Source organism: Simochromis diagramma, unplaced genomic scaffold (assembly GCF_900408965.1).
Source record: "Simochromis diagramma unplaced genomic scaffold, fSimDia1.1 OVJJ01000585.1, whole genome shotgun sequence".
Lineage (NCBI taxonomy): Eukaryota > Metazoa > Chordata > Actinopteri > Cichliformes > Cichlidae > Simochromis > Simochromis diagramma.
Window position 1 is genome coordinate 4292655 of NW_024387398.1, and position 475133 is coordinate 4767787.

At 38.7% G+C, this 475133-nt stretch overlaps 10 protein-coding genes and 2 long non-coding RNA genes across 23 annotated transcripts; 5 read left to right on the plus strand and 7 right to left on the minus strand.

Moving 5' to 3' along the window:
- Window positions 1-148380: 148380 nt before the first annotated feature.
- Window positions 148381-157943, plus strand: pitx2 (paired-like homeodomain 2). 2 transcript variants are annotated; one of them, XM_040010398.1, is made up of 4 exons: window positions 148381-148856; window positions 151244-151313; window positions 155727-155926; window positions 156772-157943. In XM_040010398.1, the coding sequence occupies exons 2-4, from the start codon at window positions 151268-151270 to the stop codon at window positions 157327-157329; spliced, it is 804 nt and encodes a 267-aa protein (XP_039866332.1). In that variant the 5' UTR covers window positions 148381-148856; window positions 151244-151267; the 3' UTR covers window positions 157330-157943. The 2 variants fall into 2 exon arrangements, with proteins under 2 accessions (XP_039866332.1, XP_039866331.1); XM_040010397.1 differs by lacking the exons at window positions 148381-148856; window positions 151244-151313 and adding an exon at window positions 154570-155269.
- Window positions 157944-180633: 22690 nt separating this feature from the next.
- Window positions 180634-202818, plus strand: elovl6 (ELOVL fatty acid elongase 6). Its single transcript, XM_040010328.1, has 4 exons — window positions 180634-180900; window positions 198596-198727; window positions 198960-199111; window positions 201121-202818. The coding sequence occupies exons 1-4, from the start codon at window positions 180818-180820 to the stop codon at window positions 201561-201563; spliced, it is 810 nt and encodes a 269-aa protein (XP_039866262.1). The 5' UTR covers window positions 180634-180817; the 3' UTR covers window positions 201564-202818.
- LOC120720598 lies at window positions 180915-185927 on the plus strand. The gene is made up of 2 exons (XR_005692993.1): window positions 180915-183539; window positions 184200-185927. It is a non-coding gene; the product is annotated as an uncharacterized LOC120720598 (long non-coding RNA).
- A 5540-nt stretch (window positions 202819-208358) lies between the features above and the next one.
- egf (epidermal growth factor) lies at window positions 208359-228826 on the minus strand. The gene is made up of 23 exons (XM_040010325.1): window positions 228270-228826; window positions 225728-225927; window positions 224742-224923; window positions 223987-224214; window positions 223660-223862; window positions 223450-223563; window positions 222546-222668; window positions 220643-220765; window positions 219824-219949; window positions 219519-219655; window positions 219106-219254; window positions 218772-218876; window positions 216803-217026; window positions 216270-216437; window positions 215956-216105; window positions 215750-215875; window positions 215546-215662; window positions 214866-214988; window positions 214520-214682; window positions 212706-212870; window positions 211237-211339; window positions 209947-210044; window positions 208359-209822 (listed from the first exon to the last, which is right to left on the minus strand). Exons 1-23 carry the CDS (start codon window positions 228394-228396, stop codon window positions 209810-209812), a joined length of 3267 nt encoding a protein of 1088 aa, XP_039866259.1. The 5' UTR covers window positions 228397-228826; the 3' UTR covers window positions 208359-209809.
- On the plus strand, window positions 216375-218778 carry LOC120720597. The gene is made up of 3 exons (XR_005692992.1): window positions 216375-216492; window positions 216822-216935; window positions 217983-218778. It is a non-coding gene; the product is annotated as an uncharacterized LOC120720597 (long non-coding RNA).
- A 4136-nt stretch (window positions 228827-232962) lies between the features above and the next one.
- Window positions 232963-239586, minus strand: lrit3a (info leucine-rich repeat, immunoglobulin-like and transmembrane domains 3a). The gene is made up of 4 exons (XM_040010326.1): window positions 239268-239586; window positions 237504-237970; window positions 235313-235618; window positions 232963-235176 (listed from the first exon to the last, which is right to left on the minus strand). Exons 1-4 carry the CDS (start codon window positions 239381-239383, stop codon window positions 234155-234157), a joined length of 1911 nt encoding a protein of 636 aa, XP_039866260.1. The 5' UTR covers window positions 239384-239586; the 3' UTR covers window positions 232963-234154.
- Window positions 239587-242732: 3146 nt separating this feature from the next.
- Window positions 242733-260409, minus strand: gpm6aa (glycoprotein M6Aa). Its single transcript, XM_040010327.1, has 7 exons — window positions 259941-260409; window positions 249758-249950; window positions 249282-249438; window positions 248132-248285; window positions 245336-245412; window positions 244606-244671; window positions 242733-243591 (listed from the first exon to the last, which is right to left on the minus strand). The coding sequence occupies exons 1-7, from the start codon at window positions 259975-259977 to the stop codon at window positions 243439-243441; spliced, it is 837 nt and encodes a 278-aa protein (XP_039866261.1). The 5' UTR covers window positions 259978-260409; the 3' UTR covers window positions 242733-243438.
- A 13163-nt stretch (window positions 260410-273572) lies between these two features.
- Window positions 273573-279084, minus strand: spata4 (spermatogenesis associated 4). 2 transcript variants are annotated; one of them, XM_040010369.1, is made up of 6 exons: window positions 278843-279084; window positions 277325-277454; window positions 276360-276478; window positions 275917-276137; window positions 275529-275639; window positions 273573-275142 (listed from the first exon to the last, which is right to left on the minus strand). In XM_040010369.1, the coding sequence occupies exons 1-6, from the start codon at window positions 278956-278958 to the stop codon at window positions 275048-275050; spliced, it is 792 nt and encodes a 263-aa protein (XP_039866303.1). In that variant the 5' UTR covers window positions 278959-279084; the 3' UTR covers window positions 273573-275047. The 2 variants fall into 2 exon arrangements, with proteins under 2 accessions (XP_039866303.1, XP_039866304.1); XM_040010370.1 differs by lacking the exon at window positions 275529-275639.
- Window positions 279085-279602: 518 nt separating this feature from the next.
- On the minus strand, window positions 279603-287233 carry asb5a (ankyrin repeat and SOCS box containing 5a). Of its 3 annotated transcripts, none has more exons than XM_040010368.1 (7): window positions 285437-286359; window positions 284966-285045; window positions 282119-282226; window positions 281726-281876; window positions 281087-281221; window positions 280300-280491; window positions 279603-280165 (listed from the first exon to the last, which is right to left on the minus strand). In XM_040010368.1, exons 1-7 carry the CDS (start codon window positions 285513-285515, stop codon window positions 280038-280040), a joined length of 873 nt encoding a protein of 290 aa, XP_039866302.1. In that variant the 5' UTR covers window positions 285516-286359; the 3' UTR covers window positions 279603-280037. The 3 variants fall into 3 exon arrangements, with proteins under 3 accessions (XP_039866302.1, XP_039866301.1, XP_039866300.1); XM_040010366.1 differs by lacking the exon at window positions 285437-286359 and adding an exon at window positions 286420-287233 and having other exon boundaries at window positions 279605-280165; XM_040010367.1 differs by lacking the exons at window positions 282119-282226; window positions 285437-286359 and adding an exon at window positions 286420-287233.
- Window positions 287225-297491, plus strand: ctso (cathepsin O). Its single transcript, XM_040010365.1, has 8 exons — window positions 287225-287534; window positions 288283-288388; window positions 288559-288683; window positions 291227-291394; window positions 292532-292653; window positions 295440-295603; window positions 296456-296548; window positions 296677-297491. The coding sequence occupies exons 1-8, from the start codon at window positions 287241-287243 to the stop codon at window positions 296709-296711; spliced, it is 1107 nt and encodes a 368-aa protein (XP_039866299.1). The 5' UTR covers window positions 287225-287240; the 3' UTR covers window positions 296712-297491.
- A 154-nt stretch (window positions 297492-297645) lies between these two features.
- Window positions 297646-302356, minus strand: tdo2a (tryptophan 2,3-dioxygenase a). Its single transcript, XM_040010364.1, has 12 exons — window positions 302224-302356; window positions 301974-302079; window positions 301796-301886; window positions 301304-301374; window positions 300705-300832; window positions 300423-300609; window positions 299968-300075; window positions 299738-299849; window positions 299489-299546; window positions 298883-298962; window positions 298500-298590; window positions 297646-298199 (listed from the first exon to the last, which is right to left on the minus strand). The coding sequence occupies exons 1-12, from the start codon at window positions 302256-302258 to the stop codon at window positions 298046-298048; spliced, it is 1221 nt and encodes a 406-aa protein (XP_039866298.1). The 5' UTR covers window positions 302259-302356; the 3' UTR covers window positions 297646-298045.
- A 5201-nt stretch (window positions 302357-307557) lies between these two features.
- On the minus strand, window positions 307558-439914 carry si:dkey-237h12.3 (teneurin-3). 8 transcript variants are annotated; one of them, XM_040010185.1, is made up of 32 exons: window positions 439894-439914; window positions 439040-439675; window positions 427144-427631; window positions 424951-425226; window positions 381403-381628; window positions 373142-373380; window positions 365774-365899; window positions 363463-363677; window positions 359104-359311; window positions 357920-358021; window positions 356702-356896; window positions 355397-355597; window positions 348723-348908; window positions 346057-346077; window positions 345539-345562; window positions 344239-344385; window positions 343485-343701; window positions 338806-338925; window positions 336692-336953; window positions 335488-335755; window positions 334411-334554; window positions 327236-327485; window positions 325534-325554; window positions 322910-323142; window positions 321068-321222; window positions 316695-317572; window positions 315572-315747; window positions 314927-315162; window positions 313951-314247; window positions 310688-312299; window positions 309825-309955; window positions 307558-309245 (listed from the first exon to the last, which is right to left on the minus strand). In XM_040010185.1, the coding sequence occupies exons 3-32, from the start codon at window positions 427412-427414 to the stop codon at window positions 308493-308495; spliced, it is 8190 nt and encodes a 2729-aa protein (XP_039866119.1). In that variant the 5' UTR covers window positions 427415-427631; window positions 439040-439675; window positions 439894-439914; the 3' UTR covers window positions 307558-308492. The 8 variants fall into 8 exon arrangements, with proteins under 8 accessions (XP_039866119.1, XP_039866120.1, XP_039866118.1 ...); XM_040010186.1 differs by lacking the exon at window positions 439894-439914 and adding an exon at window positions 439751-439887 and having other exon boundaries at window positions 439494-439675; XM_040010184.1 differs by lacking the exon at window positions 439894-439914 and adding an exon at window positions 439751-439887.
- Between the last annotated feature and the right edge of the window lie 35219 nt (window positions 439915-475133).

The window sequence follows — 475133 nt, forward strand, 5'->3', positions numbered from 1 at the left end:
AGTTCCATTAATTTTGGAGTTTATTAAAGATGCAGTTCATAGAATATTACTTAAAAATACAACACGTCCAACTCTGCAGCTTCCTTTAATAATTAACAGTGAATGATAATGCATTTTATCGCTGCAGTTTTTGCACGTTATTGCCAAAGGATAAGTGTGGTCAACTCTGAAACTTCTTGGAGCCAAACAAATATTTGGAAATTAGTTAGATCAAATTGTCAGCACTCACAGGCTGAGGCATACCAATGTTTTTCTGCTGCTGCAGAACAAAAATCAATGCTGGTAAATTGACTATTGCAGTTTATTGAGAATATTTTATTTGTACACTTCCCAAAGTACAGGTAAAATTCTGACATAGGACAATCTAGCAGCCAGCTCATTGTTAAGGTTATTTAGACAGTACATCCTAGATCATGCTCAGCTTCACTAATTTACAAGTTGTTTGGAGATTTGATATTACATTCCTGTAGTAGTTTGTAGTTTGTATGCCTGAAGGTCTTACCACTGACTAAACATGGTGCTTCCCTGACAAATTCAACACTCAGTCAATCACTCACCAACTCCCTCATTTACTTGCTGCTATTTCAACATGTAAGAATATACAAGTATCACAGCTACAGCCAGATGTCCAAGCACTCCACTGTTGATTGAGGAATCACTATTGAAATGCGATGTTACTAATTCCAAAAGGTGCAGAGATGGAGATAAATAGCTCTGGAGCTCCTTGGCATTACAGAGGTACGTCACCCAGCAAGGAGCCTTTAGATACAAGTGGACGGAAAACAAGCCTGCTCAGGGAAAGAGGAAGAGAGTTAGTGGCAGCTTATTGACGACAGGTAGAAGACACAGCTGACACAAACTGTCAATCCCCACGGCGCACATGGGCTACGTGCTGCCGTCTGTCATACTGGCACAGACTGTTATCCTGAGCAGCAGGAATAGGCACCATTGCAATCGTTAGAAGGGAAATATATATGCAGTTATAAATAAGACAAGTAGATGTTAATGGCTATCAACATGTTCTTTACACTCAGTTTTTGAAGCAGTATACTTGTGGTGTGTCACACCAAAAGACGGCTAACTACTTACAAAAAACCCCAAACAAAAAACAAAAAACTGCCAGTCAATTAATTACTTCTATCTTTATGTTTAAGAATCTTTTAATGAACTGAATCACATCATTGTGTTTCACTGTGTTATCATAAACAAGACTGAACTTTAATGCTACATAAATGAAATAAGTAAAATAATTTCACACTTGGTAAGAAGTTTGTATTTAGAGCAGGTTGTCTCCTAATTATAAGGAGTAGTTTGGCACTTTGATCCCTGGTCCCTTTGTGTTCTTGGGTAAGGCACCGAACCCTAAATGCTCAATGTCAGGCGAGCACTTTGGCAGCTCTGCCGCCATTGGTGTGTGAATCCACACAGTGGATAATTATCTCTGGCACTGGACCAACCATTGTTGCTGTGGACATTTTAGTATTTGTTTGGCAACAGCTCCACTCTCTCAACAGGGTACTTAATCAACTGTAGATCCCTCGAAGGAACAATAGCATTGTTGAGCTAGCTCATTTAGCCCACAGGGACCAAAGCAGACATTTGTTTTTTGACTCGAGTGACCAACGGTACATGTGCAGATGTATGACATCATATGATAGATAACGGAGGTAGACAGGTTTTTTTTAAGGTTCCAAACCTCCAGAGAGAACATTATAGTAATATAAAATACAATGATCAACTCTTCTTTGAGAGAGCATGCAGCAATGTAGTGCTTAAGTAAATATCCTGGGTGGGATCAAACCCCGGTGCAGCCATGTATTTAATAGAAATAACAGTGAATTACGTGATTCACGGTGAATTATTTTAATTAAGCAAAATGGAATAAATACAGTTTAAAAAGGAAAAAAAATGCACATATAAAGGAATTAATACTGCTGAAATATGTCATCATTTTGAGAAATGTATGATTTATACCTGTATTTGATAGGTAAATGTTAAATTTGTTCTAAATGTATTATGAAGTTTTGTCAAACACTAATCTGTAATTCTGATTTGCACTGCACACCTCTCATGTCTATTGTGCATTATACTATATAATATGACAACAATGTCATATTTAATCATATATTTAATACTGTTCAGTAATAATGTAGGAAAATATTCATGCCTAGTAGATAGTAGATATAATAGATATAGTAGATATGTATTGGGGCAGGACAGTATCATTAAAAACATCAGTGGTCATGTGGATCTAATTTAAGGAAATGAGAGTTTAAACTTCAACCTTCCAGTTTAGAGAAAGATTCAAAATGAATCTAAACTCAATCCTAAAATACAATGAACCTTAATTGAAAGCTGCTATTTGTGTATACGTCTCTCAGATTAAAATGTTGTCCTGGATATAAAGTTTATCTTTAACATGTTATGGAGAAATGTGCTTGGCATAGTATTCTCACAGTGAAAACACGAAGTGGTAAAGTTTTTCCAGTGTGGCTGGTTAAATTTGCAAAGGGATTCCATGAAAGTCTGCTGTCTACAAACTCAAAGAATGACTGAGATTAGATGTCCCACCTGTGTGTCTGGTTATGCACATGCGCATGTTTGTGCATATATATGTCTGTCGAGGCACACATATATCCAATAATAATTGCTGGTGGATTTTAAATAATATATGGTCCGCTAATAAGAAATGATTTGCGCAAGTACACTTTGATTTATATGAATTCAATTTCAGAGGGGATTCAGAAAGCATTGAGACCCCCTTATGTAGATTGTAGTGCAACATTTTATTTTATTTTTATTTATTAAAAGACCTAAACCTGAAATCTCTCTCTCTCTGTAGAAGTGTATTTGGCACTATTTTGCAATCGGGTTAGGAAACATTATTATTCGATCATATCATGAAATTGTTCAAATCTTCAAATTAGAATAATAATTTATGTGAAATAGAGTCATGCAATTCTCTGCAATACTTTCCTAAGTGCAGGCTAAGTGTCAATCCAGTGTAAATATCTTGGGCAGGTGTACCATGAGCCAAAAATCCATCGTCAGCCCAGTGCATATAGGCCGTGTTACTCTATGCTTTTGCTCCCAACTGTGTGTCTGAAGGAGATAATGATGCTGAATCAGTCTAATCACCCACAGCAATAAATGTCCTGGCAGAAAAAAAATATTACATAAGATTTTGTTTTTTTGCATATATACTGTAGAGTCTTTGTGTATGTTTGTCTTATAGCTTATATTTTGTATATTACATGTATACAAAGTGTGCTTTAAATGCGCTTTAAACCCTGAATGTATATTGATAATGTTATATCATTTACATTTAAATGACAGACATTATAGCTTGCAGGCAGGTCATAGAATTTAAATTGTGAAGTCTGAAAAAGGCACGGTAAATATGTTGCTTAATGGCAATGACAATGTCAATAGCATATTTCATTACCAGCTAAATAAATGTGCTTAATACAGAAGAACATAAAAACCTGTGCAGGCTTACCAAGCCAAAAGCTTAAGAGAGAATAATTAACAAATTAATATTTTATTTTTTAGAAAATAGGGTAAGAATGACCACTTTTGTAAGTTTGTATCAAAGATTTCAGGAGATTGGAAATTTTAGCACCTGAAAAAAAGAAAGTGAGGCTAAGAAAAAGAGAGAGAGAGAGAGAAAAGCAAAGAAACCTGAGCCTATACAGCGTGTTATTTTAGATAAACATTAAAGCCATCTCTACATAGGAGATTGCAGAACAGGGCAAGGGTCAAATGCCCACTCTCACCAAATAACAAGAAATAAACTCGAGCAGAATGTTCAAGTGATATACAAGCACTCTCAAAATACCACCAGGAAAAAATGAGTGTCCACAGTTTTTATAGTCAATGTTTAGGTTGATAATCAAGGAGGAGTTAAGTGTGCAACAGTAATGAATAGTGAAGCGTGTGTTTGAGAAGTATTTGCCAGTTTAAATGAATAAATCACAATGCCAGTGCCAGACATACAACTATGGAAATATTTGGCTCATGCTCTGTGAAACAAAATGGCTTCTCCTTTTCCTCACAGTAAATACAGAAAAGAAACCTCAAAACAAAACAGTCAAGAGGATAACCATTGATCCCCATCTAAGCCATGCTCAATCACACTTAAACGGGGCGGCTCTTCCTACCAGAGGAACCAGAACAAACCTTTAAGTCGACAGCTAATGCCCGGTTTAGTCCTCTCCCTCTTTCTGACTCTCTTTTTCTTTTCCTCCTCAAAACTGCCATGCTACAACTTAATACCAGACGAGCTCACGCTGGGTGGCTGGGTGGTGCTATCAAGGCCTGACTACACACACTCAGCCTTTGCCTTTGCTTTCCATTTTGTCGTTATTCTTCATCTCACCCCCTTCAATTTCTATTTTGTGGGTCACTGAACCCTGGGACAAAGTGTGTCTGCCCCACCTCCTGATCCTTGGTCGCCAACACTGAGACCACCACGCCACACATAACGCTGGAAGATGACATTTCCTCACCCCCGAGACACCCCCCCCTTCTTCGTCTCCCCTAATCCAATCAGCAAGGCCTGAGTTTTTCTAATATACTGGCAGTCTCATACTCTGACTTTATCCCTGCAGCTGTGCCGGACCGCTCATTGGCAAGATTAAGGCCTCTGCAGCTCCTCTGATCATGTATTTCAATATGAATGGGACCAATAAGGGGGTGGATTATGTCTTAGTTACTTTAGAAATCCAAGGCCCCTCTTTGATGCCCCCGGGTTTGAACGGCAATGGCAGAACCACGCCTGGTCTGCATGGCGTGGCTGCAACGCCACCTGGCAGTCAAATGTTTGCTCATATGCGCTCATTAAACAACACCACACTGGCTTGTGGGTACTGACTGTGGGCCCGATGGCGAGCTTTGGCCACAACCAGATGGCACCATCACCAGTATGCCAGGTGGGGTTCGTCGTTACCACTTGTGAGATGCCTTGTGGACGAAGGACGGGGGAGTTTTGGGAGGTGTGGGAGGAAGAGGAACGTGTTGCCAAGTAGGAACAGAGTAAACAAACACACATTTTCTGCTATCTATGTTATCACACACGCTCATTTTCCTTCTCTGTCTTGATCACTCTGTTACTTTTCTAAGTACACGGAATATGTAAAACATATACAGGTCATAGATGTAAACATGCACTTAATACTGAGTTATTACCTTTATGTTAATAACTCAGTAATAACAGTAATCACATGCATGTAGAAGGACAACTACATTTGCCTCCAAACATTGCAAACACACATACTCTACACTCCATGGTGTCTTGAGATCAAGACCCACCATGGCAAAGCCACTAAGGAGGGAGTTTCATTAGTTGTCGGGGCCTGTGTCTTCTTCTCAGCTAGCCCTCCTGCCCTTGTGCCTTGGGGCCCTTTGTGTGTGAAGTGCTAGAGGTGATTAATATTTGTTTTCCCTCCTCGGTGGGAGAGGAAAACCCAGCCAATCCACTGTGACCCCTTCCTAATCCCCGGCAGGTTGAACCAGTATCCCCGTTTTCTTCGTCTTTTGGGCTTTACCTTAGAGGGTGCCTACCTCACACTACCGCTTGGGTTAGATGTGGGGATAACTCAGGACCCATACTATTTAATGCTTATGGAGAGTTCAGAGCTGAGCCATGATGACAGGTGTCTTTATGAGGGTTAGTGAGTTTTTATTTTTCCATGTCCTTGTTCTTCCTACACTAAATAATGTTGCTAATACAGACATTTTTGGTGTGCAAAAGTGTGCAAAGTAAGCTCAGAAACAGGTTACTAACTTCTGACCTGGTCTCCGGAATGGTAATAAACAGCTCCCCAGGTAGTTTGGACAAGTTCGACAGGTGATGGAGGTATCTTCCTTGTAGAAAACTGGAGGATATCCTGAATGAATTTGGCCAACATGGCCAGGTTGAGGGGTTTTGAGGCTTTGTTGAGGCCTGTGGAGGGGGTGTCTTGAAGGATTGAGTGGCTTGCGGGGTCTATTGAGGACTTGATCCTGTTGACAGATATACTGCTCCCTTTGTGACCACATGGCTGTGATGGAAATGGCAGGTGCAGTATGGGTAGCTGAGGAAAAAAAAATCCTTTCCAGCGTTGTATTTCAGCGGTTGTAAAAACACAGCTGTTTTCAGCTTTCTGAACCGGCTGCGTACTCGGTTTCCAATTCTCTCCAGCTCCTTGTTGCCTTGTTGGCGTAGTCACTAAACTCGCAAACACCGTCTTATGGTCTTAGCTCTTTATAAGAGCTTTAGTTGGAAAAATGTACACATCAGTATTAACGATCAACACTGCTGGATGAAAGCTCTGGCAACTGGCAAGTGGCAACTAGCTCAAAACCTGCCTCAGAGTAATTGATATTAATGGGAAACTGCTCGGCTATTTAGCACATACACATTAACACAGACAACAATTCAATCATAAGAGAGAACTGCACAATTTATTAAATTAGAAGATTTACAAATTATACAGCAGATATAGTAAATACATGACAAAATAACAAAGCAACCTTAAAGTCTTGTTAGCAAACCAAAAGCAAAAAGACTGATTAGACTTAAACCTAATACTTACTTTTTATGTAGGTCAGTTGAAATAAAAACAGTCAGTCTCGTATTACATTGATTTAACTTTCTAGGTAAATTCGACAGCTGTTAAAAGAAAACAAAAATCAGACATTTTTAATTACCTAAATTACAAAGAGCAAACCTGGGGACATTATAGTGAATTAAAATTAACAAAATCATAACCAATTTTATATTTTTAGTCTATTTATATTTTACTTATTTTCAGCATTTAATTGTTTAACTGTGTTGTTATTGGTAACAGAAAAGCAGTTTAACTTAAAAAAAGTATTGTTTTTTTTAAATTTTGTGTCATTTCTGAATAAATATATGAAATTATAATCTTACCAAACCATCATGCCATATTCATCCATATTTATTTGCAATCAATTGTAATTTGTCAGTTTAGTTCCCTATGTTATTGTTTTCTTAAATTCTTAATGCTTCTTAAAATACTGCATATTTAAGTATACATAGATATAAATTTTTAAGTTCCTTTTTTTTGTTATTTGACAGCTCTGTTTCTGACATGGTCCATTAAGCTTTGTGTGGGAGTGTATTCAGTCCAAGAAGCAAAGCTTTTAACTCTTTATGAAGCTGTCTAATGAGTGGCGCCAAGTATCACCACTCCTCCACAAATTACTTTACTCTGCTTCCAGTCCTCCCTCCTCTGTTTTTGTGCCCCCTTTTTCTCCGTGTTAACACCTCCAGGACCTCCTTTTTCTTTTCACAAGCCCTTTCAGTGTATTTCTATCAGATGTCATAAACTTTGCAAAATTTGAACATTTAACTTTTTAAGGGCTGTAAACCATATATTTTTAAGACTCAACATATTTTTAAGTCTCAACATATTTTTAAGTCTCAACATAATTCTGGAACTCGTAAACAAAACTGCTCATATATATCAAGATAGAAGTTATATTCTGTGCAGTCTTACAGAAATCTGATCTTTCTTTCCTTTCTTTTCCTTTTTTGTTCATTTGTTTAATTTATTTTCAAAACCAGCAAAGAAAATAATTGCATGGGAGTGAGTGAGGCTAAGCTATATTGTGTGTTTCAGTAAGGCTCATGATGTTCTAGTATCTACAGGCCCTTTATTAAAAAATACTGCTTTTCTTGATATGTTCAACAAATCAATCCAGTCCAACAGTTGTTGTATTTTTCTTCATTTAACATTAAGAAAATCTGAACAAAGGGATGTACTGATTTAATTTATTATTCATTTTAAAATTTTTTTTTAACTAAACTGAATTAGACCTGCAAAACCTGAAATGAATTTCATTGCCCAAGATGTGATGTTTTGAAAAGAAAGAACACAACAGCACCACCACACCAGGTAGACTTTGGTTAGATGATCGTTAATAGTCTGCCAGTGAACTGTAACAGCACATCATTCGGTAAGGATTCAATATAGTGACAAATAAGCTGAGGCGATATTGACAAAACTAATGGTGAAGCCCTGATTTATGCTATCATATTCAGAACGGTCACTTTTCACTTTCCGAACATCAAGCAATCGTACCTGCTCATCGCTCTGGGGTTTAACTGATGAATGACACTGTAGTGTGCTGTGGCTCACTACGGGGCCATTTGTGGGGAGATAAGGAGACTTCCTGGATTAAGGAGGTAGTTGAGGTACATCTCCAGAGAGCCTGTTTGTTTGGGTAAGACAGCTCCTTCATTACTGCAAAACTGTGGGAGGCTGAGAAGCCAACCTGTCTCTGCGATAGCATGGAACTGCTGCAAAAATGTACTTAACCAGACTGAAAATGCAACCGAATTACCTTTAGTGCCTCTAATTTATTATCATGAACTCTGGACTGGTCAAATTGCAGTTTGCATTACTAAAATTAAGCAAATTCAAAATATTGTGATAAAAATATGTACCATATCTATGGTGTGAAACTTTACACTTTTGATTTTCACTTTTTTTGTAATGAGAATTGCTTTGTGGGTGGGCCTGCATGACCTAGCAAGTGAATGAGTCTTGACATTAAAATGAATGAGCTCCTGATGCCAGTGTCGCTTTGAAAAACCCAAGCTGACCATCGTGTTCCTATCCAAGCCTACAGGATTACCCTCAAAGCAGTCATGCAGGCTTACACACTTGTCTTAGAGAGACCCCCACCACCAAATATGAACGATATAAGAAAACATTACGATTAAAACATCGAGCTGTGCTGTGTTTGTACAACACATTATTGCCAATTTTGGTATTTTAGACAAGATGAGTCATATATGTAGTAACGTATTTTCTTTTTTTTTACTTTCCTTTGTTAAATGTTTTTATTGAATATTTCATCATATTTGTGCTCAACAAAAGCGCAGCTGCACAGATTTAAGGAAGGAACTACTACTTCATAGCTTAAAGGCTTCTAAAATTGCAGTTAATTATCCTCATTTCAAATTTTTAAAATGCTATGCAGATTAAAAATAAGCCAGAAATGTGAAATGCATTTTCCCAAAAATGAAACAAAAATAAATGACAAAAAAACTAATGTTGTTTATTAAGCAATAAAACATAACTTTCCATATTGTTTAGTTATTTTAACAGCTAATTAATGGATTATTAAACGCACTGACAATTCAACAGTTTTTTTCTTCTAAAATGATGTAGCTGAACATAATCAATAATGTTGAAATCAACAGGTGAATATCTCTTATATCTGAGCCTAGCAGAAAAATTCACATTCATGCATAATGATTTATTCTGTGCTAGTGTGCTGATGTACAGCAGTGTTCTGTGAGGCCTCATGCTGCCCCAGTGGCGGTGAAGGGGGAATTAGTTGTAGTGTTGTCTGAGTCCCTGTTAATCCTCAGCTGATTAGTGGAATTCTCATCAAGGCTCCTTGAGAGACAGAGTAAGCAAGAAAGAGTGCGGAAGAGAGACAGGGAGAGAAAAAAGGAGGAAAAAAAAGAAGAGTGAGAGAAAAGGGGAAAAAAAAGAGACTTTAGAGTCAGTGAGATCCCTTTCTCATTTTCTTAGTTTTCCTTTAGCCATTCACCCCCCGACCATGGACCACAGGCTTGCATCTCCTGTGACCAATAAGATCTCAGGGCCTCAGGTCACCTGGCTCACCAGACTAATCCGGAATCGGCCTTGTAGATTAGCACTTTCCCACTCACAGCCACTCTAACCCAAGCCCTGGCAAATCCCGAGGTAAATGTCGGAGCTTCCGGTAAGTGGGTGAGCACGACGTCGTGCAGTGGATTAAAGAGAATAGGATAATATTTACAAGCCTATCGCCAGCAGTGATAAGGCTGAGGATAAACATCAATGGTTCGTCTTCTGCCTCTTTTTTGTCTTTCTCTTGCCAAGGCAAATGGTTAAATCTCTGGATTCCTGCGGGTAGTCCCTTAAACTGATGAACTAAATTAGTCAGCTGTGAAATAATTAATTGTAACAAAGTAGGCAATGACTTAGAGTGGGTTTCTCTATCAAGATGAATTTGTCTTATGAGACACTTGGACCACAGTCTTTTTTAGATCTTTGCAACATTATCGTGACTGTAGGGAAATTTAAAGAGAGGCAATTTTATATTTGCTTGATGACACTAAAGTGCAGGCAGTTCAGATGATTAAAAACACAATTCTTTTGCAAACTACAAATTGAACAACTACAGTAAACATAAAAAAGCTAATAAAAACCAAAGCCATCACTGACCATAATCAAAAACAAGAATGCACAATGCCATGCTTTTCTTGTTGTTTTCAGCACTTGTTTCAGATGTTTTAATCTCTGTGTCAGTTGTAGCATTTTTGGCATTAAGCATTTTTTATTCAATATTGGACAAAAAATTAGGGTAAAGCTGTGAGAGACAGACAAAATGCAAATCTTATTCGTTGATTATGAATGATTTATTCTGTGAACTTACATACGTGTTACAATTACATATTGTATATATTACACAATAATTTCTGAATTCTAAATCAACATTAAAGCTCATCATACAGCTCTGTATGTTCAGTTTAGTTTTATTTATTTAGCCTCAAGTCACAACATCTTTTTGTGTATGTATTTAGTTCCCAGTTTTCAGGGTTCAACATCAAATATACTTTTTGTTAGAGGTTTTCTTTTATTAAACTACTGACAAGTAGTTACTTTTAGTATAAATTAGTATAATTGACTAAATTAGTATAATTGACTGAAATTTAGTATAATTAACTTTAACTACTACATATACAGCCACAGGCTGTCAACTTGTCCCTCTCAGCCTACAACTCATGTCTAAAGGAGAGGCCTGTCACAGTTTAAGGCTCTAAAACCTTTAAACATGTTTAAACAATTTATTTGCAACAAAGAGGCCCACTTTCCCTGAATCCAGCCTAAATTAAAATGGGTAAAATCCTTTCAGTACAGGATAGCTGATACTTCATATCTGTCCGCGGTTGTTCCTTTCATGTCATCAGAGCACATGATGGACTTTTCTCTCTACTGTAGGTGGCACTGTTAACCTTGACTTATACTTGGTTGGGCTAAGGAAGTCAAGTGGTGCTGAAGCAGTCAATGTCTGCTCTTCATTACCATTCTCAGCCCCAGGGTGAAATTAATTAAAGTGGGGAATAATAATAATAATAACAAAGATTATCTTTGTCATCACAGTTATGCTAACAACAGTATGGAATTCAGAGGGCAGCCAGCGGCCGAAATAAATACCATCAAGCTTTTATCTTGAAACTTTAGGTACGTGGCTGTTTCTTTTTTTTTCTTCCACTCGTGTTTTTCAGGGAAGTGGAGTATTAGTGGTGGTGGAAGGAGGGGGTAGGACCAGAGTGAAGGCAAGTGTGTTATTGTAACAGAGCTTATGAGGGAGTCAAGAGGAGGGCAGTGTGCCGATCGCACGCTAGGCTGCATGATTCACAGAAGATCCATGATCACAAACCCTTTGGACCCCAGTCCCACCCTCTGGCCTTGCCTCCTCTGCTTCTGAAATCCCCACCGTCAGCTTGCATTATGGGACTAATACCAAAGTTATGGTGATTCACCTCACACCACCTTATATGTGGGCGATTTCCATCCATCTGAGGTTAACTGGTGGCCTGGCATGGACAACGTCAGTACAGACTAGACAGTGTTATTTATACTGTTTTTTTCTTTATTTTGCACCTAGACAAAATATCATGGTGACAACAGATATATAATCATTAAATAATTTAAAAAGAGAGACGTGCTGGTATTTTTCTTATAGTGCTATTTGCAAAAATAAAAAAAGAATCAGAAAAAGGTAAAAAAATAATAAATAAATGAAACATCCAATCGCAGATTAGCAACTCTTTTCCTTTCAAAATGGAACAATTTTGTTTTTATGTTATAATTTAAAAAAAAGGAAAACAGTTCACATGGAATGAATGACGTAACTCTCTTTTGAACATTGTTTGTGTCTGCAAATTTTAGTGCATGCATGTGATATTATCTAATTACATTAGAAATGGCCTGCAGCAGCCACCTCACCCTGTTATATTATCTGAACTGATGAACTCTTGTTGAAACAAAAGGACCCAGCCCTGTCTCGTGACCGATGCTCGAACCTCTTTCCCTGCTGCTTGTAAAAGGGGGATCGCTGACCTCATGTGCTGCTGGGATATTACTTTACGTCTTCATCAGGCTGCTTCCTCAGTGTCGGCTCGTGAATTATGCTAGACTGTCCACCACGTCACTGTATTGCTTCCTCTGTACACCGAGTCAATAGGTGGTCACTGAGCTCTAATAGAAGACAGGCGCTAGGAGGCAAGAGGCCAAAAAGCTGGTGAATTACCGATAAAAGTAACAAGATGACCTGAATTCATTGGATTTTTGAAGTTTTCTGTAATATGAAAATTTTGAATAATCTCTTGAGTGTTAAGGGTTGGAAGACTGGAGTGACAATGGTTTCTGCTACTCATCAATACTTAATTTAATCGAATGTTAATGCAAGCCAGCAAATTTGCGCAAGATATGAATTCCTGATAATTGTGAAAGACAAATGTTCTTTGTCTGATTCACTTCTTCACAATCCAATTAGGTCTCAGTGCTGAAAAAATTAGATGACTGTATGCTTTGGAACAAGATAAAGTTAGCTTAGCTGCTCATTAGCTATTTTCTCGAGCACTCTTATAATATTGTCTTATGAAAGTTAGCTTTGGTCTGAATGACTAATCAAAAGCACACATCCGGTGTTTGATGAAATTTTACCTATTCCCAAAGCATTTCCTGTGTCTGCAAAAATTCATTAGTTCTAGTTGAAAAAGGAAAATGTGGGAATAGTTCACATATGAGTTGAGGTACTTTGTCTCATTGTTTGCTCTCTTGCTCATTCCTTCTTTCAAGTTTCCCATCCTCTTTGTCATGCCCTCAGTCTTGCACATGTTTCTGCTTCTTCCCAAGAAAACATCACTAAAATAGCAGCCAAAGTTATGTGTTGCCTGTTCTGTGGACACCCTGTCTGTTTTGACTGGAAAGGGACTTCAGGGAGTAAAGGTGGGAGGAACATTTTGTACAGGCAGACACTACAAAAAATAATTTCCTTGAAAAATATGATTCAACTATTTAACGTCAAAATCCGAATCGTCCCAGAGTGATAGGACATGATGCACAACAAACCTGGACATATGGAGTAGGTAAAAAGTAGGTCATATATTTGTTTATTCACACTAAATAGCATCTTTCATATAGTGCTTCACAATAAAAGACACAAATTACATGTGTGTATTAAAAAGTGACGCACATTAAATGCAGATAGCCAGATAATAATTACATAATTCAATAAATAAACAAAACAAATCCAAACTAATGGATTGGAAGATGCTTAAAAAGTTTTCCACAACAGCATCTGGTGCATATGTTTTGCTATTGTTGTGTGCCTACTGGAACACGTCCTATATATCACACAAACACTGCAAAACTACACAAGCTCTTTTTGTACCATTTGGATGGAAGTTCTTTCACAACACTGCGAAGCTCATATTCCATGGCTATCTATACATATCTATCTATCTATAATCTTGTTTGTTATTATTCCTACCACGTTAATTTTGATTTATTTTAACATCTGTTGAGTGCATTACACAGTGGAGGAATCCTAACACTGCTTTCTTGGATCCAGTTATGGTTATGATAAATGATGTGATTTTCAAAACTTCAGTTGTGAATAACTAAAATATGATGTATGGGAGAAAATGAAGAAACCGACCTGCAAGTGAGTAGGGGTTATTCATGTTATCTCCAATTTGAATCTTTCTGGACTTATTCCAGAAGTGGTTATGAAGCGTCTAAAGTGTTAATGGAATTTCCTGAAACAAGTGAAAATGCAATAGTAAAGGAGTTGGATATTTTTTGCAGTGTAGTAACCAGAGAAAAGCCTGGTATGTACACAGTAATTACATCTCAGCACCCTGTGCAGAGTACATAGCAGAAACACAGTCAGAAGGGTCACTGCCCAGGGGATCGAGGTTTGCCCATTAAAACATCATCAGACAATACGGTTTATTTAAAGAGACATATGACTCTCCACCGCTACTGTTTACCCTTCTTGCACTTGAGAGCAAAGATAATAATGTTTGAAAATCAAAGGGAAGAAAAAAAAGGAAAGAAAAGGAAAATGAAATCTGTAATGTTCAAGGAATAAAGTCAGCGCAGGTCAGAAACTGCATGTACAGATGTAGCTAATCTATGTATTTACAATGGGGATTGGGAAAAGATGAGCAGCATATACTGTGTGATTAACTTGCTACTTTTGTTTTAGTCTCCTTTTGGAAATGGTTTATGACGATCTTGGAAACTATTTCGATGTCTGGGTCTTAACTTCCTGGATTTTAAATCTGGACTGATTTTCAGGACTGTTGCTATTTTTGGAGCAAAATCTTGTCTAATTGCTTGAGTCATAATGAGCACAATAAGCAAAACAACAGCTCAGTTGTGACAGCAGGAAGTCTGATGCATCCGAATTTCACCTTTACCCTGATAAATCAGTCAACACAAACACTCCCGTGGCGCCCCGCTGGGTAACAGACCCCCACCTTCGGATCCCTGGAGAGTTCGTCACCCTGCTGCATGCCCATCCTATCTGGAATAGTTCGCTCAGATAGGAGATTAGTCCTTTCTAATTGTCCTGTCAGTAAATTAGTAACTTTGGCTCCTCCCTCACTTTACTGCTTCATGTCATCCATGCCTATGACATGCTGCCTGATGTGTACAGATGTCCACGCATCATATTTGGGTCAAAAATGATGAGAGCACAGTTGGAAAAGAAATTGGAACACAGAGTTGATATAAAAGCATTCCAAGTGGATCAATTAAATACAGCTTTGACTAAAGAAATCTGCCTCTTTCCATCTGCAAGTTATGATTTGCCATCGATTAGTCGAGTGAGCACATACCACTGCTGAATTTTTGTGTCCTGTTGTTGAAAAAAAAAAGGATAATGAAGCAATTAAATGCAAGAGCATACACAATAGTGTATATCTATATATATATCTATATATATATATCTCTCTCTCTCTCTCTATATATATCTCTCTCTCTCTCTCTCTCTCTCTCTCTCTCTCTCTCTCTATATATATATATATATATATATGTATGTATGTATATATATATAATAAAAGTTTGGCCTTTTTTCCAGTTTTACTTGTTTTTGTTTACTTTTGCCTCAAGTATTCTGTAAAGCACATTTTATGGCATTGCTTTAAACTTACCTTATCTTGACCTAACTTCTATACACACATCTCCCCCCCTCAACATCAATCAAGCGTGTGAGAGGCATAGTGGTAATTTGTTAACCTTTATCCAGTGATCTCTGCTGACCTGAGATTCACCCTCAGGCTGACTGTGTATGTAGAAAAGCTGCACTGGATGTTTTTAGTAAAACAGACAGGAATGAAACATCTCTAATACATATTGCTGTTTAACTTGTTACATTGTTACTTGCTATATTTCCCATTAACACAGTGAAAGATTGTAATTCACTCTACTTGTTTGCTAATGTATTGCATGATACAGCGTGATCACAAATATACAGTTTGGTTAAATGAATGAAGCTAAATCTTGAAATGAAACGTAAAATGTACTTTTATCATATGAGCAAACATTAGTACAAACACAGTTATCAGTTTGCTTAATCAAAATGTAATTTGACATTAAGAATAAAAAATAAAAAATTGTTGATATTATCTTTTTTTCAATTAGGAAGCAAAGGCAAAGAAATTTCATTTCCCAGCTAGATTATTATTCAAGGCACAACACTGGCTCACTGCTAACTCTGAGAGCAAATGCTCTATGCCGATGCATATTCATATGTTTAACATACAGACATGCATTCCTAATGATGTAGGGAAGAGTGGAATACAATAAAGCTCATTAATACATTTTACCATGCCAGTCAGTCCTCATCACAAAAAGGGTGCTGCACAGCGTCAAATTGAGCTAATTCAATTCCCCAGCAAAGAGCTTCTCCAGTGTGAGACGAAAACAAAAAGAAATTAAATAAAGCCATCGTTGTGTGATTACTCTTTTAGTGGAAATTTTGGACTTTTAAAAAATTCATATTTCGATAGTTTCTCATTTATCATCTCATTACCTCCTCAACTGCAAAGTTTGGTCTTGTCTTCTCATGAAACATTAACAATTAAAAAGTCACTTTTCCTTCTTTTTTTAAATTTTGTTATGTTTACCGGTATTGTGTGAAACAAGACACAATTTAATTTCCAGATGGCGCTGCTATTTAGTGTCATTGTAAGTCTTATATGACATGAAAATCTCACAAATGCTTAAAATTTCTTCTCTCCAAGGAACGCTGAATGCAATTAATAAATAAAATAATAAAGCAACAATTGGCAGAACATCAAATTGATCTAAATGCATTTATAATTAACTGATGAGAAAGTAAATAATGGGCTTGCTTCAAGTAGCTTTTTCCGGTTTCGTGAAAGCTACTTGGACAAAACTTTGTTCTAAGACGGCAGGTGGCAGAACCTGTCATTGTAAGCTAATGAATATTAAACTTGGAGACTGCATTGGGTAAATGTGCATCTCCCTGTCTGCTGCTCACATACTGCCTTATCAGAAACAATGATAGTATTCAAATCACAGTGGTAGCCAGTTCATCTTAGAAGCCTGTCTCGGTATGACCTTTTGTTATCTTCATACGTGCCCGTGTCACTTTTGGTTTTAAGATTTAACATGAACCAGCTCCTGATGTTAGAGGTTAGACAATCAGACGTCTTGTCCAGCCAGAGTTGGAAGATGTCAGTAATGGCAGTGGACTTTGTTTATAAATTATTAATGATTTTCTTCCCTCCCTGTCATTTTGGACAGGCTGTGAAACAAGCCCACGCCTCTCCTGTTTGCGTGGCAGCGCTCTCCTCAAACAGATTGCAATTTATTCCTCTGCAGTTTGTCCATCAAGGCTAACTCTGACAACATAATCCCGAGCTAATCCGCCATGTTCAGTTTTTCTTGTTGGCTCTCATGCAAAGTGCTCTGCCAAATCCCACTACCTGTCAGCCTGGCCTTGCGATGTGGAGCCCAGACGAGCTGCCAGCCCTGCTGCAGTGGCTCCCGTAGGGGTGTGGGGTGGAGGCAGGTGGGGGGGCATTGTGCCTGGGTAGACTTAACCCCTGCCTCCCTCCCTGTAATCCACTGTAAACAGCCAGAGCCTTAGAAGGGCTAACTGCACTAATCAAGCCCCAAGCTTGCCCAGTCACTATCATACAGAGCACTCTAAGAACTAGAGATTTGAGATACTACTGCAGTGTATGTGAAGCGTATGAGTGTGCATGTGGAGCAGTGGGGTCCATTGACAGATTTTAATCCCCAAGGGGGGAAATGTGCCAATTTAAGGCAGCGATGGGTGCCCAATCAATGGCCAACTAAAGGATTTCTCCAATTACTTTAAATATTGACAAATAGAGAAAGGACACTATTGCACTAAAATGACTCTAAATATTTTTATATCAATACCAAAGTATCCCTGTAGTACTATACAAAATTACAGTACAAAATTAAAATTTAGCAAGTGGGAAGAAAAACAACCAGTTACTTATGATTTATGGTCTTAACATGGATATAAAAGTATATACTCACATTGTTTCCTTAGGCACCAGAGGCTGGGTTGAACTCCAGTGCTCAAGACACAGCTGCGTTTCCCCAAATGGTAAACCGGCCAATCAGTATTCTCCTCCACCTTTTACAGAGCCACATTTGAATTTCCTTCACATTCTCTTCCAGTCTCCCTGACAGTGACCCAAAATCCACAGTAAGAACATAAAAGGCTTGACAGAAGTAAAAGCCAAATGAAGTCAAACTAAGCCAACTCCCCCATCAACAAAAATGAAAGTTTCAGAAAGTTGAAGTGCACACGAGCAAAAAAAACTTTGAACTGTTTTTTCATTCATGCTTTGTTTTGTTTTCTTGTACCTGTTCTTCTTTTTCATTGTTCCCTATAATGAACAAATTCAGTAGGCTGCGGTAGGTGGGGATCATGGTTTGTGGTTGTCAACAGGGGAGTTAGAATCCCACTTTGTCAATGTCCATCAAGTATAATCAGTAAAGTCCCTGGACATTAATCTGCGTTGCTGAATCATGAACTTGTTTCTGGTGTGGCACAAAAAAAAGACTTTTGTGAAACATTTTTTTACAGTACACATATCAAAATATTTTCACACCCAAAAAGATGTTATTTGTTGAAAAATATGATACATTTAAGATATAATTGCTACTAAAATATAACTGCATTTAAAACAAGCTAACAGCTTGTTCACTATAACAGATTAACCATCTTACGCAAGTGTAAAATGTTTGCATTTTACCATAATAAAATTAATGAAAGGAGTGACAATTTAGATGATGTAACTACAACCATAGTATAGTTATTTAATCTGAAATGGACTCTGTAAAAACAGGGGGCTCCATGTGGACATGCTGACTCTTGTTCTGCTTTACTGTGCTGCTGCTTTGTCCACTTTCAAAAAGCCTAGACTGTGGGAAAGCTCTGGACAAATATGTTTGCCACTTTAGAGCTCCAGATAAAAGTGGCCTTCAAGGGTGGAGCTTAGGGAAGTGTTGAGATGACAGTGAGAGGGTTGGTGGACCTGCAGGGAAAATGTGAACATGACATGTAGCTGATAAGAGTCCTCCAGCAGGTTAACACCAGAGCTTGTAACTGGGATTGCCCCAAGAAGCCCTCTTAGGAAGGCCTGGCATCTGCAAGATAGCAAAAGCCCTGACGCTCACACAACTGAGCACACAACAGGTCTGGAAGGTGGCTAGGACAGAAGTTCCCCCCAGCACACCTCTGAAGATGATTGTTGGTAAAAAGAACAGACAGTGTACTGGTTCTTGTAAGTGTTAGACAAAGCAGGAAAACTTATAAGCCTTTTAGCTAAGAAAGAAAAACCCTCACAAAAAACGTCACAAATAAGTAAACACTACAAAACAAAATGCTTGGTTCTCCATTTAGTCACAAGGAACTAGGGATGGGAATTAAAAGGAATCTAGTGATTCTGATTATCGATATTATGATTCAGTTCATTATCGATTTTCATTGGCTCCGCTTTGAGAGAGACCACGATCACTAAAAAGCATATCAAAGACATTATATTTGTGCAAGTTAATTGCATGCTGTAGATCAAATGTCGGAGGTATTTTCCCTGTTTGTTGTGATCAGTGTTGGCAAGTGCAAAAAAAAGTAATTATTACACATATTACATAGAACATTTTTCTTAAAAGTAATGCGGTACATTATTCAATTACTCCTAGGAAAAAGTCATTCTTTATACTGCTTGTTAAATTGCCTTAATGTTACTCTGTAAAATAGCTGGAGCCCACATACCAAAACAAATCCTTATCCTAATGAAAAAATTTTATCATTAGAGAAAAAATTACCAGTAATCATCCCACAGATGTAATATTATCTACAGCTACTCTTAGTACTATTGATGTTAAGTTAGACTCTTTTTCTCCAATTGATCTTTCTGAGTTAACTTCAATAATTACTTCCTCCAAACCATCAACCTGTCTTTTAGACCCCATTCCTACAAAACTGCTCAAAGAAGTCCTGCCATTAATTAATTCTTCGATCTTAAATATGATCAACCTATCTCTAATGATCGGCTATGTAGCACAGGCCTTCAAGCTGGCTGTAGTTAAACCTTTACTCAAAAAGCCATCTCTAGACCCAGCAGTCTTAGCTAATTATAGGCCAATCTCCAATCTTCCTTTCATATCAAAAATCCTTGAAAGAGTAGTTGTCAAACAGCTAACAGATCATCTGCAGAGGAATGGTTTATTTGAAGAGTTTCAGTCAGGTTTCAGAGCTCATCACAGCACAGAAACAGCTTTAGTGAAGGTTACAAATGATCTTCTTATGGCCTCTGACAGTGGACTCATCTCTGTGCTTGTCCTGCTAGACCTCAGTGCAGCGTTCGATACTGTCGACCATAATATCCTATTAGAGCGATTAGAACATGCTGTAGGTATTACAGGTACTGCACTGCAGTGGTTTGTATCATATCTATCTAATAGACTCCAGTTTGTGCATGTAAATGGAGAGTCCTCTTCACACACTGAGGTTAATTATGGAGTTCCACAGGGTTCAGTGCTAGGACCAATTCTGTTTACATTATACATGCTTCCCTTAGGCAGTATCATTAGAAGACATAGCATACATTTTCACTGCTATGCAGATGACACCCAGCTCTATCTGTCCATGAAGCCAGATGACACACACCAATTAGTTAAACTGCAGGAATGTCTTAAAGACATAAAGACCTGGATGGCCGCTAACTTTCTGCTTCTTAATTCAGATAAAACTGAGGTTATTGTACTCGGCCCTGAAAATCTTAGAATTATGGTATCTAACCAGATTCTTACTCTGGATGGCATTACCTTGGCCTCCAGTAACGCGGTGAGGAACCTTGGAGTCATTTTTGACCAGGACATGTCCTTCAACGCACATATTAAACAAATATGTAAGACTGCTTTCTTCCATTTGCGCAACATCTCTAAAATTAGAAATATCCTGTCTCAGAGTGACGCTGAAAAACTAGTTCATGCATTTATTACTTCCAGGCTGGACTACTGTAATTCATTATTATCAGGATGTCCAAAAAACTCGCTGAAAAGCCTTCAACTTATCCAAAATGCTGCAGCAAGAGTCCTGACAGGGACTAGAAAGAGAGAGCATATTTCTCCTGTTTTGGCTTCCCTTCATTGGCTTCCTGTTAAATCCAGAATTGAATTCAAAATCCTGCTCCTCACATACAAGGTCTTAAATAATCAGGCCCCATCTTATCTTAATGACCTTGTAGTACCATATCACCCTATTAGAGCACTTCGCTCTCGCTCTGCAGGCCTACTTGTTGTTCCTAGAGTATTTAAAAGTAGAATGGGAGGCAGAGCCTTCAGTTTTCAGGCCCCTCTTCTGTGGAACCAGCTTCCAGTTTGGATTCGGGAGACAGACACTATCTCTACTTTTAAGATTAGGCTTAAAACTTTCCTTTTTGCTAAAGCATATAGTTAGGGCTGGACCAGGTGACCCTGAATCCTCCCTTAGTTATGCTGCAATAGACGTAGGCTGCCGGGGGATTCCCATGATGCATTGAGTTTTTCCTTTCCAGTCACCTTTCTCACTCACTATGTATTAATAGACTTCTCTGCATTGAATCATATCTGTTATTAACCTCTGTCTCTCTTCCACAGCATGTCTTTATCCTGTCTTCCTTCTCTCACCCCAACCGGTCGCAGCAGATGGCCGCCCCTCCCTGAGCCTGGTTCTGCCGGAGGTTTCTTCCTGTTAAAAGGGAGTTTTTCCTTCCCACTGTCGCCAAAGTGCTTGCTCATAGGGGGTCATATGATTGTTGGGTTTTTCTCTGTATCTATGAAGCGCCTTGAGGCGACTTTTGTTGTGATTTGGCGCTATATAAATAAAATTGAATTGAATTGAATGAGGACACACATATGATCTTTCTCTTAGCATGAACACACTATGAACACAAAGACGAGAGCGCAAAGCAAAGATGAAAACCAGCACAAAGACTCTATGAAAGTGATTCTACTGTAGAAACATGAAGAAGTAAAAACGGAGGCAGCAGCCTGACTCCTCATCAGTCTATTACCTGTTAAAGTTCAGTGTCTGGCTGTTGGGCTGGGGTCAGCATTCAATCAGCTTTAACATCACTTTGGGTTCTTCGCTAGTTTAGCATTAGTATTAGCGTTAACTCTCTGGCTAACTTATCGTTAGCAGCTGTCTGGCAAGCTTACTGGTAACATGCTTCTAAATAGCCAAAGTTGTGTTAGCTGCAAAATGAAGTTGAAGTCCTGAATGCAGTGGTCTTGTCCTTTTGTGCAATAAAAATAAAAGTAGTGTTCAAATCCATGATGTAGACTGCTCTAATATTTTCCTCTTCTGATACACAAACTGAAATTAGCTGAAGTGCAACTGGAACTGATAAGTGAGACTGATAGACAAGCTGGCTAACAATTCCAAGGAATAGGAATACTGGGAACAAGACGGATTCTCGTTTCCTATCCCTACAAGGAACTCAGCAAAGGAACCTGTTTCCTAACCCGTTTGTGGTGTTTGCATTTTTGACAATCATCCAATATTAAACTCTGTGACGGTCTCACAACATTATCTGAGTTTTTAAAACATTGCAACCATAAAAATTAACAATGCCAAATAGATATTGAAATTATCTCAGTTGCAAGATATATAGATTTCTTGTATAGTTTAACTGACATGAAATACTGCTCAGCCACATCAGTCTAAGTCAGGGGTGGCCAACTCCAGGCCTCGAGAGCCGGTGTCCTGGAGGTTTTAGATGTGTCCTTGATCCATCACAGCTGATATAATGGCTAAATTACCTCCTCAACATTTCTTGAAGTTCTCCAGAAGCCTGGTAATGAACTAATCATTTGATTCAGGTGTGTTGACCCAGGGTGAGATCTAAAACCTGCAGGACACCAGCTCTCGAGGCCTGTAGTTGGCCACCCCTGGTCTAAGTGGTATTTGTTTTTTTTATTTTAAATGTGATTTTTTTGTTGAAAGAAAAATCAGAAATATGTGTGTGGGTTAAAATCAGTATCTTCCACGGTAAAGATAAAGAATATGGTTTTCATGAACACACTGGAAAAAAATACGCATAGTGTTTTATGGATAGAATAAATGACCCAGATGGATCACAGTGATTATAATACATGAAGGCCAACATTGTTTGTGTGTTGTTTTGACAAGAGGCATATACACTGTCTTTCTTTTTCTTGTTTGTCCACACATGTGGGTATATCTTCCACACACTGTGGAGCAACGAGGTCTTGGTGTCTTAGTACAGAAACTTTCTCTTTGCAGTGACATTACATAAGCAATGATGCCTATCGACATGTGGATGTTCTGACCCATGAGCAGGCTTATTACTCATTAATGTGTTCATAAATGACTACTCAGTACTCATGGGTTAAACCACATTCATCTTCTACGTTCACCTTAATTTTGATTAATGAGGGTTGCTATTAGATAGTGGAGGCTGGGTGTCAGGGATGGTGATGGCACATTTGGCAGCAATACCCATAAAATGGTAAACAACATATTTTAATGTTAAGGCATATTTGCCATGCATGGACCCATCATGTCCACAGCAGCCAATACAGATTTTTGCCTTGCAATATGTTCCACCAAGGTATCTTATTTTTTTTTCTGTGCCAGATAAAAATTGTTGTATTGTAAACACAATATTTTTGCTATTCTTTACCAAATCTTGTATTTGGTGTATACCAATAACCAATTATGAAAATACTTCTATTCATAGCTACAGGAAGATTTCAGGATTCAAAAGAAAAAGAAAGCAGTCACATATACCTGTAGATTTGTTTTTATACCATATCTTATAGGCTAGTCTCAATAGACCACAGAACAAATGTCACCAAACCAGAAAGGACAAGAAAAAGGCAATAAAAAGTGAGTGATGACCATTGATATTTCAGCTTGATGAAATCCTGTGTCAGGAGACTTTGCTTGGCTTTACATAAACAGGGTAATAAATAGATCGATCACACATAGCAAAGGAGATTCATGTCACATTAAGTGACAGGACAATGAACATAGGCCCAGCTATGTCTCATTACTCAGAGGACATTTCCCTCATGTGTGTGCGTGTGTGTGTGTGTTGTGTGTGTGTGCATGAGAACATGACTGAGAAGATAGGAGTTTGCATGTACCAAGCCAGGCACAGTATAGAGGATAGCTGCTGCAGATACATCACTCTGCAGGATGAAAACCACATTCTGAGGGCTTAAGTAGCGCTGCTGGCTGTCCATTTATAGTTAAATGTTGGAGAAATTGTGTTTGCATAATGACTGTGTCTAATAGGTTCAGTGGGTGGTGAGTTTAACTTTGAAAACAATAATGTAAACAATTTCTGTATGATACAACATAATATATTACTGTAAATTCTCTTGATTGTTATATATATATATATTGTGTCAATTTCATTTCACCCTGCAAATGCAGTGTTATGTTCTCATTTGCATTTGTTTCATGTTGAACGTATATAACTTGTTTATAACTTAGCAGTCACCAAAATTTATGACTGCACAAACTAAAATTTTCTTTGAAAAATCTTTCCTAAATATAGAATGAACAAAAGCTCAACTAAATTCAAGGCTTACGGTTCCAAGGCTCACTATGATCTCTTGTAAACTGCACTGTTTAGATGTCAAATGCAGTGATTATTATAGAATTTTAGAAATTACAGTGTTGCCTTTTCTATGCGACTGTCAGCATCTGTATCTATGGACGAATGGACTGCAGAGGTACAGGCCTGTCCAAAAAGGTAAGCTGAATTTTACAGCAATTAAAAAAAAAGGCAATTCAATTTGGAAATGGAAATTATAAATGCACATATTGCATTGTGGTAAAAAGCAAGTACAAGTACAGTAGCTCTGAACATCTGCACTAATTGTAGTAGCAAGAGGGCCTACAGTATGCAAGTCAAATTCGTGGAAATTGGCTACTCCTGATCAGTGTTGGTCAAGTTACTTGAAAAAGGTAATCAGTAACTAATTACTGATTACTTCCCCCAAAAAGTAATCCCATTACTTTACTGATTACTTATTTTCAAAAGTAATTAATTACTTAGTTACTTAGTTACTTTTTAAAAACACGATTTACAACCTGAATAGGTGATAAAGCGATAGATCTTTCAGCCCAATTCTACTTTTTCTGCATAATCCATCATACAAAATGTAATCAAATGGAAAAGTCTCTTTTTGAAACTTGTTTTATCAGTTTTAATCTTTTAACTTTATGCATTAAGCAAAAATTACATTATATGCACCATTCTCTGACTTGAAGAAATTAGTTTAACATTTAAACCTATTTTCTGCACATTCCAGCACATAAAATAAAATATTTTTTGTGTTTACACTCAGTCTTTCAAATAGATACAAGTAAAACACAGCGAAAAAGAAATAAAATCAAAGACTAGCGGTCCTTTTGCTCTATTTTCACGTGTAAAGCAGGAGTGGGGTAGGCGGAGGTGTGCTCTGGTGCAGGTGTGCCGCAGCGGTCAGTTGAATCTCTGTGAATTTCCCATTACGTCGTAGCGCACTCGGTGCTTGCTCGGAAGTTTAGGGGGGTTTTTTCGGTGTAAAAAGAAGTTTTCTTCCCACGCACAACGGACACTAATGTTTTTGTCACTTTTTATGGAATCAAACTCAAAGTAAGGTCAGTACTTCCACGCTTTAAACGCTGCATGCTCATACTCTCTCCCGCACTCGATATATGATTCATTGTTGATCTGCACACAGCTGTTGCCACGAACGTCGCACTCGCTTACGTCACTGTCATGAGACATTCTCGCAAAAAAATCACGGTTTTAGTAACGAAGTAACGCAGCGTTCCTACGGGAAAGTAACGGTAATCTAATTACCGTTTTTGCAATAGTAATCCCTTACTTTTCTCGTTACTTGAAAAAAGTAATCAGATTACAGTCTGCCCATCTCTGCTCCTGATATATTTCTTTTGAACTAACACAGTTCCTCATCAGGCCATGAGGCAGCCTTTAAAGCATCAACTCACTTAAAACTTAAAACAAATTGGCTATGAGTGTACTGAGCTTTTATAGTTTTCATGCATATTGGCTCAATATTTTGGTTTCATAATTTATAAATAATTAAATAAATGTGATTCCTTTATACTATAAATACTGAATATAAACAGATCAATGAGCCGTTTATTTATTCATCAGCTCAGTAAGGGTTCTAATACATTTACCTATCAAGAAATTTCAAGACCATATTGCATCTTCTGTAATTGAAATTGAAATATAATTTGATACGAATACTTTCAGTGCACTTACGACAGTTCTATACTGCTCTTATTTTGTGGTTTTAGCTTTATAAAAACATTACAAATACGTTTATATTTTATCAACTGTTGACTATTCAAAAAGTAACGTGGCCCAGTGTCAATTGTTGCACTATTGTAAAGACTGACTTTTTTGACCTCTTCTAAAATCAGAGGAGGCAGAGTTTACCATTAAAGCAAAAGAAAATATAAGATGTGCTTGCATGTTGTTTCAATCATCTAACAAATTCTTGTGACATCCTGAAACAATTCTTGGCGGTCTCTGTTATAAATAACTAGATACAAAAAAGCATAAATGCAGCAAAGAGAGAGAGAAAAAAAGAGACAACAGAATAAATTAGATACAAAAATATCAAAAAGGGCCAAACCGCACACATTGAGGTCTTGGAGTCAAGTAAGATAATACTTTATATTAAAACATCTTTTTGGAATGGTTTTCATACAAATGACTGAATATGAGCCATATATTCACAGTGGGATCCATCAATTTAACATTTCGTTTGACAGAGTTTGATGAGATGTTGATGGTGAGACTAGGCAAACTTTTTTACCACAGCTCCTGCCAGGAAAGAATGGCACTTCTGTCAGTATATATAGATGGTTATTACTTCCATCTGGTTTTTTTTTCGTCTTTCGTCAGGTATACGCACACCCAACCCAATGTCTCCCGTGTCTCTAGTCACTTGAATAAAAAAAAGTGATTTTCTTATGCATTAGTATTTTTATCCATGTTATCTGAAAAAGTCAAGGAAGTGATAAAATTGAAAAAAGTTGATTTCTGGGTGACTGCATTTGTATACACTGCAAATTACAAGCTGTCCAGGTCTCAACATGCAGACAACATTACACCAGACAACATACCTATCAGAATTACTAAACAAATTGCCATCTAGCTGACATCAGGAGACAGAACATCTAAACAGCCAGAGATATGTGTATATTACAGACAGAGACTTGCATTCTTTGTCAGTCTAATGACCATTAGAAAGATAAATCAGTGTGACTATATACAAGCTTTTATACGCATAGGTTAAAATGCAAAGAATTAGGCAGTTCAAACCTCTGGAAAGTAACTTCATGTAAGAAAAGTACTTTTGCTGCTTGAACCTGTGACATAAGAAATTACTCAGTTGTAATGAGTGGGAGAATGGTTCTAGCCATGGTACTTTCTTTTTCAACTGTATACATTGCACATTACTCTTAAATTAGTTTTTCATGGTTTCCTCTCCTCTCTATTTTGATGTGTATAACTTAGGTAAAAAAGCACTGGGAGCATCGCATTAGTTCACCTAAAGTTACTTAAAGCTAACACATATTTGAAATGGTTTGCCTTTATACAATGGCTTTTCCATATTTTACAACATAGATTATAATATAGAAAAAGATATAATAAATACTCTCTTTTAAAATGATTAATACCCCAAACCTTTAAGGTCCCTTTCTTGTTCTTTTTACAAACTGGATCTTATATTTTTGAATGATTGAATCTTGGACTGATAATTTTCCAGAGTTATTCCAGAGCCTTAATGAAAGTGTAATGCTGGGCAATGATGACAGACATAAACTTCTGATTTAAACATTTATTATTTAGTCCAAAAGTGTCTCATAATTCTGAGGTGTGTTGGCATTTTGCATCATGATGAGCCAGAAGTCTGAGCAATGAGCTGTAGAAGCGCCAAGACTCGTCTCCGCAGAGGCAAGTAGGGCCTCATCTGTGACTGAGTGGGTGCTAGAACACCAAGCAGAGAAGTGCCGGGTCGCAGTAAAGGTTAACAAAATCAAGAAAGGGAATTTACGAGCGTCCGTGCTTCACGAGCGATGTCGCCAGCAGCAAGGGAGGGAGTGTAAAAGACAAGGGTGAATGAGAGGATTAGAAAGTGTGTGAGGGCGTGTGTGCAGATGTATGTGTGTCTGTGTGCACTGGGTATTGGGTTTTTCCTACGTTGAAAGTCATATGTTTGGACAGAATTATGAGGGACCCTTTCTGCGAGTGTGTGCTCATTCACTGATGTCTTGGTGCCCTCCATACACTAAATAAAAGCTGAAGGGTTGACCCATGCAACTTACTTTGAAAATAATCTAAAGGCACAATAATGTGACATGCTATCATGCACATGCTCAAGTCTGAATAATCACAGTCACCTATCGTAGTATGAAAAAGGTCAAAACTCTATTGTGTTAGTAAACTTCTTCATACTCAGCAACACCAACAAAGAACAGAAACTGTGGGTTCTTTAAAAGTGCATTACAACCTGCAACACCTGCATGCTATTTGTATTAAATATGTTTGAAAAGTAATTTAAAATAGAATCAGATGTTCTTGATTTTTAGAAATGTGTTGGGATGTTGTTAAAATGAATGAATTCCAGAGTGGACACTGGCGCCACCGGGCCCTCTGACCACCACCAGTAGGCAACGGGTGCCCAAGGACACAACGACCAAGACTGTCGGACCTTCCGATTACAAGACAAACTGCCAACTCTTGAGCCACAATCGCCCCACACCTTAAAGGCCGGTCTGTGAAAGTAACTCCAAACTGTAAAACTGTATACACTAGTTTGATACATGCACTCGGTACGAATAAAAAAATTCCAATTCTACTGCTGAAGGTTTCCTACTGCACATCTAAAGATATACCAGTGATAGTAGTCACAACAGCAGGCACATCCACCATTGGAAGAAAATTTGCCTTTCAATACAAAGCAAGATGTATAATTAGGATTTTCAAACACAGACACTAAGTATCTTCTGTCTGGTTTGCTTTTCCCATCTGTGTAGGTTCACTGTAGCTCTTTGCTCTGTAACAGAGTCTGCTTGAAACAGCTTTAATAGATCTTTCAGCTTTGACAGATTGTGATAATTATCAAAACGTTTTTCTTTCCCCCCCTTTTTGGGATTGCTGAAAATAAATTGAATCTCTGTGCTCATATTGAAACTTTCACACATTAAAATCAGACTTTGATCATATCAAACCATTTAAGGGTTTCCCATTATTCAGCTAAAAACAACATCCAAGTGTATTCATACTGACATCTATTAATGAAAACAATACACACACAGATCACCAACACAGAGACACCTAAACTGTACAGATAAGATGCCTCGCCTGTGCTTTCTGACTGTCTATAAGTGGAGTAGAGACCATAGATTTTGGGAGACAACCTTGTGATAGGACACTTCATCACAGTGGTTTGTGGAAGGTTCTCAGCTCTCTCCCCCACTGATAGCTCCAGTTTGTCTGGAAGAAGTTATGCTTTGTGATAGTCTGGCAGAATCATGGAGTTGTCTCCTCGAACCAGTTGAAACCCATACATTGTATCAAGTTCTGAAACATGTGGTTTTAATTTGATCCCTCACAAAACTGCTTTCATTTTTCTTGATAAATGTCGTACAGTGCTAATGCTATTATTCTACACATTATCAAAGTAACAACAGATGATATAAGTGGTGGATTTCCAACCGAGCATACTGCTGTGAATTGAACATATATGTAATGCTGCATCACATTTTGGCTTCCTGACCGGCTCCTTGCTGGCCTCTTTTGGTCCTCACCACATGTGAGGATATTCATCATTTTCACATATAATAACACAGAGCATTGAATTTCCCTTTTCTTATTTTTACGCCGCTACCACTGAGCTTAGTGCACAGTGGGCATCAGTCAGCCTGACCATCCAACCAACTGTGGTGCTGATAGCTGATCTAAGTCAAGCAACATTTTGAGTTTTCAAAAAACTGTTGGGGAGAATCTGTGGCTGACAGCTCCACCCCGAGTTGAACACCATCCATCTCTCCAACAGCCGTTGCCTGCTGCCTCTCTGAGATTCAGTCGGAGAGCATATTTGCCGGATGACAGTGAGCTCTGTGTACCATCCATTATGGCTAAGGTAGATACAGTGTCATCAGGACCCTCTCATGCTGGCATAAATCCATGGACAACAATAAGTCTAGGTCAAGTGATTTATACACAAGGGCACGTATGGACATGCTCTGAGTCCTGTGTTCTGCAGACATATACATAGAGGCATGTTCAAGCACACATATGCCATGCAACTGCCCAGCGCAAACTGTGGAAACCTGTTACTGTACTCAAGAGGACTGTAATGGGAGTCTTGTTTAAAGTACAGAGGAATCTGGACAAAGTCTGGTGGAGGTCAATGCTTGAGGAAATGCAGAGCTTGAGGGAGTGAGTGCTAGCAGGTCTCCTCCTTCCTGCTCCTCCTCAAAGAGCAGGAGGAGGTGGTACATTGTGGATCACCCAGATACTCATGCATTTCACACATGTATGCATTTTGAAAGCAGAGGGTTGTGCACAGACAGCAGAAGATGAAGTGCTAAGTGGGTTCACGGCACTTGACCATAATCTTTGAAGGAATATCGAGTGTGTCTTGGAGGCTCACGTGTAACATCTCTGACCAGCCCCTGGTATTACTTCTGTTTTCCACAAAGGAATATCTTACTTGGGTAAACCAAAGTGTTCCCATGGCTACAGCAGAGATAAATTACCACATGACAAAGGTTAAATTGATACAATTTTTTGTCAATAAAAGGGTGTACCTGCTTTGCAATAACTCACTCAAATGGATTTTATCAACTAAATGTGTTGTTCTGGCCTAAATCTGGATTTCAGAAAGTTATAAGTGAAAGAAAGAAACAAAAAACACACAGATGCACACACAATAGGGTCATTTCTATCGTAACAAAAGCATAGTTCCCATCATAGGACTATTGGGGATCTGCCAAAGAGGGACTGATCCTTGTGATATTCCCCACTATCCACTGTTTGTTAAAAAAAAAAAAAAAATACAACTGACAGTTGCTTGTCTTAGCCATAGTCCTCATGACCCCTTGTTGTACATCATCAGACTTCAACAATATTGACTTCTGTAGAAGAGATTAGCTGTCAAGCTTTTATTTTGTTAAGGGATCAAGGTCCTTCATGTTCTTACCTAAATATAACTTTACTCCATTGCAGGTTTGAAATTGCTGGTGCAGGTGGTATTTCATTTATGGGAGCACTCAAGACCTAGAATGCTTTGGCTTGACCACTGGGCTTTGGAGGGATTATCTGATGAATTCATGTTTTACAGCAGCTGTTAGTGAGAAGTCACCAGGGGTCTAAAAGTGGATGTGAATGCCCTCACCAATTGTGCCATATGGTCACTTTCTTTTTTCCCGTGTCTGAAAACCTCATCTATTTTCAAACGCTGGTGTGCCTGTTCAGTACACACCGTTATTTAGAATATCTTACAGGTTTTAATTGTGAGGGAATGGAAAAAGCATGATATTAGAAGATCGCTGTTATGAGGGCTGTATCAAACTACACCCAAATTTAAACGTCCTTAACCCTGTCTCTAGCAGCATCAAGTTAATCTTGTGCATGTCTACATTGATAAGGATCTCCTGCAAGAAAACTATGCAGCACCTCTTAGGTCATTGGAAATTTTGATTTATGAGGCAGGAGGAGCCACGATTGACGAACTGCTAATGCTCACTTGGATTCTTGGATTGCCATTGCCATTCACAAGAGGCCAGTAGACCAGGACTAAATGAGACTGGGAGAAAATGTCACCTGCATGCACAACCTTTTACACCACGGAGCCCTTCTCAGAACTGTAAACTATCTCACACGCCGCTGGCCACTTCCATTGGTGGCTTATGTCAGAATCCAACTAGCGATACCAGCTTTCTCCCACTTCGCTGTAAATCAAATTGCTATCTAAAGAGCAGGACTCAGTCTTACACTGCACGACAGTGACATATGGGAAATCCCCACTCCTGCAATATACCACTGGAAGTCTAACAAGATCAAAAAGGTCACAGGCTAGACTTAGCACACTGGATTTGGATTTTTGTTACATGGTGTGCAAGCAAAGAAGAAGCCAATTACTAGACCTCCTGCAGCAAGAGACACCTTGTTGACAGACTTTAAATAATTGAAAAACTGTAGAGTGTCTAGTGGAATATTTAGTTAAACAAAGCTGATACATTTAGATTTTAAAAAATCTAAAGTTTGTCAGTGAGTATATCCTTGAAGACACCCAATTTAAAATGCCAAACTTCACAGGAGAAGTACAAATGTTTATAGTCATGTTATGACAAACACAATTTAGCTTCTTTAGCTAATATTGCCAGTGTATGTGAATTTAAATTTTCTACATAAGACTTTCTACACAATTAAAGTTCTACACAATTAAAGACATTTTAACAGCCTTTACCTCCTTGATGAGCTTCACCCCGTTAATTAGAGTGATTCATGAAATTCTTAGCAATCATTTCATTAACTTTGTCTGTACAATCCACCTGTAGCAATCTCAAACGTTACTACAGTATAGTTTAGCAATGGTTGCTATGTCCAACTTTTAAATACAGTCTATTATTCATGTGTCTGCATCACTTTAGATTATAACTGATAAAGTCAATCTTGTTTAAAGTGCGGCACACTCTTGAGTAGTTTAATCTATTATCATCGTCATCCTCTGTTTGCTATATTATATAATAAATATCTGATTACATGAATCTCTAGAAAGACAAACTTTGAAATAAGACTATATTCAGTGAATTAAATATTGTAATAGAAATGTAGTTGCTAAAAGCAGCAAACTGGAAGTGTTAAAAAATGTAATTAAATTAATCTCATTACCTTTTCTTATTAAGATCATGGGGAAGTGACTTTTTTTGGCTTCAAAGCCAAAAAAAGTTTTGGTAACGGACAGATATATTTTTTCTTCGCAAAACTTCATTGCTTGATCGCACATGCCTAGTTTCATTCAACTGATCAAAACTTTAAAGCAGGGACCAGACTGAATCTATATATAAGTCTGCTCTCCTTGAGCTTGAGGATTTACTTTTGGTTTGTCAACCTCTGGGCACCATGGAGACGGGGTCATGACCACCCAACTGCAATCCTTAATCAGTCCTTACAAAGCAAAGCTGCTGCTCATCTCACTAGGGGGCTTCCTTTACCTTCTGATAGCATGTTTTTATGAGGTTCACATAGAGGGGTCACTACCCTCTCTCATGGAGTCATAGACCCCTACCATGTTGGCCCTTGTGTCTTTTTGCTGCAGTGGTAATCCACTTGTGCTTGCTTTCCACTGAGCAACAAGTCTGCGACTTAGTGACTTGGCTGTTTGTAGGGGGAGCTTCAGTGATCACTGCAGTAATTGGTTCATCCGAGTCCCTATATCTCACCCTTTTAAGGTTTTTGATTGGCCAAGTTTGCCAAGAAGAAGAGGAGGAGACAAGTAAGGGATTATCGGATGAGAAATTACCCAGGAGAAAAAAGCAGCATGAGTTCAGCAGCTTCACAGCTGATAGAAAATCCTCCTGAATTTTTCAAGAAAATAGAAAACTTTTGCAGCACTGAGCTCACTGTCATTTGTTTTGACCTTTTGTTCTCGAAGTTTTGCTTCATGCTTTGTGGTTGTAACCATTTTGTCTCCTATTGTGTAAAGCACAAATGCACAAACGCAGATTTTAACATGTTACAATTTTACAGATTTTGAGTTTATCCTTCTATTAACCAAAAATATCTGCAATTTGAAAATCCATCCCTTGTATTATTGGGTGAGAGGCAGGGTACAACCTGGACAGTCCATCACAGGACTACCACAGAGATAGACAACCATGCACGCCCATATTCATGCCCATGGGCAATTTAGAATTAACCTCAAACTTCCAACTATATCAGTAATCCTTTGAATCCTTCATAAAAATGCTACTTTTTGCCTACAGTGCATTGGGAAGGTAATTGTGCTTCATATTTAAGCAAATTATTAATATTCAAGGTCATAACCAAAACTCAATTACAATCTAAATTTATGTCTAGCACTGGAATGTGTTAAACACATTTTTAAACCTCAGGTTTCTTTGCAGAATAACAGAAAGGGGCCTTAAGCTCCTTTAGCTACTGTACTGGTGGATAAACAGTCACTATTATCAGTGTGGGATATAAATCTATAGAAATATTAGAAGAAAGGGAGGTAAAGGGATAAAAAGGGTAAACATATCTTAAATCACTACCTCCACAACAGTCAGAATATTTAGTATCTAGTATCTGGACCTCGGCTTTAAATCTGCCAACCGGTGCGAAGTAGAACAAGAAAAATGTCTTTCAGACAAAGACGTTTGCTTTTCTTTTGGAGGTTGGTGAGCTCCTTTACAACTGATAAGATGACTGCATTCCTGGTGAGCTCGCAGGCTGGCCCCTTAGCTGACCCCACCTGACAATGTCCAGTCATGAGAGGCTCCCCTGCCCGTGCACAACACAGCCGAGACCCCTCTCATCTCCCTCCCCATCTCCTGCTGCCAAACACTCACCCACACTGAAGAGTGCAGAGATAACAAGCAGAAAGCAGGGTGTTCTTTGACTGTACTCTACACGCACATGGGGCCTGCGATAACAGCATTTTTGGAGATGCTTTGGGAAACGACGGACACTTTGTGTGGATTCATTTTTGCTTGAATACACATAAAGAGCTTTTACTATGGCAATTAATGAATCAATATTCTTATCATTTTTAATTTGATTGAAGCTTTAAATTCAGATTTTGGAAAAGGGACATATAGTAAGGTTAATTGTAATCATATGAATGAGCTGATACATGCAACTGGATAGCTGAACTGAAAGCTAAATGATTCTTGAACCACTTTTATTGGGACTCTAGTGTTGCAGCAGCTCAAAGATCGTTTGCTGGGTAAACAGAAGCAGCGGGTAATCCCCTGTTAATATTAAATTGTAACATTTCTTTCACTGAAAAATAGGCATCAATTGACATGGTCATTTTTAGTTTGTTTATCTCTTAGAGGCAAATCCTGCCATGTGCATGACATTGCGTAGACAGTCACTGATAAGTCGAGTCTCCCACAGCAACAAACACGATATGGATTGAATCTGAAGATTCCTGATGACAAGTTTTCATCGGCTTCAAACTCCTTGTCAGGCCTTCCAAATCGACAACACACACCAGTATTGTTTGCAAAAGGGTTAGATCACAAGCGTGACATGGATCTGAGTTTAAAATTTACTTTTTATTTTCTGTCATTTTTATTATACTTGGTTGGGAAACTGTGAAACATTTTATTGCTGCATAAATCTGAATGGCTTTGCAGTCAAGGGCAATAAACTACACATCAAACTAAGTGTAAGAAAAAAAACCCTCACAGCTTCGTTCTATTAGTGAAAAACATTTGCTAACGTATTTATTCACTGTTCTGTTGCCACATATCTATAGACAACAACTTTCTTTATTTTTCAGTTGCTAATTTCTCCTTTATTACTTATAAGTTTTTGTTTTGCAAACGCAAACAATGCTAAATCTATATACAGAGCAGGACTGATCCTGCACAAATGGATAAGTTGCTCGTTGTCCCCTTAGAAAACTGCTGAATTCAAATGCAACATGCTGAGAACATGCATTTTTACTTGTATGAATGCAGGAAATGAATCAAAGTTGGTGGACATGAAGGCCTTTTTCTGTGTATGTGTTCGTGTGTGTTTGTGTGACTTGCACTGGGTCTTCAGAACAGTAACAACAAAAGCCCTTCAGCTATGAGTCCAGTTGGCTATCGCAGCAATTGCAGGTTAACAGAGGATAGAAATCAAGTTACTTAGTCCCGTTGTAAACCCCAGATTAACATGATCTTATTCAGCATGAATTGGCTCGCACATGCTGGGGCGGTGGAGCTAAGAGTGACTTAGTGAGGCTTACACTAGCTCGTTCAGTGTCTGGGATGGGATGGAAAGTCTCCTGTGGGAAGAAAGAGAACAGCAGAACAATGTTTAAGCCGGCAATTTCAGGAAGCCATGGGATCAAAGAAATTAAGAGTCTCAATTCCTTCAGTTATACAATCTCAAGAACAATGATACCTCCCTTGTGAAAGTGTTTATATCAGACACGAACAGCAGTATAGGGGTGCGGGAAATAGACACATCTGGGCATTTTTTTTTAAAGCATTTGCTTAAAACAAAAGTGAGGAGATAACCATAATTACTATGGGACAATAAGTCAACATAGGTTCACTTTGGAAGTTTATAAGTGGCTCGAAGATTTTAAAGAAGCAATTTCTACCTTCTTATTGAAATGCTCCCATCCTAATCAGCAAGTACTCATAACCAAACTGAGAGAAATCCCACGCACTTACAAATAAAGTAATTCAACTTAAATTGGTAATTAACAGTCTTTCACATAACTCACTTAATTTTGTGTGCAAGGCCTTTGAACATATTATTTCTCTGGCTTCTCTCAGGATTGCACCACAATCAGTGAATCCACCACGCTCACTGAATCTGTTGCTGTATTCTCACTGTCAAATCAAAGCTGGCGAGTACTGCCTTTACTTAATTCCCCTGATTAGCAAGAAGCTGCATTTTTAGTGTAAATGACATCTGAATGTCAGAGTTGTTGGTGGTATCACACTTTTGTTTCACCCCTAGTTAATTTTTATCTCTCAAACTTTTTTTGGGCACATCTGGAGACTTGGGTGTGGAGTAGTGTGTCAGAATTCCAGTTACCAAATGTGACCTCTGGATGAAGGTTAAATCAGTTGAAAAGGATCCAGGTCCAAAGTTAATCTTTATCAACTATTAATAAAAAGTTTATAATTAGAAAAAAAGGATTGAATCTGCAGTAAATGCTTTTAAAATGTTAACAGAATGTGCTTTGCTAACACTTTAACTGGCAACTTGACTGATATTATAGCTTTCTACAACAAACAATAAAAGAAATGTGTAAAAATTTTCAGCACATTTAGTGTACGTTTTTAATAAAAACAGCTTGTAATTGCATTGACATTGCCCTTTGTTAAGTTGCAACAAGTGGATTTACAGAAGCCGACAAGCTTGTCCAGGTTTGTCAATAAATAAAGTGGAACTGTGATGAATTTGTTCGATAAAAACACACTGCACCCTGGTCACATATTCCCTGTTAGTTCAAAATACCAAACTAACTATGGCTAAACGTCAATGTATAACATATGCATAGTATTAGATTAATAAAAGATGGTACTATTATGCATGAATAAACAATGTGTTACAGTAAAGTACAGGTGAAAAAGCTCAGTGTGGTGTTACTTTTTCACTACATCCATTTGACTTCTTTATGAAGTCTTCATTTTAAGTTATACTTAAAGTTAACTTAGCTTCTTTAGTGGATGCAGTTCAGTCTCTAGTGGTCTACCAGACACATCACACTTGGCCCCTGGTTTTTCCAGAGTTCATAGACACCCACTGCTGTACTAAATAAAAATCTTGAATGTCATACCGTGTCATTTTTCTATGCTCTGAGAGCCTATTTATACAGATCCAATGACAAATGTTGATCCAATTATGCAGTATTACTTTGAATATAAATAAGCACTCTTTGATTCAGTTTTCCAGTAAAATACATCCTGTAACAAACAAGCAAAGAAAATCCTGTTTTTGTGTTGTTTTGTGTGCTTTTTAGTTTCACTTCCTGTAGTAACAGCAAAACATCAGTGTTTCAGCACTGAATAAGTGTGTTATGCAACACAAACATTTATCTCTTATGTATTTTTTTTTTTAAAAATCCCAAATTTCACTTTATTATCAGAATAATAACTTAGATAATAACTAATATTTTAAAACCACTGAAACTGCTCTAGTGGGATTTCTTTGTGTCATGGTCGCCATCTGCTGGCTACATATGGTAACTATAAAGAAAGGAACCCTGGATTTACAGTATAAACGCTGTCAAAGACAGAAACATGTTGAAGCCTCCTAATTTACCACTGGAGATAGATCATGACCTTTGGAGCAGTCTGGGACATAGACCTGGCTGAATAAGCCTGCAGGTGCTCCAACCAGTTTCCTAAACTCCAAATCTGGTCCCAGCTGTGGTTTCCATCCAAGCTCAACTTCTCACAGCCAAGAGCTGCTTTTTTCACCACTCCTACACGCTTTGTGGCAAGCAGCCATTTTGTACATGGAGATTTGCCTATTTGCAGCCTGCGTCTGCCTCAGCTAACTTCAAAGTTTTGCAGAAATGGGTGAGGCCACCAGTGAAGCCTGTGAAGGTTGCTTCACAACAGCTTGTTGAAGGATGGGATTTCTACCTCTGACTCAGCGAGACACAGTCCGGCGCCACTTTCAAAGCTTGTCAGAGCACAGGGCCCCGAGGCAAAGCTTATTGTCCACAAATAGATCCTGCCCCCTTGGTTTTGTTTATTTAAATGAGACTCTTAGACCCTCGGGTGTTTGTCGAGGAAAAGTCAGAAATACCAAATATCTTTTTTTTTCATCTTCTTCCTCTTTAGTCTTTCCTTTCTTCTTTTCTCTCGTAGCCCTTCAGCTTGGTGAGCCAAAAATCCTTGGTAAACATCCAGGCCCGGCAGCTTTGTAGCACTGAGCTGGTCTACCTCTCAGAGTACCCACTTTGCACTGGGAGCTTTGGTTTCCAGCACAGTTTTACTGTCATAATACTAATTCCTAGTCATGATCTTTCACTTTATTTCATGAACTTGCATTTCCTATCACATTTGATGTCTAGCTTCCTTTAATTATATACATTTTAATCCTCTTGAAAAGAATGACTACAGAACAATAACTCAGTTATTATTTTCCATAAGATTGTTGATGATTGTAAAACTAAGCATTAAGTTTTGGGTTGTCTAGACTAAAATACTAAATTTTGCTCTACAAGGGCCTGATATCCACTTACGAGGACATTATACTACCACTGTTCCATCAAATTTTAAAACGAATGTCCTCATACGTGGCTCTCATTTTTCTTAGGAACAAAAATCGGGTCAAAAAAAACAAATCTGGTGTTTCTTTGTTTTTACATTGATCGGGTCCCAATCAGCCCAAATATCAAAGAGAAATTAAAAATGCATGCCGTGGAAGAGTTCAGGTCTTAGGAGGTTAAAACAGGTGCTATGGGTGTACACTTTAAAAATTCACTGATTCACTGTAAGTGCACATGCCAGGTACAGAGCCACTAGAAATAAATAAATGTTGAACCTGTCATCATCATCAGGTCACAGTGCTGCTTGGAACGTCTCCATGATTTACGGTAATCTACATGGATAAGTCTTTTGGTTAATACAAACACTGCATGATAGTCTGGGCCTTTTAAAACACCTTAGGATTTGTAGCAAATGTAAAACAAAAAAAAGCTCATAAAGCAGTATTTGCTTTCAGCTTTTTTTCTTTGTCTATTGGAATATTAAAATACTGCAAGGCTTTAAAAACATATTGTTGACATGAAAAAAAGGAGACCAAAAGGCCCTAGAAGTCTGTAAAGAGTCCGCACATAGACTTTAGGCCTCATTTCATAGTCGCTAAATCACTGGGCCAGATAGGCTGAGGGTCTCTTAAGATGAGGTACTTCAAAACAGAGAACTAAAAGTTCAGCCACAAATTATTCTGTACAAGTTCCCAATGCTTTAATGTATCTTATGCTATGGGAACCGACCTTTCATTGTGCACTGCAAACTTACCAGTCACAACTTGTCAAGAATCCACAGGGATCTCCGCTGTCACACTCTGTCACAGGTGCTTTAGTGCTGTTACTACAGAGTGAATTTACGTGTGGAGGAAGAAACGGTTCATCCCTCATGCCAAAATCCAATCCAGTCAGAGGTCATGTCCTCTCTCTTGTTCTTTATACAGCGAAATACTCAGGGAGTAAGAATAATAACGAAACCTCATATCCTCCTGTTATATCAATTCACTTCCCCTCTCTCTATTTATACAAGCAGTGTCAACTAATATCATTAGCGTACAATGTCATTACTGTGAACCTGCAGCAGGAAATGTGTCACCAGCTCATTTTCCTTCTTCAATAACACACTCATCAACATGAGTCCTTACACTCCACCACCCTCCCCACTCCAGAAGAGACGCTCTGCCTATTAATTGGAAGGTATAAATTACAAGTAATCACTATCAGGTTTTTCACTGCCTAGACAATCGGCATTTACTCATCCGTCTTCCTGTTTAAACTATCTGCTGGAGAATTGCAAAGCCCTGCTGCTTATTTTCCAACGATTAGCTGTACATCAGCATTACCACCTCAAATCCAGCAGTTTCACATCCAGCATTAAATAGGATGAATATTGATCTGCTAAAGAGGATTTATTTATTTCATGCTCTATCCAAAGATCAACTGCTACCAGCTTTGGACGGATCTGCGAAGGTCTTACCGAATAAAGCTACTGCATACATGACTTTGGACTTGACATTTTAGGCCTGGAAGAAGACCAAACAGTAAATTCACTGCAATAATCCCAGATAAATGGGATGATCACTACGAAAGCTTAGATAGTTAAGTGGCCTACACTTAAGTCCAGAAACGATAAAAACACAACTCAAAGGAGATCCTCCATGTCGGGGGCGTGGTCTGTACAATCCGAACTAAGGAAGACACCCACCTGAGATGTGCCATCTGTGCTGCTCGCAAGAGGCAGAGTCATCTTACAGCACAGGGTCATCGAAAATGGCATCTGTAAAAATAACCTACAAATGGTTCTATGCACCTGCACACTGGGCATATTTTTCTTCTGGTGTATTTTTTCCGAACGATCATTTTTCTTTGTTTGGAACAGATCAGACACACTAGGGTTTTAGACAAACATCTTCCATTGAAGCATTCATTATTAGACTGTTGTTTGCTCGTTTCTTCCGATTGCTTCCTTGAAAGCTCTTGAAGAAATTTTTATGTTTTCAAGTTTCAATTATGTCCCACATTGGTTTGAGTACTTTTTAAAAGCGATTTTGCTCATAAAAGATTTCAATGGCATTTTTCTGGCATGAAAAATTTAACACATTTTAAACATTACTGTATTAAATGTCATGAGACATCCACATTTTTTATGAAGTCTGTATTGGAATTTGTCTCACTGATCTTTAACTCCTTGTGAAAACACATGCAAACCTACACCCGTGCAAATGCATACACATGCCTTAACCCTTTGCACACTGAACTGCATTCAGCCTGAGCTAGTCTTAAAATTTTGGCGCTGGTTGGTGAGACTTGGTGAGCTGTCAGAGGAATAGGTCCCATGCCACTCAGCAACCGGCTCAGCTGGGTGGAGCTGCGACAGGGAGACAAGAAGAGAGGCAAACAGAAAGACAGACAAAAAAAAGTGGCCATCTGGATAGACAGGCCGCAGGGTCACATGGTGGAGTCACAGACAGGATGGTGCTCAGCTGCTCCGTGTCTGTGCTGTCAGCCTCAAAAACTTATGAGTCTACACTGAAACGGCTGGGGATTGAGCCCCGAGAATTGTTCAGACCGCAAAGTATGTCTGATTTTGGCCTGTTTTGGAAAAAAACCCATTCAAATTATTTAGCATCTTAACTTATCAATAAATATACCTATATGTACAAGTATTTTTGCAAAGGTTTTTACATGTACCACATCATCTAAGTGTTCCATCCTTTGCAAGTGTCCCTTTTTACCTTATAGTCCTGCTTTTATTTTGATAAGTTTAAGCAGACATTTAGGTATTTAGTACATACCGTTTTAAGGCAATAATCTCTGCAAGGCTGTGGACAGTATGCTGTTGAAAGTAGCTTGAGCTGCCAGTAGATGGCATCTGATGCCTGCTTTAGATGTGTGCACTGTCCCACTGTCACCGTCAGCTTTCCTGCAAAACTAAAGATGCAGTTAGATTGCTGGAGAGAAATACTTCAATGAAATATAAACATGTGAAAGATAACTTTGTAGTAAAGTTCATTACAGTCAGAGCAAAATGAAATGTTGATATGCTGTTTTCCTGAAAACACTTATTTGCACTGTTTTAGAATTTCAAAGAATCTCCTCTACTGAAAATGAATTTTAAAAAACACAATTAACACGACTCCTAGCTCCAATACAAAACGTGCAAAAAGTCTTAAAATTCTCCAATATTGCAGTTTGGCATGTCCATTAGATCACAGCAAGTATTACTGGGAGAAACTTTTAATTGAGATGTATTTGATTTTTGCTTCAAGGATGGCCCCATCTCCCTTCCTTAACATATGGGCTTGTGAGTGTTGTTCAACCATAAATTTCCAGTGCTGCAGGACATTGTCTTTTTTTATGCCTTGTGATCCATCCCACATACATGCCAGAAAAGTGTCAAGGCCTTCTGGGAGTGAGAAGAAAACGTGCCGTGGCAGTGAGCATTCAGCTGGCAGACTGCGAGGATCCACAGCCGGCTCTGTGGGTAAGGAATGCCTTATGGTTGCGCTGGTCTGCAGATCACGCACACTTCAAAAGATATTGAAGGCTCATTCTACTATTTAAGGATTACACAAAAAGCTATTGCCACTGTCTCACAATGACACTTAATTAAACTGGAGCCTTCACTACAGTTTAATTTAGATAATATGTATTTTTAAATGTGTCTCTGATTAAAAGTGTCATATGTCAAAATGGCATATGAACAACTGAAATATTTCGCCTTCCAGCATTTGTTACACTTTAATGTGATATCCTGTGATTGTACAGATTTTTGTGAATTATCCTTAACAATAAAAATCAACTGATTACAGAACAGACAGGAGTTCAAACCCACAAGAAATGTAAATAGTGGGGTAAATTTATAAATCTAGCACATTATTTATGTCATATGTATTTTGTCTTTGGGTTATGTGGACAAACTTTTTAAAATGACACTTTATTTCTTTTTTTGAAAGATGTGCATAAGTGAAAATCTGAGAAACAAATAAACACTTTTAGAGAATCTGACCAAAAATGAAGACCACACAAGTAGACAGCTGTTCAAAGCAACGCAATCAGCTTAACAGCAGGACAACAAAAGAGCAGCCACGCCTTAGATAAAGATGCTTAACCTCCAAGCATGCTAAGTGCCCCTCGCTCCATTACCACTTAATAGGCCTAATCAGTTTGGCCAAGATTAGATTTTGAATCTATTGCCACCAAAGCACAGTGGAATATTAAATTACTGACTTCATTAGACAGTGCAGAGTCATGTTGTTTAGCTGGTGTCCGTTAGAATAGGTATTATCCGCGGTGGTCAAAGTCCCTGAGCTATATCACAACTATGCTACTTTACAGAAGGATAATGTGTGGAAGATTGTGTTAAACTGATGGGATTTGGATATTCAGCTTTTTCCTTTCCCCCCTATTATTATGATCCTACAAAAATGCCTCAGATTAATTTACTTTTGAATAAAACTGTTATGAAAAAAAAATGCTGATTCCAATTTGTGGAAAAAAAGCATAATGAAAATGTGGGTGAAATGTTTTTTAATCATCCGAAAATATTGCAACCTATGAATTACTGCAAAGAAGCTCAAACAGCAGAATGCCTGTTAAATGTTTTCTATTACCGAGCCTCGTATGTAATAATTGTTCTTGCAAACTGCTCATAATTTTTTTGATGTTTATTCAAGCTTGAGATCAAATGCAGCATAGTGGTTTTTCAGAATCGGAATCACGGCCAAGCCAACTTCACATCTGACAGATTAAGGTCTAAAACTTCCCACATAATCTTATTTCAAAATAAATTAAAGTCAAAAAGAGTTGATCTCCAAGTTGCAGCTGGAATGACTGACTTACTAACTGACCGACGTTACAGCGCTTGAGTTTTTAGATGGATAGATTTCTTCTACTGCCTCATATTTTCCACAGAAATTAAATATACTGAGAGGCATACCCTGCCACACTTGGATTTGGATTCGGCAGATTGCTTTTATCCAACGCATTTCACTCATCAGACAAAGCAGTTCTGAACACACACACACACACACACACACACACACACACACACACACACACACACACACACACACACACACACACATATATATATATATATATATATATATACATCTATAGATTGATAGATGTAACCCATCTGTGAACAATTCGTAATAAATGCAACCTAGCAATTCTTTGTTTTCACTATTATTGGTTGTTTTTCACAATTCCAGTAGCTACTGCTAACATTATCAAACTGTTTAAGGGCTCAACTACATTATTTAATTATTAGCATTCATTTTACCTTCCTGATTCACGTTGTTTTTGCTCTTTACAAATTAAAAAAGTAGCATTTTATATGAAGTTACAGATAAATTGTTGTTTTACAGAAACATATACACAACCACTCCAAAAGCTTCAGAGGGACGAACAAAGCAGCAGACAGATAATCAGACAGACAGGGAGTACTGACATGGCTGAGCAGTGCATGAATGTTTTCTTGACAAATAAAAACACCAGTGAAATGCACTGCAAGGACCAATTTCAGGCCTCCTGCACTAACTTGAGGAATCAATATGAGGCAATGGAGCAGGTTGGGGCTTGGATCGATATCTGATGATACAATCATATCTTACTTCTTGACACTGAGCAGCAGACCACACTAGGGAGGATGAGCTGTGGGTGGTTAAATGAAAACAAGCAGGAAAATAACGATTTGATGGTTGAAGTGTATTTTTTTTATTTTAAAAATACAATAAAATAATCTTTCTTGAGGATTTAGTCTGGGTTTAGTTGTGTAGTTGTGCTTTTGGTCACAGATATAAAGTTTTTGCACTTACTGTCGATGCTTTTTTTTCTTTGCTTGTTTTATTTATTTATTTATTTATTTGGAAGAGCCACTTCTGCTCAAATAAAGCATTGTTTCATTTGAACCAGATCCTTTAAATGTATGCAAAACATAAGACAATCACTTGGATGTATCAGCACAGTAAAAGTTAAATTTATCTGAAGGTGAAATCATTATTTTGAATTCCAATATAAAATTGCTGATATTTATATAATTTTTTGTAGAATTTACTTAGATAATATTTAAGTGTAGTTTTCAGTACATGCTGTTTCTTATTCATTTCTTCTCACCTTGTTCCCAGCACAAAGCAAAAATATTGCATTTCAGACAGTCTCAGTCACTGCTGATGACAGATTAATCAAAGGGATTTAATCCCGGCCTGCTGGATGGTTTAGCAGATGCAGCAAAAGCACGCAGCGATGTCAGGTTGGTGATGATACAAATGTGCACTCAAGCATACTTGGGCACACACAGATGAGTGGGGGAAGACCTCGGTGAGGTACTAGTCACTTATTTAAGGGAATGTAATATGATATTGGATGATACTTGGAAACATATAGAGCAACATGAACCGTATGCTAAAAATGGCACATTTCACACCTGTCTGTCCGATGATCGCTCATAGTCTGTAATGAGCATACATCGAGCTAGTTTCAATGGCATTTGGAGGGTTAATGGTGCTTATATGTGAAGCCTTGAAAACAATAAACCTCCCATGTGATTTAACAGTATATCCTAGGATTTAAAACTTGGGCTCTTTAAAGTTGTATGTGAAAGCCCTTAAACCTCACCACACCCTAGAGAGGGAAGCTGCTTTCTTTATAGTCTTGCATTGACTTCCATGGACTCCCAATCATGAGTCACCCTGTGTATGCTGCCATCCTCCCCCCCTACCCCCAACCCACCAAACCCTCCGCATCCCTTTTCAGTCTACCCCCTCACCCACCAAAACAGAGTGCCTTAGCTTTTAATGGGCCAACAGGGCTTGGCTTACTTCAGTGGCACAGCATAGCCAACGCAAACCAAATTATTGCTGAAAGAAAACAGCAGAAGGCAATTAAATCCCAGTTAGGCTGATCATTCCAGCCTTGATTAATAGGGTCAACGGGTGGAGTATTCTTCTTTTTGTGTCCGTTGTGTTATATTATCCCTCCGGAATAACAATAATGAAAAGTGTGCAACTCACAGTCTCTTATGATCTGTCAGTGGATGTTTACCGGTAGAAAGTCTATGAGCTAATTTGCGTGTGTGCGTGTGTGTGTGTTTGTGTGTGGTTTTGCAGGTACGTAGAACAGTGTGCACTTATGATGGTTTTACTGGCACATCTTTACGCTGGCATGATAGCATCAACAATTAAAATGGCTGCCTGAAAGTTTACATTGAAAGACAGTCAGCGAGTTTTGGCAGGAGTGATGTTGCATAGAGTGCCAACATGATGGCAATTTTGAATCAAAATAATCCCATTTGTTCTAGCAGTGTCAGATGTTCTGGTAGGCAGACTATGTACCTAATGAAGTAAGCATGCACAACTTGTACCATAGTTCCATTGCACTAATGCTGGCGTCCCTTCTGGCCAAAACTTTGCATGGTTTTGATTATCACGTATCATTTAAACTCAGCAACTCTTTCCCAGCATTTGCCAACATGCTTTCAATTCAGTCTGTCTGCCTGTCTGCAAAGGAATATCCTCTGCCACTGCAATTTTACGATCAGCGATAATTCTGAAAAATGATGTCTACATTGTCGTATCTGAAAGGCCCAGGGCAAAATCCCACAGCTGCACAATCAACAAAGCTCATTTTACATCATTATGATGTTATTCGGGATAAAACCATGAATTATCACGTGGTGAATGTGTAACTAGAAGATTAAGCACAGAATCTGCTTTTCCGCCTCAGCCCTCTTGAACTGCTAACATCCAAACTGGAGCACATAACAACACAAACACAGAGCAAAAGAGAGCTGAGCAGTGATCCGCTGTTTGCTGACCAAATGACTGTCACCCTTTGGGAAGGGGAGGAGGTAGGAAGGAGCATGGTGGCGTAGCGTTCTCCACTGCTATTTGTTACTAAACTGTTGTCACTCAAGTCATAAGTCAGTGTTTGAGGCTAATCACAGCAAACTCCTCAGAACCTTGCCAGCCCTCACCACAAGCCTCATACCCCCTCATCTCATTCCCACATTCCTCAAGGCCTCGTTTTTTTACCACTCCCACATCCACCCTCCACAGCCCCATCCAAGCCCACCCTCACCTTCTCAATCCACTCTTGGATCATTTCAATTTGCATCCCAACTGGCCCTGGGATTCCCTAGCCCTGTTAAAAGGCAGGCTATTTGTTGTGCTCTGCGGTTAATGCCGCGCAGAGCTTTAAATACCCATATCAAATCTTGGAGGCTCAACAGATTCAGTTTTGCAAACCTGTATCGAACAGAGGTTCAATCCGTCAGCTTAGAAGTGTACACTCCTTAAGTTGTGTGATAAGGTAAAACCAATCACTGGATTAGGCTCTCTCTGTCAGTGATGGTGTATTTTCAGTGCACAGTGTTGCTTTGCTGAAACAAGATAAGCTGATGGAGTAACATTATGGTGCTTGAGATTTCTTTTTCAATAGGAATATACTATTAATGGATTCTGAAGCCAGTGTATGATGCTGCTCTTGCAGTTGTGGATAATGCATTAGCATTAGCTGTGAAAAGCAGTTGGTGCCGGATACCATGAGCAATCATCTCTCGAAACCACAAATTTGATTGTTTTTATCATGCAAATCCAGCCTACTACCCGATAAAATTGATTGAGGTCTTAAAGTAGGATTGCAGTGTTTATTCTTATAGAGCTTCTCACAAACAAAACTCAGCCTTTAGATTCACAAGTATAATTTTGCACAGCATATGGTGAATTCATAACTCACGAAAGGAGGAATCTCTTGAGTCTGCTGCTTTTTGCGGTTACTCTGCCTTGTTCCATCTGGTTTTGGGGGAGATGTGGGAGGTTTTGGTACATGGCAAGCTTGAGAGAAAATTCATGGCAGGTACATAAATAATCACCCAGCTAAAATATAGGCTACAACTTCTGTTCCTGGTTGAAGTGTTGCGAGACTGTCTTGGATGACATTTGAGATGAACACAAAGCCATCCACAAGCTGCAAAGTACAAACCAAACCTCCTCTCCCTTTCCCCTCACATGAAGCTGGGTTTCCACTTTGTCCTGCCAACAAGCGTTCCCTGGAAGCTCGCTGTCAGACATTTTATGCTTGGTCGAACTCACACTTCAAACCTTGAGGCATCGTTTGTGGACAGCTATGATCCAACTGTCATTTTCTTTTTTTCTGTTGGTTTTTGTGTGAATGCAAAGAGATCAGTGTGGTGATTGGTGATGAAAACCTTTCAAGCACTTTTGACGACTCAAGTGAGAACGTTTAGGAGGCTGCTTATTTTAGTTTTATGCACTGTGGAGTGCCAGATCACAGCAGAGTTTGACCACAATTTCTTGAGTCCAGTTGTCCTAACACTTTGGTATGAAATGTGTAATTAGTGTAATCACAGATATACTGACTGTCTTTGTTTTTTATCGAAAAACCAAGACACATAATGATATATGTGAACATATGCAAAGAATGTCACTCGTTTTTTTCTTTATCTCTGGGATCCCGTGGTTAGGCTAATTGTGTTAAATTAGCCTGTTAAGTGGGCCTAAATATTTTTGAGCACATAAGATAAACTAACTGCAATCAACAGCGTTGCATGAGAAATGTAAACACATTTAAAAGAAACCACCTGGCAAATATATAAATCAGGCAATGCATACCCAGAAAAGCCAAATGAATGTGAATTAAAAGCATTGGTGTAAGCTAGCCATGACATAATAGAACATTCCATGTATTTTTAATGTCCGAACAACCACCTCTTACCAAATGAAGGCAAAGTGAGCATTTTTATACAAGAAAGTTTTATAATTTCCTCAATTTTCAGAAATTAAAAAAAAATCACATTTTATCCGAAAAAAGAAATCAATCAAGAAAAAAAATATTTCATGGTCATCCTATTTTAGTGATCCCATTGCCCTTTTTTGAAAGAAAAGATTATATAATTCAAGTAATAATTCATGTATATGTTGTCTGGTTGCTGTACTTATGACACAATGCATTAGCGTATTCTCATTTCCAGTACATTACCATGTACAGTAATACTGCCATTTTGTCAAAGCCTGTGGTATCACATGTTGGACTGGAGATATACACACTTCATTTAGCACTGGTCCCATGACACACCTGTTTAAGACAGGTCACACTCCTAACCTGTCACATAAAGTTCTGGGTGGGATGGTGATCCTGTGGTTGGCAGTGCTGCCTCACAGCAAGAAGGTTTTTCCAGGTTTTTCCAGGTTTCAAAGCCTTCTGGGTTGTGCATGTTCTGTCATACCAGTCAAATGCTAGCAGCTAGCTTGGTAAAGCAAAAGGTAGCTACAAAATAATTTATCGTTCAAATGTATTGCATATTATTTTGAGAAATAGAAACGTTTGAGTAATTTTCTTACACAAAGTCAAACTATTGCTTTACCTCTTTGTAGTGTTTATGCTAAGCTTTAGCTAAGTAGATGCTTGCCCCAATTTAAATTTACCATACCGACAGGCAGTGATACTAATCTTCTAACTTTTGCCAAGAAATCAAAAAGCAAATTTCTACATTTCTTTAAATGTTTGCCTAGTTTTGGATCCCACTGCAGTAAACAATACCACTGTGTATACGAGAAACAAGTCACAGCTTGAAGATGTTGCCTACCTCCTCCATTAAAGCCTCCAGCAGCTGGTGGTCTAAGTCCTTCCTTGGCCTAACCAGTCCACACATCATGTTGCCTCAGGTTAAGGGGGCACAAAAACTGAAAGGAGAATGTCCATTCCTGGCCATTAGCTGGCTTCATGCTAATCCAGGGATTACATTATCTACATTTACCCTACTTAAGGTTTCCCAGAATTCACAGAGTAGAAGGGCTAACAACAAAACAGCTCCCAGTCTTCTCTATCTCACGCATGAATCTTTAATGTGCCTGGGGTGAGAACACACATGATGTCCAGTCACGAGTGATCACTGTAGTAGCTGATTTCTGTTGTAAAAGTCAAAATAAACCAGATGCCTTTGAGACTGGTCTCTCTAATCTGAGTAGAGCACTTTATTGTCTGTATTTCTGAATACGAGTGAGACATGTGTGGACCTGCTCTAATCTGTTTTAATTAAACTTAAGATGAAGACTGATACTTACAGTGCATGCACCTTTTTCCTTGCTGATATATAGCTTGTTACATTAAACATTTCAAGATGAGTGTGTTTAATGTAACTAGTTACAAGTGGCTGTTGGAGGTTGCTTACCAGTCACACCTGTCTAGACACTGATCAGTGATCCCCGATTAACCCTCGTTTGCTATGAAAAAATGTGTTTTCCCCAAACAATTGGGGAGTAGTTGCAGGAGGTTGCTTACTTTAGGTAAAGAGGTATGTGGTGCTGAAGTGAAAACGTACTTGACTGTCTTGGCTGCCAGCAGATTGCAGTGGTCACCCATTTGTATTAAATACCCATTTGTCTGCTCTCACTCACTACTTCCTAAGTAGTTGTGAAACTGTGACGAGTGAGATGCAAACTGGAAACATTTTCTGTTCAAAGTGAAACTTAGAGCTTTTAAAATGATCTGCTTTCTACTACTTTTTCTCATTTACTAATTTTTTTCCAAAATTTTGTTGCTGTAAATCCTGATGATGGTAAAAAAAAAAAAACCAACAAAAAAAAAAACCCCATTGTCCTTGTTTTTTTCATGTAGCCAATATATTTTGATCCATGAGCACACATCGAATTTAATTTATTAGCAACAAGAGTCAATGGTGCTAGTATATAGGTTAGCATGTGTTTATATAGTTTAAGCCACATCACTTAGGACAAAAACTGGGGAAGTATTCATGGGGTGATTTCACACGGGGGAAATCACCAAAGTGTGATTGTTCCGGCCTCAGGCCTGTTATCAGGTACTTACAAAGCAATGTTTTCAACTAGAAAACGACAATGAAACAGACTGTACTGAAGAGACCTCCACACCCTTGAGCCACTCAAACACCTGGTGATGTCCATCAAACAGTAGAGGAAAACAGGTTAATACTTAAGCCAGGAACTGTGGCTCCAGGCTAAGGATGAGGCTCTGCAAAAAGAAAAAAAATATAGGTTCAGCTGGGTAGACAATTCTCTGGAGATCTTTATTTTATTATTTTTTTTATCTCTGTTTATGTTTCACATTTGTTTTTAGGCACAGTACAATTTCAGGAGAAATTAGGGACCAATTTCGTATCAATAATTATATGTGATTAATAGATTTCCCTTTTATATGTAATATTTTCAAATCAATGTTTTACGCTGAGAAAACTATAAAATAACATATACACAAATGGTGAGATGGTCTCATTGATCCACTGACCTCACCAGCTAAGAGCTAATGTTGACCCAGGGCAGGAGATCTATATGGACAGTGCTTATGTTAGTGTGGCAAAAAGGATGGGCAGTTAAATCTAAATATTTGCTTTTAGGTTTGACCAACAAAGAATAACCCAGAAACAGCCAATACAGAGGGCACAGCTGAATGCTACAATGCTGGATACTGGTGTTCCAAGCAAGGTGTGTCTGTGTTTTCAAGCTTTCCAAACAGAAACACAATGTCATACTAATAAACTGGCCACGGATAATAGTGTCACACATACCCAGAGCAGATTTCATACAGTGAAGGTTTTGAGGTTGCGCCAGTCTTGTGGTAATTACATTTTGTGTGATCATGGAGCTCTCTCGTACTTCTAAATATGAAAAAGGATGGGAAACGCCTGCATTTCACTAGAAAGATTGTTCTGAGAAAATGTAAAAAATGAGTAAAATTCTTGTCTTGAATTATTCTGGCAGCCAACAAACTAAACTTAAATTTAATATAAATCTAATTAAGATTAAATATGAGAAGTTGCTTTCAAAGAGAATAAATGTGATTGGAGTCTGGTAACTAAAGGAACAGCCTGATGATTACCAGAGACTATCTCAAGGTGTACAATACATTGGACGGACGGCATATTTGGCTCAGAATTGTAAATCCTTAGCCGACTGGATGTCCGTTCATGTTGACTTTATTTTTAAAAAATAGAGACATGCCTGTGCAAATGGATTCATGGATCAAATACTATAGTTAAAGCAGGACCAGGTAAGCCAGCTGCCAGCAAGCTAAGGTCATTGTCCTCCTTTGTTATGCTAATTGGTGACAAAGTATAGGCAAAAATAGCTGCACTTGGCTGTCATTGCCATATTCAATACCTGAAATTAAATTGTTATGTGTGTTTCATGTGCACGAATGTGTGTGTTTGTGTGTATGTATGCAGTTATGCATCATGATGCTCACAAATTTATGCATGCATGCACAGGGTTGCCACCGACTATGAACATACATGATCCCCTGGAGGAAGACAATAATATTGGCATTAAACACCTCAAGATTTGGCTGGTTTTTAATATATCTTAAATTATGTCAGGAAAAACATTGGAACATCACACAAAAGCCAAAGCCAGTGTATAATGCTATCTCATAAAGCTACAGATCTCTTCCACAATATTGACTTAGGGAGCAGACAAACATATGTCAGCCCCTATAACATATGAAATACTTAACGTAACCAATTTCCACCTGTCAATCAACCTGGGAATAATGACAGGCGACTGGGAATCAATACGCCACAATTGAATTTTTCAACTCCCAAACATGCCTCATTCTGCACCATAAAAGACTGTCAAATGTCACGGTACCCTGAGCTGCGGGTGGAGACTAAAGATTTATTTTATTTCCACTGCTGCAGTCTATTAGCAACAACGTTTCGCCCCAGGATGATGCCATGGGTATGTATGTGTGTGTGTGTGTGTGTACTAACCAATGAGTATGCACACAATTCAATTCACTTCAATTCACTTCAAAGTATCTTGTGATGCATATGTATAACTGACAATGAAGGCAGGTTCATTAATCAGTAATATTATCACATAAAAAAATGTAATTTTTGGATAAAGCTTCATATTTTCCAAGCACATCAGTGCATTTTCTGAACAACATGGTCTTTTATTACCTCCTTATAGAACTGAATATTCCCATGACCTCTTTCTTGAATAACACATTGAGATTTTCTTTACTGTTAACCGCTACTGTAGGGGAAAATTACAGAGGGTGAAGCTACTGAGCATTGCGGTCTTTGTCTACCACCTCATTTACAATACAGTGCCCTCTGCCTCACATAATCAATTAAAAGACAGCAGGGCTGAAGAGGCACCCTACCAGTTACAGAAGTTTACATCAAAAGGGAGAGATGCTTTTGAAGACTTGCTTCATCCTTGAGAGCCTTCCTGGAGAATGCAAGGACAGATTTAGTCACTGATAGATGTGGTTCTGGCCTTCTTCAAGGTCTCATCTAAAACATATCAGATTGCACCGTTTGGCTATTTCACTGCTGAATATAACACTTGCCAGAAAAGCGCACACTTTAAAGAACACACCATTTAACTGAATTTTGAGAAGAATTACTTTACTATATTATTATACATAGAATGTGGCATAATACGCCACTTACCTCAGCCATACAGACATACTTGCTGTGCATAGGTGGCTTAATGCAGTCATATTGCTCTATGATATATTGGAGAAATGACAATGAAAACCAGAGTCATCCTCAGCAAATGTTGGCCTTAGCATTGTCATCATTAGCTTATCTAAGTGAGCTAATGCTAATGTCTTACAACAGACCAAAGCTAACTGACGGAGAGGAAGGGGATGTCTTCAAATTAAGGGCCATTTTACAGTGTGACAGCTGTGCCTGTAGTATTGATTACGAGACACTGTGAATGGGCCTGAATATCTTTTATGAAGTGAGGAATTCTGGCTTTGTGTGGCTGGCGCCAAATAGGAGTGACTACAAGCCGGTCTATGTGCCTCACTTGCTGCTGGGGCGATATTGGAGTGTCATGCTCACATCGGTGTGCCAACAGACGCCATTATTTGATATGCAGTCAGCAATAAAATGGTCCATTTTGACTGCAACCAGATATATTGTTAATGGCCGGCTCTTTAAATGTCAACATGTGCTGAGAGTTTTCACAGGAGTTTGTTAGAGTTCTTTATGTCGGGAAATTAATAACTCAGTAAAATGAAAGGGACTTGACACATTAATGCTGTAAATCATACATCTGGGCAGCTGCAAGAGTGAAGCTGAAAAATGATGATTTAAGAGGAGGCGCACTGGAAAAAGTGTTCATATTCAGCAGTCAGTCTGTCTCTGTACTCAAATCTGTAAGAGATGCATATAAAAAGTCAATATCAAGGATTTTTTTAAATAAAATTTTGGTAAGTAGCTGTTATTTTTCCAGTTTGATTCTATTAGTGCATCAGAGTGGCTGATGATTTTGATGTTGAAAACTGGAAAAACAGCAAATGTCTATAATTGTCCCATACCGCTTTTCCTGCACCTCAAATCGTTTTTTCATTACGACATTAATTATTTCTGACTGTTAGATAATCTTTCTATTTGAATAACAGCGGCATCACGCTGACGCCACATTTCCATATCTCAGCAATTAACTTTGTGAATGCAGCCTCATTATCATTTATGTCTTAAATTTATATATCTTACAAAACATTGGAAATAAGAATAGAATGTAAGTTCTATTTAAGAATAGTTTTTGACTTATAATCTTGATGGTCAGAGGGTTACGGGTTATTTCTTGCAGTGGATAATCTCTGTTCCCAGAGACCCTTCCAGTCATTTTAACAGGTGGCCAGAAGCTGATTTTGGAGAGATGACAAAAATTGAGAGCTTGGGAGCACAGGTGTAGAAGTAATCTAATCCATACAGAATATGAGATATTTTTTATAAGACAGTATTAGGGTGAAAACATGTCCAGCACTCGTTTACAATGTATGAGAAAGTATGTTTTAGCAGTAATAAATCAACCGCATCTTTTTGAGTTACTCAGTATGTGTGTGTGTGAGCCGATGGGCGGATGTGTTTACTAGTGTCTCAGTGTGTGTGCGCCAGTGTTGATGACACAATAGCATGGCTGGCGTCTGGCTCAAGCGGAGTTATGCAGAAGTTGTTGGTTGTTTTGCTGATCCCTCTCTGTCAGTGTCACAAGAAGCGTCATCAATCATCAGACACTGGGGGACCAGACCACCCTTCAGTCTCTGTGTTGGCTCAAAAGACTTAACGAGCCCCGATCAGTATGGGAGGATTATTATACACAATTCAAATGATGTCAGTCCTAAAAAAAAAACAACCAAAGATGAGAACCACTACCTCATAACAGAAGAAATAGTACTGAGATAGCATTAATGCCATGTTTGTACGAGACATTCAGTTTATATGTGCTGGAATATTTGCATTTTTTTTCTTTTTGGGGTTTGTTTATTTTTTGTAAGTAATTCAACTCACAGTCAAACTAACAGCTTATAGTGACACATTTAGAGGATGTTTTAGTTGAGCATATTAGCTTGCTGAGCTTTGCTAATCACCATAACTCCATCCAAGACTGAAATTAATATTCTCAGTTATGCAAAATGGAGGAAAAATATTTTCATCATTTTGGTCTAATGGTGGCATTAAATGAAAAGTTGTGGTTCAACAACAAAAAAAAAAAAACATATAATTTGTCAGCTCTTGATGTTTGCTTATTTGAAAATCATTGCTATTGCAATGATTTAACCATTTACAGTAAACATCTGTTTTGTGTTATGACACAGTGATGAAACCACACTGAATGCTCGCTGTTTAATCAATAGTTGGGGTTGCAAAAAAAAAATAAAAAAATCTACTGGGAAAGTGTGGGGAGAGTCAAACTATTCACATGACCTGAGCCTGTCACCCTGTCTGTACTGTACCAGGTGTACTGACAGCTATTGGCTTTGACATTTGTTATCTGTTAAAAAAAAACATCTGCTTTCAATATTCACTCTTAGAAGTAGACTCATAGTTGGGGGTAGAGAGAGGTCGAGGGGTAGAATTTGGTTTACCCGACAGACTCTTTTACCAATTCAGATAAAGCAACTCTTTTTTGGAATGGCTTATGTCATAATTTTGTCTTCACCGCAAGTGTCTTCCTCCCAAAAAGCATTTTTCATAGCCATGTTTACAGAGAAACCACACCAGTGCATTGCTGTGAAATGAGTCGTCACATCAGCCATGCCTGACGGGGAAGCTCTCCTCCCCTCGGCACACGAGGAGCGGAGTTCTCTTTGGTCTCTGCCACTGTAGTGGAGACTGTTGACAGAAGTAGAGACAGGCAAACATATGTTCCCTCCAAAATACAGGAGGGGACGGCTATTATCTCTGCAGTGTATCGCCACCCCTTGCTGTTGTTTGAGGAGGAGTTTTTTCGTGGTCTCCTCCGGGTCCCAGCTGAAACTGTCACAGACAATTGAAACCACGTTCCTCTGGTGCATACACGCATTTGCACAGGACACACACACATTTTTACACATGCTATACACGTAGAAAGACAGCAACGAGTTACATGTCAGATAATTAGTCTAAGTGACTTAACCGGTGCACCGGAATGAAGGTTATTTGAAATTCATATTATTTCAAAATCAAGTGAAAGTGTCATATACACGTTGTATTATCTAAATGGTAAGCACTATTAATCCCCAAAAATGGTTTCCATAATGAAACAGGTAAATTCATCTGTAATCTGTAAAGGTAATCTGCAGATCTTCACCCACCCCCCTTGAAGCTATTCCACAAATTCTCACTGCAATGAATGATGCACACATGAACGCAGAGGGGCCTGTTACCACAAAATGACAAACTAAATATTTGGGGATGGTGATATCATTCTGCTAGGCCTCATTACCATAGACTGAAGCACAAATGTAGTTTCAAAGACTCCAAATCCCATCTCATTTGATCTGCCAATATGCAGAGTCTGTCCTCCAACTGCCACAGCCATGCCAAAGCAATTTGTTTCTTATATTGCTTTTGGAAGCCAATATGTTTTAATTAGGCGAATACATAAGCGAAAACAACACCATAAATAATCATCTTTCTTCACCCATGACAATGGAATCTCATCAGATCTTTGTTTTCAGTCAAGGCATACATACTTTATTAAAAAAAGCAAGGGGGTAAAATATAGTTTTTTTTCATATAGAGTGCAAAATGTCTCCTCAAGCTGTTATGGCATGAGAATTGTACAATATAAACTGGTCGGATGCAATAGAAAATGTAAGTGAATATACATAGAGACTAAAAGTACAAATACTTTGAACTTTTTATGTTAAAATTTCCTGTTTATTGCCGTTACCATGAAACTCTTTTCCCATACAAACAGTGTAGACACACTCCCACGCAGGTTAGATGTTGTTTTTATGGCGTGTTATTAATGCCAGCTATCCTTGTCTGCGATCCTACAGATTAAGTGAACTTGTAATGTATTTGTCCATGGATTATCTGGTGCCATTGTTTCAGGGAGAGTTTAACAGGATGTGGAGCAGTAGTACTGTAATTCTAGAAATGTACATTTTAAATAGGCAACAAGAAAGTATGGCCACATTTAACAGATATGTGATATCAGTGTAAAATTTATAACAGATATGATCATTTTTTAGAGAAGCCATGGTGCTAAAGTGAAGGCCCAAACTCATCCAGTCATTGCTTAGGAGGTTTAGCAGTGCCTCTGACTGAAGTGAAAAGACTAAACCTGCGTACCCAAGTGCAGAAAATGCATATGGGGATGAGCAAGGCATGACAAAATTCACTGATGAACCTTATGAAACTATCATAGGCCTAGTAATAAAATATGAGGGTGCTCACTGACATATACTGACTATATTAACATACACTTATTGGCAGCTGTATTTTGCTTGTACTGGGTTGGGCCAGTTGATGCCCTTAAAACTGCCTTTATTCCACATGGTCAGGGGTGTAATTTCCAGGGGGGGTTTAGGGGGTTATGCCCCCCCCCCCAATAATCAGTACCAGCCAATATAACCCCCCCTCCACCCCTCTCCCCAGCCTATTTATGAGTTATCTTGCATAAATAGGCTGTTGATTTTCTTTAGTCATTTCAGTTAGTTTAATCATCTGGGAATTTATCAGATGATTAAACATGACACACAACACAAAGTTACGCCCATGCACATGGTATAGATTCAATAAGGTATTTGAAACATTCCTCTTGAAGCTTTGGTGCACTGACATGATAGCAGCAGCTGCTAATTTTGTCAGCTGTACCTCCATGAATCTCCCATTTCACTACATCCCAAAGGTGCTCTGTTAGACTGTGATCTGGTGACTGCGGAGGCCATTTGAGTACTGTGAACAAGTCATGTTCAAGAAACCAGAAACCAGCATGTTATCCTGGTCGAAGAACTCATTGGAAGATGGGTACACAGTGGCCAAAAAGGAATGGACATGATCAGGAGCAATACTCGAGTAGGCTGTGATGATTAAAGGATAGTCTCTTGATACAAAGGGGCCTAAAATGTGGCAACATCCCCCAAACCATTTCATTCTTTCATGTTATTCAAAATTCTGACCCTAACATCCGATTGTCACGGCAGAAAAGTAATCCATGTCTCTCGATGAACATCAAGCCAGGTGTATCCAGGTAAGTAAAAATTACATTTCAAGCCTAATGACAGCTAGTCTTACTCAATATGCTAAACAAAAAGTCAAGCCGTCCACTTCCTATGACTCCACTATAAACTAAGAGCAGAACTTTGAAACATTTTATTTGCTGGCTTCTTGTAACTAGTTTCTTTGTTATCACCATCTAACTCAGACAAGTTGGGAGCCCTACAGATTTCTGACTGATTTTTTCCCCCCCTACTAGATGACTAGGCCTCCACATTTCCATACATAGAGTGCAGTTTCATCGTGAATTCACTTTGAAAGCTAAAACAAGTATTTCTTTTTTGGTTATGAGTCAGCTTGGGTAAATGGATTTTCCATCTTACTCTTCATAAAGAGGGAGTATCTTTCCTCCACTCCCTGTGATGTCAAAGTACAGTCAGTCATAGAGAGTGAGAGCTCTGTTGGCACCCACTGAACAGACAGTGTCGCCCCAAACCCAAAGGGATTACATGTGTGTGTCCTCTTTGTTCAGAGACATCCAGCGGCATCTGGCAATAGTCAGTCCCCCTTGTGCTCCTTTATGGAGACAAGTGTGTTGTACGATCAGGTTTCTCAAGCTTCATTTATTAAATTAAGTAATGCATCACTGTTATTTGACAAGAAGTTTTTTCTTTTCTTTCTTTTTTTGAGCTCAGGCTGGGAAGACATGAAACTTTTCATATTTTGAGAAAGCGAAAAGGGAGGGAGAAAGATGTAGGGGTGTGAGAGAGGCAGAGAAAGAAGGAACTGAGAGAGAGGGATGTGGAGAAAAAGGGAGATAATGATGGAGTGAGAGGAAAAAGAGGGAAAGAGACAGAGACAGGAAAAGGGAGGGGACTGAAGGGCCTCTTGCTCTTCTTCTCCTCCCTCAGTATCACCTCAGAGGGAGAAAACAACCTTTTGCCAGGTCGTTTCTCATCATTTGTTCGATTTGTGCTGATCCCACTTTATTTTCATTAAAAAATAACATGTAGGACGTTTTCCAGGTTTTACAATACCTGCCCTCGCCTTTTCTGTTGTGGAGCATGAATTTTCATTAAAGCTGCAGTATCAAAGTTTCTTCTTGAAAAAAAGAAAGATAGATACATTACATTAAAAGGTGGTTACAGACACAGAATCTGTGTTTCTAAGAAGAAGAGATCTTGCTCTCCTCATCCATAAGTTGTTTTTAAATTTAAGCTTTTATAAAACAGTTTTAAATAATTAGATGACAATTTTATGCCGGTTGTTACTGGTTGAAGTCTCTTGCTTTGTTTATATCATGGCTTTGGCTGCTAATGTGTGATTATGAGTCTCATCAAAACCACACAGAATATTTGTTGTTCTTTCTAAGAATTTATTTATAAATGATATATTTATCATTTACTAGTTTTATTTATTTTTATTACTTTTAGCATGAAGAGGAAGCATAAAAGAAAACCACACTGTCTGGGAATAAACAGCCACAGTGATCTTTTGTTCCTGATGTAAGAAACTTTGTTATAAACCACAACCCTCTTTTTTTCCCACTATACTGCCTAACACTGTCAAACCTATTTTCGACCCCAGGAATCATACGTGTGATGTCTCTGTCCAATACACGTTGTATAATGTGAATGTTTCAATGAACTAAGGTTATGGGGAAACATAATAAGACAACATTCGAGTAGTCTGATGGTACTTCTGGCAAAATGGTACAAGCACCTTAAACAAACAGAAATTAAAGGAGAAATGCAGAATAACAGAAAACAGCAAAGGCGAGCTAATGAAAACAAGAGCTGATCACATTATGGGCATGAAGGCTGCTAAGTCTCTCTAGTCTCAGTTCCCACAGTCTGTCCTCAAGACAAATCTGTGTAGTTGTGGTTGCAGTCTGCACATGCAGTGCTGTGCAAAACTTTTGAACTACCCCCAATTTATTAATATTTTGCTTGCAAGAAGCTAAATTGTTTTTCTTTTTCATTCTTTTTTTTGTTAAGTGGTCTAGGACAACAGTTATGCCAGCTTTCTAAAGTTTTTCTTTGGACATTGGCTGGTTTATCAGTAATTTTCAGTCCACTCTTTGTACCTGACCGTTTTCAGACTTAATTGTGTGTTTGTTAAGCCAGTTAATACTGACCTGTTGGATGAATCATACAAGTTCAAAGAATTCACCCGAAGACATGTATATGACCCCCTCATCAGAAATGGTCTCTTAATGAAAGGTGGCTCTCACAGAGAATTTATTAACTGAGGAAACAGAGAGAAAAGACTGATGTAAACTGAATTGCACAAAAACTGGACTGAAAATCAGTGGAAAGTTCTTATTGACTAAAAAACAAATTGCACTGTTTTTCAAGTCTTTGTCAGACTCAGGAGAGAAGTAAAACAGTGAGTGTCTACAACCATCTATAAAACATGGAGGGGCCTCTGTCGTTGTTTAAGGCTGCATTTCAAGCAAAGGATGTGCTATAAGTCACAGAACAAAAAATTATTATTATTAATTATTAATTAATATTCTTGACAGGAGACAAAGCAAAAGGCAGCCAAGAGCCAAAGAAGATCTTTGAAGTTTCTTCAGAAAGCCTGGAAAACTATTCATGAAGACTACTCAAATGTTAATCACTACTTGAAGGTTAAATGTAAGATCAAAACCCATTAACACAGTTGTGTGTGGTGTCCCACTGGTCTGTGTCAGCTCTGTACAGCCCTTGGACATGTCCAGTAATATATAGTAGTGTTGGCATTCACTCAAGGGAAGTGAAAAAATTCTGCTGTCCTATCTTTTCAGAATTAAATATGACTTGTATGTCAAATATATCCCGCACATTCTGCAGGTGCAAACTCATCATACAGATTTGCTTCACAAGTTTGTCAAGCAAAAAAGAATTTAAATTTAGAAACTTTTAGTGATGTTTGCCGACACGTAAATGTAAACTAGCTCAGTCTCTGGAGTTAGTGCTAATCACACGATGTAAAAGAAGCACATGTGTTCTTACATCATTGTTATTTACCTACATAGGTCCTCTCTTTGCTTATATAAAGGAACATAGAGCAGTCTCATATTTTCCAGCAGGCTGCTTCTGCGGCGGCTGCCGCAGCAACATCCCATTAGTTTGCCTTTATTCTTATTCCCATCAGGTCTTTTGACTGCGGATGAGTATAAGAGGGAGGCCAAAAGGTCACTGGTGACTAATTTTCTGAGCACTCACAGATTGTGTAAGTAATGGAGCACTTATTGCATTCGCTCCCCCATCACTGCAAACAAGCCCCAAAAAATCCATACAAATTCCCACACGCAAGCTAGTGCCTGGGGAAAGGAGAAGTGGCCCATCTTTAAAATATAGTGAGAGGCATGGAATAGGCCTAATGTGCAATTTAAAATCAATATCTTTAAAAAAAAATGCCCATCCTACCTACGACAGCATCATCTAAATATCAATAGGGCCTCTTGTTGCTTCACACAGAGCTGGGTGTGAGAAGAGACAGATCCGAGGTGCTCTGACCAAGGATTTTACACTGTCTATTCAGAGGAATCGGGTTCTCAGTGCCTCTCTTTCAATTTTAATACGGTTCCATACTTTGTGCACGAGGTTTAATAAAGTAGCAGAGTGTCTCTCAAGCCAGGTGTATCTTCAATCCTTTCATATTCCAAGTAAATCCCAAAGAAAGGTGTTGAGGATACCAGCAGAAGAAGGCAGACACTAAGAGAGGGAACTAGGGGGGTTGATCATATTTTTTCCCCTCTCATAAGGCCACAATGGTATATTCTTTTTCCCCCCTTGCGTTACTGTGAATTTCAAACAACAATAGTGTAGTTTCTGTGCTTTTTAAGCTGTGTTTTCTGATGACCTATGACTTTGTTTTCTCTTTCAAGTCCATGTTTTGCCAAATATATCAACTATATTATTACTCAGAAATGAAATTGACAGTGTCTTTGACTGGAGTCAGATTACATAAACATATTTATCATCATATTTATTTAATATCATTTACAACAACTAAAAGACATTTATGATGTCACCATATATCCTTTAATATGTGCTTATTACACCTAGACCTGCCTCATTCAGAGACAGAGGAATAATAAAGCATCACTTTAAAAATAGCAACATTTTTTTACCCAAGAGTGTATGGGTGAGATGAGTGAATATTTCCATTTCCACTTCATTTAGTTAAGTATTGGAAAATGTGCTATTTCTAAAAGGTAATGAATGTCTCTATCTCTGCCATATCTTGTGTTTGCTCATCTCTTCCCATCTGGATTCTATTATGGATGGGATTCCTATGATAAGGCCAGCAGGAATGGAGAGCGAGAGAGAAGAAGAAAAGGAGAGTCAGGAATGAGTTGGCGCACACTGATGCATGATGGGATGGGGGTCAGGATACAACATTTCATTTCATGGAAGTAAATTATACACAAAAGACAAAGAGGCATTGTTTTTCATACATAAACAAGTGCATCTGCAACTTCAGGCTGAATCACACTGCTGATATGGAGTCTCCTGCTGGATACTAGAGACGTCAGTGCTCATTAGAGGTAGATGGTTTTTGCCAACCAGAGGACAACCAGTGAGAAGTGAGAGGTCTGGTTGTTACTTATTTTGCTTTGTTTGTTTGTTTTTGTTTACTTGTTGTCAGCAAACTTTCATTGTTTTTAAAAAAAAGGTTGATTTTTTTTTAGCCGTTTTGGATTTTCATGATGTCAGATGTTTCACATTCTCTCTGTGCAACATCAGATGAAGGCAAAAATATCTACTTAATATTATATCAATCTTTTTTATGTGAATATGTGAAACATTTACTCAGATTTGCACATTTTCTTTCTTGACTAAAAGCAAATAATTAATGAAAACTCACCTTTGACTTGATTTCATGATGTGAAGAAGGCTGAAGAGTGCCTGATAATCATCTCTTCACAGGTCAGTAGAACTTTTTTACCTTGATCCATCCTGTGGGATCATCAAACATGCATCAGACGTAAAGCTGTCTCATTTATAAAGCATTAAGTTCAGAGGAAGCTGTAATAGTGACCCCTGGATGACCCAGGCCACACCGGTCAAGTGCAAACATGGATTAGCGTTCTGGTTTTAACAGGGAAGTGAAATGTAGAACGAGAGCAGATCTCACTTCTGAAAGCGGAAAGTGGTATTAATGATAATGATTTTCATGTCTGTTCTTGATTTTTATATCAACAGTGCAAGAAATAAAATAAAATAAAATGGAATACAACAGGATGTTTTATTTACATTTACATCTCCATGCACTCAATTACTTTTAATATTTTACACATTCTCAGTCATTTAGATCTGAGCACAATATCGCTGTGTGTTCTTCCCCTCTTAGCGTGACAATGTTTGGCCCCTGGCCACCAAAATGTTTTATTTAATAATGTGGGAATTTTCTACTGTTTTGCTTTCATTACAGTGTAGGAGGCTAAAGCCGAAAACAGAAACAGAAAGCCAGTTGCTTTAAAGCCTGAACTTTACCGCTCAACAACTGTCAAATGCAATATGAGCATCTGCATTCAAAGGGGAGGTTTTTTATTTTATTTTAACAGGATGTCTCCTTAATGCAGCAGTATTCTTTTTTTGCTCTATTAAAAAGTGTATTCTTTGAAAGTCTCCAACTCTACTGGTGAACATCCACTGAAACCAGGGCCAGTGCTAGCTCAGGGTCTGGGGATTTAGGCCATAAGGAGTTGCAGCCAAAGGCTGCAGGGGAGTATTTTCAAGGTTGGGATGAAAAGTACATCTTCAGCTTGGGAGTCACGGGGACACATGGAAAGGAAGAGGGAGGGAGGGGTTGTGAGGGGAAATTTATTCCTGTTCTCTTGCTTCTGGGCCAGTCCACAGGCCCATGTATCAAAAAGACCACCGCGTTTGAGGTGAGGCATGTGGGCCAATCCATGGTAGAATACGCAACGCGGGTTTGCCAATATGACAAATACGAAGGCAAGTTTAAAAAGGTAACAAAACAGAATTTCATAAAATGCTAAATGTCTCTAAATGCTGTAACTGATTTAGTGCCTTAACATTGGGACACTAAAACAGTAATGGACATTTTGGAGGCAGTGTGTATTTCACAGTGTTTTTCCACTAATTTCACTTTTGACATGCAGTCAACATATAAAATTGGTGAAGTGGAAATCCACATCATTTGTTTTTTCCAAAATATTATTCACCGATACTTAAAATAGGGTTCATTTTAAAATCGCTCAAAACGAATTTTGTAAGACTTCCACAATCAAAATCATTTCTGTCTTATTAACCAATATACCAATCGGTTATTAATGCCTGGCAAGTTTTCTATGAAAGCATTAAACAGCAACCAGTAAATCAAGAAAGCACAAAGGACACTAACTGGCACATGATGCGTTCTGGGTGGGGCCACTGCCAGCCACGCTGCTGTTTTTGCTTCAGTGACGAAAGATCAACATTTGTCTCACGGTAGCGGATCACTGAGAAATTGAGTCTGTTTCATCTGGGAGTCAAATTTCGCTGTCTTTCTGTTCCTTGCTCAGAGCCTGGATCCTGGAGCAGATGTGCCTCTGAGGCATGGGCCATCAGGTTGAAGGGTGCAAGCCAAGCTGACTTGGTGTTAGGGTTAAATTTAGAGGTTGAAGGTCAGATGAAGGTCAGGGTTATGGCCAGGTTGGGGTCACGGTGAGGTCAAAGTATGCTACTCCCTTAGGGTAGCATTTAAGTGGTCAGGGTTTACCTCTGTGTCCAGTTAGAGATATAATCTAACACACAGCTACTAGAAATAAGGTTTTGCGCTCCTGAAACACAAGAATACATTTATATACTTTTTTAAAACTGCTATTTTTAAAATAATAATAATGATAATATCTTATACCAGTTGTTTCTGATGTTTCCTACTCTGGTTACTCCATACATGTTTGCAGGAGCTACAGATTGCTGGGTAACCTTACACCGCTGAAAGATGGAAAAATGAGGGACATGGGATGTGTCTGTGCACATGTGTCATGCTGGGGGGCATAGACAGTGCGTCATATCAGAAAGCTTCCCTGCCATGTACCCCTACCACAGGATAGTAGCGGCTCCCAAAACCAAAATTGTACTTCCCAGAGATGAGGCAAAGACAGCTAAGACTTGTGCAGTCCGAATGAGGAACAGTCCAAAACACTGTTGGGCATGTGAGAATGGCTGTGACACTAAGTAGTGTTTATCATGTTTCACGTGTGCCTGTGCCAGACAAATCCATTTAGTTCTTTCCCGAGCAGAAAGACTGCCAACAATATGTGACAGATCATAGCAAAAGTAAAATTTTTGATGAATTTTAAGTAGAATCTAAGATATATAATAAAGTGAGAAAATCTGAGTTTGTTGCTATGATTACTGCAGGTAACACTAAAAGGAAGCTGCTGTTTATTGAAATGCAAAATGGCTTGTAAAAGGTTAAGGAAAGGCCTCAACTGCAGTTTCAAAGGATGCAAAGAAACAAAGGACAAAAATATTCCACCAATTCATTATCTGCGTTTCATACCATCTCTCTGTTGTATTAGGAAATCCAACCAGGGGCGTTCTCAGGCTTTGGAAGGCTTAAGATCTCATAAAATGAACTGTCACCTGCTTAGTTATTGGGTGCTTACAAATAACCAAGATGCATAACTTGAGGAAGTACTAGTCCCCTAAACCCTTTCCAGCAGGAAGAATATAAGCTCCTTTCAATGCATTATTAATATTTTGCCTAAACTCAGTCTGGACTGAACAGCAAGCTGGATTAGCCAAAGGAATTTAATATAAAATTCATGCTTTCTCTCTTTTTCTCCCTCACAGATATATGCAGTCTGTTGTTAGTTAGAAAGCCGCGGCATTCCTCCGCGCACTGACAGACTCAACATATGAAAGTGAGGGTGGGAGCAGAAAGTGTGTGGCCCTGCTGACTGCCATGTGTTGTCATTTAAAACGATATTTTCTGAAGTTAATGACTTACACAGGCTTATAGGCATAAATGGACAGTCTCTGGTGTTAATTTAATTGGATGAGTGGGTCCCATATAAAGGTCATTATGTCTGGTTTGTGTTTAACTTGTGTTTAATTCAAGGCAGCGAGTGAAGAGAAGCGGTATTGATTAAATGACAGCTTAACAACTAGTTGTTTAATAAATAGGCCTCATCTATTGGACTAGAGGAGCCAAAAAAAAAAAGGAAAAAAAAGATGGTTTGAACTAAGTGTCTGGGCTGACAATCTGTGGAGATAAAGGAGTCGAGTGGGACAAAATGGATGCTGCAACACTCCCACCCCACCTTGTGCCTCACTGTCTGACAAATTTATGTTAACAAGCGAATTAGCCACAGCGGGGCAGCGAGGACCAATCAATAGCCACAATAAAAAAGTTGGTGCTGACCATGTACAGTCTGCAGAGTAAACTGCCCGGCCCCTTGGTCCCTAAGGCCAGGCCAACAATAACCTACAACTGAGCGAGACACAAAAGGTATCGACACACAGAGCGCTTCAATTTCCCCAGACAGTGGGGCCCTGTCACATCAAACTGGCTATTAGTCACAAATTCTGCCTGCCACCGATCCATCCCCCATTCTCCAGGGGGACCTTGTCAACTTGAAAGTTGTGCCGCTGGCAAAAGGACATCTGGTTCCACTGTAGTGTGTGTTGAATACAAGAGGCCAGGAGCTGCCTGCCTGATAAAGGAGAACAAACAGGGCCACTTTAGACTTGTCAAGCCTTGTTAGAGGCAGCAAATGACAAAAGAAGGAAATACATAAAGAGCAACACACTGTTTTTATGCTTTGTTATTATAGCAAATTGAGGTCTTGTGGTTTATATATATATATATCTTGTACAATCAAAACTACATTTCACTGTATTCTATTCACTCACCTGGATTTTTACATTTTTGTGTCACTTTTGTCTGGCCACTCTCTGCATTGCTAGTAAATTATTTCTGTGCTTCTCGAGTACTCAACAGCCCTTCCCATGCCTGTAGGTCTTAGCACAAAGCATTCTTTACTTGTGACACTTCTGGCCCACCTCAAAGTGTCCAATCTGACATGGCTGTCAGTGGCGTGCGTGTAGCCTTGTAAATTTCAATCAGCGTCCCACAGCGGGGTGCCAAGGTTTGACTTCATTTCCCTCCACACTAAACAGGTGGTAACAGACCGGTCATCGCTCAGCTTTGTCTGAGCGATGTGTCCACCCCACCATTACTGCTCTATTAATTGCCCCCAGTGTTCATGACAAGCTGAGGCTGGGCCTCCCCTGTTAATGTTTAATGTGGCGACTCCTCAAATCAATGCGTGTTTAAACACGACACACCATGCCAGCAAAAGACTGCTGGATTGTGCTACTGAATAGTTAAATTAAGAAGTGCCACATCACTCTTGCTGTGAAGTGGCAATTGGAGAAGGTGGGAAATATCATTTGGTTAATTGACTCAGACAGGGGAGTAAATTTGAAGCCTTTCAGCTGAGCTATTTAAACTATCATTAATGTTAATTGTAGGAGAAAGAGAGCACATGCTTAGTCTTTACTTGACCCTTAAAATCCCTTGATTACTGTAAAGAGACAAGCTAAACAAAAACAAATCTTCTTTTTTGCTAAACGTACATTGAAATTTTGCCTCTTTTTAACACTTGAAACCTACATTTAACACAGCATTTATAAGCAGCAAAAATAAGCCTTTAAGGAAACTATTAAAGGAGGCTTATTTAATTAAATTCTGACAACCCATAGAACATGCACATGTTCTAAAGCAGGATATTTTAAAGGAGATTTATGATTCTATTGCATTTGCCTCTTGATCGAGGTGGTATCATCTGGGAATGGATCTGGAATACAGATGAGATCGGGCAATGGCTCAAAAAAAGAGGAGAGATCAATTTTAGAGGCAAGGGTTTGGCACATTTAATGAATTCATGCTCCCTCAACCCTCCCTCTGCTTCTCCCTCACCCTTTTCTCTGTAAGGATGAAAAAGATGAAAAGAAAAACCCTCACATAGTGACCGTTAGGGAGGTGCTCTGCAGGCAATCAATCACCAATCAGTCGCTGAAAGTGCTTGTCCTGCCATTGGAGGATGTTCTTCATTACTTACAGACTTTCAGTGTGGCAATGGATGTGAGGATGAAGGCAAGTGTGTGTGTGTGTGTGTGTGTGGTAATTATTCATGGCCTTCAGCTCTCACTTTTGCAGCTTTTTAGAAACAAGTTAAAACCGGAGATATTGTTGTTAGTGTCCACAGATGATCAGAATATCATCAGATTTCTATTTCTGTTCTTTTCAAATGCATCTACGCGCACACATGCACACACACACACTTATCATCTTCATGAATTTGGAGTCTTCTGTGGACCCAGTGGGCTTTGGATGATCCCAGAGGTTGATATTAGCTCCCATGATAGGCATCAGAGAATAACCCAGCTTAGAATGTGTTCAGATTCACCAACCTTAACTCTTTTAAAAGCCACAGAAAGCACACTGGACTGGACTGGAGTTTTTTTAAAACTAAAAATATGCTCACAGCGTGATATTGCTTCAGAAACACAGCTGGAGTCGAGTATGAGCTAATTTTTGGAGGCCATGAATTAAAACTGCAAAGAAGTAACCTTTTTTATGAAAATAAGTGAAATTACAGTGAATATATTAAAAATATGCAGTCCATACAAAGTAACAGCCACCAGATGACAAATTCCCACTGCAACAACTGCAGATAGAGAGAATAGAAATATTCAGCCCTATCCCACAGCAGATATCCCACAACTTATTAGATGCGTTGCTGGAATACCCTATTAGGAATGAAGAAGGGAGGTAGAAAGGAAAGGGGGCTTTACTTTAAATTGAGGAAGTGCCAACGCACATTTATTGGCTCTAATGTGGTACAGGCGACCCCCGTCACAATACCAGAGCTCCGTGGGCTGGTGCTGCCACGGTGAGGGAACATAATAACCTTTTTAAGGGTGCAGCATGCTGCCGACTCACAGAATAAAGACTTCACAGTCAGCGCCTGGCGAGAAAACGGAGGGCCTCGCCCCAGATGAACATAATCTTTTGTTATTATGCTGTTAATACGTTTTCGTTCCACACACTGATCTCAAACAAACCCACCCCCAGTGCCCCACAACCACCGCCTGAAAAAAGGGATTTATTTCTATGTTCCTCTAACCTTGTGAACAGAGCTGCAAAGACCCTAATATATAAGGGAGAAAAAATTGTTAATTATTTTCACATACAGTAATTAAAAATGTACATGGCAGATCCATTTTTTCATCTCCGCTATTTACAGATGTTAAAGCTGCAGAATTTAATAATTGTGTGTCTTACTGTGGAAAACACAGTCACTGGCCATTATAATCAATGAGCCACATCCTCAAATCAGCCTCCCACAATCCCTTTCACCCAGGGTGCTGACACCAAATGTTTTTGTAGTTTTGTGTTGCTGCTCTGCGTGGCAGCCAATCGACCAGGCCATTGATTAACAGATTGGAATTATTAACTGGGGGATCATCCATCCCACATCGCCCATGTCATTTCCATTACTGCATTTCCATTACGCCTCATTTCAGAGACAAGGCACGGAAGAGCGAAGAAAACCTCCTCCTCATTAGCATTCTAATTAAGAGGCCATCAGATAATGATCAATCAAAGCAATCAGCAGGCAGACAAGCAGCAGCATACAGATGGAAAAGAGGTGCATCTCAGTAAGAACAAGCACTGAAATACAAAACTTATACATTATGTTGTGTTTCTGATAAGTATTGACTTGCAAAAAAATCCTCTAAGTGGAAGTTTTTTGTGTTTTGTTGGCACTGCTCACACAAACCCGATGCACAGCTTCAAGCAGCAAAACAACATGCACTCTATGTAGATAATTATCTTTGGTCCAACAGGAGCAGTGTGATGTACCCCAACCTCCATGCAAGCAGCAGCAGTTATAAATAAATCTGCACTCTACTTGGCAACATGTCAGTGCTGTAATGTTTTATGAAGCAGTGTTTTATACCGTCATTCACATTAACTCCATAAAGCCATGGAGCCACCACTCGCGACCCAACACACGGCCACTGCTGCTGCACAATTATGCAGAATCCCATTGGCTTTGATTTAGGAACTATCAGCGGGCCGAGCTGCTGAGCTGAGAGTCGAGGTGGGGAAAAGAGGCGTCATTGATTGAATTTTATGTCGCTGTTGTCGAAGATCTTAACATGCCAGAATTTATTACCCACAGAATAATAATGTCATATAAAAACTGACAGAGCCAAATAGGGCCCCCCAATTCATCTAAGCCTCAGCCCACCACCACTGGGATGGCCCTGTCACAGCCATTCTCCATTTGAAATGTATTCGCTCTATCTCTCCTTTTTATCTTAGAAAATGAAATATTTGTGTTTGACATTGAAGAAAAAAATCAATATGAATTTATAAACCATACACATTGTACACTTCATTATTTTGTGAGAAATTTCTTTGTCCATATATATATATATATATATAGACATATATATATATATATATATATAGACATATATATATATATATATGTGTGTGTATGTCTATATGAAACAACAACATAAACTGAACCATTATAAACAACATTTATTCTGCATTAAACTATCTTTTAAACAATCTCATAACTATTGGCAAATTGTTAATTTGCCAACATTTTACACTAGGCTAATTACAAACTACTTACAATTAAAACATGCATATTACAAAATAAAATTCAAGGTTCTTTCAAATCAGTTACACATCTTTTGTTTTCTTCATAAGTTCTGAGACAGAAGAATCATAGGCTTTTTTTTTATTATTTAGAGAATATTTCTCCTTTATCCTTTAAAATTATCCTTCTTTATACTGCAAGTTACCTAAGCAGTTAATGTGTTTTTTTATATCATTCCAAAACAATTTTATTTTTCATCACATCAAACTGACCAACACCTTGCAGAAGTGTTGTTTTTGTTGATAAAGTGAAAATAAACCAGGTTTCTAATACTGGACAACTGCTCTTGTTTTTTTTGTTTGTTTTTTTTCTATTACATCATTGTTATGATTTTATCAGGTTCATAAGGCCCTGGTATCAGACAGACAGGTGCCTCAAGGTGACATCCAAACTATAGGGTCACTTGGGAACTTTCAAGCCACCATCGCACTCAAACTCACACACACAGCCCCATCTAGACATCATGTTAGTGCAGTGTAATTACACTCGGCATCTCCCAAAAAATGACAAGATCTTGACTGAGCCGCATTATTGAATTTTCATCGGTCGCCTTAGGACATGTCAGGACTGTTCAATTTTAGCCTGAGGAGGACACGCCATTAAAGGAGATGAGTCAAGAAAGTGTCCTGCTTCTGATTGCCCCAAGAAACCATTACCGCTCAACAGCAGCAGGATGGTGCCGGTGAAGACTGGACACATGCTCCAACTCATACACACACGGAAGCAGGCATGTATTCACAAATGCATACGCACATACAACACTGGAAATCCACATATTCCCATCCTTACACCACCCACCCCCCTCCTGCAAAAAGCAGACACAATTTACATGAGCTGAAGGGCGGTGACAGGTAGCAATCAGCCTGGGGAATAGGGTTAGAGGCTGACGCCTGGTTGCGTATTACCGCTTGCCAACCAAAGCCTAAAGATTGCTTATACCAGGCCACGACCTCCGACCCTGCCACATATCAACCAATTGCCCTTTAGTATAATTATTTGGAATAATCTTTCGGCGTTTCATTTTAAGGCGATAGGGAAGGAGGGCCACCTCTAATTTATTTTTTTGAGGGACTGGGGAGGGGGTGGCTTGTTAATAAACACTTTTTGGCACGGGGACCGTCTGGCAGCTATAAGTGAAATACCCTTAGTACTAGAGGTCAGATTTATTTATTTTCCTTGTGCGTCTGTCAGTCAGTCCAGCTCGACGGTAACGCGGGACTGGCTGCAGGTAAAGATCGTGGGCAATGTCATTATCCCCGTGATGATGTTTTATTGATATCATTGTAACACTGGAAGTGGCCCTCGCAGATCTGTCAAAAATCATTGCATTGTTTAGATTGTATTAAAATTTTATGAAGTGCAGCAGCACCCCATGCTGCTAACAACCCGATGTTGTTAGCCCAGCCTAGAAGTGACATTTTTCATCTTTCTCTGTGGTACATTTCCAAGAGACACCCACTGTTACTCTGTCATCACTGGATTCTTGTAAATCACAATGTGAAATAAAATAAATTTTTATTTTTAGTATGTACTACAGATACTGAAGGCTTATTTGGAAATATAAAATTGAATATAGGTACTCAGATATCTGGCTTATACTGCTTAGCGCTTAAATAAAAATACCTCTTAAATAACGAGTTTTTTAAATACCTTTGGTATTACCTTTTTTCTGGCATCAACTTATAAACTTAGGTCAAGGCTTTATTTACAAAGGCCCAAATCAAACTTTAATCTTTAGTATATATGGAACCCTTTATGATTTTCAAAACATGAACCATTCAGTAAACAGTAGAAACAGGGCTGTTATTCCAGTTTTGCAGTTTGGACACACCATGTTAAATGTAAAGACCAATCAGAAATACCAGTAACATTGCTGCACTGTGTGAAAGGAAAACAGCAACATGAGGTAAGATAAAGTGCTATCGACTGTGAAGAACAGAACCGGACAGATCTTGAAACTTCCAAACACTTGCAAAGAAACTGGATTTTTTTTTTTTACACTATTTGACACTATTTCTTTTCTAATCTACCAAAACAAACAACTGACAATTACATTAGTGTGTTTTCTTTTATGGAGTATGATCTTAACCTTGGCCCATTAGAAAAAAAATAATGAACCCAGCCCTTAAGAGTTTGGTATCCATCTCAGCGCCACACACAGTCACATTAGTAGCTAGGTCTGACCTTAATCATACAGTCCCATCAGAAACTGGCTGACCTTAACCTCCCAGGAGAACTCTCCTCATTCACACTCTCACTGGGACCTTCGGCTGCCCATTTAGTTCTTTAATTGTGGGAGGGGCCCGCTCAGCCACCCATTTCATTGTGTCCTCCCCTAAAAACACACGCACACAGTGAACAAATACATAGACAGGAGATGCACAGGAACACGAACCTATGTGCACGATGCATACACACACATATACAAAGGTTTACATCCACAAAAACAGATATTGCACCAGTCTTTGCACCACAGGGTGCTAACATCAACATATGTCCAAGTAACACAGCCAAAGGTGAATGATGTAAGGTTGCATATGCACAAACGTGAGTATATGTATGCAAAATATCAAATATCCAGATTTTTCTTTAATTTTCTGTTTGTTTATTTTTCAAAAGTTGTCAGGGTTTTATGCCTAAGACTTTTGACAGACATTCTCAGCTTTATCTGAGGTGTGTGACACTGCTCCCATCCACTCTGCAATTTGAGCAGTCTGTAAAGGGCAAAAAAGAAATCAATTCTACCCTGACAAATGTAAATAAGGTCTTATCGGGGCAGCAGCGATGCATCGACAGCATCAAGCAAGCAAATGTTCCACTCGCTTGCCTGTCATTTAACTACATCACTGGATCACTCTCCCATATTTTGCCCCGAGGACAAGCAATTCTCCATCACATATGAGCTCTGGTTCACATGTGTGGGTATGCGTGTGCATGTATAATAACGTGTGTGTGGCTCTATGTTTGCTTGTGGACAGTATCACTTTACATTTATTGAAATGAGCAGCTCTCCCTGGGGCACTTGTGCGAAAGCTGAGGCCTGCAGCCATGCTAGCATCTATCGACTCCCCAGGATTAGGGCTTCGCTGAGGCAGTCTCTCCCTCGTGGCCCCGCCGAGGTGACCCACACTGGGACAAAGTTCAGGAGGGGAGAAGCAGGGTGAGCTCTCCTGGGCACAGATTAGGGGGCCTTGACTTTCCCAGTGGACACATGAAAGTGCAAAATGATATGATGTGTCTTTGTACACACACAAACAGTCACATCAAACGGTTCAGATTTGTTAAAACAAAACTCCAATTAGGGGAATGTGTCACATGTGACAGGTAGATAGTAGTGTACGGATATTATGAAGAAAAACAGAAAAAACACAAAAAGGTAAGTGACATTTTCATATTAACACAATAATATGGGAATAAATGAATCAGGGGATAAATGAAATAATTGCAGTTCTTTGGTTTATTTAGTAGATTAAATTATTTTCTGCATGAACACTGATCTTAATTTTGTCACGTTTTTCTTTTCTGATCTACTACTTAGTTAATGTTCATATATACATTATCACTGCTTTGTATCAGCCATGCGCACTTTTCACTCAGTCCCGTTGCCCGGATTTATGCTAACTTTATGCTAACAAATCTTAAAGATACATATTAAGCTAGCTTAATTAATTAGCCTAATTTCTCCACCGCAAAGCAGAGTTCACATCAGAAAAACTACTCAATCAGCTAAGAGCATGAAAAATATAGCAAAGGCAGGTTAACCAGAGTGAGTAGTTTTTACTTTTTCTGTAGCTAAACTGAGAAGAAATGGCACTGTTTAAGTCCTGGAGAAGGTTAATAAAAAAAATGCACAAATGATGAACTACAGCAAAATAAATTCTTGTAAAAAGCTGTTTTTGTTTTTGTTTTTTATTCCAGGATTGTTGCAAGAAAAATCAGTAGATCAATGACTGTTTAGCAAATAAATCTATTCAATAATAAATGGCACAAAAATGTCTTATTATACAACTTTAATGCATGTGTGAAAAAATTGTCAGGCAGTCAGAATGAAAGACAGATGTGGATCTGATCTCAACGAGAGCATATGTGTAATTAGTGCTTTGAAGCAGAGTTTGAGGCTACTCCTTAAGTAAGACATTTCTTTAAAAAATTAAAAAACACCTACATTTGTTTAAGATGGTTCTTTGAGAGCAGGGTTCACTGATCTCTTCCTAGGGCTACTAATTGCATGCAAAAACTCAGTGTTCAAACAAGGCCATCTATTACACTGAGACTGAGACCAGGATATAGCAGTCTGTTTTTAGATGTTAAAGAAGTAATTAAGGTTTCAGAAATTTTAATTGGTTCTTTTGTTTCAAATAAGCCCCTTTGCCTTTGAAGCAACAATTAACAGAGCTACCACTTTTACTCATCTCAAGAATTTCCCACCAGCAACATTAGAGCCACAAAAAATATATACAATTTGGGGTTTTCTTTTCTTGTGTGCTTGCATATGTGCCAGTGTGTTTTCTGAAGCAGTGACAATCACATTTGCACTTCATCAAAAGAAATATCACAGTTTCTGTTAAAAGGCAAGGGGTTACATATGGGAATTGGCTAATCTGGGGAAGGAAAAGGGGAAAGCAAGGTACAAGAATGAACTCTTAAGTTGTGAAGTGGCTGTCTTGCCTCTGAGTGGTATCATCATCATCATCATCACCACACAAACCCCTCTCTTCTTCGGGAGTGGAGAGGCAAAATAATTGGATTCTTTCCCACAAATAACGCCTTCACCCCTGAGCTTAATTAACTAGACAGACTGCAGGGCCAGGGTCCATTCTCCTCCACTCTTGCCGGGCTCTTGGAGAAAAAGAGGAAAACCCAGCTGTTATTGCCCACTGGCCTTTATTACCATGGCTGAGTGATAATATAGGTTATTAGGGCAAGATGTTGTAAGGAATTGTATTTTTTTCATGAGCCCATATAATACCAATGTGCAGTAAAACTAGCCTATCTATCTATCTATCTATCTATCTATCTATCTATCTATCTATCTATCTATCTATCTATCTATCTATCTATCTATCTATCTAATTGTGAAAATCAGTTTGTATAATGTGTTTTATACGATACAAAATGACTCACAAACAAGTAGTCTCACGGTACAATAGCAATTATCCTGAGAGTAGTTTAGTCCCTCCACACAATCCTTTGGGGTGTCATTTGTCTTTCTGGGAAACATGAATGACACACCACTCAATATTCTTACAAATACAAGCTTTGACAAGTACTACAACAAACACAATGCCTCAACAATCCATCACAGGTCAGCCAAAGCTACAACACCATTGGTCAATAACAGTAAAAAACAAAAAAACAACCCCCCCCCCCCCCACACACACACACACACACACACACACCAAGTATGAACAATTTAAGGGAATAGTTTGGTGCTGTGTGTGGCTTTAAGGGGTTTACTTTATTACCGTGGGTGTTGTTTTATGGCAAAGTGCAGTGTGTGCACTACGCCCACAAGGCCCTTCTAGATGCCACCGTTCATATTATTACTCTTCCTAAGGTCCTTAGGGCCACTTTGTATGGAGGAGTTGCCATTTTGCTGTCACCGGTCCCTCCACAGTTCCCTTCATCTCCAAAGCTCCATGTTTGTTGTTCCATTCCCCTCTATATCTCCCAGAGGAGCACCCTCATTTTAATATAAATAGAACGGTTCATCATGCAGTGGCACAAACTTCCCCATGTTGCATTGCTCCAGTGGCATTAGTAGCAGCAGCAGATAGGAGGACATGCTGAGAGGAAGGAGCACCAGTAAAATACAGATAAAAAGCAAATATGTTTTGCTATAGTTTCAAACGGCCAGTCTAGTTTGTTTTGTCTGTGAGGCAAGAACAATTGCAATAAAAACACGATGCTGAATAGCAACAAGAAGTAGTACTTTGACGGCCAAAGAAGCTTTATTTCCAAGTGACTTGATACAAAGTACAAATTCAGCTTCTCTTAAACATAAGCTAGAGCAGCAATCAGTTCTCTCTTGTCAGTATGCCAGTGGGCTTGCACAGACATGAGGGATTTAATAGCTGACTGATAGGCAAACTGCAACTCTATTGAGAATTTTTCCTTTTTTATGTGTCAGATGAGAAAGCCGCCAAGATCTAAGAGAAAGCACTTCTTAGCCAAACTGGACCATGCGCGACTAGCACTAATCAGATGTGCACAGCTGTATCTGAAATGCCAGAGGGATCATTTCACAATACCAGCAGCCCCTCTCAGCTTGGGATTTATGTTCTCTCCTCTGTAGTGTTAAAGAGGCCTGAAAAGGCCAGCAGGGCTAGGACACAGCCCGGGGCACTAACTGCCAATGAGAAGCACTGACTTTTGCCTTGTGATTGGTGGACACTTAAAGCCACCACCACTGACTAATTGTGCTTCATCTGGGTGCAGGATCCATCGTGGCTAACAAGAAAGCACTAGAGGTCTTCATTTAGCTATCAAACCTGCTCTCTCCAGGGATGGTTGTGAGTGCAGCTGCTGTCCTCAGTTCTCTTCCAATCAGCACATCAAACGCCAACCCCAATTCATTTTTCTCCCTCCCTCGCTGTCCTTTCCCCTCTGCCTCGCACCCCCTCCCTTGCTCCATCTCCTGCGAGAGAGACAAAAAGGAGTAAAGTTCCAGGATGGTGGAACCAAAGAGCAAATAGAGACACAGTGGTGAATACTGAGCGGCAGCTTTAGCCCGGCCCTGCAAGCACTCTGGATTTAGCAGGATATTTATTCTTTTATATCCAGACAAAAGAGATTGCACATGCCCTCTTGTGCTTACTGGAGTCACCTGGTAAATCAGCAAAAGTAGCCCAAATATAATCAGATCCATTATGAAGACTGTTTAAAAAAAGCTTGAGATTAATCTTTTGCAATAAACAATGTGCAAGTGCCTGCCTAACCTTTGCATATTTTCAGCATCTGACATTTTATTTAACTGTCAGAGTTTCCATCTAAAGGATTTGATAACTGCTTATCCTAATAAAAAAAACCCCTTTTTTTTGTTTTCAGTCACAATTATTATTGAAAGTTATTTCCAGGTAGCTTAATTTTTACATCTTGGTTGGACTTTTATTTACAAGCTATTTTCACAGATTTTAAACATACCTCCTCTAGCACAAACTGCTTGACTGATTACAGTAGAACTGCAAGGTTCATCTTACACCTTCATCTTCATCTTGATCTTCTTGCCCTTTTTTAATACATGCAGGAATCCAATAACATTTAGCTCCCTGTCCTCTGTCAGCAACAGCTCATGTGTTTATTAAAAGCGTGGTTTAGCATATGCTTTGATTAGATTCTTAATTACAGGAAATTACCATGGTGGCACAAAAACTATATCTACGTCCTCCAGGAAATAAGAAGATATTGAGGGACTTAATTCCTTGATTATGATCACTTGGGCATAGGCTGTAAACACAAGTTGTGTGCAGTCTTGTACTTCCAAATGTTTGCAACAGTGCATGTGGTTTTGTGAAATGGTGGCATTTATCCATTTTATCATCAGATGTCATCTAATGAACAGAAAGGCATTGATGCTTGCATCACATGGGTACTTTGTCAGCTACAAAACTCCTCATTCAGTGATTAACCTTTTGCTACAAACTTAGATTTATATATGTATTTATGCTTTGTCATATAGTAGATTTTTATTGTTATTCTTTAATTATTTACGATCATTGCTTGAATTACATATCAATGCTTGCTGTTGTAGTTTTGACAAAAAAAAAAGAATTAAAGATGAGCAGTTTTTAAATGCTCTAAACAAACAGCAATATTAATATATGTCGAATTGAATTTCTACCTTGTCAATTAACTAAATTAATATAGATCTTTATATAAAGAATAATGATATTTGAGATACCATTGATTGGGAGTGAAACTATTTTCCTCTTTTTAAAAAGAAAGATTTAAGTTCTTGTAGTCAAAACTTTTCTTTATTTGTTGCTTTCATATTCCAATTACATGACATACATGGTAATTATGAGGTTTTCACATTGCTTTAGCTCTAAGTATTTTACAGTCCACATAGCAATAAAAGGTAAATTATTTTGGAAGTAACTGATGAGATTCAGATCCCTGGTATAAGAAAATGACTTATATGTGTAGCCTGCATATGTCTTATTGCAGGCTACACATTCAGTATGGCGTGACAGCAATAACAAGCAGGAGAAAATGAGAAGTCATATTAATAAATATAAATATGGTGCTTAAGTTAGCAAATTCATCTGCTTGTGAATATCAATCTCACAATGACGCATCTCCATCACCAATAATCAATAGCTACTAACTACTAGTTCAGTTTGGAGGCATAAAATAAATATTTGTGTGTTGTTGATGTGTGACAGTTATGAGTAGTAAAACAAAATGGCATTTCAACTGTCACGTTGTTAAAACACATCAAAGGAGATAATGAAGCTCTTGTAGGCAACTGGATGTCAAGTTATTACAGTTTCAATCAATGGACACGGTTTTAAAAAAGTCAATAAACATATGCGTAAATTGATTCTATCTGCTTATTATCATATAAAACAACCTGGTAAATATGCAACTAATTACCGGTGACACTTCAGTTTCAAATAACCTGTAAAATTGATGTTTAGTATGCCAAATTCACTGAATTCATAGATTTTTTTAAAATTGTAAATATGGGAAAACTGTTTGTCTTTATTAGTTTTTTCTGTTCTCTTTAGTTTTTCTTTTAATGTTTAAACCAAACTCATTTCTATAATTAAAAAGACTCCAAAATATTGACGGGTTTATGTAGAATATGTGTGGCAATATTGAATATTGTTGCTTTGGTTTCTTATTCCAAAATAAAAGAAATTATTTTACAAAATATGTGTTCCCCTAAAGGATTTATTAATATATCATGTAACTTAAAAATCTAAAAAGAAATCTAAAAATCTCAAGACTGTAGGTGTCACTATATGCAGATCACTGCCCTATTTGGCATGTGCATCAGCAGGAATCCACACTAACTCATTCAGCAATTTGAAGATGCCAACCGCACAACATGCCATCCTGCCATCTTTTCCAACCCTAATTCATGAAGCCACACAGATTTTCTCATCTAATCCCCCCTTTGCTCACGTCCCCATCCCGCTGGAGTTTGGTAATACGATCTGGAGAGATGACTGAATTCTCAATCAGTCCAATATCACCAGGTCGCTAGTCTCTTGCGTCTCTGGCTCTAACAAGATGAGCTGTCTTCCATTTGGGCTGTTAATGCCACTCTGGGCTTCATTTTGCAGATCTCTGATGTGCCACGGTGATATCATAGCCCTGGACTCAAACCTGCTTGTTGATCTTGAGATTACTGGTCGACAACAGGTTTCCCCTCTAAGCCCTGTCCATCCTAGATGGGGAAACCCAAGCGTGGGATGATATTGAGATGTCTTCCTCTGTCTCTTTCTCCCTCTATATTTCTTTCTCTTCTCCAAGGCTGTCCACAAGTGCTCACAGCTGCTGGCGCCACCGTGCCACTAAGCAGGTTTTAAGATGGGTCCCAGTCGAGCCTTCTCTCCCCCAACCAGGAGGCAGAGCCCTGGATCCAGACCTTTTTAAGTGATCATCCTTGTATCATAACAGATTAAGGGCTGCTGCTGCTCTGGATTAGACCTAATCTAACCTTTATCCGCTCCCATCTTCACCTGAAACTTACAGCGACCAGGAAGTCAATCGCCAGGCCCCCGTGATATACAGTGACACTGATCTTTCTTTTCGTGCTCTAATTATCAGGATTAGGAAAAACACTTTTGAGTAATTATTTTCACATCGGATAAACATTAGGCTTCCACGGATTTAGCTGAGCTTTCGCCCAACAAGATGCAGAGATCTGAGCAGGCTTACAAGCTCCAGACAGGCAGATGGAGATCCTTTCTAATCAGGAATAACCAACAAACAGGCAATGGAAGAAAAGGCAAAGAGATGAATGTCCTTTTTTTTATTTAAAAGAAGTGGATTTACACATCCAAGGAAAAACTGTACAAATAAAGGCTTGTCATAAGTATATTTACATTTCAGATAAAAGAGATGAAATTTACAGTAATTGTATGTTGTGTCTTTTGTAGTACAGGAAGACATCATACTCCTTTGTATGTCTTGGATTCCTGGAGTTGCTTCCTTAAAAAAATAAATAAATCTGGTTGCAAATGGATTTGCCAGACAAGTCACACATTTGGAGAATTTGTCTCAAGAGCTGAGAAAATGTGGGACCATGGGAAAAATATGACCTTCAGAGCTTGTTTGATATTATATATTATTTCAATCATACACAATTACAAACTGAAATCACATCATAGCACCAAACCGAGCCCCAGATAACCTTTTAAAGGGACAATTCCCTCAGAGAGGCGACCCCTGACCCCAGGCCTGCCAGCAATCTTCCACAGGATGACTTGGCCATGGTTGCAGGGGTTATATGCACCAGCCTATAACCTCACACGCACACATACATACAAAAAACACACACACACACTTTCTTGCTTTCTCTCTTTTTAACCTAAGTGTTTCCTGTCTCTCCCTCTCCCTTTTTCCATTCTCAACGTCAATACAGATGAATACAAAAACACACTTTATTAGTGTATTTATGTTACGTTTTGAAGCCATAGATGCCTATATTTAAATGAGCGTTAACATTTTAGCTGACAACATGATCAGGTGGCAAACATGTTCATTTTATATTTAAGATGAGCATTTTAACATGAAGTCTTTAGGGATCGATTCTCTTTTTTAGTGAGCCTCAAGTGGCCAATGAGGGAACTGCAGTTTTTGGCATTACCTCATTGCCTTTAATTTTCAGTCCGGAGGTTTATCACTCTTGAAAAGTACTATTCTTTGACTTTATTTAAGCATCAAATATCTCACATGATATTTGGGTTATTATATACATTCACTGGTCTCTTTGTTAGGTACACCTGCTCAGCTGCCTGTTAATGCAAATGATTAATCAGCCAATCACAACGAGTTCATGCATTCCCACGCAGATATATCTAGGGTTCGAAGAGAATGGCTTGAAAAAGAGACTAGTGTGTGTCAGTTCTCTGGGTGAAAATGCCTTGTTGAGGTCACAGGAGACTGACCAGATTGCATCAAGTTCATAATAACCCAAATAACCACTCGTTACAACCAAGGTAAGCAGAGAAGCGTCTGTGACTGCACAGCACATCAAACCTTGTAGCAGATGGGTCACAGCAGAAGATAAGACAAAGTACCACTCTTGTCAGCTAAGAACAGGAAACTGAGGCTAGAATTTACACTGGCTCTCCAAAATAGGATTATAGAAGATTTAAAAAAAACATTTCCTGGTGTCATGACTCTACCATTCACATGGTATGGTCAGTTTTTTAATAAACAACAAAAAAGCATGGATCCATCCTGCCAGGTGATGATGGTGCGGGGGATATTTTCCTGGTACACTTTGGGCTGAGTAGTACCAACTGACTGTCTATTAAACATTATTATTGGTGACCTTGTCTATCCCTTTTTGACCACAACATGTCCATGTTTTGATGGCTACTGCCACCAGGATAACATACCATGTCACAAAGCTTAAATCATCTCCAAATGGTTTCTTGAATGTCAGGATGAATTTACTGTACTGTAGCAATCACACGGTAGACTTGTCCACAGTTTCATGCTTTTCATCATAATCTTTATTCACACTTTTGTTTCTTACTCGGTTGCTGTACACACGGTCGGCTGCAGCTGTGGAGCCGTCAGCCGCACACACCAACAACAACAACCACTCTCAGGACTCTCGGTACAGATTTCAAAGCCGGCGAGGCATGATTGCAGATGCCGTGCAAGGATGTGGGATGTGGTGGAACAAATCAACAGCAACTGCTTGATGTTATCATGTCAATACGGACATGAGAAATATTTTTAGCATGTTGTTAATTCAATGCCATGATGGTATATATAAATACCTTTTAAAGTTCCTAAAACCACAAAAGCATTTTTGCGTTTTACTGGTTTTTAACTGACATCAGCATGATGGATGTTGATCATGGTGGGTTTGTATCACCTGTAATGGTGATACAAACCCACCATGATCTTTATTTAAACTGGAGTGGGCCCTGGTGCTGTATAATGCAGCTGTCACATGGTTGTAGTTACCTTAAACAGTATGTACCACAAAAAAAAAAAACAGAACAAGATACCTAAAACTACGACGATTTATTGTCCAGCTAATTCTCTAACACTCAACAGGAAATGACAATCCTGTTCTCCTCAACTCTGATTAATTCCACTGAAGTGTGGTGAAAATTTCTGTGTCGCTATTAAACCCTCGCTATCCTCTGACATCCCCCTGCTGCTAAAATGAAGACCTCTCGTGTCCACCTGCCCTCTGCCTTTACTTAGAACCAGATGTGCCGAGGCTTTGATGTGGACAAAACGTTTCGGGTCAGGGAGAGATGAAAACCCAAAGCTAGCGCACATGAAGCCACAACACACACAATACTCTTAGCCCATAGCACAAGTATCATGTAAAATTATGAAAAATGTGGCTTCTTTAACTTTTCGGGAACTCTGTGATCACTCATCTTCTGAGCAGTCAGATGTCCTTTTTTGTTAGATTCTGCTCTGGGTTTCATTTAAGCAGTGAAACCCTTAGAGGCAATCTATAACAGTGTAAAAGTATGAGTTATAGCCATTATTGTGTAATTTAGATATATTTCTCATTCAAAAAAGCACTGGAGCGGATTTATTCAGAATGAAGCATAACCTGAACTTACATGAGAGCATCCAAGAAGCTATCAGTAACACGCTGTATGTGCATGTAGATAGAGCTTTAAGTGGTGAATACATTTTTTTTTCAGTGTGCATGTGTGTGTGTTTGAGTTTTACACTAAGAAAACATCAAAATTAGTTCCCATTATCCCAAATTTATCCAAGTGCGAAATTTTTTATTTTTTATTTTATCAAGAATTACCTTTAGATACTGAATTTGATATATCATTCACTACACAGATGACGTATATGGTTGCACTGCCTGCAACCTTTCGCCACCTTCTCCTTTCCTGGTTTGCTTGTACACACTTTTTTTTCAAATAGTAATAAAATCTACCTAAAATGAGAACCCTCAGACTGTAGCTCAAGGCGAAGGCAGCATGAGAAGGTGAGTTTAGTGTTTTCCCAAAGCTCTGTTGGAGGTAAAAGCAGCTAGACATGCCACTGGGCAATGCAAGAAGGGAATTAAAAAATAATGCATTACTCAGTCAGGAAAGAAAAATCTTTTTGCTCCTTTGTTGGGCTTGGTGAGTACGTCTGTGAATACAAAGCTTGAAAGAATTCCTCTAACCTACATGTATATTTTGTGCCTTCACCTAGGTTACTGTCCCATAATTACCTGTTGTATATATGAAGGGCGGGTACGTTTGGTATGCTTATGCTGCACAACAAGTGACAAAGGAGTGAAAAAGGTTTAGGTTTAGCACAGAACCAGTTTATTTCAACATGTACCAAATACGCAGAGAAGTACTGCTGTACTGATAGTAGGAACTGACCCCCAGAACATCCAACATGAAGCTTTAATAGCAGATAAAAAATCAGTGCAGTGAGATTAAAAAAAAATCTAAAATGTCCACAGCGGCTTGTGGCTTTGTGTGATTTTACCTTACAGAAGAACTCACTATTACTGTATAAGAGGCAGACACTGTTGGGGAATCTGTTGTGAGTCTTTTCCAAAGTTCAACAGTGAGAGGACAAATTGCAAACAGACTGTCTTATTTAGCTGCTGGTTTGGTTGCTGGAATGTGTCCTTTTTGGTGAACTACAGAGGTAACCTCTCACAAGTCACAAGTCATAAGCTGAAATTAAAGGCAGTTTGTTTTCTATGACTGGGCTTGATTAGCAAAGGCAACATTCGGTGCACATGCAACATTTATAAACTTTCTTAAGAGCATAAGTGCAGTTTACTTAGTCTCTTGTCGCAGAGGCAAAAGGTCAGCAAGAGGCTGATGTTTGGAGAAGCACATTAAAAGTTGGTTTACCCCTCAAAGTTATTTTTGAGACTTTATTGACCACAGCTGGTTTCTTCATGATCAACACTATATAAGACAAGGAGATTAAACCAGCTTTGGCAAATTATCACAGTCAACAGACCTGTGGCACCTACATGAACATACAGTACACTGTGACAAATGTGGCGATGGATATTTTTTTGCTCTGCAGCAACACAACAGTGAGCATTCATAACAAAAGAAGCGACATTAATCTATGAAACAACGAACAAGTATACTTCATCGACTTAGTATTGTACTACCATTGAGTGAGGAGAGAATCACAGTTGGCAGGTATTCTCAATTTTTTTTCTGTACTGGATTTCTGATATTAAAGCAGCATTGCAATTTGTGTTAACCCTTAATCATATGGATGCAGTACCTTTTATGGTTAAAATAAAACTTTGTGATGCTTCCTCATACAACCCATTGTAAAACTCCTTTTGCATATTATGTAAGTGTTTATTCTCTGGTTCTTAGAAATTTAAGGTTAACTGATTCGAGAAAAAAACAATGTAAATTTAGCTGTCTGTATGTTTGTTCACTGCATCTTACCCACAGTCTATTGGCATAGAAATCAGACAAAAATGAATGAAAATTAAGGATCACAGTTGGTATTCTGAATTTTTTTTCCCGGTCCTGGTATTCAGAATTTATATTCATAATTAATATAGTCACAATTCAGTCAAACAACTAGATAAAAATCGATTAAAAAAAAAAGATCCAAAAGATGCTTCTCAAGAAAAATTTGCAAAAATTAGGGAATTTCATCATCTACAGTATACAATATCATCTGGACGAATAGTTGCATGCAAGGACAAGATCAAATTGGATGGAACTGTGAATAAGTTTATTGGATAATCCATTGCTTTCTGGTATCACTGCATGAAAAACAGTGAGGATATTGCAGGGAATATTACTGCACAGACTCTTAAAACTCTTTATAACTATTGTCATTGGACACAGTTTATTGCTTGATGCAATTAAAAGCTGTAGCATGCAAAGAATGAGAAGGACCATTTACCACACACTTAAAAATCCATCATCTCTGGTAGTACAACTGCGCATAAGTGGACATTGCAAGAATATCTTCATCGCTTCCTCTACTGTGCTTCTTAGGAACAACACAACTCCCCAAGCAACCAAAGGAAAATAATATATTAATAATATATTTTATCTCTGTTAATTACCTAATTCGTGTGTGTATATCAGCTCAGTCTGTGTTTGCCTCTTGCTGTTATTCACAACTGCACTTGTCTTGTTCAGCTTCCAGTCTGGTCGTAGTGCAAATTGTCTCCTGCTAACGGCAGGGAATCTACTGCTGGACAGAGCAGTGCTGATAAAGCTGCAGTTGGACCTGCCAAACAAGCAAATGAAAAATATAGGGTAGAAAAGGATATGTAAAGCTGGACACATGTCATCAGTGATGTGGGGTGGTGCTTCAGGCTGATATCAATATTCTTTCCTTCTGATTTTGTTGGGTTTACTTAACACATTCTAGCACAACAGAACAAAAGCCATTTTAACATAAAAGCAAAAAAAATAATTAATAAATAATTAATGAATAATTCCTCAAACCAGGAAGTGTTTCAATTCTGAGTAACAGAAAATTCTTTCCACCTTTCACACTGAATATAAAGGTAGAACAAAGAACAAACATTTAATCACAAAGTTAAAGATGTTAAAGAATTACAATCCACATTTTCTCACATCCAAATCCATCTGTCACATCTACCACAGCTTGATCCACTCATCATCAACAGTAATTTGATTTTTCAATTGACGATGACAATGATGGAGATGACGATAATCCTCACTATGCATTCACAATGGAATATTTCCCAGTAGCCTATATTGATCGGTACTGTTATTTGCCAAGAGGATCAGTCTAATAATTAAAATCTAAACACATTTAGCATCTGACTTTGAAGCTTTTATTACCTCTGATGGTTCAGCAGGAAAAAGAAAAGGTCAGGTTGAGGAAGAGAGGAACGGATGGCCATTGAGTTTGACAGCTCAGTTTGTTTTGGATATGATAGACTGATTAATTATATAAAAACAGATTAGCTGGTGATGATCTTTTTATTGCTGGTGTATTCCTGAAATTACAAAAGGTTATAAATGGGTAGTTGGCTATGCAAGGCCAAGAAGTTGTGTTTTATATACTGACACAATTGCAATTAAAAACTAAAATAACGAAATGTAACTGTTGTTGGAGTAGAAGCAATGTAATAATTTTGCTATGTTCAGTCAATTTGCAATGAATGCAAAACAGCAAACAAAGATACAAACACAGCAAATGCAACTAATAAATAACATTTGTCCCTCAAACACGTCTAATAAGATCATAACATTAACACATCAGAAGTTTAATACATCCCATATGACAGCTTGTTGCCAAACTGAAAGCATATGCTGCAAAAACTGCCCATGCCTTTATAAATTTTCAAGTTAGACATAAATAAAAGGTTAAATTTGTCATATTCTGTCCCTGCGAAAGCAATCAAATTTTTACAGGACTGACTTATTTCCAATCAACGCTTTTCTTTCCTTTTCCAAGCTGTACAGAGGCTGTTTGGGTCTGCTCTGCTAAAGATGAGCAGGCCAAGATAAATGGCTTCTCCTGCTGCTATTTGGCAACTGAGAGCCCCAATGGCTCCCTGAAGATGTAACACTTATGAACTACAATGAGGTGGCAGGGCTTTTCAGAAGCCTAACATGAATGTAATAGAAAAGTCCATCCTGAAAAAGCAGCTGTCTAACTCTTGTTGAAGGGAATGCAACAAACTTCCAGTAGCTGCCAGAGGTCAAGGCATGATGCGGGGGGACATCAGTGAGTATCACGACAATACTTTTGCTCACAAAAACAAATAAAGCTAGCGGTTTATCACCTATCAACATAACACAAGTTGCTGAAAACGCTTTAAACAAAGCAATTAATTTTTGCTGTCATATGATAGACATTTATTATATCTTAAAAGAAAAATGCTTAAAAATGTGTTATTTAGGATGTTTTATATATCAACACTAGTAGTGAATGTGATATATTTAACAGAATCCTACATCAGGTTAGAGAAAGGCTTTGTGTTGTTTATTTTGAAAGATAAAATATATTAAATCGACTGCAGTACTTGGGATAACAAGTGCTGTGTTTTAAAAAAGATGTCAAATTTTATAAAAGATAATTGTGTTTAAAAATTTTGCAGGGATACACTTTACAGGGATGATCTTTTTAAGGAGTAATTCAGTACTTTGAAAGATGTTCACATTGTGACAGATTGATACAGCTGTTCTTTGTACTCACTATGCAAGAGTAACAGATTAACACAGCACAAGGCTAATTACTTTTGGATGTAGCTTAACACTTTCAGTACACAAAATGAAAAGAGTGGCACAAATGTTCTTATTTAATTCTCAACTACAAAATAAAGGAAATTATTTCTGAAAATATTTCATTTAAAACTGGACTTTCCATTTCATCACAGAGCGCCGTAAGAGCATACAGTGTGCTGCAGACAACCACAAATCAAGAAAACATTTCAGCGCTCTTATAAATTAACAGCATGGCCATGCGCTTACTAGCAAACACAAGCACTCCCCTGGGGTAGGCAATTTGAAGGGGGAGAGAGGGCGACAGTGCATCAGGCCACTGCTTGGACAGATCAAATCGACCTTAAGGACAGTCTAGTGTGAGATGCAGTAGAAATTGATGGCCACGTGTCAATGAGATAGAGACAATGAGGGCGAAAGGTAAATGTCCCAGGGTAGATGTTTGTGCACTTACATCGCTGTAGTTTACACTGGACCTCTTACTGTCTATGTGTAAATCATGAATATTTCACACACTGCCACTGTTTAAGACCTCTCTGGAGTGATTCTACCTATTTTATTAAGCAATTACAATTTGTACATTTCATTGGATATGAATATATGACGTGACACTGGAATGGATCCTTTCACATGTGATCGAACCCAATGATGGATGTAGCATTACTAATCAGATTCATTGTGACAGTCACTGGGGAATTTAACCTGGGTGAAGATAGATAGATAGATAGATAGATAGATAGATAGATAGATAGATAGATAGATAGATAGATAGATAGATAGATAGATAGATAGATAGATAGATAGATAGATAGATAGATAGATAGTTTTTTAACTGCACATTGGTATTATATGGGAAATGAAAAAAATACAATTCCTTACAACATCTTGCCCTAAAAACCTATATTATCACTCAGCCATGGTAATAAAGGCCAGCCGCCCTTTTGTGTTTTGACCAAAATATAAGCGCACCCTGTCATAATAAACTTCATTTGACCAGCTAGATGAAGGAAGAAATCAACCTGATTCCCAGATGTGTCAGACCCCCACCACAACTCTCCTCCCAGTTATTCCTGTAACCTCAAGACTATAAGGAAATGAAAAAGGATTAGTGGAACTCTGAATCAACGAAATGACTTTAAATGACTTCTTTGGGTAGCCACAGGTCAGGCACGCTGCATGTTTAAGTTGACATTTCAATTGTACAAGTAATTTGCATTCTATTTGACTCTAAATGACATCTCCATATTGAGGATTCCAGCTGATTTCTTCAGTTCAAAGATGAGCCAGAAACATGGTTTAATCAAGGTGTACAGGACTTCTGTGAATTTCTATCTCTCTCACACACACACACACACGTGCACACAAAAGCGTCTAACAAGGCGAGGTCTTAACTTCAATCAAATTCTTAATGGACACATTAAGAATTTGATTGAATCACTACACCTCACATGTACATTCAGCCAGTGCACCATACTTGTACTAGTAATATAGCTATCTGGTGGAAATTAGGAAAAAGAATAGGTAGGGAATGGCTGCTTTGAAGTTATCGTATTAAGCCAGTGAGATTTAAATCCTGTTGCTAAGATACCTGGTAATGTCACTGAAACAAAATTATGATTGATTGGAGTTCATGCATGGATTCACATGTTTTGTCACAGGAATACTAAAGGTGTTCATTGGTGTACAATATTATTGCTGATCTACAATAGTATTATTGTTCAATATGGTAAAAAATGACAAGGGATATTCATTTTTTATTGGTTCATCAGGTAAACATCAACAAAAGATATGTGACTATATAAACCCAGTTGTATAATCAAAACCTCATCATTAAACTCCCTTTATTTTCTGAGTAGATAGCAGAACGTGAAAGGTTTTAGCTATTTCTATTGCAAATCAAGCCATTTCAATGATTTTCATAAAACAGTCAATATAAGGGGCCTGATCTGTCTGAACACAAGGGAAATTACTTCAGGTGCAGATTTGCCTTTTTATGCAAGAAAAATAAAGACACAGTAATATAAAGCAGTGGAAGTGTGTCGTAAGTCGTGACAGAAATCCTTCTTACCGACAGATCTGATTGCCTAGACTCTCTAACTTTTAAAAGTTAAAGGAATATATTGTGGCCGGGTGTGATTTTGTAGGTAAGTACTACTGTGGTAATCTTTCAAAAGAAAAGAAATGAACGAAATTGAACATATGACACGAGAAATAACTTCACCTACAAACATTTGTGTAAGAGTCACTTATACAGCATGGAAACAAAATTAGATCATTTATGTTTTTCCCAGACAAATCTAATGTTGTACCTGTATTCATATTCCTGCAGTTTTACTATATTTTTGATATATGACAAGACACAACAGACAGTTTGTGCCATGATATGATTAATATCCTCCATAAAATAATACATCTCACAGTATAACAACATATACCAAAGAGATAATTTACTACAGACCTTCTCATTCAAAATTTAGAAATCACAGTTAAGCACCTCATATAGAAGCAGTTCTGCAGTTGCATTCTTACCTTCTTCTTCTTTATAGAACTGGGTACTTAGTTGTCACCTTTCTATCATTTTCTCAAGGTCAGAACATGATGGGTAGATGGCCAGACGCGAGACAGAGGTAATGAGTTTGGAATGGCATTTAGAGCAGTGAGAGACTCGAGACACACACCTGACTCATCACTCCATGGATTCAGAAAGAATAGTTTTAATGAAAACATACGGCTTAGTTCTTTATTCTGTGTGAGCATTTACCGCTGGAGGAAAGGGCAAGAATTTGTGTTTCAAAGAATGCACATACTAATTTTTGTTTTTTTAAAGTGTTTGTTTTTTGACTAATTTGATGCGATCAGTTTGGTTTTAACATGAGCCGAAATGTAGTATTTCTCAACAAAGCATCTCTATTTTAGGGATCTTTTGTATTTATTTGTCCTGCATACTAAAGGAAGCTCTTGTTGACTTGCCTACATCAGAGCTATTGCAATAGTGTTTGAGTGACAGCATCATGTGCAAAAAACAATAAAAACACTTTTCAGATTCTGAATTTCCACTAAATCCTGTTCCCTTGTGGAATAATGTTAACTTGAGGCTGTAAAGAAATTACCAAATGCTGCTGCTTTTAATCTTTATATTTCTCTTTTTTTCTCTGCTAGTCTCAGTGCAACAAGACAGAAAATGTATTTAAGGCAATTATGCCTACTTCATTTGGGGAGAATAAATGTGTTTAAGATGCAAAAACAATTAAAGACATCAACAAAAATGCCCCCTTTCCATGCATTCTACAACAATGTTTGTTCTTGTAAATGTCCTGTTATTCCCCCGTGCATGGATTTGTTCTCATGGGCCACAGTGAGAAGAGAAGCAATCATGATTGGGATGCCTATGAATGAAAGATAGTTTTTAAGTGTCCTGTCGCAGCACTGGGGACACCAGGAGAAATGTTATTCCAAGCCTTTTACTGCACTCAATCTCTGCTCCGCTCTGCCATGAGGGGAGAAAATGCTTGTTTACCAGGAAGCCAACTGGCCTCCCTGATTGCTATCCCAATGGTAATGGCCAAGGATGAGGGAGATCAATAGCTATCTGCACCCATTCCTAAAGCAATAACATTCAATAGGAAAACCCATTTACTTTTACTTACCTTTGCTTTATTTTGTTTTAACATAAGGACGGCCAGTTGTGATGAAGATGGGGTTTGACTGGACGGCAGGTTTTGGATCTATTACTGCTATGTTGCTTTTTTAATTAAAATTTAGATTTAAAATGAGTAAAATAGTGAAGCAGAGAGAGAAAAGGATGCAATGGGGAACTCGTCAGTGCATTTACAATAGAATCCCAGTGTGACCCAAAACACAGCATCTCGACTTCTGTGTGGTTGATATTCCTGGTTGCCTCGTTTGACCTTGAAGTATTGACAGAGATGTAGAGCAACAGCTTTTGTGTTATAGCCACCCAATGATCGGTGTCTTATAAGAATAATTCCAATTTATGGCTTCAACAATACATAAGAACATTAAGTCAAATATTAGTTATTCTTTCTATTTTCTTTCATAAAACACAATTTGTTTCCCAGACTGTTAACATATACGACATCATAAAGACTGGTTAAATGCCAAGTGTATGTGTGTGTGTGTGCATGTGTGTGTGATATTGGTCTCACTTGGTGAAAACAGGAAGTTTAATAAAAGCTTGTGTGTTCTGTTGAACTTGCCTTGGAGCCAGTTCACAAATCCTCCAGTAGTCAGACCAGCCAGCTCTCCCAGGTGAACCACCTTCAAATCAAATTATTCCCAGTGCTCTCAGATTGAAGAAAATTTTTTTTTATAAAATTTAGATTTTTTTTGTTAAAAGCGGATTCCGTATTTTATTTCACTATCACTTTTCACTTGTTTATTGAACCATTGCGTTCCAGCCTTTTTTCCCAGTCTGTGTTTTTCCGGATGCAAGGTGAATTTAGTTTCTCTGTCTTCTCGATTCTGCTGCTGTTGTTTGACTCGATCTCCCAAACTAAACACCCGTTCTGGCTGCCCTCTGTATAACCTTGCATCTAACTCCAAAGACTTCCACGAATCCGTCACAAAGCTTCTGGGAATGATATTTCTTTATTTTGGCACACCACTGACCTGCTGTAGATATTTATTTTCTTTTTTTAATGGCATTATCACATTCACTACGAGTGTGGATAGTTTCTGGATACTGTTGTTACTGGTATGTCAGAATGAAATGATGTTGCATCTTTGCTATACAAAGCAGCCTGCTCACACTGTGTTATCTTACATTTGAAATGCTATCACCATTTGAACTAGGGTAATTTCCTATAACCTTTACTGTTGCTGAGTACATTGGAGAAAAAAGGATTTAATTTCAAACTTTTAAACCTTTAGCTTGATGTCACATGGCAGTAGAGTCAAAGGGGCTTATATATACTTAACCTGCTGCTTAAATGAGAAAATATGTACATTTCTACTACTGCATTCAGATCATTTTAAAAAGTGGGGAGCATTAAGGTTAAATTCCAGCACTGGTTTCTTTATCTAGAATGAGTATTAAAATGTAAATGTTCTGTTTTTGTTTTTGTTCTTTTGTTTTTTTTTTTTGTGGGGGGGGGTATAATTTTATCATTGATCACCCATGCTGATATTTTTCACAATATAAATAAGCTGCATAATGTGAGGAGAGGTGCCAAAGCACTTTAATGTGTAAGAATCATGGTTCTGCCTTCGCACAACAATTTTAATCGTGCGATGTGTTGAGATTCCCCAAACTTTTCTTTGTAAATGTAATAACTATTTTAATGAGTAAAAGTTATGCAGTAATAACCTTTATGAAATAAACTGTAAGAAAATTAAATATTGGGAATATGACAAATGTAATCTCTCTTACTGCTACTAACATAAATTATCATTTTGACAAGCAGCCTCAGCTGTAAGTAAATTCAGTGCCTCACTGAGCTTCACCATAAAAGGTTAGGAACACTTGCAATTAATCATCCTGTATCTGAACTGCAACAAGTATTGTTTCCAAATTTATCATGATGCCAGGCCTTTGCAGGCATCTGTGTCTCACATCATGCCATCCAAGTGTCCACAGTAGGAGACATGGGATGTCAGCTGTAAATTAGGTGGCACACAGTGACCCCCCGCTGTTCCAGCTTTGGTTAATCCGAGGCAAGGCATGCAGAGGACACAGCAGGACACATTAATCCCTGTGACTTAGGTGCTCAAACACCATTTATGTAATTCATACTGTACCCCAATTTGCAGATGCCACAAGTATGTACATTTGTACGACTGACCCCGCAGCAAATCGATTTAGAAATGTTGGACACATTAATACCAGCGTCCAAAAAGGAAATGAGAGTCCTCTCAGTGCTAGTGTCTTGCTTTACTTATTAAGCTGATGAATGGAATGCTGAAGTAGTTAGCATTAGTAGTAGTAGTAGTAGAAGTAGACTTAGTACTGTTGCTGTTGTTTATTTGACTGAAGTGTTTATTTGATGTCAAATTTGCTGCCTTAGGGGCTAACCCTATTGGCAGTAGCTTAAAATGAAATCTTACCATCAGTGGATTTTGCACATGCGCTTCAACTTTGCAGCATTTTGAGTTTCTTTGAGGTGATATCAGTTTTTGTATTTTACAGTCTTAGGAACAAGCCTGTATGCATTTTAGAGTGTACAAGCTACTGTAACATGAAAGTTGTTTAGCAGAATCATGCATAATCTCATTTTAAGAGTATCAATCAGGTATTGAACTGAAATCTTTTTCCCTCATCTATTTATGACTCAGGGTTCCTAATTATTTCTATTCTATAGGTACTCAGTGAAAAAAATAAATAGTACCCCAAGTAGAAATGTATTTCTGTGTCCACATTTCTGTCTCTCTGTATTACAGCCTTCATAGCGTCAACTAAAGAGTCATCCAGCCGTTATCAGCATAAAGCTTCCTAAACAGCTGCAGCCTTCCACCGAGAACCCTGGGACAGCTGGCTGTCCACACAAACACATACACTGTGTCACTGCAACACGCACACAGCCATGCACACATTTCCTCACAGCCGCTCTGCAATCCTCTTGTATCTATCCCAGGTGGAATTGGGTTGAACAATGGTATGATGGGAAGGGTGTTGTTTGGTGGGCTCGCTGGATAGTGGAATCCTCCCCAAGGTGACCTCTGAAGTGTGGTGGGGGAAGAGTTGAGGGCTTTGATGGTGTAATGGACTGGTGTCACTCTGGCCAGAGATGCTCAGGAAAGTAATGATAACATATTAAAGCTGGGAGGTAAAAACTACCCCCACTTCCAACACACACACACACACGCACACACACACACACACACACACACACACACACACACACGCACACACACACACACAAGCACAATTTATTTTTGTTATTTTTTTTATCTTCTCATTGCTGGAATTGAAAGTTAACATGGGCATTTTGCTGTATGTATTTATGTGAAATTCATGACCTTTAGCCCTTAAAAGTCAATTGAGTTAGATCAAACATTCATGGGAATCAATGATTAAAGAGAGGGAAAAATATTTCTATTCCACAAACACACCCCAAACATTTTTCTTCATGTTTAAACTCAATTTATGTATTTTTATCAAGCTGCACTGTCACAAAGACAAGCTGCAGTACAATTGTATTCATGTGTACAATATTAGAAGAACAATTACAAAAACTATAGGAATGCACATTTTAAAACTGTATAAAGAAATCATTTTCTCCACTTTTAAATTGTGGATTAAAAAACAATGCATTGTAAACTTTATGCGGACACACATTTACATGAGAAATTTATGCAAACACGAAATTATGCAAGCAATTATGCAACTGAGGTTCTGTAAAAGTAAACAAATTAGAGTTAAAGACATAAAATCTGTGTATACTCCTTTTAACAGTTGGACCAAACACAATTTGAAACAAGGCACAAGGGTAGAGTATGAGTAATTAGCACATGCTGAAAATATATGGCTCATAAATCTGGCAATACAGTATGTCAGCGAGGCTGCACAAACTTATGAGATCCATATAACACTAATTACCTTGAAATGAACCAAAAGTATCTTGAACTTTCATATATATTGATCTTAATTATTTCGGCCCCAGAGGGTTCAACACTCACAAAGTGAAAACAGAAGAGCGTTTCTGCATCCCTCTCCCCTCCTCCTTCTGACAGAGATTTTGCTCTCTTGGTGTGGAGGTGTTCAGAAAAAAAAAGAGGAAAGGAAAAATAGCCTGGGGCACCTGGCAGAGGATTTGACCTGTTCCCTTGCAGTCAGAGGCAGAGAGGAAAAAAACGCACTTTTTCCCACACAAGCCATATTCAGGTCTACAGATTAGAAAGTGAAGCAGTGCCCCTATAGGTAGAAGCCGCCGTCTCTCTGAGTATGTAGGTGCGTGCAGTGTGGAACAATCCGGACATTGTGCCGACCCGCCCTGTCTGCTCTCAGCTTACACACCCAAAATTAGATAAATAATAATAACGATTTCCACGTTTATCAAGAGTCCCAGAGTCTACCACGTAACGTTAATTTACTTTCAGTCTTATGGTATCAAAGCTAGTCACGCGATGGTGTGTTAACCCCCTTGATGATGTATTAAGTTGGATATATAATGTGCTATAACAGGAAAGTTCACCCATATGAAAGTTCTCACTATCCAGTTGTGTTTGAGTCATTCAGCTGTATTTGTTGAAGAGCTTCCAGTTCTCAGGCATAGATATCTGCACTAAAAATGATAGTTTTCAAAACAAAGATATGAATTTGTCTTCATAAAAATACTTTATTGCATCAATGTTAACCTCATCAAAACAGTTCTAGTTTAGAGTGAGGGGTATAATTAATCAGCAATTCACATGCTGTTTATGTACAATCTGATTACAAGCAATCTTACTTTGTATTATATGATTTATGATTTAATATGACAGAAAAAACAAACTTATTCCAACAAAGGAGAGTTCTTTTATGTGAATGCTGTTTGACAATAACTCATGTTTTCCACAATGGCCTTGGTACCATGGGATAACACTCCAATTTTACCGCATAGCAATGCACAATAACCATATTTCATATTTCTGAGAAATAGGCACATGGAATCGCTGACAGTGTTTTTCCTGCTCTGTATTTTCATGGTGGAGTTGTGCCCGATGATGGTTATGATAATTTGATCTGAGAAGACAGAGATTTGAACTAGCAGAAAGAAGGATGCAAATCCCTCAGTAAATCCCTACACTATATAGCTCCCAGCCTGCTGGGAGAGTTTAATATCCACTGGAATGATTAAACTGAAAAGGTGAAACCACCATTGTAGTAATAAGAAGTAGGACTGTGCAACAGGGGTTGGGCAGTGGGCTAATAGCTTGCACTGCAACTCTGGCCTCCAGTGTACATAGACAATCGAGAATGCTAATTTTGCCATCCTTTTTTATTCCCATCTTTTCCCCTTTAATAATTCAAGTCTACAGCTGTACATCAATCAAAGATGGGAAACAAAGATGGGAACAATCCTTACGATTATTCTATTCATTTAATGTTTATGTGTTAGCTGAGAATTTAATAATAATTTCTATGTTTAAAGATTGTTTTGCTATTTAAAATACAACCACTTACAAAATAACAGAAAAACTACTTTACTACGATACTATTTTGAAGTTTATGGGCAATATTATAAATTCAGCACAATCTGTACAACTCATCTGTCATCTTTTTTTCTTAATCTATAAAATTTTTCATACTCTTGAAAACTCTATTACTTACATCCCAATGTACCTCCTCATTACAGTCACTCAATAATAATTAGAGACAGACAAAAAGGGGTGTGTGGATACTGGTTGCAATGCCAAAAAAGAAACGACTGTTTAATTAAAAACACTGTCATAAATTGAGTGGCGCAATTAAATGATACCATAAGTTGACACAAAACTTTAAGCTACATTTTAACAAAGCAAAATTAGGAGTTGGCATTGCTAAAGCAAGGTAAATAAAAAAAAATGAACATAAAATAATAATAAAAAAAAAATCCTAATATTAAATTGAATAAAGCCTTTTCTACCTACTGAAAGCCAAGATTCTTTTTTTTAAAAAAAACTCTAGAAGGCATACATTTATATATATTTATTGTACTATTACTGCATGATATACTACATTGTACACTGCCTTCATATGAATTGAATCCATAGCAAAACTGCTGATATATTGTAATGAGAGGAATGTGTCTTTTAAAGGGAATGAGGGGATCTTATTTAATTTACTTTTTTTACTAACTGCTATAAAAAGAAAAAAAGTCATTGATATTGTATCATAAGAAATACTTTGGAATCTGTTTGCATGTTTAATCTTCAGTCGTAAGAGTTCCATCATTCGAATGTGAAACTGTTTTAAAGCATGTCCAATGTCTTGATTTACAAAATCAGCATCAACTGTCGTCCTCTGGGCATGGAGCTTTTTTTAGTAATGGATAACATGCAATCTGCATGGACAATAGATATACTATAGAATTCAGCATTGTAGTGATGATGACATGATCCCAGAGTGACTTGCTGTGAGATATTTTTACTTAAAAAAAAAAGGAGGAAAATAAACATGGACACCACTATCGCTGTCAAGATGTGCTGTACACCATCCATCGACCCCATGGATCGTAGTTTCATTCCTCTGCATCATGATATTTTTACAGCTTCACCACAGTCTTGTTCACGTCACTTTTCCGTTGCTTTCTGTTAAAATAGTAGGAAACAATGAGCTGGTTTGAGTTCACTGTTCTATAAATAGCGGGCCTGACTTTGTGGGGGTGACTGTTGAAGACAAAGGGTTTTTTGGGAGTGTCAAACTGCAGAGACTAGCGGACTAGAATGTTGCTTCTTAGTAGTTTCAGTGGTGCAAGTTACCTTTTTACTTTATAAGGGGTTTTCATAATATTAAGATGCTATGCTCAATGTATAAAGAACGCAATTCATTTTGACAGCTCGATAGTATTTCACATCATTTACTCAAAGTGCAACTGGCCTTTATGCATCTATTGACATGTTTTTGTTAACTTGGGACTTGTGACATTTCAAAACCTTCTGCAGGAGAGTGATCTTTGTTTTGATTGGCCTTTACTTAAGTTAGTCAACAAATTAAAATACTCAGCTGACAGTACCCAACTCCACTCACCCCTTATTCAAATGTCTAATAATAGCATTAATAAGTATGGACCTTATAAAAACCCATGAGGTTTTCACTAGAACCAAATGATCATAACGATCATAATGTTCACAGAAAAAGGTCATGGCAGGATTAAAAAAAAAAAAAAAGAAACAGATTTCCTGTGTACATAAAATCTACCCATATGAATTATACTGCATATATGTATATATATATATTCATATAAACATTTATAGAAACAGCCAAAAATATATTGTATTCGGTAGTCTGATATTGTTGGATGTTTTATGCAGATATTTTGTTTTTTCTGAGTAATCACCAAATAACCTGGTTTGAAGTTACTTCCTGGTTGTCACTCCTCACTTCCCAATATTATTATTTCTTTAATTTTCACCCTAAAGTGTTGTTGTCAAAATTACACCTCCTTTAAAACACACTCCTGTGTTAACCTTTAACCCTAGGTAAAAATGCATTTTTATCTTTTATATTATCCTGCTAAACAGTATCCAAGTACAAAAGCGGTCAACTTGCAGGGTAAATGCAACGACTCATTCAGGTTCCATACACAGTAATTCTGCTCTAGCCCCTTTAGTCTCTGCTGGCTAAATCCTCTGTTAGAGAAAGAGGCTGAGTTTGATCCCCTGTAGGATCTCAGTTTATCTCTCTTGCAAATCTGCTGCCAGATGACAGGGTTAGCTTTGTGGACTGTAGCTGCCCACGCTCTCTTAAAGATCGTCATGATGCCTGGTGCCACAGTGTTTCTGCTGTTTGACTATTCTGCAGCATTTGAGGTGGAGAAGCCATTCGTGTCTGAAAAGTGTAATCTATTTACACTTCTTTTTTCCTTTTTTTATTTACTTTTTATATTTCAAAATTATGGAATTTGCTTTCTGTGAAGAATATTTCATTGGGACAGTGTTTCAGTGTTTTGTTTGTTGTACATAAAAATATATGTGCCAAAGATTACTATTAAAAATGGCCTAGCAGTTTTTTCAAAGTTCTTAAGAGGTTTCACTTTAAATGGAATTTTAAAACACATAAATAAATAAATAAAAATACACCCTGCTCTTTGTACTAAACATTCCCAGTTGCTGCAGTGCAAGGGAACACACGTGTGTCTTGTGTCATCACGTCATCAGCACCGGGCAACCAGCTGCTGTTGCTGCTCGCTCATTAAACATTTGTAGAGTCAATAAGAAATTCCACCAAGGCTTCTTTCCTCAGGGCAAACACTGGAAAATACAGTGTGTAAATGTGCCACACTCATCATTCACCTCTGCCGAAAATAGAGCTATCTTCCCACCCAACTGTATCAATAACTGGGAGATGGAGGGGTCCAGAAGCAAACGTCAGCAATTCATTACAAGTCTGGGTCGCCTCCGGCAGATGAGAAGGTTTGCTGTTGTTGACAGCTCGTCTCTCACCAGAGAAACACAGATTATTGTTAAATGTCAGCGTGAAATATCAAATCAGCATGCGCGAGTGCTTCTGCTGGGGTTAGAGGCTTCTGATGCACAAGTTTGCACATGAACTTTCTGAAGACTTTTAATTATCTGGTGAGACTGACGTTAGCGCTCATTCAGATATATATCAGTAAACTTACTTGTACAGTTTTAGACGTACTTTTCTGGAGTTGCAGCACTAAAGGTTTTGCGAGTAAAAAGCAAGAAAATGCTTCTGTTTAACACAAGAATTTCACCTATGATGAGGTGTTATCTGAGAAAGTGTGTTGTTTAAAGAATTTTACCATGTTTGACATGACAATATCCGCTTGAAACAGAAAAGAGTGTCAGGAGTGTCAAAGAAAGGAAAGACAAGGGTTTGCTGTATACCGAATCAGTAGTTAAGTGAGGTAAGCTGAGTACATTTTACAACCACATGGCAGAAAAACACCCCAAAAAACTTAATACCACTCTGCACAGTAGTGAACAAGCAGTTGACGACTGACTCTCTTTAAACTTCTGGCTATTTTGTGAACATCTAGGTATTTATAAGACAGAGGCAACACACCAAGAAAGGCATCAACAAAGCAAGATATCACAGTTATGTGATTTACTTTTTGCCCATTCAGGTACCAGAACACACACCCGATATTAGTGTTTTGATTGTCCCAGAAAGTTCTGTAACATTTAGAGCTACCTGCATTGAAGAATTTGAATTTTACTGTTGCTTGAAGCAGCCAGTGATCAGCACTGACACATTCAACTCATCTTTACAGATCTGCATTGTAATGTCACATCACTGATGTGCCAGTAAACTGTTTAAATTCTCAAAAATGTTTAGATTGTTTTCACTTGCTGCTAAATAAATTTTCTTCTCAACACATTTTGTGTAACCCTCCCAATTAAGGTTCATATTTGGACTGGTTTTGCTTAATGTTCATTCAACAAAGAGCATGTTGCAGACTTTAACTGAAGTACATCACATGACTCAGGGTATTTGTAATCAGACTGCTGGCTCTTGGCCCATAAGGTATGAGCTTGTGCTAACGCTGCATAGACTGCGAGAAGGCTGCAGAAACTGCATTGACTGCTTTGGTGTGTAATCTGGCTACTGGCATGCCGCCCCCACACTGCGAATGTGAGAATAGCGTGCTGGGAGCAAAAGCACTCTGGGGCCTGCTTATCAAACGTCTTCCTGTGATCCCAGCTAGCTAGGCCCTTGTGGTTCATCCTGTCAGCGAGGCATTGCAGGAGACACAGTAACTCTTGGCCAGTGCAACAAGAAACTTTAGAGAATGTTTTAAAGCTTTGTCTAACAGTGAAACTAGTATATTATAAGAAATGTTACTCTTGCAAGTCCATAGGAAATCTGAATGGGAAAATTAATACTCTAATTTGTTACATTTTGCGTTAACTCTCTTAATGCAAGATAAGGCAAGTATAAATTTAAAAGACATAAAAGTAATCAAATAAAACTACATGGTTCACGTGTGCGTTTACTGGAAGTTAATTATCCCACCCCCGCTCTCTGTGTGTGACCTCAAATTTCCTGTGTTGTTTGTTCCTGGCCTCATCCCAAGACAACACTCAGACAGTGTGAATTTGTCCAGTCCTGAATTAGAACAAAAGTTGTTAACAGTCTAAGTATATATGTAAAAAAAAATGTCATTTTTTAGTATGTATGTACCACAAGGCAGCTCTAAAAGAAACTTTTTACTGTCCAGGACTTAACCTTTTTACATCAGCTGAAACAAGATTTAAGAGATAAGCTAAAAATTTCACCCCAACATGAACTTTGCATGAACACATGACCCTGAGCGGTATGATCTTCCTCTCATGTAAGACTAAATAAGTCCAATGTGTGCCAAATAATTCAAAAAGAATAAACATTTATTGAACTTATCTGTCCAAAATCTTAGTTTGCGTTTGATCTTATCACAAGTTTCATTACTGAAACTTAATCAAATTTACAACAGAGGAAACGTGCACTGTCTGCATGTCTTACATACTAAAAAATTCACAACACAACATTTCTTTTGAACTTGTTTATTTGGCTGAAGTGGAAGTTTAGGAAAAACTGCGGCGCAGCGCACCACGCAGTCAACAATTGCCTTTACAAAACAAAAGTAAACATTAAGTGTAAAGATAGCTGATGGCTGTCAGTCAAACCCATCCAGAGCTGCCTTCGCATGTCAGCTATGACTATTTTCCCATGGTTCCTCTGGACTAGAGTATGTCTGTTCGTGTTTTTAGACAAACAGATCAGATTCCTCCTCAAACAGGCTGTTGCCGACCCTTTTGTTAACAACGTAATAATTCAAAACAAATGATTCAGCTCTTTGATGAGAGCACTTTTATAAGTCACTAAGACTCACCCTCACACTGACATCTGTTTGATTTTATCGTCTTGAACTTTATCCTCTGCTCGAAAATTTATTGGCTTTGACCAGAGTAGTGCGTTAAAGTCAGACTAATAGAGGGGGAAAGACAACTGAGAGAGTGGGCAGGACAGTACATCTTAGCCCTCAAAGTCTGTAAAATACAGTACAAGCACTTCTCTCAAACATCTATTTTTAACAATGTGCATGTGCGAACAGGATATGGGGGCATCACAACTAATTTGGAATGCAAACATGAACTGTGTGTATAATAAAATGTTTTAAATTTGAAAGTCTGCATTAACAACAATTAGTAAATGATATCCTGTTGTGTTGCATTTGTTTAACCTTCTGACAGCAGTGTGAATTGTTTCCACTGGAGCCAATATTATGGCAGAATGCAATGTTTCATTCCAACATGTGTGAATCAAAAACAGCATTAAACCGAAACCTGGCTCCTAATTCTTTATATCATTGCTACCTTCTTATGCTTCTCTGTATTTATTCCTTTGACGAGGGCCAGTGGGGTTGCTTCTGCTCTAGACCCTGGCCGTGGTTGAAGCTGTATGCTAAAGCCATGGTCAGGCCCCAGAGATTTCCAGCCTCTTAGATGCCTATAACTCATCCCTAGTCCTGCTTCTGACGGGAGATTTTCCTCCCTCAATCCCAGGCCTGAAATATCCTTTCAAAGGCCGCAGACTGGAGACAGATATGTAGGTGTTTTAGATAAGGTAGGAATTGCATTAAAGGATTTTTCTGCTTTAAAGCTGTTCCATCTTTTTGCCCTTTCCCATAGATTTAAGAAGTGTAGCTGAGAGAAGATGGGAAGAAGAGTAAGGGATGTACTTTGGGACGGACTAGTCCGTACATTTGTGGTCAGTTCACAGCTCATAAAAGACTAGTGCTAACCTCTGTAAAAACTGAATAATGTAGAGTGGCTAGAAGCAGCACAGAGCTTTCTTAAAGAATACTAAAGTTATTGACCCAAGTTTGGAGGGAAAGCCTCCCAGCTCATTGATCTCCTTACCAGCATAATTACAGGGCAGCAAGATAAATCTTCATGTGGAAGAAAATAGAAAATTTAGAGTGATGAATTTTCAGAGTGATGAGGATTCTTGCCAAATGCAACCATTAAATTAAAAGCTCTTTCCCAAAACCTCAGAATGGGATAATTTTGTTTTGCAAAGTAGAGTGTGGCCAAAAAGAGACTGCAAAAGTCAACAGAGTCTCACCCAGGCTGTGGTGTGTAAGAGCTAAAATCAGTTTAAAACAGCAACTCGGCTAAGGCCTTCGTATCTATGTAGGTGAGTACACGGCATTCCCCGCTTCTTCTTTCCATGCTTCTCTGTTTTATGAGAGCTTACACTTCGCTTTGGCATTTACTTTAAATCTTTATAATTATGTGGCCTCCCTTTTTTCCCCAGCCGACTGTGTTTACATTTGCCAGCTTAGCATGCACACAGTCCAGTCCACACACGCAGCTCTTCCACGGTCCACATGTCGTTCTGCAGCAGTGTTTGTTGGACTGGGCTACAGAGAGATTAGTCGCCTCGTTCCCTCTGGTGCCTCAGTATAATCTTCCTCACCCAAAGGGCTTGACTGCTCATTTTCCAATAGGACCAAAATAATCACTATTATTTTGTAATGAGCTGCTACTTTTCCTTTGCAAAGTCTGGTGAAATGTAATTAAACATGTCTGAATATATCAATTTCTAGCATACAATAGTTTATATTACATTGTCAATGAACTGAAACATTACAACTTCAGTAAATAATTCAAGATTTTTAAATGAATGAATGACTAATCACATGGCAAACAAAGAACTCTTTAATATTATAAAATTAATATTGTGGGTTAATATTTATATTTTTGAACTCATGATGCGTGAACAATATAGAGCATCATATATAAAGCATGAGCTGATTTGGCACTCTCTAAATAAAACCACATTGGATTAAACTGAAATATAGTAGACAGTGTGGAGGGATTTCCCATCTGGCACACTACATATCTGTTTGTCCCAAAGTCTGAAGTAACGTAAAAGAATATTTTAAAACAGAAACTTTGTTGCCACTCTTTTCTTTGTTTCTTTTCTTCAAGAAAAAGAAAATCTACATGTAGAAAATGTGCACCCAGAAAAGACAAATCCTCTCCATCTATTTTAAGAAGAAAGGAAATATTTTACCTACCATACTGTAAATTTGCCAGTGCTTCCGATACAAAAACATCCACACATAAATCAAAGTATCCCAAATGCTGCTGAACCAAGCCCAGATATTTGCTGAAATAATATATCACATATCTCATATTGAGAAAATTACAGAGAAGCACTCTCACTCTAGGGACGGGCGCTAGACTAGACAGGGACTCGGACCCACATGGTCAAAACCCACACATCAGTGGATCCATAACGGCACGAGAGACCAAAATACGAAAGAGAGTAGGGGAGTAGTGAAACGTGCTTGTGGCTCAGACTGAAATCAAGGAAGAGAAGGCTAAAATTTGTACACAGCATAGCTATGAATTAACTCATGAATGTTTTAAATTACGAGGAAAAAAAACGCAGCTACTGCTATTATCCCTTTTCTTCATTTGAATCTGCAGGCTAGAGCAACAGGTTTGAGGGATCTCTAAGGTAAGACTGATTTCATTTCAATTCATCGTGTTGTTTAAGTGCAAGTCCAGCACAGTTCATTGGCTCATTTGTTGTTTGATGGTGTACATTTTACTTATTGAGCAGTGGAGTTTTGTACAGCCTAGGCAGAGATTAAGACAAATTCTGATAAGGACTGGAAGTTGACTCTCAGCATTAAGGAGGATTAATGTTTAGCTCTGTGTGGCAGGGGCCTTCTCAGTGGCTGTGTTTACGCAGTGTTGCAGACCCCGCATTAATCCGAAATTAGTATAAAAGATCAGCTGTGGCCACTGAGGCGAACCTTCACAGGGCTTAGGCCAGTAATCAAGTCTCACTTTGGGACAATGAGCGCCTGGAAGGTCAATGAGAGGCCTGGATTGAAGGGACGAGGGGATTGAGGTGGGGGGTGTGCAAGGGCTGGGGGCTTTTGGTGACCACATGGTTTAATTTAGGTGAGATCTACACTCACACACACACACACACACACAGTATTCCTTCACAGTATATTGCCTTCGTCCCTTTACGTTGCCTGTTTTGGAGCATAATTTGTTTTTGTTACATCCGCAGAAGCCATTAATGTTTATAATTTAACACTTAAAAGATATTTCCTCCTGTTTCTAGTAGCAATCCTGAAATCTTATACGTGTATTTGATGTCATTAGTTTACATTTCAGCGCAGTACGTATTAGCTCTGTCACATAATTATAATGTGTGCTAAGGGATTATCACAATAAATAGTATGAGACTGTCTAGCTGCTTGTAGCATATAACAACATCTTTGGTTCCAACACAAACCAGCGCTGAGCAGGGCTGGGAGGAGAATTGCAGGAGATGTCTCAACTTCGACAGTCTTTTACAGGAAAGTAAAACTGAGTCAAATTGAAAACAAGCAGCATAAAAATCAGCAGTAAATTTTCCACTGCAAAGCTAGTGCTGGCCAACACAGGAGGCAGTGCTGAATTCAGCTAGGAAAATAAAATAAAGGAAATGTAGCTCAGTATAAACCACAACTCTGAGATGATGAATACTCACAAAACTGTTGATATCTGCATTATTTTGTATTTTTAACCACTCACACTGAGAGCTGCCACTTTCAAATATGTTTCCAAAAGGAGACAATTTTATTGACATTTTAAATAAGGCTCACCATACATGTAACGTTAAAATGTGGGCAAGTGAGCGTCTCTCTTGCAGCAAAAGGGGTCAGAGGAACTTACCCTTGTAAATACTTTCCAAACTACCTCAATAAAGTTCTTAAATTATTTATTTATAGGGATTTCATAGTGCCTGGGTAAATTACAGTGCCCTTGAAAAAAGCAACAGAAAATCATCTCCTCAATCAGCTTCTTGGCGTGTGCCACTCTTGAACTTTTCCACAGTAGTCCCGCCATGTCTGTCCGTTGTACACACATGTTAACAACAAACTACAAATGAAAGGGTAAAAGCACAAAAAACAACAGCAACACAGCCAAATGATAATTTAGGGCATTTGCACCACATTGTGGTGGAAGAAGTTCTCTTCAAGTGCCAGCAGGGTACCAGTGCAACCCCCCACCCCCGCCACCCACTGCTCCAGCTAAGATTAGACAAATTAAACACTATTATTCACGTCACTCCTGCAGCTGGCCTTTTAAGTGGTTCTACGTTAACTATCATAATGGTTTGCTTAGAAAGCCACAGTCTTCTCAGTCTTCTCCTTAATTTACAATATAAAAAAGCTGTGTTGGCCAAGTCGTAGTGGGATTTTTCTTCTCTTCTGCCTCATCTCACAGAGAAAAGAAAATTGCTTTTCTCCGCACTGTAGTTTCTACTACTGCATCTAAATGTCTATAGTAAAACACATTATATCCATATATGCACAAATAAAGCTTTGTATAAAAAGTAAATTATTACAATTTATTTTTTATTTTGTTTTTTACATTTTAGATTTTTTATACTAATTTTAAACAGCACATAATGTGTTTCTAAATTGGATCATTAAAAGTCATACATCTTCAGACTATTTTATCATTTATGAGCAGACATTCCTGAACTTCAGTCTTTCCAGACTGAAGAGTGTAGTAGATCTGCCGGCTCTCAGATCTGTCCATACGATTTTAATGTAGTCTCCTGTTGGGAAAATGCCCTTTTATTTTCCCTGTTGCGTCCCCACAACTTGATAATAGATGTGGTATTGGACAGGGGCCCATGGACTGAGGAAGGTCGGTGATGGATAACCTAGTTTCAGACCCGTCATCACCATACAGCATGTGCCTTGTATCTGTAGTAAAGTACCCCCCACCCACCCGCACACACTGAGCATGCTCAAGATACAGAATCAGGGAAGAGAAAGTAAGTGACATCACATTAACTGCATCTCATTTATCATCAAATTATTAAAAACATAGAATTAGTCTTTATGGAAAGGGTATCAAAATCCATGACCAAAAAGGAATGAGTCATGAAAAGTCAACACTCATAAAGAGGGCTGGTAAATACTGTGGAAACATAACCTCACCCCCTGTAACACAACTTAAAAACAGCACATTTGTGTAACATGTGCAAGTTGTTTTTAATGGGCACGGCAAACAATCTTTATTCACATTTAATGCTCCAGATTTGTATCAAAATGGCAGTATGAAGTAATTTGTGTTTTATTCAGCAGATCATAGCAATTGACTAATATGTAGTGTTATGATCAGTTACCAGTACGTCTTTCCAGCTAATGAATGCATCATCTGACATGTGTGACCTCTTTATAGCTTCCAGCAGGTCAAGAAAAATTAATATTAAGAGACAGGGTGTAACTACAAACTAGATATTTATTAAAATGATCAAAGCAAAAGTCACTGCTAACCATAAGTGACTGTCATATGCTGGCAAACAATATTTTAGACACATTTTTATGATGAATAATAATAATTATATGCAAAGCCAATAAGGAAATTATTTATTATTAATTAAAGGAAAAATGCAACAAAGCAAAAAGGAGTAATGAAATTCAAATAAGATATGACTGACAAGAGTGTGTGACTAACATCCAGTAAACCTTGCATCAATGAAGAGATGAAAAACAGTGACAGGCAGAAAAAACAATCAGATCCTTATGGAGCTTTACAGAACGGCTGGTTATATTTTCAGCATGTTTTACGTGGTTTGAGATGCTCTTTTAAATCTGTCATCCTATTGCCTCTAACCAAATCAGAGCAAAAAGAAATTCAATGGAATGCACATTTGCGCTCCTTTGATGCCCTCATTACATGAGCAATACAATAATACAAAGAAACGTGTAATGTGATCATGTTGTTATGACTCGAGCATTTGTGTTCTCACCAAAAACAGTTTTTGGGAAACATATCCAGTGTTTAAGCCTGTTTCAGTGACACAACCGGAACCTTAACTGCAGAATGCAAGGGAGCAAAGAAACCATCCGACTCCCTCACTTCTGCTCCCATCATATCATATCTTATATAAGTCTTGAATATCAACGTCAAAACCAGCAACAAGGAGCTGCACATAACTTTTTCTCCTCGGATAAAAAAAAAAGAATCCTTCTGAACGTTGAGATTTTATGTCCATAAAAATACTGATGGAATAGCTCGTGCCTAAAGTGAAACCTGATCACTTTTTCTACAAGCTGCTTACTTGAGCTTCAGCTCACTAAAGCACCCTTTAGTTTGACTTTCAGATTTAATGGTGGATTATTACTCCAAAGCAAGCATCATTTGCAAAGAAGTAATGATTATTTGACTTGATGGAATAAATAGCACTTTGCATTTCAGTGCAGATTCCCAGACCACTTACAAATATATTAAAGAACAGAAATGCTCCTGTTTTAAAACTTCAGCATTTTTCTTTTCAAAAAACACAGAGGAGTTGTGGTTTGCATTAATCATTTCTAAATGATAAATCAATCTCGAACTGTCTTTTTTGTTGGTGGGAGATGCAGCGCCGCAGGAGGTAATTAGTCCAAGGTTTGAAGTTGTGACGCACAATTTGAAAACAGCTGTACCGCTCACCCTATAGCAAGAGTGTTATAGCGTTTCGAGGAGCTGCAGGCAGTGGTTTCTCATCCTCGGTGTGATGACTTGCGCCTGACACATCTTACTGTGCAGCACAAAGAGTCAGTATACATTAGAGGAAAAGAAAAAAGTAAAAGATTCTCTCCACGTGTTCACATGTTTTGCATTTCTTGCTGGGAGAGGATGACATTTCATTTTCCTACACAAGTCATCTCCAAAGGGCTAATTCAAATTGCACTCCAAGCTGTTCCTAATCCTCTTTCAATTTTTCTCTCCATGATCTGAATACCAAAACATTTGCTGTTTGTCTTTTAATAGCAAAAGATGGTGAAGTTTGGTACACCTGTTGCAAATGTTAGAAAAGAAAACTGTTAAATGTATCTCAGCATCTCATTAACTGCAGATTTACTCCATCATTGATAGGTTAGGAACTTTAACAGTTCATATGTGTCAGAACTGTCTTTGTATGTGACCCAGTGACTGGTATCGCAAGCATAGTAATAAGTGTTAGGCCTACAATGCCCAAATTTAATATTCTCAGTGGGTGGTGCATAACACAAACCTGACCTAGATAAGGCAGCATAACATAGCACTGATCTATTATCCCATAGGAATTGATATAGTAAAGATGTTAGCAATTATGAGCCTATTCACACATCTAGCAAATACTGAGTAACATTGCTACTTCTAATGCTATTTACTACTGCTATTGAATGCTATTGATAGCTTTGCCTATACAGTAAGTAGCATTCTTGCTAAGCTTACAGTGATTTAAATAAGTACCGACTGTAAAAATAAATAAATAACTAAATTAACTTTGTGTTCACATTCAGAGTGAAGGGACTGTGAGAATAAGGCATTCATCATTGTAAAGTACTGATTTGTTTAGTCTAATGTCAGAGTTTCCTTTATGACTTTTAAGTGAAAAAAAAAACAGCTGAAAGAACAGCTTTTATGTTTTAGCATAAGATCTAAAAAAACAACATAATAAATAAAGATCCTACTGCATTATGTACTTTAATGTAAAGGCAAATGTAGAAGCAACAAGCTGACAAATGTCTAAAAGCTTCAAAGGATACTACTTGCCCTAATGCAAGTTTGAAACATACAAGTTCAAAAAGACACAACTGAGCAGAGTTCATTATCTTACCATTTACTTGTCTGCTGGACACATGCTGTCAGTCTCTATTCCCCAAGCTTGGTATGCATCTTTTCTATAAAAAAAAGAACAGAAAAAGAAAAACCTTCAAACGCAATAACGCTAACACACATTTTCTCATACGTAAGAGTGTCACTTTGTGTCACTGTAATACATTCAAAGAAAATATATTTGTTTTCAGATTGATTATAAATAGCTCATATCACAATATTTATGCCACAAGGCAGCTGCTAGAATATCTGCAGTTTTGCTTTCTCCACTTCTATTTTTAAGTGCTGTGGTCATGCATGATCCATTGTGGGCTCAGCAAGGCACCCATCATGCCAAAGCTCAGGCTGAGCTACAGTATCAAACAACTGGTGCTGACTGTTGCCATGAGATTTTCTCCACACTGAACACACTTCACTTGCACAGCGCGCTGCTAACAGCCCTCGCCAAGTAATCCTCACACACTTATGTGCAATGTGTGAAACAAGTTTTTTCATCCACTCGTCAGATCAGCTAGTGGACATCCACTCTTGACGTTGTCCTCTATTGTATTATTAAAATATAAAATTAGTTTTTTTACCTGTTGAAGTATTCCTTTGTAATTGCCAGTACCAAAAAAAATTCACCTCTATCTTTTAAGTCTTCATTTTAGTGTTTAATGTTTTAGCGAGCATGCAACTTATGAGGATGGTGGTGATATTCTTTTCAGCAAATGCCTTTTTTGCAACTCGGTAAAGGTTGTGCTGATACACAACAGCAGCTGGGAAGTGACTTTGGTGTCTACATAAGTCAACATTAGCATTTGGCATGTAATTCTAGGTCATATTGGCAGGCCGCAAAAGTGAAAATAAGAAGGAAAATATTGTACATTTCTGAAGTTTTTAAGTTGTCTCTAAGGAAAATGCTCACATGTGCAGTGCGTAAATAAATAACACAGAAATATCAGACTTTCCAACCTCTACCATGTAACATAACACTAGAAATAATAGCAGAGATAAACTGAGAGTTCTGGCTACCCTTGCAGTGCATCAAGCTATGAGAGAAGTTTCTCTTTACCAGCCCTGTACGCCATGTCCTTATACCACATTTCTGTCCATTAACACATCCACTGTGTGTGCATTCAATTTAGGAACTTAATAGGAGGCAGATGAGTCTTGTAGCCGCTCCCTTCGCAGCCGGCGACCCTGTAGGAGGGGAAATTTGTCCGACTAAAATCACCCCAACGGGGGAGAGATCTTAGGTCAGAAGCCTTAAGTTGAGGAAAGCTCACACTCCTATGAGTTTGTGATGAAAACCGTGTGATCCGTCATTGCCGGCACGTTTGTCTGTTAGGGACTGTAAGCATGCTGGGAGCTCCCACATGCCTCAACTTGATCACAGTTAAGCTGAGCAACATGGGGTACCAAAGCTATCACTCATTATGAAAATGGACGGAACCTGAGATAAGCGTCCACATTAAATGATTAGCAGAAATCCTTATAGTAGGGACCAGTTTAAGAAGTAAATATTATCCCCATAAAATATCCCTTTAATCTCAATTGATATAATATTTTATCCAAATACACTAAAAAAAGACCAGGTGTGTTATATATTCTTCATGTCACTTTACTTTTGCAATATGGCTGAAAGTAATGCCTTACAGTGCCTTTTGTATGTAGATTTATATATATTTCAGTGGTTCTATGCCACAGTATGAAATGTGAGGTATTAGATAATTTCATTCGAGTGTATAACATAGAGCTTCAAGATATTATTTCAAAAGGTTAAATATGATCATGATAAAATGTTTTAATTTCAGTACAGCCTGGCCAATACTACATGCCGATTGCAATATAGATACTGATATTTTCCATATTTCAATTTAAAAGCATGAAAAATATTTTTGGTATGTAAAAGTGATTCTTAAAAAAAAAATCAGAATGCTGAACAATATTTGTACAAAGCAAAATATCTTAGAATTAAAAAAAAAAAATTCCTTATCGCAGCTTTCCAGTACAGTAATTTCTTTAAAGTGAGATCTAGGGAAATGCTAACAACAGGCTAACAAAAAGTATTTCCTTTAAATTATAAAATCGCATTCTATCAACAAAATGTATATTTTATAGTCTAACATATCATGTCTAATGGGCCATTCGGGTCCATATATACCTTGTTACTAATGTATCTACCAATAACTAAATACACTACGCATCACAGCGGTCAATTCCATGATACTGCAACAGTAAAATTACTGCCCTGACCATATGTGAGGACATTTAATAAATGTATGCAGCATATTACTTCAAAAGGTAAGTCTTGATGCATTTGCCTGCACCACTACAGGCCAGGAGTTAATAAGCTAATAAGTCGAGGTTCTTTACAAAGTGGAAAATCCCAGTAAAAGCCTTCCTAATAAAACCTTTAAGGGCTGCATTTAAGTAATGATCCATGATTGCTTTCCTCTGAATCCTCTTCCAAACAAAAGCAATTCCTAAACAGCGGTACCATCTTGTCTCACACCAGTGCTAACATGACCTCCCACTTGCCATGCTAGTACAAAGGTAGCAACATCCCTCCGTTCTGGAGCCAGCACAAGTCTGGCTCTGATTAGCATCGGAGCTACTGCCTCTCCCTGAGAAAAATGCCGCTGGTTTAGAATAAATGTTATTGTTTGTCACAGGAAACCAATCTGATTACTGTTTCTTCTCTCATGTGCGCACTTAACGCCACACACCGGGCTGTATTTACGCATGTGGTTTTCATTCTGCTGCCCGAGCACAGGGGAAACGGACACCTCACATTTTCATCTTTATTAAGTCACACTTCGGGGAAGGTTAAAATGGGGGTTGTTTACACAAAGTATTTGACAGTCTTTGGAAGACAATCTGTCTGTTCACATCAAACAATAGATTGAGTTTCTCAGCAGCAGCAGCTTTTCAGAAGTGGGTAGGGGAGAGGGAGAAGGAAGACTCCTCTGATAGTTGTGACGTCTGTGTTTGCTCAACTTGACAGCGAAAGTGAGGAGCTGTTAAAGTGCGGTGTGAAGCTATTTTTGGTTCAGCAAGATTTGGCCTTTTTGACGGTATTGTTTCACATAGGCTATATGTATTGTTGCAGGATTATTTGCAAGCGTGTGGGTGTGAATGTGTCTATAAATCAAATGCTATAGAAGGCTAATTGAAACTAACGTACACCTCTTTCACAGTGGACCTTGTACCCCTTTTGAGTCTTTCTCCCATTCTCGCTTTTCCAGTGCATTCGCCTTGAGATTAAAGACACACACCCCCAAAGCAGCAAAAAGAAAAAAAAAAAGAGTCCCTGTAAAAAAAACAGAATAAAAGGCTTAAAAGGCATCTGGGAGGAAAGCTGAGAAACCGAGAGACCCGTCAGCAGGGTCTGCCAAGGCTTAGAAGTAAGACTGTTTGTTTTGCTTCGCATGTCGACACGGCCACTCTTTTTCTCCCGGTGTGGTTCTGTCCCGCAGTGATTCTCCATCAGACCGTTTCTCATAAACTTTACCTCCACGGGACACTTCTACATCACACCCAGCAAACCAATGGCACCCACCTCCTTGGAAAAAAAGGGCAATATGTAAATGTTGTGAAAGGAGCCAATTAGGAAATTTATCTTGTTTGGAGGCCTCATAATAGTTTAATTCCAAAAACATGTTTTCTGCTTTGCTGGTAATGTGTCACATGTGAGGCTGTGGCTTTTTCGAGAGCGGGGGTGGGCGAGCAATGAACGGAGGAGGGGTGATTTGAACGTGCTTGGTGGCAAACATTTGTTTATGTTTTCCCCCTGGTGCATCATTTCAAAGGGCAGCGTGCATGTCCCATCGTGGGTTTCACATCTCTCACCGATTGGAAACACATTGCAGCGCACTCTGCATGGTGAAAATGTCAAACCAACAGTCATGTCATGTATAAGACAGGGAGAGAATTATATGATGCTCTTTAAAAAAAAAAAAAAGAAAGAATATCTTATGCATTTAATAAAGGAGACATCAACTCATTTGGTTTCACTTAAATCCAGAAGCCCCACTGATGTGCAGAAGTAGACTATTTGATGGACCCCCCACTCCTGCTGAGAAAGAATAAACTGCTGTGTGTGTGGCTGTTTCAAAGATAGTTTAAAAAATAATTAGCTTTCAAAAAGTGTCAGAGGATTGTTTTTATTTTTCTGCTTCTATCTTTTGCTCTTAGAGGCGTGGAGGAAAAAAATAACCAAAAATAAATGGCAGATGTTTATATAAGTGGATAAAAGATACTGTAAAACGTGTGTTTTCTGTGCCTATTTATTTCCACTTCCCCTGTGCTCAGCCTGAGAACTTGGTTAACGAGGTTGTGCCATTAATTGTTCCCATCACATAGTTGAGGTGTACTGCCAGAGTAAAGGCAAGAAACGTCCTTGAATGAGCCATGAAACCTAAAACCTGAAAAAAAAACTTTATTTCTTTTTTAATTTTCTCATATGTATCCCCTCCAACCAATTTTCTATTCCATGTATGGAAATCTCCCCACTTGATTGAATTGTAAAACTGTGACTCAAGCTTTTGACATTTCATTTGTTAATGTGTTTCTCCCTCCTCTAAATGTAATACTGTCACTTTGAACATATTTCAAATTAAATTAGGATTTCTGCAGATGTCATATTCACAGGGAATGACATTTATCCAAGTCCTAAAAATGGTCATGGACAAGAATTTCATTAAACACTAGAAAAGTAATTTGCAACTGGGAAGATAGAAACATACAAGTCTACTTAGTAGACTTTTTTTTTACTCCCATCATGGAGGTATTAAGGCTCTGAAATTTTGAAAGAATGACAATAATGTGAAACTTTCTCTTTTTTCCCAGTTAACGCTCATTTGAAATCACAAATACCAGTTTCAAAGCATTTGCCAAATGTAATCACTGTATTTGTGTCCAATGTGTTTATGACATTGTAGCTGAGGAAATGAAAAAGCATGCATAGAATGTCTATATTTCTTGAAGACACTGACTTATGTGCCTGTAAGAAGATAAGACAGATAAGACTAATAAAAGGCCTACATAGACCTTTGCATTTACCTAAATTCAGTTTTTTTACTGAAAGTTCTTCCTGAAAGCGTCCTGATTTAAGTAAGCGCACACACACGAACATGGAACTGACCAGGTGTGACTCACCAGTAGCTAACATCAGCCAGGCAGCGGGCAGCACAGGGTGAACACAGTGCTGGGCTGAGTAAGGCCTTATCGCTGCTTTAATTTTTCTCCCCAAGGTGAGCTGGGAAGAGATCAGTGGCACTAAACCCCAGGAATTACCCTAGATATTGGCCCCCTGTGCTCTGCAAATGAAATCCTGCCGTCGGTTTGAAGAACATGGTGGTTAACACTCTGAAAATCATTTTTTGTGCAGACCACAGCTGGCGCGAAGAGGCAAGAGAAAGCAGGGGAGAAAGGAGCAGGAAGGAGGGAGAAGAGAGGAGGGGGAAGGGCAGTTTGAAAAACGACAGAACTCATAAAAGAGAAGTCTGAGGGAGAAGGTTTTCCTCTTGGCGTCTCAATTCTTTAGAATATCTGCTTACAGAAAATCTGTTTTTATGTGCAACAAGTGTTCATATCATAGACAGAATTATAGTATGGTGAGACTGTGTGGAAATAGAGACATATGAATATGTGACAGTGGTAACAGAGAGTGGTAGTCTGTAGCTGTAGTCTCCAAACTAGTGGTGAAACCAGAACCAAGGTCCAGCTGTCTGAAGTTCTAAGCAGGGGTCTTGGAGCCATGTCGAGTGGGTGGATGGTGTGCTCAAAACCAGTCACTGTGAACGTACGCCTCAAAGTCATGAAACTGACCAGCTGGCCGGCCTGTGTTTGCCTTCTATACTATAAACACTTCGGGTAACATTTTTAATATAACATTTTAGAGAAACATTTTTCTGGGGGATTTTTTTACTTTATAGATTTGAAACAAAATTCTGACATTCTTCCACAAATAGTGTCATAGTTTTGGCAGGATGAGAGTTTAACTGCAAAATGACTGCAATTTATATAGGAATAACAGGAATAGAAACCAAGTGGCAACCAGTTGAAGTAAGTCCACTATTCCAAAAAGAAGTACTGAGACACGTTATGCACACTGACTTCAGTTGATTGCAGCAAGCTGGCAATCTAGGTTTGGTAATAAATTATAGTATTATACTGTGATTATTTGCTTAACTAAATGTGTCTGAGAGGGATTTCAGTTAGTACAAATCAGACTGCAACAGTTTGGAGACAGGTTGCCTCAAACCAGGGCACCTGTGCAAGCGCCTTGTGATTGAAAATGGTTCCACACATTTGCAATTGGTAAAGCAAAAGCAAAAAACGCCACTGACGTTACTAGTCACGAGGATCCCATGTTTAGTGTCATGTGACTGAGCTATTAGTGTAGCAAACTGCACTGACATCTTTCATGATATTTGTCACTCTGAGGGAACCCAAGAAAAAACAAAGCTAAATTTATTCTGAGTCTGGAGCACTTTTTTTTTTTACAATTGTAATACAGGATATTTTGCTCAGCGTGCTCTTCATGTACCTTTCTTGTTTTTGCCAGATAAATATGAAAACTAAATGCATATTTTAACCATATTTAAAGAACAGGAAGCCACAGCTTATGCAACAGTTTTATGGGTTCAAACTATCAAGCATCTTGGACTTGTGGCCACACCCAACTACAGATGTCACAACCAGTCTTTTGATTTCAGCAGCTGATGGAAAACACTTGCTGTGACATCACTGCTTCTCCAGTACAGCAGCAGTTTTTGTTTTTGTTTATTTTACAGAAGAAAAAAAATCACAGCAATTCATGAAGAAACTTGTTTGTTGAGGAAAAATGGCTTTTGAAATATGAAAGGTACAAATAATGCTTACTTGACAATAAATTGGGTTTATCGTTACATTTTTTATTTGTTGGTTTGTTTGCTTGTTTGCTTGCTTGTGTGAGCCACATGGAATGGCAGCTAAAGACCTGGAAAATCAATCAACAACTCCTCCCTCACCAAACTGACACTACACCGAGAAGAAACTGTATATGCTGTTATATTTCAACACTCACTTGAGTTGGTCTCAGTTTCTGTCCCTCACAGATATACACAAATACACACCCATTCACACAGCATGTACATACACACATATCATCACCCATATACTTTGCTCAGACCCCCTCACTACCCCCCACACATAGATATTATTTATAGTCCCTGATAAGGGTGTAAAACCAGCCCTTCTCTCTTTAGAATAACCCGCCCCATATTCTCCCAAAAATAGCAGGTGTCCAACCAGTTAGCCATGGTGGGGGGATTCAGAGGTTCGAAATAAAGTAAGGGATGTTTACTCATCGCCAGAATGAAAATGGCGCTAATCTCCAATCAAGTCCAAAAGGCAGATAGTTAGCAAGGAGAACCTAAAATAGCGCAGAGGGTAACACATTCCTACTATGACTGAGCTTAACTTTGATCTTACAATACACTGGCCCTTGTGCACTGAAAATGATTAGCACTTCTGTATAGTGATTTAGGACATACTGTATATAGCTGAACTTAAAAGACATAAAGAGGCCAGAGCATTAGTGGATGCTCCGTGTTTCCGTGGGATGGAAAATGTGGAGCAGTGGGGGTGATGGAAAACTGACGGAAAGCTTCATTTGGAAATAAAGTTACAACAGACACAACTGACTGATGACTTTGGAGATGGTCAGGATTTACTGAGAAGGTTGGGTTCATATATCAGGACCAAAATATTGAACTTGAAAAAAAAATGTAATTGTCACCATTGTTTCCAGAATTTAAAATTTCACGGTTGTTTAAAGGACCTCTCATTTCACCATGCGGTAAACAGAATACATTGTGGTGTTAAAAGCAAAGTAGTTAATCAAAACTGAATGAAAAATAGCACAAAAGAAGAAAACAAACAAAAAGGGATGTTAGAGTTCTAGAGAGCAAATCACCCGAATATATTTAAACTGTAGCAAGAAAATGTGTGTGCAATGCTGCAGGTGTCAAGTATTAAACTATAAGAACTATTAGGTTTCCAGAAATTTGGGTTTTTAAAGACATGTAACTACAGTGTGCGCTGTACCATGTTACAAGGGTGAGTTTAATTTTCCTTTAGGTTCCAGTGTTAAAGTTTGCATTGGCCCTCTTTCTGGGTTACGGACAACGTCACTCTCTGCAGATGTAATATTACCTCTTACAATTTAACATTCCTGTTCAGCTATTCTGAATGAGCAGTTTTCTGTTCCTGTTCACCATACTCGCCAGTGTTTAAGGAATATGATATTTATACACATGGAACAATAGTAGTAACTAGAGAGCGATTCAAATCCATCTATCCACCCATCCATGTGTTTTCTTAATCTAGTATATAGATAAATTTAGAATTAAATACATCCTCAAACGTGGGTAGAGAAATATCCTTCATTTGATTCTGTGACCTGTGCTGAGTGTCATACCTTCCAATATCGTCTTGTATTTCATGTCTGACTCTTCGATGTTTGGCTTCAGATATGGAGCAAAGATCTATTTTAAAAGCATCATGTCTTGTTTGAGTAGTCACCACTCAAGAGTCGGATATTCTTAACATTATCCTAATTTGTGCAACATAATCTGCATCGCATGTATTTATGAGACTTGTTTTGATGACACAGAAGAAGGAGAAAATTCAACATGTAAGCTTCAAGGATTAAGTAACATGGATCTGTATCCTGAGATTAAGAACTGTCACAGTAGATGAAGAACTGACATTACAAGTAGTGCAAATAACTCTTTGATATTCTACAGATTAACAGTCACTTTAGACATATTAGCTGGGGAACTTTGCCTATGTAGCAAGGTGTACAGCGGTCTGTTATTTTAAAGGGCTTTTTTAAGTGGTTTCAGAGGGCTGTTGTGTAGCTGCACAGTGAAGTACTTGGTATCATAACCATTTGGCTATGACATATTTTTATAGACTTGAGATAAACTTTGAGGCAACGTGTTTAAGACTACCAATGGATGCAATGGTTGTTGTTGGCTGATTGTTGATATGATGTAAATCAGAATATTTGAGAATACCTATGAGGCCAGGTCTTAGACTGTCCACTAGTGACCAATTTCCAGCTACAAAGTAAACGATTTAGTGTCTCTCCACTCATCCATAACTCTGGTCAGTAATTAGGGATCACTGTGTTTTACTCCTCTATTCCAGCCCTGCAACAATGACATAAATTTACTACTATTACCCCTGCCAATGCTCTAAATGTAGTTCAATTCCTAACTCTTGCATTTCTTCTTCAACCGCAACTAGAATTTGCCTCCTCAGCTAGCTCTTTCACAACCTTTCGATACTGTGCTCAATCACGAATTCCCAGGATTCCACTTCTGCAGGATACATAACAGTCCTCCAACCATCTTCTATTTGCTTCTGCTCATGGGCAGCTGTGCCAGCCCTTTTCCCCCTGGGGCAATGAGCTCAACAAGTAGAATGGAGAAGAAACAAATTACAAGGTCAGACCAGAGCGATGTTGCAGTCTGCAGTAGGAACTGAAGCTGCTTCCCAAGGTCAATTCTTATGCTCTACTCTTGTCTGGTGAGAGAAGTTTTGTTCTTTCTTTTAATCGGGAGGCTTTAATGTGCTCTCCAGACCTAGTGACCTGGACAAAATGTTTGGCTGGAAAGGAAGGATTGTTTGCATCTGCCCTGTGTCCCTTAATCAACTCCAAAAACTTCCTCAGTCATGCCCCACATGCTAAGATTTCCCTGAGTAATGCATCAAAGACCATAACATAAAATGTTGTCTATCAAACCTGCTGGTCTTGGTAGGCAACTTTGGCCTGCTAGCATTCCTGCTTAGCACTTGTCACTTCTACTACCACCACGACCTTTCTACCATGGTTGGCCTTTGACCAGATTAGAAAGATTTGCTCCATTTGAGGTCTGCTCCACCTCCTTGGACTCTGCCAACAAATCTGTCTTTGCTTCTGGTCCTGTCCCAAACTAACGCACTATAAGTTTCAGGGTTTGATCTCAATCCATGCCCATGCATAAACTTGGCATTCCTCTTCAGCAGTCTTGTTGTTCTAGCTGGAGTATGACAGTGACGCTGTCCATGCAGTGGTCTTTGCTTTGATGGCAGTTTTACTCCAAATATCTGTCCTACCCTGATGCCTACTTCTAACTTTTGCCAACTTGTAAAGAAGACCAGATGGACATAGCTTACTTGGTGGTCCTCACTGTAATGGGCTACCGAGTTTCTAATGTTGTAATAGTTGGAAAAAGAAATCCAGGATGGTTTGTTTCTTTGATGCACCTTGCAAACTTCCACGGGATTTTTAGGATACCTGCTTAATAATGCTTGTATGCATTTCTACCTTTCTAGTTTGGGAAGAAAGGTGTTGTTTAGAAAGGCTGGAGGAGGAGCGTGAGCTGTAAATTGGAGAACCTTTACTGTGCAATGATGTGTTGCTGAACTTTAGCTCTTTTTCTATCTAGCTGGTATCTAACCTCTCTATGTCTCTAGTAGTTCATTTGCATGGTTACAAGTTTATTCCTTTTTTTTCATCTGTCTTCCTTCTGATGTGATTTGCCTTCAGTGGACTCTTCTAGGTTCTTCTTTGTGCCTTTTCACAGCAACTTTGGCCTTCCTTTCTTCTTTGTATTAGCTTTCTCCACTCTTTTTGAAACTACCACAATCTCATATCCAGTTCCTCAATTTCATTCACAGTCAGTCTTTTCCTCCCTGGTCAACACTTGAACCATTGTACTTTTCCCAAAGTATTCTTCATACAAATTGCCTCGGATATGTGAGTGTGAGTGCTACAGTATGGCATTGGTGACCTTATTCACGTAGCGCCCTCTTTCCTTGAAGGTGTTTTATAGTCTCTCTCCACCCTGGTTCTTTTCTCTCTGCTTCTTGGACTCAATCCTTGCCTCTGGACTTGGTAAATGTTGTGGAAGTGTTTGCTGTGGTGCCCTCATTAAAAGAGATATTATAAAATATAGCATATACAAAAGCAATAAATTTCTTTCCAATTCAGTCCTGACCTTAACCCAGTGGAAATGATATAGCATGACTTGAATGGGACTGTTCAATCAAGATTTCTTCAGACACCTGATAAACTCAAACAGCCTTTTTTTAAGGAAGAATTGCCTGAAGATTCTCCTCATTATTGTGGAAGTATCATGACTAGCTTTTGGTGGCTATTGATGGTGACTGGTGTTGTTGATGTGTTTTTGGTTTTGTCAAATCATATCTGTATCAGGATTTTTCAAATGTCAAATGAGACATTCAGCATTTCTTGATCAAGTAGAACTTAGTCAGTATTTCACGCACTAGAAAGTATATAGTTGCAGGCTCTCTGTCATTATTTCTAGCAGGAAATTCTGATGTCTCATGTTGCTCGCCTTGAAACGTACACATGGAGACCGCAGACATCATAAAAAAAATGCCTATCCACCTGTTGTTCTGGCATTGGTTGGGGGGGGTGGGGGCCATTTTGAACCCCACCTGCAATTCACTGGTCTGGTAGACTGTGATGTGTGTATGTATGTGTACGTGTGTCAACCGAGTGCACCACTCCCCATAAACAGGTGGGGTTCTCTGCCACAGATATCAAGTTACGCTCTTTGATAACCCATTACAGACTTCATTAATTTCACTCACTCCAGCCACGCACTCACCGCCTGACAAACCCACTGAGGAATTTTTGCATGAGCACACCTCTTTGGGCTTGTGTAAGTTTTACAAGCTGGGATTAACATGTGTGAAAACAAATGTAATTTAACTCTTTATAGTTTTAGGAGAATGAAGCGGACATGCCTAGTCTTTTAAGGGGTTTCCGTGAGCAACACTGCAGTGCTGTGATGGAAATCTCAATAAAGTTTTTCCATCAATGTAGGCAAAGAAAATTACAAATTAATTTTGAAGTGGTGAAAAAAATCCACATTAGGTCTCAAGCATCCACACATCTTTTTTCTGAAACACTTTTAACTCAGGAAATGCAACTCTATATAGACAGATATCCAATGTACAGTTGTGCCGGGCCATTTGTGCTTTCCTTTGTTTCTTGACATTGACTGGTTATTCTTGAGCATATGGGACACCCGACACCACGGGCTCCTCAATTCCAGTTGTGCAGTGAGTCATCTCTGTGTCAGGCAGATGACACATTGTACTAGGTAAACTTGGCCTGGACTTGATTCCACATTGAAACTGTGGGTGCTGTGTGTCCAAACGCATATCTAGCATTGCTCCCAACAGAACAATGTCAGGGATTATGATACTGGGCTAAATATAAAGTCTTAAAATAATGCATTTAAAAGCACAAGCACCCACTTGTATTATAATTGTTACAAATATTTTATTCCTGTGAGTTTGGGTAGCAGTTGAGGTTGAGGGAGGTCATTTAAGGGAAATGCTGAAAGAATAAAACTACCCATCAAGTTATTGTTTTATGATGACAAAAACACAAACTGTGAGGTTTACTTATCTTCATTTTCTTTCATTATATAACAACACATAGTTTTTATATAATCTGATACTGTTTCAGTAAAGCTAACCCAGTATGACAAGTGAATTTTTGTTGGTTTTGTGTGTTTGGGCCCTTTAACATCTGCTGCTAGCATTACTGGCATCAGTTTCCTAAAAATAATGTCTTCTAAAATTCTTGGTGTGACCTACACACAGATTTGACCTTGGCATTTCAAAACAGAGAGCTTGGTGCAACGAACAAGCTGTGGTGCACGAACTTGACCTAGTCAGGAAAAGTACAAGGGATGTACCATGATGTACCATTTGCAGTGCCTTGACACTGAAAATGTCAAGACTCATAGTGGAAAAGTCATGAATGTCATTATCTTTAGATACTGTAATAGATTAGATTCAGTTTAAGCTCTTTTGTTGTGGCTGCTGTTTTACTATTATATTATGTTTTATAGGATGTTCTAATAAAATCTAATTCCACTGCTGTCTTCTGCTGTAGGAAACTTGACTTGGCAGGTATTGATGGATGAATGAAACACCCTGCATGTAAACAGCTACGTCAAACTTTAAAAAATGTCCTAATTTTGTAGATACACAGGTCACTGCTGTCTTTTTTTTTTGTGTTGTTGCTCAGAAGAGGTGTAGCATCTGACTGGACCTTATACTCTTGTGTTGTTGTGGCAAGCTTTGAACTTTTGTCTGACCAGACAATCGTCTTGATTTAACACAAAGGAGCAACGTTTCCTGGAAAAAGCTGAAGTATTTTTGGCCATAGAGGTAGATACTGAGCATGTGGGTGCTTGATTTCTAGATGATTTACAATGCTGAGGTATCTATAAATCAATACTTTTGAAAAGATATAAACATACCAGAGGAGCCACTGAGCAGTGGGAGTGGGAAGTCATGAATAGAAAACCAAGCAAAAGCATTTCATCAAGCAATTTTTGATCTTCCTCCCGGCTGAGTATTGATTTTTGTGGTTTACTCTGTAACTTTGTGTGAAATCTTTAATAGTTCAATGCCATGCATAGTAGCCGTTCTCATTAAATTAACAAGGTCAATCGTTACTACAAACTGAATAAGCCCATCTTTGTAATCATATTGTCTGCTGTGGTGTGCATGCACACACACAAACACACACACAAGTCATTCAGTTTTGAGTTTGGTGCAGACAGACAGCGGGAACTACTGTTGTGTTGTTTGATTCAAAATCATATTGATCTCTGCCTCTTTTGATTCGTATCCCCCCACTCATAGCCAATTCCTCCCACACAGGCTTTGCTCTTGAAAGATCACTTTCAGGGAGTTCGAAGATACCAGCTATGCGCCAAAAATTGTTCTCAGAGAATAATAGTTTAAAATAGGTATTGATTCCACTTGCTGAAATGAAGCATTATGTGGGTGTTGAGTGGAGCTGGGAGATACAGCAGTGAAAAATGACACTGCATCATGAGCTATCAGTTTCAGTGGCTGGAAGAGAAACATCTGGTTGGACTCAGCTCCAAAGAACAAAAACGTAGCTAAGGAGACTGCATAAGTTGGGAGCAGACAGCCTTCAAAGCAAACGCCACCAACTTAGTTGGCTTCTCTCATAATTTGCTCGAGGTCTTATTCAGTTCCAGAGCTGTGTGTAGTACAGTGGTAAAGTGCAAAAGAAACGTATTACATGCACCGGGTCAACATAAAATGAAAAGGTGAAAAAAGGTTCAGTTACCGTGTGTGATAACAAATACCCATCCTATGAATATGTTACATTGTTACCTCTTTGGACACTGTACATAGTTTGGCTTTAGAGTAATCCATCAACTCAGGGTGACAAATAGCCTTCTATATTTGGCCTCTACATCTTTAGCTTGTTCTCTCAGTGGGTACATGGGCAGCTGAGGAGACAACCCTCTCCATCAGTCATAACTGCTGGCCGAAGGCCCAGAGTTTCTGTCACTAAGAGGCTTAAACCAAAGAATCTCCCTCCATTCGTATAAAAGCCAAGCAGGTCAAAAGGTTTTAAAATGATTTGTATAACCAGTGAGGTACTGACTTTATGACTGTAAGCCACTATTTAGACTGAGTTGTAATACTCTCCAAGGTCTAATTTCCTTAGATGACAACTTTTACCATTGTTATAATCAGTGCAGTGCAACAACCATAAAATTCAAAGCTGCTAATAGCTTCTTTGTGGATTTACTGAAATCATTTTCTTGAAACGCTAACACGTGGAACTCTAAATTCTAACCAACTTAGACTCAGTTAATTTCAGTTCAAGTTCCTCTACATCAGCCTTATTTAACGTTTTAAACACCACGCTCAGCTATAGAATCCGAGACCCATAAAATGCAAGTGTAAGAGCGGCAATAGGAAAACATTTGGGGAAAGGAGTCGAAACTGGGAATTGCTTTTGTAACACTGCCGGGTGACCACAAAAATCTGTCTGAGAACCACGTCAAGACTGTGATCATTATTTCACTCCTTTCGCCAGCTTTTCGTCTGCATTCATTTACCACTACATCAGCATTTTTCACTTCTAATGAAATCTGAAGGCATTCCTTTTCCTTTCCACACCTTTTTCAGAGCTAAAGTCATATAGAATACATCTCTCTTTACCTCACCAACCGATATTTGCAATTGTTGTCACTTTATTTGGAGCTTTTTCTCTTCAGAGTACAGTTAGCAGTCTCTATCATGAGTCAGTGATTCAACGTAACTACCTCAGGATCCACATTGGGTCTTGCCTTGATTAAATTAAATGTGTGATTTGATAAAATATTTTGAAAAAGACTGGTCATTTTAATGATTTATTGGTTACCCATATATCCTGCACTGATATAGAATTTATTTTAATTTAGTTTTACTCCAAGCATGAGTACAATGTCTACAGTAATGTTCTTGGGGTTGTACACACTGAGAGAATTTCTAAGCTGGAACACAGTGTAAATATGCAATGGCAGGAGTTGATATCTTGTGGTTACAGAACTTTTCCCACAGAACTACTCCGGGCTGAAATGATTGACATATTAAGTTTAAATAATGGTGTAGCCATCTCAAGCTGTCTTCAAAGTGCAACTTGTGCAATTTCTGAAATGTTCAGAAAGATTAAAGTCACAGTCTATACTATAACTTGAGACAATATGCCCTCCTATGAAAACTGAATGACAATGTCGCCCATGTTTTTAGCCAGTTTAGAGTCTCACACTCTGTCCAGGTTCTTCATGGTATGTAAGTTATGTACATTCTACTTATATATATATATTCACATGAAAGTAGAATGTACATAATTTCAAGCAAGGACAGTCTATTGTACTATAGCTCAGTAACATTTTCCATTGAGGATGGTTTCCAGACAGAGCTGGCTAACAGACCATCTGTAACCACAAAATGCAAAGCACCGTTTGTTCACATAAATAGGATATGTTACAAGCTTGCTGATATATGGGCTACTTGGAGGCTTAGTTCCTGAAATACTGTTTCAGTCAAACTAATATGTAACATAGCTGGTCAGTTACATCAGCACTTCAACCTGGCTTTAACACCCTGAGAACCATTACTCTATAATGAGGTAGTTCATACTTCATTAGATAAGCATTATAAGAGTCTAGCTAAAAAGCAATGATACCATTTTGGGTTCTTCTAGTCAGGAAGCCCATTTTGTCATCGGCTTAACATGAGCTTATATTTATACTGATTAAAAATGTGCTACCCCGCTTGATGTGTCAAGATTATCATTTAACTGTTCTGATTAATGCCCTTTTTTCAACAACTTCAAGTCATAGACTGTAAATAAAAGATGGACATGGGCTATTGCTTTCTGGACTTTATGGAAGGGCTTTTCAAACCTCAGTGTTAGGAAATTTCCCACCACGATGTTGGGTTTTTTGGAACCAAAAGTGACCATATTTAGACTGTCTCCATAAATTATGCAGATACAAAGAACAGACACATATTTGTATGTAACAGACTAATAAGGTACTGGAATTTTACTGACAGTACATTTATTATTGGACTGTCTGTGCCTCACAGCAAGCCACATTATTTGTCAGAAAAATTACCAGCATCACCAACACAGTTGGGAAGATCAGTTCAGTGAGTTGAGGTGATGGCTACAGCTTCCAGCTACAGCTGCATAATTTTAAGACTTCAAACTCCGAATCTTAAAATTGTGTCAAAACAACCCAGTTATATGGGGTGAAATAATTCATGGAGGTTTGGCTACTTCGCACAGGGGTCTAATGGGACTGACTTGTTTTTTTGAGCCAGCCCCAAGTGGCCACTCCAGAAAATGCAGATTTGGGCACATCTGTGACAGCTTTATTTTTCAGCTTTGGATGTTGCCATGTGTTGCAAGCAACAGAATGAAAGTTCTGTACAATAAACAGATCGTTTGTGTACATTCTAGGGTCAGTGCAGCCATGTAGTCATTTCCAAGTAAATCGAAAATACAGGGTCTTTACATTTAAATGTACTAGAAATGCCTGATAATGTTATCCCACAGATGCATCTTCTGGACTACTTGTAGCAGACAGCACTCGCGACTCTCAAGAGTCCTCATTCTCCGCTTGAGTTGACCGCCACCGAAGCCAAGAGAGGCAGTATGAAGTCATCACAAGAGTCAAGAGCTACTGTGCCACAGAGACTGATGTGTTCAAGGAGGGAAGAAAAGTTGGCAGAAAATCAGAGTTGTGTCACTGGAAAGGATTTGCAAGTGGGAGGAGGAAGAAGGAGGGGAAGTGAGGAGGGGTTGAGAGAGCAACTTGGGCTGCAGAGGAAGAGGGATGCTTTGGAGAGACTAAAAAAAGAGTGAGGAAAAAATGCTGGATGAATAAAGTGAAATACAGAGATAAAAGAAAAGTTTAAGGGAGTGAAAAAAGGTGAACGAGTAAGACTTGGGGCTGTGAAGGAGAGTGAATAGTGGTGTTGAAAGAGGAGGTGAAAGACATTTTCTCTGGCTCCAGGCCCAGCTGGTGTCTGTGCTGGACCACTGCGGGTGTCAGATCTTTATTCCAGTCCTGGAGACAGCTGGAGGTGTCAACACTGTGCTGGCCTCAGTTATACCTCCCGACTCAGCCATGTGTTTGTGCACAAAGCAACCCCACTGTCACAACAAGCAGATATGTTGACATAGGGACCCACTCCTTTTACCACCATTTGTATCAGTGGTTTAATATGTTATTTTACCTCTTCAGGAAAGTATATTTGATGAATCAAAAGTATTGTTTAACTTTCAAACTGTAAAATGGCCACTTGAAGACCAAGAGTCACTTACAGGATGTATAATCAAGCATGACATGACCCAAACGAAAAGTTATAGAGGGGCTTTCATGCCCCATTTACATTGAAACAATCACTCAGTACTGGGGTTTCAAATTCTCAAGAACCACAGACAGACATTTAAGGGGTTAACCCACTAGCTACAAATCAAACTGGTAGGAAGGCATTTTATACTTTTATTAATGGGTTCCAGAAACGATGACTCTTGACTATCACATGTGTGCCTCAGAAAGACAGTCCCATGTTGCTTTCCACCCAAGATTCACATTTTTTTCTTAATCTTAAGGTAGCACATCCTGCCACGGAGATATACTGCAGCGAGCAGGCAGCTTCACTGTAAGTAAGACATTCCTCAGTAATGAGGTTAGTTATGGTCTGATAGGTGAATGACCGTCTCTGCAAGAAACTGGTAACAGTCCCAGAGTGATATCTTTCATTTTGTTTTGTTTATTTCAAAACAACATTTTCAAACATCTGACAATGTGAGTTATGTCATAAAAATTCTTATTTATGAAATTGCAGCTAGTTTTATAAGGGAAGGAGGCAACATCTGCACTTTGCTGAACTGGAACTCTTCCACTACAGATTTGACAGATCACTTCTCCATTCAACTGTAGCCTTCTTCGAAATAATGTGGCCGTTTCGGAAGGGAAAATCATTTACTATATATAAATCAAAGGAGATCAAGGGGCTGAAAATCTTAAAATGATGCTTCACTTCCATATGTTGAAAAAATCGGTACCTATAAAGCTGCATATGTTGAGTATAAAGGTTTTAAGTATTTAACTGCATATCTACAGTATTGTTAACATGATATATGTTATAAGTGGTCAAAAGGAAGCAAAGAAAAACTGTGTAGTGAAAGGTTTTTGGGTTTTTTTCTTTAAGGGTGTATTCAGAACAATAAGCTTCACTCTGTTCTGTTAGCTCTGTTAGCTCTGAAATGCATTACATATTGCAGCACAGCCTGCAAGAAAACTCAAGCACACAGATGTGTTCATGGGAAATGGGATGCCTAATAAATCTTTGGCATAATGTTATTGAATTAGTAAGGACTTAGGATGAGATACCATATTAAATCCTGTCTTTTCCAGTTCACTGGTTTTGATAGCAATATATTGGAGTTCCACATGATATACTTACGTATCCGCCATCGTTTTTTTTATCACCTCTGGTGTGGAATTGGCAAAGGGGCGATGATGAATAATAAATGAGTCTGAATTTTCTGATGGAATTTCCATTTGCTCTGTGAACAATTTTCAGGAAAGAAGATTTATACTTAATACCTCACGATGCCCCCTCCAACAGCTGCTGTTTGTAGCGCAGGTTAATGGGGAGATCTCCATTTCTTCCATGTCACGATGTGATATTTGTTGCCATTTAGAAGTTACTCATTAGTCTGAGGACACAAACCTTCCATGTCCAGACAGAATTGAAGAAGTTATCCCCAGAAAGCAAAACTTTAATCACAGCAAGTAAATATCTTAGGTCCAAATATGTCTTTATAAGTCTGTCTGCTTGCTTGCAGAAGATTAAATGAGGAGGTAGCAGTGCAAGGACCAAATATTTTAGTGGCATTATCAATATTTGACTATTATTATTATTATAGTATATATTATAATTATATTCCATATAATACAGCAAAAGGGTTGCTGTTAATTGAACATTACACAGCAAAGCTTGTAGACTATTCAGCTTTCATGCAGCTTTTGTTAATGGGAGTGGCACATTGCTGATGACTGCCATAGATTTTACTTCCTTTAAAATTGTAACCAAATATCAACAAATACTGGTACTGAAAGCAGTTGTTATTTGTCAGGTCAAAGTTTTAATTGTCTTTGTTTTCCACACCTGCCTGTGTTAAAATTACAGTAAATTACAGTAATGAGTTTCAGATCACTAGGTTAAACTGCCCAAGTGTGGGTCAACTCATTCACTCTGACCTGAATCTGACCAGTGCAAAACTGGTTTTGAAACCTTTGGTCCAGTGATTGGATACAGGATGCAAACAGCGCAGCCTTTATTTATGGACTGATAAGCAATCAGTGCCAGACCTGGTGTAACAACTGTAAACACCCCCAAAAGGTTGCTGTAGAGATCTGTGGATGCAGGTTTGTTGGCTTTGACAGTAACATTAATTGAGAGAGAAGATACATTTTCCTCCAGCTGTGTAAAAATATGCTTATAAAGTGAAAGTTGGGGTATCAGCAGGTTAGAGAGAAAACTATTGTTCAACTCTATGTTAGTACAAAGTTGTATCCAAAAGTATACAAGAAAAGCAAAGAGCTAGTGAGAGGAAACGGTCTCCAAGTTAATAGTTGAGTGTGTTTGGAAACCTCGTCTTCTTTAAAAAAAAAAAAAAGTGGAAATTTTGTTTAGCAATGTGTGATTGGAGGACTTATTAGCGTTAGCGTTAATAGACAAATACATCCCTTGCGCATTTAAAAAGTCACACTACTGATAGAAAATCAAAATAAAAGGCCAATACACTAAGGGATTAACAGGTGATCACATGTTTAAAAAGTGAGCGATGACTGCTTATCACCTTACATGTTAACAATAATCCCTGTTTCATCACAAACTTCTTAACTTGCATCACCTTCTTGCTGTGACATTTCATCTACTTTCAAAGTTGCTTGCAATGTTTGCAATGCATGAAGCTCATTCCACTGGTCCTCTGGATGAAAGCAGAAGCTAAATACCTCAGATGTAAATGTAAACAGGCTTCCACACCCTCACATCTTTTCTTTCTTCCCAACATGGGTTGTAATCGGATGCCTAGATGCCCCTTTGCCATCCCTCATTACCCAGCATTCCTGAGGCCTGCATGCTGAGGGTGTGGCGGAGAAACTGGTGTGAGGTTGGCGTGGGACCAGGCGACAGTGATTGATCGAAGTATGATTGATGGCTACAGCTGATTCGCCAGCTCTGCTTTCGATTGTTGTTGGGTCTGGCACTTCTCACCTTGTAAAAGAGCTTTGAGATGAAAGAAGGCATAGATCTGAAAGAAGAGGATGTTAAGTGTGAAAAGTAACTGAGTGGTGAAACTTCAACGGATAAACAGGACAGTTCTTGATGATGACATATTCTGACCAAACAGCTGCTGTAGGTAAACAACTTTTGCAATGTTTTGATGATATCACTACATTAACCCTCTCAAAGCAGGCGTTGCAGATTTGCAACAAGTAAAAACTAACAACCTGATTACCCCACATACATATTTTATGAGTTTTTTTTACTCAGAAGTACCACTGCATGTATTCTTTTGTGCATTAGCAACAAAAACTTAATTTGAGCCTGAGAGGGTTAACGGAGTCAGAATGTTGGTAACTTTTTCGACTGCAATGCTAAGGCAAATGTAGCACCAGCAACTCATGCATCAAAACTAAATGGCAACATAACAGCGCTGCTCAGTATTTTATGTTTTGTCCCTAAAATCATTATTAGGAAAGTATAATTATTGTAACCTTTAAAGACATTCAGCAGGTACTGTTTTGCAATTTTGTTTCAAAAAGTAAATATGCCATTCACAAATACACATCCTTCTTCCCCCATGAGAATATTTTCCTTTGGCGTCATGGTGAGATTGACATTTATAGTTTTAGATGAAATTGCTGCAAATGTTGTTGGTGACACAAAGTCACCTGTGTTAACTTTTCAGAACGTCTGAGTTTTAATGGTAGGTTAAAATTAAAATTGGTTAACTACCGTGGCAATCAAAAGTAATGTGTGTATAGCACCATTTTATAAATGTTAACCTCCCAAAACACTAAACTGAGCTCCAAATAAAAATCAGCCACAAAGGTGACAATAACACTTGTGTTTATAATACCACAAAAATGGCTTTCTGCTTTCAGTGAAATGGCCACATCATGTTCTTAAGTTGACATTCCTATGAAATATTGTTTGTTAATTTTTGTTTTCTAAAATGCTTTTGTTGTTTTCCAAACCAGGACCATATCATCTACTCAATGTGATATCTTACTATAATAACTGCAGAAAGTATGTATATACACCACCCATAACATTGTGACCACTGATAGGTGAAGCGAATAACACTGATTATCTCTTGACCATGGCATCTGTTAGTTGGTACGATATATATTATCAAAGCTGATGTGTTAGAAGCAGGAAAAATGGGCAAGCATAAAGATTTGAGCAAGTTTGACAAGGATCAAAGTGTCATTACTAAAGAACTAGCTCAGAGCATCGCCAAACTGTAGCTCTTGTGGGTGATCCCAATCTGCAATGGTCAGTATCTAGTCCAAGGAAGGAACAGTGGTGACCGAGCGATGGTGCCATGAGTAGCCAAGGCTCACTGATGCACGTGGGGAGCGAAGGCTGGCCCATATGGCCTGAACCAACACATGACCTGCTGTGGCTAAAATTGCTGAAAAAGTGGTGGTTTGGATAGAAAGTTGTCAGAATACGCTGTGCATCGCAGTTTGTTGCCTATGGAGCTGCATTGTCACAGACCAGTCAGAATGCCCATGCTGATCGCTGTCCCCCTTCAAAAGTTTCAACAATGAGCACATGAGCATCAGAACTGGACCATGGAGTAATGGAAGAAGGTGGACTGGTGTGATTAATCACATTCTGTTTTACATCACATGGATGCCTGGGTGTGTGTACGTCGCTTACCTAGGGAATACTTGGCACCTGGATGCACTGTGGGATGAAGGCGTACTAGTGGAGGCAGTGTGAGGCTTTGGGCAATGTTCTGCTGGGAGACCTTGGGTCCTTGCTGCCTTCGCAACTTACAGGACTTAAAGTATCTGTTGCTAACATCTTGGTATAAGATACCACAAGACACCTTCAGAGATCAAGTGGAGGCCATGTCTCAGTGGTTCAGGGCTGTTTTGATAGCTAAAAGGGGACCAACACAATATGGCAGCTGATCATAATACTATGCCTGTATGCATCCTATATCCTCCTTAATTGGTGAGCCTATCTTAGCTAAACCTTTCACAAACATCATCACACACAGCAATGATTAGCATTTTTTAATCATTTTCTTATATATCCCAATTCTTTTGATGTTGATATATGTATATTATGTTCAGCTCATGTTGCATTTGTTTCATGTGTGATGTTCAGTGTGTCTTACCTGTATTTAGCTGTTACCAAAATTTGTATTCGCTAGAGAATTTAGTTTGAGTCAGAACTACTTACAGAATCAAGACTTTAAAAAAGCACAGCAGGGTAGGTTTTAATGTTTTGTTTTCTTTTATTTAATTCTAATTTTAGTAATGAATAAATTAATGGATCATTGCTATGGTGAGTAATAAATTAGATAACACATACACTACCAGTCAAAGGTTTGGACACCATCTTATTTAATGTTTTTTCTTTATTTTCATGACTATTCACATTGTAGATTCTCGCTGAAGGCATCAAAACTATGAGCGGCATCTGCAATCAGGCCTCGACAGCTTAAAACAGATTGAACTGGGTCCTGACTGTTGTTGGTGGTGTATGACCTGCTGTGAGCTGGAAAGCTGCCGACATGTGTATTGTTGTGAATAGCAACCCCAATAAAGAAAAGTGTATGCTAAAAAGCGTTGATATGTGGTCGGTTCTGTCATGCGTCTGTTACAGAGCTTCACGAGGTAGTCACCTGAAATGGTTTTCAAACAGTCTTGAAGGAGTTCCCAGAGATGCTGAGCACTTGTTGGCCCTTTTGCCTTCACTCTTTGGTCCATCACATCCCAAATCATCTCGACTGGGTTTAGGTCAGGTGACTGTGGAGGCCAGACCATCTGCCGCAGCACTCCATAACTCTCCTTCTTGGTCAAATAGACCTTACACAGCCCGGAGGTGTGTTTGGGGTCATTGTCCTGTTAAAAAATAAATGATGGTCCAACTAAACTCAAACCGGATGGGATGACATGTCACTGCAGGATGCTGTGGTAGCCATGCTGGTTCAGTGTGCCTTCAATTTTGAATAAGTCCTTAACACCGTCACCAGCAAAGCACCTCCACACCATCACACCTGCTCTTCCATGCTTCCTGGTGGGACCCATGCATGTAGAGACCATCCGTTCACCTTTTCTGCGTTGCACAAAGACACGAGAGTTGGAACCAAAGATCTCAAATTTGGACTAAAGCATAGATTTTCACTGGTCTAATGTCCATTCCTTGGGTTTTTTGGCCCAAACAAATCTTTTCTTCTTGTTGCTCCTCCTTAATAGTAGTTTCTTAGCAGCTGTTTGATCATAAAGGCCTGATTTGCGCAGTCTCCACTGAACAGTTGATGTAGAGATGTGTCTGGTAATGGGACACTATGTGGCATTTATCTGGGCTCTAATCTGAGGTGCTGTTAACTTGCAATTTCAGACGTTGGTGACTGGGATGAATTTATCCTCAGCAGCACAGGTGACTCCTCGGCTTTCTTTCCTGCAGCGGTCCTCATGTGAGCCAGTTGTAGCGCTTGAAGGTTTTTGTGACTGCACTTGAGGACACATTCAAAGTTTTACCAATTTTCCAGACTGACTGACCTTCAGTTCTTAAAGTAATGATGGACTGTCGTTTCTCTTTACTTGGCTGATTGGTTCTTGCTATAATATAATGGTAACAGTTTTCAAATAGGGCTGTCAACTGTGTACCACTCGACTTCTGCACAACGCCACTGATGGTCCCAACCCCACTAAGAAGGCAAGAAATTCCACAAATGAACCCTGACAAGGCACACCTGTGAAGTGAAAACCATTTCAGATGACTACATTATGAGGCTCATTGAGAGAAAGCCATGGGTTTGCAGCGCTGTCAACAAAGCAAAGTGTGACTACTTTAAGGAAACTAAAATATACGACAAATTGAAAGTAATTTATCATTTTTTTCTTTGCCACATAATTCCATATATCTTGCTTCATATGTTTGATGTCTTCAGTTTGTATCTACAGTGTAGAAAGTAGTAAAAATAAAGGAAAAACCATTAAATGAGAAGGTGTGTCCAAGCTTTTGAATGGTATTGTACACATTGTTCCTATCTTAAACAGAAATACCCGCTCTCTCCTTTGCCCAGGGTTGAATGTTTAGCTGAAGTGAACAGGTGGCACCCTTGTTCCTCGACCCTGCTACCCCACTGCTAGCTCCACTGGTCCTGCTGGGAGCTGCATATCTAACACCCTCGCTTTCTGAGTTCCTGCTTTGTGGCCAGGACAAAGTTACTTCATGTCCCAGCAGGGAGGAAACAGGACAGCATGCCGCCAGAGTATGGGAGGACATAAAAGCCTTATCTGTGACCTTCTGAGACACCAATAGCTATCTGCCCTTTACAGCATGTCTGTGTTCCTATATATATTGCATCAGCACAGAAGGAAAAAAGAATGGATCTTATACCTACAATATCATATGGCTGTTAAAGTTGAACAATAATCTAGCATGAGCCCGAATGTACTGCCTCACTCTTTCAGTAGTTCAGTAACTCCTCCCATTGTTTCATTTAATTCATGACTCGATAAAAAAATAGCAACATAAAGAGTGAAATACTTTTTCAGACATTTAATGAGCGGAAAAAGACAAAGCAGAGAGATTTAAATGAAGACAAGTGGACTCCATATTAAAACCAAAGGGTCAGCGCAACACAAAAGAGATATACCTGACTCCCTTCACTGCAGCCTTTATTTACTGGGCCTGACATTTCTGCCTGTGTCAGTGATTCTACAACTTCTGCAAATGACTTTTATGTGGTGTAGCCAGTAGATGTTATTGAAGTGGAGATGGAGAATCTGATTTTATTCTTTTTATTATACTAATTATTTGATTTGGCTCAGTTGCTTCAAAAGGTAAAGTGATCTGTGGTTTGTATGTTGAGGTAATCGGATGGATACCTAATTGAGCGTCAGGAGAGAACGGAGCAGATGTTCAACCTACAAATCTTCTTTTGTTTATTAGTGAAACAGAGACATCTTCTTTCCTGCTCTTTTTTATGTCAGCTGGCAAAAAGTGTAAATTATGACATAGTTTTCATGCTTTCTACTAATTTGTTTCCAGTTTATTTCAAAGTAGTTATTTTTATGGCACTGTGATCCTTCATTTAACAGATTTTATATTTTCTTTTTTCTTTTGAGGTGCAGGTAAAGTTGAGTTCTTGAGCCCAAATGTTCTTCAAAAGTGTTTTTCTTCTCTGTGCCCATAGAACCGTTATGGAGTCAGGAATTGATCGATTTGCTTCCCTTAAAGATCCTTGAAGTTGAGTGGGATTGGTGACAAAGCCTTGCTTCTGTTAATATGTGCCCCCGGTGACCTGACGGTATTTGAACTGCCCTTCAGGTCCGGTGATCAGAATGCACTGTGTTATAACCATGAGCACCATAGAAGGGGTTAAGACTCAGTTGGTGGTCTACAAGGGCCAAGCCTTCAACATACTCGGGCATCCGCAGTTCTCTTTGCAAGGATCATGGACCTGCAACCTGTCAACCTCTGCTGAATTCATGTCTCACTGCCCAGTGGAAAATATCAATCAATCACTACCTGAAGCCCACCATTCAATTGCAGCAAATCCTGTAAACATTTTATCTGTCAGCAAACATTGGCTATCCTTTAAAAAAATCTTCTTTCAGTGTGTTTTCACAGCCAACACACTTCTAAATTTTAAAGATTCCGTTCTTTATAGTGATTAAAACATATATGTTCCTATTCGCTCTGTTCAGCAATAAAACTGAAAGTGGAGTACTGTTGAAAGTATTTATGTGCATTTACAGCAACTGGTCAGTAATTTACCTGCACTGAAAAAAAGATCTATGTCCTTTGCAAGCCATGTGACGGACTGGCAACCTGCCCAGGGTGTATCCCACCTCTCCCTCAAAGTCTGCTGGGATGGGAAGTAGATGGATGGGTGAGTGGATGTTAGAAGTCTCACATAAAAAAGTCTACTTGTATAACTTGAAGCAGAACTTAGATCTGTGCCTTAACAGCAACATTAATTTCTTTGAACATTATAACGCTGCTTTGATGAAGTGTTGAAGTAATGTAACAGGAAAAGGAAACAAAGCAAATTTTGCTTCATTAGTGTTGGCTTTCTTTCTGGTCTGAAAATCAATACGGTTCCTAATCACATTCCTCTGATTAATCTGTTTCATCATCTTCACTAAGAGGCAAGATATTTGTTTAACTACACCTAACATATCTGATTCATAGCCACCACCGCTGCACGCTGTTTGTTTTATGCACATTTCAGGTTTCGCACAGTGATTTTTCTAAGAAGCCTCTCAGGTCCTATTCATCAGCTGCATAACCTCTTGGTGTTTGGCCTAAATATTCACACTTTATTCTTGACTGTCAATTTCAGATAATTCTGTCAGGATACAAGGCGAGTTCAAAGGGTCATTCGTGGCTGAATATCAGAGAAATGAAATTGGATCCAGTAACATACTGATTAATTCTGATAATCAGATTTTCCTTGTGCTGTATTTATTAAAGTAACATATGAAGCAAAAGCGAGGAGAAAGCGATGAAATTGCCTCGAGTGAATGTTTGTCTCGCCACACATGCAAAATGAAGTAATGTGCACCACCAGGGATGCACAGTGTTTGCGTGATCCGTCACATCAGGCATTATCAGTCATATAATGAAGGCTTTGGTTCCACTCCCATGCTTTATTTTCTCTCACACTCCTCAGATTTTTCCTCCAAATAATAAACTATCTCATCCCTTTTTCATTACAAAAGTATTCCAATGCTGGACTAGCCTGAAGGTGAAAGATTTTTTTCTTGTGATCAGTAGGTTACAGTTTTTGAAATCTGCCAGATTTGCTAGGAAAACTTGGAAGGGAAAACTGTATGAGTATGTCACAACTTCCACTGCATGCCATGTCACTACTTGGCTTTGGTGCAGCTGCTCAGGACATTTTTAACACTCTTTAATTAGGTCTTACTTTTAAATATCTCCAGAATTAATATATATATAAATAAACAATTAACTCCACATTTGAGGGCCTGTTTTTGGCACAAAAGTGTCATTAAATTGATGTGTAATCAATATTCTTAGTAGCGCTATAACTTAAAAACATGAAGATTGTCGGGCTTAGGCATAGTGAAGGGGCCCGATTGTGTGAAACAATGTGGAGCGAGATTTAGCTGTTCTAATTACATCTATCAACAATCGGTGAGCTCACGTCAATGCCAATGTGTTTCCTGTTAGCTAAACACAGTTCGTGACAGCCCTGAAATTAATTGAAACATTAGAGAGAGCAAGGAATGCTCTCGGGCTCATGTGGCCTTGGCTGACGAGTCACATGCACTGCAGCCCCCAAAAGACACGGAAAGCCTGAGCTGTCCAGCGGCAGCTTAGCCTAGCCTCAGTGTCAGCAGGCTAGCTTTTCTCCCAGTCAGGGGGAACCAGATGTAACTTTGTACTCAGCATTAGCACATGTATCAAGTAAATGTCCCTTTCGTGATGAGGCTATTGCCCTGCTGTGTATTATTTTGAAAGTGTTAAACATAAAAGAACCAAAATGGTGACATCTAGTTTCTGGCGCTCATATGATTTATTCGTGTGTTACATGAGGATAAGGGGCTTTTGGAAAGTAAGAACTGAGTAGGGAGTGGCAGCATGTGCTATCTCAACCACTGCTCATGTGTCCTCTAGCAAGAAAATCAACCTGTGGAATGCATTCACTTTGTTCAATACGCACTTAAAATGATGACTTATTATACTGTCAAACGCACCAGCAAAACACTCAAACTTCAGCTTTTGCTGACTTCAGCTTCTTAAAGTCAAGGATTTGCTGCTGTTTTCAATCTTTTATGACAATAAACTGAACATTTTTTGAAGCATTTGTCAAATACAATTGGAAGCTCATCCTTTAACTGTGATAGGCAAATTTCACTATTTTATGTCACTTTTTTTTATAGTTATTGATCAATTCCTGATAACAAAAAACAGATTCAGCATATCAACCTTTCTGGAAAATTATTAATCACTCTCACACATCGTATCCTTACAGGGGACATCTTCAGGGCGAATTGTCCCAGCTTTATTTATGTCATGATGTGGTTTCAGTTTATTTTAATTGTAGTGTTTTAAAAGTAATCAGTTAAAAGCTTTTACCTAAAGGGGGAATACGTTTTCTTCTTGACTTGAAAACTTTATTTCTTTCCGTGTACCCATGTGTGAGGGTTTAGGCCAGGCTGGATTTTTTTACATACTCTCACAACAGTTATCATGTGTAATATGTATCTGTGTTTGTCACAACTGTTGAGTGTCTACATCAGAAGGAATTTGATGTCTTTTATAATCATGCATCTCAAAACTATAAATGTGACATTATTCTTGCAAGGACAAATGGCCGCTGTTATAAATTTGTAACATCTGTCAGAGTGTCTTATGTTGGAAAATTCATTTAGCAATGAAAGTCATCTCTTACGTTGTGTGTGTCTGTTCCGTTCATTACAATGGAAACTGTTGTGTGACATTCACAACATGCCAGGGGTCAGCAGCGCCAGCCTGAAGCAAACCAGCATGTCAGTCAAAAGATGTACTTGGAAACAATCTTAAGTATTATTTATGAGATGGCAACTGCCATTACAATGAACTATGACATCACCTAAGCTTAGCCCATTAAGCATTGATTTGCAGCAATGTGGCACCTCACAGATCAAAGCTGTCCGCCCGGTATTCCCTGCGCCTCCAACTGCCTGTAGCTAATTACATGATCTGATGGTTACCCAAGGAGGGTTGTGACTGGATGCACGCTGCTGGGTGCTCGATGTTGTTGAGGTGGCTCACCGCTACCTCAACAACAGCAACAGCTGTTGTGCCCTTGAGCAAAGTGTTAAACCCACACAACCCAGTAGCTGCTCATTGGCCAACAATTAGTATTTAGTAGATGTCAACCACATCTAGGGCAAGTCTGACACTATTATGATTTTATGTTTTTTCAAAAGATTAAATAGAATTGACAGGAAATAAAAATAATCTTATTGAATGTCCAACAAAGACATTTTAAAAGGAGAACTTTGGTCCTCCAATTCCTATTCAGTCAATGTAACAAGGAGTGGCGATACAATCGCTGTAATTTCCTTTTAGGACAAAACATGCTTACATCACATTTTCGCATTTCAATACTGAAATTTGCCCTGTGGGATTAATACAGTTCAATTATCTAATTATACTGCTACTTTGATCTTCAAATATAAATAGGCAAAAGCTTTGATTTTGACTACTTGTCACTTTCAAGCAGGAAGGAAAGTTAGCCTGGAGCAACACTGTTCCACAACAAGAACAAACAAGATTTCTGCTCAGCTAAAACAGGAAGTTCTCAAACAGGTGGCTTTCAGAAGCACTTCACGTTTTTACTACTCACGCCAAAATGAATCAGAATCACAATACTTTATTAATACCAGAGAAAATTATGTGCTAAAACAGCAAGAGCAGTAATGAACAAATTAAAGTACAAGTTAAAGTACCATCAAGTTAAAGCATGTCCACTTGTCTCATTAAAGAGGTTCAAGCTGCAAATATACGACATTGTGCAGGTTTTGTGGCTGTGGTGAGCAGTTTCATTTGTTTTACTTCAGGAAAAGCAATCAGACTTTCAAATATTGATAGGGATGTCCACAAGCTACAAAAGACAGTAAAGACACCTTGCCTTTCAACACGTTCTCACTCCCAAAGCATAATATTTTACTCTAGGTGACAAATCGTCAACATATTACGCTTCCGGGTACCCAACACATCCCTAAATGACAAGATCAGAAAAATGTCTTTAGCATCACATCGCTTTTCAGCAAAACATATCAGTTACACAGAGCCCACATTTAAGAGCTGTCCGGTGAAACTGTAAAATATGGGTGTTGTTACACCTGAAATAGTTGTAAGGGAAGGGTGCTTTTCTCACTGTTCTCACCGTTGTTTTAGTGATACATCATGTTGCATCACGTTATAGTCATTTTGTATCTGTATACTGAACTACTGCTGCTTGGTGGAGGGTGACAAAATGCAAATTTAAAGTCAATTTTGTCATTCCTAGAATCGTCATCAAATGTAGCCAAAATAACATGGATCCAGTTCATTTTAAATTAATATACAACAGAGCAAAGTAAAACACGGCACCTTCTCCTATATAACTGGCCATCTGCCTGGGATACATAGCAGTAGGATCAAAGGCTTTCTCTTTTCTATGTTGATCTTCTGTCCTTTTATCTTTCTTTGACCTGAATAATTCCACTATAGCAAAATGTCACATAATTAACAAACTGGCAGTGGTGGACTCTCACAAGGATTACAAGCTTCTGTCTAATAAGCAGAGGTCAAATGGTTCATGGTCTCTGATCTGTCATTAGGCACAATGAATTGATGGATACCTATGACTGTAAAAAGCTCTCTACTTTCTGTCAGTACCTGTGCTAAATATTAACCAGAATTTAGAGAAATGTTGAAAGAAAATGCAAAATTATAATACTGCAAAGTATTCGAGCATATATGGAAATAAAAAAGTCCATCCACCCATCCCGTTTCTTTCACTTATCTGATTCAGGGTCACGAGGACAAATTAAGTGGCAATAGATGATTAAAATAGAAATAATTAAATTAATATAGCACGATAGATAATTAACTATCGTTGTCAACAGTTGTTTTTCTACTGTATCGGCAAAACTTCCAATCGCTGGCCCTTGTTGTTCAGGCCATATCTCCATTGTTGTGGCAGAAATCAAAAGTGGCAGTGGAGACAGAAATTGTGAATATGTATACCTTTAATCCCCCTTATCCTGCTGTTAGGCCAGGGTGTGTCCCCTGGTCTACTATAATAGTCTGCAATGAGAAGCTTGAGTAAACACAATCAATGGAAGACACTAGCATATGCACCACAGAGACTTCTGAAGTCTCCCCCCTTCCTTTTATTCATCCCTCCACGTATTCGATTACACACCTCTACCACTGAGGGGCTTCGAGCAAATTACAACCTGAGACAAAAGTATTGATGCAATACTACCTGTAGGTTGCAGTAATCAGTAATGTTATTACCAGCACAGGACTGTCTCAGGAAAAGAAAAAAAATCGGATTTTACAAGAGGGGTGCCCTCTCTCCCTGTCTGTCTCTCCCTGCACATGGTATGCTTGCATGCTCTCTTACTCCTGGATTACAATCTCTTCATCCATTATTAATGAAGTTAAACTACTAGTGGCATGCTGAATGTGCTGCATGGGAGATTTGTAGCTAATCCAGCGCAAAACAGCCCCAGTCACATAATGAAGGGAAAAAAAGAACAAATGTCAACAGTTTCACACTGGGACTGGATTAGACACCCCCACCTCACCCTCCTCATTCACGCACAGCCTCGTCCCCCCTCTCCTTTCCTTTTCTCTCCTCCACGCCACTTGCACAGAAACCCCTGCACACACAGACACACTTACAGAGTCGCACAGCAAATCTTGCATCCAGCATGTAGGGTTATGAGTATACACACGTCTACCTCCCTCCGTCGCTTTCTCTATGATGTTTCCCCACAACGGATTAGTGAATCTCAAGTACAGATCTGAAGGAAAAGGCCAAGGAGCTGCTGAGGTCTATATGTGAAACCATCCACAGTTCTCTAAAGATTAATAGTTGCAATGCTCTTTCTTATAAATCAGTTTACACAGTTACGGTTTGTGATGCTTGGGGTATGACACTGAGATGCATCATCTTTAAACTTCTCCCCCATGCGATCACTACATAGTGGGTTTGGTCCTTGTGTTGCGGTGCACTCGTGTACTGTGCAGCCAAGCGATGCGGCTCCATGAAAAGGAGAGACGAGCATGAAACACTGGAACTAATCAGAACACATGACACGGGACTAGCATCCTGATTTTAGATTAGCCGTATTCTATCCACCCTCCCTCCTGCTCTCTATTTTTCACTCTGTCTTTATATCTTTTATCTTTGTCAGCCTTTGTCTGCTACGTAGAGATGTTCTTTTGATCTGTATCATTAAAATCTCCCTAAAGAAAATGTGCTAATTTTCAACTGAAATATTTTCATAACTATCTCTTGTTTCTGCCATTGCTACTATTCACATCAATTCAAGCCCAGCACATCCAATTTACATGATAATATTTTTTTAGGTTCCCAATCCCTAACCCAAGTCAACCTGCAGCTACCCGTAAAGCTACATAGGTTATATTTTTTAAGGCAAACATTTTTGTGGCTTTCAGATTTGTCTACAAATTCAGTTCTCTCAGTTCTCAACAGCGATGAACAGCAGAACTTTCCAAAGAGGAGATTTGGGGATCTTAAACAAACCTTTAGTTAAAATTTGGGACACTGAGCAACATAGCAAGTTAGCCATGCGATTACAGGATAATCAGGCTGCTGAGATGACATGGTTATGTATTAGCATCATCAAAAGCTTTCTCACAACAACAGCATCAGCTGGTCTTGAGCTAAGATGGACATCGCTGCATTGAGCTCTAGTTTGGCTCAGTTTGGCTGTTGTTTGTTTTTGTGCCAGAAATGACCATATTTGAACACCAAGGTGGAGTAAGGTACTAAGGTGTCAGGTGAAAAGGACAGACAGACAGCTGAGATGCCTATTAATCAGTGCTAAAGAAAAAACTGATACAGACTAAGATTTCACTCACAAAAAGTGGTACAAGCAAATTAAGATGTTTAAAAAAATAGCAGCACCTCATGAACGGTCAAGCGCTCCAGTTCAGTATCTCCGATCAGCTAAACTGAAGCCTGACAGAGAGCTAGTGGCATCGTCAGTACCTGCACAGCAAAATCTCCAGTGTTAAATTAACACTAGAGAGTGTCTATATGGGTCCACACCTCTGAGTGTTAAATACAACACTGTTGAGTGTTAAATTAACACTTTTGACAGTGTTATATGTTTAAAAGTAACCTAGTCAGTTTTGAAGATTAACAATGGCTAACACTGAGCAGTGCTGATTTTCTAACACTGGAAAATAACTCAAAATGTTAGAAATATTCCAGTGTTAGAAAATCAGCACTGCTCAGTGTTAGCCATTGTTAATCTTCAAAACTGACTAGGTTACTTTTAAACATATAACACTGTCAAAAGTGTTAATTTAACACTCAACAGTGTTGTATTTAACACTCAGAGGTGTGGACCCATATAGACACTCTCTAGTGTTAATTTAACACTGGAGATTTTGCTGTGTGGGAATTTGGAGTGAATTTAGCTTTGGTGGATTGGAGTAAAATGTCTTAACTGTTGAAAATAGTGTCGTGAAATACGATGCAGATATCTATATTTTCCTGAGGATGAATTGAAACCGTTTTAATGATCCTCTGACCTTTTGTTAAGCACCATGATTGTGCCGTTATTTTGACTTGCACAGTTCTGTTTTATGAACCTGTATAGCTTGTCTTTCATATAGATCTTAAGGGCATGTTCTACACATTTTCTCTATCCTCTGCTCAGTGCAGTCTGAAATCAGCATCACCATCCTTTTTTTTTTTTTTTGCATCCATTCCTCGTATCACAGTAGACCAATTAAGACTAATCTGATTCCAGTTGTGACCTTTAGTTCCACCTCAAGTCTTTTGACAGGCGAGTTAGCATGTAGCTGAACTGTTTTACATGTTATCGACGGGGTGCGAGGCATCATAGTCATTTTATCACACCAATTTCATTCTTGGCCGATTTCCCCTTAGGCAGGTTAGTGGCAGCTTCCCATTGATTTTTCATGTAATTGATCAGAGACCTGCTTGAGCAATTTATTGGCCCACTCGCACCTGTGATTAAGGCTGAGGCCACATGTGTTTATGCATACACCGGCTATTACTATCCCCGAGATCAGCCGTGTGCCATAAAGTGCTGCTCTGCTGTCTGTCTGTGACTGTCAGCGTAATGAATGCCGTCCCGGTCTCAGGGACATTTTTAATCATGCTTGACCACAGCCATGTCATGTCCAAAGTCAAGAGGAATAGAGACAGCCTTGTCTGACTGACCCACAATGACAGGAGTTAATATGTTCACATAAAAACATCGACCGAGAGTTTAATTCAAAGTAGTCCTTACTCATTTTAAGCTGCTTCATGCATGGGATTAATATTAGAGCAGTCGGGGGGCCAAAACCACAATGACATCAGCTAAGCATTTTCTTTGGAAGCCGAGGATAGGATAATTACAGAAGAAGACAAAGACGAAGAGCTGAGTACTTTTTAAATATACACCCTGTTAGTTGGGCATGTCGGGAGAAGTGAGGGTAGCCTAACATGTAAGTCATTTACTGGCCTTGCATATTACGTCCTAAACCACAAGCCATGTTGCTGAGTTGGAGTGCTTAGCGTTGGTGTAGCTCATCTCCCTTTGGTACTGTGACAGCGCTGGAATAGTAAGGATCAGGCATAAAGCCGCTCAACAAGCTCAAGAGCTATCAAAAAGCCACCCTTTTAATTTGGTTAATTTACAGGCAGCTTTTTCACTAATAACGTTCTTGGAGTGATACTTGACAAATGGAAATACATACAGGATATTTCTGTCTCAGTGGAGAATGCCTCATCTAATGTTTTGCCTTTCATTTTGTTTCTTTCTCTCTTTCTTCTATTTTCATCTTTGACTCATGCGTTTTTCTTCATATTTATCTCCCTTGCAATTGTATAGAAGTCACAACCTTCAATAAAACAAAGTTCCTGGCCAGTACTTTATTTCTAGCATATTAGCAGCACATAAACTGATTTGTTTAAAGATTTGTGGCTTTGGAAACACCAATTTGACTTAAAATTTTATTATGTGGCCACAGAGTGTTGGCCAGACAGAACTCAAGGCGACAATCACATGTGGTTTGAGGCAAAATTTGAAAAAATAGAGCAAAAATGAGCCTGGTTTCTCAGGCAAAGAAACCCTTGCATAATGAAACCACCTCACATTTGCATTACTCAAGCTTCCCAATGCCATGATGACAGTCATATACATCACTGAATGTTATGGGAAAGAGGATTATTTTAGCTTTTTAACAACGGTATAAAAGCAGCAGAAGTCAGAGACATGTTTTTTTATCATTTGACACTAATTTTGTTTATTCCTCATGCAATGGACAGGATACAAAAGGCTCGTTTGTGGAAAAAGGTATCTTTGGTACCAAGATAATTAGTGTTTGCATCCTGTGGAAATTAAGGTGTACCTAATTTCACAGCACAACTATTGTGTCACAGTGCAGTTTGGTAAAGCAGAGGGTTCACGTGAATGTGAAAAAGATTTTATTTGTGCAGAAATGTGGGGCTGTGGCATATTTGGTTATAAGGCTTGCGCATATTTACAAAATCTGCATATAGCGACTTTAAATGGTGTTGTTGCTGTCAGGCCTTAGACATCTAAATATTGGTTCAAATGTGAAATATATTGCGTTTCCTGTCTGGTGTCACACACACAGTGAAGTCAGCAATAGCAAACACTCTGGGGCTGCACTAAGTCCTTGTGAAAGTTTGAGTAAAAGAAGAAAAACACAACTCCTTCAAAATAAAACTTAAACTGAGTCAAACTAGTACGGCTCTGGTTTCAGACTGTGTGTGGTTGTTGTGGCTGACAGGCCGGGAAGTCTATCAACTCTCGTCTTTAAAGTGGAGGCTGGGATGCGTGCTGATATACATAAAAGCCGGAAAGAGTGTTTTAAAATCCTCTCCAGTATGCAGGAGGAGGAAAAGTTGAAATGTCCAACTACACTGACACTGGCGCGCTGATGTGCTCGTTAAGAATCAGGAGAGAGCATCAGCGGAGCAGGTCACCCTGTTTCTCACATCACAGCCCCATCAGAAATTCTTTCAAGTGTCCTTCTGCGTCGCCAAAGATGACAACGGCGAATCGATAAGCGCTTGAAATGAAAAGAAGCCGTCGGTTTGCCCCCGAGGCGAAAGATTTCATACCCGCCAGCCTTCTCTGAACTTCAGGCATTCCTCTGCACCTTTCTGCGTGAGAAAGAGGAGGCTCTTGACTGATTTTTTTTCTCTTTGTATAAGAAGGTAAGAGGAGAATATAACCGAACCATCATGCCTCTCCAGACGCTACTCACCCTCTTTATCTCTCCGTGCAGGCGGGGCGTGATTTGAAGATGTGCACATGCAGGGCTGATGTTTTCTCTTCTGGCTTCTGGGTCCTTTTACTCACATTTTATGCGATGGTGCATGTGTGTTGGAGTGTTTGTGCATGACTGTCCCATAATACAACAACTAATATTAAAGCACAGAGGTCAAAATTTGAAAGAGCGAGCTGTTTTGGCAAATATGCTTATTTTATTTATTTTTCCCCCATATTGGTTCGCATTTGACCCATTGTACTCAGTGTGCATGTGTGTTTGGCGAGAGGAAAATTAATAAAATATGGTTTTCTCGGGCCTTTGTGGAAGACTAAGAGGGATTTCTCTTGACTAAAGCCCAGCTTAATTTGATGTCTTTACTCTTGCATAAGAAGACCAAATAAGCTATAAAAATTACATTATGGTGGCTCTCATTATTTTTCCATTACATCTATCTATATAAGGTATTTATCAGAAATGTGTTTGGATCCCAGAAATCAAGCCATCCTTTACTCAACAAATTTTGATCGAGGGTGGCGTGTAGATGATGCGCACTTGCTTCAGTGTCCCCATTTGCCTAGAAATTCCCATGTGGATGGGTGCATTAATTACTTGTTTAATGGGAGTATGACTAAAAATGTAAAACAAGGATTAGGCGCGGGGAATGCAGGCCTACGTCCGGTCGGCTTGCCTCACTTAAGATGCGAATGGAAAATCAGCCTGTATCTAACGAAACGGATCTATAAAGAACATTTGCATCCGAGCCAGCTGTTCACTTCATCTGCACATAAATCCGCAACACGATAGCGCTATCTGGCCCCGAAGGAGCCTAATGCATCAATTTAAATACTTTGCAGTTCCAAATATTCAAAATATTGCGTTGTGTAAATTAGTTAAATTATAAATCCACCGCTGTGTGCGATGACACAACAACCAGCTTGTGTAAAATGGACTCATTTTGCTGATTGGATTATAAAAAGAAATTTTAAAAATCACTAAATGCCTTAAAAAGCATTTTATTTAAAATAAAGGCCAGTGAGCTGGTTAAATAAGGAATCTGCAGCCATGCTCGTTGTTTATTTTTGCACGGGCAGAGTTTATATAATAAGCGGTTAAGTGGCTGGTTGTAAATAGGTTGGGTTTAAGCAAATTGAACTGCTCTGTGTTTTGCATGCCTGTCGGGATGGCCTATCAGGAATCTCCGTGTTTTATTTTTTTAACACGCTCTTTTTAAAGATGACACTGAATTTTTGTGTGTGTGTTTGATTATTGTTGAAAGCTGAGACGCTCCGAGTTGCCCTCTGCTAGACTACACAGGCACATGAGCGTACACAAACACACCCCTTTAAAAGCGCGCGCGTAAACACACACACACACGCATACGCACACGGGGTCCCTCTCTAAGCTCAAAAGCAGGAAAAATTGCGCCACTCTTGGAGCGTCTTTCAAGGGGGAAAAAGTTGAGGAAGACAGAAGAGGACGAACCAAGAGGAGACTCGAATGAAAGCGCCTCCTTCGCAGTTTCTCCTCACTGTAAATAGATGGTTATTTATGCGCATAAATGAAACAATCCTAAAGGTAGTGGTGCGTCTCTTTTTGGATACATAGTGGGAGAGCACATGCTACGCTCTGGTTTTCCCCGGACAGAAACGTAAACTTCAGTGCTACTGGATCTTGAAGTTGCTCGGTTTGTCGCTGTAGACAGAACTACTGGTGTCTCAGTGCGTTTGGACGGTGGAATTTATCTCATCTCTGTAGAATAAAACGCCGACGGCCGGGAAAAGCAACCTCCCCACCGGTGTCTACAACTGGTAAGTACAGTAGAAGAGTGGAGACGCTTAAAAAAGTGAGATGTGAGTTAATGCGAGTGAAGGAATTTGTTCCACCTCGCGCTTTGTGCGCTCTGTGCCTTTCCGATGTAAATTTAAAAGCCATGGTTGCAATATAAAGGAGCATGAAGTGATGTGAGGGCAGAGTTTGCCTTACAGGTCAGTGGATGATAATGATGTATCGTTAGAAGTGATGGAGTGTGGGGAAATAAAAGAAGAAGAAGAGCGAGATAAATCAATGTTCAGCCGGTGAGGGTTGTAATAAAATATATCACATAAGCCATTAAAGCTGATTTCAGAATTATACGTTTTATTTTGATTTTTAGCTTCAGACCAGAGCTGAAAATGCATTTTCAAAGATAATGGATAAACTGTGAGTAAAAAAGCTGACAAACAGTGTGGAAACTAAGAAATAATCAAGCTGCAAATAACAATTTTAACAGAAAGTGTCCAAAAAGAGTTTAGATGTCATTCACCCTCCTCCGAGTCTGTTTTCGAAACTGAGAGAAAGAAGCAACGGGGGTAAAAGAGGCGACGTTCACGGTCTCACGCCTTTAATTAATACAGGACCATATGGTGGAGGTTAGTCGATTCATCTCCCGGTAAAGGCTGCAGTCTCATGCTCTAGCCTACTGTGTTAATTTCAGAAGTAAAGCCAGTGAGAGGCAATGCCAGTTTGCTGTCTGCACTGGGCCTGATGCCATGTGAGTCACTGATTCATATCAACTGTTGATGATGAAAGAAGAGAGAGTCCATGAAGTGAGAATGAATGGATGAACGAGATTAATATAAGTAATCATAATACTCATACTATTTTAAAACCGCTCCTATGGGGTAACTGCTGCAAAATCTAAATAAATACGTGTTGTCAGGTTCAATTGCCGTTAGAAATATTTTTGCATTATTATTATTATTATTATTATTATTATTATTATTATTATTATTATTATTACAATTACAGTTGCCCACATATATCTTTTCAAATTTGACTTAATGAATGAGGCAGTTTAAAGATCATACTAAGGTGATGTTCGTCTTAAATGAGCAACTTCCGATTTAAAACAAAAATGCTTTTCCTCTCTAACTTTAAAGGAAAAGGCACTCTTCGAAATCTGAAGCGTCCTGAACAAAATACAGACAACAAAAGAAAAAAATGCTCAAGTCGTTAATTCAAAGCTGAAATTGCAGTTAAATTTTCACACAATAAAACAAAATTAATAACAATAAATTTAAAAAAAAATGTGTGTAACTTCAGAGACTGTGGAGCAGCACGACAGACCGAAATATTGGACGAACCTCTCATTAAATTTCACTGATTAGGTAACACCGAGCCGCACGCAATAACCTTACACCTTACAGCGTGACCCCCACTATTTCATTTTGCAGCGGGGATATAGAGGAGAGATGCGAAGAACGGTTGTGCAGGTACACAGCATGTAAAACTTAACCTCCAATATCTGCATCTTTTGAATTAAAGGGTGAAAAAAAGAGAAAGAAAAAAACTCGCAGATGATGTAGAGCAGGTGAAGAGAAGAACTGAGGAAAATGGTTAACAGCATGACTGGATGCAAATTTCCCCCGACTTGAATTATCATAAGCAAACATTGTGAGCCTGGACTAATAAAATCCCATCTGTGTAACTTCATATCGAGGTAGTATGAGGGCTGCGATAATGAATTTTGTAATATCCCACCGACAGACATCTCAATCAGACTCTAATCCCATGATTTTACTACGGAATCACTCCACTCCCAACTGCACCAGGCAGCACCAAAACACAGAATCCGGCTCGAGCAAAACACATGAAGGGTTTTCCACACCGTGCAAAAATAAGAAAAAAACACATAGCGTAAAATCACGATGAGTTTTGAACTGTAATTTATCAGAATTAAGTAAAAAGATACCTTCAAAACTAAGAGATTATTCACTTGATTATTGCGATATATTCCTTGTTTCGTGCACACCGGAAGTTAAACTCAAAATTCTTTCAAAAATGGCACATTCAAGCTAAAAAAAAAACCTTATAAAATAAAAATTAAAAAATCTCATCAAGATCCACATTTTGCAATAGTGTCATCATCATGCACCGCCGCTGAAATCCCACCATGCTCTTATATATTTTTGCTTTTATGTTTGTGCCATTATCATCATTTGCCATTCACTCAAAAATAAGAGTTTTCAAAAGGAATTGTTTTTCTTTTTCTTTCTTGTTACAATCAAAGGATTGCCCCTTGACCACATCAAAGTCCCCACGTAGGCTCCCGAATTATTGACTGCACAGTTAGAGTTTGATGATAATAAACGACTCAGAGGACTTTTTCGCAGTCTCAAATTGTGGCCAATTGTGGCTTTTTTGTTTCTTTTTACAGAAGCTGTTTCTTTGAATTATCAGAATGGACTCCCATTGCCGTAAACTGGTCACCACCTGCGCACAAATAGGTGAGTAACAATTTCAAATTTTCTCTTTCTAATAGAAATAAAAAGCTTTTGCAAAAATGTGTATTAGTTTACACAGGTTGATACAATTTTTCACTTCACCTAAATTAAAAGAAAATCATTTAGTGACATAACGAAAAAGAGTTTGTTACTTTCCAAATCTTAAGAAAATGCTTTACAAACCTAGTAACAATATGAAAAAGGTGAATATTTTTTATATTTGTCAACGTTTAGATATCTTAAATGTCCCCAAAATCTCAAAACGTAAAACACAATAATATACAATTATTAATGCACTTTTTTGGAAGTACCACAGATTATATTGATACTTACATGTCAATATTAACAAACAGATATTTACATGTTAGGCAACAGGTTTACCAGCGAGCCCAACTTCTTCGTTTGTGCCGTTTCTGATCAGAAGACCAGATTAATTTTTCAGAGAAATATCATTGATTTCCTACATTTTATCTTCACGGCTTCGCCCATATCTGTTTATTCGTGTTTTAAAAGTTGCTTTGTGCGCATATGTGGTATTTTGATGTTTTCTTTTATTTCATTATATTGGTGTAGCCTTTTTTATATGCCTGTATTTCGGCCCTTTTACTCCTCAATATGGAGAAGTTGTGAGACAGCCGAGTTGGTTCGCTATGTTAGAGGGACACCTGGTGGTCGAATGCGGATCAGCACGGCACCAGAGCAGAAAAAGGAGAGCACAGACAACTCTGATCATCCGGGATTTGAAAAGGATGGCCGCTTCGCATAGCAAAGTTAATTAGTTAATTTAAAAATATGCTAATGTATGACAAATTACACCGTATTGTTAATTTTACTTTTAATGACATTTAACACAGGAAGGCAGTTTTCACAGATTTTTTTAATCGTCAGTTCTCCTGTAATATGCTGAGAGCCTTTCATATAAATGGTCGTCTCCAAAATCCCTTAAAACCGATATCAGACTAAATTAAAGCTGCAATCCTGAACGACAAAAGGATGGGATTATTAATTATTCTCTCATGTGACACGGAAATTACATCAGGTCTTGTTAGTGTCTTTGACGAATAACCAATAAGTCGTATTGTGTTTCATTTAGTCGACATTGCTGGGTATGTGTGACGGTCGCGTATTGTAGCTTCTTAGCTGCTCGTCGTGAACCACCACTGATTAAGAGTAATAAGATAAGTAAAATCAAAATGGGTGATCGAGAGAGATGCCGGCAAATATAGACACACCAGCGTCAACTGTTTTGCTATAATATATGCAGTGCTTGTTGGATTGACTCCGGGGAAAACTACATGTATAATGAAAGCCAATTCGTGAGGAGGAATATCCTAATGGAGGAATCTGATGTCTGCTTAATCCTATGTAAAAAGCCTTGTCGTCTCCCCTTATATTGACTGAATTGCTAATTAATGGCCCTCTATGGTGGAGGCCTATTGCACGCAGTAATCCGCAGAAGAGAGATAAAGCATTCAGAAGGTAGAAATGAAGAGGAAACCGATAATCCACTTCAAGTTTAGTATTACAATGCGCCTGGAAGAAAAAAGGAGCAACAGACCGTCCGTTATTTAACGGAAAATAAGGCACTAAATAATATTTTATTTGCTATTTTTTAACAATAAAAGGTATCATCATTATAAAGGTAATACCTATTATTATAATTATTAATATTAATATTATTATTTTTGTTGTTGTTGTTGTTGTTGATCTACATGAAATTTGGCTTACTGGTTTTTACCCTTTATAAAGTTTTGTTATTGCAATGATAAATAAAACCATCATTACAATTTAATGTTAATGGATTGTAATTGAATTATGATCAAGGTTTTATTGCTCTACATTAGAGGCTTTGTGAGTGTGTGTCTGAGTGTATGCGAGTGTGTGTTGCATGCAGTCTACGGTCTGCTGGTATTTATATATGAGGGGCTTTCACGGGATTAGCCCAATAACTTCTTAACAGCGCCAAGTCCCAAATGTGCTGGCTGAATGGGCTTTAGTCTGGCCACGTGGAGGGTGGAAGTGTGATTTTGATGATGATGATCTTGATGATGATTATGATGAAATGTGACTAGAGTGTCTCTATATTTAGATGTATGTTTTCACTTGCACTCCTGATCGCACTAACTGGTGCGGATGTTGCCTATCTCTTTATGGTCGCTCCATCACTTCAGCCACCTGTTTGTTACCCAGCTGACGTTTCTCCACCCGCCTATGAAAATCAAAGTCGCATTTGTTTGATTAGACATGTTTGCTTTGCCTTAATGCGGCACAATCTTTTAGGAATTAGATCTTTAAAAAAATGTCTCGCATATCAGCTCAAACTCTTTAAAAGTGCTCCATTAGAAATAATTAGTCAAATTAAGAGTCTTATTAGGTTTTCTGCCAAAAAGAACACTTCAGGGGGGGGTTCGCTGACAACGGCTATGGACTCCAAACACAAAGTGAGGAGAGATCCAGTTAAGCACCCAGATAAAGTAATCTGTCGTCAACAAACTGAGACTGCGTGGTATAAAGCTCCAGTCAGTTGATTTAATGAATATGTGAACCTCAAGTCTGGGAAGGTCAAGAGAGTCGCCTCATTTGAAAACTAGTATGACTGAAAATGCTTTTCCAGGATGGATGTGGGATGGATACGGGATTCGGGGAATAGCAAACCAGTTAAAGTCAGCTTGGTCACGTTTTTGGACCGTGATGTAAATGCACAATAAAACTGAAGGCGCAAAATGCAGACATTCAGTATGTTGCCGGTTACCTTTATGTAATTTGAGCACTAGCACTGAGTTAAAACATGCTACTTAAAATTAAGCATTTTCGCGTCCATATGAAAGCACAATGTGCACATGTGCTCTTTTTTAAGGTAATGCGCGCGCCTGGCAATTAGCATCAGTTGACAAGTGCTCACAGACAATTTGGGGTCAAGCTGGCACAGTCCTTAGTTACATTTGTTGTTTGTTCTTTCATGGGTTCTTTGTGGTCCAGGAGGTGCTTGTGTTTGATATTCACTGCGCTTTTTTTTCTTTTTTCTTTTTGTGGTTTCAAAACAACCCGCGCAGTGGCTGGCTTTATTCATACGGAGTCCCAGAGTAAACTGCACTGACAGAGCCTACCAGCCTGAAGCTCAACTTGGGTATCAATAGAACTACATCGTTTTACTGGGCCACTGGACCCATCTCATAAAATGAGACCAAACTGTGTTATTTTCATTTTTATTTGGTCTCGGGCTGCTGCGCAACGGCGTTTTGGAGCGCCGCGGGTACACCGTGCGTCCCATCTCTCTTTACATGCTTTTATTTGGAAGAGAGAAATAAGCGCCAGCGCCGGCATAAACACACTGGCAGACATATCTTGTTTCTGCAAGCTCTGGTTGGTTGGGCACGCCGTCATATTCACATGGATGTGCCTGTCAGAGAAAATATGGGCGGGCGCAACATGGTGACGTGGAGGTCTGGAGAGAGGCGCAGTTGGATAGACAGTGCTCAGGCAACAGCTGAAATGAACAGTGAGTGGTGTAGTGTGTGTATGCCTCTGGATCTAATATCACCTACCTGTCCTTGTCACTCTGATAGTCAGGCGAGGTAGCCGCTGTTTTTCACCGATGCTATGGCAAAACTCAATGGCCTATTTTAAAGCGTTTTCCAATTTAAACACAAAGAAGGCTTTATCTCAACCGCAAGAGGATCCGCGAGGTTGTGCGTTTTTTGGAGAGCTGAGCACATTCCGCAGTCGGACTTTCCGCCTACCCTTCCAGTACTAAAGGTTGTGCGATCTTTTACCGATGAACTCTATGAGGGATCCATTAAACATAGACCATCATCACCTAACAGGGAATAAACTTGCCTCCACACACCACACGGCTCTGGCGATGGCCTCTAGTTTGCAGCCACTGCAGCGGTCTGTGGACTCTAAACACCGGTTAGAAGTGCACACTGTGTCGGACACATCAAGTCCGGAGTCTGTCGGTAAGAACCGCCCGGAGTGCAGATGTTCTCTGCAAGACGCCGCAGATGTCATCTTGATTTCAAACAATAGATGGCTCTCATCAGTCAAAGTAAAGGGAGCTTTACATGCATGCAAATAGGCGATTACAGCTGTCATTTACTAAAAGATCATCTGTCTGTGTGCGGCGCTGAGTGAAAAAGTTTCAGTTATGTAAATGAAAACAGCTTGTGTTGTCAATTAAAATTAGCCCGACTTTTTCTGATATTCTCAGTAATTGCGTTAAATAAAAAGGTTAACTAAAACCCTAGAAGTCAACGGAAATTCAGAACCCAAAACATGAAGTAAACAAAAGATTTATTTTTATAAATCCTTTAAGTGATACTGTTCCCACGGGAGCCTCGGATCGTTTTTTTTCTCCTCGCATTGTGCAGGCCATAATCTGGGTGATGATTTAAGTACTTCATTCCCTCTTCACAGAAAAGGAGAAGATACAAAATAAAAATGAAGACTCTTCAGATGACCCTTCCAAAAAGAAGCGACAGCGGCGGCAGAGGACTCACTTCACCAGCCAGCAGCTGCAGGAGCTGGAGGCCACTTTCCAGCGGAATCGCTATCCGGACATGAGCACAAGGGAGGAGATAGCCGTGTGGACCAACCTTACGGAGGCCCGAGTCAGGGTGAGTATTCCCTTGGGTGTAAACAAAAGCAACTAGTGTGTATAAATTCAAGTAATTTGCGCCAATTTTCCGGTTGTCCCATAAATATCCGATACTTTAACATAATTACGCACGGACTGAAAATTTTACGCACGATTGGAATTTGATTTAAATAATGTACAACATAATTTTAAAATGAAAAACAAATAACCGGAGTCTTGTTTAAATATACTTCTGGTGAAAACTCAATTTAATTAGAGCGTTAGGCTATATGTTTATATTAAGCCAAATGGAATTTGAACCCCTTGTACACAATGAAAAAATAATCAGTTTTAGCACAAGTCACAGTTCTCGGCATATTTTAATCTGGCGCATAATTTTATTTAAAAGAGCCCAAAAATGACTCATCCCCGTTTCCAAATGAAGTGTAATTAAACACTTACAATGTTGTTAGCAGTTGAGGGGCTCGACATTAGTCGGTGACAGATACCAGTCGTGTTCTGCTGTTCGTGTGAAAGAGGTGCAAAGCTTGTATTTTGCGATTGTCGCCCTGTGCTTGTGTGATTAAGGTCAGCGTGTTTATGGAAGCATGCAGAGGAATACACATCCTCTGCGCATTAAGATAATGCAGAGAGACCGCAGTGTGTATTCTGCTCAGATAAACACGGAGTTTTTACAGTTTTAATGAAGTGTTAAAACAGTAGGAGACGGGAGTCATTTTATTTGAACAATTACAAATTAAATTAATTTTATTAACTTGTAAAGCTCACATATTATCACGGAGCCATATAAATATATCATACTGATAACGATACTGTTGCCTAACAATATACTATGTCTAAACCTCTGCATTTCATTTGCTGTAGGTGTGGTTCAAGAATCGGCGAGCCAAGTGGAGGAAGAGGGAAAGAAACCAGCAAGCAGAGCTTTGCAAAAACGGCTTCGGGCCGCAGTTCAATGGACTCATGCAGCCCTACGATGACATGTACCCTAGCTACACATACAACAACTGGGCTGCCAAGGGCCTCACATCTGCCTCTTTATCCACAAAAAGTTTCCCCTTCTTCAACTCCATGAATGTCAACCCCTTATCCTCGCAAACCATGTTCTCACCGCCCAACTCCATATCCTCTATGACTTCCAGCATGGTGCCATCGGCGGTCACCGGCGTACCGGGCTCCAGTCTCAACAGCCTCAATAACTTGAATAACCTCAGTAACCCGTCTCTCAACTCGGGGGTGCCCACGCCGGCGTGTCCCTACGCCCCCCCGACCCCTCCTTATGTGTACAGGGACACTTGTAACTCCAGCCTGGCCAGCCTGAGACTGAAAGCCAAGCAGCACTCGAGTTTTGGATACGCCAGTGTGCAGAATCCGGCCACTAATCTGAGTGCTTGCCAATATGCCGTGGACAGGCCAGTCTAATACCTACCTGCACTGCAAAAAATAATCATCTTAGCAAGATATAAGAGGCTAGTAGGGACGCTTACAGTTACATTTTTCTCTAAAGACAGTGGGCATCTCTGGTGGTGCGATTGTTATAGACTTTTTTGCGTGTATCAAGATTTTGTTTTTTAATTTTTTGGCGATCTTTGCCAGTTGGAATGTTACTTGCAGTATTCCGACCCTTTTCCTTAATACACTGCCACTTGCTCCGGTAAAAATCTAAAATCTTATAGGAAACATGTGGGATTATCCCATCGCATCACATTCATTTTCTTTCTTTTGAAGGGGCAAATGTGATTTGAGGGTGATTACAATCCCAGATAGCTTGCTATGGTGGTCATTTTTTGCAGTGTGAGGGTAATCACAAACAGCCGGCCACAGGAACAAGAGACTACTACAAGTACTTTTTCATTTTTCAAAAAGGGCACTAGAAGACTGAACCACTGAAACAAGCTCAACTACAGGTCGGAGTCAAACTGAAATGGGACTTCTTAGGTTTGTTCCCCTTTTGATGAGTTCAGGCCTGCTTCACACTGCGCCTCAGCGGAAAAGAAAAAAAGAAATAAACGGAGAAAAAAAAAGAAAAGAAAAAAAGGCCTGTTTTATTTTTCATAACTCCTCATAAGGGTTTTCTGGTGGATTTTTGGACGGTACCTATTGACTGAAAAGGTTGTATATATATTTGAATTATCATCTCCTGTTTGTCGAGGCGAATGCGCTATAACCCCACGTCCTCTCCAGGTTCAATTTATCAACGCATGTGGAAAAAAATCTCTAAAAAGGAATCATGTTTTGCTTGCAAACAAAAGGGAATGTACATACTAAAACGCACCAGTTGTGTGTTTCTAACATATTATAAATTTATTATTAATGTCTGTGTGAATATCGATTTAGAATAGCAATTCTGGATTAAAAAAAAAAAGTTCAAATCAAAATGTTCCTGCGACAAATTATTTGGTTTTTTGCTCTGTGTATACTATTTGGTACGGAACTATGTTTTTTTTCCAGCATTCAAAAACTATTGTGTTTTATTTAATGGAAGTAAATATATTGTTCAAAAACATCATGCTGGGGGACTTTTATTGAATCTTTGTGCTAGTTGTCTGATAGTGGAGTGTAAAGCAATGACAGTCTGTCTATAGCCTTTCGATTATGTGAGGTACTTGTGCGGCTAATCTATAGAGGAAAACAATGGGCCGCTCCAATACACATAACTCCGAGATGCTCCGTCAGATTAACTGCTGAATACATGTCTGCCTGCCCAGCCAAGAGCTTCGGCTGGTCACTGGTGCTTGAAATAACACGGGAATCCACAAAAAGGCATTGGACCACACAACAATGATAACAGTCCATTAGAGGTTGTTTTTTGCTCCCCGTCTTTGATCTCAGAAGAGACGGTAGTTTTCTGAAGTGGCTTATTAGAAAACTTGAAGTACAGCCCGCGATCTGATTCACATCATTCTTTAATATGGATTTTACGATATGTTTGAATTTATCACCTAGTAATTTATCAATCAGCAATGTTTAACAAAATCATGTTTAGAGTTACATATTCTAAATCCAGCCTCACATCTTTTTTTCTGCCCCCATAACTAATCCTTTCTAATTGTGCATCCCACCTGATTTATACGTGTATATATTTGCCTTTCTAGTATTTGCTTTTGTAACATTGCGCTTTTTTGAGGTATGCTTTTCGTTGTGCAAACGCGACGAAGCAAAACAAACCGTGATTCGCAAGCTTAAGCAAACAAGAGCACACAGAGATACAGAGGTATGTGGGCCGGTGCTGCCTGGAGGAGGCGGGGGATGTGTGCAACTTCATGGCTGCAACCAGAGCGGAGACACCGGGGAGGAAACACCGCGACACTTCCACACACAACAAGCCAAATAAATTATCCGAGCCCGGGCGGCCTGTATTTATTCCTAGTGTCGCCCATAAAAATTGATAGCAGTATTTAAAAAACCATTATATAAATGGGCCGATATGACACTGTTTCACAATAAAAATTAAACAGTGTGTTAAAAGAACAAAAGAAATGTAGGTTGAAAAACCGTAATGTCAAGTTGGATGATGACTCAAGTCATCTTTTATGAGAGGGTGTTAACTATTATGAGGAAAAATCAATCACGGTCCAAATTTGGAGTGTTTTTGCAAAAGCGCCAAATAACAAACACGAGATAAGTGTTCTTCTGTTTTTACATTTTGAGTTGAAGTGGCCGTCCAGCGGCTTGAACTCCACACCCTCCGCAATTAAATTTTCCTCTCAAAAGCTGCAAGTGTCACCTTTTGATGGAGTTGGTAACGCGGAGCAATAATCAGCTGACAGGGGATAAGCCTAGGCGAATACACAAGTCTGCAGCCTCAATACACAACCACACAATCAACATGTGAACAGAGGGTGACCTGAAGAGAAGAGGCTTGAGTGGGAAATTGTTCATTTGGCTGACACGGCGCTCAGGAGTGCTTCCCTCTTCTCTTCTGTGAGCCTCTGCAAGGTAAGAGCTTATTAAAGTTTAATGAATGCAACATATGTGACTTTAAGCTGCTGTGTCTGCGCTTTTTCTGACCTGTTATTTTATACATTTTCTGCAAAATTACATTTAAAAGCCCTTTGTTTGCATCGTGACTGAATCTGCTCATATTTAAGTGAAATAAAGATTCTAAATTCAGGGAGTGCATCATTTATGCATCAAAATAAGGCTGTGTAAAGCGGAAAACAATGTTCTGGACATAACTACGCTTAATGACACCAGGGAAACACAGAAACATACATATATGACCTTTATTAACGTGTAGTTCATATTTAATCTAGTAAGCAATTCCTTTTCTCTGTAAAAATAAATAAATAAATAAATAGCAAGTTCTTGCTTCTCTTGCCTCGTTTTTAGGACTCCCAAAACACACCGGTACATCTTGATGCGAGATTTGTTCCGCCATCTGATTAAAAAAAATCCAACGTGATGAGACACTGCTAGTCGACAGCTTTCACCTCGTCTCCACTGGGAATTCAAATAAAAAGCGAAGAAGTGCAAATATCCAAACATGTATCGTTACAGCGCCAATCTAAATAATTAACAGGCTCTCAATATTCATGCAGCGACGGGTTTGCAGGAGACATGACACGGTTTGGTAACAGCCTAATGCTGCATGCTATGTCGAAATGTGCAGCATGTTTTTTTTTAATTACACCCTAACGGGGCTTGCTTTTCAACTTTTATAATATTTTTGGAACTACGGGGCGTTTGGCATAATATTTCAACTGAAAATGTGTCTGGATTAATGTTCATATCAAGACACTAATTCCTGCTATTTGCAGTAAAAAAAAAAAAATCTGAGATTCCATCCATATTTTTTTTAATGTATATAATTATTAAAACGGAACATTTAGCTCGTTCTGCTCTCCTTACCAATGAATCTATTTTTTTAGTTGCACATTTTAATATATGTTAAGATGAAGCAGGAAATATGTCAGATGGGGGATATGGGTTAAGATAAACATAGAAAATGCTGTCCAATATTTCATTTTTAGGGTTGCAATGGTGCAAGACTTCCAAAGTAAATCACGGCAGTGGTTTAAATGGACAGCAATATTCTTGTTGCTAAAGCCAAATTTGCCCATAAGTTAGGCAGTACAGAGAGTTTTCCTCAGGGAGAAAACTGGCCTTTCGCAATCTGCACATGTTTATGTCTCAGGAAAAAAAATGCAAAATTACACATGCACACCTTTTTTTGTATCCATGCATAGATTCAAACTTGTCCTCACACGTGCACATGTGATGTTGCTGCAACACATCGACATATACAAAAGTCATTCTGTATTCTTCTGGAGCAGGAGGCTACAAGAAAACTGCTCCAGAAGACTTGTAGCATAAAGGCCACGCAGATAATAGATGGTGCCAACACACAACTAGCTTCAGCACTTTGCAGGAGAGAGGGGCTGCTGTGTATCTGGGGGGAGGAGGGTTTTGGCTCTCGACCAATGACGGCCAAGCGGCTTCAGCTAAAGGTCACATGGAGTGACCTCACACATTCTCACCCTCACCTAAGGCTTGAGAAGAAGTTCCCCATAACAAGAAGCATTGCTGCTCAGCTCGACTGCAAAAAAAAAAAAAAAAAAAAACTCATGACAACTTCAAAGTGGAGTTGTGGTTTTTTTGTTTGTCTGTTTGGGTTTTTTTAGCAAGCTTATCCAAAATCAATTGTAGATTTTTGCTTTACATTCACTGCAACATCCATGCATGTTTACATATTGCAAATTGAAGAAAAAAAACACATACATGCTGCCAAAGGCTTTATGTAACAGTGGATATATTTTATTTAAGCCAGTATTCTTAGGAGTAGGTGCACACAGAGCTGAATACTCACAGCGTATTCTGCATGTCTGTTTGGAATATATAAGCATCTTCTGTGTGAATCTACACGTATGTGTACGAGTGCGTAGATAAGTTGTGCATCAGCCTCTCACGGTGGGAGCTTGGTGCAGTTTGAGGGCAGGCGGCTGGCCAGAGCGTGTGAAAGCAGATAACCAGGGCAAATTTCCTGACGCACACACTTCCTGCTCTCTGAAGTTGTGTTAAAGAAGGATGAAAACAAAACACACATCTGAGATGTTTTCTCTCCAAATCAATTTCTACACATTAAACATGCTGGAAAAAGATCAGCAGCAATGGCTCCCATAAAACTCAGAGTAGTGGAGGAAAATGTGATCCATCATCAGAGACTTGTGAATTTATCTGACAGAGTGAGTGCCCGATTTTGGTTTTAAAAAAATCTTTAAGAATGAAGACATGGGTAGTTTGTCTGCAGGTTTTATCATATGAAGAGCTGAGTTTTATGAATAACGTGAAAGTCAGAAGAGCGACTGGCAAGAGTATCTGAAACTTTTAACTTTTTATCCATTTAGTAATGTTGCTGCTGGAGTTCTGTGATGTGTTTGTGCATGTCCGCAGCAGACAAGAAGCATGCCTGCTTAAACGCTTCTGCATACAAATGTAATCGTAATAAGGTTAACTACAGATACACTGTGAAGCTGCGTGAAACAACAGCAGGGCTGTAAATACTGGGCTCATGAAATACTTCTAGAATTATATCATATTATTTGCACAATTCTCCTTTTCAATAAAAATAATAATAGTGACAAAAGAGAAACATCTATCAGGTGTGCGAGAAAAAGAGACTAATTTATAAATACACATCCTCCAGGCACACCAGCTACCTGAAGTCTTCCTCATGCCTTTTCATGTTAACCTGACAAGTCTAAAGCTGCTAACATTTTAGCCTGATCTGAAGCGTCATGTTCAGACACCTTCAGTTTACACAGTCTGCCCCAGATGGCATATCTCAGCACTGTTTTCTTTAGGCCTGTCATCTACTGTAACGTCTTAATTGACGTTTACCTCAGTTTGCTGCTGTCAGCCACCCAGAGTCTCTGTCTGAAGAGCAACCTGGCAGAACAGTTTCCCAGGCTCCAACTTCAGATAGAAAATTACACCTGAGAACATTTGTTTGTTTTAGTCTTTCTTTCATTTTGTACAGTACAATCCTCACATGCAGCGTGACTTAAGAAATAGTGTGGAAATTGTGAGGAGAGGTTTTCTACTGTTATTCTCTCTTATCCAGTACTTTGTGTTTTATGTCCCAAATCTTTATTGTATAGAAATCAAAAGACTGGTTAATAACAGTTCATTCTGGTATTCAAATGCGTCTGATGAAAACTTTTCCACAAGATATCAAATGCATGCATTAAGACTTGTGGGTGGAAAAATCCCAACCACTCCACCTGGGTAAGGTTAAATATTCCAGTTAGGACATAAAGAACAATATACAGAATTATATGGAAATTTATATGCACAACAATACAAGAGCGCTCTGGTGGAAATAAAAGCCAGAATTCCTGCAGTTTTAATGTCACACTCCACAGGCTGATTTGACTTTCCAGCTGTACAAACATGGCATCTTTGGGCATAAAACGCACAATATTATTGAGAGACTCACTCAGGGAGATGCTTTATATCATCTTTTATTCATCTAATGCCTTGTTAAGTCCAAAGCTGGTGGTTAGCGTGTTTCCTAAATAAAACCTCTGGGCTTTCATATGGTGCTGTTTGGAAGAATAAGGAAGAAATATGGATACCCACATGACTTCAATTAACTATTGTGAGCTCCATCTCTTAACATAAACACAAAAAATATTCACCCTCTTAGAGGTATGTCCCAGTGCTTTTCATAAATACTTGCTTGAGTGATGATGTTTAACCAAAGATTAATTTTTAGAAAAATGTTAAACATTAATGCCGTGGATAACTTTCTGCCACAGCCGTAGCTCAGTCTTATTTGCATTTACCTGATGCTCATTTTAACCCACAGCACTTTCTTCAGCTATGAGACTTTTGTTTGTTACTGGTGGCGATAAATAAACAAATTGAAGAAAACCAAGCACACCTACAGATTTTGTGTTTAAAACAGAATAAAACTTTATAAATTCAAATTCAGATTTAGTTTCCATAATATCCTATGGCATTATAGCAGCACACATCCAAATAAAAAGAACTGAATGCACATATATTTTTAGATACTAACATGAGTCACCAAAATGAAAACGGGGACCGTCTTCTTTTTGGTGTTATAACATTTTCAAAGTACTGAAGAACAAAAACAAACAGTGACCAAATTGACATCTTAACCATTAACCATCTTATTTTTACACCTGTTATTTGGGGCTTGCTTTCTTTTAAACAAACTGAAACGTCAGAAGCAATAATTAAACTACAAATTTAGCTTCTTCTTTTCTTTTTGGGCAACCAAATATTTATGACTTCTATCATCCTTCTGCTTTGTTGCATGCTGGAGACACAGGTACTAATAACTACAAACCTTTAGCCAAACAATAAGATAGATTATAACATCGCACATTTGATCTTAACTCTAGAAACCTTCATTACAGTGACTCATGCATTACTTCTCTTTGAACGCAGTATAAATCTTCTGTATTCTACACTTGGTGGCTTTTTTTTCTCTGCACACAATGACAGTGTGATACAATATATAAACATGCTTGTTTCCAGGCTGATGGCTTTAGTAGTGAGCTGTCTTTACAGGGTTGCATGTAAGGACAAAATTTGAACCACACCCACAGACAAATAAATGACTGAATTTGTTTTCATCACCCAGAAACAGTCGATTAATAACTTTTATTAATTGTGTATTTCACTGCCCAGATAAATAAGATTTTCTCCACTCCTTCCAGCGCCTGTTGCTGTGTGTTACCGTCGTACACCGGGCCTTCCCTCATAATGGCGAGCACATCAACTGCAAAACATGAAGCTCACTCACACATGCAAGTCTCTGTAAGTCTCTGTAGTGTTGGCTGTGTAAAATGTTTACTCCTTGTAAAAACATTTATTTGGCTTCCTCTTTTATTAAAACCAGATGTTTCAAGCTCCAATTTTCCCTGGTGTGAACATGCTTTTTTCAATATGTATTTATGTCTGACATTGATTTTTCCCATCTCTACACAGCAGTGGTCAACAGTCCAGCATATGCGGGTTTCTAAATGCAATAACTTTGCGGAAAGATGTAAATCATAAAAAAACAAAAATATTTTTAAGATAATGACATAAATGTTGATTGATTTCTTGATTTCTCTATGTGATACTGCTGATTTTTTGTTTTCATTGCACATTTAGGATGCATCTTTTATTTGGGGGGGTTTTCTATTTATTGTTTTATTGCAATATATGTATATGTATCTATGTAGTGTGTCATTTTTAAAGATTTTTGATATAGTGCAGAAATGGGGTAAACATTACTTTGCTATATATATTAAAAATGTTAATCAATATTATTGTGTATATCAGAAATGACATTTTATTTTTAAACTAATATTCTAGAAGAAATAACTCAAGTTAAAGGGACAGTTCACCCTGTTTCTCCTCTGTCTTGTAGTGCAGTGCACAGAGATTGTTTTGGTTATGAGTTGTCCAGTTCTGGAGATACCAGCTGTACAGATGTTTTCCTTCTCCTAAGTGTAATGGTACCAGATGGCACTCACCTTTGGTGGCTAAAGGACCTGAATAAATACATTTGGGGAAAAAAAACAATTGGCTTTCCATAACCTTTTCATGACCCATTTACTTTTTTTTCAATAACATAAGTAAAATAATAAATAAGTAAAATTTAAAAAACCCTATAAACTAAAGTAAGTAGTTAACTAATACTGCACCTCAGCCAGGGGGACACAATTAATCTTGTCATGCACTACTAAAATTAATCTTGTCGTTCGCTTCTGTCTGTGCAGTAAAACACGTTAAATGCATGTGAAATGGTTAAATAAAAGACTGTAGTATCTTCCTGGAGCCAGGAGCCATTGCCTTCCTGGAAATGTCACAGCAATGACAATGATATCAGTCAAAAATAATAATTGTAAGTTAGTGAGCAGTCGATGGACAGATTCAACCTAGCTGTTTGTTGTTTTTAAATATTACTTTTAGCTAAATTTCCATTTTACAAGCACAAAATAGCCAGCCTTTACTTTCGCTACCAGATAGATAGATAGATAGATAGATAGATAGATAGATAGATAGATAGATAGATAGATAGATAGATAGATAGATAGATAGATAGATAGATAGATAGATAGATAGATAGATAGATAGATAGATGTTCGGGTCATGTTAAATGTGTGTGCTTCATTATCAGTATATTTGCCAAGTAAGGATACCAGTAACCACCATCTAAAGAAACTGAAAAGTAAAACAAACACTGAACTGATGAAAAAGAGTAACCACTCCACCTGGTGAAGTTACCTCCACTCTTCCACCTCTGCCAGCTTCCAGCATTTCCAGCCCTACAAGAACAGACGGTGTGAAGAATGACTTATGGGATTGGATTCCACCCAGCAGTGACTTATACTCTCAACCTATATGTCACAGATGGTAGGATTTCAGTGTGGTTGATATAGGAAATCCACTAAGGAATATTGATCTTTCTAAGATCTGCTCTCTCTGCCTGATCTCCACAGGATCTCACTCTCTGCAGAGACCTGAGAGGGGAGCAGAGTTGCTGAAATCTCACTTTACCTTTAACAGTTAAAGGTGAGGTAATGCTGTGCAACATAAATAATGTTCCAGATACAAATCTCACCATCCTATGAGGACAATGCATGTTGCATTTCACAGTGATTTGAAATAACTTGAGGCAGAACCGAGAGCAGCACAAGAAAAAATGTCTGCAGAGAGCGAAAGAAAAGAATGATGTCTAGAACAACTCAAACTGTAGCAACAGAAAATCCAAACTCACTGTTGACTCACTGTTTGCTTGCCAACTCATCTCTGGGTAGATTAACTTCAAAACCACAGCAGTAATAATCGGTTTGCGTCAAAGATGTCTCCAACAAGAAAAACAATAACCTTGCAGATTATTCCTTGATGATAAAGTTACACATGACCTAACTGGGATTTCTTTGTAAAATGCAAGGCATTCTGCAACCAGACAAAACATTACCTGTTACATGTCAAAGCAACAATGCCTACAGCGCTCCACCTACATCCCACACACCTTTATTCATCTCTGTGATCAGTGCTTATACTGCATGGTAATGAGTGTCAGTACTTGTCATATGTTGTGAAGTAAGCTTAGGGACCAAATTAAAGTTTCAGTTTGGATCCCACAAAAACTGAAAAGCTGTGTTTCTTGACAAGTATCCTCTAACATTTTGTGCTCCCATTTAAATGATGAAGACTTGAATTTTAAGGTATGTATCTGCTTGTCAAACCAATTTCATTGTTTAGCTTTTGGTCCAAGCTTGAATTCATCAAGAGCTGTGGCACTTAAAAAACAGACATTTTTGACATAGTTTTCCTTTGATTTCCTGGACTGTTAGCCAGTGATCTGCTGTTAAATTGCACAAACAGGTTGAAGGGGGAAAAAGTGCATAAAGCCACACATCTCCCTCCCCTCGTTTCTCTCTCCATATATATATATATATATATATATATATATATATATGTCTCTCTCAGACATTTTTAATCTCTGGTAATACAGTCACGTCCAGAATTATCGTCTGCCGTGTAAAGCGACCTGCCGCCTGTGCCTCCAGTCTCCGCAGCGCTCCTTCATTACCGTGCACAGTGGGTGAGCCAGAGCACACAGTGTGGTAATCCCTGCTGGAAGGCGTCACCATACCGCCATTACTGAAACTAAACCCATCCATGCACATAGACCTGTATACATCTCCAGCCATGACTAGTGTGTTGTAACAGCATATTGTAGACTATGGATATAGGTTTATAGTTCTCTGCAGGGGATGTTAGATTTATCCTCTGAAACACGTTATAGGGATGGGTTGTTCTTATTTGTTTTTGATTTCACACACTGTACAACATAAAACACGTTACACTGCCATGAGGCCTAGTTTTGTTTTCTTATAAGGCAACGATCTCCTCCGGATCTTTTTAAATTATTTGTTGTGGTATTTCAGGAGACATTTTCACAGCCAAAACTAAAACTAAATCAGCGTGTAAGGTGTTGTTCACCTGAATAGTGCTTCTGTGTAATTTTTTTTGTTTGAATTATTCTGAGTGACTTTTAAAACCACTAAAAATATTTTTATTGGAAACTTATTAAGGACATAGGATAGGTTAAAAACTGGTTTGGTAGTGACATATGCTGTTGCTGCCTACCTAAATCTACCTGATCAATTCTAAATCCCATATCAGGTTCAGCTTCATGCATCTTACGTTAATCACAGGATTCTTTGTGTCACTCATACTAGTATTTCGGCATTTTTATGTGTTGTGTATGCAAGAACACAACTTGTACTCTCTTGTAAACTCCACAGACAAAGGCCAGGCTTGAACCAAGAACCGTCTTGATGTCAGGGAACAGTGACAACAAATGCATCACCGCACACTCTCACTCGTTCCCTTCAGTATAACGACAATGAACCTTTGATTTTCCAAGGTGGTAATTTTGTAACTGCATCACCAACAAACTTTAGTCTTGTACTTTAATCAATATTGGCCAGCAGAGGTCGCCAAATATAATTTAATGTATTAAAAGTGCGGTGGTCTTATTTTTAAATCTAACTCAGAATCATTGTGATTTTGAAAATATTCCACTTGTATTTAATTACAGTGGACAGTTTCAGTTGAGTGTTCCCCAAATTGCACTGCATCTTTGCAACACTTAGTAAAAGGGTTCGTGTTTGTGGATTATACCAATCAACAAGTCTATTGCGGTTATAATTTCATCAATTATGTTTTTACTCTTCTGTAGTAAAGTGATCGTACATTTTACACCAGCAGTGGTTATATCACTGAACATCATTAAACTGTTTATTTTTATTCCTCTTTATTTGATCACGACTTGTCTTTTCAGACATTTTGGTAATTTAACATGTATCACTGACCTTCAGGTTCAGAAATGACAAAAATAACTGACTGTCCGACTTTCAGATCATAGAAGGAAAAAATACTACCTGCTTTCTTCTGGTGTGACAGCAGCGCTGTATTCTTCTCAATTTATTAGGTATCATGGCAAGTAATGAAGCGGAAAGGTCAGGGGGAATGTGTTGTTATCTGCTCTAAACCAATAGGTCAGATTTCCACTTTCCACGCCACAACTCTGTGAATGCAGCTGGTGCCCTTTTGGTTAAAACAATACATTCACCTTGGCCACTCATACATCACATCACAAATTCTCCATCTTATTGGCAATGTCACACAGAGGACTGGGAGATATTACTGAATAGATTTACTGCCAGGGCTCGTCTACAGCCTCAGATATGATATAAACAGCGTGTAATGTAAGCCATACATTATGAATCCAATTTGTTTGGGTGAGATCGGGTATTTGGAGTGGAAGATAGCTTTGCTGGGCTGAAATTCACAAAGAGACCACTAGATGGCAACATGTCGGTGACTATGAAGTCAAGGTAACACTTAGGCAAGCAAATCAGGACATAAGTGAAACACCAGAATCTGTTTATACCTTATTATATTAAATGTTCTTGCTATTTTGACTCTACCCTGTATGTCAATTACATGGAAGAGAAAAAATAAACTGAAAGATAAAAAATATATAAGAATAATATTTTTTAAAAACTCACTAAAATACAAAATACAGCCTCAAAATGATCTTATTGACCTCAGTAGTACTGCCACAAAAGGAAACATACATTTTTATTTGATTTTACTGTATTTGGAATTTTATTTTATTTGGATTACAATAAGTGGTCTAATCGTGTGGATTTATAGGTGGCTTTGGCGGTTATTACCAAAATTATGGAGTCGTACATAACATTTACAGTTTATCAAAAAAAAAAAAGTTATGGCCGAAATGTTGTTTATCCAGTCATTTCTTTAAGAAATACAGACTATAAAAGAAGTGAGTTAGCTCAAAATATTCCATTTACAATTCAAAAGCATAACAGACAAATGTAGCAATGTATCACATTTAAGAAGCTGGAGTTTCTGTGAGGTCGTAAATCACAGTGTGATTGCTGCAGGGGATCCAGATGGCCTGTGAAATGTATTAATAAACTTTTGTTTCAGGACAGATTTTTTATTCCTCAAGGACATTTTGTATTCAAAGCACAAAGCAAAAGAGCAGGACAAGGCGTTATGTATAGGTAGGAAATGCTGAATCTACAAAGCCACAGGGTGAGGGTATTAGAAGAGACTGTGTGTCATAATGATGTATGGTGCAATGTGTGTGGGGGTCATGGGAAAATAGATGTCTGTTTTAGAGGAAAAACATTACATAACACATTAAGGAAGGGGAAAAAGCATGCTCCTAACCACAATTGTGCACAGATAAACATCACAAAATTACAACACAATGCACAAAACAATGAAAGGTCATTTCATGGTCATACGCTATCTAGTGAGATTACTGTAACTGGTATTTCATCTTATCTGTGACGTTGTGCTCCTGATCATAACAGTTAACGACAGAAGCTCATGTTTGGTGATTCTGTACTAAAATGAAACATGGATGGTTAACAGTCAAGCATAATATGGTCACTGTTTGAACAAACCTGGATACAGATCATATTCTAATCATTGGCAACAAACTACACTAAATTATTATTGTTACTTATTGAAGTCTCTGGGGATGCCATGTTTATATTATTACCAAAAAAGTGAGGATTAGTTTGTTAAATTATGGCTTTTATGGTCTTTTTGAAGATTAACATTTAAAAAAATGTGAATGTTAAATAAATTAATAAAATGCAAAGAAAATGCCACATTAGCCCCCTAAATCAAAATGTTATCATTTAATTATGTAAATAGATGAACTGAAAAAACTGGAGTAGAGTTAGATGATTTCATCTCTACATCAAAACATTATTATTATTATTATTATTATTATTATTATTATTATTATCGTTGCAATGAAAAAACTCATTAACTTTTTGTTGAACTTCAGGTCAATTAAGCTTTTTTCCAGGAACATGGAATCCCTGTAAAACGTTCCCCCCTAAGGGGACACCAACTACACAGGTGTACTCAGGAACTTACAAAACGTAACCAGCACACGAGTAAGCAAGTACTCTAATGCACCTGCCAACATCTCTGTTACTATGAATATCAAAGTGGTTAGATGAGCCGATCTCCCAAACTCATAAAGTTAAAATGAAACACAGATCAGGGGAATATTTTTTCCCACAGTTTAGGAGTAGAAAAAATAGAAAACAGCACCATGTGGGTGCCAGTATGGCTCAGCAGGCTGAGCTGACAAGTCTGAAGTCCTATTCCTGTAGCCCATGTTCCATTCTGCCCTGGGCCAGTTCCTTTCTTGTTTTGTACCCTGCTCCCTCTCTGTTCTTCCATGTCCAAAATAAATGCTCAATGTTCAAAAAAAAAAAGGACATTTGGCAAACATTGCACCATGTGGCACCAATACAGCTCGCTTGTTTGAGCAGGCTGTCATGATCCCTTGGGTCGTTGACCCAGGGTTTTGAGTTTGGGGAATATTTAGGGGTTTTGTAGTTTTGTTTATTGTCATATTATAGTTCTGTATATTGTATTGCTGTAATTCAGGCTTTATGTTATGGTGTTGATTATTCCCTTTTGTATTCCCATCCTGTTCCCTCAGTCTTGTCTCCATGTTTTTGGCTTCTGTCTGTGTCAAGTTTGCGTCTCTTAGTCTGAGTCTGTGTGTTCATTACTTCCTTTTTTATTTTCATAGCCTCTCATCTGGTGTGTATTGTGTTCTGTTAAACTTCCTTTGTCTCATTACCCCTGATTTGTTCCAGCTGTGTTCCAAGCTTTTACCTGCAGATAAAAGCTGTGTTTTTTAGTTAAACTCCTTTTAGTTAAAGTCCTGCATCTGGGTCCACCTTTTGCCTGCCACATGCCTCTTCCATGAAAACTGCAGGGTCCAGGGTATTGAAACAACCTACCAAACCCTAGCTGAAGGCCTATGGCCATCACAGTGGCCTGTCAGCTTTGAAAATCCATGAATGGACATCAGAAGTGCAGAGTATGCACAATGATACAAAACTTGCAGAATCTATTCCAGGAATTATTTGCATGAATAATGGGTGAAAATCTCCCAAGCAAGAATGATCAGACTCTTACCTGGTTGCAAGAATTCTTCACAAGTTTTAACACTCGCTAAAGAGGGTGTGACTACTCATGACCATCTCTGGATTCCAAATTTTCCCTTAGATCCTTTTTTTTCTTTTGTTATTGTGAAACTGTAAAATATTGAAACGTTGTCATCCATGAGCTGAAATCTTTACACCCCGCACGTTTCTGCAGCAACACTTTACAGCTGTTTGATAAGGAGAGAATGAACTGTGAACAGAAATGAACTGATGTTGTATCACACCTGTCCTCAGATGCTCTGCTGGGAGACTTGATGATGACACACTTAGACAGGTGAGAAGTCACACTTTCCATGTTTATAGCTTGACTAAAAACAAAAGAGATCAGTGAGAAACTAATGACGAAAACCAAAAGCTGGATATTTTAGGAAGTGTAAATAAGTAACAAGGGAGAAGAACAGTGCCGGTGAAAAGGTGAGGAAACATAAGTGCAGTTCAGTCAGCTGGCTCAGGGGGATAGATTTATTTATACGAATACAGAGATATTTGGCTTCTAGCCTTCTATCCACTCCACACAAGCTTAGATATTCCCAATTTAGACAGAAAAAAACTAGGTTATAGAGTATGGTGCCAACCAAGAGGAAACATATCATTTGTGAGTTGATGCTACCTATTTCTATTGGCCCTTTCCCAGCAAACCTGAAGAGAAGCAGAAAGCATAACAGGAATTATTACATTTAAGCCTAACAGTCTATATAATATGTGCCCAAATATGGCAGCAATGCAGCTAATAACTGTTCACTTCACATTCAGATGAGAAGAGCAGAAAATCTACAAATGCTGTGTGCTCCAACTATCATCAGACAGCTAGAATAGATATAAGATAAGGCTGGCTGAGTTTAATAGGAACATAAACTACAACACTGAGATTAAAATAATAATGACAAACAAAGTGGAACAAAATCAATACAATATACTTCAGTTAAGAATAGTATACAGGGCTTTGTATCACACCCTGCACATTAATGATGATACTTCATCAAAACTGCTGCGGCATGGTTGTGACATTAAGGACACCTCACCTGCATTTGCTGTTGTAAAGCCCTCTTGTTAAGCAGTTTTGGTCAGTATTCTTATTATAGATATCAAATTTTGTCCAGGTTTGAAAATGCCCATGCTGCAAAAAAGAACTGCATTTGATGGTAGTGGAGTTTCAGTCAGTTAAGAGAATGATTCTAATCAACTGGAAATCAAGTAAAACAAATTGTTTCATTACAAATTACTTAATTTGCATTAAGGACTTCATGGAATGAACGCAGTGCTGCAATCCTGTAAGACAAGGAGATGCTAGATGAACATGTTGGACTGTCTGTCTGATTTGTGCAGCTGTGGCCCATCTGCTTTAAGGTTAAATGTGTTCTGTTCCTGCACCTCCTGAAGCTCCATTGTTCCACTGAAGGAAAAAGCACCCAAGACCATTATGGCGCCCTCTTCCGCTGTGGCACATGGAAAACATCTCAGGTGGGATCTGCTTGTCATGCCAGTAACGTTGGAAACCATCAGAACCATCAAGGTTAAATTCTTTTCTCATCAGAGAATAAACTTTTCTTCCACCTTTCAATGTCTTATGTTTGGTGCTCTATTGCAAAGTCCAAACGGTCAGTTCTGTGGCATTACAGGAGACGAGGCCTTTAAAGACATTTCTTGTTTTTGAAGCCCTTCAGTCCCAGATGCCGTCTGATGGTTATGGGGCTGCAGTCGGCACCAGTAACGGCCTTAATTTGGGTCATTCGGTGTCTCGATGGACAGCCAAGTGGATTCCCCAGCTCAGTGCTGATGAAATCTTTTTGGGTCTTCCAATTGAGTTTTTCGTTCCATAACCCTCAGGATCATTTAAGAAATTCCAAGTGACTGTCTTACTATGTCCCACCTCAACAGTGATGGCGTGAGAGACCCTGCTTATGCTGTTCAACAACCTGACCATGTTAAAAAACTGAAAGTTTTTTTGCCTTTGCCATCAGAATGTCATGGCAGTGTGACTACCTGACAGAAAATGACAATGTGGTCCTAAACTTTTGAGCAGCTGTAAAACAGCCTGTTTCAGTTGAAGCGTTTTTCTCAATAAATTGCATGCTCAAAAAATATTTTGTCTCACTCCCATTTCTTCTTGTTGGATGTTGAAGCTCTACTTGGAACCTTGTTAAGATCCAACCACACAAAATATGATTGTTTGCCATTTTTTCAAGTGGTCTTAAACTTTTGATTGGGACTGTATTTGCATTGACAAGCAACTGAACAGCTGTACCTAAAAAAGTCTCTGATGAGTGTAAGTCCATGTGGACCAGGGAAGTCAAATTCATTTTACATGGTGGGCCACATATTCTTTTTCAGCAGCTGCAAAAACGTATTAAAATACAATGAATAATCCAAAAATGTATGCCCTCGTTCACATTTTCCAAACTAATTACTTTACGGGAAGCTCGGCAGTGTTGCTATGACAGGGGTGGGCAACTCCAGGCCTCGAGGGCCAGTGTCCTGCAGGTTTTAGATCTCACCCTGGGTCAGCACACCTGAATCAAATGATTAGGTCATTACCAGGCCTCTGGAGAACTTCAAGACATGTTGAGGAGGTAATTTAGCCATTTGAATCAGCTGTGTTGGATCAAGGACACATCTAAAACCTGCAGGATACCAACTCTCGAGTCCTGGAGTTACCCACTCTTGTGCTATGACAATAACCATGCACATTACTGGATTATAATGGAAAGTCAGTCAATCCGAGTCACGTTGTAGCGAATGTACCTCTGCAACTTAAAAAAGAAAAAGAAAAAACATTGAAAGGATTTTTTTTCTATGCGTTTCATCTTTTGGTGTTTCTATAAAGACCTTCAGAAAAACCGTTATCTTTAACATCGGCGTAACTTTGTGCTGAACATTGGGGGGGTCAAGATCTCTGTCTAAATAAATAAATAAATCTGGGTAAATTCCCAGATGATTAAACATGCAACTATTTTGCTGGTAATACCTGAAACGAGGAAAGAAAATCAGCAACCTATTTATGCAAGATAATTCATAATTTTTTGGAGGGGTTATGTGTGTGGTTGTTGTCAAGTTTAAAGATTCAAGAAGTTTATTGTCATGTACGCGGCAAAACACAAATGGTTAGGCAGAGCAATGAAGTTTTTACTTTGCGGGTTGCCAAAGGTGTCAGAGCGTCCGTGACATAATTAATATGCGACACGAGCGCTACAACAAAGGTGTATGTCAAGGCAAGAATATACCTGCTGCTTGATCTGTAGCTTTTTCGTCAGACTCCGGGACCACAGTGTTGTTTTTCGTAGTCATTTCCCCCATTGCTGGGTTTCGTGAATGGTGGCCTTGATTTTCGAGATGTTCTCATGAATCATCGAGTGACGCTACTGACCAGCCAATCAGTGGCATGCAGTCTGACGGTGTCACATTTTAGTACCTGCTCGGATTGCTTGGAACCCTGGCTGAGCAGGAACAAAAAATGTACTTGGTACCGGGTACTATGACCTAATGGAAAACCCTGAAAATCACGGAGAATTGTGCCGAGTGCCCACACTCAAGCATAGTCATTGTTTTGCATTTTAGTTTTCTTTTTCTATTCCTTTACTGATTGTACTTGGTTTATTGTTTATTGTGCATCATTTTGGTCAACAGCTGTTGTGTTTAAATATGCTATATAAATAAGCTTAACAGTACTCAGACCAATGCTTTTCACAGCTAAGGATTCACACATTCTCTCCAACTCTCTATACACTTTTGTAGTATATTTAATTTGACAGAAAAAGACAAAAAATACACAATAAAAAAGAAAAAGATTAACTTAAGTCCTTTTTTATATTTCTACCAATATTGCTATAATATTAGTGTGAATTCATATGGTATAATAATCTGGTAAAAATTTAACATCATTTCCAAATTCACTTACACAATTAGCTGTTTCTGAAATGGGTTAACCTTTGTCAACATGCTTGTGTAAAGGTTTGAAAAAGATCCAGCTGCCTCCTATTTCAGTGAGGTTTTTTGGGTTTACTAGGACAGCTTGTCTGCAAAAGTAGGACACTTACCTGAACTCTAAATGAGTGCAACTGTATACACATTTCTGGAAAATTTCATTTTAAGATATATTTGAAAAGTACAAGTCAGACTTTAATATTAAGATTTTAATCAATCACATTAAAATAACATTTTCATGATTATCTCTTTCAAACATTAATAAAAATAATGAAATAGTCATGTTCCTGTTTACTTCATGTGAAACTGTTAAATGACAGATTACATGTTTTATTAACATTCTCAGCTGTTATTCACCATACTAACATCAACATTGCTATGTAAATTTCCAACTCACCCCTTATCCTTCAAGCTCAAGCCCACTACCAGAGGCCTGTTAACTTGAAGGTCCTGGGCAATATCTTTGCTTTTCCTGGGACTACACTCTGCTGGATGGACATCTCGAAATGTTGTTGGGATCTGCTGGAGCCACTAACCCAGTTTGGGGGTTACTGCCCTGAGTGCTCCAATTACCACGGGGACTGCTGATATCCTCACCTTCCACAGCTTCTTAAGCTCCTCTGTCAGCCTTTGCTATTTCTCTGGCTTCTCGTGTTTCTTTTTCTTGATGTTGCTATCACTCAGGATAGCTACATCTGCCACTACGACTGCCTACCTCTGCTTATCCACCACTACTATGTTCATCACCTGTTTGTCTTTCTGTATCTGGAAGTCCCACAGAATCTTAGCTCGCTATGTGCTGGATTGGGCCTCTTTGCACAGCCTGCACCTGTGCAAAGATGCACAAGAGCATCAGGTCTACCATCTGGTGTGGATCTTGTACTTCGGGTGTATTCATGTGCTGCCATGCTTAGTGCCTCTGTGCTGTCTTTTAGTCAAGCTTGGTCAAGCCACTGGTAGGATTTTTCAATATAAGCCACTTCATCTATCTGCCAGCGGTACATCCCATGCAGCAGCCTTTCCTTCCATGATGGTTCCTCTTCTTATTCCTCTTCCAGCTATGTTTCTGTTGCTTGAGGTATTCACGAAACACACTATCAGTTGAGGCTATCTTCCTGATGTACCCATGGATCTTTGTTTCATCCTGGACAGTGGTTCTGGCACTCACTAATCCTTGGCTACCTTCCTTCCACTTAGCATACAGTCTCACAGTACTGGACTTGGGTTGAAACCTTCCACGCATGACAAGGAGTTTCCTTGTCTTGATGTCAGTGGCTTCTCTTTCTTTGGCCAACTGATTATCCTAGCAGGCTATCTGACAATGAGAAGGGCCCAGGTGTTTTTGCCTGGATCTTGTTCTTCAAATTCAGCAGATTCTTCAGGACTTGCCTTACTATCTGCATGTATTTGGTGGTTGCGGTTTTCCTAGGCTCCTCTTAACAGTTCCTGTTTCCCTGTGGGATCCCCAGGTACTTGTAGCTATTCTCGATGTCTGCATTGCTGCCTTCTGGTAGTGCAGTTTCCTCAGTTCTAACTACTTTCCCTTTCTTTCCATCTGACTACACTTGGATCCTAGAGGTGTGGACTACTGAGTTGATGTCTTGCTAACTCTTGGCATACAGCTTGATGTCATCCATGTAGAGGAGGTGGCTGACCATTTCTCCATTCCATAGTCAGTATCCGTACCAAGACTTGTCAATGATATGGCTTGATATGGTGAGGGGATTGAGGTCTACGTACAACAGCAGTGGGGACAGAGCATCTCCTTGGTGAATCCTGCACTTGATGTTGACTTTTGCAACTGGCTTGAAGTGACTGCCCTACCTACCAGGAGCTGGAGTTTTTTCCATGTTGTGTTCATGACAATTTATTTCTGAGCCCCACTCATGTATTGAGCCATGTGCCAGTATTCTTAAAACATTTTGATAAAGCATATAGTTAGGGCTGGATCAGGTTGACCCTGAATCCTCCCTTAGTTATGCTGCAATAGGTCTAGGCTGCTGTGGGATTTCCATGATGAACTGTTTTTCACCCTTTTCTCTCATTAAGTGTTTATAAACATCTCTGCATTTAATTATTAGTTATTATTAATCTCTGGCTCTCTTCCACAGCGTGTCTTTGTCCTGTCTTCCTTCCCTAACCCCAACCAGTTGTGGCAGATTGCTGCCCCTCCCTGAGCCTGGTTCTGCTAGGGGTTTCTTCCTGTTAAAAAGAAGTTTTTCCTTCCCACGGTCACCAAAGCACTTACTCATATGGGGTCAATTATGTTTTTCTCTGTTTTGTTTTTATTATCATACAATCTTTAAATCTTGTCTGCTATGACTGACAGAAGCTTCCGTGTGGTACTGAGGCACTTTATTGGCCAGTAGTTAGATGGGACTCGCTCCTTCTGGGGATTCTTGGGGACAGGATTGTCCGGCCTTCAGTTAGCCGTTCTGGTTGTATTTCATCCATGAGCAGCTGGTTCATTTGTGGTGCCAGAGTGCAGTTACTTTCTCTAACCAGTAGGCGGAATCATGTCAGGGCCTGATGCCGTCCAACTCTTCATACTTAAGACTGTGTCTTAAATGTCTACCACTATGATAGTTACAGGATCCTGTTTAGGTACTTGTTCTCATGTTGTTCACCTGCCGCTGAGAGTACACCTTAGATGATTTATTGGAGAACATCTGGTTTATTTTCCTAGCTTCAATTTCTCAGGTTCAATTGGCAGGTTTAGGCTGAAAGTCTTTGCTTGGCAGTTTCCAAGCCCTTAGGTATGTGAGTTACTATCATAAGGGGTAGTGGATAGTTTTTAATCCACATAATTTCCTTAGGGATTAATAAAGTATTCTGATTCTGATTTTCATGCATTCAGCAGCTTTATGGTCATCAATTCTGCCACATTACTTGTAACAAGTTGTTTTCCGTTTTTCAGGAAAACAACTTGTTACAAGTACAAGTAACTCTTACACCTGCATTGTGAGTGTTGTGATGTCTAAGTCTGGTGAAACAACGTTTGATGTAAATGTAAAATTATATGTTTGATGTGATGCACTGCTTTTAGAAACCAATGAATCACATTCAACTTGCTGAATTTGTCTGTACAAAACCTTTAGTACAATTTTTCTTCCACACAATTCAAAAATTCTTACAGAATTGTTTGTATTCATGAAAGAACAAATGGTAAACTTTTTTTTTAAATAAACTTTCAACCAAATCATTTTCTTGAACAGGATGATGATAAATTGGCCAATCTCACCAGAAAGAAGCAGTTCAATTGCAAATTCCCCAGTAACTTAAAAATGTTTCATAAGTAGTGGGGAATTTGCCATCTTCTCTATGGGACCATGGATGAATGTGCTAAATGTCCAAGTAAAACTGCAATATCATCAGCACACTATCTAACGCCTGTGAAAGAGCACAGTTTGCATATCAGTGATGAAATTGTATAACTTCCATGCGAAAGTATCAGCTTTGTTGTTTCTAGGTGAGAGTTCTACTACTAAGATAGCTCACCCCATCACCCCACCTATTTACTTTACCAGATATAGAAATTGCTTGTACCTGGATAAGCAGATAAGGCAGCTATTACAAAAGCCTTTCTAAATGTTGGGAAACAGCTACTGGCCTAGTGATTGCAGAATAAAGTGACACGTCATTCATGCTAAAGTAATAAAAATTTCATTGAATATAAAATAATGTTTAATTTTAAACAAAATGAAAATGTTTGCTATGACAAAAATTTGACGAAAAGAAGCACGAGACTGTAGGTAAAGTAAAGTAAAGTTTATATAGCACCTTTCACAGACATATGTCACAAAGTGCTTTACAAGGTAAAAACATAATACAGTCATAAAATAAAAGAGTCCAAACCCTGTAGAAATAGGGGAAGTGCATTCCACAATCTGGGTGCAACAGCTTGGAAAGACCGGTCCCCTCGGGTTTTAAAACAAGTGTGGGGGACCACTAAAAGGTTTTGGTTTGCTGACCTCAGGTCATCAGTGGAGGTATGTGTATGAATCAGATCAGCAATGTAGGGGTGGGTGGGGGGGGCGTCTCTGTAATGCTCTAAAAGTTAAAACTAGAATTTTAAAATGGAACCTGAATCTGATTGATAGCCAGCGCAGCGACTTTAAAACAGGGGTCATATGAGCACCCTTGTTTGAGCGGGTCAGTAGCCTCGCTGCAGAGTTTTGAACAACCTGTAGGCGGGCTAGCCCTTTCATGTTTAGACAAGTAAACAGGCTGTTACAGTAGTCAAGTCTTGTAGAGATAAAAGCATGTATTATCATCTCGAGTTCACTTGTTGACACGATGGATCTAAGTTTAGAAATGTTCCTCAAGTGAAAAAAACAGGTTCTTACTGTCTGATTTAAATGTCCCTCCAAAGAAAAAGCTTCATCAAAAATGACACCCAAGTTTCTAAGGTTATGTTTCTGTGAGGAACCTAAGTCACCCAGTCGCCGTTTAATATCAGGTATTGCACTGCTTGGTGCAATAATCAAAGTTTCTGTTTTGGCCGGGTTTAGCTGTAAGCAGTTATTGTTCAACCATTGTTTAATGTTGGTTAAACAGACTGCTTACACAAGACACAATATAATCCTATAAACTGGGCTTCAATATTACCCATATGTTCTGTGTTCTTATTTATTCACAATGACCATAGAATAAAATATGAATGCATCAAATTGAACTTTCAAGGGAGCAATCTGACGGCTTTAGGACCCTGACGTCACCCTCCTTCAGGAAGAGGGCGTCGGCTCGGTAGCCGGTGGAGGAGGAAGGTGCTGTGACTGGCGAGCTGCTCGCGCAGTGACGCGTACAACCGCGAGGTCAGGACATTGGCGCGAGCGATGCGAGTCAGGGGCTGCGAGGAAACAGACTAGAGAGAAACACCTCAGCCGGCTATCGTCTTGTTTCAGCGGTGTGAAAAGAAACACAGTGCAGTGAGCATGTCGGTGCTAGCTTTGCAAGAATATGAATTCGAGAGACAGTTCAACGAGGACGAAGCTATCCGATGGATGCAGGAGAACTGGTAAGGCTACACTGTAACGTTAGCGCCCCGTTTATAATCCCATATATAGCAATGAACGGTTTTTCTACAGCACATTCAACGCGCCGTGCTCGTGCTAAATGTGTGTTGGAGCCTGTAGCGTGGAACATACATCCACCTCGTTTACCGGGATTAAACCTAGCCGTATCCTCTTACATCAGCCTCTTTGTCATCATCCGCGAATTTCTGACTGTGCTTCATAAAATGAACAAATTCATGCAGGCCTTCAGCCGCGTGCGAAAACGCCGCTCTGCCACATTTCAGTCTGTCTGCTCTCATTGGATGCTACATGCTCTTCCACTGTTGCATTGTGCATCTTTCATGAGAAGGATTTGTCCTTGAATTCCTGTGATTTATTCTCCCGGCATCACTGCCGCGATAGTGTTATAAAGGTCATCCATTCCTCCAGCTGTCGCACCACCATCCACTCACTGGGCCAGTATGTTTTTATCCACTGATTGACTGATTTTCTATGGTCAAGAGTGGGCACCAGTCATGGTTTATTTTTGTCCTTTAAAATAAAGATATTTGTTATTAATTTAGTAATTATTTGTTCTGTGTTTTAAAACAGTTTATTTTTCATTATGAGTCATATATTGATTGTTTTCAATCAATGGAGTATAAAATGATTAAAAACTGTCATCACAAGCCCCCAGACTCTAAGGGGTCTAATAGCATGCTTGGTCCAATACATTTCCTATGTAAATGAAAAGAGAAAGTGTTTGGAGCTCTACTTTAAACAAAATGGCAAGAAATATTATTAACCGATCAATATTGTTGATATTTTATTGATTGAGTAATAACCCAGTTCTGTTAGCTCTAAATAAGACGCCTTTCCAAATGAAAGAATATGAAATCCCAATTAACCTAAAAATTAATTGCTACACAAAATATAAGAGACTAACTTGCAGCAAAAGCCTTTTTTAACAGTACTAATTGGAGTCACTGATGAATCACAGCTTCCCACAAATCAAATGTGTTTTCTTCCTCTAGCCGTAAGCATGCATTTTTTTTAAACAGCTTTTTTTTACAATAGAGTGTATAAGTTGACCTTTTACAGACATTTCATTTTTAAGTACCTTGTTAGGGGGGAAAAAAACAAAGCAAAACAAAAATCTGAGTGATGTTAAGCAACTGGATTAGCAGTTCTCCAAATGCTGCAGATTCTGTTAGAGTGGCCTTTCAAGTTGCAGCTGATCTACAGAACAGAAGGACTATTCTCCCAACAGCTGTCCAAGGTGGTGTGGATGGAGTATATATGAGAAAGCAGGATGAGATCCTTTCGTGGAAGACAGCTGAATATTCTTGAGGGTCACTATAACAGCAGCCTGACCAACAGTCCAGAGAATGGTGAAAATATGAAACAGGAAGTCGCAATTTGTTTTCTTCTTCAAAATAAGAGTGAGGTGGCTTGTCCTCAAAATACCCTGTACTAGTACAAGATGCTGCAAATTAAAGCTGAAGTCACCTTCTGGCATCGTTGTTCATTGATAAGAAGCGTCAGTATTCAAAATGTCTCATTGTTTACTTAGGGTGGTGTCTGCTACGCTTTGCACAATCTGTAACATTACTCCAGGCTGAAATTTCCCTGTTGCTACTAACGGATGAGTAAATATTCTTCATGATTGTGTGCAGTCATGCATTACAATCGTGGGTCATGTACTGGTCTGTCCACCCATCTTTTGCATGAATTAATAGAGGGTTATTTTTGTCCAGGTCCACGCCAGGTTGAGCAAGAAATGGTTCCAAGCAAAACAAAATGATTCATGGGTAAAGTTAGTATGAGCTTCATTCACTGGTAGTGGGTTTTTAGAAGGCAGCACACAGAAAGTAAGAGGTATTTGTCTAGCTTCATCTGTTTCAACTGCCTGATAAAAGGCAGATTATTTTTAAAGCATATTTTCCTTGAGTGCTTGGAATGAGTTATAGAACAGTTTCAGTCTTATTCAGTAAAATTAAACCTGTGAGTGTGAGAGACAGAGAGAGAGAAAGAGACCGAGCGAGAGAGTGAGTGAGAGACCACATGGGAGTAATGTGTAGGAGCTGTCCATACCCTAGTACTGACAACCAACCAATAACGTTCATCTTCTGATGTCTGCTGACAGAGAATTAGCCAATCAGGTTGCAGCTGATCTGTGATGACCTCTCTCTGCTATTCCTGTAGTGGAAGATGTCAGACAGGGCCAGTGCACATGGCTAATAGAGACAACAACTATGGGAAAAGGGACTGTATAAGTTTATGAGTTGACATTAGGAATGTAATAAAGGGTGACGTGTTTTTATGGCTTAAGGGTGAGACATAAGGAGCTCTTATGAAAGCATGTGCCTTAGAAAAAAATGCCTCTGTTTAATGGTTAGCTCAGTGCAGTACTTAAACCACCACACAATAACTTTAATCTAATTTGCACAGTTTGCGTTTATGTATTTATTTTGTGTATTTATCCTGCAAACCATTAACAAGGCCAAGTGCAAATATGAACTGATTTCAGTTCATATTTGCAAAAGCAAATGTCAAGAATTGCATACAGATCTCTGGCTTGGCTGTTTTCAGTCTTGTTTGACTAGAAGAACAGGAGGATCCCTTTTGATGGATGTGCCAGGGAATAATTCAGACTCTGAAGGTAAGGCAGATCATATATTTATCATATAACATATGTATCTGATATTTATCTTTGGAAATCACAATAAATGTTTATTTTGCATTGCATTTAACTGGCTATAGAGTAGACGCGTGAGTTATATAAAAGCTTGTGTGCATGACAGAGGAGTCATTGATAAAGCATGCAATTGGCCCTGAAGTTAACACCATTAGACTGTGACTGTTGAACATAGTTATGTAATAGTGTTGATGATGATAAGCTGGAAAAACAAACAGCTCTAAAACTATTCTATTAGTCAAAACCAAAGATATCTTTAATCAGAATTCATTATATATGTTACGCTGTGGTTACATTTTTCTCCTAATATTTCCATGTACTGTATTCTCATTGTTGAATATAGGAAAGCATCAGCTTTAGTCATGACGGTCATTTACATTTCAAGCAAAATGTATGTTAACTGAACCATGAATCCTGTTCTTTGGCTGTCAGATATTATGTATTATTTCTAGTGTGGTCAGTATTGCCTGTTTCAGTTTGTATTATTTGATGTTAACTATGCACAAGTTTATTTTTCTTGTTTCATGTTCAGCCAAGTCCCAGCTAAAGTAACCCCTCTGTTTAAAACAGGACAAGACATAAGTGTACATTGTTATATACTGTGTGTATGTCATTGTTCTGCAGGGATGAATGGAGACTGGTGCCCTGATCTAATGTCTTTGTTGGACACTGACAGGAGACAGCTCAGTATTGTATAAGAAAGGTCAAAGAGTCGGTTGAAGAACTAAGAAGAGGAGGAAGAACTAAATACTGTGTGATAACATCAGCATCTTGCCTTTTTGACAACAAAATGTATTCAGTACAATATAAACCTAAATATTATAAGGGCAGGGTGTTTTCATTTTTTCTCCACTTCAGTCTTGTGGCAAAAGATTGTCTGATTTGACTTTGGTAAGGAAATTGTGGTGCACAACCCAAATTTAATTGTGATTAAGTCACACTAGGAAATTGGAAAACCAGTTTAAAATTGAAAAAACCCCAAGATAATGACTTCCATTTACCTCGGAAGTCTCAGCAGCATGTTTCTCCTGGGACCTGAGTCAGTTGAAGTCAGATGCACTCGTCAGCTAGATCATATTAATATAAGATCATTTTTTTCTTCATCTCAGTTCCTTGGCCCTTCACAACCCATTTCAACACATAATCACTTAACACACAGTAAACCTTATGCAATGCCTGACTGTAATTGCACATATAGTGCATTTATTAACATAACTTTGCAAACTTGTCTTTGATATAAAATTGTTTAGCATAACATGTGCATCATGTTACTGTTTTGAATAAAGTCTGTTTAAAAACACATGCATGGGTTTCTGTATTTGTTGTTGCAGCTCAAATTTTGGGAAGAAATGAATAAACAAGCACTTCTCTCATTTTGATAGGTGATAGCATGTCCAGTCTAATGTGGTAATATCTGGACTGCAGTCTTTGGTTATTACATCTGGTGTGACTGTGTGACTGAACTGGTTTGTCGTCACTTCAAATGAAAACACTTATCTTCCTAAATATATTAAAACCTCAGATGTGATCCAGTGCAATGGATAAAACCTGCTCCATTTCAATATTGCCTGATGTATGTTAAGATTGCAGTGTTCCTTACTATCCATAAAAGACACGTTGTTATTATTCAGTGTTAATACACTCACCTTCAACCTGCTGACTCAGTCTGCACTTCCACAAACGTCATCATTTCTCATTAGCATGCAGATTGTTTAGAACCTTATGTTCTGTTTTTTGAAAATCCCCTTGTGTGGATAGCATCCCCATGGGTCTCTGCTCTTTTGATGGATCTCTGGTGATTTTGCTTTGGACTGATAACACGGGCTGCACAGTCGTAGAATACTGCAGGGAATGAATAATGAAAATTTTGTGTGTGGTCTGACTGTTAATGTTTCTCCTAAAATTTGCTTCATTTGCTGTTGCTTTATAAACTTATTTTTAGAGTAAAATAATAATGTTTAGACTCTGCCTTCATGAAATGTTTATGAATATTACTTTTAACAGTAGCATTGCTTCTTTTTAGCTAACCATTTGCCTTTCAATTCAGAAGTATCCTGGCTCACTGACTAATCTTGAAGATCATGTTTCTGGAACTCGATAAGTTGGGGAGATAGCTGTCTTCCATCACAGTTTCATATTACTTATTCAGTCCAAGTGCAGCCTTCTCCATTGTTTCGGAGTTCTCATGCCCTATTATTGTACAGATGAGACCAGTAGATGGACTGGATTAAAAAATTATGTTGCATCAGTGGTTAGTGCATAGTGGCATTTCCCATAGATTTAAACTTTTACTTGTATTGAGTAGAGTATGCACATATGCTTGAGCAACTACAGTCCAAGAAGGTGCAGTTGGACAATGTTTGATAGGATGAGATGCTCTTTTGAAAAGATATTACTATGACTTGCAAGTTGTTTGGTCCGACCAAAATGAGGAGAAAGATCTGGGATTAGTAGTGAGTCAACCTTTAAAATATGAGCAAGGGACTACACTAAAAAGTTCATTTATTGTCCTGGAAATCTGTGAAAATAATAATAATAATAAAAATTCAAAAATGATTTAGCAATTGTACTTGGGCAACCACCTCAACAACTAAAGTTAAAGTGCTTGAAATGTTAACTAGCTTGTTTTCATTTTTCTCTTGAAAAATAATATATGCATTTGTGTGCATTCTCTTATGCAACTTTTAAAAAAAATTCATGATTCAAAGCAGCGCAGACGACGTTAGAGAGATCCTTTTTGAATATTGAGTATTTTTATTCAAGAAATTATTTTTAGGTATTAGAGACACTTTTTTGTGTTTTTTAGATGATTTCCTGTTTCCTGAATTGGATCCGTAGCTATAAGTAAATGGATGCTGCTGCCTTTGTAACAAGAGCAGCACATGGTGATGCTAATCTTTCTTGACCATGTTAACCAAGAATATGCTTCAGGCTTGATGTTTGTTCGGCCTGTTTTCTTCTCACCACTGGTGAGGCGAGGTAGAGACATGCGCTGACTCCTCGGGAACTGATGTCTGCCTGCGGTGTTGCTGCAGTTTTGTTACACTTTCAGTTTTTATTAGGCTGCCAGTAAAAATCTTTAATGCAAGCAAAAGCAGTTCATATTACAGCTATTTTGTGTTAGTGTGTATGTGTGACTTTGCAAGCCTGTGTAAATAAATTACCCTAATTTATTACCTTATTTTGTTCAAGCTAGAAATGCAAAGACTGAACATTGGTATGGGTGAGATCAACCCAACTGACTGCCTTGTCATTTCTTCAACAGACCCTCTGTTAGTGTGGCCATGTAAATCACCAGCTTCTGTAGGTGTAATATATAGGTGGCCCAGTGCTTTTTGTCCTTATAATGGATACCTTTGGTTAAAATGTACATTTAGGAAATAACACATTAAGCCCAAATTATAAACCACTAACACAAAAATATATTTCTACAGAATTTTCAGTTTTTTACTTTTTACAATCGTTTGGAAAATCTTTTCAAAACGGCACTTACATTTGTTTTTAGTTGGTGGACTTTTTGTTTCCCCATTTCCTCTGGTGAATTGCAGCTTTTCTTGAGTAGTTACATACATGAGTCAATATGGAATGAATGCAGTTGGACTACATTTCTTCTCACTGTAGTTACAAGAGTGTGTGTCTTTTTCACGTTGTACTTGATGATGTGCGTTCCAATGAAAACAAAGTTTGGGCACATAGATAACATACTGGTGATGCAATTCTCAGACTAAAGGTTTTAAAGCCATCCTTTCTTTAAAAAAAACAAATCACTGCTGCTTAGTAATTAATTAATTAATTTATAAATCCTACAACTTTTGTCAATTATGTAATGACAATCACAGCTTCAGCGTGATTGTTGTGTGATAATGTCAATTATTGCACAACAAATGTTAATACTTCCAGCACAAACTCCTTAAAGTAACTTTGACTTTTGTACATGCTGCTAAGTGACCTGTAAGTGCACCTCAGTGATTCTTGGATGATGACTGGTTATTATGTAACATAGCTAGATTATATTCACTGCAACTTGTGGTATTTTTTCTTTTTTTCTCTTTTTCTGCTTGTCTGCTCTTTGACAAAGTTACTCCTTTTACTCTCTATAGGATACAGAAAGTACTGCCAAGGAGTTAACGGTCCTGAACTAAACTACAATATTGCAAGTGTGCGCACAGATACACAGTTCTGCTGTGTATATAGTTGTATATGTCTTTGTGACATAGCATACACACACACAGTTAGACACCAGCTCAGTGTCACAGGCATGCAGACTCATCCTCAGACTGCAAGCACAGGATTACATAAGACATGAAATCTCCTGGACAAGCTAATACAGATCCAAGTTTCACAGCAGGTTATCCAGCAGCTTTATACGACACTGTCAGTGGGGGAGGGGATGGCCAATGGGATCAACATTCTTATTATAATGTGCAATGTACTAAAGAAGTTAGTACATAAGTCAACAAAACCAAAACCATAAGGTGGTAGGATATGCTGGCATACTTCAACTTGATGTCTAGAACGAATTGTTTGCTATAAAACTGTAATTTGGGCTGGATGGCTTGGCTCTCCGTTTGTCATGTTTGAAGTTAGACTACTCAACTTTTACAGGCTAAAAGACCATTTTCATTTGAACCTTTATGGTGGTGATAATATTGTGAGACTGTAGTGTCAGAGGACATCTCTGGAGCTGTGCTTTGTTGGCTCCATCATCAGTATTCTCTCAAAATTAAATTCCCTTTTTAAACTTTTGTTCATCATTTGGCAGTAGTGAAAAATGAGCCAACGCCCAGCGTCTGAAGCTGTAATAATGGTTACGCACCAGAGGGAGAGGGAGTGTGATGCTTTCCTGATTTGACTGAGCAGCTCTTGTAGACTACACTCAGTGTGCACAGTTTTACATAGAGAGCCGGCTCTGCAGTCATAGATTTCACCTTATTTTAATGTTTTTTACCACTAAGCTAGTGCTTCTTGTGCTCATTTAGATGAATGCAGCTGCTAGCCTTGCTGCAAGAAAGAAATCTCTGCTGATTCTGTTACTGCTTCATGCTGATCCTTCCCAAAAGAGCTCTGACTTTGTAGTTTTTTATTTGTGCTACCTCGGCCCACTTTGGCAAACAGCGGAGTCAGGCCATTTGCCACAACCCTTTAATATATTGCACAAGTAGTTTTTACCTTGTGAAGTTTACTATCTTAATTTATTTATTAAATTATATTTTGGGAGGCATTATGACATACTTCGAGGACTGAGGAAACTTAAGAGAGAACTGAACAGAAAACTGTAATAAGGAGTCTTAAAATATATAATCTTTACAAGCACATGCACAAAGTGAGTCAGGTCTTAAAAACATGAGCGAAAGCAGCAACAAATCACTCATGACAGGTTCTAATGTGAGGGTGAGTAGCTGTGCTACATGGCTAACATTAGGCTATTTATTTTGTTTTTTTCCCCCTGCAGCCAACCAAGTAATTACATTTTGGCAAAATAAGAATTTTCTTATTCAGCTAACATTTGGCCATCTTTTTTTATTTATTTTATTTAGGACAGTGCATGTTAATGAACATAAATGTAAAAAAAAAAAAAAATTACATGAATGTAAACATACCAGATTATAGCCAGGGGCTAATTTCCATCTGTTGTCCTTAACCGTAAAAAATAGACATAATAATTCATAAAAATTCATCATTCATTCATAATAAAAACTCCATCACCAAACTTACACATACACACCATTCTGTTCCCAAATAAAACATTAAAACTATACAACTCATACATGATCACACACTTGATTTGTCCATAACCAGTTTTTAACCTTTGCCTTAAACAAATTGAGTGTAGAGCATTCTCTAATGTGTTGAGGAAACAGTCTTCCTCAAGGGTAGTGCTGGGCTTGTTTTATGGTACTGCCGTTGTGATCATTTGTATAGGAATTTGCTTATGGAGAGCCTATGAACAGGGGTTTTCAGCCTATGCAAATGTGGATGACACTGTGTAGGTCGAATGCTGATTGTTGGACAAGAGAGAAGGGACAGCAAAGATAATAACTCCAAAGATTAAGAAATGAAAATCACAAATGGTGACTGCAGTGGACACTTGATTGTTGGTAATACTGGGTCTTTGTATGTAGGACTTTGCAGCTGGCTGAAGGACTAAAAACGATGAAAGAGTTGCCCACAAACAGGTTGAACCACATGCTTTGAATACTGCCTCCAACAGATGCGATCTACTTGTAAATGGATTCTCAGTGGGTGCCTACGGTTTGCCAGTGTACTGGACGTGGACAATCATCATGAGGCTACTGTAGTTTCTATGAAAGTTTCATCATCACATGATCAGTGCGAGGCTCTGAGTGAACATCACCTGACTGTCTCTGATCGCTATTTGTGACAGTGTGGACGTGTTAGTGGAGACTCCAGAGCACCAACTGTGCATGCACCCTTAAGGTGGACTTCAGTCAGATTTCGAAGATCTAACACTATGACTACTACTTTCTTGTGTTGTCTCCAGCAGCCCATGTCTGTCCCACAGAGTATAATTGTTCTTTAGTGTTTACAAACTAAATTATTATGCAGTAGACTTCTTGGTCATCATACTGGTGTTTGAGCCAAAACAAATATAAGCTAAATATTAATTTAATTAATTATTAAAAATAAATAGATAAAATGTAAAATTCTTTGCTGATGATGAAGTAATCTGTTGCAATAGTTGGTCCTTAGGCTCTAAATTTATTTTCAAAATGTAACTTGTTTGTTGGCTTGAAGTTATTAAAACAAAGTAGACCTTGGTTTAAGTAAGTGATTATCCTGTTTTAAATTTGTGTTGTGTGAATTTCAATACTTTATATTTAGGTGGTATATAGATGGCATTGTGAGCATTGCCAAGCATCCCTTATGTCTTCATTCAAGCATGCACTAGCAAGCAACTTACTGAAAAAGTTGCATGCTAGTGCTATATTTGTCACCTGCTGGTTGAAAGAGAGCGCGAAGAACAGAGAAAGAGTGCAGTGAGTTTTGGTTAGGTGGAATGGTAAATGACCTGCATTTGTATAGCGCTTTTCTAGTCCCTAAGGACCCCAAAGCGCTTCACACTACATTCAGTCATTCACCCATTCACACACACATTCACACACTGGCGATGGTGGAAGAATCATTACTAAATCTTTGTTCTCACTCTTTTCAAAACTTTAATTTTGCAGTTCACATTTAACATTAATGAACCAAGAAAATCTGCATTTTGCTTTTGAAACATGTTTGCAAACATCAATGGAGTGACAGGATGCGTGACTGCAGCTTTTCCCAACCTTATAAATAATATTTTTTAATATTGACCAAAACTACCATCAATGACTACCAATGGGCCTTGCAATCCGTCATGATCATTATTGTGCTAATTCTCATTACCATTGATCAATGGAAATGTCTGTGCATTACCATTACAGTTGGGGGAATGGCTGTAATCACAGTACTGCAAGATGGTGAAACGTATATCCTTAGAGATGGTTGTAAATGGCCTCCTTGACTCCCCACTCAAACCAGTGTTGCTTTTTGTCAGGATGTGCATACCATCGTCATTGAAAGAGTGATGATGAGGTAGCTCTTCGGTGTTGTGCTATCTGCTTATCCAGAGGTGGTTTGGTTTCCCCGATGTGTAATTCACAGCAATCTTCCTGGCACTTCACCACGTACACTATATTATTCTGTTTGTGCAAGAGGATCCGATCCGTCAGGTGGACCAATTGTTGGCATAGTGTGTCGTGGGGTTTGAAAGCTACAGACACCGTGTTTTGACAGAATGCGTCTCAGCTGTTCTGTTAAAGGTTTTCATTTAGGCAGCAGTTGTCTTTCTTCTCTCCTGGATCGCCTGGAGCATTCTGTAGGTGCTTTCCCAGCTTTGACAAATGTCCAGCTGGGATAACCACACTTACTCATGGCCTTTTTGTAATGATGTCATTCTGATTCCCTGGCCGCTGTGTCTGTGGGGATGATAAGAGTCAAACATTTCTCCCCCTGAAAACGATATGTCCAGTAGGGCTGGGCGATGTGGCCTAAAATCCATATCGCGATATAATTTGAAGCATGTGCGGTAACGATATATATCGCGATATATTCTTTTCTTCTGTATAACGTATTTTCCACACTACAAGGCACACTTAAAATCCTTTAATTTTCTCAAAAATCGAGTGTGCCTTATGTATGAATTCTGGTTGTGCTTACTGACCTCGAACCGATTTTGGTGTGCAGAAATCTGTTAAAAAATGTTTTGATGGATTGTCAGAGCATTACGGCTGCCGTAGTAAGGAGCTTCGCGGAGTAATCTGGGTCCAAAACTCCGTCCGCTTCAGGTCCCAAAGTCAAATGAACGCTGAGAGTTAAAAACGGTCTAAATTCTTTCATCTTTAATAAAATCATCAGCGTTGCTGCTTTAGCAGGTGTAACAATTAAGTTTAACATCCAGGCATCCATGAAAACAGAATTTATTAAATTTAACGGAGTTAGAAGTTAACAGGAAGTTAGCCTGCTAGTTTCCACCTAAACATTTCATACCATGTTCTGACTGAGAGATTTTTGAAACTAATTAAAACGTACAGCTCTGCTACCACTTCCAACATAAATGAAGACAGAAAACTAAACAGCAGTGGCGTTTGCAGGGTTACTGAAGTTGGACTACCTGGTATATAATGTTGTGCTACGTGATTGCTAGCGACACAGCTATGTTAGCATAACATTAGCACAGTGAAGCTGGAGGATGAACGGCAACTTTTTTTCCACTCGATAAAAGTTAACGTGAGGGATTCTGGTGGTCAGGGACAAATGCAATCGCATAGCAGGATGCTATACACGAGCCAAAACTCAGTCAGGAGAACAACTGAGATTATTCATCCACAATACAAGGTTAGTTATTAATATACTGCAATAGGGCTGCCACGATTAGTCGACTAGTGACGATTACGTCGACTATCAAAATCGTCGACGACTGATTTAATAGTCGACGCGTCGTTTGAAGCTTTGTAAGATCCCAAAAGACGCAGGAATAAGTAGTAGGATTTAAGAGTGTAATAACGGACTGAAACAGAAGATGGCAGCACTGCATGTACAAGGATGCCAGCTGCCGTTAAACCCCGAAGAAGAAGAAGCTGTGTCCCAGAATTCATAGCGCAGACCATCGTGGCCCTGCTCAGTTTCCAGCAATGGCGGCAGCTAGTTAGTTTTAAGATTACTGTTATTAGTCTTTCTGGGTCACAAAATACACGTTTAACATATTTTCAGGTGAGAATGTAGCTGTGTAAACCTCAAATATCTGCTCAGTTTATCAAGACACCACATATTTTCAAAAGCGCTCCGACGTTTTTGGAGGCGTCTGTTACCCACTAGCTCGATAGCTAGCCGGGGGCAAGGCTCACTAGAGCCGTGAGAACACCGGACTCCCGGCAAATCGTTTTCAAACCCACCGCCGTCTTTCGCTACTCAGGTTAAATATATATAAGTCACTTAGATAACTTCAAAATGTTATTGTTTGGCTTTTTTTAGTATTTTATTTGTTCCTGAGTAAATCGGTTTGGCTGAGATTAAAGTTATAGTTTTTACACAGCTGAATAAACGTCAAGCAGACAGCTGATTATCAGAAGTGTGAGATGCTCGAGAATTTACTCCGGTGTCCTGTTATATTTTAGATAGCAGGGAGTTTATTAAACTTCACCGAAACAATCTGCAGATTTCTTTAAAATTTAATAAACTATCATCTTGTCTTTATTTTTAGTTAGCACATACCTGAAACACTTAAAGCTGTAAGCTAATGATAGTTATATAAGAGCAGATGCTGCTGGTGCAATAAGCTTTACCTTGTATGATTAGTCAACTAATCGCAAAAATAATCGGTGACTAGTCGACTATCAAAATAATCGTTTGTGGCAGCCCTATACTGCAACAACATGGGAATAGAACAGCTGCGAGAGAATTCAACATTAATGAATCAACGTTATGGAAGTGGAGGAAGCGCAGTTTTTGGCTTTCCCCATATTTTAAAAGTGCTTCATCTCTTTGCTATGACTGTCGCCGAGCATAATTTGCAGATGACAATGGTTGTAGACACTGCGATGCTTTCGACCAAAACAGGCGCAGTTTGATGACATCATCAACATGCGCTATCACGATACAGCGGTATAGTCAAAATCTCTATCGTTGGCCAAATTTAGATTGTTTCTATCGTATATCGTTTATATCGCCCACCCCTAATCTCCAGCAAGCAAACAGAATCGAGTCTCTGGAGTAATCAAAATTTATGAGAGAATAAACTGAAAATGAACCTGACTAAAAGCCGCAGGGTTCAAAGCTTGTGCAAAAAGTAGCGGCTTATAGCCCGACAATTACGGTAATTAAAATGTCACATGATGTCAAGTGCTTTGTGTTTTAATGCTTTTAAATGACTATTTTTAATGGACTTTTTACTTAATAGATGACAAAAGACTATTTAAAATAAAATCTGTGTAACCTTTGCCAAACTGTGACCACTGATGATAGACATGGTAATTACAAATAAATGTAAAAAATAATTTGTATCAGTAGCACAAGCAAACTGCAGTACTATGCCAGCCGTGAGCCACTCCTTATTTCTTTGTATAATGCTAGGAAAATAGGCAGTGTGTTTGTTATCAGTGTGACACTGAAAAGTGATGAGATGCTTTCCAGATGATGATGCATGCCAGATTCTTACACCACTAGCTGAAATGCAGCCCCCAAATTATGACAGAATCTCCACCATCTTCTTCCATGTGGTTGTAGAAACTCACTTTTGTACCTCTCTCCTAAGCTTCTCTGTACATCATAACAATATTTTTTGTTTGTTTTTTGAAAATTCAATAGTCTTTGAAACCAAAAATTTCAAATGTGCAGTAATCACTCCATAAGCTGCTGATTTTTCACCTTTCCTCCCCATCTCCCTTCTGTAAGGCTCCTTGACAGCCACCCTTTCACCAAGACTATTTCCAATAAGCCTTCAACAAATAGTAGATGGAACAACTGAAAAGCCAGATGCATCTGATGTATCTTTATTTATTTGTTTACTTACTCATTTTTGTATTTCTAAAGGACATGACTTTTACATAGTGTTCATCCGTTATCAATGTTTTTTAAGAAAATGCTCAGGGATAAGGACTGAGAAGTTGTGAATAATAAGCCAGTGTTTACAGAAAAAGGGGTCCAGAGAACCTAGCGAATTAGTGCTCGAGTGCTTAAAAAAAATACCAGAAAGCCTGGCTTCTAGGAAGTACAATATTAAAAAAAAATGAGGGGTAGCTCAAGGCACATTACTTTAACTCAATAAATTCCTCTATAACATCTAATTTGATAACCTTCAAAAACTAATGGCCCTAAGAGAACAAGCGAGGCTTGGACACTAAAGGGTAAATTTATTTTGCCCCATCTTTAGATGATTTCATTGTACTCATAAGGAGTTCTATATATGGCAAATGGACTGATTCTTATATAGCGCTTTTCTACTCTCCCGGAGTACTCAAAGCGCTCTATACAACATGCCTCATTCATCCATTCACACCCACTCGTACAAGCACTTCTATACACAAGTGCAAACTAACCTGCATTCACACGCATTAATTTGGGGTTAGTATCTTGCCCAAGGATACTTGACATGCAGACTGCGGAAGCCAAGGATCGAACCACCGACCTTCTGATCAGTAGCTGATCTGCTCTACCACCTGAGCCACGGCCACCCCTTAGACACAGCTTAGACTATGTTCATCGTGCTACCCTTTGACCTTTAACCTTGAATGACAGTAAACCAAAGGGTAATGCTGAGATTGTTTCTCCTTTGCAATCCCCTCCAGCCACTCCACATTATATAGGGCACTGTATTGTGGGTTGCTCCGTTCCCCCCTCCTTCCTGTGTAGTTGAAAAACAGTGATGTCATTCTGCAGTCCGACCCTGTTGTCATTCTGTAAATGCAGCTGAATTTGACTTTGACAGGTTTGTCCTTTGTTCTTCAGAGGTGGTCTCAAGCATTTTATGGTCTCCTGCAAGAACAGTTAGGTGACATCCTATATCCTTTGTTGAAAGATGGAAAATAAAGAGTTGATACACTATGTGATGGTAAAAGTATTCATTTATTCAGTTTGAAAAGAGAAAGGGCATCAGCAGCACTACTTTTTTATCTTCTAGCATTGGTTGACCCATAACCATCCACTGACATACACCTTAACCTGACTGACCGTCTTACACAACCCTCCTGTATTGAAATTACAAAGTGGGATCCTAAAGTTAGCATCAAGTTCATTCTTGAAGTTCATTTTTGAGAAACTGATGTCATGGAATTAAAGATTTAACTGATTATTGTCACATAGCCTTTTACATTTTTTTTTAAAAAGAAAAGAAATTACGCCTTTTTTGTGTGGCTACATCCTTGATCAGCAAATTTTAGCGCTGTTGTCGAGAGTGTCATCTGCTAAGGCAGCAGAACAGGTTTGTTCACTGTGTACAAGGTTGCACATGTGTGGGCTCTGTGAAATGTTCAGCAGTGTTAGCAATGTAAGTCTCAACCCTTTAAAGCCAACTATATCATGTTTAAAACACGCGTTTTTGGGACGTCTACATCAGTGTGAACCCCCATCCCATGGAAAACTGAAATAAATTGCATGATATGCTTTTAAAGAATAAACTGCAAAAAATGCCTGATGTAGTACTCCTGTGCTTGTATACCATATATCACAATTCAATTGGCAATTCTGTTTAGAGGCCTTATTTTAATTTTGTATAATAAAGCACTAAATACCTAGGGCTTTAAAAAAGTCAGCATCATGTTGTTGTCTTTGTATAATCTCTAAATAACAACACAAACCTCACTGAAGTAGAACATCACTCCTTGGGCTACTATTACTCAGCTAATTAATCCCAGAGCTGTTGGTCAAGCTCCAAGAATGCCTCATTCCTAGTTGCTGTGCACTGTCCTCTTGACAGCAAACACAATGTTTTTTTTTTTTTTTTTTAATGTTTCCAAGGTTGCTGCTGCTGATATTTCTTTTTTCCAGTATCACCCTGCCGTTACATACACATATCTACTTCTGGCTACCCTGCTGTAGGTCTGATGCCTGACTAACTGGAACCTACTAACTTACTCTCATAAGGTTTATTTTCCTGAAGGTTTCCTGGGGGTTTATTTTCTTGGCTATGCTGCTCGAAACAGTTACTCTGCTCTGTCCAATAGAGCAGATCGTTTTTCGACAATGCTGGTTTAGTGTTTTTCAGCCCTATTCAGCATCCAGTCTGTCAAGTCAGACTACCTGCACCTTGTAATTGTGCTGAGCACTGACAAATGCTTTTCTTTAGATTCAGTTGAGCCAGGTGGTGTTTCACTGACAAGTCAATTAACACAAATTTAGATCACAGGATGGGAGGAGCTGAAACTGAATCCCGGCAATAGCAATTAACTTGCAGCAAAGTATTAAATGGCAGTTGGAACTGGACTCTGATCATTAAATCATTGCTTCAGGCATTGCATGTGAAGTCACTTTATTATGTAAAACGTGTCTTGTGTACATTATGAAGCAGTGCTGGAAGAAGAACTTCTGTGCATACAAAAATTACATTGTTAGAAATGATTACTTTATGGTGGGAATAAATTGCAAATAAATGCTGCTTTCATTTAAAATGTCAGGTTTTTTTCCCCTCATAGTATCTAAGGATGAAGCTTGCCAGCTTGCTCTTTGATAATGTTTGTTTCTTCTTTGATGGATTACAGTAGAGTGCAAGTCTTAAGCAGTGAAGCAATTTATTGAAATCCAATCGTACATGAAAATATAGTGTATATATTAAAAAAGAAGCTTGAAAGTCAATATGTTGTGTAAACCTTTATTGAGGAATAAAAGGTGGAATAAAGCCAGAGCTCTCTTAGGCAAGTTTTTTGGAGTTTCTTCAAATAGTGTCCAAGCTTCTTGATGGACATTCCAAAGCTCTTCTTTGGATGTTGGCTGCCTTTTCTTCTGCTCTCTGTCAAGATGGTTCTAAATCTGAAGAATGTTGAGGCCCAGACTCTGGGAAAGCCAATCCATGATTGATAGAAAAACATACAGTGGAATACAGTCAAGATATGCTTTCACTGGATTGCTGTTGCCAATCATATATATGGTGCATCAGAATCTAGTGTTGACCTCAGCCTCTTCTTCCTGTTTCCTTTTCTTAAGAGTTGCTTTTTGACAGCCATCCTTCCATTTCTGATGGTTTTTCACCAAAGAGTAGATGGATCAACTGAAGGCTGTCACATCTTTGCTGTATTTCTTTCCTATTTCTCAAGGATATGACTTTGAGATACTGTCCATCTGCTGTATATAGCCTTTTAGGCCTGCCACTTCTTTCTCCACCTATCTAGCTTTTTAAAATCTTTAAGGGAGATACAGCTCTCTATGCCAAATGTGTGGCTAATAACTCTGGTTATGGTCAACAAGGAATTGCCTTGTGGGTGCAAAAACACTACTGTCAAACGGTGTTATCTTTGGCTTTTTTCCATGAGTTCAGCTAAAGAAATGGGAACAGATTAAGTTTTTTACAGCAGGCTGCTAGTAACAAAGTGCCTAAAGATACAATTTAAAAAAGGTTCTATGCTAAATTGTCTGTTTTGTGTAGACAAAACAGCGGCCAATCCTTAGTTAGGTGCCGTTTTATGCTTGAATGATTCATAAGTTAGTCTAAAGTGACTTTAAAAGCATTCATCTAAAAAAAGTGAGGTACAAGTAGTGGACTGAAAATGAGTGAAAAGGAACCAGTGTCCTAAGAAAAACTTTGAAAGAGTGTCAGAAAGTTCTGAAACCTTTTGCTCAAGATCGCTTTACAAGAACGTCTGACGTCTTTGGGAGCAAAATATAAAGAACTGAGGGGTGTTTCAAGACTTAACGTTCGGCTATTTTAGTCACTTTAGTGATACTTTATAACCTTCATTCCTAATTTGTTGCATTGAACATCAGTCTATCAGTATATTTTCCTGTGTATAGTAAGTCATGCTTTCTCTTTTTGTTGCTTGCAGGAAGAAGTCCTTTCTCTTCTCTGCACTCTATGCTGCCTGTATCCTCGGGGGCCGCCATGTCATGAAACAAAGGGAGAAGTTTGAGTTGAGGAAACCATTGGTGCTGTGGTCACTCACCCTCGCTGTATTCAGGTAAGAGGGTTAACATTTGTTTAATGATTATTTAATATAAACTGACTTCAGTTGTCAAACGTAGCTGCGTTTCACAACAACTAGAAACAGTAGCAATGTGCACACTAAGAAAACCTCAGCCTTGTAGAAAGTGCTAGAAATACAAACATTTTAGCTATAATGTGGGAAGCACTTTCACACTTTTAACACAAATTATTGTCTGTATATGTATGTCCTCCTCACCCCCATGTAGTATTTTTGGTGCCATCCGTACTGGGAGTTACATGATGTACATCCTGATGACGAAAGGGCTAAAACAGTCAGTTTGTGACCAGAGCTTCTACAACGGGCCTGTCAGCAAATTCTGGGCATATGCTTTTGTACTCAGTAAAGCACCAGAGCTGGGTAAGTCCATTTCATTTATTTATTTATTTTAAGTATCTTTTGCATATTCTTTTCTACAATACTGCAAATACTGTAAAAGGCTGATGATGTCATCACCCCGTCAAGCAGGTGGTCAACATGGTCACCCAAGTTTGTGAATTTGATAACTCAAGAACCAAGCGGCATATGGCCTTCAAACTAATACTAAAAGTGTATTTACTAATAATCTTAGACGAGTTTAAATCCCAGAAACCTCAGTCTTAAGGTCAGGGGTCAGAGTTTCTGAAAATCGTCTGAATGTGATGACTGAAGAAGAAAGTCACCTACAATTTTGAAATTGATACAATAGGTGTATCTGCTAGGAGGCTGATGGATACAATTGGCCACCACCAGTACTCTTCTTTTTAAAGATTTTGTGTGAATACAATTTTGTTTTTGCTCATCTTTATCTTCCTAGTGTCAGATCTTCAAGCCTAAACCTAGAGCAGTTGTTCCTCTCAGCAGGAATAAAGAGTGGCAGATGCCATGTTCTCTCTGTCTGGCTAATGTCCAAACTATCATGTTGTGAAGTCTGGAAACTGGAGACTTGGTTGTTTCTGTATCTACTAGGTACAGAAAGGTGCAGGCGGCTTAGGGAAACATAAGAAGGTGGACAGAGACCTTTTTTTCATGGGTGGATGTCTCTCTAGATATGTCACTAAAAATTCGAGACACTGCAACCCCATTGCACATTCTAAAAACGAACACAAGACACATATAAGTAGTTATGTTCAATGAAGTTCTGCTCTGTTTCATCAAAATACCACTATTATCAGGACCAAAAATATGTATGGCTTGGCTTTAAGGATTAGAGTTGAGTACTCATTTAAGAGCTACAGGTCAGAAGCCAAATTTTTGGCACCGTGCTCACATCTTTTAGCCATCCACTTTTGCCAATACATACTCATATGGACAACATCTTCATCTGTGATTCCAGGTGAATTAACACTACAACTATTGCAGCAAAATCAGGTGGAAAATACCATAAAATTTATAACAGTAAACTCAGGTTTATTTGTAGTAAACTGGCTGCTGCAAGCCTTAATAAATCAATATAAATAATAATCATGTTTGAATGATTAAGTAATTCATAATTTTGCATTGTAAAAGAGAAATTCCCACAAATGCCCTATTATGTGCATAATAGGGCAAATTCTAGCAGTATAAATATAATACCAAAACAGTACTTTGTGCTGTCACTGACTGGTTTCCTGGCTTAGAATGGAACTTTGGGTCTGAAGGTTACATGACAGTAAGCATGGCGGTGTCAGTGTGACCTTGGTAAATATGTGACTAGTGGAACCTTACTTGGTTATTAAAAGTCTCTATTTAGCCTGAGTTAATCATGCTTTGTGTTAAAATCCCAACTGTTTAACATACTGCAATTACTGCAGGATTAGTTTTCCATGCATTTAAAGTCATTCAGCCACTACATTCACTAATATATATATTGCAATATTTTTGACTGATGTAAAAAAATAAAAATGTAGGTAAGTGTACATTTACATTTATACATAAATTTGAAAACAAAAGCCCCAAATTTTCATAAGGAAAAATACATTTTGTAACCTGGAAACCACTGATATGAAGCATTGATATTATGGTGTTTTGTATTTGTAGCAGTACTTTACTTTGTACTTTGTTGTAATAGGGCATGTTTTCTGTTTTTTCAGCTTTTGCAGTTACCGCAACTGTTTATTGTAGAGTACTTATCGGCCTTGGCCTTGTTATGGGTGATAAATGGTATAATAAAAACTGCTTTTGCTGCCACTTGTATTTGTGTTTATCAGTTTATTGGGTCCTAAGTTGTCAAACATTTCAGTGCTTCTCTGTGTGTGCCTAAAGCTTTGTGTTTTTACACAGCTTTGCATATTTGAGAGTGATTTGTATCACAGCCAGTTACTTTTTGTTGGACAAATAATAACCATGTTCCTTTTTCTGCTGCTCCGTCCTGTCTTATCCACTCCTAACTTCCACTCTCCTATTCGCAGGTGACACTCTGTTCATTGTCTTGAGGAAACAGAAGCTCATCTTTCTCCACTGGTACCACCACATTACTGTGCTGCTCTACTCCTGGTACTCCTACAAGGACATGGTGGCTGGTGGCGGGTGGTTCATGACCATGAACTACTTGGTCCATGCTGTCATGTACTCTTACTACGCACTGCGTGCAGCTGGTTTCAAGCTGTCACGCAAGTTTGCCATGTTCATCACACTGACCCAAATCACACAGATGTTGATGGGCTGCGTAGTCAACTACTTGGTGTACTCGTGGATGCAGCAGGGCCAGGAGTGTCCATCCCACATGCAGAACATTGTTTGGTCCTCCCTCATGTACCTCAGCTACTTTGTGCTCTTTGTCCAGTTCTTCTTTGAAGCCTACATCGGCAAGTCCAAATCATCGGCTATGGCTGCCACAAAGAAAAGCGAGTAAAAAATAAATGCCATAAGTATGAAAAGAAGGAAGATAATGTAAAAAGGGAGTTTGAAATTGAGAGCAGGGACCAGTGTCTTGAGAAATGAATGGGTTTAGGTGTGAGAGAGGTGGCATATAGCCCACGAAGTCTAGTGGGAGTGGGAGGGTCATGAAATGGTTGGTGTTTGTGCTTGAGCATTATTACTAATGTGCAGGTCTTTAAAAAAAACAAAATAAAAAAACAAAAAAAAAAACATTGAAGGTTCTGTCTCCCTTGAGGGATGCTATAGAAACAGCACCACCATGATCAGAAGCCATCACAATCTGTCCACCTGAAGTTTAAAAGCCCCCATTTTAAATTCACATTTAAAAGTTTTTCCAAATGTAAAGGATAACAAAAGGATCAAAATCACCAGATTAAAAACAAATTACATCTACCACAAGTATAAGTTTACTTATATAGTATATAGTATATATATATATATATATTTAAATATATATGTATATTGAAAAAAAGAAGGTACATATGAAGATGGAGTTAACATTAACACAGGCCATCTGAGTATGTTTTTGTTTGTGTGTCTGTCTGTCGTCAGTGTTTTTTTTTGGTTAGATCTGTCAAAGCAAAAGTTTGGATCGCTGGTGAGTACATGGAGCTGAAGTGTTGGTGGTTGAGGTGAGCTGATGGGGTGAACGGCACTGTGTCGTCTGTCTTACATTGCAAAATGCGATATTTTTCTCAGGTCTTAGGTTATCTCTTTCTTAATATATGCATATCAAGACAAAGTAGACATGTTTAACATCTGCACCACTTTACAGTATGGCTGAATTTCATCTAGAATGTCTGCATAATTGAGAAAAAAAGTATGAATGGAGCTGATTGGACTGACTGTTGACCACACCGCTCCTGGCCGTGATGGGAAACAGATGCTGACAGTGCCCTGCTTCACCACTTGTCATGACCTTGCGGAAGTTGCCGACCACACTTGGAAAATTACTTGCCATTGACTTCCAAGCACTTCGCTGTGTTAAAGTGTCCCTACCAGTGACGAAACCAGTCTGTTGGACAATGAATGCTTAAATGGAGGAAGAGCATATTTCTGTCTAGCAAAAGAAAAAAAATTCAAACATGCAAATTGTCAAAATCTGCTGTATTGAAAAAATAGTATGTATCCTTAATGGTGTCTGTTGTGCTATTGTGCATTTGCACTGTATCAATGTAAAAAATATGTTGCTGACAAACTTAACATATGAACAAAGTGCAAAAATGTGACATGCCTGTGTTTGTTTGTTTTTTTTCCTCTTGGTATTGCACACCATTGAAACTATTTTAGTGCTAAACCTGAAAAGCCATCTAAAGTACTACTAAGCATTTGAAATTAAGAATTACCAGAGTTTAATTATCACTCCCAGACATCCAGTCTTTCTTTACAAGAACTGAAAGACAAAGTGTAGCAGCAATCAAACATGTTTTATGCCTGACCTCCCAACATCAGGTGTTACACTTCTGGTTTTAGCTGAGTCACTAAAGTTGATCTGTATCATTGCTGGATGCACTTCGGTAGTTGTGGGCATAAATGGCACGAGTAGTTAAGCTAAGCAGCTTTTCATCTAAATAATGATAGTAATCCACTATTACTGTTGGTTCAGTATTGAAAAAGCGTGCTGACCGCCCCCTAGAGGTCACATTACAGGTTGTTTGAGGCTCCATTTAGTTGAGGTTGGAGTGAGACAAACATGGCATGAATCAAAATGTTTTCATCTGAGAAAAGTTAATCACATAATAAACATGGATTCTTAATCATTTAGTTGGAAAGACCTAGTAAAGCAAATCCTGTGAAGTGATGGTTGCGTTTTATTCTTGTTGTACAGACACAATTCCATAAGCCATAAAAAGAATAACAAATGGTAAATTTATGCAATATACATGTTCTATAGGGAAAAGAACACGTTGCCCCATCATATTATAATTTTTAAATAAGTTAAACAAAACAACAGGATGTGGCCGCCTATCGTTCCTGTCACTTCCGGCTACCATCTTTGGTAACTGAAGAGTTAGCCAACGAAATAAAATGCTACGCTATCAAGACAAAAGAGGGGAGTAAAATTTGTTCAACAAGTTTGATATTTTGTTCAGGCTGAAGAAACTGAAGAGGGCTTTGAAACTGTGGTAAGTGTTAACAAACTCAAAAACAAATTCCCACAAGCACAAATCTTGAATACTTTTATGGTTTAATTATTCAGTTTTGAATGTGTAATATATCACAATTATATTATATATTATGTATTATATATACAATTTATATTATAAAAGCGTCAAAGCAGCCTAATGGACCATTTCCAGAACACACATCATGGAAACGTGCAAAGGTCTTTTTCCAGTTAAATGTCTCCTACAGGCTTAGCGGGTGATGGAGCATGTTACTATAGAAGTCATTGGAGTGGCAAAACTTACCGGTGACAAAACTACTGATGATATCCTGAATTAACAGCAGAAGCTATACTTTGTATAAATGTTCAGTAATATGCACTAGTAGTGAGAGACAAATAGACCTTACCAATTTAGTCCCTATTGTTACCAGTACTACAGTACTGGTAATAATATTCTGAGTTTTCTGAAGGTATTTAAAAAAAAAAATGGCTACTTTATACTTATATTATCTTACATGAAAATAATGATTATGAAATAATGATTTCCTGAATTATTGCAGAATTGATTACAGTCTAGAAGTTGTATCTAATTTCAGTTTATTCATAACCATAAAATGATTTGCTCTGTGCTACAAAAGGCTTGAATCTCAGGTGCCCCTCTCAAACAGGAATGCTCTTTATCTGAACTGAATGCAGATTATGATAATGAGTGCAGGTTCGAACTGCTATTGCGATCTTGATGTAAAGAGAAGTCACTGAAGCATGTTTTTTGTTTTTGTGTTTATATTTAGCATTTGCTACATGTGAAAAATGAATAAGAACAGAGTTACTTAATAACCAATTATTCTGTATTGGTTGCAGTTGTATCTTTATATATCCCTGTTACTATTAGTTTCTCATCGGTGAGCTATTTTGTTTCTTTGTAACATTGCTGCCATCTAGTGAAAAAAAGCCAACCTGGCTATTTTTTTTTCTTGACGATTGATTTCTAGGTCATTAATGATAGTACTGTGGAGCATTTCTCTTTAATTGTTAAATAGTTGTGATGAAGAACTATCCTATTCAGTTTATGTAATGGGAAAAATGGCTAATTGAAATTAAGTTGGGATTGTGTGCCACTTAAGTGAAAGTGTATCTGTGATTAGTTGTGCTCATTGTTGTTATGTTATTCATTTCTCCCCTGAGACAAAACTACCAAGACAGCTTGCCAGATTTAGGACTTTCCCTCCTGTCTATGGTGCAATCATACATTCTGGCTCACGTGTCTATGTCCAATACATGCATTAGACCTTCCCTCCCCTTCTGATTTTAACTCTGGACAAATCCTCGAAAACCAGTGTTGCTCTATCCTGCTCAAGAGCTAAAGGGACCAAATACTGACCTGAAGGATCAGGGCAAAGCCTTTGAGTGGGTGGCTAATTCCCGCTTTAGCCCTCATCAGCTGTCCTCTGGGCAGGAATGGGACCGTGAGCGATAAGACAAAGCTAGACCCATCTGGCAGAAACTATAACCCCAGTTACAAAAAGTTATGATGGTCTGCAAAACCTAAACTCTGAGACAAAAAATACAATAATATCATTTAAACCCCATATTTTATTTAAGAAAATATTTTCACATTTTTATATTTTAATGCTTTGGTTTGCTTTTTGTATTTTGAATGTGCACATTTCATACGTCTGCACAAGTCTTTCTAAATGTTACAGGTTTTGGAGAAACACATGCTGCCATTGAGACAGTATCTTTTTCAGCAAAACAAAGAGATAGCATACTCTGCAGCACAGCACCACTGCAGTGTATTAGAGAATGTAAGTAACCATTCCCAAAGTCCTGACCGGTTGCCAGTTAAAAACATTTGACATTTTATCAAATAAAAAATATGGCCAGGAGGCTATAAACCAAAGAGCTGGAATCCTATATTGAGCAAGGACAGGATAACATTTTGGCTTTTAAAACTTGATCTCCTGAGTTACAAAATGCTTTTAGGGAGTTGCTTAAAGAAGACATGAGGTAACACAGTGCTTCTGGACTCTCTTCTGTACAAAGATAACAAATGCTATGTTCTCTTTGTACAGTTTTAATTAGATATGGGGTTTTGGATAACAGGTTTTAAATTCAAAAAAGTAAAGTAAACATCAGATGTTTTGGGGGTTTTTTTTGGCTTCTTGTCATTGGCTATCAGTGGATACAATCGATGACATTTCATTACTCAACAAGTGTGGGCAAAACATAAACTTGAAACTTAAAAGTGTTCACAGCTAATGACTTGAGAATAACACAGGGCAGTGTATATAGTTAAGTAAGTAAAATTAGTGTAACTTTTTCTCTTCTTTAAGACCTTTCTTTTGAGAAATGTAGCAACATAATTGTGTCTTCAGGTTTCCAGTTTGAAATCTCTGTGTTGTGTGAGTGTTGAGTTCTGAATTTTGCCATTGATGAGTTAAGCTAGAAGTGTGCAGGTAGCTTTGAAGGCTAGGCTGCTGAATAAGACCGCTACAGCGTGTGCATCAGCTTGGTGGGCTTTGTCACTTTTAGCAATCTAAGGAGTTAATCCTACTTCCACGAGGAACAGGTATTGATTTTGAAATTTGGGGAGTTTCACCTGTTTGCTCATTTTTGGGTCTTGGACCCTTTTTTGCATAGGTGTCTCCAACATCATTGTCTTTTTAGGGTTATTATTGTGTGGTGGATACCTCTCTGTGACCCAGTATTAATGTTCTAACCTGCAGTGACCTTCCTAGAAATGTAACTACAGCTTGGTGTCAATAAAGCCAGCTTGATTATAAATGCTGGCAACAGTGTTGGACACTTGCATAGGCAATGTAGTAGGTGAAATACAAATTTGCCACAGAATTAATAAATTATCCATTACTACAACATCCCTGTTGATGACATGACAGTCCCAAGATGCTATTTTATTTATAAGGTGGTGTAAATCAGCTGTGGTGTAGCCTGACACCTTGGAGCCTATGCAAGTAGTTAGCATTGGTATAGCATTTCCCTTATTATGCTCACATTGGTGCCTGCTTTTTCTCTGTTACAGTAAACTAAACTGTGTTGCTGTTGCCTTTGCTATACACCACTGCATTAACTTGATGTACAAACCTGTGGAACATACTCCAATTAATTCACAATCATTTTATTTTGGATAGGAAAAAATACAAATCTATGAAGAAATATCATTAAAATGTATTTATATGTATTGTGAAGCAGTGTTTATTCCTAAAGCGATACAAAAATGAGTCCCTTGCATCTTTTGTTACTTACAGTGTCAGTGACTCGATTGCCCCCTGTTGCCCCAATTCAGAAGTAATACAAGATAAATTGACACTCGGCCCAATTTCATCTTTACTTGAACACTGATCTGCTGCTGTTTAGAGTGGTGGCCTAACCTATCTGTCAGCCCTAATGGAGCCCAATATATAGATAAGTGTGTCTTGCCACGAAAATCAATATCGATGTGGCCCCTGATGGTTTTTGAGTTGAAGTGCTTTGTTTTCTGCCATTGCCTTGAAACAAAGAGGCTGTGGGTCCTTCTATTAACAATTCCCAGTCAACCTTGAGACAGACTTGCAGACTGAGATAGAGGTAGAAATAGAAATAGACAGATGGAGTGATGGTGAAGGGCGGCGGCATTCGCGCCGACATCACTAGAGCATTAGATTTGGTGGAGGATAGAAAAGCACCATCAATGGACCACAGAAGGCCTTCAAAGAAGAATGATGACAGTGATGGGGTGTGACAGAAAGACAGAATGGCCAAAATAGTCTTTCAGTGGAGAGGAAATTATGTCATGTGTGTTTTGCTATAAAAACAAATACAAATAAATGTCAGTGCTAAAGGAAGTTATTGACACAGTGTACATTTATTTAAATATGCCTTTATTGATAAAAAAAAAAGAAGCAAGTTTCATCTTGCAAATTTCTAATTCCAGTTATAGCCCATAGCTGCTGAAAATAATATGTAATCCGAGTTAGGTACAGTTTTAATGAAAATGTTGAATGTTGGTCTGTTAACATAATGACTGCATTTTTTTCTTTTTCTTTTTTATACTAATTAGAATCTAAAAAAATGAACATAAATCCTAAAATACCTTCCCTTTCCAAACCACAGTCTATATCAGTCAGTCGTTCAGCAGTGTTTTTCTCTGTTTTTAATTATAAACTCTGCAAAGAAGAGAGTTGCCTCTAACTGGAAAGAAGATAAGATATCATCCCTTTCCAAACCACATTCAACTTTAATTTTTTGACCATTCAGCCCATTTGAGTTTATTGCCCTCTTATTTCTTAGAATATAAATCATGGAATCATAAAATTTAGACAAAAATAACCACAGTTTAATGTAAAAATAATCAAAATAAAATATTTAAAATGATCACAATTAAGGGTTGTTTAGTGATGCAGTGTCATGGCAGTTACATGGCAGTTCTTTGTACTGTGACACATTAGTTATTTATATCAAAAGGAGCTCAATGTCCGTTTTTTTGCTTAAATCTTGAAATTATGTGATCATGAAGCCTGCTGCACTGAAACTGAGACAGCTGGATGTCAAAATACAACACACTGATGGGAAAACCTCAAATACACTAATACTCTATAAGAAAAAATGGAAGATGATTTTTAAACAGCACTGTCCTTTTACTGTAAAAAATAGCTAACAGTTACTGTTCATTTCTCCTATAACTACCTCAAGTCAATGAAATTTACAATGTTCACATATATAACTGCAATAGTAACCTTAACCCTCTCCTATATGAAACATTTAATAATTTGATGAAAAGGCTACAAAAAGGCATCTACACCAGTTGATACACGAGGAACAAAAGAAAAAACAACTTTTCTACATAGCAGCGAGCCTGAGCAAAGCAAATTATAGTGACTTAAACATTTCAAACACAAAAATATGTAAAGAGCTAAAATATATAAAACTCGCTGAACTTACTAAAATTAACATGATAATACAGAAATAGTCTCAAAAGTTTTGCAAGTGCAAGGAGAATATGAGTGATCTTTTGGTTAGCTGACACTGATGAGTTTATTCTGACCTATCACATAGCCTGTATACTATGTGATGAACAACAATTAGATGTATTTATTTTTTGAAGTTTCAACATTTAACTTAATGCACAAAACAATATATGGGGTAATTTAGAAATGCTGTAATCATAGTATCTGCAGCAAAGGGTCATAAAGACTCCAAAACTTACTACTGTGTGAACCGACCAAAGTAATTACTGCATTTAGATCAGTGGGAAAGCCATCTGTAAATAGGGTGTGGCTCACAGTTCAGATTTGATGACCTTTATGCTTGTGTACGGGTGTAATATCTAAAGAAAAACAAAAGAGTAGCTCTTTATCTAAGATTTATGTCCGTGCATGATGCCTGAACTCTTTACACTTGCAGTGAGAGGATCCAGTGGCTCTTGTTTTGTTGTCCACGCTTCCCCTTAGAGGAAAGTGTCACAGATCGATATGGGTTGTTCTTTTTTCAGAATTATAACGCCCAGATCACTGAATGGCTTGATGAATCAGTCAAGTGTAAAAATTATATGCCTTGGCCTGTATAGACACTAGGTCTTAACCTAATTTGATGCCAAGGGGACTATTTAGACCGACATGTCACTGATAACAATATTACAGTTGGAACAACATGCCATCCCTCCAGCAGAGTCTCAGAGGCTCAGTGCCGAAACACCTGAAGCTGCTTCTGGACCACCTTGCTAAGAAACATGGTCAGTATTTTTTTTATTGTTAAACTGCCTCGGCCATACTCATCTGAGGAGGCATACTCTTCTCATAAACTATAATGATGATATTTTTATGTTTTTAAACTTTGCGCTTGATATTTTTTGACTTCTCAAACAAACGTATACATTTCTAAAAGCTTTTATTTTTTTAATGTTTCATTGCTGAACAGCTGATTGTACGCTGTTTCCATTGAGCCATGACTCTGGGCCCGAAGTCTGGGGTAACGTTGTTGGTTTAAAAGATGTACAGCTTGACAGTGATGGACTTGAGAGGTGCACAGTGGGTTGCATTGTTCCAGTGGCAGCAGCAGACACCATGGAACACTCGTAACCTTTGTTGTGCTGGGACAGTTTTCCTGACTCATCACTTTCAGAATTGGCACCTGGAAAAAATGCGTAATTAAGCAGTTGGTAAAAAAAAACTTGTATAAGAATGAATTTAGACTATAGTTAGAAAAATCACTGGAGTTGTTTACATATAATATGAATAATGTAAGTTTCAGGTACCCTGTTTCTGAAGAGCAGGATGTACACACAGCTCTCCTTGGACAGCCCATGGCAGGAATTACCTTCCCTTCAACACCATTTTCTGCCACAATGTAGAACTGCAGATTTATACATTAAGATGTTTGAGTTTTTATAAATGTTAAAAGTTTTATGCATTTTTTTGGGGGGGGGGGCAGCCTACCTACTCCCAGAGTGAGTGATGGACATGAATTGCTCTTGCAAAGACAAACATTTCATATAATTCTGATAAGACATTGGGATTCAAACTGCAATCTTTAATGTTACTTTCAAAGCGAACAAAAATGTTATGACTGCTGGGAACTGCCATTACATATTTACTCTGCGTAAAAAGTAATTTGTTACACCACTCATTCCATTACTTTTACATTGATCTGAGATGCTTTGTAAAATAATTACAATTAAACCCTAGGCTACAGTCCCATACGCTGACATAAGTATGTATTAGGCTGTGTGATATGACCAAAATCTCATATCTCGATATAGGACATTTCTCACCCCGATAACAGTATATATCACAAAATAGTGCTCGACTTGTGTTAAGTGTTTTCAGCTGGGCATCATGTACCTGGAGTCAAGTGTTTCGACCGATGCATGAAACTATATATTTTTAGATATAAGTTGCAACGGCCGGCATTTTCTTTGTGAGTATTTATTGCGTGGTGTGCTGCTGGGAAAAGCCTGTTCTAATGTTTGAGTATAAGCTTGCTTCTGATCTGTAAACTCTCCCCATACTCTTTCATGTGATTCTTGCATAGGTGGTAGAAGAGGTTTGTCGTGCTTGAGTCTGTGGTGGGGACCGGTTTGCGGCATAATTTGCAGAGTGCAGTTTTCTGGTACGTGTCAGACTTTTCATAATCAAACCATGTCCATGCTGCAGAGGTAGCCCCTCGTTTAGGAATAAGGTCCTCGATTTGTTTTGACTCGTCCTTCTGTTTGACCAATCCACACAAATGATAGCGTATAATATGAAACGATAGATGTTTTAATTTCGTCATCCGCTATATTTTATCATATCACACAGCCCTAGTATGTATCCTAATGAGGACACACTCGCAAGCTCTTCTTTTCAGTCCAACATCAAGGAGAATGCAAGGCATGTTTGACTGTTTTTTCTTTCTTTCTCCCCATCTGGCAAATAATTGAAAAGCCCACATAATGGAATTAACAACATAATTTTAACTGTCCTTTTTGTTACATTGATGTATTATATTACTGCATGACATAAAAACTGTATGTATTAATGACCGAGCTTTGTAATAATGGCCTTACCCGAGGAACAGTGGTAGTGGTTGTCTCTGACATGCTCTCATCCGTCATGCTGGTCTCACTCACATTATCCACTGATGGCTGTTTGTGGAAGCGTTTTCTCGTTCTGAAAAGTAAATATAAAATCTGCACAAGTTATGTATAGAATAATATACACATGGAGAGTTTATCTCACAGAAATATAAAAGGTCAGGTACCTAAAGAAGATTTATATAGGTTATAACAGAAGTTGTGTGCTCAAATTCATCATGATGAGAAATGAGTGTCTGTGCTGTGTACTGCCCTTCACAGCATCATTTATCACTGCATTATAAAATAATAATTTCACCACATTTGATTTATTTAATGTTTGTTTCTTAGCTTTCTGCATATCTCACCCCCTGAATGTTGACCAAAGATAATACATCTGAATGTTGTGATAGACCAAGCCGGAGGCCGTGTGTGCATTTACTCTACGTGCTCATAAGTTTCAGTTCTTTCTTTAGACTCTATCTTTGTGTACAGTGTGATTCTGTACTCTCTGTGTGTTTATTACAGGGGAAACCAAACTACCAAACTCAAAAACCGCACAAGTGCACCTGCAGTCAAGTGCAGAAGGCAATTTAAGGCAGAGCTATTGGCGGCCATGTAGCGTTTCCTCTGGGGTCATACCTCACCGGCTCCATTTTGTAGCTGAGAAATGACCTATTTTTATGTGTAATTGCTGTAGAACAAGCTAAACGAACCATGTAATTGAAAGTGTGCCACTTCCACAGGGGAACCAAGAGTGTAAACGTTAGGATGTAGTAGGTAGTGTGCTTTGTAAGTCAAAAGAGTGTAGAATGCCAAACAGCCTTGTCCATAAGCCAGCGAAACAACCATAAAACAAATCAGCTACTTAGAAACATCTCAGGTGGAAATAAAAAGGAGGAGGGGCCACAGTGTGTAGTTTATGCGTGCTCTTCACTCAGCTAACCACTGTTGCATGCTGTCATTTGTTCCACGTGTGATGTGCTCCCTGACCCCCTGCTGTCGTACTGAGAAACCGGCATTACACGCCTCATGCATCTTGGGTTTGATAGACATCTCTAAATGCTGTCAGCTCATTCATTACAGCAGCAGGTCCTCCCTGGTTTATTTTTAACCATCAGTTAGAAAAAGCATGATAGTCCCTTAAGATGAAGACATGATTCTCATTTTTACCAGTCTAATAAAACCCATACAAATTGAATAGTATATTTAGTATGTTTAGTGAGGAAATAGTTAAATATTCATGGATGTTTTTTCTTTTTCTTTTTAGGAAGTCACTTTTGATCCTTTCACAGCGAATAGCATATCTTGATCATTTTGATTTCCCGACTTTCTTCCTTTTTTATTTTTTTCCATTGTCCTTATTCTTTTTTTTACCCATTGTCTATTCTTTTCCTCCTTCCTTTTTCTCCCCTTTTACTTTTTGCTGCCTCCTTTTTCCCCGTTTCCCTTTTTTCTCTTACCCATAGCAGTAGGTGACACAGGCTGTGATAGAGAGCAAGGAAACGAGGACCACCATGCAGGCTGTAATGACCACGTTCCTCTTCTTCTCCTTTTCAGCCCGCTGAAGCTCCAACCATTCCAGGTCACTGAACTGACATCGTTCCCCCATGTAGCCTGATACACAACTGCATGACAAAAAATCATATCCAGGAATCATTTTTGGTTAACTGCAAACAATTTATATTTTAAGACAAACTTGTTTAAAACACATCCAGTTACTTTATAATTCAAAAACTGTTACTGCTTAAGCAACTGCTTAGTTTTGTGTTTAAATGTTTGGGCTCCCTTGGCAAATTAAATGTAGTTTTTGAAAGACTGGATTGGATTTCATAGAACAGATACACAGGCAAGATTACAGTCACAGGTTTTGGAGTTATATGACATAAGGTTAGTAGAAAAAATTGAATTGACTGGCTTCAGTAATAATTCAGTTATTTTGTTTTTCTAATGATCCTCATAATCCTGAGAATCATTGGAAAACACTGGAGGGGGAAAAAACACCCCCCCCCCCCCCAACTCTTCGACCTGTTTGGGCACTCATAGGCAGTTGTTCTTTTTTGTTGCTAAATATACGTTTTCATTATAATTTGTATTAAAAATCAAGTAAATATGTTGTCACTGCAAGTGAATGTGTATACATTATCTGCAGCTTTCCACTGAAATTATGAATTATTTTTTAATCTGTGCATTAGAACTCATAATTTACATTTTTGTTGATCTGATTTGAAGTCCATACTTCATGGACAGAGGTAGACTGTCTCTGCTGTAAACACTTTCGTGAGGCGTGGGCTTTAATCATGGAACAACAGTGACACCTGCTGCTTGTCAGCTGTCATAAAATACTTTTCACCTAAGTGTTCTTGTCTTAATTAACAGTGGGACTGCATGAATATATCTAAATATTTGAGAAAATATTTGATTATATAATTATTATATTTATATTACAATATTTAATTAAATTTGCCATAATCATATTTCTGTTTAAAAAAAGAGAGACCCTATTGAAGCAAGGTACCAACAGCAGTATAATAGTAAAATAGCAGCGACAGTACAGAAGTAGCCAAGTATGGAGGTGCTTGGAAATTTTAAGTTAAACTATAAAATCACTGCTTAACACTTTAGTTTAACAATAATTAAAGTCATTTAACCTTGTAACTATTCAGCACCCTGCACAATGTCGCATAAAACCAAAAAATATTTGTTGTATTTTGTGTCTTGGGTCGATCTTTTTAACCAGTTGCTTAAAGCTGTGCATGTCCACCATGTAACTGCATTATTTCCATCCATCATCAGCTCTTCCTGTCATGTGGAGTGCACTTAGTTAGTGCACCAGCAAAGATTGGTTGAGTCATTTGTTTACATTTAGGTTGCTAATATTAACTCCTTTGTAGTAAGGTTATACTTGATGGTATGTTTTTGCCTCTTTTAAGATACCTTTTTTGGTTTTCACCTTAAACTGTAACAGTTTTATTTCATATTTTTCAAATTGCTAGGTATTGTTGGATGTTGTTTAAGTCTTGCTCTCCGTGGGAAACAAGACATGGCTCGTTTCCCTGTTGTGCACACTAGGGGATTTTAATGAGTTTTGCTCCAATACAATGGTATTATGATTTGACACTTATATCATGTAATAATTTATAATTGCAATATTGTACATGATGTGGTATCGCACAGCCCTAATATGAATATCGTGAGCCCTTCTTTGAAAAACAAACAGTTATGAGGGGTGGGATGGGGTCATGGGTCAAGTAGAAGGACAAGAGGGTTTATTTACTTGCAGGCATAAGAGTCCAATTCAGGAAAGTAGAAGCAAACACCATGGTACAGACAGTAGGTCTCATAGGTTGCAGGACAACTCTCTGCATTTCCGTTGTGGCGTTTGGTGGTAACATCAGCAGAGGTACCAGGTGTCACCCATGGTGATGTGGACTCCAACTCTAGAGAGAATTGAGGTTATAAGTTCATTAAATTAGATTCATTTTCTACTGCTTAAAAGAGATGGCTCATATAAACACTGTATTCAATCTAAATTAACTATCTGATTTCACAGATAAGACAATGATAGACGATGAGAATGTGCCAATACGGCCCAGGATATGTTAACAAAAGGAAACGATCACCTTGACATGTCTGCCCATCGCTGTAGTATCCAGCCAGGCACTTGCAGTAGTATTTCCCTGCAGTGTTTTGACATTCTTCATTTTTGTCACAGTTGTAGATTCCCAGGTTACACTCATCAATATCTAGGACAAAAATAGGAGCAGTAAGTTGTAACCTACAATTTTACCAAATAAGAAGAATCATAAGTTTCGAAAAAATGTTGTGACATTATTTACTAGCTAAATAAAATGTAATTACTGTTTGTTTTTTTAAATCCTCCATAACCTGGCCTGGTACAGTGAAAAAAGTTAAGTTTTTATTAATTTAATCAAGTTGCCACACTATGTCTTTTCGATGCTTCCTACTTTGCAAACAAACTCAGCTGATAATCTCAAAACACTTCAACTGGTCTGCAAGGAAACGATAGGAGGAATTACTGGATGGTTTTAGGACTTTTTGAACATTTTGACTTTTTCCATTAAGGCTTATCTTGAATAATACCATTACCTTTACTTTCAGGGCAACCCTACCTCTGAATTTTATTTCAAAATCCAAAACTCAGTTCTGCTAGATCCCTGCTACTGTAGGTGAGATTAAAAAAAAGCTCACTTGTATCAAATGTAATCCCGTAAGCTTATTTCAGGGTCTGTTACCTCATCTCTCTAATGCATATTCCCAGTATAATTGAAGGTATACTCACCCACACATAACTGTCCATCACCTGTGAAACCTTCTTGACATAAACAGTTTGGGTGACCAGAATTCAGCAGGCATTGTGCATTCACATCGCAGCGGAGTGAGTAGCACTCATTCTGGTCTGACAGAGAGGGGGCATATGCAAACGTAACATTTAGGCTGGGCAAGATATCGAGTGGATAGAACGCCTTTCAAGGTGCACTGTTACCTGAAATCATTTTGTCGGTGAAGAAAGTTGGCTGGCTGCTTACATCAGTTGTCAGTGGCAAGCTCGCAGTATTAAATGTTTTGTTTTTCAGAGGTGTTAAATCAACTGATCCACTGTTTCCATATTCTATAAAATTAATACATAAAGAAAACATTCAAATTTATCATCACATTACACTGTGTAGAAAAGAACACAGGATACATCACCTGCTGTTCCATTTGAAGCGTCAACAGACAAGCAAGTTTTTCCATCAGCTGATAGGATATAGTGTGAGAAACAAGAGCAGTGGGCAAAACCCACCTTGCTTTCACACACCTGGGAACAACCTCCCTTCAGGTGAAGGCACATATCTGCCCCTAAAAAACAGGACAGAAGTATAAGCCCAGGAATTCTTTAGAACTGATGGATGCTGTGTGCCACTTGTTTTTGTTATTGGCACATGTGTCCAATCTGCATGTATCTAAATATGCATGGCACTTGTTTTTTTTAGATCATTGTAATCATGGTTGTTCCTCTGTACCTGGCTTAGCAAGGGGATGAACTACAACAATAGATGCTGGTTGCACCATGCTCCCTTGGATCCATTGCAATGTTTTCCCAGTCCGCTTATGCACACTGGTCAGCTGGTGGCGTTCCTGATCAGAGATCCAGAGCCTGTCTTCAAATAGTGCAAGATCAAAAGGTTGGCCTGGAACAAATTAGGGCAGACGGCAAGAAAATCTGAGTCGACTCAGTGATTCCAGGTGAGAGGCGCTTGTGTTCAGCTGTGAATGCAGTGATACTGGTTAAACTGGATTTTCTCACATTTGAATTGTGGATGATGCTATGAATGAGAAAGTTAACTTAAGAAGAGGTATACTTTTGGCATTTGAGTCAAGATTAGTAGGACAGCTGTACTATATCAGTTATACTTAGTATTAATTATCTGTCATATATCCTAGAGTAACTTATCATATGTTAACTTACATATTCATTTTACAACAATGAAATTCTTATTCCCCATGCATTTATATCTGCTTTTTTTTAGATATATACATTTCACATAAACCTCACCTACTTGGTTCTTTGACAGGACTCGTCGATCTGAACCATCCAGGGCGGCAGTCTCTATTGTGCCTTTCCTCTGATCACACCAGAATACTCGGTCCTCTGTGAAGTCAATTGTCAGGCCAGTGGGCGACACAAGGTTGGTCCTAGCAATGACAGCACGGTCTCTCCCTTCCAGGGAGGAACATTCCACCACAGGATGGGTCCCTATGTCAGTCCAGAATAACTTCCTCAAAAAGTTAAAAGAAAGTTAAAAGAAAGAGCGAGTGGTACACAAAGTTATTAAACCACCTGTTTACAGTGCTAAACAAATTCTATTAGACCATCTGTGATAAAAAGAAAACAAAACAAAAATACAAATATTTTAGAAATCTAAAAAAACTGAACCGAATTCATGTCTTTAAACCCAAACTGGACTACTCTGAGAAGTCTTCAGTTGTTCAAGCATAACAGTCAACCTCTAAAACTAATTTTCAGGCATGCAAATAAATAACTGTAATTTGGCATCTTATTCAAAAAATAATGATGTGCTTTACTGCATTGTATGCTTTTTTTGTAAAACAGTAAATTTGAAGATATAATTTAATAATTTTAGTTTGGTGGTGGTCTAATAAATTTGTTAAGCACTGTATATACAAATCATCTATATCTTTTTGTGATATTCATTGTTACAAAATATTTTGTTTAAAATGTCATTAAAACATGACCTTTATTGGCCAGATCACTGTGAGATTATAAACTCACTATCCATTTTGTTAGGTATATCTCTTTAACCAATTTTTAATGTAAATATTTAATATTTATTGTTTCAGAAACTCTTCATTTTCTGGGATTTCCCCACACAAACATCTCTAGGGGTGAAACATGAAATTAAAGATGCAATTTACTCCACAAAATGGGCAACTGAAGACTGGAAAACATTACCTGGTGTCTTGGTTTATGCAGCTACAGCCAGATGAATGGTCAGAATTTAGTGTAAGCAGCATGAAAGCATGAATCCATCCTGCCTTGTAGCAACAATTCAAGCTGCTTGTCGTGTAATGGTGTGGGGTAGTATTTTCTTGGTGCACTTTGGGACCCTTAGAACCAACTCAGCATTGTTTTCAACATCTTTTAGCTGTTAGCCAGGTGGCTCCTTATATGACCACAGCATACTCATCTTCTAATGCTAGTTTTCATGTGTCAGGGGCTTCGTGTGTGGATGGGAGGAAGAGAGGAAGGGAACCAAACGCAGGACTCACGGTGAGGGTTGATGGAGTTTATTATAACGAACGGATGAGCAGAGCATAAGATGACTGGCAGACTGAAATGACTGAACTGGCTGGCTGGACTGGACACATGTGCGAAGTAGACAACATCGATGACAAGACGGTGAACAGAAGGAAACTGAGGACTTAAATACTCTGACTGATGATGATGACGATTGGAGACCGGTGAGTACACAGCTGAACATAATCCGACTAATGACACAGGAAGCGGAACTAGAACATAATGCGCAGAGACTGACAAAGGGCTGACATAATAAAACGTGTACATATGGAAACTAAACAGAGAATATGACTAAACTGAAAACACTGGGTCAACGACCCAGGAACCCTGACACAATGAGTTCATTGTACTCAATGACTTCTATGGTCCATCCAGTACAGCATCTTAGGGATGTGGTGAAATTGGAGATTCAAATCTGTAGCAAGTGTATGATGCTAACATAACAATATGAACCAAAATCTGTGGTTAGTGCTTCCAGCATGGTAAAACTGTGCCATGAGGAGTCAAGGCAGTTCTAAAGACAAATGGGGGTAAAAAATCGGGTTCAAACTGGCAATAGCAAAGTGTACCTAATGAACTGACTCTGGTGAGTGTTAGTCAAAGTTAATCAAACTGCTTGGTAATTATTAATGTGGTATTTGTTGTTTATTGATTAGTCTTTAGTCAATTGTATTGGTGAAAGAGTGATGCATATGGCTATACTCACTTTGCAAGAGGATGAACTGCGATTCCTCTTGGCTTTTCCAGACCTTTTCTCACAATAGTTTCCCTGTGAAGTCCATCCAAGGTACTGCAATCAACAGTTGACTGACTGAGGGGCAAAATATGTGCATGTAGAAGTTTAATTTCCCCAGTGTCAGTTATTTCCTGATGAAGTTCATTCAAATTAAAAGAGATTAAGAAAGCTGGGTGTGACCTAAACGATTAACTTTAGATAGACAATTGAATAGAACTAGAAAGCAAACATCTACTAACAGCAAATGACCAGCACTTTATGAAGAAACTGTTTTCATTGTGTAATTCTTACACACACTGCACACCTTTTATCCGTCCAGTACATCTTGCGATGAACCCAGTCAACTGCAAGCCCCTCTGGTGAATCCAAACCATCAGAGATGAGAATGTTTCTTGGGCCACCTTTTATGTCAACTCGCTCAATTGTTTTCTGGCTTGTACTTGCAAAGTACACCTTTAAATGCAAAATATATCATTTATGAATACTTGCATTTATAATATAAATATGAATAATTATATAATATAAACTGGAAGGAAAACATGTGGATCATTGTCCAAACAAGCATAATGAGGTAATAGTAAGGGGCATGCATTACAGTGCTTGTCCACTGGGTGACACTGCAGATCCATAGCAAAATCATTTCCTGATTTAACTCAATTCTATTACAATGAGTCATTCGACCTTATACTCATACTCTTGGAACGCTTTCCATCTTACATTGTTCTGGACAGGGTCATAGTCTAAAGCTACGATTATTCCTCTGGGCTCCTCTGCCAAGATTTGATCCACAGTGCCATCAGGGTTAATTCTCCGGACATCTACTAGATTAGCAACTAGTAGATAAGATGGAGGTCCTGAAGAAAAATATAAGAAAATACAGTGTTTCGTGGTCAGATGCACTGCAGCTTTCACCTTGTGTTTTTTGACTTTTGCATTGGAAACAGATGCAAAAAGGTAGACGGTGTGTGTGTCTTTGTGGGCACATGTAGCTCAGCTATCTGCTATGCCATTGTTTGACTCACCAGTTGCAATGCAGTGCTTGCCATCTTGGTGGAGCTGGTAGCCAGGCAGACAGCCACACTCCCAGCTTACAGGGGCGACAGGGTTGCAGAGCTGACTGCATCCTCCTCTATCTGCAGATGAACAGCCTGGAACCATGAAAAACAATGTGGGCACAGCTAAGCTTATGAATTTGTTAAAATTCAACGGACCTTTGCTTAGTTGCAGTATTTACTCTTAACACAAAATTATGTTGTGTCAACACTGGTTCTGGCATCAGATTTCACTGTAATCCAGTTTATCAATTGCAAAATAAATCGTATGCATAAAAAAGTTAATCATTTTAATTATTATATTCTAAACTGATGCAAGATAAACTGCCCACAATAAACTGAAAGTATTACAACAGTTACTACACTGTTGCACATTCATCTCTTTGATCCATCTATCCTCAGTTTGACCACATCAACTCAACTCTTATTCATGAAATATTTATACAGCCTTGGCTCCAAATCACAAAGTAGGCACTGTATCTGCTGCTTAGTTTTTTGGAAATGAGCAACCAATATGTTCCATTAAACTGTCATTCAGTCAGTTGATAGATTCATGCTATTGTTCCTTTTCTTTTACTACGATGCTATAGTTAAAATGTAAACGTAATGGGAAACTGAATCCAGTATGTGTATACTCTATATGTTAGCCATATACTATAAGGTTAGTGTTGTAAATGAGAATAATATGAACGCTACATTTTTTTAACTAAGTGTATTTATATAATTTTTTAATAAAAGGTAGATTTTAGTATTGGCACATGGGGCAAAGCGGTGTAATACTGGCCATACCAGTACATGTTTGTCCATCCTCCTGTAGTATAGATCCCTCAGGGCAAACACAGACAGCACCATTTCCTGTTGACAGGCACCCATTGCCGCACTTTGTCATATTCCTTTCACATGGTATGATTTCTGTAATAGAAAAAAGACAGTTCTATCAAAAATAAAACCAAAAAATCTTTGATTTTTAACAATAAAATAACAATTAAAAAATAAAAGAAAAAAAATCATATGGATTTGATTCATGTAGATTAACATATTTAGAAAGCATTAAAGATTACATGAACTTCAACCCAAACTGATGTGAGTTAATTAAATTTTTTACAGCCATTCATAGTGCCAATAAAGGCAACGTGATGCTCCATGTAAATAAAATAGACTTGAGTCTATTTTTGGGCCAGCAGACTGTGGATCAGCCAGATGGACAGCAAGCTTCTTAGCCCCTGTTCTGGTAAAATCCTTTGATGAAGTCAGCTCTAATCCTATCAAAATAGTGGAAAGTGTGATAAGAAAGTCAAACCCAAACACTGAGGGTGATGTAATGCTAGTTAAAAGGCACATGGGGTCTCCTGTACCAGAGATCCTGAGGTGAGTATGTACCAGTACTAAAAAGCAGTAGATAAATGTGACGTTTAAGTTTTCTATGTATTATATTATAAGACTCATGATTTACTCATTTACTCAAGTGTCTATCGTTTTATTTATGCTGCAGAATTATAAGAATAAAGTATGAATCGTGTAAAGATGTATGAGAGGACACAAGTGGCCATCATCATAAGTGAATCATAACACAAGTCATTTAAGTTTTATCTTACTGAGAACATTATCATTTACTGTATAATGTGATATTTTATTGCTGTTTTTTCTGCATTTATTTCATATATAGGTTTTGTACAGTAAACAATAGGATAGTTTATTCTTCTTATCATGGCTAAATTTATTTCAGATCTTTTTATAGTCTTCCATTAAACCTTTCAGTTAGGCCAGAAACGCTCCATGTCAACAGTGCATGTGGTAAAACTACTGCTTTTTCATTTTTTTGTATAAAACAATTAAAAATGGCACTTCAAGTAGGTAAATAACTACAGTTCTTCTGTCGTCTGTGCAACCAAGTAAACTCTGTTGTAATCTCCATTGTCTAACCTGCTGCTTGGCTCTATGTTTGTTTCATACTGGACCTTGGCAAAGGTTGTCAGCTAAGTAGCTTAGAAAGACAAAGCTGCTGACCAGATATGTTCCCTACTGCAAATGTCACCTCATCATCTAATCTCATTGTCTGTGAACTTTTCCTGTTGTCTTGAGCATATTGCTGTGAGAGTAGAAAAGAGATTATGATCTGACTATAAAAATATACTTTTTTTAAAAAGTTTTACTATATCTTGAAATTAAAAAAACAGAAACTATAAATGTTTGAAAAAATGTCAAAAATCATCAAATTTAAGTCAAAATTACATACAAGTAAAAATAAAATGTAATAAAATAAAATCCAAGTTTATTTAACTAAATAATTATTTCTTATACATGACCTTGACAAATGAACTTTTAGCTGAAAGCCAAAAATAATCGCGTTATCGTGATATCCTTTGTTCTACCTGATCGTCTCAGTACTCTTAAATGTTTAGAAGTTGGACAAAGTTTCAGTGTTTTGTTTTGACCCAAGTGACCTAACACACAATTGTCAGTTTCACATATATCTAGTCTGTCTTGAGGCCTGCGACCCTCAAGCCTTCTAGGGTCAAAGTAGTATCTGGTAGATAAATGCCACCTTTGACAGCAGCACAAAGAAGATCTGCAACCCAAGCTTTAGTCATGTTCAGATCTTGAATATACATTTTACTTGTTTTTTTTTCTATTTTCACTGTAAAACACATGACAAAGCTATATTGATATTATAAACATAGTTATACTTTACCTTGGCATGTTTTCCTGTCTGGTAAGAGGGCATATCCTTTAGGACAGGTACAGAAATAAGATCCAGGAATGTTCTCACAACCAAGCGAGCAGCCATGATTCCAGTGGGCACATTCATTTACATCTATGGTACACACAGACAAAGATGGTAATATTTTTTGCAAGTAGATGCTAATATTTATGTTTTCTGTGCTTTATATATAAGTCCTTTTAATTGTGGCTGTCCCCTGTAACAGTGATCCCTGCTAGTACTAGGTTTGACCCCTTTGGGCTTCAGACGTGCCTTAAGTATTCGTGGCACAGATTCAACAACATGCTTAAAACATTTCTCAGAGAATTTGGGCCATGCTATCATGATACCATCATTCAGTTGTTGCAGATCTGTTGGCTGCACATCCACGATGCCAGTCTCCCAATCCACCACATCCTAAAGGTGCTCTTCTAAATTGAGACTGGTTACTGTAGTGGGCTTTCAGCTGAACTGAATGGTAATGTTTATGAAACTGATTTGAGATGATTTGAGCTTTGTGACATGTTACATTATCTTGCTAGAAGCAGCCATCAGAAGTTGGGTACATTGTGGTCATACAGGAATAGAGATGGTCAATGGTGTTTGAACAATGAAGTTGGTACTAAGGACCAAAGAACACCAAGAAAATATCCCCAATGCTGTTACACCATCCACAGCCTTGAACACTGATAGAAGACAGGATGACTCTATGTTGGCTTTCATGTTATTTACCCCAAATTCTGACCCTACTAATGTCATCAGATCAGGAAGTCTTCTACTGTTCAGTGTCTAGTATCCTTCTTTTCCTATTCTTAGCTGATTAAAGTAGCTTCCAGTGTTATTCTGACTGAAGTAAAAATGTGTTTTGTAACTGCCTTCTTATTTTAATACCAACCTTTACAGTAAGTGCCTTCCATACTGAGAACAAAACCTTCACTGCACTGACAAACGCCTTGGTCTGCCAAACTGGAACAGACGTTAACACAGTTGCCACCTTGGTCATCACAACCTGTTGGAAGTGATTGCTTGATACATTATCTAGAATATAAACACAATTCATTTAACTAAGAAGAACTTTAAATGTATGATAATGTTGAGCTGTAACCTGGAAATGGTGATAGCGGGTCTGCTGTTGGCTGATTAAGTGGATGCACGATCTTGATATCAACTGGAGGTTTACCCATTTGTTTTATGTTAACAACACGTGGCTCTCCACCAGTGTACTTGTTTACTTGTTTTATAACCCGAGACTCAGAATTGGTGTAGTATATGTGCTCCAGAAAAACAGATATTCCAACTGAATGAGACCTGATAAAAAAGAAGATATAATGAGTGGCTTTCGATTGGCTTATTTGATCATTTACATCAACACTCTGATCTACATTTTCTTTATTAACAAAGTTAACAAATTGTATTTTTACTAAATACTCACTGAAGTGGAAGATTCATGGTGTGTAGGGCGTTCCCATTGTAATCACAAGAGGCAATGGCACTTTCTCCTTGTGGCCCAAACTGAACCCAGAACAGTCTTTTGTCTACTCGGTCAATCGACAGTGCTCTCAGTTGTTCAGTTATCTTAATTAGTGTAATTTTCATCTGTCCTGTGACATCAGACCTTTGGATACTTGGAGACATCCCCCCAGATAACCAAAACAGAAACCTGCAATATGCATGTTTTGGGGGAAAAAAAAGGTTTTGCAATGAGCCTTTCCAAAATATTTTTTTCTGAAGTTAGCTTTGCATCTGTTATGAAATATGGAAACTTAGTTGCTTCCAGTAAGGGCACTGCTTAGACATTTCCTCATATGTTAAGCCTGCCAAATCAGGAGACTCATAATTCTTTTGCCTCAAACTCATTTTTGGTAATGCTTAATAAACTGTAGCCCAATTGAATTAAAGCCTGAGAGAAGTGTACGATAATAAGTTATGTAAAAAGCAATTTAAATATGCTCTTGGCACTTTTTAATCATGAAAAATGTTTTTAAATGAAATTATTCAGTGTTGCTTATCCATCAGGCCAAACTGAAGGGAAGTAAATTCCTACTGCTGTCCTTGATCAGAGGTATATGAGAGTCAGTCAGTCAATTTTTATATCATTTGATCCTTCCATATAGTATCGGAAGGATCAAATGAAAAACAGCAAACAAAACAAAAAACTGCTGTCATTATGACATCTGCATAGATTACCTATTAGAGGGGTCAACGCTTATAGAATTGGGCTGGGTCAAGTGTCTTAAAAGAGTCCTCTGTTTCTTCCCATTTATATCGATTCTCTTTACTTCCCCCTTTTCTCTACTTGTCCAGTATACGCTGTTCCAAATCCAGTCCACTGCGAGGCCAGAGATGTGTTTGTCATATGAATACAGTTTCTGCAAAAGAAGCATTCATAATTAATCATTTTAAATCTGCGGCTCTGAAAGTTTCCAGAACAATGCAGGATAACATTAACATTACACAATTTAATTATGATAATTACAGTTTTTGAAAGATCTTTTAAAAGCCTGCAAATTAACTGCTGTACTAATTAGGTTATTAAAAATTCCTAAATCATTAGGATCCTAAGCTGCTGGTTAGCTTTGGGGGTATTAAGTCTTATTAGCGCTGTATTCCATACTTTGACATTTCACACTATTGGGGACCTTGGAAGTTTCTTTGTTAGAAGATAAAAAATGATTCAGAAAAGCACATATAAAGCAGATCAAGTTACTTCCATTATACTTAGAAAAATTAAGGAAAATAGGTCTGCTGTTGTTTATTTTACTGGTTTAAAGAATGTGTTTGTTGGGATTTTTAGAGTGACTTTTCTAAAGTGTGTGAAACGTTGGTCAGACTGTGAGCACATTATAAGTAGTTTTATGCAAATATTTGGTAGTTTTGTATCTTAACATTGTTATGGAATCTACTTGTAAATTAAGACAAAACACAAAAATAATTTAAATATCAAATTTTCTTGTGTTGTGATCCAAAGGATATATTAAGTAGTAGTACGTAAAATGTTTTAACACTTGCAAAATAACCTGTCATTTTATAATTCAGCAATTTGTAATAAAATGGTGCACACCCTTTTAGTCTAGCATGGAAATAAAAAGGCTTTCACTAATAAGTTACACACACAGGAAAACAATCAAACAGAGAAAAAGTCCACTTACACTGGGGCGCAGTTACATAATCACCTGTTTGTGTGCTCCTTTCACAGATGCTTTGTAGATGACCCCAGTGTGCCTGTCAACCCAGTAAACTCTCTGTTCTTTGAAATGAAAGTCAAGCAGGATAGAGCTTCCGACGCCAGGCACAAGCCTTCTGTGATTCTTGCCATTAAGGCCCATCCGATGAATAGCTTTACCATGGCCAAATATCAGGAAAGGCTGTGAAGCTTAGCAAATCATTACACACGTTATTAAAGTTTAAAATTTACAGTGAAGATCATTTGAACGCCTTACTTCTGTAAAAATAATATCTTAAGTAAACACAGTTGTATAATGACTCAACAATATTTAGATTTAGTGACTAATGATTCTGTGAGGTTTACAATAACAGACTAAAATGCCATTATATGAAATATAAAAATTATATAATTGCAAACATTTAGCATTTTTAATTAATAGGAAATTCACAAAAAAGTCACAAATCACGCCACATTTTAAATTTTTTATAATTTTCACAGTGAATGAGCATATTTACTTTCTTATCTTAACCAAATAAATCCACAGTATATATAGGTAACTATGGCAGCATTTGACGTTTCAATAGCTCCTGCCCCCCTCTTTGTGTCGCTGCTGTTGTCGTTCAATTTGGCACATTATTTGATTTAAAAAACCTATTCATCCCTGTAATGGGAAGTTCAAGGCAACCACAGCTGCCTCTGTGTAAAACCTCATCCCTTAGCAACAAATAGCTTTTGCTTTTTCCTTTGACTCTGACAATACTCTGCAATGAATGAAGGGGAAGGCAGTTAGTGTCCTCTAAAAGGTTTTTGATTCAGGTCACAACATCACTCTGGGATTCTGCTGGGAAGTTATGATCAACAATGATATTTCTACATATTCTGATTTTGTATATTGGATGATTGCTGTGCATTTGTTGTCAGATAAATGTAGTTGTTCTAGAACTAAACTTTCTTTTTTTACTCTTGGAGTGAGCAATGACATTGGCAAGGTAATGACACTGTCATATGCAACCATAGACGCCGCTCTTAACTCTGTGGAATGAAGAAAACAATGAGCAAAACCAGACAAACAACATAATGAAATGTCTGCCATTGCTAATGAGTTGCTAGGATGCATCCTGCTGAATCACTGATTGACAAGTTCACTGGAAGGTCAGTATGATTCTTGACTCAGCTTTGTCACTTGGACTTATTTGTGAACTCTAACACAAAATATACTACAATTCATCAATTCTTCATTGATTTACTATTTTGCATTGATGTAACATGTATTTAATGGCATTTCAGATGATAATTCAGTACACGTAGTTACAGACTAGTTACCTATAAAAACAAAGAAATGCAAGAATATGAAAAAAAGAATTGTTAACTCTGCAATAAACATCACTATACAGTAACTAAAATGATTGGGCTAAATAACAATATACACTATAACATGAAATTGTTGAAAGATCTTGTCACATATTTGATTTTAGCTGAGGTGCTAGTATTATATGGTAGCACTGGATTTGCAGTCCTGTTGAATCAATGATGACTAGTTATTTAATTATTAATTAATTAATTATATTAACTAAAAAAATGTTATAATAAAAATACTATTATATTATTGCTTGAAGGTCATGCCATACATTTTGTTTTACCACACAAAATAAATTAAAGTTACCATTTAAACGATTGCAGCCATATCACATACCTCTATTAGCATCCCCAAATACACGCTGAAAACAGTGATGATATTTAAGGAATATGTAGTGTAGTAGAACATAGTTTCTAGTTTCATGCACAGTGTTTGGGCAACAGATTTATGTAGCTCAGGTGAAAAGGTCCTGTTATGACTCTGCTTTGCACCTGTATTCCTAAAAATCTGTGCTGCCGGATCAGCGCATGATGTTCTGTAGCTGACTTCTGTTTGGTAGACAGGATAGTGATGAGATTTTTTGGATGAAAATCACGGTACTGCGCTTAATATTTTATGTCCTGCTGAGATGTGGTTTTTTGGTCATCACCATTTGTATTTTTGAAGTAACGTCTCTGTGGTACTCCACAAAAACTTGGGCTCAACCTGAGATACACCCACACAAACACAGTCTGGCTTAGTACAGTGCATTGTGTTGTCTGCCAAGTTCACTTTGCTGTACCGCCTACTGTAGCATGTTTAATGCAAGCAACATGTTTGGTTCTACTTGATTACATTTTTTTTAAACTAAGCATCATTCCAGTACTGAATAGCAGCTGTTGCATGAATGCTTTATATCCATGTGGAGTACAGAAGAACTTGTGTAACTGAAATTACAACCCAAGACACTAATTTCACTAATTTTTAGGACACAAAGTGTTATACAGTGAACAATCACACTTTTTAATATTAAATAAATATGTATTTGTAATATCTGTCTTTAAATCTAAGCTAGTTCATTTTCTATCATGATATGTATTTTAGAAATCTTTGTTTTGAAGTGAAAAGACCACACAGACAGCAGTACACTTCAACATTACTTCTTCCAGTACGGTCAGTTGGGACTGTTGGTTAGGAGAGGTTTCATACTCACCCGTACAGCTGCTGTTGCTCCCTGCTTGCAATAGGTGCTCATCCCAACATGTCGTACCGAGCAGCAAGGCTCCAGCGGTTTGCATCATAAAATAGATCAATATTACTGTTATCATTGCCTCGGGCATAATCCTGCACTTTGTCCCTGCTGGTCTTCTTCACTCTTTCTCAAGCATTCCCACTATCAGCACTGGCCCACAAGAATTCTCCAGGATTACGTACTGTAGGTTTGTGGACTCTTGGCATCCTTTGTCTAATGCTTTAAAGCTAGTAAGAGACTGGAGCTTTACATACCCGTGGATGTCACACTAAAGGGAATGCAAAACCCTACTGAGATAGAGAATAAGGGGGTAATGCTGTCAGTGCAGTGTTGAACCCAGAAAAAAAAATGTTTGGATCCTGCTCAGTCCCTACTTTGGGCCCCTGGGCTGCCAGTCTGTTTTGGAAGCAAAGATTGAAATTCCTGACACCCCCATGGTAAATTTTGCACATGCAAGTCCAGCAATGGTGCAAGATCTTCTAGAAGTTGCAGTTCAGTGCTCCAACAGAATGTGGGATATTCAAGAAATGAGGCAGGGACGAAAAAAGGTCCCACATGATAACAACTTATTAGCCTTCTCCCCACCCCTTTACATGTGTGCTTTGTGAATGTAGATAGATATCTGTTTAAGATGGAGGTAGGCAGAGACAAGGAGACAGATGTTGCATGGAAAGTTGTCAGACAGAATCTTACAATACTGAATTTGTCATTTATTAAGGAACTAAATGAACCTTGGGTATTTTTGAGTCATTCTTAAATGGCATACATACAGTACGAGTGTAATTTACACATGCCGCATACACAGTAGGTCCTCTGTTTTGTGTCCTGTGTGTGTGAATGAAGAGTCAGTGTGTTATACTGTCATCTCTCGAAGTTCTTCTGGCTCCCAGAAGGAATGAGCAGAATGAGTAATTTATAGAGAACGGTGGAAGAGAGCAGATTATCCTTAAATTGTTTGTCCTCCTCTTGCCCAGCATGACAATTAACAGAGGCCAGGAACTACAACCTCTATTCATACCCAGCATGACTAGGACATTGTCAGGAACAACGTCCTCACTAAAGAGCAGCAGTATGATTTATAATGCTGAGAAAGTTGCCTTGTCCCCAGACAAACACACTGAAGGGCACTGACCTTTTCCCACAATTTCACCCTGGGAGGTAAGAATAAAAGTCTAATGTTCATAATTACTCTTCAGGTGACAGTGTGTTGGATGACAGTGACACATAGCTATGAATCATCAAGTAGAAACAGTATCTGGGACACGGTGAGAGTGTGGCTATTATAGCTGTATTAAAAACTAACTCCTGCTTCTGTAAGATAAATGTTGCCAGTTCTGAAGACGAGAATAAACTGATTTTTTTATTCCCACAGGGAGATTCTTTTGTAAATTGTAAAACTAAAAACATTAAAAAACATACCATTTTAGTTTCAGTCATAATGCAATGAAAAAAGAATTGATTAAGTGTGATTAAGTAACTGCATGGACACAGTGAGGAAGCATCTCTTGTGACATTCAATAAAAGATTTATTCATTCTTAGTCTATGGCTAATCGGGTGGCCAGAACACTGCGTAGATGTTGGGAGATATTGTTTGTGATGGAAAGAAGATTTGCAACAGCCTCTTCTGAGTCACAGCATGTAGATGGCCTAACACCACCCTCAGTGAGCTGCCCTGAATAAGTTTATTACTGTCACATACTTTAAAGGAGTGGTGCTTCCACAGGAAATACAGTTGCCTCCTGAAGAGGGCTGCAGGTAGTTTGGCCTAGTCCTTTCCTATTTGTACTCCTGCACCATATTTAGCATTTTCCTCCTGATGGAAAGGGGAGTAGCAGATGTCCTGGATCTTATAAATATTCCTTCACCATAACACGGCCCTTTTTGGCACCCTTATTATTGGCTTATTTGTTTCCACGGTCTGATTTATTCCTGTTCACCTGAGCCATCAGGAAACCTTGTCAACAATTTTCAGTATTTTTGTGCATGTCACATTCAGTTGGTCTGTCTCAATGTTGTTGTTTTTTCAAGCACCTCAGGTAAATAGCACCTATAACGAAACTAAAGACGTCCCCGATGTCACGTCTTTATTGATCTCTTGATTCATCTTTTTGTTTTGTCTGTTTTTTCAGCTGTGTGCTCTCAGCCTTTTTGCCTTACTCTGACAGCTGTCATTAAAACCTTTGCCTGTTCTAGTCAACCATGTATTCATTTTGCTTGTGAAAAAAAAAACAAGCTATGTCAATGACAGAAGCACAGCTGACATCACAGATTATGCTGGTTACATCCACACCATAGTAGTGTTCCAGAAAATTCCAATTCCCTTGCTGCAATACATATTTATGTTGCCAGAAAAGAGAACTATAGTGTGTTACTACATGTTAACATCGCTGCTGCATCTGCTCGTGTTTTGTTTCTTGGTAATTCTGTGTCAGTTACACAGGATCAATCTGGTGGTGAAGTAGTTTGTGTATTGCATGCAAAAGCATGGCCTTCATAAGGGCAGCTCTATTACATACATAAAGAAAGAAATAAAAAGTAAAAATAAATATAAAATATAAAATATTAAAAAAAAACAAAAAAAAAAAACAAAACAAATGGGAGTGACTGGAAGTTTTACATCTGACAAAAAGTTATAAAAATACTGCAGTGAAACCTCTAGAAGTACATGATGTAGGGAGCTAAACAAAAGCTCAGATGCTTGTGTTTGCTTTCATACTAGCATAATCATGTTAGTAATAACATAACTGCAAAATAGGAACCAAAAACAACAATATGGCAATCCTCTTTCTTCTGGCCTTACTGTACAGTTAGATGTAATGTGTCCATTGTTCTTGGCGAGAAAATTCTTCCTTGCATTAGCCTAATGTAGCCTAATGAACACTTATTGCAACTGCTAATTTGGATTTCAACCTCCAAAGTTACTAAAAACTTTACAAAAGCAAGCATCTTCACTAAGAGCTGAAAACAAAACCCTCAAGGAGTAATTATCATAATGACAGTCTTTTGTAACACACTAAGTTTAGAAGATATATTGGGACTCAAGAACTGTGAGATATTACTTCTTTTTTTTTTTTTTGGTTTAAATCTGACAGAAAATGTAAATCTAGAGTTGGTTATTGGCTACAGTTACAATATTAGCCACATTTTATCAGCATATATTGCCCCTTTATCAAACCCTAGTCTAATACATTGTGAGACACTGTACTAGGAGAAGACACACTATCAAACATTGTGTCTATAAAGCAAATTACTGGCAGAACACTGGAGCCATGCTCCAAGACTCTTTAAATGATTCTAGAATTGAATCCTCTTTAAACAAATGGGAGCTTTGTGGTGTTTTCCCACTTGGGGCAGTAACTTCAACCCAAATGGGTATTTCAGCCTTTTCCTCGAGGTACTAATTCTCTTCCCTGCTCCTTCATGCTAGACTGCAAGCAACCCCAGTATGAGCTACAGTTCACTGTTTGATAAATCCATCAGGATCACATCCTCTCCAAAAAGCAAAGAGTTGATCCTGAGGCCACACACTAGATATCTTCCACTACTTGGCTGTGCCTAAAAATTCTGTCCATAAAAGTTATGAACCAAAGAACCAAATCTTCCGCAAAAAGCAAATAGGATATCGCGAGGCCGCCAAAGAGAAATGCATCCATAATTTGGCTACTCCTAGATATTCTGTAAAAGTTCATAAATGTTATGAAAAGAATCTGTGACAAAGTGTAGCCCTGGCAGATTCCAACTCCCACCAGGAACAGATTTGACTTGTACTGGAAAAGAAAAACCATACTCTCACTAAAATGGTACAGAAACTGTTGTAGTAGTCCACAACAATGCAACAAATAGCTCATACACCAAAAATACCCACCCCAGGACACCCCACCCACTCTGCACATAGTCATATCCCTTCTTTAAGTTCATAAAGCACATGTAGAGTGGTTGGGCAAACACCCATGCACTTTCACACATCTCTGAGAGGGTAAAGAGCTGATTCAGTTATCTATGGGCCAAAATAATTTTATTTCTCCCTTATCAGAAGTTACTAACAGGTGGACTCTCTTCTTCAGTGTGGCTGAGGAGTGTGGATGCCCTGAAGTTAGTGCTTATGCTATACATCAGTTTTAACAGTCCAGTGGTAAAACCTGCTTTTCCAGTGGTGAAGGCAAATCAATTGCCAGCTTACCTGATGTTGCCTTATCACCTGTGCCAGGTAAGGATGGAGTTGCAAAGGATTTAATCTCTGAATCATTGATTCAAGAAGACATCCTGAGTTTCTGAAGACATTCATGCAGCCGGTGCAGGATATTGTGTGTTCAGGTGCCACTCATTGTATGCCTCTACGTTTACCAGACCCCACAACACATATAATAATTTTTACACACCTACACAAAAAGCCTATTCATGAGTATAATATGCCTGGACATAGTGCTGACATTTGCAGTACATCTGCAGTAAACAGGCTATAATTCTGCAACCTCCTATTTCTGGTAACGTAGAAGTATCGTAGAAAAACAGGATTTAATCCAGTGACTGTTCAGATCAGAGTAAATGGCAGCTGTGACCTGTTGATTTTGTCAAAGAAATCTACCTCGGCCTGTTGATAATTGAATTATCACATTTAAAATGTCTTTCTAAACTTTTTAAAAATGTGCACTAAGCATACCATACAGACATATATTGTTACATATAGTAATTTAAAGCAAATGTATTAAAATCCATCAACAACTTTTCTTTTCTTTAACCAGTTTGTTAGGTTTTGGAAAATTGCTTTGAGATGCGTTCTTCATGTGAAAATTTTACACCTATCTACGCAGATCATATAGTGTAGTAATATGTCCAACTTATAATTCCACAGTTGTTCTGTTTATTAAAAACAAATGCACAGTGCATTTATAGACAATTAGATACATACATCATGTCATATAAAGTGGCAATATTAATGAGTCCGTTATGTACAAACACACTGACAGTACTTTTCTATAAAGGCAACGTTTGGCTTAATGTTTAAAGCCAACATGATCATGGAAATGTTATGGAAAAATCTGGGCTTTTCTCTGACACTATCACAATATTCATACCTGACACTTTGCAACTTTGGCATCAAAAAAGACATCAAAGATCATATACAGCTAATTACTTGTATGATACCATTTATAGCCATGTGTTGTGCTGTAGTGACATTTAATTTATTTTGTTATATAAGGCTTTAAAAATAAGGAAATCATAAATATATTGTCTGGGGAAGGTTCTTTAACTATGCTAAAGCCTTTCAAAATAAATTCATAACCAGAGCTGTTACAAAGGAGTGACAGACCACTTAAAAAAATCCTGAATTTAAATAGTAATGGCAAAAAAAATGTTTGTTTGGCACATATCCTGCCCCCAAATAATCTACTTTACAAGAGCCGAACCACTTAAAATCAAGTCAGTCCATGCAACTGTACAATTGAGATTCAGGAAAGTTCACTTGAAGGTTTATCTTTGAGAAAAACAATGTAGTTTTAGGGCAGTTACCAAACTTTTAAATTGTTAAAATTATACATGCAATGATTCATGCAATTTTTTTTCTTTCCCATTAGTTTAACTAGTTTAACTAGTTTAACTTGGGAGCTGGTCTTGTTAGCACAAAATAACTGCAATGGAAAGTTACCTGACTACCAAGTAGTAAGACTTTTCTTATGGTGGTGGTTTAATTCTCTGATCCAGAGCAGATGTAATTACATGAATATATATTTATGAACAATTATATAGCTGATAATTTTTATCAATGTCACAAAAGGCGTGTAAAGAGTATCTCATATAATGTGGTACTACCATGGTGCGTGAACATTTACCATGGCTTCCTGCTTTAGCAGAGATATTCAGACCGAGAACTGTCACTTTTATAGGTCATTTGGGAGTCTATGCTTGATCTGGAACACAGGAGCATTCGCTCTGATTCATTAGTTGGTCTCCTTGCCCAAAGCTCAGTTGGGTGAGAGTTCAGATTTCTTTGTTTCATTGATATTGTCTCAAACTTGACATAGCTTTCTTTTTCAAGGTCCTCTTCATTCAATCCGGTGTTGCGTCCCTTGCAATAAAGAGCGAGAATCTTGTAGAGCAGCAGGATAATAAGAGGTAAAACCAAAGCACAGGCAATGCCACTTATGATGATGAAAAGTTGGTTTTGCCCACCATCCTCGACATTGTCCAGTGTGTAAAAATCAATACAGGGATCTTTTCCAGCAGCAGCACCTTTTGCTACAAGGCAAACTGAATACCTCATCCCAGACGACAGTCCATCTAGGAGTACTTTTCCACTGCCAGCATTAGTCTCCACTGTCCTTTTAGTGTCATCCTCACCATAGGGTGAATATACCACTGTAAGTGGAGCATCATTTGGTAACCCATCTGCAGTCCAGAGCAACACTGCACTGTCAGCTGTTTCCTCAACAATCTTTAGGTCCCTAATAGACTTTGATGTGTCGCTTTTCTTGCTTTTTTCATCGGCTGCAAGCTTTGTCACGTTGCTTCCTTGCTCATTTTTTGCTTGTTTAACTTTAGATTTTTGTAAACCATTGCTAGGGGTAGGCTTTAACTTTCTATAAAAAGCAATTGTTGATGCTCTTGGGAGAACCGTCGACATAAATGAGTCAGGAATGAATGTTGGTGGAACTATTGTTGTGCCCACACTGCTTGGCCCAGTGTCAATGCCAGGTCTTTGTGGGGGGACAGTAGTGCCAATGGTACCAGCAACAGTGAGAGAAATGGTGGCTTCCACAATGCCGGCGACATTCTTAGCTTTGCAGCTGTAGTTACCAGCATCCTTGTACAGTATTCCATGCAAGCTCATGATGGACCATCTGATGCCATCTCCAGGTGACTCCTGGACTGTAGAGTGGAACAAAAGCAGAAATAGCTAGATGTCATATATCACTATGAAGCTTTGAATGAGGCTCAAGGCAGCTAAAATGCCCAAACCGTAAAAACAGGATAAATTATGATTTCCTAGAGCTTTAATATTTACCTGTGTTACTGACTGGTGAGCCATCAGATTTAGCCCAGTAAAGTGTTGGTGTTGGAAAGCCTGAAGCATCACATCGTAGGAGAACATTGCTGCCCAAAGGAGATGTGATCTTGGTTGCAGATGTCATCACTGATGGTTTTACGCAGTTTTCAAGTTCAGCATGCTGAAAAAGAACACCTGAAAGATTTTCTGGTCCAGCACAGGTCAAAAATAGATCCATCAAAATTACTGGTGTCTCAGCCATTTTGGAAATCTCAATCATCTTGGAGATTTTACAGTCACAGAACCATGGATTATCCTGGAGGCCTTAAGAAGAAAAGAAAAAAGGATACATATGATTTTGTCAGTTTCAACATTAAGAAAAGTGGAGATGGTATTCTAGCAGTGAAAGGGCAAAAGATAATAAAGTCACATTTATGAGAAGTCTTTAGAAGTCCACATTGAGCTCTAGCAATACTTTTCAAAGAGCTGCAGCGGGTATGGTGTTATAAAGAAAACTACAAATTACACTGATGCTATTCATCAGCGTACAATGCGTTTGTATTTTTAGTTCTCTTTTTGGCTTTAAAGTCTTAATTTAGGCATAATAATTGAACTGTGGAAGGAAGCCTTTCATAAGCGAGTAATGAAGTTTACTTTACAGCTCACTGTAAACACCTGGTGCACACAATAGGTGAGCACATGTACCAATGGATACTAAAGCCCATTAAGCAGATTAGTTTGTCTTAACAGTGGCAAAGTACCTAAGCTGTGCTTGCCCTTCCTCCAGTTTGTGGTAGCGTACTTTTTCCATTAGCTTGGTGTGTTAGCACAAATATCGAGCAATCACTAAAAACATAGTTGTAATCCATCTTAAGAGAACTACAGACTTTTGTGTAAATTGCACATTTATTGCATGTTGAAAATAAAGTTGTTGATAACAATTCATCATTAATGACATTCTGAAAGTCTGTGTGTAGTTGGCATTTAATTCAAAATAATAAAGTTTAGCATAGCTCCTATTTAATATCAACAGAAAGTACTTTTATGATACACTAAAGAAGTTCTCCTCCTGTGCATGGCCCATTTTTTTCCTGTCACTTAATCCTGTATTTCCTTCAGGTACACAGGGGCTCTTCTGGCATGGATAAACTTTCTGGCCCTAACCTCAGACTGTCAGTGCTCCGAAGGTACAAGAGACATTCATTCACTTGCATACAAAAGAAGAAAAGACTAAATAAAAAATAAACAGCGTGTGATTTTGCACAATTATTAGCACTGCCACATATCTGATGGCTCAGTTGAATTTGTGTTTACGTACTTTCATAGTGTTACGTTGTTAGTTTCATGTCTTTTGATATTTGGCATTTGTGTGCAGTCATACCAGGTTGGACTGTCTGTTTTCCAATTTCATGTGGGGCTCTTTTTTTCTGTCAGTAGCCAGTTTTTCTAGTGTAAGTAAATTGATCCAACATTTATTTCAAATAACATACATTAAAACGGTCTGAAATTATTTATGTTATTCCAATATTTCTAAACTTTTTGTTGAATATAAACCTGAAACCTGAAGTTTAAAACTTCAGTTAAGCCTTGTGTGCACTGTCTGAACTTGTGAATGTGAATCTTCAGGTTAAAGCTCTGACACGGGTGGTTTCTAGAAGACAAACGGTTCAGACTTAACCGCAGTTAAAACAAGGCCACCGGAGTGGGGCTTATTAATCTGAACTCTGGGCTTTGACCCAGACAACACAGGTCTAAACTTGTTCCTGACAAGTAAACTACAGCACCGCTAAAGGCAGGGAAACAGCCCATAAACACATTAAGGGGTTTGGCTTTAGTCTATCTTTAACAACTTGATAGCCATCACAGATTATACTACAAGTAGCTTTTTTTCCATAGAGTGATCAAATGAATTCAACTTTCTTACTTAGTTTTTCTTTCTTTCTTTTCTTTTCTCTCTTTGATTCTTTCTACACACATGCACTTGTATTGTGTTAATTATTTTGCAGTTAATCAGGCAATAATGTACATTTAATGTAAGCTCTGCCACTGCTTAGATTAAGCTCATTTGACTTTTTCCTGGCAGACACTACTGCTCAGTGAGAACAAATCTGGCTAGATTAACAGGTGATAGAAAGAAGTTCCTGGAGTAATTACAAATAACCCGAAAAGTGTCCTACAAACCAAGTCAGACAGAGCATTTTATTCTTACCTAATACTACTTTCTGGGAGGCATTAGAAGATACAGGTAGACCATTAAATGGTGGCCATATGTCCATGAGATCAGAGGGCAGGGTGGTTAATTTGTTGCTGGATAGATCCAAGTAGGTAATGTTGCGGAGGTAAGGAATTGCCTCGGTGGGAACATTATTAATTCTGTTGTTGTGAAGATCCAGTGTCTTCAGCATTGGCATCTCTTTGAGAGATTCCCATGGAAACATTGAGATCATATTTCCATCCAGTCTCAGCTCGTGGAGCACTTTTAGGTTGTAGAAACTTCCAGTATCCACTGAGGTTATGGAATTATAGGTAATCCAGAGGTATCGTAGATCCACCAAGTAGTAAAAAGCTTCTGTTGGGACTCGCCGTACTGCAGTTTTTTCAATACGAAGTTTGACTGTGTCCACGGGGACATTGACGGGGATGTCAGACATGTCTGGGTCATTGCACAGTACAGATCTGAAAATCAAAGACAGAAATTTATCTCATGTGAGATTTATCTAATCTCTATGATCTCCTCCTATTAACAGCTAATGCCTGTTTTAAGAAGAGTAATACAGATACAGATGTTTTAAGGAAACACTGATCTTTCAAATAGGTGTAACATTGGTATACATCCCTTGATTCGTTCATACATACACCAGTTCTAACAATCTACACTATATCACAATGTATGATGCTTTAATTGACATAATTGTAGTTACCAAGGAGACTTGGTAAACTTGGTGGAAATCTTGCAATCAATTGTAGTCATGGATATAAGGACAGGTGACATATTCAAGGAAAAACCATAACTCTTGGTCTGTACAGTGAGAGGATCTTTTGGCTGTGTTATCCTGTACTAGCCTCCCTTAGAAGGAGTTGTTATGACAAATGAATACATAGCTGTTTCTTATTATAGCCTTCTTTTAGCAGTCATTCTATGATTTGTCCTGTGAGCTTGACTTCCTCACATGCATCAGTCAATGAATTGATGGGAATTGTGCAGTGCATGGCCTTTCTAGTCATCAATTCTTGACCTAATTAAACAAAGCACCAAACTATATCTGAGGCAATATATTTTAGAGGAATGGTGTTCCATAACTTCAGTGGAGTTTGAGAGACTTGTAAAATCAGTAGTAAGGTGCATTTCAATAGTTTGGGAAGCATGAGGTTGGCTAATATCTGATTTTTGTCATCTATCCGTATATACAAAGTGATTCTTCCACAATTAACTTTTTTTTATCTACTATTGGTATAGTACTAATAGGACTAATTATGCTGGGGGTCATTAGGTCTTTCTCAGGTAGCCCTATAAATAGTTCGGTGCTATGCCAGGTAACATACATTATGTTATTACGGATCAATACGGCCTGCACATTTTGCACTGTGAAGAGTTAATTAAATTAAATGCTTGAGAAACAGTTGCTTTTCTTAGCGCATAGTAAATATAAGACTTTATCTTTTTTGGTTGCTGGTTATCCAGTTAGGATTTTTTGGGGGTGGTTTTTACATATACCATAAGTACGCATGTAAATGATCCCCATGAACATATAACTTTCTGCTATACATTTACTTATTTAGAATAAGAGCACTGAAGGTGGCATATAGTTAAGTTAAGTTCTTACAAGTAAAAAGTACTATCCTTTCACAAGATGACCTAATTAGGGACACTCGCAGGCTACGTAAACTCTCCATAAATTGAAAAATTGTCCTTCATTTTTAGATTTTCAAAATGTGCCACGTACAGTTTATGTATCCACAAAGTATTATTTACCTGGTTCCTGTTCCATCGGTGCGTCCATGAAAAACACAGGTACACTGGGATGGACAGAACGGATGAGCCATAGTGAGGCAGCATAGGAATGCATGCAGGCACAGAAGTCGTCGCATGATGTCACTGAATGCACCCAAAATGCTCACATCGAGGGGATCTCAGGAAAAAAGACATTCGGATGCCTTGAGAGACTAAAGGATTATTCTTCCCACTCCAAAAAAACAAATAGAAACAAATTAAAAGAGCTTTAAAAGTACATAAGAGGCAGCGGTAGGCTGAGGATCTAATACAGGTGACCTGTCAGATTGACCGGGGGGATGGGAAGGAGGGGTGGGATTAGTGAAGGATTTCTTAGGCTTGACAGGGTCACGGAAGCTAACCAATGTGGCACGCTAGCCAGTTCTGGAAAGATGTTCACCTTATAAGGCAGTTTGATTTGTCCCTTTGTTGTCAGTCTGTGTGTAAGATAACACTGTGGATATGTTCATGAAATCTGATGCAAACTCCTTTAACTGAAGAGATTCCTCAAATACTAATATATCATTTAGCTGGAGGCCATATTTTAGACTGAGGGAATTCTGTCTGGCACCAGGGTGTAAAATGTAGTCTTGGATATGATTTATTGCCTCACTGGGAGGATCAGTAGCTTTAGGTAGTGGCCAAATTCAACCTGTCTGCTGGAGATATGTTTGAAGTAATGCAAGCTTTCATATTTTCAGACAGTATTTGCTAGTGGTCTGTTAATCAAGGGTTGCTTTTAATGTTTTTGTATGTCTTGCTAAGACATACATTTTCTGGTAGTCATTATGCTGATATAATCCTATGCAAAGGGCTTGAGCGGTGGCTTGAGACACCTCTCATCTCTTTACATTTTGCCAGGTAAACCTGAAATAGGTACAGTGATTTATTAAACATACATGGAAATATAGTTGAAAAAACTGTGTGTACAATTCTAACTAGCTTCAAAGTCAATACTTGGTATGACCACCTTTATTCTTAACACAGCCAGAACTCTTTTAGGCAAGCTTTCTTGTCATTTCTTTAAGTAGTGTCCAGGTGTCTTGAAGGACACCCAAAGCTCAACTTTGGATGTTGGCTGCCTTTTGTTCTATTCTTTGTCAAGATGATCCCACGCCGCTTCAGTAATGCTGAGGTGCACACTCATCTAGTGACTGATGGTGTGCCTTTGTGTGTGCTTTTTCTGTCCAAGTACACTTTTACTCCATTGGCAGTGGGTTTGGAATCACTATCATGGTGAAAAATGAAACCTTTGTCAGTCAGGTGTTTTCCAGGTGGTATTGCATGACGGATCAAAATCTCACAGTACTTTCTGTTTATTCTGCTGTACCTCTCTCCTGACCTCCTCCATACATTTCGAGCATGATTCCAACCAATTTCAGATTTGGGTTCATCACTCAAGGAGACCTTTTACCCACTGATATTCTGTACAATTCTTGTGTAATTTGGCATACATCCGCCTTTTCTCCCTGTTTTTTTCCCCTTAAGAATGGCTTCTAGGTAGCCACCCTTCCACTGAAACCATTTCTCATTAGGCTTCAGTGAACAGTAGATGGATCAACTGAAGATGTGCCAGATGAATCTCTCAGGTCGTGTGTCAAGTCTTTGCTGGATTGTTTCCAATTTCTGAAGGACATGATTTTCGTATTCTGTTCATTATGCTGTAGGTGTGCCACTTTTTCTTTTGTCCTACATTTTTCTGGTTTTATCACATTCCTTTAAGGACTCTCTGCCCCACATGCCAAGGTATGATACGTTTTTGATTAACAGATTTGGGATAATAGCTCTTTAGGAATCACCTTGTCAGTGCAAAAATACAATTTTATTTTTGTAGATTAACCTAAAGAAATAGAACAAATTATGTTTCTGCTAGTAACCAAGTGTTTAAAGATTCAATTTAAAATTAGTTCTTTCCTACATTGTCTATTATGTGTAAACAAAACACCAGTACGTCCTCTGAGTTAGGTGTCTTTTTTATGCTAGTATGATTCCATGGTCAGTGTTGAGTAGCTTAACAATCTGTTTAGGTTGTTATTCATTTTTTATTTGAAGTGATTAAGAATAAAGCATGACATCTAGTGGTATAATGTTATTGCTGAGTTGATTTTCTTCTTACCTTTATTAGTGTTCTTTACTCTTTGATCATTTTAGTTAATCTGTCTATAAATGAATCCTCTTGGCTGTACTTACAGATTCACTGTAAAGCTAAGAGTTTATATTTTTGTCTCATATTGTAACTCTTTAAAATCCTGTGCTACTACCTGTATAGTTGGTTCATATCAAAACAAACTGGACACAAGAAACCAATGGTATTTATTAACAAGTACACAAGTGAATTTTATTTATGCAAGCAAATTTGATCATACAGGTCAAATAAGCCACTTCAAGCTGTTGGCACATGAATATACAAAACAGATTAGATTTAAAGCCTGCTACTAAGCATCTGTAGTGAAAGTACAAAAGACTAATACGAGGAGAAAGCTGAAAGCGTTTTTTCAGATCATTACAGAGTATGCAATGTTGGTACAAGTATTAGCTTTAAGACATGGTTTAAACCTCATCACAAACTAAATAGACACAACTCAAAGACTACAGTCGCTAATATTAGGAGCATAACGCAGTAAGCGTGGGAGGTTTAGTACTGCACATATAAACAAAAGGTTTATCCAGCAAGACAGTCAATAGTGTAAAAATAAAGAGGTGAAATAAAGTAACTTATGAGTCAAAAAGACTATATTGATGCATGTCCATGCCACGAGAAACATCTAAATTCACAGTCTTTACTAACAGTACAGTTATCCAACTTTGAGTTGAACATCAATGCGCTTACATCTAGAGAGAGCACAGAAATGGTCAAAGAAGTGCATGAAACTAGCTTTGAGAAATACTGACAGAAAGAAAAAAATCGCCAGGCAATGAACTGACAGGCCACCTCTGTATGTGGATTTATAGGCAAGTTACAGTTACTGTAATGAACAAAATTACGGTGACGCACACTTTTCTCACATCTGAAAATTCCACCAAGGAGTGCCATTACACAGACAACTTCTTTTCAGGTTGGGGCTGATAGATGCAGGTAGGACTGATTTCTTCTTACTGTCACAAGAGATGTCTTTAAATGTCAGTGCTTAACATATAGGTATACTTATCAGTATATGTATCAGTATATACAGTGCAGAGTACTGCAAAGCAGGAGATTAGTATTTATAAAGTTCAACTTTAGAAATTAAAAAAGAGAATATGAAAGCATGTTTTTGCATGTGCATTTGTGCGAGTCCGAAAATATATCTAAATGGCAAATATATCATAAAATAACCCACAATTTATCTTCAATTCACTAATCCTATCTATCAAAGTCAGTATTTCCTGTTTAACAGGCTTGGCACATCTAGCAAATATTATTTTACTCTGATTTGGTATTTATGCGTTGTCTTGCTATTTTTTTTAAAATTATGTTTCACATAGAAAAACAGATTAAATTGCTTTCATGTGAAAGTGGTTTTAATCCCTGGGAATACTGGTATGGCAAAGGCTTACAATGCTTCATAGTTGTATTGTGAAATTTAAAATATTTTTAAAACTAACCATCCACTCACATACAGTACACAGTTCTTGAACATGAAATCTTCAGACACACGACATGAGAAATGTGCTTGAAAACCCTTTGAAGCCCCTGTTGACCCCCTCAGGAAATCATTATAAAATAAATTATCCATGAAAGCAAAATGACACTTGGTATAAAATAAAGTTTAAGAAAAGTAAAACAATTGTACACTATTAAAAAAAAACATAAATACTACTGCTACTTCTGACTCTAAAAACTACACAAAAACTACTGTCAGCACTAAATAACTCTTATTCAACTTGTTCAATAACACAACTGCCAAAATGATAACACCATCCATGAGAGAGGTAAAGGGGCTTTTTTTTTTTTTCATCTGAAATGCTGTTTGTGACTGGGGAGGTTTATGTGACGTTCCCCCCCCGAGACCACATTTGTCATATGACGCACCAGTGACATCAGCAGTGGCGAGGGCCCTAGGCGCCATCCGCCCCCCCTCGGGAGGGGATGGTAGAGAGAGACAGATAGAAAGCAAGAAGAGAGAGAGAGTGAGAGAGGCCGGAGTGGCAGGGCCAGGCCTCACGCTGGTTTTTATGTGTAGGCGTTGAGACGCTCCTTGGAGCGAGTGGAATGGATGTCGTGAAGCTCCTGCTCCTCCTTTGACTTGATGTCTTCATACTTCTGCATCCGGCAGGCGTCCTTCACGTAGGCCCAGTTGGCAGATAGCACCATCAAGTAGTGGATCTGTAAGAAAATTATCATTCCCATTTAGCAAATCACACACCAATGGGCTGTATTTCATAATCTAGGCATTATCATTATTGATTTCTTAAATGTATTCATTTTTAATACTGAATAGACTTTAAAAGCTGATCTGAACCCTTGGATTAAGGACAACAATCGTCCAGCAGGTGGCAGCATAATTCTAACTGTAGTGTTGGACTTGTGTTACCATGGCAGCAGTGGTTATAATGAATGTATTGTGGTTTAATGACTGAGACTGTTACACAGCTTTTCTTTTCACAGGGACTGACAGTTTTATATTTGCTCTGCAAATATGCAGTAGGACCATTTGACTGAGATTAAAATACAGAAGCTATACTACTACTACTACTACTAATAATTGTTATTATTATTGTTCATGTTGTTATTGCACGTGTTGTTTTTCTATTTCTTATGAACATTATTCATTAATTTATGTGATTTTTTTACTTCATTATTGAGGTGCACCAGTGCTTCTGTTGTTTTCCAGCTAAGTTTGGAGGGATTAATCACAGCAAAACAACTGCGATGTGAGTAAACTAGTTCAGCCCACAATTTGCATCATCATCTCGAGTAGCAAACACTTTCTGTTTCTCAGAAAATGGCTCCTTGCAAATTGCTGATTACTGAGTGATGTTTGCAACAATCTCAGAGCCTTTCTTCTCCCTGTTTCCATGACAACGGCATGACATGCCTGGCTCCTCCGAAAGAGGGAGGGAGACAAACTGTCTTTTTCACTGCGCCAAAATGCCTTCTCTCCTATCTACAGCTATTCTCTCACAGGTAAATATAACAGAAGCTACTGATCCTGCTACAGCATTTCTTCTCACCTGCCTTCATTTTCAAAAATTGTCTTACCACTGCACAGTGTTTGCTGCAACAGCAGCAAAGCTTAATCTGATCTTCATGAAAAAAATACTGCATTACTTAAAATAAATGAATAAATAAAACTTAAACCGGTTTCAGTTTGTTTTCATTTTCTTATCGGTGGCTTACCATGGCAATAACAGCAGCTCCTGCTCCAGCAAGGGCGCAGATGAACAGGTGGAATGTCATGTCCAGCTGGATCAAAAACAAACCGCAGGACATATTAATCCTCAGGGGTTAGCAGATATATTTGGCAATCAAAATCCATTGACTCTATTCTTTTAATAAAATCCATAAATTCACATTTGATATCTGTGACACATTTACCATCAGTATGTAAATGCTCAAGTTTCTCATCAGAAAAATTGCAATTTCAGTGTTAAAAAATACTTTTGTCAACTGTCTAACATGTGAGTTTGGGGTCATAGTCTGAGTTTTCTGTCAAACTTTGACTATTAAGTCAAATAATTTGAATGGCGTTCATACCTTGCAATGCTGTCAGTTCAGGCACGCTGTCATACTGTCAGTTTTTGATTTTCCTGCTCCGTAGTATAGGTGCACTTTATTCTTTTGCCTTTGTGGTGTAGAATGTGTGAATCTGACAAATCTGACAATATTATTGCTGTAATGAGGACTAACTGGGGTTTTTTTTGCAGTTGATGCAGGTTCTGTTAATTATTTTTCATTTAAAAGTAACATTTAGAAGAATACCTGCAAGGAATGCCACTGTTGGAAAGCTATTCACAGTGATGTCTTCACTATATTACGTAATGATTTGTCTTATGTTTGAAACCCATGTGTAATTCATTTTACAGCATGACAACATTAGACATTATTCAGTACTCAAAAGTTACCTTACCTCATTGGATTCACACATCCTGTAGAACTTCTCAGATCCAGTGCACATAGTTCTGGCCTCCGCAATTGGCACAATACCTGAAATTACATACATGTATCAGAGTATTATATTACATTTTTTTCTGTTCACATAGTCCCACAGGTGACATATACACTCACCTGTCACTTCATTAGTCGCACCTTGCTACTGTTGAATGGAGCCCATTTTAAGGCTGTTCATATAACGATATAAAAACGTCTATCGTTTCATTTTACACTATCGTTTGTTTTGTGGTGTCGCAAAATAAACTGTTTACGGCAATATTTTTTCATCGTTTTGATGGTCACTGTAGTGGCTATATTCATTTCTTAAAGTTCTCTCTTTCTCTTATATTGTATATAACCACACTACAGACGGACAAGCTACTGTTTTTATGCATTGTCGTTAGGCAACAATGACAGTAGCGTGTCCGCTTGTTTATTTTCCACATAAACCTTTCACAATAAAGCTCAAGATCCTGTTGAGACTTTTCAAAATAAACTGAATTACGTGAAAGAGTATGCATATTGTTTATGGATGAGAAGCAAAAAAAAGCTGCCAGGTGCTAAAAAATAAACCTTAGACTCAAACATTAGAACAGGCTTTTCCCCGCAGCACGCTGTGTAATAAATACTCACAAAGAAAACAGCGGCCGTTACAACTTATGTCTAAAAATGTATCGTTTCATGCATCGGTTAAAACACTTGACTCCAGGTACACGACGCCCAGCTGGAAACACTTCACACAAGTCGAGCTGCCCGAGATTCACAGAATTTACAGAAAATGTTACATTTTTGTGATTTATATCGTTATCGGACGATAGATGTCTTATATTGGGATATGAGATTTTGGTCATATCGCACAGCCCTAGCCCATTTTGCCTTCAGAACTGCTGTAATTTTTTCTAGTGCAGATTCAGCAAGGTACTGTAAATGTCCCTCAGTAATTTTGATCCATAGTTACATTAAAATAAATTATATTCCTAAAATGAAATTCCATTCTTAATTCATATGGGTTATTGTAATGCTGGCCTACCCTCCGCATCTATAACAGCTTAAAATCTTCTGGGGAGGCTTTCTACAAGGCTTAGGAGTGTGTTTATAGGAATTTTTGACCATCCTTCCAGAAGCGCATTTGTAAGGTCAACCACTGATGCTGGATGAGAAAGCCTGGCTCATAATCTCCGCTCTTATTCATCCCAAAGGTGTTCTGTCTGTAAGGTCAGGACTAGGGGACAGTCAACTTCTTCCACACCAAACTTGCCTATCCATGTCTTTATTGGCGTTCCTCAAAATGACACACAGTCATAAAGTAATGTTGGAACAGGCAGGTGCCATCCCAAAACTGTTCCCACAAAGTTGGGAGCACGAAATTGTCAAAAATTATATGGTATGCTGAAGCCCTAAGAGTTCTTTTCACTGGAACTAAGGAGCTGAGTCCAACTCCTGAAAAACAACCCTACACCATAACCCCCCCTCCAACAACTTTATACAGCACAATGCCATCATATAAGTACTGTTCTCTTGGCTACCACCCAGACTCGTCCAGCAGATTGCAAGATGGAAATTTGATTTGTCACTCCAGAGAACATGGCTCCACTCAGTGGAGTACAGTGGCAGTGTGCTTTACACCACTGCATACTGTGCTTTACATTGGGTTTGGCGATTTAAGGCTTGGATCCAGCTGCTCGCCCATAGAAATATATTCCAGGAGGCTCTCTACCCACTGTTTTTGCGTTAATCTGAAGTCCACATGAAGTTTGGAGGTCTGTAACGATTGGTTCTGCAGAAAATTGGTGAGCACTGTGCACTATGTGCGTCACAAGCCACTGCTCTGTGATTTTTCATGTGGCTGTGGCTAATTTGCTCTTGTTCCCAAACTCTTCCACTTTGTTGCACTACCACTAACAGTTGACTGTGGAATATTTAGTAGTGAGGAAATTTCCCGACTGGACTTGTTGCACAGGTGGCATCCTATCATGATACCAAACTGGAATTGACTGAGCTCCTGAGAGCACCCCATTCTTTCACAAATGTGAGGATGCAGAAATGCAAACATCAAGACTCATCAGACCACGCAATATTTTCCAAGCTTCTGTTGGCTATTTTTCTGAACTTATTGCACCCTCAGCTTCCTGTTTTTCACTGACAGGAGGAGCAGTCAGTGTGGTCTTCTGCTTCTGCAGCCTATCTGGTTCAAGGTTTGATGTGATGTGTGTTCAGAGTTGCTCTTCTGCATACCTTGGTTGTTACAAATGGTTATTTGAGTTACTGTTGCCTTCGTAGTAGCTTTAATCAGTCTGGCTATTTTCATCTCACCTCTGGCATCACCAAGGCATTTTCACTCAGAGAACTGCCTCTCACTGTATATTTCCACTTTTTTAAACCATTCTCTGTAAACCCTAGAAACAGCTGTGTGGAGAAATCCAAGTAGATAATCAGCCACAGGCGGTGGTTTAATGTGACCCAAGGCAAGATGTATCCGTGTTTTTATATTCTTTATGCCAAATTTTCACATCTAGTGTGAATTTTTATATGGTGTTTATCATTTCCATACAGTCTCATTGTGCTATACTTAAAAAAAGAATATAATTTTTATTATTTAGCCATATCCTAAAGTGATGATTAATCCATTTAAAAGAAAACTATATGGAGGCTACAGTACAGGTAGTTGTTCTAAAAAGTAAAAAAAAGTAGCAATTTAAATACAGCATAAATTTCTGTCACCGAGTTATTTCAAAAGGGGTGGAGGGGGGGACTGGAGAATATTCATGCTTACCATACTGGCGTGGGTCAAGGCATAGGGTGGCTCCCTCCAGGACAGTAGTATTTTGGCAAATATTCCAGATGTTGAAATATATGAAAACTGGAATGGAGGTAAATGCAGTCACTCCAAGCCAAGCCAGCATGAAGATGTATGTCAGCATGATGAACTGAAAGGGGAAACAGTACAGATGGATTACTGAAGTGGAACCGTATTTATTTGTAATATTAACACCTTCCAAAGCACTGTGGCTGGTGTAAAACTGATCATTTAGACGTTGACTCGTCTATGTTTAGATGTTGACGGCAAGGTCTTCTGAGATTAGTTTTTGTTGTAGTTAATATTTTTATATCCTCCAAGTTATTTTATAGGATTGCTGCATGCTCTTTTGTATGTTCTGGATGTGTGCTGATAATTTATTTTGTTCTCGTTTCAGCAGTATTACCATATTGAACACTGATCAGAAATAAACCTTATAATGTCCTTTGCTGGTTGAGTACTGTAAGTACTACATATGATATTAGCTTGTCAAGAAAAGTTAGTTAAAAGAACAAATCATTATCATTTTCCATTCTTCCTGTTAAATAAAAACAGCTTCAAGAGAAGCTAAAGAAAAGGTGATAAGATCAACTTTCCTCTGTGTAGACAGATTTCTTTAGCAGAGGAACTTGGGAAATCTAAGATTTTGATATATTGATTATGAGAAAGTACTATATATCAAACAGAAGAGATGAGCCGACATGTGAATGACCCCAGATTACATTAGGTTTGTATATCTCCCTTCAATCTCTTCTTTCCTTGGGGAAAAATGCAGTGCTATTTATACTTTCTTTTATAGGGGAAAATAAAGATAGTTGAGTTATAGTACTCGTAAAGGCTCTATTGTGGCTGACCCTTTTCAGCCTTTTCAAAATAGTGAAACCTCACCAAATACAGGGGTCAACTCTAAAAAAGAATCTATTACATATAGAGCTTGGGAGAGCACGAGTAGTGTCACATTGGCCACAAAAAAAAATGTCAGCTATTGAAATCTACTCAGCCTTCAAGGGAAAGTTCCTGGGAAATGACCTGACATTTACTAGGTGATTCCCGACAAGAGCAAAAGCTTATATAGAGTAATAGACATACATTTTATAGTTAGTATGAAGTAAAATAGTAGCCCTACCCAGGCACTGACACAACGTCCACATGTTGTGATCTTGAAGTCCCCGTACAGATCTTTAATGGCACCACTTGTGAAGAATCCCTCCACCATTAGCAGGATGCCATAGACGAAGAAAGCCGATGCAATGCCGTAAATCACATACTTAATAATGTCAATCCTGGAGAAAGAATACAGAACAACAGAAACGCAGTTTATAAAAATAAGAAGTTACCCTTTCTTTTTAAGATGTTAGCAAGAATATTCATACAAAAATACTCACACAGGAAAATTATATAGATAATTGCAGGTCATTACATTTGCCTGTTAAACAGAAGTAATCAACATATCTGTCTTAAATTGGCTACGCTTGTTGTGATTGTGCGGTGGATCTCTGGGATGTGTCAAAGCACATATAATTGTGTATTTTATACTGTGGAAGTATGCAAACTATGTTTTCTTGCTGATCAGCAGGGCTGTTTAGAATCTTTGTTACTTACATTGTAAAGACATCCAGTGAATCCACAGGGCTCCTCACAACCTCAAAGTAGTCCTGGAGGATGGTGACAGTGCCAGTCAGGGCTTCATGTCCACAGCCACAGAAGAGGGCCACACCAGCATACAGCAAGATGGTGGCTATAAGGGATGGGTATGGAATCCCACCCAGGCATTTGATGCAGCATTCAAGGCATCCTAAAGCGGAGAACGAGATTAGCCAACAAAGACTGTTAAAATTCTGAGAGAAAAAACACCAGACGTGGTAACAGAGTAAGTAACAGAGACATTTTTGCTGCATTTGCTGCATTTTAAATTATTTATCAATACATTAGCATTGAGCAAATGCATCTGCATGCAGTACAGTGTATTTCCATTTCCATTTAATATTTTCCAGCAATTAAACCAGCTGGGAGGCAGCTATGCATGTAACACTGCAAGCTAGTTTGACTGCAGTACTCCTTTCCCTTATGTTAAAAAAACAACAACAAAACCCTTTCAAACAACTGTGTTATTCGTTCTGTCAGCTCTATAGCCCTACGGATGATGCTGACATTTTATTCAGCAATACAAACTCAGCCTTAGTTTCACATAGTAACCATGACCTTTAACCCCATTCTACTTTCCTGTGCCAGGGGGTTCTTAAGGTGACAAATCACTGCTCAGGTTCATCTTCAATCTCCTGTGACACAGACTGCTCACAAAGGAGCCACGTCTGTAAATATTGTACCCAGGTTTGCCTTTATGAATTGCTTTGATTTATGAGTCTCCATCTCGTGTGTGTGTGTTTTGTGCTACTGAGTCAGTCATTTCCCAGTAACTACAACAGAGGTACAGAGGTATTTCCTGTGTAAGTGCGAAACAATTCCAGTATTGCAGTGTTTTGCTGTATATTATCCAGACAGATACATTTTTCACAAAGCCAGACTAGTCTGAAACAGCTAGACCTGTATTAAAATCGGAGAGCTGCTTCATAAGTATCCTAAATGATTAAAGTTGAAGTCAGTATACAAATGTGGTATATGTGCTTTTATGACCAGCACGGCGTTACTCTTGATCAGATGTAAGATGATCATGGCCCATGATTAAATTCATCTGCATTGGTTTTGCTGTGCTCATTCAGAAGAGATGCAGTGACTCTGTTGTCAGTTGCAAAGATGATAAGATTTCAGGATGTTTTCAGCTCCATTCTTTTAAAGGTTGTCTAGTCATCTTCACTTTTGTTTCAAAGCAGCAGTCAGCCCAATATTCCTCCTCCTCAACTCTCTTCGTGTGACTCTGATCCAGACATGAGTGGAATACCAAGTAGCTGGTCCGCCCGCTGGGCTGTGCTGAGCACTCAAACGCTTGGTGCAGTTACAACCTTCACCCAGGGTTTCCTAGATTATCTACCTCCTTACTGATGTTATCCACTGCTAGACTGTGGAATGTCTATTCAGCTTATGTGCTATATTTTAAACATGTTTCTGTCCATATCCGTGTTTGCTGAATGCTGCATCCTAAAACAATCCATGCAGCTTTTCACACTTCACACTACACAGTCCAAACAACTCTGCTGTGCCTGTTAATAAGCTTCTGATTTTAGTCTCTGTTTAAGTATTCTCAGCTCATACAGTGTATGCTTAGATCTAAGCTTTAAAGATGAGGTACACATATATATTGTCTTCCAAGCCTTTTGTTGTTTAGAGGAAAGATTATAGTATGCATTATATCTCAAACTGGTGATTCCCCCATTGAATAGAGGGACTGCAGTGCCATTTGTCTGCCTTTATCATCACTGCCTTAGTAATTCTCCAACATTCCCACTGATTCACCTAGGAAGAGACATCAAATTCAGGGAATACTTCACCTTTAGTGCCTCTTGGTAACTATCAGGTACTTACAGTGCCACGTGACATGCACTCCTAGGTGTTTTCACGCTAATTCACACCTTCTGTCATGTGACTCTGAGAACCTGCAGTAGATTTAAATGGCCTGGACTCCCTCTGGATCCAGATGCTGCTTAAATTCTGCCGTTTTAGTGCATTTCAGGAATACTTTGAGGGAAGCTCCCATAGTGGAGGTGTTGGTTTAGTCATTGTAATCAAAAATGAATTTATATAAATCACTTTGTATAGTCTCACTTTGAGTAGAGCTGTTTTTATTTGGAAACCTGCATCCTAATACAATAATGGAAAAACGGACAGTTTTAAAGAACTCAATTCAGTCCTGTGGAAAACTAAGTACACCCTATGAGTCACCAGTTTGTAGAATCAGTTTGTAATTCTTTTCTGCAGGGCTTTATCAGTTTGTGACATTGTTGTGGAGGAACATTGGAACAAAGTCCAAAGTTCATGTTGCAAAATTGCCTTAGTTCATTGAGGTTTGTGGGCATTTGTATATTCTCAGCACTCTTCCCACCACATAATTTCAATCAGTTGACTTTGACTCAGCTGATGCGACACTTTGATTCTTTTCACAAGTCCACGAGTTCAAGGTCACGATCAACTCAGTAACTGCAAGATCCACAGGAACTGTGTTTGACAGTTGTTTGTGCTGATGGTGCGATTGATTTTTGCCAAATGTGACGATAGTCAAACATCTCCACTTTGGTTTTGACTGTGCAAAGTACTTTCCAGAAGTCCTGAGGTTTGTTTAAATGCAACCCTTCCAATCACGCCACATTTAATTCCTATGGAAGCAGTAAGAGTGTGGTTAGTTTTGCATAAAACTATGCAAAGTTATGTGTAAGCATGTGTTTTTAACACGATTCCATTCTGCAGCTACAATATTTTGGATAGCAAATTTTTCTGTTATCATTATTTAAAGGTGTCAGCTTGTCTTTTTCTGGCAACTTATGCATGAAAAGGTCTCCAGATGCACCAGTACCAAGGTTCTGAGACCAACCAAATACATGTTAACACACAATCCTGATAACTTTGCAGTATAATGTCTGGAATGCCTTAGAAATCAAGGATCTGTTACATAAACTGGACTTTATCAGATTCACTCATTCATTTCCCAAGGTCTCGTGAATGTAGCTATTTTTGTTCTTTGCTTGAGTACCCTCTGTCTGTCTGTCACTACATCTTGCCCCAGATTCATTATGTTGAGTTGCCTTATCACTTCAGGAAACAGGCACTGACAGAATTTATTGATGTAGCTGTGATTACTGACAAGATGAGAGTGAGGCAGAGAGTTCAGAAACACTTACCCTCTTGGCCACAGTGCCCATTTATGAGCCAGAGTAAGAGTCAACTGTTGAGTCAAGTACTACAAACACATGGATTTGTATGTAGTACTGATGGGATACAAATTACTGCAATGTTCCCAGTTAATTTTTCATTTATTTCCAAACTATGTCGCTTGTATGGAAAAATAAGGTTTTTCAGCCATCAGAAATAGATAGAATAGATATAAAACATTTTCTCTTGCATTTTGAATCTTAAACACAGGAACGCAGCGGCCTTTGAGATATGCTGGTGCTGATTTTGTGCAGCCTGTATTTAACATGAAGAGAGACAAGCAGTAATATCAATGATTTAAGTGATGGCTTCAATCAAGGCTTATTTCCTTGCTTTTCTGCACACAGCATAAAGCAGCTGCAAATTTACACGGACTACTTTTCCACCAAGCAGTAAACAGAATTGGCTACTAGTATGTTTGTACATTGTAATGTAAATGTAACTACAGAGTACAACACAGATAATATTTGTCTATATGTGACTTGACTTAAAGAGTTTCCATGGAAACAGTTGAAGATGAAGTTAGAAGGCAGGATAAAAGCATTACTGAGTGGACGTAACAGACTAATGTTTTATTGATCGTCTGCTCTTAATTCTGTGGAAGGGAAGCTCATCACACCCAGTAAAGAGAGGTGTGTTAGAAAAGGACCAGATTCAGTGATAAAGTTGTAAATGTAGGTTAAAACGTAAAAACTAAGAAGGCTTCCATCTTTGTCTGAGAGAAAAAATGTATTCACGTGAGTAGAAACAGCTGAATTTACAACGTAATGTCTTCTTAGCCTAGCTGCCCTTTTTCACATTTACTATGTTCCTTCCTGTTTTTAAAACTGCAGTGATAAAAGATCACCAGCAATGGGTTTATGATCTCATATGTTATCTGTCTTCCTCACCCCATTAAAAAATACCAGTGCATGCTATCATTTGCTCTCTGTAAACCTTCATTGATCCTAAATGAATTTGAGACTCTGAGTGGGTGAAAAATGGCAAACGGACAATTCTAAGAGTTAGAGGATGCTTGATCAATAATTTAGAAGTGGCACAGTGTGGAGGCACACAAGTCTCCCACATTCATTTTTCATGCTTTCTGCTTAGCCCCACATCACCTGTGATAAAAATAAAAGATGGCCTGCTTTAGGGGTCATGGGTATTTGAATGGCTGTGTCGTATAGGAAACAATGACTGTTTGGTGCAACCAAGCAGATTTAAGATGGACTAGAATTGCAGTGACAAGGACCATCTGTGTACTTGAATGAATATATGTGATGTTTTTGTTTTGCCTTATTCTGAACTGGAGTACACCCCCAAATGTTTGAGGTAAGCTTAGTCTACAAAACATCTTTTACTCAGAATAACCTATTTTCCAATCAGTAAAAAGCATTTAAGGATTTTCTTGCCTCAGCATGTTGATTAAATACAAATTTCATCGGTGCAAATCTTAACTCTAGCAAAACCAGGATTAATGCTATTCAGTTTTGAACAAAGAGACAGATTTAGAAGATGGCACTGTTTTAAATATTTTATTTTCCTAGAACAAAGCCACATTTTTTTTCAAGGGAGGAAAGGGAGGGGGTGAAATTGAGGCCTGTGAGAGCCCAAACACCGTGGCCCAATCAACAGAAGGCGTCTCCCTAATACAAAGAGAAAGGATGACCCCCTCCCAGGGCCTCTCCCACCTCCCACTTCTCCTCCATCTGTCAGTGCCATAGCTGACAGGCAAAAGGGATACACTCATACACACATTCTCTCTGACCTAGTCAACTTTTGCATGAGGGATGAGATAATGTTGTCCATATCAGATCAGTGCAGGGTTAATTTATGGAGTAACGGGGTGGATGATGAATTGGATGAATTCTGCGAATTACAGTGTTATGATGTTTCTCAGACATTTCCACATTATGAAATTTGCTTAGTTCATCCATAGGTCAGTATTTGACGTGTAGTGGTCCTGTTAAACTGGAAAAATAATTTCTATTTAAGGCTAGATTACCTTTAAGACATTTTTTCGCTATTGACACAAATATTTCTTAACCAAAATAGTTCCATAGCTAGTGAAATATCAGACATAAAAGTAATATTGGGCAGATTCCAAATACTTGCTTTCAAAGATGATTTTTACTCAAATGTTTGTTTATGCGACCCTGAATTGGATGAGTGGAAGAAAATTAATGGATAGATGGATGGTTGCTTATGTTGGTTCATTCCTAATTAAAAAGGATTTCTTCCTTTTGAAGTCATATAGAGATATGAGGCTTTGCTTTTGATGCAGTTTTAGCATCTGAGAAAATAAATGGCATGCTGCATTAGAGTATTAAATTAACAAAATTCATTAAAGACGATGACAGAAAAAGGAAAGAAAATCTAATTCTGTGTCTGTGCATTCATTTCTAACACGAGAGATCCAATAAGAGAGATCAATTTTCCCACATACAGCTAGCATTTATTAGGGGTTTTGTGTGGGGACGGGGTGGTGGTGAGCCTGGTCAGACAGAGAGAGAAGAGAGAGCGAGATCTCAGTGGGGGGATGGTGTGCCTGTGTCAGCCTGAGTGTAATGGGCGTGCATGCGTCTCGTTGCTTTCCTTGTTCCTTTAATGCACCCCACCCCCCTTCCCCTGCAGTGAGCAGGTTTTTTTTCAGCTCCTGTGTGCCCCCATCTCCTCTGCGCATGTTTAATCAACCAGCATGGTTGCCATAACAACCACAGCGCAAAATCTGAGAATAGACCGGGTACTTGAGAGCCGTGACCCACTTACTGTATGTCAACAAATTCAGTGGGACAATAGTGAACGAGACACATTACACATAAAACCCCTTCAGGGCTAAAAGGTTGTTCCACACCAGGCCTGAAAGCTCAGCTACTGATTTCCTCTCTTCCTTTTTCACAGAGAGATGGAAGAGTCTAAACAGGACTGCGTGACTGTAGACGTGTCTTTTGTCTAAGCCAAGTTCACTCCAGGAACTAGGGGGCAAAAGTCAAAAACACAGCAAAAGAAACAAGGTTTTGGACTTTAGGTTTATGCATTTTAACCATGCAGGTATTTCCATTTCACAGGGTGGAATGAGTTTAATTTTCCTGATTGCCAACCTTATAAGCAGCCAAAACCAAAGAATGCAGGGATTTGAAGCACAGCTCCAAAACAATAGACCATAATGAGAGCATGTCTACAGAGTCCAACAACAGTGGAGTACTTCATACTGCATATTAGTACTTCAATTTTTACTCAATAACAGTTTCCCGACACACTTTACCCTGAATGACCGAAATTTTAAGTAACATTTAAATTACATAAGCTAACACAACTCACAAGACACAATCATGTTGAGTGACAACAATATCATATTATCATTTTAAGATATTATCATTACAGTGAGCTAGTGTTTATCATCAATCTCAATGCAAGTAATTTTCAACACCTCTTTCCCTATGCCTATATCTATACCATTGTGTCATTGCTCAAAACAATAAGAGACCCCACATAAGGTTTTTAGCTGCTCCAGAAATAATTACTAGAACAATTGGTGGAACTCTCTTGACCTGGGCTGGGGCAGGCTTCAAAACAATAAGGGGCAGTAGAGGAGGACATAGGAGCTCTTAGATAAGCTGCTACTTATACATGAAGTAATATATTCATGAATGTGCTGCAAGTGAATAATATCTTCTAAATAATTTATTTCTTATCATATTTGGTAAAAATAAACAAGAAAACCCAAACAAATGTGGTTTTATGTAGTGGAAAACCATTTGTCTGACCACAGCAACTATGTTCAAAGCAGCATCTCCTTGCCTTTAGCCTAATGCAGATTTGGCATTTATCAAGTCAACTGCAAATTCAAAGTGCATGAAACTCGGTGAACCTTTAAAACTACAACACAGTTTTTCCATTGTGTATTACAGTCACACGATGTTACTGACATGATTGTAGACGGACAAAAATGAGATGCTCAACATGCAACCACATGCTAATCAAACAGAAGGACAAACGCTACCTTGCAGAGTAGATTCTTGGCTCAGGAAATGCTAACAGGTGTGCCTTTCTCAGTTTTTCCATTCAGCAACAGTTAGTACATCAAGTGTAAATGACCTGCAGAATCATGTTTGGTTTATTTATCCACAGTATTACCCACCATATGGTCATTTCCAGAACTTTTAGCATATTTAGCCGTGTGTTCCTACTGGTCTAAACCTGCTTTTTCAACAGAAGGGCGCTGGACTGCTCCCTGCTGCTAATGGCCACTTTGGTACATAGAGTGCGCTCATACATTTGGCTAGCAGCTGAAGTGAACAGTGCCCACCTGGTGCATCTGACTCATAATCTGAGATTTGCAACCTCAGAAGAGGAAGACAGAAGGGCATTAGGATGCTGTGAGTGCACTCAGTGACACCTGCACCCCTTTGAGCTGGAAGTACCAATTTATCTACAGTCCGTTTGGTAGCTTGGATGATGTCTTCATCAGCAAAATGATAAAGAATTGTTCTTTAATATACATATGTAAACGATGATAAAATGCACATCACCAACTGTGGGGGCTCTGCTTCTACATCAGCGTTACGCAAAATGAGAAGCTTTTAAAATGTTGGTGTTTCTAGATGTCCAGTCTTACCAATTTCTGCACATTTATTGGGTAGAAGCTTGCTGTAGACAGAGGCCTGTCAAGTTATTATGTTTTCCTTAACATTGTAGACTGTATGTATTTAATCTTTTCTATGATTTATCCCACTTTTTTGCAATTAAGGTTAGATTGTGAGTTTTTGGTCAAAACTGATCAATGATTATTACAAACTATTACATATTTCTCCAGAAAAATGTGCATGAAATCAAAGTGACATGGGCGAAAACATGACCATCATCAGAGGAGTCATTGCAATTATCTTTTGTCTTCACAAACTATACAGGGGCTGTCAAATCAATAATTTAATAAACGAGACAATAATTTAGGTAACCAACATATGTAAATTGCGTTGCATAATACTTGGTCTCCAGAACCTCCATCTTGGCGCATGGTGATAAACGTGACTTGAAATACTTAAAATAGTGACACTATTGATTTTCCATTCAAAAGGAAAGTCTAAGCTATAACCTTTCAAACACAATACTAACTAACAGGACCAGGGTGTATTTTCTTGTGTTATTTTTTTTTTAATGGTTAAATAATAATAGCCTATGATTTACGAAAAAGGCTGTATGTTTCGACATCGAGCCACTCAGGATCCCAGGCAGTGATTGATGTCTTTTTATGCACAAATTTCTATAATTTCTGCTACACATGGTCTACAGAATAATTGTTCAGTTTTGTCATTGGAAGGTACAACATGGAAATTATTCCAACAACCAAACTGCCTGATGATATGCTGGAGAAGCTGCGCAATCTTAACTACTGTGGAAACCAGTCCAGTAGTTCTCAGTGTTGTCTAGAGCGGACTTATGATAGAAGGTGTCGGGCTAAAAACAAACATTAGCTGGTTAGCTGGTTGGTGTGTATTGGTCACTTTCCAAGAGCTTCAGCCTTTAGTTTACTGTATAAAACAACACACGGCTTATTTCCTCATATTCACGTGATGATTTTAGTTTTTTTTTCAAGTTCAAGGGGAGAAATCAAATGCTTGCTTGTGTTGACACATGGGCAGTGATTCATAAAAGCACCCTAGTGTGAGAAGCAGGTTGCATATGTCAAAGCAGAGCCTCTGCTGTAACAGGTTATTAACAGTCAATTTGGTTTTAATAAGCTTTTGTTCAAGAAAAATGAGCTTGCAGAGCTTGCTTTTTATGAGTACATGCTAAATAATTACATTAATATTCTGCCCAAATTAATGGATCTGACAGATGGCTTTATTATCGAACTGTCATCCAAAAATTGCCCATAGGGACGCCACTAAAGGTTGTTTGATCAAAATCTATAGGTTTTCTAGAACTTCTCCTACTATGCTGCTTAGTCAAGCAGTTTGATTAAGCTCACTATATTCTCCCAAGCTTCTCATTTTCTTTTTCACTCTGTGCTGTAATCATTTCTGACTCTACATATGTGCCTCTTCTTGTCTCTCTTCCTCCCACATTCTTAGACACAGCAAACTATTCCTGTGCTTCTGAAATGTCATCAACAGGAGTGGGTGAAGAGGGAGTAGATAATGACTTTGCCAGCGCCATGGCAACTGTTTCAGTTCGTGTGTGTGCCTGTAAGTAGTGCTAAGTTGCAGGGAAGAGCGACAGGAGGCAACACAAACATATGCCTGACACAATAAATCTGAGAGAGAAGGAGGCAAGGGAGGTGAAATAAAAAAGTGTTTTCTACATGAGAACAGCATCCTCTTTACCTTTGGTATTGTGTCATTCTTTAACAAAAAACATCTTTTTCCAATCCACTGATGAGAAAATACACTTGCTTTATACTGTTGCAACCATATACTGAATCATTCATGCAGAGAAACAAGATGCGGAGGTGTGAAGTATAAATAGCAATTCAGCTCTGCACAAAGCATACACTGCCCCTCCTAAGTGAATGAAAAAAAGAACCCCTAAAAACTCCTCCTGCAACAAATGCACAGTGAATATTGCAAAGCACTGCTGCATCATACAGCACCTCGGTTTTTCCGACACAAAGGACAGAACCTGAAAGCTGCTGGTTTAAAGACTAGTAATAATGGTAGTTCAGTTTGGTTCCATGCTCTTCGTGTTTCTCTCTGTCATCACGACAAGCATGAAAGCCACATCAAGCAAACAAAGGCAGTCCAGCCCTTGCTGTAGCAGTTCACACCCCTGTGACTACCCAGACAGCACATACAGACGTGCACTTTTCAGTGGAGTGCTGATACTCAGTGGACAAAAGAATCCCCCCAAACAGATGCTCTTTTATTCAAAGAGGGTATGGCTTACATTTGTGCAGTTGTCTCTGCAAAGACACTACTGACACTGACAAAAGCAAACATACATAAATGAATTCATCAGAACATGCAAAGATTTACTTTCTTACCTTTCTGGGTCTGCCCCTCATCCATGTCTTCTTCCATTTTGCTTTTTCTTCTTTTTTAAGTAGCTGTCGATTAGTAAATAAATGTCCTGTGTAGGTTTAAAATCGTATTTATTTAAGGAGTAATCCACACATCAGTTCCCCTTTCTTTCTCTATACTCACTTTCTCTCTCTCTTTCTCTCTCTCTCTCTCTGAACACTTAGATTGGCTGTCAGGTGTGGTTTCTGTCAAGTGACTGGGCGATGCAAAGGATCACTTAGCCTTTGTGGTACTGTCCATTGCAAACCGCTGTGGCAAGTGCAGAACGCCTCCTTGGTCCCTGGTGGAGGAGGAGGAGGAGGAGAGGAGTAGCAGGGCTGGCTTGAGCTGAGGGTGGTCTCTGTGGTTTGAAGGAAAGCGCATGTGTGACAAAGAGCCATGCATTTGAAAAAGGGAGGTGTGTGGAAAATGTTGGATTAAAACACTAAAAGCAGCAACGGTGGTAGAACCTAAGCCAGAATCAAGATCTTTTCACTGTGTTGTCTAGACAGTTGTGTTCATGAGTGTTGGTGACTATTGCTTGTCTCACCCTCCCTAAACAACACCCCCTCTCAGACAGAATGGTTAAGCCCATCAACCCCCCTTCCCTTGCGAGGCTGCGGCTGCTCTATATTAGCACAACCTCTCATTAAATAAGTGAGGGGGTACATCTGATTTCGAAATGGGATTCTCCTAATCTTATTAGTCTTACAGATTAAATTGTACAATCACCAAGGCGTTGTCATTGGATTCTTGAATTCTAAATGACACTATATGTCTAGAGCTGCAGACAAACAGCTCACACACTGATGAAAACTGCTAAATAATTATGCAAATACATACCTAGATCATGAACAGGACACAAGGTAATTGGAATTGGAAATTGGTATTTTAAACTGCTGTTGAGTGAAATATGCTGTATAAATAAAACCTGACTTGACAGAGTATGGACAGATGGGTGAATGGATGGATGATCAGACAGGTGGATTAGATGAAACTTTAATGATCCCTATGGGGAAAGGAAGCTTCTGCTGCAGCCAAGACCTGAGAGGGAATAGCGAAGGAGGCAAGTGAGGGTTGTAAGAGTGATTCAAATAAGCACGCTAACTTAAATAGACTGCAAAATATTAATCGGATGGAAGTTCAGCAAATTAACTTGCTAGAAATCACTTTTAGTCATCCGTTATCTTATTTGTGCCTGCTGTAATACCAGGAATGCCAAAAGCTTCACTCATAGGCCTTTCAGAAGAAAAGCAAGATAAAGTTTTTATGGTAATTATGGTAATGTGATGTGTATGTGATCATTTATTAATGATTCTATATAATGCTTTATTAATGTTTCATTGCTTAATGTAACATTCATTGAATTATTCAATTAGCCTACTTTAGTTTGTTGTCTAACCAACTGGTGTGTCAAAAATTACCATACCACTGAGTACCGCTTTGTAATTCAAATTAGCATTAAATGTTTATTAGCTTTTCTGGCAGCATGGATCAACGGATGGTGATGTCTGTAGTAAGAATCCAACCTTTCAGTCCAGACTTTTAATACCTCAATAAGTGTCAGATGCATTATTTTGAAATATTGTGCAGAAATTCCAGAATGTCCAGATAGCAGATACGGATATATGGCCCAAGTGGCCCATATGGCCTGTTATGTCTACACAGGGCTCGCAAAATTGCTAGCCCGACGTCCCGGAGCTAGCGATATCTCCGGTCGGGCGACCAAAATCTATCTCAGCCCCGCCCGTCGGGCTATATGATAACCCGGCTACAGTACCTGTCACTGTTTACAAATCCACATATATTATTTTTATAGAGGATATTTTTTAGAATGCTTTCTTCTAACATTTTTGATCAATTAAGATAAGATAAGATAAGATAACCTTTATTAGTCCCACACGTGGGAAATTTGTTTTGTCACAGCAGGAAGTGGACAGTGCAAAAGTTATGAAGCAAAAATTAGAATACTTTTACAGCATCCAACCAGTGTCACGTCAAAATGTGTAGTAGACACACCGGTCCATGCAGTCCATTTCACACTTTGCATCTTCAAAGCATAAAATGTACACGTATGCAGATGTTGCATTACTAGGAGGAAGCAATAAGAAATTGGTAGTGACCAAAAAAAAACCATATAAGGTACATTCCAGGGTCCTAAATCATCTAAAATGATCGAGCTAGGCGGCTAATATGTATTTACGTGTGTGTTGACTGCAACGCCTCTCCAAAGCATGAAATGTACCAGCCTGTTCTCAGTCCCGATACGTAATATACAGACGATTTGTCATGTCCCAAGGCGTTCCATGGAAACGCGAAAGGTAACCTTCTGCGTTCCTATGCTACGCGCCGGATTGTGCGTGAAATCGAATAGAATGACGCTCACGCAGTAACACACGTTATCATGTTTCCTCATTTTTCCGAACTCATAATAACGTGTTGGGTGGCCGAAAGCGTAATATACCGACGATTTGTCAACTAGCATAAAATGTTACGCTTTAGGAGTAAGAACACGTTGAACGTACATGGCTGACCGGTATGTCTCTTACATGTTTTACCGTGATATGAGGTTACATTATCAGGTGAATGCTCAGTAGCATATTGTTTAAAGCTCTGCTGTGCATATGTAGATTCCAAACATCTTGCTTTATCATGAGATCAAGAGACAATTTCAACCACTTTCTCCCTTTTCCATCTCCTTAGGGGCTGTTCCCTTTTTTTATTTTGTGCACACAATATAGTCTTAAATAGTCATTTGTATCTGGTAAATATCCATTCATCCATTTTCTTCTGCTTATCCAATTCAGGGCCATAGGGAGGGGTTGGAGCCCATCCCAGATGTCACAGGGAAAGAGGCAGGGTGCACCGTGGATAGGTTGCCAGACTATTAGGGCTAACACAAAGGGAAAGAGAACCATTAACACCTACAGCTTATTTAGAATCACCAGTTAACCTTCATGCATTTCTTTGGGAGGAAGCTGGATTACTTGGAGAAAACCCACAGAGGCACAGGGAGAACATGGAAGTCCACATAGAGAGGCCCCGGTGGATTTGAACATTGGACATTGTCCTTATTAAGGAGTTTAGAATCTCTAATTAAGTAAATAGCTTTTACAGAGGTTTAAGCACTAGATATAATACGTACATTCTCAGTATGTGTCCAACACAGTCAAAGACAAACATGTCATTGTGCATTCTCACTAGTTTCTTCCCACACTTACTAATCCTAAATTTAAGCACCACTATTATCTGCTTAGCTCAACAAGGGGAAGTTGCTGAAATGTGTTTGCTTTTCTGAATCAGGTCATTGCGTATATACTCTGAGCACGGTTTTTCAACCACTCAACATTTTTTTAATCCAGCTCTTAACTTTGTATAATGCCTGCTTATAAATATTGGTTGTTCATGTTATTTGAAGAGCTTTAAAGTGATTTGCATTCCAGTTTAATGAAAAATATTTGAACATTTAAGAGATATTGTTTGCACTTTGCATAGAAAGTATGTATATGTTGAACTTGAGTTTTGTCTCCTGGGTTTGTGAAGTCAGGAACTTCAGTGACTAATACATGGTTAAACTGAAAGTCCATAAAAACATTTGAATAGCATTTGAGCCATACAAATACAATTAATACTGTAAGAACAAAAATATACTAAATTTTTTTAAATAAATTTTTTAACAGATTGGTGTCCATTCCAGCATACAGACACACAAAATGCCCCACCCTTGGCCTGGATAACATAGCCACACACTAACCTACTGTGGCTAAGGGTGGGAGATTTGCTGTGGGGGAGGGCTTTTTTATGGGGAAATCCGTAGCTTATAAATCTCCACTGGTTAGTGGAGCCCCCCTGAGGCGCTGACCTCCCTCCTCCCACTGCATCCCGTCGGCACAAGAGATTCCTTCACACTGGGTGCCATAACGCTGATAGGAAAAATCAGCAGATGGTGAAACACTTTCTTAGGGCATTTTAAGGAGAAATGCTTTGTAAGATTATTTATCTGACATCTTTGATTCCAGTCACAGATGCAATGCATTTTGTATTTGAATTCAAAAGTATGTTATCCTAATTTTGTTTTCTTACATATTTTACACATGCAGAAAAGTCTTTAAATCCCCTGCATGCACTTATGACCAACAGAAGGAGGAAAAGAATCTCACTCTAAGCTTATTAATGCATGCTGGTTGTTCTCCAGAATGGGCTTGCTAGTTGCCATAGCAACCAGGCCTTAGATATTGTTGAGTAGGAGAAGCTGGATGTAGAAGTCGATGTAGAATTCACACATTACCCTGTAACCCTGGCTGGTGTTTTTTCTTTTAAATGTAAAGTAGCCTATCTAACTTTAAAAAGGAAAATACCTGTAGTTAAAGTACGATTATTATTTGGCATTTATATTATATCACCAGTTGTATCTAGTATTTTAGATCTTTTAATATAAACAAATGCCTCTGAATGTGAGGCTCTGACTGAAAATCTAAATTTCAGTGGTTGTCTGCCAGTGTCTGCAGAAATCAACAGGCGACAGTGCTCTCCATCTTAAGTGCTGATGTGTGTTCACGCCTAGTCAAGCTGAGGAAAATCAAAAGACACTGAAAAATTAAGGAGGTCATTCTTTCAGCTCTACTGAGTGAGGAAGGGATGGAGGCTTTACCAACCATTAACAGTTACAGAAAGAGGTTGAACAATTGCAGACTATGATACGCACTATGATAGATGTGGAGTTCGCTTAAATGTCATATTTTCACTCATCCATCCAAACATTTATTTTCTTCCAAGCAGTGGGAACAGGAGTAGAGTTGTGCAGACCTTCCACTCCCTGGCTCTGCAAGCTCTTCCAAAGCGTCCCTGAGGTATTCCAAGCAAACAAAGACAACATAATGTTGATCCCTAGACTACCTTAATTGGCTCCTGACAATTTCTGCCATTTGCATCTGCAGTCTCATTCGTATGTTCACTACCCACAGGTTAAATCCTCACCTTTGCCTTTTGGCTCAGCTCTCTGTTTTTGCCACAACACACTGGTATATTTATTTTATCACCGTAGACTGCGTTCTTCCCACACTTTTGAATACAACTCCAAGATGCTTGATCTCCTCCTAATGAGACAACAACTCATCTCCCAAACCCTGGCTGAACCCACAGATTGTGTCCATAAACGTTATGGACAGAATCAGTGGTACAGTCAATCAATCAATCAATCAAAATTTATTTATATAGCACATTTTTAAGACCGAAGTACACCAAAGTGCTTTCCAGTAAAATCGCAGTACAAATAAAATCACAATAAAATATAAATTACAAATATATAAAATATAAGATAATTACATAATCTAAATACAGAGCCAGATGTAAATTACCCTAATTCGCCTTAAATGCCAGATCAAACAAATACGTTTTTAAACGTGATTTAAAAGACTGAATGGAATCTGACGCGCGAATATGAAGAGGGAGAGTATTCCATAGCCTGGGTGCAGCAACGGCAAAGGCACGGTCTCCTCTGGTCTTCAGCCGAGACCTAGGTTGCACCAAGAGCAGTTGGCCCGATGATCTTAGTGCTCTCTGAGGGCTGTACAGACAGAGGAGATCAGCTAAGTAGTCAGGTGCCATATTGTTTAAAATTTTATAAGTAAACAATAGAATTTTAAAATCAATTCGATATTTGATAGGAAGCCAGTGTAAATTTTTCAGAACAGGGGTGATAGAGTCAAACTTTCTAGTGCCGGTCAAGAGACGTGCTGCGGCATTCTGGACCAGCTGCAGACGCTGCAGAAGAGAAGATTGTAGACCCAAGTAGAGTGAGTTACAATAGTCCAGTCTTGACGTAATGAAAGCATGAATGAGTTTCTCCATATCTTTGTGTGGTATGTAGGGTTTAGCCTTAGAGATTAGGCGTAGTTGATGAAAGCTAGTTTTTACCACAGTAGAGACCTGTTTGTCAAGTTTGAAGGAACTATCCATGATAACTCCAAGATTCCTGGCAGTATCAGTAAGGTAGTTAGCAACAGGCCCAGATGTGCCAGTCAATTGTCCCAGAGGCATATTTCGGTCAAAAACAATCATTTCTGTCTTCTTTCCATTTAAAGTAAGAAAGTTACGTGATAACCAGTCCTTGACATCACTCAGACAGTCAAACAGAGGATGTGGTGAGGATAAAGCATCCCCAGTCAGGTGAAGGTAGATTTGAATATCATCAGCATAACAGTGAAAAGAGACATTGTGTTTTTCAAAAATGGAGCTCAAGGGCAACATATACAGAGAAAACAACACAGGACCCAGTACCGAGCCCTGGGGCACACCACAGCGGAAACGGGCAGAAGAAGAGGAATATTTTCCCATCGTGACGGAGAACGACCTCTCAGAAAAATATGATTTAAACCAAGATAAAACATTTCCTTTGAGGCCTACTACATGTTCCAATCTTGCCAAAAGGATATCATGATCAACCGTATCAAAGGCTGAGGTCAAATCCAATAGTACTAAGACCGCAGAGCGCCCAGAGTCAGCAATTAAGAGAAGGTCATTAAAGACTCTTAGTAGGGCAGTTTCGGTGCTGTGACGCGGTCTAAATCCAGACTGAAATTTATCACTTATACCGTTTCTCTCTAAATAGGTCTGTAGTTGCCGAAGCACTATTTTCTCTAAGACTTTTGACATAAAAGGAAGTTTAGAAATCGGCCTGTAATTAGCTAGAATGTTACGATCAAGGGTACTTTTCTTAATAACAGGTTGCACGACTGCATGTTTAAAGACAGTCGGAACATAGCCAGATGACAGTGAGAAGTTCATTAGAAATAAAATACAAGACCCGATTGTATTCAATGCATCCTTAATGATACGAGAGGGAATAATGTCGTGCAAAGAATTTGAGCTTCTCAGATTATTAATTATTTCCTTTAAAGTCAAAAATGACACAGGTTCGAACTGTTGGAAAACCGTTGAACATTCAGAAGCTGGGGCTTGATTTACTACCAAAGAATGTGTGGCCCTTAACAATGAGATTTTATCTATAAAATAATTTAGAAATTTTTCGCAGAGGGCCGGGGAGGCACCCATTGAAACATCCGAACAGGGATTAACCACTGAATTAAAGATTTTAAACAGGACTCGAGGATTATGGCTGTTATTCGCAATAATGTTTGATAAAAAAGAAGTTTTTGCCATTTTGGCAGCCTTCTGGAATTTAGACCGGCTCATATGCAGGATGTCAAGGGACACCTGAAGTTGATCTTTTTTCCATCTTCTCTCAGCTCGACGACATTCACGTCTAAGAGCGAGGATGGATTCATTTAGCCAAGGTTGGCGTGAGGTTTTACGGCGTCGAATCTTTACTGGAGCCACAGTATCCAAAATAGAAGTACATATAGAGATGAAAGAGTTGACTACGCCATCAACCGAGAGAGGTGCATTACTGATGTCTTCATAACAAAAAGAATTGGCAAAGGCCGCAGAAAAAAGAGCAACAGCCTCAGAATTAATCGGACGTGATAGGCTCGGTGGACCCTCAGAGTTCAGTTCCATATTGCATGACTGAACATCAAACATAACTGGGAAATGATCCGAAATCCCAGCATCATTGATGTCTGTGATGCAAATGTCCAGTCCATACGACAATACCAAGTCCAGCATATGCCCTTTAATGTGGGTTGATTTCCTCACCCACTGAGTAATATTAAAAGAGTCAATAAGGGCAAGAAAGTCCTTAGCCAATAGGTCCTCCTCGCAGCATATATGAATATTAAAATCACCACAAATAAGTACACGATCATAGCTTAAGAAAATAATTCCTAGAAGATCAGCAAATTCACGGATAAAGTCCTTGTTGCACTTCGGAGGTCGATACACCACCGCACAGAGGGTCCGGGGGGAACCGGACAACTCCAGTAGTTGTACTTCGAAGCTGGAGTGCAAGGCGGGAGGCAGTTGCCGCACTCGGAATTTACTTCTAAAAACCGAGGCTAGCCCTCCACCCCTGCCCGCAGTCCTAGGAGAATTAAAGAAAGCACAGTCCAGTGGAAGAAGTTCCGAAAAGGAAGAGGACTCACCAGGGCGAATCCAGGTCTCTGTTAGAAACAGGACATCCAGCCTTGATGCAAGAAAAAAGTCGTTTACAACGAAGGACTTGTTCACCAGTGACCTAGTGTTTAGCAGAGCCATATGGAGCGTAGCCTCGTTGACGCTACTGGGAGCACGTCCCAGCCGACGAAGATTACTGTAATCCACACCTCCTCCAGAGGCCCGCTTCCAGCTCCATACAGGTGGACACTCAGCTGGTAGAACCGAATGGGCTTGCTGGCCAGCATAGCGAATCCATCGATGACGACACAGTCTGAAGGTATGCTGGGAGGGCCGCAGGTTGTCAATAATGGAGCGGTAACCAATCACTCCATGTGCTTTTAGGTAAGCTTTAATACGAACGCGAAAACCACTCCGCTTACCCCGTTTCCTATATCGTTTCTTGTGCGGTGTAAAAAGAGGCAGGTAATCCGTGCAGGCAGAAGTATGTGGTCGAGACTGGGAAAAATTCCCTAAGTTCCAATATAGATCCGGCTTTTGGTGATTCAAGGGTCGAAGATTTAAAAGAGTTTGTCGATCATAGGCAATCAGGGCAGTAACATCTGGAAAGCATATAGAAAGTAATAAAACAAAGAGAAAACAACACTCAGGAAGACGGACCCAAAGACGGCTTGCCGTACACACTGGCGCCATCTTGGAGTGTCTGTTGGCACTGTAAACGCAGCTCGTGCGCGTTGGGGCAACAAGGCGAGCGCTGTCGTGTAAGGTCCACATTCCACATTAACTGGCAGAGTCAAACACTTACAGGGATCTGGTGGCCCATAGCAGCAATGCACCTCTCAAAGGGCATCCCAAGGGATACAGTATATGCCTTTTCTGTGTTTACAAAGTACGTTTGCTTAAGAACCAGTGAAAGGGCTGAATGGATGGTCTGGTGTTTTGCAACCATTAGATAAAAGCCTCCTTTATCTTTCTCAAATCTGAGCTTTGACTGATGCTTGTTTTATGGTTTGAGTGGGTGTAGCTCAAAGGTAGTCCGTAGACACTCATGGACTATGTCTATAGTTTTCATGCTGTAATTTTTTACCTTTAAAGTTTGTTTCAGGCTTCTCCCATTTCCAGTGAACATCACTCTTGCTAGATTTCATGTTCCAGTAGTATCTGCTTTGCAGTGATAACAAGCTCATCGAATTCTGTAAATACTAAGAAATGGCGCTCCAGTGCTTCCTTTACTACCTCCTTTAGCGTAGGACACTGGATCATCCTTTATGAAAGTAGAAAATGACATGATCCATAATCATACACCATCATCAAGCTGAAGTGGCATAGATGATTTAAATGTTAGCTTCAGTGCCCCCCGCCCATGCACATTTAGTAGTTCATTTTTGGGACATTGTAGTCTAAACACAGCAAACATTCATCATCACATCTTTTGTGGAGGCGCAGTCAGATTTTCTGAGCTCAAAGGTTCTCTGTTCCTTATGAAGTCCCCATTTAGATCAGCTCAGCAGCAGAAAGTTACAGAACTCATCCACCAGAACGCTCCTAAACAGTTTAATAGATTATTTTGTTTCTTTGTTTTGAACTGTTACTGCACTTGACCCATGCTGCTCAGCAGTCTGATTAAAATCACATGTATTGTTACAGCAAAAAGAAATCTAATGGTCATCTGCAGCTAATGGTCTGTTGAGGCTATGGAGATCCTATCAGTACACCATTGTCCTATCTCTATTAAAAGCCTAGGCTCTTGGACAACATGAGAAGCTAGGCAGTCAGCCAGAAACACTTATCATCCTGTCATCTATTTTTCACTAGCTTTACAGCTCAGCTGTACTTCACAGTGAGCATCTCTGAGAGCTTGGCGATTTGGGACCATCAAAGCGATCTTAATCTGTGTGAATCTGAATAGATTTGGCACCAGAAAAAATAAAATGCTGTGTCCCAATTTGTGATAAAAAAAATAAACACAAAAAACAGTGTTTTGCTAAGGTTCATATATTTTCTGAGCAGTGAAAAGGTATAAAATAGCTTTATTGAGGAACTCCTTTAGATCAGACATCAAAAGTCACCTATGAGGGACATAATCAGACAATAAGTCCTTCTGTCTAAAAGGATTCAGTAAGTTAATCCATGTCAAAATCATAAAGAATTCTTATTTCTTTTTTTGAAATGACGACATATTGCTGGCACTGGAGATTTAAGTATGTGGAGCGGGAGGCTCCACTCTCAGCAAAAGCAATGAACATGAGGGGACTGACTGGACTGACAATGGGGACAAAAGTTTGACTGACTTGACACTGACACCCAAGATTGCACCTACTCGCGATCGTGGCTCAAGAGTTGGCAGTTTGTTTTGTAATCGGAAGGTTGCCGGTTCGAGCCCCGGCTCAGACAGTCTCAGTCGTTGTGTCCTTGGGCAAGACACTTCACCCGTTGCCTACTGGTGGTGGTCAGAGGGCCTGGTGGTGTCAGTGTCTGGCAGCCTCGCCTCTGTCAGTGCGCCCCAGGGCAGCTGTGGCTACAATGTAGCTGCCATCACCAGTGTGTGAATGGGTGGATGACTGGATGTAGTGTAAAGCGTTTTGGGGTCCTTAGGGACTAAGTAAAGTGCGATACAAATACAGGCTATTTACTCCACCCAGCCAGGGTGGAAAGGGGGGATCTATGTTTTTACAGGAGGAGGAGAGGATGAAGGCGACATCCTAGTTTCACATGAGCTTCTGACCCATGCAGATCTTTTAGTTGCCACTTTTCTGTGTGTATGTACTAGCAGTGTGTTATTATGACATCGTGTTGTTGACAATGCAAAGATCACAGTGAGAAACTGGTGTAATGTGTTATTACACCAGTTTCTCACCTTAACTAGGATAGACTGGTTAAGGTGGGGACCACTAATGCTGGTACGCTGACGCAGAGGCGTAGACACCATGTGCTAGCATGTAGGTCAGTGGGGAATTTAGACCCAACTTTAGGGTCAGCCACTTATATAGACGCTTTAGGAGGGCCCAGAGGGGTCCCTAATAAATACCAGGTAGCATCAGGTTTTGAAAACATACCAGTCCTTTCAGCTTTCTTTACAGCCACACCAAATAAAAATGTGGATAAGATTAACTATGTCCATTACGATGTTAATGTTAAGGCTTGCCAATTTGACTAGGGATGCAATTGAGGGATTAGCTGAGCAGGTGGCTCCTACCTCTCTGATGGCTGTACAAAATAGGATGGCCCTTGATATGCTGTTGGCTGAAAAAGGGGGTGTCTGTGCGATGTTTGGAGACATGTGCTGCACATTCATTCCAGACAACACGGCCCCTGTGACCAGAGCCCTAGAGGGACTGAGAACATTATCCAAGGAAATGCATGAACATTCAGGGGTGAACAATCCTCTGGAGGAGTGGATGACTCCGGTGTTTGGGCAGTGGAAAGGGTTTATTTTGTCAATCATGGTGCAAGATAGATGTTGTTGCTCAAAAGTTAAAAACTGCTAGACATTGGGGATGTGAAACTATGTGTAGGCCAGTGGAAACAGAAGAGCATGAAACAAGTGTTAAAATTAAAGATAAAAACCATAAAGCAAATGAGACGTGTTGAAAAATAAAGGTTAAGAACTAGGGTGCAGGGCACAACTGAATTTCCACTGCCATGTGGGTGGGATGACAGTGATAAACATGTTGTGATTGGCTGACTGGGGGACTGCTCCCTGTCGGCAAGGAGGGGTGTAATGAAAAGGTATAAAATAGCTTTATTGAAGAAATGCCTTAGATCATACATCAAATCATTCTCTTAATCATACTTTAGAACATACTCTGTGCAGCTTAGAGTTTGATGTGTGTGATCTCCATATGCATATGCTTTGCTGAATAAAGAGTTGAAGTTGGACTTCACGTCTCCGATTGACTTCTTGCCATCAAAAGAATCGGGTGAAGCCGGCGTGCTTCGACAGCAGCAACCATGTCATGGATGTATTACTTATAACTAAAAACTTAGACTGGTTATAATATATTAAGAGGAAAACCAGAGTATTTAGGACTAGTATGGCTAGATGTTGAAGTTAATGCCAGTGATCTCTCTTGTAAGTACTGTACATTGGGTATTTTACATATCAAATACTCAGATTTATAAAACCACCACCCAATCTAACGTTTATGCCACAAGTGCCCTAAAACAGCATTATTGGTAATTACCCAAATCTTTGTTTATTTTTATGTAATAGTTAATCCACCAACATGTGCAAAATCTTTAATCAAAATTAGATTTTGCTACAATATAATTATTGCTGTTATCTGTGAATTTTCAAATTAACTCTTTTATTTTAAAAAAAGGAAGCAGATTAATACTTTTTCATTAAAATGCCAAATTACAGTTATTTAATTGTATTCATGAACCGAAAAATTTGTTTTAGTGACTGAATATTATGCTTCATTAATTTCTGACTTCTCAGTGCAGTCCGGGTCAAATTTGGGTAAAAACAAAAATCACGAATTCAGTTTGTTATTTGCCTAACAACATTATTTTTTCTCTTTCTATGACAAAGTCTAATATATTTGTTAAGCACTGTACAACATGTAGGAAATGACAGTGTTTAATTTTACATTGTCTGGCAGGAAAGCCACTTTAATAAAAAATGAAAAAGCAGTCATTCGGTAGTCAGCACAAATGACGCGTTACTGTAATCGGATTACTTTTTTCAAGTAACGAGTAAAGTAAGGGATTACTATTGCAAAAACGGTAATTAGATTACCGTTACTTTCCCGTAGGAACGCTGCGTTACTGCGTTACTAAAACCGTGATTTTTTTGCGAGAATGTCTCATGACAGTGACGTAAGCGAGTGCGCCATTCGTGACAACAGCCGCGTGCAGATTAACAATGGATCATATATCGATTGTGGGAGAGAGTATGAGCGTGCAGCGTTTAAAGCGTGGAAGTACTGACCTTATTTTGAGTTTGATTCCATAAAAAGTGACAAAAACATTAGTGTCCATCGTGCGTGGGAAGAAAACTTCTTTTTACAGCGAAAAAAAAACCCCTAAACAAGCACCGAGTGCGCAACGACGTGATGGGAAATTCACTCGCGGATTCTTCCACTGACCGCTGCAGCACACCTGCACCAGGGTAAACCTCCGCCTACCCCACTCCTGCTTTACAGGTGAAAATAGAGCAACAGGACCGCTGAGTCTTTGACTTTATTTATTTTCTGCTGTGTTTTACTTGCATCTATTTGAAAGACTGAGTGTAAACACACAAAATATTTTATTTTATGTGCTGGAATGTGCAGAAAATAGGTTTAAATGTTAAACTAATTTATTCAAGTCAGAGAATGGTGCATATAATTTAATTTTTGCTTGATGCATAAAGTTAAAAGATTAAAACTGATAAAACAAGTTAAAAAAGATACTTTTCCATTTGATTACATGATGGATTATGTAGAAAAAGTAGAATTGGGCTGAAAGATCTATCGCTTTATCACCTATTCAGGTTGTAAATCGTGTTTTTAAAAGGTAACTAAGTAACTTAGTAATTAATTACCTTTTAAAATAAGTAATCAGTAACGTAACTGGATTACTTTTTTGGGGAAGTAATCAGTAATTAGTTACTGATTACTTTTTTCAAGTAACTTGACAAACACTGCAAATGAGTGAGCACAAGTTTAGCTTTATTCATCCCAAGGGTTGGAAAATCCTTGAATTATAGCAGATAAAAACACTCAAGGAAGCCAATAACAAAACAGCTTAAATAAAACAGAATAGTTCAATAAAAATGTAATATGACAAACCGAAACAGCTCAATAACGTGCACAAAATGAAGGAACTTATTTAAAAGGGAAAAAGTATAGAATGAAACACCAGCTATTGATATAATAGGACATTTAATATTGGGTGGGTGGAGAAAACATTTCACATTATATTATTCTATCTCCAGTTTAAGCTTGACTATTAAAATCATTATCCATGGCATTAAGTTAATGAATTTTGCATAGACTGTATGATGCTGTTGGCAGATCCCTGAGCAAAATGATACTTTATGACTGAAAATATAGGAATGTGCATGTAATGGTAGAAATATTAAGTCATTAACATAGCAGTATAGTAGAGTGTTCTTTTAGACAAGTTTTTGCATACAGGGAATACTGGTACATAGAGTCATTACACTGAACATATGGTGTTTATTTTCTAGGCACAATCATGACTGTTCAGCTTGTTTTGTTGCAGCTCTAAATGAAGATGTGTCAGCACATTCAACTTATGTTGCTATGGGCAGAGTTTTTTTGACATTGAGGGGAAAAAAAGACCAAAGCATCTTTGGTCTTTAGTTAACAGCAGTTTTAAAAAAAGAAAGAAAGAAAGAAAAAACAGTGATTCAGCTCGTTGTATTTCTAAAATTGAAATCTCCAGTCAATAAAAATGCTGAAACACGCTTTGTAACCAAGAGCATTTATTTTTATTTAAAAAAAATGAAAGGGAAAAGCTTTCATGTCTTCCTGCCACAGTGACTGGGTGTTTAGCAAACCAATTAAGGAATCTGCTAATTTCTTCATAGAGTAGATTTTATCAGCATTTTTCAGGTTTCTCCCAAAATGAGAGACTGATTGAGAGACAGTGAGGCTCTGTGATGTCTGAAAATTTAGTAATATGCGAATATTCAGTAATATCTAACATTCATTATCAACTGTTATTTTTAAAATAACACTTCGTTATGCTGGTGAAACACAATGGTGAACAGTAAGGCAGCTCACTATAAGCTCAGTATAACCACTGCATAAATTTATAAAATGCAAATGCTACACCTTCAGCTCCTCTGCACAGGCCATTAAGAAATAATGGTATGATGTAATGCTGCCGCCTACTGGCAGAAACAGACACAGCATATATATCATGGTAGAGACCTTTTACCATTATATAAGCGATAACAAGAAATTACGTCATGCATCATCCAAATCAAATCACATCAAATTACAGTCAGGTAAATACTGGTGAGGTATAATAGTTTGAGAAGGACTTTGTTTTGAATAACTGAAAATAAATGAGTTCATCATTTCACACATAAAACAGTGACAGCGCAGTTATTCAATCGGTATCTTTAATAATTAACCAATGAATGTTTGGCTGGCTGACGGACCTTTATTTCCTTAAAGGAAACAGAAGCTCTGCTCCATGCTGGTGAAGACCACAGCTCTAGAACAGCAGAAACACATCCGTCAAAAGTGCAGCTACAATTACACTGGTGTATTTGTGCATTAGGTTATTCAGCATCACAGAAAGAAATACTTAAATTTAAAAAAAACCATTAACTTTAATAGCTACTTGTATATAAGCAGTGTTTTTTAAAGCAGCTGCTGTGCAGGCAACAGCTGGATGTAACAGTTTCCTGGTATACATTTCCACTGCAAGCAACCAAGACCCAGCTATTCCACCACTGAAGGACATGTGTCAATATTTACCTCCCAAATTTACTGCAGCCAACTGGTGCATTCAACATTCTTACAAAATCAATTTTCTCTTCAGCTCACTTTTGCAAAAGTAAACAAACAAATAAACAAAAGTAGAGAGTTTGTGCATACTTAAGGTATTGCCTTCAGGTGAACAGGTGTCAGAGCACTTATCCATCTGGCTTTGTGGAACAAGATTGTGGGGAGCTGGGTGGCTTCGCTTAGGCTTCACTTTAAAACGTCCTGCAGTCAAAACAGGGCATTGTCAACAAAAAGCAAATTTCTACACAAATAAATTTGATTTATTCCCCTTTGCATGTGTTTTGACCCTGCTCTCATATTTTGTCTCCAACACAAAAAAAGTAATGATTGTAAACTCTTAACTGGCCGTACTGAAAATCATGCAGTTATTAGCATTTCCCTAATGCAATATGCCAGAAATATGTCACCTCCTGATAATCTATTTAGCTCTTTGTATTTATGAATCTTAATGTGAGATACTTAATCATGGATGACCTACCAGGGTTGAGAATTCTCTCTGCAGCTTTGTGCTCGAGGTGCCTGCGGAGGATGTTTTCTGCCTTCCTCTGGTTTGTGCTTATATCAGGCGCAGCCTTGATTTCTGTTGCTGTCAGGTTGTTCTTGATGGCTTTTGAAGCTGTGGAGCGAGCCAGGCTGGGAAGTAGGTTCTGGTATTCTTCATCGGTGAAGTCTGGCTCTGGGCCCTCTACATCACTGACTCTTAAAAGGGAAACACAATATATGTTATGATTCTTTGTCACATCGCTTCGACTGCTAAACAAATATTTGTGAGAGTTGCAATAGTATTGTTCTGGATCTTTTCAACATCATTAGCATTAATAGTTACATGTGTCGTCACATATTTGTAGTTCCATATACAAAAAAGGCAAACATTTATTTTTAAAGATGAATATTACATCAGATATAAAGCTGCCAACATACCTCCCTTTAGTTAAAATAGTGTAAACTTCCAGCACCAACAGCTCAGCTGCTCCTGGTTTACAATGGATTGTTCCATCAATGGCCTCCTTCTTCAAGTACAGATTCCGCTTCTCTAAAGACTGAATCAATAAACTTTGTAGATTATATTTAAACACTTGAATGGAGAAGGAAACCACTTTACGATTCAGTTAACACAGGCACTGTGGGTAGTGAAAATGTCACATCCCAGCGGGACCTCAACACAGGGTTGGACTGGTAAATCTGGCATACTGGGCATTTTGTGCACCAGCTGTACAAGCACTGACAACAGCCCATTCATTTATTTTCAATACTGACACTGGATTGCCCAATCAATCTCTTAATGTGACCAGCCCATCCCCTTTGCTGTGTGGAAGAAGTGGTGAAAAGGTGAAGCTGAAAAGCTGAAAGAAAACAATAAAAAGAAATTAAAAACAACCAACATGTTAGCTGTCGGGGCTGCTGCTCCACCATGAACCGGGAACAACTAGTAACCAATCTTCAGTTACAGCACGCTGTTGCTGCAAGTGCCTGCTGTGGAGAAGTGAGGGGGAGATGGAGGTAGATGGAATTGACGTGGTGAGAAAATAGATGGAGGGACATAATAAAGAAGGAACTTTGACTACGAGCCATTGCTAATAGCTGAAGTTTAGCTTTTAACTGTACCAACTATTTAAGTCCACGTCCAGCCCTGCTTCAACATATGCATTTAAAGCTCCATGCTGTCTGTGTGTCTGTGCCCCTGGTGTATTGCAGATTAACCAAAACATTTATTTATGACACTTGCAGTAGCAGTAGCCTGCAACAAGTAAGAGAAACTTGAACTTGTATTATTTAAACACCAAACTGTACCTGGAAGATGCATTTCAGTGACATGCCAACTGCAGTGAATAAAAAAAGCATTTCTTCGTGGCTCATTATATTTTTGAATATTTTGCTCTGCTCACCCGCTCTATCTGGCTCCAGTTCCACTGTTTGGCAGAAAGCGATGTTCCTCTGTCGTATGAGTGCAATGAAAAGTCTCGGGGGTAATAATGAGAAAATATCTGTGCCACAAGGTAGCCGCTGGAAAAATCTCTGGAAATGAAATACAGAAATAACAATATGCACTTACTGGCTCTACCAGTGGAATTTGCCTTAGCACTTGGTTATTCCTTGTCATAGCAGATTTATTGTTATCCTTGCGTTTTCCTTCTTTTTTAATCAACCTCACATAATCCTGCTCCTTTTAAGTTGGTTATTCGCTTCATATTTTATGCATTGTAAGTTTGTGTTTAAATGAGGAAACGGAAGAAAATGGGCCACATGGTAGTTCAGAATTTGGATATGCTGTATATAAATTAGGAAATTGATACAAACACAGTTTACAGTGTGCTGGAAATTGGGTGGGTGGGTGTGAGGGGGAGGTAGATTGAGGTAGATTTTGTGTGGTGATATTGTATTGATACAGGGACACCAAATATCACTTTAATTTAATTTTAAACAAATTAAAATATTCTGGAATTACTATGAAGACTCACCTCACGCACCACAATCCTGAGATAATGATAGCCAGACAAACTTCAATTAAATTGGCTCAACTCTAAGCCCATCCAACACTGGACACACTTAGCTTGACAAAGCCAGCTCTTTTACACAATTTTCAAACAGCCTCATGCTTTGAAACTTACAAGCTGATGAATGACCTCTTTTTAATTTCAAAGAGACATTTTTCTTCATAAGGTCTGGCCTGCACAGTCCCATCCACTCAGTTTCCTTCTCATTCATGCTGGTTACCATGATTGCTGCAGAAGCACTAAACCACTGTTAGCCAACTAATGAAATTAAGATTGCACTGCAACAACCTATCTTTACCAAACTGTATGAATTTAACTTCCAGTTGATGTGTATCAGTAGAATTCAGCTAAGGGGGTACATCAATGCCGTAATGGGTACTGTATGTGTGTGTGTGGATTTATATATATCATGAATGTATGTATTGTGCATTCATTTATTCCTCTATTCCTCTTTTCTGCTGAACTAACAGTTCAGCTGCTGTTCTGATCTTCGGGATTCAGAGGTTATCCACAGATCTCCTTTTTTCAGTCACAAGAGTCCAGGAGCTAATAAAAAGTGCGACATTGTGTGCATATATAAAATGTGCAGGCTTAGATACAGCGTGACACTTGGTCACCCTAGTTTTATGTGATTTTTTTTCTTTTTTTTTTATTCTGCAGTTACATGTTTTTTTAAGTTAGAAAAAAGATTAAATGGTATCTAAAAATGGTATCTACATTCAATTTAGCTAGCTAACAGTAGGTTAGTAAGAACACAACATAATACTTTTCTAACAATATGCAGGAAAATAGACGTGTAAAATATATATATATATATATTTTTTTTTTTTAAATCGCACATATCCTCTTTTAAATATTCTTCTTCTTTTCTTTTATTCGTATTTGTGATTCACAAAATAGGTTCTGTACCTGCGCACATTTTTGGGATAAAATGCCAAGTCCAGAGTTTGCAGCCACTTGACTACTTCTCTTGGTAGTCCTGTTTTCTTGGGACATTCTGCGAAACATATGCTGCTCCGAGCCATGAAATCTACACACCAGTGACTTTTCTATCGCTGTTACCAGTCACCTCCATAAATCATGCCGAGATCTGCTTTTTTTTTTTTTAAGGAGGGCTAATTGACGAGCTCCTGGCCTGTTTTGTTGAGATTTCTATGACAACGGCACTCTGTGGTGCTAAACCGTGTCGGTAGCGGCGTGCTGCCCTCTAGAGGATGAGCGGTCTGTTTCTTCAGTTATTTATTTATTTGGCTAACATTTGTATAAAGCTTTTAAATAATAGTGCTACCCAATAAATAATACTAGAGCATACACAATATAACAATGAAACTGAAATAATTCATTAGAACTACTGAAGCTAAACTCAGATATATGAAATAAAAAATCAAAATACGGCCAAAATATTATCAAACGGCACATGAATATCTTGTTAATAATATGTTAGAGCATGAAAGTTCCATTCAGCTACACACATTTCCATCTGAGCAGTTGTCAGCGGTCAGTAATCCAAGCTTAAACTTGTCAACTCTTTGAATAACTGATTCCACCACTGAGACAAACATCAGTAACAAATCCACCATGTGGCTGCTGGGAAAGACATATTTGAATGCAACAGGTTTCAAAACAGATTTTTAATAATCTAATGTTTAATGCGAAACAATGAACATTCATTAACATACAGCATATAGTGTGCATTTACACGATATTCTAATCTTTTATGGGGGGGTTTAAATATAAAGTGCAACACTCACTGGCAACTAGTAAGGCATTTTCTAAACACTGCAGAACAGAAAACAAAATATTTATTATTAATGTTATTCAAACAAAATTAACCTAGGGAAAACTAATCCTGGAAGTTTGTTTTAGTGGCATCCTGCTTTACATTTATCCAGGTCCACACATCCTCACATGGGAATCAGGCCAGCTCAACACAGCTGCTACAGTCAGCTACTCGGCCGTGTAGCTAATTCAAATTAATTGCTTTTACTGGATTGACTGGAAGCTAAAATTAAAGTTAAGAGGAGTGTGGAGTTGATATAATTTTTTGGTGTCCAAGGCTTCTTCCTGCAAGTCCCATTTAGGCAGACAGTTTGATAGTCTGTTGTCATTGGTACTGCAGGTAGCTCTTGATCCTGTTAGGCAGAGGAAGATGGGAAAGAAGGTGGAGTCTGTCGCGTCCAACGCAGTTTCTGATGCACTGACGACACAACTGGCTAAGCAACCGTGGTGTAGCTATGAAAAGGAGACAGGAAAACATTATTTATCACTGTTAATTGGTGGTTAAAAAAAAGACAGAAACAGATCAAAGCAAGGTCAGGAAGGGATCAATGATTGCGAACGAAACCAAGCAAAAAGTAAACTCATACCTTCATAAAGCAGTAGAAAGCCTTCTGTAAGACTGCTGGGTGGAGCCACATCCACTGGCCTCTGAAACTCTGTGTTTCTGGCATTAATGTCTGCGCCAAAGTCCAGCAGCAACTTCACTACAGCTGTGCAGTCTTTTTCTGCAGCTGCATGTAAAGGTGAATCCAGGGATTTACCTTTCTGTACATTTGCACCTACATGGAGGAGACTATAATTATCCATAGTCCAATCAGAAAACTCCAATATTGGATACCTGTATTGTTAAGTACAAGTAGCTTTGGTTAATTTGTGATTATATTTTTAATTTACCTTTTCTTTACTTGCCTAAATTAGTACCTTATTTCAAAGACTGCAGTGAGACACAAATGGGCACACTAATCACTTGTATATGTAATCAGTCACTTGTTGGGTATAAATGTGGTCCCACTTCTTATTGAAATTGCAATGTGTGCTTTGCTTGTATTAAGTTCTTGTTTACTAAGGCTGCTGCTAATAAAACAATTAGTTTGTCTGTTTCTTATGTGATAGAGCTCTCATTAGCTCTTTGTTACACCTTTTGCACTTGACAATTTGCAGTCTCATTGTTTGTCATATTGCTAGCACAGAATTTATCATATTGTTGTTTAAATGTTTTTATCCCCCCCCCCCCCCCAGAGGCCTCTAAAATCCTCTGAGCATGCATATATTTATTATATATCAGTTTGTTTTTGTGTTTCTAATCTTTGCGCTTAAGTCCATATGTTCACATAGGACTTTTCTGTAAACATCGACACAGTTCTGTGAACTGACCTTCCCTCAGGAGTTTCCTGGCACATTCGAGCTCTTGGCAGACGCAGGCTGTATATAGTGCTGTGCCCAGGTGAGGAATGTCCATGTCCACATCTGCCCCCCAAGTCACCAGAGCCTCTACACAACCGTAATGACCTGGAAGTAATGAAGCGTGAAGTCAGTAATCAGTAAGTGACAATGCAAAATAATTCTCCAAGCTGTCTGCTCAGGCCCTGTTGGATTTATAGCTAAAGCTGTTTATCATAGTGCAAGTAAGAACGTGCTTATAGCACAGTAAAGGACACAAAATCAGGTCGAAAGTCAAGCGTAATCTGCAGTGAGGGGAACTGCGATAATGTTGGGTTATTTTCTGATTATAGTGCTCTGATTATACCGTTAGTCAAAAATAATGACTCTCATCAGCAAAAGCCGGCTCTCACAAGCTTAAGTCTCTTAGGACTGGTCCTCTAACACCGGCTCACTTTGAAGTAAATGGTCCATGTAGAATAGTCTCTTTTTGCAAGGGGATATCTTTCCATTGTGTTTCACATACACCCACACAGTATGACATGCATAATCATGTAACACTAACTTGAATCACAAAAAATACTGAAAATAATCAGTTTATGAATTTTTGTAAAATCGTTGGCCATGACATACCTTTGCTGGTTGCTTCGTGTATCGGAGAAGGTTGATATACAAGACTCTGGGGTTTTGCTCCATTTTCCAGAAGGATTTCCGTGCATGCCACACTGCCCACTGTACAGGCATTGAACAGAGCGGTGACTCCATCAATTGTAGAAGCATTGACCTGTGAACACATTTTGCTTTTATTCTTATTTTTAGGCCTTATTTAATCATGCAAGTTGACTAATAGTAACAGCCTGGGGGTACAGTTGAAAGGGAACAACAACAACTTAATTGCTCTGCAGTGACTGAAACAGGACATTGCTCATTTGTTACCCTTACCCAGATTTTCCCAGCCATGGAAATTTAATTTGACCTGTGCAACATGGCAACATTAAAGAGTCACCAGGCCACTATAGGACTTACATTTGCTCCTGCATCAATGAGTGCTCTGGCACAGGCAACATGGTCTCCAAGACAGGCCTCATGCAGGGGTGTTACATGGTCTATAGTCAGAACATTTACATTGTGACCCTGGAAACAGAATCAAATAGCCACAAATATTTAGTGGGCATGGATATTTATGGGACATTAACTCATAAATGAACAAGAACATTAATAAAGTTTATCTCCTCTTACAAAACACAGACATTCTCTTCAGTCAGGGTTCTTAGCGATTTTCAAACTGTGATGATTTCAACAGCAGAGATTAACAAGCCTGCTAATTAAACCAATTAAATCCAACTGAAAGCCAGTAAAGAGCTAATAAATTACCATCTGAAGTCCTGTAATAATTGTCCTACTTTGTTATGAATTTGTCTGACTAGAGCAAAGCATTGTTTCCTCTGTAGCTGAAGTCACAGGCTTTTTTGTAGCACACTCTGTGAGCAGCTGGAAATGCAAGTGGAGATTTCACTTTTAATGCATTTGTATTAGTATTGTACTTGTTTTTGTTTGTGATTATTCTTTCCTTAGCATATGCTCAAATAATAGTTCCATGGTCAAACTCCCCTCACACACTATACATAAGGGGCATGTATATGCCATAAAAACTACAAAAATCACATTCATTTTAAAACCATGTGGTTATTGTAACCCATAGTACAAGTTTGAGTATTTACATTTTGTGTTGTTGACATTTAGCTAGGCTGTATATTGAAACTTATGAACTGTTGTTAAGTATGTACATGTTTAAAGTGTCAGATAGGGCAGTAAATAGAAAGTACAATCTCTTACAATTCCAGGGGTTTGGGCCATGAATTAAAAAGAAAATCTTTGGGTAAATAAGGCCTTTGAACTACTGTACAATACATGATATATCATACCATGCCATTGTTTATTTTCCAAAAACTAGGCCAAAATCCTAGAAGCACTATGTGAAAAATTAAGTACACTCCATGATTCAATAGCTTGTAGAACAAACTTTACTCTGACATTGTTCTTTAAAACAGGGTTTGTGGGGATTTATCCACAGCTTCCTCAAGGTCTCACCACAGCATTTTAGCTAAGAGGTTGATCTGGACTTTGACTGTCCCACTGCAACACCTTGGGTCTTTTCTTTTTCAGCCATTCTGTTGTAGGTTTGCTCTTGTGGTGATGTTCTAGTCTGTGACCAAATTTCAGCTAAGCTCTAACAGATAGCCTCATCTTTAACTGTAGAGGGGTGTTGAACGGTGTTCATGGTTAGCTCAGTGACTGCTAGGGGCCCAGGATGTGTGATTGCAGAAGAAGCTCAAATCATCACCCCTCCACCACTGAGCTTGACAGTTACTATGAACAATTACTGTCACTATGAAGTGATTGTGCTGATATGTTGTGTTTCTGTTTTGCCAGATGTGGCACTGTGAATAATGGCCAAACATCTCCACTTAGGACATTGGTTCCAGGTGCTGCCATGTTCGTTTTAGTGAGAACAGGCTTTCTACTGGCAACCCTTCCAAACAAACCATATTAGTTCAGTCTTTTCCTAATTGTACTATAATGAGATGTAGCTTTTGGGTTTTTGGCAGTGTCTCTGGGCATTGCAGAGATGAATTTGGCAACTGTCTTGAATGTTCTCCACTTGTGAATAATCTTTCTCACTGTAGAATGATTTGGTCTTCCCAAACAGATCAGCAGCAACAATTGCTTCTTTAAGATAATCGCCTAGTTTTTCCTTATTTGTTGGCAATGTGCTAAACATTGACACACACCTGCACGCTCCAGACCAGCAAAGTGCCAAAATCTCTGCTCTTATATCAGTGGTTACACTTGCTGATGATCAGTTACTCAGATGCTTTTACCCTAATGCATTTAGGGTGTACATAATTGTTTCTGCACTTTGGCTCAATTTTTTTATCATGAAAATAATGACAGAGTGTGTGTTATGTCGTGTTTTTTTAATTCATTTTAGGTGGTATTTACAAGATTTGTGGAGCTGTTCAGAACCATGCATCCATTTTTATCGGCTTATTTAGTTCAGGGTCGTGATGGGGCTGGAGATAATCCCACTGGTCTTAAGCTTGAAGGGTAAAACTGGACAGGTGACCCGTCTGTATCAGGGCTCACCTAGTGAGCCAGACAAACACTCATGCTCACATCCACACCTATAGCCAATTTAGAATTACCACTTAACCTATCACGCATGTCTTTGGACTATGGGAGGAAGCCAGAGTGCCCATAGAGAACCACAGGCAAAAGAGATAACATACAAATTCCACTCAGAAAAGTCCCAGCTGGTCAGGGGATTTGGACCTTCTTGCTTTGAGGAAACAATGCCTACTATTGCACCACTGTGCTGCCTTGTAAGGAACAGCTTTATACTTATATATATATATATATATTTTAATATGCACTGATACATCAACTCTTATAATTGACAGATAGTGTGAAACAGTATCTTCCCTGTTGGATCACTAACATTATTAGCATTTTTATGCCGCATGGAAAGCTAGAACTACGTAGTGAAATATGGAAATAGTTATCAATAATTTATCTGGTAGGTGTATACTGTGTTATTCTCATTAAAAAATATTGCTGCTACAAGCATACCAAGCATATGCTATATTGTAATCTTGACCCAGGTAATAATTTTATACAAGTCTTACAGATAACTTTATAGCAGTCTCCAGAGTTTTATCCACACCTTGATCTCTTTATCAAGGTGTGGATAAATCTACAAAGTTACTGAACCACACTGGCTTGTGGAAGAGATGGTTACAACAGGATTCATGTTTGCAGATGAGAGGTTACACATTACCCGCCTGCCTCCAAGGGAATTGTGTTTTTCTTCACCTGTAAAATGAGGGTCCTCAAGGCCAGGAGGCGGCCCTGACTGGCAGCATCGTGGAGGGGTGAGCGGTCTGCCCAAGATCCTGTGACAGGAATATGAATTCAGTATTCAATTCAGTATTGAACACTTAAATGTATTATTATTTACTTAATTCTCTCATCCAGAGAAATAAAAATAAAATCAACAGTACAGAGTAAGCTTCAAATATGCATTCTCCTGCCACACATCTAAACATAGCAAGTAGGTGTTTTAATCTCTCAAGTCACGTTTTACCTTTCATCTTCCAAGAGTTAATGCACCCAGCAGCATATGGTTATGTGACTTAACAGCGCTTGAAAATTCCTGATGCATTAAACTCTGCACTATCACACTCCATTCACATGACAAATGAAAGTAAACCTGCCAAACTGGCTGTGCCCTTTTAATAAAAAAGAAGGAACTCCAGAAAAAAGAAGAAATGTCTTCAGGCACACCTGAGTCAATGTCCAGAATAACAGCTGATGCATTCCACACGTTCTCATCGTCATCATCTTCATCCATCCTTTCATCCATATTCTTTATAAATTATACAATAATCCACAATAATACACAATAATATACAATATTAAATCATGCTTTTTTATTCATGCACCTTATTTTCCCTGACTGACATTAAAATCTGAAATACAGACAGGACCAGCTAGAGACATCAAACAGATTTCTCAGAACAAGAAAGACCATCTCTACGGGACCGTGACAAATACCCTGAGCTTGGTCAATTAGTATTCCATGGAGTGGGTACACTTTAGATTAAACAGCCCTTTGGATGATAGCTACAGATTATGTTGTTGTCGTGTCTGTCTTCCCTCAGAATGTGCCTTCGAACCGCCTGTTCCTGAGAATGTGGAGTGTTGTTTTGGTGGCTGTGTGAAAGTGTGCACTGCATAGCTGGGAATGGAAACTAGGGCAGGATGCGGCTGGGGGAGGGGATATCATGACTGCGTTCTATTAATACATTAGAGAGAAAGAGCTGCCGGGCCAACAGTGTCTTCATTTAATATTGAATGTACAGTTCAGGATTTCTAAGTAGCTTTTAAGCTAATGAAAGAAAAGTGGGCTATCAATGATATTTCTAGTATGTATTAATGTGAACACAATTAATGGCTTTTATACTCATTGGATTAGCAATGCAGTATTTATAGCTCATTTGTAAACACTGAAATTGTGTGTGTGTGTCTGTGTGCATGGAAGGCTTCTGTAGGACTCTAAAGAAAACATTTACATTTGACCTCTGACCTTTTACAGTTGGGGTTAAATGCATTGCAGGGTGTTTGTAACCATAATTTATTTATATTGTGGTTACATTTAAGCTGTGTTTGCCATCATCGTACAGATATATTTTATTAAACAAAGTAACCAAATTAATAAAAAATCAAGTGTTAGTGCTTTTTAAAACGACCTGTCTCAGAGTACTCACTGTGTTGTTGACCATAATCATAGAACTCTGCTGATATCCTGGCAGCCTCTTTGCGATTCCCACGGACAATGTAGAAGTATGTCAGCAAGTTAAGAGAGATCTTAACAAAAAGCTTAAAGCAGAACAGTGCCAAGATGCTGAGGTAAACATTTGACAACTGGGCTGCGAAGGGCTTGTTGGTGAATTCCTCTGTATGGTCTGACATTTCCTCTGGCACGATACAGAAGAGCTTTGGTTATGATGAACGCAGGATCAGATGCCACTACAAAAAGCATAAGAGTAGCCTGCTTTTTCCTCCCAGTGCACTGACTAGTTGGCTGGTCCTGACAAAGCACGGGCTGGAAAAAATTCTCTGCAGCTGCTACTGTGCCTGATTGCAACAACTGAAATGTAAGTGTACACTATGTTTGGATGTGGGTGGGCTCAAGTTATATAAATTTCAAACTTACAAACTTGTTTTAATTGCAGAGGTGATGTAATTTTCCCCAAAAATGTAAGTCGTGGCAGTATTTAATTCATATTTTTCATTAAAATGTCTTTTTGCACGAGTTGAACTAAATATAGGGGCTTAAATTCTGGTTTAGTTTGGCTGAACATGTGTTTAATTGTCTTGCAGTCAGTTGAATAAACGATCATTTGAATCTAGATAAAACTGATGTGAATAATTAAACTTCATTTCAGCACACACACACACACACCTAAAATACTTTATGTGCGTTTTAAATAGTTTACATTTTTTGCATGCAAATTTTTTTATCAACCAGCGCTCGTCGTAGTAAACTTTCTTTCGTTTCCAAGGGAACGCCTCTTGATTACAACGCATGCGCGACAAATCTTCACCCTTTTCCGCGAACATCAAAACGCTTGTGCTTCCCCGTGTGGATGTTTCTCAGCTGACATTTGTTCGTCAAATGAGGGCTTGTCAGGTGTTCATACCCGCTGTGGTCGCTCTCGGATTAATTGTCCCTCCTGTGTTTTGCCAAAATGTGAACTCAAGTGAAATTGGGACTCAGTTAAACGGCTCTGCCGCTGATTTCGGGGCATACAGAAAGCAGTTTCACCGCACGTATAATGTAAGCAGCGAGGAATTTAGTCGCCGTCATGTCAATTTTCAGGTATGTAAAGTGAGGGAGGCGTAGAAGAATTCTTAAGTGTCACACTTAGCAAGTGTGAAGTGCTCAGACGGAAAACTGAAAACAAACTGGGGGAGTACTTCTTGTTAGACCACGCCCACTCACGTAGAAGAAGGAAATACGGAAAATAATTTTGGAAAATTTTGTTGAATGTTACATTAAATATAGATATAAATATAAAAAGCATACAAATACTGGCATAAACTGAGATAAAGTGAAAATTGTACTACAACACTGGAACAATAGTTAACACTGGTGTTCCGAGTAACATGAGGGAGGTGAACATAAAGTTGCAGCTTAATAGCTGAAGTCGTATGAAATAAAAGCAGTTGTGCGATCAAGAACATTTAATTTAGTCTTTCACTCTTACCTGCTTCCTTATTTCCCAACTGGTCGCCACAGTTTTATACTGTGTATATTGATATGATTAGCAACATATCTTTTATAAGCTGCTTAATATGTTTTAACATCTGTCAGCATAACATGCTTAGAGGTTTTTTTTGGCTTTTATATTAACAATTATGTGTTTTCTTAGTCAGAGTTGGATAAGAAAAGTTTTGAGAGGTTTCAAATACATAGATGTAGATTATTTTCATCACCCTTTCTATCAAAAGTATTGAACATCTACATGAACAACTTATTTTAAAGACCAGAGTTTACTGTTATGTTTTTCTGTCCTTTCCCCCCTCCCATTTAATATCATTGTACCGTTTCATTTGTGTAATTGCAGAGAGCTACAAAACGGCACACCTATCTGAACTCATTTTCCACAGAAACACAGTCTGCCAAGTATGGCATCAACCAATTCTCTGACCTTTCACAGGAGGAATTCAGAGGTAGGTTGATATTTTGACATAGAGGTATGTTTAGTGAATCCTTTGGACATTTTATTAATTTATATTTCTGTCCTGCCTTTTGTTAAACTAGGCTGAGTCTGCAGAATCATAGTTTACACTTGTGTTTGTATAAAAAAAGAATGACTTTGAACTGTATCTTTTATCCACAGATCTGTACCTGGGAGCAGTCTATGAGAGAGCTCCTCTCTTCTCTGGACTGAGTGTAAAGGAGCTCCCAGACAAATTTGACTGGAGGGACAAGGCAGCCGTGGCACCAGTCCAGGACCAACAAGCAGTAAGTTTTACACATGATACTGTAGTTATACTGTACATGTGGGAGGTTAGCTGGAGATGCTTTAGATGCAGAGACACAATTGGACATATAAAGTCATGCCTTTTCATTATTTATGAATAAAGCAATCAATCAACAAACAGGTACAGAATACCAAATACTACACAGGCTTTGATAATGAATGCAAGTCTTCACCAGTAACACAGTCAAAATTATGATGTAGACACTTGTCAGGTGATTCTTTGCTTTTCACTTTTAAGTAGGTGAAAATTTATGATGCCCTGTGCAAGAGATTTCAGTGCTTCAGTTTTAAGGGTGAATATACATTTAACACTTTTTAAACATATTTTTTTTATTTAAATTCATGTAATTTATTATTTTTTTCCCCACCAAAGTGAAAAAAGCTGTGAAAATTGTAAAATAAAAGCAATTTTAAGTGGTTTTAGTTGATCATAAGCGCATTGAGGCAACTGTTGTTGTGATTTGATGCTATATAAATAAAATCGAATTGAATTTAATCTAAAAGCATCTAATTGAAAATAACACAGAGAAGACAAAACGCATCAAATGTTGACATGAGAATGTGTGGCTGGTATTGTAAGTGTAAGAATAACATTTCTTAACAGAAAAAGAATGTAGGGATTTCATCATATACATCTATGTGAGGGACAACTGAGATTTTGTACTGAAGATCATTGCATGGGCTCAGAGAGGACTGAAAATCGTCGTCACTGAACCCAGTGTATCCCTTCATCAACAGATTCAAGTTAAAAATTATTTTTCATCTATAGAGAAAGCGTATATAAACAAGACCCAGAAACTCTTTTGCCTTCTCTCAGCACCAAACTCTTTCCCGTGTCCTGGACAATCAAAACTTGAAACTCTTTTTAGTAATCTCGAATGCCTAATCATCCAAGCTGAAATGTGGTAGCTTTGAAATATAGAATATTTAAGAATTTATGCAGACATTTTTTTTTTCATTTAAAAAAAGTCTAACATTCTTGTTGTCACATGTCTCAAAGTGAGAATTAAGGTGAGTGGAAAGAGACTTTTTTTTCCAGATGAGTACATTGGGAACGCTCTTCAAATATGAAGCATTTAATATGAAGTACCAGAGAGGAAAAGGCATATTTGACTCAAAGGCGACCTCGGTAATGGTAGTGGAAGAGCAAAGGAGCAATGACAAACTAAACCTCTGGAGCTGTTGCTCAGGGAGCAGAATGGACCTGGGGGTACAGAAGGGAGAGGGTTAGTGAGACTGAGTTGTTGCTTGTCCCTGCTGAAGATACACTTTTTGCTCTTTTTGTCCTTTATCTCTTTAGTCAGTCAATTTGCCATAGGGGATGATGATATTGCTGTAAAACTGTTGTCCTAAGGGAGAGACATAACCGGTTCAGCTGAACGCCATCATGATCATATATTTTACTTTGCTCCATTCAGGTAAAGTTTCGCACTCCAGGGAGATGCACTAAATGACCACTCTCACCTACCACTCTCCTCTGCTGCGGTTTTACCGGACAGATGTTTTTTTCTCTAGCTCTGCCTGTGGACCTGCAGAGTTTTTATAATACATAGATGGTGAGACAGAATATAAACTGCTGTAGGATGCACACAGACCCGATATATCAAACCACTCACATCTTGTTAATGCTTCTTGATCCATTTTTTTTTTACCTTTCTTGATTCCATGTTTGTGTCTTGAGAACATTTGATCAGTTTAAAAGCAGATAGCCCTAATATTGTGTATACTCAGCACATGCTTATGTTGAGACCAGGCAATATTGACTGATTTTGCTTTCAGCATTGATTTTAAGCCGTGAAACCATATTGAGCAGCAAAAATTGGATTTTAACAGAGAGCTCAGTTTTTCATTACATCTATGGGAATACATTTATGCCAAGTAAGTGAACTGAGCATGCAATATTAGGATGCCGTTTGGAGAATAATATTTGCTCGTGCAAATATTAAGCAAAAAAACAAAACAAAACACACAGACGCACACAAGAATCCCTCACATGATGAACTAGTGTATGTACCAGCAAAAAAGCAATACTTGTTTCAGGAAAGCGTTTTTTAATCTATATCAGATATAAAATATGAGAAATTATTTTGCAGTCTGAATACAATAAATAAACCATAGACATAAAACCTTAAATTAAGACCTTTAACTGAAGCAGATATTAACATTTTTCTGAAGCGTGTGCATACCTGTGGTTTTTCTGTCAGTAGATGGCAGCAGAAAACAATCGGTCACAGTCACATTATCACGTACCGCGTAGAGCATTTAGAAACTGAAGATACTTGATTAAACCGTCTAAAATCTCGTGTCAGTCTTATAACACTGGCAGAGGGCTTTTTAGATGATTATTATAGTAGGATTATATAGACAGATATGCATAGGTAGTTCATTTCCAGAAATAAATAAGAAATAGCTCCTTAGGATGGTACAGTGTGAATAGATTCTAGGTCAGGAGCTGGATCTAAATAATGCTTGCGAGATTTTTTCTTTTCTCTTTTGTCTCATTTCTGTAATTTTACCTTCACAGTGTGGGAGCTGTTGGGCTTTTAGTGTGGTTGGTGCCATACAGTCTGTCCATGCCATAGGAGGCTCACAGCTGGAGCAGCTCAGTGTGCAGCAGGTTGTTGACTGCTCCTATCAAAATGCAGGCTGTAATGGAGGCTCCACAACTCGGGCTCTGAACTGGTTAAAACAGGTATGCTGATAGTCACACAACGTTAACAGATTTTTAGGTCTTATAAAAGATGCTTCCAGAATCTTAGCTTATAATACCTGAAATGACCAAGGTTGCAATTAACATTTCTGTATCACTAAGGCAACAGGAGAAATTGAAAATATGGTACTGTCTAAAAGTCCGAGGCCACCTCTCATTTTTCTGTTCTTTGCTTCCAAGGTGCCAAACTTTCTAATATTTTGTGTCTTGAACAGTAATTCAACAATACTTTGTTCCTGTTTCCTGTTTAGTTGAATATATGAAAAATGCCAATGATACGTTTTACAGGCATACAATATATTTTTGCACCAAGGTGATTTATAAAGAAAATTTAGCCAAAAACCAAAAAAGTGAGGAAACTGGACATGTGGAGTACAAAAGAAGAAATGACAGTCCTTAAAAAATCTATCTACAGCAAATGAACATTATCTGAAAGTCATGTCCTTAAAAAATGGGTAAAAATCGAGCAAAAAGCTGACAGAGGACCTGAGAGATGCACCTGCCCTTCAGATGATCCTTCTGCTGTTCACTGAAGCCTCATGAGAAATGTTCTCAGTGGATAGGTGGCTGTCAAGAAGCCATTTTTAAGAAAGGAAGAGAGTGAGATGGTGAGAAAAGATTGAAGTATGTCAGTTTAAACAAGAACTGAACTGAAAATCTGTGGCAACAGGTGGAGTGATGAATTCAGATGTGACATATTTGGTTTGGAGGAAGTGAGGAGAGGTACCACAGTGATTAGTAAAACATGGTGGAGGCTCTGTCGTGGTTTGGGGCTGCATCTCAGCCACTGGTGTTGGGGATTTTGTCAAAACACTATCAGTCAATGGACTGGCCTCCAGAGAGCCTCTGTCAAGAGGTCACCTTGACAGAGCATATATATACTATATTCCCATATATCTTTGCATGTTTCAGTAAATTGCTGCACCTGCTTCCCAATTTTCCTAGCAAAATTTAAGGAAATGAGTGGGTGGCTTAAAACCTTTGCACATCACTGTAGAATCACACGATTTAAAACTTTAGCATCTATAAAATCTGTGTAACATTGTTTAGACATACACATTAAGAAAAATGAAATAAAACAGACATGCTGTGTACTAATGTTCATTATTTGCTTTGCAGACCAGAATGAAGTTGGTGAGTCAGTCTGAGTATCCCTATAAGGCCAAAACAGATATCTGCCATTTTTTCTCCCAGTCACATGGCGGTGTTGCCGTAAAGAACTTTACAACACATGACTTCAGGTGAGACTTTATTTTTTTATCAAGTTTTCTACAAGGAACAAAAGTTAAATATTAACTTCATAAATTTAAGGAGAATAACATGCAACTTTAATGTGGGTTTCATAAAGTACCAAGGACGGAGAAATGGGTGTGGGATTGGTTCTGTGCAATCACAGTGTTTACTCTGTCAACACAGACATCAATAGCTCACTAGCACAGAGGTTCTTAACTCCGGGTCAGTTCTTTTGGCCCAAAGGTGAATCTGATTGTTTTTACTTAAAATTGAACAGAACAGGGACTTTGCTTCGTGCATATGTAATGCCTTCTGTTATTGTTATTTTTGCCTTCTCAGTATAATACTTTCATAGCTAGGCTCTGAACCCACTGTTAGAGCAGATTTAACTGAGCATCCAAGTAACCTAAGATGATGTTTATTGTTTATTATTATTTATTTATGTGCAATCTTTTAAACAATAGTATACATTTTAATTTATTAACTGTTGTTTTCTTGACGTTTTTCTGCCAAACATGAATGAATTTGTTAAAAACATGGAGGGCAGCCATGTTTCTTCTAATATTTTTATTACAGTATCAGTATGCAACCATGACCTTGAATGGTACAAACCTCATTTATCATAGACTCCATATATTGGAAAAGAGTCTTGGTAGTGATAATTTACTGTGCTAACACACAGCAAATTATCACAACCACGACTAGTAAGAAACAGGAGTACTGTCTGCCTGGCAATAATTCTGCAAGTAGTAGCAACTCTCTTGGTGCAAAGTAAAAGAACTACAAATCACTTGTCAGGGAAATGGGGGGACAAGTGAGCTGAGATTTGCAGTACCATCAACTGGCCTTCAATACCATGGAGGCAGAGTGCCTCATCAACCTGTGCTTTGTAGGATACAGCCATGGGAAGCTGGAGAAAGGAGAGTTAAACTTGAGAATAGATTTGTACTGCTGCTGCAGGACCCTGGATCTCTGTGAGATGGCCTAGATAACCTCTTATCTTCACACAGCAGTTTAAGGACTTAAAGTAGTAATGGAAGTAAAAGACTACAGGGAGAAATAGCAACTAGACCTCAGACTCTGAATGTGGTTGATTTTGCTTCTTTAACTCAAGAGCGATTCAAAAATATACTGCTTTTCTAAACTCAGTAATCGGGTTGGACACCCAGCTATGAAAAATGTACACATGGACCAAATCCATTTTGGAAACAAATAAAACAATCAGCATTTTTGTAATGGGATTTTACCAACATGTTGTTCATTCTACTTTAATATGGAGGCATTTATCAGAGAAGTTCATAAACTCAACTGATTATTTCAACTACATGCACACTCCATGAAGTGCTTTAAAAAACAAACAACAACAAACATCTTTTTCACATTCATCTTTTTTAGTGGAGTTGAAATTTGTGTTAACAAGTCAAAAGTAAAATAGTCAGCCACCCCAGCTGCTACCTGACAAAAGTTAAATACATGATGAATGCCATAGCCAGGAGATTCTCACTCTGTATACTGACTACCAAGGTTTGGAATTCACAAAGGTTTGCAGAAACTCAGTGATACTTCATTTCTATATCATAAATATTTCTTGTTTTCACTAAAGCCTGTCAGACAGCCTCGGGCCTCTCAGAGTCGCTGCTGCCAGAATTGTAACAAGAGGTTAGAATTTAAGGTGATATTCTTAAATCGGACACTTTCAAGTTCTGTTGCTGGTTTATAAATCACTTAGAATCAAACTAGGTTAGGCTGCCTTCTGCTAGTGTGCTGCATGCAGATGGAAACAACTTCCTTCCTGATGATATATCATGCACGCCAATCTAGCCACTTTCAGATTTAACCCAAAAACTCACTTGTTCTCCACTTGTCTGTGATGGATTGGTTTCTGTGTTTTATAGTTGTTGTTTTCAGGTCAGCTTCTAATGGCATAACTGCAATGTAGATTTATTCATAGCGGACTTTTATGTTCATATTTTATTTTCTTTGGATGCATTTTATTTCCTTTTGCATACTTACCTGTCATTCCGTGCTCTTATATTTATAGTTTATTGTGGCTCACTATTTTTGAATGACAGTTTTGATGCTTCCCTTTGTCCCTGTAAAGCAGTTTAACTTCCCTCTGTTTGAAGTGTGCCATGTAAATAAAGCCACTTTGCCTTCCTAAACAGAACTTGAAAGTGAAGTGCTGATATTGAGATTTATTGCATATCAACACAATGTTACTTAAATTCCTCATGTTCTCTCATCCACAATTCACTGATCCAGTCTAAACATTTTCCTTAGACCTGTATGTGTCTTCTGAGGGGTCTCAACGTTAGGTCACGGAGTTTATCAAGCTGCTGGAATTGGATGTTTCTGCAGGGTGGAGACTTGGGGAGGTCACAGAGATGGCTAATCTCATGGTTAAACCAGATTTTTACTGCTGCAAAACACCATAAAGTTTTAACACAACCTCACCATAAACCCAAATGACTTTATTCTGACTTTCTTCGGTATAGATTTGGCACAAACAGGGGCTTCAAGCACCATATGTAGTAAGGCTGGCAGAGTACAGCGTGACATAACCCCAGCGGGAATCATCTTGTGGAAGGACAGAGAGTGTAACTGAAGAGGCCAGTTTTTGAGCAACAAACTGACGGGAGAAAATGCACCACATTTAGTAAAAATCAAACAAAACTGATGTGCTGATAATTGAAGTTGATTAGTTAAATATTCTTCTACAACATTTAACTGCCTGACTTTACATTAGAGTAGTAACGTAATTATAAGAACACGTTGTGCTGTGTTTTTTTTCCAGTGGTCAAGAGAAGGCAATGATGGGTCAGCTAGTACAATATGGCCCTTTGGTTGCTATTGTGGATGCTGTAAGCTGGCAAGATTACCTGGGAGGCATCATCCAATACCACTGCTCCAGCCAATGGTCCACCCATGCTATTCTGATTGTCGGCTATGACACTACCGGTAAATACTACCACATGTCACATTTAAGTGAGACAAAGTATTTTGAATAGTTTAAAAAATATGACTTTATAATTTATTTGAGCTAACACAATTTTCGATTTTTAGAGATTTGTAATCCACTGTGAAAGTAGTTTAAACCTGCATTTGATCAGAGTTTTTAGCTTATTTCGAATCCTCAAAAATAAAATTTTTATTTCAAGTGAAATATGAGCCAGCAGGAGGAAAAAGTTTTACATGTCAGATCTGAAGACTAAATAAAATTAAAATGTTTTCATTTCTCAAGGTCCTAAGAACCAAAGTTCCTTATTTCATCTCAACTCTTTTACAACTCCTGCTTGTCTAGTTGCAAGTAATTTACGAGATTAAAGCAGAGTTTGAGTTTTCTTTTTAAAATTGCCTTATTTACAGTGTATCATTAAGTATTTTGCTATTTCACCTTGTACCCTAATGCCCTGTTCTCTTAGCATACAGTGATCAAAGGTTAGCTGAAATTGTAATCATTAACAATTTGTGTACTCATGTTGACGTGATGTACCAGATGTTCTGTTTATTTCGATGTTTATCTACTTCTTTTGGGATCCAGAAAGTGGACACTTATGAATATTAGAGGCGAAACACTAGTTTGGTTACAGCTGTGTGGTAGCAGCTATCTCATACTTTATTTATGGGCATAGTTTAGACAAAAATACTTTACATTTATTAACATCAATTATTTCAAACACTTCTGTTTTCTAGGTATTACGCAAGCATTGGAGTGATTATGTAACAGTCTAATGTGGGTGCAGCACACATACTAAGTAGGTCTTCTTTACCTAGTAAATAATTCAGTCTTAAATGCATGTTGTCTTTCAGGGGACATTCCATACTGGATTGTGCAGAACTCCTGGGGAACAAGATGGGGAAATGAGGGCTATGTTTATATAAAAATAGGTGGTAACGTTTGTGGTGAGTTTGACCTTTGATCTTGACATTTTATGTTTATATGATCGCTCAGCTTAAGATAGGTGCACTGAAGTGTCCAGAATCCCCTTGGGGAATAACAGTATTTCTCTATTTTCTTTTTCTTTTTGCAGGCATTGCAGATTCAGTGGCAGCTGTTTTTCTTTGACAACTGTGTGTGTGTGTGTGTGTGTGTGTGTGTGTGTGTGTGTGTGTGTGTGTGTGTGTGTGTGTGTGTGTGTGTGAGATTACCAGTGCCAAAATTCAAATCATTCATCTGTTTGCTTTCGAGTACCACTTTAAAATAAAATAAAATACTTTTATAAAATACTTTATTAATAAAGTACCAAATAAAATACTTCATACTGTTGGCAAGTGTTGAATTTTAATAGAACAATAAAACACATCACTGCAAAAATACAATAACATGAATTGTTCCATCATATAAAACACATCTTATTAAATACATACAGATATATGTCATAGGTTATGAGTCATACATTTGGCTATAAAGATATTTCATTAATCAGTGCATAAATACATGACAAAATTAATTTAAAACTTTACAAAAACAACAACAACATTATGTACAATTTTATGGTTCATATTTATTCTGTGCAAATGGTTTTGTTTTAGACGTTGATGTGTTTGGTTCATTGGTTCATCATTTGCTGTACACCTTTATGCACTCAAGACACATCTGAGTAGTCTGAAATGGCTCCCTCCATGACACCATCACTGTGCTGAGATGAAAGATGATCCATTTTTGTAAAAACTCATCATCGCCACCAGCGTTGTCCTTGCACTCACAGTTTGATCACTGCTCTCACTGATCTGTTTGCTTTCAGGTCAATCTCAGCCAATTTACATAAATTTATTGAGGAAACATCTGAGCACCTCTTATCAAGGAGCCATCTGCAGTACTTTGTGGCTCACTGTCAAGATTAAAGTAAAATAGTCTTAATTTGGCTGTTTAAATATTTGATTTATTATCTGTCAGACATTGCATCGTAAGCCTGCAGCATAATTTATCTTGATTTTCTCTTGTTTGCTAAGCATTAATATGTACAAACGTAGTTACTTTGTTACGTTTACTGTTTTTGTGCATTTATGTGTGATGTGTGATGTAAAGACATCACGCCTTCAAATCAACCCGTCTGCGTTATTCTTCACTCCAACATCCAGTTCACATAATGTCAAATTAAAATACCACATGACCTCGAATTTCATCTCACCTAGATTTGAAATCCTTTTTAATAATATATAGTGTTTGATAAAACTGGCCATATGTTGAATTGCCTCCATTCATGAAAACACATACACTTCATATTTCAGTGTATGAGTTCTTTAAAGGTACACTGACAAGATGCCATGCATTGTTTCTCATGAACATCAACAAAATGTATTTCTTTGACCTGATTTTCACCTCTCATTGAACTAAATAATCCGCTGCTGGGAGATCTGTTTAAGTGAAAAAGCCTGGACAGACGAGTGAGATGCACTCTAATCCGAGTCGTCACTGCTGCAGTAGGAGCTGTCGCAGCACTCAGCCGTGTACAAAAAAGTGTGAATGTTGGGATTCAGCTTGGGTACCCAGTGGCGAGGCACCAGGAATGTTGCCAGGTTGAAAAGGTCCACAAAAACTTTGTATCGGTCACTAATTAAAAAGATCAAATATAGAATGATTTATTTAGTATGCGCAACTGTTCTGAATTTCGTCTTCTGAGAAGCAAAAAATAAACTGCGGTTCACATTTTATTTTACTCTTGTGTTGTTTCTTTGAACTTTAAATATATTGTCACTGTGCATTACAGAAGGAGCTGCTACATGACAAGTTAATTAAGATAAGCAGAGTAGCACTGTGCTGTCTTTATCTAAATTAACTCTGAAGTGTTTCGGATACTTGCTGTGTGAAAATAAATGTCTAATCATAACATTATTTTACATCATACAATACCTGACAGTTGATCTAAGATAGTGGTAGCCAGACGACCCCCCTGTGCCAGCTTTGCTGCCAATCATCCGGTGAACCATGCACACATGATTGTCTACAAAAAAGTAGGGGAGAAAACATCCAGGAATAGCCATTGTTATTTTGTCCATTGGCGATAGGTTGTATTGATCAGCGGGCATGGAGGATGTTATAAGGTTCTTCTGCCTCTTGGGTTCAAATCTAACTTTAAAGTTTAGTAACTTTGTAGGCTTCTTTGTTAGTCCAGTTCTGCCCTTGGGCAAAAAATAAAAACAACACACTGTAGAAAACAAATATACTTTCCTTTCCCCTCAAACTTTCTTACTCTGTTTACACGTAGCAAGCAATGGGGATGCCTCGGTACTTACATCTCCATTTCGTCATGAGGGTGTCGATATCCATGAGGGATGTGAGCAGCTGGAAGGGAACCTGGAACCTTGGCTCCTCCCTTAAAGGTAAAAAAAGAAGAAGATTTTATGTTTCACAGATTATAATGTAAAAAAGAAAACTATTTTCTCTACACATCAGCTATAACATGAGCACAACTATCACCTGTTCACTACCACCAGTAAGTTACCGTATTAAATTTTGCATCTGTTATCACCTTCCACTAACTTCAGTTACCTCTGTTGACTTTTGCATAGACTCAGTAAATCTCAAGTGACAATGTGTCCTTACCGCAACCATTTGAAAGAAAAAAAAGCCGGTTACCACACCTTTTAATAAAGCTTACATTTTCAGGCAGGTTTCACAAAGGGGCTTGTGATATGGAAAATTTATGTGGGAAGAACAAATGAGTACCCTTGCCTCAGGGACTAGCACTGAGGCGTTCTTGTGCAAGACTTTCCACTGAAGCTGTTTGCAGCCTCCAGGTGTTAACAACTTAAAACTATGAATAGGAAGCAAATATAACATACAGTGTCACCACTAGACCATTAAAGGTGAGGAAACCTTCTAAAACAAACTAAACATACCTGTAGAAGTATATCATCAGAGCGCCTTGCAGAGCCTTGTAAGAGAGTCTCCTCTCACCTTGTTAACGAAAGGGAACATTTTTATTTTCAAGGTAACAAAAAATGTTGGTGTTTACATCCTTTTGTAAACTAGAGTTTCAATTTTAAAGTCCACACCTTGCACAAGATAAGCTTCACTTTGTGTCAAATAGAGGCTGTAAATAAACATGATAAAGCCTCGGTGATTATGGCATCTGATTAAACACTTACCCTTGCTGACAAGGTGATCGTGGCGCTTTTCGTCAAACAGAGATGTGAAAATCTCCCTCTGTTTGACCATCTCTGCCATCAGTTCCTCTTTCTCTTCAGAATCAGGCATTTTCTTTAAAAGAAAATATGGGAGGAAAAAACAGCCGTCTCTGTCAGTCATCGGTGTACTCCAGGGACAGCAAAAAAAGAAAAGAAAAAAGTTTGTTCTGAAAGCTGGAGCCATCTCTTACCTCAATTTTCTCCTTCTCCTGATTTAACCCATCAAGTATATTGATTTCCAGCCTTTGCCAGAAATTGAAGCCATCCACCTCCAATCCAGGAGTTCTCTCCAGCCACTCCTGAAAGAACAGCCCAGGGTTTTTTCTCACATGTATGCTCTAGCACAGGGGTGAGCAATTAATTTCGCCAAAGGGTCACATGAGAAATTGGGACTGTCGTAGAGGGCTACACCATGGAGCTTATAGAGAGACAAAATTAATATTGAACAGAAATGGGTTCAGTTTATTGGTGTGGCCCTTTACAAAAGTCCCAGTTTGTCATGTGGCACCTTGGCAAAATTAATTGCCCACCAGTCCTCCAACAGGGCAAAGAACAACAAATTCACGTTCATTCTTTGTGTTTTAATTACTTACTAACTAAATCAAAAATGGTAGCCCTTCCACATGTATGTGGCTGTAAAACATACCTCAACTAACTTTAAAAGTGTTGGTTCCTGCTCAGTGGAGAGCAGCATCTCACTGTCATGGCCTTTAAAGTTGTCCCTGTAATGGCGTCTGTTGTATGGAACCCTCAGGTTGTCTGGAACTCCAATTTTGTTCTCCAAGAGCCGAAACTGGAGGCTTTGGAAGCCAGAGGCCGGAGACAGGTATTCCCTGTATACACAAATAAGCATGCATGTACACAGTTAAGCCAGAGTGCAACGTTGTGGAGGAGTGCATGTTATATTGCTTTTTGGAGAGGAGTTTACCTAAAGTCAAAAAAGTCCAAGGCTGTCATTGTTTCCAAAACCGCAAACTGGTCAACCAACAGTCTGAAGATCATCACAACCCTGTGGATGCGAGTGTTGACTTTGAGCATGTTACGTTCGTCTCGGACCTTCAGAGGAAGAGCAAATGTTAGGGGAATTATTGCTGATCATGTTTAAGCTTGTAGGTCAGGAAACAGTCTAATTAAATAACTAGTTCTTTTTGTATTTCCAACAATATTTTTTACAAGTATAACATATAATGTATATTTCTACCTAAGCAAGATGTTAAATTACAACTGCTGTTCTGCTATTAGTCTGTAAATACCTGATCACAAACTTTAGTATGACTAGTGAATGTAATTTTTTAAACAGAGGCACTGAGTGATTGTGACGGTGTTCTCCACTGATGGTTTTCTTTAAAATGCATTTTAAATCCTTCATCTTATTGACTTCATTTTTCTTATCAGCACTCAATCTTTAACATTTGCAGTGTGCATCTAAAAATAGTAGCAGCAGTGCAAGATACATTTCATTTTTCTCTGTTTTAATTATGAATTTATAATTGCTTAACCTTCTGTTACCACAGAAATATAACTCACATGACCGCTGATGAAGATCTCTCGCACAGAGTCCAGTTCAAACAAAATCTGTTTGAACCAAAGTTCATAGGCTAAAATGATAATAAAAAAAAGATCTTTAAGCGTCATAAATATATATAAGTATTTTATTTTGAGGTAAGGACAAAGGTCAGTAAGCAGTCAAGGCTTTTACATTTTTCTATTCACTGGTGGAGAAAGAGAGAAATGAAGGAAAAAAAGGTTGAACTATTCCTATTAGTGTGCAGCGGCTTCTCACACTAAGTGGATGCAACCAAAAACCTCCATATCCTTCACTATAGGGGTGAAAGAGTCTCCCTTTAATTTAAAATTGATTTTCCTTTTTCATTTTTCACCTGTCTCTAACTGTCTGTACACAAGGTGAAGGATTTACAATCAAATCAACATTTAAGTAAAGTTTATGACTGGATTCAATTTTGCTTTCTTGAGAAAATGAGAAAAAAATAATTTCAAACAAAATGAAGCTCAACTTACCTTGATGGGTGACAATGAAGAGGTGCTCATCATGGATCTTATTGGCTTTTAGTTCACTTTGCAGAACCTGAGCTGTGAGTATTTTGTCGAGCTGAGGGTTGGAAAGAGAGAAATCAATTGATATAAAAACTTTGATTGAACAACAAATGCAAATTTCAGTACAAATATAGATTTGTACCTGCAGGTAGTCTCCATAGATAATTCCTCCTCTACTGGCCTTGTTGACCCCTGCCTGGGAGTCATCCTCATCTTCTTCAGTTTTGGGAGGTTTATTTTTGAATAACCTGCAGTACAAAGAGAACACCTCTGGTTACCTGTTTTCCCATCAACAGGATTAGAAATGTAGGTAACATGTTTCTATTTAATGTATGTGGAAAAAAGGGGATAAAAATCCAAGAGTGTAAGTGTGATTAAAAATATGAACGCACAAATGCTTCTTCTCAAAGTACGGACATCCACTCATGACTTATTCAAATTGGTGGCAGCAAAGATGTATCCTTGTTCATCGACTAATATTTACTAAAAGAGTTTTCAACACAATCCGAGTTTTTAAAGACTTATCTTGTCCAATCAGTCACAAGTATACAATTACCATCCGGCCCGCCTCTATTTTTCCCTTGGAGCTGCTGTTTATCTTTACTCAGGACTGACGTCTGGACTTTGTTTGACCTGCTAAAAGAAGGGTCACGCAGACCAAAAATAATAAAATAAGGGCATATTATTTTTCTGCATTTACGAAGCTATCAGGAATATCAAATGACCTCCACATTATAAGGTTTTGAATTTGCAATGCATTGCTTGAGGGTTTTGATTTAGACGTGGCTGTCTTAGTCACTGGGCTTCAGTGTTTACACTCAGGGATACTCTGTTTATACTCTATGAAAAAACTGAACTTATAAAGATAAGATAGACAACACCTGTCCTTGCTGCGAAGACAAATATGGGCTTCATCTGTTTTTGCTTCTGAAATGTTACGAGGACTCTGTAGATGCAGCCCAAAGAAGGAAGAGAAATACTGCTTTTAGTATTTGGTGGTTTTAGCTGTAACAGGTTTAACCACTGATTAAAAATATAGGAGTGATTTTGCTTTAATTTAAAAATGGAAATCTCATTTCAACCAGGTCCTTAAAACAATTTCTCTATCTTAGAAATATTAAAGTTACAGTTACACCCCCCCCCAGCTTTTAGCGCTGGTTCATACAGTTCATTTTTATTGGATTATTTGAACCCAGCAAAACAGAAGTTCAGAAGTTGCTTTACCCAACTGCTTAAAACACTCTCACAATCTCATTGCTGCATCACAGACAGAGAATGTAAAGTGTATATATATATAGTCTCCATTGTATTTTTTTTTCTGCATCATAAGATTGTTTTTTCTTGTTGTGAAATAATTTGTTTACAATGGTGTTATAGCAAGTGTTTTTATATTAGATTTTTCAGGACCTTCTGTATTAGTGCGGAAGTCACGAGAAATCCCTGATGACCGTCTGTATGTCATTGAACTCAGCTGTAAATATTTGCAATTTGGTTAATATTCTATTTATGTTGGTGGAGATTGGAAATGCGTGGTTTTAAAGTTACTGAGTGCACATGATGTTTCCTTATAGTACTCCTTTAAGTACTTTTCTAAGTATTTCTTCTTATAAATGAGGTTCAGCGATATACATACCTTGAAGAGACGGAGTGTTTTTGTCCACTGCTTGTTGGAAGCTGAAAATGTCATTCATGTCACACTGTAATAGCTGCCATGCACATGGGAAATATTTGTTGTTCTCACAATCCACATGATCTGTGTAAAAATAGTTCTGTTGCTCCCCACTACCCGAGCCACATCACAACACACACACAGTGCTTTTGAACAACAGTGAACTCCGTTTCATCCGCGTGAAACTAAGAATCCACAGTCCACTCTCTCTAAATCGTCCCTGAGATCATTAGCTCTCTCTGTTTGTTTTTTTTTCCAACACTCTTTGCAGACTTACCAAGTAGTACCATCAGCGTGCGCAACAGTTCTCAGAAGATCAGAGGAATGATAACAAGCAGCTATTTCTGAATTGGGACATGGCACAAGCCTAGCATTATAAGGCTTCACGCTGAGCAAGAAGAGCAGCAAGAACCCCAAAAATCCTTTGTTCTTGTTCTCATTTAGTTGGGATGAATGGGATGCTGGTGGAGAAACGGCTACAGTGGATGAGATGTTTGTGAAGACACGAGACCTATTACGGTACATTTGCAAGTCTCACAAATACGACATTTATTATGACATGCCTTACTGAGTCAGACTGAGACTGAGTTACTAATTAAAAAAGGCAGGGATAAATCATTTTCTTTTTCTCACTGCCATGTGAAATGAAAGTTAACCATCTCTATCCACCCCCTCTCTTCTCCCTGTCCTTTAACAGGTATAAAGTCCTGGAATAAATCAATGTCATCTTTGTCTTCAGCTCGGCCTTCATATATAAATCACTGGACTCTTTATCCTCACAGTTAAACACAATCAGTGCATTTATAATTTAAATGTAGCAACAAATGTATTACAAAATGTAGCAAACAGATTAAGTAATAACTGTTCTTTTTGCTGTAGGCATCCTCTAAGTGGGAACTCCAGCAACACTTGAGGGAAGATGAACAACTTTAATAATAGACCAACGCGTTTCGGCTTGTGGCCTTCATCAGGGTCCCTGATGAAGGCCACAAGCCGAAACGCGAATTCTTTTATCCTCTCCATGCACCTTGGAAGCAGGTGAAGTTGTGCCAGAAAATTCGTTTTGCTGCGGCATCCTCTAAGTGGCAAACATCACAAAGAAAATATTTATACACTCTAATATTTTACCTTCTGTTTCTGTTGTTAGTTCAAACATTTTCTTTTAGAAAAATTGCACCTGTTTGATCCTTTTTTAAGTCGCTACTATTTAAGTTTAGTCAAATTTCCTGCATTTGGAAATCCTGCCAAAAATACTGTTACACATCAATCTTATTTTATCTCTACAGGTCCTGTTGATTTTTCATCAAACGGAAGCTCGACGAGTTGTCAGCTCAAAGTGAGTAAAAACAATAATGAAACTGCATTTGCTTGTGTGCTTGTTTGTTGGCAGAAGGGACAAACCATATCTTTTATGAGTCACGGACTACATGTTTAAATTTAACTTCCCCCTGGACATTTAAGATTTAAAATGTGCGTTGTCTCCGTCTGTTGATTATTAATGTGCTCATAATTATCTAATAAGCTCGGTTGATGAACATGATTGCACATATTTAACATCGCATCGACGTTCGCCGCTTTGTTACTGTAAATTCACCTTCGCTTTAAATTACTGCAGCTGTCTTTAGTCTCAGCTTTTTGTCAGATGATTTTATATGAATCTGAGGAGAGGAGATTTTTGTCAAAGCTCGCTTCAATTCCCTACATCTCTAGACTTGAATCAGAATTTATACTTGTAGATATTTCTTCAGTACTGTAACAGCTATTTTGATATAAAGTCCCCGAGCCACTTGAAAGTCAAAATCAACCACCTAAATAAATCAAGCCCGTTGACGTCAAACTGAAGTGTCATATGATCTTTGGTTTCATCTTCAGGTATCCAAGAGGGGGACATGTAGAGTGTGAAATCATTTCATGTTTGATGGTGTGATCTCATGCCGCTACCTCCATCTGAAAAAAAGAATTATGAAACATGCTTGATTTTTTTTCTCTGTTGCTCTGATGTGGTTATTGCACAATGCTTTTGGTTCTTTGATGTTCTTGCAAAGTTCTGCCATCTCTTTTATGTAAGCCTTTGAAGTAGAGCTAGTTGCACTGCATAGTGATATGCCGCACTGTTGCTCTGGCAGTGTGGTCACAGTGTGATACTGCAGCAGTACTGGCGTTCATTTTAATATTACTAGTTTAACTATTCCATTTGATGTCTCTTTAAATTAACCTGGAGTCTTTTCCCTCCCAACATCTGGCTTACTAATCGCTAGAATTTCACCAAATTATTTGAAGTTGGATCTCAAAGAAACAATATTTCTGATCCTTATGAAGGAACAGTAATAATTGCTGTTATAACAAGTGTGCTGCGATAAAGCAGGTCAGCCGGATGACTTTCTGAACTATGTGCTTTGTACCACTAGGGAGCATCAGAGGGCTTTTAAGAGAATGAAAGATTTGAATACTTCATATTTGGCATAGTCAAGTTTGTATTAGAATTCCGCTATTTTTTTTTCCAGCAGGGGTTTGAAATGCTTTGTATGGATATATCAAAACAAATGGGGATTCGTATAAGTTCACTATAATTTCAACGTGAAGAACAACAGACGATGGCTCACAGGGGAACTTTAATAAAACATTTCATTAAAAGTTGGCAGTGAATGGGTGTGATATACCCAAAGGGATTCTGATGAAAACTTTGAAGGCATGTATTTCAGATTTTGTGCTGAGAAACATTAAAAGAGATGCACCTTTGTTGGGCTGTGTGTCATAAAATATTTTAAATGGAGAAACAAAACCCCCAACAACATATAAAGAAACTGGGGGAAGCAGAGAAGCTGAGCGGAGGACAAAAACAACAGTGTAAAACAACTTTTGAGCAAAGAATATTCGGCTCCCATTTGGTTTGAAATGCTGTTTGAAGTTTACCACGAAAAAGAAATCACTTTCATATGAAAGGGTTATTTTCAGACTTATACATTCCAACATCCAAACTCTTCTGCGCTTTGATGAAAAACACCGGAAAAGGTGATCACAGCCTAAATGTAATTTTGAGAAAATAAGCTTTTTATGTTCACACGCAAATTTATCCTTTGTGATAATGACGCTGACTGACTAGACTTTTAGTCAACTGTCTATACTTCAGCTTAATTAAACTTAAAATTTCTTCATCAATTTACATACTTCAGAATGCCTTCGAGCAGCTGACTTCAAAGTAATGCTTCATTTGTCTTCTAGGGCTTTGTAGCTCAGAAGATTTATTTTAAATCATTAATCTAATTTGAGAATTTGATGGGGTTTTGGCACTGCTTTTATTTTATTTTGGAATACTAGTGCTTTATGTATGTTGCTATTTGGGAATGCTTCTGAAGATCAATCAAAATCAGCATCCGATTAGTAGTAGTCTGATTATGTGTTGCAGTTTCATTTTCACCTATATCTGCACAGTGATTCTTGTAGATTCAAATGTTTTTTGACATTTTTAACAATTAGAACTAAAACACTGTCGGACCAAAAAAGTCAATAACAAACTCGCCTTGATAAAGCTTGGCCCTAACACTGCTAATGAACACCCTTAATATCAAAAAAGTCTCACTTCAGAAATCTAAAAAACAACACACCCGAAAGAACCCCAATATCATTTTAATTAGTGCATTTAACATTCAAAAAAATGATACCTACCGAGAACATGGATGTGATCTATATTTGTATCCACTGTTGTTGTTTATGTGAGATGGGTTCATGAAATATTTGTGTTGATGAATTATTCATTGGACAGGAAAGCCAAGTCAAAAGGCATTATGCCCAATAAACATTAAATTTAGTGGAAGTAATAGTTGACTGCAAGTTATAGATACATCACCACTTCTAAATACTTGTCACCACATGCACAGGTTTCTGTTACTTACTTAAACAGAGCATTGTGAAGAAGCCCCAAATTAGCTGTATTTGAAAGAATGACAAAAATAAATAAATAATTAAATAAATATATATCTATATATATAGATATATAGATAGATATATAATTTTTTTTTTTGAATCAATGTCTCACATAAAACTAAAAGAACGAAAATAAAAATCAGCTGGACTTTATTTATGTATAAACACAACATAAATTACTGTTAAGATGACTAGTACAGACATTTATTCAGTTTCTTAAAAAAATGCCATAAAACTCTTGCATAATTTACAAAATGTGGTGTCCCTGTGCTATCCAAGACAAAGCTGTGCTTTGTCCCACCGGGCAAAGTTCTTCATACCTTTGCTGTCCTTTTGTTGTTGTTGTTTTTTTTTCTTTTTGTTGTTTTTTTTCTCACAATGAATATCAGGTACCGCATTTAAACACGTTTCTTTTTTTTTTCTGTTTAAAATTATCTCAACAAGAATAAGACATTTTGATGTTTACAGTGCTAAATCTGGTATACATAGTGGTTGTTTGGTGAGAATATTTCTATAATCAGAAGTCTCTGATTTCAAAACAGAACAAAACAAATACTCAAGGACACTGCTTGCTCTGGGACTGCACCCACGAGCCTGGTACTTCTAGAGAAGTGCAGATATGCATAATGTAAACATTTCCTCTGCTCTTACAATAATTTGTTGACCCAACTTTCCTTGATGAAAACAACAAAAAAACCAAAAAACCCAAACACCTAAATTAGCTCACTGATTCCTTAAAGACACCACTATTCCTCTGTTTCAGAGTCCAGAAGGCTTGTGCTACAGAGGAACTGACCTGTAACTGCCATGTTAAGGCGTAGCGTAGTTGAACATTTACTCTGTAGTGTCCAGGTCACAATGCACAGCATTGTTTTTAACTACTTCTGTTTTTCTCCTCTTTTGTTTTTCTTTTTTCTTTGTTCCTTTTTTTTTCTATTTTTATACAAAAACACAATAACACTCAGGGCACCCACCAGCAACTATTAATTAAAGTTGCTTTTCATTTCTGTCGACTGGAGAGTCTTCACCAAAACAAAGTCTCTTTGGCAGAAAGTACACCTGGTATTGTTACCTCTTCCCAATTTCACTTTGCCGAAGAAAGTGGATGTTATTAGTGCTGTCTGCTAGTTCTGGGTACTGCTCGATGGAAAGCACATAGTACCCATCATATCCCAAAACTTTGCCACTACTCAGAAGCTGCCTCTTCTCCCCTTCTGTCCAGGGGCGAACCCCTTCCTCACCGTCCCTCACTCGCTGCTGCTCTTTGGCCCATGCGCCTGCCAGGGCACGCTGACGTGCAAGCTCGATAACTCGCGCTTTCTCCTCATCCACTGTGGATCCGTAGCGGATATGGAAAGCCAGAGCGCCAGCACGAATCTCCACATCTGCAAATCGCCGAGTTCGACTGTCCATGACTGTGGTGGACTGGGAAACAGTCACATTGACACCATTCTCAAGAGTCTTGTGTCCACTAGTGAGGTGTAACGCAGCAAGGTCAGCATCTGGAAGGCCTGGCTTGACAAAGTAGTGGGTGTCTCGCCCTTCTATAGTAAAGTGGAGGTCTTCTAGATAGAAAGCATTGTTGAGGATTGATGCAACCTTGATACAGTCCTCACTGGCCACGTTGAGTGTGTGAGTGTGGACACTGCCCTTGTAGATGGCAAACATAACAGCCCTTCCGATGGGAGACATTGCAGCTGAGAACCACAGCCAAGACTTTTCACCTCTCCGACCTCTATTGAGATGGACCTCTGGCAGCCGCTCGAATGACAAGAGAGAGTGTGCTTGTCTGGTTACTTCCTGCTGGACCCCAGAGATAGACTGTAGGAAAAGTGCAGTGAAACGTTAATGCCTGAACATGGCAGAACCTGACTCTCCAGGCCATTTAGAACCAGCTACTGCTCTGCTTCAGAGAGTTTTTCATCCCCATCCAAGATAATGGTGTTTTCAAGCTGTGTTCTCAAGCCAAAAGTAGATAAATCCCCCATGACAATTTTACTGCAACACTTTTTTTGTGTTAAGGCCTTAGACCAAAGGAGCCAAGCATCAAAAAGTAGTTTTAACAGTAGCGACACCAGAATATTATTTAGAAAATTAGACAGCTTTAAAATATGTTCAGCTCGTAACTAAACTCAGACAGCGCAAAGAAAACTTTTCCTTATTTTCTGTTTATTATTATGCAAATATGGCCCAATTAAAACAGATCTTCTATGAAATGCAATGCAGTCCAATTAGGAAATGGCAGCTTCAAAATACAGAGGTAAAAGGAAAACAATGGGAGGAAAAAAAACTAACACCTTTTTTGTAATCTGGTCATCTGTAGAAGCAAAGGTTTTGTCTCAGTCGCTCTTCAGTTTATTTTGGGTTCAGTTTTGTCTGAGAGACATTAATTTTACCCACCGGCAGATCATCCCACAGCTGACTCTTCCTCAGTTCATACGATGGCATGCTCAAGTCAAACTTTGGGACTGGAAAACCAGGAATGGTGTTGTGAAGATGGAAACCAAAAGTTACTAGCCAGGTGTTAACATCTGAAAAAAGGAAATGAATTGAGGTCAAAATCTAAAGTTCTAACTATAGTTAAAGATTTGAAAATGAACTAGCTGCAAGAGTATGGCTGGTATAGTTTAAATGTGCTGACACAGTGACAGTGTGCGTGTGTGTGTCATGATGCCAAAATGTGGTCCTGGGGAAAAATATTCTAGAGGATATTTGTAACTCCCTGTGAGACTTATCATCAGCTGCGCCTTGAGGCAACTGTTGTGATTTGGCACTGTATAAATAAAATTGAATTGAAAATCAAATTGAATTGAATCTGGTTAAGAAATGTGATATTTTCCACAATTAATATGGTGAGATAGCATATTGGTGTCATGGCTGCTGTGATTCCATCTCAGACTGATCTTTAGCGAGAGTGAATTTCTTGAGTACTCACTTTAGTGCATGTTTAACGCTAATTTGATGCTTTTGAAAACTGCATATTGAATAAATTAATAGCTTATATGAATATACATGCAATATTCAGATGTTAATAAAGCTAAATTGGATCATCAGATCAATGACAATCATCACAGCTGTTTAGCAGATTATGGATTAGACTGAAAATTAACTGGCAATTCAATGTTTTCAGGAAAAGCTGCCAAGTATTTGCTTTTTCTTGCTGCTTCTTGATAAACAGAAAAAAAATGCTTGGCAGAAAAATCAATCATGAAAATAATAGCAATTGTTGCAATAGCACGAGCAGCTTCAGGTGCACATCTTACCTGCAACGTATTCTTTAACTTCATGGACTTTGCTGATGGGGTTGTTATTTCTGAACATGTACAGATTAAAAGGGACTGGCTCTTTGCCAATTTTTTTCCAAGCAGAAACATCTGGAATGGTCCACCTTCCAGACATTATATCATAATCCTTCTCCCCAAAGTGCAACAGTTTAGTCAGAGGATCATAAAGGCCCCCGTGAAAGCCGAGCACAAGCTGGAAATCTGGGTTAGAGTCCAAGTAGACCTCACCATATGCTGTGTATAGAAGCTGTTTGACCAGGAGGCCGTTGCTTGTGAAGACAGCCAGAGGTGTGCCGGTGTTATCACAAGCAATATAGAACTCCTCTCCACTGCTGATCTCCATAGCAAACACGTGGCCTTGTAGGTCATAGTAGAGTGAGGTGATCTCTGAACTTGAGTGGTTGTATACGTGTGTTATTCGAGCCGGATAGCTCAGATCTGCATAAAAGTACTGCAGGTGCTGGCCCAGGCTGCTCTTTGTGGATACTCTTCGGCCAAGTCCATCATAACGATACTGAATTGTCCAGCCGCTGCTCTTGCTATAAACCCGTACCAAAAGGCCTTTAGAGTTGTACTCAAAGATTTCTGCTCCCCTCTGACGAAGAAAACCATCTTCATCCATTCTATACTGGATGTCCCCGAGCCGGGTGATGCGGTCTCGCAGGTCGTAACGCAGAGGTAAAAGTCTGGCACTGTTTCCTGCATTCAGCAGGTGCAGATTTCCATTAAGGTCATAAGTATAGCGCCACATCACTTTGTCGTTTAAGAATACAGTCTGGAGCTGGCCATCCACATCATACTCATAGCTGTACTTGGTGGTATTAGCAAAAGGACCAATCTTGATCTCTCGCTTGGTGACTCTGCCCACATCGTCATATTGGAAAGTAATCCAGTACATGAGTGACCGAAATATCTCATACTGGATTTCCTTGATGCGTCCATGTGCATCAAAGTGTTTGGTATATGTCATGACTGCAGTGGATATGATCTGATTTATATCATAGTAGATCACCCCAAACTTTCCAAACTGCTCAACCTTTCCTGAGATGTCATCAAACTGGTATAAGTCGATGGGAAGTGGCGTTTCGTTTATGACGCCTTGTACACTGGTGACACGCAGGCTGCTGTCATAAGTATAATCAAAGCGTGCATTGACCATGCCATCCTCACTGAAGCGGAAAATCTGCCGGTCGACCAGGGGACCCACTTGCCGGTAGCGAATAGAGCAGATGAAACCTTCATTTTGCAGGTTGACAGTCTTCAGCACACCTGCTGTTTCATCATAGGTGAAGCTGACCCTTGTGCTGTCATACAGGATCTCTGACAGTTTATTCTGCCTGCGGTACCTGTACAGGACTCTCCGGCCTGTGCCAAAGTGACCTATTCTCAGCAGGAGGCCATCTTCACTGTAGTCCACCGCTACTGAGGCATTGCTCTCTGGCGGGTGATAAAGGTTCCTGTAGTAACCCACTGAACGAATGGTCTGCATGGTGTAGCGGGCCACACTTGGCATGGTGACAGCAGATAGACGGTCGAGAGAGTCAAAATCGAATATATACTGTCGCTGGCTGTGAAGCAGGAGAACCATGGACTAAAAGGAAAAGAGAAAATAGGGAATATTTCCTTAAGTTGGATAATATTTCTGAAATGCAAGACATCCTGAGTGCAAGCAGGGTGTAGTTAGATATATGAAATATAGACTGAGTAGTATTACTGTTTTTAGTTGTACTGCCTATTGTCTAATTATTGAAAAAGGTAATAAAAATACTACATAGACCTCTGTGACAATCTTTATGTTTACAGTGTAAAATACATAAATGAATAAAAATCTACTCCTTAACTAGTTCCATGCTAATGACTCACTGTGCAAATAGAAGTAATATTTATTTTTAACTCCTCTTAGCCAGAAAGTCTTATTTTAGCTAATTTACAGTAGATGCAGTTAGGAGTTTGGCCTGCCTTCCAAGCATTTACCACTTTTTTTCTGTTAAATTGTCAAGCCCAGTCATCCGTTGCTACACTGAGGTTTCCTGTGCTCCCTGAGCCTCCTGTGTTACTTGTGTCAGAGTGTTGACATGGCCGCTCCAGGTCACGCAACACAAGGATGCAGCCAGTGACTGCTAAGAAAAATCTCTGCATATGTTTGTAGCAGAGCGTCCCTCTGCAATTTTAAAAACACTGCAAAACAACTAAAGAATATTTATGTGGAAAAAAGGGAGAGAACGATATAGCACCGAGTTGCTCTTTCCTGTTTGACATGCACCACTTGAAAGGTTAGATTTTTAATTCTTGCAGTAAATTTTTCATAATATACATATGCAAAATTACACTCTTTAAGATGGAGTTTGGTCATAATGTATTGGTATTGATCAATGAAGCACATTCTTAGAATTTAAACACCACAGCAACCTGAGTGTTCAAGTTTGCTTTAACCGAACATATTAATAAACCATTAGAACGCAGTGTATGCATTATTTAGATGTTGCCAATTAATATGTGATAAATACACTCTTACAAGAATTCAACTTGTTTTTGGTAACCCAGCTGTAATTTTAGCAAGTGGAGACGGAGTCAGATGGTGAGGTGTAGAGTTTTAGAAGGTTTCAGGTATTAGAGGTATGTAATTGCTGTCTGTTATTTAGCAAGATCACACAAATTCTATTAAGCTGAATTCCTTAAAGGTATTTGCCCAATTGATGAATCCAGTGATTTCAAGATAACTTCTTTAACATTGCAAAATTGAGCACTGGCCTTGGAATAGTGTACATATTTTGTTACTGCTACTGTAGAGACTGTGGACAATATTAAACATAAATATTGCTTCCCAGCATTTTTTTCCACTGGTGGAACCTTGGTAAGACAGACAGCAATTTAAAGAGTATACTGTTTTATTGCATATTGACTGTATCCAGAATGCAGTATCACTAAGTCATTTCATGTCTTTTTGCTCCCAGAATTTTGATGACTGGGTTGAGTTATAGGATGGTAGTTACAGATGAAAGTGCCAGATTGTCCTGTGCAGGGAAACCAACTGGACATTTTTAATTCTAAAGCTTATAAACGACAAAGTCATTGCCTAGTCCCTCTATAATAAGCTCTGGTACTTGGCAAATTGTAGCTGATTTTTCTTGTAAAATAATGTTATGTTAGGGGCTTGACTCGCCCTGTAGTGATATATGCAGATGAGCCTGCTGTACAATGCATCTTACATATTGCTTCCTCTAGTCATGTTATTTTCTTACCTGCTCTAGGTAGGTGTAGCTCCATATCTTCCCATCAGCAAACACCCTGGAAATCAGGCGGCCTTGGCTATCATACTCAAGCCTCTCAGTGGTAGGACCTCTCTGCAGGGCACTGATCTGCCCACTGCTTGTGCGACTGACATTAACTGGCAGCAGCTTACTGCTGGGTACCCAGAGAACTGGATGTCCTGCGGTGTCATAAATAATCTTTAAGAGGAACTTCCTGTGGTCATCATAAATTTTCTCTGTCCTTAGGGTGCGATCATAATCAACGGAAAGAATGTTCCGTCCGTTCACCTGTGGGGGTGAAAAAAAAAATCAAGTTAAAATTGGGTTAGACCAAAAAATTCAAAATAAATAAAACTTCTCCTAAAACTAGTGATAATATAGTTTTGATGCTTGAAAATAACAAATGAGGACTGATTATACAACAGTACAAATTTAAGAACAAATACTTTGACTTGATATCACTGGTCTTTGTCAGGATGGCTCTTTAAACTGTATTCATAGATTTTTTTTTTTTACTACAGTTGTCACAGAGATTAACACCTCCTTCACGAGGCTCATTAAACTGAGAGACACTTTGGCGATCGTTCAGGTACACTTAAATCACAACCTCCTAAATTCAGTGGAGACAAAAATTACCGTGAGCCAAAGTAACCACCCAAGTTAAGTTCATGAAGTGCCTTAAATCATAAGACCCGTGTCAGATTCTAGGAAGCAGGAGTAAGAAAAGGAGGAGTCATGTACAGTACTAGAATATTGATAACCCTCTACATCAGGGTAAATGTTGTGACTGACAAATCTCTATTGAAGGAAAAGAGTGCAGAAATATTTTCCAAGGTTATAATAAGGACAGAGACACAGCCACCAATATGAATTTGGACAGTTTGATCTGGATTTTGCATAAGTAAGTTGGTTGGATTATCTAAACGTGCTACAAGGAAAAAAAAGTTAAAGAAAAGCCTTAACATACCCTCAGCTTGCGTCCAAACACGATAACTTTCCCTCTGGCTTGTTCTTTGCGGAAGCGCCACTCTACCAAGTTTTGCCCACTCTCCCCTGGCAAGCTCATGTTGCGTCTGGCTACAGTCGGGTTGGCAGCGCCTGCCAGGATGTGGGGCTCTGTCTGGTAGTGGGTGTCCATCCCGTTGGCATAGGTAATCCTGAGCGAATTGTCATACCCCACTTGGTAGCTACTTCTACACTGGTCTGTTGATAGTAGACAAGAAGTGAAACTTTTGAGGCAGTTACACACTGGAACTGATGCTAACAGTCTTCTGGGTTGATCAATGGTTGTCAGTGAAGATGCTACAAGTTCTTAGCATTTCAAATTAGTACATTTTAAAATGAAGAACGATCATGGATGACGTGCTAAAATAACTGGGCCATCTGGCTCAGGCGGAGCGCAGAAACCACTTAGTTACAAGGTTGATACATCTCCCTGACACCCAAACCCACACACTGAGAGAGTAATCATTTACACTGTCGTCTGTCAGGCTTTCGTAATGATACACGACTTCAGCTTACTCAACATGGCCCCGCCGACCCCTGGAACAATGACAAATAACAACTTACAAAATAGCCAACTGAGCTGGGGTGATGCGATTCGAGGCCTTACCCTGAGCCAAAGTGTAGAAGGCACGGACAATTGAGGTATTTGTTGTGATGCTGATTTCCTCCTCTGTCATGGAGCTTTCAATATCCACCGTCAAAGCGCTGTATAGGTCCGTGTACAAGTTATTCACCATTCCAGTGGGAAACGTCACATTCATTAGGCGTCCTTCACTGTCATAGCTGGTTGACAAAAAGAACATCGAATGACAAAGCATTGATATGTATGAGGGCTCTCATAGTGCCACAGTGCATTCAATTATCAGCTCTTTTATACTCGTTGAGTAAAACCATCGACTTTCTTGTAATTAAAATGTCACATGTTCAATTTCCTGAGCATAAGTGAAGGCATGTCTGTATAAACCCTAGGCAAAATCCAAATATTTAATATGGGAGAGTGACACATCTCATCAGCTATCACGTTCATATAAAAAAAATTACAGAGACTTGTAATGAATTCAATTATTTGGATGATTGATGTGCCATTATAATCTTAACTGAATTCTGCTTTTTTAGTTGTAGTGAGGATATCATTCATGGCATAATGTGACATGACAGCAAATTAGACAAGGGAGAAAGAAAATCAATCTCTGGTAGCCCATGCTACCAAAACAAAGCCCGGTCATTATGGAATAATAAATAATGAAATACAGTGCAGGTCATTTTGCTTTTAAAGTGTGCCTGTTAACCCAACACACTAATGTCACCATCACTACTGTCACCTACAACATCATTAAACACGGTTCAGTAAAAGAATAAAACACTTAATTTGCAATGAGATACTGAAGTCAAACTAGGCTATTTTGCTATCTGAGGCAAATTTTATAATTAGATTTCAATTAAATGTGCACCCTAAAGCAGTTCGCAGGTAACTGTGGTTCCCAATTATAGAGTAAAGTTGTACTAAGCTGTGAGACGAGAGAGACCATGCACAGCATTACACACACATTCAAGAACATATGTGGCAAACATACTTGTCTTTTACCTCATGATGTACTGCACAACTGTGTGTAATCATAATTATGGGCTGTTTCCATATTCTGAAAGCTTAATTAAAAGCAACCCAACTCAATATAGCAATCACAGAAAGGTTTCCACAAAATGTTCTTGCCAATTGCTATCATACGTACTCGTAGAATGTTGTCCAGCCGATCTCTGATGTCTTTGTAGCCAGCAGCCCATTATTGCCATGGTACGTAAGAAGTACCAGCTCCTGACCCTGTGCTGTGAGTGTCTTCAATCCACCGTTGGTGCTCATGGTCATCCAGATCACCTGGTTATCAGGTGCGACGATACGCACCGGCATGCGATTGGGATCCCTACGAATTCTCAGAGTGTTGCCACTGCTGTCAGTAACAGCTGTGATGTCATTCTCTGTGCTGTAGCTGAAAGTATATTTCAAGTCACCAGTCAGCAAGCTTGCAGTGTGTTGGTGGGTACCATTGCTGTCAAACACATACAGCTCCTGGGCATCAGGGGAAGCCACTTCGTATGTATTGGCACTGGAAGTTGGCCCGTTTCTAGAGATGGCCCGGATGCGGATGTTGCCCAGGTCTGCCACGTAGAGTGTTCCATCTGGAGCTGCCACTAAAGAAGATGGAGCATTGAGCCTTGCATCTTTGGCATAACCATCCCCTGTCTGGTAACAGTCGCAGTTGGCATCATTTTTGCAATCGCAGTCGGAGGGAGCCCCGGCCAAATGCGTTATCTCACCATCCACAGAAACCTTCCGGATCCTGCTCATCTTTCGCTCATCTGTCTCTGCTACGTAGATGGTACCATGGTAAGATATGGCAATGGAAACAGCGGATTCTAGAGGGGTTAATTGTGCCCTCTGACCACCAGCCACTCCCCGCTCCAGTCCAGCCAATGGGCAGTGGTTAGGTCGGCCAGCTGCAATGCTGACTTGGCCATTTTCTGAAATGCGCAGCACTATATTGTTGTCCAGAACATACAGCGAGTTGTCCATTGGGCTAACTGCTAGGTCTGTGGGCCACTCCAAAATCACCTGAAATACAGGTATCAGTAGATTAGCCCATTTAATGACAATGTTACCCATCAGTACATCAGTATACATTTTCAGACAATTTCTCTCCATTGACATTTATAGTGTTACTTCCTTGCTCTTACCATAGTAATTATATTTCTTTTGCATATAAGAATGCACTTTATGATGTGTGTTTTTCACAGTATGTGTCAGGAGCAGATTGAAGCCACAAAGAATTCTTGGTATGCCAACACACACACACTAAATAAAAAAGTTCTCGAGTCTGTTCTAATTAGGAGCAGAAGTTGTACCAAGAATGAAGACTTAGATAAAAAGGAGTTGAAGCCCCGACCTCTTTCTGACCTTCAAACAGTTAGCTTTGAACAGCGGATTGTCAGTCTCAGAAAGTTGCACAGACACAGCAGTGCATAAATCGATGGTGAAAAGATGTAGGGGAAGGGCATTTCTGAAAATATTTGACCATCTGTCAAGCAAATCTGATGAGCCTCTTAAACTGAGTTACATGTGGACATTAAGTACTGTTCTGTAAAACGAATTTTAAGTTTACATGGTTGGTATTGTCCAAAAAGAATGATGTCCTAGCAGAAAATACATTTGTGCAATTCTGTAGTTATGTGACACCCCTTTGCATTCAGCACACAGTGACATCACCTCGTTTTCCCATAAAGGGTTTTAGATCTACACAGCTGAAATACACTTTTTTAATCAGCTTTTTGGTGATGATTTTAAGATATATCGCTGATGCAGGAAGGATTAGCTCTCATTCTATTATTTTTTTCCCCCCAAACTTGGAACAAACCATATGATATTAATGGGCCAGGAGAATGAATACCTAAGGGATATAACATTAGCTCTGAGCTCTTCAACCTGGGACTGGGTAATGAATTTAATATAGCAGATTAAATATAAATAAAATTAAAAAATAATTCATACATTTAAAGTGACATCATTATTAACCATGTCTTGCAATAATAATAGGTATATATAATGATCCAAAAACTACTGTAAAACCACAGCCAGCCATTACAGTCTCCTTGTCAGAAATGTGTCATTGAATAAAAAGCTTATTTATAACAGCACAAATGACTGGTCTGGCCTTCAAATACATAACTGTGTCATTAAAACTGTCAAAACACTCCTGAATTGTGCTTTTCCACAGGGTGATTAATAATAAAACATGATGCCTTTGAGGCTGCCTGAAGTAAAACTGCACTGAGCCACTTCTCTAGCTTGGATGCCTGAAGATCACACAGTCTCGCCAAAACCATGTTTTTACTGGCTTACACCAAATGACTTGGTTAATTAGCAAAAAGTGACAAGCTTAATCCTTTGTCCCCATGTTCTTTTATGTTCACCCGCTTCATGTTCACCACCCACGCGTGTACACAAACACTGATTGCTTTCTCTTCTGTTTATGTTAAAAATGTTCTTAAGTTGCCTTAAACGCCATTTTATTTTCTCCCAAACTCAAATGTGTTTCTCTTATTATCTAACCTCTTAATAGGACACCACTTGCGATATCTGTTCTTGGAGTTATTTTGGTTGTGAATGTAGATAATTTCCATTGCCATGTTTGGTTTGTAGCCTTGTACTCTGCCTTTTTGTAAGCCGGTCTAGATTAAAACATTAGGAATCTAATCAAAATGTAAATCTGGTTAGTTAAAAGGAACAAGAAGAAAACACTTGGGGCTGGTTTGCAAGAAACCACTAACAGTAGACAGGTCAAATTCAAAGGACTCTATTATGGACAGTGTCATGGACCCACAAAGTTGTTTCCTGAACCATTAGCTTTGCCAATCTGCTGCTTACTGGTTCTCTAAAAACTCTTCTATTCACATCTCGGGCTTCTTATGTAGTTCGCTTCAGAATTAACTTTCTGCAGAAGCAGGGTATAGAAGAGGATGTGAATGCCTGTATTTTCATATGATAAAAGGCTTTTTTGGGTTTTTTATTTTTCTTCATAAATAAAGGAGCCAGATGAGAAAAGATATTAATGTTTAAGCAAGGGAATCTGCACAAGAGGTGTCATGGTATTGTAATTCTTTAACCTATTGCGTAGGGACAGGGTGCTGGTTTTATGTCACCCCAGGTAGGCAGTAAATTTTGTCGGACAAAGCCGGCCCTCCTCAGGTACTGTCACAGAAAAGGTTTTATGTGCAGCAAGCCTGCTACCGAGTGCTGCTTCATTATCATGTGCGGTGTAAGTGTCCTCAATGCTGAGAATTTCTAGTGGAACACTAAACACTAATTCAGCTCCAGCCACATCAAAACAAGCCCCCCAAACTGAGTAATTATTCTTCCCTCCATATCTTCTGCCGTGACCTGAAAACTCATCTCTTCAATAAACACTTCATGTTTCCACTTCCTGCAAAATCCCATCCTCCTCCTAGCACACATTTTCCTCCTGTACTTTCAGAGAAAATGCTCTGCTCGTGTTGGATTGAGTGCAAAGAGAGCGAGAGAGAGCCAGAAAACAGGAGCATTTTCTTCTTCTCTTTCTTTCTTCAGCAAGCACCTCATAATGTTGGTGTTCTAGGAATGTAAATTTATTCCACTGATCTTACTGTTTTGATTTGACTGCTTTTTTTTATTTTTTATTTTTTATTACGGCTGTATAAACGGGAACTGTACATATATTTAAAGTCTCCTCTTTATCCAAGTCTCCTGACCAAGATGCTGTAATTAAAATGTTACAGAACCACATCACAGAGCAGGTGACACAAAATAACTCAAAACTGCAGAATAAAACAAAAACAGAATTATTAAACCATGAAGAAAGTTCCCAGTAAGAATTATTTTAAAGATTACATCTGTGAAAAACAGACACAGCCTAAGTGGCAATCTAAAACCACCAGCACAAATAAGACTGATTTAATGCCATCAAATAATAAATGAATTATGCTAAAACATCCAGATTCTAATATACTACCAAATATTAGCAGCCAGAAGAGTGCATACACTTTCCACAGCAATGATTTCCATTCCCTGAAAGAGAGCAGTTTTTGCAATTTCAAATTTAATTGCAAAAGGTTCCAGGAAGAGCGAGCTGCATGTAAAAAAGCTATTTTACCTAAGAGTTTGGAGGATTCTTGATAATAATATAGATGCTGAGGTTTAAAAAAAGTAAAAAAAAAGAAGAAGGACACTGCCAAGGCTAATGCCCTATTTCACATTTTTCTCCACAAAAACTGAATGTGTCCTTTTCTTATTCTCCACCTCTACAACACGTTTTCATGAAATACGGCTTCATAATTTTTGCTTAGTCCTGCTTACTGACACACACAAAGAATTGCCCTTGGCAAAGGAAACATGCCTTTGTACGGAGCGCTCTCTTGAAAACCAGTAGTCATAGTGCATGTACAGTATGCAGTTATACAGCATATCATATAGAGCAGTCAAACAACACATGTCAGTAACCATACTGAAGGGGTACAATGATGGGTGCACCATACTGGTCATACTAAGAACCGGCTGGCACTTCTGTGTTTAAGTCACCTGATTGATGTCCATGCTATTGTCACAGGTCAGCGGGCGAGCCGATGTCAGGTCATTCGAACCGAGGAAAGTGGAGATGATGCCGTTTTGGTCCACTTTTCTGATTGTGGTGCCATCAACAAAATAAATCAGCCCATTCTTGTCCACTGCAATGCCTGTTGAAAACAGGTGAGAGGGAGAGAATGGAGAAGAGAAGTGCAAAGGAAAAAGCTTGTGATAACAGGAAAAAAAAAAAAAACATGGTAGATACGCTGCATCTATGCCTGCATGACTCAGTGGACAGAACACGATGGATACATGTGTCAAGCTTGCCTTCCCATTATTCAGGTCACTGCAAAAAGCAAAGCCATCAATAATTCACAGTCTGCTTTTCTGCTATTAAATAATTTCACAGGCAGAAGTGGGAAAGGCTGTATTCATACGGTATATATGCACTTTGCCTTGTCTCGTAACCCTCCTGTCCAAAAGAGACCTCGGGAGGTAGGGATGTCAATGAATGGTGCTTTGTGGAGATTTTTTTTTTTACGTCGGCAATCATCAACAATCTGCACACCATTTGAGAAATAAATAAGCAGGGGAACGAAAATGACAGCTTTAGACAGTTTTGGATGAAAGAGGTGAAAGACAGGCAGTTGCCTCGGTGACAACTGTGGACTAAATTGTCTCGGTGATTGAGAGTCAGCTCAGAGTCGTAAGCTGGAGCCAAGCCAGTGTGGAGTTGCAATAACCATTTGTCCCAAACTGGGAAAATACATTAACAGACTATGCAAGCCTCCACATCACTTTCCATGCCACTGTGCTGTTTAATATGAGACCTCGGCCATACCTCACATTCAGAGATTTAAATGTTCTGCGCTTTTCTATTTACAATTTAAATTTAATTTCTGAGATTTCAGGATGTTGTAATTAGCATGATCTATAGTTTTCTGAAGGACTTCTATCGGTCTGAACATACTATAACTTCACTTCTACCTCCAGAGTATTATTTCTTTTTCAATGAAGTCTTTAAAAGCTTCTATGGAAGGTGAGTGATTTGGTTTGACCTGTGGCTAGGTCTGCACAAGATTGCTTTCTGCTAAAACATTGATGAGCCGAGGGAGCCCACGGTGAATCCTTGGGAGCTGGCTATTTGACAGTCTGAGATTCTCAGACAGATGAAAAGTGTCACATTTGAGCAGAGTTCAGCACATGTCTGAGAGGAGAAAAAAAGGAGCCATCTGCTGTTTCTTCTATGGTCCCGGCTTCCACCCACTCCATCATTAGAGTCGCTCCCTCAGATTGCCTCCGCTCAAGCCTTTATCACCCAGCTGAAGCTGAGCTATTGCAGTTGGCATTCAGAGCGGGCAACAACTAGTGCACAACAATTCATCCTTGCCTTTTCTTCCAGAAGAATTTATGGAAAAGTGAGCAATCACGCCACTAATGACCATGTGATATTTGAATGTGGACAACAGGTTGTGTAGAGTGGGTTTCTGACAGCAGGAGCTTTTTGTGGGAGAAAAAAAAGCCTCTTTAAGAAACAAAGTAATAATTCTAAGGAATTTAAAAGCAATATACAAATATTCAAAACCAGTTCTGCAACAACTTTTTTGATTGGGAGCAGCAGTGCAGAGCCTTAATTAACAAAGCATCTCTGTTTTTCTTAGTTGTATGGAAGTAATCTGAATTGATAACACATGAATCGCAACCAAATTTCATTCATTAAAATCAGTGAGCCGGTTCTTGGCACAGAGCCCAAAGCACAAGTTTAAATCTAGCAGATGCCACTCCTGAATGAGAAACTCATCAATGTGTTCAGCCCCTTCATTTGAATACAGTATCTTCATTAGTTTTAAATTATACCTTTGGGTCCAATGAGAGAGGCCTCTGGAGCTTTGCCGCCATCGCCACAGTGGTCCTCATCAAATGCCAGACAGTGTTCGCCGGTTCCCGCTACCACCTCTGCGTTTGACGGCAGATCCTTGCTTCCAGCCAAAGTTCTCGGTCGGTAGATCCTCCGGGAGTTTGTGTCCGACACATACAGCTGGCCGCTCACTGGATCAGTCACCAGGTAGTACCGGTGTGCTGGGTTGTTACTGCATTCAAGATGATAACTCAGTTATATACTGTAATTGGAGAAAGGTTTTTCTTTAAAAGCCTTTTTCTAACAGTCCAGCCAGATTGTACTTTAATGGCAACAATTTGCTCCTAAAATGTGATCGATGCCTTAATATCTGAAATACCTCAATCTACCTCTAAACTTCAGCTAACCCTGATGAAATTTAGCCTGATTTTTCTCTCTGAAACCCCCCCCCCCCCCCATTAAGAGTTAAGAATAATATGAAGAGCACAGTGAATTTCTCAAGTCGTTTCATCTGTATGCATAGGTGTATATGCAGTATAGGTAGAAAGTACTTTCAGAACATACAAGAGGCAGTACATTAAAGTATATATTTTAAGTGTAGTGGCATTAATTAGTACCAGTGATACAGAGTGTTCATTTCCTAATTAAGTGTAACTTTGTTCGGTCCAGTTGTTGCATAAATTACAAACCTTAAGACCCAGATAGCAAAAATTGTCATGTGCATGTAAAGTAAATGGTAGCAAGAAACAATGTTTATTCTGAATTTTGCAAGAAACTGTGAGAAATTTCCATAACGGTGAAAGAAGAGCAGAGCCTTTGAGGATGAAAGAGTGGAAACAGAGAGAAGGTTGAATAGATGGGAGTCAAACAAAATTCAACAGGATACCACTGCAGTGGGGTTTCGGTGTACAAAGCACAAATTGACAACTTGTGTAGCAGATCATTTCATTTCCTATCGCTCCCCTGTGGGAAGAAGCCTTTGGAAATACAGAAATGACTGGCTTATGTTAACAACATGCAACTACTAATGAATTCTTGTTTCTATTTGCATTCAATTGTCACATAATGGGACAAAGAATCAAACGAATTTACAACACACTATCGACTGGTATTTATACTTTAAAAAAGAAGCTATCAAAACTGTGATTTACTGTCACATTTTTAAAAAACTCGACATATTTAAGAACTACAGTTAAGGCAGGATGGATACATACAACAAAGGCAGTTAACATGAAAAAGCGAGTGCTTTACAGCGCAGTCGTAAACATGGCTTCTCTGCTTGTACTCCAGCTTAATGGTACCTTTCTCAGTGCTGGCCGGCAATGGAAGTGGATAATGTGACGGCAAAATAAATGTGGCAATGAAACATCTTTGTAAAATGATGAAGATGGAGTCGTAAAATTTGACAGCTATTATGAGTCAAAGTAAATGCCCTAAATAGGTGGCTGCTATCAAAGTTCCATAAAGAATTCAACAAGTTAAACATTAGTAACCCTTTCTTTTACAGTCAATCTTCAGGGGGTGGGCGTAATAACGGAGACACCAGTATGGTGTTATACAGTCCAATCAAACGGTCATATAATAAATATTACCTGTGTGAAGCTTATTTGGTCATTTCCTTTAAAAATGTAAGTTGTGAAGGATTTGCCATGTGTTTGTGATAAAATTGTATCATTTGTGCCAAGGCCATCAACAATAAAAAAGCTGCTGCTTGACTATAGGATTAACCAGTGACTGTGTCTGTTCTCAAATTATTCATCTTCCCCTGTAGCTCAAAAGTTTTACCGTACCTGTCCCAGGTGCAAGCGCAGGTGGTAGTCATCCTCTGATGAAACTATCACAAACTCTTGGTAGCTGGCATTGTTCTGCAGGCAATCTGATTTGTCTGACTGATCCAGTATTCAGCAGCTCTTGTGGTGTCAAGACTTTCACGTCACTCTGCCTCTATCCTCCCTTCACTGCCTTTTTGTTTTACCTTATTTATAACCGACTCTTGTCTCTCTCTTCTTTTTTTTAGGTTTATCTGTAAATGCCATTCCACATATCCCTCCTTCTCTCTGCCAAGTGTTTGAAATGAGAAATACAGCGAATCTGAATTCAAGAAGTAAAACAGAATTAAAGCCCACCAGGTGAGTTAAGCAAATTAATCTTAAATTCATATAAAAAGTCACACACGCATTTTCCATAATCCTGCTCTTACACCGGTGGAATGTATGAAATGTGTTCCGTAGCTTCGCTTGATAGAGTGCTGTTGTCTTAATCAGGAATACAAAGCAGTTGTGTAAGTCCCTCTACAAGAGAACATCTGTCAGATGGAAATGTAATCATAAGCTTCACAATGATACTGTTTATTGCAGCGCTCCGAGTTGGACTGCGTCACACGTAGTGATTACTTGCATGAAAGTTGAATGTTTTACACTATGTCAATAATCACTAATTCTGACAGTCGGTGCACTCTTTATCTTGCTGAGATGTAATCAAGCTATAATTGTTCTGTTACAATTATACATGATAATCACTGCTGCTAAAGACGACTGTAAAGGGGAAGGTTATTCATATATTTACAAGGATGATGACATGCAGAAAGAAAACAACAAAACATGCACTAAGACAATACACCTACCTGTGTCTAAAGTCTTTATTTCTATGATAGGATGCAAAGGAAGCAGAGAAAGAGGAAAAAGACAATGAAACTGGTACATCTTGAAGGGATAGTTTGATTTTCAAGTTTTTACTCAATTATTCTTTCTTTTTTTGCTACTTAATCATAGGAATGAATCAGGCTTGACTATTTTATTGCTAATTAAAAGCAAGATTTGCACTAAAACAAGCTTAAAAATAGCATTTTTCTTCACACAGTCTATTAAAGGAAGAAAGACAAACAAACAGGAGTGCAAAGTAGTCTCATTGAAGTCAACAAAGCCACTAGAGAAAGTCAGTGACAGTTTGGCAGAAAGTAGACGCAGAGAGGAAAGCGTGCACTCTTGCGATCATCCTCCATTACCACTGGATTTTTCAATTTTAACCTCACATATTGAAATATTGATTCTGTCCCTTTGCTACACTGAACGCTGAAGGCAGAATCTCAACACAGATGTTGCACTTTACTTAAAAAGGTTGAGGGAATAACTTTTGTACTGTTACCAAGGAAACTTGCATGACACGTAGCGGAAACTCAAACCACTTTGGTTTTTGAATGTTTGAGAGAGAACAGCAAATTCTAAATAAGCAAACTCAGCCGCTTCTGTTTCTCCAAGCTATGAATGATACCACACATTAGGCAAGGAAACATGGACTTTCACCTGCTGCACTGGTTTATGCGGTTTATGTATTGCAACTGCCATCTATTGTGAACAGAGATATTGCTTTTCCTTATGTCAGACTAAATTTAATAAGGCTAACACAAGTCTTCAGTGTAGTGTTTTATGCTCCTCTTCCCGTAAACAGAGTAAAATAGTTGCTTAGAGTCATAAACCATTTCTTAAAGTATTATTTATCTAGTGACGGGCTGCTGAGCATGCATGCTTGTTTACTGCATTACACGTTTTTCCCATCTATATTATTTTATACTTTCCAACACAACAGCTATGCTGTCTTAAACTATACCTGTGCAGGTATATTGACTCATTTCTGGTGGCTTTTTTTCTTTTTTCGCCCAAACCACTTGCTCATCTAAGATTTTAAAGAATCATTCACCCTTGTAACCCTAATATTAACTCCCAAATCAGTGCATGAACACCACCTGCCAACAGTGTGGTGACCTTGGTCCTCTTAAGGCAGTTTTCATATGTTTGTCATGTATGTGTCTCATGGAGGGTGACGGTCCAATGTACATTTAATCAACATCTGCTACTCTGAAATAAGCCAACTGGCCGAATCAGAGTCATTGCTGTGAAAAGCCAACTTGGCATGAGAGCGTAAATCATCCCAATTACACGCTGAAGACAGGATGTCTTTCCTAATTATGGAGATGGATTGGTAAAAGATTTCAAATTTCTACGGCCAGGGGAAAGATTTGCGTGACTGAAAATCTGTCCACCATGCCCTTTCAGTCTCCCTCTCCACGCCGAACAAATGTGGGATCCATATTCTCGTTCACACTTTTGGGGTCGGGTACAGTATGTGGCTTCTTCTTATAAAAATGTGGACGATGCATATGCAGTTTTTTATTTATCCGTTTGCGTAAATGAAGATTCAAGTTTAGTTATGTTTAATAAATTCAAGGGTTAACAGTTAAATCTTGAAATTAATATGTTGTTGCATAATACATGACAGACTTTGTAAACTGTCTAGCGCATTTCAAAACCCATACAAATGAGCCTCACCTCAGCTCCATGATACTTGTGACATTGCCAGATGGGTAGATACGGCGGATGTAGTTGAAATCTCCCACATACAGGCTTCCATCAATACCCCATGCCAGAGCCACCGGTGCCAAGAGCTTGTTGCCTTGGGCCTGCCCATTACAGCTGGGGCACGAGATGCTTCGACGCCGTCCATTCCCCATAACAGTGGAAATCACAGGGGGCTGGAGAGAGATAAACTGGTTCTCCCCACTCCCTTTGTAAAGTATGCCTGAAGGGGAAAAAAAGAACAAAAAAACCCAACAACACTAATTTACAGGATTGAAAATTTAGCCAGACAAATCCAGATAAAACAGAAATATAAAGTAGTTCAAATCTGCTAAAACAATGTATTTAAAGGAACTGTTCACCATTCTAGGTAACATGCTTGGTGTTAACTACAGAGCTGGAACTAAGAGGTAATTAACTTGACATAAAGACTCACACTTACTTTAAATGAACTTTTACTATTATGTCTAATTAATAAAGAGAAAGAACTATGTGGTGGCACTGTGTGTTTTTGTTACTTCAGCTTGCAGCATCTTTGCTAAGCTCACTAGACCTAACAAACATCGCACATTTCATAACGGTATAAACATAAAGAGAATGTGCAAAGATAATTTTCAAATTCATGATCTAAAGTACTCTGCATAAGCCATCAGAAAATTATGTTTCAGAATAAACTGCTGTTTATTTTTAAATGAGAGGTAACAAATTATAGTCCAAATGACTGTGGTTTATTTTATACTGCATAAAACTCAGGCAATCTGATTTAAATAGTTCAGGGAGTCAAGGCAGCACACGGGGAACTAGCCTTAATCATTGTTTTAACTGATATAACCTAATACTTCAATGCTGGGAAATGCTCTACAGCTGTTTTAGTGGGTTCCTTGAAACCCTCCGCAAAGCTGAAGTATACATTATGTAAAATAATTTTCTTTTAACTTAACAGGGATCCTGCTCTCCTCTAGTCACAAAGAGGCGGTAGACATAAATACAGTGCAGTGCACCACCCCCTAATAATAGTGCATTTCACTAAGGACTCACCATATTTGGTGAGTCACTAAAGATTAATATTTTAACAAGAGGCAGCTATAACTGGCTTTTTAAAGGGTGCTGATATAGTGGGACTCTCTTCAAAGGGGAAAAAAACATCAAAGGGAAGAAGTGCATGCTGGAAGCACTTAATTATTCACATCCAGCAACTTGTGTGAATTCACACTGCCTCTGTCCTAATTAGTGGATCTATGACACCTCTGAATGGTCGCATGATGTCGTTCTCCCACAGCGCTGTACCATAAGCCATCGTAACCCTGGATGTATGGGAAATCAAGTATGCAGCCACGCTGCTTGTCCCTTCTCTGATTAGTTCCTTTCATTGATTTAATTGATTGAAGGACAAATTCAAATGAAGGCACGGTCTGGCGAGACTCTGACAGGACGATCTGACCAATCTGTCTTTTGTATCCGAAAGCATTATACATGAGCCTCTAACAAAGACAAATAGGTCCGTGGGAAGGCTTTACGTGTGACGCCATCAAACGCACGACCTTGGGACTTTAATTGAACTGTGATCCATGCGTCTGCTCACTGAATAAAACACACAGTGTGATGAAAACACTCAGTGAACTGAAAGGTTTTGGCTGCACCCCGAATCAGAGCCACAAATAACAAATAAACTATGTAATCTGACTAGAATTTTAATGTCTGTTTGTGTAATAACTTCCTAACATTCCCAGAAAAGACAAAGACATTTTTAATATCTAAGATGTACCGCAGTGTGTAGGACGTAGATCAGCTGCAGCGGTACAGCTATTGAGCCAAAAATAAATAAATAAGTAAAGAAAAAGAAGAATGCTAAGGTCGTTTTGGCACGCCACTGTGGTCCTCTCTTATTTACACTTCCATCACACATTACTGTATACATAAGTCTTACCATAAGCTATAAGTCAGTGTAATGGAATGGATTAAATATACTTATCAATCATCCGCTACCCCCCAAACTATCACTTCACATACCATCGTATATCCTTTTGCTATGATTTTCTCACATACACAATGTCTGCCTCTAACTTAAGAGCAGATTAAGGTGCAGCTTTCTTCCCTCAAGGGCACTTGGTCATGACACATTACTGCTGATGATTGTTGCAAGGATCAAGCTTGTGAAGTCTCAGCTGGAGAGCTGCACTGATGGGAATTTGGCTTCTGACTGTCTACTGCCCCAGGCCGAATAAGGGGACTCCTACAGTGTCCAGACTAAAATGGCTTTAGAGTTCATAAGCATATGTCCATAAATATTTCATGCTTTTACTCTACTGTGCTCTGAGTTTGGAAGAAATACTGTAAATAAAAACTTTCTTAGAAATAAGTTCCCGCTACTGAGACAAGGAGAGTATACAGTTTCTGCAGCAAGAAAACTTTGCTGAAGTGTAAAGACGAAAAGTGCTCCCTCGACAGATTTTGCAGAGGAGACTCAAAATATAAGTATGGCAGCAGAACGGCTCAGCCGTTAGGATTGTGTCTGCTCACTGATTAGTAAACGAATATGTGGAGGCGTGTTTCAAATTCTGGATAGAAGCTGGTGAAAGAGAAATCACTGTTTCACTTGGCAAAATGGGACAAAAAAAAAAAGCTTTTTTAATTTTTTTTTTTATAAAGTCTGAGAGTCTGTTATCTCTCTTGCTCCAAGATCACTCCAACACTCTTCCATCCAACAAGCAAATAACCATAATGTAATGTAACCGCATGTCACGCAGCATTTACCACATTACTAAACAGTCAGACACAGTTAGACTCCAGGATTAACACAGAATTTCCCAAATAATAGCAGAAACAGAGAAAACAATCAAAACTATGAATGTGTATAATGATAAATTATAGTGAATGAAAAGTGGAGAAACCATGAAGGCTATGTTCTGTCACAGAAAATAAAGTGGAAAAATAAGCAGAAGAAGAGGAGTTATTACAGGAATATTTGAGCAAGGACCAGAATGTCATCTTTACAAACTTTGCCTTCTGCCCGTATATAGAAATTATAATTCTTCTCTACACACAATACTGTTCCACCTACAAACTGAATTGATTCTTTCTTTGGACTCATTATAGAAGGTGATAATTTGTTTGATAAAAGGCTCATTTGAGGCATGTAGTGGTAAAAAAAATTCTTTAATGTCAACATCACAGCTTTCGAGATGATTAATGGTACAAATGTGAGGCCAAGCCTCTGTACCTGAAAGAAAAAAGAAAAGGAAAAAAAAGAAAAAAATTGGAGCGCCCTTAGCAATGTCACCTTGGTGACACATAGAGAGTACAGAGATTCGTAGGGGAAGCGAGGGAGTGCGTCTTAATTGCACCCTGTCCTTTTCTACTCTCCTTTGCACAGTGTCATTCTCAGAGATAGCACCGAGGCTCCCACTGATCCTGATTGAGGCTAAAAGTGGGCAGGAAACATCTCGGTGCTTCAAATGCAGCATGTGCGTGAGCTGTACAGTAAGTATACTCAGAGATACTGAATTGCTGAACCCTGGCTGTGTCCAATAAGAATCAGCTATGTTACCCTAGATAGAGACAAACTGCAGATTGAGAGGAAGGGCTATCCACTTGTAACGAAGAAAGGAGGGGCAGGAGGACATGACTAAAGCACAGACACCAGCAATTTGCCTTATCTAGTTTGACAGGCACTGGAGTGGAGGCAGAGACGGAGAAGGCTTTTTGCTTGGGTCTTTTGACACAAACGATGAGATAAAAAGTGCTCAGATGTTAGAAGTAGTGCAAAAATGAAGCAAGAGTCACAACAAAGACCGATAGCAAATGTCTGGAGCTAAACCGCTGTGCGGCTGCAGAGGACCACCGCTTGCTAGCATGTTGGGTGAGGACATTAGTCAAGGTTTACAGCATTAAAGAATCAATACTGGAGCAGCAATGAAGGCAAACAGTGATATTTGGATTCATCTTCATGCTGACCGAGGATATCGAACTGCATTCCTTGCCCAAAAACCCACATGAGCTATAAATCTCAAATGTCAAAAAGTAGCTGAATGCGAGACTGAATAATTCAGTTTGTACTGAGAAAATTTAAGGGAATTCAAGGCAGAACTAGGTGCCGACTCACTACCTCTGTAAAAACAATTAATGTGAGCGCAAACATAGATATGTTTACAGATTGGCTTTTGACACTTTGATGTGAACCCTGCATAAACTAGCATGCCAAAGTCGCTAACAAAAACAATTCACAGCCTTACCAAGCACACCGTCTTTGGGGTGAGCTAATAGGATTGGAGCATGAAACCCTTTCGGCAAATTGATTGCTCCTGTCAGACAGGAATCAATGAGACAAAACAACACGAGTTTGCTATTTTTGAATCTTTTAAATTTAGTCAGTTTTTGCGAATATTTTCAGGGCGCCGTTGTAAAAGGACAAGTGAAAAGTGTGAAAAAGCCTCGGGGAGGCTGCAGCATTTACTGCATAAGAAAACACTCAACACCATCTGGTTCTTGTTTTATTTCTGTCATCACTGTTTCCATGTACAAAAACAAGCCCGCACATGATGATTTTTCATGCACAGTAACGTTTGATTTTCTGATAAATCCAGACACACGGTACAGCTCAATCTAATAAAGGATGCCGCATACATTAGCATATCACACATGCTGCACTTATCTGTTATCACAAATGCATCTCACAACAACTCCAACTGTGATGCTGCCACTCTGAAGGCTTTGGAGATGGGTGTGCTATAGTTTGAGACAGGTGGGATGAAACGCATTGCACCAGCAGCAGTCGAGCTAGAAGCATATTTCAGTGTTCTTTTGCACACTTCACAAACTTCAGGTTCCGGGTGGCTTGACAGATTGGGTTTCTATGTCTGTTCTTTTAATGTTCAACAAAGAAGCAGGACAAAGTACCATCAAGGATTGAACAAAGAAACTGCTTCTCTGACATGTTTTCCACAAACATTTCTGACAAAACACACATTCGCAATCTCTGACTTCTGAGTCGCCTGTTATATATATGAAGAACACATGGATGATATTACTGTGCAAACCCACTGAGTAGCTGTGGGATGAATAGTTCTGTACCTGCCAGTTGTGGAGGCAGAAACGAGTTCACAAACATTTCACCTTACAGAAAGCCCTCCTCTGGTAGCCAAAATATCTGGTCACAAAAATAATCTGAGTGGTTCACTTAAAAGTTTGATGGATCTGGATAAAACGGCACAAGAAAGAACCAGATTTATACTTTAGTGCTGGGTGGTTGCAGAGGCTTTGTAAGGGGGCTCCAAAACTCATGTGAACCTCCTTACACAACACATCAAAGCTGTGGCGATACAGAGACCTTAAGAAATGTAACTGTTCAGCACATGCTGCATTTTTACATTTTCAAATTTAGCATTAAAATCACAGACACTCATAAAAACAACCGTTTCTTTTAATTCCCAAACAGCCACACAGATCTTTTAACTGTGTGCTGTTAAATCTATGATCATAATTTATAGGTTCAGCCTCACTATAGAGCTACTCAGAGTGTCTTATACACATTTTTTATCATATTGACAAATTCATATTATTTTAAAATAGAGGTTGTGGCTCTTAGGATCCAAGCCTTTGAAGAAAATTGAATGTAAAGCTTTGCATGTGATGGACGATAATACATTTTCATTGTAAAAACACTCAGTCTAATGCACATGATCTAAAGCGTCAGTGACAGCCATTACTGACATTCTTTCAACATGATGGAACTCTATGATATATCTGAAAACCAACAAGTGGCCTGATAAAAGCTAAAAAAAAAGGGCTAAAAGTTTTTCTACGCTGTTATTAATTTTCGTTCTGCTCAAACAAAGCTCTGTAAAGAACAATTCATCATAAAAGTTCAATGCTTACACCTGTTAGTGCAGAGTCTGACCTCTGAGTGGGTGATGTTTGTAGAGTGGTACCCATCACTAGCACAGTACGTGCTTACTGATGTTTTGAAGGGATTAATACTGATTAGTTTCACCCACCTAGCTGATGAGCATATATAATAAAAAAAAAAAAACCCTGTTCTGCACCAAAAGAATGTACATTTTATTGCAAAAGTGCAATTCATTTCCTCAAAGCAATTCTGTTTAGTTTAGGTAAAAGAAGGTGATAAAACCTTTACCAAATCTGCAACTTCCTTTCTGAGATACACTTGTTGCTCGTGGCAAAACAAAGGAATCTTATATGAGTTTGTGCTCTGTTAACTATACAGATCCATTTTTCAAGGGATTTTAAAAATGCTTCATTTTACTTCCAAATGAGCCAAGATCAGCTTTCTATGCCAAAAAAACCAAACAAAAATATAAAACCTATTCAAATGAAAACAAAATATGTATTCACCAACTCCACTCTGACAGTGTGAGACTACGGACTGACCTCGACTATTTTCGAGATGAAAAGGACACAAATTGTGTTGGACAACTGGAACAACGGTTGTGAGCCGAAGTGGGTTTAATGTCAAAACAGCAGTCTGGCAAACTGACAATGCACTCACTAGCCCGAGGCCCTGAGGCACACTTCCTATAATTGCAGTCATATTACTGCCTCCACAGTAGTAACATACTGAAACCCCTTAATAGTGTGCTGGCTGAAATCTCCAGATTATAGAGTGTGACCTCCTGGTACTGTAACCCAGCAGTGACTTTGCTGTTGGTATATTTGATAGTTTCATTATGTATGTTTCCCCTTTCTCATAACTGTGCAGCAGCTCGACAAAGACAAACTCATGTCCATTTATTGTACTTGCCGATTAAAGAGAATCTGATTGATGACAGAGCAAGAAATTAATTAAGTTTATTGAATTAATGCGAGAATTAAACATGACGCCTGTTCATCAAAAGTGTAAGCCTTCGTGAGCGCCAAAAGGCCGTCTTCTTCCTAAAATAGCTGAGTGGTGTAGAATCGTTGCAAGCCTTGCACCCTGGTGGCTTACTTGCTGATTTATTCAGTCATTACTGTGAATGATCGGCCCTTCAAAACTCTCCTCTATTATCTGCAGATGGGATGACGAACCATCTTTCATTTTGATTCAAGTATTTATTGCGGTGATTCGGGGTAAAGACCACCTGCCTGTAACCCAAAGAGGCTACCTATCTCTGCAGACATACATGCATACTGTATACATGTTTATTTCTTACCATTCTGAATGTCCAATATGTGGTGTTTGTCTAACATCCACCCGCCCATGTTGGAGGCATCCAGTTCATAGCCTTGTAACACCGCTGTCCTCTTTTCCCAGAGCACCACATCAAGACAGGACTCGTATTCATATCCCACTGACACTGAAAGTAATGACAGCAGACGCCTGTGGTGAGCAAGGTTACAACCTCCTTATAAGACACTTATAGCAGCAATGAGGCTTGTAGCTTATAAGACATTCAGTACATGTCGTCGCCATTTCTTGTATTTCCTGGTTCTGCCTTCTCTTTGGCTGTTTAATTTTCTCCAGCTGGGATGAGTTTAGAAGGCCCATGGGGTTTCTGTGTCTTGCCTGCACTGTTTGGAGTTTATGTATTCTCCTCTCATTTGTCTGTTTTATCTTGTGTAAATGCAAATAAACCACAATTCCAAATAATCAAAATATAAGGTGGCAAGAAATATTGAAATGATCAAAGTTCAGATGGAGCACATTTTAGGAAAAATCACAAATGCTGCAAAATTCTCTGAACTCTCAGTTCATGTTGAGCTTTGAAAATTTTATCAGTAAACTGCGATGATGCAAGTGCTACTAGATGTAAGTCTGTACCCCACCAGTATATAACTAAGTATGTTCAGTTAACCAGTTATAATATAAAATAATCAAAATATTCTGCATGAAAAGATTCTGTCACTTTATTTTTTCATCAGTATTTCTGACTATTGACCCTTGGCTGTTTCCCCCCCTTTTTTTTCCAGGCCTCTGCCTCAGAGGCAATATTTCAGTAAGTGCACAGCTGCTGAAATATCATACATGCAAAACAAAGAAGTCAGCAAAAGAGCAATGGCCTTCAAAAATGCAGCACAGGGGGATTTCAGGATTTCACACCACCTGCTAAATCTTTATTGCGCATGATAACAAAAGCAGTCCCCAGCTAAATAACCCTCAATTTAAAAAAAGTAAAATCAATCTTTAAAAGTTCAACTAAGGTTCACTGCCTGAAGGTAGCACAAGTATCTGGCGGTGAACTTATGCTTACACAACATCTTCAGTAGGCAGCTTCACAGCAGGAACTCACCCACAGCCTCCGCCAGGCCAAAGACCTTCTGATTGTAGGCGTCTGTTTTATCCCAGATGAAAGTGTAAGAAAGGTCGGGGAAGGCAGGAAAAGACTTCTGGAACTGACGGCCCATGATGGCCACCATCAGGTGGACTTTCATCAGGCCAAAGGGGAGACGGTCCTGGGTCAGGAGCACCTTGAGGATGGGCTTGTAGCCAGCTGCCCTGGAGCTCAGGTAGACCAGGTTGAGGTCACTGCCTGGTATGGCCACTTGCTCATGAAGGACCTAAGATTTAATTAGCAGTCAGACCAGTGCCAAAGCCACAGCATGGAGTAGACTTAAGTAACAGAGTTAATAGGAGCAACAAATGTATGTATTTAATGACAATAAGTTCAAATGCAGGATAACATACATACAATTTATTATCCAGGTCACATTAAAACGAATTTCATCTCAGAAAAACCTTGTTTGTTGCTAGAAATACTTACATTTTATTCTAAGCAGTCAAACATTATGAACTTTTTAGGAAGCCAAACTATTTAAAGAAGAGTTTTTACTTATGCCAGCCACAAACTGCAATCTTCTAAATGCAAATTGAGCTCCACAGGCAGTAAATGAATTCTTCATTATTAAAAGTCTCAGGAAAAAAAAATACTTGAACATCTCAACTAATAATTGACAGAAGTCATTCTTATTTTTTTCGTTTTCGTCCTGGTTCCTGGTTGCCTCACATACCGACACTATACTTATGTTGAAGCATGTCCAATGATTTTGATTTCATCCCTCTGATGTAACACAGACAGAATTTGTTCCAAACAGTAAAAACAGCAAAAGCTGCAAAGTCAACTTCTACATTTAGGGATTTACAACATAGATTTGGGCCAAATGGAAACAAACCAAATCCTGAGGCATGTAACCTCCATGCAATGTACCCTTAGAATTTATCAGTGTTGCTATGAGACAATTTATGGCTTAGTGGAGATGCCTCGGTTCAATCAAAGCCCAAAGGCAACGTGTAAGGCAAATCTGACGCAGTTTAAAAAAGGGAAGAAAGGCATGGTGAAAGGAAGATAACAGCATTATTGTTACTCTGTGCTTGTGTATTTTCAGCATTGCTGTCTGTAATACTGGACTCAAACACAGGTCATTCAAAACAATGCGTCATACCAAGAAATCTAGGACTGACCACCATACAATGCCCCTCTATGACATGGATCTCACCTGGGTTTCTGGGATGATAGGACTGTCCTCTGGGGAGGTCTTGTAAAGAGTGGAAAGGGGTGTGGCCAGAATGACGGGGTTGGGCCTGACTAGGCCCGTCAGGTAACAGCTGGGGATGTCGTTCTCTTCCCGCTTCATCACCACCGTGTCCATCACATGAAAGACGTTCCAGGGCAGCCACACTGTTCGGTGCAATGTGGGGAAGGGAGCTCGTTCGTAGCTCAGCGTCAGTGATGCTCCACCGTTGGCCAAGAGGTCAAACCTTCGAATGTTGGAAGGAAATAGAAGCGTACGAATTTTAATGCTTAAATAGAAACAGCAACTGAATAACCTGCACTTATTATGTAAAAATACTGAAATCATCTTCTGCAGTAAAATCTTTAGAGGTTTCTTTTACATCTTTGAACTTAATTTTCATTATTTTGACTCTCATTTCCATTCGTTACAATAGAACTATATACTATACATGTTTCTTAGCTGTCAAAAAGACAACCATTAAACATGATACGTTGAAAACAAGTCAAATGCTTCATCATAACATCCAAACACCTTTGTTTTTTATGTAAAGCCAGAAGAATATTTGCAATAATCAGTTATTTTAACAAAGGAATCGAGAGCAAGTAACTGACCTTTCATTAGCAGCGTTAGCACATTTCCAGATTTAATCACCACCATCGCCTTGGATTTGTTTTTTATTAATGACTAATGATGGCGAAAACTTAGACTGATATAATTTTGAAATGTCTCCTCAAGTTCAAAGTAGCAAAGTAAATATTTATGTTAAGGCTGATAATCCCTTTTTCAAAGGCAGTTTTCCCTATCAAAGTGATCCCTCTGTTCAGTCTCCATATAATATTATTATTCACTGAATCTAATTTATGACTTCTGTTCACTCAGCGTGGTGTTAGAAGACACTTTATGGTTGAATTTGGTTCAGAGTTCTGGGAGTTTTCACTGGTGAACTGGTTTAATTAGTACAACATTACTCAGGGAAAAGTTACTGGTTTGGAAATGAAGGGCGAGTCTTTGAAGTGCTGCTCTATATATTCAGCGTGCTCCACTACCCAGGGGGTAAAGCATCTGCGTAGTGACATTGTATGTATCCACATCCACAAAGGCACACACACACACACACGGAGATTTGAATACTTGCACATCTCATGTACGCACCCGGACCCGTGCACACGCACACGCAGCGACAACCAAGCTGTGCAGCTGACCTAAAACAGCTTCCTTCTCAAGCTCTTTCCACTTTGGGCAGTGGGGAGCTCACAGCTGCAAGAGGCCAGGCTTTGATGCTGCCCCCCCCCTTCTTAACACACTGAGCGGATCTGTTGGCTAACCAAGTGTGATTATCCCCGACCATTTATCACGCTCCTTGTCAGAAGAGTTACAGGGCGGAATATCTGAAGAAATCAGCTAATCCTCGGCTATCTGGGGACCCAAGGATTGTGATTCATAACAACAGCTGTACAATTCTCTGCCACTCAATAAGCCTTTTATTCCACATTGGCAGCACATAAACATGGTTTCTATCTGTTGAATTCGAACGAAGGCTCGGTTCATAATCTCTGACGACCATGTGCGAAATGAAGCTCCTACCTGAGCTGAACGCTCGCTGTAAAATGTGTGACATACGTTTGTCTTGTATGTATTTGCACTCCCATTATTAATAGCCAGTCTGTGGTAATAGCACGAGAAGGTCAGGCAGTAATCCCATGTTTTACTACACTGCGGGCAGATTGATTCTACCCTTGCTGATTCAATGCATTTTAAACAGCCTGGTTCAAAATGGCCTCCACCACTGTGACATTTGCATGAGGAATTGTTCTAGGGCACAATGTGCTGCTGTTTCGATTTGTTTTGAGCACATTTTGGATAACTGCCAGGACAATTCTTCCTCTGCTGGACAGCCTTTTTTTCTTGGATTTTTCCACACGAGTCTGGGGACAGCAGGACATGCTACAAATATATTTTCGCCAGGGCAAAGGTTAAAACCCAAGACTGAGCTGGCTGGGTGTCTGCTTGTACACTTGTTGATCGTTGTGTAAAGATGACTGTGTTTTCCGTTGTATGCCCCTAATGATGCACGTGAACAGGGGAAACTAACTTACATGCCATCTTGCCGTGTGATAGTATAGCCGTACTCTGAGTAGTGCAGAAAAGACACGTTGACTCCAATCAGCGGTGTCCCATCTCCCGTTAGGACCTGACCCCGGATGACTGATGCCAGGCTGTGAGGGCAAACAAACACAGAAAGAGCTGAGTAAACAAACAATGCCAGCCGGTGTCAACAAGCATCCACCACATCAGCACTGCTAACAACTGTCATCCCCTTGCCAGAGGCATGAGCTAAGAGGTATGACTTACTGATTGTTAAGAACACACACACGTCAGTGGTCGTTACTCATGAAAACGGCACCTAACAGAGCCACTCTCTGTGTCTGTTTACTGCTTTTAAGGACCCATAAATCAGTCGGTTGAGGGCTTCTTGTTAAGATTTTGCAGCGTCTTGCACTCGTATTGCAGCATTTATATTCCACAAGAATGCAAATATAGATTTTTTTCATGCATTTAATGCGCAATATAAAAATAGGTGCTGTTATGACAAGACACAACTGAACACACTACGTATAGCTGTAAGGGCATTTCAATTTGTGAGGCCATTACAGAAAACTGTGGGAATAAAGTGTAAACACACAGCATCTTCTCTAGCCAACAACATTCACAGTTAAATTATCAGCCTCCTCAGTAAAGTCAACTCGGTAAATGAAGTGTACAATACACCCAGCAGTGAGGCTATCAAATGAGATTCACGAGTGAAATATTCACAGTATTGTTATCTGACCTTGCTGAATTTGGAATTTCCCCTAAATTGTATTTGAAGAGGGTGTGATCCAAGTGTGATTATTCCAGCAAGTGCTGTTGCTTCTGAAAAAGAGCCTTTTGTCAGTGTCATACTGAAGTCTTGCGTTCGCTAGCGTGATAAATGTCTGTAGTAATACTTGTGATGAAAGATAATATATCAACAAGAATTGTGTTGGAATGAGCTCTTCAGCTCAGTTACAGACATCCTCTTGATGTGAGAAGTTGCAAAGCCAGGCAAGTGACGTGTCAAGAGGCACTTTATAGGAATTCAGAACAACAAAATTCAATGCTCGAGGCAAACTGTCACAAATGGAAAAAAATGAAGGGTTTTGAAAAAGAAAAGCAGTTCTACAACACAACAGAATCGCCACAGCGATTTTTTATAAGGTGAAGCCATAAGTACTCTAGATGTGAAAGGAAAAATGCAGTTGGAATACAGAACACATACAGTGTTAGGCAGTGACGAGTCAAAAGCGGAGGCTTTTGCTCATTTAAAGTCTGTGGGCAACAATGTGTGTATACGTTTGGTTCAAAAAGAAGAAAAGAGAATTTTTGAACACACTATGTCTATGTTTCCAACACAACAATGTGTTGGAAACATAAATCTGCCACCAGATGTTCACATATGGTGGCAGATTTATAATTTATGTAGTTCACCCTCTACCGTTGGTCAAACTGTAATGTTACTGGAGCAAATGGCAGCGGCAGTGGTGGTTATAGTGTTGGGTGGGGATGGGGGGTTAAATGCTTCACTTTAGGGCACCTCTGTGGTAGTTAGTCTGGCATGGGGGAGCATTACTCATTTAGTTTCCCCAACTCAGATTTTCCCTGCTGGTAAATGGATTTGCTTCTGGTCAATAGGTTCAGCACCTCTAGCAGTTCATTCCCTGTTTTCCCCTAAAAAAAAAGGCATTTTCTTGTGCATTTCTGCTTTGTAAATCACAAACACGGAATATTCATACATAATTTAAAGCATCAGATATCCTCATCCTCTGCCATTATTCATCACGACTGCTGGGCCTGCAGGTAGAACTTGTCAAACACTAATCTTTATTTTTATATTCTTAAGTGCGAAGCGATTTGTTAAGGTAGTCCTCTGTTTGAAGATACAGTTAAAGGGAAAGACAAAACTATATTTCTCCATCAACATTTAGCTGTTCCAATTTCTCAGCCGTGGAGCAGAATTTTAAAAGCGTTCCCTCTGCATTTTTCACCGGTGGGCAAAAAATGTTCTATTTTGCCACTTTATCTCCGGGTCATTACGTATATGAGAGTGAGAGCGTGTGTGCGAGAGAGAGCGAGAAAGAAAGATGATCAACAGCTTTAGCCTCTCATTTCCCTCCCGCTTCATGTCTGGTACAACCATCTCCCATCGTTTATTTACTGGCTCAAAGAACAAGGCCACTTAAGAGCCACAGCGAAGGTTCCCTCTTCCTTCCCTGTGACTCTATTAATCTTTTGAGAGGCAGACGGATGATACAAGAACTGAACCACCAAACAAACGCAAAGTCGCACCACCTGCTGAAACCCCAGAAATGAATCATATAATTCATGCATTCTTATCTGTCATTGTGCCAGACTGGCGGTAGAAAAACAACGTCTCAAAACCCAGCGGGAGACTTGTGTGGGGACATGTGATATGGCTGGGGAACTATTGTGCGGGGGAGAGGGTTGGGGGGATGGGGGGGGGGCACTACACCACAACACATGTTTTATTCTCTGTGCTATACGAGGGACAACTTTACTGCTGAGTTCTGAAACCTGACCACACACTGAAATCGGCTGCCTTTCTCTGGGCTAACACAATGGCTTCTTAAAAATAGAAGGACATGAATGACCTCTAGCTGTGTCTCATTTCTCTACCTTTAAACATCAGATACTCTACGGCTTGGCATAACAGTCACTACCGTCGCTGAAAGTCTTCTCTTCTGGCATTGTTCCAGTGCTTCAGAGACTCTCATAATGTATACTCTGCAAAGGCAGTGGATAAATTATTCACTCTATAACCTCAAATGAATTAAAAAACAAAAAGGGGTCTCCAAACAAACCCTGTCACTACTAAATTCTACTTCATTATATGACTCTTTCAAAATTTACTTCATGTATGCAGTATTTGCCATGTAGCGATAAGATTAAAAAAAGGTAATTAATTTTGTAAAATTTAGGACTACGCATGTTTGCAGAGCTCCTAAAACACTGTTTTTGACTATAAAACTAACTTCTATGAGGAGATAAAAAGGCAAATGAATATTTTGAGCAAGAGAGCTAATGCCACTGCCAGACATGAAATCGACATTAAGCTGAAGACAATGAGGATGAGGATTACTGAGAACCCGGCTGTGGGGAATTGCCTCATTCTATATTTTCAGTAAAGCATGCTATTTACATAAGGATTACTTTAAACTATTGGCGGAAATATTCCCAAAGCCTTCTGCACACAGTTTGGCAATCATTTTCCTCTCCATCAGTCACAAAACAAACTCTTCTTGTGATTCTGAACAGATGTGGGAATGCACCGAAGTTTACATGAAAAATATAACAGTCTCTTCAGTTTGCACAGAGATATTGTACAGTACTTTAATCACGAGGTAAGATCTTGTTGCTCTTTACATCAAACTTTTCAGTCATACAAAAACCACTAAAAATCAAATTCATGCAACGAGCTCAAGAAAAAGACGTAGGCATAGTGCAAGGTGTCACAATGAATAAAAGGAGTCCTGAGAAACACAAAAAGTTTCAGCTTTTATGCCCATCAGTGTCAAAATGTCTCAGAAGCACAATAAATCTGTGTGGGTAGAATGTGGGGTAAATATATCTAGTGGTGCATGTCAAAGAGTCGAAATCCAATCCACTAAACTTCTTGAGGAATGTGAGGAAAAAAAATAAAATAATAATAAAACAAAAGAATAGTTTTTGAGCAGCTTTGCGAGGTTACACTAAACATTTCTGTGTGCAGTTTTTGTTTCTGTGCGTCCAGAGACCTGAGCAGTGTTTGGTTAATTGGTGATTACCCAATTAACACACTGATTGCCTGTCCAGGGCGTACCCTGCCTCTCACCGTATGACAGATGGGCTGGGTTCTAGCCCCGCCCCCATGACCCTGAAGTGGATAAGCAGAGGAGAATGTAGAAAACGGGTATAACTGTGATGCTGTTTTTCAGGGTCGTCAAAGTGATTTCCATTTTACATTCTCCGGGTTAAAATGACTGCCTGCATAGAATTTCATGGCAGTGTATCATAGTTGGTTTCAGTGAGCAGCCAAGCAACTGACAAATCTGCCTTTCACCGTGGCTAATAATTACAGGAAACTTTCTGCAATCCTGTACCTTCTTATAAAACAGAAATGTCACCTTTATGAGTTATGAACTAAAGAAGTGACTCATTGTCATCAAAGTGGTCATCATGTACAACATTGCAGCAACAGGATTTTTCTAATTTTTTCAGTCAGTAATAACTTGACAAAATTATCCGTGTTTGATGTTTTTTGATGGAAGAACAGTTTTAAATGAGAAAGCGTTCTATCAGGTCTCTGTTATACAAACAGTGTGTGACGGGCAGCTCACTGATGCAAAAATTAAATTATGCTGTACTTTCCTTTTTCAATTTGGAAAATCACATGGTCCTGTTATCTGGGTTTAAGCAGTCTAATCCTTATGTTTTTATAGTCATAAGGGCTGATTTTAACAGGGAGCAAGCTTATTCCTGAACCACTTAATCCCAACTTGTAAAATAAATAAATAAAACCGTGTGGCAACCAAGCGACTGTAAACAGGCTTGTCACTTTGACTGCAAAGACAAAGATGTGAGATCCTACGACATTTTCGAGGGGCTGCACAGGTGTGCCTCTCTACCGGTAATGAGACAGCAAACAGCTAACTGGATCCAAATAATTAAAAAGCTGTCAGTAACTCATTAAGCTGCTTACCTGCTGTTGAAAGGGTTATCCCTGGGTATCACGTGACTGCCACTGGGGCCGATCAAAAAACTGACGCGTTCATAAAAGCTCTTAGAAGAAGACTGGGCGACTGAACTCTGGCTCTGGCTTGCGATGGCAGCTGGGTCAGGTGAGCCACGACAGTAGGTCTGACCCTGGCAGGCAATCTGAGTGCAGCAGTCTGGATCCATGCAGTCGATGAGCCCGTCTGGAAAACAGGAGGGGCGGTCAAGACAGGGAGGAAAAGCTCGGTTGACCTGGATATGTTTGGGTTTGACGAAGGAAAACATAAGCATCTCTATTACTGTGTTCACCTCTGATACACAAAGATGACTTCTTACATGAACTTAAGTTCATTAAAGCACCGACAGAGATCCTGCACTGACACAGAGTGTGAAGTGTCTGTCGCCACACGCGAACCTCAAAAGTTCTGGGGTGTTGATTAGGCCAAGGAGAAGTTCATTAGAAATCCAGCTTGCAGAGTTTTAATATATAGTGCCAACAAGTCTTTATAATTGATCTACTGTATATTTTAAAGCATGCTGTTTAACAATCTGCTCTGCCTCTACATTAGCATATTCTTTCCAGTGATGTTTTATGTATGATTGATTTGTTTTGTTTGTTTGCAATGTCACCGAGGAGCCACATCAAAGCCAGTTTTCTGTCTGGTGCAATAAGAGATAGGCACCAGGTTTTTTTCCAAGGCTAAAAAGACAATTTGTATGAAGCTTTTACTTCTTCCTACCTCCCTCGTTATCCTTGCCATCTGAACAGAGCGTTTCGGTCGCTACATCGCATCCCAGCCCTCTCCATCCTGACTGGCAGATGCAGTGCCAGACGTTTTGATCCAGGACGCACCTCCCATTGTTGTTGCACAGCCCGGGGCAGCCGTCTGTCAACACATCACGTATATGTCAAACAGCCAAACGCATCAGGACGAGGAAATCAGGATGAGAAGGCGAGGAAGGGGTGAGAAGACAAGAGCGAAAGGGGCTTTTAGAGTGGACGGAGGAGAAGGAGGGACAAAAATGATTAAAAAAAAAAAGAAAAAAGACAGTAATAAGTGAACGTACGGTACAATACACCTCCAACAGGACTGGGGATGGGGGGCAGGGGAGGTGGGGAGTTGTGAGGCGTTACGGTCGTTTCACATGAGTTTTACTATAATGTGCAACCACAGCGTAAAGGGAAATGCATGGGATAAAAGGACAACAAACCATCTCAGTTGTTTACTTACTGTTGAAAAGCCAGTGGGAGATGCTGCGAATGCTTGTTGAGTCAAATGCTCACAGCAGTGATTTTGTGTTTAAATCAAAGTCTGGATGGCTCTTTTTGAAGTAGCATCTTTTAAGGTTACATGGATCCTCACACTGTGATTTTTAAATGAACTGCAGTCTCTTAATGTCAATTCCCCAACAATTTTCTTGTTTATATGTGAATCAGAATTTCAAGGATCTTGCTCTTCTTCTTCTTTTATTTTAGTTAAAAGTTGCACAAATCCCATTTAAGAAGCTCGAAACACTGTCTTGGAAGTTCATTGCTTTTTCTTTTTTTTTTTTTGCCTGAATATAATTAAAGCAGGAGTAGTACATTGCAGATGTTTGAAGCACTCATGTGAAGTAACAGCAACATCAAAGGGAAGAGGAAGTGTATGTAAATAGCAGGGAGAAGAGTGAGAAGAGGAGGGAGGGTCTAGAGTCTCCACATTTACAGAAAACAGTGCACTTGCTGCCAGATCGCATTCCTTTTAGTGGAGGGTGAAGACAGGGAGCCCAAACATGACTAAACCACACCAGTTCAGGGCGTTTAATCTGGCAGACACAGGGAATTAAGACAGGGAGGAGAAGGGACCGTGGAGTCTGGTGTGAGACTGGTAAGGACGGACAGGAAATGAGGGGACATATCGAGGGGAGCAGGATCACAGCAGAAACATTATGATCGACTTGGACATAAAACAGGTGTATATACGCCGTGCTAGGAAAGACAAAGAGCAGGGAGGGATTGTTCGTGACAATCTCCCTTGGGGGGGTAGTGGTTCAATTTACCTTTATATCCTATCTTGACTGCTCCTATTACACAACCGAGGAAAGGGAAACATTTGGAAAAGAAAATTACTTATCGCTGTGGTGGCAGAGAGCTAAGACTGACAAACACATTTACTTATTGTAACTTACAGGGAGTACAAAAAGTGGAAACCGTGGTTGGCATAAAGCTGATGTACCTGCCAACTTGGTTTAAATATTTGGAAAAGAAGCTTTGCAGGTAGTTTTCCCGAAGATTATTGCTGTCCTCCCCACGTGTTAGCTGCTGCTCTAATTTCAATCTCTCTCCTCTGTATGTATCACAGTGGTTATGGTGATTGAGCCGAATAGCTAATATTAAGCATGAGTGACAGGATGTTATTGATATTACTGAAAGAGAGGGAAGCAGTGAGCTCACCCATTGCTAACACAGTTCACATTTTTTAAGCAAAATAAAGGTGTTCAGCTGGCTCAGAAAAAAAATATCTAGCGTGAAGTGTATAATTTTCAAGTGTAAAGTGTTTTTTTTTTTTTTTTGTTACCTGATACTCTTGAATCCAGGGCTAATACATGTAAGCCAAGACGGAGTTGCAAAGAGACAGACAGGCAGGCACACAAACATAAAATAGAAAAGAGAATGGACATAAGAAAAAGTTAGTTAAAGATATGTAAATAGGGGGGGGGAAACTGACAAGTAGGACATTTATGTAAGAGAAGAAGAAGAAAGAGAAGCAGCATCTTTAGAGGGATGGATCCACAGTTTTGCTACATCAAGAGGAAACATCTAGCATTTAAAAAGTGAGTGTAGATGTTAATTAAAGCACTAAGTGATTAATCAGAATTATAGATGCCGATAATGATTTGTATTCTGTCTACAGGAAGCAACATAAAAGAATTCGGCAATATGTTCCCAGTGAAATATTCATTTTAAAACTCTCCAGCTGATTTACTTTGCCATAGAAAGATGGTCTAAAATAACGGCGAGCGCACTGTTTCTCTTTATATCTGTGTGTTATAACACTCTTTGTTGTCAGAGTGTATGAGCCAGTTTCATCTGGGTCTGCTTCAAAACATTTTACTGTCTGCTTGTCAGGAGTATAGGCCCGGCCTCATTCCAATATGAATGCATCATGAAGCAGAATACTATACTTTTTTTCCCCCATCATCTCTCCTTCAGCGATTTTAACAACAGCGTGCCAACGAACCAGCAGCACACAAAGACAAATCAAAAACACCTTAGCGGAAAACTGCAGTACTGAGAAAGCAGCGACAATGGGTTAAGCCTTGCATATGAAACAGGATCTAGATCCATGTGACAATACAATGGCCAAGGAAGTCCTCTATTCAGACTCTGACCATGTAATGTGATTAAAAGACGCTTTGTGCAAATGGCAGTTATTCAGGGTTTGAAAGACAAAATAGGCTCCCAGTCGTCCAAGAAAAGGTAACGCACTGCCTATTCATTGACCCTGCATCCAAAGCAAGGAGTTACTTTCCTGCTGGGAACCTTAAACAGAAGGAAGGAAAGAAAGCGAAAATGGATGATGCACAGTCGGCGCTTAGGAGGGAAAGATTAATAAGATCAGGAATGTGACCCCCCCAACAACTCCCTCACTGCAATCTCGTCTCCCCTTGGAGATGGATTTGCGCTGCGGACAGCGGGATTGCTGATGAGAGAACTTGTAAATACATAATTAGGGTTCAAGAGTTTGGAGTGCTAGATCTTTGTTTCAGAGAGAATGTGTCGGCATTGAGAGGTTGGAAATTACACTTGGGGGAATGCTGCTTGAAGCGGCGGGTCAAGGTTTAACTACAGGACCTTTGACAAAGGGTAAGGTGTGAAGGAAGCTTGAGTTAAAGGTCAATAGGAAGTGACATCTCAGAACTCATTATCCTCATTAATGCCAGGTGAAGCACTGCCATTTCAGGAAAATGATATTCCAAAGAGGCCTACCCGTGGCTTTTTGGCTCCCTAAATACCTGCCCTTGACTCACTAAAAGAGGCGTCACTTCAGCAGGCGAAAGGTTGAATATCTAAACCGATGCTCTAAATTACAAAGTTAATTGTAATACGGCGTCGCAAGAAGATTTTTTTTCTTCTCTCTAAAGAGACGAGATAACATCTGTGCGTAAGATCCCGGCGCTTCTTTTTTTAAACTTGGAAAATGTTTCGTTACATCTTGATTTAAAAGCAAAACTGGCAACCTTGTAACAGAAATTCATTTTGTCAAGTTTCTCTCTGTTTCCAAGGTTTAATTCTAGTTTTAATCCACCTCCAGTACATTTATACTCACCACAATATTTGACAGCAGGTAAAAGACAAATAGATTTGTTGAACAGAAGCTGGTGGCCAAAAGGATCAGCAGCCAACAAAAAAAAATTAAAAATAAATAATAAAATTCATCAAATTAATAACAATGAACGGAATGAATACATTGAAAAATGGTGTTATTATGTTCAGTATAGTCACCGAAGCTAGTGGGGGTGGAAGCACTCAAAGCTTTTACTGAAAAAGCAGCAAGACCGTGTAAATAGAGTCACTCTGAAGGAAAATCTGACACTAAAATGCTCAGTAATTATTGTAAAAGTGTTTATACCATAAAATTTGGATTATTCTCCAGCACCTAAATATTTACACGAGAAGTGCTTTGTTATTGCATCTGGTTAGTTATTGAGACAAAAAGGTTTTATATAGTTTCAAAAATGAGACAGGTTTGATAAACTGATGTTAAAAATCCGTAATAAACATGTAGCAGAGTAAATCTTTTTGAGTTACCCTCCAACGCTGACTGTGTCTGACAGACATTTAAAAGAAATGTTATAAGACACAGAAATGTTTAGAAGATATATAAATATATAAATAAACATTAAAAAAAAGGAAGATAAGGATAAAGATCATGGATACAGTGTTTGGTTCAGTGATCTCTGAAAATTGGATTGCAAGACGCAGTTGTTTACCTCTAAGCTCTGTGAATATCATCAAAAACTACTCATCACTTGCCATGCTAAGGTAGTTGTATTGAAAAGGTAAGCAGCGACAGCAGTACCACAATCTGTGCCTGATGCTTGAAGCTGCGCTGAAAATACTGACATTCACACTCCAGAGCTGCCCTTTTAAATCTGCCCATAAATGAATTTCCTCTGCAGTTTGTGCCCTTCTGTCAAGGGTGTGTAGGTGTACGTTACTGTATGTGTCACCATGGCTCACCGATGGTGCAGTGTTCACCCGTCCAGCCCTGGTGGCAGTCACACTTGCCCTCTCGGCAGACTCCATGGTCGATGCAGCGTGGGTGACAGTCCCTCTGCTCACATTCTGGTCCTGTCCAGCCTTCCTCGCAGTGACACACACCACTTATGCAGGAGCCGTGGGGGCCACAGTCCACCACACACACCTCTGTCGCAAAACAAAGAGCCATGGAGACATGTAGCTTCTGTTCCTTGAAAAGTCGTTTTTCCCCCTCCCTTCTAGACTCGTGTATTTTTGTATGCTGAATAGATGCATCTGCCAACGCAGAAAAAAAACGCTCTGATGTTTGCTAAGTGTGAGCTTCCTCAGTTAAAGTGGGCCAATAAGTTTAACTGTAAACAAGACATAAAAACCGTGCAAGAAAAATCCCGACACTGCAAGGCAACTACTTCAATGTCTGACACTATTTCATCTAAAGAGTCAAAATTACTGCTATCTGTTAAAAGAATGTTTAAGATGCATCGTTATACACGGGAAATGTCAGGCCTTTGCTGCTTTCTTGTGCGATATGGATCTCAGTGGACTTGTTGTGGAAACAATTCTTTTTAAAACGAGTGTAGACTGGAATGCACGACAGACATAAAATAATAATAATTTGCATAGAAAAAATGTCCTTTTAAGTTTTATCCTGCTGCTACTTTACCAAAATGCAGACTGAGTGGTAAGAAAAAATAATATTTCTTCATCTACAATTTATCATATTAATCTTGACATATGACATGATCACTTTTATGGATCCAGGTGAAAATCCTATGTTTTCCATGTAGCCTTTAAACGACTGTACACTGCAATATGCACGGGGTGTACTGAAACTAGTTCAAATGCACACTGAAGAAATGAAAAATTAAAGGTTATAACATTCAAATATTCTGTATGTCCCATTGGAGCACTCGTGTTGGCCACACCTCCCACATTCCTTTCCCCTCTCAGCAAGGTGCAGACAAACAAAGAAACAAAGAAACAAAGAAAAAGCTCTGAAAACATAAGATTCAGCCATTTGTTTGCACCATTTTGAATCTCTGAGTTCGGTATTTGGGGAGTTGCCATGTTGTAGTCTGAAGCCAGACGAAAGGGTAGAGTGCCAAGTTATCAGCTAAGGCTAGCAGGGTGCATTCATACACTATATGGATGCATCTCACAGATAAGTACCTGCTAATTAGCACCAACATAAATAATAACATGCCATCTGTCGTAAGGGCGAGTGGAAGCAAGTGGATGGATGGATAAATAATACTAGAAATTCACTGATTGACAAAAAAACAAAGAAATACGAAGAGAAAAAAACAGCGAGACCTCTAGCACGATCTTAAATAACTGTCCACAAAAAACGTAGAATTTGTAACATAATTAAATTTAAAATGTTCTAAAAGGATCAAACACTACAAACGTGGAGGATAGCTCCAGTTCAGTGACTCAAATTAGCCGTCTGTCAACCCACCACCTGTCTTTCAGAGAAGCCTCTCTCGCTTGTTAAGCAGTGCTGTATCAATCATGTTTCGTGGTCCAAGATCCTGCTGCATCCACAGAGGCTGCAGTCTTTTTAACGTGTCGTAATGCTGTTTTATTTAATAGAAAGAATCATTTTCTATGACTATGTGGATGCTTCAGAAAAAAATCAGGGCCGTTTCACACAAAAAGCGACATGCTGTGCGCCGACCGCCAGGTTGACCGAGTCGGAAATTATGGTTGCACTGGCTGCTGCGCTATGCCTGTAATATGGAATTTCTGTCTATTACATGAGCCTGCTCTGGTCATTCTGTGTTTCTATTGGTTGTGTGAATGCTTGACATACTGTACTGCTGTCAAAAGTCAACCATAGCAGGTGCTCTTCGACTATCCTGCGCTTCACTGTTGATATTAAGCTTTGGATCATGACTTTTTCCACAGTAATTCAAACAACACATCAATATATTCAAAACCATCCTTGTGTTGTGGATGTGATCTTAGACTTTCTATTAACGGTTTTTTGAGGTTTTTTCTCTGTTTTCAGCATTTTTCTTGCTTTATGTTTGGCTTTGCCCGTTTACCCTCAACAAAACCTTTTACTAAGGGAAAAAATTAATTATATATTATTTATCATTTGATTCTAAGTCAGGTAACCCACCTTTACTAACTCTTCAAATGTCGTTGTTATTTATTTTTGCATTTCTGTTTATGTCCATAATGATAGAAAAGCCATTTTTGTTGTTGTTTTTTCCCCGAAATATTTCAATCAGAAAATATTCTATCATCTTTAGCAGGAAACTAAAGAGCTAACTTCTTGCAGAGTTCCAACTCCACTGAACTTTGTAAATCCTGTTTTCATAGCTTCTTGGATGTTAAACTTTATTGAAAACCCTGGGAGAACAGCCACACTGATTATTTTGTTGGAGCTGAAAGAATTCAGACTGTTTTTAACTTTTACCCGCCCCTGAGTGTTTGATTTTGGGAACAAAGGAGTCTTTGGACCTGGAAATGACGTCAGACTTAACCAGCGGATAATACATAAAAAAATAATCCCATAAAATAAACTTCTTTCTTTTGTACCAGGCTGTAAACATGCTTTTCTTCTTCTCTCAAGTTTGGCCTTTTAACATGGAAGTCTATGAAGGTTTATCTGCTTTCTGAGCCCAAAACAAGTTGCATTTGGAAGAAATGGGCACCTTGGACTCTTTTTTCCCCTTAACCTGAGAAGTTGCTTTGTGCTACTTCTTTAGATAGCAAAGTGTATAAAATAATCACTTATAGACTCTTTATAGGTATATAAAAATAAGCACTTGGTCTTCTTATTAATAACGTATGACTCATTCGACATCTAGCTGATAGGAAATTTATTTCTCAATAACATCTTTCTCCCATTTTCAGTAAAACTAATGCTCATGACAGTATCGTAATAAAAGGACATTTCTTTCCAGCACACGCACAATCAACAGTTGATTTCTTGCTTTTGCTGTAGCTCCTGTAACTATTTTTTTTTAAATTCAAATTATTTCACAAACTGTTTTTTTTTTACAAGTGTGGTTACCATCAAATGAAACAAAGCCTGTCATCACCATAAAAGCATTGAACAATGAAACACTGCAATTACTGTGTATCCAAAAACTTCCAAAACAACCACTTTTAAGGTTTTACATATTACGAACACTCATTTGCATGGCGTCTTGGCAGACTGAGGCGAGGGTTATGGATTTAAGTGGGTTCTTATAAAATGTTAGATCAGCATGTCTTCAAGTATGGAGTTCTGAAAAAAAAAACTGAGCAGCTGTTATAAATCTGTGTTATCTTTACAAAATTCAAATGATTGAATCCATGGGTGGTAAGTAAATCAGTCTGTACCAGGCTAAAGCTAATGCTCAACAATCTGTGGCTGCTCTTGTCTGGGAATAAGAAATGTTGATTTCCTGGAACTAAGAGCTTCTATCAAAGCTTTCGAACAGAAGAGCCATAAAGCTTTCTGCTGTGACAATAGCCGTCAGTGTGCGAGACGAAAGAAGCTCAAGTATGTCCTCAAATTTTAAGTGACTATAAATGCTATAGAAAATTTAGAGCCGCATGACGAAAAAGTTAGGTGCTTTTTTAAAACTTGGTATAGCTGTCAGTGAAAGCAAATTAGCCAGCTTCATTCTGCTGCCCAAAATGTAACAAGTCTTAGATGTTCATGGTTTTTTTTGTTTTTAAAACCAATCCACCCCTGCTGCTTTTCCTATGTTCATCCCCTTTACTGAGGCTCTTTTAACTCTCTGTTCCAGCATTCTGAATAGAGTTTTTCTTCGATTGACGGACCTTGGATGGTTCTGATTAAGCTGAGCCGACACTGTAGAATATTAAGTGTGCCTCTGGAGAGGAGTCATTCAATTCCAAAGGAATACCTCCTTCCCATAGAATCTATGCAATCAATTTTTCATTAGTCCAAAAGTGTTTATCTGCCTTTAACATGCCCCTGACTGAGAGGTTGTGGGCGGTCGATTCATGCTACGCGCTTGTTAATTAAAGTTTATTTAATTAAAGAAGAACTGCAGCATTAATTACCAAGGAATTCTCCACCCACCCAGGTGAGTAAACTCCCTAAGTTGTGGACCGCACTGAGGCCACCCTCTCTATTGACAAGCCTGAGATATCTTGCTGAGTGAGAGGATTGTGTTTGAAATGTCAAAAGGTTTAATAGAATAATAAATGACTTCTCTTTCAAAAAAACAGAAAATAAAGTGAGACACAAAAGAAAAGAAGAAATCTTTTTCACCAACAAAATTCCTTTTTTTTTTTCTTGAGTGCCAACCAAACTGGCTACATGCTGCTTCAAAAAGCCTGCACAGGCATCTCAAACGTACCATCCAGCCTTCTTATGCTTTAATTTCTGCTTGAAGTTCAGCCAAAAGTAATATATTCAACAGCCTTTTATACTGACTGAAACAAACTCCAACTTTCTGGTTTTAATTGTTTGACTCAGCATGTGTTTTTCTCTGGTTTTAACGCACAGAGAAATAGTGTATTCCAAGAAGGGGGAACTGCAAATAAATCATCTACATCTCACGCACAGATAACAGATGGGAGGGGCCAGCCTTTGAACTATCATGTCACCTACCTGTGTCGAGAGATAAACCGCCTGAATGCAAACCTGGTAACAAATGAAAAGGGTGTGCTGTGAGCAGCTGGGAATACTAATTGTTCTCATCTCCTCGAAAATAAACCTAAAGCTGCAGCAAAACTACATTGCATTTATGATGTTAAAAATACATTTGTGTTGCTCTTCAAGAAGAACATATGCCAGGTCACGCAAAAGTAGCGTGGAGTCGACGCTTTTGTTCTGAACATATGCTGTGTTTATAATCTGCACATGCTACAAGTGTTCACTACACAACTTTGACGGCGTGATCACATCGGCAGTTTGAGTTATTCAGCCTGTGACAAAATGAGGCAGTTGCCTTTTTTTCCTTTTTATAAAAAAAAAAAAATCATTTAGGTTCAAACTGGTAAGCAAATCAAAACCCATAACATCAGGTCTGGTAATCCAATTTAAGCAAAGTCATATGCTGGTTTTGTAGGTTTTTTTTAACAAAGAAAGTTTAGGAAGAAAAGCAAAGCATGAACTTAGCAGAACTAGGACAGATTTCAGTCTAGACTTATGTCCAAACATGAGTGACTCATGTCATTATTTGTCTCCTTATATCCAACAAAGCCTTTGTATCGAGTTTGTTTCCTGGAGTCAGGTGAAATTACTTTCTTACTTTCACTTGGTAAACAGCTGAGATTTGGGGGTTTTTTTTCTGATATTTTAGAGTGTTTGTGTCATGTAAACAGACATTTGGTATTGTTATTCCCATTTGCCCATTTGGGAACGCTTCCTCATCATAAAACATACTGTCTTTAGTTGAAAATGTTGTATTGTGAAAATAAACAAGAAACGGGGTGGTATAAAAAAGGTGTAACCAACAGCAGTGCTCATAAAACACCAAAGCAACATGTATTCATGGCTCTTCAGATGAGAAATGTCAGTCAGCCAAACTCCTATTCATCATTATCTGTTGGTGCAGTCCCAGGCTATGATTCAGTGGAACTCAACAAATGAATAATTTTGTTTCCTTTGTGCTTTATGTGTGAGAAAGCTGAGAAACACTGATTTATGACTGATTTAAAATGTTCATTCCAAAACGTGGCATATTCATTTAGGAAAACAAATTGTTCTTCAATGTTCTTTTAATGATATTTCAAAAACATCAGTGATAAATTACCTCAAATTGTGTCGTTTTTTTTTTGTAAATTATTAAAGATCAAATCATAAATCACACAAATTTCTCTTCTAATTCCTTTTTTAAATTTCTATTCAAAATTTAAATAATTGTTGCTTAGGTTTCTTAATAAGATAACCAGAAGTAGATGCACCGCACTGTGTGAGACAGCTTTTATTTCAACTTAAAACCGGTAATAAAGGCTTATACATCTGCTGTTTACGATACCCGGTGTCTGTGCACAGCAAGAGGGGGAGTTTATTTGGAATACACGCAGAGAAATGTGGTACCAATTACTCGTTAGAGAAACTTCTTCCACAAAAAAAGTGAAAAAAAAATACTATAGATCTCGCTGCACTGTCTGCATTGACTTGTTTGTGGAACAACCCTGCACTAATCAGCAATGCGACAGACAAATACAATAAAAGACTACAGATTTAACACCAACTTGCTTTAATTCTATTTTGGCAAATGTGTAGAATTTGAAAATGTGCCTAAAATATGAAAAAGACCAAAAGCAGAGCTGCGACACAAACTAGGCAAACTTCTGTCATTATATTAATGAAAATCAAGTTAAAGCTGAAGCTCAATTAGTCGGTTGACAGGAAAGCAAAGGAACGAAATAGAACGGTATTAAATAGTGTGTCACCTTTCAAGGTAAATGGTCTTGCTGAGATCCAGTGTGATACGTTTTTATTCATTTCATATTTAGCTCCAATTCACAGATTTCTTCTTGACCTTAAGGTATGTGTGTGTCACCGTTTTTCATCGCATTAAGGTTTCATTGAGCAAACTATTAATTAAAATGAATTATTAAATAGAATTATTCTTTAATGACTTTGAAAATAATAATTATTATATAACCTAAAATCATAAACCCTACACACGATAGCTTTAGGAGGTGGAAAGAAAGCGAAAAAGCGTTCTGACCTATGGAGCAGTCGGCACCTGTCCAGTTCGCCTCGCAGATGCAGGTTCCCGAGTCGGTGTTGAAGGTGCCGTGACTGGAGCACTGCTCTGGACAAGTGCTCTTCAGGATCTCACAACTGATCCCTCCCCAGCCTGGGTTACAGTGGCACTCGCCATGATGACAGGCTCCGTGACCAGAGCACATCGGGTCCACACAGTCCACTGAGGACACACAGCAAGTGTGACAGCAATGTCAGTTTACCACTTTTAGATTGGATATAACCCTACTTATTTACCCTGGCCACTTTGAGTCTGCTACCAGCCAAAAATCATTTTAGAGTGGAAATACTTGAGTGCCAGATGATGGCTGGTGAGGCGCAGCTGAAATTTTTTGCAGGGTTTGGTGGTGGCCAGTAGTAATTTTCCACCCTATGTTCAACCAGCTCCTCTACGGTATATTATAGGGTGCTTCCAACATACTGGCAGCATAATTATGCTCCATTACAGGCGATAGGAAAAGCAGCACAATTAGTGTCTAGACAGATACAATCAATTACTATTAACAATTTGCAGACCAACTTGCTGATCTAGGTTAATAATTGGCAATTATGACCAACATAATCAACCCATTACTAACAAGGGATAATTTCCTGCAACGTTTTTCTGCTTCTTCTAGTGTTGATTGCGCCGTGCATTTCTATATCTACTCGGACGCTGATAATGATTATTTGCCAATTTGTCAAACTGGAGCCCTTACTTGGAGCTACAAAAGCAGCTTCCTCCCATAAATGTTTCCTTCCCATATTGTTTCACTTCAAAGAAAACCACAGTATATTCATTAAAGAACTTAATAGCATTTTACATGTAAGGTCAAAAGCTCCTGTAAGCTGTAAATCTGAGCTTATAATTGCTTTTTGTCTGCGTGGAGATCAATAAAGTTAAATGCACTGAAGTGAACGGGGGAGGTGAAAGAGCTTGACAAGAGAGAAGAAGGAGCACTTCCTTAGTAAGCAGAGGAACAGATGCCATTGACTGATTGATTTTAACAAGTGTCTTCATCTGTGGAGCCTTCCAATAGGTGACTGCATCAATAGACTCTGCTCAATCTGTTCCAGCTTGTACCCTGATGTGTTCGAAACACTAAGAGGGAGTTAATTCATACAACCCGTATCAATAACGACATCCAAAGCATTATCTGCTTGGTGGAGTCGAAAACACCAATTGTTTCACCAATGGACTGTGTCGATTCCCCCCGAGCTTCATACAGGAATATGTTGCATCTTGCTGCTTTGAATCCGGAGGGAAGAATTCTTATTTTCAGGTTACCTTGTTCACAGTTGGTTCCTTTGTGTCCTGTGTTGCACGCACAGTTTCCAGCAACACAGAGCCCATGTCCCCCGCACTGAGGATCAATACACTGGGACGCAGGAACGTCACACTCGGTGCCTTTCCAGCCGCTGTAGCACTGACAGCGCCCCCTGGTGTACTGGCCGTTACCGCTGCACAACACTGGACAGGCGGCTGAAGAAAGACATCAGGTACATTTTTATCATTCTGTATTGTTTTTTGTTTTTCATCTAATGTAGATGGGAAAAACATCAGAAATACTGTAGATTTGCAGTTACATGAGAAATCTGATTCCCTTTTTTGTCTATAATTTAAATGTAAAGCAAGCAAGCCCGCAGGCTTAGCTTGCCAAAAAAACAGCCAAGAGAATGAAAACTTCCTCGAGTCTTTAGAGTGGTTGGTAGGCAAATTATGTTCCCAGATACAACTTCGTATTCACGTATCGATTGTGCACTTGTTTTAAACTGAACTTGTAGTTAAAAATGTATCTATTTCTCCATCCAGTCTCTTCCTCTTATCTTTAGAGACAGACAGCTGTTTGCACTTTAGACAGTGGGGGGAAGCTGGAGTACCTGGAGAGCACTATCCACACAGAAAGCAGGTGGTGGAATTGAACTCAGGACCTTCTGTCCGTAACTATATATCACTTTTTTTTTTTTAAGCAAATTGATCTGGGAAGCAGGAACATCTGCATGGTTCCAAATGGAAAGTCATGAAGATGCTGGAGTTAGTTGTCAATAATGTGAAACTGCAACAGTTAAGTGCAAGTACAGTTATAGCCTGTGATGACCAAAAGCCAGAACACAAATCGTATCAAGAATCAGAACAGGAAGCACCTCAGTCTTACAGGAGCAGGTCACAGATAGCTAGATAGACAGACCTACACACAGAAAAGGCCTGTACAATACATAAGCAAATATTATATTTGAGCTGTTCTTTCTGGTGGACAAGCAATGCATGAATATATCCACTGGAGTCTCTTTAAACTGTCTAAACAGCAAATTCTGCATTTCTAGTTTGAGACTGCTGGAAACCTACCAACTGACAAACATACCATTATAAAAACAAAAGTGTATTTACTTCAGTTATATTATGGCAATCCAATTTTCTAAAGCACACATATATATAGCTGTCTTTGTTTGTTTTTAATTTAGCTGAACTGACCCTTTAAGATGAATAAAGACGCTGAGCAATTACCTCTGGAACAATATGGTCCTATGAATCCTGGGAAACAGTGACACGATCCTGCCATACACTCCCCGTTCCCGTAGCAGTTGTGTGTGCACTCTGTCACCGATTCTGTGGGTACAGCAGCATGTAATTCCAACAATTAATAACTCATCAGATTGTCACATTACAACAAATCTAAATTTCCTCTTTAATATAACATCTGACAACTGTAAAAATGTGTGAAATACTGCAAGCCAGCCAAGCCAGCAATTTTTCTTTTATCCCCCCTGCATTAATTTAGAATTTCTAAGCATCTCTTATCTGCAGTGCTTGTATCAGTCATGGCATACATTTACAGCTATTTGTCCACGTCTGAATAAGGTCTAAGCCTCCATAACACTATTCTGCAGCCCAATTGTTCCCATGTAAGCCATGTTAAGTAAAAGCCACAAAGGCATTTCAAATTACAACAAATGTATTTCCTTGACACAATTTCCTTTTTCTTATTTCCGCTAACGCTTCACCACCACCCCAAACCCTTGAATGACTGATCATGCCCACACAAGCAATGCAATCTCCTGAGTGTTTACAACTCAAATCCTCTCCGAGTTGAAGTTAATCTGACATATCCTACAGACAGATCTTGTGTTCATTCAACAGACCATCGCTCATAAAAGGCACCCCCAAAAGACTGGGACCCTCATTTTGATCTGCGTTAAGGGGGCAAACTTTTTTGTTATTACTCTAGCTTGTATTGGATGTTCATTGAGCTAGCTTCGGACCCAGGCAATTTTGACCTCACACGTCAATACCTTTATATTTGTAGGGCCAGATCAATGGAACCCCCGAAGGAAATAGAAAAAGAAAAAAACGTTAACTCAACCTCAGTGTTTTTCCTACCGCAAAACCCACAAGGAAATTTCACAGACTTCAGAACACTGAAGAGGTTGTTAGGAGGGAAGGATCAATGCTGTGTATGGTCTTGCATTATAGTGTTGAGCACAATAATCCACTACCCTCCAACGGAAGCCCAGATCTGCCTCCTTGCTTTCTCAAAGTTTAAAAAGCTCAGCATGTTTGTGTGGCAGCCAGATTTTCCAAATATCTAAGTGTTTGTTCATGCAGGCACAGCTAAATTAAAGTCTTCTGAACATGTTATTACACACTATTTCAACTGCACTCATTCTCATAGCAGATGTGTGTCCTCATACCTTGGATGATGGTGTTATAGGACACGGTCTCCACGTTCCGTCCGTCATTATAAAACGCAAAGTGCCACACTCCTGAGTCCAGGTACTGGATGAATCCGGCTTGGTGGACGGCAACTGGGTCTGAGCGGGCCCTTGTGTCCGGTTCACTCAGAGCCCGATGCTCTTTGGCGATAAGCCGACTGCCATCCAGTAGCTCGACAAAGTCATACTGCAAAACAAAAGCCAGAACAGATTCCAGCAGATGCAAAAGATGGACCTTTAATGTCAGCCTAATTAAATCAGACAGTAAAGGAGAGAGAGAGAGTTTTCAAAAAGTTTTGATCTTTTTAAATATTGAATGCTTTGCATGCACAGTCTGACAGGGACTCAAAGTTAGTTGTAAAGCAAGACACAGCTATAACAGGTTCGTGTACACAGCAAATATTCAGAGTATAATAAATGTTGATTTTTCAGTGAAAGCTATTTGGAGTTGATAGATGTGGTTTGGAGAGGTGTTTGTATACTGATAGAGCTGATATGGCTCTAGGGCAAATGCTCAGAAATGTTCCAAAAATATATTGTTAAGTCGGGTGGGAGTGAATTTACAGACAGGCTGGCAATGTGTTTATTACAATCTGCTAAATTAACATTGATAATGTAATAATGGTGATAGTAAAAATTCTCATTTATTCAGTTCAGGAGCACCTGTCCAGAATATAAATAAATACCATGTTTCTCAATCACGTCTATACACATTTTACACAGTTTCTTCAAATTTAAGTCAGTAGACTCGATTGGCAGGCAGTGAAAACTGACATCATTGATGATAATGGTCCTGCTAATTTTCTTTTGATATCTGTAGATTGCTAAGAAATAACCATATGGATTCCAAGATTATTCCCATGAAATAACCATCCACTGTACTGAATGCAAATCAGCATTGGATATCATAAACAGTAGAATGTAGATGCAAAGCATTAAAAGAATCAGTCTAATCAATGATTCATTTTGCAATGCTTGTGCACTGTCAAGTTTGGTATCATTTGGATGAGTGATTAGTTTGATTAAAATATTTGTTACACAGTACTTTACTGTGAGATGTCTAAAGAACCAACGCTGACTGCAAGAGATTATAAAATGAACATTTATGACCACATATAATTTGATTTGACGTAGCTTTTTCTTGCAAGGTGAGTCTGTGTTTGATTATTTAGCAAGTGCATTAAGCAAGTGCATTAATTGGCATTAATCTCATTTTATGTTCTTGTGCCGTGTTTAGTAACTTTTTTCCTTCCCTTTTTTAACATGATGCATGTATCTGTTAGCTTTCACAACAGCAGACTGCCCGAACAGCCATTTAGGAAAAATGTGTACATTTTAGGGACAGAAAATGCCCTGGGCTCTCCCTGAACAGGCACTGTGCTAGTGAATGAGAACAAATGCAACTTAAAGACACGGTGACCTCAGGCGTTTTCTTTTTTATTGCTATATGTGAGGAATTTAGCAGCATATCGATATATTAGCTCCAAACAAACACTGATTTAAAGGGTAAACAAGGAGTAACGAGTTATTCCTGCCAATGAGTAAATTGGTACATCTGGTCTCACTGCACCTGCTCGACACCTGAGCCTCATTTTGACTGAAGCTGCAAGGTACACAGAGCTCTGCAGCAGAAAACAGTGTAACACAAAAATCCCCAAACATGCTACAGGCTGCAGAGGAGTACATCTGATGAAGACAGCAGATCCCCTGGCTAACGCAGTTGTTAGCTACACAGATGCACTGAGCCTATAGTGAAAGGCTCAGGCTGGAACAGAGTCTGTGGATTTCTTAGGAGTGGGATGCATACAGATTGGCACAGTAGCTGTTTTTAAAGAGCTCCAATTCAAATCCAGCGATGAGGCTGTTTGCAGAGGGCTTTGATGAACTGTTTAAGCCATTGATTTCTGACTGACACCACAGCTGAAGCACTTTTAAACGGAAAATTCAGACACATACGTTTATAAAATTTGACCACATATTAAAATGTTCCGTTTATTTCAGCTGGAAGTCAACACTTCATCATTTGATTTCAGTAATAACTGAATTTACAAATAATTTTAACATTCTTTTGTAATCCACATTAAGGGCGATAAAAAAAAGACACTTATAATCGAGGACCTATGGAATATTCTGTCTCACGGAAACACAACAAATGTCCAAATGGATTAAGAATGGGGACAAAAGGTGAATTAAAACAGGATTTAGTGCTCAGGAATGTGACAAACTCAAAGGCCCAGGCGACCTTTTAGTTGACTTGCAAACGACTGAGAAGAGAGCATTAAGCGAGGGGCAGGAAGAGTCAATGCTGTGATTTAAAGCGTTCTGAGCAGAGCAGGGGGGCAGGGTAGGGATATTAACCTGGCGGAAGTTGACTTCTTTGTGTTGTTGACTTGAGGGAGAAGTAATAAAACAGTTCATCCCAGAAACCCTAAACTCCCCGGCCAAGTGCATACATCTCGATTAGCTTGTGTGAAAGGCCCCCTCCCCAACTCATCTCAATCCAACAATACGGGTGAGTAACAGTCAAGAGACCAAGCGTGAAGAGACTGCTGGATGCCCCATGGACAGAGGAGGAATGCTCAGAGGCGGTGAATGCCTTTAGATTGAGTGGACAAGCCGTAGTCGTACAACAGAGTACAAATTGCTAAGAAAAAAAAAAGAAAAAAGGAAAGTTTGTTCCTCCCAACTTCTGGTTTGTATCAGCACAGAGAGACACTCAATAGCAGATGGAGGAACTCTATATTTGAGAAAGGTGGAAAGGCTGTTGCACTTAAATGCAGTCTTGTCTTCCAAGCTGTGAATACGATGAACAGTCAATATCTCTCATTGGGGTCTTTCATGCTCAGTTAAGTAAATGCATTGATTTGTGCCCCCAGTACCTGAATAGAATGTAATTTGGAACAATGGACACAGTGCCCACCATTGACAAGCTTGAGTGTCAGTGCAACAATTGCTCGAGACATAAAAGTAGTGTCTTGTTAATTAGTACCCTTTGGTCTTTGATTTTGTTGGGCTACCTTTTTTTCACCTTGAAAGTGCAATCCAGCTCACCTATTGTCACTTGCATTGGACTCTCTTCCATCAAGAGTGGCCCTAACTGTCTTCACTTGAGTGAAGCCCATCTTTACTAAGAGAGAATGTCGAGAAGGTGAAGCTAAGAGCTTTTGCTGTCAAGTGTGGTGGAAAATAGCCATTGTCTGAGTGCTTCCATCACCATCACTAGACACTGGACATTCAGATACCCAGAAATGCCATTCAAGTGACACATCAGACATTTTGGAAACACTTCAATTTGCAAATGGCAGCCATTTAGTGGAAGTGAAAGCTGTGCATGCCCACACACATGGGCAAATCAAACCTGAGAGCAGAAAATTGAACTACACCGAGTTCTAATTTGCAAAAGCCCCCATATTCATATAGAAGTAAAGCAAAGGAAAAAAAAAAAACCCTTATGTAATCTGAATTTAATCTGTCAGTTTCACCCACATCTTCTTTAGGACACAGTGAAATGGCTTCCACAGATAATAGAAAATGCAATCAAATTTCTAAATCCTGCCACCACAACTCTCTTCAGTAGATATAAGAAAAAAAGGCTTGTTCGTAGTGACAAACTCACAGATAATTACCGTAATTATTCTTAAGAAAAGTGTTCGGTGAGAGATTTCAGTAGCTCGTAAAACTTTACGGTTTTTGGTTCAGTGTCACCGTTTGCCTTTTTTCCAGACACAGCAGGCACCCATTAGTGAAAAGCCTCTATTAACCAATACACACAACCTGATAATGGAGCACTGAGCAGCTAAAAAGCCTTTACAAGGTGATTAATATGTCAGTACTGTGTTGTGCCCTAAAGGTGCAAATAAATAAATGATAAAAGGTTAAAAAAATAAATCTTTACATCCTTAATTGGATGTACAATAATTTTTGTTGATGCAAAACATTAAACATACAGGGTATTATATGTGCAAACAAACTGAGAACAACAGAAAAAGGCGTTTGATTTGATAGGCAGTGCAAAAGGAAGGATTTCCAGAAACGTCAGGATATCTTCACTGTTTTGACTTTATGTTCATATCCACCATTGAAGGACGTTAAATGTAATTAAATCTGCTGAGAGTTGAACAGAGCAGCAAGGGTGAGACCAGATATTGGGGTCCTAAATCTAGTTACACTAGTAACAAAGAAAGAACCATCCAAGTTATCCCCAGTAAGCACATTCTCTAGCAATATGCTTTCACCGCTTATCAATCGAACTTTTCAAATATAAGATGATGTGTTTTGGTTTTCTTGACTCAGTTTCACACTATCCTAATTTTAAAGAAGTTACATCAAAGCCTTTACCTGAGTGTGAGATGGTGCGAGGCCCTTTCGTCCATAGACTCCAATCAGTGCATTTTTCTGTACTGAAATGTTGAACTTAAGAAAGCCTGGTTCCTCCATGTTTATTTGAGAGTGCCAGAACACACCCGGTGGAATGCTCTGACCCACTCGCTTCCCTATGTCCACCTGCCCAGTATCGATGGAGTTGTTTTCCGGATGAAGCACGCTAGTCCTTCCTATAAGAGAGAAACAAACCCGAAACCATAGAGTTAAGGTGATATTGACTGAACACAACCATCCAAAAGTTTTAGAATAACTCCAAAAATAAGTATGAATTCCAGCAAATAAATCATACAAAAACTAGTAACTAAACTACCCAAAGAATGAATATATAAATAAATAAATGAATAAAAGCAGACATATTCAAGGATTAAGAAAAAGGATTAACAGCTTTCTCACAACAATGGAAATAAGTACTGAAAGTTAATGCAAACAGTTCCTATAGGTGCCTGAACTTTTAATGATCGCTCACACAGCCTTCGTCTCTGTGCAAAGCCCGTATCAGAACCGACTTTGTTACTACACCTTCTGATTATTACACTCTACTGCAGGAACTAGTACAGCATAATGCTATCAAAATGGTGGAAAAAAGGAAGACCGACTGGTTGGTCATCCTAGAGCACGATAATGAGCCAAAATATCAGAAGAAGAAAAGTGGACAATGATGGAAGGGCAGCAGAGTCCCCATATTTAAACCCCATTGAGCTGGTTTGGCATTGGCTGGACACACTGAGAAGTTACATTGTGCAAGTTCCAACAACAACTGGAAAAAACACATTTTTTTAAAACCATTTGACCAACAGTGCAAATAAGTCATCGCAGAATCTTGCTATCCTCTCATTTTTCATATATCTTTTGCTTTGCAGCATTGAATTGTTTTATTCATGCACAGGGGCATAATAGTCATATCTTTTCCAAATGAATTGTGACTGAGCAAGGGAGTATTAAAAGTAATGGTTCCCTGTAGTCCATGATGCACTGCTCAACAACAAAATGACCAGATATAATTGCCCTTTTATAAGACTAAGAGGCCAAGTCTTCCATTTTTACTTTGGTCCCGGTGACTCATAGACTAAGCCTTCATATCAGATAAGGTCTAAATGGAATCTGTCACATATACTGAGCACTACCTTGCCAGACCAATAACAGCAAATCAAAACAATTTGGAGAACGATGTCTTTAAACTGTGCCCTCCGAGTGGCAAAGATGGAGAAATGGTGGGTTTAAATATAACTCATACTCAATTAAAAAACTGTAGCTTGCGAGGTGCTATTATAAGAATGCATTTTATTGTTAAGAAGAAAAAGCTGTAAAGCATTTTTAAACCCCTACCATCTAAGGCTCTGCTGAGGAAGGAATGCAGCTGGATGATACACTTGCATACCTTTACTGCTTCTTCTGTTCTTACGCATTATAGAGTGTGGACATAGATATACTGTAGCTGTGGCTATATCTGTTTGTGGCAGACCCCAGTTATTTGCATGCCTCAGTGTTGTGCGTGTAATGAGGCCATTGCCTGTCACTTTAGCTTCAGTCAAAGTGAAGACTGGAAGCCAAGTTTACCTCCAGGGAGAATAATAGCTGACTATTGATTGCCTTTAAACAGTCCAAAACCTGTCTCATGCTATCTTAATTAGCAGTACTTATGAGGATTTAAATCTAGTTGAGTTTAAACAACTGAGCTTTTGCCTGGCCTACTCAACTCAATTATTGTTTTCATGGCTATGCATTCTAAATAATGTGTGCGCTTAGAGATTAATTTGGTGGCTTTTGCTGTAAAGGTGAGCTGCAATGGCCCGCCTGCTTGTTGATGAATACACAATGGTCCGAGATTATGATTAGAGAGTAGAAAGCTGTCTGGAATCAGTTAATTAATATTCAGAAGGTGAAAGATCTCAATAAATTTGAAAGTCTGGGCATTGAGCTGAATGTGGAAGCCAAATGTTTTGCAGCCGCAATTTGTCTTTATTGCTATTTAGACCTTTGCTTGATTTAATTAATTTGTGTGTCGTTAAAACTCATTCTGCTTTTTGTTCTGACATTAAATTTCAAATGCATCAACTAAAGAAACCCTTGACTTTAGATGAAAGTTTTTCATTCATTGGCCAATAACTAATCAACACCTCCCCTTTCCTTTAAACTGTTTAGTATTCAGAATATTTAAAACCCACACAATATATTGTATATACAATCCAAACTAAAATCCAGTGAAGCCAACAAAAGAATAAATAATATTAATATTGTGCATTACATGTCATTCTTATTTCCTCACCATCAGCAGAGAGAGCTGTCCCTACACTCGACTGAGTGGGCCCTGTTTTCCCAACTCCTCCATTTTCAAAAGCCGGCTGGTTGTCCAACTCTTGGAGCTGCCAATTGAGGCCGAAAAGGTGCATTGCTGTGAAATACACAAAAAAAAATAACTGCGTGGGCTTGTAGAAATAGATAAACAAATAACCAAATAGTGGCACAGAAACAATCAAGCCACTTAAGCACAAAAGACCAGTGGGAGTGCACAATAGTTGAATCCGATGCAGGGTGAAAACAACAACAGTTTAACTTCCAATATTTCAGTTTAAATTTTGTTTTCAGTGACTACGCTGCCATGGGTGGTTTTTATGTAAACACAGCACCGATACAGGCCAGACAGAGTCATTTCAATCAATAGTTAGCAACCCCGTTGCTGTGGCATGTTTCCTTGGGGAGCGCTGTTCATTAATGCTCCAAAGTGCCTGGACACAAACCGTTACTGTATTTAAGAAAGCAGCAGGCAGGATTTCTATTTTGGCGAAAAGCTTCCACTTCAGACAAGCACACAAGATACACTGGAAAAGTCGTAACTTCTCCAACACTAATACAAAGCAGGAAGGACACAGATGCAGCTTTATGTGTTAGAAGAAGATGGAGGAAGACAGAGACACACAGAGAGTTTGATGAAAGTGTAAGACCATGTATTGAGACAGACACTCACAGCAGGAGAGGGAAGTGAGAGGGTAAGATGCTGCAACACTCTAGTTCTCTTACATAACTAAACTGTGACTGGCTTTCATTCAGACAACCTGCTTTATTGTCGTAGTATTGGGTGCAATCAAACTGTTCTTCTTGTTGTTTTGGGAAACTGAGGTACTTCTGTGAGCACAGCGAGAGGGCCAATCTCCTTCAAAGTCACCAGCCAGGAAACATGCTGAGGAAGCATCTTGATTTCCGACCATTTGATCTGCGGGAGGAACTTTTCTCCAACACCCATCGCTTGCTGGGAAGATGGATGTCGACTGCAGCAAATAACTTGAGAGGTGGATGTGGGGCCAGAGAGACTATCAAATGTGAAGGAGACCAAGAAGAGACGGAAAACTGTATGTGCAATGTATTAATAGATACTTTGTTAAGAAATCAATTGAGTGTGTGTGTTTTTTAAAGGCTACTGTTGGAAATGCTTGGCATCAATTGAGTCACACAGGACTCGTCCTTGGTAGATCGTATGAACAGGTGCACCGGTGGCTTGAATTTCAGTGAAATAATGGGGATAGCACTGAGTGATAATATTTACCAGCACATTCAGGTAACACCATGCTGAGTGTCAGAATCTTTTTTTCTTGCAGGTGCTGCTGAAACAAATCAGCAGCATCACCTGTAGAAATGGCTTCTGACTGGTTCATCAATAATTTTGACAAGTCTGACTTTTCACAGGGAGCACCTCCCGATGTGAAATCCTGTACGATCTGAGCACACCTGTTCTTTTTTTCCTTCTTTCTTTTTTCTCTACCGATTCCCACATATAATATTTCAACTTTTTCTGAATATTTGGCAGTGTTAGAATCCTAGTAAGTCTCAGTTCAAATATAACAATCAGATAGGATGTACGTAACATATTTTGAACACCCTACAACAGTCTTATGTATCCTCAAAGTTAAATACAAACACAGTATAGTCTTCCATGGTCATATTTTCAGTTTTTAGGCCAACATATTGGTGGCTTTTACTGAGGAGAGAATCCAAAAGAAACACGGTCTGTTAAGCTGGGCCCCAAATTGCAAGGCTCAGCTGGGGACACGGTGCATTAACCTAAAATGAAAAACCCTCCGCCTAGAAAAAAAAGAGAAAAAGGAAACAAATATTGTGGGACATAAGCTTAGAAAAATGATTAGCTGCATCAAAAATAAAGCAGGTAAAACAAAAGTTTGCATAACTTTTAATATTTTTTCTAAAGCTGTATTTGCAAGAAGAAAAAAAATAAGACATCTTACTCTAAGCTGGTAGAAGATTGTTTGCTTCATCAAACGAGACACTGAATGGCATGTGTGCACTAACAAATATAGTGTAGATACAGTCCCTATTAAACTACCAGTTACAAATTTTTGGGTACACAATCCATTACAATTTCTAAACCTTGTTTATTTATTTTGCATTATGGACCAACAGTGGCTGATTAAAAAATGTTAGAAATGGTTGATTTGAAAATAAAAAGGATCAACATAATGAAACATTAGCAATAGTGTCCAATTAATAGCCGTGGAATTCAAAGTCCTTCAGGGATCCTGAATATATGCAGCAAATTCGATTGCATGTGGTTCACTCAGAACCACAAATACAAACACTCGTAAGTCTGCCAAAGCCATTAATCCTGTGAGGATGATTCATTTCTCTTTCAAATTTCAAGACAATCCATTCAGTAGTTTGGGGCAAAGTGGTGACCCTACAGAGTAACTGACATGCCACAAACAAAAATCCCACTTACCGAAAAAACAACAAATAAACAAATCTTTATACAAATCTCTCCCTCTGTAAAAAAAACTGTGTGACTCAGTTGGCTCCTAATTGTAGATGCAGAGTCTATCTGCTCTGCAATCCTGTGTCCAGAATCACCAGCCATCCACCAGAAAGGAAACTGTGTGTGGCGGTATGCACTTGTGTGTCCGAGGCACCACAGAATCACAGAGAGCCCTTCCCTCGTTTCTGCTCTTAGCGCACTGGGGCCTGAATCCCTACTTACCTCATCAACAAATTGCTTTGAGGTGAATAGCCCTCAATTTATGAATTTGCATAAGTTATTCCTGCAGCCTAGGTCCATTCAATTAATATTTATGGAACCATGAGAAATTCTCTTCCTGAAAAAGAAGCTGGAAAAGCTAGCCTTTAATCGCTGATGTCAAAATTTGGCCTGTGGAACATCTACATGGACGATGAATAAGAGGCTGGATTTGTGAGTTGGCAACACGTTTGTTTGAGCTCTGATATACACATCCAATACTCCCCTGGCTACTCTCAGAGCAAATTCCCACACCTTGTTCACACGATTCTTGTTAGTGTTGTTACTAGACAAACAGAGTGCCAAATGAAATATGTTTCTGATTTATAGGTAAATAAATAAAATAGGCAAACTACTGTTTTACAGGATTCACAAAGCAGTCAGAACAGGTGAAGCTTTTCTAATGCCTAATATCCCCAAAAATCTTTAGTGAGTTTACCTGAGAGAAAGAGAGCTTATCTGGAGTGACAGAATCCCGGCAACAACTTGTAACTCAACAGCCTCAAAATTATTGAGTTACAGCTGTTTGATGGTTGAACCTGCTTCATACCATCTTTCTAGAAATCTTCCCAGGGGATTCTGTGAAATAAGCTCTACAGCTTAGAGTACACCTAAGATGTTCCTGTTCTCTGGTATAGTGTCTCCATCACACTCAAATGGCTTAACAATTTTCTCCACCACAACATCAACCAACACAAGGTTTGCTTTTTTGGTCCAGTAGCAATTTAAGAAAGCTCAGTGTCTTGGGAAGTTTCTGCACTTGATTGGCACATCAAGTTTCTCCAACACAGTACTCAGCTTTTTGCATGGGTGGAGGAACCTGCCCAATCCAGTTTTCTCTGGTAGATTTTATAGCTTTGTTAAAACCAAAGGTTCCTGCTATGTGTATATTGTTGTGATAGCCATCACCTTAATGAGGCAACCTTTGAGTAAATAAAATGAATAGTGCAAAATTGATTATTTTTTCTTTTTTTGTGGCACAATGTTTCAGTGAATGACTTTCATCCCAAATGAGAAATCTATAAGATGCACTTTCACGGGGCAAAAAGGTCCACAAAACAGTGGATGGTTTGTTTTTAGACATTATTAATATATTTTCTACAGTTTTCTGACATTGAAACACAAATGCAAAATAAGGGAAGTCTTTTATCTTCATTTACTTTCAACGGTATAATCAGTGAGGACATGCTTTGTTTATGCAGTTGAGTTTTAAGTCCATTCCTAAAATCCACACGGTTTTCTCCCTCTGCATTCAATCAGAGCATTAAACCTGTACTCGGTCCTGATTGGCCTCCCTATATCTGAACAATCGCTGAAATTCTTCCAATCAGGCCAGTTTGCAGAGCTGGAACACGAAAGCTTCACCTCAGCAGGTTTGCCTCATTTGAATTGCAGGAGCTGCTGTTGTCGGTCAGCCAGGGTCTGATTTTTGTTACTGTTCTGCTGGTGAGGATTTAAGTCTTCAAATGTATTCAATAAAAATAAAAAAAAAACCCAAACAATTTATCTAAACTATACTTGTTTCCAAAAAAATCATTGCTAATAAAATCTTAACCTCGGTTTCAGAACAAAAAAGATATTGAATAATATGGTGCAGGAAACACGGTCTATTTCACATGCTGCAGATGAAGGTGTGCTTGCATTTGTCTTTGAGCTTGTCTTTGTACCAATGGGACTGTGTGAACTGACAGCGGAAAAGTATTAAAGTATGAGTGCACATTGTCGCTATTTGAGTCATTGCACCTGGCAGGTAAATTGGCGGTGGATGAAAGAGAGAGGAAGTGGTGGAAACACTCTGAGACACCTGAGGCAAGTGGCAGAGGGCTGCATCTGTTTAACTCACGCTCCCTCGCATGCGTGCACACCTCGCTCGCTCGCATTTCTGCACCGAGCGAGATGAGGCGCACACTCTGGAGTCGGGCCAAAAATACAATTACCAAGCATTCGACAGGTCTACAATTAAACGAGTTGGTGATTGTTGGGATGAAAATGTTGTAAATGAATCCAATCTGCTAGAACTGTTAGTAACAACAGCTGAACAAATGACAGTTTCTGCACATTCTTCCTGAGTAAACTCTGCAGATCTGTTATGAGCACAAGCTTATAACAGACAAACAAAAATAGCAACTGATTCCTTTCCACGGAGGAGCAAAGGTAAAATATTTATGTAGACATTCATTTTAATTTTATGATACAAGATCACGAACCACAACCAAGTAACTAAACAGTTAAGTCAATAAAGGGATTATGAATATTGATATTGATATAGCACATTTATGACCTCTCCTCCTAGAGCACTTCCCTCTCTATTTAGCAATAAAACACTAGTTATAGGATCTTCCCAACATCGCCATATTTCTCCTTATACAACTGTGTCACATTTCCCCTGCCTCCAAGCTGGATGAATACTTATATATCCGCTCTGGGAGAAAGGCACAGTGTAAAGATTAAGGGCTTGGATGACAAGGGAGGGCAGGAGGAGAGATGAATCTGTAACGGCTTTATTGCTGTGGTCAAGATTATAAAGGTTAGCTAGAAGTCAGCTCTGACACGCTGTAAAAAATAAATAAATAAAAAAAGCAACAACATCAACAACAGAGCATTCAAAAGCCTTCTTGAAGGAAATAATGCCCAAAGGAGGGTTAAAAGATGAGCATTAGTTTATCTTCCTGACCGAGATAAAAGCATTTCCTGTTTGACAGTATAAACGAGTTTTAGTTGTAGTGCAACAAAGGCTTTGTGGACCAAGGTTAAATTTCAAGAGTTTAGAACTGCTTCCTTTGTTAAAAGAGTTTAGCTCCCAAACTTGCTCCATTCTGACGTTGCCATCTGTGCCATTTGAACCTCCCTCCATGCCTGCGTTTTAACAGAAACCCCCAAAGATATGAAAGGCCTGTCGGCCTGTGAGATGGGGATCAGAAGCATGAGGGTGATGCACACCCCCCTGTCAAAGGGAAACAAGTATGAATGTCTTGCTGGAAAGTGTACTGATGGCATGTCTGCATATCTGACTGAGAGCTTAGTCAGATACTGAATCATATCGCGACGTCTGCAATTGCTGCAAAAAGGAGAAGGCAGTGAAATAGCAATATTCCTGGCAGAGATCAAACTTCATTGAGATTAAGAGGCATGCCATCTCCATTCACACTAGCCAGCTTGCCTCTCATTTGTTCCATTTGACCAAATGGCTTGTCTGAAGGTTGTCAAATGTCAATGAAGATGACAGAGTCATATTTTTTCTCCTTACAATAGAAAGACATACATTGCTCTTGGCACAAAAACAATTGCTTTTCATGTAATCAGGTGACATGCAATGTCAGGCAATAACAAAAACTATGCAGTGGCAATATTTTTAACCAAAGCTTGGGGTAAACTTCATTTTGTCTGGCTAGATGGTTGGTTAATTTTAAATTTACAAATATGAGAACAGTTGGCATCTAACAGTGTAAATATGTGCACGATAAACAATATATGGTTCCAAAAAAATATTGTCAGTGGATGCTAGGATTTTCAGGCTGAATCTGCTCTTAATTGCTATTTCAGAGAATCAAGGGGGAAATCTTGTTTTTAGACCTCAGTGAAGATGTTCAGCCGAGAGTAGTGGGTAATATGAGCAATTTAAAGATTACATTTTCACCTGCTGAACTCTTTCCAAATGGATCAGCAGCAAAACATTGTGAGTACTCGAGTGTGTGGAGGATACGTTTGGAAGAGAAGCGAATTTAAAAAGCTGCTATAGCAGAAGTATTGAACTGATAAGACGTGCAGATTTTATAGGGAACATACATTGTGAAATTAAGACGAGGTGTGTCTATGATTGTGACATAAAGAAACACTTAAACTGGGTTAAAGTTCAGGTGTTCAGGCATCAGAACTAAATTCCTTGAAACCAATACCATGTGGCTCTTTTAGCTTTTAAAATTTCAATTAGTTTTAAATAAGGTTCCTGAAAATGAGACCAAAAGCTGTGATACAAATGTCCACGATCTCCTGCCCCGGTTCCATATTCCTATTTTTGTCTTCCCACCTGACCCAACCTGTGCTGCTGCTGTGTGGCTGTTTGTAAAGAGCTATCATTACATTACTAATTGAGACATAATAGGGCACTGAAAAGATGCTGTCAAAATTCAGACATTAAACACAGACAACAAAATAGTTCAATTTAAAGGTCTGTCTGTGAAGAGACAGGAGCAGAGTTTAGTTATATTCTGTTTAACACATATTTTAAGAAGCATGCATTTAAATTGTAAAATAGATTTGGTAAGGTACATATGTAATAATCCCTTACTAAGAATTTAATTAGCCACATAGTCATGATGCATTTTTAAAGCTAAGGCTGAACTAGAAAAATATAAGAATCGTGATCAAGGCATCATGTCTGGGGTTAAAATTGTATATTTCCCTTCATTCTTTCTTCTTTTATACTCTTTATTCTCAACCTAAACAGCAATATATAACTTTTGTTGAAAAAAGGTACATTCTTGACAAAAAAACAACCTTACAAACCAAAAAAAAGAAGCTAATTAAGTTGTGAACAGAGCTGTGCATTTGGAGATTAATCATGAAAAACTGTTTCTGATTTTACATTGCAATTTATGTTTATCTTAGCCTTACCTATGCAGTAGCAGAGAATGATGGACAGAACCACAGCTATGCCTACAGCAATCAGGGCGGTGCATTTCCAGGAGCAATGTTTAGGGGACTTCTTAAACTTGAAAGCCCCCCTGGACAGGCTGTTTCTGGGCAAAGGACGCGCAGGTGTGGAGTAAACAGTCCCCGTTGCCATGGTGTACCCAGGGGCTGCTGCGCCAAAGAAAGGTGTCGTCCCTGTGCCCGTTTTAAAAAGAAAGTGCCTGTAGAAAAACAAAAACAAAAAAAAAAGCATTATTAAGTCAGTGGTTCTACCTCACACAGTTATCATGTGGTTATCTTTGACAAAATGGCCCCAGATTGCTACTGGTTTTGTGTCCAGTGTGCCTCCAATAGTCATATACAGTTCCAAATTAAACTTACATAGTTAAACGCATAAAGAATCATCAAAATTCAATATACCCAGCAATGCTACAACTCCCCATGGCTCACACCACAGGAGGAACTGGGTTATAATCTACTATCCTGTATAATCCTGACATTGGAAAAGGTGAACAAGAAGTACCTCATAAAAACAATCATCTCCCACTTGCCCTTTTACAACTGGGCCTTTGCTAATAGCCCATTATACCTGGGGTAATTAAGAGGGTTTAATCAAATGCACTACGGAGTGATCGTCCTATTAACTTTTAAACCCCACGTGAAAAGCTCTTAAGTAAATGAATTAAGCCTTGTTGCCACTCTTGCCACTACTTAGAGATTAATACCTAAATGCCTTCAGGCTTATGTGGACAGCCAGGGAAATTGGACAGATTGACCATGCATTGAAAATGTTCTTCCAATCCTCAACTGTATAATCTTATTGCAATGACCTGTTTTTTGTTAAAATAAAGAAGAATACAGTAAGAAAATTGATAACATGTTTTTTTCACACCAGTATTGTAAACTCTAGATGTAAGGGACCCCAAGTAGTTTAGCACTCCAGAAAATACTTAACAGCTTCATTTATGATTTTTCTCTTTATGAACACTTGACTCACTCATACATGAATGAGTCACCCACACCTGTAACACACAAAATTACACCTGAAAATAGCCTTAATGTACCACCTAATATCAACTGGAACTCGGCCATCTTGTGCTTAAGTGCTGTAAGATTATGAGAAAAAAAAACTGCATAAAAGGTGAGGACAACACTAAAACAATACATTAAATACAAATACATCTAAACTGATATAGTAATAAAATGCAGGCTCCCAGGCAAACGACGACTTACATAAGCCAAAAAAAAAGTTAGTTAAATACCACTTTGAACAAATGTGCTAAATTAGTCAAATTTCACAGACCAAGGGCAAGAGAATGCACCGATTTGCTTTCTTATTCTCACATTCTGCTAAAAGTCCTACACAATGTTTTCCACAAGTCGTGTTTAATGTGTTATGTAGATTCTCCTGGAGGAGTTGGTTGCCACGGTAACCACTAATTTAAACACACCAGTAAACCGATAAACCCGTGTTTGCTCATCAATTATTTGTGCAGCATCTGTGAAGTCTCAAATGTAAGTTTTGTAAAGGCTGTTTTAATCCTGACTGTGATTCTGTACTAAAGAGCTTGAGAATGGCTAATTGAGCGAAAAATCTGAAGTCGAGCAGTTAAAGACTGAAAATCCATGTCGTAACACTTACTAATAATAATCAGACTTTGGCTGATTATATAATATGAACACATGACTACATAGTTCAGGGAATAAAAATTATTCTTTCATCTTTTGCTGCATTCTTCTTTTTCCAGACAAAAAATTAGTCTCTAAGTAAAGTTGATTAGTGGCGTACAGATTTTACACATGTGACAGGAGGACACATCATCATCACCACAATGCAGTTCTTGTATTTCAGCGGTGCCGCTGATATTTCAGGTTTCTTGTTTCTCCTGTGAGCATATCTCTGAGGTAAAACCTCCACTGATCAATTCTTGACTAAAAGAACAAATGTCAGATTTGTATCGTCTGGCTCCTCAATGCTTCAATTGACACGTGCCATTGTGATCAGACAGGGATTCCATTTAAAGGTTATGAGGTTTCACTGTTGGAATGACAATGCACCGGGCATCTGCAACCAAGAGAAGTTCAGACCACTCAGTCTGGAACAATCTGTACTGTAGCTGCGGCAGACTCTATAATATGCAGTTGGGTATGAATTGAGGTCAAAAATTGCACAACGTTGGAGGCGGCAGACGTGTAGTCAGACACGCAGGCAAACAGACACGGCTATCGGGGGAGTTAAGTGTAAGTGGATGCAATCTGATGAGGTAGACAGAAAGAGACATGGACGTGTATGTGTGTGCTGAAAGGGTTATGTACTCTATCTGAGGAAGGTGAACACCCATTGCAAGTTAGGCAGATGATCTGGAGACAGTTTTGCCTCTAAATAAATGCAGTAAATCTGTGTGTCCTTTATTTGGGCAATGCTATGAATACATTATATTTTCATTCTCAGGAAAGAGACTACTACTACTAGACACTAAAAACAAATACACAAAGTATCATTTTTAGCAACTACTAGACAAATCAAACAAAATGGTATAGATATTTACAATGTTTAGTTGATTAACTGACTGAATAATGCAAATCTACCTTCACAGATCTGCCACACCAGTAAAACCAGCAGCCTAACAGTATGCAAGCCCCCTTAGTGCTGCCAAAACACCTCTGATCCGTCAAGGCATTGACTCCAAAAGACCTCTTAAGATGTCTTGTGGTAACTGGAACCAAGACCTTAGCTGCAGATCCTTTAAGTCCTATAAGTCGCAAGATGGGGCTTCCATAGATCTGACTTGTTTTTCCAACAAAACCCACAGATGCCTGATCGGATTGAGATCTTGGGAATTTGAAGGTCGGGTCAAGTCGATGTGAGCCGACATGACAGTTCAAAATCTCTGTCATGTTCCTCAAACTGCTTCTGAACATTTTTTACCGTGTCACAGAGTGCATTATCCTGCTGATAATGGCCACTGCCATCAGTAAATACTGTTGCCAAGAAGGGATATATGTCATCTGCACCAATGTTTAGATCCATTTTTAATGTCCAAGCAACATCCACACGAATACTAGCACTGGCTCTTCTTTCCACAGTACAAACCTTGCGGCCATCTCTCCTCTAGGCAAAAAACAGGCATGCACACTCCACGGTGCCAACTGCAGGTACTTTCAACAGTAGACACACACTGTGTGTTTTGACAACTTTCTATCATAGCCATCATTACAATTTTCTGCAGTTTGTACTACAATAGCTTTTTTTTTTGTGCGATCACTATGGGCTCCCTGGAGCAGTTTCACCACGTGTGCCTCCATAGACAACCTTTGGTAGTTACTAACCACTACATGCCAGAAATCCTAACAAGACTTGCTGTTTTTGAGATGCTCTGACTCAGTTTTCTTGGCATCACAAATTAGCCCTTGTCAAAATTCAGAGATCTTCAGACTTGCCCATTTTTCCTCCTTCCAACACATCGGCTTGACGAACTGTACGCGCGCTGCCCAATATATCCAGCCCCTGACAGATGTCATTGTAAGGAGATAATCAGTGTTATTCACTTCACCTGTCAGTGGTTTTAGTGTTGAGGCTAATCAGTGTATAATTACCAAGAACATACGGCACATTCATTAGTGGTTTAAAACTGTAAAATCAGGTATACTTGCATCAGTTAAATCCCTCTTTGCTTCGTACTTGAGAATGCAGGGTCAGTCTGAAAGTTGTTAGAATGTGTGTGCACCAGCCTTACCAAGACTAATTCTTATATGGGACGTTTATTGAACTTGGCGTTTTCAGTAATTCTAGTGCTGATGGTTTTCATGTTTGCCCGCACTTTTCTCTAAAGAGCAGACTGAAGGGGTCTAAAGATGAAATGCTGTTGGACATGATTAACAAACAGCAGACTAGTGTAAATGTCTGCAGCTATAGACACTGGATGACCGGCTGTAATTGATTACAGCCAGTGTGATGCAACAAGGCACATTACTATGCTAATCCAGCCAGCCCCAGTGATAGCAGTGTGGTGTGTTGTGAGTGAGCGAGAGGGAAAAGAGACAATCAAGAGAGTGTGAGACTGAAAGGGATAGAGAGCGAGTGAATGGCTGTGTGTCAGTGTGATCGCAGTGTGTTTGTGTGCACGCCTGTCTGTCCCATTGAGATGCCCGAAAACACAAAAGCAGCAGCCAGCCTGGTCTCCTCTGCTCTCACAACATTGCTTGTCATCATGATGACATTTGAAAAAATCCTCATAGAGGACAAAAGACTAAACAGTGAGTGGGTGGATTTGTCTACGGCTAACCTCCAGCTGTCGGGGTGAGAGAGCACACTAGAAACAATGTAAATCGAAGCCCTGCGAATATGTAATCTGGCCATTAGCCGCTTTCAGTATTAGCATTAGCATTTCAAGGTGAGAGCTGGAATAATCAGGCTGCTTTAAATACGGCCAAAAAAAGACTACAGATGTGAGTTGGCATTGCGGTGACTTGTTTTCACACTTGCTGCAGTTATGGTCTCTCCTCCAGATTAGCACCTGCCCTCTCAACAGTGGGTGTGCAAGCAAGTGCTAATCTGTTAGAGCTAGCTCTGCACTGTGAATGTATTTTTGCGTCACCACACTTTTAGTGCCATTGATCAGCATGGTTCCATCTTGAGTCACTCCACCAGACATGCACATGGATTTTATCGTATTTAGTGAATCTGAATAGGTTTGATAGCTTAGTGTTTATGTATACAATGATGTGTTTTTTATAGCATAACAGCATGTCTGAGACAGTCTGCATGAAACCCAGTTTTGAGATATATTTGTGGTTCCTTCCAATAAGGTTACATTTATAATGTGTCTTTTAGATGAATCTAGTTTTCCTTATAATGTAACACTGTTCATGTTTAAAAAAGATGCACTACATTTTGCCAGCAACAGTAGCAGCACAACCACCAGCAGCACCAGCAGCAGTTGTTTATAGACTAGTCTAAAATAAAGGCTAGAGGGAAATAATGCAGAAACCTGGAAACACCACAGAAATGTGCTTGGCACCAACGATGTTGGCAAAATAAATAAAAAGCAAAACATGCAGAAAAAGAAAAAAATGTCTTGAGGATTACCACTTTGTCTACACCACCATCCATTTTGGCAGGTAACCAGCCATCGCTGCATGCTCCTTTCTCTTCCAAAAGGCTAGTTGGCTGGTGTCTTACACATGACTAATCAGTTCTGGTGCAATCATGACACAGTGGCTGTTGTACAAGAACAAAGAAAAGTTCCCTTTCTCCTTTGTTATCTGAAGCATGACCGTCTGAGTCATGATTTACATGTACGTCCCACACAAACAACTCTGCACGCACACACATAAACCAAATCCTCTTGGATTACTTCTGCAGTTCTTTTTCACCCCCGAGAACAATTCTAGTACATTTTCCATGAGGAAAATGCAGTATCTGAGGGACACATGATGATTTTAGAGCAGAGACATAATTTCATTTCACCAAAGGACTCCCATGATGCATGAATCCAATGAGGATTGACAGTACATTTATAACTGCAACGTGTGGCTATGCTGGCCTTCAAAGGAATCATCCTCAAATGTCATAACGACTTTGCTACTTGAATCTCATTGAAATGGAGTGCTAAAAATGTTGAAACTTCCTCTTTCCATTTAGGAAAGCAGACACCTTCATGTCTTTTCTACAGTGGAACACACACAGAGCTTATAGCTTACACCATAAAGGCATCAACATTACTGATACCATATCACCCAAATGATTAAGCACTGCTCAAGAATAATTACTCCAGATGTACACCAGTCTCTTAAGAGACATGACAGTTCATTTTACAATGAAATTCAATTGAATATTTCTAATTGAAAATATCACAGAGAAAAGTGAAGCCAAGTCATGAGTAAGAGGAAAACCTGGGGGGCTTATTAAAACTACTCCACACTTTTTTTAAGGATCTGAATGTCTCCTTAGCTCTTCAGAATAACAGCGAATATAAAGCTGAACATGCACTTGTCAGCTAATTGAGCACTTTACATTACACGATCCTAGCACAAAAGCTCACCTCGAATACATTTATACAGTTATTTGAAAAGGATATGATAATATTTTTCCTTTACAAATTATAGCTGGGTTCAAGTTGTAAAACATTTGATGACTGTTTCATTTTAATTTTTCTTTATCTGCTTAATGTATATGTTTAATATGTTTAAACTGCTGGAGTAAATGAGGCAAAATCAAACTCTGATTTTTAACACAGCTGTGGCAGCATAATCACAGTGGGATCAGTGATATTCGCTCACCATATAATAATGAGCAGGACTTACAGCAGTAGTTACTGAGTGCAGCACTTCACTCATTTTAAAGAACACTGAAAGCTATTCATTGTGAAAGCTAGTTGGTATTGAGTCAAATTAGTGCACTCGTGCTTTGAAGCCCAACACTTTTATGGGAGGTTACACACACAAAATTCATTATGGCTAATTGCTGTAAAAGTAGCTAATGCTGTCAAATGAGTGCTTTATTTTCAAGGAGGTCTTGGTGTCACAGGAAATATATTAAACAAGATCATAACATTATGATTTATACTTGACACTTTTTTAATCAACTGCCTTGTACAGAATTATTTATTGTCTGCGCATATGGCCACGTCTACTACGCTCCATCAGAAATAAAATTCAAGTCACTGTTGAGGAATCAAAAGAGATTCATATCCCTGTGGTACTCTGGGCCACCTTCTTATGTGCTGTGCCAGGACTTTGCAGCCCCAAAACCCCCTGAAGGCTGCCTAATGAATACTTTCTTGAGCTTCTGTTTACATTTCCCAACCTGGTGGTTTTCTTGACATCTATAATTATGTGCTGAACCGGGTCTTCCCTTTTGGCCCAGTTGGTTCTCGGCAACCCCCTGTTCCCACCCACTGACAAGCACTTGATTTAGAGTCCACTGTGGTGATAGTGATTTATGCCTCAGCTGATGATAGGTGTGCACATATTGTTTTGTCGATATAGCTAAGACAGCTCAAGGTCATTGAGCGGTTAGTATTCAATCACCACATCTTCCCAAGAAAGTGAGACTGTCACCACGTATCCCAATTGATTCAGTCAGATCATAGGAGATTGTTAGCCCATGCTGCCACACGCAAAATTCAAAGTTTACATTCATCTGAGCCTCAGAAAGGGGACGCTGTGCCAGTGAAATATCAGGCTAGAATGCAATCATCTACTCTAGGCCATTTCTGAGTCACAGCGCAATGTACCACACTTCATTAGCCAGGATATTTTGAGCTCACTGATTAAGAAAGATGTAACTAATGTTTCAGGGGGAAAACTTGGCAGTGGCTCTTATGACAAAGTAGTGTCTTGCGCAGCAGATTTTGGTATAACACACTCTCTGCTTACCAAGTTTCTTGTTAAGTTATGGCCTCTCTGATTATAACTGTCAAGTTCAGAGATATTCACATACTTCTCCCTAATCATGTATTTTCCTTCTCATTGTCTCTCTCCGACTTAGCAATCACCCCTTTAGATTCATACAAAGTGTAGAAATGTGATGAACTGGTATATAGGGAACTATATTATGTCATGAACATGTGTCAGTGTAATATCACTTTAAAAATTGGTCGAGAAATCCTTAAATTATAGAGTGACCATCTCATGTTTGTAGGAATGGCACCAAAACATTGATAAAATCATCAGCTATTAAAAATCTGTGTTGTGAAATTCTCAGTGTGTTCCACGGCCTCGGCTGTTGGAGTGCCCCGCTGTTGTCTTGGGGAAGTTGCAAGCTACCAACAAGACTATCATCTACTAAGACTGCCATGTATTCAGTGCCTTCGTCCACCGCTGATCGTGTATATGGGTCCGTGCAGATCATTAAAATGATCACAAAGATGTGCAGAAAGCATAAAAACACAAATATAAAGCTCATTTTTGGCAACAAAAAACAAACTGCTGGTTCATTAATGACAGACTGAGTGACTGGTAACTCTGACTGTAAGTTTTAGAAATATGGGCTGATGTCTTAAAAGCACATCAAACAGGCCAGTGGATTAATGAGACAGGTCACCAGATTTAGGACACATGAAACACGTGACCAAAAAAAAAGGCATTAAAATTCAACACGCAGCACACAGATATGCCAACTTCCACTTCCCTCACTTTTCAAATGAAAAATGCAGCATGTAAAGTGGTGAAAATACATCAAGTATAACATCTGGACCTGAATCTTTCAGTTCTGTTGTAGGTCACCATGGTTCACTCACCTGCTCTCCAGGGCCACATTGCTGCCCAGGACCCAGCTGTCCTGCAGCTGGACGCATTCCGCCGTACTCTGCAAGTCAGCCGCCAGGCCGGCTGTGGGTGGTGGACTCGGGCTCCTTTGATTGGCCAGTGAGCTGCGGCTCAGGGAAGTGATGGAGGGGTGTTGCCTGTGTGGGGGTGGAGCTGGTGGCAGAGGAGGTGGAGCTTGCTGACTTGACAGATGGTCACCTGGAGAGGAGGAGAGAGAAAAACAGGCATCAGCATAGCAGTTTAAGTATCCCTAATAGTGGGATACTATTAGGGATAAATAATTTATTTTGCTGATTAAAATTACACCCAGACTGAAGCGACGCGACTGCGAAGAGAGAGCAGATGGGTAAGATTATGCATTTGCCTTATATGCGAGCTATGACAGCACAGTGCCACTTAACAGACCCAGAAAGGTAAATACAACCGAGAGCAAGACATTAAAATGAGATGCAACCACTGCAAAAAAACAGGAAATAAGAAGTGCTTTTATGGCGATACACATAATAATTGTCACAAAACGCCACATGGCTGACAGTTGGGTTCTCTTAAACAGAAGGTCACTTAGAGAGGCAGCTGTTCTTTTATGGGCGCTTAACGCAATGTTTCATGTTTGATTACAGCCAGAGAAGACTCTCAAATAACTAATGACCAGAACATCCATTAGAGCTCTGAGAGAACAGGTTTTCCAATTTCACACAAAGCTGTGTAATTGGCCCCCAGAATGGCATGTGGTGATTATCTATCCATCTTCCCTGTTTAAAAGGTAAAAACCCACAGTGCTGACAATTCTGATTTGCTCCAATGAGCCCCAAATGGGTATCGTCTTTCTTGCCTTACAGAGAGCCTGAAGAATATTGAAAAAGTCGGGAGTTGTGTTATTTTTTTTTTTTTTTTAGGAGCTCCTGTTGTTTTTGCACTGACAGCATGATTTTTTATGAAGCCTAGAAGCCTATGAGTTTAAATTTACAGCACATGAACACTGATTTTCAGTGTATGATTTAACCTTTGCTTACTCAACAATGTACACAAGGATCAAAATCTGCGCTGTTGGCTGCAAGGAACAGCTTCATTGAAAGGACTCAAGTCATCATTTTGAAAGGATCCTTTAATGACCAAGCAATTTGCATCCTTGTCTATGTGCTTTCACTTTTCAGTGTGCAACCCTATGCATAAAACAACCTATTCAGTTCTGGCAAATGAGCCATTTAGTTCCATATAGCTCAGAGGAAACATGAAAGCCATTCACAGCAAGGAAAAATCTTCAAGTAAGTAAAAACAAGGAAAAAAAACGTTGGGCTTTTTTTTACATGCAGTAGCAACGTGCACCTACATACACACATACACATGGCTTTTTAATATAATTTCCAAGAACATCACTTTCATCTTTAGACACACAAACGAGGAGGTAGGTCTTCACATAGACAGCTGACACAAAGTTACACAGATGGACGTGACAGAGCAGAATCAGTAGTGACAAGAGTCCACAATGCTGGTTCAGAAGGCCAATCAAAATTTAATTAATTCCTGACTGCAATTACATAGCATCAGCATGTGGCTGTAAAGTCCATAAAAGCAAATCATCAGGCGCAGATGAAGGTTGGTTTTTTTCTCCTTTTTGTGGCCCATGATTAGAGTTTTATCAAATCCAATCAAACACAAGCCTCTCATCACCTGACATCACCACATTCAAAGTCAGTTCTGAACGCTAATTGCCTAAGATCAGCTACAGTATGAGTATTTTAAAAAATATATGGTTGACATGACTTAGTAATAACGAAAAACACAGCAGCCCACTCATCTCCCAGGCTAGACTATGGGCTCTATTAGAAAAGTGCTAAGTAGGCTAATAGAAATGTGGATTATCTATCAACACTGGCTGGTTTTACTTCACCTTTGGGTCTAATTCCACTGTATGAGCCTGCAGCACCCGTGAGCTCCACTTTCCAGCAGAAGCACTTTCATGTAATCAGCATGCACCAGTGTACCAGTGAAATGTCAATGAGCAGGAAAGGAGAATGCAGCTGAGGGGACAATCAAGACGATAACACAAGGAAGTATCTAACGTGGAAGCAAGTGAAATGTTTACAGCAAGAAAGTATTATTTTAAAAAGCAAAACGTAGGCACATTCCTTTATAGTGACTACAAAAGGATTTTAACGAAGCTGAATATAATCTCCAACCAATCAAATGAAATATTTCACTAAAATCACTAAAATCACTAAAAACAATCTGTCCTACCGTCACACATTATAAATACTGCACATGGGAGATCTGAACAAATCTTTATTTTAATGCCTTAATTACTCTTGTTTATTTTGCAACTTACCCTGAGAGTTTGAAAATGGAACTTAATTCAAACCCATAAAAATGTGGTACGCAGCGCAGGTGGATTATGGTTTTTGGGAGCAGTGCCACCACAGTAAGCAAAAAGATGAGCCTCGAGTCTGAACACTTCCTCTGTCATCAGTTTGATTACTCCTGAATCAATTTCTGATGATTCAACATGTTAAAGGCATGCCTGAACTATAACATGAAAATAAGCTGTTTCATTTTTTTTTTTAAATCTCAGAGCACATGCTAAGCAAAGTGCTCAGTAAACACAAAATTCCCCACACCTTCAAAGGAGTAGGATTTGTCATGCAGCATTTGAATGTATAATCCCACAATGAACTAAGAGAACATAAAACCCCATGAACTACATTAAGCTGCATCCTATGCAGTGCTTTACAAACTGCTACAAGGCTGCTGTGCCACAATCCACTGAGGTGCCTGTTACAAAGACAGATGTAGCAGGCACTGAACAAAAAACAATGGTTTACCTAAACAGAAAGTGCCAAAAACTGTCTCAAAATGTGGTAAATATACCAGATTCTCGATGTCACACCGAGGGAGAAGCGACAGCCTTGGGAAGCTTGATGAAATGGCGTCTCTCTATATCAGCACATACACAGTATAAATCTAGGGAGTAACCCTATTGACCACTTAACTCTTTGAAGAATTGCACTGAGATATATCACAGCGTTATGCTCTTTTAAGTGTTTACATCTGAAACACAACTCTGTGCGGACTTTAATTATGCAACATATGTCATCCCCTTAATCTTTGTCTGGTTAAGATCAAATGGTGAGCTTCTAAAAGAGACTTGTCTGTATTTTATTATAAGAATCAACATTTTAATAGCATGCTACATTTCATATACTATCGAGCCTTTCAAGTCTACCATTCTGAAATCCTAGGCTGTATGTATAGGTCATAACAACACATACTTTTTTTTTCACGTGATCAATTTCGCTGCACACAGTAGGTGTTCTTATATCGGAGTAGTATGAGGTGCAATGGTTTCTGGTCTCTAATTTGAGATGTGAGTTTGAATCCAATTTCACTCAGGACATGGTCTGAGACACCCTCTCTCCTTCTGATTCCATGTTAACCAATGAGGAAAAAGTGGTAGCAGGAGAGTAGCAGTCCACTGCACATTCTCTGTGAACTTCACTGTCAGATTTGAAGGCTTGAAAAGCAAACCATGCTAAATTATGGGCTTATGGTGCCATAGCAATTTCATTTACATTATCCACGGCCTAGCAGATGTTGGACTGTGTGTTTAAAAAAAGAAAAGAAGCAAACTAAAACAATGACCCTCTAAGAAACCTGGCATTGTCTTCCATCAAGACACAGAGGGAATTAAGCTGCCCTTTAATGTGAAGACTTAGTGACTAGAAAGGCAGATGAAACAGCTGTGTGGTTTATGGGGCTTTGCTTTGAAATCAGATCAAGACGGATGCCTCCTTTGCATAATTCCTCAACTTCAGCTTGTCATCATCTCCATCAGCAACATGGTTTAAAAGGACCTTTGTGATTAATACTGCATGCAAGTGCTGAAATGACAGACTCATTCTCATCTTAATGACGCTTGCGGTATCAAATGTAGATTTATGAAGCCCCTGCATATTTGCATAAACACCAACGAGGGTGGATCTTTGTTTTTAATTTCTTTTAATACTCTGTTTTTAGAAGTTTGTGATCTGAAGACTTTCCTACTGCAGTGTGTTTACAAGAGAAAAGTGCACTGAGCGGTATTAGTGAACCAGAAAAGTCTAGGACGACACCCCTACACAGTTTTTATAGAAGACATTTTTTGCTCGGTAAGCAGACAATCTAAAATAGCTTAGATGTGTCTGTTCACAGATTTGGTCCATTCTGAATAACTGTAACAGAGGCTATCACTGTCAGTAAGCTGAGTTAAGCTATCACTACATTTTCTAGAATCTGTTTCATACCCCTTCTTGATACTGGGGCATTTAGACCAATTAGGTTTCTATGATGTTCATCCTTTGAAAATATATTTTTTTGATTAAAGCATTGACAAGCCTGGAATACAGCGCATAATGTTCCAACACTGAGTTGGGACACAATTAAAAGCCGTTTTGCACCCACTAAGCTTGGCAGCCTTAGTGAAAGCCTTTTCATATTCATTGTATAAGTACTGCAAAAGGTCTTGTGCCATTTTACTCTCCATTAAGAGACTGATGCAACTGCTAATGGAATTGAAAGGGCATTTGCTTTGACTGGCTCGCCCTTCTCCAATAGGAAAATTGCAGTATGTGTGCATCACAAGAATTCCATCAAAACAGATCACAGATAACTTATGGAGGCCGTAGCTTTCCTATTACTGCTTAAGGTATTCTGCTTACTTTTTATATACGCACAGAGGAATATTTACAATTACAGAAAAAATGCAAAAAGAAACAGTGAAAAAAAGAGAGACATGAAAATAAAATGCAGAACCTTCACTCTGCTTGATTGAAATTCAGAAAACATACTGTTAAAAATGGGAGATCACTTAAAAAAAATCCCAGATTGACTTTTATGTGAAATGAATAATAAATGGACTCTATGATAAAACAAGCCATCTAGACTAGGTAGGATGTTCAAAATCAATACATTCTTTCTCATCAATGGCTACATTTCTTTTCACCTCAGCTGTTGAAGACAGCAGTATTCTTTAGTAGTGAAAAAAGACAGCAGCTTTTCACTGAGAAGCCCTGAAGGTGGAGTGAGGGTGGTGTTTCGTAATGGGGAGGGGCTGGGGGGTTGGGGGGCAGTACCCAGTGGAATTTGGAACCATTAGAACAACCTTGCCCTAGGTGAGTTTTGGGGATTTACTCTGCAAAGAGAGTTGGCAATTTTCAGGGACTGGGGGTTTTGAGGAAAAAAAAGAAGAAGAAGAAGAAGAAGCAGCAGCAGCTGTGTGAATTCCATCATATTTCCTGCCAGAGTACCTTCAGTGCTTTTGCAGCCTTGCCCACTCTTCTCCTGACTTTCTGTCTGATCAAAGACAGAAATTTCTTTTAAGCCATTTCTTAGCAGGGGAATCGGGATGTAACCAATATTTCAGGGATTACATAATTATTGCATTATAGAAACAGACATTCCATTTACCCACACATAATGTGCTCCTACACAGCCATATAGGCATTCATCAGCTCACATTGTGCTTAAAATCTCTGCCATTTATTTCTAACGTATGATTTGTAAATACACTTAGAAAGTTGATTCCATCGGAGAGCAGTGAATGCGAGCAGCTTCACATTACTGTTTTTCCATCTCTCCTCTTCTCTCTCCCTCTCTCTCCTGCAGACATTGCTACAGATGGCAGATCATCATACAGATGATGACTGCTTAGCAGTTCTTTCTGACAGCTCTCCGATTACATAGTAATTACACTCCTTCTCAAAAGCTGCTTTGACAATTAGCCTGCTGACAAAACACTTGGTTGTATTTATTCATGTGTGGACAGCTTCGGCTTCCTTGTTTGTCCAGAGAGATCGTGTTCGCACCTAGATAAAATGCTACAGTTTCTAAGATCGGCGCAGGCAGCACAGTTTTAAGCACTGACATTGCACGCACCACTGTGTTTTCTTGAACCTAAAGAAACCAGAAACAGTCCACAGGGAAGTGTGCCAGTTCTCACTTTTCTAACATTTATACTTGATCTAAAGAAGCACTCGAAATTGAAACAAGAAGAAATAAATCTTTTAATAATCAACCAAAGTGGAGCTGCACTATTTGGTAACTAGCTATCGATACAAGGGATTATATGTAAACACATATAATGTAACACATTACATGATCAGTGTTACTAGGATTCAAATTTTAGTAGCAGCATCATGACAAAATAAAGCAGTGAGTCATCAGCTGAGATGATGGAAGTCTACACATATCTCACAGCCATTTTTAGAATGCTTTAAAATGTCTGAAGTTTACTAGTCGGCAATTCTCTGTGGATTAATCACAAGAAATAATCATCCAATTTATTGATATAAAACAATTCATTTGCTTTAAGAGTATCAGTCAGTCAGTTAGATTTCTCTAAACATTCAGACATTAAAGATCATATTTCCCAGTCTCGAATATACAGCATAAATTTGCAACCCTCACGATAGCCGCAAATTCTTGATCTGTTTGTTTACATCTTTAACATGCTATTGACAGTAACTGCAGCAGTCTGTCATTTCCTATCACTGCATCTTCCTGTTTGATTTTGAAAGAAGAGTGGGAGCACAGTTAACTACAATATAACAAGCTGTACAATATAAACAAATCACCAGCTTGTAAGACATCAGGACTCTGGAGAGACTTGCTTTTCTCAGAATGTGTTTAAGTCCAGTGCTTTTGCTGGAAATCTCTTTTTTCAAAGGTTCTTGTGGAATTATTTTGAAAAGAAGTTGCCAGTTTCTGACTTTCCCCTATAAGTGTTTGGCCTTGAGAGTAGTGATTCACTCTATCTAAATTACCATGGTGGGTTGAATGGCTTGAGCCTTCAGTAAGAGGCAGCAATGACTGCCTGACGGAGCCAACATGAAACTTTAGCTGGGGTGGTCCTAGGCACCGCAGAAAAGCTTTTGAACATTCAGAAGATTGCTGGAGAATATTAAGCAACATATTTTTTTTTTTGACTGCACCAAGCTTCTCAGCATTAGCAACAAAACAATGTTATCCATTTCTGCTGAAATGTGACTCACTTCCCTGAATGAAGCAATATAGATCTGAATGAGTAATTACAGAAAAAAAAGTTGTCTGCATGATCTTACGGGTCATAAAATATGACGTGTATTCTGAGAACTATTCATGTGCCTCCTCATTCATTTACAGCTCGCTTCTCCAATCACTTGAGAAAATGGTTGCAGGAAAAAAAACAAACCACTCTTGGTTGTAGTGGCACAGTCATTTCCAATGGTTGCTATAATTGCATTTCCTGTGCAAATCGCTCAGTTTGTGGGGAAATAAGACAAAGGACAGAGTATTCATCTAAAAATGAGAAAGCCTATCTTTTCCTGATTAATTGTTGGCATATTGTTCTCAATTGGATGCACTCCACTTGCAAGAGATGACTAATTTTCACCTTCATTGTGAGGAACTTTGAGAAGAAGGAGATTTATAATGTGTATCTTTCACACCACAATGAATAAACAAATAGGATGATCTTTTCTAGATGTTGATATTTTATAGTGAGCAAAAATTTCAAGCAGGGCTCTGTAATATTTTGGTATTTTACACCATTACCATTAAGATAGTAACTATATGCATTCAGGGGAGGCCCAGACAATAATAAAGTGGTATAAATGACACTGTAACAGTGGAATACAATGAAATGTAAAAGAGGCAGCATAAAATAAAGATGAAACTGTTCCTTCTGGTTAGGAATAGAGCAAACTGCATGTTTGAGCCAACCAAGTCTCTTTATCAAATGCACTACAATGAACAAACAGTACATGTTTGCTTTTATATCTCCCCCTTACCTGTCTCCTTCCAACTATCCCACATATAATTCACTAGGCCAACATTTCTTGCAGTGTCTGGCTTGAGAGCTGGAGCTACAGCAGACAGGCTGAAAATCCCTCTGCTTTCCAAAGAGCTTTCCTGAGGCCAAGGCTATGAATTGATACCCCACTGTTGCATTACTCTTGGCCACAGAGCAGAGCACGGGACAAGAATAATAATAGGACAAATCATTGGTTTATTCTTATAGTATTCACAGACTTGTGCCTTCTAGTGGTGGGGAGGGTCGTGTTACAGATGTCAATATCCTCCATGGGCATAGGTGATAAACTTTATGTGTGCTAGCATGTGTTAGGCAGTACAGTCTATACACATGTGCGCGCACAGGCATGCAGACACACTTTAAAGCCCACTGAGAAAAGCCTTCTAGCACTACTGATGTTTTGGAATTTTACTTCAGAACACCCTCTGCTTCTCTCTGCAAGAGGAACTAAGATGTAACCCGCTTACCCTCTGAGACTTGGTGCATGCTCAATCAGCAACATGATATGGCCCACGGCTCTGCGCTGAGGTCACTGCTGGAGTTGAGAAGACTGATCATGCATAAGGTAGCAACACAGTGTTTTCTCCACTAATGTGCCAGGCTAGACATGCAGCTTCTACAGCTCCAATTCAGCTGCATAGTCTGAGCTCCACCGTGAGGAATCTGGGATTCTCCTAAAACTCTTTGTGCTGAGCACTGACATGGAAAGTGCAAGTTTTTTTGTTTTGTTTTTTGTTAGACACAAAACACAAGTCGTTCGGCTGTGAAATAATGTGACTTATCAAACAATTTTGGTCATCCTATGAAGCTGAACGCTGCTCCGATCTGAGGACTAATCCAATCTAATCAAGACGACTACTTTGGTACAACCCCAGTTGGAGGCAAAGTCTCTTGAGTGGCCCAGCATCACAATTCATTAGTGAAACTGGCCTTTAAAGTTTAATCTGGCGTGCGGTCGTTCTTAATTTTCAACCTCATCCCCTTTCCATTTCAGAGTGGCTCTCACACATGTCCACATCCTGTTAATCAATAATAAAAGTAATCAGGGAAGTCAGATGTACTGTCCTTCAAAATCTCTCTAATGCTCCTTTGCTTGACATCAGCAGACAGGGCTGTCTGCGTTCCAGTCTTCATTCACCTTAGAAAATACCACCCTAAGCCTCATCTGTCATGTATTGGCTGCAGCCTAACATTTCACTTTGTTTGGCAGACATTGATTTTTACCTCCAAGGTGTTGTCAAGGAGGCATCCAACTCATACATACCTCCTCTGCTGTCTCTCCAGAGGCTGCTTTAGAAGGAACTGCAGGAGCACACACACACACACACACACAAAGGAAAGCTCACGGAAATGACTACAAGGTAGCCTAAAATATTGCCAAATTTCTTGAATAAGGACACTAGAAGGGATGAAATGTGTGGGTGATAAGCTGAGGCTTATCAAAGCAGCATTTCTCAGAGCCTATTTTTGTTGTTCGTGTACTGTAATAGGCTTGGCAGCAAGTAATCCAGACTGAAATATATATTACAAATACACATAGAGTTCCAAAATGATTGTTGATGTGTATCAAAGCACATCAGATGTACAAGTGCAGCCCCATTGTGGTTTTTTACGTGCTCTCCATGCCAACTCATTCAGCCAAAAAAAAACAACCCAACCATAAAACAGAAGTAGTCAAAACATTTGGTCACTAAAATGCCTTGAACCTACTTCAGTCGATGTAACCAGTCCCCCATTCATGTTAATATTGTTTTCCACGATAGCAAGATAACCACCATTTATCAACTGCCATCTCACCACAGCCTCCATCCCACTTTCTACACGCACACACAAATACACACATTTGCAGCCTTGTTGAGCAACACTTTATATTCATTAAGTGTCAAAATCTTATAACAAATAGCTGCTTTAAAAGAGCAACGGTATATTTCGTTTAGGAATTATTTGGCACCAATAAGAAATGATCTATGAAGCAAGCTTAAAGGTAACATCCTTCTGCAGTTTATTAATAATACAAACAGCAAAAGTAATTAAGATAGCCCAGATTTACTGAGAATTTCACCAAAGTCTACAACTTTTAATCATCATCCCTGCTTCAAAAAATGCAGAGGAAATAATACACAAACTAAAACTTACATGTCAGCTCTGGAAATTTCACCCACTCACTTACAAGGTTGACCACTCTATCAGCTCCTTCATGTCTCATTAAACACTTGTTTGCTTGGAGGTGCATAAGTTTACTCACAGTTATTTTCTAGCCACTCCTCTTGCATGCATTTCTGGCTCTCACTGGGTACAACTGACAAGAAAGCAGCTTCAAAGATGCATATCTAAAGAGGCATTCTAACAAACAAACGCGAGGGTATAGTTCCTGCAAGTGACATGTTTGCAAATGACACACCTCTAATGAGCTGTCTATAAGTATTTACATTGAGTGTTGGGTTAATTTTAGCATGCTAGCATTCTGGGGCAATGATAATATGTTAGTATTTAGCAGTTTTGATGCTTCAAAAATAATTAGAATGCACATACACTGCTTGTTTGAGTCCATTAGAATACAAGTCAATCGTTCATACCGTTTATGCACTTTCTGAATATTATGAATATATGAATATTTATTTGATTGCAGTTAGACATTATTTGGGCAATTTTAGGCCATTTTAATATTTACCATGTTTACAAGTTCATAGCTTAGGTTAGCATGTTATCACGAAAATATAAAAATGGCATGTGTTTTAAATTTGATAGCAAAAACAAAAAATAAAAATATTATAAGGCAAATGAAATATAAAACAATGTATCTATTAGTTGTTGAGACAGCCTTGGTTGCAGATTTTGGGTGAAACCAAAAACTATTAATGTCAAAACCTTTGTGGTATTAAATGAGAAAAGACAAGGCCACCACAGTAATGTTGCCATCCCCTAGGAACAAAAAAGATTATATAAATGTTGTTCAACAGTTTCTGGAAAGCACTGGACTAGTAGACACCAATGTAAGCATGACTATTTTGCAGAAAAAGCGTCACCATCCTAGTAAAAAGGTTCACATTTATGGAACAGAGTATGTGTTAAAAATGACGTCTATTACCAGTAAAAGAAAACCTACTGCTTCTGCACTAAAGATAAATAAGAAGTAAGATGTAAATCTGATTTAATAATCCCAAAAATCCATTCTTCTTTTCTTTCCAGGTTCATTCATGTACATTTTGATGTAGTATAGCAGAAGTCCCCATCATGACACAGTGTAAGAGTGTCTTTCTCTAAAAGGGCACGACTAAGATTTGGCTGTGAATCTCTCAGCCTGCTTAAATCTCTCTAACAGCATGCATCATAAAGCTGCTCTGTTTTTAAAAGCATGTGATAAATATTCTGAATATTTATGAAAATGAAAGAGACCAGGAAGAACAACGTCTTCATTCAGATGCACAGCAGACTGATAAATGTTTCTTACAGCTGACTGATTTATATATTAGAAATCTTCTCCAAAAAGGTCAGAAGTTCAGTTTCTGCAGCAGCTAAATCTTTTCGCTGTGCAAGTTGCTGAATTGTTTTATGCCTCCTTATTGTGACTCACTCTGGAAGAACATCAACTAAATGTTTGATATGAAAAATGTATACTTTACTGCAGCAAACAGCATAAGTGGAAAACATGTCATTTAGACTAATGGTGGCAAATGCAATCATTGCCCTTTAACGGCTTTGATGAGTGTATGCATAGAACACCCCTAAACCTAATGATAAAACTTTTGACTGCAAAAATGAAACCGCATCTGCAGCTTAAGGATCTTTTCCTAAACGATAATAGCTGTGATATATTTAGACAAGTTCACGCAGACACATATGTGTGATCTGTGTTTCTCAATGTGACAATGTGTGTGAGTGGGCAAATGATGTTAACACGGTGAGAGCAACGGAGCAACACTGAGCAGGTAGCAGTGGTGTGTCGACAGCATCCATGCTTCCCTGTGCACACTCTCTATTTAGCCCCTTCATAACGACTCCGCAGAGCTGTGCATGTCTTCAGTTCGGTTCCTGTACTTGTAAACTATGCAATTTGCGTTTCATGCCACAGCAGGCATCAATTAGCACTTCTCTCACGCCTCTCCATCTGAACTGCATCAAATTTGGTTGTGTGCTGCTTGGAACATGATGTGAATTTGTCATGACTCAACTGAAAGGGAGGAAATGCTCAACACTGGGGAGCTCGCTTATTGCTCACCTTGGGCTTTTAAATCAAGACTGAATAGCAGATATTGTGCTTCATGATTGCAGACTGAAAAGGTATTCATCACTATTGCTGAATTATGCGGGGGGGGAAACAAAATGATTGTAAGGAAATAAAATACAGTTTGTGTGGGATGCACCTGGATTTCTTTTAAATTGCACGGCAAGTAAAGCAAACCTTTCTTGGACAGTTGTCACAGCACTGAAATTCAATAATTATCCTCGAATTGTTGCTGTTGTTAAAACTCTTTTGAAAAGGAAAATAAAATTTGCTGAAATCAGATACCTCCAAAGGCTTCAAAAGATCAAGCCTATTGATGGACAGGGAAAACTGAGCAATAGTGATTTTTTTTAGGTTTGTCAAATTTTACCGCAGAGTATGTTTTAGTAGCTAGTAACCAAAAGTGTCAAAGTGGGAAGCTGTAAGGAGATCTGAGTTGATATTTGGATGCACAAGATGGTAGCACTCATCAAAGTTATATGTCTCATCTTTAATAAATCACATTTACAGATTATGGTCTTTCTATAAATTTCTTATCTTTAACCATATCCCTATCATATAGTGCCTAAAGATCTGAAAACAGTTGTGATGCTGTAAAATTGATTAAACTGAATCTATGCAGTAGCTCAGGTAAAAGACAGTTTTGGAATTGGTGTTGATGGAAAAATAAATTTCTCTCTGCAGTCCATTGTTTCTGTTGAAACATCAGCTTTAAACTGCACCGGCCTGCCTCGCAACAGCTCATCCAGCAGAGCGTGCATGACTGTGAAACGTCTCTGTGGTGGAAGACACAGATCGTCCTTCAGATTAGGCTTAATCATGTTTGCTTTGCCTCAATTAGATAAGGGAGGTGCGCCATCAACACACGAGCTTTCTCATGCCTCCTCCAATGGTCCCTGTGCTTTTCCTCCCGCTCACCAAATGGCAGCAGTAGGAGGCAAAGGATGGTCCACATTCACACCCGGCTGAATCATTTCACACTGGAATACATCCATCAGAATAAAGATCATAAAAGCCAAGACAAGACTGACAATGGAAACTGAGAAGTGAAATCTGAGAGAAACGGCAGTAGCAGCAACATATGCTTTAGTGTGACCATAAGTTGTCAATCTATTAAAAATATAGCAGCTAGTTAATATTCTTGCAAGAAATAATATTGTATGATAATACTGTATGTGCTTTACTCTTGTTCAGACTGAAGTGTACTGTAGTGTATTGATACACTAGAAAGCGCATCGTTTACACCACAGTCTGGACTCACTTGTTTTATATATCAAGTTTCAACCATAATCCACAATGGACTGCTGCAAATTGCCATTTGTTTCCTTTCTATTCAACTTGTTTGATCTCTGCAGCATATTATGATGCTATATCATGACAGTAGAATCCATTCTAATGAAAAAAAAAATCTTGTTCAAGAAGCATACTGCAGTTTGAAAAGGTTCAACAACATAGGCAGCAACTCAACATGCAGCGCTCATAGTCCAGAGATACACTTCACTGCCAATCCGTAACGCTGGACATCATCTGATAACACATTTAATCCCACAAGACGATCCTTTCTCACTGTCTGTGCAAAAATCATGTCAAGATGGGGCGTTTAACATCACATTATGATAATTTATCACGCAGAGTAAATTTTCAATTCAATAAATGAGGAAAAAAAAAATCAGATCCAATCTCTGCTTGATTTAAAACCTCAACGTGTTCCAGATATGCACAAATAATGTCAGACAATGAATTTTGACCTCATCCTGATGTTTATTCAAGGCACTGTCAATAATGTAATCCCTATGATTTAGTTCAAAATCAAATCTGCCACATTCAGGTGAAGGCCTTTTTCCTCCTACATATTCATAGCAGCAATATTGACTAAATGTCTTGTCTGGCTAAATACACAATGGGAAGTGTGATACTAGAGGATCAGTTTGTGTGAATATAAGCACCAGAGAAATGCATACAGGAGATTCTGGGATTACCTCTCAAAGCTAATATGCTATCCCAATCTCTTCAGTCAGGTCTGGACACTGAGGATTTACTGTAGCAAATGTTTAGGCAGAGAAGATAATAACAGTGGACAAACTACTATTACTGCGTGAATTAGAAAGAATCAGAAGCTTTCCAGCAATGCCTAGCGTCAACAACAACAGCCTCTGCTCTCAAAACTTCATGCTGTAAATCATACTTGTAGTGAGTTCACCTGCGGCTACAGTAGCCCTCAGAGGTCAATAACTATGGCAAGGCACATTTACCCAGAGTCTTTGTGTTCCCGGAGTGACAATAGAATCTCATTGTCAGGTGTTTAGTCAGATAAGGTCGCACACCCGCAGGGATTAGCGTCTGCTTTTCATCAATGTAATGCTTTAAAAACAGGTTTAGCAAACGTGCGGTGGATCAACCAATTTAAATGCTAAACCTCTTTCTCTCTCAGAAGATTGGGGCCAGGGGCTAAACACATACAGATAAACAAATCAACTTAGCTATAAAGACTTACAGCAAGGGAAACAAATGAATGACCCTCACACCTTTATTTGTAGACAGACTACTGGGGAAATGGTGATATAGCCCGCAAAGTGCTGTGGTGATACTTGCAGTGTCAAGTTCCTCAGTTGGATAGAGCCATCCTGAGGCACTGTATTTACAGCTAAACATGCAAACAGTGCTTCAGGACTTTGCAATAACAGCAGCGGGAGGTAATTCTTAAATGTCACTGCTTCTGGTTTAACATAACTCGGTTGTTGCTATGTATATGTACAGTAAATATATGCAACACCACTGCTCAGATGCTACCCACAGCAGCAGTTGAATTAGAAACTGGCTGGATCATGCTGGGAAGTGACATTACTCTTTGAGAGCAGCATAATGATCACTATCAATCTCTTTATTGTCAAGTCACATTAGTGAAATATCAGGGAGGAGTACTGGACAGGGGAAGGAGACCGCCGAGAGACATCCTGTACCATGGCGGCATGGCAGTGCATTAATCACAGCGGTGGGACCCTCTCTGTGTCCAAGCTGAAAACTGTCAGGGTAAACACTTCAACCAATAGAGATGGTAGTGTAACACTGGGAGAATATTCCTTGCTGGTGTCCCAACACATTGGCAGAGAACGCCATCTTTTGCTTTGCAACACATAACTGTCACAGCTTTCTCATTTCAGATTCACATTTTTCTCTTAGGCCATCTCAAAATGTCGCTTCTGCTATCGCCACTCATCTTTTTGAAGAAATACAGAGCCAGGCAGGGAGACAAAACGGTCATTATTTCATAATCAGCCAGGCTCAACAATGATTTCCTGCTGTAGATATTCAGCTCAGTCATACTGAATGTAATAACAAGCAGGAAAGATGCTGTATTTTAAAACTATAATACCACATCTGACATGCACCATGAAACAGCTGGATGAACGCTTCATGACTTTCAAAGCCTATATGGAGAGCAATCCTGGAGAACTCGCAACGATTTCATCCATTAACTCCATCAATCTGAGTTTGCTCCATCAATTCCAGTTAGTGTCGACTGTCTCTGGCAGAGAGCTGCCACAAGTGCCCCGGCTAAAAGAAAAAAATAAGGAGGTGAAACTTTGCGTCTAGTATAGCAGCACACATGTCATAGTCAAGTGGTTTATAAAACCACCCTTTCCCAACTCCACTACTGCCATCTAAATAATGAACACTCTGCCACTTGCAGTAATCCTCCAGCAGCCATTCCCAGAAATAGAACAAAGTCAGACAGAGCACTCATTCCCTCCCTTTCACTTTTCAAAACAAATACTGCTGATTCCTGAAAAACCCCTTCAAGATGCTACCACTCAAAACGTACAGCATGTTAATGATGTGCAGCACATTCGCAAACAACAAATTTTGTGAACTTTTGTTGCAGTGATTCGACATTCTTGGCCACATCTAGGTCGTGACTTCAAAGTTTTGCTTAGTCTCTATTTGAAGGCAACATCAAAGCATGGGTAAGCCAATGATTTCAAAAGGCATCAAGAGCTAACCAGAAAGGTACAGTAACTGTGAAGGGCACCTTTGGGCTTCCTATGATGGATGATAAGAAAGAGAAAAGACAGAGAAGGGAGGAGAGATGCAGGGCGGGGAGAGGTAGGAGAAACGGGTGAAAAGAGAAATTACTGGGGAGAGAGGTGAGCTTATATGAAAAGTATCCTTAATTAGATGTAATGTTTGCCCTCTTCCACAAACTCCTTCATGTGGTGCCAAGAAAAAAAAAGAGACCAAAGCTGATGAGTCTGGGGAGAAATATCTGCCTAAGTGGCCTTTTATTAAGGGATAAAAAGCTACTCTTTGCCTCTGTTCCCATCCACTGCCCCTGATTAAGAAAGAAGTGAAGGCGGATAATAGGAGGGGCCACGGATTTCTGACATGTCCTATTGTATCCAGATGTGACAACAGCCTGGCATTTGGCAGGTGAGACAACCTAACCTTTATCTGTCATCTTCACTTAAAAGGAGACGATTCCGTTGCAGGAATTCTAGAAAATATCAGTGTTTCTGTATAACATCATATCTAGCCTGAGGAATCCTCACAAAATCAATATTAAACACAACAACCACTTGTTGTAATCAATATTTTCACTACTCGTTCTCACTCCCATTGGAAGTGCATTGGCATAAAAGTCAGAAAAATTTAGTTCAAGTGGCAAAATATATTGACACTCAAAATATCCCAATATCCCAAGGCATCATTATGAAAATTAACACTTAAATTGGCTATGACAGTGAACAGTGATGATCTAAATAGGTATTATGATTATGCTCCTTTTATCTAAAAATGTGTCTGACTTTGGCACTTGCAGCAGCCTTGATTGATCAAGTGACATGCTAATGAAAGCTCTGAGACTGAGAGAGATTAGATGGCTGCCAAGTTTTGACCCTGGATGTGAAAACATCGCGGGCTAGGGATGCTCTCATAAAGCTGCTAAATAGCTTATTTCACCTCCAGCTCTGGTAGCCACCCACTGGTATCACCATGTGGATAATGATACCCGTAAATGTCCACAGTAAACAGCTGACGAACTGTGGCTCCAGACTTTTCCCATCGCCATTACATGAGGCAAGGACCATCATTATCCTATGAATTCTGGTCACTACAGCAAGACAGCCACAAATGTGCTTATAGGTGTTATGAACAACTCATTAGCACAGACTAGATGGTGGTAAAATTCAATAACAGCGTAACATGCTGAACTTTTATTATCCAGGAAAGTTGGCTGCACCCTGCCAAGTGTATAAGACTGGAGCAAACTCTGACTACACAGAATTTAAAAAGGTCAAATATGAAGATAAAGAATACCAAACACAAACAACACTTTCACAGGCAGTCAGAACCCTGTAGTTTGTGCCCACCTGTCAGTTCAACTCTACAATTTACACACGGGGGAGAACTATCTGCCTTTTTTTTGCCACCATGACATATTTTCTTGACACTGTAGAGTTTGCACTGCACAAATTCCTTACTTTCTTACTTTACCGGAGTATCCTTATTATGACATTTTATACTGTACTTCTCACACTGCTACAACTATGGTACTCTTAGCATGACTCAAGACCAGAAGCTTAAATTTAATATTCATTTCATTGTTTAACAGCGAACATGCACATTTTATTCGTTGCACTCCATATAGTTAAAACCTCATTTGTACTTACTAAAAACAGCCATGTCAAAACTTATAATGTAGTTTGATCATTTTAATATTAGTTATATAGTTTTAATTACACAGTTTCTGCATTAAACTGAAAAAAGAACACGTTCATTTTTAGATAATATCACACATGAAAATACTGCAGCTTTCTTAACAACAGAATTCAGTGTTTGATCCAAATTTCAAGTCTGTCATTTAAAGTTGTCTATTGTGTTTCTATTATTGACACTGGCATTTAAACACCTACTGCATGTTAATTTTCAAATCCGTATGATCCATGAATGCAATTCCATCTGCCAGAACATTTATTTTCACTTCATTTTTCAGTCATCGAATATGAGCGGCGATGTGAGTTCAGCCTGGCTGTTTGACACAGTGAACAACAATCATCTAATCCAAAGTTTAGTTTTTCACCAGCACATTTCAGCGCTGTTAATACGACGGTGTTCAAATTATTAGACACAGTAGTGACTCTTTATTTTCTTATTATTGTAAATGCTATATTAAATTTAACATTTAGGTTACTGCAATTAAATTTAAAAATTTAATTAAAATTTCCCAACAGACACTGGCTAAAGCTTTCAGGTGTGCTGGTTTCTCATCCACATTATTTGACTGAGTTTTAATTAAAAACAAGGGTTCACTCTCTCCCACATGACACCACTCTGAACAATTTCACACTCACATGCTTTCCAAAAACCTTATTAAGATCATTTTAGATGTGGAAATGAAGATAATGCACGGGACAAAAAAGCTTTGTCTCTTGAGGAATCAGGTCCAGGTGCTGTTCTAATTTTTAATTGATTAACCTACCTCACAATCTAACGAATCTATGTATATGCAGAGAAGACAGCTGTACTTTATATAGTATATATCCATTGGAATATGCATACTTTACTTTATTCCAGAGACGGAATGCTCTGGAATGAAGTAAAGCATCATTTTGATTAAATATACAAGTCAGGTTTATTTTAGTTTTAGGTAAAACAGGTAAACTCACTGTAATTCACTGACTAAATTAAGACTTTAGCAAATGTAAGTAAATAAAAAGTTACAGTACTTTCTATTTACCATCTATTTTTTTAGCGATTCTTAGTTTAACGTTTAAGGCAAGTGATGCTGTTTTCACCCTGGTTTTAAGGTGAACCACACATAAATTCAGAGATAGGCATGGAGAAATTGTGCGCTGTCCAAGAACAAAGTCCTCATTCAGATATTGCATAAATTAAACAACAGTTCATCCTTTCATTGCATAAATTATAGAACAGTTCATCTAGAAACCACGCCATAATGCACAACAGCCTTTGTTGGCTAAGGCTCTCACTGGCCCTGAGCGTCCTGACGTGTGTTTGCCAGTAAGACTAAGAGGAGAATGAGACTGGCAGAGCTGACTGGTGAAACATGAGATAAGAAAATTAAAACAAAATTGCTCAGACCTCACTGTTGATGCAAGTGCCGAGCAGCTGTCGTCCACTGAGAACAACCATGAATCAAAAGCAAGCCTGCAGGAAGTACTGATAGTCCATCCGTGCTCTATTATTTGATACTAAAGTTATTGTTCATATTCTGAAAGCACATGCATGCTGCCGTTCAAACTTTACCCTTTTTTTAGCATTTCCGACTCAGCATGTGCAGAGGTAAATTTTCCATCTTCTCCAGAGACACTTCTCCACTCTTTCAATGTAATTACCACTGACATATATTAAGATGGCTGTATCACAATATACCAACCTCCTCAGCACCATGTCCACCCCCTCAATTACTCCAACACACAGCTGCACAGGCAAATAGGACCGAAATCCAGCTATAGCAAAAACAATATCACCAAGAGACTGCTGCTTCGAAATTACAAACCTAATGAATGTTAAGATAAGCACAAAAAAAAAAAAAAAGGATGCAAGCAATTATTTTTCACTCATTCCAGCAGCTAAAAAATATATATGTATTCACCTTCCTCCAGAACTCACCTCATGGCCCAGAGAATAATTCATAGTGATGCCTCATAAGATGCATTGCCCGCAGAGGAAAGCCTCATTGCATTTACCTGCTCACATTTCCCTGTCACCTGTAAATGTATGTGGGACTGCCACTGTATGACCCTTTGCAGTACTCAGACTTATTCCTCTGTTGATGCATCTGCTCTGCTTACATTGGCTACCACTCGCTACACACCAATTACTCTTTGTCTTTGTAGCTATTGGTCTGCTAAGCACTTCAATCCATCTCTGTCTCCGAGGCCATGACGTCAACCCGAAATGATTAATCAAAGGCAAGTCAACACCCAAAAAGCAACACCTATGTCCCCTGTTTGCGTACATTACCCATAATACTTCATGGGTATCATGTGAATACGGAATGGGAAACGAATTACGAGACCAGCAGTTTCTTTTAAAGCATATGATATCTAATTGTTCTTACACTGTTTATAAAGCTCAGGGCGATATTTTCTCATATTGCATTTCATACAATATTAAGGTTCCATTTCCTCCATTTCTTGCACATAATAAAGTGCTAGTACTAATGACTTGAGAGAAACAATAATCCCTTTACCATATGTGCTTATGCGAAAGAGCAATGCACCACAAAAATGCTTCCAGGTTACCAAGAAGCAACCTGAACCTGCTGAATGCGCCTTATCTTATTCTATAGTGCAAATATTTCCAAGCCTGTGGACATGATTTTTACCAGAGTGCTATCATCAATTTACACGTGTTAGGATGCAGTACCATTTTAAACACACGCCACCCCCACATGAAAAAGATCTATGAGGGGATTGGGGGAAAAAAAGAAGAATACAATAGGCTGTAGATTCCTACAGTAACAATAAGGCCCATCCAAAGAAAAGATCTGCTTCTGCACAGCCCTTGCAATGCATTAAACATTATTTTGCCACATCCAAGTTGTTGACAGATGGAATTCATGTTCAACTCTAGATTTGTCAGCACAGATGTCCAGGAACAAACAGCAATAATGAAATACAGTAAAAAGAAACAGAAATGCAGAACAGATTCGATTTTGGATTATTTGAATATGTTTATTCCAATAAAAAGAACTTGCTGTGTTACCTTGAAGAATCTCTGTAGCAATTTCCCACTGAAGCTTTACTGTATCAAGGTCCACTTCTCAGGATGCGATGATGCTGCTTGTATTGGATTTACAAACGCTCTGGATCTCTCCTCTTCCCACTGCCGCTAAGCGAGCCACACACTGCACGAGAACACTATCACACTGACACATGGATGGCACTCAAGCGATGTCAAAAGGGTTAAAACCTAGTGGACCGGAAAGTCACACCAGCATCGTTCTAGTTGCCAGCCACCGCTGCCGCACTCTCCAGCAGCTCTTCACCACCTCCCCCTTCTCTTTTCCTTTTTTTTTTTTTTTTTAAAACTCAACCTATCTCATGGGCTTCTCCCCCTCCTTATGCGAGATGGTAGACGAGAGCGCTGGGCGATTTGCACCACTCTATCATGGATCGTGTTACGCTGTCTGGCTGTAGCGGCGGTCACAGACGATAGGCTGAGGAGCTTTGCGTGTGTGTTTACCCCTCCGAAGAAACAGCGGCATAAGAGAAGAGGGAGGGAGAGGTGGGATACCACCCTAAAACAAAAAAAAAAGAAAGAAAAAAAATGGAGCGGTTTCCAGAAAAGATTATCGAGCTAAGTGACAGGCTTTGACAGAAAACCTGGCTGTGAATTCATGAGGGAGAGTGCCGCTGAGGTATGGCATGCAGACCTTAAAGTGCCACTTTTAAATGGCTCTCTTTCACTTTGACATCATTTGGTTATCACATTCTAACACGAGCTATGATTCATCTTCGCTTTGCTGACCTACATATTGGATACCCTTTGTCTGGCATATTAATTTATTCTTTTATGATATCTTAAGCTTAATATACAGTGGTATAAATGTGATCCTTACAGCTGCAGACAGGAGCAACAGCCGTTGCCATTGGAAATGTTCATATTATGTGCTCTGAAATTTGTAGTTTAGAACACTGACAACCAAAAATAATTCATTAATGCCACACTTTTATATGATCTGTCAACACTGGGATGAGAAGCTGTCTTGTTTTGACCCATTCCTATTCATTATGTTACCAGGGTTGTTTGTTTACTTTTGACAGCCTGTTGAAAAAGAAGTACAAAAACTGTACTTATCAAAAGAAAACAGTTTATTTCCATAGTCCACTGTGAACTGGAAATGGCTTTGTTCTAATTAGCTTTTTTAAGTTGTTTTCTTCAAATGTAATCTAACAAAGCGAACTGTAAACCCAAGTAAACACATCACTATGTTCATTTGATAGACGTTGCTATATTTATTGTCGTTATGTTGTACTTCTAATTTTATACGATTTTCTGTTTTTGCACTTGAGTTGATTAGCATCCTGGTTTTGATTTGATTTGCTCCTGCAAATGACACAAATCTATAGTGATTTATATAATATCACCCAAGAATGTGGCTTTTTTATTACTCATATTTCCAGCCGTGCATATTTCGTCAAACTCTGCCCCCTATTAGGAATTTAGGAAATTGTCTAGACATCGTTTATCTAAAGCCTAACACATTTCTCAGTTTTAAATTTTATCCAAGGCCAACTAACATCTAGAAGAGAGATGCTATAGACGCTAAGTTTAGTTTAAAAATCTAGAAATAATATCAACAGACAGGATAAGAATGAATTCTATGGTCAGCTTTACTTGACTTTGCTTCCTGGTGATAACAATACCTAGTCAGGTATTCCAGCTATTCAGTGTTACACTTCAAAGTTGTTGAGGCAACAAGAGGAAGACGAGCTGAAAAAAAGAATGCCAACGTGTGCAAAGGCCAAGATAATATCAGTCGTAGTCAACTGTATATCTCAAGTTCTAAAAACCTCTATTTCCAATAATAGAAGGTGTCTTTCCTTAGACCCTTGTTAGCTTCAGAAACTTCACATCTTCAGCTCATAACAGGCTTTGTGTTTGCTCTAAAGCCCACAGTAGAACAGCCTGCCTGCCATCATTAGGGTTATTTCTTAAAACACTGGAAAGAGCTATAGATAAAATCTGTGAGTGCCCATGTAATTACAGTGTATGTGGATCAATAAATGGTTTAATACAGTATTGGCTTTGAAGATACCCTTAACACAATCTGCAAAAAAACAAAAACAAACAAACTTCCTTTCATTTGAAACATCAGACAATAGTGACCTTTAAAGCTAAAGTAAAATGCCAGTAAATTGTCAAATTCATTATTATGTGTTCAGATACTATGAAAATGTGAAGATTTTATATAAAGTCATGTGTTTTAGGCTCAAAGGTGTGGGCTTGCTGGTGAATGCAATCCAGAGATCACCTTATTCAGCATGTGGTTGCAGTAAAACACACGGTGGAATCAGCTGTTTCCTTTTTTGGGTTATTACATTTTTTTCACTAAACAGTATTAGCGTCCACTTTAATAAATAGGCACTGCTTGCAAAACAGTGTCTGAAATAGAAACTCTAGTCATCATATTTACATAAAGGTTCAATTCTTATCACATATGCAAGAGATTATGCTAGATATAAAACCATGAGATTATTTTTCAACCTTCCCCTGCCTCCATGTACCCACGTTTTTTGTTTTTTTTTATCATAGCCTGTATGAGATGGATGCAGCTGCTGGTTTATGAAGTTCCATTTGATGGCTCATCTGAGCTTTTGGATGTCTCCAACTTAGTTTTTTACATTTTTGGATGAAACAAAAGACACCGCTCACGTGGTTACAACGCATCCCACCCAAAATCACACCATGTTTCTCTCTGCATGGGAACATAAATTACAAAATGAAAATCATGTTGCATTACGTAGCAATTTAAACGACTGATTAAAAACATGAACTTATCAGAAAAGTGGTTATAGATAAATTAAGCAGTGGGTTTTTTTGTCCAAAGACTTCTTTGCAATTAGACTTTTTTGCAAGCAGATAAGTTGCCCCCTGTTGAACAGTGAGAAGAATGCATCTTCAAAGCACTTGGACTCGCATTCAGATCAAAAAGTCATTTACCTTTTGTAAAAGGGTCTGTGGTCTTTCTAATTCTACTTGCCCTCCCTCCTGTATATGTATCTGTTTTTAATACCAAAGCCTCTGTTTTAAATCTCTATAAAACATAATTGTTTAACTAAATAATGTGCAATGCATTTGTAAAAAATGCTGTTGCCTTTTCTACTTAGAAAACTACTTCTTCTGATAGGAGTCTAATAGGTCACACAGTGCTGAAGTGCATCATATCTTCTTGCACAATCAATTTGGCATTTCATTTTTTTTAAATTATCATGTGGACGCAGCCGTCTGTAATAATCCACTTTAATGATCAACAACTAAAACAGCAAAGAACTGATAAGACTTCTTTGAAGGTGGACATCAAAAGTGATGCCTCTGGGGTTGAGAACAAGGGAGAGCTTATTTGACATTTTCCCACTGCAACCACACATTGACTCAAAGAATTTGGTCACGCCTGTGGGCTCAAGTAGGGAAATCTGTTTGGAGTTTGGTCTCCAGCTCTAGTAATCAACGAGTGCCCCAGTTCAGTACGGCTTGAGTGAAATTCATATTGAGTGGCCCATATTATATTCATCCTTCATCCTGAAGAAAAGGTATTTGAGACCTAGTGTAGGACAGACTATTTTAGGAAGGAAACATTTTTACATTAGTCACTTTAGAATACCTTGGATATGATGTCAATTTCCATTCTTTGGGGAATAACAAACCTCATTATAATTCCCACAGGATATGTCTTAGGCGGAGGGTAGAATTAAAACTAGACACAGTCACGTGGGTGAGTTAAAGCCTTATCCCATTGCAAGAAAAATGTTCAATTATCAGATTGAAAGTCTATTTTTAAAGATAGCCCACAATACAACCAATACACTGTGTAATATTTGTTTTACCGTGTTGCTGGTAATGGCCAAAAGAACACGAGGGTTCGTTTGGACAAGAAATAAATATCAGTCTGTTCGAATACCTACCTTTTTTTGACACTCAGCCATCAACATTTATCCTCCTGCTGTCAAAGGAAGTTGACCCTAAAAGCCCCCCTTGATACCAAACCATCTCCAGCCAAGCAGCTCATTTCCACTACAGCACCATGTGCAAACAAAAGGGGGCAGGAGAAGCAGGGCGAAAAAGCAGTCACACAAAGATGCTGCAGTAAATTTTACCCAAGTAAACAATATGGGAAACGGGCCAGGATTTTCTTCACATAATATGCTTAATTCTGCAGCTTAAGGGGGAAAACGGACTCTTATTTCTACTAAAGAGCTGGTGCTAAATGGCGGCTATTCAGCCCAGTTTCAATTTTGACATGCTAAAGCTGTCTGAGGTACTCAGTTACTGGGGAGTGGGATGTGGGCGGGGGTGGTAGATCTCTTTGCTCTCCTAGAGCACTATGGTTTCAGTCCAGCTGGCCTTTAGAATATGGATTATGTGGTGCCGTGGCCTGGCTCTCGCTCCATGGGGGGCTGGACAGGGTGCCCAGCTTCAGCGGACTCCCCACCGAGACCCCTGGGTGAGAGGACGCTGAAAGCCCTCTCGGTTCTCAAGGCTGGATCGTTGAGAACGTGGCGGTTGCTTCCCACACCAGCACCATACGTCAGTGTGACAGAAAACTCGAAAAAAAGAAAAGAAAAGAAAAGAAAAAGAAGAAAAAAAATGACAGTGAAAAGGAAGATGGCGGGGAGAATGATGGGGGAGGGTGACTGGAGCGAGAAACATCGAGGAAGAAGCAGAAGCAACAACTGTTATTGTGGCAGAACTGCGACACTGCATTACTGCCAATCACAATGCCTGCTCTGCGAGGAGAAAAAAAGGGGTGGGGAAAAAATAGAAGAAGAACCTTGGGAGTGCAGTGCAGTAGATTTACCTTTCAAAAAAGTCTGGGGCGATAATAAGTATCCAAATGACAGCTCTGTGCCACCGCATCCCAACTAAAGTTAACCAGAGGTCCTAATGTCGAGTGCCAGCAGCAGACACAAAGGTCTGAACAGTGGGGCGCCAAGGCAGCTAGCACAGCATGGCTAAATGGGGCAGGTGATTTCCCATCTCCTCCACTGCCCTCAAGGCACAGCCAATCACTGCTGGGGAAAAGTGCCGCACCAGCCTTCAAGCTAGGAAGCCAGTGAGTGGAAGGGCTAGAGAGGGAGCTGGAGTCTATCTGGGACCATGCATTATTCACATGCATTGCTACGGCACTAAGACCTCCACAAAGGAAAGGCCTCAGGTTCCATCAGTGCCGACTTGTTTCCAATCTATTATTGATGGCAACACTACACCATATACTTTTCCCTGATTTACTGGATTCTATCATTGTTTCTATAATAAAGGCTATTTCCAGTAAAGTCAGAACAAATGAGCACAATATTTCCAAGCATGGTGCCAGTGGGTGCTTCTAGTCACTGGGACCTTTCAGAATTGGCTTTAATTACACAAATCATGCCCAGTGTTATACCATTACAAAAACGAAAGATCTTTTGCATTGAAATGGGGAATGCACTCGCCCTAATATACACAGCAAAACCTGAAACATTTGTGTGAATCATCAATCATGTCAAGGTAGGTTACCATGCAAAATTAATTTCAGCATGGAGACCTCCAGTTAGACCTAAGTGAAATAAATGAGGTATCCAATTACCACATTATGATCACATGCAGCCGCTGTTAAAAAAAAAAACATGCACCGACAAAGTTAAACACTAGCAGCTCACCAGTATTGAGTGGAGAATTTAAGCTCCCAAACATTTTGGGTATATAAATTCTTTATTACTTTAAGTTTGCGACTGTTTCTGAGCCTGCTTACACGATGCTGTCAGCTATTTTTGCATTGTTAGACAGCAAGGGACGCAGACTGAAAAGGCACAATGCAGACAGTGTTATCAGTAAACTACTGGGTGACAGAAAATATTCATTCAAATTAACACTTGTCATATTATAAAATGGGTCAAGAACTTTTAAAGGAGCATTTTGATACTGAGATATTCTAGTAAGCAGAGATGAAATGGCACACGGTTTGTGTATTTTATTCTTGCATTGTATCAAAAAGCTAAATTATCCTTTATATTAAGATTTTATCAGAATATGTTAAAAAAAGCTTCGGCCCTTTAATTCAGAGGCCGTCCACATTATTACCATGCACACATCAAAGATTTCCCCTAAATCTCTGCAGGAAACACAATCAATCTGCTCAGTATGCGAGGCTAGGACAGCAGGCCATCTCTCCCTTTGAGGATGTCGACGCATTTGACCGATGTGCAGTCGATCCTCCAGATTGTGGCTAATCATCATTACCGACTGCTGAAACAATGACTTTCCTTCAGCCCACTCAGCTTCAAGAAGGGCACAAGGGACCTGCCAGTTTTTCTTATGGTGGCTTAACACTTAAGTTGGGATTTAAGGAATTAGGGCAGACTTGGACACAACAAAATGTGCACTCTGATCATCCAACCAAGTCATCAACTATGGCCTGGCTCCCACTGCAAAATCTGCCTCATGAATTACACAAAATTCAACAGATACTGTATTTTTGGGGAAAGTGTAACAGTGCTGCAGATTCAGTTGAGGGAGTTTTATTTTAAACATTGTAGCCTGAAAACAAATGATGACTGCTGCATATCCCTAACAGGGAAAAAAAAGTATAAGACAATGGGAGGAAAATGAGGACAGATGCATAGAAGGCAGTAGTAGGGGAATTCTCTAAAATGAACAGTGGATTATGAAAAATGGCTTCTTCCTTACAATGCTTAAAGGTTAGGTCTCTATTACACAGAGAGCAAAATGTCAGCAGTATCCCCTGAAAGAGTGGACTGTGATATTAATGGAGAGTCCAGGGAATGGGCTTCCCCTGACTGAGTTTCCCCTCTACTAGACACATTATTCATGTAGTTGTCAGCCCACACCTGGTGCATATAACACTAACATCTACAAACTAAATGATGGAAAGAATATAGCCCACCCTGGTAGGCAGCCAGTGGTGAAATGAATGTTGTTCATGAAGTATAATGGAGAGTAAAAGTACTGCTACTAGATAATCTAAGGGCTCTTCACCCGCACAACTGAAGTTGTCGCCCAGGACATATTAGCATAATGTTCAATTTTGTAGCTAATACTATACTTTCATTTGGCACTTAGCTACCTCTGAGACTTGCATGGATGGGCAAAATTAAGCACAGGGTCTGTGGAAAAGCTACCCTCAAGAACTGTAGGCAGGCACCACACGCAATGGAGATAGCGCTTCATCTCCAGCGAATGCTGTAACAGCCTTGGAACTGAGTCACCACCCAAAATAAACTGTGGTATGAAATATTAAAGGAGGAAACGAGTTATCATTTGTTTGAACTCCTATGTACATTTTTTTCTTTATCTCTAGTCCTGACCACAGAAGCCCTTATCAAATTCCTCAAAGCAATTATCAAAGCATTTTCCGTGTAATCTAACCACATAACATTACTTAGGACATAAATGATAAAAAACTGTTGCGTTCTGTGGAAATGTGATAGACCCAGACAGAATGACATGATGATTTAATGTTACACAGCGAGTCATCAGTCACACAGCCACCACTTTATCTAAGATGCAAAATGGCTTCTGCATGAGGCACACTGTGGCACTGGATTATTTGTGAGTAATATTCTTTTGCCATGGTAAATATATTGTGTCATGCAGCAGAGGGTGGAAGAAAAATTCGCTCTCAAGCTGTTTTAATGAAGTCCCAAATGTCATCCTCATACTTCTTTCAAGAGCAAACTCCAAGAAACTCCTCTTGAAGCCTGACTGTCCCTCAGTGCATTTTCGAGTGATTTGAAAACAAGTCACTATTGTGAAAGGCAGTCTAAGAAGTACAAGGAAAAACAAAAAAACAACAACTGCTCCACAGAAAAGAGTAAGAGATGGGCAGTAAACTGGTGGTTTGGACTATTACAACCTTTATGACTGAAGACATTGTATGAATTGTGGAGGCGGCAGCGTGCTGTGATTAGGGATGTCTACAAATCTCTTTCATCATACAAAACTAGTTAAATGATAGAACGGTTTTGCCAATCCTGTGCCAAAAATTACTTTAATAATCACCATTTTATGATTCATTTGAAATTACCCATTACTGCTACATCTTTACAAAAAGACTACAAGAACAAGGGATTTCAACGTAACATTAGAGAGAAAAATGTCAGTGTAATTTAGTGATTTTGGTAAGTGGAAGGGAAGCGCGTCAGAAGCCGAGTTTGAATTAGAACCAACACATTTTTTCTCAACAATACGGAGGAGAAGAGGAGGGTGGACAGCCAATTACTGGAATACTGTGTGTGTCATTCTGACACCACGCTTCGGTTTCTTCGCCAATGTATTAAATGTACCAGACATAAAGGCTACGCTGCAGTAATGATTGAAAGACTGAGCATTTTCGCATAAACAAACTAATACGGTGTCACTGTTTATTTTGACAACTTATGTCATCCTGCATTTAGTCACTGTTTGTACTGTGCAGTTTAAAATTAAGCTGAAACAACACACTAATGTGAAAGGATGTTTCATCTATGTTAAGATGCTATTCCACTTGACTAAGCATTTTTCGGCTGAAGTGTTTCTTCAATATTTCAAGGTGCTTTCTTCTATGAGTTGAAAAAAAAGTTGATAAAAAACAAGTGGCAGTATCAGTTCGACTTGTTTAATCTGCACTGGGCAACTTTGCATGTTGGCAGCTCCGAATGGCAATTACTGCAAACTGGACACAAAAATCATGTAAATGAATTGTAAACAGTAAACTCAAGTTTGCCAGTTTGGCCCGTCTACCAAAAGTGTGGGCGATGTGACAATTTTAGATCATGGGTAATCTCAATTTGGCATGCAATCGCTTTTTCAGACAAATCATATCGATTATATCATTAAAAGGTGCTATATAGTGTTTAGGTAAATGTTTTCAAAATGTTTGTCCTGATGTCATTCAACTGTTTTTCCAATGAGGCTCTCAGCCCATGGAGAACCTCCAAGCTCAGTGTTTCAGACAATGGCTCATGCCATTGCATGCTAGGGCCGCTATTGACAGATGCAGTCGAAGCACTGTCCTCAGACCTAGAAGGTCCTGAGTCCAATCCCACCATCAGGCCAGGGTCTCTGTGGAGTTTGCATGTTCTCCCCGTGTTAGCATGGGTTCTCTCCAGCCTCCTCCCACGATCCAAAGACATGCAATTAGAGGGTTTTGGTTAACTGGTGATTCTAAATTGTCCATAGGTGTGAATGTGAGTGCGAATGGTTGTCTGTCTCAATGATTTAGTCCTGCGAGAGACTGGCGACATGTACAGGGTGTACGCTGGTTCTCGCCCTAAGACATCTGGGATAGGCTCCACCCCCCTGTAACCCTAAATTGGATAAGTGGAAGAGAATGGATGGATGGATGGATATACATAACAGCTCTATTTAAACAATATTTCTAGATGATTCCTATAGTGTTAGTTGCATTGTGTTTGGGTCAGTATACATAAACAGCATATATAATAGTATATATATATAGCATAACTAACTAACTTCACAGTTAGTATGAAGTTAAATTCACTCATCTTAAACTTTTTGAACAGATCACGGCACCAATCTTTTAGGGTTTTTGCTAAATTGAAAGTATTTCCTCCCTTGGTCTGAAAGCACGAGGACATCATTGGGACATTGCCTTTGCAGATTACTTATCAATTCAATTCAGTGTACTTGTGTAGCTCCAAATCACAATAACAGTTGCCTCAAGGTGCTTTATAGTGTAAGGTAAAGACCCTACAATAACGCAGGAAAACTGAGAAAACAACAACAATCAGATGACCTCTTCTGAGCAAGCGCTTTGGTGACAGTGGGAAGAAAAAACTTCCTTTCAGAACCAGGCTCAGGGAGGGGCGGCCATCTTCTGCAACTGGCTGGGGGTGAGGGGAGGTCATCTACCTCGAACACAAAATACTCCCATACCCGACTCCTACTGTCATTCTTATCAATAAAGTGACACACACTTAGACAATAGCTGCACTAGTCAGCATTTTCTATGTACTTTCCATTTGGTATGCTTTAGGGCATCCTTCTTTTCAGCATGTAAGGATAGAGGAGAATACTGGTAGGCACAGTACTGGTTATGATACTAACAAAAAACCAAAACAAAACAAAACAAAAAAATCAAAGAACAATCGCATCGAATTTTAGTATCAAATGTCATAACTATTATTCTGGTGACATTTGTAATTATGGACTTGCAGTGAAAACAGGATGTTCTGAAACATAGTTTTTAAGTGAGGTTTTAGCCATGAGTCACAGTGATTTGATCTAAAAAGATTTTGACATTCTTTTGGCCAGGTCACCCACCCTTAGCACGGTCAAGCCTGCTCTGGATATAAACTCGTTTTTGTTGAAAATGTACCAGTGAAAATGTACTAGTGGGTAGTACATTTTGTGGCAAAAGAAAATCCAGTTGTAGCCTCTATGGTGGGATAGCGTCTGACAAAATGTTCTGACATGGATCAAAATTTGTTAATTTATTAAAGTTACTTCTGATAACATCAGTGCCTTTGGGTGTAGATTAGGGTTGCATAATTTTGATTGGAGGTGATGGTAGGCTTTATGTTATGCTTTCACTGATGTGCACCGTTTTATGTGACTAACTGTGTTAATTCAGGATTTAGTTTCCAGAATCTTTATATTTTTTATGTATTTGTTATATCTAAGGCTCACATCTGTAGTTTAAAAAATAGGAAAAATATAGTAATGTATAAAAACAAACACACAAAGCCTAGCATGGGTTAATTTACTTAAATGTAAGCATATTAAATAAATAAAAAAGTTAAACGAGACCTGAATGACTGAATACACAGCGGTATATCATGCAACAATCAGGACTGAGCATGTTGCAATATATTTTGACATATTTCCTTTGTAAAAATCACTCTTTAAACAATCATCCAGACTGTTCCTATCTGCAATGATTTTCCTTTAGAGCTGCCATGCAAAACTCTCCAGACAGCTCCTTCAGGTAATATAGAAAAAGACAATAGGTGGAAAATGCTCTAACCTATTTGCCAAATGGTCTGTCATCTAATGCCCTGGTGCTGTTCTATTGTCTAATCCTTCTGCTGAGGCCTCTAAAAGGATACATCGGTCTAATAAGATGAATGGGCTTTGACCCTGAAGCTGCTAAAAGCCAACCTGGCCAATTTATCTGAGTGACCTCTACTCTTGGCAGAGACGGGCCTCACCTCTTTTGGAAGCCTTCAGCAGGATCAATAGCACAGACGCAAAACAATCCAAAACAATGAGCGTCTAGAAGTTGGGACTCAACAGCTCATTGGCTTTTTATGAACCTGGATTATGTGCTTAAGATCAAAGACTAGCATTTGATCATTTCTCTGTATTATCAGTCTCTTTCTACCTTGCCGTATCTCTTTTGTGGTGATAACAAAACCAACAACAACTCCAATATCAAAAGAAAAGTCCTTGAAACAATGTAAATAATGCCATGATGGAGTTTTATTTCACCTAAAAGTCTGCCCTAATTCAATAATGTGTTCTCAAATTCAAATGGCTAATGTAAAACAAGATCAACACACAAAAAAGCTAGCTTTATATTGAATCACGACTAATTTAATTATACAAATATCAATCACACCTAGTTCAGGGCCAGGATTGGTACATTGTGAAGTTCATTTTGAGGGGAAATGAGATTTCGTCGGCTAAATTAAGGATTCTGTTTCATGTTCTGTTTGTTGGTGTTGGGTTGTGTTTAACCTAGATAAAAGGCCCAGCTTGGATGTTCAAGGCAAGATATGAAGAAGAGAGCCTTTTACATGAGAATATGTTTTCTTTCTTTGAGCATGAATCAGTTTACATGGTATACAGTATCAATCGTTGGCCTCAAATCTATATCTGCAAAGTGCTTAGGTTTGCATTGGTGATTAGATGAATTGAACCGAGAACAGTCTGTTACTTGAGTATCCTTCATAGCTCGGATACCTAATGCCTTTTCCCTGCCTCTGAAGTGACCACAGTTTCAGGATGCTTTGCTCTGGGCGCTTGGCCAGAAAGCTTTATGTATTCTGATACCATTCATTTTTAATCAGGACCAGAATATCCTTCCAAACCTCTGCAAGCTGCCTTTGGCTGCGCGACTTCAATTTTGTTATGTTTTAATTGATTTGGCAGTCCTCCTTATTGTTTATAGTGTAAGTTGACTGTTACTATTGCTAATATTCCAAGTGAGAACTATCGCACTACTCATTTGAATATTTCCTATTTTTCTCTCCTTTTCTTCCAGTTGCAAAATTATACTTTTTCCCACTATAGTATGGTGTGAAACTATTGTCTGTTCAGCACATTTCACTCAGCTCTCCAAGCCGACATACCTATCCTCATCTCTGCGTGCAGTGGAAGGATTTCTGAGAGCCGGGGTGGGGAATCTTCCTCTGTGGTATAATGAGTTTGACAATGAAAGTGACACTGTGTCCTCTTTGGACCTTGCCGTGTGATCAATCATAACAATGGCTCACCATTTCCTCCTCTGGATACTGACCTTTCTACCTTAAGGAAAGCAAGTGTGTGAATGTGTTATAGCGTGCATGTGTGTGTTGCTCTCGGTTTGAGTGTGCCATCACCTTCTTTTCAATCAGCCCTTTAAGTCCTTCTATATATCCATTAGAATGTCCTTTAGCAGAGAGTCTTTTTTCCTGCAAAAAGCAAACATGCCCTGAAAAAAATGCACTACTGAGAGAATGCTGGTCTCGTTAATGCTGTCATCAGAACTATTTTGGGCAGGGATAACACACTTGGAAATGTTAGGGAAGTGACATCAGGCTTATATATTAAAAATCCTACCACCTGAACAGCTTACAAGGTGATTGATGCTGTTACTCCAGTAAGCATAACTGCCAACGTTTTATGCAAATATCAACGACTGAGATTATTTTAGGCCGATTCTCTAATGGCTCAGTTCTCATAACAAGTGACAGAAAAGGGAATGATGTGTGAAGAGAGCTGTGAACATGGAGAGATAGGTGACCCTGCCTTCTGCCCTCATCTCCCAGATTAGCCATCAGGACATTTCATTAGTACTTTACTTTCTATATATTCTGCACTTGTGTTTCTAATTCTTTATGTGCTGCATATCCGCTTATATAAATCATCAAGATTAAATAATAACTATCAAACGCATCTCATTATGCTTTAGCCACAAATGTCCCTTGTCAGCAATAAGGGGTCTAGACCAGATTTTATAGCCGTTTTTATGCCACTTTTAATTGTCATTTTATCTGCACCACAGATGTACACACTGTCTTTAATGTCTTTAAGACAGCATAAAAAACCTAATCAATACACTGCTTCAATTGGGAAAATGTTATACAGTAACTGATGTGAGCAAACCGTCAAGAAAAGGTTTTAGATTCAGATTGTAAAATGTGAACATTTCATACTGCTACTGGTACTTTTTCTGGAATCATTTTACAAGATTGTACATTTAACTGTAAATAAATAATAAGGAAAAACAAAATTCATAGGCATATTCTTGCAAATTGGGCCCCATAAAAATTAAGGACGCGTATAATAATGACTGCAGTAACAAATACTTTCAGTACTAAAAAGTTCTATAATATAAAAGTTTTGTCTCGGTTTTATTTATTTTTTCTTCGTCTCAGCACCGAGTACTACTACAGGTGTTTCTCTGAGGGTGCACAGGGCTAGTATATAGCCTAAATGGCAAAACCCAGGGCATAAAATATTTGTGAGCGCACAGCAATAATTTAAGGCAACTCAGACAAGCATATCAACATTTTTATCAGCTCATTTCTTTTTTAAAAATGTGGTTGGACCACAAGAGGACAGTGTGCAAAGCAGTTTTAATAACACAAAAGACCACAAAGAATAAGGTTTGTAACATTCGCCCCCTGCCTGGAAACCCTCTATATTTATATATTTAAAATTCTTCTGTGCACAAGAAGCAGCACACAGCAGGCTATGGTCTGTGTACAAGTTTCCATCAAAAAATTTAGATTATTAACTCAGGCAAATATTACAGACTGTTTGATATAGCAAAGGTAAATTGAGATTGAAACCCTTTGATTTGCGGCATTGTTTGAGCTAGATGAAACACTCACATGATGAAAACTCCCTGAAATCCTGACTGAACTCAAAGTCTTTTAATGAAACATTTATTCATGTGTATAATAGACTCAAACACATTTCCACAACCAATGAAAAGATCCAGCGGTATAATTTGGAGTAAAAATGTGCTTTTAATTGCATGTGTCAAAAATAAAATTAGTGCTGCCCAACACAATTAGCACAAAACATTTCTGCACATTTTTTTGTTACTTGGTCACTTAATTGGACTAGATAAGCGTGGTTTCCCTTTTAATTTTGCTACACTCCTGAGATTATTAACACCACTGCAGCCTTTAGTCTAAAGAAATGCTCCATAACAGCAGGTTATGTGCTTGTGTTCTAAGCAATTAGAAATATATATATATTTAGCGTGACACCTGCAAAGCAGAGGCATTTTTATATTCCAGTAAAACAACTACAACAGGAGAATAATAAGACTTTCAACTTTTTGATTGTGCGCCTCAGTATTGGATGATAAAGGACATAAAACCACTGCACCATGACAATAAATATAACAAATATTCCTGTGTCCCAAGATAGGGGAGAAAAAGGAGATCATAAAATAAGGAAGACATGAGACCAAATAAATTGGCAGGTTGATCTAGCCAAGGGACAACTTTTGAACACCCTGTGTTGATCCAGGAGAAGGAAGAAAATCCATTTTAGCCCATATGAAGAAAAAAAATAAACCCAGAGACCTGACTGTCCTCAAGGTTTGCTTTTGAAGTTATTTTTCTTTCTTTTGTACGTCTTTACATTGTGGTGGCTTTAATTTGCCAGCAACAAATTGGAAAATAACATTCTTCTTGATTACATACTTTACAAACAATCAGTAGCAAGTGTTTACCTATAGGTCTATTTTCTTCACTTCTTAGGAGAGCAAAGATAGATCGATGGATTCACACAAAAACACATTGATGGTCTCCAATTGCAGGAGACATACCAGACATACATGAAGCTACAAAACAAGACAAATGGATCAACGCACTAATCCCAGTTTCTTACAGTGATATTCACAGAGTCTAAATTGGTTTCCTGGCTATTTCCGTATTACACTGTAATGCAATCACTCAATTAGGTTGTGTGATGAAATGAAATGAGCCGTTTTCTCTCGAGGACAGTAAATAGTGGTCCTTGTAATTGACAACTGCGGAGTAATTCCTAATCTTAATAATATGTCCTGTAGTCTAACACATGCAAGTAATTAGATCGAGGCAAGCATGGGTTAAAACAGTGTCGTCTGTGACGCTCGGCTAAATTGAGGAGACGGAAGTCAAAGAAGCAAGTGCTGTTATTCGGAGACTGTGTGACAGAAAATAGATGTTGGACCAAGTAAATAGCTTTTTAAGTTGCAAACACATCTTCACAGCCCATGTAATGCTATAGTGCGATCAAAGATCAAGCCAAATACTGTCTGCCTAACAATTTTGCAGATAAGAGCTCCACTCGAAAATCTAAAATGTCTTAGTGGTGAAATAGTGGCTAACTCTGACATCAACAATGAGAATAAAAGCAAAGTGTACAGTTGCTCCCAAAAAAATCCACAGTCGGAGTTGGCATAGTTACGTCCAGCTTCCTGAATTTGAGCTTGTTTTTCAAGTCTGTGAAAAAAATAAATAAATCTGTATCTGACTGTTATTTGGATAAAATATTTGAAAAAAAATCACACTTTTTTGATTTTGTTACATAAATTAACTATTAAATCATAATTCTGGACTTTGAAGAGAGACTTAAAGTACATTTTGTCACATTGACATCACACAGTAACCAAAGTAACTAAAGAAAATAAAAAATCCCTTTTGCCAAACTATTGTTCACATTTGTAGGAAAGGTTATTTTTAAGTAAGATAAATAATACATTCGTCTTCGTATAGATGATGTTGGTGGAAAATATCTTTGAAGTATTATAGGGAGAGAGTGGTTTCAAGAAAATCTGCTTTTCCTTATTAATATGCAAATTTATACAACAAGGCACTCCAAAGTCTAATCAGATCATCTTCTCTGTGGGGGGATGTTGGGGTGTGAATACAAGTTTTTTTTCACCATGTGTTGCTGTTGTATTAATGTGTTCACCAGAAAGTGTCTTCACACAAAACTACACTGACACGACAAAAGGACAGTCTCACACACGGCGTATCGTGGTGTTGAGGCATGGGACCGATTCCAGTCTCCACACTCATGGACGGACTCACAGACGCTTCCACTACGTGAAGGAGAGCTTGTGGATGTTCCACTGCCAAATCTTCACATGCATAAAGGCTCTTGTGCTCACTGTTTGACAGCATTATGTGCCCTTTTTGAAAGTCTATATTTGAACCCCACTGAGATATCAGTGATGTTTACCTATCACGGACTCTTAGGTATTGTAATAGCCGTGATAGGTTGAAATGTGCTGGAAGGTTTATCTGTGACAGCAGCTGGTGACTTCTTGTTGTGGTTATTTAATGCACGATTGCAGGCAATAGATATAGCAAAAGGTTTATGGGTTTTATGATTTTTTTAAATGTATAAACACTGTAATGTCACAAACAAGGAGCAACTAACAGACATAAAAAAAAGTCTTACAGCAGCAACCGTCAAACATGTTGGCGGAGAGGCTTTAAGTCATAAAACTGTGACGTAAATTAAGGCTTTGAGGGTTTAGTGATTAGGACTTAGTGCGGAGCTCGAGATTGAGCCGTGGTGTTGAAGACTAAATTGAAATTATTTGCAGTCAGTTTGTCGTTCGCTCGGACAAAGGTTCAAATGGCGATGACCTCTGCGCCGCAGCGGTGACCTCTCCTAGACTTTCCAATCTTCTCAAAAATAGAATCTAGAATCTTTTCACATGACTGATGAGCACAACCCCTGCTATGACACCTTGGCGTGTCATCACTGAATCCCACTTCCCCTGTCACCCCAAGCACTAACAATGTGAGCACTTAACTGGTGACAGTGCCGGCGAGCACGGAAGTGATGACAATAAATGATGGCAATCAAAGCATGTCTCCTCCTTTGACGAGGCACGAGATAAAGCTCAGACACCTTCCTAGCCCCATTAACAAGTGATGAAACTGTTTTCTCTGCCAGCTTTGGAGTGTTTTTCAAAACTATCACAGATGGCCAGGCCTTTTGACCCGCCCACTCCCCACCACTCGCCCCCCCAAAATGAGAGAAAAAAACCCAAAACAAACTCTGATGTTATTTATTCTTTTTGTATTCGGCTTGTGCCACACTGAATTATGAAAGTGGTGAGGGAGGTTTTCTTCATGCTACGATCAATAGGCTGATTCTGCTGTCACAATACAAGGCGCATATCTGAGACAGGAGTTTGACAGATGGCGTGTCACCTTCGTCAGCGTGACGCCCTGCGTGCATGCAGGTTTGTGTGCGTGTGTGTGCAAATGTCTGCACTCTTGCTTGATTTTTCTAATCTTAGAGATAAAGTGTGAGAAACAAAGTGAGATATTCGAGTGTGCGTGCGTGCACGCGCGTGCACGAGACAGGAGAGGAAGAGGCGCAGAGTGAGAGAACATGAATACATGCACACAGGGAAGCATGTTAGAGGATGTCTGATACGCTTTCATACTCCCACCCAAAAAGCCTTTGGTGCTTGCTGTGCTACAGCACACTTTGCAGTGACTCCTCTACTGATTTAATTAACCTTTTGCTGGCACTGTTCACACAATAAATTTGTGAGCTACATTCAACTGTAAAATGTGTATGACTGCAATGTGGACCTGTGACTTGGACAAATTGAAATTCTTTTCTGCTACATCCACTAGTAAACAGTCCTTGATAACAGATGTCTGAAAAGACATACAAGGGAATGGAACATTCACAGTGTCCATCCTCCATGAAAGCATCAAAGCAAAACACTTTTCCATGAAAACTACTCTGGACACAAGGTTGAGGTCAGAGCAAAAGATGCTCCTTTAACCAGCAGTGACAGGCATCACAGTGGAAGTTGCTTTTTCCTAAGCAGGGGTCAGCAGGCATTAAGCCCCTCCTACTTAACAATAAACCCTATGTGTAAGAGTTTATACAGCCAGGAGAGCTGTCATGAGGTACTGCAGTTCTGTAGCTGCAGTACCTAACAAGTAAGTGTGAGCTTTTTCACACCCTATTAGGAATACAACTCAACTGGGCCATGCCGTTTCTGTTTCAGGCAGTCATTCATGTTTTATGAGGGGTACAATATTGATTTTGAAGCCTGCACTTCAACATTAAGGTGAAAAAAAAAACACTCTCCATGGTTGTTTTCATTTTTTACTCAGTAGCTATATATTGATGTAATGGTCCTAAATAAATTTAACTATTTACATCACAGCAGCAGTTAAACTATACTATTACAATTTCATATTAAACATAAAAAATGCATTACCGTAAAGTAGTAGCAAGTGCCCCAATAAGAACAGTGTCTAGTCAGCTTTGAAGAAAACTTCAGCTTTGTTTAGAAATTTGTTCATTTATTGAAATGGGAATATTTTCTGTATATTTTTAATAATATATGTTGTTCTAAATGTGTGTTACTAAAACTGGCAGGAAAGCAGTGGAGCAAAAATGGCTGCTTGTTCATTTTTGAGGTGTTAAATTTAATTAATCTCAAAGCTTAATGGCTTATAAAATTACATTCATTTTTTTTCAATTCTGTAAAGAAAACCTGACATTAACAGAAAAAAAATGCATAGTTAGTCCAAATATCTATTTTAATTTCTTAAAGATATTTAAACAAATTCCTCCCACTTCAGTGAAAAGTGAGTGGGATTGAAAAACCCAAGGATATGAAGTGACCCACATTCTGAGCCATGCAAACAGAGTTTCTACATCCTGCAAATGAATACATTCCAGGAAAGGTGGCACTTCAGGATATAAAGACGACACCAAATAGAACAATCCTTCTGATATTTTTTCATGTGCATTTAGTGTTGGAAAAAGAAGCTTAGAAAATACAGCATCATTATACCTGACTATTAATCTGAGTTAAATTATATAAAATTTTAACGCAACTCTTCTCACTTTATTCCAATATACAGGGCAACGAAATGCAGTTTGCATCCATCCAGAAGTGCTTTAGTCATATAGATATATTACAATATATATTAGCAATAATATAGATATGTGAGTATATTACAGAAATGGGTCTATTATGGTATGTTATAATGTACACGGTATGAAGTATGTTGTGAATATTCTATAACTATAAGTATGTACAGGCTGTAGTGAGTACAAGCTATGTACAGGCTATGAACAGGATATAAATATGAAAAACTATGCAGAATATGAAATAAATAACTTTACAGAATCTGAGATATACAGCTATACAGAAATGGGAACTATGCAAGTTGTAAACAGTTGTAGGATTAAAGATTATCGAATGTACAGAATGATTATTTACACAGATTGTGTAAATAATAATTAATAATTAATTGTTCTGTCTCTGAATGCATTTGACATTATTTAAGAGAAATTATTTTTTATTTCCATGCAGCATTGTTGCTGTAGAAAATTTGACTGTAATCTCCTAGTTGTAGAAACTAAAAATAAATAGATAAATAAATAAAATCAGAATTCTTTCAAACATTTCTTTTAATATCCATTTGCCACTCGGAGCGCCGGTACACTCCCCACAGACATGGATTCCTAACTCTTCATGGCTGGTAGATGTCACAGCACTAATGTTACATGAGACAGTAAGTAAGCAACTAAGTAAGTGTGTGTCTGCGTGTTTATATGTGTGTGCAAATATATGATGTGTATTTATCCATAGCAAACTTATCACTGTCATATATAGGGGATGATAGTAAATAATTTCTGCATGATGAGAGGGAGCATATATTTAGAGAGTATCACTGTAGGCTTGCAAATATTTAAAAAGCCAAAGTGTTATTGATTATTGTTGCTTTTATTTTAATTACATTTTTTCCAATGCCATGTTATGTGTAAAAAGCATGATATGGCGCATACCATTCATATAGAGGACAAAACAATGGTGCAATCCATTAGGAAACGTAAGGATGGCTCATTATCACATGGCTATTCATACAGCTACAAGACCAATAAGACAAACACTTTAATCAATCAGTTTTGTTTTCCAGGGATTCTATCAGTTGCTCTGGATTATCTTAAGTGTAAAATCAATGCAAGCTATTTAACAGTTTTTCCCCTCTTTCCCCCTCTTTCTTTTCAATAAAATGCCACCAATGAACAGTTATAATACAATTAGGGGCTTCGCATGAAAGAATTAGACAAGAAAATGTAATAAAAGCTGTACGTTGATATTATTAAAAGGAGATGATTATAAAAATGGATAATCATGAGCATAATGTCAACAGACTTGAACTCAGATGATTCACAGTCTCAGTCGTCTCTTTTGAAAAATAAAGTTCAGCAAAGGTCATTTTTATTTGCAAAAATGCAAATGAATCACTTCACAAAACAACTGCTCTTATTCAGTCTGTGGTCTCCAGTTGACCATCGAAAGCTGTACACTGTCCACTTATGACCACTTTTGGTCCATCTTTGAAAGGTGGAGCTCTTTCTCGTAGAGGTTAACATTTGCAGATGCCGCTCTCTGTGAATGTGCTGAGGGCTCGGTACTTGTCTGTGTCGAACACTCTATAGAACAGAGCGAATTAGAATGAAATATTGAGTTCATTTATGAATAAGTGGGGCTGAACGGCCCCTTGTCGGAGCTTCAGCATGCATATTCAGTTGATGGAAACCTTTGGATGGGTCATTTCTCTTAGCTGCTTCATTAAATAGTGAAAGTCAAAAGTGCAATGCTCCTGACGAAAAAAGGACCAAGATCTACAGAGATGGAACACTGGCCAGGTTTTCCTTTGCTCTGGTTCAAACCCTAGATAATGATAGTGTGTGTGTGAGTGTGTGTGTGAGTGTGTGCGTGTGTGTGTACTTATTTGAACAAACAGGGGGTAGGTAGATTTTTCAATAATACCATTAAATTATGTTCTTAGGTGATTTTGAGTTTTGTAACATTTTTTGAAAAAATGTATGGCAAAGCAGATAAAGAGATAAAGTGTTTATTTTCCCTGCGAAACTAATTGAGACAATAGTGAGTTTAAGTCTCAGTGGGGTGTTGTGCTAGAGCCAATCAGCAGCAGCTTCTTGAGGAGTTTCCAAAAGAAACTCCAGAGGAGGTATGCCAAAGGGGCGTACCGCGGCGTTTGTATAAGTGTGTGTGTGTGTGTGTGTGTTCGCACAGTTAAAATGGTGGAGGCCAGGTGCAATCAAAGCTAGACAGAGAGCATATTGAAGAAATGACTGTTGATATAGTTTCACTCTTGGCGTATTCACCATCAAATATGACTGGAATCGAGCACTAAGGAGGTGAAGGCCATGTTTACAGGCACTTCTGTGGTTAGAGCGGAGCTTTTAGTGACTCATAAATGCACGCAGCGTATTGGGCCAAAGTAAAGGCCAGATTCAGGAACAAACACACGGACTTGAATTCTGATGGTATTTTGAAAAGGTAAAATACTTACTCAGCCCCCTCCCCCGGAGACAAGCTTTCTATGATGAATACTGCCATTAAGAAAATGACTTGTCTCAAATGTCAGACTGTAGCCAATGTTTTTAGATAAAAATTGATAGCACATGAACACAAGACATTTTCCTTTCTACCCTCTCTTTAATGTTCTTGCCAGTAAAGTGTAATCAACTCTAATTATTTAAACTGCCTGCCACTCTTTGAGACCACTGGTTTCTTAAAATAATTAGAGTTTTACATTGCATGTGTTATAATGGCGATGGCTCACACTTTAATGGTGATGAATGATGTGCAATGTCATGAGCACTTTCAGTCATCAACTTCAGAAGGAAAATTTTGAAGCCCTACACCAAAACATATGCTGCTGAGATGATAAAGTTAATGACAGGCTGACTTTGAGCGTAGACAGAAGAGACGCAATGCATTTCAATAAAAGAAAATGATGGATGACGGAAGAAGAAAAACTGGTGAAAAAAGCACTGGATGTCATTTTGCAACAGATTTGATCAAAATGATGTTCCGAAGTGCAAACTAACCTTTCAGTGAGCAATAATAAAAAACAAGCATAACAACAGTAAAATGTGAAAAGAGTGGAACGACATAAATGAGTTTAACAACAACACAGCAATATAGCCATCTTACATGTATTGCCTCCATTTGACGCAACAAAGATTTGCCCTCTTCAAACACAGAACCTCAATCCTCCATCTCAGGTTTCCAGCATGATCAAATTTGCACTTCAAACCATTGTGCCCATTTAATCAGCCATTATGCATGCCCAGTCAACCACTGCAGAATTTCTAAGCAAAATCTCAGACTGAGGCACACAAAGCTATCTTTGATTTAACGCTAGCCCATGGGGAAACTTTATCAAACTCCTTTGCTTCCTGTGGAGCAGGACCAGGTGACTAGCAACTACTCAATCTGAAGGCCCGATTCCTTTCCGCATGCGGCAAGGAATCACGCCTTTGATCCAAACAAAGACAGCTGCAAATGCCTCTCAAGATACCAGCCCCACCAATCGCGTTTTCACATTGTTCCACCAATCAGAGCCTTGTCTCCAGCACCCACCATAATCCAACCTACTGCTGCTCTTTATACAGAGTGATTTCTCCCCCTTTGAAAAGCAATGAGGGTAAGGGCTACAAACAAATAAGCATTTTAAGGTAAAATAATGAAACGTGTGCCACACTCACCCATCTCATTGTCCGATTTATTGTCCATTTCGGTGTCAGTGAGTGTGAGCGCCGAGTTAGAGCGGCTGGAAAGGCATGAATTCTGCCCTGATTTTGCCCCTGTCCCCCAAAGAGTAATGGTACGTTCTGGTGATACAGGTTCATGGTTTTCGGTAGCGACGGGTCCTCTGGAATAGCTGCTGAGTGGGTGGGAGAGGCCAGTCTCGGGGCAGAGAGCCAAGCCTCTGCGAGCCGGTGGCTCACAAATCCCGAGTTGCCTTAGCGAAAATGTCTGCCCTGTCAATGACAGAAGTAGTAAAGTTAACAAACCAAGCAACACCGTATTTAATAGCCATGAGCAGGGCTATTTAAAGAGAAAAAAAACAACAACAAAACTGTTAATCTAAGAGCATGGCGACAAGGCAGGGGGTAATTGCTAAATTAAAGCCTTAACAAGTTCCTCCAAAGCTACTTAACACTCATCAACTTATCAAGATCTACAACTGCATTTCTTTGACTCAAATCACACAAATAGTCTAATTAAAATTATAATAATTGCTATGTTTAAGATTACCAAGTTCCATTAGACAAATAGTCTGAAATCAATATCCTTGGATTAAATTACAGATAAAAAAAAAGTAAAGATGCTAATCACCTAATTATTATGATAGTTTTTTAGAAACTGTTTAAGAGACTGTTTAACAATAAATCACAGCAATGCTCTAAATTAGTTTTGTCTCCATTTCACATTGCTTAAGGGTTTGCTTATTTCTGAAAATAAAAATTAACCTGCAATGCCTTTAAAAGAGTCTGCAGCATGTTTTCAATTGTTTTTTAAATGATGCAGGCATACTGCCAAAAAAAACACAAAAACATCTTAGTTCACCTCAAAGTCCTTCAATTAAAAAGTTCATATTTCAGTTTCATTCATTGCATATTTGATTTTAACCATGAAATGAGCTGTATTTGCTTAGTAGATGCTTGTAGTCAGGCTCAAATATATATGTGTGTTCATCCAGAAACTGCTATAGCTAATTATTAATATTTAATGTAGAAATCATCATAGCTATAATGTATTTTATCTCCAGTATATTTTACCATTTCAAAATAAGACATTTTCATCAGCCTCTGATGTATTTAAAATGTTTTTTAAAATTTTAGTGAAATTCACACAGCTCGATTTTTGTCATATAAGCCATTTTAAAATGTACCAGGATTCTTATGCTATTGTGCTATACGCACAACACATAAAGAGCAAATAAAGCAACTAATTAACAAGAACATGTTCTTTTTCCATCATCAACATTAAATCTGACTTTTACTGTGATGATGTAAGAAACACTCGTTAAGGCTAAATGCCTGGATTTTTAAAAAGAAATAAAGGAAACTACTCTTCTTCCCACAACTTCATCATAAATCCATTTATTCTAAAATGGACACCAATTAGCACCATGAAAATGTAAAAGTGTAATGGATAGTTTTTGTGATTGCAATCTTACGAGCCAAAGGAGTGCCATAAAATAGAATAAACTGCCCAAAGTTTTTAATTACGGAAATTACAGCAGTTTCTAACAGCCAATTAAAGAAGAGGGTTACTTATTGTACATTTTATCTTATTATTTTAACATAGTCCTGCAGGGCTTGAGCATTTTATGAGGTCAGAGTAGCCCACTACATCACACTCAATAGGAATTCTCTGTAAAAGTTTAGAAATATAAATCTAATTTATGCTTTTGTTTGACATCCTTTAATTGTGTTTACTACTGTCTAGCATACTGGCGCCATATTGTTATTTCTTGTCAAGCTTGCAGAGATAAAGTGGGAGATAAAACTGTGGGATAACATTTATTAAACAAACAAGCAACAAAATCCTTGCATGAGCATTCATTTACTAATGAGGTTTCGCACTGTTAGACATCAGCAAATGAACATGGATATAAGGCTTTTGTTCTTTGTGGTATTTACTAAAGTCTAACAACAACTGAAATCTAAGAGCTTCTTGTTCGATTTAGAAAAATGCCACTATAAGATGGAAGACTTTTTGCTACAATCATTTTTTTGTACCCGGTGCCTTTTAAATGATAAACTCTGATGACACTGGCCATGACGTTAAAAAATGACAGGCAATCCGCACCTCTCTGAGCTTACATTTTGTACATTCATCTAACAAATCCTGAAAAATCCCACAGAAGGACAACATTTGTTCTTGCTAACCTGGCCTTGTGTACTCTGCAGTTTCCTTATGGACCATCTCCTTGACTCTTCCTCCAAAGAGCATTCGTGAAGGGTCATGGTCAAAGGCCTGGAGCGTCTCACTGGAGCTGTAGGATTTCTGAGTGGGCACGCGGCAGGCTCCCTCGTCCCGGTCTGATGAGGAGGCGGTGTAACGGCGCTCTCGATCCTTGTCTCTTTCACAGTGTCTCTCTCGGTCTCTCTGGCTCTTGGACAGCGAGCAGAAAGGCCGCTGCTCCCTCACCCTTTCCATGCTGCCTGCATGCTGGGTATCCAACTCCGCTCCCCTTCACCACCAGCACTCTCCTGAGACACTCACCACTGGATTATTTCACTGCTTTACCCCCTCTCCTCTTCCTCCTGTGGCTTTGATTCTCGTCCTGTAACCGATTTCCCCCCAAACCCTCCTCCCCACTTCTGAACCTCTGTCGCCCACTTCTTCAGTCCATTCAGCCTTCCAGCCACTCTACCTGGAAAAGAGAGATGAGGAAAGGAAGTAAGGAGCTCAGATAACACTAATCCATCTGCTTCATCTTCTAAAGCACACACTTATCCCCTTCTCATGGCCCCACCCCCGACTCTACCCCCACACCCCTGAAACCTCACCGTGCACTGATATATACCTCCTTAAGTTGACTTCGCCTCTTAAAAGATCACCTCTGTGTTGCATTTGCAGTCATGTTTATCTTCAGTGTGTTAACTCTAAATATTGTCCTTCAAAAACTTTCAATTCCAGTAATTTCAGTAAGCACTCTGTAAAAAAAAAAGATTAAAAAAACAATTTCTTCTTTTTTTAACTTAAAAGTTTAAAACTTTGCAATTTTCCACTGACAATGCTCCAAAGTTAACATTCTCCGAATGCAAAATTCTGCTAAAATGAAGGATAAATCAACAGGTTGACATGACTAGGAAAGCTTTTACTTTCATTATCACTTTAAAAAGACTTTTATTTAATTGATAAAATTAGAATGCCAAGCCTTTATATGAACATTCAATAAGTGTTACTTTAAATGCACAGAAGAACAATGACAAGATTAGATATTTCTATCAAAATTCATATATATATATATGCACACACACATACATATACATACATAGAGAGAGAGAGGAAAATAAAACTGTGCTTTTTTTTATCAATGTTGACGTTTTATACTTGTATACTGTATTTCCACATACACACAGATCATTTCAATTTACCATTTCTTAAGCTCCACATAATTTCTGCACCCACAACAATAAAGTGAAGGTAAACTGAACTTCATTTGAGGTACTAAAAATCATAACAGAAATCTTTTTTTTTCCAGAACAGTGCCTTTGTTACTTTGAATAGTCCACAAGTGGGCAAGAAGCAGCTATCACAAGAACCATTTAATCGGTTTAAATTAGCAGCAATGAAAGCTCTTCCAAAATTGAAAGCGTTTTTTTTTCTTTGTTTTGTTTTTGATCTCAGAGATTTAAAAAAAAAATCCAGACACAGTGTCAAGAGACTGCAAGGTGATCAAGTCTTTATATTTGACAGATATTCATTTGCATATTTTAAACCAGTGTTTAATTTCATGCCTAAAATAGCAAAAAGACTACCTTTCTCTATTTACCATCCAGGGCAGACAGTAAAAGACTCTAATATCATACAAAGACTTTGAACCAGCTTTGTTTCCCAAACTCTCACTGTAGTATTTGACAACTACAAACACTGCACTAGCTATACATGCAGTTTGTCTCTGGCCACAGAAACATTAGATAAATTGGTGTTAAAAATCCTAACTTGTTAGAAATTCAGAGAAGACACTCTCACTCTGCTCTAAATGTGGACAAGGGGGATGAGAATGTGACTAATCCACAAAAAACCCTTGAGTGGAATGTGGATGGGAGCCGTGGTGTGTCAGAAGTGTTTATTACCAGCCATTTTCCACTGCTTCCTGAGACACACACACGGCGCAGAGTCACACATGCCACACACCACAATTTCATTTCTCTCTTGGCTGAGCTGTAAGACTTGAGTATCAGACTCCTTCTTTCCCCAAATGAGATCTACTTCGTTTCACATCAAGCATCAAAACCTTCCAATGAAGCCAGGATAGCGTACCGTCGCACGGCGAGATAGCACCAGCCCCAGAGAGACGTTCCAAAAACTGAAGCAGTTGCGGGTGGAGTACAGGATGCAGGGATAATGAAAACTGTGAGCTGTTCTAGGCCTCTTAAACTTATTTTTCCCCCCTTCTCCCTGAGTTGCTTCATATCGCTCTGTTCCCCCGATGGGCTGAGATGCAATCAGTGACACACTCTCTTGTAAGGCTGACACTCAACACTCAACACTCCCCCCCACGCACTTGTTTTACGATGCCACAGGCCATCTCAATCACATCTCATCACTTTCAGGAAATTGTACACACCCGTCCAGATTGGCAGATTAATGCACAGGATTCGTCCAAGCAGACACGCCCAGAAGCCTCCTTGATTGCAAACTCCCCCTTCTTTATGGACTTGTAAGAAGATTCGGTATCTGAAAAACAGCTAATGCCACAAGTCTTACCCACTGAGCCACAAGCGACCACTATAGGAGGAATTAGATTTGTGTCCTAATCAGCCTACAAGCCCTTAAGTGACCAGGCATGTCCCCATAAACATTCCTCTATTACTCTGAGGACTCAAAGATGCCATCTTCTTCACAGCTCATCCTAGTGTCCTGCTTCGCTTTATTTCCTCACAACACACGGGGACACTAACGGTTCATTCGTTACAGTTTAAAATATGTACAAGAAGTCACAGAGGCTCTTAAGAGAATTCTGTTTTTCTTACAGACTTTAAGTTTCAGAGGTTTTAAGTATAGTGCAGTATAAACTAGACTATGTAGTATGCATTTACTACATAAAATCTGCCTCTGGCTACCCTACTGAGAGTACATACTAGTGTACACCAGCTCTGTTTGATTAAATGAGGAGAACCTTTAGGGTTCATTATGAATCAAAAATCCTCGGTACATTCCCCGCCCTAAAAAAAAAAAACTTTTCTGTATCATTCACTTCTACATTCCCTTTTACCTTTGATCATGCAGTTGAATCAGGACAGTTAGTCACCCATGACCACTCGGTGGAACAGTCGACACTGCAAAATTAGTGTCACACAGAGGTCCTCTTGCAAGCCAGTGAGGCACGGAAAAAGATAGTTCATGATGTACGCAGCTCAGCTCCACACACGTCCGAACGACTCCCGTGCCAGTTGAGTACGGTCCCCCCGACGCCTAGTACTGTCCTACACCTCTGCACTTTTTTGAAGCATAAACCATAAACCATCTGTATAATAAGGTGTGAAGACACGTGTCCAAGTCAACTGGTTCTTCAGGGCAGTTGAAGAGGTTTCTAATTGAGATTTACTTTTTCCACGTCTCCCGTTTAGTACTTTATTCATCAAAGATGACAGAGGGGATATCTTATGTTACCAACAGATCAGGGCTGGGATTCAGAAGAGATGACCAAAGAGGAGAGAAACCTTTTGAGATTGGTTAAATAAGATGGTTTATAATGAATTAAATGAATGAGAAAAATGTTATTGGTACATTAATCATCAAAAACATAAAAGGATACTTTCTGATACTTCAAACAAGGATTGCTAAGGTGGATCAGTGACTTTCTAGACACCACTGAATCACTGATCTCAAATATTACATAACTAATTATTGAAATGACAAAAAATAACCAGTATTTTTTTTCTTTCTTCAAAAACCGATTTGATTTAAGCTTTGGTTCTAGCAGAATACAGAATCATCCTCCTTTTAATCTGCATCTGACTGTGTGTTTTGATTGACAGCGACCTGACCAACCAACATCTGTCACCGCATTTCAATCCAAATGTTACTAAATTCTGATTATTGCATGTGAGTGCCAACAAAGCCAAGGCAAATGCAAAAGATCAAATAAAAACTAAATAAAATAAATAAATAACTGAAATCTCTCAGGTGAAATAACTAAAGCTGTTCCAACTTTAGCAGGAATAGACAGAAATATTAAGAAGACGAAAGTGTGCTTCTTTTCTAAGATGTCTCAGAACTGATAAGCATGCAAAATTAGATTAATGAACACCTACACCAGCTTAAATTGAGCTGGCGGACACTGGTTACTTCAGCACACAAAGCAAAACAAGAGTAGCCACTGCTGACCAGAGTGCTGAAGTGGCAACTATTCACCAAGCCTTTGTCCGGTAATTATATTTCCGCAGGGCGGCTGTACGTATCAGCTCAGATCTCCCTGTTGGTGACCTCTGTAAATAATGATAATAAAGAGCGTACTTGTCGTTCCTAGTGTGTCCCTCCAAGACAATTCACCTGTCACCAAGTGGCCTGGCTGGCCCCTCTACTCCCCCCGAACCCCCTCATCTTGTTATTGGCCGTTTGCCGGAGCACAGATCAGACGGCTCTCAGCCACGGGGAGTGGTGAGAGCAGTAGATGGAGCTTGTGGAGATCAGGGCTGGCTCTCTTCAACACAGCCAGCACCTCCAACAATAGCCGCCTCTGACAGCTTTGCATAATTCATCTTGTCGAGTCTCTCTCTCTTTCCTCTTTGACGCTCCTCTCTGCCTCTCCTCTTTCAGTTTCTCTTCAGTTCTTCTGCTTTTTTGTGCCTCCCAGCGCTTGGAGAAGGGGCGAGGGAGAACCAGGGCAGTGTTCCATCAGATGCTGCCTGTTTCCCCCTGACACTAGTGATTTTGGAGACACAGAAGTGTTTGTCTGCAGCGTGATGCCCAAACTCTGAATTCTGGATGCCATCTGAACCAGATTGTGTTCGTTCTTTATCGAGGCTCAATGCCTAAATTCCTCACTGCAACAAGAACTGTAGAACTATTACCTAAAAATACCCAGATCAACATCAAAATTGTGATTTTTTTTTTTTTCTTTAAGTGCTGACGTGAATCGTGGGGAATCTGACCAAATAGTGCTGATATGCCAAAACGACATTTTGGTATAATTCAGTCTTTATAAATGTACAGATTCAGAGAGAGAAAGGCAGTTAGGAAGTGGAGAAAAGACAGCAAACAAAATCATGACAGCATTTACCAGCAATTAAATTTTAGCTGCAGCTATATCCTTAGTATACATGGTGACGGATGAGCTTACCACACTCGGTGCGACTCTTAGGAAACACGATGAAATCCTACTCCATGCTAGGTCTCTCGTCTCGGTGTATGATGCATATTCACAAGTAGAGTAAAGTGATGCAAATCTCTGGTACAGTCACTTCACATTATTCCAGGCACATGGAGCTTTAAGCTTCATCCCTCATAGTTGCAGCGCATTTAAAAGACAAACAGAGGTACTGTGACTATGAAAAATAAATCAAAAAAAGCTGAACTGAACTCAAAGCGTTTTGTTTTCTTATTTTTCCTGCCTGTCTCTAAATCACAGCGGTCAACGTCTAATCTTAACCATTTTATTGTTCGCCTTTTCTGTGTTATATGTGTGTGTGTGTGTGTGTGTGAATTAAATAATAAAAAAAGCATGTGCCAGTCCCAGGATACAACACAATAAGCTGAGCGTGGATGTTTACAAATCCCTCAAATAATCCTTCACCTGTGACTCATGTGAGTTATATATTCATTGAATCTTTAGTGGGGAAATTGCAAGCACAGCCAGATTCATTTTTTAAAATGTAATTGCTAGGTGTGGACAATTGGAATATAAAAACCCAGAGCTTTATAATGTTTTTTTGCAGTATCTCCTTGTATCTCAAATGGTAATAACGGGTTATTCAGTGAATTCGCACACACAGGCTACAGCATTTATCTGTATCCAAGGCTACAATTATTGAAGCCAGTTCTTATCAAAATAGGTGCTCCCTTCCATATCACACACCCAATTACACGAGACAGTCTTAATTCAATGAGCCACAGTTTGCTTTTCTCTCAAATTGGTATCACTGCAGTGTTATTTCAAATGGCGGATCTAAAGAAGTAATGATGTCCATGGTCATTCACTTAATTGAGAATCTTGCAAGACACTGTCAACAATTATCATCTAATACTCGCACAAAATGAATTGACTCCATTGCTGACAGACTTCTACCGTCCTGCAGCAATTTAAAGAGAAATCCATGATCGAGCCGCTGTTACGGAAATAAAATTAAATTGTAGCGATGCAGCTGCAGAGTAACGATGCAACAGAGAAATCAAAAAACAATTGAGGAGGGCTGAAAGAAGCCGTATCTGTCCACAACAGTAAACTTGTAAACAAAACATAATGGGTAACAACAAAAATGACGCTGACAAGAATAAAAACTTCATTGTAGACATCTTATTTATTTAGACTGGAGTGCATTGTTTAATTAGAGATTATAAGTCCAACATCAGTCTTGCCTGACAGTCTAATCTGGACATCTGTAGAACTACTGTAGCCAATCAACAAGCACTCAGAGAGTGGATGAAAATCATTACTCAAACTATATTTTAAATTCTGCAAGCATACAAACCTGGCAACCAGATAAAAATTCAAATGCGCAGAAATATTCTAAAGTGCTGACATTGGGTGTCATTCAAATGCATCTCACACGATTGTACCACAAACTAAACCTCCCTCTTTTAGGATGTGCAGGAGGAGATGGAATATACGCAGCAGTCACATAACAGCGCTAGACAACCGAAGAGTATAAGGGAAAGCTTCAATGGAGAATACTGCAATGGGAGCGCAATACTCAAGAGCTGCTGCAACTGCTGGAAAACATCAAATCTGACCAAACACAGACATACTGCAGTAGCGGTTAGTCTTCATAGGCGTTACAAAATAAATCAATGTACCTACGCCAATACTACCGAATTAGAAGAAATTTTAAAGCACACAATGAAAACAATTTACAGAGAATAATAGGTAGAGAGCGTTTCTTCTTTAGACCAATTGTGCCACATAAACCCTACGATACATAAAGAAACTGGAGGGTTTTATTCTCTTGTTGTCAGCTTTTTAAGGCGTATGTAGGTCATGATGGCACACGATCAGACTACTGAGAGACTGCAGGCCTTATAAAAGAAACATCAATCTGAAAATTCACCACATCACACTGGTTTTTCTACTTCCAGGGGTGAAACTTGTAGAATCTGGCCTGTAATGATCGGCCAAGCCTGAATTCTGAATGCACACTGCTCTCCGCTGGAAGTCAAAGATTGCTGACCTGTATACCATTACACCAAATCAGATGCACCAGTTTTACACTCTTCAATGCTCCGATATTCAATATTTTCTCCTTCACCCTGCTGACAATAAAGAGACAGAAATGTGTTACTGACTGGCTTCCCACATGAACTAGCACCTTTGCCTTGTCCCAATCATCGCTCTTCGTCACCCACCAGACCTGAGGCTTTCAGCATCAGAGAGGTCACGTCAACTGAATTATTGAGGCCATCAACCGGCTCCATCGACAACCGTAGCTGACGCCCAACTTCCCACTGGGCTGTCCAGCGGCCACAAAAGACCAGACCTAAGGCCCTTGGCAGATGGAAGCTATTCTGGGAAACCTTTTCCAGGATCGGTATTTCTTAATGCAAGTATAGCAAAACAGCAAAAGTCATTTTTCTTTAGAATTTTGGCAAGTTGGATCACTGCGAGGGGAAGATAAAAAATTCTTCAACTTTAAATAATGAATCGGTTTCATCAATATTTTAATGTGAGCTGGACAATACACAAGTATGACTCTAATAAGCTATAACATCCTTTAAAAATGTAACAATTCCTGACATCGTATTCAGATCCTTTGAATATAATGTCTGTAGTTCATGAAAGCCGAACCTAGACACCGCAGAGGTATTCGCTCAGAGCAATTTTCACAAGCAGAGAGCACAATGCATTTCTATTTTATTCTCCCTGTGACACAACTAAGCACATTTCTGTTTGGCTCTCCCCACCAGCCTCAGCCTGGAGCATGCAGCGAGAGTTGCACTGTTACAAAGTCAAGCCCACTCCTCAATCTTGCCACTTGGTCTTGACCCAGAAAGTCCAACGGAGCATGCTGAGCCATAAATGTTAATCTGTAGGTTACAACAGTGTGAAGTGGTGCTGCCCCCAGAGCTGGACCAGCAGGACAGCATCCTGTGGCTAATCGCAGGTGGCTTTCATCTCAGCCTGTTTCGGCCAAAAACCTCAAAACAAAACCAAGAGGTGTCATGCTTGAATAGTCCTTTTTCTTGATTTTAAGTAATCCATACAAAGCCAAGGGAACGGCTTTCACTTCATCACAAACAATTACCAGCTTGGCTGCTTTGTCTGAACGCCTACGCACAACATCACCACCAATGTATTTGCATGCATGTGTGCAATGAGATCCAGAATTCAGTTTGTGTTACGCACAACACATTAGGTCATGCAGTCAGCCTACAATAGCCATGAGCTGGGTAAAATAACTGTTCCTTTGAGAACATTCCTCTCTCCTCTCCAATCAGAATGCAATGGCAGGATTCACATTATACTAAGCAGATATTCAAGATGAAAAATACTAATTAAATCCATCTTTAGTGCTGATATAAAATGCCATTTATATTCCCGACTGTTTCAAGCCCTTCCCGATATCCATATTTTAATTTAATAAAACTTGGTTATGAATTGTAGAATAAAATGGTGTTATATAAAGAAAAAAAAGCATATACCGTATACCCCTGAAACAGCTTACATTTATGCCATGTTTCCCCCCCCAACCCCCTCTCTCACGCAGCATACAATGTAGTTAAGGACCACAGTGGTAATGCATCAAGTGCTGTCACTAAATATCCCTACTCTAAGCACATTTCAAGAGCGTGCAATCTCTTCTCTCCCAAATGCTAGGGTGACTTTCAGCAATAATTTGGCAACTTGCACAGACCACAAACAACTTTTCTTTAAATGGTAAACTTTGCTGCAGGAGTCACATCCCTGACAGTAATCCTCTGAGGTGAGGTCATTAAAGCACATATGCAAATCGGTCCGTCAATGGAGGTTTTGCCATCGCGACGCTTGGTTTCTTTAACTTTCTAAAGGCCTGAAGAATGCACCGTGGCATGCTTTACTTTCACGCCAACTATTCATCATGATGTCTGGCTATTCTCATGGGAGGAAAGGGAAAATGTACTCAGAGAGAAAACAGGTGAAAGAGACTACAGCAGACAATAGCCAGACAGGCTGTGTGTTAATAGTAACAGATTAGAGGGCAGCAATTATGTAAAGTAAATATGACATGGAACCGATCCGTTGAGCCCAGGGAACTGTGGGTAGTTTGTCAGGCTGCATTAACCTTCACGTGTTTGCTCTGATGTGTTGAAACAGGCGACTCGGCCATGCTGTTTGCCATATCAAATGTTATAATTCCTAAGGTCATCTTCCGAGCCACTGTCGGCATCTACAAGTAATATGATGAAATATTATAAGCGCAGGCCTGTGCATCGACTCTCCTTCCATATCTCTCATATCTTAGAGGAGTAATTTTTACAGATGGAGAGCAGTCATTTCGATTGCCCCTTAACAATCTATAAAACTGTTTAGGGGCAGTATTCAAGCGGCATTATCCCTAAAGGAGGCAGTTCTCATCACACAGAATATTAAATTCTCCACAGGAATAATGAAAGGGGAAATTACTTAAGGATAGGAACACAGAGTGGCAGTGTTATGTACACAGTTCTTCTAATATTTCTGAATTAATTAGATCATTTTGAGCTCCAAGCGTAGAAAAGAAAAGAAATAAATAAATAAAATCAGAATTTCAAGGACTCTGCCGCATCAGAAACTGTAGTCACCTGCTTTGATTACTGGGCTTGAAGCAGCAATGAAGTTTAAAGCTGAGGTATTTGGCTAAAGCCTGAATAAGAGGGGTCACAGCAGAAAAGCCTAAATATCCCAGTTCCAGATGCGTAATCACCTGCCACATTATGGCAAAGCGTGTACTAGACAACTACAGTGGGTTATTGCTTTTCTCTGCAGAGCTGTGTAAAATATGTCGACAGCCTAATATTCACCAGGTCTGTTCTGACTCCAGGTGTGTTTCTGAAGACTGTAAACACAACACACTTCATTTATCAGGATGCTGCTGCAGTCACCAGAACATTAGTCATATAGATTGTTATGTCTTATTCAGAAAAGTCAATTTCAATTATTACCAGTGCCTTGAAAAAAGATAATTCAAGCTGCACTCATGTTCTGGGGCCCTGCTACAAAAACACATGTTCAATATCACCCAATAAGTGTCACTGTAATGCATTTACAGGCTTACACAAGAAACACACACTGTGTCTCTGCTGTTTGAAGCCTTTCTTTGTTGCTATGTGACCCGATGCAAAGCCAAAAGCTAAAGATTAGAAATATATTGATCGCTTATATACATATTTTTAAGTAATACGCCTCTGACTACCTATCTAATATCTAATCTTGCTGTTCTGTTTCTGTTTCATATTATTTAAATTTTCATAGAAGTATTTCTTACGATTTACAAGAAAAGCGGGAACAGTTCACCACTCAGGCCTGAAGTGGTGAAGATCTACACTGCTTTACTATTCCAGTCCTTGACAGCAAATGGCCTCAACTGCTGCAGTTCCTCAATAGCACTCAGGACAATAGCAATAAATCACTTTAGCTGGACAGATATTCTTGTCCTTCTGGGCTATCATATGGACCCAGATGCATGTTTTTGCAGATTGCGTTTAGTCTGATCCCTGCCAGAGCGAAATCAGATCAACTTTTCTCTCTGCCTCATGCTAAGTGCTAAGACAAGTCATAATTCCACATTGCTGAGCCACATGGAAAGTTGAAATTAAACCATCTGATGTCTAAACTGTTGTATTTAATTAAAATAACTTCTTGCCGGTTTTGAAATCCTGCTAATCCTGAAAACCAAAATCAATTTACAAATTGCACGTTCCATATGATTTTTGCCAGGCAACAGCCCCTTCCTCCTAACCCCCAAAACACATGTAGAAGGTTGTGGTTTCTGCTGGCATTTGTCTGCACCAACATGCTTGGAGGTTCTGAACAACTGCGTAATACCCGACCTTTCTAGAGGCCTGTTTTGAGGCAAACAAAAGGTTCTTCTGATGAACTTTCTCCATCTTCTGCTCCTGAAGCTTAAACCACAAATGTGGTACAAGTTAATGTATTTCAAAACCTTTAACATTATTATTAGATTAAGCAGACCATCTCTGTGGTTGGCATACACCTTATATTAGGCTCCTGGGTGTTTTTGTAGCAATATATTTTTGGAAAAATTATTTTTTTGTATCCAGACTATCCCTCAAGACCCCTTATGGAGTGTAAGTTTAGATGTGACTGTGATTAGATTGGAGATAATTATGTTATTACTGTTATCATTACTGAAAAATAAGAGTTTAATAACGTCAAAAGAAAAAATAAAATACTTTTTATATATTTTTCCTAGAATTCTCAAAGATCTATGACAGCAAAATCCTTAAAAATACACACACACACACACACACACACACACACACACACACATATATATATATATATATATATATATATAGCACTCGTTAAAGGACATCAGGTGAGTTTTGGAAACTCATCTTTTTCATCACTTAAAACTGGAATACAATAACCCCCCACCACTCTGAACGGAATATCAAGAAATTGATACATCTTGCATCTGTAGCCTGCCCATTGCAGCAATGCATTTGCTAAACATATAAGCTATAACGCATAATCCAAATATTACCCAACTCATTTGTTTCAAGGTAGTGGAGAAGAGGGGCTGGGCGCCAGGTGGGTTTCGGGTTCGCATCTTATCAAAAGACTCAATACAGCATGCAGACCAAATTAGGCACCATTACTGACCAGGGGATAACGATCCTGTGGCTTATTTAAATTACGCGGATGGAGTCTATTTAGAGTCAATGCAAATGGGGGAAATCTAACTACACACTGACCTGCATGAAGCGTCTTCGAGCCTGTCCGAAGCAGCGGCACATAAACTTCCAACGGTGCGCTTTAGTCCAAACTTGCAGGAAGCGGGGAGCTGAGCGCGACGCGATACGTTTCTTACAATGACCGCGTTTGCAATTCAGCACAGTGTGGATTCTTCAGAGAGACCTCTTTCACTACTCCCCGGAAATCTCTCGGCTTGATTAGAGGCTGAAGCTCGGAACAGCCGACTTGTGCGTGAACGTTGTGCTGCTGCGTGGTGATGGAGCAAGGAGCTTCAGCTGGCAGCTCCGCGCGAGAAACGTGTTTCTGCCTAGAAATCTTCCCAGTAGTCCCGGTGGCTGAGCTCAAGCAATACTTCCGACAATGCAGTTGTCCCCTCTCTGAGGTAACACCGTTATATATATTTTTTCCAGTCGCCAAGCACTTGCGCTGGATGTTTAAAAGCAGAAAACTCACTCGGTGAGGATGCGGAGTCTCGCCAGCCGCTCTGCTGCTCCGTTGTCCGATATGCACTTGTCAGCTGATAAACTGCGCATCCCGTCGCTTCCCTCAGCCTCGCCTCTGGTCTGCCTATCAGGAACGGGTTAGGCCGTAGGGGTCAACCACACGGGTGAGCAGCAACAAGCACACAGCTGCACCTGTGAAGAAAACGAGTCCCATTATTAGACAAAGAGAGCGTTTACCTCCAACGACACTGTAATAACCAAAACTACCTTTGATACACTGCTACGCGTTTGTTGCTGCCACTTAAATAAGTTCCAGTTTGCATGCAAGCTAGAATTATATATATTCCTCAATTTGATTGTGAAAGCGCAGAGGCGGATTTACTCAGAGCCACAGCTTCCAGTCAGCCCACCTGCCTGTTTTCCTTCAGCCTGCTCGCTCCTCTCTTCTCTTTTGTATTGAGAAGCTGTTCATTAAGCTTACCTATGGCCGCACGCGCGCTGCCACATAATTGGCTAACTCACAAATCTCAATTTCTCACCTTCAGTGTGACTGACAAAGGGAAAGGCAGAGTGATGTAAATAAATACGATATTTCTCACAGAAGACTAGCAGCTAAGGGTTATTCAAGCTGTTAAACTGTTGGGAAAACAAGAAGGCCACAACGACGACGCTTGGTGTTGAAATTAAAATGTTGCTGTTAGTCTGGCTGTCGAATAAAGATTGATTCATATTGTTTTGCTCCATCCACCATCTGTGGTGGAATTGATCAACTGCTGCAGAGATATGCAATAAATATGCACAATTTGAGTTCAGTCAACCTAAACCACCACTAAGAAAGGTTATTCTAATGAATTTTGTCTCCCCATCTTTCATATGAACCTTCAATAAAATACGAGCATGCTTTGTGCATGCTTAGATAGAGCGTCAGTTGCATATCTTATAGAAAGAATTGAAGTCCTTCACTGCTTTGTAAGTGTGAAAACTTCATCTTGATGAGCTCCAATTACAGAGATAAGTACACTTGCCTCCCAGCCATTCTCCATCCTGCTAAAACCAAAACCACATTTACTTTGAATTAGCTTTGTGATGTATGAAAACATATAAGACGCTATCTGATAGCCTTCAAATGGTAGCATTTAGAGGATATACCACGGAAAGCAGAGTTTCATTAATTACAAAAGCAATGCTCACTAATCCCACTAGAAAGGCATTTTGAGGCTGAGTCGTTTTGGTTCTGAGGGAGAGAGAAGAGAGAAAGACAAACAATACCAATGGTAGATCACAGACCTTCAAACTATGGTCTGCAGGCCCCACAGCTCAATAGGGGGCCCACTACTGCAGCTCTGACTGGGCATTTTTTTTAATCCCCTTCCTGAATTTACCCCACGTCTGACCACATGCAGTGATGAAGTTATCACTGAGGACAGCTTTTCTCCAAGCAAAATCAGCTCTAGCCTTCGATGCTTGATTCTTCTATTATACCCGGGAGCACATCAAAAACTTGCCTCCATCAAATGGCATTATCTGCATGAAAGGCAACTGCCCAACAATCTATCTCCCACTCTGCCATTCTATCTTCAGTCAAGGGCATGCACACAAAAAAAAGAGGAAAGAAAGGACACAAAAAAGGAGAGGAATTCTTGTAAGGGCTGCTGAAGCCAGTACCCCTCCTTCTTTTCCCTGCTTCAAGTCAAACTACTTTTTTCCCGCTTCTGTAATATTCTTGGGGGCTTTTCAGAGAGACTGTACGTGGAAGTTAGTTACTAAGCAACATATTCACACATTTCATCCACATGAAGGTTCTCTTAAGTTCAGTACACCAGAGGGTTAATGATAGATTAAAAGTCCTTCGGTTTTTTGAACCAAAGAAAATAGCTCATTCAGTTTCACAAAAATGTTCTTTTACTACGACTTGAATCAACTTTACATCCTTAACTGAGATTTCCCATACCTTAGACAAAGCTTTATTTTCTCCTAGTCACACACAGTGCGTGTCAGTGCAGTCAACTGTGCCCTCTATTGGAGGCCAGTCACTTTCAACATCCAAATCCAAACACAAATGCACAAGTGTTTTACATGATGAAAAGAGCATTAATCAAATCTGGAACAGCACTTGATTAGGATGAAAAACTCAATCAAAGAAAGTGCTTGATAGCAAACAAATAAATTACATGCACACATGTTATAGATCAGTAGCTTCTAAATAGGATACCGTTTTATCAGTATGAACATGAAGTGCCAGTGTCTTTTTTAGAATGATAGATAAAAGTCAGTATTAGTCCACAAATTGCAGGAATGTAGTAGACACGTGCAGCATTGTTATTTGCTGCATTTGCTTCCAAGGCTACGTAAGGCTTGCAGGATGTGTGCCGGAATATACAAAACATGAACCAGAAACATCACTATTGAAGCCCAAGAGCACAGCATACATTAAAGAATAAAACACCATATCTTTCTTGAGCCCTGTATGTTTTACATATGTACAGAATCAGCAGAGAAAACAGATGGGCCACACCACGGGGACAGAGAGACTTGTGGACATAATAAAAAGCAACATTGACAAATTATGCATACACTCCCTTACCCATCCTATGTATGCAGGAATTTGTCCCCAAGGGGTTAGACAGTGAAGCTGATGTGTTAGAAACTGTGTCTTGTCTTGTCCAATGTGTTTTAAAAAGCAAAAGTAACAATGGATGTGTTCCCTATATGTGCGCGGTACATTATATTCACACTGTAAAGGCTATTGCCTTTTGTTAGTCCAGTATTGTGTTCCACAAACTAAACGGACATGTATAAAGGGATTGGACAGAACTTCTCTTTTCATGTGGAAATGAATCCCTTCCAAAGGGACAAAACAGCTTTCACCCTTGGTTATACCGTGAGGACTTTGGGGAAGCACCTTTTTCTATCTGAGGAAAATGAAAATGAAAAAAAAAGAAGGTATTTTAATACACAAACACAAATTTATGTTACATAATATCAATGTTGTTTTTCAATATAGTGTTAAAATCAAAAGGAAGTGTCAGGCTGTGCAAACGAATCTCATATTTATTCAGAGGTGTGACATCTCTCAGTCACCTAGAGTGGGAGTGTTTGGGAGGGCTTTGGTGTTCTTCTGAGGCTATTCTCTGAGCACGTCTATTGATTATGGTGGGTCCCTTCAGTATCACCAAGTCATGTTAGGAAAATGCCACACAGTCAGAAGAAAATTAGTGAAATAAAAGACATAAATATAAAAAAAATCACAGCTTTTCCTTGCCTTACCTTATGAGACAACATAATATAAACCTTAGCTCAAGGTTAATTATGTTAAGCATGTCTGGGTTTGTTTTTGTTTATGTTGTCTTTAATAATCAGCTTTTGGACTTTGGGGTAAAAAAAATCACAGAAGGAAAAAACAAATCAATTTATAAATTTTAATCAATTTTTAATTAAATCCACCAACTACTTAAATTTTGAGTAAACAGAAGTTCAGTTTGGCTGAAAATGGACGTACAGTAAAAAGGAACACCTTTTGAAATATCAGACAGACTCAGTGTCATTCAGAATTTTTTAGATGGATGGACAACCTCAAAGGCAATAGACCTGTGGCAACTCAAAGCTGCTGGTGGACGACCTTGTGGGCTGCATTCATTTAATTTAAAAAGATTAACTGGTAAGCAAGGAGGGCAGCCTCAAGAGATAAAAGGATAAAAGACACCTTTTTTTCTGGGTAGGAGGCAGACATTTGAAGAATAGACATGAGGCTGTTATATTTTCTTTGAGTATCATATGAATACATATCTGTGTAACCTGAAAAGAAAAAGACAGGCTGAAAACATTCTGGTTACTCATCAGGACGCTGCATTGTACTTCATCTCCATCACAGTTTCATATTTTTATTTAGTTTTTCGGCTTACAATTGGTAGATGGTCTACACAGTACAACCCAGGAAAACGTGCACAGAAATATCAGGGCTTATAAAAGGATAAAAAGTAGTCTACCACTGGAATAAAATTTCTAAATTATTCCACGATTGACTTGAAAATGACATTTTCTTATCTTCAGTATAGCCCTGTAAAGATGAGCTAAATGCAGAACTCATCTTTCTACACTAATAACTCACTGATGGAAAAAAGGCAACAAATGTACCTTGCACTCTGAAATACAATTTTTTGATAAAGATTGATCACTTTTGTGTGCATGAAAAGTTAAAATGATCTTTGTTTAAAACAACCCAATAGTTATGTAACAGTAGTCTGAACATGATTTTTTATGTCTTAAGAGTTGTGTTTACAAAGTCCTACTCAGCCTTTCCTGCACTAAAAGCAAAGCTGCTACTGTAGTGAAGGTTGTTGTGGAAAAAATAAGAAGGTTAAAATGTTAAAATGGCACGCATATGAAAAATATATAAAACAGGGAAGGATAATGTTTAAGGACTAAGAATACATATCCTCCAGCTGTCAGTTTGTAAAGTACAGACATTTACAAGATATTACACAAATGCTTTTGTCTGGCATTGTGATTACTGGTCCACTCATCAGACTATCATCACCACTATAGTCTTTTTCTCTTTCTCTTCATTTACTGATGCTACAAAATAGCAAAATAGCTTTTTCTATCTGTTCAAAATGGTTTTATGTTAATGACAAATAAGAACAAAAAAGAACAAAATTATTAAAAGTTGCAGAAGTGAGTTGTGGTTGAATCAATTAAACAAAATATATAGTATTAATTTTCAGATCATTGGTCATTGGAAATGTTTTTTCCAGACTGGATTATTAAGCTTATTTATTTGGGAAGAAATAAATGTTGCTGCTTCACTTATTACATTTTTGGAAAAGGCACTACAGGGTATTTTTTTAGTACTGCATCTTGATATTAAAGCTCAGCCCAAATATTTGCGCTTGGCTGTTTTCTTCCATTTCTATCCAGTATGTTTTTCTAACTAATGGTCAAATGAATCATTTTAACTACTTTGAGATTTGCTTTTCAAAGTTTCCCCAGTGATACACCAACATGCAAGCCAGTCTCCCGCAGAAAGGTATTTTTCCTATAACTCTCCCAGCCATAACAGCGTGAAGCTTACTACTTACGTAACACTGCTGTTTGTTTCTTTTATGTTTGTTTGCTTCTCCCTTGAGTCTGTGCTCAATACCTCCAATTCAAAGAGATCCAGACACACCCCTGATTCCAACAAGAGATATCTCACAACAAGGAAGCAGGATGCTCTCTAAATAATCGCACAATAGTCACACCTCCGTCTCGAGCGTGTGGAAAATCTCAGAAAATCTTATCAAAAATATCGGCTAACAAGACCTCTTGGAACCAGAGGCCACCTTTTAATTGGTTCTAAGTTTGGAGACACACTTTCCCACAAAAGAAAATCCTGGTTTGTTTTTCATCTGTGTAGCAACAACTCGCATCTGTCAGGTTTGCTATGGTAATGATACCATAGAAGACTGGGGATTCAGTAACACGTTACAGCTTTATGTTTCTCCTTTCACAACACATGGCTCTCCTCCACCCGTGATATTTTCTTGCCAGTTTCTAGTTTTGTCTCCTAATTTCTGATTGCTATTGCTGATTGCTGATTGACACAGTCTGATATCATCACATCAACCATAGAGATGGGGGTTTAAAAACATGCATGAGATTAATTTGATTTCAACTAGCTTAACTAGCTTCCTATGTGCTGCTGCAGCTATTTATCTGTTGGAAGTCGTGATACAATATTTGATGAGGTTAAAAGAATTTTTTCTGACACCCTTTACAAACACACTTTTGCACTCCTCTGTGAAACCACCTTAATGTAAAAGAAATAATAAATTCCTATCACTCCTGCTTATATATAATAACATGACCAGCTGATTTGAACACTGCAGGGGAGGCATAATTAGTACTGCAGTGTTTTTAGCAGCTGATGTTTGTCAGACTGTTGTAGAATAGTGTCTTACATTTCCACAGCCTTGCTGCTCTCTCTCTCTCTCTGTATGTGTGTGTGTGTGTGTGTGTGTGTGTATACACACACACACACACACACACACACACACACACACACACATATATATATATATATATATATATATATATATATTCACACTTTATGAAGGAAGCTGAAAAACTAAATAATACACTTGAAAATCCTCTTGCTAACGAGAGACGTGCCCTGAGAAAAAAATCACATTATTAAATGGATCCCTCTAGTTCTTTAAAGAAAAATTAACAATTAAAGAACCTCTTTGCTTCCACAATGGTTATTTTTCTACTTTATGAGTTTATTTAAAATATGATTCTTATGGTTATTTACTGGTGTCCAAGCTATTTTGTTGTAGGTGATGGCTTGAAATGAGGGTTGTAGCTTAGTAATAGTTAATAATGTAATAATCAAAATAAATCCAAATATACTTATCTGTCTACTATTTATATTTTATTCCAGCACAGTTTTTTGTTTAGCATCCACAATTTCATTGCACATGTACAATGACAATAAAGGGCTATTCTATTCTATTCTATTCTATTCTAAATTTTTAAAAATACCCATAAAATGTATGCAAATTCTTAGCTGTGGTTCTGAAGAGCAGTCCAAATCCAACATTTTAACTGGACTGTAAGACCCAGAAGGACCCAGCAGCAGCAGCAGCAGCAGCAAATTCTTTTCTAAGGTCAACAATATAGTGACAAATGGCACACTTCCCCCTAGAAAACATGCAGTCACTAAAGACCTTCGCCCTGTCCTCCCAGAAATAGACCACGTTCTAGTAAATCCTTGAAACGATTTGGAATTCAGCAGAGAAGTGAAGCTGATTTTAAGACAACACAAATTCAAGTTCAAATAGGCACAAGAACAAGTTCCAATAAAGCCTTTCTTTACCCCACCAGCAGCTGCACTGCTAAATTCTTTGTGCTGTCCTAGTAAAAGTGATTGTGAGCTAATGTTAGCTAAGTACACCATTATGCTCTCCCGAGCTAGTTATTGCCTTTATGCAGGAAGCAATAACATTTTCTCCAAGAGGGTTGGTTAAATGTAGGCAACTTTTGTGTGCTAAAAGTGCCAGGGTAGGAAAAATGCACTGCGTTTATCAAAGCCTGAGTGAACGCTACTGTACTCCAACACAGGGCTAATGAAGAGATATGTCCTCCATTACGCAGCGATATTCCTGCTGCAGCGATTAGAAAACTCTCCAGAGGGGCTCTATCACAGGCTTTCATTGAGTCCGGACCTTTGCAAATCTTCATATCCTGCACAATTTTCATAAATTGAAGTCTAATGAGCACATTTGACATAACCATGATTTATTTTCTCAGAGGCTTACCAATTTCACCAGTGCACTGCAAATTATGAATGTCAAGGGTTTAATCATATTCATATATATTCTCAACAAGGGGAATATGATGTGTCATGTGAGTAAAAGAGGCTAAATGTCTCTTTCGTTTATGGTAGGTGTGTTATGATAATACTTGCAAACATACAGAGCACTAACAAGCTCCCTGAGGTGACCTGATATTGTTGACGGTGAGCACAGAGCAATATCTTTCTACGAATCACTTTGGGACTGTCTTCAGTGTGTTGCGGCATGCAGCTATATTACGACTGTCTTCAAAGACATAATTACACTAACACTATTGTTAATGTTGTGTGTGTAATTTGTTGCTTGGTATTGACACTGTGATTGATTTTTCATTTATTTTTTTCGATGCAGGATGAACAGTTGCGATTACAAACTGTCAAACAGGGAAATGCCATCAGAAATACCACTTTTGGAAACAAAAGAAAACAAAGCAGCACTGCGCTGTTTTGTTCGGATAGTTTTATCACTATCAGATAGATATTAGTGCTGTTTTAATTCATCATTGACAGCAGTAAGAATAAGACTACTCCTTTACAAAAAAAAAAAAAAGCAACACGGACCTCTTCATTAATGGCTTTACATCTTTCTCCCAGTCCATGACCATTCCAGGACTGCGTCCGGTCAATTTTTCAATTAGCTTCCCGTTTCACCTTATAAACTATCAAGGGGGTCTGCTGCTGAGCTCTGGATTGCGATGGATGGCGTACGACAGACCTACAGCGCTTCGCCATTGTGAGAGCAAAGCAAGCATTGATAACAGCCCTTAGAAGTATTGACATGATAACATTTCTGTCTGCTGGGTCGCAGTGGCACAGAGCAGCAATAAATTGAGATGAATGATCAGTCGATGACAATTTCCATAATCGTTATACCTTTCGTAATTCATCAAGGTAATGATACCCGCACCTCTAATGTCACATTTATTCCATTTTGTGCACAGCGGCAGGCAAAGGAGCGAGCACCCCGCTCCTCGTCGGTTCCCTTCAGAAAGGATTGATTACAAACCAACTGCATTTTGCTCCTGCTTGTGAGTGGAAGAGCAATGTGTTATTTGACCAAAAATAACAATGAAGGGGATGGGAAATGCAATCTAATTCCACTCATTCAACTTCCTCTCTCCCCTCTAGTGACAGACAAACAGGAGGCCATTACAGTTTAGCTCTGGCACTGTTTCTGAACCAGAGGGGAAAAAAGAGGCTGCTGCTTCCTGGCTCTCTGGAACACATTGAGATTCATCATTATCACATTTCTCGCCTCCTTTTCCCCCCCTTCAGTCATTAATGACATAGTTCCTCTTTGACAATTATTTGTCATTATTGAGGAACGATCGCAGTGTGAGAAGAGTGCTGTGATTCAATTACAGACGCAGCCATTCACGATTAATTTCGTCGCCCATATATGTTGCATATCACTGCAGACTGCATAAGCACACCTTGACAAAAATAACAGCTCCATTCACAGAGGCGGTATCCAAGGTCTGTGAATTTTCCAAAATGTAGCATTCACTTCTGCTCAGAACAGCACTGCACTCATCTGCTCTTCTATCCTGCAGTATGTCAGGCTGACGATAACACAGGGATGCGCTTTCATTCAAATGGTTTTCCAGGACTGCAAGAGACTGGACATCAAATAAACCGAACACCACTGCTGTTTTACCTTTTATTTTCCCTATATGAACAAAATCCATAATGATAAAACACTAAAATCAGAAATGCTGCAAAACCCCCAAATTATTTCATTTCACTGTAGCAGAATAACCTGGTTACATCCACCTTGTCATAATGGGAAATCTAACTGAGATGCTTAGATTAATTTGAGACTAACTGAGCCACTGCAAGATGTGAATGCTTTCCTTATCTCAAATGTTTTTTTTTTTATGAGTTTTCATAATTGCATGGCTGGTCAAAGAGAGTAGTTTGTATAGTAGCTGCATCTTTTTCATACCTATTCACAGGCTGACATTTGTCTTTGTGGGTAAGACACAAGAGGTGGAAAACAATTCTGTTTTCACAGCAGCAAAAGGTCAACTCTATAGCACGGCACTAACAAGGACGGGGGTGGGTAATATTTCTGTATTAGCTCTTGGAATCGCATTATATCGATATGATCTTATATTACAGTTTTACAAAACTACATTTAAATATTAATTACAGAAAATTAATAATGACAAAATATATGAAAGGATGGCAGGTTAACGAAGGTCAGTATATTCATATGTCTTGTTTTATTCAGCCATCAGTACAAAGCTCTAATTTTCACGTAAGACCATAAAGAAAAAAATGACACATATTTTAAAAGTGAAAAGCTGGAAGTGAATAACACTGAAGTATCAACCAGGAAAAAGGGGTTGTTTTCGTTGTTGTCAAAATAGTTGCTGAAGCATTATTGTGCAGAGAAAACACTCCACTCGTGTAAGGATGTCATGCGGGACCTCAAAATAAAACTCCACACACAGCTAGCTTTTTTTTTTTTTTGCTCCTGCCTGCTCCTATTTTGTTGTTCGGTTGAAGTTCAAGTGCAGCATCTCTTCAAGTAAGATAATTTGAAACACAGAATAACAGGAAGAATTCGAGTTAAATTACTGTTAGAGCTTTAGCTTCATCTCCTTCAACCTGTTTGGATTTTGCTCTAGACATCTCCCGTAACACCAGGATTTTTATTTGAATTTACACCGCAGAAGTATAAATTAACCAAACTCCTGAAATTCAAACCATACAGTAGTAGTTAACTATTCCTAACCCCAACAGAAGCCTTATGACTTTCCGCATCTTTCTGCTTTCAGTGACTTAGTATTCAGCTGTGAGTGAGTGCATGTATGTAGTATCTTTCCCTAAGGCTCAAGCATCCACATCAGCACTTGACAGACATGCCATTGATTTCTCTCTCCAAATCCCAAGACAAACTGTCAATAGAAATTTCTCAGGAATAGAAAGCCAGGATCAGATTCAGTGATGATGGACAAGTTTTGGGAAATGGTGGACAGCACAGGAGCCATTTCAGAGCAGCTGATGCGTCAGCGTTGCCATTAAAAAAATCGCAGAGCAACAGGAACTTAAGTTTGCGATTAAGAAAAATAATTATCTCAACATCTTTCCAAGATGAGAAGAACTTTCACAGCAGCTTGGCTGAGCACTACAGAGGGCACAAGCAGCAGGGAGTGGATATAATTGAGCTGAAATTGGTCTCCCATGGCAATGATACTTTGTTCAATCTAATGCTCTGCAGTGATTGGGCGATCATCTCTCTCATTCCTTCTCTTGAAAAGAGGTTGAAAAGAGGCCCATCTATTAGGTTGCCTACCATCAAGTCTTTGATAGAAGACATAATTCTTGCCTTAAGGGATAACAAGATGGTTTATCGGCTAGACACAGGACAGACACTAATGCTTTGAAAATTATCTGATAGAGCCATGTCAACAACTTTTTTGTGTAACATTTAAAAATTGAACTCTTTGAATTTAGGTCTCACATTTAGTTTGTATGAATTTAGAGAAGAAAAAAAATGAATGGATGCTATTTTAGACATGTACAGAAAGGTATACGATATATGCAGTTCTGTTTACGGTGTTGTAAATCAATCTGTGTGTTACACCGATGCAAGCCTAATGTTCTTACGTGCAGCAGAAAATCAAACTTGCTTATATTTCCTGATCTGAACCAGTGTTTGAATAGAATAATCAATTTCTCATGCATCTCTTTTGGATCAATATTTGCATGTGGGAGAGCAGAAAGTGAAACCTGCAGGGGTTCCACTGGTGTCTCCAAAGATACAGAGGATTTTAAAAGGAGAGAGGAGATGAGCTTTCTAAATAAAGGTCCCGATCTCTTTCTGTTTTGTATTAAAGTAAAAGCATAGGTTTGACCGACAAATGGAACCGTTAAAACCCTGAGATAAGCTCCTCAACCGCTTTTCAAAATCAAATGTCCTGGCATGTTGTTTGACTCAGTAATCATCAAGACTGAAAGGATTTTGACAGAAGTGTTTCCAATACAGTTAAAACGTGAACAAATTCCAAGGCTACAAGCTATTTTCAGTCTTTGTAGTGAGGTTATCTTGAATGACAGTACTGTCCGACTAAAATAAAGCCATCGTCACCGTGGTAAATTTCATAATCGGGCTTCAAAGGATTAATAAGCCAGCTTCTATAGCAATGTCACATCATCATTATGAGCTTCTTATGATCACTGAATTCTGGGAGTCACTCGGTGATGTCATGATTATGTAAATACATGATTCAAAATTCTGTCCATATCAAGACACCTTGCTGTGTTATTGTAGTTTGTGGTATGTTATTGTGACCTGGAATCTTACATAAGAATAACAATGCGGTTGCAGGGAACTCATAATCCATTGGAAACATTTTAGCCAGTTTAACTCCAGCTATTATAAGGTTGGTTTCAGGAGAAAGTAATGCAGCAGCAAGCAGATTTTATTTCAATATAATATACCTCTAAGACTGATTAAATGCTTTAGAGTCTTTTTTTTTTTAGTGTTTTTAACAGAAACTATTTTCTGATATATACTTTTGGTAAATATCACATTAATTTCTGCCTTTATAAGCAAATGCATCAAAAGATAAAGTGGAATGACAGATGCACAATATTATATTATTATTATATACAATGAAAGCCATAGATTGTTAGAGAAAAATCCTGTAATTTTGCCTCTGCACACCACCACAGTGGACTTTAAATCAAGCAATCAATACGTGTTGGAAGTGCAGACTTTCAGCTATAATTCAAGGGATTTAACTATAATTTTGCATGACCTGTTTAGAAATTATAATCATTTTTATACACGGTCCACCATTTTTAGAGGATAAAATTTAATTGGACAATTGACTGACAAGGAGTTTCATGGTCCGGTGATGGCTGTTCCCTTGTTGCTTCATGGCAAATGAAGCAGATAGAGTATCCGAAATTGATTCCAAATGTTGAATTTGTATTTTATAGATTTTCACTATAATTTTAAACAGGAAGTTAGTGCAAGCGCCCATCATTAGCCTGAAAAAACAAAATAATCAGAATCAGCATTCTGATTAAACATTCAAAAGTTAAAACAGTACTGTGTACAGTACGGACAATATATCACAAGTAAAAATATTCCAAGTGTCACATTGAGAAGTTATAAAGTTTTATGGGCACAGGCAGGAAAGCTTTCCCGAGGAGTTCTGTGGTGCACTATGGTTAAAGGAGTCATTTGCTGTGGCTGCCTAACACGAGATGGAGAGGGTGTGACACCTTGTCCAATATTGACTGTAACTTGGACAGCGTGCTCCTTTCTGAAAAATCTCTCAGAGAGTCAAGCTCCACACCCACAATATTACTGGCCTTGCGGATCAGTTTATTGAATCTGTTGTTATCCGCTACCCTCTGTATGCTGCCCCAGCATACCACAGCATAGAGGACGGCACTGGTCACCACAGACTCATAAAACACCCTGAGCATCATCCAGCAGATGTTAAAGGACCTCAGTCTGCTCAGAAAAAAAGGCATGGCTTTGGCTTTTTATAGTCAACATGAACAGCGAGGCATTTGTGACCCTCAACTGTCGTGACATAGACCCCACGGACGCAAACAGGAGTCGCCTGTGCTTTTCTCCACATCATGTGTAAACCTAATCAGAGAGATGATAAAAGTGTAGCTGAAACTTTAATGTGGTGCATTCTTTTAAGAAAAAGGAATGAGCTGTCTAAAAAGCCTGAAAGAACACAGAGGCCATCTAAAGACCATGTTGACAAAATTGTTTTCATTGTTAAGGAAAAGCAACTTCACAACATCTAACCAAGTCAAGAACACTCCTCAGGCAGAACATGTGTCATTGTTAAGGTCTCCGATCAAGAAATGCCTTCATGATTGGAAATACAGAGGGTTTAAAACGAGGTTTGGTTACACTCAAAAACAAGAACACCACATTAGAGTCTGCACAGTTCTGGGAAAAAACTAACTTTGGACAGATGAAACCAAGAATTTATATCCCATTGTCTTTCAAACATAGTGAAGGCAGGATTATAATTAAGGCATGTATGGCTACGAGTGGACCCAGGCCATTAGTGTTTTTTAAAGCTACTAACTGCTCATGGATTTAGAAATTCTGAAGTGTACATGGCTACTCCCTCCTCAGATTCAGCCAAATTTGGCAAAACTGATCCAGCACAGTTTCACAGTGCAAATGAATAATGACCCAGAGGATACTGCAAAAACAACCCAAGAATTTCTAAAGGCAGAGATAGGGTATTCCTCAATTGCCAAGTCAGTCATCTGATTTCAGCCCGACAGAGCATCCTTTTCTGTTATTAAATAGAAAAGTGAATGCAGAAAGACACACAAACACGCAGCAGCTTGGGTGGTACAGGGCTGGCAGAGCATCTCAAGGGAGGAAACACAGCATTTGGTAATGTCCATGGGTTCAAGACTTCAGACAGTTATTGTCTGCAAAGGATTTGCAGAACTGTTAAAAAGAATCTTTATATTTAAAGTTAGGTTAGTTTGTCCAATTAACATTGAGCCTCTGAAAATGGGGGAGTATGTATAGAAATAGCTATAAGTCCTAACCACTTAATGCCAACTTGTTTTGGTAAAACTCCTTCAGTTAAACTCATTAATCTCATACTAAATTTTTTAAAGTCAACTCCAGCTGTAGACATATATAGAGATGGAAACATTCACTGTGCCAGTGGCTTGAGAAGACCCATTTTTAACTCTCGGTTTTAGAATTTTGACTGTTACGTCATGTTTTTTCTCTTCTTTTATACATTATACGAGAGGTCTTTTGATACCTCGGACAAGAGGTTGAAGTTATCAGTTAGAGCTAGCAAGTGTAGTTACTGATAGGCAACATGTTTCTAAACAATGGCAAATTGCAAATTCCTCGTTGTCTTCTTTAAAGTAGCTAAAGTCATATAAATATTTCCACACTGTTTATTATGACTTTTTCCCTTTATGTTAGTAAATAAATACAATTGAAAAGTAAAGCAAGTAAGTTATAAAACCCACATATTTTTGTATGCACTCTGTGATTTTCATGTGCTTTGGAACACTTTGTAATTTTTCACTTTGTTGCTTTTGGTTTAATGACCAGCAACAATACTGTTTTAAATTCCCTCCTGCTTTGCTGTTGTTTCTAGCAGACACATACAATTATTGCCCAAGAAAAGCTGTAAAAGCTTTCTCTGTTTTTCTTGCACTACGCCACTGGTAAACAGACCGCAGAAGTTTGCTGCTAGTTGAAAAAAAAACATGGTGGATTATGCATTATGAGTCAGATATTTTCTTTCAGGAGTTGTAGTAAGATAAGCTGAGCTAAAAGGAGAGGGAATATTGAATTTTGTCAGGTTGACACAAGCACAACTCCAAATTAATTCAAATGTTGTTCAGTGCCTGGTTGATATGAAAATGAGCAATAGCTTACTATTAGATTTACCATTCGAACTTTATAAGATATTTAAAGGTTGTTTTGATGCCTTTGAGAGGACGAAACATCAATTATTGGAAATTCAGGAGTTAATTTGAAAATGAAAACCAGCGATGCTTTTTTCTGTTGTGCACAGACACAGATGATTAGTCAGAGAAGATCTGCAGCTGTCTCAAAGTTGTACTTGTTGTGTGATGTTAGATGCAAAAGTTTTTGTGCTCCAAGGAGAAGGTAAACAGTAGGAAGAAAGTGGAAGCTATATTGCTGAGTTTGTTGCTCGACTGACTGACATTTCTCATGATAAATTCATGGTAGTGACAAGGCTGAGTGACTCTTGGGGTGCGGGTTAATTTGTCTGGAGGCCTACTGAGCTATGAGTTGTTGCACAATGACGAAGCAGAATGTGACCATTTCATTTTGCAGAGAGTAAGAAATAGGCCGTGAAATGGATGACTCTTTTGGACTGGGTGTACATTATACCAGAGATAAGCCATGCTTACCTAGCCATGTCTTAGACTGGGGGAATTTAGGTTTGTCTAAAGCTATTTCCAGCTAAAGTCAGTGTAAACTTCCTCTGAATGGTCATTTTGGATTTGTATGTGCTTGCGTGTGTGTTTGTGGCAGCAGGGAAGGAAATGTTCTTGCTTGGGGGCCAGTTTTTGCTAAATCCTAGAATATTTCACAGCCATGTTAAGAATAGAAGAAGGTGCATTTGCTCAAGAACTGTGCTAAGCATTCAGAGGAAAACAAACAATGTTTGTTTGACATGGAGCTGGCAGATGGTATTCAGAGTTAAGGCAAAGGGATTTCCTTTCTATTATTTTAGAAAGCATCATATTTTGTCATTGAACAGTCATCAACCAACCTGTTTAATATGCTTTGATAAGATGTGTTGTATTTTTGTTGCTGATTATTCCATATTTTCTGTACATTTCTACTTATGTAAATAATTCAGTTAAGATTCAATCACATAGATTAACTAGATCTAGAAAGTTCCTAGCAAGAATTATCTCATGGAGCATTATACTGTATGGTAAAGACCCCAAAATACTGGATTAAGAACACCCTTTATTCAACAATCACCAGTGACAAAGCACTTTGGGATGTTGGGGAAAAGCACAAAAGAAAGCACAGTAATACAAACAACAACAAAGAGGAAATATAATCAATGGGAGAAAGAAACCAAAATATATGTCATGCAGTAATGGAATATAAATGCATCTGAAATGACAAAGAATGGAGTGGAGGAGAAGAAGTGTTTGTTGCATCATGGGAGGGCCACAAACAGCCCGAGTCTATCATAGCATGGATGGATGAAGGTCACCTGATTCAACTTTAACTAATCAAAATGGAAACTTTAAAGCTTAACCATCTCCTCAACCCAACATGGGAGTTGGTTTCATAGGAGGGAGGTCGGATAGCTGAAGGCTCCAGCAGCTGTTCTACTTTTGGAAACGCTATGAAGCACAGGTAAATGTACTCATGGTACTTTGAGGTCTTCATACTACACTAAAGCACAAGAAAAAAAAACATATATATATATATATATATTGTTTTGTTTTTTTTAAACTGGATCCCTAAAAACATGTAACATATGTATTTTGCACGCTTTGCTAGTTAGACTGACAACCTGAACAGTTGCAGCCAAATACACGAGAACACTGATGCATTGCAGAGGTTGGTCAGCAGATGTCTTGTGCAGCTCTCATCACACTTTAATGCTTAACCTTTTAAAAAATGATGAAAATGATAAAATGTGTTTCTATAAGACAAACAATTACCGCTTTATTTTTCTCAGCACTGGTCACTGAACTTTGTGTCAGACATTCCAAGGGAAGCAAAAAGCGCTTCATTAAGTACTGCATTAATCACCATGATACATTAACTGTGGGTAGTTATGGTAATGTGGCTGAAAACGACCTGTTATGCCAATGATCTCATTAATTAAGCTTAATGCTTTAAGTTTTAATTAGCAGATATTTCTGTCAATGTACTTGTCTTCACCTGGGTGGCAATAAAATGAGCCGGAGGAATATAACTGCTGATGGGTAACATCACCTTCTGACTAATACTAACACTGTATTAAATCACGACTTCACTCTCTGATTAAAGTGCAAGCAAAGAACTATACTTTCTTTTTCCTATTTTTATTTTCAACATTTTCCCCAATTTAGTTGCTTGGCAACCAGAAGAGTGTAGTGCATACCATGCAATTCACCATGTGCCGTAAATTTGAAGAAGAGAAAAATTGGGTCTTGTATGAATATGGTCTTCACTTGAACTTAGATATTTTAAGTCATAGCCGGTATGTTTTTTTTAGATACTGTTGGCTTCTTTCAACTACAGCTTTGAGTTCTAAGCTGAAGAAAAAGAGTCACGCTGACCGTGAAGCACAGGTCATCGGTGTCATACAGTAAGCTTCACTTAGATGGATGAGTGCTCACCCGACCCATCTTGGCCAGATAGAGGCTTTAATTGGAGTGGATGAGGTGTCCTGCCGGTTGTTAATTAGCAGTAACTGTCCTCAGCATCAGACATCAGGTTGCTGCTGTCTTGTACAAGCTGGACACCTCTAACTGCCCACCTACAACTGCCCTCTGCTCCCTCCTCCATATGTCAGGTATTTCACCATTCACCATACCATAGCAGCGTATCTCTTCTTCCACCCATGAGCACACTCCTTGGACAAAGCTTTAATCCAAACTGCTGTCCGAATATGGAATAGCCTCTGAGAGGAATGTCTTGGCCAGATAACAGACACTGGTTTCCAAGCCTTTAAGAGCAGATGAAGTGAAAACCTTCTGACCACACTGTTAACAGAATTTCACTTTTGAACGGCAGTGAACCATGTGATTGGTCAGCCAATGTACTATAGCTGTGCATTTTACTTGGATATTGATCACAATCGCAATCAATTAAAGACTTAAAAAATAAACTCTCACTCATACAGTAGAAGTTTATCTCGCACTCCCTTTTGCATACTCTGCAACTTTGCAACTAGTGCGTGAAGATGTGATGTAAAAGTACTGAAGAGTCTTTGGAAGTTTTGCAGCATTAAAGAATATTGTTCTCAGTACAGTGCTGATGTGTTAAAACTGTACAAAAAAGTCTCTGAGATTTAGCTTTCTGTAGAAGGGAGTAGCATAAATTCAGAACAATCAGCAAGGCATAGTGTACCTGATGGCTGCAATGCCACTCAAATGCAATGGCACAAACAGAGAAAAACAGGCTTCACAGACATTTGTGTAACTGGTTTTCTGAGCAAAACAAAACTAAGAAAAGCATCATTAAAACACATTCATGAGGCGCTACTTCTTAATTACTGCACAGTCACACTGAGCAGCTGTGAGGTCAAATGTTTTGTTCAAGGACGCACTCTTGAGACATCAGAGTTAATAAAGCCTTGAAAAGGGAAAAAAATACTAGTGATAAATTGCCCATTTATTAACCAATACCGTGCAATGTCTGAATAGAGACAGCATAGTAGTCTGTTTCAGTCAACAGACACTGAGGCAAGACCATCTTGTTACTGCTCATCAAAAGAAAGCCCTAACAGACCAAATCCTACTAATCCATCTTCACAACAGTTCAGACGAGTTGTACAGCTATATGGAGGTCACTGTGTCCTCACCCGGGATTTAAAGCAGAGTGAATGTGCTGTGATTATTAGGATGTAAAGGAACTCGTGTTTCTATTGTTGGCTTTCCTTCCAGGTTACTTGATAGTTAGCCTGTGAGACTCCCGTTTCTTTTAGGTTTAGACTGAAGAAATATGCCATAGATATATCCATACACTGTAACATAAGGTCTTTTTTTAATCAGTTTCAGGCTGTTTTAATTACTTATCAAAGGAAGCCCAGAGGCTGAACAATGTTCATTAGTTCAACCTAAAAATGTGAATCAGCTGAACAATTAGATGCAAAAAAATGTCTCGATTAGATTACACAAGATTTTATGTTCTACTTATCATATTTAGACCCCAAGGACCAAGCAACCTCCCATTCTTTTGAGGTTTCAGCCCTAAACCTGCTGCCTGGTATTATGTGGAAGTTAATTCCTGACTTTTTTTCCAAAATCGTTGGCGTCTGTTTGCTTTCCCACCTGCAACGGTAAATCAAGATGATGTCAAAATAACCATTTGTGTCAATCGACTGCCCGGTCTAGCTCGTTAAGTGCAGTCCTTAAGTACCAGTTTGTTTTATCTGTTAATTCAAGTTTCACAATTGTCAGTCAATCATGATGACAAACTTACATATGAGAGAGATCAGGAGGATAAAGAAGAGACCATTTTTGAGAGTTTCTGAACCTACAGAAGCAAAATCAGTAAGATGCTGGTTTTTAACAGAGAACCTGCATGTTTATTTTTGAATAGATGAATATCAATTCTTTTTCTTTGCTCTTCTGAATACATAAACAGGATGCTATCTTCCCAAAGCATTCTCATTCTGAGGCACACTAATGTACCAACAGCTCACATTCACTCTTTCAGGCCTATAATCAAGTTAGCGCAGACCTAATCACGTTATCATGTGTTCATTTTTCCTGGTAAATTTACATGCAAGGCTGTTTTTAGGATAGGTGTGTTTCATATACTGTACAGTATGCCAATTTTGTTGCTTACTGAAATATGTTAAAGAAAGAAAAAAAAACATGAGAACTGTTTCAATCTTGCCACTATTATACTCCTACACATGCACAGACATTGATCATGATTATATAGTGATTATACATTCTACATGCCAGCCACGCAGCATAAGAGTGAAGAGTGGAGGGGAGCATTAAGGGGCTTGGCGACTGTGGTACCCCCTGCTGAGATGAGAGGGGAGGTAAGAGCCAAGGAGAGGGGAGTGTGGAGAAGTCTAACCAATCGGCTGTGTGCTGGGAACAGGACCAATCATGGCAACTGCTTGGGGCTCTGTTGCTCCCTCTTTATCTGTAATTCTCCCTTTTTTCTTACATCTCGATCTTATTTACTTTTCTCTTCCTAAATGATCTTTCACTCCACTTCTCACCCTGTTCTTTTTCGCTGTTGTCTGCCTCCTGAATCATGTGATTGGGCGTCGCTCACCTCTTTTAGTCTCACCCTAACCTCTATACTATCGAGCACACCCCTCCAATTTCATTCGCAACCCCACCTGCTCCACTGAACACTTTCCTCCCCTTGGTTTCTTATTCACTGGCCACCCTGCTTTGCACAGTCCACTCCCCTTCACCAGATTATTATTCTGTCTGCAGTCACTAAGGAGATGCACACACCATCCATCACAATGTACAAAATTCTCAGTGCACAGATTCGGTTGGGTCCTAATTAAAAAGCCTTTCCACTCGTTTTCTTGAGAGATAATTAGACTTTCATCTCACCAGGATGCCACATCCATAGATCCATTCTCTTCCAGGAAGCCTATAGGAGAAAGAAATACATTCAAGTCTTTAACTATTATCCTTCAGGGCACGAATCAATAATTAAATATATCTTTTCTCACAAAAAAGCCTGCATTGAGTGGGAGAAAAAAAAAAATCTAAAATGGCTAATATCTTTAATTCTTAAAGAAAATTAGTTAAACTGAATAGGGTCCTGTGATATTTTTCTTTGAAAAATTAAATGAAAGGTCACATCTTTTCTGCATGAGACTTCATATAGCACCCTTTTTAGTGAGAGACATTGATTTTCTTAGGTAACAACAATGATGCAAGGGCCCATTTATAGCTGTACACAACAGTGTCTTGGTGTAGCTCTGATGTGAGCTTGGAGGCCATGGAGCTTTGGGCCTGATATGAGACAGCTGGAAGGGTTGAATTATTGAAGAGCATGGACCAGCTCAGAAACACAGGCCATGTCCTCCCAGCTGCTCCATGTGCTGAAGCCGACACTTCGGCAGTCGTCAGACGTGTGCAGTTAACAGGATCCATCTGTTATTGAGGCGTAATGAACGCAGTCATAGCCATGGAGAAATGAATCACTGCCACTTTATTAGGGAACGACAATAGCAATCATTGTGCCATCCGTATAGTTGCAATAGTAATAATTATAATATTTGTGATTAGAATGATGATTAGAATGCAGATGATGACAGTGGAGATGAGGGTGATAATGAAGGTGATGTGTGCCTGCTACGATGGTGATGATGATGATGGTGCACAAAAGCACGGTTTGGAAAAATCAACACTCACATTTATGTTCATTATGCATGCATGAAATGAAAATGATTTGCATATTGGCACTGGACGGAAGGACCTGTAGGTCCGGAGAAAAAAATAACAAAACATTAAACTTACTGTAGCTGTAATTGTTGACAGTTCCATGTAAACACCTGCCAAATTGAAAACCCATCATTCTAATGTAGAACAGCCAGTGTTGAAAGGCATGCAGAGTGTAACCTCCAAAATCAATAACCGGCCTGTCTTTCATTACATAAGTGAAATTTGTATTCATCTCAGAGATATATATTTATCCCACTTATACCCTTGGCTCAGGAGCAAATTCATTTAGTAATGATTACCTGACTCAGGTAAAACCAATTTCCATTCACTTGTTACCCTGAGTTGGTGACAAGGGCACATCCAGGGTCACTTTTCAGCAGTTTTTGGTTGCATGCACACCATCAGAATTTGATGCCGTGCAGCCTGTGTGTGCTGCTTGTATCTGTATGCGTGCGTTGGAGATCCATTTGCCATAAGACCGTCAAAGTAGGCATGTTGCAATGACATAAACAGTGGTAGTGCGCCTTGGCTTTAGTGCTGCTGCTTAGTTTGAAGGCTGTCAGCAAGGCTGCGTGGGCGTTCGACAGTCTCTCTCTCTCTCTCTCACCCCCCAAGAGCTGCATTCAGATAAAAATACTCAAAGTCCTCATAGAAGCTGGAGGGGTGTGGTGTCTATCTTATATGTTACGATGTGAAACTTGTATAATTGTAGAATTTTTTTTTCTTGATAAGGAACCTGTGCTTGATTTATATATGCACATTACTTCTACAGCAAAAAAAGAGCTGAAGTTATTTCTGTCAACATGAAATACTTTAGCCGAAAGGCAGACACCAGTGCATTATGTCATTTTGAAGGTTCCTTCCATTCCCCAGGATAACTAACTAGGAACCACCTTTTTTGACTGTGGGCAGAAAAGAAATAGAAAACCGGAGATATGCTACCTTCATATGAAATATAGTGTGAATATAGTTTGTGTTACATTCTTCCAAAATTTAGAAGGATTCTGCTGATTTAAAAACTACAAGAAATAAAACAATTGCAAGTTATTTATCCTATATTATTAAAATAAATTATAATACATTCATTAAAAGCAGTACACATAAATGATTCATAGGGAAAACATTTGCATTTTACCTTGAAATGTCACTTTTTACTTTACACCAACGCAGATTATCTTGGTTAAGTTTATTCTTTCTTAACACTTAAACACTCTGTGTTTTAGATGTCAAGGAATAAGGCTGTAGTTCCTGGTGTTACTATATAATTACCAGCCCACATTTTGCATGCAAATGTGCCAGTTCTTAGCATTTAATTTCAGTGAAAGATTAACCAGTATAACTCTCTAATTTGTGTGGAAAAACATTTAAATTGTAAAATAGGATATGAATCTACTATTAGCAAGAACAAAAAAAGAACACATTAAGTAACTTAGTGGCAAAATTACCTGCTCACCAGTGTCCTATAAATGATACATATGATTAAACTGCTATTTAAGTTCAAGAATTTGAATAATAATCTGGTCTGATTAATAATAATACTTGGACCTTAAATGACTTCATATGCATACATTAGACTGCAGACTATACGTGTGCGGTTTCTTTGTTTTCGTCAAACAATACAAATCAAAAGACAATGAACACTAAAGACAGGGTTGCCAGACACTGGAGGTGGCCAATTTTATACTAATTTCATCCAAATGTATTTTCAACCCATCCAGACAGAACTGAAATGCACTAATACGAACTACAGGATGTTTTCTTTTAGGTAAGGAACTGATTTTATTGCGGGAGAAAGTGCAGTGTGAGTAACTTTGAGTTGTATTCAGCTCTGGTAGACGTGAAAAAGGCTTACTGAAGGTTATTTAACTCCTCAGGCTCATCAAGATAAAAACAGTTACCATCTGCACCTCAGAAGGCTACATTTGGAATTTCACAGATCATAGGTTTTTCCTGCAGTTTTATTTCCACTGCTATTGACTTTGTTTCTCCCCATTACAAACCAGGGGGATAATAGTAGATGCCATCAGAAGTTTTCTTTTTCACTGTCAAACTGTGTCTTTGACCTAATTCTGCCCCTTGGCCCTGTAATCTGCCCTGCTCCTGGGTTTTCTACACTATGGTAGGGCATCCTGTTCTTGGAGAATGTTGAGTGAACTAGCCCTCTAAAAGCCCTTCTACACTCTGTTTGGAGGGTTAGATGACCACTTCACCTTAATACCAAAAGAAGTAGAACATCCTACACAGCAGTTTGCAAGATGGCGGAGCAGGATCAAGAGATTAAAAAAAAAAGATTGGGGCTTTGTATCATGAGATCTTGTTATTCCATCTAAATAATAGGTTCCTAGGCATCTGATCAGGATTCGCCAACATCAATAACACTGCGAAATCCCTGTGGTGTCAAAATTAAACATCCACATGTAATGTATGTGTGCTATGTGACATCTTGTTTCCATACAATCACTGGAGATGTAGTCTAACTGTTGAGTTAAGCAAGCATTTACATGTGTAAACCAAATGTTCTTCCTTTGAGATGTTTCTCCTACGATGGGAGCTCTCATTAGCATTGACATCAATAGCTCAGCATCACATGCTTGATCTCAGTGAAGTTACTTTAACTTCACGGGGAGTTCTGTCACACATGCTTTGACTCACATATCAGTTTCTTTGGTTTACATTTGTGAAAATTCTATGAAGTGCATATTGCTTAGATGTCTAGTGAAAGCGAACACATTTTTCCCCCATTAAACTACCTATGGCAGTGGTATTGGTTCTCTCCAAACTTAGTATCTCTCTAATTAGCTGCTGTGCGCATCTGACAAGAACAACAACATCTTTGTTGCTCTGCAGGGGGTAGCAGAGGGTCAAACAGCACCGAGCTATAAACAGCACAACAGCAACACATTCCAGCGTAACAGCTAAATTTAGGTTTGCCGCCAAAGTCGTGCAAATCGAGAGGACTGGAAAACCCTGACAAGCTGTCTGTTAATATGTCAGACATGCACCTAACCCAACAAGGATTTGTATTAAATAATGAAGAGTTTGAGACAATTTTGGATCTGGAACACTGTGGTGCAGATTAGCCTTTGCTTTTGATTCCTGTCCTGCTTTAGGGAGTGATGTTCAAAGCCCTTTCACAGCAAAATGCCGCCTGCTTTCAAAGACCCCCTGCTGCTTGTGTCAGAGCACAAGTTCTCTCTGTACTCCATAAATTAAAGTTATCCCAAATGTCTTGTGGCATAAATTGAAGCTTCAAACCTCTGCACGCATTAATTAGGACTATAACACAACCTTGCTGTATCCTTATACACAGCAAGTGGTTTTCTAACAATTTCAGCGTTGCTTCCCAAAAATCACAAATCCAAATTAACTTCGGTTGATCCATATCATGTAATAAAAGAATCTTTTCCACAGCCATTAAATATGTTAGCATTGTGATTACATTTTGCAAACTTTTAGTTCTGATGTTGTCTAGAACTGTTATTTATTTAGACCTTTATTTGTGTCTTTGATAAAACATGTCTTTGTTAAATAGAATATTGATGAAAATACTGTCCCTTGTGGATATACATTACTGGATAATCCCACTACGGAAACCCCAGAGGTGAGAGGATTGATTACATTTTTCTGTCTTTACTTGCCCTAATTAAAGATCTAAGGGACGTGCCCACATGGGAGGAAAAACTCGGCTATTTCATTCGTATACCACATCTTTCTCATTTATACCTCCTGTTATACCTATACAGTAAGCCAAGGCTCATTAGCCTAACTAAATTCATTGTGATTTAACCACAGATTCTACATTTGGCATGTGGATGGGAGAGCACGCCTGCTGAGTGTGTGAATACAGCACACAAGAAGATATGAAATACCCATGTGATTTCCTGCGATCTCAACAACGTGACATTATGCATTATTTCCTCTGTGTGGATCTGAAAAGGACACAACCCTCCATTGCAAAATATGCCACGAAACTGTCAGAGGAAAGGAATTATCATTGCTTGTTCCCACTGATTCAAAAACCCATACTGCACGACAATGAAACAGATGGCGCGGCATAAATGTTAGTCAATTCCATTGATTCTGCGACAGGTGCCAATCAAAGTGCTGCCGCTGACAATTTTGATGACGACAGAACACAGAGTTAACATGCTTCATTATGCTTCCTCATTATTTGCAGAGACGCACGCCAGCGAGTTTCGACAAATGGACCTCTCACCTTCACAACAGCTTCATTTGAATCCAAATCAATAATTCTCTCTCCAAGCCGAAAGAAAACAATGATCAAAATGGGGGACTACAATACTTTCAGTACTCCAGAGGACCTTTTCTTTTGCTTGGCAAGAAATTGCCCTTAAATTGAATTTGGAAATCAGCAGGGCTAAAAAAAAAAAAATCTTTACTAAGTAAATGAGTGAACATTGTCTTTTGGTATCTGAAGTCAGCAGGGAGAGGAGAGGTGTTCAACCCTGATTGGAAGCTCTATTGCCAACAAAACAATTCAATTGTGGTGCCAGGATTGGTTATTTGTTTCAATTGTCCAAATAATTCCTACTACATTCATTCTAATTAAGTTCAATTGAAATGTGCTCTTAGGAACCAGCGGAAACAGTGGTGAGTGGTCAGAAGACTGATTTGATTACTTGGCCCTAAATAATTTTACATCTCAAGTGTATTAAAAAACACCATGAAGTGCAAAATACCCAGAAACACAACATTTGAGCCATTATGTTACCTAAGAAGATAACATAATCTGCTCAGCAAAATGTCCAAAAGGCTGAACTCACTGCAGCAAAGGGCAGTTTTCTCTACTTTCTGACCTCAGGGAATTGTCATAGTGACGTTGTACTTAATGTGGAGCATTTTAAGCTTAAGGTTGTTGATTTGAATAATTTTCAGTTAAGTGTTTATTTAAAGTAACCACTTCTGGAACTAAAAGAGGAGAATCACACAATAACTGACCTTGATAATTCACCTCCAGGTACTATATATAAAGTACATACAAGGACCGCAAATGATGGATAATGTTTTATTCATTTTATTCTAGAGCATAATTTGTTAACAAAAAAACCCCATCCCAGTATATATATTTTTATGAAGTGAGAAGTCACGCTCATGTCACAAAAGAAACTGTATACATGTATTTGTTGGGGACATTTAAAAGTTTGCCTGTGTTGATTTTGTCACTGTTGAGTAGAACCAGGTATGCTATTTTCATATTACTGGTCCCTCTACTTGACTGAATTTTCTTATATATCTTTATACATTTATCAACACTGATAAATGACACTGACTTTATATAAAGACGTAGCAACATTCAACTGATTATGTTAATTAATAATAATAATAATAATAATAATAATAATAAGGATGAAAGCAATAATCAGTGATAAAATGGGATAAATATGCTTGACAACAGAGAAACAGTCAGGTGAGGACTAGATTAGAGGTGCTTCATAAAAAAACATAAATTAATGCATAAAATTAATTACACAAGCATCAAAACAGTTGTAAATATGTGCAGAAAATTGAAAACACACATACTATTTTGTACGGACACTTGTTGGGACAGGTCAGATATTCACTCTTTAGGAGCACATCTTGACTCAGTGCTGCTTGTCTACATTCCAGCAGCTAGATTGACACTTGCATTCCTCTGTTGCACAATTTCTAGTCTAAGTTGTCAACAGTCTTGACAAAGTGCTTCATAACCAGCCAGTTAAAAAGGAGCTGTTGTCATGCCTGTTAGCCATCAGTGTGAATAGTAGTAAAAAAATGTTTCACTGCAGCTTAAGCCTTCATATTGAATTGTCGTTGCTACTTGTGCAATCTCTATGGAGATCAAAATATAGAACTGCATAAAAAGTACATTTTTGTGCACTGGAAAAAAAACTTCTCCTAAATTGCTGTTATGCATAAAGTGCTTTCTTTTAGTCCAAAATGACAACAAGCTATAAAAAGGCACTGTCACTTTACCATGCAACAATCAGCAAATGCATTTGAATAGGGACATCAATATTTTGCCAGATGTTTTGACAAAATTCCAAAATCTAAAACACTCAGTGCTTATTTATTACAATAAATCTATGTATAAGATTTATTATCTTTTACATATTACAAGATTCTTCTACTGGTAGGAAGCTTTCTTTGTTAATCACTAGAAACATCTGAAACTCATCAAACTAAATAACACGAGCAGATGATGTTGCCTATTGTCTGCTCATGTGTGACATGCACAGAATTGTTTGCTTTTTTTTATCTAGCATTGTTAGTAAATGTAAACAGCTGTGTGCGATGAACATACGCATACGTTTTTGCATCCCTAGTCAAGCACAAACAGCGAAAGAATGATTCCTTAACCTTTACAGTGTTAGAGACTGCACCCTGAAGTACTAAAAGACGGCATTAAAGCTATAGAGGACAAGGATTAGATGGTTTTAAACTGCCAGTGCAAGCATTGTTCTTGCTAATTAGCTCATTTTCTAGTATAATTTTCTCTAAGTAGGTTATTTACAAACCCACTGACGGTCATTACTTTACCAGCTAAATGAAGTAAAGATTTTATACAGCAGGAAGAGACTGAAACTGATTGATGCCCAGGCCTTTTACCCATTTTTTATTTAGAGCAAAGAGGTCACGTAATCAGAGCAGCAGAGTAGAAGCAAAGTCCAATTTCTATTTTTATCTGCGGATTAACTGGTGTTTACTGTATTTGTTTGCTTATTGTGCACAATTAGTAACACTCATAATATGTGTTACTACCTCTTGTTACGCAGTAATTTTAATTGTACTGCTCATACTATAGGTAAGCTGTTGGTAGTTACTCATTTTAGTCATTCTGAACAAAATTGATTTTATATTTTCTTAGAAGTAAAAACTACACTGTCCCGATATATTGATATATTGACACTGAAGGACAGCTCATAGACTCCAGGATGAACTGGTGGGGAGACATAAACAAGCACACGTTAGACGAAAGACTTCTAAAGATGTCGACATCGTAAAAATCTTAAATGATTCACAACATATCAATGACAAGTCAGCTGTAGACCAAGAGGCCAAGACAAGTTATTGATTTGCAAATCACACAGGAATAGCTTAGCAAAATACTGCTAAGCCTTCTACAAAGATAATGTAAAACATGGTAAGGCAAAAGGAATAACAGTGAACTAGTGTAAGGGAACCCAAAGTTTCATTTGTCTGTTTGTACAAGTTCTAGAAAGATATTTAAATTGGATGTACTTTTCCAATTATTTGATAACAATCCCCTGTCAAGAAGTCTTTAGACAATTCCTAAAATCCTTAAGGAATCAAATAGGAATTTATCTTATTTTGGGACAAATCCTCCAAGATTTATAGCCTAAAGATGGATCTTTGGGCCAAATTCTCCTCTGCTCCAAATTTGTTTTGGCACTCCGAGGGTTCAAGAGTAATTTTGAGATAACTTCCCATATTAATAAAAGACATGATGACATAAGACCTAAGAAGCAATTATTTACTCATTAAATGGGTTAGCAGGTTGGCCTAAAGCTGCAAAGGCTAATTAATAAGGTAGTCGGCTCAATCCCTGGCGGGAGGTTGTATTCCCTGTGTGAGCCAGTGACTGAGGGCTTCCAAGTGTTACTTCTTTAGTTCAGAACAACACAGATAGAAAGTGACTGACAAAGGCCCTTGACCCCAAACTCATCAAACATAAAGAAAATAATGGATACATTGCTCTTTTCGAGTTTCTCCATCAAAAAGGGTTATTTAAAAGACTGCAAGCAGACTGCAAGAGTTTATTGTCAGAATGCGAGGCCGGGAAATAGTAATATCCCACTGGTGAATAAGCATTCACCCTTCCCTTTAACTCAAGCATGTGAAGATTACACACTTGAAATTCTTGTAATAGTATCTCAGGTGAAAGTATTCCATCCATATTCTGTATTATGCAAAGCAAAACTAACAGGCCACAGAAAGTTTCTCTAATGTGCTATAAATAAAGCTAGCATCTGTAAAGCCATGTGTTCCCTTTGCAGTGTATTTTGTTTACTTTCATTAAGCTAATCAGAAGTGTTACTTAAAATAGTCCCTGACTAAAACCACAAAGTTTAGTTGCTTTGTAAAAAATGTAAAGTGTACTGTCTGTTTGTCAAATAATGGATTCAAATGTTACTTTGCTGGGGACAATTTCATAGGAGTAGTTCCACCTCAGATCATTTCAATTAAAAATGTGTTAAAAGGTTTATGTTATTTCTCCCCAGTGACAGTAATAGAATAATATAGAATATCCCCTGAGAACCTATCACACACACAGCAGGTCACTCAAGTTACTACTCTTTGAGGTACTAATAAATATAAAAAAAGGGTTTTCCTTTCAAAATACACCAATAACAACAACAACAATGCAAATGAGTCTAATTTATGAATATGTGTGGCATTTACACTGGTTGCTGGCAACAGTTTAGGTTCTCTTATTTTATTATGAACTGTTGTACTTCAATCATTTCCCCAGTACCCTGGCAGAAAATGTGTAACTGCAGCAACTTCACCACTTTGAAGACTGGGTGACCCATGGCAACATCAGGAAGCTAAAAAGTAAAATAGATAAATAAAAATAAAAACGTAAATCAGTCATTCGATCAAACAATTTGAATCCCACCTCAGTGTGATAAGGTTACTCCTCCCCAGATACTAGTGTGTCTTATCAGGATGTTTCAGGCAGCAGGGAATAGAGAGACAGAGAGAGAGAGGGGAAGAAAACATAGATGAGCCCCTTCCAGTGCTGGAAAAAGTGCCTCTTCTTGCTCTCTTATGCGTGAACAGGAATTTAAATCTCCAGAGTAATACCTGTGGTTTTGTGATACATTTACCGAGACATTTTTCCACTAAAGACATCACAAACCCTCTTTAAAACAACTTTGGAAGATGTTTAGGGATCAGGTTTATGCAGCAGTTGGATCCAATGTACTGGAAAAACCTCGGGATTTTCTATGTGGCAACACTATTTTCAGGGGAACAGTCCCACATCCACCTCATTTTCTTTTTGTAATATGTATTTACAGATGTTTTAGTTTCATTCAAACAATTCAGACACATCAGTGGGCTGTCAACTAGACCTTAGCCACTTGTGAATCAGATTTAAAGTGGTTTTCGGCCTCATCATGCGAGTGCAACACTGAAGCTTTATTATTACACATACTGTGTCATAAACAGAATAGCAGAATTGCACTGTGTGGTTAATGCTTCAGCCCCATCCACTGGATCACAGGCACAATTACATTGTGATTGACTTAGCTGGATCACTAAAGCTACTGATGAGCACTGCTCTGCCACTTTCCTTTGTCTAAACAGCAATTTCCCTTCCCAGCAGAGTGACTTTAACAAATGTGCAGTATGTGCAATGAATCTAAAACCATTACTCAGGTGTTTAAGAATATATCACTGTTGACTACAAAAGAAGAAGTGAAGAGTGATTTCAATAAATGGAAATAGCAGCACAGAAATCTATGTAACAAAATTAAGGAGCCTTGTCCCAGATGTAACATTGCAAGATACTTTTAATGTATTTTTTCTAACTTTATCCCAGAGTTCAATTTTTTACATTGATGTACTTGGGGGGCATCCTTGTTCAACTTTATTCAAATGGACTCCTGAGAGATGAATGTCCTTTAAGCAAAATGAGAAATAAATGAGAGTAATGCTTAACTTCCTGTTGCTATCTCTCATAAATTCAGCAAACAAACTGCAACTTATTGTATCATTTATCATAAAACTGCAGCACGCCAAAGGGAGTATGTTATGCTTTATTGCATATACTAGACTGCACTGCAAGATGCTTATACATACTGACCAGGTGGAACTTCTGGAAAATACTTTTTTTTTTTTTATATTGCCTTGAGACATTGATAGAAAATAAAACATCAATTAGTCATTTGTCCATGAATAGATTTAGGAGAAAAAGTAAGGCTGGACTATTTTTTGAGGACTAAATGTTAACAAAATTATGTCTAAAATGCAGGGAAGAGAAGCAATGTCTTGAGCTGAGGAAAAACTGGAATAATATAAGCGGTCCACATTGGATTCTTCACAATGAAGCTTCCTTATATTCCCACTGGAGAAGCAGGACAGTATACATGACACCTAACTGGGCACTGTCTTCCTGCTTCCATCTGTTAGTTAGAAGTGCATGCATGGATTTACGGTATCTTTAATCTGGCATGTCTGACAGTCTGTTCAGCAAGCTTCAGCTGAATGAAAAAGCAAACATTGAATGGCCTCAGATCCTAGTTTGCACAAGATTCAAACATTCAATCACAAATAATACAGCTGTATCTAAGCTCCTGAAGCTTCTGTAGATGGCTGACTGACTATGCAGATTTGCTAACATGATCTGAAGAGCTGACATGACTCAAAGTAAAAAAATAAAATAAAATAAAAAAATTATGCAAATGAGGGCTTGTTATTGAATGACATTGGCTTTTCTTAACATATGTGCATAATATTTAAACCTCTATAGTGCATTGACATGAGGGAATTGACGTACAGTAAAGCGCAATGTAAATGTTTGTATTATTTATTTTTTAAAGCTGCATGAAAACACAGGAGGAATGACAAAGTAAGAGCTGGGGGGTGGGGGGCTCTTTCGTTGCACATTTTAGTTCAGAGATATGGTAAAATATGGTTTCGGACATTGACTTTTGTACTCCGAGGATTAAAAATCGTTGATTTTCAGTAGCTGTTTCGGCTAATTTTCTTCATTTGTTTGAAATTTGCATTTATGTAGTCATGTAGGTTCAGCTTTATTTTTAATAAATGTTAGTTTTTTATGACAAAAAATTAAAAAGAAAATGTAAAAACTATGCGTGTTTACAATAGTATATACAATATATGTAGTATATGCCATATGCAACTAAAATACTGTATATTAATGATTTAATTAAACATTTTAATTATGAATTTATACGCTTTATTATTATTGTTATCATTATTTATTTATTTTTTGTCCACATTTCATTCAGAGGTTATAAGTAGCAGTAATCCCAACAGTTGTTCAAAGCATAGCAGGTGGTCACCAAACTTAACAAAGAGGGTATGTGTCAAATAAATTTGCAGCTAGCTTAGCTGGGTAATTGGAATTTCTTGGCTATGCTTTAAGGTGCAAAAGCTGGATAAACCTCCTAACTTTTTTTGTAACTTAATGAAAAAAAAACTTTTATGGCAGAAGTATTTTAACTGATGTTGGATGAGAGACTTAGGTTGTGTTTTCTCTGAAGACAGATCTGTTCAAAGGAATAGCCCATCCTGTGTCCTGTGCCAGCCGTGGAATATATATATATTTGTTTTTGTGTTTGGCAGCTGGTATCGCAGCTTACCTTACTGGCATTTTACCCCATTTTAGCCCTTTGAAAGACAACTTATCTTTAACAAAACTGGCAATTCTACGATCAGAACTTTTCCATTGGCAACTGTGTTACAAAGGCAGGGTTTTGGACAAATCTTCAAAGCGTTTGTTCAGGACACCCTAAAAAAGAACTTGTAACCTAAGCTGTCATTCATGACGAAGAAAAACAAACAACCTTTATTTCAGTCGGCTTCTTTTGTTTGGCATTGTATGAGTTACAGGATGAAAAAAAATAGTTTATTCTTGTTTTTCTAGAAAATCTGACAAGAATAATTTAACTGGGATGATAATCCCTCAAGTGAACATGGTTACTGGGCATTCTTCAGAATCAACATATCCAATAAGGATATGCACATTTAAAGGGCACCACTTTATTACAGATAGCACTTTGCTATCTTTGATTTACAGATACCAATTTTTTGATAATCTAACCAGTCTGCTTCATCTCTGGTCTTAGAGATGACGGTCGCAACCCCCTGAGTGACCGTGGCTCAGGGGGGTTGGGAAGCGTATCTGTAACCGGAAGGTCACCGGTTTGATCCCTGGGCTCTCTGTCCTGGTCATTGTGTCCTTGGGCAAGACACCTTACCCTACTGCCTACTGGTGTTGGCCAGAGGGGCCGATGGTGCAATATGGCAGCCTCGCCTCTGTCAGTCTGCCCCAGGGCAGCTGTGGCCACAACCGTAGCTTGCCTCCACCAGTGTGTGAATGTGAGAGTGAATGAATAATGGCATTGTAAAGCACTTTGGGTGCCTTGAAAAGCGCTATATAAATCCAATCCATTATTAAAATACAGCCTAAAGGAATCTATATTTTTTGCTATTTCATGAGACGCTGCAGCACAGAGATTCAAAATTTATGTTTTGGTCAATAATTAACTATTTCTTTTACATGTCTTGCCGACCAGAAAACTGTTTATGAAACAGAAAGTGGAGTTTTGTAAAATATTAGGAACACTTTTCAATTCAATACAGTCCTATAAACAGCAACCATGCACTAAATTCTTAGATAATGAAGTGGAATCATCACCATTTTATCCCTGTCAAAAACTGAAAGGTGTTTCATGAAAGTAAAATTTATAGCAAAATGTACTGTATTTGATATTGCCTTCAAATCAGTATCACCTGCGCTCTATTTTAAAACACCTTCTGCATATCACTAATAAAGACTGTCAGCAACTGTCGGTTATAGCAGATGTGGTTCGTCATGCGTTACAACACTGCAGTGTCTTGGTTATAGATATATGCAGCTTTTAAGATTGCACTTACCTATTCTGACATAGTTTATGCCCTCTGAGACTGTTATAAAGAACATTAAGAAACAAGTTGAAAAGACATAGGTGATTGATGAAGTTATTAGTCAAAAGAGATTCTTATAGGTACTGTTGTTTAATTTGGATCAATAACACAGGTGGAAGTAATAATACTCTTTCTCTCTTATCCATTTTCTCTCCATAAGATTCCTGTCAAATCACACTAGGACTTCTGATTGTTTAAGGAAAACCAATGAATAAAATATAAGTGAAAATTGTATTTTTCATATGAATAATGTAAAAGAGGGCATGCTGTTGGCGTCCACGTCTCAAGGTTAGACTACATTGTTAGTTTCTTCGCCTGGCCCATGCTTTGTTCTTGTTTGATTCAAAATGAGAGGATCCAATTCTATCAAGTTTGCTGTTTTGAGGGACACTTTGCCTCCTCTGCAGGGATATGTTATTCAAGGAACTTCAAAGAAAATCCCAGCATGAGGCACGTAGTGTCAAAGTAGTGCCATATGGTATGACTTGAAGAGTATGCCAAAACTTCTCACCACAGACAGTTTCCTTCACTCTGTCACAATCAAATGCTTCTTACCAGGAGGTAAATTGATGAAGAAGAGGAAAAAACTAATGGAACACTAGGATAGATTTATATGCTAAAATGACTGAAGATAATACTCATCTGATGACTTAATGCCAAGCGTATTCTCCAAGGGAATTTTAGTTTGATGAGTGACTTGTAATGAAAATCCAAAGGTTTACATTCATCATTTGGTTTTTCTGCAATAGGCCAATAATGTCTCCATTGAGCAGCAGGCATGAGTGAGCTGTGTGAAACAATCTTTTCATTGATTTTTATGAACAGTATCGTCCAGGGATTACAAGGATTTTACAATCTTACATGAGAGTTTTTTTTCTGTAATACAAAAAATGTGTGTGTTTCAGTACTTTCAGAACAATATGTTTATGTTCTAGCAAGATGATTTATGTCTGTCTTAGGCAAAATCAAAAACACTAACAGCGAGGCACGACATTGACTGTGGAAGAACAGTAAATGTTTTTCTCAACAATTACATATTTGTTCATTTTTTTAGGGATTGGGTGAATGTCCTGGTCATTGTGTCCTTGGGCAAGACACTTTACCCTACCTCCTACTGGTGTTGGCCAGAGGGGCCGATGGCGCGACATGGCAGCCTCGCTTCTGTCAGTCTGCCCAAGGGCAGCTGTGGCTACAACTGTAGCTTGCCTCCACCAGTGTGTGAATGAATAGTGGTATTGTAAAGCGCTTTGGGTGCCTTGAAAAGCGCTATATAAATCCAATTCATTATTATTATTATTTTGTTTTGGGAAAAAAAAGTTTTAAAAAGTGCAGGCTTAGAGTGTATTTCATGTCTGAAAGACCGAGTGCATGCTTTGAAGCATCCAACCACTGAACCGCAAAACAGCTACAGTGGATTCTGAAGTATTCACACGTTGATGTTTTATGCCCACTGTTTTGGTCTTGATTTAATTTTACATTCACAGAATGCCTATTTTTCCCATCAGTCCATACTTAAATCAAACATACATACATCAAAGTGAAAATACAAACAAGGTTGGCAAATTGATTGAAAGAAACTAGGTTATGCTAGGTGCCTTAGTTCAACTTCCATTGTTTTCATTCAAATTCTGTTGTTTTCATTCAAATTTCATTGTTTTGATTCAAATTTTGTTCTGTTCATTGTAATTCCGTTGTTTTCATTCAAATTCTATTCATTTCATTCTAATTCCATTCTTTTTAGTGAAATTCCGTTGTTTTCATTCAAATGCTTTTGTTTTCATTCTAATTCTACTCTTTTTCTTCAAATTCTATTGTTTGTTTTAGAATTCTGTTGCTTTCATTCAAACTCTGTTCTATACATTCTAATTCCGTTGTTTTTGTTCAAATTCTGTTGTTTTCATTCAAATTCCGTCATTTTCATTTTAATTCTGTGTTTTTCATTCTAATTCTGTTGTTTGTTTTAAACTTCCATTGTTTTCATTCAAATTCCGTTGTTTTTGATCAAATTCTGTTGTTTTCATTCAA

Bases quoted from the DNA above. Each gene is read 5' to 3' on its own strand.
- pitx2 (XM_040010397.1), top strand. From the start codon at position 155,086: ATGAACTCTATGAGGGATCCATTAAACATAGACCATCATCACCTAACA. The intron at 155,270-155,726 runs GTAAGAACCGCC...CCCTCTTCACAG, and splicing joins ATCAAGTCCGGAGTCTGTCG to AAAAGGAGAAGATACAAAAT. The intron at 155,927-156,771 runs GTGAGTATTCCC...CATTTGCTGTAG, and splicing joins TTACGGAGGCCCGAGTCAGG to GTGTGGTTCAAGAATCGGCG.
- elovl6 (XM_040010328.1), top strand. From the start codon at position 180,818: ATGTCGGTGCTAGCTTTGCAAGAATATGAATTCGAGAGACAGTTCAAC. The intron at 180,901-198,595 runs GTAAGGCTACAC...TGTTGCTTGCAG, and splicing joins CGATGGATGCAGGAGAACTG to GAAGAAGTCCTTTCTCTTCT. The intron at 198,728-198,959 runs GTAAGAGGGTTA...ACCCCCATGTAG, and splicing joins CTCACCCTCGCTGTATTCAG to TATTTTTGGTGCCATCCGTA.
- egf (XM_040010325.1), bottom strand. From the start codon at position 228,396: ATGCCCGAGGCAATGATAACAGTAATATTGATCTATTTTATGATGCAA. The intron at 222,669-223,449 runs GTTGGTATTAAA...TGTGTACCATAG, and splicing joins GGAAGGCACTTACTGTAAAG to ATGTAAATGAATGTGCCCAC. The intron at 212,871-214,519 runs GTAAATAAACCC...TTTGTCATGCAG, and splicing joins TTGGACTCTTATGCCTGCAA to TTGTGTATCAGGCTACATGG.
- lrit3a (XM_040010326.1), bottom strand. From the start codon at position 239,383: ATGCGACGACTTCTGTGCCTGCATGCATTCCTATGCTGCCTCACTATG. The intron at 237,971-239,267 runs GTAAATAATACT...TTTGATTTTCAG, and splicing joins ACCGATGGAACAGGAACCAG to ATCTGTACTGTGCAATGACC. The intron at 235,619-237,503 runs GTAAGAATAAAA...TTTCTTCTTAAG, and splicing joins CTCCCAGAAAGTAGTATTAG to GCCTCCAGGATAATCCATGG.
- gpm6aa (XM_040010327.1), bottom strand. From the start codon at position 259,977: ATGGAAGAAGACATGGATGAGGGGCAGACCCAGAAAG. The intron at 245,413-248,131 runs GTAAGCATGAAT...ATGTAATTTCAG, and splicing joins CCTTGACCCACGCCAGTATG to GTATTGTGCCAATTGCGGAG. The intron at 244,672-245,335 runs GTAAGGTAACTT...TTTTTGATCCAG, and splicing joins GGATGTGTGAATCCAATGAG to CTGGACATGACATTCCACCT.
- spata4 (XM_040010369.1), bottom strand. From the start codon at position 278,958: ATGGCTCGGAGCAGCATATGTTTCGCAGAATGTCCCAAGAAAACAGGA. The intron at 276,138-276,359 runs GTATGTTGGCAG...TTCCCTTTTAAG, and splicing joins ACTATTTTAACTAAAGGGAG to AGTCAGTGATGTAGAGGGCC. The intron at 275,143-275,528 runs GTATGCACAAAC...CTGCTGTTCTAG, and splicing joins ACCTGAAGGCAATACCTTAA to AGCTGTGGTCTTCACCAGCA.
- asb5a (XM_040010366.1), bottom strand. From the start codon at position 286,624: ATGTCAGACCATACAGAGGAATTCACCAACAAGCCCTTCGCAGCCCAG. The intron at 282,227-284,965 runs GTGAAGAAAAAC...TTCTGTTTCCAG, and splicing joins TGAGGACCCTCATTTTACAG to GGTCACAATGTAAATGTTCT. The intron at 280,492-281,086 runs GTCAGTTCACAG...TCCTCCATGTAG, and splicing joins CAGGAAACTCCTGAGGGAAG to GTGCAAATGTACAGAAAGGT.
- ctso (XM_040010365.1), top strand. From the start codon at position 287,241: ATGCGCGACAAATCTTCACCCTTTTCCGCGAACATCAAAACGCTTGTG. The intron at 288,684-291,226 runs GTAAGTTTTACA...TTACCTTCACAG, and splicing joins CAGTCCAGGACCAACAAGCA to TGTGGGAGCTGTTGGGCTTT. The intron at 292,654-295,439 runs GTGAGACTTTAT...TTTTTTTTCCAG, and splicing joins TTTACAACACATGACTTCAG to TGGTCAAGAGAAGGCAATGA.
- tdo2a (XM_040010364.1), bottom strand. From the start codon at position 302,258: ATGAGTGGATGTCCGTACTTTGAGAAGAAGCATTT. The intron at 302,080-302,223 runs GTGCGTTCATAT...TTTGTACTGCAG, and splicing joins TACTTTGAGAAGAAGCATTT to GTTATTCAAAAATAAACCTC. The intron at 298,963-299,488 runs GTATGTTTAGTT...TTTACCTTTAAG, and splicing joins CTGATGATATACTTCTACAG to GGAGGAGCCAAGGTTCCAGG.
- si:dkey-237h12.3 (XM_040010185.1), bottom strand. From the start codon at position 427,414: ATGGAAAGGGTGAGGGAGCAGCGGCCTTTCTGCTCGCTGTCCAAGAGC. The intron at 315,163-315,571 runs GTAAGGCCTCGA...TACTATCAACAG, and splicing joins CTTCTACACTTTGGCTCAGG to ACCAGTGTAGAAGTAGCTAC. The intron at 312,300-313,950 runs GTAAGAAAATAA...TTTTCCTTTTAG, and splicing joins GCTACACCTACCTAGAGCAG to TCCATGGTTCTCCTGCTTCA.